This window comes from Nelusetta ayraudi, unplaced genomic scaffold (genome assembly GCF_046127955.1).
Source record: "Nelusetta ayraudi isolate G7.1 ecotype Tasmania unplaced genomic scaffold, CSIRO-AGI_Nayr_v1 ptg000002l, whole genome shotgun sequence".
NCBI lineage: Eukaryota > Metazoa > Chordata > Actinopteri > Tetraodontiformes > Monacanthidae > Nelusetta > Nelusetta ayraudi.
The window spans coordinates 7,807,850-8,297,500 of NW_027466052.1; the positions used below are offsets into that span (position 1 = coordinate 7,807,850).

The following is a 489,651-nucleotide window of genomic DNA, read 5'->3' on the forward strand; positions in this document are numbered from 1 at the left end:
CTTTTGCCTTCTCCTGGGGGCTTTAAGTGCACTTTACACCAGTAGCTTCTTGGACTTGCCACAACTTAAACAATGCTAATCGGCTCAGTATGGAGTGACAGACTGAATGTGTTTCCTCAGCAAGACGGATGAGCGACCTTAAAATCTGCTGTGTGACCTGCTGGCAACAGCGCAACATGTACAGTCGTAAATGAAGCAAAATTGACAGAACACTAGTGTCCATTCTGCTGTGTTGCATCCTTATGCAAACGCCTATTTGTTAAAGATGTTTGGAAGTAAATTGTTTGACATTTTAACATTTTGAGACTTGCTGGAGATCTGGTTGGAGAAAAAAACAACCGCACAGAAAGAGACCAGGAGCCTTGCATGGCTAAAGACTTGTGGCAGTGTGAGGAGCTCAACGCGGAGAGAAGGAAGCTTCTGTGCCATGAGATAAAAAAGGAGGGGAGGTCACTGGGGTGAGGGAAGGAGATAATTAGAGGCTGTGGTTGGCTGGAGCCGCTGTCCACACAACACCTGGGTCAGACCTGTGGCTGCAAGCCATTCAATCAGTCCTCCTGGTGCTTGGCAGACCCACAGGCGCAAGGTCAAAATGAAAAGCTTTGAAAGTAATCTCCAAGGTAATAGACTTCTGCTTTTGTCCAGAGGTAGATCAATGTGCGGCCATACTGGCCAGGGCCAGGAGAGAAAGACGTTTTCCTTCTTCAACGGCCAGAGATGGGGCCATTTGCACCTAACCTCGTCCATTATCGAGACGAGTGCAGGCCAGCGTGGTCCAGGGGGCTTCAATATCTGTCTCCATGATATGACTTCATATCTGCGCTTCACCCCGTCGCACTGCTGCCTCCCTCCACTGCGCACACAGATGAAAAAGTCCGCGCGGGAGGGGTCACCAGTTCCCCTTGTGAGAGTCCATTATCTTACACGCCGAGGGAGGAAGAGGCAGAGAGGGCTGTTCGCCGGGGGTCCCCTCAGCCATGCAGATTTCTTTCCAAAGAGGAGCAGGAGGAATGCTGGTCCAGGTCAAGAGTGTCAGACGCAAAACACAACACGGCATTCACTGCGGGCGGACACCTCCACAATGCCAGAGAGGAAAAGAAATGTACTTTATTGTGCCAGCAACTGTTCCAGTATTATGGAAATGCACTTTTTGGTAAAAAGGTGAAGCGGGAGGGGGTTGTGTCGCCCAATGGTGGAGCTTTGTTTGCCCCGCTCACACACACTTAGAATGAGCACAAACGACGTTGGTCGCTGCCCGCGCGCGCACGCGTTTGTGAAGCTCGCATCGCTGCGCTCGTTGGGTCTCTGCGACTAAACTGCGCGTCCGCGAGTGCGTACGGGGCGGCTGTTTATCCCCTATCGGTATGCTGCCAATTGTCAGGGTGGAAGCTGCCCTTTCAGAGCAGCGACAAAAAGGCCCCTCGCCCCCAAACGTTCGCCCTCCGCGGATACACTGCGTTCCCCCCGTTGCCTCTTGAATGAGGCAAAGCCAGCGGCGCAAAGACAAAGCGTGAATAAACGGGCGGCACAATGGAGGTTTTATTAACTCATGTAAGCGCGGCTACCTCAAGAGTGTGAGGAAGAAAGAGAGCGCGAGCCCCAAGAGGGAGAGCGGTGGCGGACAGAGCGCCACTGTGAGCGAGGGGAGGAAAACATTCCCAGAGCCGTTATTTCACCAGGCAGACGGTTGGAACGGCTTGGAGGGGAGTTCTGGCTGCGTCCCGTGTGGTCGCTGATACACAGTGAGCCGGTCCAGATGGTCCACGCTGCTGCTGCTGCTGCTGCTGCTGCTGCTGCTGCTGCTGCTGCTGCTGCTGCTGCTGATGGTGCCGCTGCTGCTGCTGCTGCTGCAACAGACTTGCAGCGCAGCCACCGGTCTGCAAGTGGGAAAGAGAGACGGACGGACGGACGAGTGTTTCAAAGCCACAGACAAGTCAAAATAAGAATCCCTGCACGTATTTGCATTTAGACGCCATTGTAACGTTGATTGGTCCGTTTGTGTGGTTTTCACTGTGGCTTCCAGCTCAGTAGCACACATGAGTTTGGCTCAGTGAGGTTGGCTGTGAATTTGTTGTTGCGTTTTTGCTGTTCCAGTCTGTTTATTTTAGTCACACTATAATAAATAAAGGAAAATAAATAATGAAAATAATTACTAAAATAACAATTACGAAAATATAAATACTAAAATAATTTCTACTAATCTGCGACACCCTGCTATATTTGTTTTAGACTACCTCTAACAACTTCCTGTTTATTTGGAAATTCCACTGTGCTCCTGCGTCAGGTAACTTTCCCCACCCTTGGGTGTGTACGCAGCATGTGTATGTGTGCGTGTTTCCCTTTGTCATGTGCCAGTTGGTCCCGTCTTCTGTCTCAGAGAAGCAGACTTTTTCCTTGTGAAAAACTCTTGTCAAGGCTTCAATATGTGCTTTGACAATTTGTGGTCTCAGATGTGTCACATTAAGCATTGTGTGAGTACAAATTCAAGTGAAACGGACCAATCAATCTCTGTATTGATAAAAATCTTCATTTTCATGGTTACCTCAGAGTATTTTTGTGGACTGGATTACTCCGAGCTACCTAGGGAAAAACTTTAATGCTGTTTAAAGCAGTGAAAAAAAGTAATACAATGGCATCTACAAGGCAAAAGTAGTGGGGCATGATATTGAAGTTTAAAATTAAATTTGCATATAATTGCCGGTGTTAACATTACTAATATTACCAATGTCGAGTCTAAGCACTCTGAGACATCTGACGCAAAGGCTCACAGAAACTCATTTTACTATTTAAACTGAATGTGGGTGCTTCTTGTTTTTTTGTCATTCTTTTCATGAGTGTGTACCCACAGCTCCTTTCTCTCCTGAAGATGTGCCCCTGCTGTTGTATTAGAGATCTCGTCAGGCCTGAAACGATCAAAGTGACACGAGGAGGGCTTCATCGCCACATCCTCTGTCCGGCTGAGCGTGAACTGCAGTCTGCCAGCTGCTCCTCTCCTCACACCTGACAGCTACACCACCACAACACCTGTTCGGCCCGTCTAATCCCTGAAAAACCTCGGCTCCGCTGGAGACCTACCGCTGACCCACCCCCCCTTGCCCCCCAACACCCCCTCGTGAGTTCTACCGCTCATCTATTATCATTGACAGACAGGCATCACACTTCACTTCACTTCACAGCTGCTAACAAGCCCCAGACGTGTGTGTTGTCTTGGGTCGCACAGAACTCGATGGCCACAGGTACTCCTGCATTTACAACACTCAGATTTCAGTGATTCATTCATATGTTCAGTTAATTTTAAAATGTCAAATTTGTCTGAATAAAATGGCTTTCAATAAAGGTCAGTTCTTCCATTTAGATGGACACAGCATAAATAAAGCCATGTTCAGACTGCCAGGCAAAATCCAATTTTTTTGCCCATCCCGATTGAAACCACCTTCGGCTGGTCGTTTCAAGTCGCACGCGACGCAAGACCCAATGTGCCCAGCCAGAGAGCGCCATTCCAGGTGCGGAGCTGTAACGTAATGGAGCAGACAGAAGTAGAAAACAGCTGTCCCTGGACAGAGGAGGAAACTCATTGGCTCATCAGTCTGTGGGATGAGAGCTCCATTCAAGCCAAGCTCCAGGGCACGTAGCGCAGCAAGTCCATTTAGTTTTTGCTGGACGATGTCTCCGCTCCGACGTCGTTGCTACAGCAACCTGTCAGATGGGTCAATAATGTGGCACAGTCTGAACAGAGCCACATCCCATTTGGACACTTGCTATAAAACGGTGTGGAGAATCAGCCCTAAAAATCAGATTTGAGAAGGAATCTGATTGTCTACACTCAGCTGGGTCAGGGGTTCCAACATGGTATTGTTCTTAGCCCAGTTGTCTTTAAAGTATTGTTACAAGATTCAGAGTGGAACTAAACTGCATTAGTGAAAATAAATAATTATATTGGCAAATGCAGCTGTAACTCAAGCCGATGCCCAAATGTTTTTTTTTCATATTTGTAGTTCACAGATCTTCCTTTTAAAACTTAGCAGTTTTCCATGTTTTATTTTATATTTTTGAGTATGTTTCAAGAATTTACTTTTTTTCTGTTTATTTAATTGAACATGTCTAGTTATTGTTTTTGGTAAAAAAAACAAAAAAAAAACAAAAAAAAACATTTAACTTTGTGTGTGCAATCCATCATTCATGTGTAATTTTTTATTTGAATTATGGGAGTACCTGACATCTCCACACTGAAGACAATCTGGAAAAACAAATTTGGCACATGAGCTTTAATGAGTAATTAGGGAAGGAGCGATGAGACATTTAGTGTCCCTGCTGAGACCAGAATGGTCCATTACCTGGTGATTTTCTCCAGCATGACCGTTACTTATCGTTTGTAATGGCTCTTTGCCAGCGTGACGAGTTAATTACGACCATTATCAAGGACAGGAACGCAAATTTGCACCTGGAGAACACAATTTATGAAGAATGTGTGACCACAATTAGATGACAACTTTTATATCGCAGTAAAAAAAAGAACGGAACGGCTCATGTGTGTCGGCGCTTAAAACAGTTTTCCCCCTAATTGTTTCTTATCTCACCCTGTTGCATAATTGACAGCTCGTTAATTAATGCTTTATTAATTCTGCAGGCGGAGAGACCAACCTTTTTGTTATGTATTTCAGGAAATAAAGATGGTTCTTCATTTCCATGCGCAGGGTTTTGCCAGTATATTGACCTTTAAAGTCAGTCATGCTAACCTTTAAAAAAGGAATCATGGTTAAATATAAATGTGGTTTCCGACAGAGCAGCTGCTGCTTGTGGGTTTGTTGCACTCAGCATAACCTTTGGCTCTTCCTCATCGGGGCTGTGCAGATTGAGTGATATTTTGGTCTTTCGACTGATGCTTTGTCTATGAATTTTCATTCAACATTTCGCTCTGTAGGGGTTGATGGTGAACATTCACTGACAATCAGTGACACCTACTGGTGAGGTACGACAAAAGCAAAGTACAAAAACGAAAAGGCCAAGCACAAAAGCCAGGGCTGCTCACGGCTGTATTTTGGGGGGTGAGGGTTACTGCAAGTTTAATTCCATAGCTGAAGATCCCCTGAATATCAGTTTGTTAATATGTGTCTACTATTGCTTACCTCATAATATCAAATGAAGAAATATCATATACGCAGATATTGAAAGAATAATAACACAGAGCATTGTGGAACAGAAATGTAGCAATTTCCTTGCAAGAGGAGTTGAAGTTCTCTGCTCAAAAATATATGCAGCATTGTGGAGATAAGCACCAGCTAAATGCAACAGATCAAATGATGGCTGCATGTTTTTGGCAAATTACTTTCCTCTTGGCTGATGAAGGACAGTTAAAGCATAGAAAACCATCCACATGCTTTCCCCCGCCCACACACATTTTGTTGTTTTCTTTCTTCAAACTACTTGAGCACATTGCATGCCAGAATGATGATGCATATGCAGCAAGAAAAAGAACCCCCGTCTTTAAAATTAGATACGTATGAGCCATTCCAACTGATTTATGTTTTTGTGTAAATAACTTCTCTTTACCACAAAGTAGTAATGATAATAATAATAATAATAGATTTAACAATGTAGTTTGTTTAATTATGTTTCTAACCATCAACCAGTACTGCAGAAGGAGCATGAAATCAAGTGTAAATCAGCGTGAGTTCAACTGAATGTGTCACTGTGTGTGTTTCGATTTTGTCAGCACGTGTATTATGGGCTGTCAACTCCATGTCAACAATGCTCTGATAGGCTGTTACCTTTTGGGGGTCACAGCTGCAACGAAAAGCAGAGCTTTTTTTTTTTTTTACTTCCGGTTTCAGTGGCTAACATCATTACTTTGCTAGGCTAGCAGTTGAATTGACCTTAATGAACATGGCATTTTCGAAGTTTCCCAAGTTTCTCAAAAGAAAGGTGGACAGTGTTTTCATTGTCTGACGGCTCAAAGAGGAGTGGACGGAGCGCTACGCATTCATCCTTCGTCCAACAAGCGTAAGACCAATGCGCCTTATCTGTCAGGAGACCGTGGCTCTGGTGAAAAGCGCAAACTTGAAACGTCATTATGAAGCAAAACATCGGTATTTTGAACATTCCTATCCTCAAAATTCAGACCTGTGGAAAAGACAAATCAATGAGCTGAAATCGTCCAAGGTTCAAAGTCTTGGCAACAGACACAAGATGTAATTTCTGTCATTAAGCAGCAGTGTTTGACACAATGTACCATAGTTCGTCATTGTTCCTGAGATACATTTGTTTCCTCAGGATTCCTGAGATACTTGATTCGCCTTTAGTGGGAGTGGGAGAAGAGCACTGCAGTTTTAATTGTGTTTTGTTTTATTTGGGTTTGTATTTGAATTTATGTTCAAATGAAAAGGATGTTGTTTTATTTGAGATCTGCCAAAGTTCAGTCTTGGCAACAGACCAAAGGCACCATATCCTATTTCATTTTTATCAGTCAGTGTTTGACACAATGTGCAATAGGTCATTATGGAAAGGTTATTATTATTATTATTATTATTATTAGAAACTGAAGTTTGATTCCTGACTTGTGACTAGAATAAATGGACCTTTGACTCATAGAAAAATTTCATTGTGGACCTTTAAAGTTTGTATTTGAGTACCCCTGGTCTATCGTTACAGACGATGACCTTTCCTTGATCAGACAGCAACTGTTTTTGTGTTGAACGCCAAACAAGCGGGTTCAGCAGAGGCAGCTTTGTTTTCACCAAATGTTGATTCAGACAGAAGTATAACAATGGCCATTATCTCTGCACTTGAGCTGTGGTGCGTCACACTCCATTCTCTTTCATGTGTTCTCACACAGAGCAGGTTGCCAGTCCTGCAGCCAGCAGTCTTACAAAGACAAAGCGTAATTGAAAGCAGGGTTAAAATTGCAAGCAGAAAATTGTTTAGCGTAGCAATTTTGTACCGGGGGGGGGTTGGCTGCACAGATGAAAGCCGAGCTCCAGACCTAACCATTAGCAGGTCTGAGACTCCACCACCGGAGGCTAAATTCTTTGTTTGTGTGGGTGAATACCAGCACGAGCAGGGGACTCCAGCAGGGGGCTTCACCACTGGGACCGCTTCTGGCTTGGTATAGGTGGTGAGTGTGACGAAGGAATGAACTGCAGGAACTCCCACACTCGCAGACAGTGATGTCATAGATCCAAAGAAAATATGCGGCAGAGACGATTGCACAATCTACTTCCCTCTGAGGCTGCTGGGAGTTTTTCTCTTTCGACGTAAAGGGCAGTGTGGCGGTCCCGTGGTGAACATATAGGTTGCCGTGATCAATATCCTTGTATATCATACGCACCACTATCAAAGAGCCTTTTATGGGATTTCGTTAAATGGAATTACGTGCTGGTGATTGAGCTCTGACATTTTAAGAAATAAGAAGTTAGACATTCACTTTATTGACGGATATATCAACGTTTTTATCGCCCAGTCGTCTAATTAAGTATTGAACCAAAAGCATTTTTATTGTTGCAATTATTGATTGTAACGTCAGCTCATACAGTATCTGTGTGTATGTATAAATATATATGCATATTTTTTTTCCTATAAGCTGCCTGCACAAGGCCTTGCCCAGGTAATGCAATTTTTATTTGAAGATGACTCATTCTGTAATAACGGTATGAGTAAACACAACTTGTACTGGTTGCGGTCCAATGAGTCATTACTGGGAAAAGACATTCGTGCGATAGACGATTTTCTCTCTCTCTTTTTTTTTCTTTTTTTTTTTTAAATGCAATTAAAATCGTTTGAATCAATCATTTTACTTTTCACCCTCCGACATTTCTGTTTCCACTTTCAACAGCATCTTGACCTTCTGTTGATTGGCACGAATGGCTGAAGGCCACAGAAAAAGTAATCTTCCATTTCCTGTGAACGTTCACAGCTCAGACCTGCTCCGTGTCTGTTGCTCTTGGCTGGAACTGCTTTCCAAGCTGCAACAGTTTTCCTTTCTCTTATGCAATGCAGACAACTTGCGTACAGCGCAATTACTGGACCTTCATACCAGCAGGATGAGGAAGTCGTTGGGTCTTGGATTTTGAATAAATAAATGCAAATGCGGTACACATGGGTCCAGATGCTAACGTAGTTTGAAAGAGCGAAGGTATGCGCGACCTGTAATTGTTTTGTCGCAGAGTCCAAATGAAAGGTGAACTTGTTTTGCTTTTTTAGTAGTAGTTTACAACCTGATAATTGAGCAAATTCCCATGAATTCAAAAGTGAAAACCTTAACATAACCTGAACACAAAAAAAAAAGAATACTATTGAACTGGCCAACATTCCCATCAATGGGCTCACGCTCCACAGCTAAAGCTCCATAAATAAGGATTTGGCTGTAAGCAGTCTGAAAAATGAACCACATCCACACTGGAACAGATTTGGACCATTGATTGTTTTTCCTCCTGCGGAGCTCATCCAGTAAACTCCCAACAAGAGAATTGTGGCTGATGGAATGCAGTCTCCCAGTGCCGCTCCGAGATGAGGAAAATGCCGGAATCACCAGGTCAATGAATCTGCATGTTCAAAATGGAATTACTCAGACAAAGATATTAATCTGATGAGAGGCGAGCGAGAACCCTTCTTTAACTTTGACAAGAAAGAATCGTTCTGTCGTTCTGGATCTCAGAAGAACTTTATGCCTAAGTAATGAGTCATCTGACTGGGGAATAGTTCTCCACTCAAACATCTTGACATTTCCTCCTCTGAAGATGAATCAAGTCTGATTTCAGACAATTTGATCCTCATGAAAACTGCTGATCTCTTCCCCTCCTTTCAGCTGTTGAGCTTCCTGCCTTCTATCATGGGAGCATGAATAAATGATGATCTGCGCATAAATGTTCTCTTCTGCGATCTGGATCAAAGTGTACGATTCTTCTCATGATTCCTCCTTCTGAGTGTTTTCCCACCATAAAGAAGAGAAGGCTCGCGTTTTCTATGTTGATTTTTCCCATTTTACAAAATGAAGATATGAAATTACGATTTTATGTATAATGGATTTTCTGTGTAAGGAATACATCTATAACATAGTAAACTTTGTGAAGAATCATGCTGCTTCTAAAGTGTATCGTGTTATTAATGATAACAGCGATACTTCCGCCTGCTTTTTCAGTCTGAAGCCAGAGACTTTTATTGAGGACATGAATCACAACTGTAACGCCTCTGACACGAGGGACGTTGTGAAGCGCGACATACATTTTATTCCCCTCAAGGAAGTTTTTCTTGCTACTTACCTGCTGGTGCACCTGCGCCGCCACTTTTTCTATTATCTTCAGCTGCCTTCTGCTTCCTTTCTTGCTTACATATTCATTTGCAGCCAGATAGACCTGGTTTATCTCAACTCGGGTCTTGGTTTCTGAACAGCATCAAACATAACCAGTTCCCATCAACCAGCAGCTCGATGTTCGGTTCAAAAATGCTACAAGATGTTTCAATGACTGAATCTCCTGAACCTGTGGTTTGTTTCTGCACACATAAAACTTGCGTGATTAAGGATTTTTTATTTATTTTTTTGGAACGTCTAGGGCCTGATTGTAATTTAGAGGGAACATTGAGAGCTGAGTTTTTTTCTTTCTTTCTTTTCTCCCTCCAGTCAAATTGTTTACCTCCCTAGACCTCAGCACTGGAGCTCTCCAGGGGTCCAGGAGGGAAACGGATGACCTCGTCCAGCACATGTCATCCGTCTTCCAGGTCAGGCCCATGTGTTTCTAATCTGGACCCTAATTCTGCATGTCTTCATGCTTCACTGAATCGGAGGTGGCCAGAAAACATGAGGGGAGGTGCCGTAACCTTTACATGTGCGCTTTACAGTGTGTCAGCAGAAAAACACATGTCCGGGCCCTGGTGTCGTCTGGCTCAGTGTGGAGCACATTTGCGCTCATGCACTTCAGTCAAGTCCCATCATGATCGCCTTGTGCCACGTGAGCTTCTATTTTCTTGGTGCCTCCTTCACTTTATCTTAAAAAGCAAATGAAAATGGGCGATGTGTAACACTAGCCGCCTTTCTTTCAAACCCAAATGGTGCCATAAGAATCCCATTAGCGAGGTCAAAAGTCGGGAGGGCGGCGTGAAACGGAGCTCTCCAAACGGTGTGTTTGACTTGTGATTTGTCAACAAGCTGTCGCTCTGAGTGAGCACGTCAGCGCTCTGCCATGTTGATTTTTATATTTGTTTGAGTTGTTATTGTTCTTGGCTCAAATAAGTGTATTTTTCTCTGTTTCCTTTGGCTCTGTGGTAAACTAGAAACTCATCCAGCCTACAAGGGAGGAGTGGCTCCAACGTGCTTGATATCCCTGGTGCAGGATAAGCAGTTAGAGGATGGCTGGATGGATGGCTGGATGGATGGATGGCTGGTTGAAACTCCCGTGAGTTTGCTTTCAGAATCTGAAATAATTTGATGAGAATGGGAATAGAAATATTTTCCTCCTAATATGAACCCTGTAGATTAAACCTTAACCCAGTGCAGATTGAAATACTTGGGCAGCCTTTATTAGGTGATGCAAATAAGAAAGACACTTTTCATTTTGTAACTACAAATGAGCTCCAGTTTTGGACTGAGAATCAGAGTCACAGAAGTTACCAAGTATGGCTCCTTACCCATCTAGTTTTAAAAAAGTATAAAGTACAAAATAACCAAAATGTGAAGTTATATGACCTTTTATTTTCTGTATGAACATTCAGACATTACTAATGAGGAACTTTACACAGTATAATATAGTGCATTTGATGCAGTGCAAAAACAATTTAACTGAGTTCAGTCAATACATAATAAGAGTGATTTCAAACTCGCTCTGAAGACTTACATTAATTAATGTTAATGTCTGACATTCCCATGTACAGTTCCCAAAATACTATTAGACTATAATGAGGTGATACTTGTCTACTACTACTATGTCTGAGGCAACACAATCAATTTCAATGAATAGAATTACATATTCTACTGGGGAAAATTGCTTCAGCAGCAGCAGACAGCTACTGCGCTGTCTGTGATAAATTACTGCGTTTAAGTCAGAAGATTTCAGTCATCATCACATTAAAAAACTGGAGACCAGAGAACAAACTGGAGCACCGATCTGCTTATTTGTGTTCTGCCTCTCTGTCATTCAGCCATTCGTTACAAAATAAGCACTTCCCTCCCAGTCAAAACAGCTCTTAATCTGCACAATCAGAAAGAAAACATGGAAAAATGTTTCGTCAGGACTTTGGAAATGGCGCTAAACATTAAGCCGCAGCTGAGCAGCAACACAGCACCTCAGTGTGAAGGAAACTTGTTGCTGAGACATGAAATGTCCAGAACAGAGCAGGACACAGAGGAGACAGAGGTCCTTTAATGACTCTAGCAGTGAAAGTATGAGGAGCAGCTTCTGCTACTGTCGTTAGGGGCCCGGCAGCAGACACACAGGGAGACGGAGGGACGGGGGAGGGAGCCAGACTCCACTGAGGGGAAATTCAGAAATCCTCACATTTAAATTCTCAGAACAGGATGTTGTTGTCAGAACAAGAGCAACATGTCTTCGGGTTCTAATTTTCTGAGCAGGAGAACAACTATTGGAAGAAAAAAGAAAACATGAACTTGCACGCAGAGATTGCACAATCATTTTAATTTTCATAAAATTGTAGAAACGTTTTGCAAAAGAGTCAATTTCAGATGAGAGAATGTTCATTGCAATGATGTGATTCACCTGTTTTAAGTATACGCTACATTTTGCCATCCCTTGTACCACCCATTATCCATCCCTCTATATTAACCCTGGTCACATATAAAAAGGTTCTGCAATGCAGGCAATTCAATTAAAAAATATCACTTAGGTTTTTTATACACAATAAACAGCTTCAAATTCAAAAGTCTCCTCTTAGTTTTCTTACCATCATTAAATAATTCAAATCAAAACATTTCATTTGAAACTCATTTTCTCACCTGGACAACTGTCTGGAAAACCTGTCTGGCAGTGTAAAAGAAAATGCATACAAAACAACAAAATCCATCCAGCGGCAAAGTTCTTGCTGTGATAATGAATCGCACATAAAACTCCACAATCTGAAAGGAATCGCATATACAACTGTTAAAAAAAATAATAATAAGATGATAAGAAATGTGAAATCACATGTTTTACTCATATACAGAAACACCTTCATTTAAAGAGACATATGGTCGCACAAATGCTTAAACAAGAAAAACCAACAAATTCCAGATTCCCCAGATTTTGCAACAGCATAGTTTACCTGACTGGAATCCATTTGTGGCCTGTTTGTCCGAGGGCTTAATGTGTTTTGTCCTGTTCCCCAGCAACCAAACGCTCACTTTCCACACCTCACAACGTCGGCCCTCACCTCTGCTCCTCTTGTTTACGGAGACATGAAGGCCTTTGAGGATATTAAAAAGTGCCATAAAGTTTGTTGACATCACTAGAGCAGCTTGTAAATGTTAGGAACATGCCTTACTTCAGACAAGCTGGTGTTTAGCAGCGAATGATGACGGTGGATTGCAACAATCATTGTTTATTTGTGTTTTCGTCAGTAAAAAAAATAGTTTCCGAGGAGAAGAAAAAAAAAACCCATGCACAATCATTTGTGCACCAAAAAGCATTTTATAATTCCAACGGTCGACTGCACTTTAGTCGAGACACCACAGTCTGCGAGGAATAAGGTCCAGGATGTGGTTATATCCCAGCCCTGCTGGATGTCCTATGCCCAATAATTGACACGATGAGCTCAGCTAATGAGAGTTGTGCGTAGGAAAAACAGGTGCCAATGACTTCACAGGATCCCTTGCAGACGTGACGGACAACCGTGTATTTTTAGAATCCACTGTCTCGCGCTTCTTCCCCCTCACAGCAAGTCACAGCGGGCAAAAATTGATGTCAGCGGTCAGGGATTGGAATTGAAATGACAAAAAGCTATGACTCGCTGACTGGCTAAAATCAAAGCTTCCATTCAAGCTGCTCCGATATCAAAGAGATTTTAGTTTTTCGATTTGAGATACTGTGTTTTTCTGAATGCACATCACACACAGTATAAAAATGCAGCTACTCTGTTATTAGATCTTGTTTTTAATTTAAAGCACAATGAAAGACAACGGTGATGATAATGGTGATGAAGTGCTGATATCATTACAGCCTGGATCAAATCATTTTAGACCCATTATTCATTATGTCAGTCTTGTCTGTCAGTTTAACCTCTATGTTACTCAAAAGCAGAGACAAAAACCCACACAATCCAGCAGCGCTCCTGCTGCTCATACAAACACATACAAACTCAAGAGACTGAAACTTTGTGTTCTATCCTGAACTCCACAAGTACAGCTTCACACAATTGTGTATCCAAATAACTCAACTGAGACCCAAAAAGCAGTTCCAAAACTGGTGCTTTGTTGAACCTTTCAGCATATTTTCAAGGAGAATCGAAAACAAGGCGGCCACAGAGATGGTAATAAGGAGCTGGCCACGGATGTTGTCACAAGCCTGAGAGATTCCCTTTAATTCCCATTGTGATGTCACATAGGGTAGAGTTCCAATTTTAGCATTGTCACTGAAGAGTAGAGCAATTTAAAAAAAAGTAAAAGGTGGACTTTGCTCATTCCTGTCAATTCCACTAACTGACGATACACATGTAAATGCAGTCAACGCATTTCATTATAATATATTTATAGGTTATAATGGGAGGAACATAATGCTAGAGAACACAAGGATTCCTCAGGGGACCATATCATGAAATAGAAAAAAACAATGGTTTTCAAAGTCCTAATGCCCCTGTGCTGTCTGCAGGCCAGCTTGGGTGAGGTGTGCACCTGTCTCACTCCACTGGCCTGAAATGACCATTACCTTCCTGTCGGAGCTCCACCTGCAGGAAGCTCTTATACCTTAGAGCACTTAATTATAAGCACCTCCTCCTCTTCCTTCTGTGTCACAGTAAGAAAGAAAATGCACATGAAATGAATAATGGAATCAAATTATCTTTTAATGAATTTTATCAGGTCTAACTTAATTGTGGTTTAGTCATTATCATTGAATACTATCTATAATAATATATCATATGATTGCCTGCCAGTCAAAAACATAGTTCATGGTATCGCGTGTGTGATGTCTTGGTTTGCACCATCTATCAAGGTGATTTGCTCCTCAAGCCAGTCTAGTAGTTGTAGTAGTACAAAATGGACAGGTTTGTGACAAAGAGACCAAAGGTCTGTACAACCAGTGGGTGTCATGGATGCACACTCAGGGATAAGAACTAGAGGAATGAAAGTGCAATCAAAAAGTCCGGTGGCAGAGGAGGAGGCGGCTTAGTGGGCTCGTGGTGTATATAAAAGACGGTAAAAGACTGTGTGGAGTCAGAGTGGATAACTGAGGAGGGAGAGGAGAGACATGTGAAGGACGGATACAAGAGAAAAAAGTGGAAAACGAACACATTCCTTGTCCAAGAGGGAGATCAGAGGCAGAAGAGTGCAGGTAAGTAAGAAGGGAGTCTGAAATGTTACAATTTGTCCGATAAAACACAGGAAATATGCTTCATTTGCTATTTATATTTTATTATTTGTTGAAAGCAATGTCACACTATAAATGTAACCTCTTTATAGAATAGAAGTACGTGTTAGAGTTGATTTATCATCAGTGTGATCCTAGTTTATTCAATCTGATTGAAATAACTTTAATTATGGACCTCACTGCATGTTCATCCTCTACATGAGACCAGTTTGTGACGATGCACAGAATACTTTGTCAAGATCTCTACAACATCTGAACATTTATTTTTGTCTCTAAATTTATTTTAGCCTTTGTTTCACCCTTTCATATAGAGACTAGCTTGGCATGAGTATGTCTGCGTTTGCAGGGGGCTGTGTTTGGATACTGGTGCAGCTAACATGTCGTCAGTAGATGAGTAAACTTTTAGTGCTCCCGTGACAGATGGTGATGGCTAACACAGATGTGTAATTTGAGTTGGGGGTCTGTCAAGCCATTTTTTATTTTTTTTTTAAACCTCGACAGAATTTATTCTTAAAGAGATATTCTCTCTCGTAATTTTACCTTTTTTTCCTCATGATCTGTCATTCAATTCAAAGTCTCAACAAATGTATCTGTGGGCATGTGCAGTGCTTGTTGTTTTAAACAAATTTAAAACATTTTTTTTTTTTTTTTTACAATTTAACTTTATTCCTTACATTTCAGGTCCTGGTGTGAGGAGAGGTTAAAGTTCAAGGGTCACACATAGCATTGGAGCGTAAGAATGTCAGTGTGGCCACTCTTTTTCACCTTGCAAATTTTGAGCATTGCAGGAGTTAGAGCACACCGTAAGTTAATCTCTACCTATGTTTTGTTTGTGTTTATTTATTTATTTAAATAATTTGTGTTTTGAAAACTAGAAAGCATTAAGCTATTGTGTATGTTGGCGTGTGTTTCTAATGAAACAGCAGGGGAGCATTAGGGGCGAACATACGATCAGAGGAACTTTATCAATCCTAAATTGAAATTCAAGGAAGTCAGTAAGGCTTGTCTTTTTATCGAAGTGTTTTACAGTCTGTTGGAGTTACATTAACACAATTTCAACTGCAATTTTAACTGATTCATAATCTGAGTATGACTACATTTTCAGAAATGTTATGCAAGTAATTGCGATGGTTTCAGGGGAACAGCGAGTGTCTATTTGTGCACTACTTATGCATTCAGGTGGTCTGCAAACATTTGCCACACCCTCTCTTTGTTTTCTGACAGTGTTTTCTGAACACTGTCAGAAAACAAAGTCCTTTACCCCCTTGAAAGCCTCCATGAGGATTTCCGTCTCAGATGGGGAAAGTAAGCCGCTCTCGTTGCCATGGTGCATCAGTGAATCTGAGCTCGAGAACAATAACGGGGTCTATTGAAGGAAACCACATGTGCACACTTATCCTGGATAAGTTTCGCCTGGCTTGATCAATCTGTGCCTCCTCATCCTGGCTTGTTCTTTGTGCAACCGACTGAGCCTGGACACTCATGTTTTGGATTGACTGAACTCGACTTAGTTATTGATCCTGGATATCGTAATCCTACTTTTGTGCAATGCATTTTTTTTTCTTACGTGAAAATAAATGCAAAAATAATGTCATGTTAAATGTTGAAAAATTACTGAACATCTCCTAATTTGTCCATTATAGGATCATGGCGAAAAGACACCAAAGACTCTGGCCCTGCTGCTTTCCACTCTGAGGGTACTTCTTCTAATTTCATAGTCTTGAGCAAACTAGACTGACCTAAGTAGTTGAATGTGTGTGTGTTTATATGGTGTTTTTTTTTATATTTGTAAAAAAGATAACTATGACTGGACCTCTTGGTTCAACGTTGACCATCCCGGAGGCCGTGGAGACTATGAGCAGCTGGATGCCATTCGATTCTACTATCGCACCAGAGTGTGTGAGCATCCCAGGGCAATTGAAGCCAGAACTACTGAATGGGTTCCAGCCCGTGAAACTGGAGAGAAGGTCCATGCAGACCCTTCTGTGGGTTTCTGGTGCCTGAATGAGGAGCAGAATCCTGATCGAAACTGCTCCAACTACGCGGTTCGCTTCCTCTGCCCCATAGGTACCACAGTACAACAAAACCAAAAGTTGTCAGGACAACTTTTGGTTTCATCCTGACGTTTTCAATCTTTCTTTTTTCCAAAAGACATCAGTGTGAGCACTCAGGGAACTTGGGGTCCGTGGTCAGACTGGAGCCAATGTCCAGCCCTGTGTGGCCAGATGGGGGTCCAGCTGCGCTCCAGAAACTGCCAGTCGCGCTCTGCACTTTGCACTGGACCCAAAGTGGAGGGAAAAGAATGCCAAGGACCAGAGTGTCCCAAAAAGGGTGAGTTAGTGGTCTACTTTTGGGCCACGGCAGAGAGTATTCCAGGCAAATATGGTAAACCAAGTGTGATAAACCAACTGATGAGCCTAATTCTACCTTTTAGAGTGCCACCTTCAGTGTGCGAGGGGGAGGGTGAACGCTGAGTGTGACGCTTGCATGTGTGAAGAACACATCCTGTTGGGTTCTGTCCGCGGCGCCGGAGGTCTCACAGCTGTAGGTGCTGCCATCCTTCACTCAGCCAAACTCCTCACCATTACGGACCACAATGGGCATTTCCGCATCCCGGGCATATGTCCTGATGGCAACACTACCTTGACAGTCAGCCTGCAGGGTCACGCAGCCCTCAGTGTTGTCGTGCCCTTCAGCACTGAACACACTTCAGTCCTCAGTGTCCAGCTGAAAAGGACAGGTACAGTGCACATCTGTGGACTTGCAGAAGTACAGACTGCAGCCCCTATTTACCACAAAGGTTAATTCTTCTATATTCTAATGGATATGTTTGACTGTGGTGTTTACAGAGAAACTGCACATGTTAAGCAGCCCCGAGAACAAAGCCAGACGGGAGGGACAAACTGCTTCTTTCTGCTGCAAAGTGGCTGGAACACCACCACCAGACAGCTACCAATGGTATGGAATTTTCTTTTACTATTATATTCTATCAATAATATGTTTTATTTCATATAAAGGGATGTCTGGAAAATACATATGTGTTTGTGGTGTCATTAAACAATAAACTTCTATTAGAGTCATAGAGTCAGCTTTTAATCAGTGGAGGAAGACACAGGAGTAATATTTCCTCTATCTTGCTCAGAGATAAGCAAAATATTCTATTTCCATGCAATACAATCTGTGGTTTCATTAACTGGCTAACTTGTCATTATCTTGTCGCTGCAACATGAACTGTCAGGTTTCACAACAACACTCTCCTGGAGAACCATTCTGAGAGCACCTTGGTTATGAAAGATCTGCATCTTGAGCAGGCTGGGGAGTACTACTGCAGAGCAAGTGGTCCTTCTGGATTTCTAAAGACCAAGCCAGTGACACTGAAAGTCCTAGGTTTGTCCACATTGAAATTAAAAAGCATTGAATTTGCAAAAATGTGAAAGTGAAATAACTGTCTGCACTTAAAAAAGAGTAAAATCCTACATAAGTATATCATATACTGTACATACATTAAGGTTCTTCATGGATTATACTTGGGAAAGATACAACCATGAACAGAATACATCAACATCATTTATTTACTTATCTTGTCTGTTTGTTTGTGCCATAGGTAAAAATGAGCATTCGTGCAATCCCGAACCTGAGAGCAACCTCATTCGTCTCCCACATGACTGCTACCAAAATAGCACAGACTCCTTCTACTACAATGTTGGCAAGTGTCCATCAAGAACATGTGCTGGACATATTGACAATGTTATAAGGTGCAAAGATAAAGTAGCTTACTGCTGTGGTGTACAAAAAATGGAAGAGAGGCAGCTCTCGTGCCAAGGCTACCAACTTGCCACAATGGTAGTGACCGAGTGTGGCTGCCAGAAATGCGTTGACACCAAAGCCATTGTAACCGGTAGGGCAGTTGCTGCAGACAATGGTGAGCCAATGAGGTTTGGTCACGTCTTCATGAATGGAGTGAGAATCAGCCGCACGGGCTACAAAGGGACATTCTCTATTCAAGTTCCTCCAGACACAGAAAGACTCGTCCTGACCTTTGTGGATAACATGCAAAAGTTTATCAATACAACAAAGGTGCTTCCATTTAACACCAAAGGAGGGTCTGTGTACCACGAGGTCAAACTTTTAAGAAAGAAACCTCCCGTGACAATCAACCCCACAGAAACCAACACCCTGGAGCTCGGGGAGGTTGAGGGCCAGGAGGCAATGGTCCAAATCCAGATTCCCCCCAATTCCTTCTACAACAAGAGAGGAGAAGTCTTCACAGGCAATGTAGATGCCAGCATAACCTTTCTAGACCCAAGAGACGTTTCCACAGCTGCAGCAGCTCAAAGTGACCTCAACTTTGTTGGAGATGATGGAGATACTCTGCCACTAAGAACTTATGGGATGTTCTCAGTTGACTTTAGGGGCCAGGAAAACAATGAGCCTCTGAATGCAGGCGAAGTGAAGGTCTTCCTTGACTCAGCTCAAGTGAAAATGTCCGAGCACATTGATAAAATGAAGTTGTGGTCACTGAATCCTGACACTGGCCTTTGGGAGGAGGAAGGAAGTTTGATGATGGAGCAGAAAAAAAGAGGTAAAAGAGAAGAAAGAACATTTCTGATAGGAAACATGGAAATTAGAGAAAGACGTCTATTTAACCTGGATGTCCCAGAAAATCGCAGGTGCTATGTCAAAGTGAGAGCCTACCGGAGTGAACGCTTCATGCCCAGTGAGCAGGTGGAGGGCGTTGTTGTGAGTCTTATAAACATGGAGCCCACAGCAGGTTATTCCTCCAACCCTCGTGCCTGGGGTCGCTTTGATAGTGTCGTTACTGGTCCCAATGGTGCCTGTCTTCCGGCCTTCTGTGATGAACAAAAAGCTGACGCCTATTCTGCCTATGTCTTGGCTAATCTTGGAGGAGAGGAACTGGAGGCTGTCCCATCTGCTCCCAAATTTAATCCCAACCTTATTGGTGTACCTCAGCCTTATCTTGATAAACTGAACTATAGAAGGTCGGACCATGAGGATCCCAATGTGAAAAAAACAGCATTTAGCATCAATGTTGCAAAGCCAAGTGCCAACACGGCAGAGGAAGGAAACGGACCAGTGTATGCTTTTGAAAATTTAAAAGAATGTGAGGAGGCCCCATTCAGTGCAGCACACTTTCGCTTCTCAAGGGTAGAGGGAGATCGTTACGATTATAACACAGTACCTTTTAACGAAGATGACCCACTGAGCTGGACCGAAGACTACCTGAGCTGGTGGCCTAAGCCCATGGAGTACCGGGCCTGCTACATCAAGGTCAAAATCACCAGCCCACATGAGATCAATGTGCGATCCCGTAATATGGGTGGCACACACCCCAAAACAGTTGGCCAGCTGTATGGCTTAAGAGACACTCGAAGCATCCGTGACATGGACCAGGCCTCTGTTTCGGCAGTGTGCTTGGAGTTCAAGTGCAGTGGGATGTTGTATGATCAGGATCGTGTAGATCGCACGCTGGTGAAAGTGATTCCACAAGGAAGCTGTAAGAGAGATCACGTCAACCCACTGCTTCAGGATTATCTGGTCAACCACCTGCCCCTTGCAGTCAACAATGACACCAATGAGTTCACCATGCTAGCCCCTCTAGATCCTTTGGGCCACAACTATGGTATTTATACAGTGACTGACCAGGATCCACGCACAGCCAAGGAAATTGCACTAGGACGCTGCTTTGACGGCACTTCTGACGGTACATCTCGAGTCATGAAGACTACCGAGGGCGTAGCCCTGACATTTACTTGTGGAGGTCGCGAGGTGACACGGCAAAGTGTTTTCCAAACGTTGCAGAGACCGCAAGGCCAGTCAACAAGTGCAGGCAGAGGAGAAGGCCGGCAAAATCGACGTCGGCAGAGGGCAAATGCATTGCGCAGTACTCGAAGACGTAGCACAAATTCTGCAGGAAGAGGTCAGGGGTCAACTGCAAGAAGTAACTGAAGGTTGTGGGCAGTCAACATTTGCAAATGAGAATGGGTTAGATCACAAGTAGAAACTTAAGAATTTCTGTCTAACTTTATAACTAAAAAAAAAAAATCATTTTTGCAGTTTCTTCCCCTTTGCATTTTTGGTGTCTCACATATTTTTAACTGTACGGTGGTAAATACTTACTTGAAACTGTACATAAAGTATTTATTACAATTATTACAAATGTTTCATTACAAAAAATGTGTTATCAGTGAGTCGGTTTTCATGTTCTTTTTTTTAACAATGCTGTAAATAAAAACAGGATACAACTTACACTTTTGATCGGTGGTTTATTAAATTAGATGCTTATAAAACACTGCAGATGCTTTAACTTCCACGTTGTATGTGTCCAATTGTCCATATAGCATTGAACTGGGTCAAATGCTAAGTAGGTAAAGGAAAGAAAAAAAAATGCACCCCTTCAACTAAGTGAAACCAATATGAAGACATGGTAGGTTGAGGCCCGGTGGCCTCAGCTCCTTATCACACTTGATACAAGCCTAGAGAAGCAGTGATAAGGAGACCAGTTGTAGAATATTAATCCATCGACTGATCCAAACATTTTCTCCATTAGAAATCAATTAAGTAAATTACACTTTGTCATGCACAAAAAATACCTATAAGCACTCTTTGCTCCATATTTCAAGGATATTCCAGAGGTGTGACAAGAGAATGGCTGTAATGTTTGTTTGTTTTTTAAATCATATACTCATCTATCCCTTTTACCTTACATTGAATGTCATGTCTTCACTGTAAATTACAGTTACAAGTTACAACCTGCATTAGTTCCAACCCACGCCCCTCCCATCCTCGATGTCCCCTTTACAGAGATTAAAATGAGAAATGGACTCAATAATTATCCTGAATTTGGCAACCAAAGTTACACTATAAACTTTCCTGTCAGAGAATATTGACAGGTAAGCATGACCTATAATATGTACATGACATTCTGATGAAGGAATTTTGCATAGAACCTTGTGTTTCTATGTCACAACATTTAAAACTTCAATACTGTAGCTATGTCATTTTGATAGGAGCAACATTTATTTAAAAAAAAAGGGGGGGGGGGGGTTGGGGGCAAAAACCCTCAAGATGACAGAAGTTACAATGTTTTTCTTCACTGAACCTGGGCCATCCATCCGATATATAAGTGTGAGTTGAAGCTAAACAAAACAAAAAAAAAGGCAATCCCGTATGAATGGACATAGCAGATGGTGAAACCGGATGCTCCCTGGTAAAGTCCCTCTCGTCACTGAAGCAAAAATGATGGGGGCAACAAATAGTTCAGACTTTCCAGGATGGCACTGGACAGCATGAGAAGGTACAGCTGCATTTCTGAGGGCTGACATGGGGAGAGGGCAACTGCGACGGAGCCACTGTCACATGAAGTCATCAAAGTCTTGGGCGTAGCCACCATCCAACTCCGCCATGTCAAAGTCGCCTTTCATTTGTGCTTTGAAACCGCCTCCAGGTGTGACACCTTTCTTCTTCTTCTTTCCTTTGTTTTGCTGAGAAATCAGATACAAGCCATTTCAAATGTTAATTAGACATACTGTCAAGTTAAAATGATTTAGGTTTGAATAATTTAAAATACTTTTCTTTGGCAGGCCCCCTTTTGATAGTGTAAACATGAAAGAAAAAAGAACAGCACTTACTTTTTCTTGTTTCTGTTTTTCACTAAGTAGGACCGACACGGAACTGCTCACTTTCTTCAAGTCCTCTACTTCCACTGGGGGAAAGAAGAAAAAAAAAAAACACATGAGGTGACTGTAATATGTATATATGCATGTAATAGTAGTAGTAAGTCCCAATGTTCTGTTAAAATGCAAGGGGGTGTGGGGGGGGATTCTTGCTTACATGAAATACAGAGCTCCCGAACCAAGGATTCCAAAAAACTTGCATAATGCACAGATTTTTCAAACTGGCAGATCTTCTCTTTAAGCAGCTTTTCAAACTCAGTAAAGTCTTCTTTTGAAGATGGACACATGGCATCGATCCCAGCGACATTGTTTGTAGTGCTGCTTACACCTAAAAAAGAAACAATAAAAAAAAAATGGGTAACTGTCGTAGACATAGTTACTGCTTTAAATGGAGCGTACGTGGAAATGAAAATTAAAAATGCATATTTAAAATCTGAAAGCAAATGTGTTCAATCAACTTATGTAACAAACCACATCATAGTATTTTCTATTTTTGTTGTGAGAAATCTGAATTTTAAAGGGGTTCAGAGCTCACCAAAAGCATCATTTGCTAGCTCCAAATCTGAATCTTCTTGTAACTTCTTCAGTCTCAACTTTTCTGCAATTTCATCTTCAGGTGTGAGCTCTTGTTCTGGTTCCTGGAATGAGAAGAAGACAAACAATCAAAACACACCGACTGTAGCAGGACCACAGTATGCAAAGATGGGGGAAATCCTTTAAGGGGTCAGGAGGAAAATATATTTACTGTGTTCTCCATCTGTTTCTTCTTCAGATCCTGTTGTTTCTTCTTTAACCTGTTTTCTTTCTCCTTAATCTTCTCCATCAGCTTTTTCTTATCCGAAACTTTTGATTCTGAAAAAATTTTATTAACAAAACATTTACATTTTAAGAAAAGGGTCAGAAGTGTAGTGCTTATCAACACAGCATTTAAACAGTTGGTATTTTTTTTTGTGAAGGGCCCACCTCCTGTTTTTGTCACCTCTGCTTTTTTCTCATCACCTTCATCCTCATCATCCCAGTTGTCCTGTCAATGGACACAAAATGAACAAGTGCCTATTTTAACAGGGAAAAAAATATTGCTGGCATACCGTCTCTTGCGAGCAGTAAAAACTATGAAATCTTCCCTTCGTTTACGGCGACGACAAATCCTGAAGCATTGTTGAAGGCAAAGACTTTACCACACCCCTACACATCAAGCAAAGGTCAACTATACGGCAGTGTACAGTGACATTAACATCACAAGCTGTTAGAGCTGTGGAAACCACACACATACTGTTGAGATAACAAGCTGAACTTAAATTGGCTTGAATTCAACAGTACTTTAATTGATAAAACAATTAAAATATCACTTTCTCCCAAATTCAATTGTCTCTTAATCTGACATTCCAGATTAGATACTTTCCTCGTTTCTCTTAAAAATGTTGCATTTACAGAATTGCTCAATGGGTCATTCAAGTTGCCACAGAATAACAGTTGCGGGTCGTTTAGTACGCACCACACACAACAACAACTTCATTAAAAACTGAAATGAAGTGACAGTAAGACAAACACGGATCCCTCCAAACTGAAGACCATCCCACAGCATGTATTACAGAGTAGATGAAAGCATCAAGTCCTTTGGTTTGGGCACCATATGCGACAGAAAACAAAACAACTGAAAAGCCCTCGACCAGCACTTTCTCTGGTTCAATTATCCGACGTTTCTGGACAGCAACGACAAAACTCTCTGTTTAAAAAAAAAACAACAAAAAAAACACCTGTTATGTAGTATCAACTGGCAACTCGTATCAGACAGGCCTATCGGAAAGTTCTAGGCCCCGGTCTGAGTTGAGTTGAGTCATCCATACAGATGATGATTCCATCTGATTGCGGCTAAAGTTAGTGACCAAGCTAGCGACGCCTCATGTGGAACGGAACCTAAGCGTCAGGACATATGCTTATTTCATCAGTCTTTCTGGCAGACAACCTTGAAAAATATTAAGATAATACTATGAAGCATAAACCCCCCAAAAACGTCAAGAGCCAATACGCATCACAAGCCACACATGTAAGTGTAGAAGCTAAGTTAGCGAGCTAAGTGGGCCGGTCAAGAGTTAGCTCATGCTACGTTCTAGAAATGTTTTAGCTTCGCTTCACTGATGTGACATCAATAGCAAGAAGTCGGCTTCCAAAGCGGAGGTTACATCACAATGTGAGAACGTTAAATGCGTTTCTCGGCTGTCTTTTGGCAGCCTAATATTCTCAATAAGCACGATGTGTAACGACAGAGAAACGTGGTAGTGTGCAACAGAAGTTAAAGGCACTTGAGGTTGCCCAATGGAGCCACATGAGTTAGCCGCTAGCTAATGTTAGCACAGTGCTAGGCTTGGAGGTTAGGATTGACAGGGAGTCGTGGAAGCGTGGCATCACAACACACGACAATACCTCGAGCTTCGCAGCCACAAAAGAAAAATACAAGCGAATGTCCTCCTTGGCTTTAACCCCATTAATAATGCCTCGTCCGCGACTCGTCACAAGCGGGTATCCGTCGTGTAAAAATGTACCTTAACATCTTCTTCTTCGTCTTCGCCTTCCCACTTGTCCACCGTTGCCGCGTTGTTAGTCGGCTCCTTCGGCTCGAAGTTGTCAGACTCTGTAAGAACGACAACATGGATTTTGTTAAACCAATCCACATCTAACGAGCGAGTACAACAATGACGGAGCGCCGGGCTCGCAAAAAAACAAAGAGCGTGACAAGCGAATGATGAACAGTTAAGCTAGCCTTCCTAAGTTGGTTTCTCACCCCAGTCCGCCATGTTGCTTGTGTTTGACAGGCAGTCGAGTCACTGTTGTAACCGTTGGGCGGCGTTACGGGGAGTTCTGCATCCTCAGAAATTATTCACAGCGCGGGACCTATCCACGGGTGAACGCCAACAGTTTTCGAACTCGTTCCCTTTCAGTAACATTTTTTTGTTGTTGTTGTTGTTTTACCTTCCCCGCCTCGAGCTATGTGAAATTAAAAGGAAATTCCCTTTCATTATTACAAGCGAGGTTACATGGCTGACCCACCCACCGGATATTATTTTTTGAAAAAATTGTTCCTTTTATTCGTTCACTTTATCCAATTATGACAGTGAGACGAAGGCGGTGACCTAAAGCAAATAAATCAGCGAACGTGAAAGGACGAGATTACAAAACAAGATCAGGAACTCGTCTTAAAATGTTCTTGTGTTGGTGGTAAGGTAATTTAGTCCATATTGTTCATGTTCGGTAGGGTGACCAAACGTCCTGTTATGCTTCGTCCTGTACTGGACGTCTCTCTCTCTCTCTCTCTCTCTCTCTCTCTCTCTCTCTCTCTCTCTCTCACACACACACACACACACACACACCTGATAAAAATGTCATGATTTTCTTTTCCTTTTTTTTTCATGAAAGGAGTCTGATATGTTTTATTTACATCATTACTTTGGAAACTTTGTGTGAGCTATTCACTTAAAACTGGATTTGCCTGCTATATCATTTAAATTATTATTTTATTTATTTATTTATTTATTTCATTTGTCCGATAAGAAAAATTAGCTACTATTTTCTTGCAGGCCATGACAGAAACAACATTATTTCTTTCATCACGTCATTTCAGTAATTTTAAAGTTATTTTGCACAATTAAAACTTTTCAAAGAGATGATATTTTAAGCATAATAAAAAAAAAAACATGTTAAGTAACCTCTGTATAGCCTATAACAATTTTCTACCCATACAGAGTAAACTTTGGGTAAACTTCTAGCATCATTTGACAATCTCTTTGTCGGGCCATGTGTTCTTGTTCTGGCTCTGGCAGGTTTTTAAAAAAACACCACAGCAAAGCCACGCTTTAATACTTACAAGGATGCCGGAATACAAGGCTCATGGGTACCAGAAAAACTGGCCCAGTGGACCAGTTTCTGAGCCAGACACTAAAGCATCAAGATTAAAGAGTAGAGGAAACTGGAGGGTGAAGAATAAAGGAAATAAATAATAATAATAATAATAATAATAATAATAATAATAATAATAATAATAATAATAATAATGTATATATTATTTTTAAAAGTTGAGCCCTATCGTGGTATATGCTATATCACTAATTGCTCAGAGAAACCCTTTAGGCACCACCGTCCATCCTTACCTAAAGACTACCAAAAACAGATTAACATTTGATCAGTTTTTAAACATTTTTACATACTAAGCATAAAGGCTAATAATTTGTGTAAAGAAAAACAAGAAGAGGACAGTTTGTCATCATATATTGTTGTATATTACAAGATTGTCCAAATAATCATCATTTCACTTTGTGTTGTGTTATTAAGTGAAACAAAAATAAAGAGAGTAACATATACTTACACTAAATTCACAGCAATAAAAAAGACTCAGGTTAACCATTTTTAATACAATCATGACTAATACAAACACATGTATGTTTATGTACATATATATATATATATATATATATATATATATATATATATATATATATATATATATATGTGTGTGTGTGTGTGTGTGTGTGTGTGTGTGTGTGTGTGTGTGTGTGTGTGTAGAGCGCAAGAAACAGGAAAATAGCAAATTAATATAATATTTCATAAATATGATATACGTAGTAATCTTAAAGCATTCACGCTATAAATATTCTTATTTTCAAAAATATAAAGCTTTAGGTTTGTAACACTTAATCTTCTCGTAATACCTGTTTCATAATGACATTTAAAGCTGTGTACAAGTTGGTGCAGGATATGGCTCGACATCCCTGAGGAGAAAATACTACTCTGATAGCGGGGGTTCATATCGTCTTAGGAAAACTAATTAACCTGCTAAATGTAATTAGGCTGTTTACGTTTCATGTTATTATTCATACCGTTTGATTGCTGTCGCATAGCATTTGACTTTTATTCATTTGGCTTCCTCAGTGCTAAATAAGAAAGTGGTAGATAAATCAAGATAAATCACCACACTACCAATAAATACAGTAGCCAATGCATTTACATCCTGAAGTGCTAGATGAGGAGGGTGCGTCCAGATCCAGTAGAGGACAGTGGGGTCATGGTCCAGGGCACAGAAGGGCAGTGCACGACACAATAATCAGCTGAGTCAGCAGCCCCAGTGTGAGAGACAGAGGACAGTGGCTCAGTGCCAACCCTCGTGACTTCCCTGCAGGAACACAGTGAAACCCAGTGGTCAACATGGGCAACCAGTTCAAATGTAGTCAAATGCAGGTTGTGATAGTTCTAAATGATCAGCCGTGTCATTTCATTATATAAATACTATTTTTTATCAATAAAAAAAAAATCACTGCAATTACATTTGATCTTTTACATCTGCGTTACCAATTTTACTGCAACTGCGATAAAGAAAAAACCCAATATGAAGTGAACCTCTTTTAAATTTGATAATATTTATTCAGATACACTACTTTTTTTTTTTTTCAAGTACTCCCTGTATATGAAACGGTATATCAGACTGTGCCTCTACTCTATTCACTAATGATGAAAAACAGTGGTGAAAGCATCATCTGTTAAATTCCCCCAAAACTATTTGAATAATTTTGTATTTTTTACTGAACCATTTAGCTAATTTTTAAACAACCAAACTTCAGGTGAAAATATTCATAGATGTAAACTGCAGCGAATACGCACCACATAGAAGTTATTGAATTTTGTAAATTGGAAAAAGTGAAAGGCAATAATTAATTGTTCACCTCTGAAGTCTACAGGCCTGTCCTCCCACGGCGTCAGCACCATAGCCAGAGCAGTTCTCTGAACATCGGACAGAGCAGACAACTGCTCATCAGTCACTGCTGCTGCCTGCTCATAGGAGAACATGCTGATCTGTCTCTGGTCAAACACCACCTTCAGGTACAGCAGGACAGCAGACAAAGCATTGGAATTCAGGAATTCATACAGGATCATACAAACTAACTAAAAAAGTGACGTGGTTACTTTTGAGAATACAGCAAAGTGACTTACAGCAAACTTATCAGGTGGTATGATTGAGATAGCCTCACTTCTGATTCCCTCTATTTGCTCCTTAACCAATGCAGACATGGCCATGTCAGGAAGACCGGCTGTGTGTGAAGAGCACACAGTATTCACAAATGTGAGTACATACAGCACCACACATCAATAAAAGAGTTATTACAATTGTTGTATGACAATATAGACAAGAAAGCTTCAAGAATTATGTAATACTTTTTTATTATTATTATATGTGTTGGGGGAAGAAAAGCATCCCAACATGGATGGATGGATGGATGGATTGATTGATTTGTAAAGTTGCCTGTAATGCAATGAGCTAAAGACTATGACATTTTCGCAAGACAAAATACCCGCCAGAACTCCAATCTCAATGAAGACATCAGTTCCCCACGAGCTTATTGGCCCAAACGCCAGGCTGTGGGTCAGCAGCCCAATGAGAGCCAGCAGTTGCTCCTCAGAGCATGACAGCCTCAGCTGTCCCAGGAAGAGCACCGCCTTACTACAGCCACCAGGGAGCAACACAGCATCGGGAGACAAGAAAGAAAAAACAGGGAGGAAGTCAGGACATCAAATAGTGAGTTTTGCTCACTGGTGTCTTTCTGAGCTGCTCACCTGAACTCAATGGCATTGAAGAGATTAATCTCTACGGCTTTGGCTCCACACACAGCGTAGCCCAGTGCCACCAGGGTGCTTGAGTCCAGCTGGCTCGGACTCTGCTTGGTTGAGTTCAACACAGTGGTGAACAACGCAGCCAGCTGGCATGGAAAGAGGAGTTATGACCCAGACATAAAACAGGGTTCGTCAGTCAGACAAGCCCCAGTTCTCTTGATATGCACAGAGTTAGACCTATTGAAAATGTCTATTTATACACATGAAAACGAGGGGAAAGGGTTATGCATGCATAATTATAGCACTCAAGTGCTAAGTTGTATGTACCTGGACTGGATTCTTAGTTACTGTCAGACGTTTCACTTGTCATCCAAAAAGCCTCCGCAGTTAAGGAAGTCAGAGAAGGGGAGGAACCTCTCGCAAGAAAAATGAAATGTCTGCAAGTAACTAAGAATTCCAGTTGAATTTGACTGAGAATCTTCACAGACAGCTTTAACCTTACATATACATCTTCTCTATACACATATACATCACAGCACAGATGAAAATGGTCTCAATAGTGTGAGACACTCATGAGCTTGTCTGGCAGTTGCTAATTCCTTAAATGAGGTGAGAAAAATAAGCGCAATTCTACTTTCACCTTTGGCCGCATTCAACATTTGACAGCCGTGAGCTCACCTGTCTGTTGCTCCAGGCGCTGACGGCTCCCATGGCAGCGATGCTCCTGCGGTCAGTCAGGTGGAGGCTGCCCAGCTCCTGCACTGACAGCTCCACGGCCACTCCACCCAGCTGAGAGATGACGGACTGGGAGAAGGAGGACACCGGGCCATAGATCTTCAGATGGAGAAGACAAAGACGAAGTCGAGGTGGTAAGTCTTAAAGTGAAACATAGCTCAGCTACACACCTTGCATGAAAGTGAAATCCCACCTGTCTGACTCTCCTGAGGACCTGACTGCGTTGGTAGGATGTGAGGAACGCGTCCCGGCCCATCAGCTCCAGGCAGTTGGAGAAGGCTGATGAGGACATGCTGGTGAGGCTGTTTGATGTCCAGGCAGATGGAGCTGTTGTGCGTAAGATCTGGCAGGTGGGAACCATTGGTGGCACTGCCAAAGACACAGAATTTTCCATCACATCCTGTGCGCACAGAATCAAATTGTAAAGACTGAAGGACTTTGTAATTATTTATAATAGTTATGTTATAACAATAATAAACAGTTAATGGATAAATATAGAGGTTCATGTATCATGTTTAATGTGGATGTTATGATCATAATAATGACATCAAAATTATTTTACTGTTGTTTTGTTTATTATCTTACATTTGTACAGTATTTATCCTACAACCTCAAAAATGTACTCAATCAGTTTATGTGATCATATTAATGGACATTCTAACTTGAGATGTCGACTGTTTGATTTAAACATGTAATGTGTTTGCCAGCATAATAATGTGCTGCCTTTTCCTCTCAAAAAATGAGATGCTGTGGTCTGTTTTTTTATGTTTGGGTTTTAGAGGTGTTGCTCACATGATGTGGGATTTATTTTGAGGAAGCCCAGGTAAAACTGGAGCACAAACTGCTGCTTTTCAAAAAGCTTCCTCCTCTCGACGGGGTCCGAGCAGCGAGCGCCCACTTCTCCCTGCTCCCACTGCCGCTGGCTCATGAACAGCTTCTCTATGCGACCCACAGTCATCAACGCCTGTGAGGAAACGCAGACGTGAACAAGTGAGGACGGGATAGCGGGAAACCGAGACACCTGATCGTGACACCTGCGCGAGGGGATGCGACACCTCAGGGATTTGTTTACGGCCTTTGTCGGTGCTAAACCTGGCAGGTCAAGTTACAATCCTTCTGCCTCACTATGAGTAATTCCGGACATGGAATGAATCCATTACTGGAGCAAATCCTTGAAGTTAACGGCATCTGCTCAGCAATTAAAGATGTAACGTTCGCGATCGAAAGATACAGCAAGGAAGCTCACCGGGGAGAGCTCCTGTAGTTTGCTCTCCGGCAGGAAGAACAGGAAGCGGTCCACCTGGCTAAGCGTTGTCCGGTGCCAAGTCTTTACTGAGCTGCACGAAACATTAGACGCCATCAGCGTCAGCCTCCAGCTGAGCAAACGCCAGGTTGCAGGTGAGAGCTTTTACCCAAAGGTGGTTGGTTCCTCCAGGATGCGAGCCACCAGGTCCATCTTACTGCTGCTGTAGCAGAGGCCGCGTAGGAAATGGAGGTTCTTCAGGAAGAAGCTGCGGTCCAGCTGGATGAAAACCTCATCCACCACAAACGGAGCCATAATGCCCAGCGAACGGAACTCCTCTTCTGTGAACAGGCCTGTGTACATCCCCTGCAGAGGATCCACAACACACTCAACTCAACCAAAAGGCCAAACGCACATTTTTTCTTTTTCTACTCTGGCACGTTTGCAACTCAAGATTCTGTCCCTTCTTTGTTTCTTGATTTTCAACTTTTTTTTCTTTAATTGATGAAATCTGTAAACGTCGCACTACTGACCATCCGCTGCACCATTTTGTCCACCAGCAGCTCTTGCTTTGTTCTGGACAGCAGGAGAAAGTGATGAGGCTCCTGAATAATCATTGTCCTCAGAGTGTCCATCATATCTGTGGGAAACTTCTTAATGGTGCTCACCCTGTAAGAGGCAACACAAACAAAATGTCCATTTTTTTTTATTTTTCCATGTGTGCGCGTATTATTTGCTCAGTAAGACATTTGAAACATGTGAAAGGGGAGGAGATCACTTCCAACACTCACGGCATGGAAAGCGCTATCTCAGCTCCGAGATCTTCAAGCAGTTCAGAGAAGAACTCAAACTGGTACAGCTCCTCGATCACACACTTTTTCTAGGAAGGAGCGTAAAAGCACACAACAGACAGCTTGTTATTCAACGCAATCAGCTGAAGACAGTATAATGTAGGCCAGTTAAAACAAACAGACAAACATGCAAGTGTACCAGTGAGGTGTGCAGAAGCCCTGGCTGCTGCCTGAGGAGGCCTAGGATTCTTCTCATTGATGGAGGGGACGGATCCGCCCGGAAACGTTCCTGTAATACTCTGCAGCTCGCACCCTGGCCGATGGTCCCAAGACTCCTGATGACAGAGAGAGCAGTGTCACTGAACATAACACTGCATTTCACATTCAGAGAAAAGTGTTTGTCGGGAAAGTAGATCTTACTTACAGAAAGTCAGCGTTGACTGAATTCCTTTTAGTGCTGAACATCTGATTGAAAATGGCTTTGGCCTGAAAAGGGATTTTGAAAAATGAAAAATGATTTAGTCTTTGTAGCGTGTTTGTAGCAGGTTTATGTAGAAATTGGATGTTTTATCCCCAGTTACTTCAAGCAGAGACAAGAGCAATTTGTTAAGAAGCCGTTTTTCTATTTTTATCTTCAGTGGTGATGGCGCCTCTGCTACTAAATTATTTAGCAGTTAATCAAGACATTGCCATGCAAAACTATCTCCTGACAAACAGAGGATGTGTTTTTAATCAAAGGACACACAAAGGGATCATAACACAGCGTAAAAGGTCACAGGATAGGCACTCGAGCGAATGCGAAGTCACTAAATACTTGATGGTCGGCCCTTTAATCCACAGGTGTCAAACTCTGGCCCGCGGGTCAAATTTGGCCAGCAGTGTAATTATGTTTGGCCCGCAAGCATGCTGGTATTTTGGCGTGTCAATCAGGACAGGACATTCATTGAAGGATATTATTATTACTTAATTGGTTTATTGTTGCTATTTTATTTTTAAACATAGAATTAGCCCGTGGAAAAAGGTTACTGTTGAAATTAAAATCAGACAGATTTTAATGCAAATAAAAAAGAGGCATACAAATTTTAATTACATTTTATTTACTTTTATTAGTTTTTCTTTTATTTAAAATTCGATTTAGCATGTGTGCAATATGAAGGTATTTATTATATAGTTATAGCTTTGCTTGTTCCATATTCATGTTGAAGCACAACTTGTTTGAGGTCCAAATGAAAAGGTTCACTGTTCTGTCTGGACGAAGATTTTTTTCAATAAATTGTCAGCAGTGTAAACAAGCAAAGCCATAGTATTTGGCTCGGAATGCACTTGTACAACATTTTTACAGTGAATATTAGCACTGCATACCTGCTGTGTGTTCCAGGGTTTGGTGGCGACTGCGGGGATGTTGTTCACGAGCAGGTGTGTCCTGGACAGGACACTCAGCAGCGGTGTGCAATAAAGCAAAGGCCTCACTTCATCCAACCAGCTGACCACCTCCACAAAGCCCTGTTCAGAAAAGAGTGTGATAAACAAGATGCAACCATCTGTCCATGAATTGTTAAAGGCACTTTGAATTTGCTTTTTAAAGATTTTTGTCCTCGTTGTCTCTTACCCATAGTTTGGTGGCGATGGCGTTGGCTTGAGGAGGGCTGAGACCCGGCGTGTGCTGGGCCATGGCAGGCAGAGACGACAGCAGCCTGTCAGATGTCAGGGTCAAAAAAGTCTCCGTCTTCATGCCCACAATGAGAGGCCCCAGGTGCTGGAGCTGCCCAGGAGTGGTCAGCTGTGCACAGGTGACAAAGGATCAGGATGCAGGAAAGTTATAAACATACAGTTTAGCATTGTGCTGACTAATGACGTGACTCACAGTGCTGCTTGAAGACATCTTGTCTACAATTGTGGCTGCCTGGGGGAATGAAAGAAGAAAAAAGTTGGTAGAAGCAGGATTTTTTTTTTTAAGGTCATATGACCTGAAGACAGACGTGGTTTTAAGTGGTACAACAGCTGCGAGGCTGATGTGAAAGGGAAAGGCCCCGGTTCAGATGATAGCTGAGGGTGAAATAATGCTCAGGTCTGTCTCAGGAGCCTCCTCGGCTCCGGGGTCAGAGGTCGAGTTGCTTGTCAGCTGTTCCCCAGACCCGCCACTCCCACCATCCACCTGCTGTCAAGGAACCCAAGCATGTGCAACAAACAGATGCTTGTGAAGTGAAAGGACCTGGCCACACCCCCACTCAAACTGACCCAGCCATAAAGTGTTTATTTTTGCAATAATATGACATAATATGAAGGACTAGATTAATCATGTGAAACTCCTGTGTTTTTCAAAAAATGATAATGAGAGGATATGTATCAGTTTCAGACAACAGGTAAGTCAGGCAAAGAAAACTTGTAAGAGCATGTAAATGCACAGAGGAGCAAACAGGAAGTGCCATGAAGTGTATAACATGTAATCAAATCTATACAAAAAAAGATTAAAAATTAAAAAAAAGTGATAACATTTTTTTTTTTTAAAGAAAAATAGGAAAACTAATATATAAACATATAAAGACATTTTGGGATTGAAGATTGTTTAACTTCTTAACAGCGAAAGGAAGAAATGAAAATGTTTGAAAATGTGATCATGTTGTTAAAACTATTTTTGCTTCTTTACAGTCAAGATATTAAATCATCATATAGATCATTTAAAAAAGGTGCAGCAGAGCCATGAAAACAATTTATTTTCTGCATGAACTGAAAATGTTGTTGGAGCAGTTTGACTGTTCTCACTTGCACAGGGCTGAATGACACAGAGCTGAGGGCCGGCAGGGCAGCGAGCAGCTCCCTCGCTCTGAGGCCTTCCAAGAACGGCAGGCCGAGCAGGGGCAGGAGCGGGGAGAGCTCCGCCAGTCGAGCGGCGCTGAGCGAAGAAGGGCCGTCCAGTTCTGTGGTGTTCAGTAACAAACTGGAAAGCTGCTCAAGGGAAGAAGCACAGACACACAGAAACATCAATTTCTGACAAATGTGCTCCATGCATACAACTTTGCAAAAAAATAAAAACATTTTTTTTTTAAAGTACACAGAGATGATTCTCTACCAGATGGCTGGGCAGACTGAGTCTGTGACGCGTGCAGTTCATGACAATGTCCTGGATGGCGCCAAAGACCTCTGAGTCTTTGTACGCAAGTAGGTCCTCTGGTTCCGCCAGGCAGGACAAATCACCCAGCCTGCAAACACACAAAACTACAGGTATTTCGTTCCCAACTCCCTGCTGGGCCTCCATAGAAACACAAAGTCACACAACAAGCCAAAACTCATGTCACAGGTTCTTCGGCGTGACCAGAAGAAGCAGTTTTCAGTCTAATCTGCAGATTTCAGTTTTGATGCAGGATATGCAGAGGCGCCCTCAATCATTCATTGCCTACCTGGCAAAATCCGAGCCCGTCAGGTTTCTGTAGGTGCCGATGATGCTGTGAGCAATGAATTCCTGCTTTAGAGAGCTGAGGGTGTTTCTCTGCAACAAATCCAGTCCATCCAACAGCTTGCGATGCACATGACAGTAGACAGACAGACAGACAGACAGACAAGGCCGCATTGATCAGTATTTGAAAAGAAAAAAAAACTCCATTGAGTACAGACTGTAGAGTAGCCACAGAATCAATGATGTGAACAACATCCAACAACATGCGCTAAGACGAAAGAAACCAGAAATTTCAAGCTTCTATTTCATCATTTCACGTCTTCGCTCACAACCTTCAACTCCATCTGAGGCATCTGGAGAAGGGATCGCAGCAAAGATTGAAACCAAGAAAGAAACTTCAAACATAAGGCACCTAGATGAGGTTTTTCTGCTTTGACAGTCTTGACAATGTCACTAAGAAATATGACCCCTCAAGTCCAAGGATGTAACCCAAGGCATGTGCTCTGACCTCGTGTTTGCCGCAGAGTAACGTCGGGATGCAATATTTACGAGAGCCGTGGAAACCTGAAGGAATCAGGGGTCGCGAACTGACACCTCGAGTCGAGCGGTGAGGCGGTTAAAAGGTCGAACATCCACGTGATGAAAGGGCCTTACAGGTTGCTCTGCACTCATATTTGTCTCCTCCATCACTTCCTCGCTTGAACTCTGACTCCCTGACTGATCCAACATCAGATGTCAACTGACATCTGCCACCATAAAAAAAACCCACATGAAAAGTCGAACGGCCTATGAGGGATTTATTTCTCATCTGCTGCCACAGCTCAGTCATTTCTGTGTACACCTTCCTGGTCGGATGTTTAAACCAAGTTGCAAAGGATCACCGACAGGCAAGAGTGTATCCACACGAGATTCTCACACAATCTCTTGAAGACCTTCATCATTTACCTTCAAGTCAGCAGAAAGCCTGGATGATTATGTCACAGAGGGAAGAAGCTTACTTTTAACCCATTGTATGTGACAAGTGGCTCATCTGCAGCGTGACTAACAGCGTCGCCTGCCTCGGGTTTCCCAATCGGGTGTCAGAGCTCACAAGTCTATTACCTGAGCAGGCAAGAGGTGTTGGAAGATGTGGAAGGGCAGGTAGGCGATCAGGTTCCCAGTGTCTGTAATCAGTGACCGATGGCCTCCAGAGATGTCGGAGGGGCTCAGGGCCTCGCTGTACCACAAGCCGAATGCTAACCTCTGCTCCAGAGTCAGGCTCCACAAGTTGTTGTTGATGGTGTCTCTTCTGTGAGAGAAGAGGGTGGGAAAAAGAGCATCTTAAAAAAAAAAGGGAAGAAAAAAAATGTTGCGTCATGGAGCATGACGTGGTCGCAGGGTGAAGGCCGTGGGATATATTCTTGCTCACAGGGCCTTCGTGTGAAGAGTTGGCATCCCCTCCTGGGTTCAATCCAGGTAACTTCCACAGTCCAAAGACATTACATACATTACAAACATGTCTATGGTGGTGGGTGGATGATTGGATGAATGGATGAAACCAGCTCTCATCATCCACAGCTGGATGGCCAATGAATTCAGGTCTGAACAGGGTTCTGAACATTCTATCAAAGGCATTTTCTTTCTTGCTGATCGTCACATGGGAACTGAATTGCCCATCCTGGCATAGACAAAGCTGCGTGAACTGTGTCAATCATGGGAAACCACTTTATGACTTTCTGTTACATACACACTCAGGTTGTCCTGCAGTGAAGGCAAAGTGTGGATGTCGGCTGGGGTTGCTTCTGCCAGGACTGGGGCCAAGTCGGGGAAGAGACTGCCGTCTTTTAGCAGGTGAGTCTGGAACAGCACTGACACCATGGTGGAGAGGTACTCATCAGGCAACTGGGGAGTGGAAACAACGTGATGTTAGCAGCAACTGAGTCATTGTTCAGCTGATTTTAACGATGCCAAGGCAGAGACACAGGAGTAAAAACTCCGAGGTGAATGTGTTTTCAGTGTGTCTCACCCGCAGCGTCTGTTTGTTTCTGCTGTAGTACCGAAGAATCAGTCTGACTGTGGTGACTGGAGCTGCAGTGAGCATCGACCTCAGGCTGCTCATGGGTACTCTGAAATACTCCTGTGCACGACACAGAACAATTTCAGTCACAATTATGATAGAAATACAAAACAAAAAGGTCCGAACCAGGGTTCTAATTTGTGTGTGTGTGACGGTAAAACTTAAGTATCAAGGCAGACATTATGTTTAATATTTTCACTTGTTCACTGGTAAAACTGCACTGGCCAGTGCAGTGTTCAGATGGTCCACTGGTGGTTCTTTGGCTGATTCTTTCAGAGTCTAAGGTTTTATCACTGGAAATCATGTATGTCTGGGTTCCTTATTTCAGCGTGGACTGAGACAGCTTAAAACGCTGGGCTATGACATCACCTCAATGACGGAGGACCCGTCGCTGTTGGCGTATCTCGTTGTCTGCATTAAGCTGGTCAAGACCCTCTGCATGCAGAAGCAGAAACATAGGCACGAATTCATGACACAGCAGGACTTGGATGGAACCATCTACAAAAGCGTGTTACGAAGTGTGAAGACATCCAGTGTTTCTCTTCCTTCTCACCCTTCATCAAGCCACCTACCCCAAAACACTGAAGCAGGACCCTCTTCTTCTCAAAGGCGTTCTCCCTCTTGAGGAAACTGACCACGGTCTGCAACACGCTCTGCCTGATGTTCTCAGTGACGTGCAGCGAGCCATTCTGGACCTCCTCCAGCGCCAGAAGGATGACCACAGTGCTGCTGACCGCCTGCTCCAACACAGCGGCCACTGGCGGAGTCAGCAGCGCGTCCACCCTGGTCACCAGACTCTCCAACCAGCAGCGCACCATCATCTGCATGGCCACGTTCTGGCTGGCGCCGGGCCTGCAGGCTGAGGTGAGGTCGGCTGAGCAGGTCCAGTTGAACTGCCTCACCAGGTTTCTGGCCAGGCAGAAATGAGGCTCTGTGGTGTTGTTGTTGTTGATGGTGGTCCCGGTGGTGAAGTTGGTGTAGGTGGTACACATGCTGGAAACCCACATACCAGACGGCTCCCTGGACAGTAAGAACAGAAGAGCAGCGTTCGGGCAAACTGCGGAGACCAAACCAGTTTGGTCGTGTTCCCAGCAGAGAGTCAGGAGAGCTGCGGAGGGCAGAGAGACCAGCCAGCTGGAGTAGTGGCACTGCTCTGCAGGCTTGAATACGCCCTGGTCTCCTCCACCACCTTCACTTCCTCCTTCACCACCTCCTCCTCCTCCTCCAGGAGTGACTGCTGTGTGTGAGTGGTTAGCACAGTGTTGTGTGAGCCAGGTGTTGTCCTGATTGGCCATCAGGTTCTGTAGGACGGTGCTGTTGGCGCAGACTTTGGCAGTGAAGTTGAGGGGGTCGATCTCAGCGCAGAGAGCCAGCTCAGTCATGTCCACGATGATGGGACGGCTCCACTCAGAGTATTTGCACACCTAAATTAAAAACAAACAAAAAAATTGCACGACTTCTATGAAGAATATGTGGATATTATTCCTGTTATTAGTTATGGTTGCTTGAATTGGAGCTATTTGATCTATGCTGCTGTGTCGTTCAATATAAAAGTGGATCTTGGCTTTAGGGTCACTAGCCTCCACTGCAAGCATGAATTAAATAATCGATCAATTTTACTTTAACCAGTGTTTTTTTTTCCCCTAAACAAGTTTCCGTACTTTTACTTATACACAGAGTGTGTGAGTCTTTATGCACGTCGTGCTTGCAACACGTGTATTCACAACCATGCAGGTGGATGATGCCCACCTGTGGCATGACTGAAATATCCTTCATTTCATCGATGCCTGCGCACACCGTCGTCAGCCACTGGTTCCGAGGGTCCCGCAGGAGCTTCTCCAGCACGGACGCCTCGCAGCAGACGCTCCTCTGGAAAGCCGGCCTGTCGTGTTGCCAGCAGAGGCCCACCACCGACTCGTCCACCTGGCGCGTTGCCCACGTGTGGTAGTCGCACCAGCCCGTGATGTCGAAGGGCTGGGTGGCCACGGGGGGCAGCAGGCTCACTGAGCTGCTGCAGTGATCCTCCAGCCAGCCGTTCTCTGCGATGCCCAGCAGGCGGTCGAGAAAGGTCCTGTTGGCGCACACCTCCCGGGTGAAGCCGCTCTGATCGAGGCGGATGCACCGGGACAGGAGCTCCATGCCCACTTGCGCCACGTCGTGCCACTCCGAGTACCGGCAGTCGTCCGGCACCAGTAGCGCCTCGTCGCTGGGCTGCGGCGGCAGCGGCGGGCGGAGCAGGTGCGTGCAGTTCGGCATGAGGTGCCCGTTCTCGGGGTTGGAGAAGACGAGCATGAAGAGCCCCGTGTGCTCGCACATGAGCTGCGTCAGCCCGGGAGCGTCCAGGCTGAGGCAGAACTCGAGCAGGGCGGGCCGGACCGGCGCCGAGGGCTCGCCGAGGAGCCACTGCTCGTAGGCGCAGAAGTGGCCCAGCAGGTAGTCGCCGTCCGCGGCGGACGAGTTGGCGCAGTAGCCGTACAGCCAGCTGTTCATCGGCTCCGCGAGCAGCTTCCGCAGCAGCGCGGCGTCGCGGCACACGCGCGCCACGAACTCCTCGCGCTCGTTGTCGCTGCACAGCGACACGAGGACGGCGTCCGCCGCGTCGCCCTCGAGCCAGCTGTTGTAGTCGCACGCCAGCTGCTGCAGGTTGGGAGCCTCTCGGGCCACGCGGGAGGGGGAGGAGGGGGAGGACGGTGGCACGCGCTCCACGGCGCAGGCAGGCGCACGGGTGAGAAGCGGCGACAGCAGCGCTTTGGCCACGGAGCACGTGTTGCTCCACACCTGGAGGACCTGGCGGGGGCTGAGGGAGCTCAGCGACCGGCAGACCGCGAGCACAGAGGCGGAGGATCGCGACGCTGCGCCGGAGAGGATGTCGGCACACAGCGTGTCGTTGACCCCGGCCAGACTGCGGCGGTCACACCTCAGTAGGGCCTCCTCCTTCTCCACCACCACCTCCACAACATCTGGGGCCCTGCGTTGCTGGAAAGGCACGCTGGCAGGGTCCCGGCACTCCGGACCCGGGTACGTGCAGGCAGACTGGTCCGGTGCCAGGAAGACGTCGAGCAGGATGTCGATGAGAGAGCTGCTTAGTGACCAGCTCACATTGTGCTTGAGGCCCCTGCGTGACGAAGGCATCGACACAGATTGGTTTTGTTCACAGGCTGAAAACCAAACACAGAATTGCACCTGCAGCACCAGCACCACTTGTCCTATTACAAGAATTGAGATTCAGTTAGCAAACGACTTGACTGTTAATATTGTACCAGAACTTATTTGCACTTTTTTGTTTTTATTCATTATTTGTGGCAACATTCTCTGACTGGCTCTCAGTATGTGTAAAAAAGCATTACACTCAACAATTTGCTTATAGCTTTGTGCATTATCAAGGACATTGTATGTAGTGTAATATGTAGTGTTTAACTAATGACTTACCACATGATGAGCTGCTTCAGATCTCCTGAAAAAGAAAAGATGAACACATGAATAACTCTGAGGTTCTTAACTACACTATATTTTAAAAGGGTGACCTTTAATAGATTGATTTTTTTTTTTTTTTTTTTTTTTAAACAGAAAAACAATGACCCACCTTGCTCACAGCTCTCTTTTTCATCGACTGATGGTATCTGAATCCCAAACTGCAGAGCTATCCTGATGTAGTCCATCGGCACTTGGAGCAACGTTGCGACAAACTCCAGAGCGTACTTAGCGGCCGTGTCTACGAGGCCGCCGACGGCATCCATTAGTTTCCCCGACGGAGGGAAACTGGACAGGATGTCGGTGAGGGAGTGCTGAAAGCCACCTGGGCTGCCCGTCGTCCACGCATCCGTCCTGAGGTAGGCCTTCAGGAAACCGCCCGGCTCGGCGTCCGCGGTCGGCGGCGTGCAGCTCTGGGACCTCAGAGACGACACGAACGCCAGCAGTGGCTGGAGCAGGTCCAGGGAGACGGTCTTCGCCAGCTCAGCCTCCAGGCCACAGTCCTGCCTCCCAGCCAGGAGACAGACCACGGCGCCGGGAAGGTCGGCCAGGAAGCCCCCACTCAGCAGCGGCTGGAGGACGGCGTACAGGTCGCTCAGCGTTCGGTAGTAAACGTTCACGTCGAAACCCTCGGCTGCGGACGTGCTGCTGCGAGCGTCTCCGTTGTGCCCGGACAAGAGGCGGATGTGGCTGATCACCGCCTGGATGTCTCCTTCAAGCCTGGAGGCCTCGTCAGGCGTCCGCTCGGTCTGCCTCCGTATTAATTTGGGTTGTGGGCTCGCGAGCTCGAAACTACACATGATCCCTGGAGAGCAAAGTTCAAAAATGTGTGAGTCTCTGACAACACGCTCTTTCAAGCCATAAGGACACTTGAGCGTTCACACAACTGCATAACTTGCCACACAATCATGACACAACAGATGCAGTTATATGACTGAAATAACACATAAGAAGTTCATAATTGGATATGAAACCAGGTGATGCCTTGTTTTTCTTGAGACCCCCTGAACTCTCCCGAGGTTTTGTTTTGTTTTTTGCATTTAGGCATTTAACAGATTTACCACAATCATTTAAATTAAATGTTATAAGTGTCCACACATTCAAAAATAAAGCTACATTGGACTTAAAATATTTTGATATGTAATGGACAGATTTCTTCTGTTTTTGCCAACAATTCTGCAGTTTAACACTTACCAAATAGGAAGCAGGTCATGCAAGCAGATTTCTTGAACCACATTCTGGTATTTTCTTCACCTGAGTTGCAATAGAATATTCAATTAAATCCGTACGGTTTCATCCTGTTGCTGTAGTAGAGGTGATGTCCACTTGAAGCGGACGAACCAGGCTCAGAGTAGGATTCATATTCATGAAACAAGCCACTAAACCAAATAAGTCATTTATCCTCAGTCTAACTTCTCTGCCGTCCTGCAGCCAAAAGGTGACGATGTCCACTGGCCTGCACCCTGCTGCTCGGCTCTGGGTCCCTCAGCTCCGTACTGGCCCTGCAACCCTACACCTGGTCTGAGAGCAGCGTAATTACGGACACCGGTAACGGTGGGGGAAAAGGAAGGTGCGAAACGAGGGCTGTGAAACGCAGATGGGATTTTGGGCAACAAACCCGGCTGTCGGTGCTGAATTATTAACGAGGTGTGCTGATTAAGTCGTGCTTGTGAAACCCGAGTCACGTCAGAGGAGCCAGAAGACACCGGACGGCCCAGCGACCCAAGGACCGACACCTGCTGCTGCTGCTGCTGCTGCTGCTGCGGAGCCTCATCACAGGACAGCAGCAGAAAAAAAAGAGGTCTTTGTGACATTACTTTACGTGATTGTTGTGGAATATGAACCATTTTTTCTTTAAAACTTGATAAACATTGAAAAAAATGTCATTGTATTTTTGTTTGTAACATTGTGTATTAATGAGCACATTTCTAAAAAAAAAAAAAAAAAAAAATTATGAAGACCAAAAGTCTGTTCAAATCCACACAAGTTTTCTTGTTTAAATGAAATAGGACCAACTGTCTTCACATTTCTCTGACTTATGAATTATCACCTCCCTGAGGTATTATCAAGTGTGCAGACCACCAGCAGCAGCAGCAGAGGACTGTGCAAAGAGCTGCAGAGGAAAGTCTATTATCAGATAAAACAGGGACAAGCAGGCAACTGGTGAACAAGTGACGATGACAAAACTGAAACTGAAGTATTCAATCCCACCTTGTTACTGTCGATATTACTTCTATTTGGATGAGTGCAACCACTGTTAGAATGAAGAAATGCTGGCCAAAAGTGAGAGGGACTGATCTGATAGAATAAGTGGAGGGTTATCAGAAGAAGTTGTTTGCAGCTGCCGTCAACAACTTGTGCTTTGCATTAGGGTTTATTACATTTCTCAATTATTGTTTTCTTTTTGCAATCGTTTTATTTGAAATGAGATCATTTCATCAGCTTGGTTTACCAAAAAGTTTGGTTTGGCGCACAGGATCCGGTTTTGATGTTCTATTGGGACAGCTTTGTGTGTTATTGGTTGTGTTTTGCAAAAAATAAAAAATAAAAAAGCTGCCAAAAAGTGTTTCTAAGAAATCACCCCCGCCCTGCCCAGATCTCCCAGACAGCCTGTCTCTGAAACTGTTTATGTCTGTAGATGGAGAATTTTAAATTTAGCCGAAATAAAAACAACCATCATGCAAGAAGGTTTTGTTTTTTTTAACTTTAAAACTTTGTTTCAGAAAGTCAGTGTAACTGTATATACACTTTACAATAGCATATAGCCTTTGGGCTAACAAAAATGTCTTAAAACATTCTTAAATACATCTGCAGCACAAATAGCAACTCTTGCAGGTAAAATGGCTTAATGAAATTTGAATATATATTTATATAAAAACAAAACAAAAAACAAATCATGAACACGACCGCTCTTTTCTGCAGAAAAAGTGCCGTAATTAAAATTTAATTCAGGACTTTCCCACAAAGCAAGCTGTATTCTCTACATGCTAAGTTTGAACAGCTCAGTAACATTGCGCTAAACTAAACATACAGGTATTTGTAAGAAAGAAAAAAAAAACAAACACTCCATCTGAAGTAAAGTTAAATCTTCATTAATACATTTAAAAAGTAGATATGACATGCCTTTTGAAATCAAAAATACAAAAGATTTTCCTTATTTTAAGGATTTTTTTTTCTCTTTAAAACATGAAGCTGCATGTATTGTACAACACTCCGTGTACAATAGAGCTGGTAATGCACATACAAATGAGCTGGATGAAAAGTATAGAGCGCCTCCCGCTGACCCCTGGTGCACAGACCACCGCTGAGAGCGACGGGTGCACTGGGGAGACGAGTGCATTGCTCTGCATCACACTGTCCAGGTGAGGCTTGCATACTCAAAAGCTGGCAGTCGAGGGTGGTTGAAGTTCATGGGAGTTTGGAAAGGGAAGGTGGGCGGGGCCTAACGCGGTATGACCTCAAATGACATTTTCTCATTATCGTTATTTTTTTTATTATTATTTTTTTTTTGCATTCTTCCTGCCTGATGTTGGACCTGTGAATGCTGCAAACAATGGGAGAAAAAAAAAAGACATTTGAGATCCCCCTCCACCCCCTGTGAAGAATTTACATTCATAGTCTGGACATGTGCACCCAAGACATGTTTTTGTGAGTACACACCATTTGTGCCCTGGAGCAATTTTTACTCAGATTGAAAATGATTCTGATGTCTGGGGAGATACCAAGTTAGGATGGAAGGGACACAGCAGGATTTGCCTGCAAGATTTATATGGCAGCGAGGGGGAACAAATTCATTAGAATCACAGTACAAAATACTAACAGCACAGATATGGGGGGAGGGGAGGGTAAAAAAAAGGAGGGCAAGCGTGGTCTCGGTTCAGAATTTGGAGAATTTTGAGGTCTGATTGTCTTAAGAATTTAAAGGAACGAGGGCGCAGGACATACTGCAATAGTTGAGCAATGGAACCGCATGGCACTGTAAAGGCAACTCAGATAAATCCTACAACTCATACTTTGACAAAAACAAATGCACTTTGTAACCCCCACCCACCACCAACCCAAAACAGAAACACCTCTGGAACCATGCATGCCACAGACTACATCTTCAAATTCGCGAATGTTGCTTTGGGCGACGCCTGGTTCTCTCTGCCCACCGAGTTACAAAGCTGCGGAGTAAAATGTCAATTTGGCTTGAGAGTCTGGGCCGAAATTGGGGTTAAAAACACATTCATAGAATTACAATTCTTAAAACACGTTCAACTGTGCAAGACATTAGAAGTAGAAGAAGGGGGACTTAAAAGTAAAACCTTTCAAACAGGCAGGAAGAATAGCGGTCAGTGAAGCTGACTCTCCGAGCAGTATGTTGCTGGTGCCAGGTGTGGCTCGGTCAGCGCACACTGGTAGAGGTGTGCTACATTAGTCGTTATGCTACCGATACAGCCGTCAAATAACACATCACAACAACGACAAAAAAAAGAAGAAAGAGAAAGAGAGAGAGAGAGAGAAAGAGAGAGAGCTCAGATTTAGCCGGAACACTTGATTAGGCGTAAACGACAATACTAGTTATGGATGTGAAATCAAATACTATCATAAATGAATGGTTAACATTGACACATACCACTTTGAAAAATGAATGCCCTTCGACCGTTGCAATGTCAGAATTAAGGATCCTCGCATATAGCTGGAGAGCCGCGATGGCGCCGAATCAACGGTTTTAAAAAAAAAACAAAAAAACAAGACAAAGCCAAAAAAAAAGAAAAGAAAGAGAAGCTTGCGTGATCTTGTCCAGACGGACCTCCCCTCCTCCCACCGTCTAAAATACATCTTTACGTACACAAGTAGAACATCGGAGAAATCTGCAACCGACACTAGAAACTTAACTAGCTACAGAGGAATGCTTATGGTTTTAAAGGCTACAGAGTGCAGGTTTGCCAAACTTCAGAGGGTGGGAGGGCGGGAGGGAAGGGGAAAGAGCGAGAGAGAGAGAGAGAGAGAGAGAGAGACAGAAAGAGAGAGAGAGAGAGAGCGCGTATGTGTGTGTGTGAGAGACGGAGTAAACATACACACATGCACAGATTTTGTTTTACAGGCCAGTTTCTCCTGCTGAAAAGGGTTCTCTTCCACAAACCACAGTTGTTGGTTGTCAGAGTCAACAGCGCGAGCACCAGGGGTGGGGAGGGGGTCTGGGGTGGAGGGGTCTGGGCTTCAGGGTCTAGGTCTGAGTGGAGTTCATCTTCACCAGGCGGAGGTTTCATGTCCACGACACCAGCACCAAGACTTCAGAATCTCTAGACAGACGGCGTCTGGCTTCATGGCTCCAAAGTCGGTGGAAACAAACGAGGAAAATGTAGGCGTGTTCCCAGGCGTGTTCATAGTGTGACTTCTCATCTGTGCACTCAAAGAGATTTAGAAAAAAAAATCCTGCCCAGGTCTTTAAAAATCTTTCTTCTAGAAAGTCCTGTTTTCTTTCCTCTTAGGCCCCTCCCCCACAAAAAAACAATCAAGTATTTAAAAACATAAAAAAAGAAGAAAGAAAAAAAAAAGGCTAAAATTTGAAACAGTAATGGCAATGTTGTAGTTTGTAATCCAAAGGGGGGCTTTGTACACGCATTATGTTTTCAAGTCTCTCGTTGTCCCGTCTGAGACACGTCGACGAGTTCAGTCGGGGGGCAAAAGGTCGTGAAGCCGGAACCTCTCCCGAACGTGCGGCCGCACATCCTCATTCTGAAGCCACCACAAGAGGAGGTGAAGAGAAACAATTCACTTATCTTATTTTCAGCAGGACGGAGGAGTGTTGACTTTTAAGACATTTATCAATTGAAAAAAAAAAACAACAAAAACAATTTCTCACCATCTCCACCAACTTCTCCAGGAAGGGCACCAGCTTCAGCAGCTCATTGTCATTCTTATCCATGAACCAGCTTTCTATGGGAATCCCGTTAGACAGCTGATGGAACATAACAAAAAATACTTTTAGAAAATGGAAATAATAAAGAAAAAAAGCAGAGCAGGTTGTAAAAAGTGTCATTTAAGAAGGAGTCCACAAACAAAGCAAGCAACAAACACCTGGCTGGGGGTGTTGTCACACGCCTGGAGGAGGTATCAGAGCCCTTTGTGACATCACAAAAGTGTCTGTACATCCATGCACTACTTAATATGACTGGGCAGATGCCAACATGACAATGCACAATAAACCGACAGCATGCTTTAAACTGCTGGTACAGTAGAGAACAGACCAGTGCTTGTTGGGTTAATGACCGCTGTAAGCTGTTCAGAGAAAAGCATTGTGGGGACGGTGGCTGAGAATCACAGCGCAGACATTTACCTGGTAGGCAAAGGCTTGTGGTGAATTATCGATGATGATGGTCTTTGACAGATCTCGGCCCAAAATGTTGAGGTCCTTGATGTAGTTTCCCTGGACGCACACACAATGCTCGCGAAACAACCTGTGTCTACAGTTACACAAGACAGGGAGAGAGGGAGGGGGGGAGGGCGATCAATCAGTGACAAGGTCAGAGGGATCAATAATTCAGAAGAACCACGGCGCTGACAGTCCGACGCCAATGTGTGTCACTACTGCTGCAGCTTTCGGAGCTCCGGCTCCATTCGCTTGCTCCACGCCGGGAACTGAGCTGCTTCCTGAAATGCCGAGTGCACAGGTCTCACCTCACTAGCTGCTTTTTAGGGTCCAAGATGTTGAGCAGCTTGTCTGCGTACACCTTTTTAGACGCTGTGAAGAGGATGATCTGCAGGAAAAGAGGGAACAATCACACCTGCAAACTTGCAAATCAAACTTTGCATTTTATTTGTTTTTTCTATTTTTTGTTTGTTTTTAATTTATTACTATTCTTTTCTTGAGCACGGCAATGAAACGCAGCAAAATGGCATTGGGAACAGGGGTAGGTTTGGATAAGTCCGGTACTTCTTCCTACTCCTTTCGAGCATATTTAAGCTGTGGACATTTGTTTTTGTTGTTTTTTTTTTTCTTTGAGTATTAGGCTTACATATTTTTATTTCCTTTTTCCTTCTGTTTATGCTCGAATAAAGAATTAAATAAACAAACAAACAAACAAACAAACAAACTCGTATTCGTATATACGTTCGCGAGTGCAGACAAGCTGAGCTTACCTCGTAGATTTGAGACATGCGTTCCAGAAATTCCCTAAAGAACGGCCTCAGGCGAACGTACACCTGCGCATGACAAGTCATGACAATACAGTTACAGCACATGAAAGTGAACAAGGTTTTTATTGGGCTTATTTGGAGGGTATGCAGATAAAGAGCTTCCCGTATGGGGCTGCTTCGCCCTCTAGTGGCGGCAATAAAGTAGTGAAGGAGACGCCAGTGAGGGAGCCCACCTGGTAGATGACATCTTGAAAGAGGACTGGGAAAGTTAGTGCGGCGTCCTCCAGCTCGTTCAAACTGCAGTGAACCAGCGTTTCGTCCTATTGAAGGCAACAGGAAACAAATTTAAAAAAAAAACTCTCATTTCAATCCCACATTTTAAAGGAGAAGAAGGAGTCTCAGAAAGGAGGACAGATGTAAAATGGCAACGTGCCTGGAACAAAACCATTCAGTACGGCAGCGCCACGTATTTTTTCAGGCAGCATAGTTTGGGAGTTCAGCTCACGATATTGAAGTCAATAATGTGGATTCCAACCTGTAAACGCGTGTCGCCGCGTGGCTGAACTCACCAAATCAAGGACGAGGGAGAACTCTGGCGTGCTGCGTGTCTTCAGCGGCAGCGCCGGCTTCCTGGTGAGCTGTTCTTCAGTCAGCGGAGGGACGTGTTTGATGAAGAAATACCTGCAAAGACAGAAGAGATGGAAAAGGTTGAAATCAAAGGAAATATTCCTTTTAAAATCTGTTCATGATGGTTTCAGTCTATTATTTGGGTCACACATAGGATGATAAAGAGAAGGGGGGGAAAAAAGAGGTGATGGCATTGTTTACATACGGGTCAAAGACTTCCCAGTCTTCCTCATAAGTTGCCTCTGGTGGCACAGTGGTGGGAGGAGTGTCTACATATGCCATCTCTGGACTGGCGCCTGGAGCTGGGGGAAAAAAAAAAAAAAAAAAAAGGATTATAAGCACTTGCAATAAAATTCATTCTATTTCTCCATAAATACACAATACTAAAACAGTAGCAGGCCATTGCTGTGCTTTAGTATGCTGTCTTTTTACACACACACACACACACACACACACACACACACACACACACACACACACACACACACACACACACACACACACACACACACACACACACACACACACACACACACACACACACACACACACACTTTCTCTATGGGCACCTGTGAGGGGCGGCAGGTCAGCGTTAGCGTCAAGCTCCTCCTCCTTGGCCATGGCCGACACCTCTGGGTTGCGTGGCGGCCGCAGGGGGGGTGGCTGCGATACACTGGAGTAGAAGGTGGTGGGGCTGCACATCTGCTGCGTGGATGTTGCCGTGCTGGTGGGCGTCTCTACGGTCTGCTCCATCTCCAGCTGCTTGACGATCTCCTCGGCCTCCAACGCCTGGTCTGGAGAGTCGGAGCCAGAAGAGGCTGGAGAGGAAGAGCGAGCACGACTCACTTTCAGCCATTGAAACACACAAGACACAGACACAGATAGACACACAGACAAACACACACACAGCTGACCATTTTTGGCTGGTGAGAAGAAGTTGAAAACGGGGGAGAAGATGGTCCCCAGCAGGGTGGTCCTGGGCGGGCTGGACACATCCACGGCTGTCGTCTCCTCCAGGCTGCCGTTGGCCTTCTCCGTACTTCTGTCATGATTTGTAGCCTCTACGGAAGCCAACGGTTTGTTTGGAGTCAACGACACTGACAGAAAGGCAGCGGACCGAGCGGAAGGTCAGAGTGGCCACTTACGGCCGTTGAGCGAGCCCCTCCTCCCGACCCTGTTGATGGTTTTGTTGGGAGTGTTGGTGTTTGGCGTGGTGGAGGTGATCAGGTTGTTGTCCACGTCGCAGTGGAGCCGCGCCTTCTTGGCTGGCGCCTCCTGCTGCAGAAGAAGAGGAAGAGGAAGAGGAAGAAAAAGAAGAAGAAGATTTGCATTTGCAACGAAAAAACGGAAGCATTTCCAGCGGTCTCATTCATATTGACACGAAGGACCAAATTCAGAGGTGACACTTGACTGACCTGCAGCAAACAGTAAAAAACATGAACTATGAAGGACACTGACAGAAGCTACCTTTATGCTATATTAGCACAAACTGATAACCCAATGGTCATGCTCAGCATTCAATTCATTAGACCTTAAGACACCAAGGGACATTGATAATGACAAGCAGCAGCAGAAAAGCAAGGAGGTAACGTGAGGGCACAAGCTTCACGCCCTGATTTTACACCAAAAGAGTGAATGCAAGGCGGCACCAGAACATAAAGTCTGGCCAGAGGAAATTCAACTTCACTTTTCCACTTGTTACTACCTCCTGTCCCCGCACAGCAGCTCCCTGAGCCAGAGGCTAAAATTAGCGCAGAGTCTGAGATCCCAGACAAGCTGCTGCTTTCCGACGGACATTTCTTGGGGAAACATGACACTCTATACGCCACAAAACACGGCGTTAACCGGAGGAACACTGTGCTCAATACAGTTTGAAAAGGCACCTGTTCCATGAAGTTTAAGACCTTTATATGCAGAGGTTGTCCACTCGGCAAATACATCTTATGTGCACCTTCTCACTTCATTGTTTTAAGCAGAAAGAAAGTCTGGATTATTAGATGTGAGCGTGAGGATTTATTTATTTATTTATTTATTACCTTGACAGCATTCCCTCTGATGAACTTCTTGATGGTTGAGAGAAAGCCCCGCCCTCCGCTGGTGGGAGTGTCCTCCTCTACTTCTGAGTGCCTCCTCTTGGTACGGGACGGGCGGCTGGCCAGAGTGGGGTTCGGCTGCTGAGACGCTTTACGCATTCTCAGCCTCATTGTTTTAGCAGTCACATGAAAAGCTGTTTCAGAGCACAATGAGAGAGAGAGAAAAAAGCTTGCTTTATTAACTATTCCAAATTAAAAGAAAAGATGAAATAAAAAGACAAAATCAAAATTCAAAAAACAAAACAAAACACAAGCAGACGTTTTAAACATTTGTACAGTTTTGTCCTGCGCTGGATATTTCAGAATGGTTCTGAGTTGTATCTATTTGGGTAATACTCAAAGCATTTTCCTAACAACATCTGGATGCATTCAAGATCCCATTTCTCTTACATCACAGTGGATCGCGGCAGCCACAGATGGCTTTACTTCCAGTTATACAGTTTAAAAAAAAAAAGACTGCTCAAGGTCTGACTGCACATACACAACACATACACAAACCTCCCAACTTCTATCGAGTGGACATGCAAAAGAACGATCTCAGCAGAGCAGCAGATAAAGTACAAAAAAGGGACTTTTTTTTTAAATTGTTTTTTCCCAGCATTTTAAGGGCTGCATATTATAAAAGCTGGAGAAAGTTTACAGAGAGAAAATTCTCTTCCAACCAACATAACTAGTAAGACCAACTGATCCAGCCCCTTGTGCTTATGTAAGAGCAGCTGACTGAAAATATGTCTGGGCATATCCACAATGTGTCAGAGCACCCAAACACTCTGTGTGAGAGGGAGACTCTCACGCAGTAGATCTCACATATTATAAAAAAAGGCCCTCACGACATCTGCTTTAAATTTTCATTCTTCTTCTGGAGGTGCTATCCTTGAAACACAGCAGAGGTGCACGAGCTGCTGCCTCGTCGAGCAACGCGAACAGCAAACCGCAGCATTTAAAAACAAGCATGAAGGGGCAAAAAGGACAAACTTGCTCAAAAGTTCCAAATCCAGAGAGTGACAGAAGAAAGCCCTGCGGCGCTGCCTATAGCGAAATGGGTAGTTCCTCTATTTAAAATAATACTAATTCATCATCCACCACTTTGTGGATTACGGCTCTGGTGACAATTACAATCACTACCCCACATAACCACTCCGATGGGAAGAAAAAAAGCATCTCAAGCAGCTGATGAACATTCCAATCCTTCTCTTTTAGCTGCGACTGAAGTGTCCAGAAGATGCAAATGCATGCTCTCTCCATCTCACTCTCCTCTCTCTCCCTCCGAGAGGCAACCGATGCACTGCACATATGAGGTGTATGAAAATGCAGCTAGATGTGTCAGGTTTATGCCAATCTAGTGGACTAAATAAAAATGGTGCAAGTGACGTTTAAAGGGAAATTTGACTTCGACATCTCACGTCACACGAGCAGTTGGGGGGGGGGGGGGGGGGGGGCATGACAGGATATTCTCGTATGTCTGAAAATGTTAGAGTACAAGGCAACCAAATTTAGCTATTGAAATTCCAACACGTCTAATTCCAAAAATTAGTAAACAGAAAATGTAATCTCAGTATAAATCCTCAAAATGGAGAATAGTAAGTGTAGTAAAAAAAAAATAATGTAAGCAAATCATCACCTTAAGGCACCATAACCCTAACCTAATCCACATAAAACCTGTAGAATACAAAATTAAAGTAAAGGAAAAAAAATAATATTCTAATAATATCCCCCAACCTCCCACTGCAATAACCATCAGACCTGAAAGAGAGCTCAAGCTCTAAACTGACATGCAATAACTGTACCTGGCCCAAATCGATGCGACTTTAAAGGGATTAAACTTTTAGCTGATGCGTGATAAAAATCATTTTATAGTATCCAGTATTGTTTGTCTAAAGTTGCCATTCTCCATGGACAAATACGTTCGGAGCCGCAGAGAACATTAACTACCGCACAGGTAAAAACTTCAAAGATGATTCAATGTGCACGTCTTCCCGACTCATTACTGCAGAACACGAAGGTGCAACTGCTTAGGGGGAAAAAAATCTGTATTTTGGGCACAAGCATGGCAAGTATGCCCGTTGAACGACAGGTTTGTTATAAAAATAAATAAATTAAAAAAAAAATCAACATGCCTCCGACGTGAGAAACCTGGCCGCGCCGAACAGCGTCCAAATCGGAGGCTGTCGCCCACAAAGCACGGGGTAGTGGTGCACACAGCAAGGAACGAGCGAGCGAGCGGGAAATAAGAACATGCATCAGACCGTGTGGGTGAAATATCGGAGGCTCAGTAAAGGCCCTTCCGACTGACCGTCCACTGAACACAGACAAGACACCTCATGCTCGGGCATACAAACAGCCCGAGCAAGTGCTTATAATATTAACCAAACCTAAGACATGGAAAAAACACACAGTTGGCACAGTAATCAGCCTTATCCTGCGAGGCAGCACGGTACAGAATCACGACTATACAGCGTCACTACTAAGCATGAAGCTAATGCTAACTTGATTAATCCAATGGGTGAACTCCAACACGTCCTGTATTAAAATTGAGAAATGTGACAGAAGCTACGCCGTTGTTGTTCCGTTTACGTCAACGTCGGCAGACGGTGTTGACAATTTACAGAAAAATTGCAAGGTTCCGTACGCTTTCGCTACTGAATTTCATCTTAGCGTTTCACCTTAACGTTAGCACATCAACACGCACAGCTCAGATGAGCTAACGTACCTCCAGCGAGTAGTTCGGCATCTCAATATTGTGGCGATTGGCGTGAATGCGAGGTAAAAACAACAAAACAAAACCACATACTCCACTGGGCATTTAGACTCTAGTCTATTTTGATTGTCCAACTCTCTCTGTCGATGCTTGAGTTATTTGACAGAGATGGTCAACATCAGACATCGTTAATCAGAACGGCTAACCAGAGTTAAAGATAGCGCTAAAATGTTATTGGAGCGTCTATTGATCAAATAAACTTCATCACTAACAGGGTAACAGGATCGTTTCGTTACTTCATATAAATAACTGCCACGTCCAACTTAACGCCTGAAGGAATTCATAAATCCCAAAAGATAGTGTCGACTCGCTCACACAAACCTAGCAGAACTGTGTTAAGGAATGTCAAGTTGGACGTTAGCCTTTAGCTTCGGTGCGACCATTAAAGCTTAACCTAACGCAAGTAAAGCTAGTGACTTTTACCACAGGTATATAATTAACTCAGTCTTCTTTTCGTTAGAGCAAAGAAATACTTATTTGTTTTTAGAGGACGCCAAAAAGGCGAAAAAGTGTTTACGACAATTAGCACGACATGAATGAGCCAGTTCCTTGGTAGGCCGCACTGTAGCTGTCCTTAGCGAGGTAACCTATCCTAGCAGTTAGCTTAGCATTGGCTCTACCTGGCCTTCTTGGCCGCTTCTGGCGATGAAGGAAACATATTTATCATGTCGTTTGCCAACCTTACATTTTCTGCATGCCAAACCAGACCAATGCACGAACAACATTTGCTCATGTAGACTACTTACTTTACGGCGATCCGCAGTATCTGGCGATAATGACTCAAAACCGATTGACCATCACAGCAGAGGCAGCGGCTGTTTTTGCAGACCTGATCCGAGTTTTTCCCCCCTCCCCTCTGTATACATCTACTCATGGGCTGTCTCCGTAATGACACATCGCTGGGTTACCAGGCGCCATTTCCCGCCTCTGCTCAGGCTCTTCGAGGCAGATACCCGTATGGGACACAGACACACCCCCTTACCTCTCACAAACACCAGCCCCAGCTTGTCTTGAACGCCACCGTCCGCCTTTATGTACTGCAAGCAGCTCTGGAAAAAGGAGCGCAACTGTCCGCCCAGGAGCTCACTCTGATAAGAATATGAAACCACAAAATAACACGGCATTTAAAACCAATCAATTGCCGCCGCCCCCCTCGTGTTTTCGTTAAAAAGCGATCAAATGTACGAATCACAGCGCCCATCCACTGTAAAACCACAATCGCAAATGAGAAAAAAAAAATAATGACATGACGCATCACCTTTAATAAAATTTGATTACATTCATGTGCCCTCCGCCCCCCGCCAAAACAAACAAACAAAACTTTTTTTCTTTTCTTTTTTTTTTTTTTAAACTCAGTTCGTAACAAAATGAGACACGGAGCTGATCTCACATTGACACTTTTCCTCGGTACAAATGATTGCAGATCAACTACAGTATAACCATGAGACCTATTTTAATGGAAGCATGTGTACAGGTCAGTTTCCATGTGCTTGGTTAAGTTTTTTTCCCCCCACACTGCAGAGGACACTACCATCGCTCTAAGTATTGCTTAAGCATCAGGATTTTGCTCAGTTTGAATAATAATAATAAAAAAAGAAAAGAAAATCATGCTATGGTATCATTTAGAAAAAAAGAGCTCTTTGAAGTGTCATTCACAAATAAGAAAAAAAAAAGGTCATCAAATGTAGAAAAGTCCTTCACCTCAGCTAATCCACCACCATTCATGTAAACAAAATATTTTCCAATCACCCGACATTGAGAAAGACATAATGCCAATTCAGTGTTTTTGAGCAGAGACAAAAGGTGGCGATGATGCTTTAAGGATCAGTAACCTGTAAAGAAAGTGCCAGGAAGAAAACACATCTTGACCTCGAGGTGCCAGGAAAGAGTCAGTGGAGCTCTTCGTCATGAACAAGGCAGTTAATGACTCACTACAGACCGACTAAAGTCCATCAAGCCTACTGTCACATATCTTCTAGACCATTAGCAAATGAACAGCAGCTCAGGAAAAGCCCCCGCGTATGATCATATATCATTATTAGGAATAAATTAACTAGCTGCAATTTTTGTCCTTCAAAAAAGTCCATGATGTTGAGGATCCATCCTAGAAATCCTAAAGATATTCAAGTTGAAATAGCTGTCAAAAAAAAAAACTAAAACAAAAACTTGGTTGTTGAGGAAGGTCCAGAAAGATTAAAGTTCCCATTCAAAGAATGTCAATGGCTTGATGTCTTTTCCCATAGTCCACAGCACGGTCTGCCTGGATGTCTCGATCGTCATCGTCTGAAAATAAAAAGGTGGGGGAAAAAATAAGTGATGACAAATTACAGTTTCAGATTTACATTTCCCAATTAAATAATGATTTCCTTGATTTCACTTACTGAATCTAAAAATTCAAAATTATTTTCTAGTATTTAGTCACATCAATAACTTGACCATAAGAATAAATAAGGTCAAGTCTAACTGCTGACTGAAGAAGATCAATCTTTTTTCTTTTTTTGGTGAATAGATGGAAAAACAGCAACCATGAAATCCGCTGTAGTATTCAACAGCTGGTAGGAAGTCAGACATGGCACGGGAGGAAAACCAACAATAACATACACTTAAACAACAAGGGCATGCATTTCAATATGTCAAGGACAGCACAGATGCATTCAAAACACAGTGAGCTATATTTATCTACTGGTGGAGATGTGAATGAGACGTTTGGTGGGCACAGACAGGTGGTACAGCTAAAATGAAGCACAGGCAGGAGACAGTGTACTAGATAGCAAATGAACTCTCACAGAACCTCACAGGCACTCCTGGGTCAAGTTCTGGTCTTTAGAGTTAGTAAAGCCCTCAAACAGTCCCAGAAGTCATCCAGGACAGCACATGGTGTCAGTCCCACTGTGACCAAGGACAGGACTTGGTGGTGTTTCTGGATCATTTTTTGGGGTTGGGGGTGGATTCAGAGACCAAACTCAGGCTACTGTGAGCTTCCCAATTACTGTCAAGACAAATGTGGAGGGGGTGGAGGTGGGAGAGGGGTGGAGGGAGGAAGCGGGGCGAGGAATGGTGGATACACATCTCCTAGTTCCCCCCCGCCGCTGACCTGGCTCACCTTGAACGTCTTCCTCCCCACCATCACCATCCTCTTCCTCATTGTAGGCCAGCTCGGCCTGCTTGTCGGCCTCATACTCACCCACGTTCCCATCGTCCCCATTGTAGTCCGCCAGCTTTGAGCCGTGTTGCGGATCTACTGGGGACTCGTTCTCATCAAAGAACCGGCCTGCAGGAGGCAGAGAAGGGCCTCATCAGGAGGGGAGGGAAGCGAAAGGCAGTCGTAGGAAAGAAGTGGTGGGGGAGGGGGAGGGAAACTGCATCATAAATGCACAAAGCAACAAGTGGGTAGTGGAGAAAATAAATAAATAGAGAAGATGAGCCAAGTAGATAAAAAGATCAGCAGATGTTCATTGGATAAGATGACAAGTGCTCCTCAACAAAAGTCAATCATGGGCCTGAAAGCTGAGTGTGGAAAAGAAACAAAGGAGATTCTCCCCCTCCCACCCCTCTGTTAACGAGGAAACTCTTCAAGTCTGGAGGGCGCCTCTTGCTAATTGAGTCATGGGTTTAATCATCTGTGTGATCTAATCAATCACATACAATAGCCCATCTGTGAGTACTGTTTCCTATTTGGCCACTGTGAGCAGTGTTGTTTGACCGCAGGATCATTCTGAAGACGCAGACTCTGTAAGTAGTCTGGCTTCAATTACAGATTTCAGCTAACTTTTAGAAGGTAATTGGAAAATGACGGTTTCCATTGAGTGAAAAAGTTCTCCTAAAGCAAACTGAGCAGTTTCCGACAGAGGTTGTTCAAATTTTGTCAGGTTCATTTTCAACACAACTGCACTCACCGCCATTGAGCTGTGACGGCTTTGACAGATTTTTTTTTTTTTTGTCCATTCGGTTCCTGCGGTTCAGACTGTTCTGTTATTTGAAGACAATTATTGGCAACGGCTGCATTTCTCTGCTGCCACTAAAGCATCAGAGCCCAGATAAATAATAAAAAAATATCTCCTCCTCCGTCCAGAGACAGTGTAAATGGTCATGTGACAAGATTCATTGAAACAAAGCTTGTGCTTTACTGTATGGCATTAATACCAAACTGTTTGAGACGGATATGAATCACTCTTTATTCAAAATATCAAATACTTAATTTTAAAATTGAAAATAATTATTGCAAAAATAGATGGTTTCTAAATTTACCAATTAGATTTCATTTGTTGGCTGTGATGGCTGTCAAATCTCCTTAATACAGACATCTGAGGTTGTTCATGTCGCTGGAGGAGGAGATCAAATCTCCAGAAACTCTTTATATTTTTGGCTTGTGGCCCCATTTTTTTTTTTAACGCTCTTTGAGCTTCTCAGAGATTTACTTTTCAACCGCTGATCACGACAGCGGGGATGCAGCCTTGAGATGCGCAGCCAGGCAGAATATTTAGACTGCCGCTGTTTTGTAAGCAACAGACAAAGTGCCTAAAACAAGACATCTGGTGGGTGTCGAGTGTTAATTTGCCATAATTGGATGAGAGCACAAAGGGATCAGAGGCAAAAGACGACGAGTAGTGACTCATCGGCGTTCTACTGTGCGGTGCTGCAGAGGGTGAGGCTGATGCGAGAGCGAGAGCAGGAGAGATGAAAGAACAGAGGGGCTGAAGGAGGGAGAGCCGAGGCAGCAGAGCAGAAACCAGGCAGCAGGATGGGATCATCTGGGAGCCAGCTGGTTCATTTGTCTCATTCCCTATGCAGCGGAGTGCTCCACTCCGCCGCCACAGCTCCTTCCACACACAACCTCATTTCAAACAGGTGAAGGTGTGTCGTCTTCGCTACGTCGCTGGGGCCAGTTATGGGATCTACACGTCAAAGCTCGTGTTGCCTTTACCTACTATGACCTAACAAAGCAATTAGAAGTCAACAGGACACACACACACACACACTCTTCTAATGAGTGTGGGAAAAAAAAAAACTCACTTTGACGGTGGTGTGCCGCCTCTGCTGCAGCGTGGTCTTTAGGACGTGGCAGGATGGGTTTGGGTACCTGGGCGGGGTTGGGGACCTTCAAGTGTTCGCCGTTATTCTTGATTTCAGGAGCTGGTAATGAGAAGGAGACATTAAGTAGATCAGCAACAACATCTGAGATCAATAAGACCAAGCATATTAGACCAATGAAGAGAGAGGGGGCCAATAAAAAGAAAGAAAAGAAAAATTGCTCACTGGACTTTTTGTTTGTGATTTAGAGAATAAAAAAAGTTGATGCACATAAATTTTTAAATGAACGTAACACTCCTTTATTTTACTATGCAGTCAGAAGAGATGTGAGAATACTTTTTGAAACCAGCTCAGAGAAATTTCACTTGTACAATCCAAGAAAAACAGCACGTCAGAGCTTCAATTCAGACCTGAGAAGTGATTGAGATAAACATGATTATAAGATCACAAAAAAATACTAATCAAGAGGATGCAGTGGATTCAGTACCTCGGAGTTGTCTTTGTTGCTCTCCCAGCTCATCTGCCCTGAGCCCTGCCTTGTTGTCTTCCTCAAACACGACCACTTTCTCAGCTGGCTTGACGATTCCTGGAGGCGCGATCATTGCTGCTCGGACCTCGACTCTGTCCTGCTGGAGCCCTGGCAGATCCAGCGACAGCCCCTGGGCTCCGGGGCCGTCAGCTGCCCCAACTCCTGGTCCAGCACCTCCGCCCACCATCACGTCAGGGGCCTCATCACGCTTCTGAGTGATGACTGGCTTCTTCAGGGCTAGACATGAAAGGAAAGGCCGTACATTCAGTGACAGGTGCACACATATTTGTCATTTCTGAAGCCTAACACAGTATTCTGGTGTTTATAATAAATACTGTTCCTTCACTTATCCACATCAAATTAAAGTCACCTCAACAATTAACAATCGTTGAACCTATATCACAACAATTAGAAAAACAAATCATTCTAACCCACAAAAAAGCTAAAATTTTAATTTACATACAATACTCATTTTCCCATTCATCACCATAAAATGTTCTATTGGGTCGAGTTTGACTTGGAACGCTTTGTTTTTCAAAAATAAAAGCAGCTTTTGACAGTTTGCATTACCAAATTGCGCTTCATCAATTTTTCCCACTTCACTATCTTCAATTCCAGGCATGCCAGCGTCACTGCCAGGTTTGCCCATCTCCTCTGAAACAGAGCACAAACACCTTGCATTAATGAACACAGGTCGATCTCGCTCAAGGACACTTTCATCTATCATGGTTAAGATATTCATTCCATTTGGAGAACTGCGAGGGCTCACTTTTTCAGAGCAGGCAAGCACAGCAGTTGTTGTTAACGCAAAGAGCAACGTGATAGGGAGATTAAGTATTGACGCAAGCTTTTGCAGACACAGCCATGCCGAAGTCACCTTTCAAATCTGGAACGCCAAGTCTGCGACTGGCCACTGTGTGGCGCTCTGCAACCATTTTCGCACCAAGCGCCCCATCAGCACCTGCAGATGGCACTGCGTTCTTCTGACGACTGCCCAGCTCCTGAGGAAGAAAAACAATTGTTAATTGGCAAAGTAGTAGGACAGAGGAATAAAAAAGGAAGAGTTCCCTTTAAACATTTATTTGATATATGAAATACGATTAAAGTTTAAACTAAAGCAGACAGCACTTTTAAGTGTGATGAGCTGAAACTATACAGGGCTTCAAATAACTTTGAAACAAAAGACTAAGACAGTTGCAGGATGTTAAAAGAGACGTGGTTTGATATACGACACCCACTGTAAATGCTCACTGGCAACAGGTAATAAGAGCATGAGTCGCGTTAAAAACAGGGTCCCAAAGACATTAATGTCATACAAGCATGACCACAGCCACTTGTATTCACAAGTGTGAAATACAAGACAGAACGACGAGGACATCCTTTGTTGGCAACAAAAATGCATTACATTATTACCAGCCGTCACTGCAGTACGATTTTCCAGCAGGCTTAAATTTCAGATTGTGTCACAGGTCACAGCTCAGGCCTTTATTTTTTCTTTAAGCACGTTTAAGAAGTTGTAGGTGTGTAATCACCAACCTGTTTGAGCTTTGACAACAGTGTTTGCATGGCGCGTCTTGCTTCGTCGTTTTCTTCTTTCAGCTGTGCAACCTGACGTCCACACTGTAAACTAGTTACAAGAAAACTAGATTAGTTTTTACAGGACTGAGAAACTGATATAAAGAAAGAGAAGTTGTTCACGATGGGTATAATCAAATGTCACAAAAAATTACAAAATGCAACTTCAATGAAAGAACAAAGCCAACATGAAAAAAAAAAATGTCTTTGGCATTGGAAAAAAAATAGATTTAATGTTCGAAAATCTATTATTATTTTTTTTTTAGATGTGTGCAAAGATTTAACAAACCTCTCATGCTCCAACTTTTTCTCCAAGATAGTGTTGTTTTTCTTCACTTCTCGTAGCTGCTCCTCGTGCTTCATCAGTTCCTGATTTAGCTCTTTAATCTGCTCTGCACAGACACAAACATAATATTTTGAGTAGGATTAGTGAAAACAAACTTTTCTACACATAATGACTACTCGGAGGCGGTGCCCCCTGATGGCTAGATGAAGACTAGGCCCTACCCGTCAGCCTTTGGATTTCTGTTGATTTGGATGCGACGTCATTCTGCAACTTCATCTGTGTGTAGAGAAAAAAGGCAAGGTTGAGAAATGTTATCTTATCTTAAATCCCAGACAAATCTGTGCTTATGCATCTGAATAGATGTTCATATGAAGTTCAGCGAGTTTCTCTCGTAAATCTGGAATTGCTTGCTGGAGTCAAAACAGATTCCAACCATGCAAACTCCACAAAAAGAGGCAAAGGTTGTGACCTCCTTGTAAAGCAATGGTGACAACAACTGCTTTTCAATGAAATGGGAAGAAAGCAACCATAAAGACAAATATCTTCCTGCGGCTCTATTTTTTGCTTCACATTTTACTTTTGAATCCTGGTATTAAACCGTGTGACAGAACAAAGGAAGACAAATATGCCATGATAAGCAAGTGCAGACCACTTAGTCAGAAGACTGACCAAATAATCCTGCTTTATATAGAAGCATCCGTGTTAGAAGAGGGTTTGGCTGTTGACACAAACTGGGAGTGGAACAACTGCTGTCGTCATTAGTTGGGAGGGTATAACAAAGCGTCAGAGGAACAAGGGAGCAAAACTTCCTGTAATTCCACATTTTGCCATTGATACTTGTCTAAATGAGATTTCTAAACAAACAAAATAGTATTAGGAAGTCGAATAAAATGTGAAGTATTTGTACAAAGGTCTGTTACATAGGAATGCTAATTAGTTTGTAAGTATAATCAGGAAATGTAAAGGAGTACATGAAGTAAAGAAATAAAACCATGGAATGAGGAAAACACGTCCAACTGATTTCAGAGTGGAACGTAAGAATGTTAAATTCCTCCTCCACACATGACCCATCATTTTTATAGTCTTTGGTCAGATGCAGCTGGGGATCGAACCCACAATTTTGTGGATTAGCCAGAAATAGAGCACAAGATGATTAGTGGATGTGCAATTCTGTTTCAGAGTAGAGGGAGTTAGCAGCAAACAATACGTGACAGGCTGAGGAGGAGTCATCTGGGCAGAGCAAAGAGTGTGTTGCAATATCATGTCTACCGTACCCTCCTTTAAATGTGCAGGATGAACATCAAAAGCTGCTGTTTGCTTGAGACTCAGTGCCACACATAAGATGAACAGGCGCTCAACAAATGTTTGCCTGTCCAGGAGTTAGATACACATCAGACTGGATGCAAGTGGCTGGACCACCTCCCTCCCATCTGTTGTCTTAACGTCTCCATGGGCAGCTGGACACACAACAGGGCACGGTGCAGTGTAACAAAAAAAAAAAAAAAAAAAGCACAGAAACAACAGACCACTCGCAGCAATCAGGCTACACAAAGCCCAAATGAACAGGCACGAATGCAATAATGAAGTGATGAGACAGAAAAGAAAGACCCGTTAAAAGTCTAAGCTTAAGATGTCAATGGAAGTTAAAAACTGGCAGACTAACAAACATGTTTGAGATCCAAATTGTTTGATTCACTTTACTTTCTCTAAATCTCAAGGGACAGTACGATTAAAAAGAGCACAACTATAGTTAGCTTTATCATCTGCCGCATGGTGTTGTAGACAACACAGGAGAAGGAAGAACCATTGGCCTACAAACATAATTGCAGTCACTTGACAATGGCAACATTCGACAGGCAATTCAGCAGAATTCCCCGCACCTTTTCATCGGAGCACTTCCTGAAGTCTGCTTGCTGGGCCTGCAGCTTGCCCTCCAGCAGGCTGTAGTCCCCATCCTTCTGGTCGATCTGCTTCCTGTGCGTGTCCACCTGCACGATGAGCTCCGAGTTGCGCTTCTCCAGGCGGCTCCGCGCCGCGTCCGTGCGCTTCACCTGCGTCTGCGCCTCGACCAGCTCATCCAGCAGGCTGCTCTGCCTGTTGGACACCGTCCAGTAGTTGAACGACAGTATGGCGATGACCACCATCATGAAGATAAAGAATAAGGACGGGAGGCGACCTCCCCGTCGGTTTGCACCAAACCCCACCATATCAGGAAAATACACGTCTCTCTCTCTCTGACTCTCTCTCTCGACTCGGCACTGCAACCTACAAAGCTCAGTGATTATACGCTCCCGCGGAGAAACGCATCCGTCTACGTGACATGCCGCGCAAATGCGGCAACCGCTAAAGAAACGCCAACGCCACACAGACAGTCCGTCATTAATGTCCGGGTCTAATCACATCTAGAGCCAGCTTTGCCGTCCGCCGTGGCTCTGCACGCCGGGCATTTTCTCCTCGAAGCGTCCAATGTCAGCGGGGCCGGATGAAATACGCCCGTGGGGACGTGGCCTAGCTCAGCTGGCGACGTGAAACGCAACAGACGAGGCGAGACGTGGACAGCGCCGTGGCACACAGGCTCAGCGTTTACACACACACACATACACACACTGGGGGCTAGACTAGTTAGCCGTCGACGCTAGCCTGTGGCTCCGTCTCCTTCCAGGGGAGGCTGCGTGCACACGTGCCGACAGCACCGTCTAATCACACTACCAGCGTCGAGCCACACACAGTCAGTGTCCAGTGAATTATTTTCGACCTCCGCTTTAATCGTCCGCTCCCACTGACGTCCCCTGCTAACCGCCTCTCACACTAGCTAGCAGCGACTGACTGATGCAGCCCGAGCGAGCGCATTGGCTTGGCTGTCAAAGTGGGGGAGGTTAAAAAAAATAAAAAATAAAATAAAATCTATTTGTGTCTTCTCCCGGAGAACAGATGCAATGTCGGAAACAGAAGACAGCGACAGCGATCCCGGACAAAGCTACGGCTTTGTACCCCCACAGTCCCCGCAGTCTCGTTTCCCGCAAAGCCTGTGCAAACCCGATGTGAACGGACTGGTCCGTGTGTGAGAATTTAGCTAACGCTCTGCGTTTTTATGTCAGAATGTCTCCCTCAAGACGCGGCAGTGCGCTTCAAAATAAAAGCACAAGTTGAAACGTTACACATGAGGACAACAAGGCAGGCAGGCACCAATGAATCACGCCACATGGGGTCGAGTGTCTTTAATATATGGTTCACGCATGGCTGCACGCTAGTCTTCAACTTTAATGGCGACATTTACTGCGGTCTGAATGAAATAAAGCAGTGCTATGGTCAATATACACCGGAAGCACGTCATTTTGGTTGCAGGAGTATTCATGGTATGGCAGGTGTAAAATGTTTCTCTACTGGAAGAGGAATCATGCATTCATTTTCATTTTTGAAGTACTGCTTATCCTGCTCACAGGGTCACTGGGGTGCTGGAATTCATTCCTGTTGTTTGAGGGTAAAGGCGGTTCTACGCCCAGTGACATGTCACCAGTTTAATCGCAGGGCCACACAGAGAGACAAACAATCCCCACTCATACCCACTTTAGCTTTGTGGGCATGTTTTTCACTGTGGGAGGAAGGTTTGAGTACCTGGAGAGAGGTTACTCAGACACAGGGAGCCTAAACTCCACACACAGGCCCCAGGCAAGGGAAATGAACTCACAACATTCTTGTTGTGTACCGCAGTACCTCCCTCTGCCCTCTTTTTGTTTCACATGTACAAAATTAAAATTTACTATAATATTGATTAGAACTGTGAGAGACGTCCATGTCATGCTATCAACTCATTTGTCCTTATCCTGGGGTGTTGTCTTCTTCGTCCAACACCGCCATTTTCTCAGCTTGTCTGACGATTGCTGCTTGGGCCTGAACTCGTTGCTTCTGAAGACTTGGCTGACCTTCTGGTCCGGCACCTCCTCCCGCAGCCTCATCAGGGGCGTCGGCATGCTTCTCGGTGACGGCAGGGCTGCACATGAATGGAAAGCCTTATTCAGTCTCATGTTTGCATTTTTGTGTCATATTCTTAGCTTGTCACAGTGTTTTGTTGCCATTGCACAGAATGTAACTACGAACCCACATCCAATTGTTGTCACATTATTATTATTATTGAGTCTATTTTACAACTATTTTACAAACCTGGGTACCGCAGTCATTCCATGCCTCAGTCTTGCCTGAGGAAGAAAGAAATTGTGAAGCACAGACAAATAGAAAAGGTTGTTAAACAGAAATGAACACAGAAAATCCTCCATCAATTAGATATGAAAAGTGACGCACAAGTAAACATTACATCTTGCTCTGTCATTTACTTCTGTCTCTTTTTCAAGCTGACATCCACACTGTAACCCAGTTACAAGAGACAGATTTTCCATTGAAGTACTACGATTCTTCTTCACTTCTCTAAGCTGCTCCTCACGTTAGGGCAGTACCCAATTTAGCTCGTTAATCTGCTCTGCATAGACACAAACAATAGCATGAAGTCTTTTCTCACCCTTCATTCCAATTCTATAAAAACACTTTAGAGAACGACTGTTGCGAATGTTCTGCGGTGCCCCCTAGTGGCTAGTTGAGGACTAGGCCCAACCTGCCAGTCTGTGGATTTCTGTTGATTCGGTGGTGACGTCATTCTGCAACTTTGTGAAGAGAAGAGGATATAACCCGTTGAGAGAGTTGGTAAACTATGATCTATTTAGAGAGCTAGACATTTAAACTAAAGAATGCCACTTGATTCAGCTGTGATGGGCATGTTTGAAGTATAAGACAAGATATCCAACACTTAAACTGGCAGCAAAGTGAGGAGAACCAGCTGAGCGTTACCTCTTTTTCTAAAGTCTGCTTCTCGGGCCTGCAGCTTGCCCTCCAGCAGGCCATTGTCTCCATCCTTCTGGTTGATCTGCACCTGTGTGTGTTCACCTGCATAATCAGCTCTGAGTTGCGCTCCTGCAGGTGGGTGGTCCCCGCAGAGAAAAGTATGTTATTTCAAATGTTATTGGGTGTGTTGCGCACAAGCGTTTCCAGTGTGTCCCCTAACATGCAGTCTGTGGCTCACAGATCAGGAAGTCTCTGGTATCCGGTATATCTGGAAATCTGGTATACTCAATTCAATAGCCAGGAACACACACAGGAAAGACTTCTGACAGATTTTTTCCAGAAGCGGGAGACAGTCTGGCTGTTGGCAGAGAGCTGTATCAATCACAGCCATGGGAAGTTGACTGGATGAAAGAGGAGTGGAATTACAAAGAGCACGACAACAAACAAGACAGCAGCCTTGAGAAGATTGTTGGGCCAAGCTGAGCCTCATCTAACAAGGCAAGGCCACGTTATTATCTGTTTATGCTTCAGAAATCTCAACACAAGGACACGGACCAGCAGATACAAACTCAAATTTTATTGTAACACTGATAAGAATCGTAACACAATGAGGTAAAAGTTAAATAATCCACATCTGCGATGTTCTTGAACCAGCTGCACCACAAAATATTCACCACCCAACGAGAAACAGTCCCATGATGTCTGCAAACCCTTTGCTAGCGACCTCCAGTCTATTTAGTTCACAGTTTAATACAAACATGAGTGTTGTTCTCCGAAGACAAAGCAGAATATCGACAACACAATTTCCTGTCTTTCACTCACAAATCAAAACTTCACCATCCAAGTATTTGTTTCTTTTATAAGAGATGAAACTCAGTAGAAAAGATCCCCTGAGGGAGGAACATTCTTTTGTTTTTTGTTTTGTTTTGTTTTTTGTTTTTTTCCAGATGAAAAAGAAGCCACGACAGACACTGGCAGGCTCGGGTCCGAGTTTGCTACCGTTTCTGCTGATGACTTGGCACGGGCTCACAGGGCACTAGGAGACACAGATCATTTCGGTTGGCCTGCGTCGCGCTCACTCACTGTGAAAATAAATCATCTCTCTCTGCTGGAGGAGTTACTAATGACTCTACAGACATCTGCTGCACAGCACAGCGTCGCATGGCCGCAACGCCAGCAGCCTGAAATGCTCTCAGGGGTTTGGGTGGAAGTCTTTCAAGGGGTGTGTGTGTGTGTGTGTGGTCAAAGAATGGTTTCTTTGCACTCAAGGCTTTGTTCAGAGGTGGGGGAGGCCTGGGGGTTAGAGGAGGTGCTGGTTGTCTGTGGGAGGCGGCTTTTTGGACGGCGCATGGACGGTGACGAGCTGAGAGCCCCACAGCTCTGGAGATGAAGATCCTCTTGCTCATGTTTCCTGGGACTGCCCATCATGCGCTGGGTCATCATCTGCACAATGGAAAAAGGTTGAAAATGTAACAAACACGCAACTGGACCTGGTCACATTTACAAAAGCATTATATAGTGAAGGCGTTCCATCCTGCAGCTCATTTGTTTGATAGCCACAAGTAGCATTGCAGACAAAAACATTGACTTTTTGACCAACATTAGGTAGCGAGGCCTTAGAACGTCTGTTTTAAGGTCTCTTATTGGAGGAGAAGTTACACAATGACAATGATCAACACTGCAACGTTGCCAACCTTGTACACGTTCAGTTACCTGATCTATGACGTTGGCACTGAAAATGGCCTCCTCCATGTGCTTCTCATCCGACTTGATGACACACTTGATGTTGTTGACGACCTGCTGGACTTCAGGAGGTAGACTGCAGCTGGAATGCTCCAGGAATTTGGCCACCAGTATCTTGGTGTCTTTGTACATCTTGAGGTCGGCCAGGGAGTGCGGGCGGTCGTGGGGAGAGTCTGTGTGCAGGGCCTTGGCTTTCAGGTGGATGTCCACCTTCCTGCCCTCTTTCTGCTGCTTCCTGGCGGATATGTGAGCGGCTTTGACTCCGACCCTGTCTGTGGAAATATCTGTTGGCCCTGAAGGGAACAAACGGGTGTGCCCATTATAATCAGCTGAATTTCAAAATAAATTTAAACTCCAGAACTTTGGTTTCCAGAGATGTCAGAAGATTATAAGGCAAGTAGGAATATTTTGATTTGTTTAAGGATTTTCTTCAGCCAAACAAAGTGACTATATGATTTATTGGAATAAACAGAAAAGGGACTTGTTAGAGAACTAAATCAAGCCAAAGCTCTTTCGATACCAGAATGGTTACAAAAATGAAACGTCCATGGCAGTACCTTGCTCTGGTGACGTGTAGGTTGAATCCTCAGCAGTAGCGTTTTTCGCAGAGGCGCAGTTTAAGCTTTCTCCTGTAGAGGGCAACAAAAGACGTGACGTTGAGGGACAGAGAAGGCACTGGTTGTTTCTGCGCATCAATCTTTATTACAAAGAAGATTTGCTAGAAGATGGAAAACTGATTGCTGTTTTCGTAAAATGCCAGACACAAACAATGACACATACAGATATTTTTTTTTTTGCCTGCACATTTTCCAGAAATCTTTGAAAGGCTATTACTGCTTTTACTGGATTGGACTGGAACAAACTGAATTTGAAACTCATTTTGTCTTCCACAGGAATATGTATTGTTTTGTTTTCCATGAGTTATTGAAGGTGTTCAGATGTATTCCATCTTCATTTATATTATTATTTAAAAAAAACAACAACATTCAAACCGCGCTCTATTTTCTCTTTGAATGCTAAACAAACTGAGAGACATATTATCATTTGCTACAAACACATCATTTCATAATCTAATGTGCAACTAAACTAATTTACTGGCAAATGTGTTTTTTTTTCTTTTCCTGAACTGTATTTTTGTCACACTTTTCTGTCTGTATCTCATTAAGAATGTGTTGTTATTTAAATATTTTAAACCGTCTTTCTCTTGTAATGTTTACTTTCTAATAATTTGAAAAATATTTCTGGTTGATAATTGAAAAGTAGGCTCGTTGAAATGCCGCAGAAGTGGAAAACATTGCAAAGAATGAATGTTTCCAATAAAGGAAGATGGTAATAGGGGGTCGCTGTTCAAACTAAATCATTTTTGATGAAATTAACCACACAAGTTGCATGGTTTGGGTCTTTAAATTAAAGAACGATGCGGTCAGACTGCTGCTGCTGGGCAGCTCTCTGCAATGCTCCTGCTGGACTTACTTCCTGTGGTGGAGGAGCAGGAGATGGGGTCGCTGGTGGAGCGGACGATGCGCGCCAGTCTGCGGTACCTCCTGGCTGCCCGGAGACCCCGCGGCCTCTCCGAGGGCGACGGCTCACTCTGGGCTGAGGTAGAGCTCTGTTGCGACGTGGAGGAAGGAGACCAAACGCTGAAGTACAGCCTCGGGCCTCGCGGTCGGCTGGGGGGCGACGGCGACGCGGAGTGAGGCAACGGGCTGATGGCTGACGTCCCACCGGAGGAGGCCACGGAGGTGGGGGAGCAGGGCTGGGGGGGCTGCGGCAGCGTGACGGGGAGCGTGAGCTTCCGGCTCATCATCCGCGCCTTAATCAGCGAGTGTGTCGACACTCTGGCCGCCTCCTCCGGCAGCTGCTTGGCCGACGCGAGTTCGTCACATATGTGCATGGCGGCCCTGAGTTCCGTGTTGTCGGCCGAGTCCTCCTGGTCCAGGTTGCTGTAGTTCTCGGACGACCAGTCGGGAGAGCGCTCCAGGGACTCCTGGGTGTGCGAGGACTCGCTGTATCCCGTGTCGCTGGGGCGAGTGTCAGTGTGAGCCAGGCCGCGGTGGCGAGAGCACAGCTCCAGGCTGGTGCAGCTTCCATCAATGGGGGCGGTGTGAGGCGTGCCAAAAGGGGAGGAGTCAGAGCCCTGGACCTCCAAGGAGCACAGGTCCTCTGAGGAGCAGGTCTGGTCCGGATCGGCCACCTCAGACACCATCAGTGACGCACTGTCCACTGAAGCTGGATGGATGTAGAGGAGCTTCATCAGAATGGCAGCTAGCAGGCAATCTGTTTTGTTTTGCATTTTAACAGGGTTATTATTATTATTATTATGATTAGTAGTATTTTTGTTTTACCTTGAGTACTGAATCCTGCAGTTGTGTTTCTCTCACACAGACTGGACTCTGTGGCCTGCTGCTCTATGCTGGTGGTGACCTGTCAAGAGTAAATCATTAGTTAGTGAATTCAGCCCTGTTTGAAATTTTTAATTGGATCAATTGCACGAAAAACCCGACCAAACTGTAGGGGGCACTGTAATACCACTACACACAACTTATGCTTGTATTTGAGACACAAACGCGTCAGCTTTGAGTACATATTAATTTCTATTCATTAGCTGTATTCTGCGGAAAATAATGTATGTGTATATTACTGTTAGTTCAAATTTGAAGTCATCTTTTTTTTACATTTCTGGCAAAATCTCTGGCTACCTTTACAGCTGCTAGTTTAAATAGTAACAAAACACCCTGATGATATTTCATTTGAAGGACATAGTTTGAAATGGATGAGGGGAGAAGTGTAGATTTAACATGAATAATGGAAATCGAGGATTAAAAGCCTGAGGTGTTAAACGGTGCTGAGGAGAAAAAAAAGAAGATAAAAGGATTTTGCTTGCACATTATACAGTTATTTTTAGCTGCAGACAATGAGACGCTATAAAGCCTTAGCCTGAAAAAAAAAAGAGAGCGCAGATTAGTCCAACATGACACTGGAGGAGAACTGCCACAGCACATCACCTCATACTTCAGTAAATCTGGCTGTGAGTGTGGTCTGAAAGACTTGGGGATGCAAAGTTGCTGATTTAAATTAAAGGTGGATCAAAACTGCCGGAGATGATGAATGAGAAATTGACTTTTACACCAAACTCCAAGTTCTGGAGCCATCTGCGATCTGCATTTATATACCCTAGTGTTGATTACATTAAAATACAAGGACACCATGATCATAACAATGTTGACTGCAAGCCGGTACCGACATAAAGCTACACAAAGCTAAACAAAGACGCTCTAAGGGCCGAGGTGACCCACTGCAGTCACCTGGCTGGCGGGCGTCTGTCCTACCACAGACTCATAGGGAGGAGGCAGGTCCGTCGGGTACAACGTCCCCGGGCTGTTGATGGGCACCCCGTAAATGGCACTGAAGGGAGAATGGGGGAAGTCCAGGTGCAAGCCTCTGTCAGGGGAGCAAGAGAGCAGAGTGTGAGTCAAACACACACCATAATAATAATAATAACAACAACAACGACGAAGGGTGATTTTATATGTGAGATGACTCGATCCGGTAACGGAGGAGGCGGCAGGGCCAGTGGACCAAGAAAAACACAGGCACATTCAAAGTGAATATCCATCACATTAGGCTCAAAATAGTGTGCATAGTCTATTAAAACATAAAAAAGATGAACAATAACCCCCTGTTGCAAACACTTCACATCACGGAATATATAAACACACACACACACACACACACACACACACACACACACACACACACACACACACACACACACACACACACACACACAGCGAGGACGCTGTCATACAGAGCAATTTAAGAAGGAGCAGCCGTGCGTGCAGCCATATCTTTTAATTACAACTCTGCTCTCCTCTAAAGTGCCAGAGAATAAAATACAACCTGAGTGTTTCCACCAATCATCCGAGGCATGATGATGTCATGACACTTCCACAGCCCCGGGCAGGGACATCATAAATGCTTCCGCTGCCCTGTGCGCTGTATATTTATGGCATAATTGACAAACAGATGTGGCTCCTTGCCAAATGGCTAAATCAGCAGCACTCTGCCTCCCAGGCCAGAGGGTGGGAGGGAGGAAACAGCCGAGAATCATGGGAGACGCAGGTGCTGAATGAAAGCAGGGTGGCTCTGAGGTGGACACTGGTGACACACGAGAGAAACGTGCCCCTGCTGTTTGACACCTGGATGACCTTTGATGACTTTTGCTAGGTTCATTGGCCTTTTAAATTATCTCAGCCATTTCAGTTCCATTTGGTGCGTGTCATGTTTGGGTCTCTCCAGCTGCTGACGTCACCTATAAACCACCAACATCTGTCATTGTTTGAATGTCCTTAAAGGAACAGCGACAAAACGGTGTCAAAAAACATGAAGTTTAAAAAAGAAAATTGCAATTATGTGTGCAAATGTCCACGTCTGCTCACTTCCCACTCACTTCTCTACGTCGAGCGGATCAGCGAGGGAGGCAGCCAGCCAGGCAAGCGCATCTAGAACTACAGATCGTTTGTAGTAACCAACCAGAATTTGGTTTTCACAAGAATGTGTGAAATAGCGACACAATATTAGATATTTTCTAATAAATATATATATATATATATACTTCACAACTTTCATGAAACAACTTCCAAAAAAAGAAAGAAAATGCCAGAAGCGGTGGTCGCTGTATTTTTAGAGAGAACACTCAGCTCTTTAAAAGTGTATTTGAGTTCCCCCCTCTGCTGGAAGGTGCTGTGCTTGAGGCTGACTGTAACATTGACCCACTTATCGCTCCCTAACATAATATTAGGATTTTTCAAAATATCGCTGCACTTTTCATAACTGATATTTGATTAAGTGTACTAGAACGGTATCAAGGGTTACTGTTGCTTTAAAGGCCTTAATTTAAGTACAATTCACTTTAGCCAATATTTTAGCTTCCCGGTGGACTCGCCAAAACCATCCTTTACTTCTCGTACTTGCGATACTTTTTGGAAAGTGTCCAATTACACATAAAGTTTTCTTTTTTGCAGGGTGCTGCAAACAGAGGCTTAGACATACCAGTTCTCTGTACATTTCTTTTGGATTATTAAGAGTGCAAGGGAGGTATAGTGAACACGGCAGCAGAAAGATGCTTCTTAGTTGGTGTAAGAGAAGAGAATGTAGATGGAGGCAGATGATTGGCTGAGGCCACCCCTGAAGGGAAGAAGAAGAAGAAGAAGAAGAAGAAGAAGAAGAAGAAGAAGAAGAAGAAGAAGAAGAAGAAGAAGAAGAAGAAGATGGGGCTTTAATGCTTCTTTTAAAATGCACAGTAGCAAACAACACAACTAGAGGATCAACACCCAGAACAGCCAGACTAAGAGTCTACCCAGGACTGGGGAAACACTCGGCAGTTGAGCTTCACCGCTGGGAGAAGAGGAAGCAGTAATGCTGATGAGTCGCGTTTTTGCCTCTCACCTCTGTCCATCCATCGAGGGGGTGCAGGTGTACTCTGGGGGGTAGTACGGAGGGGGCGGGATGGGAGGGATGAACTCGTCAAAGTCCAACGTCTGGTGGAGGATGGTTCCGTGCGGGGTCATACAGTCGGCGTTCAGGGCTCGCGCTCTGTGAGGCATAAACTGAAACAGCACAGACACAGCCGTGACTGAGTAGCTCTCCGGCGACGACACGTCCGTGGCTAAGACACCTGCTCAGACGGGACTCCTTGCCCTTGGCTGCGAGTCGTTTCAGCGTGCAGTGAGCTTTGATAAGGCCAGATAGGGGACGGCTACTCGGGTCTCTCCACTTTGTTATTTTAAGTGGAACACCTTCCTGGCTGCACGCAGAGAGACAGCGGACTTGTTTATGCGTCTCCGCGGTGCTGCTGCCACAGCCACCGGCTTGCTCAAATGTCTGTGCACACCATGGAGGGTTTAGCATTATTGTGGAACATGGGAAATCGCTGCGATCTCCAATCTGCAATCTCTAAAACTGTGAGGCTGCAGGGACTACGTGCCTTTTTTCAAACTCAGGCGCCATGTGAATCATATTTCAGCGTTATTGAGGTGTTATTAACGTGCAACATATCTGTAACAAACATGCACATCAATACACATTTATAACTGTAGGTGCAGACAGAGAGACAGTGTGAGAACGATGATCTCTGACTGGGTACTTTTAACATGCCTGACTTAACAGACAGTCAGGGACAACTGTGCCTTAAATCTCTATGAACCCAGTACGTTTTAGTTGATGTCTTAAAATTGGGTCATCATTTACTGTTGGTTTATTGCTTTCTTTTTGTGCCCCCATTTATCATTATTTCATATTTGGTCAGCATGCATTCTTTTTATATTTGCCACATCGCCCAGTGGTGGGATCAGCAAAGTAAATAAGGTTATTTTTTCTAATTATGTAAATTAACTTATTCTTCATAGTCTGTTCTGTTCATGTCATATTATACAGTATCTCCTTGATTGTGCTGCTTTTATCCAATCATATTTCAGCTAGCTTGCCTTGTCAGGTTCAATGAAATTTGTCTAGGTCCTTCAGAATGAACAGAACAGGCTCCTGTGCTCCTGAAGGTCTTTCGCTGAACAGGGCATGTGCACGTCCTGTGATTGGATAATCACTCATGAGAGCCTGACAGACTTAACTAGATTTGGGGATCTGTTAGCAAGCACGACAAACCCAGGATGGCTGAAGGAGAAGGTCAAGATTTAGTTGCCGAATTTGCAATTTACAATGTAAATAACGTGACACAGTGGTGCAGCAGCTGTGCCAACACGCTCTGTTGTCTTGTTGTTGCACTTTTTCCAAACAAGAAGGCAAATAATCTGTGTACTTTTTTTTTCAATAAGTAGTTTTGTTGTTGTCTTGTTGGTGTCTTACATTAAAACGGCAACTGTGCTGTTTATTGGACAACTTGTTCAAGCTAAAAGAAACTTTGTTGACTCGTGTCTTAAAATTGCCTTTTATTTGTAAGCTTTGACAGTTGGTGTCGCGCTCAACGAGCCAATATTAAGGTGACGTAATGTTTAAGTGTGATTCTGAATGGATTCTCCAGTCGTGCTGTCATATTGATACTGGTATTATGAGGTGTATTCATTTACACAGCACACCACCAGCATTATAATTCAGCCACTTTCAAAGTTTGCGACACAGTTCATAAAATCTGCAAGAGCTTCTTTCCTGTTGTGTTTATGGGAGCGCAGCACAGGACTGGTGTCTATTTTTTCATGCGCTGATGTGTTGAGAGGCATGAAATGTCTATTGTTGCTGCAAAACACAAAAGGGAGCTTGGCCATGCTGATTTCCCTCATGGCTGAGAGCATTCAGCTCGCGGTAATAGTTTCATTGTTCCACATAAAATGGCAAAAATAGGACCAATTTTAGGATGGAGAACATTTGGGTGAAAATCCGGCGAGATGTTGAGCTGTAACAACAAATGCCCAAAGCCCCTCTGTAATCCATTCACCAACTGTGAGTTTGAAATGATTTGTTATTTATAAAACTGTAGCCTCTCTCTTGAAAAACTGAAAGTTTTGTTCTAGTTGCCGGGTGACCACAGGAACAGAATAAAAATAATAATAATAATAATACTAATAAAAGAGGTGGACAAGTGTTGTGCGGCTCTTCCATTAAACTCACCATCTGCAGCACTTCAGTGGAGACCATCTGCATACAGCACATGGCGGTGGCGAGAGCGCACACAATGGTGGAGATGACGTTCAGGGCGCACACACTGAAGAGCAGCTCCTGGAGGAGACAGACAGAGGAGAGGGGAGGGAGGGAGGGAGGCTGTCAGAGGCAAAAAAACACAAGGCTGCAGGAGAGAAGAAGGAAAGACAGGACGTAGTAATGCACGTTAGCAGGAGAGTCATATGACCCCAATGTAGGGGCACCGAGGAGCGATAAAAGTGACACGATGAAAGAAGGAAAATTGTTTCAGAGAGAGAGAGAGCTGAGAAGACAACACAGTCTTTGTATTAACGGAGTGCTGGAGTGCCTGTGTAGGCGACTTCAACAAACAGTCAATGAAGGAACCCTATCAGCGCAAAGATTTTGCATCAAGCGACGGCGCAGCATTCCGCAAGGGGGCGGAGCCCAGCTGGTGGGCCTGTCAGCAAAATAAATGTTACAGTGATGAAAGGCACAGCAAGGACAGAGGCAAAGGCAGTTTGGCACAGGGTTTCCCCACAGAGTCGAGCTTGATTTGCTGCAACCAGCATCATGGAAGTGTGGTGACGTTCTTCTGAAATTTGTCCCTGTGAAAGTTGGTTCGGTCAAAGCCAAAGCTAGGATCAGTCCTGTGAAGAGTCTTAACTTCAGCTAAGTTAAGACTAAGCAGTTAAGACTAAGCAAAACACATCACCCAAGGGATTTCCACACACACACACACACACACACACACACACACACACACACACACACACACACACACACACACACACACACACACACAACATCACTGCTGGAAGATTAAAAAGGTCTCAGTGTTTTCCTGGACACTGGCTTGTGCATGAAGCTCCCCGCCAAGCAAAGCCACAATTTTCCGACCCGATGCACCGATTTATCTTGATTCGTCTTTGCGTTGAAGAGGAACATAATTTAAAGCGACATTACAAAACTCTTTGCGCACGCGGCCGATGATCAAGTGCGGCGGGAACCGCCGCCTTGGTGCAAACCGCCAAGTGACTGCTTGTCAGACTGGTTGGCTTTTTTCAAAGGAGTCCGAGGCTGCGAGAGCGGCGGCCAGCCAGATCCCATTACACACTTCCTTCTGAAGTCTTTAATGTAAAAAAAAAGGAATAAAAGTTGGCATCTGTGACAATCCGAGGTGCCAGCTGTGCAACTGTTTTTCAAACGTGTTTGATGTCCAGTAACTAGCTGCCAAAGATCAAGTGTGAGGCCAAAGAGAGGAGATGAGCTGGAACCAGTTGAAGTTGCCCAGTGCCAATTATCCGATGCGGCTAATGCTCGCACGTTGGCGTCGGGGGCCAACAGTTTAGGGAGCACGTTTTGCGGAGGAGGGGTCCGGGCGAGGCGCAGATGACAGTCGAGTCTGTTTGACATTTTAAAACGTGGTGGAATTCTGAAGAGCCGTTCGCTCGGAACTGGTGAAATGCCACCGAGAGACTCACGGGGAGATCCTTCAAAAGGAACATTTCCCCTCAACAATGGCAAGTTGAGGGGAAAAGATCTGCAGGTGAAATGAACTGCCCGCTCGAACCACAACCAACTTTGTGTCGCAAACACAAAGGTGAGCGTCCAAGTCCTGCAGTAGGACACAGCCAGCAAAGAAATCCTGACGAGGTTATGAATGTAGTGTGAGCAAGAAAGTCTGACAGCCACTGCCCAAGTCGAGCCAGAAAGCCGATAGAAATGCAGTGTTAAAAGTGGTCAGTAATATTTTTTATTTTATTTTTTTGCAGATTTTTTTTAAAGATGAGATTTCCTCCTCCCAATAATAATAGGTATAGTAATACAGATGCTTCAGTGACAGATGGAGGAGATCCTTTGGAATTCCCAAGTGGCCTTTCACAGCCTCTCACATCACCCTGCACTTCCCATCCAGCAGCGCCTGAAGAAAATGTTTGATATGACATTTGAAGACACAGCACCGTGACACCTCTCTCTCTCTCTCTCTCTCTCTCTCTCTCTCTCTCTCTCTCTCTCTCTCTCTCTCTCTCTCTCTCTCTCTCTCTCTCTCTCTCTCTCTCTCTCTCTCTGTCAAGACACTCAAGAGAAGCTGGGGTGATTTCTTGACTCCAATACACAACACACACAGAGCACCGGTTCATCTCCTGGCCTGCAGAGCTTAATAAAACGGCCGCTTGTCGAACACATATAAAAGCCTTCCAGTGGCCCAGTCTGAAAACACTCGTACGTGCCTCCTCGGGTGGATCACTCGAGCGGATCGTGCCATCTGTTCTTCAGATATGAGAGAGAGAACTCATCCCTCCGCACTGACATCGAAATAAATCCTCCATGTTTGATTTCAGTCGGACGGCCGTGATGGCAGGCCTGGTTTTTACCGCCGAGCGACATGTCACCACCCATCTGTCTACACGTCCAAGAGGCCTAAAGGAGCGAAGCGGGAAAAGTGACTTACATCGGCCCAGTTTTTGGCTCAGGGCCACGTTTTTAAGCTGCCTCGGACAGATGTTTCCGTCAGTTTGGCTGGGGAAAAAAAAAAGAGCGACAAAAGTGCGGGAAAAGGGGAGAAAATTGAAACCTGAAAATAAAACCAAAAAAAACCCCAAATCAAATCTTAATACCGCGCTACAAAAGGACAGTTAGCAGCGCTATGCTGCCGTCACCAGACAAATGCGCCGGAGCAATTACGATTGAAAAAGAAGCACGAGTCATATTTAACTCTGAGAGATCGACAGATCAGAGCTTTTTCATCACTTTCCATTTGAGCTGCGTGACACCGACGTTTTCACTGTTTGAAAACTGTGTGATTATCTGCAGCGCGGCTCCGACTGTCTCCTCCCAGATAAAGCCCCAATACAGTTCACAGATAAACCGACGCACGCCTGCCCGCAGTGGTTTTTTCTATCTTCCATTTGACTGATTTATTCAAATGGATGCATATCCCTCCCCCCCTGTTTTTTTCTTCTTTAGTTTTCAACATGCAAATCGCAAAACGGTTGCGTCAGAGACAAGAGGCACATAATGACGCTCTTGTCTGAGCTCATTCTTGCAAAAAGGTAAGCATCTGTCCGGCGTGTGAGCCTGCGAGTTCCCTCATGACCACAATATGCATAACGACTTCATAAATCCTAGCAGGCACATGCCTCTGACAACACGCCCACAGACGCTGCTTAGCATCAGCGCTCCCCAGACATTTAACCTCCAGAACACCTTGCCTCCAGCTAATCAGGCTGGCGAGAAGCGCAGCGAGGTTACACATCCGCCCCTCCACCCCAGGACAGGAAATGACAATTCATCTCAATTCTCCCTCTCAGTGATAATTCACTTCCCTGGGCAGAGCACAATGGAATGAAAGAAACACAGAATGGAAATTGAATGTTTCTGCAAAGGCGGAGCGCAGGACGCCTCGGCAGCAAGGCAGATAAATTACTTTGTGAAAAAAAACAAAACAAAACAGAGCTTTAGGGTCTAGTGTGTAACATTTTTAAGGAAGCCAAGCTGACAGCGTGTTTTGTATTTAGGACACTGTTGCCTGAATACCGGGCTTCCTTAAAAAAATGGTGGCGCATGATAACAGCTAACTAGGAGCAAGACCCTTAATCTATGTATATTCTTATATATGAGAACTGTTCTAAAGGAAGGAAAACCAAATTACTTTTATTGTACTGCAAATACGCACTTTTATTAGTGTGTTTATGGGGGGTAATTGAGCTATTTTCCAATCTGAAAATCATGAATCAAGCCAAATTTAAACAGTCGCCTCAGCTTATTTAGAATAAGAGGCTGAAGTCAGTTTCGACACGAACTACGTTGTGTAAACGCTCGCTGAGAGCGACAGAAGGACTGAAGCACGCAGTGACGCAGCACTCTGGAGACTCTGCTCGATGGCCTTTCCTCACACACACAACAACACACCCGACCTCCTCCCAAACCCTTTCGAGGCGCGCTGCGTCACCAGTTGCGGTGCCCTGCGGCGTCAAAACAAGCTTGCGTGCTCTTCCTCCCCTTTCATCCCACGAGCCTCTCGCTTGACGATCACGTCCGCTAATCAATCGGGGGGGAAAAAACAAGTTGCGGGTTCGATCGTCATTATCCAATAAGTGGCACAGACAGAGTATCGCTCTCGCCGACAGCCGGAGTCGCGATAGTCTAACGAGATGGAGCGCTGGCAGACCACAGCCGGTCCGGGCTGGATGCACGTGGCATACTGAGAGGTTGTTTGGTTTTTTTTTCCCCCCCTCTTGAGGAGAAGACAAATGCTGTCGCCACTATCCACTTCCTGCCCAATTAATCTCAGCGCGAGCGCTCTTTTTCCCTGCGACGAGTCTCACGTGGGACTCAGCCAGACGGAGAACATATAGAGACGTCAGGCGAGACGAGACGGATCCCACTGTGTTAAGGCCCTGATCTAGTTTGGCCACATCCAATTAAAAGTGCCACAAGACCACCGGGCGGCGCTCTCTCCGTAGAGCTGCTCACATCCTGCGCCGCTGTGCCGCTTCCCCTCAACGCTTCCGCGTTGGCATTCATTAAAAGTGCTGATGCGGAGAAGGCGTCTTAATGAGCTCAATTATTCGGAGGTCCGGTGAGCTCACACGTGAATTTTTCATGATGACGACTTTGTTTTGTCGCAAACAGAGCTGATGTGCGAAGGAGTGACCGCGTTCGACAGAGGAAAACCCAGAGATCGTCTGTGTACATCAGAACTGAAGCCACAGTGCGATTCGTGTTAACACAGAGGCCCTTTAGTACAGCAATGCCACACTCTCATTTACATGTTCATTACTAATAGATCCATCCATACTCACGCGCACACGCAGACACGAGGGGAACATGCACAGTTCACGTAGCGAGGCCTCGGGTCCGGAATTGGACCCGCGACCTTCTCGCCTTTATATAAATGTAATAATTAAACCAAGGTAACAAAAAAAGAGAAAAAGGGGAATCTTGAAATTACCCTGAAATTAAGAATTGATAACATTTGATAGCCTGATGTTAGTGGTTTAAAAGAAACACAAACAAACTGCTGCCCCATCCATAAGGTAAAAATAGTTGAACGCCCTTTGCATCGATCACTTCATTGTTGCAGATCTAATCGAAGGCTGGATTTCACCGGCCTCCCCCTGCTCCGACGGTGGCGCCTCGCAGCTCTCGCACCACGCCAGCGCTAACGGGCCTCCACTCACCTTGAGACGCAGACGTATGGTGTTGCAGTCCCTCAGCGGATTGAGTTTCAGCGTCTCGCCCAGGTTGTTGCAGCTGGAGCTCTGCTGCTGCAGCTCGCAGCACACGCACACTCCGTCACTGTCAAACTTGAGCTGGGCCGAAGAAGGAGAAGAAGAGGAGAACACACACCCGCACTCATGCATCCCCGCCATGTACACAAATGGCGCACGCACGCACGCAAGCACACACACACGCACGCACGCACACGCGCGCACACACACACACACACACACAGTCAGAGCTGAGCGATTTTGTTACAAGTTTCTGGGTTAATTTCTTAAAAGAAATGCCTCTCTGGATATGAGGAATATTTCCATTAAGATTTCTCAATATTCCTAAAATACAAGGTTTAGGAGCATAGAGGTACTTCTGTCACATCAACACAGGGTAACAATAGCAGGTAAAAAAAGTCAAACTTTGATAAAACTGATCGCAATTATAACACAATTTTGTATACAATTCATTTTTGTGCGCCGGCTACATCCTGGCGCACAAAAAAGATCTTATTCACCTTTGCACATGCACATGTTGCAGCACTTGTGTACACACGTGTGTGTGTGTGTGTGTGTGTGTGTGTGTGTGTGTGTGTGTGTGTGTGTGTGTGTACGTGCGCACAGCATTTTGACCATCATATAACTGCACACGGTCACATGGTGAGATTTTATTCCTGTCTTTTCTTTTCTTTTCTTTTCTTTCCTTTTGCAGCGCTACGGCGGTACAGCGCACCTCCGCCACGTGTCCCAGATTGAGAGAAAGCAGGACATGAACCCAACAAGTGTGGGTTAATTACACTGGGGAGGGAGGAGGACTGTTAATCTCTCAGTCAGGAGGAGTGGGCCGGTCTCCGGGGGGCCACTTAAAGCTGTGAATCTGGTCTACTTGGCTGCATATGAAGACAAGTAGCTCCTAGGAAAGTGGCCTGGTTAGCTGGATGCTGGTGCTGCACGTATGCACAGGGGACGTCCTCGCGTCGTCATGACCATCAACCAAACGGTTGGAAATTCACTCGCTTTACATAAAGCTTAGTGTGTCATTGTGAAAATGCTTCGTGTCGACAACTAGCAAACTAGCTAGTTGGCGACGTGTGGCTAGCGCCAGGCTAGCCGCGCCGTGCAGGCTGATAGAAGTTATACATTGAAGGCTAAAAGATGAGCTTAGCGACGTGGACAAAAGTAAACCTAATGTGAATGACTGGGATATTAAATATATTTATTGTTTATGACTTTAATAATAAACTGAAAAAGTTCTCTATAAAAGCGACGTCACGTCACATACTGAGCTCAACATCTGTCAAAGGTCCAAAACATGCACTCCCCCAGTGTTTTCAAGTAATCCAGCCTGTCAGTAGACTCCCTACTTGCACTTGTCAGTTTTAGGAAATCGGTCTTTTATTCGTAGATTACGGAACGCAAGCACTTAAAGTTGCACAGCGGGACGGCTGTTATTTGAAATCTTGCGCATTTCAAATACACAGTGAAGCCTGCAGGTTTTAGAAATGAGAACTCTTTGCTTTTACACATTTTCTTTCTTTGCCTTTTGGTGTGAAGCTTCTCCAACTGGTCTTTCAGCCGCCTTCTACTCTGCGGTGCTTGGAAACTGTTTTGGATAATGACAAGCTGTGAATCACCAGCAGACAAATAATTCTGTTTACTTCTGACGGCGACTCGGGGCCGTCAACCGGCTCTGACAGACGCTCTGCCTTTCAGCCACTGATTTTTTTTTTTTTTAAACTAATAATCATGCTGAACCTTCACAGCAGTAGAACCAAACTCAATAGGATAGATAAAAACAAACTGTTTTTTTTCGTGAGCAGTTCCTTGGTCAAACCTCAACCTGCATTGCCCTCCTCTATTTTTTCGCTTAATTTAATTGGATTTTCACAGCCACGGACGCCAGTGTTGGGTTGACAGCTCTATCAGTGGACAAACAACAGGACAGTGGGGGGTGGCTGAAGTTCCGCTGGTCTCACCAGTTGACAGTCTTCCAGCGAGTTGACCAGCTGAGCGTTCTGGCAGGAGAGGATGGATCCCGCCAGGTTGAGCATCACACACACGGCAGACAGCAGCATGAAGAATGTGATCTGCCACGGAGAGGGGGGGGGAGAAAGAGAACAAGGGTGACGTCAGAACGTTGACGTCCACCAACAGCAACGTGACTCAGAACGCTGTCTAGAGTCGAGAGACAGCCTAGAATTATTGAGCCGCGTGCGCACAGAAAAACAGAGACAGCGCACATATTTCATTTCTTCCTGAAATCTGATTCTTTGAACCAATGTACAATAATAGGAGCTTTAAATATGATCAGCTGCTAATTATAGCCATCCGGCTAATCATAAAAGAAAGAAAGATCTCTGCTGATGATTTACTGAGAAGGATTTTCACTGATTTGGATATTAGCGTGAAAGTCAGAATAATCAACGTCCAGATTCTCTCGGACTGCGTGATCAGGAGAAACCAAGAACTGTTCGACTGACGGGGAAGTCTTTTCTCATTGCTTCATCTCTCCTCAGCCTACCAGTTTGCAGGGAACCTCACGTGCACACACATCATCGCCGCTGCCACCGGAGTTGACACTCCTTTCTATGCCTTGGCTGAAAAACCACACGGTGTCGGTCCGTCTAGTAAAATGCATGGCTGCCTTGTCAGACACAATAAAATACAGGTCACTGGCACAACAGGGTAGGCGTGGAAAGGTTCATTTGGACAGAAGCTGCGTTCAAGAAACTCTGCCGTGGCGTTTTCTCAGAAGTGACTCGATAACAGGAGATGTGCACGACCATAAGACAGAATCACCCTGCAATAATTACCTATTTGCGACAATTTCATTTACAGTATAACAGAACTGTCCAGAGGAAAATGTCGGTGGGGGGCATGAAAAGGAGGAGCCTTGCTAGATTAAAAAAAAAAAAAAAACTGCACAGATGGAGGAGGCGGGGAAAAGTGGGCGGAGAAGTGAGTGAAGGTGGAAGTAAACAGATGGAGCGATAAGTTTAAGAGCTTTTTCGCTCCGGCAGAAAATTGAAAAGATTGCTGCGGCTGATGAGCGGAGAGAAAAATGAAACAGCCGAGCACTTGGAACAAAGACAGTTAAGAAAGAAAAAGCCGAGAGGAGAAGAGGGAGCTCAGCCGCTGAGCGAAGGCGAGAGGACGAGAGGAGCGAGTCTCCGTAAAGCCCCATGGTGGTCAGGACACGTCAACCCGACTAATTAGCATCTCCTTTAAATGGTATCACAGCTGGGGGGGGGGGGGGGGGGGGATTCTGGCTGAGCATGAAAATGCCATCAAAAGGAAAGTGAGCAGCGGTGTGTTATTGCGGTCACAGTTTAAAGTGCACAGGCTGTAACATAAAATACCGTAAATAAAGTAGAACAAAATAAAACATTTTATGCTCTTGCATCCCGTTACAGGAAGGCAGACTCATTACACCAGATTCACGCATTACAAAATGAACGCAGGGTAAATGTGGATTGCGGACTGACTTTTGCAATTTGGAGGAAAACAAACGTTTAGCTCGGACGACTTAAAAAGAAATGCAAGTTGAGGTTTCAGAGCGGTCAAATGTTGCTAAACCTCGCAAACAATATGTATCTTCCAATATTCAAGCCCATTTTTATCCAAAAACTCAAATGGGTACATTCAGAAATGGTAGTAGACAGTAGAGCCTATGTCATGATTTTTTTTAATTTTTTTTTTTACAAGTAATTCAGTCCAACGAAAAAAAAAAAAAAAATTGAACCACTTTGTCCAGGTATGAATTTAGTGCTCCTTTCCGTATTGACAGTTTAAGGGCGGGGCTTAGCAAAGGGTCAGATATGTTCCAGAGCCTTCCTTCAAATTGCTTCGGTAGTTTTGTAATGTTTTCAGATGACATATTAAACTCTCATAACATGTCAACAGTAAATCAATTTTATATTCGCTTCTGATGCTTCTTTTACCTCATTATTCTGCGTGGAACAAATCAAGGTGTCTTCTTCTTCTCCTTTGTCTTCCAATGTGAGTTTTAATCAATTTCAAAAAATAACTTAATTTCTTCCCATTTCATTTATGAGTTCGGGTAGCGATAATGTGGGTGTCACTGGACTGCACAGGCCCATCACTTTCAACATGTCTACACTGGACACCACACTTGGTGGCCAACGACCTTTCTTCATAGTAGCTCTCTAAACTGCAGTGGAGCACTGCCAAGATGTCATTCCAACCTGAAGAGACATTTCACTCCGTAACGCGCACTTATGAATCCGTGTCAGATACTCCAATTATCCCTGATTGTAAACTATAATTACGACTGCACAATCCCTGCTGTTTCAAACAGATGCTAGCTGACGACGGTGATGAAGCCTAACTAGGAAGAAAGGAAAAAAAAAGTCTTAGAACTCTCTCTCTCTCTCTCTACGCTGGGTGTCACCTGAGCGACTCTCACTACCCCCCCCCCCCCACTCTTTGCTGAGCTGATTGTCACGGCTCGGCAACCCACCAGCGGCTTCTCATTACCAGGCAGGAATCTCACCGCACCATTTAGCTGCTCGTCATTAATTACTGCCACGCTGCCCTCCGCATGACAAAGAGGTAAATACACACGCATACAGCGCACACACACACACACAGCGCCGAGTGGCGGTAACAGCCAAGGCAGATTTACACTGCGTGTCATCATCGCATCGTTTAGTGCTCGCTGCGGAGGACAATGCAATCAACATTCATCACCGTGACGCGCTGCTCATTGCTCGCCTGGACCCCACGCTCAGGTGAGTCGGTGTAAGTCTCCATAACTGTCACTGAGGTGAAACCATTAGCGCTAGCTTCTACTCTCACCTTAACCTTTATTCCGCCGCGGTGTCGAATGCCGTGGGATGTGTCTGAAAACGCAGGTGCTGCAGCCGAAAGCCGGTGCGAGGGCACGAAACACAAGACACATTCCTGACGCTTGAGTAGGGAAGGTGAAGAAAAAAGTTATCGTGGCACTAAAAGAGCAGCGCTGGGAAAAAGGTATCCCGCAATCAAAAGGTAAATACAGGATGTCAGACCACTTGGAAAAATCAACAAAATTATCATTCATTTGGAATTGAACCCACAACCTTTTTGCTGTGAGGCAATGGCGCCAATGCAACAGAATGTGACGCGGATAATGCTAACTATTTTGGCAAGCTAAAAGCTAATAAAGCATTTCACCTGCAGATTTTTTTTTTTTTCATAGGGTGGCCTGAAAAGCCGGTAACAAAAAGACAAAAGCGACTGCGTTAAAAACAAAACTTCAAATTCATCCATCATCATTTGTGTTGTGAAGTTTCTGGGAAGTAGTGGAGTGGGGCTCCGAGCCTTAAACCATGTCCTGCCTCTGCTGTGGAGCGATTACCCGTCTGTCAGCGTTGTGTTGACGCTCACAACAACAAACAGAGGCTTTCGTCACGTGTGTTTGATGAGTCAGATAAGAATCTCACAGGGGAGGTGGTCTCATCCAGCTGGTCTTACATGGCAGCGCACGGTATTAATCTCCATTGTTGAAGTGCAGGCGGCAGAAAAACACACACATCCATCTATTTGCATGCCAATGTTGAGTGAACGAATGGAACAGTGCAGTGTCGAGAGTTGTATGTAATCCAGTGACCATTTAAAAAATTCTAGACAAAAAAGATTTTGCACAGCGTGAAGCCTGCACGTCTTTTGTGTGTCAACTGTCACCACGTCTTTCAATGACACGGTGACAGTTTATTTGGCGATGTTTTGTATTTTTTGTGTTTTCATCCAATATTTTGCATGCTGGCAGAATCCATCTTAAGCAAGAACACAACCATTTTGATGTACATATATATATATATATATATATATATATATATATATATATATATGTATATATATTATTATTATTTTTTTTATCTATTGTTATTATTGTTTCATGATCTGTTGAGACATCCTTCAAAATGTGCATTGAAAGGCTTTAAGGAAACCACTCAACTACTGATGCCTCCGACTAAACACCTTGAGTATGAACCACTTGAAAAACGGGACAAAGCAAAAGGCCACATGCTTGGGTTGGAAATATAAAAAATATATAAAGAGGTTTGGCATTTAAGGACATCTAATTTTGAAGCTATTTGCCTCTGTGGCAGTGATGCAAAGCTGCCACTACACAATAATCCTGGAATATTAGTCCGATTTGGGACCATTGTTGTTGATGGAATGAGTGGTTAAAAGATTAAAAAAAAGAAAAAAAAGAAAGTGTCACCATCAGACAGGGAAACACTGAATTTAGCCTTTTTGATGGGAAATTGTAACGCACAGATGGGGTTTAAATTGACTGAAGGGCTCAGGGCAAAGAACAGAGAATCTGATAAACTGAGAATTTGAACCACTGTTGCCTTCTTTCTCGACTGCAGCACAAATTAGTATTTAGTCTGCGGCGGCACTGCGACACAAAGCTGTTTATTTTCAATTATCCCTGAGCCGCGGGACTGGAAGCCAATATTTCATTTTTGTGCGTTCTCAGCGGATCGCGCCGTCCTCGTCATCTGGTTCTCCCGCTCTACACGAATCCTGGGGATTCCTGCAGAGTTCGAACGTTGTGTCGAAGAAAGACACAATGGGGGAAAAAAACTGTGGAAAAGGGGAAGGCTTAGTAATAAATATGCTAAAACACACACAACCTCGGGGTTAAACCTCAATCTGCGAACGACAACAGTGGATGTTTCCCCCAATGACTTTGCACACAGACGGAGAAAACAGTCGCTGATGCAACAGCTGGTTTTCATTGGTTGAAACTGAGGTAGCGTTCACTTCTCTGCTTATTCCAACATGTTTGTTAGTGTGTGTGTGCGTCAACGGAATTGGCTGCAATTCGAGCTGAGTGACCCTGAGTCCAAACAAACAGTGGAGGCGTTGAAAACAACGCCTCCTCCAGTGTGTTAACAGACGTGTCATTTAAACAGCAGGATTTTTCAAAATCCCCAAACCAAGATGTTATTGCAGACTTCACCTCTGTGAGGCTACTTTTATTTTCCAGGCGTTGCCCCCCCCGAAAGGCCACGTGGCACTTCTGCTTTTTATTTATTTATTTATTTATTTATTTTAGAAGTAGCCGACGCAAGAAGAAGGTCTGAGAGAGTTGAGAGGCGCCTCCCGACAGCTCTGTCGACAGCCTGTCGGGCCGCATCTCAACAGACGGTGATGGATTAGTTCCTGTGGTGGAAGACGTCATGCGGAGGGGCAGCGGGGCAGCGAATGTGAGACCTGCCTGTGTCCAGTGTTCCACGTAGCTTCGCTGGAAGCGAAATGCCGAAATATCTTTAAATGATTATTTTAGTTTGAACTGCTGAGCAAATATCGTGCAGAAGACACAATTATCGTACGAACGCAGACGTGATGTGGGCACCTGTAGACAACAAATGCTTGAGCGCATGTGTGCACACACAAATACACTAAACACACACACACACACACACACACAGATTGATCTTGGTACGGGGTGGGAAGAGGACTTCATCTCTGCCTTGCACTCGCACGTATTGATTCAAACGGGTCTTGAAAGACCGGCTCTGCCTGAGGGTCAGCGGCTGATTAACCCCCCACCCCTCCGAGTTTTAATCAGCCACCGGCCTCTCAAAGCCAAACCAGCAGTCTTGGTGCTGCTGATGTGGCTGCCGTAATGAGACAGTCTTATAATGAACCCGACGACCACCCCAACACCACCAGCACCACACACAGCACCACAGCAGCAGCAGTGCTAGAAGGACTTGAGGCTGGACGCTGTGTGCTTTTGGTTGGCTAATATCCAAATGCAATCATGTTGTGATGTTTTTAGACCTGAACTCATAGAAGCTCAGCTCCAAGCAACCAACTAATAAATGCAATGCATTTTTTTCTATTCATCTGTGTAGGAGAGGTCACTGTGATTCGTGATCTGAGGATACCGCAGCAGCTGCTGTCAGCACATCCGACACTCGGGGTGGCGGGGCTGTTCAAGTCTATTCCAGCCATCTTAGGACGAAGGCGGGTCCACAACTTGCACAAGTGGTCAGTTCATCACAGGGCCACTGAGAAAGACAGGCAACCAGTTGCAGATAAGCTACATGTGAATGTCTTTGAAGTCGTAGAACCCGCGGAGAACCCACACAGTCCCGGGGAAACATGTAAACTCTACGTAGAAACGCAGCACGTCCGAGAATCAAACCCACAACCTCTTCTGCTGCAATATGTCAGAGTTGACCACGGCACTGTCACTGTGTTTCCCCTCCACTGCACAGGTTTTATCACATAGCGAATATATATGGCATGCATTTGTACTGACCATTCAGGTAAAAGAAAAGATGGTTGCACCAGATTAGGCAGAGCTGCTAATTTCCATCTCTGTAACAAAATGTAATGCTTTGATAAAAATGTTTTTTGGAGTCGCTTCTTTTGGTCGAAGCAAATGTCGATATCCAGTCGATTGTGACGGAAGAGAGACAGTTTCCCCCCGAAATTCAAACATCACCTCTTTACATCTCACAGTTTGCCAGCGCAGGCTCCGTTCAAGGGAACTAATTCCGCTCAGTACAGAAGCCTGAAAGTGAATTGAAATGTCAGACTGCAGGCGATACACCGGCCCCAGCAACAGTCACAGCCCGGCTGCAAGGAATTGTTGCCAGCCGCAGCTATTGTTGCCGCTGCCTCTACATTCCGCTCATTCAGCTGTTAGTCAGAAAGCTTCACACATTCACACACAAAGAATTTTTTAATTTAAAAGAATTCCATCCCACGGGGACGTCTAACACACCACCACCTCGCTGGCTTCTTATTTTTCAAGCCGATGGCAGGAGGGCGGCAGAGTGGACTGAGCTGTGTCTGCTCGCTCAAACGCCTCTGATATCGCCGCCGCTGCCGGTGGAAATACGCTGCCCTGCTGGCCACACCAGCCATCAGATAAGAGGGTCTATCTAATTCATACTCTAATTAATAAGGCGCCTCACTTCCTGTGTCTCAGAGCCTGAGGGGGAGGACACCATTCATCAGGCTTTTTGTGTGTGTGTGTGTGTGTGTGTTAGGAGAGTTTTCTGTCTGCCAGTCAACTGCACCACATCCTCTCTGCCTCACACACATCCCTTTGTCCTCTCCCTTACCTGCATTTCACAAATAAAAGCATGTGGAAGGTGGAGATAACGAATCAAAGAGGGGAGCACTGCGTGTGCTTATGCATGCCAAAAGAAACCCTCCGAGGAGGGGAGAGAAATAAATTGGAAAGGGTATGGAGGCTATAGGAGCCGGCGGGATTTAAAACGCTGTGGGGGGAGGAAAAAAAATCATCCAGAGGGGGAAAACGTCTTTTAGCATGAGAGAGAGAGAGAACGAGAGAGAGAGCAGAAAATATGTATTTTTTTTCTCAGTGGTGAGATCCAAACATCTTACATGATTTCCTATAATTTATATTCACTCCAGTTCCTTTTAGTGCCACTACAGTGGAATAAATCACATGCGCTACACTTGAAAAATAAAAAAAATACTACGAAGAAAAACATAAAATACAAAAAAAAGAATCAGAAAAAATGGGAAGAAACGGAAAAGCGGACAGGCCAGCACTGGTGCGAGTCCGATTGAATCTCTCAACAGTTAAAGCAGAACCATGTAGTTTCCCATCAGCAGGGAATCCAGGACTCATTTAGCCAATCAGAATTGAGAGAATCAGAAAACCAAAACGGACAGTCAGCCACTCAAACAGAGTGGAGAAGGTCCCAACGTTCCAGTTTTGACAAAGACGGCTCCCAGAAAATCCAACTGAGCTTCAGAACGAGGAAGAAAGAGGATTGAAGTGACTCTGAACGCGGTGAATGGTTGTTTCAGCTCATCCACTGGGCTTTCACCACATTAATCAACCACCTCCAGGGTTTCCAGAGTGGTGTGGTCCCAAACAGAGGAAATATCGAGTAAGTGGCAGCTGTGTGGGGGAAAAGGTCTTGTTGGTGTGAGAGGTCAGAGGTCAAAGTAGACCGCAGAAAGGCGACAGGAAGTCAAATAATCGCTGGTTACGAACAAAGAGTGCAGAGCAGCATCTCTGAACGCACAATATGACCATCAATAAAGACGTAAAATATTTAGTTATTATTCATCAAGACTTATTTTAACACTAATTTACACATGCAAATAACTTGGATATTATATATTTAATTTCTTTATTTTCTTTTTAATTCACTCTTTGCACTGAATATGCTGCTGTACCATGCAAATTTCCCCAATGTGTGATAACTATTGGCATTCTTCTTCTTCTTCTTCTTCTTCTTCTTTTTGTCTTAGTACCATTATCATGTCAATCAAACAAAACAAAGCAGCATTTTCATGTCACATAAATAGCCGCTGACAAGAATAAAGACACTCAACATTAACGGTGTGTCGTGCAGACACGGCGAACCGAATTAAAGATTCTGCCAGCGCTGCATCAGAATGTCAGGGGCCGTAACAGCGGAACAAAGTTCAGGATCAGTCGCGTCACATCGCCCAAGGCCGAACCTCAGTTATCTGATGCTGTTAACACTGTGAAAAAAGCAAGGAAGAAAATATGAAAGAGCAGAGGGTTGCGTTAGCAGTCTTCTGGGGGATAATCGCTGCTTCAACGATGCGACTAGACTCGACTGGTTGCGGGAGGGAAACACCACTGGAGCGGCTCGACCGGCTGAGACGCTGCGTGAGGCCGGAGGAGGTGAGAGATGGAGAGCGACGGCACTCATGCAAAGTGACCGCAGGTGACATGCAAACTGTGACCAGAGGGGACGGGACTCCTGCAGCACACACACACACACACGCGCGCACACACACGCACACACACACGCACACGCACACACACACACACATGCTTGTCTGATAGGCACAGAGGATGGCAGTGAGGCAGTGAGATGCCTGGGGACAGGGGTGGGTGATACTGGGGATTTGGTATTGATCCGATAACAAGTAAACACAGGGCTAATATCGCAGACACCGATATCGATACTTTTTCCTCGAAACGTCATGGTTATTGAACAACTGTGTGATTTTGCCTTTAGTTAGTTGGATATGATCAGAGTAAAACACAGGACAAAGATTTTAGATTTAGAACAATTCAAAAGTATGAAAATAATGAAATGATTTGACTTTTAATACACAAAATTGTGTTAGAAAAAAGCCACTCGTTCAAATTAACAAAAAAGAAACAATGTCAAAAAATGCAAACCTCACAATATCAACAACGCAGCAAAAACTACCTCCCAAAGCACACAAATATCTGTGTGAAATAAAGTCAGGTTGTTGGTCCTTCACAACCAGACGTCTAGAAGACTAACACTAATTTGCCGAAACTGCGACAAAAGTATCGACCTCATCACATAAGCATGGATCCAATACCAGTTCTCACCTCGATACTACAGATACTTAAGTCGATGCGCGCAGCCCTACTTGGAAAACCTGGGCTTGGGAGTCTCCTAGAGAGGCACATTGGACAGTGTGTGCAGGGTTAATGGAGCGCACATTAGCGGCTGCCGCTCAAGGCTAATGATGCAACGTTCAGCATAACACAACGTAGCATGAAGCTACTTGATGAGAGCCTCCAAATTAACGGCATTGGCAATGACTAAAAGGCTTCCAGCGATTATTAGTCGTCGGACTAGAGAGCATTTAAATGCATATTTTCTTCAAAGTTAGTGAGAAATTATCAATAAATAAGCCGCTTGACATTAAACACATTTGAATAATCAGACGCGCCACGCTGCGCATTTTACATATTCACAAATGAGGCTGGAAAGACGTGAAAGGATGCTGCCTGGCAACAGCGAAGATTGCATTTCACTTATTTATTTATTTGTTTGTTTTTAGATGTGGCAGGCAGAGGACCAATGGGAACAGAATCAAAACCAGAGCCACAGCTCACATCTTTCAGCTCTTCACACATCACAGACCTGCCGCTGCCGTGATTCCATTTCATATTTCCTTTAATCTTCGCCCCCCCATCACCTGGAAGAGGCGGGAACAAGGACAAATGTCATCGCTCCATCACCTAGTCGGGAGTCGGTCAGCGCAATCCAAATCCAATCAGATCTTTATATGTTCCGTCAGGTTCTGTGATCCCAGAGGTTCCGCTTCCAACTCAACCATATAACCTGCAACCATTCGGCGACTTGACCTGAAGCGGCTATTCTTTGATTGAATTTCAATGAACGTCTGAAAAAAACCCAGCTTCTTTCTTATTTCCTCAAAACCTCCATTTAATTCCATTAAAGCTGCACTGTGGTCTCCCCCTGCAGGTGTAAGCGCCGAGCCGCCTGCTCGCCACCGTATCGCTGAAAGAATGGGCTGAACGATAAAATCTTAATATTGCAAAATCAAGAGCCGGCTCTCATTTCAGGGCTTTTCTTTCTTTCTTTCTTTCCTTCTTTTTTCTCCCGCTGGGTCCCTGCTCCAAAGAACACAAAAGGAAATCTGACAGTCGAATCATCAAAATCCCCACAAAGTGGATGTGAATGAGCGCCACCGCCTCCCCGCAGCCGCTTCCTTCCTTCTGCTGCAGGTCCCACAACCCGTCCTGCACGCCTCCCTTTCGTTCTCTGAAACCTCCCTCCACTCACACCTGTGTAGCTCTGTTTTTAACACAGACTGACACATACACACACACATACACACACTGTTATATCTTTCAGGCCCCCTGCGACAGGTGTCCCTGTGGGACCCATCCCAGTGGGCAGTGGACTACATATCCCAGCAGCCCCTGTGGGTCTAAGGCAGAGAATGAAAGGCCTCAGCGGTGAGAGACATAATAATACACTCACACAACGCAACAAAGCGGCTAATCTGTTACTGTGCGTCAGCGTGCCTGGAATTCCTGATGTCTTCATTACCATTCAGCATTGTTTACTTTCATTTTTGTTTTTTTTTAAACTGTCGGCGAAGGAGCCGGATGTCTCCAGACGCATCATTCGTTTCAGTCGAAGGGAACTCACGCCGCTGTAATTAAAACTGTGAGTCTGGGAAAGGAACAATGCTTCCTTACAGCTTTTCTAATCGCAGACGACGTCCGACAGCAGCTCCAATCCAGCGACGGCTCCGCTCAGATTGACGAGCAAATAGGGGAATTGGTGCAGCGCACCTCATACACAGCACAGTATGAAAACTGCCCGATTTGAATTCTGGGGCTCTCATGGCGCTGCGTTTCACTTCAGACACCACAGGAAGTGCCTCTGCTCACTTGAGGACTGACTGAGGAGCATTTTGTCATTCACACAGACGACAGAGTCAAGACCTGCAGCTTGTCGAAGAGGGGCGGGGCTTGCTTCGTCCCTCTGGAGGCGCATCTGAACGTGGAGGGCAGAGTTTGCATGGCTTCAGTCACTGCCGCACACCAGCATTGTTGGAGGGATGGCGAAGTAAAGAAAATAGACTATAGAGAACTTTTCATTTACCAGCACACAAAATAACTCAAGTAAGACTTTCTTCACCCACAGAAGAATCTGCACCGTTTCATTAATTCTGAAAACTCAATCGATCCTAAACACATTATGCAGTGGTTTTATTCCACCCACACAGAGATTAGATGTTTTTGCTGCCGGTGCTGATAAATAATATTAATAACAAGGCAAGACAATTTCAAAACACCAATGACACGGAGCCATGAGCCATTGAAACTGCCTGACACCTTTTTTTTTTAAGTGTTAAAAAATGTTAAATGCTGCTTTAACCTTCAGTGCAGTGTTTCGATGCTCCCGGCCACCAACCAACGGCCGAGCCAGAAGTCAGCCCTGCCTTGGGCTGCTGCAGCGTCAAGGCTGCATTCGTCAACTCACTCAGTTGTAAAATATGGCCGACATCACTGTGTCAAAAACCACAATCACAAATGGAGTCCCTGACGAGGGTCCCCACAGTATTAGCCGCTCAGAATAAGTTGCTGGACTCAGATAATGTCCACATATCAAAAAACAGACAAACACAACCAGAAACGTGCAGAAATGTAACAAGAAAAAAAAGAAAAAACTGAAAAAAGAAGAAAAAAGGAAAAAAAAAAATGTGCGCCTTAAAGTCTGCAGGAGGGAGAAGCCACCTTCTGCTTCTTCCAAGCAGTCGACCCATTTGGTGATAAAAGTCGCAGGAGCCAGTGTCACCTTGTCCTGCTCTCCTGCTCTGGCACCCCCCAAGGCTGCGTCCTTTCCCCCCTTCACTTTAGGTTAGAGCAAAACAAACCGGGACTGGAGCCAACATCCAACAAAAATTGATGACTCAGTCATTCTGTCTCTTTTAAGTAACAATGATTCTGGTCATAGGCCAAGTGCGTCCCAGTGTATGGAGCAGTCGCCAAGCCTCGCCAAGACAGGAAGGGTGAAGATTTTAGCTGTTGACAGCTACAAATATCCTGATATTCAAACTGACAACTGACATGAGTTTTAATCCTCAGGTCAACACAGTCTGTCACATTTATTGAGAATGTTTCTCTTCTTATCTGTTCTTTTGAATGCTGGTTTTTGGGAAACTTTCCATTAAAAGTAAGGTCCGACTGCAGAGGACAGTGAGAGAGCGCTGTCAAAGTGGCTGAGCGTCGCACCACTACATGATGAGATCCCTGAGGAGGAGAGCCAAGTCTATTCTGGCTGACTGGAGCGTCCTCGCTGCAGAGAGCCTCTTTGTTTCCATCTGGCAGGAGACTGCACCAGCCAAGTGAAAAAAGTGGACTGAGAAACTCCCTTCTTCCTGCTACTACAAAGTTTTACTATTACTACTACTACTACTACTACTACAACTACTATTGTGTGCATGCAATGTGCTGCTGCACAAGAGGGGTAATGAAGACTTCTTGAAGCTTCCAATGTTCATTGGGTCACCTTAAAATTGTATTGAACGCGGTCTGCAAGACGTGCATCTTTAGAATTTCGCCCCATATTTTTTCTTGTATTCAAAGGTTCATGAATGAAGATTTAAAAAGAAAAAAAAAATGAAAAAAATGCGGGAAAGAAAAACAAGTTTATCATTCTCTTGGGCATTTGCAAAAAATAGAAACTCGGCTCTAACCTACATCCCAATCAGCATCACAGCTGCACAAACTTGGCATTACCCACGGCACCGTTTACACTTGCGGTGCGACACAAGCACAATCCACTATAATAGATTCTTCTGGTTTGGGATCATTAAAGGAAACTGAGCCACTGAGGAGTAAAAGAGGCAGTTTCTCATCATTGCGCTTTTGTTTCCTCTTAGCTGTTCATGAATTAAAGATTTAATGCTAACCTCAGATGGCTGAAAGCCTGCAGGCGCACAAAACCAGAAAACATCCTTTGTTAGTTGTATGTTCACAAACATCCAAGCAAGACGAGTGGGGTTAGAATGAATAAATAAATAAATAAATAGATAGATAGATAAATAAATAAATACATTCCCACCAACTTGTTTGCAAAACTGAGCATATTCACAAAAATAATGACAGCAATAATTCAGCGAGCATTTAGAAGACACTGCAGGATAAACTGACCTCAGACTTTGAAGAAAGGCAGGAAAAGGGCAGCAGGAAAAAAAAAAAAAAAAGGGAGCGCAGCATTGTCTGTCTGGGGCCACAAAACAGGGGCCCAAAGCAATAAGTCAGACTGCTAAAAGCTCAGGAAGGGTCTGAAGAAGTGGACACAAAACCAATCCCTGCAGGCCAGGGCGGCAGGAAGAGGCAGCTAATGGGCTTATTTCACCCCCACTTACAGGATTAATTCCTCCATTTAGCTCCGGCCGAAACGTTTGCAGCTACTGGGAGGCAAAAACTGGCGGGGAAAGACCCTGCGGAAACCCCCACCAACCGCCCAACCACTCAAATCAGTGCCATGCTTTGACTATCCCACCAATTCAATCATTTCATAGCAAAGCACTCTTTGTCTCATGTTGAATACCTAAATAAGTTATGTTATATGTATTTTATATGAAAGGTGGCAAACTTGTTGTGAGTTATTTCACACTTTTTTGTTTAATACATATCCCATACGTGTTCATTCATAGTTTTGATACCTTGAGTGACAATCTACAATGGAAATAGTCATTAAAATGAAAGAAAAACCATTATATCAGAGGTAAGTTTCCAATATATACTGTATATGTGGTGTGGTGCAGCGGTGGCTGTCTGGCGTCCCCTGTTCTCTCCCTCTCTCTGTCTCAGTCTGATCAGCGGCCGTAATATTTACGGGCTGCCAGGGTCGCAGCCTGTCAGCGGAGAGCACCTCATAAAACCTTTCAGCGCCGCCCTGCTGCCGGCCCGCTGCAGTTATGCGATCGTAATGGAAAGTCTACGGTTATGATGTGCACGCACCGTGATTTGTGTGCGTCGATCATCGGGAGATCTGAAGACGGGTGGAGCACGTGTGAACGTGTGTGTGTGTGTGTGTGTGTGTGTGTGTGTGTGCGTGCATGCATGTGCGCGTGTTCGATCAATCCACGGTTTTGACTGAGAGCAGCAGCAGCAGCAGCGTGCTTTTGCTCTTAGCATATTTACATACACACACACACACACACACACACACACACACACCAACTGGCTACTTTATTAGGTTAAAAGTGCAATTGCTTGTTAACATAGACAGCTAATCGGCCAGTCACATGGCAGCAGCGCGGGGCATTCAGGCGTGTGAGACATGGTTGAAGACGACTTGCTGAAGGTCAAAGTGAGCGTCAGAAAGCAGAGGAAGAGGGGATTGAGTGACTATCCAGCGGAGGGAAATGTCTTGTGGATGTCAGCGGTAAAAAAAAGAAAAGAAAGGCAACAGGGACTCAGAGAACCGCTGGTTAGGTGCACCTAATAAAGTGCTGTGTATTTCAATAGAAACAAGGTCCTTTAATATTCTTTTTGCATCCTTGAGTGAATTTCCACCAAGTGGAAGCACAAGGACACTTCAGAGCTTCTGGGTGCTGCTATTACCTGACAACTGAAGGCGCCTCTGCCAATTTCAGTAAAAGTAAGAAAAAAATAATAAAATAGCAACAACATTAAATTCATCGGGACTGTCGCGGTGCTGACTGGTGGCAAAAAAAACCAAACAAACAAACAAACAAAAAACGCGCACGTGCTCCTGCATTCGGCTCCAACGAGTGAAGAAGAAACATGGAGGCGGCAACACATGGCGACAGCCTCTAATCTGAACACATCAAACATGAATCACTGATTTTAATGTCCCGGGAGAGCGAGGGAGCAGATGGATGGACATATCCCTCCGATCAGGCCAGGAACATGCTCCGGGTTCAGCCTGTCACTCAGCCGCTTGACGGAAGCAGCAGTCCACCACCACCGATGCTGCTGCTGCTCCAGCACCTCTCCTCCGTGTCCGTGTACATCGCGGCCGACAAAGACGTGCATTTTTCAAAGTGGAAAAAACGGAAATGGAGAAACGAGCTTCGAAAAATACCGGGTTCCAAATCTTTTACTTCTGCAGTGCAGCTGCGAGTTACTCCACCACCTGCCGCCACTTCCCCTTCTCTTTTTCACAGTCACCTCGTGTGCAGAGAGAAATATTGAAGCGGGATAGTTTCACTGCAGATTTGTGCCTGAGTGTACATTTTTGCACGCAAGGAACCACAAAAGGTGCAAATTGCGATAGTTTCCAGGTCACAGCAACAAACAGCAACGCAGGGTTGAGAAACCAATTTCCGCTTTTTTTTTCATTTCCTCTTTTTTCATTCTCAAAACAAAAGAAGAAGAAGAAGAAGACAACAGAAATAAAAAAAAGAATAACTGATTTAATTTTTTCCCCCTGACTCTGGTTTATCCTTTTCAAAATAACTTTGTCTTTGTCTGCTAGGCACGCGGCGCTCTTGGCTTCTCCTTCGGCGCCGAGGAAAATTCATAATGGCGTTTAATTTAATTTAAATTGAAAGTGATGAGCAAAAAAAAACAAAAAAAACCAACAACAATATTTCCCCCGCTGGATTTGGTGCAGACGGCGCACTGAAGATCACCCTTCGTTTGCTTGGGTGATTAAAGTGCTAACATTTGAGTGGGGTGAGTCATCGCCAAACAAAAGTACAGGGTGGGATGCAAACTAAGTCAAGCAGATATCAGACTGCAATATTCCAAATGACACTAAAACGATCAGGGACGTATAACTTGCGCTGGGATCATCCAAATACCGACGTCTTGGATTTGCTTGTCGAGCTAAAAACCTGTGTGAAAAAACAGTGAAGGGCTGCGAGAAAAGGCGACGCCAGCAGGTCGTTTTACTTTAGCCATCATTAAAGTAGCTGCCAGGTCAATGTGACCCGACCAAAAGCTACACAAGTCTGTTGCTAATTGTCCTTTCATCCTTTAAGGGGGAAACGAGTCACGCTGTGACTGGATGGAAACAGCCTTTTTTTCCTCCATTTTTCAGAGGGCGCTAAGCTAGCACGTGGCGCGACAATGCCGCGCTCTGCCACTAAAGGGCCACCTGCACTTTCGTCAAGCAGAAATGTGGACGGTGAAAGCAGCCGCGCACGTGAGCCTCGCAGGTGCAGACACACTTTAACACACTTTAAGGGAGGAAACCACTGCAGCTCGGTGTAAACGTCAGCGTTTATAGACAACCATGAGGAGGCAGGAGGAGCCGAAGCCTCGACACCTCCAACTCTTGTCTCCAGGCGAGAAGAGAAGGATTAACAGCCCCGACTCCTTTGTCTTGGTGACTCTCTGCAAACGTTTAATCCATCATGGTCCCGAGGAGCCGAGGGACGCTGCTAACTCGGTCTTTCTCTAACCTCGGAGGGACGCAGGCGGAAATCTATCAATTTTATGCACCGCACTTCACAGAAAGGAAAAACTGCGACTGTTTATTTATTGCTGCACAAACACACACACACACACATGGTGGACAAAGACTCCATTCTAATTAGTGTTTGACATCGGGTTTGTGGGGAAAAACTATTGGCGGTTTCGAAAATTACTTCTGTCCACCAAAGCTTTATTTTCTGCCACTTGGAACACCAACAACCTCTCGGTGCCTCTGTGGTGTTTGCTAATTTGCAAACGTGCGACCTGAACGGCACTATGAATACTGCCTGTTTGTAACCGAAAATTGTTTTTTTTTTTTTTTTTTTTAAACATTCCATTTAATAAAACACTCTTAATATCCATGCTTATGGTTTTAGGGGGGGAACTAAAAGCCGCTTTCACTATTGTTTCTCAGCATTTTCAATTGGATTAGTTAATGACTGCATTTACATAAATTAGCATTAAAAATGTGAAACATCGTTTGTATTTCATCAGAAATGCCGACTTGCTGCCACTGGCTAAGGAGAGCGAGCTCAGTCTCGGGCAGTAGCGAGTTAGCTTAGCTTGGCACCCAAACAGGATTGTGCGGCTGGTGGCAACGCTGCAATGCTCCAGAATATACCCAATACCTCAACTTTCAAGGTTCAAGAGAAGATATCAAATATTCTTTCTACATTTTAAACTAGTGACTAATATTAATATCACTTAAGGTTTTAATATGCAAAACAATCCTCTGTTGCTAAATAAGTTTTACACTGGGAGCTAAATGATGAAGCAACAACCTCCTTTTGTGCAAACGTCTATAACACTAATGTCAGGATCTTGTATCGCTGCTTATCAGACGTACATTTAGCCTTAGACACACTGTAGCAATTTGAGATATTACAAATGATGACAAGCGCCCACAGTTGGCAGATGGTTCAGTGTGGCACTGCCAGAACCTCCAGCATCCAGCTGGCGCGTGAGTCACCTGCCAGTCAGCGCTGGGCCCGGGCCCGCAGCAGGACGGCCTCACCGTTGCTTTGCTGAATATCGCACGCTGCAGTGATAAAAGTGCACTTCAGATACCAGCTTCTGCTTCTGCCCACATCTCTGTACGCTGGCACCAAGACAAGAGACTGAACCCTTCTGCTGATGAAACTCACCTCCCCATCTCGTTAAACACGTATTTCACAGGATGTCAAACTTTAAGTGTGACTTCACAAATCGGAAAATGAAAAAAAAAATGGCTTTGAGCTGTCAAAACAACAATGCAGTTTGGTTTACCTTTCAACATTTGTGCTTAAATCCTAGATACATATTGCCCTGATGTTGACATCAAAACCTATTAATTGAGGCTTTGACACATGAAAATGTTTGAAGAAAACCTAAACTTAAAAGCATCACAGCATCTCGCCTCGACTCATGAAGCCATGCAGGCACAGCAAGGAAGATGTGAAAATAAAATAAATCCATGATCGAGTCAACAGGTGTGGGCACATCAAACATTAGTCACATGTGAAAGACTGGAATATCATTCCTTTGTGTTTAGCGGCGCTAACTGTGCGTGGGCGGCGTTGCGGACACTCACCACGAGAGACAGCGGCCTCTTCCATGACACCACGCCGATCAGTCCAGAGAGCAGCACCTGCAAGACAGAACACCTGCTGTAAGAGTGTGTGTGGCAGCACCGACTAGGGGTGAGACAGCGGCCCATGGCCTCAAACAGCGAGAGAAACTCAGTTCAAAGAGGAAAAAACAAGACGAAACATTTTTTAAATCAAACGATGTCGAAGAAAATCTATCCTATCAGGAAAAAAACAAAAAACAAACAACCTGCTGTGACCTGCTGCAACAGTGCTAACCACTGTTCTTGTACTGCACTGATTATTTCCCATGAAAATAAATCTCTTCTGAATTTGATGATGACCCGCAGCAGCAGCAGCAGCAGCAGCCCCCACTGCTGCAGGTGTGTGAGTGAAGGCCACTGATGCCTTTCAGGGTGAATCACAGTCAGGTGTCCTCTGACTCCATTTAACGGCCGACCCTCACCCTCCTCTCACCCCCCCCCCCCCCCATCACTTTTCCCCTCGTCTTACACTCATCCCCGGGGATTCATGTCCCCGTTTTGGTCAAACCCTTTGCTTTCCAATTTCGGCCAGTATCAGAGAGCGGCTCTGTGCTTCTAGATGGCGGTGGCGGCGGCCCACACAACGCGCCCGCCTTCACGCTCACTTTCCCTACAGCTCACCTCTCGCTCCTCCACGCCATCTCGTTCCGCTCCAATATCTGTTAATATTCCACTCTTTCCCTCTGCTCTGATGCACACAGAACAGTACAGGACAGGGAGGTGGATGGGGATGTCGATATTTCATTAGTGCGCGCACACACTCGCACGTGTCGCGATGGGCAATCTCCTTTCATTTTTTTCATAATAGGTCTCCACCAAAAATCAAACAAACAAAAAAACAATAACACATTCTTAGAAAGGAGGGTGCACATCTTCTGACACCACTTGTGCTGCACGGTAGGGGGCGCTATACGAGCTCTCTGATAGGCCGGTTCATCACAGATTAGTGTCCACACCTGTGAACGAGCTGAATTTGCCGGAGTTGCTAATGTGCACGTCTTTGGCCTGTGTGAGGAAGCTGGAGTCGCTACCAGAGAGGGAATCAAACCCACGAACTGCTGTGAAGCGACAGTGCTAACCACAGCACTGGCCAGAATAAATTCTATTCTCGAAAAAAACACTCATGTTTAATCTCTAAATACTGAAGAGGACAAATCCATATGTCCTTCACTGATTGTGTTTAAGGTCCACCGTTGGGTCACACACCTCTGGCAAAGCAAAATATCTAAATTGGATAAAATGCTCATTAACTGTCATTATTTATTTATATTTTCCATTGGCGCACAAAATCGGAAATTATTGTTTGTTCATTTGATTCTGGAAACAAAAATGTGAAATTTAATTTAAAAAAAACAAAAAAAAACAACAAGTCAATATCTTGTTTTCTTTTAGATTTGATTTCCATCAATCCATCCATCCATTTTCAATACCCACTTATTCCTGAGCTCAGGGTCACAGGGGTCTCAGGGGTCTGCTGGAGCCAACTGTAATAGTTGGCATAGGCCAAACAACCTTTCGCACTGAATGAATGAATGAATGAATGAAGGAAGGAATGCGAAAGAGAAATGAAGACCCTCAGGAAAACAATTTCATCTTGCTGCTGCGGAACGCGTCGAGGCCACGGTTTGAGCAGTTATATGAGAAATGGCCTTCAAACGTGGCCCTGAAAAAGTAAAAAACTCAAAAATCCAAACTCCTGACTTTGCTCTGAAATTTTCTGACGCTGGAAGACAAAACATATCAAAAGAGTCGATGACTGTGTTATTGGAAGCAACACGTTTATTGTGTTTATTGTCCTTTGGAATGATTTCATTATCTAAGCGTCTGCTCTGCTGTCGTCTCTCCTCGCGCGTGTGCGCGGGTCTGTGTGTGTGTGTGTGTGTGTGTGTGTGTGTGTGTGTGTGTGTGTGTGTGTCTGGGACAACCCGCATCACGCGGCAGCAGCAGCAGCAGCAGACAGGCCTGTGTTCCTCCTGTTTTACTGCAGCAAACTGCCTTTAAAGCCACTGCGACAGCAAGTCCGGAGTTGTGGCGTCAGTATAACAAGCCTGTCACCCTCCGCTGCCCGCTGGTGCGTCTCGTAGTAAAGATGAAAATTAGATCAAATAAAATGGTCAAGGCACGGACACACTTAACACGCCGCTTCTAGTTGTTGATCTACTGTCAAACTAAAAATGCTTCACTTACAAGCTGAAGAGTCATATGAAAATGTCTTTATTTATTTATTTATTTATTTGTTTATTTTTAGAATAGAATAGATGTATTTTATTGATCTCACATATGAGTATGTGCAGTTTAATCCCTGAGAGTTTATTGCCGTGTATTCCTGTTTTTTGTGTTTATAATATTTATTCATTTCCTGGATGGAGCAAAGAAAATAATAGCAAACTACAAAGCAAACTGACTGTGGCAGACACAATGACAACATAAATTTGACTTTTAATGCTTGTTTTGTTTTGTTTTGGTGTAACCGTGGCTGTCACCGCTTCTGCCTCTGCCTGTCCTGCGCAACCGTACGAGTGTACGTGCGCTTTAAGGTCCCACATTCTACCCACGCCTTCGTTTTTCACTCCGGAGCGGCTTATCAAGAAACAAAAAACAAAACAGGCAAAAAAAAAAAAAAGCCTCCTCCAGAAAACCCGGTGTTTACAGCCTCCTCTGATGTTTCCTTGCACCTCCTGCAACGTTTGCAAGGCGGCGAAAGGAGAGCGGTGACTGCGGCGGCGCTCTAATCAAAGGAATGATGTTTCAACACACGTTTGTGATGAGCGAGAGAAGCATACGGAGACAGAGGACGGACTTTTCTCAATTCTGACGAGTGGCCAAACATTGCATTGTCAGAAAACATCGGTAAGGCCTGAGATAAGATGGGGAAGGAGCAGCAGCAGGAGCAGCAGCTGTGACGGCAGGAGCAACTGCAGCAGCAATGCGAGGCCTCCGCTGGTTGTCAGCCACGGGAAATTTTTCTACCTGGCTGCTCGCACTGCAGGATTACTGTGCAACACAGCATTAGTCACCGAAACCTACATTACACACGCGAGCACGCACACACGCACGCAGCAGCAGCAACGTAGTGAGAAAGTGCCGAAGCATCCCCGAATGCATTTGCATATTTTCTAGTATTTCAACAGAAAGTTGGCCAACAGTGAAAACCAAAAGGCTGAGTTTTAATAGAGCCGTTCAAGAAACACACTTGTCCTGGAAATTGGACTTAAAAATAGTGGCTACGTTTTTCGACGTGGCTGTAAATGCCACATCTTGCAGCCTCGGCGTGATGAGCTGTGTGCCACTGCAGCTACGACTGGCACATCAAATTAGGTCTGAAGCAAATCTGAAATCTAATTTATCAGGAATCAGTCGGAAGAAACAAGTCTGAAAGGACGTTGCGTAATGATGCGTCTGCTAAAATTTGAAAAGCCTGGAGAAGTGATTTATTATCGTTACTCTACGTGGCAGCACGAAAATGCACGGGGAGCAACACTAGGATTCTTAATTTCGTGATCGATAAATGAAAGACAGGCCGCCGTCGCAGCTGCTGGCGGTGAGTGATGTTGGGCTGGCGACACCCAGCTGGTGAGAAGCAGCTCAGAGTGAAGGATGATATGATTAAGTGAGCATAAAAACCTAATTACTTTTTAAACTGCAATATTTCCAGACTGATATGGAGCCAGGATGATTGTGTGTGTGCGCCTGTGTGTGTGTGTGTGTGTGTGCGCGCGCGTGTGTTTGTGTGCAAGTGTATGTGTGCAAGTTAATCACATACCCCGCCAACACACACACATTCAAAAGTGGGTTGAAGACACCAGTGACGACTCATCGCTCAAAACATAGCAACCATTTGCACAATCTATCTATCTATCTATCTATCTATCTATCTATCTATCTATCTATCTATCTCAGAATAATTTCAGCATTTTTGCACCTTTCGTCAGAACATCAATCAACAACAATCTGTGCATTTGTCAAAGAAACTGAAAGACAAGCAGGAAGTGACAGGACTTCACAGCGGGGGCGGAAACAGCGAAGATGCAAAGCGTTTCACCAATGCACGAATAAAAAAAAAGAAAAAAAGAGCCACATATTTATTTTGAATCGCTCCTCTGTTTTATTTGGCTGCGCATTCATTAAAAAAAAAAAAAAAAATCCACAAAGTCGTCCGTCCTACTCAGAGTGGGGAAAACAATAATTCACGAGACGACGGCGGAGGTGTTTTTCCGCGTGCAACTTTTGACGAACTGAAAGCATCGGATTCTCCCTTAATGACCTCATTCCCATGCATTTATGCGTGGCGCCAATCAAAGGTTCCATTAGCGGGGAGCCCGGCTTCACAGAGCACCGGCCGTTTCTCAAACATCATCTTCGCCAAGATGGATGGAGCCTGTGCGGTTGCCATGGAAACCGAGCGACTGGCCGCTCGCCAGCACCCATAATGATTTCCCATCAGCTGCCGAGGGAGCCGAAGACCCTCCTCGCTACCACCCAGCCCCCCACCAAACCCCCACACCCCCACACACACTCCCATCACTAGCCCCCAGCCAGCACCCAGTCACACGCTGCCGAGAGGCACGTGATCAAAGGCTCGACGGTGAAACACACACACACACACTCTTCTCTTATCCAGTCTTGCCTCTTAATAGTTGAGAGAGGACTGTGTTTTATTTTTTTCTAAACACAGTGTTTCTCTGGGAGCGCCACGGCACCACCTTGCTAAGAGGAATTCCAACGTGTGTGTGTGTGATTGCAAGTGCTCGTTGTGTCAATGCTGTTTTTACAAATGCTCTGTAATAAGGACAAGATTAATCACATGAATAAGCTTTCAGAATTGAATGCAGCATAATCAATCAATAAAATAAATAAATAATTGAGTATGATGTAAGGTTAAAAAAATATGACTTCTTGTCAAGGTTGATTCATTTGATGTTAAAACACAATAAGGAACCAAAGTCTTTGATTTTGTTGCAAAGGGAAACGTGGTAGCTTGACTTGAGGTGCAGTGAGAGTATTTTCTCTCTCTCGTGAAGTTGCTGTTCTTTGTATATTTGAATCTCTGAAGCTCACACAGACGGTTAGAGAGAAGCTTAACAAAAGGACTTTACAGTTTTCACCCTCTGGTCATGATAGGCAGCCCAACGAGGTCATTTATCTGTCTGTAAAAGAGCGCTATTTTTTTGTGTGCCTTTATTTTCTTAGTATGCACTTCATGTTGGTTTCCATGTTACATTGCAGTTCTCACGGCGTCAACAAATTGATGCTTCCAAGATGTGTCTGAATAAAAGCCCCGTTTAAAGAACCGACCTGCGTCTGTGTCATGAAGAGAGCTGCACACGGCTCCCTAAAGCTGAGCGTGTGTCCGGTGGTAACCCGCGGCTCTTTAATAACAGGAAGAGCCGCTGATTAAATGGACAGCGCCGCGTTGCTGCCTCAGCTTTTTCCTTACAGACAATTTCTTCTCCAAAAAATGAAGCGTTAAATTAATGCCTGGGGTGGAGGCGGGGCATAAAAAGGCCGAGCGTCAGCATCAGCTGACACTGACAACTACCTTAGGGTGTGTGCGTGTGAATGGAAACACACATACACACACACATGCACGCACACTCACATTTGACGAAAGACTGGTTGCCACAACACTCAGATGGTTTCTTACATCACATGGATTGACGCTGGCTCAGGGAAAAACTCTCAATTGTTTGTATGTGTGAGTGTGAATGTGAATGGGTGCATGTTTGTTGGTCTTTCAATGTGGCCCTGCAATGAACTGGTGACTTGCCCAGTAGGTAACCCTGCCTTCACCCTATGACAGCTGGGAGAGGCTCCAGCACAACCCCCACCACCGTGAGTGCAGGAGGAGGTGGGTTTAGAATAGAATAGAATAGAATAGAATAAATCTTTATTGTCCACCAGGGTGGAAATTGTCACACAGGACAACAAGAAAAACAAGGTCAGCACTAAAAATACAAACACATTTAGAGACAGAATACAGAATTAGGTAAAAAGTAAGAGTAAAAACAGTAAAAACAGAAGGTGCAGCAGTTGATGTCTGTGAATCGGTCACTTAGTTCAGTTAAGAATACCAGCAGCATTTGAAATAAAATATGGATGGATGGATGGATGGATGGATGGATGGGGAACAAAATGCTCAGCAAAAACAGATAACGGCGTGCCCAGGTGAAAAAGCAACATTCTGGGAAGACGAGTGACGGCGGGGAGGCGACGGGATGCCGTGGAATCGAGGTTCGGACGGAGGACAGACGGGTAAATCTGTCGCCGTCGGCTCCGTTCGCTGACACAGAGCTCAGGCCTGCCGCACCGCAAGACCCCCTGCATAGCAAACAGCTTCCGCCACACACTCCGGGACGATCGCCTGAACTGAGCCAGGCTTAAAACACGCTGTGCGTATAAATAACTGCACGAGTGGACGTTTGGCATCTTCCCTCTTGGCGCGTCTCCGCTGGGTGCCACCGTCAAACCACGAGGCACTTCAGGGATTTGTTTTATTGCCGTAGCAGCTGCTGCTGCTGCTGCTGCTGCTGCTGCGGCGGCTGAGGAGCATCTTATGAAAGCACATGATTCCTTTAATGCGTCTTTATCTTCAGTACAGAGGTGTGTGTGACACTAGCTGGACTAATAACACACTGCAAACTGAGAAGCTGCGTTCAAGATGTTGACAAGACCAGAAAACAGAAGACAGAAATTGACTACTTGTGTTTCACCTTGAACACATTTCACACGTATATGTGTGTGTGTGTGTGTGTGTGTGTGTGTGTGTGTGTGTGTGTGTGTGTGTGTGTGTGCCACTCTGGTGAAAGACAAATGAAGGTGAGCCCAGGCACTGGTGGGAGATAAAGTCCTCATAATGCCTGTGTGACAATGTTGCTTTCATTTAACCTTCAAGTATCTTTGATGGTCCCGATATCGTCTCTGTTGCTGCGTGTTGTGTGTCGCTGCGCTGGGACTCGCTGCACTGATCCTGAGGTGTGTGTTTCCCCGCCACACACGCAAGCAAAAGGCAAAAAGGTGTATGTATTTTTTTTATTTATTTTTTTTGCCTCCGACTGTTGGCGGAGGCTCCCTTCCTCCTGATAACGCCGCTCTCCAGCTGCCACCTGCTCCCTCCCTCCTCCCTTGCTCGCTCCATCTCTCCCTCTTTCCCTCCCTCCTCTTCCTATTCCAGCCCCTCCCCCACCCGGCCCCCGGTACATCATCCCTTCGCCTGGGCGCGCAGTAGCACCTCGCCGCCATCACCATGGAAACAGTGGCACAACAGCAGGTCGGCCGCGGCTGCTGCCTGGTGGGCGTGGCCATCCCCCACCACACGGGTGCGTTTGATTTAAGGCGGGTTCATAGAACTCGGCTTGACACCGGCAGGCCGTGCAGTCAGGATCGGGGGGGCTTGAAAACACACTTCTGAAGCAAAGGTTGCGTCGAGCGGCGATGAGGAGTCCGGGTCGCCGACGCGATTGTGGCTCTGCTGCACACACATGACCCAACCGGTCACATGTTGTCTGCAAGCCAATCCTCTCAACTTCCTGTTTGTGCCAAGGGAGACCCCGGCCGAGGCCGGCTGACTCGACTCACCGCGTCACACCAGCGAGTGGCAGGTGGACGGCTCAAAGGCTCCACTGCACAATGTGTTTTTCCAGATGTTATTTCAGACGTTTCTAATTGAACAGAACCAAAAAAGTACGACACAATAATTTGTTCACGTTCAAGTTTTCAGCGGTTTAACAGTTAGCGCTCTATGTTGGCAATCCACTGTTTTCAAGCCCTTAACAAAGATATTACCTTTGACACTCAGCAATTAGGACAATATTTTTTCATTCAAAAATAATGAAATTGCTGTTCTCTCTCAAGATGGTTTATTTTGTAGCAGAATCTTCTCACTGCGTTTTGGTCTCCCCTTGCTGGCTACAAACATACGTCTAACTCTGATTTGGATGGCCTCATCACCACATCACAGAACAGTTGTCTGGAAAGGCACATAGAGTCTTTTATAGTTGCTCATGCCAAACAGAAAAAGCAATCAGGTTGCCAGACCGGGCAAAGAGTGACGGGCAAGCGTCAGAAAACCAGCAGAGCAAGAGCACGACGAAAGACGAACGGTCCGACTCGTTCAGGACGAGCTAAAAAAGAAAAAGGGATGAGGGATTTCATAAGATCCGGCAAAAAACGAGTTCGCATTATAAAGCAAAAAAAGCAAAAAAGACATCAACGCCTTCCTTTCAATTACAGCCAGGTATGAGTGGGACTCGGGGACCCTCTCAGTTCTGCATGACAGAGTCTGCAGCCGTCACTGGTTGAATTCTCATGGCAGAGGGGGGATAAACAAAGTGCGAGGTGGAGAGGAGGAGGAGGAGGAGGAGGAGGTTTCCAGTCTTCACAGCGTCGCACAGACAGAGGCCTCGGAACGACACTCATCCTCGGGGTGTTGCAGACCCTTTTATCCTTTTTATATAGATTTTGCTTCCTGTGAAACGTTGGCGAAAACAAAATAAAACCTTTTTGTTTTGCCAAGCAGGAATAACGTTACGGAAATTTCACCTCCTGTATGAACGGTTTTGATGTTGAGTGAGTGATGCTGAAAATGCACCTAGAGATTTTTTAAAGGTTCCATATGACGAGAGATTTTTCAGATCCGAGAGCTGGATTTGATGTTAGCTCTCTGTTTACAGTCCTCTGTTTTAGCTTCCTGCAAAAATGTAAGCCTTGCTGTGTAAAAAAAAACTCTCTGTGCCACAGAGGTGAGACAGACACTCGCTGAATTTGGAACAGAATTCCGGACCTTGAAGTGAAAAAAAATCGGACGGAGAACCAAACATTAACCGGAAAGCTGCGCTAGAAGACTTGATGAAATCAGGGTTTGTAATTTTGAAGGAAAGAAAAGATGAGACCATAAACAGGAGTGCGGCAGGCCTGAGTGTGAGTGCAGGAGCAGCAGCAGCAGCAGCAGCAATAGCAGCAGCAGCAGCAGCAGCAGCAGCAGCTCTGTCAGGCTTCCAGCCTGGTGTGGACGCTGTAATCTCTGCCTGAAGCCAACAGGATTTCAGGCGGAGGGAGACGGTGTGGGCTGACGTGTTGTTGACTCAAGGGTTTGTTGCGTCCTTTGTTTTCTTGCCTCAGAGTCTCACCAAAATGTCCCCCATTGTTGTTTTTTTCTTTCTCCGCAAACAAACTGCTAACAAAGACAGAGGAGCGACGCGTCGGCGTGATGGCAGACGCTCCCGGGAATTCTAAAGACGGAGGAGACGGAAAGATCCACTTTGACTTCAGTTTGTCACGGATCAATATTTACATAAAATTTTGAAACGTTTATGTCTTGACGGTACAAAATCTACAGTGTTTTTCAACACAGCCATCAGTAGACAAAAAAAAAAATCATTGTCAGTCCACATTCTGTGGACATGTAAAGATGATATATTTCCACTAAACTTGCCTCTACTGAATGTTGTGCAACCCCCTAACCCTGGTTAGTCAGAGGATGAGGTGAAATTAAACTTTCTCTTTGGTGAAGCACATTTAAGAGAAGAGAACTTTCTGTGAGCGACCATCATGGAAAGAGTTTGTGAAATCCGCAAGGTTTTAATCGGATGTACGTTCTACAAACACTGAGCATAACCGGCGCTGTCAGGCGTGAACGTTTGCCAGCTCCAAAGCCCAGAATGAATCATCCCATTTAGCTTCCACGCTATGCAAAACAGACTTCACCAGCGTTTCTTGACAATAATATGTGTCTCTAGCAGGTCGGTGACCTGCCCAGAAAAAATGAGCAGGTTGGCTCGACGGTGCTAATGAGTCTGGGATGGTGAACGCTTGAAACTAAATGATGAGAGTGTTAGAGAGAAAGACGGCTGAGTCTCTCTGTCTCACTATCTCTCTCTGTCTCACTATCTCTCTTTCCCTCTCTCTGTCTTTGGGAAGACGCCAGTGCCACTGCGACTAAACGGCTCCTGGAGGCTCTCCGTGGTTTCCAAGTGACTTCAACGAGCGATTTCAGTGTTTCACCCCTCAGCTGCAACACACGCACATCCAGCTGAGCATCCGCTGCTCCGTGCTCCATTAAAACCCTCGGCCTCAGACTGAGCTTTAAACTTTATGGGCACACATGTGGCCCGTTTGTGGCACAAAATCTCTAGACAGCCACTAGACAGCAGCAGGCTGGGACCTGGATCTTCAGGCATCCGGTTTGTCTGCCGCTGCTGCTGCTGCTGCTGCTGCTGCTGCTGCTTCCTTTCCTGCTCTTCAAAAGACATTTTTATGGTTTGTTTCGATGTTTCCTGTGAAGCCTCGACCTCCCGGGTGGCCGGCGACCAGCTTGTATTTTCTAAGTTGCACATTAGCTCGCACAGTGTGGCCTCGGGTAAGAGTGGCTCGATTGATACGGCCTCACTCTCTCACACACACACACACACACACACACACACACACACGCACGCACAAACACCAAGTTATGTGTTGCAAATACTGCCATAGATACGTGTGTGTGTGTGTGTGTATATATATATATATATATATATATATATATATATATATATAAATATGGATATATGCACATAAACAAACATATACTTATATACACTACATACATATACATACATATATACATAAATACATGCATGCATACATAAATACATACATAAATACATGCATACATACATACATAAATACATACATCCTAGTTTTAACTGAACTAATCGTAACTGTGACCTCTCAAATGTTCCATGTTAATTTTCACTCATGGAGGAAGTGGAAATAAAAGCCCAGAATTGCTCGTCGACAGGCGACAACACTGAAGTCTGTCTGAGTTTGACTTGAGGCTTCTGAAGGCTGGTGAGAACCTCGGCAGAGGAGCTTTCTGGGTCTGACCTCCAGCGGAAAGTGGTCGCGCTGATCTGAGGCCTTTGGATACTCTGTGTGTAATTACTGTCATCGGAAAAACTAAAGCCGATTTCAGCGTTGCCGATTTTCCTGAGGGACGTCCGCCGCCCATCACACGGAGTCACGGCGTCATTGTGAGCACGGCGGGCGGAAAGGAATCCGACAAAACATTTTGTCAACACGCACAAATTAGGGACTAATCCTGATTTTTCCAGACAGCTGAGTGTGACCGAGGAAGCTCATTACTTCATTAATTATTAGTAAGAGCCCGAGAAAAGCATTCAGCGCCCTAATGAACATAGTGAGTGTAATGCCACTGGATGCACCCCCGCCCCCTCACACACACACACACACACACACACAGTACCTTCATTGTGTCATCGGGGGAAGGCACAAGCAGATGAGCAACTCACACAGCAGCCAGGCCGAGGGCAGAGATCCTCTAAACAGGATGGCTCATTAGAAATTAGAGGAGATTGCGCGGCGTCACGCAAATGAGAAGAGATTAGGGACAGGACGCGCAGAGAGTGGCGCTCAACCCGACGAGCAAATTCCCGGTGAAAACACGCCGCGGCGCTTTGTGATTTCGAGCGAGATCACTACCACTTAATTATTTCCACATTTAATCCTCTCTTCTAGATGTGAGCCTCCGTTCGGAGGAGGAGGAGGAGGAGGAGGAGGAGGAGGAGGAGGATGGAGATACAAAGAGAATAATTTCAAATGTCCCCTGAGAAGAGAGGGAAATAATTCTAATTCTGCAAAGGTCTCAGTTTTACAGAGGGATTCATTCCATAAAAAAAAAAAAGTGTGTGTGATAAATGCTCTGGGTTGGAGAGTGTCCTGAAGGCATAATATTTCTCACGGCCGAGTGATTTATGGTTTCTTCGCAGAAGCTGTGTTTTTTTTTCTTTCCTACGGACCTGTTAGAAATCAGTTTTAGGGCCGTGGAAGGAGCCGCGGTGCTTTAAATTCTAAAACCTGCCAGCATTAACAGAGGTTTTATACAAACTTATTAAAGTAATACGTTACTGTCATTTGGGAGGTGGAATATATGAGCCTTGGACCAAGGTTGGGGACCTTGAAACAACTGCTTTGGTCTGAGGTCAACATGGAGCTTCATTATAGTGTAAATAAGTTTTGGCTGCTGCTTTTTTTGAAATCACTGTTAAGCGGGCTGTCGATGGCTAGAAAAATGTTGTCAGCCAAATCCAGCCGTTTGCTTTTTGATTTGATGTCAAACACAGTCCACATTAACATTCAGGTAGTTTCTGGACTTAACGGAGGAAAACTGGAGGTCACGTGAGTTGAGTGTTCGCTGCGTCCCAGTAAACCCGGCAAACCCGCTTCTATCTTTTGTCCTTTCGGAAAAAGGACAAAAAACAACTTAAACGAGTGCACCGACATCAACAGAGGAAGTTACTTTGAATTCAGCCGTTTCCATTAACTGCCTAATGCATCGTGCTTCCTCAGAACACATTAAAAGGATTCATGTGACATTTTACCACGGGACCTGCTGCCGTAATTATTTGGACTCATCACGCCGAATTTCCTGCCTGCCTGCCAAATCTTTCATGCACTGAGCTCCCTCCACGACGTTGTCTGCAGAGCAGCACCGGAGGCGGCGGTCGGAGCCGAACGAGGAGTAACCCAGACTTCTCAGCTTGTTGGCTGCAGTTGGCATGGACGACAGGATGTGTCCCACCTACGAGAGCTCCCACAGAATCACTTTACAAGGAAGGGAGACGAAAAAAAGAAAAGAAAATAGAGCAACAAAGAATGGGGACTAAAAAAAAACAAAAACATTTTCTTTTAGATTCCTGCTGCTGCAAATTCTAAGCTGCACCTCCCCAGCTGTCATTCACAGCAAATGAATGCACAAGCAACTTCCCCCACACTTGCATAAATATTAATGTGCATTGTCGTCCAGACGCACACAAACAAACAACCATCGGTCCCGAATAACAGACAGCGATTTAAAAAAACTGGCCAACTGCCGCAACAAGCTGCAGTGGTGGTTGTTCTTGTTTTTCACTCTTCCAGCTCATCTCTTGGTGTCAGCGCGAGGCGTCTTTCAACAACGAAGGGACCAAGCGCTGCGCAGTGCAAACCTGGACCGATGCGAAACCTAAAACTCCCTCCTCAATTTGTCAAAATGGCCCCGCAAAATCAATGCGGATTACTTTGGGAGAAAGCCTCGTCGGTGTGGCCGAGCATTTCCATTACCACACAACAATATTGGCCTTTTGGGAGGCTGCGGTGATTTTGTCTATTGATCAAATCGCCGTCTCAGATAAGACGGCCGTGGTCTTCGTTTAGGCAATAGCTAAAAAAAAGGAGGGTCGGCGAGGCAAAAGCGTCATCCGAGCGCAAACGGCACAATCACATCACTGCAGAGGTCAGAGCAGACTCACGTAACCACGCTGTCAAATAATAAAGGGATTATCCCTGTAATCCAAATGGTGAACACCTCCGCCACAGCTGCTGGAGTCACCTTGTCTGATGTCAGAGCAGCTGCCGCCTCTGCAGCCCCCGAGAAGAACTTCACATCTTCAGAACCATCTGTGCAGCACTGATAAGACTGCAGCCCAATCAGGCCGGTGTGGACCCGCACTGCAGGAACATTGCGCAAAATAACAAACAAAAAATAACAAAAAAAGTGTTGAGATTTAAAACCTGAACAAGTTCTGTGTGTGTGTGTGTGTGTGTGTGTGTGTGTGTGTGTGTGTGTGTGTGCATACAGTTAAGTCCTCTTTCAAAAGGACATCCATCCTTTTCCCTCGCACCACTTGTCCTGCACTCAGGGTCACAGAAGTGCTGGAGTCCCGGCTGTCTGAGGGTGACTGAGGGGGAAGGAGGAGCTGCACCCTGGACGAGCCACCAGTTCGTTCATCACACGGCCACATTGAGAGACAATCAGCTATTCACATTTATGGCCATTTCAAAGTTGCTAATCAGCCGGATGTCCACGTCTTGGGACTGCGCGAGGAAGCTGGAACACATGGAAAGAATCGAAAGAGACACAGGGAATCGAACCCACAACCTTCTTTCTGTAACTCGACAGAGTAAACTGGATCTGAATGACAATCAACTGATCCTTCCTTCATTTGTTAATACATGGAAAATACCAGAAGGGGAAAAGAATAGAAGTGAAAGCCACATCCAAATCGTGCTTTCAGGAGTCTGAGCAGCTCTCAAACTACACCAAAAGAAGGTACTGAGCAAATCTAGCCAGAGTCACAAACGTCCTGGTGGCATCATTAACACATAACATAACAGTCACACAGGTCACAAATAAAGACCAAAACCTATTTCTGGCCAAAAACCTGACAAAAAAAAAAAAGCAAATACTGGCTAATTGCAAGCAAACAACTCATCAGCTGAGATCAGCTGTCAGAGTTCAGCTTTCGATCAACTTTAATCAGCGCAAGCCAAGCGCCTTCAAATAAATAAACAGCTGCATAAAAAAACTTAGCCCAGTTTGGCAACTCAGACATTTTCAGCAGTGGTAACAGCAAAGTGATGGAACATAAAGTCCTGCTCTCTGCTCACGCTGTAGAGGTAACACAGAGTCCTGCTGACCCTCTGGCAGTTCTTACCAAAGGCTTGTTTAGACCTCACAGGCACTTTTGTTTGCCAGCAGCAGGCTGTTGCTTTTTAAAACGTGCTTTTCAGACTAAAAAAGAAAGAGGTCAGCGAGCGCAAAGACTTTTGAGAAGTTCTCGAGTCCTTAGGAGTCCGTTAGGAGGCCTGCAGAGCAAAACGGCACATTTTCCCAAGACAGGCCGTTGAAATGGAGAGGACGCCCCTCCTCGGCGCTCAGCGCGGCGAGAACAAGGGGGCGCCGACTCGCTTGCAACTTCAGCACAACCTCTCGGCACCGGTGCGAGTCGGAAGAAGAAGCGAGGCAGAGGAGCTGTTCGGGCCCTGCTGCGTCTTATTTACACTCCTCAGACTGAGCCTGCAACAAAAGGAAGCTTTGATGTTTGGAATTTAAAAGGAATAAAACACACACGCTGGTGCACGCGCACACAAACACACTACTTGTTTGTGCTCTAACCTTGGAAAGTGGCAGGCGTTAACGGTGTGGGAAAGATTCTAATAAAGCCGTCAACACGCTGTCAACACTTCCAGCAAGCTTCCGCCGTTGTTCCCTCTCGCGCAGAAGCAAACAATCCCTCGATGCTAATGAGGATCACCTCCCTTTTATTTTTCCACCATCTGCAAAGTTGAAAATTTAGAAAGTGCGATTTGAGCTTGTGAAGAAGCCGGAGAGAATGCTGCTGTTTCCAGGCAGAGTTCGCCTTTTCGCTGTTCCGCAGAGGAAATCCTTTTATCTCAATATCTCCCTTTTTAGCGCGCAGATAAATGAGCACCGCCACTGTCTAATACACCCTGTCATTTGTCGTAGATCCATAAATGTCAAGGCATCAAGATTTTCCCGTCACTGTCGATGTAAATTTTTATCGGAATCCCATTAAGGCTGTTTCATCGACTAGCCCCTCCCCCCATTGCTGCTGACAATAGTGCTAATGGCTCCATCACTGGCAGCGAGATCAAAAAGAAAATCTGACTTGAGAAGTGAAGGTGGTGGCTCACGGCACAGGACGCAGGATTTGCTTTGTAGATTGTAGGATTCGTTCTAAATGGAAACACCGCCATTGATTAAAAACGTGAATCATCGCCAAACACAAACAATTAAACCAAAAAGTGCAAACACCACTGGCTTGATTGAAGCAATCAGGGGATTTTGCCTGCGACAACCGGAATGAATTTGAACATGTCTAATGTAGTCAAAATACGAAACAAGCCGTTTTCAAATTTGCGCTTTGCAAGAGAAAGGGGCGCCGCACTACGGAACAGCACCTTCCTCCGTGCTGCCGAAGACAAGAGGTCCAGGTAGGAGGACATGAACTACGAGTCACTGAGTGAAGGTACTGACGATGATGAATCCAGGAAGTGAGTGTTTAGTTATTTGCTTAGCAGAACTTCCTGCCGGACCGCCTCACTGTTGCGTCGACCGCGGTCTGCCCATTCTCTCTATTCTTTCTTTACGACACAGTGACATTTTGATCAAATTCTCACTCGTCATATTTCAAAGGACCGTGTGCCCCCCCCCCTGCACCAGACCCCCCTACCACCCTTCCCTGTTTGAAGCCCACACGTTCTGTGTTGTGTTTTAACTGGAGCTCTTCAAAGACGGCAGCTGCATCCTCCCCTACACGTACGGCATCATCAAACACGCTCCCAGGTCTCCTTTCATGCGCTCTGATCGGCCCACTAGCCCACGCACAAACACACAGACGTCGGCTGAAGCTGCCAAAGAGCCGCGGTTAGTCTTAATGGCGGAGCTGGCGGGGCTGTTTTTTTTGCTACCCCTGATGATTAAAGCGTTGCAATAATTGATAAGAAACACAGAGTTGTAAATCACCCAGTCAATTTAACGAAAGGTGCTCGGAGGACTCGGCTACCTGTTGCGAGGCAGCGACAACCAGAGGGCGTTCGACCTGCGTCTCCCACACGTGGGACCAAGCTCGTTAAAAGAGCACAGAGGTGAACAGAAGTTGCAAAGCGAGAGGGAATGAGACGACGCAACATCAGAAAAAGGGTTTTGGCAAATGATAAGTGCGGTGCCAATACTCACATGAAGGCATTTCAATAATATAGTGTGATTCTTCTTTCTGGTCCCCGCCATCCCCTCCACATCTTCTCCTGCTCAGTGACCAATGGCAATAACGACTCTGGGTGTGACTCACCCTAAGTAGGGCCTGCACCGATACCTATTTCAGCATCGGGTATCGGTACCGATACCAGAGTTCAGTACTCTACTTGTACTTGCAAAATATGTGCCGATACCATGACACAGATACCAGTTGCATATGTATGTATGTGACAGTTGCCCTGTTCTAGAAAAATACGCTGAGGAATGTTGATCAAATGACAACATTTGTGGGACAATCAAATAAATCAAATAATTTATATGATGGGTAATGCCTTATTAGGTACTCGCTATGGGTATTGGCAAGTACTCATACTCTACTCACTCTGTAAAAAAGTGGTATCTGTGCGTCCCTAACCTGAACGTGCACCATCGATTTTGGTGTGTGACAGTGTGTCACTCTCTGGAGGCTCCCAGATGCAGGTTCTTCGCTCCAACACAGAAGAATCACTCAGCAGCTTAACGCAGATACAGCCTGACACTTCATGTTGATGGCCAGGGTCTGCAGAAAAGTCTGAGGGCTCTGCTGCACATGAAAAACACACACGCGCACACACACACACACAACCTGTGAGGAGTGGAGTCGTCAAAACACTGGTCTGATCCTCTCCGGTCGGCTAATGAGCGCGGAAACGGAGGCCCAAGTCTCATTAGTCGACGGGACCGCGGCTCTAATTGACATCAAGCAGAAACATTCCAGTCACTCTCTTCCTCTCCTCGCCAGACTAAAGGAGTCACTCTTCTCTTGTTCTCCCTGCTCCCTTATTACTGCAGCCGCTCCGTCACTTCATCCGTGACGGGTCGCTCTTCTGCTTTCGTCCCTTCGCAGTAAGTTTAGCACGTAAGCTAGAAGTGGGCGCATGGATCAAAAATACACATGGTATCGATCCCAAGTTGCTATCGGTATTGGACCGATGCTAGTGTGTTGATATTGATACTTTAGTTTCAGTTTCATCCTTGCATGCAATGGTGCAGTTTTATCAAATAGGCCACTTATCCCAAAGTAGGCCAAGACCTTGATATGATACATTTATTCCATTGAAAGTAGATCATTCTTTATTCACCCCCACCCCCATGGGGAAATTTACAGAATTGTTTTTTTTTTTCATTGTAATTTTTTTTTGTTGCTTGATTTTCTTTGAATTTGCTCTCAAATTATAATTTTTGCACTTTGTTTATTTAAGAAAATAGTGCGCTCCAATTTTTTTTCTTTTAATGTTGTTTCTCATTCTCATGTTAATATAATGGTATCAAAATATTTTGTTGTCGCCTATTAAACTTGTCCAAATTCTGTCCAAGGTTTTAACAAAATAATCCAAAGGAAAAACCACAAAAACACCTAAAGGTCAGAAGTTTGATGATGTATCAAAATTAAATAAGATTTTCCCACGTTATCGGCCAAGCGTCTTCATCAGTTTTAAAGGACCAGAAACTTCAGCCGTTTATCGAGTTAGTCACGCTCCAGTCAGAGGGAGGCTCTGGTCACACTCCCTAGCATTTTCACATCTCCGTGTGTCCGGGTGTCAGAAAAAAAGAAAATAAACATAACACGTCTCCATACTGCTCCACTCCTTGGTGTCATCCAACGAGCAGCCGTCAGATGGATCTCAAACTGGGAAAATATCCACAATAACCTCCCGCACATGTGATGATCTCTTGCCACACCAACTAGCGATGTCGTGGAACTGGCCTGAGTGACGAGGAGAGAAGCTCAAGTGAAGCACTTGGCCTAAAAACTGGAGTCCGCCGGACGAAACCGTTCCCTTCTTGAAGCACAGGAGCGTTCCTGCGAGATTTGAAAATATCACCAGCGCCTTGAATTGGAACGGAGGTGAGTGGTTAGTGGCTGTGGTCTTGATCCACAGGAGATGGGTGGAGGGGGGTTGTCTCTTTGAAAGCAGCGCTGCGGAGGCAAGTCAAGTACAGCACTATAACACACTGTTGTTGCTTTTCTTTTTTTCCATTCTCTCTCTCTCTCTCTCTCTCTCTCTCTCCCCCTCCCTCTCTCTCTCTCCCCCTCCCCCTCCCCCCCCCCCTCTCTCTCGCTCTCTCTCTCTCTCTCTCCCCCTCTCTCTCTCTCTCTCTCTCTCTCTCTCTCTCTCTCTCTCCCCCTCCCCCTCCCCCCCTCTCTCTCTCGCTCTCTCTCTCTCTCTCTCTCTCCCCCCCCCCCCCCTCTCTCTCTCTCTCTCTCTCAAGGTTATCAGGCAAACAGTCCTCGTGGCTCCGCTCTGCTCTGGCCTCGCTAAGCCTGCACGGCGGAGGGTTATTGATCAGCGCAAAGACAAAAGCAGCGCGTTCAGCAGTTTATTGGGGGTTTCGCAGTGCAGTAATGGAGACCCGGAGTTAACAGCGTCAGAACGACCTGCCGCCTGGCCTCTCAGCCAAGTAAACATAAACAGTAATGATGGAAGAAGAGGGAATATAAAATGTTTCAGACTGTGACGGCCCCTCTTGCTGCTCGCACGCGCACACGCACGCACGCGCACGGCACTGAAATGTAAAAATCAGACGCAGCCTCTCTCGCTTTCTCGCTCCTGAAACGCGGCTCCTGCAGAGACGCGGCATCCAGGAACAGATCCCAGCGGTGAGTCAGATCCAGAGGGGTGTCGATGATGAGGGGGAGGTGGTGGTGGAGGAGGGAGGGAGAGAGGGAGGGAGGGGTGAGGACTGAGCTTGATGAGATGCCAAAAATGAAAAAACCCTGCAACAGAGCTGGAGAGGATCAGACCAGAGGGAGGAGAGGACGCCCCGGTCCTCCCGACCTCAGCAGACACCTACAGATTACCCATCATCCCCTGCTGCCGCCGCACTGCTCTGCCCTGCACTGCACCGTCCCTCCATCTCTTCTTCAACACTTTCACCGCAGTCCCAGTTCCAATTTTTTTTTCTTAAAGGGCCTATGCTATAAATAAAATGGAAAAAAATCAACAGCTGAGATTTTGTTTTTTCCCCAGCAATCCAAATGCAGCCGATCGAGCGATGGCGCTGGCTGGGACGTCATGTCTCCCGCAGCAACGGCTGACGAGCTCATTATCTCAATTTCCCAGCGACGAGCAACGCTAATAGTAAAAAAAAACAAAAAAACAACAGCGGCAACATATGGTGGAGTGTCACCGAGCAGCCGGGAGTCGATCCAACCATCCAAAATGCAACTCTATTCAATCGTTTGCATCACGGTCGGCGCGGAATTCTCCAAACTCAACGTCGAACCGCAAATTGCAGAACATATGTGCAATTAAAAAAAAACAACCAAAAAAACCCTTCCAACTTGTAAGTGTGCGATTGTAAAGTCTGGTTGCAGCAGGCAGGAGAAGACCTTCTCTACTTGGCGGATCCAGCTGCACTAATTAACTCAACAGCACTGATTGAAGCTCCCTACACCGACCAAAACGAAAGGGAAAAAAAGCAAACTCCACTAGATTTTATCTTCCGATAAGCCAATTGGCCAATCGCTGCTCCTCTGGATCTATTTTAAGAAAAAAGCAGCCGAGCCTGAAGACGGACATGCGTGTCGGCAAAAAGGCCTGCGTGAAGGTTACGAAGCAAAGAGATTTTTTATTTCCTTTGATTCATACGCGCAGGGTTCTCCGGCCCCTAGTGCTCCAACCCAACAACTCCCACTGAGGGTCATGTGGAGAAAAATTGGACGCCACACTGCACCGAGTTCTGCGTTTTGCTCGCACAGCGATTTGCATAAATGCACGCAGGCACACACACACACACACAGAGCGATGGGTCCTCGGAAAACAGGCAGCCCTTCCCTCTCTTCCGCCGTCGGTATTGATGAGGCAGAAACTCAGGGGACCTCAGCAGCAGCAGCAGCAGCAGCAGCAGCAGCAGCGAGCAGCCATTATCAGTGACAAACGACTTTAGGATGATGCTGCCTGGCTCCGTCTGCAGACAAAGGCAACTGCATTACGGGAGACAAATCTGATCAGCTACATGTTGAACACCCGTGTGTGTGTGCGTGTGTGTGTGCGTGTGTGTGTTTTCCCCACCGGACACCTGATCACCATTAACTGCCGTTCAAGCATCGACCTCCGGCCTGGGAAAAAAATAAATGAATCTCCAGATTATCCAGTCCCAGGAGTGGGGTTGGGGCGGAGAGACAACAACCTTTTTAACACTTTGTCACTCTCAGGCTGAAGCATCGACCAAAACTCTGAGCACCATCGCCACCGGCGGTTCCTCCCGTCCAACGATAAAACGTCTCTCTGGGGGGGGTTCTTGTTTAATCAAACCTCCGATAAGCACGTGCCATTTGTCTCCAGCGGAGGGCCTCACTGGCTGCGCCCCCCCCCCCACCTCGTCTCGCCACCATCTTATTCCCACTGCGACGTTCGCCGTCCGAAGGTGTGCACGCCAGGACACGCCCCTCCCCCGCCCTCACACTCACCCTCACCCCAGCCACTCTCACAGCTGAATGAATGGTTGAAGGCCATATGGCCCCTCCGCCCAGACGCATGCTTTTCTCACATGCCTGCCACGTCTGTCTGACAGCTCGGTCACCGGAGACGTCCCGTCACCAAGCAACTGAAGACACAGTGGTGGGACGGTCACTGCTTGGAGACTTAAAGAGTGCAAATGTCAAAAAAATAACAGGATATTTGGAATATTTGGAATTTTTCTCATGTTGAGAAGCAGGTCCAGAGCAGGATTTCATTCTAACGAATTAAATAATAACAATAATAATAATAATAATAATGATAATAATGAACTCAAATGCTTAGCTATGTCTCTTTCTTTTATTGCTCCTTGAAGTAAGAAAACAAATATGGGAGGTGAGCTGCAGCTGTTGTAATCGATTTTTAGGCTTGATTAAATTATTGATTACATTATTTTATCCAATTAAACAAACAAATAATGTGAAAGGCCGAAAGTAATGTTAAAATGTGAAACAGACGTCTAGAAATGACAAACAAGAACAGAACAATAGATTTATCGATCGCCTTTAAAGGTTTATCCTTATCATGGCGATTTTTATTTTGAGCAGCCTGATAAAGACTCTGCACCATTGAAGTCTCTCACTTTCAAATGGAAAAGAAAAAAAACGGCGGGCTTTTGTTGCAAGGCAGGAGGACGTTCCGGCTCAATAGCATGTAGAGGACGGCGATGGCGGAAACATCAACACTGCTTTGTCCCGCTTGTTCGCGCTGATTACGGCCTGTTTCTGCACGGCAGGTAAAACTGGATTAAAGCCAAAGCAGCTGCTGTGCGTCGCCTCTGAAAGAGAAGCAGAACGTCGCATTCGGGCAACACTTGGAGACACGGCTGCTCCTTCAATGCCCTCCGGAACGATGGGTGAAGGGGTGTGAATGCAGGTGTTGTACAGCGTTAACGACATCTGCAGTCACCACGTTAAAGCACACCCACCAGTGACTCGTGGAGCCCGGGCAGGTCACCTGCGACAACATCTCCACACATCAGACGCCGAGTGACCGCTGCATCTGTTTTCTCATTTATTCAGTTGGTTGGAAAGAGCACAAAATCGTGAATGACAGGCAGCACAAATTAAAGGTAAGGCAATACTAATCACTGAAACCCTGTCTTGCCCTAACGCGGGAAGTGTTTCCATCATGTTGTCAGCTGGAATAAACAGCAGCAATATGTGACCTCCACAGCAGCACTTGATTGGCTGTGATGCAGCAGTAGCAGGAAACCAGTAGCAAAAACAGAGAACCGGCTACGGACTAAAGAAATTATGAGCTCGCAGAGACGTAAATGTAAATTCATGGTCTGTGATGCATCGCAATGCTGTGATAGTGTTAAAATGATTTATAAAATGTGTTAAAAAAAATTGTTGATATAGTCAAACTAATATTATGGAAAAAAACAGGGTTAAATGTTCAGAGGTTTAATTCATTCATTGAGTATTCCATTCTTTATATTAAAAAAGATAGATACAGTATATAATAGTGTCATCAGTGATCTGCATGGTAATCTTGATTGGTGAGTTTTGGTCTCCACCCACAACACCCAGGGGAAGTCGGTGTTTTCCTCATTCTGGTAAACGCTCTGATTGAGGACACATGGCTATCACTCTGTGTGATTATCTCTCCCTGTTTTCAGGTATGTTGTCAGCGGTTCAAGCTGTTAAAGTGGTTGTGAGAATGTTATAATATGTTTTGTGTGTTAACAGAGTGTTTATCGGAATCAGAATCAGCTTTATTGGCCAAGTTTGTACACGCTAAACAAAGAATTTGACTACTTAGGTTAAAAAAAGAAACTACAGAATGGAATATTTTGAGTTCAGTTAAGAGTAGTTTTGCTGAGTATTGAGGAAACATCGCTATCACTCTTTGTGATTATTTCTCACTGTTTTCAGGGGCGCAACATGAACCTCATGCATATTTTAAAAAACTTGATCTAAACAAATTCAAATGTTGATGCATTTCTCATACACCAAAATGCAGAACGATGGCAAGCTGGGATGGCCGCCATCTGTGTGAATAACGAAACACACCAGGGATGATATTTTTACATTTTTCTCCATGTCCACCGGCATACGTTTTTGGGAGGGCCGAGCCGAGACACTCCCAACAATAGCCGTCGTCGTAAAAACATGCCACCGGGGCCCCTGGCTGCCTGCATCAGGCTGTTTGTCAAGAAATGCAGCATCAAGCGTTCTGCCACGCGGTCCAGGGATGCAGGTCAGACCAACGCAGGGCAGCCGGACGGAACAGAAGGAGGTCGACGTCTGATGCATGCACATACAAATACATCATGCCACTCGTCTCCCCACAGATGTGACCCTGTCTCTCTGGCTACTCCCAGATTGATGCGCAGAGTCAGTTTAGGGTCTGACGGCGACCCATCAAAACGACATAAAAAACAACATCCAACAGCTTCTTTCCTGCAGAATGGAAATGATGGACAGTGGAGGTGGTTTGGTGTGTGTATGATGGTGAGAGAGGGGGAGAGGGATGTGTGCACACGTAAGCAGTGATAGAGTAGTATGAAATTTTACACAATCTCAAGTATGGACAGGTGTGGCTTAAGTCAGTCAGACATAAACACATGCTAATTATTCGGGACTGAGCCCCGGCGATAGACCAGCTCTGAAGCAGAGCAGGTCATCGCAAGGCTTCAAATCCCAATGTCACCCCCTTAACCTGGATCCGTAAAGAATTTCCTTTTTTGAAAGAATGTTACACACTTGCTCAATAACGCCCCCTCCATAGATCAAAAAACTAGAATGGCCATAGCAGCCTCTAGGGAGGTCGTAGACACATGGGACAAAGACCCACGTGTTCCTTGAATTCATACCTAATTTTCATAAATGCTAACCTATCAACAACCTACCAAACAAACTGGAAGTGAGATATTGTCACGTATTTGAAAAAAATCCTTCCTGATTTTTTCAAACACGTGACAATATCTCACTTCCCGTAGGTGCGACAGACTTGAAATCGGAGTATGATGTAGGTCACACCTACAATCATCAAAAACTTTGTGATAGAGGCTTTAGTTTTCATTTTACGGCCCTTCAAAGTAGAGGTCTTTTTCAAAAAAGATTTTGAACCCCATTTTCATCCCTTTCCCATACTCCAAAACTCACCAAATTTCGCATGCAGAAATTTGGATTTCTTGAAAAAGAAATTCACATCCACTCAATAGCGTTCTCTAGAGAAAATGGGGACTGTCTACCCCACTTTCACCCCCTTAACATGCTTTGATTCGCACCAAATTGTGATCACTTGTCCAGGCTGCGAAAACCTTCCTGTGGTGACAAAATCAGGGCAAGCGCTCCTCCAGAGCGCCACCTACAGGCATAGACTTGAAAAAAACACTAAAATGGCCGTAGCGCCCCCCCTAGGAATGTCGCATCGACGTGCAACAAAAACCTACGCGTTCGTCTCATCAAGCTCTATGTCGCGTACACTCTAACCTTTTGGATATGACATACAAAAAGTGAGATTTGTTTGAAACGCCCCCAAGTTGGACTGTTCGTTCATTCACTGGCCACGCCTACACCGTTATTCACACTTGGATTCAAGTTACACAGTTAGATTCCTGAAGACCTTGGCTAAACAATGATGCCACTATATTTCCTGTAGATGCAGAAATGGCCGAGTTGGAAGCATTTGTATCGTAGGTTTCAAAAACCGAAAGATGAGGAAAAAACTTTAATGGCCGTAGCGCCCCCAAGGAATGTCGCATCGATGTGCAACAAACAACCACACGTTCGTCTCATCAAGCTCTACGTCGCGTACGCTCTAATTTATTTGATACGACAAACAAGAAGTGACATATTTCAAGTTGTTTAATATCGGCCAAAAATGTACTGTTCGTTTTTGAACTGAATATGAATATATCACAGGCAATTGCACTTTGTTTTCTGATGTCGCCAATTTTACAATTTTATGCACTGAAAACAGTAGAAGACAATAAACAATGTTTACCAGCCTCTAAATCATTGTGGTAATTCTTCATTTTTATGGATATAGTTAGAACGTTGGATCAGCTTTGAGCATGAAAGATCCACAATGCAGAACACTGACTGCATAACGTTCTGTAACTGGCAGGCAGAACATGATTAAAGCAGCAATGTAGGACATACTATTGGTTATTCAAACATGACAGTCATAAATGTTGGCCTGGACAACGCCCCATAACAACAGACGTATAACTGCAGTCCAGCCCTCTGCTCACTCCGTTTTCCAAATGCCGCCCAATTCTCCTTACTGCAACTAAGGACATAGATTAATGTGAATCTTTGTGTACATGTTGAATCGGGCTTTCCTAACGTCAAAATGCTGCTTTGCTCATGTTCTGCCTGTAGACAGGGTATTCATGTGCCACAATTTGGACATTCTGTTCCCCCACTTTAAGTCTTTACTATCCAACCCATTTCATGTAGACGCAGAAATGACCGAGTTCGTAGCGTTTGTTTCCAAGGTTGCAAAAGCAGAGCTCATTCAAACACCCACGTGTTTGTCTTATCAAGGCCTAAAATTTACATTTGACAGCCTCACCCCCCCCAAAAAAAAACTGGAGGTCCACCTCGATGTGCTTGGCCAGCTCCGTGAAGAATGAGTAGGACTTGCTGCCGTTGCTCTCCAGGTTTTCGGAATCCAACACCCAGCACACCGTGCGCTTCTTCAGCGGGAACTGGAACGGGCCGTCGGTAGCCCTGCGCACCGCCACCTTCCAGCGGACGTGGATGTCCGAGTCCTTCCTGTAGGTCAGTGTCAGGTTGAAGAGACTCTTGAGGCCCTCGACCCTGCGCGTACGGCTCGGCGAGTCCATGTTGTGATATGCATGGGGGTCGGTGTCGTCGGGCGTCAGCAGAGGTCGGGGCCATCGGGGGTCGGCGTGCTAATCACTGTCTCAGTTCGTCCTTTACACTTTTAAAAACACTATACTGCCAATACGCAATTGTTCAGTATTCATATTATTGAAATCTTCTTTTACTTAGACTTATATAGTGGTTTATACATCTTTTCTGAAAGTGCTGCCAGTTTGTCAGCCGCAAGTCCATGGGGTGGGCTCAGTCCCGCCAATTTCTTTTTGTGTCTTGTTAATGAGAAAAAACCTAACATTCTTGTTCATGTCCTGGATGAGTGTCTCGAGACATTATGCTGCTGAGACATCCAGTTCTGACCCGGATGGGTGTGCACAGGGAAGAGTGTGGGTTGTGCCTCACTGATCTAAAAGAAATTGCACTTGGAGAGACCCTATGCAATGTATCACAAAAGTGTGAGGTGTGCAAACACTGTGTGATCGTCCCAGTTTTTTTTTTTTTTTTAAATCTAATTAATTTTCTTTATGCACCTTTCACACCTTGTCCACCAAAAACTTGTCACATAAGTAATTTATTTTATGCACCCTGCGGAAGACGTCCTCTTTTTGGGAGGAGTGAGAGGGTAATAAATGTTCAGCCTCCTGAAAGTAGGAGACTGAAGGTCAGACGAATAAACATTGTTCGCAAACATTAGTTCTCAACAGTTCCGCGTGTCCGCACTGTGCTGACTTAGACACAGTGTCATCGTCAGTGACGTGGGACGTGAGCAGATGCTCAAACCAAGGAAAGTGTTGCAGTGCCGAGCGGGGCTGCAAACCAAGTACTGGTGCGAAGTTGAGAAGCAAAAAGTTTCAGTGTTAATGAGACGGAATCTCACAACGCTGCCAATTTGCTATCATTTTAGCTAGCCGTCATTTTAACAGTAAGTTGTAGTCAGAAGAAAGCCAATCTATAGTCTATTCAGCAATGTAGTATGATAATGCGTAAAATGCTGATTAGTTTAACATACAGTTTTTTCTTCATAAATGTGGTGGTTATGGTACACCACACATTGGTTTGTTTCTATTAAGTTAACATCTAGAAAAAACCCACAAAATCATTAGAACATCATATAAATCATACAACATTCTTACCATTAGGATCCAGTTGATGCTGTGACAAAATCTGCAGGAATAAACAAGCAGTGCTCATCCGTTCCTTTGTGTTTCACAGTCGACTGCGCTTGTCAATCAAGCGCATCAGAATGCCCATTTTTCAACGCGCTTGCTTGCTTGAGTAGCTAATGGCTCAGAGTGCCAGCGCCAAACAATGGGACTTGTAGGCCTTTACAGATCTCAGACAAGCCTGTTCCCAGTGCTGAACACGAATCGTAACAAAGCTGCACGCTGGAAAATAGAGAAAGGCAAGGGAAGTGAGGCATGAAGTCTGTGTATGTTGAGCAAAGCAAGTGAGAAAAGGAGGCGAGTGGCAAGACAAGATTCTGCGTGCGCGAGCGCGCAACGTGCACGTGCTGAAGTAGCATCAAGGACAAACTGTTCTCTCCGCCATTACAGTGCTTACTGGTGGCACTGGAGTGGGGGAGGACAGACTGGAGCGTCCTCGGAGTAATGAGTCGCAGCAGGCTGAGTGGCTGCTTACTTAGGGGGGAAAATGTGCAGCAGGAAGTGCATCTCTGCAACACTCCAGAGTGGGACGGCGCAGCCGACCGTCTCCGACGCCACACCGCCGTGTTCAACGTGAGACGGCGGCCGCCGTGCATATTTCAGACTCCCGCCGGCAGGTCAGGTCACGCCGACAGTGGAGAGCGGCGCTATGATTGATGGAATCCATCTCATTAGCTGATCGATATGAGATTCGAGACAGGCGGCGCTGGGCCTCGGTGAGGTCCGCTCCGGGAGCGCGCGTGCTGACCACACTCTCCATCCCATCTAATCTGACGAGATGTGCGGAGCGGCTGAGGTACCACGAAGACCTATTGACAGCCGGGAATGAATGGCCGCATCAAAACAACAAAGCAGCTCGGGCGACAGTCTGCAGCATAATTCCATTTGCCACGCAGCGAGTGAATAGGCAGGGAGGGAACCGTGACGAGAGCACAGCCGCCGCAGGACGTTATATAACATCAGGTTGCACTTAAAGACAAGCTTTAAGTCCTTTCACCCTCTTCATCGCACCGATAACTTTCAAACGCTCTCCACTCTCTAATTTTAATGTATGAAGCTCAATTAAAATCACTGGCTTAATACTTACTTATTGATATTGCAGGGAGGTGGGCCCAGCAGGGAGCTTCAGAAGCAGCTTCCTGCATTCAACCTTTTCCAGGTAAATGCCATCAAAGTGTCTAAACGACTTGGCAGTTTGATGTGAGTAAAAGCAACCTAATTAACACCATGCGTTCAACCAAAAATATCCACAACACGCAAGCAGTATACATATTACATATACATATTTTCTGTAGTAAGCCAGAATCAGCCGACATTTGTCTGCAGTTCTTTTTTTCTTCATATTTATGTTGGGAGGATGTTGCTGCCCATTGACTGACTACACGCTTGACTCGCTCGACTGGCGACCGGCCTGCCGTTTGGATCCGACACCAGATCATCATCCCAACTGCTGCTCGCCTCAAGTGGACCATGGTGACGTCACCCCCTTCCAACGCTTTACGCGGCACCATGCTGCTGGTCCTCTTGGCGGGCGCATTCACGGTGATGTACTTCAAGTTGCTGCTGTCGCTTCCGTGCTACCCTAGCCCGCCCCACAGGGTGCGCCAGTCCAAGCACTCGTTGCTGCGGCCAGCGGAAGTAAGCGAGGCCAACAAGCCGCTTGTGCTAGTGTGGTTCTGGCCGGACGACAAGCAGTTCCCACTGTCCGACTGCAGAAGGCTGTTCAACATCGACAACTGCCGCCTGACGGACGACAGGTCGGAGTACTCCAAGGCCCGTGGCGTGGTCATCCACCACAGCGCCATCAGCGGCGACCTCTCCAACATCCCCAAGACCAGGCCCAGGTTCCAGAGGTGGATCTGGCTCAACATGGACTCGCCGAGCCGTACGCGCAGGGTCGAGGGCCTCAAGAGTCTCTTCAACCTGACAGTGACCTACAGGAAGGACTCGGACATCCACGTCCGCTGGAAGGTGGCGGTGCGCAGGGCTACCGACGGCCCGTTCCAGTTCCCGCTGAAGAAGCGCACGGTGTGCTGGGTGTTGGATTCCGAAAACCTGGAGAGCAACGGCAGCAAGTCCTACTCATTCTTCACGGAGCTGGCCAAGCACATCGAGGTGGACCTCCTGAACAAGTCCTCTGAGGAACTGCAGGGGGATGGCTACTTCTCGGTGATCGCCAGCTGCAAGTTCTACCTCTCCTTCGAAAACTCGGTGCACACCGACTACATCACAGAGACCTTCACCAGGCCGTTGGCCGCTGGCACCGTGCCAGTAGTCTGGGGCCCACCCAGGAGGAACTATGAGAAGTTCGCTCCGGGGACGTCCTTCATCCACGTGAAGGACTTCCCTGATGCGGCAGGGCTGCCCAAGTTCCTGCAGAACCTGGACTCGGACCTGGAGGCCTACATGAAATACTTTGAGTGGTGGAAGTTTTACACCCTGCGGCGGCCTCTCACCGACGAGCGCTACACATATGCACGCACCATCTGCCAAGCCTGTCGCTACGTGGGTCTGAACAAGAACTATAGAGTTGTCAAGGATTTATACAAGTGGTTCTTGGAGTGATGCAACTGAAGCTGCATGGAAACAATGGCAGGCTCAGGCCACTGAAACTAAGTTACCTTTTTAAAAAAAAAAAGAGAGAGAGAATCTTTTTCTTTGACTTTCAACTTGCAAATTGTCTTTTTGTGTACTTCGTTTGGTGGATCGTCCACCGTGTGTGCATGTGTGTGTGCTGTGTTTGGACATGTTCGCAACTGCAAATGTGTTCTGCCTGCTTCGTGGTTAAAAGTGGTAAAGCAGTTTGTGAGATTGTGAAACATTCCTAGTGAATAACTTAAATCAGCGTGAGGTTTCAATGATTAACGTTCAGTTGTTGTGACAGCAGAGATGTCAATGGATTGAAATGTGGGATGCAGTTCTCATCTTTGTATTTATGCAACAGGTTTTGGTGTTGAACGATGGGACTATGAGGTAAATAACAAGTTTAAAAGCAGAACTGAGATTCTGAAAAATATGAAGGTTCATTTTTTCTGGTTTGTGCAAAATGCCCTACCAGACATTGTTGATCAGATTTTCAGTAAAACTGCAAATGTCAACATATCATATCTGCTGTCAGTGTGTCCGTATATTTATATAATAATATATTTGTTGTCAGGCAGCTCCCCCCCCCCCCCCCCCAAAAAAAAAGTGTTAGGGTTAGGGTTAGGAGGAGGATGTATTGTGCATGTCATCATTATCATCATGTATTGTGTGGCTAAATCCACCGATGAAAATGCTGAAGCTAAATGTGTGCATGTGTCATGATTCCTAATCCTAATTCTGATGAGCCTCTTTCAATCTTTAATTTAGAACAAGAACTGCTTTGAACTAATACTGAGAAAAGCAAAAAACAAACAAACAAACAATAAACAAACAAATAAATAAAAATTGGTTACACAATAAACTGACCAAAGCTGGAGATATAATACAAATACTTTTTTTTTTTTTAAGAGTACAATGCCACCATGTTTACATTCTATATCAATAAAATACATCATATTTAATTATTTAGCGTAGCTGAAGCTCGCTGTGACATCATCAAAGAGCGTCAAATTAGCGTCAAGCGTGCCATTGTAAACGTAAATACAAAAACCTTTGTCAGTATTTCACTTGGTAAGAATAATTTGAGAACAAAGTCGGACTTACGTTGCTGTTAATTAAAGCTCCGTGCGTCAACATCAACCTTTTTTTTTTTAGACAGTGGCTCCCTTTTTAATAATGATAAAATAATAATGATTAAAAAAAAAATAATAATAATAATAATAATAATAATAATAATAACTACTTTTGTGATGGAATTTGTAGCTGTTGTTGGGAGGTTGCCATGTCAAAAACATTGACAGCTTCCATATTTTTTGTATATATTATTTTACTTAATATGTATTTAATTTACGATTTTTTTTCTTTTGTGGGGTATTTCTGTATCATTTTTCTGTACTGTATCCAACTTTCACAGCTGAATGTACCATTTATACATATATCTGCTGATGTATAAATGTACGTAATATAGAATACATATATGTCAGGAATACATATGTATGTGTATATATACATATATACATATATATGTATACATATATATGTATATATGTATACATATATATGTGTGTGTGTGTGTGCGTGTGTGTGTGTGTGTGTGTGTAAACAAATTTTTGTATTACACGGACAGATTGTTACATCACCTTAGAGCAACTAGATAGAAATGTAAGAAAGAAATCAGACCTCTTTAAACAGGCGGTAATGCGTGCGTGCGCGCGCGCACACACAGAGACGGTAGAGTGAGACTCACAATATGCCTCCACAACAAAACACTTTGGAGCCGCCCATTCAAACACAGAAAGAACATGCAGGCAGATTAGTGCAGAATTTGCTGACACTTTGTGGTGCCACACTGCAAATTCCAGGGAAGAAAAAATCCTGCCACATCCACTTTTTTGTTGTATGGTGCACTCTGTAGATTAGCGGATGTTGGAGTGAGGTTGTACTCACAATGCACATCTTCTACCACACATCCAGCCGAGGGGGGAAAAAAGAAGAGCAAATCCTTCTGCGGAACTGAAGGAGGAGAGGATGAGTCCGCGTGATAGAAAGCCTCTAAATCTGCCGTGAATTCCGACATTATATCCCATAAGAGGACACTTGACGAGACTGTATTGATCCTCTTTGGCAGGACATGAGAGACGAAAAGAGGAGGCCGCTCAGTCTCGGCTGCTCTTGCGCCTGTTCGGCCTCGTGGACAGGTCTGCTGGTTTAATTGCGAGCGATGCTCACAAGGTGAACGACAATTTGTTCTGCATGTCAGTCGCTGACAGCCTCAGCGGACCCTCTGGCTCTCTCAGCCAATGCCACCTCAGTTAAAAAAATAAATAAATAAATAACAACAACGACAACAGGTAGACCTACTGGTAAGTCTGGATGAAAGTAAAAGGGGAGATGACCAAGCGCCTGTAGGCCTCCTCCAGTCGGCTGCAGCCTCACACATACACACGCACACGCACACACACACACACACCATGGCTCTACGTCATTGTTTGTCACCCTCCTGCCACAAAAAACAAAAATGACATAAGAGCGTGAGGCTCAGCTAGAGACTTAGAGCGGTGGGTGTGTTGGGTGATTGCCAGCCCTGGGTGGGTGGGAGAGCGAGCGCAATGCTTGTGGGATTAGTTCATGTTGGCAGACGTAAAAGTGAAGAGACAGAACTGATGACGTGCAGAAAAAAAAAGGTTGGAGTTATTTCTGTATGTGCTTGGGTGTGTGTGCGTGTGTGTGTGTGTGTGTGCACGTGTGAGTGCGAAGGAGGAGGTGGAGGCTGTTCTCGTCAGTGATTGTTGCATGTAGGCTCTGAAGATTACACCTTCTCTCAGTGTGGTCCACGACTGAAATGCCACAGAAGTGGTCATGGCACAGCGAGCGCTACAGACATCCCACAGTGACTGCGTGCGCACACACACGAACACAGATACTCCACACAGAACAGCCTTATCAGCCAGGTTCACCTGGAGCCACTTCAGTTCTTCAGTTCAAACTATATTTTAAAAGCTTCCCATCGTCACGGAGATGAGGTTCATCGGTTCAAAGGCAAATGTCTGCTTATGGCTTGTATCAGTCTTTAGATACTGAAGAAAGTTCCAGCCCTAACAGTGCCCCTTGTGTCGTCTCGATCTACTGCTTTTACACACACACAAACACACACACACACACACACACACACACACACACACACACACACACCAATCAGACCACAACCTCCACCTTACTCGTCCAAGATTAGGAGTAAATTCGCTCTGCAGAACCTTCAGGTGGGCCCTTTTTTCTGCACCGCATTGGAGCAAATCACAGAGGAGGGCTGTAAAAAAAAAAAGTAAAAAGGGCCTTGTCCCAGCACACCAAGTTGCTGTCTATTTGTCAGACTGACTCAAAGCCCAACAATGCTCCTTTTCTTAAGAATTTATGGCCACATTTAAGACCAGTTGTACAGTCTCTCTGCTATTGAACTCCTATTGAAAGTGCTGTGCACCTTCTGCAGTGCTGCAGCTCTCAGCGTTCCGGAGAATGACTTCCGCCGCCTGATTGCTTTTGAGCAAATCACCTCTTATCAGATGGGGAGCCGGGCTCAATAACCTTAACTAGGTTTCTGGCACCGCTGCGACTCCTTTCTGCTGGCAAGCTTCTTTTTTTTTCAGCACCTGATTCAGCAAACAACCTTTCTAAAGCCTCCAGACTCCTCTCACCTTTACCTTGCTGACCTCTGTGGACTTGCAGGTACAAGTGGACTGGCTGTAACAGGAGCCCTGTGATATCGTACAGCAGGAGTGGGCAATCTTTTGACTGGTGGGTCACAATGGGTTCTAAAATTTGACAGAAGGGCTGGACTAGGAGCAGATGGCTGGTGTGTTTTGGCAACCCAACTCATAGGAGAAAAAAATCTATCATGGGATATGTAGGAAATGTGTGCTTTAATGTCAAATGAAAATGAACAAAAGTGTTTCAACAAAATATGTGTCTTTAAAGCCCTACGGTATTTAACTCTTGATTGAAATGACTCCTAAATCACTGAACAATGGATGAAATACAGCTATTCTATGATTTACTTATTATTAATATCATTTCTTCAAGATGGGCGGCCCGGATTAAAAAGCTTAATGGGCTGCTAATGGCCCCTGGGCCGTAGTTTGCCTGTCATGTTAGGTTAGCCATGTTGTGTTCATGAGGGGGAGGTACACAAATCATCTTACAGGTCTTCTGGTCACCTTTATTTTGAAAGGAAATTTCAGTTTTGTGTACTGTTTTTGTTGTGTATGTGTGTATGTGTGTGTGTCATTTAAAGAGCACCCGGGTCTGATGTCTGGTGTGTACCGTCGCGCTAAGCATTCTGAGCGCGCACACACGCTTCAAGTTTCAGCAGGCGAAGGCAACAGACGGTGAGACGCAGCGGGGCTCCGGTCACAGCAGGAGGCGTCGATGGAGAATGCGCATCGACCTCTGCCCTTTGACCCCGGGGACGTCTCTTCCCCCTGTAACTATACACTCCCACGCATTGTAGGCTGCAGCACGTGGGCGTCACTCTGCGCCTTCACACACGCGTGCGCACACGCACGCACACACACACACACACACACACACACACACACACACACACACACACACAGATGGCTGCTGTGCCACAGACCTCCCCTCACCCCTGCACTCTGGCCCGTTGCCTCTATAATTAATGGACTACGGGTCTTCTGGCAGGAAATCATTCATCAATATTTACAGGAGTCACCATGAAAATTTCACATGGAGAAAAAGAAACATGTCGAACGTGGTTCTCCCAAACGCAAGTCACGAGTCTATCATAGATACAACATTGGTTCTGGATAGTGATGTCCGATATTGGCTTTTTTCAGATATCCGCTATCCTGATGTTGTCCCTACTCCTAATTTCCGATACCGATATCAACCGATATCAACCGATATCAACCAATACCAATATATGCGGTCGTGAAATTAACACAGTATGGCTAATTTGTATTGTGATGTCCCGCTGGATGTGCCGCATGATGTCGTCAGTTACGAATGAGCTATTTTGTGAGCAGCCAGCCACCACTGAAACCACTCTGCTGAAACACGCGCGTCGCTTGCTGTTATGCTTCGGTGCGGTTTGATGACATCATCAAGCGTAGTGGAGACGAGTAAACTAAAGTATCGTTATTTACTATTTAGTAATACCAGGAAATTCGAGGAATAATGAATTCCTTGTTGGCCTGACTACTAAATTTTTCAGGATACCGATATTTCCCGATTTTTAATGCCTTTACCAGCGGAGGCTGATAATATCGGACTTCCCTAGTTCTGGATCTTTGCACTTATCTGAGTAGAGTGATGGTAAGATAATGTGTGACCCCCCCAGCAGTGTTGCAAAAAATTGCCCAGTTCAGCAGTTTCTCCCCTCTTTAAATCCCAAGTCAATAAAATCTTAGTTTCATTAAGGGCCGATTGTGTCTTCTTGTAACAAGAACAACACTTGCCAGGTGAACACATCTCTCACACATGCCAGTGTTGCGCTCCATTCATGCTCTTCTCGACAGCGATGAAAAACATCATGTTTGATTCATGCGGCAGAGTCGTACAGTGTAGTTATTGTACTCACCGAGAAGCCTGCCCAGAAGGGGCACGAGTGCCGGACTCGGGGCGACGTAGTGAGAGCCAGAGCTGCGAAGCTGACGGCCAGGATGAGGCTCCCCAGGACCATCTGGGACACCCCGAGAGCCAGCATGATCCTGGTGCGGGTCCGGTACTCCCTCAGCCGGGACAGGCTGCGGGACAGCGAGGCGGGACTGAGGGAACCCGGGCCGCTGATGCCGCCGCTGCCTCCGCTGCGAGGCAGCGCGTTCAACGGCATTGTCACTGGGTGATGGGACGGATGCAGCAGCAGCAGCAGCAGCAGTGAAGGACAATGACATCCAAGCAGAGCCAGAAGAATCGGCCGCCTTCTCCCGCGGATCAGTGAGGAAGCAGAGCTCCGCGTCCCGGTCTGCGGCTCCTTCCCATCAATTGAGATGCTCCGAGTCGCTCCGAGAAGAGATGCGCTGCAGCGGGCGGGAGAAGGAGAGGATGCTCACCACCACCACCACCACTAACCATCAACACAAACAGTAACAACACAACAACCAGATCACAGCCACGTCGGATGAGGTGGAAGCGTCGGAGTTGGCGGAGCGCCGGCGCATTCCTCAAGAGTCAAAAGGAGAGAGAGAGAGAGAGAGAGAGAGAGAGAGAGAGAGAGAGAGAGAGAGAGAGAGAGAGAGAGACACGCGTCGCAGGAGTGTGAAGCCGCTTTGCACCATTGTCACGCTGCTGTCGCGCTCCAACTACTCACAGCAGGCAGAGATGAAGCTGCAGCCTACGCACCGTTAAACGTCCTCGGCGGATCTCCGTGTCCGCGGTGGGTGAATATCATCCACCAGAGCTCTATTCCTCCTCCCTTCTTCTTTTTCTTCTTATTTCTCTTCTTCTGGTAGTACACGCGCTCAGCAGCAGCAGCAGCAGATCCGAGGGCTCAACACGGGAGAGCGGACAGACGCGCACTGCGTTTTGGGGACGAGCCACTGCGCGCGTCTACATGGCGGCGATCCGCACGAAACCTGTTTTACTACGTTAGTGGAGGAGAGGTGGAGGAGGAGGAAGAGGAGGTGGGGGAAGAGGAGGAAGATGAGCAGCAGGAGGAGGGGTCTCCGTTCTGAGGGAACGTCGCCAAAAAAAAAATAAAAATGAAAATGAAAGGAAGAGCGCGTCATGGAAACGACACGAGGTCTGGTTTTCTTTGGGAAAACCTGCTTTACAATTCACGAGGAGAAGCAAAAGGCAGCCACAGCCTGTATCCTCTTTCTAAATAGGCAATAAAAACACAAAAACAACAATGGCATCGAGATGTAGGAGGAATATCTTGGATATTTTATTTTAATTATCCGCGTTGCTCGCTGTAGTTCCCTGCTTGTGTTCTGCTCCTCCACCAGTTTTTTTTTTTTTTTTTTTTTTTTTAAGCAAGGAAACAGTCTGGGCTCTCACTGAAAGCTCCCCCCCCCCCCCCCCCATTATTATTATAAGGTAAATTTCCGAGGCTTCAATGGCAAATGGTCACCAACGGGAGGAAAAATAAGCGACAGTCCGCAAACTTAGATTTTACATCCTCCACTCCAGACTCAATTGCATGTAACTTCCGTCATTTAGAACATTTATTCCCCCCAAAGTTAATTATTATATATTTCATTATTTTTGGAGACGGAGGGTAATCGAGCGAGCCATGTTGTTTCCCTCCGCTACATACTGAGATCTTTGGCGCCGCCCAGCGGTAGGTGAAATCGATATCACAGTGTTATGCCCTGCGTCATTTCTTTTTCTTTGGAGTCGTAAAATAATCAATTTCGAGACAATTTTTCTACCAACAAATGTAGGTTTGGATAACGATTGCTTGAACAAGGGCTATTTCCTGAACTAAAGTTTCTGATTAAGAGGAAATTAAGGTATTGATCCACCCTATGATATTGATGACCATTGTTCTTTAAATGCACAGAGCGGGGGAGGGGAGGGTTGGATGTGCAAAGGTTTCTATATTAAAAAAACAAACAAAAAACAAATCAAACAAATGTACAAACCATAGTTAGAAACATGGGCAGGATTTACTTTAAAAATGATTTTTATTTATTAATACAGTGGTTTACAGAAAATTGTGTTGCAGAGGAGAAAAAAAGAAAATCAGCCACACGTGAAGAGCTAATATCCAACGAAAGCCGTGTTATATCTAAAAAATAAAATGGTACTGGTGTGCCATACTTAATATATTGTCTATTAGTACAAAAATACATTTAAGGGCACACAAATACAGCATCCAGTATCACAAACGAGTGAGGGGGACACTTTGAGAGCACGCCCTTTCAAAAGGAACATATTTCAAAAGCGTTGTAGCCCGAGCACAGTCCTGATCCGTGTGGAGCGATCCCAGACCTGTCCTGCGTGACTGTAACATGTGCTGAATATATCAATAGAAAAAAACAATAATAATAATAATGGTGTGATGCATTATTGTTTGAGTTACAAGTTCCAAGGCTCGAGGGTATACCCAGAATACAAAGATAACCATGTTCAATTCCACTTCTTTTAAAACATGTTTTCTCTAGGTTTTTGTTTTTTACAAAAAAGAAAGACATACAAAAAGTCTGTTTACAAACAAAAGAAACAAGGCAATATGCTAGCTCTATTTACAGCCGCTTCTTTTCTGTCGTCGTATCTCTCTTTTTAACACAATGCATAGCAGATAAAGAAGAGCATTTCATTTCTTTTCTTTTTTTTGTTTGTTTGTTTCAGCCTTCATCAACTGTTATTGTGTGCTCAAGGTTTTTTTTTTTTTTTTTTTTACAGCGGGCTCACAGAAGAATGGCAAAAAAACAAAACAAATGACACTTTACCTTAATTTATCATAACTTATTGTGAATAATCCGCAGATAAGGCATCGCTGCTTATTTATGTGAGTGCAAGAGTGCACAGGGGGAGGGAGAGAGAGAGAGAGAGAGGGGGGGGGAGGGGGGGGGGAGAGAGAGAGAGAGAGAGAGAGAGAGAGAGAGAGAAATGAGAGATAAAAGGCTGAAGGAAGATGAGGAGGACCTGAGTACAGAACATGCATAGGTCTCCCTCAGGCTGGAAGGAGAGACGTGGTGCTTGGTAAGAAAATTACGCTACGAGGAGCCGCTGGAGGAGAGAAATAAAAATAAAAAAAGGAAGCACGTCTGTGGAAGTGCCCTGCTCGGGTTTCATGGCCGGCTCCTCCTCCTCCTCCTCTTCCTCCTCCACCTTCTTTTTGCCTTCGGAACGTGCAAAAATGTTCCCGCCGCTGGTTCGTAATAATATCACACGTGGCTCAAACCTTCATTCCGGTTCCTTCAGTGTCGAACAAACATGTGGACGAACAACATACTGTTGAGTCTGAACTGTGGGGCAGGGTGGCGGGGGAGGGTGGGGCAAAAAAAAGAAGAAAAAAAAGCCGACTGGTAACTGATTCAATGATGAAACCTTCTCTATACTACTATATATACTGTATGCATATATAGCATTAATATAGTGACGCAGGCTTTCGGAGCATGCACGATGCCTCGGAAAAAGCCATTTCAATTCATGTAAAAATCACATTTAACATTGCCTTATATTATATAGTTTTAATCCTTGGCGACGTGGGTGAGGGGTCGGGTTGGGGTCGAGGCCAGGGGTCAGGGGGGTGGGGGTGGGGGGGGGCATGCAATAATGGATTCATCTCACAACAAGTACAGTCTAAATCGGGAGGAAATGTCAACGGGGGGTCGGGGGGGGCAGCGCCGACATCTTCATACTTCATCGTGTGGTAGTGTGCTTGTTGCAGTCTCTATGTCGGCGGCTGCCCACCGCATCCGGTGTGTGTGTGTGTGTGTGTGTGTGTGTGTGTGTGTGAGTGCGAGTGTCCATCTTCTTCGTCTAAAAACCCTCCGACGGCTTCACATTCAGTAACATCGCTCCCGTCCTTTAGAAGTGGTCAATGAGCACCGACACACAGTTGGCTCCCACCAGGTAGTTTGGGTCTCCGGGCAGCGACTTGTTCTGCCAGTTCTTGGGGTCAGCTGCACACACACAGACAGACAGAGACACACAGAGGGGAGATAATGAGTGAAGGCGGCCGCAGGGTGCAGTGGTTTGCGCTGCCGCCTCACAGCAAGGCGGTTGCGGGTTCGATTCTGGGCCTGGGACCTTTCTGAGTGGAGTTCTTCCTGTGTCTGTGTGGGTTCTCTCCGAATTGTCCAGCTCCCTCCCACACTCCAAAAACATGCTTGTGAGGCAAACTGGGAATTTTAAACTATCTGTAGGTGTTTGTTAGTGGTTGTTTGTCTTAAGGCGTGTTCAGACTGCCAGCCAAAATCCAATTTTGAGCCCATCCAGATTGAAACCGGATAGCTCTTTTGTAGTCTGAACAGATTGAAACCACCTTCTGGGGTTTTGGACACTAACTAAAAACAGTGTGGACAGTCAGCCCCTAAAACGGATTTGAGAAGGAATCTGATTTGAATCAGATTCGCCTGAAGTCTGAACGCAGCCTTAGTTTGTCTCTATGTGGCCCTGCGATGAACTGGCGACTTGTCGAGAGTGTCTCCCTGCCTTCGTAGGCCTCGTAACCCTGAGTGCAGGAAGAAGCGGGTATTGAAATCGGATGGATGAATGGATGGATGAATGGAGTCTCCTGCACTCCCACCGCCAGCATGCTCTCATAAACAGCAGCTGGCCTCATGGCTCGGTGGGGCCTTCACGCACGACGGGAGAGCCGTAAAATGGAATTTTATATTTGTGTCGAACGTCTCTTGCCTCCTGTTGACTGCAAATTAAAACCCAGCCACGAGCGAGGTCTAAGTGTAATTCCCCTATAAACCTGAGAGGGTCTGTGTCTGGTGGGGAGGGGGGGCTCAGCCGGTCGATAGGGTGGTGAAGGGAGAGGGTTCATAGGAGGCTGTCCTTCTTGGCACACGTCCATCAACACACTGCAAGCCAACAGCACCACAGCTGGGCGTCTCGCTGCAGTCTCTCAATCAGGAGGAAGTGAAGCTGCTGAGATACTGCTGAGTGAGATCGATGGCAACGGCAGAGCTGGAAATATGTTTTTCTTTTTTTTAAGACTGATATTGTCAGCGGGACATTTCGCAGGGCCGCTACCGGCTAATCTGAACGTCACTTTTTGTCCCTCTCCAGAGGAACCCACTCTACTCTCCTGACCTTATAAACCTCGCATCAGCACAAACTGAATCTGCAAATTTAACATCATGACCGGGGGAAATAGTTTTGATGCGACGACCTTTAGGTGAAAAACTGGTTGTTCTGCAAAAAACACGATTTGCATTTCCAGGTCGTGAAATGTCATGTGGCTCGATGTGTGTGACTGGAGAGAGGGACTGAGATATTTTAATGTAATAGTTTTTTCTTTCTTTTCTGAAAAAATACAAATTGCGACACAGCGGACTGGAAACTGCAAAAAGATGGAGTTGAGTATCAAGTTGTGGCAGGAATTACATTCACAATAGCAACCTCATGAGTTTTGACATCATAGACAATGTAAAAAAATCAAACTAAACAGATCTAAAAAAATAATAATAAACCCCCCCCCGCCCCCTTTTTTTAACACTGGCCAGTGAGAAAGACAAGTTGTTATGTCAGTATTATTAAGCAAGATTTTGTCAAATAAATATATTAGAAAAAGAAAGATGACCAGACGAGAAATAGAGTATATTCAGTACAGTCAATCAGAAAACAACAAGGGAAACAAAGGCAACATGTTTCAGTTTTGCCCGTCTGTGTTCTTGCAAACAACATGACCAGCTTTTTAGGCACTCATCATATTGTGAGCCAAGATGTAGCATTCAGGTTAGAGTGAGAGTTAAGGCAGTTGTCTTCAGACAGACACAGGCAGAAAGGGGACGGAGGAGAAGTGGAGAAGCAGAGCGGAGGAAAGCACAGAGGGGACAGGAAGAGGCCGGTGAGTGGCCTTGCTTTACAATAAGAGGATTAGGGCACAGTCCCATAATCCTCCCACAATTCCGCGGGACAACAGAGTGAGCCCACATCTCATTCAGCCCTCAAAGTCTCATCCTTAAAATGAGGCTAATTAGCAGCTAATCCTGACGACTATTTTTCACCAGCGGCTGCGAGAAGGGCAGAGTTCAGACAGCCAGAAACTTTGTTGAGCTCCAACACGAACCCCTGATGCAGCACATTCAATCACGACCTACTTTACACAAGTTTGACTTGGCTTCACCTTCGATGTACTATATTGCGCAATATTGACATCGCCAGTGCTTTTTTTCTTTATCAGAAACGTGTCACTAGTCAGTGAACTTCCTGGAGGCGAGACAAAATCATCTTCTATTTCTGAAAACGCGCACTGAGGCAACAAGGTTTTAGCCTGTTTGCTGTATGTAGACTGTAAAAAGAGGGCTAAATATGCTGATTGTTCCAAACGATTAATTGTATTACGCTGCTCTACTGGGATCGAAACTGAAACATAAAAATCAGAAAATTAGATTGAATATGAGACGTTTTCCATTCATTTTATGCCATTTACAGTTTTCCATTCAGAATTATAACTTTATTGCAATTGGATGGTAATGTATATTTTATTAGGAACATCAGTTAAATAGGTTTAATACGTTTTTAATATACTGTAAAGTCATATAGCATCTGCTACAGCCACTGCATGTACAGTGAAAGCTGTTGCTTTTCTTGTTTTCTCTAATTCCAACTGAGGCATTTTAGTAAACAAGCTAAAACTGTCTGTGTCTATCCTTAGAGGGACAGAAACTAAATCTAGAGATCTATATTTTGACATGACAAGAAGTCTATGTGTGTCTTTTGCCTTGCACAACAACCTCAACATCATTAGCTGCGCAAGTGGTTTTCTTTTGTTTGCAGATCTATAAAAGTTGTTCTTCAGGTCAGGACTTGGGTGGCAAAGTGAGAAAAAGTAAATAAAGAAACATGCTGAAGAAACGAAAAGGTTTGATAGCGGGATGGTGCAAGACAGTTAGCCGGAATGCTGAGGTGATTGGAAATTAAAGTGGATAAAACAGAGGACCAGCATGTTGATAAGAACTCTACCACCAGTGGCAAAGTGAATCACAGCTTGTGTGGATGAGCTTAAAAATAAAATACAAATGATGAAAAATGAATTAACCAAAGCAACAGCTGAGAGAAAAGTTTCCCCCCCTGGATTGATTCAGAACATTGCAAAAGAGACAAAATGATCTTGCTGAATTGACTTTTTGATGGTGTTCAAACCAAAACCAGGGGGGGGAAAGTGACCCACAACCTTCACATGATCACAGAGCCAGCCCAAACCACCCCGAAGAACAGAGCCAAGCGTACCCGACGAGGAGTCGGAGGATTTTAGAGCAAAAGACCAACCATCAGGGGTCATAGACGCACAGTGTGGTAGGCGCAGCTCCACTGGCTTCAAAAACTTGAGGCCATGCGGTCCGCACATCACCAGAGGACTGAGCAGAGTCTCTCCTGAAAACACACACACACACACACACACACACACACACACACACACACACACACACAGAAACACAGAAACACTTTGTTAGCAGGTGAATTCACATCAACTTGGTATGAAAGACGTCGTGAGTGCTGGCTGAAAGTTTTTTTTGGCATCGTCGGATGGGTGAACGCACAGTAGGCGTTTCTCAGGAAGCAACAATCACACTGATTCAGCTGCTCAGAAAAAAAACAATATTCATTGACCCAACTGCAGCAGCCCTGGGTGTCTCGCTCTCATTACGTTTACAGCGAGTCTCGCTCCTGAGCCGCTCTGCTCCCCTGGCTGACCATACCTTTCTCCTTGTCCAGTGGCGGCAGGATGCTGTTGTCCCTGCAGACCTTGAAGTAGATCTCCTGCTCCACTCCCTCCGGGATGGCACCCTGTGGGATTATGATGCTGACTCCGGTCTCGATGGAGCTCAGCACGCCTCCGTTGGAGTTGAAGATGCCTCGTGCTGTTGCCACCACCGTGTGGCCCTCGTCTTCATCCTCGTCGTCGTCCAGGGCGCTGGGGCTGAAAGGTGGCGCGTCGTTAGTATTTGAAAAAGTTCCCACAATCAACCGAAGGCCGGATCACGGTCCATCTCTGGTCTGGTTCCTACCTCACAGGGATGGCTTTGGGCACGGCGTTGATGTTGTTGTTGTGCTGGTGCTTGGAGCGGTGGTCCATGGTGCGAGTGAAGGTATCCACACCGCTGTCGTGGTCTGTGTTCTGGGGCTGGGCGGCTACATGAGGCTTCAGTGGGCTGGTGCTGCCACCCTGCATACAGAACACAGCAGTGTGTTATTTTCACCAGCCGCTGAGGAGCGATGTGCGTCTGCAGACACAGAGGCTGCAGGTCCAGACGCTGTTCTGGTCCTGCATTTCTGAATCACAGCTTTTACCCCTAATTATAAAATAGGTAGATATGCTTTGTTGTGGGCACATAACCAAATCTTGAGCTTTAAAAGTGTAACTTGTTTTCAAAAAGCGGTATTTGAGTGGGGCGCTGATTAAGATGCAGTTTTACAGGCGTCCAGCAAGTGGTACTGTCGCAAAGGACGATAAAACAAAGCTGGGATCAGAGTCAGATGCAAATGTGAACTGGTATGACAATAAAGTTCCTTGAAAACTTGAGTCCATGGTTTTTGTAACCACACTTGCATTTATATAGATTTGAAAATGACAATATCTTAAAAATAAATTGATTAAAATATTTTATTGTACACAAAGTTTAGAGAAGTTTAGGTGAAGTCTGATTAATAGAAAGTGTTGAATATTGATTTTATCTGTACCCAACCTGAAGTCATTGTTGATAATTATTCTGAGAAATTAACCTGATCATTGCCTTCAGATAGATGAGTATCATTATTATTATTATCAATAATAATAAAAATAATAATAATTATAATAATAATAATAATAATAATAATAATAATAATAAAATATAACTAAAAGCAAACTGAGAAATTGTGTTATTTTAGAAGAGTGGAGCAAACTGGTTGCCCTTCCTATGACTCAGCACCCCTGACTCTCTGAGTCAAACACCTTGGTGACCTTCTCGTCCCACTGCAACCCCCGCCCCCCACCCCCTCCTCCCCACCAACCTTAGGGCCGCTCTCGACCTTGTCGTTGGGCAGGAGGTTGTGGTTGAACTTGGGGCTGTCGAACATGCGGGCGAAAGGCTTGGCCGACGTGGAGAAGGGTTTGGGCGCAAAGCGGTTGTAGCCGAGCACGGCCGGCGCTCCCGTTTTCGGATGCTGCTCGCTGGTGCCGTTAACGGGAGACTTTTCTGGGAAGCTCTTGTGCGGCAGGAAGTTGGACTGGACCGTGTCCTCTCGGGTGGAGAGCTTGGCTGCCAGGTCAACAAACAAGGGTTGAGGTTTGATATGTTTGGCAAAGAAAACCACAGTGGTGTACGCTTCAAGCATCATGAATCCACTCCTACCTTCCGGTGCGGGTTTTGGCAGTGTGGTTGGTGGCAGTGAAGGCGTCACCTGTGGAATGGGTTCGTATTTCTTCTCCACCGGACTCGGTTTGTCCACAGACTCTGACCTGTACGGCGAGACAGCAAATCTTGTCAGGACGTGAATAAAACCACCACCGTTTTACTGTTTTTATTGGGAATGTTTGCAAAGGCGACGTCACCTGAAGTTGTGTGCTGCTTGTGCTTGTGGCTGAGGCTTGTTGGGTCCGGACTGGAGCTTGTCAAAGTAAGACAGCTGCTTCCTGTAGTAGTCCTCGTCCTCGTCGGGGTCGTAGTGGTTGGAGCGCACAATGTCGTCGGCCACACTGGAGGGAGGCTTCTGAGGCCCCGCAGCTCTGAGGTGGCGGAGCGAGGACGACGCAGCAGCGGAGGAGGAGGAGGAGGTGACATAGATACCACAAACACACACAAATTGTAAGCATTTATCAGTGCCAATATTTAATATTTGAATATCTGGTGGGCCTCAATGGGTTCTAAAATTTGAGCAGCAGCAGATGGATGGAGTGTTTTGGTGACCCAACCTCATAGGAGGAAAAAAAAATGTATCATGTACTAAACGTGCTTTAATGTCAATTGAAGATGAACAAGACTTGTTACAACAAAATATGTGTCTTTGACGCCCAGGGTATTTAGCTCTCTATTGAAATGACTCTTAAAACGCTGAAAGAAATGAATGAAATACAGCTACTTTATGACTTACTTACTATTAATATAATTGCTTCAATTTTCACAGGCCGGATTAAAAAGTTTAACTGGCCCCATATGGCCCCCAGGCCGTAGTTTGCCCATGCCTGCTGTGAGTGAAGAGGAAGCGAGTCCTCACCTGTAGGTCTTCTCCTGGTCCAGGTTGCTCAGGGAGTTCGCTTTGGGAATGACGCCACCTGTCTTCAGAGGCAAGTCGGCCGCCTGTAAAAAAAAAAAAAAAGGAATGCGGTTCGCGTGTTAGACTGAAGGGGGCGTCGATGTTCAATGATACTGCAGGGGAGGGGGAGGGGTCTGCTGCACGCCACTCACCTTGTTCCCCAAGAAGTCGCCTGCGTCCCTGGCCCTGTCCACCGACACCGAGCGCTTGTTCTCAAACATCTTGACCCTGGTGAGGACCGACTGCGGCCGCAGGGCCGGGTCGTCCGGCGCCGCCTCCACTGGGGACGGCGAGGGCGACGTCTGCGCCTTGGGAGGCGGCGGCGGCGGCGTGGGGCTGCCGTCTGAGTTGGCGGCCCCCGCCGGGTCGTACTGCTGTGGCTTGTGGGTCTTCTGCGGCGGCACCGGGCCCTGGCCGAAGGCGGGCCGCTGGGCGGCGGCGGGCTCCGGGGAGCGGGCGGCCGAGGAGGCGGGGAGGGGGTAGGCGTTGAGGTGGGGGTCCTGGTCGTAGTGCAGGTCGGTGGCCGGGGCGGGTGGCGGCGGCTCGTCGTAGCGGACCGGGGCGGCGCCGGTCGGTTTGCCGTAGCGGGGTCGCCCGTCGAACGGCTGCGCGGGCGGCGGCGGCTCGTCGTAGCGCAGTGGCGGCTCGTCGTAGCGCAGCGGCGGCTCGTCGTAGCGCAGCGGCGGGGCGTACTGGGGGTCGTGGTGGCCGTCGCTGTAGGGCGAGCGCTGGTCGAAGGCCTGCGAGGAGCCGGCGGCGGCGGCGGAGGGCGGCTGGCCGTAGGGGCTCCACGACTGCTGGTCGTACTGAGGCACGCTGTTCTCGTAGGGCAGGTTCGAGTCATAGTTGCGGTACTTTGGTTCCGGGTAGCCGCCACCGCCGCTGACATCATACTGACTGGGCGGGTGGTCGTAATCTCTGTACGGCTGGTCGGGGTGGTAGCCCTGCTGGGCGTTGCTGTACGCCAGCGGCCTCGTGTTGTGAGCCACTCTTCCGGCGCCGTCGGTGGCGCCGTAGGGATCCTTAGCAAACATCTGCCACAGGGTAGAGAAAACAGAGGGAGCCGTTAGCGCCGCGCGGCCAGACGTCCACGGTTGCAATGTGAAAAAAAACTAAATAATATGTGACGTACAGTAAAGAAAATGACTAATTAGTCAAAGCAAGAGATAAAAAGGAGAGCTTTAGAGGAGATTAATTGTGGAGATGAAAACGAGAAGAGCAAGACCTGAAATAGAGAGACTGAGAAGGGGGGCGAGTTACTGGTCAGATTCCATATCAAACAAAAGTCACAGCAAACAGCCAAACATTCTCTAAAGCTTCAAAACATCACAATGTCGTTCTGCGACCACAAAGTAAAGTTTGAAATAAAAAAAAGGGGGGGAACAGCACAGTTGATAATTAAAAAAATAAAATACAGCAAAACAGTGGGAAGCATTTTTTTGGGGTCTCGGTTTGTACGCTTCTGAATGATTTAAACTTTGACTTAACACAGTGTTTTCTACATAAACCTACAGCTCTACTACGGACTCCAACCAAAATGTGTCCCACTGTCTCGGTGCAAGTACACTTCAACATCCATCACATCGTACAAAACACGTTTTAGAGTCCGGACATCGGGAAGCAACCGTCAACTATCCATCCGTGTCGAGGAGTTTCTCATGAACTTCACTCAGGCCAATGCACGGCTGCGTCTCCGGCGACACGGAGGGGAACGTTGACAGCTACTTTTACAAGAGCACAATCAAACCGCGCTGACAGACGGGGCACAAACTGCTCTACTTGTAGCCGCCGACTGAACGAGGCAAACACGCCGCAGCCATGCAGAGAGGATAAGCAACAGTGAGAGCCGCGCGCTAGCGTTAGCCGCTACCCTCCAGCTCACTGCTGCTTACCGATGTTTGATCGCACTACGGCACGTGCACACACACACACACACACACACACACACACACACACACACACACACACACACACACACACACACACACAGCCCCTCCTCCCCCTAACACATACACGCGCACAACCAACAGAACAGATAAATCTCTGTCTCTTCGGGGCAGCACTGTGGTCAGCAAACATGCAGGATGGAAAAGACAAAGAGAGAGAAGCGTGGCAGCACGAGGGAGGCAGGGAGGTAGACAGGCAGCAGCAGCAGCAGCAGCACGGGAGGTCAGCCAGGTCAGACTCAGCTGAGCCGGGCCCCGGTCGGCGAGCGTCCGGTGACGGTCATGTGGATACCTTTGGTTCAGAACTGGCCCGTCCAGACTGCAGAGGTTCTGGCGTGACGCTCTGAGGCGCTAGTTCGGCTGGGGGCCTCCTAAGCGAGCCAGCCTCAGGGCTGGAGCTCGGCTGGCTGTGGGGAGTGGTGGGAGCCTCGTCAGGGCTCTGGGGAGCCCCTACGCTTTTAAGAGTAACGTCGACAGCAGGGGGCAGTGTTTCAGCCAGGGGCTCAGGCTGCTGGGGGACGCTAGGGACGGCAGCAGCAGCGGCCTCTGCTTTCTGTGAAGTGGTTCAGACATGTTTAATAACACGCGCTAACACACGGAGGCGCAGCACTCATCAACGTTCAGCTTCGCACGAGCGTCTACAAGAGCCAATCTTTTGATTTGGTAGCTTTAAAGGATGGATGGGATGGGACGGTTAGGAATTAGCAGCAGGACAAGTTTGGATTGTTTGAGTGTTCTAACTTGAGTTTAATGCTACGGTTACAATACAGTCGTTACCTTTTTGGCCCTTTTTTTTTTTAATATATATATATATATATATATATATATAGCGTTAATACATACCGAAGGGACAAACGTTTGGCTTTGCATATCACATCGGCCAATCAGCTTTCGATTAATACATTTCATGGGTACACTCGGTTAACACTGGCACTTTCAACATGCAAATAATACTGCCTTGTGTCTGTAGCGTCACAGTCCCGAATAACAAGTGAAACAAAGGCAGGAAGTGCACATAGGTGAGTACTGGTACAAGAAACTTGGACAAAGTGACATCATCAGCAGTCATACCGATAAGACAGCTTGTAATACAAGGAGTACAATTTTAACAGTAAGACTTAATAAGTTCTGGTCCTTTTTGAAAAAATAAAAAAACACACGCTCACAAACACCGGTCATTAAAACACGCAGATGCAGTAGGATGAGACAATTAGTATAATAAATATAGAATAAGAGGATATTTGTCGATAATTTAGCTTATACTGCAATAAATACCTGACCACAAGAGAATTCACTCGCCCACTGATGTGTTATAGTGACAGTTAGACGGAGAGAGTAACGGGGAGAAGGGAGAGCGGCTTCAATAGCGCCTCCAGAAAACCCTTCTAACGCACACCACGTCCTCCAGACAACACGGGAGACGTGCAGCCCTCAGAAACGCTACCTGCTGCGGCACTGGCGCCTTGAATCCCGCCGGGTCGATCCGGTTCAGGGGGTCCGGCTGCACCGTGTGCTGGAAGCCAGCGTAGCCCGGCGGCTCCTGGATGACGGGCGGGTCCTCGCGGACGGGCTCGGAGGAGCGGGTGATGGCGGGCTCAGCGGGCAGACCCACTTCGTCGTTGAGCGTTTCGTCCAGCTCCTGGTCGGTGTAGGCGCCGCCCTCCGTGTCCGTGTCCTCGTAGTCGGAGGTGTGGCGGCTGTCGGTGCTGTACATGGAGTACTCGCTACCCGGCGCCGACAGGTAGGACAGGCGGTCGTCGTGGATGTCCAGGTCATCCTCGGCCGCCCCGTCGGCCTGACGGGTCAGACAAAAATGGTCGGTTTTCCCAGTTAACAATCAAAAAAAGTGCAATTCTGTTGTACACAACATGACTGAGTTGGTGGTGCCGACTCACTTTGCCTTCTGAAACCCACACCAGCTGGTTCTGCTGCTGCTGGATGTTCTCCTTGAGGGCTCCGAACCAACCGTCATTCATGTTGTTCAAGTTAATGGTTGCTGAACAAATACAAAAGGGAGGCCAAACGAGAAGAAAAAAAAAGGAAGGAAACTCGGTGATGGGGGATAATAAACAAAACAGAACAAAACAACACATAGAAAATATTGTCAGGCCCGCCCCCCCGCCCCCCAGACTAACTGGTGAAGAGGTGGTGGTTGTTCTTCCGTAACTTGAGGGCCCGCTCAAAGAGCTTCCTGGCGCTCTTTCGGGAATCTGGGCAGAGGCGGGTCCTCATGGTCTTGACGCCCTGCTTGGTGTCCGGGTAGAGGAAGACCACGATGGGATACCACTGGGCGTAGTTCAGGCGGTCCACCGCATTTGGCGTGATGTCAAGCACTGCATGCTTATCCTTCACACAAAAAAATAATCAAAAAATTAAAAATGTAAAAAAAGATATAAAAGTTTTAATTTCAGAATCACTGAAATAACATGACTGCAGATACTATGGAGACTAAATGTGATATTTTATGGCTTTATTTAACCTGCAGTAGTTACAGAGAGCTTAACACAAGAGGGCAGCAGAGAGCTTAATATGGTTCCCAGAAGCGCCGTCTTTTAAGAAACATATTTTTATTACCATGATAAATCCAATAAAAAGGTGTTTGCGTCTTCTCCTATTTTGCCACAAATACACGTGTTCATCTCACCCGGTCAATGATCTGCTTGATGGTGTGCAGGCGGATGATGCCTGAGCTTTTCTGGTCCGTTCCCGCATCCCTGGGTTCGCTCTCTGTACAGGAAATGGACAAGAATTAGTGCATCACATCAGGAAAAAAATAAACAAAACCAGAAATGGATAAAGGAAAACAAACATAGGCTGTGCCCCAATTAGACATCCTTGTGTGTGCACTTGTCGACTCCAACAAACGGAGCTGTTAAATGCAGAATTAAGACTCAGGAGAGGACAACTGAATCGCTGTGGCAACAAATAAGGAGGGTATAAGGACGGGATCCAACCCATGCATTAGTCAGGATGGATTTTGAAAAGCAGTCAGAAAATAACTGAAGACATGACATACATATGCATGCGACTTTAGAAGAAATTATGTTGTGGAAAATGGGTCATGTGGATCTGTCTGTCAGATATGGATATGCAGGAGCCGCGAGTTGTTTGGGCTAAAAGATTGTTTGTGTGAGTACTTGTTGTTGAGGACTTTTAGCAAGGATGTGTAGCAGGGTTTATGTTCACACCAAAAGATAAGCGACAGTTTCCTGCCTGGATACAACAGGTTCAAAGGAGGACGGTTACACCAATGGGAGGCTGACAACAGTGACTACTCAGCAACATAATAGGGGGAGACTCCTTAAAGAACTAACAGGATCTATCATATTGAAATAAATCTACCATAGAAATTAAATGTGACAAGGTTTTATGTTTTTATCTAATTATAGTGGGAACCCAGTCTGTCCCTCCTAACAACATAATCCAATGTAGATGTCTTGGCCACCGGCCACCACAGTCAGAGTTGTTCCACACAAACGCAGACAATCTCATTTTTGCGTGTGAATATAACACTGAGCTGATTACTTCAACAGAAACAGACTGTGCCATAGTATTAACAAAATGAAGGCACTTTTATTCTTATGCTGAAAAGCAACTTAAAGCATCTCAGCTTGATGGCGAGTTAATTGCATAATTCAACATGCTGCATCGCTGCTGTCTTTGTACATGATGCAACCTGCCAGTAGGAGGGGAATACCACTAAATTCAAATTAAAACAATAAAATGTTTCATGCACTCCTGACAGAAATTTAGTTCTTTGCAACTTTCACTTTTGCACAATTTATGCAGTATTTTATTCCATTACTCATATTTTTATTCAAATTTTCACAATGAAGCATTTGGTAATTTTGTTCACAATAATTAAAAAAAATATATATTTGTAAAATTTAAATCAAACTTAAAGTCACTGCATTTCTTCAAATGAGGTCTTCTTCTAGCAATCTGCTAAAATTAAAAAAAATAAAATAAAAATTAAAAGATAAACTGTGACGACAGCTGATTGTTTTAAATTGAGTGTTACTCCCCTTGCATCAAAGACAAGTCTACAGATTATCTGCCATTCATTGAAATAAATAAATAAATGCACTTTGCGCTGCATTGGACTCAGTGACATACTTTCCCCTCCTTGCTGTTGTTGTGTTTCTGGAAAGTAAGAAAGACATTTACATAAACATCACGGGAGTGAAGGAGCAAAACAGGATCAGGTTACATGTGGGCGGGTGTGGTTTCATTTAAAGTGAGTTCAATTTCACATGGGTGCATTAAGTCTCCAGACTGTACACAGCAGGAGGCAGCGGTGGACACTAAAAATAGTGAGCTGCTCTATTTGGAGTGTTAAGGACATGAAAAACTACACATTGAAAAACTGAAAATAGTCACTAAATAAGTTGGTTGCCAGTTGAATTCTCACAGAGGAAGTGAGACCCCACAGGTAGCATCACTTATGTGTCTTTGGGATGGGGGGGAAAAAAAAAAAAATCAAGATAGCTACTGTTCAACATCTCTCTAAATGATGTGAACATTAGATGAAAGCTAATGAAGTAAAATAGCTCTGGGCTTCGGTAAAGTGTGATAGAACGGAGGCCGAACGGTTAACGGGGATCCGGGAGACGACGACTCGTTGTACTCACTCGCTAGTTCGAAAATGTCTGGCTCTTCTCTGGCCAGTTTCTCTCGAGCCACGTCTGCAATCGGCCCAAAGATGACCACAGGTCTGAGGAACCCAGCTGCACAAGGAAGCAAAGGGCACATCATGAAGGGTTTTTTTTCCCGTTGCATGTTTTTTTTTGCGAGGAGAGCTAAAAAAAGAAAACAGATTTACTGCTGGAAGACTGGTTCTAACCTTCCCTCAGCACAACCCTTTCATAGGCCGGGAACTTGGTCTGGACCGGCTGCGCCGACAGATCCTCCCTGCTCTTCCGCAGGTTCCTCTTGGAGCTTCGCAGCCCTCTGAACCTCCAGAAGTCGGCTCGGTCTCCGCCGGGGGTCTTGGGGAGGGTGTACTGCACGCTGGACAGCTGCTCGGCTCTGGACAGAGGACAGTAACAGCAGGAGTCAGAAACACTGTCCAAACTAAAAGTTTTCTTTAACCGTGAATAAGTTGTTGCCACAACTTGGCAGCTCTTCTCAAGAGAAAACAAAACCCACAATAATTCTCTTTCCAACGTCTTTGCAGCACAAACTATGCGGGCTCTCCCTCTTTTTGACGTTGAATAACGACGTCCTTCCTTTGATGTCTGTTTTTGGGCAAAATATTATCCAAGTCTGGATGTGATTTTCAAGGTTCAGTGTTTTTGAAAGAGTTTCCACAAAAGGGGGTAGGGGGAGGGGGAGGGTCCAATTTGGCTACGATGTATTTGACAGGCTTAAATGTGTTTCAGAGAGATACTGGTGCAGCATGTGGTAAAGTTTTTCTTCTTGTCAAAAAAGACGCGGGAGTCTGAAAAAACACTGTCGGGAGGCTTTGAAAAGTTGTGGAGACAGATTTAGATCATCCTGCTGCACAACTGCTACTCAGACATGCACGACCTCTCCATACAAAGACGGAATGTGTATAATTTGACCTACTTTGTACTAACTCTAATTAACAAGGGCTGAGGCCGCATTCCCTTTCTCAATACATCCTATGTCAACAGATATACAGAGAAAACACATAAAAAACAGTGAAAAAAAACCCACTAAAACCTCTCAAGTGAGAAATAGCTGCTTCAATGATGCTGTTTCCAGCATTAAATATAAGTGCAATACACTTCTAAACACACTCAATGGCTGTCGTAATTTAGAAATCTATGAGGGTAAAAATATTTACACTGGCGGCTGTAGCCAGAGATTCTAGAGAGTATCTCATCACCCTTTCCCTGAATTTAGTTCTCATGGCCATTAAGTCCCATTGCTCGAATCTACAACCTAAAGATTGAGGACTTTTCTTTACGTTACTTACACAATAACACACAAAGGACACTGAAAACCATGACGTGTCACTGGGATCAGGATTTGCAGCTGCTACCGGATCAACTTGAACACTTCAATCCTTTCAGTCTCCACACCTTCCCATTCATAAAGCGCCGCAACAAGCTGCACGGGTATTGAAGGTGTGACCCGAAACTTATTTTACCTGTTTTTGTTGGGAATGATGCCTCTCTCCACCTCTTGGTGGTTCTTGCCGATGCGAATGGCGAGCCAGGAGCCCAGTTTGCCGTTGTAGAGGGTGTCCACCACGCGGAACACCTCGCCCTTGTTGAAGCTCAGGCCATACGGCGACTCTTTCTCATATTCAAAATGCGTCCGGATGTAAAAGGAGTCGCCCACGTCCGACTCCACGATCCTCCGATACACTGAAGAGAAGCAAAAGACATCAGGGCACTTTAAAACAACTTCATCATTGAAGTTTGTTTCTCTTTCTTAATGTGTTAATACAATTACTTTATCCCAATTTTTGTCTTTATCTGCAACTCACACAGGGCACACTTATCAATAAAAACTACAGTTTTTTGAAAGCTTCTGGATTTTCATCATTAAATGGAAAAACAACAAGCAAAGACATATATATGGCTTAATTACAGAAGAGCATTAGGGCCACAAGAAGAGAAACATATGAAGAAAATCTTTTTTTTTTTTCCATTTCGAAGTTGAAAAAGTTGAAATTTCGTGAGTAAAATCATTGAGAATAAAGTTGAAATCTTGATTTAAGTGGAATTTCGAGAATAAAGTTGAAATTTCATTAATAAAATCAGTCAAAAATAAAGTCGAAAGGCTCTGTGCACAAGCCTGCTGGAGTACATCGTTTCCGCCAGTTTCCTGTTTACTTCGACTTTATTCAAGAAATTTCAACTTGAAACTCAAAAGGGAAACTTAAAAAAAAAAAAAAAAAACTCTTTACAAAATCTATTTGTAACACTTTTTCTTCTTCTGGCCCTAATCCTCTTTCGTAATTAATTACAGGCAACCTGGGGGCCCCGATGTGGTTCTAATACGTTCTAATCTAAACAGCTTTACACTTCACAGCAGAAGTTTGCAGGGCTGCAGTTGGCCGAGTCTATTGTGAACATACACGTACGACCATGATACTGACCATCCTTCTTCTTCTGAGCCAGTATAGAAACTTCATCTCCTCTTGGGAGATCCAGCAGGAACAGCACAGCCTCCTCCCGAATGATGTTGGCAAAGTCCACATTGTTCACCTGCAATTGTAAAACGAAGCACACGAAGTCAGCTAATAATAGGTGCTGCTAAGAAGGTGACGTGGGCTGAATCGATTCAACTGAAAACAAGATTAAAGCAGACGCTCCTACAGTTTTGCTTTTTATACCCAAAATCAAATGACTTCTCTTTTGTCTCTGACGGCAAAAAAAGAAAAACATGGAAGAGAGAAAAAAGAAAAATGTCGTCCTACAACAAAAGCGGACTAATATATTCCTCATCCAACCAAACAGCCTCCTCCTCCTCACTTCCTGCCGCCGTCCCAAACACAATAACTCCTGTTTATTGACTTTGCTCGCGGGCAGCGGGGGGGAACCAGAAACACATGGGCAGAATCACTAAACCTCAAAAGACACCTTCATCCTTCCCAGAAACAAGGCGGGGAGCTCAGCGTCTTTATCAGGGCGAGCACACGGCGGCCGGAGTCAAACCTTCTAAAGCCAGAAAACAATGTCCTGGAAGTCTCTGAGGTGTGTTTGCACAGCCGGGACCAAAAACACAGACACCAAAGCAGAAGCCTCTGATGGAGCAGGCATCAGACCCCCCCCCCCTCCCCCCAACCTTACTAATGTATGCATTGTAGTGCATAAATGTTTAGAATTGTTAGAAAGCGGCAATGACACAGAGCCTCACAGTGACGGCACTGAGGAGGCGTCACCCCTCGGCCCGGCGCCCGAACATGTCAGAAATGGACGGCAGTGATGACATCATCAGGTTTTCATCATCCAATCAACAATGTTGCTCCACTTTGCGTTGAGACGGGCACACAGACGCACTGTCCCGTGGTCAGAGGGCTCTATTGTCGCTCCCCCCGCGGACACAAGGGGACGTATGACAGGGGCGCCGAGTGACTCACGCCACTGGCTGAAACGTGGCTCCCTGTTTGTTCTCGGCGCAGAGATAACGCCATTGTGGCCATGGGTTCACATAGTTCCACCACTGATTATTAGCGTGGGCAGATATTGCTTTTCTATTTTGACAATAACACCAGATGTTCCACCCACTTACATGTGACATGGGGAAAAAAAGTTGTTCCAAAGAACAAACTCCTCAGTTTTTCTTTTTTTAACCTAGACTGCATTAAAATAATCTAGTTCAGCCACAGCAGATCTAAAAAAACAACTCAGAGTTTGTGAGCAGCAGATTTCTTCTAAATATGATGACATTTTTCCTCGCAAGGCAGGCATATTTGGTAAATGACTGAGCGGCCTTGGAAGGTTTTTGATTTTTTTAGGGAACTGTGCAGTGGGAGCGAAGCCTCGGGAGCACGAAGGGGCAGAATTTCAAATATTTCCCTCCATCAGCACACTCCCATGTGGAAAGATAAACTGGGATTCCGTTGATCCACTGTTTCGGGACGGTGATTCACACAGTTTCAGGGTACGTGCTTTTAAACAGAAACAACCCGTCTGTATTGTGTGTGTGTGCGTGCGCGTATGAGACATACCCTGAGAATCTGGTCTCCCTCCTCCAGCCCTTCCTTGGCTGCAGGACTGTCCTCCAGAACTCCTGCCACAAAAATTCCCACGTCGTTTCCTCCCGCTAACCGCAGGCCGACACTCTCTCCCTTCCTGAACTTGACCAGTTTCATGCTTGGCCTGGGGAGGGAGACGGAGGAGGAGCAGTGAGGAGGAGTACTGAGGCGGAATGCGGAAGGTGGGGGGGGGGGGGGGGGGGGGGTCGGTAAATCAGGCATCTACAGGATAATGCTAATAAAGCTAAATACACAAAAGCTGACAGGAATGTCAACTTAATCCACAGGGCACAGTTCAGTTAAATGAACAACAGTGAGAAAGGAAATTGTTCCCTTGTTGCGATCGTTCTGGCAAATGCAACCTCGATTTACAAAAAAAACAAACAAAAAAAAACACTTAGTGATGGATGGGAGGAACCTGACCGGAGGATGCTGTCGTCGTGGGCAGCGCTGGGCACGGGGGCGTCAGACGGGCTGACAGGCAGATCTACATCCGGCTGACCAGGCTGGGCATAAACTGGCTTTGGTTCTGCCACAAACACAAAAAACACAGATGGAGTCACAACTTGCGTTTGGTTCTGGTAAGAATGACCAATTACTGGAGGAAAGGGTTCATACTGTCACCTCTGTTGTGAATTAATTAATTAGAATATTGTGTTTTTGTTTAATATTTTTTTTTCTTCAGACATTTGCTGCTCCTCCAATGTGGAGAAGACACTACAGGAGTCGGACTGTTCTGTTCACACCGGCAGTCCCGGATGTCAATTAAACCAACACTGTTTATCCTCTGACTTTAAGTTGACTTCTAATGGGTCACATTTCAACTGTTTTTTTTTTTTGAAGTTGTTTGAAAGTAACTTGTTCTAGATATATTATGACCATCACAGTATCTACAGGTGAACTGCTCTTTCCTGCCACTACACTGTTACAATGATATTAACTACCCGTGTAAAAAATGTTCAATTTATTACGACTAATTTAATTGAATTTAAAAACAAAAGAGCAAAGTGGATCTCTGGTGCTGAGGGTTGGTGGTGGAGTGCAGGCGTACCAGGCAGTGGAGGTAACAGTTTTTCATCCCTGGAGCTGGCCTGGTCGCTGGCCTGCGACAGGACGCCGTCGTCCGAGCTCTTCACCGGCGTGGACACGGCCCCGGGTTTGGATATGCGCTCCTCATCTCGACTCCGGCGGCTGGAATCAACACGCAGAGGATTAAAACAACACGGAAAATGAGCAATTGTGGACTTGTGAGGCTGTAAACTGCCACACAGTTAAGTAATATTTGCTCACAATCGTTTGTTGACATGTTGTGAAGTGAGTGTTGATCTCTGAGTCTGCAGGAATGAACCGACGTGTTGCCAAGGTGCCGACGGTGTCCCCTGCTGATGTCAGCAGTGGGACCCAGACACTAAATCAAACACTGACCATGGGGACAGTGGTGAGGGCTGTTTGGCAGAACATGGAGCAGGTACTTCACTTTCACTTCCACAGTGGCTGGAATTTCTTTTTACATTTTATATCCGAAGATCTTTGTGTTCATGTCCCGCCAAAGAAAAGTTCACCGAGTCGTGAACATAAACAACTGAGCAAGGATACTTTTCAGTCCAAGTTCCTGTTTAACCTGGATGGAATAAACAGGGCACCAGTGTGTGTGTGTGTGTGTGTGTGTGTGTGTGTGTGTGTGCACGCGTCTCAGAACAAGTCTACCAGAGTAGAAAAGCTCTGCAGCTTAAGACAATGGTTGAATTCCACTCTGGTCACATGACCACCAGCTGGCACAGCACTAGAGCTGCATTCAAAGGCTTTTGTGGAAGAATGTGAAAGCGCAGGCCGTCGTCTCACACTGGGCAAACTTTCTTTGGTTCCTCACAAATACAGTACAGTCGGTTTGGTGTACAGCATGTAGCCAGCGCAAAAAAAACCAAACAAACAAACAAACAAACAAAAAATATCATCCTGGTGCCATCCACACAGATTTGTTTCTGAGGCGTCGGGCTCCGTCATGCACCTCAGACTCTTCTGTCTCAGCAAGATCTCAGCTTTCGTCGAGACCGTTATGTCATTTTTCAGCGGCGTGACGGCGCGGATGAATAAATGAGAGCTGTACCTTGAAGATAAACAGAAACATCTCACAACAGAGGGGCGCGGCAGACAGACGACGTGCGAAATGAATGAATGAGACAGCGTGTGTGGAACAAAGCAGAGGCAGAGGACTGGAGCCGAGCGCTGAGCCGAGCGAGTGTCGTGGCCTAAATCTGCTCTTCCTGGCTACAGAATGGTGCTGTAAAAAAAAACAGGGAAAAAAAGCCTTCCCACTGACAAACAACATTTGACAGAAGCCTTTGTTCCAGCCCCTTTGCTTACACATTCTTACAGTGAGGGTACAGGCAGCAGAGAGAGAGAGAGAGAGAGAGAGAGAGAGAGAGAGAGAGAGAGAGAGAGGGAGAGAGAGAGAGTAATTGGGAGGACCTACGGAAACACAGACGTCAACAATTGCTTCAAAATAAACCGAATTTAATAAAGAAATAAACCGAATCTCAGCAGAACACGCAGCAGCCCGAATGTGACTTAACGTGACAATAACATTAACGACTTAAAGAAATTAGCTCCGTCCCTCCAAGAAAACACGCACACACGCACAAAAGTTCCAAGAGGAAACTTTCACTTCTATGGTCAAAATATCGCCATGAAACAAAAAAAAAAAAGAAGGCACTACTCACACAAATGTTTCTGCAAGTCGAACCATGACGCTTGTTAAGAGGACCGTGAGTTCTGCAGCTCGGGAGGGAGAGCGACACTGGGAGGCGTTTGCATGTGTGCAAAGCATCAGCCGCGCTCAGGCGGAGTGCAGTATTCAAAAAACATGCGGCGACGGCGGCGGCGTCATGGCCCGTGCAGATGAATGCCTCGCGAGCCCTGCAGCCAATCGAGTTAAGCGAACCATCTGGCTCAGGGCAAAGCACTGTGGGAAGTATGTCAAATTCCTTTTCCCTTTCTAAAGTGGAAGATGATAAAAGGGCCATTCTTACGTCACTGCCCGGTGACAGTCGGGCTGTGGACTTTGCCGCTTCCAAGCAGGTGAATTTCCTGACAGTGCGGAGAATTAACAGACGCACACAAAATGTGCTGTGGCATAAAACAAAGAAAAAGAAAAAAAAGCCTTATCTTAGACGGGGGCCGGACAAAAAGAAGGTTTTCTCAGTTAAACAGAAGACACAAAGGAGGATCCAGGGAGAAGCAACAGAACTGTCAGCGATGAGCCAGTAATGCAAACACGCAGCCTTGTTAGCAGAGCAACGTCTTCACTTCCATGAGGAGAGATTCTCTGCTCCTGCCTCCCTGCACTGGATCAGGACTGGTGACTCTACAGTCTGACATAATGAGATTGGAATGAGAGGACAAGGAAGTCGCTGAGGGAGGCACGAATTTAGGTCCCTAAATAAACAACCATTTCTGTTTCTCACCGTCTCACCGAGTAACCAACGAGAGGCTTGTATACAAGAAACTTGTCCCTGACTGTTTGTGTGCAGGAGAGCTGAAAAATGTCACACCAAAACAACCAACGCTGCGTCACTGGTCTAAAAGCTCATCTGCAGTGGCCAGCATGGTCCTATCAAATATAACTATACTATATATTGCTACTGCTTTCTAGATGCAAATGGTAAGAAGAAGCACAGTTGAGTTGGACTCTGAGCTCCCATTGGTATCTGCTAAAAATAACTCCACTCTTTGCACTTGGAGGTTTTTCCACAAATGTAAAGTGTGCTATAAATAAAATCTATTGTCTTTAATATCATTGTTACTATTATTAACTCATGTTTCTGATTTATAAGAAACACAAAACGGTCAACAGAAGCACATTTGAAAACCGGCAAACAATAACCAAAGAAGCAAAGATGCTGCAGAAATGAAAATCTGGAATTTATTTATCGATTGATTTCTTTACGGATGGCTGTGTGGCTGCCGGGGAGGGCGGCGCCACCTCTGGCCGTCAGAGACGACTCCGCAGGGAGCCGGAGGGTTCACGAGCGCAACGTCTTTGTCTATTGATTTACCATCAGTGGTGCGAGATACTTACTCAGCATCCGCTAACCTGTGGGCGCGGACATAAAGCATGAAGGTGGGAGTATTGATGAATGACTCTGACATGTGTGACAGCTGTGACCCATCACCTTTGCGGTAAGGTGTGTGTGTGTGTGTGAGAGATACTTCATTTACCTGCTGTTGCTGAACTGCCGAGGCGAGTGGCCGAGGTGGTCCGATGGCTCGGGCCTGTCGGGGGAGCGTGATCGACTGGCCCGCCCGTGGGATCGATTGGAATGGTCCGATGTCAGCGAGTGTATTTCTGAGATGTCTGCAGAGCGTAAATTAAGCCCGGCGTTAGCATTAGCATTAGCATTAGCTCAGTCCGGTTAAGCAGTGACAAAGTGGAGGAAGGCCGCCTCTCACCGTCTCTGTCCGAGTTGTTGGCCGACGGGATGCTGTCGTCCATGTCGGGGATGTTGAGCAGCGTGGCCTGGTCGTCCCGCTGCACCACCATCTTCAGCTTGCCCTTTGACCTCTCGATCAGCTTCTTGGCGTCGATCAGCGACAGGTTCTCCGTGACTGTGCCGTTGATCTGCCGCAGGTGGAGGAGAGGGTTAGAAAAAAAACAGACAAAAAGAAAAACAAGGGTTTCCTCCACTGATGTTGCCGCGCAAGAATTCTTTTCCATCACGCACACATTTTTCACGGCACTATGAAAAAGGACTGCGTAATAGAAGATCATATCCCTCATGCAAGTATTTGTCTCTGGTGGTGTTTGTGTTCCTGCCATTCGGTGGAGTCACCGGCCCCTGATTGGAAGAATGAGCAACGCACTACCAATCGATCTTGCCTCGTCGTTGAGTCGTTCAGGCTGTTGGCCAAAATCCGATTTTCAAGCCATTCAGATTGAAACCGGATGGCTCTTTTGGTAGTCTGAACAGTCACAAATCACATGAAATCCGACTTTTCTTTGGGTTTTTTTTTCAAGCCAAGCTCCAGGTCATGTATCGCATCGCATCGATCGATAATGTGGCCCAGTCTGAACAGAGCCAGATCCCATTTGAATACTTGCTAAAAACAGTGTGGACAGTCAGCTCTAAAAATCGAATTTGAGAAGGAATCTGATTGGAATCCGATTCGCCTGCAGTCTGAACGCAGCCAATCGGACTTTCCAACCATTGAGCGAGTGGATGAAAAGTCACAGGAATGATGGGATGTGTGGTATACGGTCATGCTGAGGACTTACTTCCAGCACTGCCGGGCCACTTTGCTCACAGACAGTGAGTGTGGTGACGGTGATTTGATTTGATAACCTCTTGCCCTTTCCACCCCTCCTGCCGCTGTTCTCTGGCTCCCCCAGTGTCAACGCCAGTGTCGCTCACAACACTCTCGCAGCACCCGCGTTGCTCTCTCACCTTGAGGACGACGTCTCCCTCCTGAATGTTTCCATCCCTGGCAGCGAGGCTCTCGGGGGAAATGTCTTTCACAAATATGTGGCTGGCCAACCGCAGTCCGTATTCTGCTTTTGGAAGAGACACACGGTGTTATCATTCGGGTACGCAACCCGTCACCTGCGTGTCGGCTGTGCCTCCGTTTCTTCGATTTCTTGCCCCTCTCCCCACCTTCGTTCTTGCGTGACTTGACGAGGGTGACCTTGGCGGGCCTGGCGGGAGCGGAGGACGTCTGTGATCGGCGCTCCGAGCGCGGTGAGACGCTCCGCTCCCGGGAGGCACTGTGGTCCCTCCTGCCGCTGCTGCTGCGCTCCCGCTCGTGTCTCCTGCCGGTTCCTGTGCCGCCGCCGCCGCTCGCTCCCTCGTAGGCACTTCGGCCGCCGCGGCCACTGCGGTGCTCGTAGCTGTCCACCTCGTCGCTGTCCTCCTCCTCCTCGTGCTCGGACATCGTCTCCCTGTCCCCCGTCCGAGAAACAGGGATCTGCACTTTCCTTTTCCGACGAATGGTCTTTTTGAAAGATGAAGACGGAAGCGTTAAAAATTAAACAGGAGCCGTCGACAGGTCGACTCTTTGAAATCTGCCGTCACACTCACTATCTTTGCATTTTTGCCACTCTTCCGGAGCTGCTGCACAGCGTAGGCATGTTCTACATTGTCCATAGAGACCGCGTTGACCATCACCACTCGATCATTCTCTCTAAAATGGTAAACAAAGGTGTCAACCAACAATATTTGCACACGCTGAGTGATCTTACAAAGTCCTTATCATGCTTGATTTTTTCCTTTAACGTAAACAGGAAATAAAAGAAGACATTCTCCCCATATTCATGTCGTCTTTCATTTCGCTATCAGATTTGGAACAAGCCTTTGTGAAAATAAGAACATGATGTATCTGAAGAGTGATATTATTATTATTGTTAAGAGTCAAACTTACTGTAGCAGTCCCTCTGCTGGACCTCCTTTTAGCACATCAGATATCACTATTGACGTTTCCCCGCTCTGAAAATGAGGGTTGTCTCTCCCCCCTGAGATGGCGATACCAAACCCAAAACCGGGGGCCTGGAAACACATGGAAACACACACTGCACTGACTGACTGATCTGTGGCTACGACACACAGACGAGCAAATCCTCTAACGACAGGACAGGCTATTAAACTTTACGAGCTAATTATTACTGAGGCTATCATCAACAGTCCCACATCATGTCTGCTTTCAAACCTTTACTTTTTGATCTGGAGTCGGGCGGAGCGAACTTGCATCATTATTCATTCATATCAATTTCACAGATCTACAGAAACCAGCGTGTTCAGGCCTCTTGTTTTAAGCCTCGGCCGGGTTTTAGCTCCAAGTTAAAATTAAAGTTGGCGCTTTGTTCCATATGTTTGGATGGAGATTTAAAAAAAAAAAAAGGTGGCCGTGAGGTGCGAAATCACACGGCGCTGATTCCTCAACTTTCTAGTAATAAAGTCATAAAAGCAAAGGAAGGCCTCTTCGTCTCTGACCGACCGGAGACGCATTGTTATCGCAACACCCTGCATGATATGGGACTTATAAGCAGCTTTCTGTTCTCTAAGCAATACATTTTCGTTTCAAGTCACTCTACTCAAGAGTTTTCCACTGAGGTCTGAAGGAGGGCTGTGCTGCAAGCGGCCAGCGCCGAGGGAGGGAGCGAGCCGTGTGATGCGAACGGCCAATCGTTAAAAAAACCACAACAACACAGCGGAGCGGCGAGGCCACAATCTGCACCCCCTTCAGCCCGGACGCGGCCGCCGCTAGTTGGATTACAGCGAGGGAGCCAGTCTAGACAGGTGCTTTATACAATCCCAAGGCACAAACAACATCTTAATAAATAGTCTCACTGCAAATTACATCCAGCCACCCCCGCAGCAAGAGGGCGAGGGGAGAGTGCGGCGTTGATTTGACAGCCACTTTTGGAAAAGAGGAATTTCATGAAGCTGACGATGCCTGATTGTGCCCCAGGAGGTGATTAACAATACCCACTGATGTCAGCTACGGAGTTTATCGCACGCGTGGACGCGTGTGACAAAGGGACAGAAAACGCACACAGGGTCAAACAATCGTGCACCTCTTTCCCTGAAGCCGTTTTAAAAGGAAGAGAATGCTGCCGACAGGAAGGAAATGAAACGGAGTAGTAAGGAAGTGGACGCTGATTTTTGTCTTTCTTAGTCTTGTTTCCTGCCATCTGGGTTCCTTGACTATTGTTTCACTGCTGCACATCCTGCTGCAGCTGCACAGCTGGCCCGCTCAGTGCGGGAGAGCCGCTCGGGCAGATGATGAACAGGGAGAGAATATAAGAAGAGTAGTTTGCCGAAAAGACACAAAAGGAGAGAAGGGAATAATAAAAAACCGTTGAGGACACTCACCCTGTGAAGTGTCACTGTGTGCTGCTCCCATATGACTGTTTCCTCCATTGCTGCACTCTGCAAAACACAACCAGAAACAAGTTTAGTTGGTCTGTGATGTGTTACGTAAGAACAAATCCGACGTTCAAAAAAATGAATGAATAAATAGATGGGACATTTACACTCCAGCTTCCACGGGCTCTCTTGAAAACCTGGATTTGCATTTCTCGACAACACACTGTAGAGAAGCCAAACCTGTGATTTCACCAATCACAACTGACCACCATAATTACAGGTCTTTGTAATAGGAGGGTTCGTTAATCTGTTTTGTTTCTTTTCGCCGAGAGATCGCTCTTTGAGTTGGCAAAGTGATAAACCAGCGACACTTAACAACTGTGCATCATAAAAGGCACCAAACACACACACAGCTGTTATGGAGGTAGCGGCTGTTGTTGTGCTGCTGGGAGGTTAGCCAATGAGTTTTACAAAACAGAGCACCGATAACACGACGATCACACACGCGAGAGGATGACGGACGACGTCTGCAAGAGAGAATCGCTTCCAGAGAATAAAAAGGTTCAGAAGACCAAATAAATATGAAGCTGGCCCAGCCACCAGTCTGCACGAGAACTGATATGAACGGTGCTGCATGTTCTTCTCTAGGCTGCTATACTAGCACCTCAAGCTCTCCTGCGCAATATATATTTTCACTGTGTTTACCTCGATTTATTATTCCTGGTCACTTAATACTAAGAAAAGAAAAAAAAAAATAAATATATATATATATATATATATATATATATATATATATATATATACATACATATATGATGCTGTTACAGCAATTAGGCCAAACAGACAACCCTCACTTTGGCCCTCAAAAGACTGTTTCACTTGACTCTGAGAGTTAATCACGGCTTTATGCTTCAGTCTCGTCTGTCTGCCCAGGAGGAGCACAGCTGTCTGTGACGGAGCGCCCAGGTCCTGAGGCCAGCCACTGCGAGGAGACGTAAACACCGCCGCACGAGGCCGGGCGCTGGCTCATTACCACTTCTGCACTCAGCTCTTGGGAGTGACACAGCGGGTGCACCCTATCATTGTGATCTTCTCGCCGCCTTACACCCAAATCATCACTTAATCCTTCTGGCCGTCCCGCCCGTCGCTGTGATCATGACTGTTATTTGGCGAAGCAAACTTTAAGTACACATTTGAAAGCAGGTGCACGCTGCCGTGTTGCACAGTGTAGATAGACTGTGTGCAGTCGATGTGACTGTGGAAACACAGAATACCAACACATGCTTACACACACGTACACAACATATATATATATATATGTGTGTGTGTGTGTGTGTGTACACACACACACACACACACACACACACACACAGATATACTGGGGATGTTAACAATTAATCGATTACCAATTACACACACACACGCACTGTGAATTTCTAGGCAAACTTGAATCTATGCAATATGACAGCAACTAGCATATAAGAGGCAACGCTGGAAAGTATCAGGCATTAAAAAATAATCACACAGTAGTGAAAAGCTATTCAGGCTCCACTTGAACCTGTGACTCCAACAGGATCAGCGTAGCTCCCCCAGAGCTGCTCAGTTGCCCCCTGAGAGCGGACCCTCTGGCCCGACAGGCCCTGACCAGCGCTACCCTTACTGTAGGGCCCCCGTACAGGGTTCCTGCACCCCCCGCCCCCGATCCCAACCCCACTCTGTTGCATGGGCCTGAACCCCGCTGAATACACTGTTAAACCTTTGACCCTAATTTTCATGGCAGCTCTGTGTGGATGTTATTTATGTCCATAATTGGCACAGAGGGCCTGCGAGTTCCACCTCTCTATTTCTGCCTCCCTTTCTTTCCCCTCCACGTCTGCCCTGCGACTCCCACAGATATGCGACCATTGTGCGACGAGAGCTGACCCATTTAACCGGGGCCTCCCCTCCCTCCTCCTCCTCCTCCCAGAATCTCCCAAACGCGTCCGTTGTCTCCCAGTGTTTTGTGATACGAGTCATCCATCCATTCATCCGTTTGTCCAACAGCCGAGGACCACTAATATCGGGAGGGGGAGGGGTTGGTGTAAAACACCATTAGCAAAAACAACTTGCAGGGGCCATGTGACGAGGCAGTTAGGCAGGTGGCCTTGTCCTTGAACTGTAGGCCGCAGTGACAGGCAGGGAGGAAGAGGAGGAAGAAGTGGAGGAGGAGGAGGAGAGCAAGGCTGCGGCCTGTTTGCTTGCTGACATAAGCCTCATTAATGAAGAGTGATGACGAGCTTTAATGACAAACGCGGTCGGCCGATTTAAATGAAAACACAGTCGAAACGCCACCCCGGAAACACGCCCACCACCTGACCATAAGTCTTTCAAGGAAGGGCTGACAATAAGTGAGCATGTGAGCCAACAGGGCGTGGACATACTTGCACAAGTAAGAGGCCAAGGGTCAGGCGCGTGAGTCACAAGTGGGAGGAGGAGTGAAAGATCAGGGGCGCCTGAGTCATATCAAATCTCAGCAAATTCATTCAATGTGTCGTCTTGTAAGTTTGCGGCGCGTCGATGATAAAATTGATTCAAACCGTTCCCCTCTCTGTCCGTGACAAATGGAGTCCATAGTTGAACACCGCGTCAAAAGTTTTTTCTGAAAGCCATAAATTGCTTTGCAATTTATATCAACATTACGTCAGTTGGAAATATAAATAAATACCAAGCTGAAAAAAAAAATGTATTTGAAACATAATTTTTGCTGGGTTTTTTTTTTGTTTGTTTTTTTGAAGAACTCAACTTGTGTTGGAAATTTTCTTACATCAATAAATGTCAGGGGATTTATTTTTTTTTCCAAAAGTGGAACCTGTTCAAATTGATGTTGAAGAACTACAGCCACAAAGTTAGAATAAACTGAATTGGAAGCATTTCACAGCACTTCATCTTGACTGATGAATTAACGGTGGCCAACGCGTCTCAAGAGAGGAACCTGTCCATCTCTCCGGCTGGTGGGAATAAATTCTTCTCGGGGGACTGCAGCTCAGCTGAGATTAATACAGTATTAATCACCGCGCTGTGGGCAGATAATCAACAGGCCGGCTGATTAAGCACAAGCTTAAAGGTTTTAAAAGTGAACAGTAACGCAGAATAAATAAAGGGCTTTTTTTCAGAAAGGGAAACAAATAAATTAACTGATGAATTGTGGTAAAACATTTCAGAGCACTAATACTGATTTGGGGTAAATTTGTACTCCAAAACCGGCCATTTCTATGGCCTGGCCGCAGCCAAGACTAACTGCAAATGCGAGTCATATTTTCCAAAGTGAGAGAATAATAAAAATACACAGGGGTTTGAGGTTTATCTCTTAAACTGCAGAGTCGTGTGAAACAATGCTGCGCTTGATGTTGCATAAACTGACGGCAACCCCGTGTATTTATACATTCATGTTAGTCAGGCCAGCGCTCCGGCCAGCAGGGCCCTGGGCTGGAAAACAAAGAGCAACGGCCACTAACACATGTGTGCACGCGCACGCACGAGCGTGCGCACACGCTCACACAGTCTGCCACTGAAGGGCCTCTTTGTTCAGCTAGAGGCAGCCTTGCTTGGCCCTGCCATGCCCACCATAACACACAGTCCAGTAAAGATGGTATCAGCTCACTCGAGCTCTTCAAAGCCACAGACTAATCCACTTCTTTGGGGCATGCTAATAGGCCGGCTGGAGGGAAAAAAAAGAAAGAAGATAAAATGGCCAATGACATGCTGCAGAGTCTATCCAGTGACGTCTCCATCTTCAGTTTCTGCAGAAACTTGTGACATGGCACGGAGCGATTTGATTTTTTTTTTTTATCAGAGATTCTATCTGAGGGATTAGTGGACGGTGCCTTGAAATCGATTGATGATACTTAAGCAGGACTCATAAAGGTAATTTACCAGCAATGCTGGGCATGCCAGTAAAAGATGAGAGTCATTGAACCTGTGCTAAGTTGAAGAGTTTCCATTAGAACAGCCACCTCAAAATATGGAGGAGGTTCAGGTTGAGTAGTTGCAGTAAAGCATTAACTTTAACTGTGACTACCGCCTTCAACCATGCCCGAGAACGGGCTTCTTTTATTGGCCGGAATAAGCTGGAATGAGTGTTTGAGGAATACAGTAAAATCGCTTTTTTTTTTTTTTTTTTTATCAGTGGTTCACCCATAAAACTGTTTTTGTCCATTCCAAGGCTCCTTCAACACCCACCTTCCCCCTCGTCTGATCTGCTGCATGCTTTACAGCGTGGGCACTCCAAGAGCAAAGCCTGAGGTTGTTCATCAAAAGGGCACAAGCAAAGAACAGGTATGGCACTACGTTCGCTGACACTGCTTGAACTCAAGGCATGGTTTAAAAATCACATTACTGGGAGGTATAAAGATCCAAAAGCAAAAGTCCCGGCAAGACTTTTGGTCAGTGTGCCTGCTCCACTCTGATAGCTTCAGGCAGGATGTAAGCAAGAGCAGTCACAGCACTGACAGGAAAGAACTGCACTTCCTGTTTGCAGGAAATAGCTGCAGCGTCCAGAGAAAATCCCTGTGCACACTATTCAAAATGTCTCCTAGTATAGCTCACCTTATCTTATGACCTGCAACCTAAAGAATGTCTGACTTCAGAGGGGAAGTGGGGAGATCGGCTTACTGCGGCTGGAAGCAGTGGAGGAGCTCGCAGGGCTGGGCGGTGGGCGTGAATCCCGAATGATTGGAATTAAGTACGTGTAGCAAAACAAAAGACATTCAGTTGATACTGAACAAATATAGTTTGGGGTAACTCGGGTAAAAGCGATTAGCACGCAAGTCGACAAACATGTTTGTTTAGAAGCAGTTTCTCCTGCTCGAAGTGCAAAACTTTCCAGGGTTTATATAAACTAGAGTGGAAGCGCGTCTGTCTCGCGACCTCACCTGTCCGTCACAGCTGCAAGGCGTTGCCTCCCGAACGCGCGGTGAGTAGTTGCTGACAGACTGGAGAGCACAGAGGAGACGAGGAGAGGAGATCTGGACCACATCTAGACCACATGTGCCGGTGTAGCCGGCCGCCCCGACAAACTGCCTTTATGCCACCACATACAATATATAAAAAGAGACGACGAACTTGGAATGACTGGCAAAGCCGAGGCAGAGGTGTCACAGACAGTCTGTACAGGATATATGTCAAATCTGTGTCCTCTCCTGATGATGGCAAAATAAATAAATACATTTATTGTTTAAATAGACCCTGTAGTTTGGGTCCTGTGATAATTGGCTTGAGGTCAACCTTGACATATGATATATTCATTCATTCATTCATCTTCTATACCCGCTTACTCCTATTCAGGGTCACGGGGGTCTGCTGGAGCCTATCCCAGCTGTCTTAGGGCGAAGGCAGGGTGACACCCTGGACAAGTCGCCAGTTCATCGCAGGGACATATGATATAATATACACATTATGCATATATGCACACACACACACATGCACTCGTGTGTGTGTGTGTGTGTGTGTGTGTGTGTGTGTGTGTGTGTGTGTGTGTGTGTGTGTGTGTGTGTAGTTTGAGTTTGTCATTGTGTCTTTCTAAACAAACTATGAAATCCTGACTGTAAAACTGTAAAACTACGACAACATATTTTAAATTTTCCTCAGACTCAAACTGTCAATAACCTTAGTTAAACAATTGGTCAACGGCATTGCTGCATGTTATCTTATTTGCAGCCGGGGCTGGCTTGGTTTTCACCTCCTCAGAAACCATGTACATACTACTTAACATGAAATATCGGTTATTGTTTTTCTACAGCCCAGACGATTTAGTGTAGAGTGTAAAAGGATAAATCTGGGTGTTGGCAGACATTGCGACAACTGGAGCTTTGAAAACAGGCGACAGCCTCGGTTGAAGGGAAGGCGGCAGCGGAGGAGAATCAACACTGAGACTCTGTCTCGGACAGCACTACCTCTCTACACCAGGACACACCGCCTCCTCCTCACTGGGGCAATTGTATCCACGGTAACTGATTTCTCCCCTTGCGCTGGACCCAGAGGAGTGAGCGAGGCAGCGGTGCACTCAGACGGTGTATAATTAGAGATGCATGCCTGCCTTTTTCCTTGAGGGCACTGAAGAGCCTGGTCCTGCAGGTAAACACGCTCACAAAACAAGTGAAAGTGGCACATTCTTCAAAAGCTGCCATCCACTTGAGACGCAAACAGAGGAACTGAACAGGAGCCTTTCGTCAGGCCGGGCTGCTTGTGGCTGTACCAGCAGGGCACAGGGGCCTGGGTGTGCGCTCGCACGTGGTTGTGCAGATAAGGGCAAGTAGCCAATAGGCAGATGACGATCGCGATCATGCAAAGCCTCAGTCAGCGTTGATGTACTGATGTGCTCACATGCTCAAATATGCTCGACTTAATTAGCATCAAACAGAGGCCCTTCCCTGTCGTGCGTCTCTCTGCGAAAGCTCCCCCACCAGGACTTTCATCAAAACGGCACACGAGCCACCGGACGAGAACCTATCGGACGCAGAGTCGTAGCAGTGAACAGTGAGAGTAGGAATAAAACACAAAACCTCTAATCCAAGCTTTTGGATTAAAATGTTAATCTGAGCCATGCTTTCCGCCGAAGTCGACTGCCTCTGTCTCGTGAAAGCAGACAGGGCCAACAGGCGGAGGCTGATGTTTCTTGGTCACTGGTCTTTGCCATTAACAAGCCTCACTGACGATAAATCTGGTTTTCGATCTAGCCAAATTCTTTCACTTTGTGGAGATAGATCTCTTTTAAAGACAGCGGGAACAAACTTTGTGATTCTTGCAAAATTCTTATCACGCTCAAATCACCATCCGTCATCAGTTGAGAGCTAGCTAGCAGAGGCATGCTGTTTTGACTTCAAGAGATTGGAACCACTGCTCAGCTTCAAGTATTACCTTGGAAAAAGTCTAAGGGCAACAATCTGGTCTATATTAAATTCATCCATCCATTTTCAATACCTGCTTTGTCCTGCAGTCAGGGTTGCGGGGGTCAGCTGGAGACTATCCCAGCTGTCATAGGCGTAAGGCAGGGTAGACCCTGGACAAGTCGCCAGTTCATCACAGGGCCACACACAAAGACAAACAACCATTCACTCTCACATACACATCTACGGTCAATTTAGAGTTTCCAATTCACCTCACATGTATATTTTTGGACTGTGGGAGGGAGCCGGAGAACCCGGAGAGAGCCCACAACCTTCTTGCTGTAAGGCGACAGTGCTAACCACTGCCCTGTCCCCCACAATATATTAAATTCACTGTGAAATCAATCATTTGTTCCTGTAGACGAGTTGCAAAAGAAAGGTTCCATCAGGCTCAAGGTCCAGTTGTTTGTTCAGTGCCCTCTGCTCACCCAGACACTTACTGCCCTCTGCATCTCGCTTCAGTTTATCCTGCAGGAAAGTCACTTGAGCTCCGCCACACCAATTGTTTTGTGCCTGGAGACGCAGCCAGTGTTGAGTTCACAGAGGGGAGCACTAACTTATGGTGGGCCTCTGATTCACCACTCCAATCCTTAGTCCAAGGCTGAGGACTATTGTGTTCATACATACAGTTAGAAGTTCTTACCGTGGCCACCGGTTAGGCCTCCATTTCCAGGCGTTGCGCTATATCGCTGCTTAAAACATATGTGGTCTTTTATGGAGGAATGCCTGGAGGTGGGAGTGATGAAACCCACACAGGCCATATTGTCTTACACTGTTGTTTTAGGTGGACTGCACATAGACATAAGCATACCAGACACTCGATCCATTGCGGAAACTTTGGTTCAACCAATCAGTGTACACACACACACACACACACACACACACACACACACACACACACACACACACACACACACACACACACACACACACACACACACACACACACACACACACACACACACAGGTATCAGAGTTCCCACACTACCTCTCCACACACACTCTTACACTTTGCAGGAATGTGCAGGGGAAGAGGGAAGTTCTCTCTCACCCTTTTTCTAAAACTAGCACACAGCCAAGACCCTTCTGCCCCTTCTGTGTCAAGATTCTGACTGGGCTGTATGCAAAAATACATTAGTTTCACAATATTACATTGCATGACCCACAATAGGACCTTGGACCAGTGGATTTCAATGGTTTTAAAATCTCGCAATGACAAAAACAACATCCTTGAGCAAAAGGTATTGCTGCGCCTAGTGTTCAGTCTGCGTTTCACTCTGTTAGTTGCATACCGGCTTCCACAAGTAACAAGCATCCAGTGGAACTCCGACCTGGCTGAGATTCCGGAACGGCCGGACTATGTGTCTTGCGCGGTGCTCCACCGTCCGTCAACACCCGCTGGCTACATTTTTCAGAACAGAGTGAAGCTCTGCTGGCAGACCAGCGAGGTCCAAGAGTTATTGAAGAATTAGATCATGATTGTGTTATTTAACAAGATGGTGTTTATATAAACAGAAGCTCAAACGCTGAAAGGGCTTGTTGTTTCCATGAGAAAGAATATTATCTCAAAACAAAAGCTTCTTTAATACTTATTCAAAAGTTCGCTCTGCCAATGTTCTGGATGCAAATGTTTTCAAATTGGGGCTTCATTGTGGTATCAATAACAGCGTTTTTTATTTTGGTTAAAACTGTTCAACCCAAACATACTGAATGCTTGGATCGTTTAGTAGACATGCATGTTCTAGGATCTACACACAAAATTCTGCTTTACTTCAACACAAGCTAAGAATTAGTGTTATAAAGACACCCAGAGTAGAGAGTGTATTTCCAGCTCCTTGTTTACCTGCCAATCATGTTAATGTATGGGTATCTCCACTTCCTTCCTGTCTTTTTAACCATCAGCCCCTCCCACTCCTGACACAAAGTCAAACAACAAGCAGTCATAAACAGACACCACTCAATGCTAATGATAACGTAGCCTCCTGAATTCAAAAACATAAACAGGTCAGAAGTTGGGACAGTAGTAGCAAGCAGTTCAGAGGTGCGAGGGTTATTTAGAGCGTGGAAATGTGAACATGAAACAGGGTTCTTGGCAATAAATCTCTCACTGTAGCTACTTGACAAGCAGGCAACACACACACACACACACACACACACACAAAAACAAACACACACAATCCAGTAAAACAAAGGAGTGATTCAGCAAAGGGGTCTTACTGTCTGCAAATGTTTGCTAGCCTTCACAAACACACAGAACAACTAAAATCTGCTACAGCTAGTTGGGAGAAATGCACAGATTCTGTTCTGCCACCATGCAACAGCAAAGACTAACAGTAACAGGACAGGATGGTGAAATCAGTCAGTGTTTAATTGTTTGATGGGTAAAAATGCCCATTTCAGTAAGGTAACAAGTTAACTCTTTCTCATTTAAAGGGACAGAACATCACAAACTATGCAACTCATGGTCTGCAAAGTCACGTGATGCCATAAAACAAGAGGCCCAGCCCACTCAATAGCATTCCCCAGTTCTTTTGAGGACTCGGCCACAATGGGCATGTTGTGAAGGCGAATCTATAGTGAATTAATGAGTTACTGTTGGGACAACCATTTTCCCAGCACTTAACTGGCAACATAGTTGCCATTCCACAAAGACAGTGACAGTGAGAACGCCATCACCCACACAATGCATGCATTCCCAGGTTAGATGCACAAGCACAGAGAGAAAAGACATAAATGACCTCGAAAAGATCCACTTGCAACTAATCACTGAAGGCCAATGCAACGTGCCAGGTGAAGGCCATGACAAATCTCTTAACAAACATGAAAGGACCATCGCTGATTCCTCCGTTGTAGCAATAATTACACGTGTTCAGCCAGACATTCTGACACCATGGTCGAAACTGTCACAATAACTTCCCATCAGTCTTCAGGCAAACATGGAAATATGCTGAACTTGACAAAAATTTTCAGGCAGAGATTTATATTTTTTCTGGGCACGGAGGTCTCATCATCAAATGCACAGATCTTGAAAGGATGCTATTAATTTTTGCTTCTTATTATCACCTGCCCGTGTTTTTGTGATGCACAGATAAAAAGTAAACATTCTTTGATGCTGTTTTTAGAGAACAGCCCCTCCGACTGTGGCTGCAAAGGGCTCACTTAGCACGAAGAATTGCCAAATAAAGACACGTACACAGAACTGCCAGCAGAAGAGTTCTCTGTTAGCTGAACAGAAAGTGTTAAATCTATACCATTGTGATGCTGTCCTGCGTCCCGGGGCAATGAAAATCTGCAAGACTGCAGACGATTCAAGAAGAATCTTATTTGTGACCATCATTACAATCAAAAGTTTCGCACTTGCGTGAAGAGTTATGTTGCGCGCTACTGAAGAGGCACGTACGGTCAAAAATGAAGGTGTTGCACAGAAGAAGAGTGACTGAATACACACGTCTTCCTATATTTAGACTGGCAGAAGTACAGCAGGGTGGAAAAATCAGCAACTTGGATTTTATGTCCTGAAACTGCTTCACAACAAACAGCATTTAAGATCTGAAGGCTTGAGCAAATGAGCATGGGCAAAAAAACAACCAACAAAACAGCAGGTCCGGGATTTTCTAAAATGACAGTGAGTTCTCAAGAAATAAGCAAGTGGCTGTCAAAATATTATACAATGCCGAGACAGGATGGTCAGAGAGAGAAGATGTTTTCTCAAACGCGGTGGGCGGGCTTGATCGACCGAGCAAAAATATTTACTTGGTAACGATTGTGTCAAATAAAAAAAAAAAGGTCACATTACTTGCAAAATGCCCTTTGTCAGGAGCAGATCTGGGAAGTGTTTACACTCCTGGTGCTGATTACAGCTGATATTATGTGAGGGAGCAGACTCCCACAGGCTTCCCGAACTGAAACGACAGTGCCGCATTCCCAGCACTGTTAAGGATAAGCAAATGAACACATAGCAGTGTGTGTGTGTGTGTGTGTAAAGGCATGTAGGGCAACAAGCCTTGGGACGAATCTGTTCCAGCCTTTTTCTCTCTTCCCCAACCAGCTGAGCCACGGCCGCCACATGCACTCTCCCTCTTACACTCTCAGCGTCTCTCTCTCTCTCTCTCCCTCTCTTTCTGTGTCTCACCCTGAATAAATCCCCTGTGCCTGCAGTAGGAATGATAAATCCTAGCAAAGACCTTTCCTGCCCAGCCAGAGAGCATGCATGCAGGGCCGGCTCAGAGTGGTGTACCTCGTGCAGGAAGGCCACCGGAAAAGGAAGAGGGCGCTAACTAAAAAAATAAAAAGAAAAGAAAAAAGATGTGACATTACAATTATAAGAAATTATAAAGGGCAAAAAAATTACCCACAAACGATTAAATAAGTAAGGAGATAAATGAATAAACCATTGCAAAAATAAATAATGAAATACAAGATGTTCTTCCAAGACACAGCAGACAACAATAAATGGCTGCTTTGATTTGTTTTCCAATTATCTCCAATCATTCAGTGATTCTGTTTCATTTAAGAAAAAAGAAATTCCATTAAAGGCCGGCACAACTTTGCAACCTTAAGGCAAATCTGTGTAACATCAGAGGCAGTTAAAGAGACGAAACAGCTCGCTGGATGTTTCCTTTTCAAATACTTTTATCCATTAACATGGCATTGCTGCTCCCTGGCGAGTGGAAGGACGGAGGTTCCATCCATTAGTGACCAATCAGGTCAAGGCAGCACTAGTTGGTCCAAGGACACAGATGTAACCAACTCAGACTGAATTAGACTTATATACGTGATGCACAAAGAAAAAATACAAACACATTAAAGAAAGACTGAAATGATTAAATAAATGGATGTGTATAGAAATGGATGGATTGTTTTCTATCACTGCTTATTGTGCTGGTGCTGGATCCTATCCCCGCTGTCTGGGCCAAAAGCAGATTTATCCTCTGGTAGACTAGAGAGACTAACAACCGCTGGTACTGACATTTAATTAAAGTTGCCAATTAGACTCAAATGCATGTTTTGGTTCTGAGTGAGAAAGTAGGAGTTCCTGGGGAGAACCCACACAGGCAGAGGGAGAACACGCAAACGCCACACAGAAAGGCCCCGGGACCAGGAATCGATTTGATGTACGGATCACATGGCACAAGATCAAAGGGGCATATGACCTGTGGCCATGATGTAACTGGTGCTACGGGAGGTCCTGCTGTTCTCATAAGTGGTCAGCATTTGAGGTTAAGTGAAGTAACGGTTCCGGATCCACAGTGGAGGGGGATTAAATTGAGCAAAAGGGCTGAAACTGGATGCAGATGTAAGACTGAGTGTATAAATGCTTCTTGTTGCTCTGTCACTCAGTCTGCAAAGTATCATGCGGCTGTTGGCAGCCGCATGAGCAAACGTGAGTTAATGGACGGTTTTGGAGGACTCTCTTTAGTCTTCTGCCCAGGTCAGAGGTGAAATTTACCTCGACCAGTCGGAAGTTCAAATGAAAACAATAGATATTCCTCAGCTTGCTATGACAAGAATCCAGAGATAGGGAGTCTTTTTTAGACGGGCCATGTGACTCAGATTATAGCCGCTGTATCTCCCGCTCCCTCCCACTCCTTCCTTTCTTGCCTTTACCCCTTCTAAGTCCCCCTCCTCCATCAGAAGGCGGTTTGTTTTCCCTCCTTCTCTCTCTGCTCTCCACCTGCCTCCTGCTGTGGGGAGCTGCCCTGGATTTTCCTCCAGAGATGAGAGAATAAGCAGGTCAGAAGTCCCTGATAACTGTCACTCTCCTGAGGGCCCTGGCGTTGACGCAACACAACACAGTGTTTGTGTAACTGCATTACTGCTCTCAATGGTTTTATCTCCACTCTCACAGGAGATTAGGCCAGGCTCACGACAAGCTCACTTTATTTCTTACAGTACATTATCTTGTCTTTTCCATAACTGGTGGAAATGACCTCCTTTCATCTGAAAAATACACTCGGCTAAACTTCCTTCGGGCCAGATCAAATCCTGCATAGTATTTATTTTATTTTTTTAAATTTTCATTTCTTTTTTCAACCATTTACAACCAACATCATTTTTGGCTGAATTTGCAACAGACCATACCTCTGACATTCTCACCCTAAAAAAAGAAATTCCACTCCACGATAATTCTGATCACAGAAACCATTGGGCTCTACACCCATGACACTTTCTTCCAACTGTATGCCTCACTACAGTTTTTTTTTTTCTTCAACGAAACAAGGTTTGACCTGTTCTTCAGATCCAGGTCAAACTGTGCCTGGTACAAACTGGAGCCCAGCTGAACCATAAAGCCTGCAGCACCTGTCTTCAATATGTGCAAAAACAGCCCTCTCCTCTTATACTCACAGACAGCCTACACCTGCTCTCCTTCAGGGCCATGTCCTATCAAGTCCTATGATCAAAAAACTTTTAGCATTGGAGTGCTGCAGATTGTATCTGTTCACTTTTTTTTAAGCTTTTGCTTTTTCTCTCCATGCAAGCTACAATGGAAGACAGTTGGCACGATTTTGAATTTTAGTTTAATCGTCAGTAGACACCATCAACTTCTGACCTCACTGCTTGTAATCACACTACGCTATCCTCAAAACAGATACAACTCCTTTATTGTCTATCTGCTGCCTGTCTGACCTTCATGCTTGAACACCTTCTATAGATGGAAGGCTGGCCACAGGCTGTATCAAGATCTTGGAGGGAAGTTGAGACACGGTGGTTCCGTGTAAATGTTTTAACGCGTATGATGTGTGGTCCTTTGGGAAGGGCGGAAGCATATAACACAATGACTTCTTAATAAACCCACTGTGCAACTTCCTCGCGCACATATCCGCTGTTCAAGACTACCGTGCATCACTTGCTCCGTCAGCCCTGATACTTGAAAAACGACGGGGAGGCTGGGACACAGAACAAAAACAAGCAGCAGGACTCTCGACTCTCTGTAGCTCTTTAATTACATTTCTCTCCTTCACTGATGTAAATAAAGATGAGTAACCATCAAAGCAAAATAGAAGCTTTCTCAGCCTGCTGTGAGACACTAATTAATATATCCTCCTCCATCCAAATGTGTTATTTTGGTCTATTTTCTCCAAACCCTTCTGAAAGCTGAGGAAAACGTAAGAACCCTGCATTACCTCGATTACTGTGTTGCATTCAGAGAAGCCGGTAAGGCTGGATGAAGGCCAAAGTTTAAGAATGGGGTAGTTCTAACTGTAGTCATTATGTTTTTTGGTTTGTTTACAATTACTACGATGATGACAATGAGCAATTAGATTTAAAATACAATTTATTTGTGATGACTGCACCACTTCACAGTAATTCCCCTGTCATCAAAAATGAGTTGCCAGGCATAACCACAGTTGTCTGTGTGCAAAGTAAACAGTTTCACATGTTCACAATGTAATGAGATTTCAGACTCTGGCAGTTTATTAAACTAAACAAAATGCTATTATTACCACAAGGTTGTCATTCAAAGCTAGTTCCCACATAGCTTTGAAAACATTCTGCTGCTATTTTCTTATTTTTACAGGAATGTAACTAGGAATGGGACTACAGTAAACAGAAATTTGTATTTGCTATGTCAAAACAACAACAAAAAGTAAATCCATCATTAAACAGAAATCACCCTGCAAGCAGGGGTTGAACAGGGTCTGAACAGCTGCGTGTCTTGTAAGGTGTGGGCTTTAGGTAATGACTCATTAAGGTGTACACAAATGATAAATGCATCAGCTGCATTTGCAGCCATACAGCAAGTCACAGTGCCTCTGCTCCTCTGATACGTTGCATGTTTATCCCACCCACTGACTGAAGAGGCAGTTTTTTGTACACCCACTGGTACTGACCTCAGAAATGAAAGGCCCGTACACCAGCAGACTAATTCCCAGTTTTGAATTGTGCATTATATCACAATGGATCACACAGAAGTCAAGACTCAAATGTTGAGCAATGGACTTCCAAGAAAGTGGATACTGTGGAAGTAGGGTCAGATTTGTAGTCTTTTGCCTCTTGCATTTACTGGTCTATGATGTACTCCACTAATTACCTACAAACACAACCAGGCACTTCTTAATGAGAGGTGTCTGTATTTTTCACCATTCTAATGTAAAACTGTTGTGACACTAGTGGTTCTATTAGTTTTTCTATGCACTTCTACTGTTAATAAAATAAAAAAAAGTCAAGAAAAGAAATTCAGACTCAACAATATCTAAAAGAGTGTCCACATATAATAAGCCCAATAACGTTGAATAAATCCTCTTCTGTGAGCTTCTGTAGTTCTACTAAAACTATACAAGTAACATTATTGACAAAAATCCCATCAAATTCAGACACTTGCAGAGAAACTTCTTTATTTTAGATGAAAAGTATTTATAAGCTCTTACTTGCAGCATCGACAGACTTTTATGCAGAATTTCTTATTCTTTCTATTGAGAAAAAAATGAAGAAAATTGCAGCTACAGGCAAAGCTAAGAGGCAGATGAAACGCTCGACGCATGACCAGCTGCAAGCAGTACTACAGTAGTAGCCCTTATGTCAAGGTGTAACCATGGCCTGCATAACGTCACCGCCAGCTAACTGACGGGGTGGTTTCGTCTGACTGGAACAACCGACCAAACCTGTATATCACTACCTCTATTGGCAAACACTGCACATTCTTCACTTGTCAACGTGGAAAATAAAACCAACGTGTACCAAGTCACTCATAAAATAATGTTAAAACGCTTTGAGATTGAGGAGGATTGACCCACTTTGAGTCCATTTCTCACATTTTCAAATCAACACATATTAAGGAGACATTTAAATGATGAGGCGAATGTGAGGAAACAGAGAATTCACATACCGGATGGAACTCGCAGCACACAATGCACCCTGACTCTTCAACACCTGACCTCGCCTGATTTCCAATGTGTTTAAATACTACACTGAATTCCACTAAAGTGACAACTTAGAATCCAAAATGAAAAGACAGATTCACCCAACTGTATTTTTTGCAGTTGGGTATACATTAATTCCACACAGCTGGAATACCGCTGCAGGTGAAAGCAGCCAACTGTAGCCTCTCCAGACTGGGCGTCAGGGGTCTTCTCAGACTTTATTTTCGCATGAGTGTTGAGGTTTCAACAAATGAATAGAGAATCCCCACACCTGAATTAACATAATGTGACTTTTGAGTGAGGCGATGGCCCCTCATTATTGATCCTGGCACTGTTTTGATATGGTGTCAACAGGTAAAGTGGCACCCTGCAATTTCACACTGATGATTTCTGGACATCTATTCCATACGTCGAAAGTCAGATTGTTGTTCTGTCTACTAAATGACCATTACTGTGGCTAGCTGAGACTAGCCAGAAAATGTTCTTCAAAACAGTTTATCATCAACACACACACACACACACACACACACACACACACACACACACACACACACACACACACACACACACACACAGGGTGTAGCAATGTGTACTCATATTACCATACTACTATAAACAGACTGTAATTCAGCCACACCATACTGCACTCAATGCTCGCTTTTAGCCTCGACTAGCCTTCCACTTTCTCATCACCACTACGGGAGGCAGCAGTACGTTTGAAAACTTCCCACTTGACTTTCTGTTCCGCCAGGTACCCACCTTATTCGAAGCTTTGGAGGACATCTTACGCTCCTACTCCTTTCCCCAAACGTCAGGTTAAAAAAAAAAAAAAAAAAAAAAAAAGTCAGATCTGTCTTTCTTGCGATAATCTCCTTGCGTGAGTGCGCTATTTTCCCCCCTTCCAGCAGAATTTGCGCCCAGCTGCCGCCGCCACGCCGGGCTGCTTTATTTTATTTGATCCGGGACGCCGCGAAACATGTCACGAAAAACCGTATGGAAAGTCCAAAGTTCATTATCTTATCTTCATTGCCCGAAATACCAACGTTACTCCGACTGGGTATCGACTCATGGAGGAAAGTCGCGCTGGAGAGAGAAGAGAAAAGAATACGCGGAAAGCAGGCCGCCTCGCTTACAGACGACGGGTGGCTAACCTCTGGATGAAAAGTTGGGAAGAGTCGGCATCACTCGGACGGTGCACAGCAATGGCAGGCTGGCTAAACCTCTCCCTGCTCCCGTGCTGCTCCGGGAGCAACGGCCGTGGCGAGGCTGTGCGGAGCGTACCATTCCGGCCGACGAGGGGGTGGCTCACTCCAAAATAACAGAGGCTGTTACTCCGTCCCTTCGACCAAAGCCTCGACCCAATTGAAATTTTACAATCAAACGGGACATTCGATTAAATTAAAATTGCGTAGATTTATTTTGTCGCTACAGTTTTTTCCGTTTATTTTTGTTTGTTTTCCCGCGCATTCCCCCTGTTGTCCCATGAAATAAAGCGTCCGGGATACAAATAAAGAGAAGCGACACGACCGTCCCTCGCTGACGGAAAACACTCACATTATAACGTGAGGTGATGGGGACTGTTCCTGTTCGTCTACCGTTCAAGGACGACACGGGTCTGGAATTTAAGGTTTGGGGCGCAAGTGCAGTCTAGACTCGGTAAAACACCTGCGTTTGACAGACACTCGCATCCCAGCCAGCAGCTCCATGAGAGTGTGTGAGCAGAATATTTAAAAAGTTGCCCCGTGTGGAAGCTCCCTGCTGTTCTGAGCTGTCCTGGAAGCTCGCAGTAGTCAACAAACCAAAATGTTGACACGATTAAACATTTCTCGGCAAAATGGGTGCCTGCGGTTGATAAAGTACCCCACAGGAAACCACAAAAGTCCTTCATTTGTTCCTAAACCAAACCCCACCCACAGGATGCAACAATCTCAGCTCTCATTGTTCCACTCAACTTCTGCTTCCAGCAAACAATATATGCAACATTAACCCTCGGCCACTGGAGAGTCATGATGAAGCGCTTTCCCATTAAAATTTTCAGCCTTCACATCTGCGCCACATGTGATTGCAAGTCTATGAGCAGATCGCCTTATCGTCTCCCCCTATCTTTTACAAACAAACTAGGCAATCTGATTTCCTTCGTCCAGCTTCTCTAATGGTTATTTCCTCTGCGCGTTGAAGAGGGCTCAGGGCAGAGTAGGTGGTCCAAGGGGTTAAATCCCAACAGACGTAATCCAGCAAGGCTGAAATATCACCGGTCATAAAGAGCAGACATGTCTGAAGGTTGCAGGCAGGAGGATGATCTCCAGAAAAGGCCAGGTCACACCAAGAACAAGCTCAGGAGAGATGATCAAGTCTTGAACTGCTGCCGTGCCACATCTAGGGCAAAATCAATACTCCACCAAGTCCAATTTGTTATTCTGTCGAACATGGCATGAACTGAAACATGCACCACAAGCTCTAAAACACATACCAATATTTATACAAAAACAGACACAACAATGGCCCAAGGATGATACATACTAGGATTGACGCAAGTCGCTCGCTCCTCCTGAAGCTCCTCAGACGTCTGTCCGGATCGATCAGCGCAGACAGCAGTATGTTCAACATGGTTGCTAGCTCACAATAATGTACAATCAAAACAAATAACCTTACAAATATTGGTCTTCGCCTCTAAAATCCGACTTGAAACACACAGACTGTGCTGTGTTGTTCACCCTTCACTCTGACCTGCACCTGTGAATGTGCCTCAGATGTTCTGACAAAGAGGTGCAAGACATTAGTGACACTCCAGTATGATCAAAGCTCTCCCTGCTTACATCACTCTCTCTCCTCTCTCTGCCAAACACACACACAAACACACACACACACACACACACACACACACACACACACACATCGCTCTTCCAGCAATGGGCAGCTTCAAAGCTCAGGTGTGCTCATGGAAGAGCAGGCACGTGGAAAACAAAGGCGAACATGCAGGCCCACTTTTGGTTGGAGCACATCACAAGGTTCACTCAACACAGCTTCTCCTGCAGCGAAAAGGCTAATGTAGAGTGAAACAGGCATTGTGTGCTCATTCTAAAAAAAACATAAAGCTGTCTGCCGGGGTGGGCAGATGCATCCATGAAAATAAACACACACGTTACTTCACATCATTTGATGATAAACACAGAACAACGTTTGGCTAAGAGCTGGCGAGAGCTCTCTGGGAATTAGCACCTTTATTTCATTAGTGCCGTTTTTCAGGCGTTGACTGTGAGAGATGTGTAATCCCTCATGTGCCCTCCTGGCTCCGGGCTTCCCTGCAGGTCTGACTAAAGCTCTTTGTTTTCACAAACTAATAGAAACCGTCTGGAAACTTACGCCGACGAGAGGTCTCTATTAATCCTTGTCATGCTACTGCAAGCCTGGTTTGGAGTGTTTGTAGTAGCTCATATAAATTTTGTATGACAACAAAAGGCCAAACAGTTTGTTTTTAGGTTCAGTGAGTTTCTTTGTGCGACTGTGTATTGTACATTTTGCAGGAGAGCGAAGTGTAAAAATAGACAGTTGCAGTTAGGTTAGAAAAGATCACAAACAAGGTTGTTGTTTAAACTCAGATCAGATCATTGCATGAAGATGATCATGCGATGACAAAACATGTATTTCAACAACCTTCCTTCACACCACAGAAGTAAAATTTGAATTTGGTGCTTTCTATGATTTTCAAATCAATTAAATTAAAATGTCCTACATTATACCTGTCTTTCTGCTTTTATATTCTCATCCCAGTCTCTGGACGGGAAGCTTTGCACAATCAATTATCCAAGGTAATCAATAGAACTCGGGAAAGTAGCACATTTCACCTTCTGTTTACAGCCTCCATGCACCACGTGTTTGGAATGGGACACAAACAAGGTGGCCACTTGGCAGCATCAGAGGGTGAAACATAACTGTGATTGGGGGTGTTGTTCCAAACATTGGCAGAGGTGTCAGCACACTGCTTGTGACCAGCTTCGTATCATATGACAGAAGAAGCAGACACTCAATCCCCTGTCCAGTAAACAGATAGACCGTGGAGATACGCCCACGATGTGCACAGTGTTCGAGGTGAATTACAACAGAAAGATTTCAGAAAGGATGTTGGTTTTTCTGACAAAACTATGAACAAAATACCCCGAGCGTCCAAACAAAAAGTCCAAGACAATTTTTCCAATTCAGTGACAACTTAAACGGGAGAGGAGGGCCATTTCTCACTGAAAAGCTCAGCTCCATTCAGTACTTATGTTGAATCCAAAATCCTGTGGAGTACTAAATTTAATGTGGTGGGTCCTCAATCCCTGAGAGAGAACCAGGCCACTTTTGATCTCATGAGGAAATTTAGTCTGAGAGGCAGCCTGTGATCAACCAACCAAAAAAATACTAATTTTCCTCTTCCACGGGATCTGGCTTATTCTTTCTCTTCCTAACAAGCTAGAAATTCAGATGTTTTTTCCTTTCCCTGGCTAAACTCTGCTAAGATTCTCCATCAGCAAAGCACCATTTTAACTGTGTTTTACATTCCTGCCACTATTTGACTCAGACACGGTTCTGGATGAGTCAACAATACATAACCATTATTCAAAAAATGTCAATTTGGCTGTTTATTCAAACTTTAAGCATCTCATAAAACAAGTCTGATTTTTTTTAAGTGAATTGCAATTTATGACAGAATAAAGCTAAATTTGATTTAAAAGTCCAACTGAATCATGAAACCAAACTTTGATCTACGGTTTGTCAGTCACAACAAGAAGCTCCCATAAAAGACAGCTCTTTGCATCGTACAACACTGACAATGCAAACAACACATTTTCTTAAATTATATAGCAATAAACATGATCACAAAGAAAATAGTTATTGAAAAAATATGAATAACAAATGAAAAAATGCTTTTATTAAATCAACCTTGTATTAGTATGACAGAACACTTACAGAAAATAGAAAATATAAAGTAATAGAAATCTAACTTTTGAAACGTTTGAGAAGGTTGTGTTGATTTGAAAGAACACTATCAAGTTTGTTTGTTTTTAAATGGGTTGCTAAAATTAGGGTAGGTTCTGAAATCAAGCAAGTCTGGTGATGGAAAATTGCCTTGAACCATGTGTGACACTGCAGCTCTGATGGAAAAGTGCCAGAAAAGAAAAAAAATAAAAGATTTGTCATATGCTCATAATCAGTGGAAGCAGGAACAGAACCTGGCACTGGATGAAAAGTCAAAGTGGAACCATCATCTGTTACTGATAACAAGCATGAACACAGCACGGCACAGCTGAACTGTGAGACAGCACTGACACAGTGACTATCAAAGCCTGAGCGAGTACAACAACAGTCATATTTTTCCTAAAGAAATAAAAAGCAAAACAAATTTTTGATCCTACAGTTTGTAAATGAATGCACAACTTCTAAACACGCTGCAGAAGTTTTGAAATACACCAATCACAGTTTCAGCATTGGTCCACCAAGCCATGCCTCCAGGCCTCACCTGGTGTGAGTCACAATATGCAGAAAGTCTTCTGCACCGTTGCCTCTGCCAGATTTATGTGTGGCCGCAGACACGGAGATGTGTTGCAGTAAAAGCAGCAGTTAAACTGTCTCGCAGCACTTAGTGTGAACATCCACCTGAGGCTACAATGGCAGCAGAGCGCCGTGCACACATTTTGCTGATGAAACCTCAGCGCTTGTCTTCAAAATCAGCATAAATCACAACCAGGCCCATACTTATGGAGTGGAATGAAATGCAGCTGGGACGCTGTTGTACGGTGGCAAGTTTTCATCATCATTTTATCCACTCGGACAGGGAGTAAAACTATGACACTGGCATTATGATCCAGGCTTCAGTTGTGATACCTTTACATCCACCTTCATGATAATATACCACCCATCAACACTGTGACTATAGGGGAAATAAATCAAAGAAAATAAATAAACATAGATTCTGTCATAGTCTCTGCAAACTGTAAGCAGTGTGCAGCCACTGCAGACATTTATAGACACAGGTGATCAGCAGTGAAACCACATGGATCTATTAACACAACCGTATTGTTTCCCTGGAAAGATGTGCTATATAAAGCTTATTAGTTAAAGGAGCAATAAGCAATTTTTCAGCTGAGCACAGCATGTAAACCAAAACAGAGAGGCTTCAGAGCTCCACCCCCTCGTGCTCCTCTCATCTCCGCGGCTCCACCTCCCTTCCTAGTCTCGTATGCGAAGCAGCAAACACCCACTGAGTGAGCAAAGAAACTGTCAAGTGATAATGCAAGTACGTGATGTGAACAAGCCGGTCGTGCTAATTTGGACTAGAATGATACCTGAAAACTAGCTTGCTGTACGTCTCAACAGTGGCTGTGAACTTTGTCTTTGTTTTTTACCAAATCAGGAAGCAGAGTTACATGTTAGTGCGACATCGTAACTTACTCACTTTCCGCAACGGTTCCAAATGGGCGGGAGGAGGAGGTGGAGATTCACATGTACTGACTAACTAACAAGCATGTGTGGCTGGTCCGGCTTTGCAAACAAGAGGATAGAGAGAAATTAACAGACAGAGAGGGCATGTGATGTTACGCTCTACCCCAGATGCAGTCCAAGTTTTTATTACCTTAAATTTCTTATCGTCCCTTTAAGTTATGTCAGATTGTAGCTGTAATAATAATGATAGTTGTTGATCTATAACCTCTTCTATTATTTTCTCTATTGTAGCATTACAGGCTTGTAAATGTCATTAGTGCAGATGCTGTGTGTGTGTGCGTCTGGGTCGTCATGTGTGACTGGTTGAGCGTGGTGTAAATCTTCAGCCTAATGAATAGACATGGGGCTCAGAGACAGACTTATGTCTCAGCGAGTCCAACAGCTGCAGCTCGAGTTACAGTGTTGACGGCGGGCGGCCAGCCGCCACCCAAATGCCATTTGACACGTGCCGTAAGTGGCATGTAATTGATTTTCAAGGAAGAGTAAAGATTTACGAGCCTAATACGGGCGGCAACTGCACAGTCCAGGCTGCCATGTTCAGAGCGTGGACATAGCTTCCGTCTGTGTCAAGGTTTATTTTGTGACCGTCCAGCAGAGGAACATTAATTCATCCAAAAATTGAACGTATGCTTCTGTCTACATGCTTTGGCTGCTGTCACGTTCCAGCTCTCACTGAAAAAGGAACCTTATGGGTGAAAAACACAATACACTTTCACATTGCTGCAATGGCACAACATGATTTGAATTTAGTATATGGCAAATGATGTGCTGAAGCTTTTCTTCCTTTACATTGAAGTATTTCTGTTTCCATTTCCAGTGCAGCAATATTTAAGTGAATATTGGTTGAAAGGCTTTCAATATAATGATGATAATAATATTTATGATAATCAACCAAATATAATTTTTTATAACGTGAATACATGGCCAAAACACTCAATGGCAACTCGACTATAATGGTTAGTGTCATTTGCTTTTGGTTTGTGTTTGTTTCATTTGAATTTTATAAAGGAAACCGTACATCAATGCAGCATAGGTTGTTGTTTTTTCAACTAATGGGGCAGATGCATCTCTTCCAGTGCAGGTTAGACAACTTTGTGAGGCGTTCATTTTTTTTTATTTTTTTTTTTAAAGCAGCTTGATGTGATTTGCCCTGTTTCCAGAGTAAACACTGCAGTAACAACAGCCTCATTGTCAGGTATGTGCGCATGGTTTAGAGGTTATGTTGACACAATTTGCCAGGATCAAACCCAAATCAGTCATTTGCTGGCGTTATCCTTCAGTTTAAGTCATGCTTTTATGTTTTTCAGATGTCTTGACTGTTGCTTTGTTGTGAATATTTCTGGAATATCTCTATAAATCTAGTTACTCTGCCAAAACTATCTGGGCCTTTACAAACAGAAAGCAGATTGTCCTGGATGGGCGTAAATAATTAGAGAGGATTCCTTTGTTAAGTATTTTTTTTTCCTTCAAATGTTTAGCATCTTCTAAATTTTTGTTGTGGTAATGTTGCGTTACATCATTGAGAACAAAACAAAACAAATCAAAACTTGCCTTTAGTGAACTTTTTTGTTCACTAAAGGCAAGTTTTGATTTGTAAATTGTGCTTTGTTGACCTAAAATTTCAAGGATGGCACAAAGGGCGACTTTTCATACACTCTGCATGGACTGTAAAATTATATTTCATATATATTATATGTCATTCTGCAGTCTGAGTTCAACAGCTTTTACTGTGATGCTGTGTAAAGGATTCAAGTGGAGTTCCAACAAGGACACCCTCAGCCAGGACAGAGGAAGCGTCCTCAGCAAAAAGCCACGGAACAATTTGTCCTTTGCTATCACATTTAATCACACAAGGAGCTTTGCACACAGTGATGAATGTTCTATTCTCAGAGCGTAACTGGGTCCAAGACAACAGAAAACAAAAAACTTGACTTTTTCAGCCATAATACTGAGGTTTCAAAGCTCCTTTAGTAAAAACAAAACTTATCTCAAACCTTCATAGAACAAAAACAAAAGGCCTCCACTTGCTTTCAAACCGACTGACGTCCAACTCGGCAGCGTCTTTGCAATACTTCGAGTTAAAGAAAAAAAAAGTGGATGAAAATAACCAGCTAAGAGCGGTCTGTGTAAAAGAAGAGACAGAAGGGGCAGGCATCTCAGGCCAGCCAACACTCCCAGCTCTCAGCCAGCGACTCTCGCCGTGGTACTGCCTGTTACTGCTGCATTCCAGCAGCGTGAAGCCGCTCCGGCCGGGCAGAGGAGCGGAAACGGCACTCAAGAGGAGTCAGAGACAAACAAGCCTCAGAAAAGAAGCAGCGTTTGGCTGCTCAGGAGGCTGGTGGTGTCAGTAAGACGGTGGCGAGATTAACATTAACAAAAGCGATAAACACACTGCTAAGTGTTTCGAATGTAAGAATTGAGCAGCTTGTAAGAGGGCTTTCCTGAGAAGCGGGACATGTGTGTTGAAAATGTGCAGACGTTATCGCTCTGGGTGTGTGTGTGCGCGCACGCATGCGTGCGTGTGCGCGACCCAGCAGATATAGTTTGACCTCACTCGACTAAACCCAACCCATTTACTCACAGTGACTCACTCGCTCCTCCCACTGAAGCGTGACCCCCACCACCAACACCACCACCCCCACAAGAGGTGATGTTGCAGCTTTTTTTTTTCTAACTCTGGTTACTACAAGAGGGGAAAGAGACGCAGCAGCGGCGGAGAAAAGGGGGGAAAGCAAAGCAGCAGTGGCGGCGGCGGCAGCGGCGGCCGCGGGGAGCGGCTCCAGGCCCGCCGCTGATGAGATGCGATGGGACCCGACCCTGCAGAAGCCCCAGCCAGTGTGTGAGCTGACTAATCCTCTGGCCGTCCAGTGCCAGGATCCAGACTCATCAGCTTTGGTGTTCTCTTGTCAGATTCATTTTTATAACATTCCACTGGTCAATTCTAAGCGCTAATGCCCAACACAAGGGCCCCTAATGCCAAGTGATTACAGAGTGCTGTTTTAGCACATTCGCCGCCTGAAAAGAGAGAAAAGGGCCACGGGGCAGTGGACGGGGCTGCCTGCTCAAAGGGCCCAGAGCCTGATGAACTCAGCAGAAAAGGCAGCGGACCTAAAAAGCCAGTCTAAGCCAGCGTTCACCGGGTGGGCACCGTGGGACACACACACTGGGCAGCGGGGGGGATTTACGGCGGCGCATTCTGTGGCGTATTCCTGTGAGCTCATGCTGGACGTGCACATCCGGACACCAGGTGGACAGATGCATAGAGGATGGAGAATGATGGCACTGCTGCTGCTGGAAGTCTATGCATTCAATCGACACTGAGTAATTGTTGATTAATACTTGCAGTTTACAATTTCGTTTAAAGACTGACTAAAGTAGCAGGCATTATTATTAATTGTATGATTACAAGAGATTCTTCTTCTTTTAGTACGGTGACTAATTCAACCATTTTTCCCATTTGCAAAAATTGTTGTAATCACATTGTTTTTTTTAAATGTTAACGTAAGCACAGACGGGGATCTTGGTATAAATTCTTAAAAATCCAGAGGGCCTGTCTGAGCTGAGCTTTTCCCACAAAGTATCCTCACACTGTTGTGTGGAAAGCATTAAAGTCAGGACAGAGTCGAGTCTGGAGCCTTTTTACGGTGCTTAAACAGAGTGAAATAACATATTCTATAGGGCTTTTGTATCACCCTACATAAACACTACTCATTCCAGTCGAGCAACGCTACAGATCTCCAGAAAACAGCAAATTCAACTCTTTCTTTTTTGCAGCCTCCTGCCAAAGATGCTCACTTTCAGCTGCCGGCTAGCACTGATTGTTGCTTTGTTGCCAAACACACGTGAAGTATGAGTGAGGTATCGGTGCCCTTTGTGACATCACAGAGTGCTTACATCCAGAACTGAGTGCGTCCACAGAGTGAGAAGAAGTGGAATAAGCCAAGGATGGACTTTTCTCTTTTCTGGGGAGTTTATGAAAATGTTGCACAGCACGTTTAATCCATGGAAAAATATAGGCCCTTCAAAGCTGCCGTTGTCATTCATACTGAGAAAGGAGAAAGGAGTATCGCTGTGTAATGTGCCTACTAAAGCAGAATAACAAGTAAGATGCCGCGCTGCTGATGCACCAAATGACCCGTAGTTCACCAAATAATGGCGCTATGACTAATTATTGCCAGCAGGGAATCCTAGTGAGCCAGACGTGATGAGGACATTATTAGCGCGCATCGCGGCATAATGCTAAATCCCAAATGCGACTCTCTTGCTCTTTGTCCTCTTTGAAGGCAGAGCGGAGTTGGGAAGCGTCGGAGGAACAGTGAGAAACGCAGAGGAGCTTTGTGGCCTTTGCCTCTGCTGCTCCACCCGCAGAATTAAATATGTTATTGGCCTCTGTTTGCCTACGGCTCCGCTATCACCTGGGGCCCCTTCGCTTGGACTGGCCTGACCATGTGGGTCGTACAGCAAACAGCATATGGAGGCAACAAGGCCACGACAAATAACAACTGGGAAGAGCAGTGCTAAAGACACTCAGTGACTGCAGCACTTTATCATACGGAGCCACATTAGGACAACAGTATTTATTGTTGAAATGTCGTCTCACATTTGTCACATCCTGATAACATTTTGTTTAGTATTTAGTCGGCCAATTTTCCGTGCAGTCTTTTTGTTGTATTAATTTGTTGCTACAAAACAAATAATTCCAATTATTTACTTTTGTCGACAGCAGCAACCTTTTGCAGCTGTTGTATTAAACAGGAGAAGTCGGTGTGCATCCCTCGCTGAAATGATGTGTTGCATAATATGCATCGTAACATAAATATGTTTAATTACCAGCTGTCAGAGAGGAGGCGTTGTGCAGTCGACGGTTACAAGGCCGCGATTGGTTCCGTCGTCGTGCTGTTTAGTCAGTGTCTGAAGTGCAAGTGGAGCATTCCCGCGGGAAGGTCAGGCTGGGTGATAAACAACAGCGATTTTATGTGTCTGAGTCACAGCGGCTGCAGCGGTGGTAAAAAGTTTTTGGACACCTTATACATTTGTGATGTACTGCATTGTGCTCTGAATCGGCATTCAGACTCCAAGCGCAGTTCATTTTAGTGCGGTCACAAACATTTACCCACATGCTGCACGTGGACTGTTCTGTCCAGCTCTGACCTGAATGTTTCTGCAGGACAACGTCCGTTTGCAACACACCCAGAGTACGACAGGAATTTAGTTTTCTTATTTTGTGGTCCATTTGTTAGTCTGCATAACATATATATGTATATAAATACACATACACACACACACACACACACACACACACACACACACATATGTATATATATATATGTTCATATATGAATTGCAGGAACAATGAATGACACTTGCGTCCACTGCAGTTCATGCATCATATTTAGGCGAAGCAGTTCGGAGTCAGAACAATCAAAGAGAAAAGAGCTAAATTATTCACTTTTTTTTAGTCCTTTTGCATCGATTCCTAAACTGTGAGTTGAGAAAGTTGTGCTAATGCAACTACACCACTGCAAAATTATAAATTGCTCCCACAAATTCCCCTTCCAAACCTCTATTGATGTGTGAAACTTTGCAAATTTTAATCAGCCACTTCAGACGCATTTCAGAGGTGATCCCAGCCGAGCGGAATGTTTCCCTCCGCATCTCTTAATTACTGCCTTTACCGAGGGACGACCACTGATGATGCAAATCTGTGGCCACAAAAGTCACACTGGGGAAAGTGACTTCACATGGTTCAAACCAAGTTTAACGAGTCGCTGTTATGCATCGTGGGAGGCTGAGAATGAACAACACATAAAAAGGCTATGAATATCTGTTTAAAACATCCCTTTTATCCGCCGCCAGAACACCAGACAGTCAAATAACAGCCGAGAGCCACAAAAAAAAAAAACCCTCTAAGAACTAAAACAGTTGCTTCTGCTAAATGTTGACCTTTCCGATTTGCGACCGGGATCTGTTTCAGGTCTGTATTTCGTTCACTCACCACGCGTTCATTCACTGCTCTCCGGCTACAGTCGCCCCGGCGGGATGCTCTGGCCCCTCCTCGTGCACGAGCGGCGTGCGATCTCTGCGTGGTGCCGCGCGAGTGCCAGTGAGTGAGTGCGGGGTGATCCTCCGCAGCGCGCGCGCACACTCTGAAGTGAGAGCGGAGCCAACCCAGTGTGACATCTGTGAAGGCCGTGAGATAATCTACATGGCACCGCTGCAGATAGGAGCGCGGATATCGATTTAAAAAAGCGCCGGCTCTAAAATTAGACTCCCGTGCGCTGCGACCGGGGCCAGAGGCACGCACCTCGGCGGCGGTGTCATCGCCAGGGAGGTGATCAAAGACTGGATGATGGAAGCCTGACCAAAAGCAGCCTAACAAGACCGCGGCCCTGTGGCCTGACCACCACCCCCTCCTCTTCCTCCTCCCTTCCCCCGACCCCCCGACCTCCCTCCCTGTGATAACAGAGACATTCCTGAGCTCGCTCCCTGCCTCACCGCAGGCCTCTCCCTTAATTCCAGCGGAGTGTGTGGAATGTTGGGCGGCCGAAGCCGAGGAGCCGGGCCGGCCGGAGGCCAGCGGAGAGGAAATGAACAACATTAATAAACAGGGGCACCTGAACGCCCACAGCGGGATGGAGAGCGTCGCGTTCGCACACAGACATGCAGGGGGAGGGAGAAAAAAAAAAAAATGCGTCAGACATGCACTGCACATCTGGAGCGGCCGCCCCGTCCAGATGTAGCCGTGCATTTGGATTAATGTACAAGTAAAGTGGGATGTATGCAGATCAGACGGAAATAAAAAGGGAGAGGAATGGGCAAATCAGGGAAATAATCTGCGTTTCATTGGGATTGTTCCACGTCGAAGGCCCAGCGGGTGAGACGTAGCGGCAGCTGATGGTCAAAAAGCGTATTGTTTCATCTGGTTTCACGTCTTACTCCTACATACTGCAGCTGTGATTTCAGGGTAAAATCAGAAAACGTACTGGGCTGATGTAGATATGTAGTACTAAATCTAGAACAATATTTGATTTTTGAAATGCTTATGTTTCTATTTTCTTTTATTTTTCAGGGTTCCTGCATACTTTCTATATTACTTGCTTGTCCCATTATAACATAATATGGACATATTTATGTCAAAAACAGCAATATAAAAGAGTTGGGATCTTTGCTCTAATTTGTGTAGTTGCCCTTGATGCAAAAAAGAGAGAAAGAATTGAGATCCACTCTCTGAGACAATAAAAACAAGGTGCACGTTTTTTTGGAATGAGGGAAAGTCAGGAGAAAAACAAAGACCAGGTGAAAAACATGAGGCGAACACAAAAGACAAAACCACATGTAGTGCAGAGAGAAAAAATACGGTGGTCTGGCAAAACGCAGGCCCATCCTATAAAGGGAACACTGAGAACACTCTCTTCTGGATGGAACAGGGAGAAGCAAGAGGGCAAAAACATCTGAGGAAGAGTGATACAGAGCGCTGCAGCACATTCGGAGCATAAATCTCTGCGAATCAATTCTTTCCATTGGTTGCTGCTTTATTTATGGGTCACCATTAGGGGCGAGCCATCGGCAGCTGCAGTGATTGACTTGCGTTCGCAGGGCCTGGCGGGGCCGAAGGCTGTCGCGTCAACACTTAAAGGTGCTCTTCTTCAAAGGTCCCACATGGAAGCCCTTTGTCTGGACCAGGTGAGACACTTTCTGACACCTTCACAGACTAATACAATGTCTTCCATCACTCACTCTAACATCTTCAGGCCTTTATCTCACTTCCTGGACCCCAGCAGGAGCAGCCTTGCACAGCTGATTATCCAACACACTCTACAGATCTTGAGAAGACAGCGTCTCTGATTACAGCCTCCTGCTAAAAGAGGTTTCGGTTTCAGCTCCCTGATAAAAGTAACACTTGGCTGGAACCTTCACACGTTTCGGAAAGTGACGAAGACAAGGCAGCCGTGGGGTTGTTTCAACTAAACTCTGGCTGGGAGCGCTGGCACTACCCTGGGCGAGGTGTTCCTCCCCCCCCCCCCCCCCCCCCTCCTGACACCACAAAGGGATGTTTCCGACTGCTGTTGCATTCTTTCTGGAAAGTGGCGCAAGCCGGAGAAGGAAAGGATGAACTCTTCCCTCTGTATGATGAGTTCACTGACGGGACTATCGAGCAGGCATGGGCAGACTACGGCCCTGGGGCCATAAGCTTCTTAATCCGTCCCGTCAAATTTGAAGAAATAATATTAATAGTAAGTAAGTCATAAAATAGCTGCAATTCATCCATTTTTCAGGGTTTTAAGATTCATTTCAATGAAGAGCTAAATATAAATATTAGATATTTTGTTGCCTCGCTGCTGTTCATTTTCAATTGACAATAAAGCACATGTTTTCTACATATCCCATGATATATTTATACCCTAATGAGGTGGGTCACCAAAACACTCCATCCATCTGCTCCGGCACCTCTGTCGAACTTCAGAACCCATTGTGGCCCCACCAGTCAAAAGGTTTGCCCACCCCTGGATTAGACTACAGAGTCACACAATAATTGTTGGAACAGACTAAGTCGGTGAATTTTGAATAATGCATTTCTACACATCACGCACGTGCAGACGCATAAAAGATACAGTAAATCACCAAACCCTAAACTTGACGCTATTTTTGGACCTGCTGTCCAGGGAGGCCGGAGCAGCAGCTGATGTTTCGACTCCCGGCCAGATTTGCCGCTGACGGCCGAGGCTGTGGTGAGCGTGCGTGAGCGTGTGTGAGCGCATCTCCAGCTGTCAGTCCGAGTGACAAGCGTGCGGAGACCTCACGCGGGGGAGGAGACAATCAAAAGCGACATTGTCTTGGAGTCGTCATGTCAACCGTGGTCGTCGTGCCTTATGAAAACAAAAAATCCCCTTCCTGACCTTTTCCCCTTAACTCTCTCTCTCTCTCTCTCTCTCTCTCTCTCTGTCTGTACCTGCTACCGCTGCCCACCTGCTCGGCTGCCGCTCTGCAGCGCCGTCTGCTCGTCCCGCCTCAGGACTGAGGAGGCCACGCAGCCGGCTTTATTAAAAGAAAACAAGCGGGGAGAAATAAGTGGGGATGCAGGTTGAGGACAGTTAAGCTGCTGGCAGCAGGGCCGAGGGTTCGGGGAGGGGGGCTCCCGCTGAAAACAGGCCAGACAAGGAATTTTATCCGTGGGGGTCTGTAATACGCAGAGTCATCCTACTGTACAGAGTAATAGATGGGAAGCTTTCTCTTTGCGAACCCCAGTGAATCAGGAGCAAGAACAAGTGGAGACTACAGTAAGGGTCTTCACTCACGCGTCAAAAATGAGATGAAACACACTTCAAATGAGGCGGACTTTGGTTTCCTCCCTCCTCCTTTTTGAGCAGCCTCCAAGAGAAGGCGCTGACCCGTGGATGACAAAATCCCTATCACCTGACTGAACTGCTCCCCCACCTACACTCTTACTCTTAATGAAATATCTCCAGCTAAGACGGGACAGCAGTTCAGAATAAATATGAGCTGACGGCTCTGGGAGTCTGTGTCTCGCCGTGTTTGTGTGCTTTTCTTGGTTGCAAAGAAGGAAACATCTTGCGCTCCCAACACAAACATCCTCGCGCTCGGCACTGTTTGCCAGGGGTCACACGCTGACGTTCGACTCAGACGGAAGCGGTCAAGAGTCACAGTCGTGCGGCGACCCCAGCAGTCGCTCTGGTGGAATACAGCAATTGTTCAATGTCAAGTTTTGCTGTGAGGATATATAATGTGTTACACACCACAAACACACAAACACAGATATCGTTTGGTTGTATGCCATAAATATGTACGCAAACATGCCGCTGCAAAGGTGGACAGTATTTCGCTCTCCATTTGATCTTCATTCGGGCGCAAATTTTAACTTTCAGATGAATTCCTGACAATCACGAGTGCCCTCAAATAGATTCAAACACCTTGGGAATTGTGCGAAATGGCAGTTGTTGTGTAACATAGGGAAAGCACGATGAGCGTTAATCCTCCAAAGCAGGTGCTGCTTCTCTCTGAAGGATAAAATGGAAACCAGCACCGAAGAGGTCAGTGGTCTGTTCGCTCTTCTCTTCGATGTGTTCAGCGGTAAAAGTCTGCCCTCTGCAGGAGAAACGCTGTTATTGTCCTGCTTTTCACGGAGGAGCTGCCGAGCCTCCTCACGCTGGAGCACCAGCACCACCAGCGGCCGCATGGGGGAACTGCGTGAAAATAGAGGCGGCGGCAACACACACACACACACACACTCGTTGGATTATCAATGAAGCAGTGGGTAATAAAAGACGGACAATCTCACTTCCGCATTGGTTGAAAGCTGCTGTTTCTATTGAAATGAGCCACAATAAAACCAAATATCTCCAAACGGTGGTCCAGTTAATCCCGTTCATCAGCAGGATGCCCTGTATTATTGGGTTCTTCCAAACATATATAACTCGTACTTCCCTCGGCATGATTTAGTTCATAATAAAAATCTGGGTTGCAGTGAACTCAAGGTCCCTATTTAAAATTAATGAGCAGATTATGCTTATACAATAAATTTCTTATGAAACATTATAATGTGTTTGTCAGCAGGTAGAAGTGTTCGAATACATTATTCAATAAGCGTCTAACAGAGGAGGTGTGCATGGAAATATATCATTTCAATGCGGTCTGTTTGCATTTCTTCCTGCGATCTCATCAAGCACATTGCAACGTGTCCGCAAGTTTACAGTCACAAACTGAAACATTCATCAGAAAAAAAAGGTCCTATTTTGAAAACAAATAGTTCTATTTCTTATTTCATTACTGTCTCGACGAGCAACGCTTATTTTTGCAACTAATTTCAGGATGGACGTAACCTTTGACCCCTAGACTCCACTCTAGTTCCCTGTGCTGCAGATGTCAGTCCACAAAGTTCGCTGACTCTGCACAGAAACACACACACACACACACACACACACACACACAGTCACATCGACGGACAAACACATTGAGTTCCGAATCGCAATGTATGGAGGCATCAAAGTCTGACCGACTGACGGTAAACAGCAACCACAAGCTGTTTTTCTGGGAGCTTCACTGTCTATTTTGCGTGACCATTTAGACGTACAAGGTCATGCATGAATATGGTGAGGCGAAGACAAAAGTGATGTCAAATTACTGTGCATGTCTTTGAACTGTGGCGGGAAGCTACAGTGCTTAAAGATCCACCCCACGTCCCCCAAACCAGCCTGGGAGTCGAACCTCTGCCCTTCTCGCTGCGAGGCCCTGCACCACTTTGCTGCCCAAAACACTCTTCAATAATACAATCCCACCCGAGTCGGCGGGCAGCGCCGTTTGCCTCTTTTTTTTTTAATGCACTTGGTCGGAGGGGCCATCAAAAGTGAGGTGAGTACATCCCTCAGCAGGTAGCTTCCTGAAATAGCAACCTTGATCCTAATGGTGCCCAGCACAGCACAGCTCCTGGCCTCTGACGAATCCATCCATCCAGCCTCCTCCCACACTGTCGCCCCCCCCGAGCAAACCGTCCACCTGAGGCACTCACACAGACGCTGGGTGCGCACACGCCCTGACAGACAGGAAGCTGCAACACGCAACACGTCTTGGCGCGAACGTGGGCGTCACACGTTAACCCGCATCCTCCATTTTTTTTTTCCCGCCCCCTCGCTTTACTCTCTCGCTCCGCTGTTGGAACGCCGGTTGGGAAGAGCGGAAAAGTCAAACGTGAAGTGAGAGCCTCCGGGGGCGGCCGTCTGGAGGGAAAGGTCGAGAGGGAGCAGCAGGAAGGCGACTTTGGTGAGGTTCAGGTAGTGTTGTAGTCAAGACCGCAACAACCGAGACCAAGACATTATCAAGACTAGAGAGTATCGAGACCAAGGCAAGACCAATACTTCATATATCATAGAAAAATAACAAAACAGAAGAAAAATGACCAGGATCTTTTGTAAATTCCAGTTTTCTTCTAAATCAAACAGTGACATCTCTTTGCAGCAAGGTGTCTTTTAATAATTTTCTTTAACATTTTGCTTTGTCAGCTATTTTGAACCATTTAATAAAAAACAATGTTTCTTCATAAAAAAAAAAAAAAATAGCTAGGAAAGTTTAAGTGAAAAAAAAAACTGTAAAAAAAAAACTGCTGTATTGTGGCTGCTGTGTATTTGAACTAAACGCTTCTTTAAATATTGACCAGCAGGTTCCAGGTTTGTGTGACATCATGTTGCTAGCTTTTGTTGTCAAGTCCCTTGAGAAGATGCATTATTGACCAGTTTAGTGAAGCGGTTCGTCATAAGTATGACATCATTAATGGAACTAACTGAAGTCTATGCTCTGTTAAAAACACATTTTTTGGGTTATTTTTTTTTTTACTGCTGTGAGCTCTGCCTCCCTTTTGTCTTTGCATCAACTGACTATAATGCAAAAAGAAAGATAAGAAAAAAAAAGTTGTTATTGTTCACCTATACATCTATCCAATGATCAACAAATGTGGCTTTTCTAGGAAGGAGGGAATTAAGTCAGAGAGGTCTCTTTGCTTCGGCTGTATGATGACGTGATGCATTTATTTGTTTATTACTGCTTTTGCACCTCCAGTTCATGACATTGGGAAACAGGAAAAAAAGAAAACAAGCAACACTGACCACAACCTGTTTGCCTTTTGACGCCCTCTCATCATCAACAACTGTCCCTCCATTTCACTGGAGTCTCATTCCTGATCACCCAAACAACCCACACAGGGCAAAGTGAGGCTGTTGCCATGGAAACAGCGGAGAGAGGGCCTAAATTCTGAGCAGCTGGGAAGCCATCCCACTTACATTAGATGGGGCTGCTGCCGCTGCTGCCGCCGCTGCCGCCGCCGCCGCTGCTTTCACGTGCCGCACGGAGGAACACTTCAAATCATAAATGAGGCCGATTTCCATTTTGCTATAACGTTGCGCATCTCATGCGTCTCTCAGCCAGTGTTCAAACCTGACACAACAAGGTTTCCATTGGGTTGCACAAACCACAGCCAACAAAAAAAGAGGGAAAAAAAACAAACAAAGAAAAAAAAAAACAAGGCGGCACTTCCTCCACAGAGTCAATTTACTGCCATTTAGTCTAACAATAGCCTGCAAGGTGTCGTAATTGCTTTCAAGTATGATGAATTATTCACAGCAAACATCTCAGCATGGGGAACAGTGAGAGAAATGGGTCTGGGACGGAGCAAGGCGGAGAGGCGGGCAAAGTTGACATAACGCACAAACAAGGGGGCCAAGCAAAGAGCGAACGGACGCGCTGCTGCCCCCGGTGGACAAAAGCTGGAAAAGCAACCGCTAATAAAAAAAAACTGCTGGGGCCGGAGAGCTGGTTTTAAGTGGTCTGGTTAGTTGACCTCATCAAGCTCAAGCACCATTAATCGTCAGCTAAACAGAAGAGCATCATGTGGGTTTGGGGGATGGGAGGGGTGGGGGGTCTCAGGGGAAAACAACAACAACAACAACATTAGTGTTGAGCTATCGCTGGACCAGTTCGGCTGAATGCGCCGCTTCATTAACCAAACAAAGGGAGTTGAATTAGGGTGGGTGGATGAAGGGTGGCTGGGGTTATGTATGCAGTATTGACCGTTACCTCCACGCGTGGTGTGCAAAAAAAAACATGGAGTGTTAATAAAGAAACTAATGCGGGGGACAGAGAGAGAGAGTGGCCGCACACCATCGCTCATCTTTAACCAGCTGCGGCGCCCGAAATCAATACGCCGACCTGGAGGCCGTGCGAGCGGGACGGCGACGGTGCTCCCACTTCTCCTCCGTCAACCCCTCCCTCCTCCCTCGCCCGCCGACCCTCCGCTGCTCCACCCTCCGTCATCTCTTTAGCGTACGTGCGGTACAGTCAGTGTGTATTTTTTCTTTTTTTTTTCTCGATTCTTTGATTCTTAAGGCCCTCATCCCACGTCCTTGCGCGCTAAATTAATTTCTCCGCCGCCCTCCTCCGCCCCCGCTCGTCTTCCGCCGCTGTTTGAGAAGTGCTGACCCGCAGACTCCCTAATGCAGCCAATCAATATCGAGCAGAGGACAGCGGACCGCTGGACATACTAATCTGAGGACACGCTTCCCGCGTGTGTGCCCGCGTGTGCGCGTGCGCCTCCAGCCGTGCCATCAGCCGGGTTAGCGGCACGCACGCCGCCAGCCAATAAAACCGGGAGTGATTGATTAATTTCATTTCATTCCGCGCCGAACGGCTCCATATGACCCCGTGTAAAATAGGGGCCTTCTCACTTGCAGCCGCGCTGAGGGTGTCATAGATCATTGCCTCATCTATGTATAGAAGCAACATTGATCCGGCCTGTCCTTCCTGCCTGACATTACCGATGCATAGCGCCGCAAGATGAGCTAACATGAAGGGCAGGGAGGCGTCATTATGCAGGGGGGCTCGGTGTCTTTAAACAGCTAATAAATCACCGCGATCAAACCCGCAGCCGCAGGGAAGAGCCAGAGCGGCAACCTATGGATCTGCTGCTGGTTAATGGTGGACCCAGTTAATGAGGAGCTTAATGGGAGATACTTGTAGGCACCATGTAAACACAGACTGACACGTGGGGAGACCCGGAGGAACGCAGCCACTCACAGGCCTAAAAATACACTTTTTTTTGGGGTCTTTATTTTTTTTTTCAAGACAGCGGCTAATTCTGCTCTAATCACCGAATATACTAATTATACATTCCAACTGCTCCAGTTTTACATAATGATGTATATTATTAGATCCTTCTGGGGAAGCTGACGAACATGCTGTGCTGCAGCCGTTCGTGTGTAAATGTAATTGGTATGTATGTAAAATATCTGTCCCAGTATTTAGGTCAAGCATCAAATGGAGAACATGAAAATTATTTAGCGCGTCGCTTAATTCACTGGCTCACTCCACTCTACTGAACAGGTTTGATTCATTTTGTAAATGAGGTGGTTATATTCCTAATATATATACTTCTGATGAAAATAAAGAAGAAAAAACGAATAAAACAATAATAAATAATCATAATTAACACAATTTAAAATTTTCAACGTAAAAGATGAACGTTTCAAGTATGTCTATCGTCTTCAAAAAACAAACAGCGTCCTCTGCAGGCGGGTGAAAGCAACAGCAGACCGGCGGTCTCCTGTTGGGCGTCATGTAAGATTTTCTTCTTCCTGCATCACATATGAGCAAAGCAAAATGACTCCAGTCCCTATACAGGATCTGTTCAACAGAGAGCGTGACCCCTACTCGGGCATTCTGAGAGCTGAATCTATTCCCAGGCCCGCGCACAAGTGACTGTATTTTCCCTCTCTTTCAAACCAGCCTTATATTAACTCTCCGGGTGGAGTAAATGATGTGTTTGTGACACTCTGTTACGTTGTGCGGTGCCTTGAAAACAAAATGAAGAGGATGAGTTATAAGGCGACGGTGGTGGACGCTGAAAATATATTCATCTAATCGAAGCACTCTGCCCCAACGCCCCCCTGCCCCCACTGTCACACCATTCTCTCATCTCTCATACGACCCGTCCGTGTCATAACCTCGACTCCTCCCTCCCATCCATCACTCCTTTTTGTAATCTTGTCTTTCCACTCTCTCCGCCGCTCGCTCGGCGAGGAGCTGCGAGGCCTCCTCAGCTCCCATGAGGTTATGATCGCTGTCCACGTCTGATGTGGGCAGAATTCCAGCGGTCCACTGGCTGGGTGCACCTCCGCACTGGTGTCATGCAGAGCGACATGCTACTCTGTCAAGCACAGAGCCACAGAGGTGATATACATTCCGCTCAGAGGAGATGAGTACGCTAACCCCAAGCTGGTCGATATGGAAGTGCTTACAGTGCAGGATGAATGGTACAGATCTTTACTATGATCAATTATTTTTTTTTCGGTATTGCTGCTTTATGGAGGCGTTGTTTGCTCTTCCAGAACATCGGCTCCGCACCGCTTTCGGTTCACTTTAGTTTTTTCGGTCATAATTTGTACGTATACGAATAAACAGATAGCAAAGGATATGACGACAACAACATTATACTGACTGAAAAGGTGTAGCTGAAGCTTAAGCTTATGTTACCTACCATTTTACATATCATGTACGTGGCTCTTTTTTTTTATAGTCAGTAGTGAACAAAATATTGAAAAATAAGATTCTAAATAATTTCCGTAAACAGGCTAATCGTTCCTGAGTATGTCTGTTAAAGAGGCAAACCTGTGAAATGGTTGTGATGAGGAAGTAAAATGCGTAGTTCACTTTGCGTATTGTTTAAAATGTTTAAAAACAAGGTGGTAATCCCTGCTCTTGGTTTTTCAAACCTTCCTAATCCTCTGAGTTCATATTGACTCTCTCTTGTTTCAAACAGCCTCTGAACACAATCAGGAAGCCGGTTATTGTGTACTTGATAAATTATCTGTATGTTTTTATAATCCACTAAATCAAAAAAAATTCAAACAATTCACAATTGATAAAATGTATTAGTTGGTTCCAAATAATCTGATTGGTTCACAATTCATATAACTTTCTGAAGGTAAACTGCATTATTTTACAGTTTTTCATGTGTTTCCCCATCTCTCCACACAGTAAGTAAGATATGGGGCTATGAGAGAACATAGTCCCATAGTCTTTGTCGGTTACACTGTTGCGTTTTCGAATTCTAAACAATCACAGCGATGACGTCCAGTAGAAAAAAGGTCAATTTCTCGTGCTTGCGCAGAGAACAAGGTCAAACGTTTTGTCTGCATGCTGAGATTACGGATAAAGTTCACATGGGGTTATTATCCCTGCATGGACGATGGCTTCCATTATCCTCTGAGCTATGAATTGTGTCACACTGACTTGACGGTGTTCCAGTTCGGAGGTCTGGAAGGCAAAGTGGGCGGGTCTACTGCTGTCGCAGCATCGTTAGCTCTGGCTCTTGCGTGGCTCAAAACAAGCAGTTGCTCTGACTTTCTGACCTATATTCCATCGAGCCAGTCCAAAAGTTAGAAATCATCACTTTCAATTTCTCCTTTTTTCTTTTTAAACAAAAATTGGATTTCAATGCAAAAAAAACAACTTGCCATAATATTGATCCAGGACACACGGCTACACTACACTAGCAGACAAAAGAGGCACCATTGATCCGTATTGAATAAATAATAGCGAAAATCCCAGATGAGCTCGCCCAGTTTAACCACACACTTCTCGGATTCCCAGCTCCCCCCAGCTTTTACTCTCCTTGTTTGTCTTATATCGCACGAAAATAGCTGGGAGTAAAAGATAGAAAACGGTGCATTATGGAACAGATAGTTTCTTTCATCTATTATTCATGCCTCAGATGTAAAGTTATGGACGTGTGCAGCCGTGCACGAGAATGGAAGCTGACGTATTTGTGCAACATGCTCCCTGATCAGCCCCTACGGCTGCGTGTAAGCGAAGGGGCTCAGTGGCTATGTAATGGATACTGGAGCCTTTGTGTTTTCAGTCTGGTGCATCGGTGTGCTTGATGAAAAATAAAGGAGCAATGCAAGAGAATCCCGCGCAAACCTGGAAGTCGGCTCGGCGGTGGGGAGATGCTTCCCATTTGATATTCATCAAGCACGTGGAAGCAAGTTTCGTAGCAGGGAGTTTACTCAAAGTATCAGTCATTTGGTAGCTATTGGAATAGCAACGCTCGCCTGGATAACCACTTGCGCTCACGAGGTGGCTCCTCTGATCGCAGTGTTGCCGCGGCAACACGTCTGCCCTCTCAAATTGGCCGCTTGCGCGCGGTGACTGATGCAAGGTTTTGTTTCGGAGATGATATAACACCAAAGTCACATCTAACTTTGATTCACCATCTGCCCCTGCAGCTCCGCCGTGACCCACCCTCTGCTCCCACTTCAGTGACTTTGACAAAAGCACCAGAGCACTGATTAACACCAGGCGGCTGCTCACTGCCAAGGGTTGAGTTGGATTCATCTCAGTCTCAACGGTGTGCAAGTCATCAATCAAAGTGATAAACTAACGGAACGCAGTGTGCGCATCGCCACTCTGTGTAGTCGCAGTGCTGGAGAGCCAAAGCTGGGTCTCCATGTGTCCACTTCCAAGCTTCCCTTCACAGATTTCACTAAATACAGTGTTTGAAATTCCCAATAACTATCAATTGAATAAATAAGATAAATGTGTTTATTTACCATCCACTTTATAGGGTACCAAGCAAGGTTGCTGCACAAAGTGGCAGTTTGAAGACATTTGAACTGTCTTGGTTATGCTCTATGCAGGTGCTGTGTATTTTTTTTTTAACAGAAATCAGTTAGAAGTCACTGTCTCCTCACAGCAACAAGGTTGTGAGTTCGATTCTGGGCCTAAGGCCTTGCTGTACGGAGTGTGCATGTTCTCCCTGTGTCTGCGTGGGTTCTCTCCGGGTTCTCCGGCTTCCTCCCACAGTCTAAAACATGCATGTGGGGCAAAATGGAAACTCTAAATTGACTCTTTTTTTCTCGTTTGTCTCTCTATGTGGCCCTGCGATAAACTGGCGACTTGTCCAGGGTGTCACCCTGCCTTCGCCCACAGACAGTTGGGATAGGCTCCACCAGACAATCAGAACCATGAGTGCAGGATTGATGGTTAGAAGTCAGTACAAATGTGCATAAAATGCTAAATTGCAGGTAGTGATCATTTTGAGTACCACTCTTGATCTGACAATCAGATGAACCACTTAAACACACACATGGACACACATACACACTCGAAGCCGCCAACGGGGAGAGGAGAGACTGGAGGAAAGCCGAGGAGGAAATTTCACACTGTGAACGTTTATTGAAGTGGACACCTGCAGAGAGGGTCAAGTCATTGGGAAGTGGCGCGAGGAGGGTGGGTGGGGGTGGAAACACTCAGTGGTACAGTGTAGGAAACACATCCATCTGTATCTGTGTGTCTACTGAGGACTCATTCCGCAAAAAAAAAAAGCCTTAGCAAGCATGCATTAGTAGCAGGTTGGCATGATTTTACATCATAAACCGTTGGGCATTTTCCCAAAAGCCACATCACTCACAAACATGGACACTCTCTCAGTCTCTCTCTTTCTCTCTCTCGTTCTCTTTCTCACACACACACATACACACTTATGCACACAGACACACACACACATGCACACACACCCGCTCGGAAACAGGTACGCACACAAGTGTGCACGCACAATTACACATGAGTTGACTGCTGCAAGAGAGCGGGGGCCAAATGCAATTCGCAGCTCAATGGACAATCCCAGAGTTAGGAAGGGTTTTTTGGTCCAAGCCGCTTACCCAATCATTTATCAGATTAATACTTTTCATGAGAATAAACCAGTCACAGAGAGACATATGGAACGTGTTAAACTGTGCTCATCTGAAAATCAAAGAAATATTACATAACCAAAGGTCACCCGGCGTGTGTGTGCGCGTGCTGCAGCAGGGTGCGTGTGTGTCTGCGGGCGCATTAGCGCTGCAGCTGGTGTAAAATGTTAAAGCTGAATGAATGAGGCTGTGTTTGGCCTTGCCGGATGTTCATTCTGCAATTATAAAAGATCACAGCCTGTTAATATGATCACAGACTTGTTAAAGTGCTGGACAATAAAATGTGGCTGCTGCTTGAAAAGTTGGATTGATGAAAGTCTTTAACGATGGTGCGCGACTGGCAATGTATACATTGGATTAATCCAAAATAGCCTTTATGAAGTGTGCAATATGGGTTCTTATGTTTTCACATGATGAGTTGGGGGTTAAGTTGGTGTGATTGCATCAAGGCGGAGCCTTAGGAAACAAAACAAAAAAAAAAAGACAGAGGAGTCTTACATTGGAGTCGAGCAGGTCCATGCTGTCCAGGCTCTTGCTGCGGTGAATGCGGCCTTTGATGCGCCTCAGGGAAGGTTTGCCTTGGCTCATGGGCAACGAGAGGGTGGAGGTAGCAGGGATCGCCATAGCACCAGCGCCACCTGTAGCACCTGGAAGCTCACCTGAGGGGGACGTGTCGCCATCTTGGGGAGTCACCCTGCAGCAGGACGGAGAAATGATGCGAGAGAATTGAGAATACGAAAAAAAACACGAAAAGTGCCACAAGTGCACGTTGGATTGCCGCAGGGGTTGACAATAGGAATAATAAGACATATGACATAAAAGCAATATTTATTAATCATTAGTTGGTTGACCTTATCGATTGATGAACGATCAATTGATAAGCGGTGATTTTTCCTGAGAACCTAAATTTCACGATGAAAAATGTGTAGGGAAGACATTATGTAACCCTTAAATAATATTGAGGGTCCACTGTGACCCATTTTTACATTAGAGAACAGTAAAAACACCCTAAACATTTATCCTCTGATAATCTACAGGTGAATTGCTCTTTCCTGCCACTACACTGTTATAATGATATTATCTACTTGTGTAAAAAAAATGTTTAATTGCGACTAATGTAATTGAATCTATTAAATTCTTAATCAACAATTAATCGATAATCGATTAATTGTCAACATCCCCTTGTTTATTGATGAGACAATAAACAATTTCCTCTGCGAGCAACAAAACCAGGGAGAGTTTAATGGATTTATGTGGAAAAACTCCTCCTCCGTGTGGAGGCAATGCGGGTTCAACAAGTCCCCGCGACCGCGTTCCATTAAATACCACACGCAAATTCACACAGGCGCACGTTTTCTCAGGAGAGCAATCCACGCGGCGAACACCGCTGGCAGGCAACACTGCACATCTGAGGGAAAACATACAGATGCCCGGAGGATCGGAGTGACATAACTTCCCTCTTGATGTCTTTACTTTTTAAAGGACATCCTCTCTTGCTGGCTGCCGGGGCATTCAGGCAAGCGTGAATAAGTGGGCTGAATGTCAGCGGGTAGCCTCCAGTTGGAGGCGAGGTACGGAGCACCGGCCTGGCCTCCCTTATCAAGACACAATGAAGCTGTTCATTTTATCTTTCTCTTTTAGCAAGCAGCAAAGGCCCGAGAAATAGGATGAAAGCGGAAACTTATTGAATGGAATAAATGCAAGAGCAACGAATGCATCGCAGGCAATTGACTAAAGGGGGGCTGAAACAATTGCATGAAGTAAAACTGTCTCACAAGGCCACCAAAGTGTTTGATTTACTGCTTTATAAGCAGGAAGGACTGGAAGTGGTTAACTAATCAAAACTGGTCCGGAGTGGGTACACTCCTCTGAGTGGCCTCTGAATTTAGAAGCATTCCATTACTTTATGGGTTGGGGTGGGGGGGCGGTATGTGTGTGTGTGTGTGTGTGTGTGTGTGTGTGTGTGTGTGTGTGTGTGTGTGTGTGGGGTAAGGGTGGTGGGGGCGGGGGGATTGTTTACCCTCAAAGTCTGCCCTACAAATGTCTGCTTGTGTGTTCAAATGTGCGCCTCTTCTGCTCAAACTGTTTGCCTGCACTCTGACTTCATCTTCACAGAAACTTTGTGGCCCATTTTATTTTTTTTTGCTTTGTTTTTTTTTTCCCAAATAAAAATATGGAAAGAAAAAAAGAAAGAAAAAAGGGGAAATAAATAAAAATCAATATATCTAAGAGACAAGCTGGTTAATTCAGTCCATCAGCTCTTGGCCTTCTCCTCTGGTTTCAGATCCACGCATCTAAATACAAGCACCACACAGTGGGCCAGTGGGCTGAGTGCGATGCTAAACTGTGATCCGGCACAACGGCGTAAACATCAGAGCAGAAATTCCCCCAAAAAAACTGTGCACTCAGGCGTGATTTATCAGTGGTGATGCTGGACAGTATTTTTGGGAGGAGATACGTGCGAGACAGTGGCTGAGACACAGTGCGGCAGCGGACCGAGGTTGGCTTCCCTTCTCACTGACTCCTGGGACGCATTGAGAAAAAACAAACAAAAAAAAAAACAAACAACCAGGCGGAGCACTCTCACGACATCCACTTGAATCGACCCCGAGACAACAGACAATGGCAGCGACTTGCGGCACAAAAATAAAGCAATAACAAGACACATTAGTCAGCGGCTGCATTGAAGAGTGACGCTTATGAATATTACATGAGACTTCAGCCAGAAATAGAGAATCTCCCTCCTGCCCTGGATTTGAGAGGTCATTGGCAAAGCTCTGAAGATTACCTCATCGCAGAATCCCAGAAACACCGTGTCACAGTCTGACTGCAGGAAAATTATTAGCTGATTCCACAATCAGCGGTAGCAGCAGGCTCGGCCCGCTCCTCACTTTGCCTCTCAGGCTTCGGCTTTGATGGCATGCAGCGTTCAGCAAAGTTTCAATTACGGCATTTAAAAGAAGAAAAATATGCACAAAAACGTTGACGGCGAAGAGCTTCCTCCGTGGCGCTCGACTTACATCGTAGGATTATGAAAACAAATTGTCTCAGGTTGAACACGATCTGGCTTCACATTATCACAAAAGTGCAATAGAAAGACTGATTTATATGTCAGTATGTAGATAGCTGTAAATAATCCAACTGTTCATCAGACGTAAATAGTTTTCCCCTTCAAATATTTCCTTTTTATTTTTTAATTTCTTATTTCTTTTTAATTAATACTATTTTCCATCTTTTTGCGCTATCCCATTGCTGTAGTTTTGGTAAAAATTCCCCAATGTGGGATTAATAAAGCCCTTCCATTCTATTCTATTTACGGCAGGACTTCCTGCAGCCGACACCGACGCTGGTTAGCTCAGTGGCCTCTGGAAGACCGGAGGCAGGAACGAGGCCAGAGAAGACGTGGCAGCAGGAGGTGGAGATGATGAGCGGACCGAGGAGGCGAGCAAGAGGAGGACAGACGTGTTTACGGTGTACAGGAGAGCAGCTGGAGGACAGCAGTGCCTTTCTCGCTGTGACAAAGTCACTGCTTCGTCAAAGTGATTTTTGGAACGCTTATTCAAAACTACAAACTAATTTTGAAACTCTGGTTAACGGTATAAAAAGGACTGGGAGTGTCAAGCTTGGGAAAAAGAGATTGTTGGGGTTTTTGTTGCGCACTTGAGTCACTTTGCACAAAGTGGACAGAAGCAAAATTCACAGTCGGGGGAAAAAGCATCTGCTAAAAAGCTAAAAACAAAAAACAAACCAAACGGAAAGCGTGAAAGCCCCAGAACCGTCGCAAAGAGACAGACGCCAAGTTTCTTGGAGAACAAATGTTTCATCGGCAACACAAACAAAACGGGTGGCAGTGGCTCCCCTAAATTGTTTTTCATGTCGCAACTGGCGAGCGGCACACTGTGCCATTATTTGGGCTTTTCCGCTGGCTGTGGAACAGTGCGCAGGACGGAGCGGCTCTGAAGCGGGATGAAAGAGACGCCTGACAGCCAACAAACTCGCTGTGGCAAAAATTTCCCCGCCTGCTGCCAGCCGGGGACAATCCCGCTTCTCCCCCGACGGGCTCGCGTGTTTTCACACTCAGCTCGTGTCTGTGCAGGTGACAAGAGAGAGGATGCTACTTTCATAAAAAAAAACAAAAAACGAAGAAACTTTATTTCCCTTTTGCTTCATCTAATCTCTGCGGTAAAGAGGTTGAATTCACCCACAATTCTGGAAAAACTTCTGCCTCTCGACTGTTTTTGCTGTTCGTTTTCAGCTACAAGAGAGTCTGCTGCTCCGAGCAAAAACCGTTTCAGGATTTTGCTGTGTAACACTAAAAGCCATGAAATATTTAAACACAAAGAAACCTTTATTGTAAATTAGTCATAGATACCTAACGTGTTTAAAAAAAAAAAAAAAGGAATAAGCAGAGCTTAATCAGTTGTATTACTCCCATCCGGCATGCATGAGAGGAGGGAAGGAAGGCATCGGGCTGTCGGATGAGACGCGGCCGACAATCTGCTTTCTGGCTGCACCTTTTAAGATGTTTTCCAACAGCTGAGCAACTCTCACCTGCCACCGCCGATCAGCCCTCTGCTTTGAAAGGACAAGCGCCACAGTTAGGCTCGCCTTCCAAACCGGTGGCACGCTTCAGGGGGGAGAGTGCTTGGCCGTCCCGTCGCTGTCTCTCATATCAAACCTCGCCAGGCTGCCACACGTGTGTCCTGGTACTTGGACCGTGGGAGACCAAAGTGCAGCATTTTTTTTTTTTTTTCAACAGAGAGCAGAGCAGAGAATGATATAATTGTTTCCCTGCAGTACCACCTGCTTTTTTTGGTTATCCAGAAGGAGATGAACGCAGCCGAATGTTAGCGTGGAGATGTGAACTTAAAATGAATTTGTTTGAAGCCATACAGTTTTTTCAGAGTTTGTGAATAGCATGTTTCTGACGGTGTGATGGTCGATGGAAAGCGGCAAGCAATGGCTAACAGGCATTTTCCACATTATCTGTTTTGTGCTAAAATAACTGTATTAGTAAAGATGCGTAACAATACTGTATCTAATTCCTATCAATCTATCCGGTTTCTGTATACCCATCTCAACCAATCACACCAGATGGACCACGTTGTGACCAGGAGTCACCAACCTTTTTGGAGTCACCAACCACAATGACTTAACAAGGTTGGATAAAATTGAAATTTAGATGCAGCTCAACCAGTTGTGCTATTTTTCGAACAGGTCTGAGGGCTACTCATGTGGTCCTTGGGGGCTACTTGGTGCCCCCAAGGACCACGTTGGTGACCCCTGATTTAGACCAATCTTCAAGTTTCCATCCCGTCACGGAGGTGAGGGAAACCTTGGAAGGTGACCGAGGAAACTCTCTGTCCATCACACTGAAGCGGACTGGAACGTGGACTACACGTCGCTGCCGTACGAGGAGCTCCTGCGCTGTGAGGCGTTAAACATAACCCTCGGCCAACACAGTCAGGAGTCGAAGCAAAACCAGTCGTGTTGATGGAGAAAAAGTCTTCGGTCATGTTTTTATAACACACTTCTCATTTTCGAAGGTGTGAGTTGAGTTTGTCTTAGTTGTTTTCCAGGAGGGAAATCACGACTGAACTTTGACCTTCACGTAAACGTCTTATGCTTTTCAGCATAACTTTTCTACTTTATGGCTCTATCTTCATGAGATACGGAATAGGGCCTTTCCTCTCTGCTGCCCCTCAGGTACCATGTCCTGACAGTTGTAAAGATATGAAAGCACTTATTGCGTTCAGTTAGCGAGGACGACTGGGACCAGAACAGGTGTATTTCATCCTCATCCTGACACACGCCCTGTCACGCACGCGAAGTAGCACAGACAGAACGCCTGATTTCTCCTCGGCTGCTCTTACAGCAGTGGGGCTCTGCGAGACCCAACTGTTCACAGAGTTCTGAGGAGGGGATGCATTTTTGATCCTCTTCTATCTTTCAGTTCGGGCAACAGTGGAGCATCCAAAATAGCTCTGCTGCCACTTCCCTTTTTTTCACATTTATATATTTAGACCTATTCATAGAAGCTTTTAACCTGCAAGTAAGACAGACATTTCTTTTCCTGTCTATATCAGTGTTTTTCAACCTTTTTTGAGCCATAGCACGTTTATGACATAGAAAAAAATGTCATGGCCACCACCAACCAAAAGTGTTATAAAAATACACTTTTTAGCCTAATAATGGCAATATACTACTACTCACTCAGTGTGAGACCTGGGCCTATTTAGATGCATGTTTTTTTGGGGTTTTTTTTTTCCAACAGCGTCAAGCATCATCAAGGCATCAAGCAGTAAGAGACAGGTGACTGAAGCATGATGAGGGCCGAGGCCGAGGAGCATGAAGCCGGGACAAAGGGTGCCAAAAGACAAAAGGAGGCCGAGCGCTAATGCAAAGGGACAAAGGACTGAGGGACACTGTCAGCATGTGGCTCAGAGGTCGTCCTGACTGCTTCGTAACGCCTGACTGTTCGGCTGGAAGACACGGCGGCCCGGCAAGCGTGCATCATTCTCGCTCGCAGCCCCGCCGACCCGGATTCTACAGGGGACAAGAGGCGACGAGAGGTGCATGACACATCCAGCTCGACTTGGTGACGCTCCCGTCCCTCCGACCATCCCCAGCAGGAGTGGAGACACAAATGACCAAGAAGAAGTTGGCCCCGTTCAGAACATCCTTGTAAAAATCCTTGCCGAGAAAAGGAACACACACACACGCGCGTGCGCGCGCACACGCACAAATGAAAAAGAACAAAACAACAACTACACGGGGCACCGACATCACGAGCGTCTGAGCTCCCAGAATGCCACCTGCAGCTGAGGATGCGAGTGGAGATCCGCGGCAGGCGAGACTCTGATTGGACCAGACAGGCCTGACAGATGGACAGACCAGATTAGGCATATAGACACGTATCAAACAAGACCAGACAAGGCTCGTGACCGTCCGCTGTCTGACCCCTGTGGAGAGCAGGGTGACGGCCAGGTCAGCGGCGGCCCAGGAAACATCCGTTTTTTTTGGGGGGGGGGGGGGGCAAAGTTGCTTCAGTGAAAAGTGCTCCCTTCAACCTCTTTGCACCATCTACCCACACACAACCAGTCGATTGAGCTTCTCTGTCCCATTATTACCAGTCCATTTAGCACCACCATGCTCCACTTTAACTGGTTGGTGTAACCTCTATATGTCACCACGGCCGGTCTGTCTAGCTATCTCAGAAAAAAAGCGTGCAAAGACACAATAACATGCACACTCCTGGTGTGTACCAGTGTGTCCTCCAAATGTAAAACATCTGTTTGATCATCATCAATTTGTGAGTCATGCCCATATTTGATGCAGCCTTTGGTTGAGTCCATCCAACACTCATTAGGTGTTTACTTCAAATTGTCTGTTTCTATGTCCGGCATCATGGAGATGTTGGACATCAGCTGTCCATTCAGGTATAAACAGTCAAACTACTGTTCTGTGAGATATTTTATTTTTTAAGTTTTCTTCACAAGCTCTTCTAATAGCTTTTACTAAAATGAAATAGTGGAAAGTTAATGTAACAAATCAGCTTTGAGTACTTCACTGAACCAGCGCCACCTGTTGGTTGGAGGGTTTCGACTGATTTGTCACTCAGCTTGCTAGCGATTCCAATCAGTGATAATGTGAGGCAATGATGACTCCAAAATTTGTTTTGCTTTTCTTACTATTAAGAATAGCTTCCGTAATTTTAGAGATTACAGCTCTGAAATAAATTCACTAGAGGTTTTTTTTTTTTTTCAGATTTAAGATACAGTTTATGCCAAATAATTGTGACATGAATGATCCTATTTGCAGACTTTTGCTAAACGTTACTACATCGTATTAGCCTCACACGTGAGCAAAGACACGACACTGGCACTGACACTTATGAATCTGTCAGATGAAGGAAAGAAAAGGACGAAAAGAATAAAGCGGGATCTCTGTCAGAGAAAAGTGGATCCCCTCTGCTGTGTCCTTTTCTATTTGTGGGCCGGCGGTGATGAATTCAGTCTTGTCAGCCCCCTGTGAGCCATGGTGACAGTCAGGAGTCACCAGAGGCCGAGAACGTGTGACTCACAGATTCTAAAAGTCATTGCTGCTCCGCATCAGACTCTGACTGGAGACAATGAGTCTCTGGAAGGGCTCTATTAAAATCACTGCCGCCAACGGGCTCTTTAAGGAGCCATTACCAGTGGCTCAGTGAGACTCGCCATTACGTGAATTCAGACCTGCAATCACAATCAAATGAGGATGTAGTTGGGGAGTCACAGATCAGCTGTTAACACATTTAAAGTCTCACAAATGTCTGTCAAGTTTTCTAAACTGCTGGTTTTTTGAATTCAAGTGTTTGTTTTGACTGCTGTGTAACTGTGGGTGAGGCTAGGGTGGACCCGAAACCACTTAGAGAGGACGCAGTTCCACCCTGTGAGCAGGCCTTCTGATTGGACAACCCACTTTCTATAAGTGGGACTCACCAATGCATATTCAAAAAACACATTATTGATATTCTGACAGATAATAGGATTGTTCAGTGGAGTCAGACGTAAATATGACACAAAACACACCTGAACTGAAAGGGTGAGAGAAGAACTTCACTGTAATGTAAATTCTTGCAACATTTCATATAAACTGTAAAGCACTTCAGTTCCTGCAAATGAGCCCTTTCAGAGAAGAATGTAAAAAAAAAAAAAAATGCTAATCTTAAAGTGTTGGTGTCGCATCAGGTCAGGAAAAGGAAAGCCGAGGGATAAGTCTGGCAAAGCAGTATAGGATTTTAAAAAGTCAAATGGTTCGACCTTTTTTTTTTTTTGCCGTTTTTTAAGAACCTTAACAGAGACATTTGAAGTTCTTCATGTGAAGAATTTCATTTGCGCCAGAAAAGTTCTTAATAAAGGCCCTAACCCAGACAAACACACAGACACACTCACGCTGGCACAGACACCCACAAATCTGCAGTTACACATGCACCCCCCCCAGCCTACCCCCCACCGGCGGAAACATTAACGCACGCGGGATGCTTGGAGAGAGGGTGGGGGTAAGGGGGTGAGCCACGAGTCAATAAACCCTCTGTAATCTGTTCCCTTTAGTGGCATAAACCATCTGAGAGGAGATTACAACTGTTCAGCCAAAGTAAGAACATGTGAGTTCCTAATGGACAGAAACACTGAATAAAAACACACACACACACGCACGCACGCACACGCACACACACACGCACGCACGCACGCACGCACGCACACAAACACACACACACACACACACACACACAAACACACACACACACACACACACACACACACACACACACACACACACACAAGCAACGTGCATGTGCACCTTCGCATGTGTAGTGGAGAGCTGTGGAGAGTAATGTGCTCCAAGGCTACTGTGAAGTCAGAACTAGTGCTTTTAAGAATCAGCCTGCATGACTCTGATGCAAAAGGGCTCTTTTTGACTCCAGGGAGAGTGAGGCAGCGAGAAATGGGGAATATATGAGGGAGAAAAAAGTGGGAGTTATTATTACTGCACTTTTTTTTTCTTTTCTTTTTTTTTTTTTTTTTTACAGAAAAAGTACTGATTATCATGACAGAGCCTCCCAGGACTTGGGCTCCTGCTGAGGTAACTAATGTGCAGCATTGTCAGTTTGTGTGAGATTACGCATCATGGCCTCCATGAGAGGAAGAGGAAGCACGGAGGGGGTCGGAGCAGGAGCACGCTCCTCTGTGTTGCTAGGAGAGACTGTGTGGACAGCCAAATCAAGGCTCCTGCTGTGTGTGTGTGTGGCAGGAGTGGTGTTGGGGGGGGTGGGTGGAAGGGACACTGACCACTGACTTTATGCATCATTAAGCCGATGGACTGAGAACACCGGGAAGGGCCGTCACTCTGGAGGGGAGGGAGGAGGACATCTGGCCCATGATACTGGACAATACACCCACGGGTTGGGAAAAAGCAGTTTACGCGCAGGATAATTGGGATAATCATCACTTATGGATCATGCCATAGAGGACTAATTAGACTGTTGGAGTTAATACGCAAAAAAAAAAAAATGGTCTTGTGAATTAGACAGAGCCTTCTGTTTGTTCCTGAACGAGCAAAAAATATTTATTTCACCTTTATTTAACTAAGAGGAGAAATCCTAGTGAGAATACCCTTGTTAAATAAATCTGTGCCCTGGGGTACAGCAAAATAATAATAATAATGATGAAAAAACAGTACACAACAGTCTGACATTAAAGCTTGTAATTGGCTAAAGCGTCACACGATTAACAGTGCTTGTGTTGCTAAGCAGCATACCAACGATGCAAAACAGTACGTAGTTTACAGAACAAGAATTTCAACAGCCCATATTTTATTCAAGCACTCTGACGGCAGGCAAATCTGCATTTCGGAAAGCAGTCTCTGCGGTCCAGAAAAAGACTGTAAACCCTAAGACCCCATGCAACGTATTTCTATCATAGAAAATACATAAAACAAATAAGTACAGACAATATCAAATAAACCTTACAGGCAAGCTAATTCAAAAAGTTTTTTTTTCCTTCTGTCTCTATAGCTGCAACATGAACAATTAAAAGGTACAGCTAAGACATTTGCTCTGAATTGACTTGTAGTACTTTGTATTGTGAAAATAATGTCATTTAATATTACCTCACTCAGTATGTTTAAATGCGAAGCCCTATTTCAGTTTTCACCAGGTTAAGCGATTTCAGAGTAAAATACTGTGTCGTAAATAGAACTTCCTCCACACCGTATTTAATATAAGGTCATATTTGGAGAAAGCAACAACTGGAAAAAGACCGGAGGAGTGTCATGTAAAAATGTTAATACAATAAACATTTCTCCAAGGCTTTTTTTTGGGCCTTACTAAGCATTTGCTGCAGTTTGCGAGGTACGCGCTGCTTTTAGACTCTTTTTCTAGAACCTCGTGCCTCCACTGACCTTATCTCCCAGTGTGGAACAATTGTTGCTGAGCGAGCGAGGAAATCGCAATTACAGATAACGCAGAAGTGGAATGAGGTGCGCTGGGATTTTCTGCCGGAAAATGACAAAAACAACATCTTTGCCCCCTGTGTCAAGACACTTCCACCAGTATTAGTGGTGCACGACGTCTCCGGCTCATTCAGAATATGCTGACGAACATGTAACAGGAATATTCCCTGTAGCTGCTCCACAACAAGCCTAATTAGAGCCCAGACCTTATTCTGTGTTTGCGGTGCATGTAAACATCGTCACTTTGATATTCAGAGGAACTAAATCACTGGTGCGCACGCAGGCTCAGTGGTTCTGGAGCTCCGACACAAAATAAAGGCAAACACGGCACGCAAAGTCAGAACGTGGTGCTTGTCCATAAAACGCACAATGCAAAAAAACAAAACAAAAAAAAACCCACACACGCACACACTGGCTCAGCTTCCCTTTGTTCAAGTGGCTGTCGGAGGCAATACAGTAATCCAGTTTTAATGGCTGTGCCCCTTCCCCCACCATGAAGTGATGGCCACAGACAGACCGCCGCGCCTCTCTTAAGGGAGAAGTGTCAGGATCAAGTCTCCACAGAGTCCTTTGCAATACATTTGACAGCACTCATGAGCTAAGAGGGAGGGAAACCAGCCCTTCTCCCTGGTGTGATGACTTCTGGCTCAGTCAGGTGTGTCATTAGCAGCGACTCCGCATGCGATGCAAGGCGGAGAGTGCCCAGCTCGCTCCTATAGACCGGATGAGCCGCTCAGTAACTAGCAGGGACGTTCATTAAAATAAACCAGTGTTTGTCTGCTCTCTGTGAAAGCAATGCCAATCTGGGAGGATTATTGCTCGGGCTAAATGTTATCTTTGTGGATTACAGGGGGAGAAGATGCTATAATTTGCCCGTTGTGCGATTAATGAGAGTCTATAATTAGACTGAGCTCCACTCTGCTCTGTATTATATATATGTAATATATATAATATATATTACACACACACACACACACACACACACACACACACACATATATAATATATACATATATAAAATTATACACTTTGACATAAATGAGGTTCTTATCTGAATGAATAATCAGAGTAGGCTTTACCCTCAAATGACAAACAGTGAACAGGACATGTCGTCATTCCCTAATATCAACAGAGGAATTCATTTAATCTAGTTAAAAGGTTTGCATGTTTTTATTAAAATTAAAAGGACAAATTCAATATAACACATGCAAGAATGTCCAATGTGTGCAGTATCCTCCAATATTAATGAACATTTGATCAAGCTTCAATACTGATTGATTGACATTTTTGTTTAGCTTTAACCCTTGAACGTTCTTGCTACAATTGCCCCAAGGAAATCAAAAAATGCAAAGACAAATTTTTTTTCCATAGCTTTTTTTTCTTGGTGTGGACTTTTAAGGGTTAATTGAAACTAATAGATGTTCAGAACAGAACCCAGTGTGTTAATGGAGTAAAAATGACACATTCAACTTTTGTGAATTCAAGCCAATCATCCAAACATTACACTCGGGGAAAAAAAAAAAACGTCATAACTGCTCATTCTTATATTCAAGCATTCAATTTTGAATTGCAAGGTGCTGGATCATCAGTGACAAAATATACCCAAGAGTCACTTGAGATAATGTGAAACATTGCTCCTCACCAAACATGCACGGCTTTAGGACTGATAGGGAAGGAAGTCAAAGAACCTGGAGGGAGCGAATGCAGACGCAGAGAGAAGTAAAATCTAAAACAAATAGGCCTTTATGCAAACAGTTTGGTTGGCAAAATTATTGCCAAGTGCAATGAAAAAAGGGAAAAATATTCATCCATCCATCCATCCATCCATCCATCCATTCATCTTCAATACCCACTTCCTCCTGAACTCAGGTTCACGGGGGTCTGCTGGAGCCTATCCCACCTGTCATAGTGCAAAGGCAGGGTGACACCCTAGACAACCATTCGCATTCACACACACACACACACACACACACACACACACACACTGACAGACAATTTACAGTTTCCAATTCTGCTCATATGGATGTTATTGGACTGTGGGAGAAAGCCAGAGAACCCGGAGAGAACCCACGCAGACGGAGGGAGAACATGCAAACGCCACACAGAAAGGTCCCAGGCCGGGAATCGAACCTGCAACCTTCCTGTTGTGAATCGGCAGCGCTCACCACTGTGCCCAAAAGGGAAATAAATGATTTTTAAAAAAAAAAGAAAAAAAAAGACGTTTGGCATAATGGTCAAATGTGAATCCAACATCACAACGACCTAGTGCACACACAGCAAACTGTGATGAGAATTACGTGGCAGGAATCGTCCATATGAAAACGCCAAGGCGAGGCAGCCAATGGAAGTGAAGCTCTCAGCATCACTTCACACTGTGATCTTATGGCAGGCAGCGTAAAGCTGCTGAATAAGTGATGAGAGAGGAGAAAATCACCCCCCCCCCCCTGCAGCCGCTCCATCAGTTTACCGAAATAGACCTGACGGACGGTAAAATAACACCTCAAATTGGAAAGAGAAGATAAAACAATAATAGCAAAAACCACTCTGAGCGTGCGCGTGAGGCGCGTCAGAAACAATTTCAAAGCGGCTCTCGCGCTTTGTTTACTCTACCGACGTGAACACACCTGCTTCCGTATTGTCCGCGCGGAACATCATCATAACAAACAAAGGAGAAAAGCGGGAACGGGGGCGGGGGGGCACGCGCGGAAGGGAGGGCTCGCGCGCGCGGCTGCACGAGCTCCCTCTCTTCTTCTTCTCCCCCGTGGCTCGTGCGGACACAATCGGACACTGGGGAGAAGCAGCTGCATGCCTTCAACTTCGCACGAGCGACGAGGGCTCGCGGAGGACGGAAGGAGGCTCCGGCGCGACGACAAAACCGCGAGGGTCATTTTCGAAGGTCCACGCGAAGACGACACACACACACACACACACACACACACACACACACACACACACACACACACTACCTTTGCCGCTTTACTCTACCCCCCACCCCCACGCGCGCACATCAAAACACACGCGCTCACACTCTCTTGTCCTCACGCGCACCACCGTGTCTTCCTACTCACCACAGCTGTCTCTTGGTGGGGAGGCAGTCCTTGTTGGAGGCTGTCACTCCCATGGCCATCTGCATCACCGTGATGTACTTCTGGTACTTCATCTTGTCATCCTCCACTACTGCTGCCACTACCACTACTACCGCCGCCGCTGTTGCCGCTGCTGCTGCTCCTCCCGCCGCCGCCGCTGCTCCTTCCGCCGCTCCTCCTCCTTCTTCTTCTTCTTTTTCTTCTTCTTCTTCTTCTTTTTCTTCTTCTTCTTCTTCTTACTTCGAGGAATCCGCGCGCCACAAAAGCGGCACAGGTGTGCGTGCGTCCGAGCGTCCGCTAGTACTGGCCCCGGTCACCAGCGCCATCTCCGCGGCCGGCTGGACGCTCCCCCGCGGGCTCTGCCAAAGGTACCACGCCGTCGCGAACCATGTCTCTAATCTCATTAGCGCTCAGAATAGATTGGCTAATCCATTCAATTTCAGTCAGGAGCGGCTCATTGTGGTGCTGGTTCGTCCCGGAGCCGCCACTTTTCCCCTCCTCTCACTCTCTCTTTCTGTCACACACATACACATACGTACACACAGACACGCACTCCCTGTTTATTTCTTCCTCCCCCGCCCAAACACCCACCAACCACCTCCTCCTCCACCTCAGCCGCTCTGGGTTTGGTGGAGTGGAGGAGTCAAACAGGAGTCAGAGGCAGCGGCGGTGGCACCCAAACGTCTGCGAGATAAGATGGAGAGAGCGACTGTGTCCAAGCAGAGAGAGAGAGAGAGAGAGAGAGAGAGAGAGAGAGAGAGAGGGATGGGCAGTAACAGGCGAGGGGGGGGAGGGGGGAGAAGAGAGGGAGGAGGAGGAAGATGGACGAGGATGAAATGTAATGGTCTGGGGGTGTGGTGGTGGTGGTGGTGGTGGAGGCTCTTGCTGAGTAACGTCTCTGTGCTGTACATATGAATGCAAAACCATTGTTTTATGCGTATTTCATCAATATTAATATCATGCCTCGTCACTGTGTATTTATAACTGCCCCATGCACCTTTGTTCACGTCACCTCCATCGTCGAGCCGTTCGCATCAAACATCACGATGACTTTCAATAGGGAGTGTATGTTTCACAGGTAACTTTGATGGTACTTTTCTTTTGTAAGACAAAATACAGTATTTTCAAAAGTGGTGATGAGCTAAATGCAGATTTAAGTTCATTTTTTTCTTTGTTTTACTTAAAAATGTACCTTCAACTATGGGCATTAATATTTTTTTTCTTGTCCTCTGTCCTGTACAAATATGATGGGAAAACAATTGTAAATAATTAAATAAAAAAATTATGTACTTCTCTATTTTGGCTCATTTTTGTTTCCAGTATGCAGTGTTAAAGTAGTAAATGTTGGCACGTTAACAGTCAGGATATATCAGAATGATAAAAAAAAAGAAAAAAAGATCAAAATAAGAAGATAGTCATATGGGTCTCCTTGGTCTCGTGGTTTAATGAATTCCATAAGATCAAAAAAAACAAAAAAAACAATCACAAGAAATAACCTAAATTTAGGCTGCCAGGCGACACAGATTTACTATAAATCCTTAAAATGAATGGGTTCAAGGAATTGCACCTCAACAAATCAAAGCAAGTTGCTATGTTGCTGTGACAGCCTCTTTGTTGACACATAGACATATTTTCCCATTTACGCTGACAACCATTTTAGCAAGAAAGAGTTCTTGGAGCTGTTACGCCGCTTTAATCTGGTCCAACTACGACCTTGTGACTTAAATCTCAATCCCCTTAAGTAGCATCACACTCTTTCTTTGCGAGTTTGACCTACCGAGCAGGCACGTGGACATGATCTAATTGGTGGCTCAGCAAAACAGAGCCAAGCAATGTTAAATAAGACACTGTAGGGAGGAGGCAAAATTATTATTATTACTATAATTAAAAAAAAAAAACAGCTTTGCCTTATTCATCTAATGTTCAATGATTGACAGCAAAAAAAAAAAATGCTACATTTTTTTCTTTATAATAAGCTTAAGGGAGTGAGAGGTGAACAAAACTGTTGTGACTATTGTCATTCTTCTGTTTGGAAATAGCATGTTCTTTTCCCCATGCCGTCCATTACTGCCATCCCACACAGTGATGCAAGACTCACGTTACCTCTGCTCGCCCTTTAGTGACTCCCAGTTCACGGAGCTCCCAAGATGCAAATCAATGATTGATTCTGTGTCAAATTTAAATGCCAGTAAAAAATGAGCCTTTGGTGCGATCTTGGGTACAAAAGGGGACACGGGACTGTCCGGGAGCGCAAGGTCAGAGTAAAGTGACACCCTGTGGGCTGCCATGTTGATGTTTGTCTTGGAGTCATAAAAAAAAGAGGCACAACTATTTGAGTGGAACGGTGATGCTGTTGTGTCAGTGGCAGCGGGACCGCTCAGATTTCAAGGCAGAAATGTCGCTCCTGCATCTTGGCCTTGTTTTCTGTCTGTTTTGATATATATATATATACATATATATACATATATATATATGTATTTTTTTTTTTTTTTCATGGATTCCATAACTACTCAGCTGTAGGGAAGCAGTATAAGGAAAAGAAAAGACTGCTCCAAGCTGCAAGAAAACACCACCACGGAAAAAGATGAGGAAGAACTAGTTGTGAACAATGGCTTCAGACATTAGTACTGATGCTGTTAAAAAACAACAACAACAACAACAAAAATGACTCTAAATTGGTAGTAGAAAGAGTTCCATTAACCACTGTAAAGCTGTATGGCAGCTGGCCATGGGGTCGGTGACGCAACACTAATGACGCACAGCTTGAATGCAACAATTTTTTACAAGTTTTGACGCTCTCTCTGGATGCTTTCTATGGGCTCTTTAACTGAGAGCAATGTGAGACTTTAAATCAAGGTCAACAAGACAAGCAAACCAGGAAATTGCCACGGACACCTTGCCAAAAAAAAAAAAAAAACGTTCTCAAACTCCACCTAAAATGGTCCTCGTGTGACTTTTCTCTCAATTGTCTTAAATCTCTTGAAAAGAAAAGCCTTGAAACACAGTCTTTGTTCATGTAATCAGCAATGATGCTGATGTTCTTTGTGAGTCAAGGGCGGCTGGAAGGTCCTTGTGTCTGGGACTTGTGAGTGTTACCTCACTTCAAGAGAGAACACACAAGGTTTTATCTCCTGCTTAACTGGGGCCTCTCTGTCTAGTTTGCATGCTCTGCTATTGTTTATGTGGGTCTCCTATTAGTGCTCTGGCTTCCTCTCACTGTCAAAGCATATTCCTGTTAGGTTTACTCCAGGTTTGCCCTTAGGTGTGAACATAAGCGTGTGTGGTTGCTCCTCCCTGTATGTCAGCCCTGTGAAAAATCATAGATTGGTTCAGGTTGCAACCTACCTCTTACGCCGTGTCAGCTGAAATAGACTTCAGCCCTCATCTCACCTCACCACCCTGCCCCTATAGGAAAAACATGGGAAGATAATGAATGGATGGATGGCCGATTGGAATAATTACTTTCAATTGTCAGGCTTTAAAAATATAATAAAAAATGCTCATGAAACCCCCCCTGCCAAGAATATTTACCTTTGTACAAGTTGGCAGTAGTTAGCAACCCACATTTTTTCCCACCTTTTTTGGCTGTATGAGTTAAGACAGCACATCTCCTTCCAGATCTAAATATTTATCCAGGCCAATAAACAGAATTAAGGAGGGGAAGAGGTGAGGTGTATAAACCTCAGTCAACTTGAGATGGCCCATGCACTGGAAAAAAGGTAAATTTAGATAGTAGGAATGAAAAACAGCACAATAAAAAAATTGCCGGGAAAAGTCAGATGGCGAGTGCAAGAGCAAGCAGCCCCTGTTGGACGGGGCGAGCTGGTAACAGCTGGTGGGGAAGGTCAGTGAAACACTACGGTGTTGAGCAGCGCTGCTTGATACTGGCAACTGTACAACCACATAAAAAAATCATCAAATACACACCGACACATAAACCTTGCCTTCCCACAGACTCCTCTCGTGTTTGTTTGTAGTTCTTGGAAAGAGGATTAAGTAAAGGGGGGGGGGAGAAAAAAACCAACACACACACGCAGGCACATTAGTGGCCTGAAGGAGACTGAGGATGAAGAGGTCGACACGGCAGCGTTGCGGACTTAAGCCAGAGGGACGGTAGGAGCTAGGAGTGATGCACAGCCCTCACGGCGCGTTCCATTACATCTCAGAAGTCGGATTTTCCAAGTTCGTGACCTTCCACGTCATCGGACGGGCCCCTTTAAGTCGGAATTGTGTCGGTCGCAAGAATGCCACATTCCAACTTCAGTGAGGCAGTTTTCCGGATTGACACCAAGTAAACAAAAAAAAAAGGTGCATTATGCCAAATGTCAACCAGATATTTTGCACGGCCAACCTTTGGACTTTGTTATTTTTGTGCATTCATGTGCAAATTGCGACGCTGTGCACTCTTGTGTGCAGGCAGTGGCTAAAAATCCTAATGGCAGCTATATTTGCTTTTGCAATGGGACAATCGGAATGAAAGGAAAGGCTGTCAGTACTCAAAAGTACTGTTCCAAATGATGTAGGCTTTTTTAAATGTACACATGTATACATTGCAGTTGTAAAATTACAAAAGAATCATCACCTGTGTCCCATAGCATGAGATCGATTGCTGTGTGTTTCTTGCCTTAAACAACAAGAGGGTCTAAATGGCTCAGGTGGTAGTCGTTTTCATGACCCTGCATCTTCATAACCGCTCAATAAAAATGACCCCTGGAGTCTGTTTTCATCATCTTAAGAGGCACAGATTGAATACAAAATCGCTAACTCAAAAGCAACCTGTTACGATAGCCACGCTGCGCTCTGAGGAGGAGAGGGAGAAGAATACTGGTTTGGTTTAAGAGTAAGATTTCCCTCAGGAGCAGCAACCATCCAAATGTGTTGATCCCCCCCCTCACCATAAATTACACTATCCCCTGGCCCCTGGCCACGATTAATCACATGACCACAGCAGCCAGATTAAATCTGTAGCCTTGGACGGTGCTCCTGTCTCACTCTCTCTCTCTCTCTCTCTCTCTCCCTCTCTCTCGCTCTCTTTCTCTCTCTCTCTCCCTCGCTCTCTCTGGTGCTTGAAGGCATACAAATAATCAACAAACACACGGCATGAGTACACAACACATCAGCTGATTATACAGCGACACACATACACAGGGTACAGTCGTGTGTGTGTGTGTGTGTGTGTGTGTGTGTGTGTGTGTGCGTGCGTGCGTCAGCCCATAAATTAGTCCCCCTGTCATCATCCACCTGTTATGTGCTACTATGACTCTTGTCCGTCCAGAGCGGTGTGTCCATGCGGGACAGATACAGTTGCAACAGTGGAAGCGTCCTGTAACTCAATACTTCACTACAGAGCTGCACCACCAGCACAGCAACACTGGCTCTGCACTTTGTGCCTGAAAAAAACAAAAAAACACTATGTTTGCATTTTCAGAGGTGAAATGATGAATGGCGTGACAGCACGAGCCATTCATATTTGTTAAGGCCTGAAAAAGGCGGCTGCAATTGTGGTAATCAAGCACACAAAATGATGGAGGTGTTTGATAATTACCTTCTCGACAGCTGACAAGGCCTATTGAACTTTAGCTTTGAAACAAAAACATAACGCTGTGATTATGAAGTTTTTATGAATAGTGTAAAATAGAATAGAACAATTTAAAAATAAGGAAATTGTCAGACTAATTTCATTTTTACAGCCCTGTGAACGTACAGTGGTCCTCGATTTACAATAAGTACATTTAAATGAGCAATTAGAGCCATAACTGAGTTATAATGGTCCTGCTGACATGATAATTGGTACCACTTGAGTTGACTGCGGCTCTTTTACCAGTATAACGCAATAAAACACACAGCCGTGTTTACAGCGCGACTATTAGGTTTAATGTGTTTCCGTGGTCCAGGGTTTAATTCCTGCCACAATGAAAGTTGCAGACTAATTAAACGGGAAGTGCTGCTAAACTGGGACACTGAATAAAGTGGCGGAATGTCACTGAACGGAGAACCTGCCTTTTTTTTTTTTTTTTTTAGGGCTGGCTTGTCAATGCTGAGCTAAAATTAGATTTAAGAGTGCGCCTGGTCTATTTTCAAAACTGATTCAGGATGCAAAACAATCGAATAATGGGCAGAACCATTATTCTTGAATGTGAGTTATTTCTACCAGACTTTATGTATAAAGCAAAATACAAGTCTGGCTAAATTGTGTCTAAAAAAAAAAACATTATTATGGGTTGTATGAAACATAAGAGTAAATACAAGGACACATCAGTGGTGCACAGTAGGGAAAACAAGGTGGGAAAAATCTTACGAACGCTATCCTTGTGATTAAGAGCAGGCCTGGGACGTTGTGTGAGGCTTGTCAGAGAGGTGACGTGATAAGAAAGCACACATGGGTGCTGCGGAGGATGCATAAATCATGTGAATCAACCGAGGGTAATGCAATATGTAAATGAAACAGTTGTTGAGTTGAACGCTCCTGCTCCTTCACGACTCAGAGATAACGCCGGCACGCCACGATTTTACTCCCCCCCGCCTCCCCACCGATGGGTATACAGTATGTTTGCACTGTGCTCCGTACCATGTCACGGCGAGGACAGTTTTTCACATCATGTTCTTGAGAAAGAAACACAACAAAGCAAAACCTTTGGTTATGAGACTCAAGATTGAAGCGGTTGCCAACTGGGCAAAAAAACAAACAACTAATAATTAAAAGGAGTGCTGAGTCAATATCGAGCCAACTGCTCAGCCCATATTGATGTTGGCTCTGGTGATGTTTCGAATCCATGTAACCATCGAGGAGATTCGCCGACGTAAAACAATGAATGATTTGAACGAACCATCCCTTTAAGGTCGAGCCGAACACCCCAAACCAAACGGGAGACCTGGGAATAGATACTGGCCTGCTGCTACGATGGTGATTATGCGTTTGCTCTTAAAACAAAAAACAATTACCTGTAAACAGATGTTCCACCTGACAGTTGCTCCCAAGCCTCTAATGCGAACCTTGTGAGCAGGAGTAGGGTGTGTTTGCACTCACTTGACAGGATTACCTGACAGGGAGGCGAGGCGAGACTCTGCCCTGCCGCCCCTCCAGACAGCAGCTCTGACACCAGCAGCTTCCTGCCCTCCCACTGTCACCTTTATTAACAGTCTGTCAGCTGGAGAGTTCCTCCGCTCCGTGTCCCGCTGCAGTGCCGGATCTGCTGAGGTAAGTGATGAAGTGAGGCACAGACGGCCTGCGGGATGGGAGCCCATCTCCCCTCCCTTCTCTTTTTTTTTTTGTAGTTGTTGTTGTTGTTGTTGTTGTTGTTGTTGTTTTAGAACTGTCTTCCAAAACACAGCAGTAAAACACATTGTTTACTTTACTCTTTAATTTAAAGGGGTTTTGTGCCCTGATACTGACATCCGAAGCACTGTACTATGGAAGGACCAAAAGCTCATGAGACAGATGCAAATCCACAACACAGCACAAGAGTTTGTGTTCATGTGGTGAAGTTCGTATTCGTCTGTGAGCCTTCAGGGCCATTATACAACATTAAATATTCCACCTAAGTACAATGATCAAATTGTTTTGTTTGATGTGATTTGGTTAAACAATTTTGTGAATAGAAAGAAATAGTAAAAGACACGCATCTAAGAGAGAAAAAACTCGTTCATTATTCAAGAACCAAATGAGACAACACAATGCATAAAAGTAAAAGAAAAAAATGTCTACCTTCACACACATACATATATACAACAATGCATGCATATACTGTATATACGTGTGTGTGTTTGTGTGTGTGTGTGAGTTGTAATCTAGCTTTCTTTTTTTTAATCAATTCCAGATGATAAATTGGATTAATCATTTCAACTCTGGTCAAGATCATAGAATCAGCTTTGTGCAAAGGAATGGGTAGAACCAACAATGAAGCCTAATCAAGGGCAAGAAAAATGTGACACTTACAGACCCACTTGTAACATAATTTTGCATTTACATTGAAACACTAAGCATGGAAGCAAGTTTTTTGTCGTTGTTCTATTCCAAACTCTACTTCTGCGTTTCAGGAAATCTGCAATGACCTCTGGAAGGTAAAGAACGTGAAAATGCTGAATATGGATTTAACAAGTGCAGCCTCTTTAAAGTATCACAGAGCAGCTCAGTCGTGTCGCAGAAGATCCATGCGCAGCAGGACACAAAAGGCAAGGACTAAAAAGATAAGCAATAGGTGGTTCAATTTTCAAATAAAACTCCAGCGGTTTTTAAACTCTGCTAAAAGACGTTAGCAGACACAGATTTATGTATCGTGCAAAGACTGACATGAGGATTTATGCTTCTTTAAATTCACAAACCGCCAACTCTGCAAAGTTTAGTTCGCTTCCTTGATATAAAGGGGGGAGAAAAAAAAGCTCTTTGCAAATTCTTCACAAATGCATGATGTATTCAGCAGTGCATCTGCGCTGAGGTGCCTCGACGCCGCTTTTCACGTGCGGCCTGCGCTGTCGCTTTGCATTTCCTCGCTGCAACGCAGGAGTGAACAAAAGACGATTATTGCACCATCTGTCTGTGCATACATTTATTAAGTCACGGCACACGCACTGGCAATCTGTAATTAAACTCGTGGGCATAACTAACTTGGAAAAAAACAGCGGGGGTTTGAAATGAAGAGGGATTTATGAGGATGTTATTGGAAGTGCTGTGAAATATGTTGCAGGTGTATGTGATTCAGTCACCTAATGCACAGATTTCTGCAGTGATCTACTTTTTCTCAGTGCATTGATGAGAGAGTCAGGGGTTAAAGAAAAGTATGATCCCCCCCCAAAAAAAAAATAAAATAAAGGTGTCCCTCATCCAAAGGCTCGTAACAGGGTACTTAATGAATTAAAACTGATTTTAAAGTAGATTTCCCAAAGCTCAAAAACATCTTGAATCTTCTTGGATTAATCAGACACATAGAAAAAGAATTGCAATGAAAACAAATGGAACAAGCTCGACAGTGCAAGTCCCTACCACTTCAAGATGTTTAGCCTGCATGCATAACAAAACTAGAGCCACCTTCTCCTCTTTCACCTCGCCCTCCAAAGCAGTAGCCCCCTCAGAGCAGGACGTCCTCAGCAGCGTTCTGTGCAGCAGCTACTTAGCAAACGATGCTATAACAGGACGTCGCCATCGTTTTGTGTACAACAACAGCAACTAGTACAGCGACAAGGGAAGTCCATAATGTTGGAAGCGAGCAGTTGTCCCTCTTGGTACTTCGTTCTGTTTTGTTTTTCCCAGTCATCCGTAGGCTATCGTTTTAGAAGGCAGCGTTAGCTTTGGCCTCGAGTGGCGTCCGTTCACACTAGGTGTAGTTTATTGACACGGTATCAGGACGGGTGGGATGTGGGGGAAGTGGTGCATCACATGATCACACAGCTGGCAGGCTGCGTAAACAAGACGTTGGAGAGGAGCACATACACACACATACAGAAGGTGTGTGATATTACTTTCTGCGATAGGTGTAATCAGTTGCTAGTTCTGTACTTAGCATCAGCTGTCTCCAGCGTCTTCAGGAGGCGAATGAACAGCTGAGTTGAAAACATTATTGCCACAATGAAGGTTGTCCTTCTTTGTGGGTGAATTGAAATTATAATTACAGTTATGTAACACCTGGATCTCTGTAGGCCTGTGTTCATTATTAGGTTCGTCTCTCCTGGACAACGACTAGACGTATCATTTACAGAATGAATTCAGTTGGAATGATCCCCCTTTTAAAGTAATGGATAACAGAAAATAATTTGGCAGAAAGACAAAAGCAAAGCATATTTTCAATCTTTTTCGTTGGAACAGGATTGCTGCAGCAGTCTCACACTGAGCAGTGTATTCCCAAGTAAGGCTGGTCGTCTGGTTTAGGAGCAAATCTGCCGAGACAACAGGAAAACTGAACGACCGTAAAGTCAGGCAGCTTTTTAGGGTAAAACAAAATACAGTGAGCAACAGGACACGGTCAGTAAAATATGATGCATTTCATATATCGAGCAAAACTCAATTCTAATGGAGCAAGACACTCCTAAAGAATACAGATGCACACTGAAAAGCTTACGTTGGCAGTCTGGCACTGAGACAGTGACAGTGACGCTGGCAGCAGTCAAGAATTATTCAAAAATACAGTTAAATTTAGCCTCAATATGCCAGTCACTGTATTGAAAACCAGCACAAATACATAAAAAAGCCAGGCCCAAAACAAGGTAGGATCAAGAGTTCAGACACTACAAGAGCAGCCTTGCAGCATTATGTAGCCCCATAAACTCTTCTGATCTCGAGAAAATAGCACATTCTCATAAAAACAGCCAGTTAGAGCTTCCTGCTTCCTGCTCAAACCGATACTTTGTCACCAGCCCAAAAAAGACAGTCTGAGGGGGCGGAGCTAACACCTGGCTGGGGTTCCATCGGTTCCTGCTGTGATGTCGCAATGGGGCCATTCAGAGCTGGCTGCTACACTAATGAGACTTTTGCATTATTTTGGCTCTTTAAAAAATCCATCAAACACACAAACATACATAAAGACGATGTGATGAAGGGATGGAGTACATACAGAATACTGTGTGTGTGTGTGTGTGTGTGTGTGTGTGTGTGTGTGTGTGTGTGAGAGAGACAATGACAGTGACAGAGAGAGAGAGAGCGAGGGAGCAGACAGAGGGAGGGATTCTGCTGCTCTGGGCAGATTTGCAGAGTCAAGGCCAAGGTCACAGCGACTTCCTGCTGGTGGCAGAGGTAACCTGAACTGAATATCACGACACAGGGAGCTAGCCTGAGTGCCAGATATAAATACATTTGTGTTGGAGTAAAAGAGGATTTGTTCCAGTATGTGGCTTGCCATGTTGGTGAACTATTTCAAATTAAAACTTCACAATATCCAGGGACCGACTGTCATTATTTGTCGGTCAGGATTTTAATGAAGTGGATTTTTCTGTATATTGGTGAGTTTTTTTTTTTTGCTAATAAAACATTTTTTTTTTTTAATGCTTACACTTACGGCATGAAATAATCCTAAAAATACACTGAATATATGCAAGGCGTTTACACAAAATGACAAGTTTCAGCAACTTGATGAAATCTTGGGAGAGGTTGTTTTACTCTGGCAGACTGAAATGATCCCCACGAGGAAACAGAAGGTAGAGAACCAGTAGGGGGGGGGGGGACCCTCAGTGTCTGATTCAAACTATTACACGCCCCACGAGCCAGGCCTTTTATTCAGCAATCACACTTTTGAACAACAAACTGGTGGGAAAAAAATCCTGAGTGATTTATTTCAGGAGCTTCCTGAGATTTATGGGCAGGATTTGGCAGCGGCCCAAAGTGAGATGAGGAAAAGACATCCAGATTTAAGGGAAACAGATCTCAACCCTTAAAAATCTTTATCGGTTTATTTATCGACATATTTTCTGGTGGTGTACTTAGCACAGATTTATTTAATGGCAAATAATTTTGGTTTCCTCCTAGAGTCTTACAGCCTTTAATTAGGCCTAAAAACATAAAGATTTAATCTAAGGATGCGACACAGAGCGCATAACATTTTTTTCCTTACTAGTAGGCATCTCGAACAATATAACTGACAAACTGTGTTCATCAATATGGTTATCAGGCACAGTAAGTCGCGTCGTCTTACATCATCCACTCGCCATCAGCGGAAGAAGAGCCACGTTTTTCATTTTCTTTAGCAAATATTATATAGCCAAGTCTTTAGACCATTTTCTGTTATCCATGCATGGCGTTCAACTCTAAAACTCTAAAATCTCACTCATCCATCTGGCTAACCTCCAACAGACCGCGTTAAAAACCTACTGGATTCCATAACCAATCAGCCTCTTTTCGGATGAAGAGCATTAGGAAATCTACGATGTACAAGGACAAGAATTTGCTGCTCAAAGCTGATCCGGAAAAAAAACAACAACATGGAAAAAAACCAAGAAGAAGAAGCTGCTACGAGGTGTAAATAAAATAATGACCGCCGATTCAGAGAGTTGCGAGGTCTACCATGTGTCTGCCATGTGTCTCTCTGCAGTCTCACCTATTCAGTCCACTCCTGGTGAAGAGCCACCGAGTCCCTCAGGATGCGAGGACGTGACTCATCTTCAGCCACAGTGGCCGGCGTCTCTCCTCACTGTTCACACCGCTGAAAACAAACAAACAAACAAACAAAATAGCAAAAAAAAAAACCCACACAGGATTAAAAGCAAAGCTTGCTCCAGAAAACACATCAACAAATACAAGCAGACATGCTGATATTTTGACAGTATCTTCAAAGGTTATTTCTGGCCCCGCTCTTGTCAGGCCTTTCTCTGCTTATTTTGGACGCGTTTGAGTTCCTTGCAAGAAAGCAAACATCGCTGTCACTTTGTGTGAGCTGATCAGGGATGACTAGTTGGCTGCGTGTCTCCCTCGGGCCGCTTTATTTGGAAGCAGCTCTCGAAATATACAGAATACATTTACAACTCCACCGATGTCACCTCCACAGCTCGCAAAGAAATTGAACCAAGGAACAACAATGATCAGTAATGCCGTTACGGGGTCCATTATTTGTAAAATTCTAATTGTATTTCTTTAATTCGCTCCAACTTCCAGAAGACGTGTGCTAAAACACAGCCCTTTGTGACATCATAAAGGGACGTGACACTGTGTTTTAGCTGAATTCTAGAGCCCTACTCTCTTGCAGGAGACTGTAAACAAAGGGTCAACATGCTGTTTACTCTATATATTTTTTTCTTCTAAAAATTTGAATGCTCCGCTGGTGTCAAGGATGGAAAACCAGGCAGGGTCCAAAAAATTTCATCCGTTGAGACATTCAAGATTTTTTATGAAAGAAATTGAAATGATGTCAAATTTGACAAGCATGACAAATCTTTCACTTGCTGAAGACAAAGCTATTGCTAATAAAAGAACACGATGCAGGCCAGCAGGAAATCCCTGACCGTGAGTATTCAAAGCCCAGGCATCCCCAAACAAACAGGATGAGGGTGAACCACTGAAGAAGCAGATCAAGGTCATCAGTTCAGAGCTAAAGTTGCGCCGCGACAGGTTGGTGATGATGAAATCATAGATGACCTCCTCCCCCGAGGAGAGCCAGCGATCGGCCTTGCCCGAACACAGAGTGACTACAGTTGTATGTTCCTTCCCCGCGGGGCACGCAGGCCAACAGTCAGAATGACTTTAAACTCTCGTCAGGACGTCCTCTCCTCTCGCTGCCTCTTCAGGGGAAATCTACATCGGTAACACAAAGTGGCAGATTAGTCTCAACAGTTTAGGATTTGCCACAATAATGATGGCATCAGCCTTCCCCAGACTTGGTCTTGGCAAGTGGGATGGGGGGCGGGGAATAAACCCACAAGATAACCGACCATCTGCAGGATGGAGCAAAAGTTGAAAAACTTTAAGTGTTGGATTCAATCTTCAACCCGTCCTTGCAAAGCAGTTTTGCTTTGTTTCATTGAAAAAGAGTTTATTGTTATTATTCCATTAACATATTCATATATTCATGAAAAGGAAAAACATTATTAATGACACGGATATGATTCCAGAAGAATCACAGTTATGAGGTGCTGCTTCCTCTCTGACAGCGGTCAACAGAAAGCAGACTCATACTGTACCTTTCAGGGAGGAGAGCCAAAAAGCAGCTGTGTTTAAACACTGGCATCCTGCGGCAGTAATTCAGGGCCGGAAGAGACGGAAGCCAGAGGGATCCTAATGGTCGTATACTTGTCCACTATGTCAGTGGCACTGTTTCATCATGAAATGGAAAAGAAAAAAAATACTCTACGCTCCAGTCGAATGATGTTGGGCAGAAACTTTAGGAGCCTGGAACACTTCTGACACTGTTGGTTGTTCACTACTAATGAAACGGAGGGAAAACAAAAGATGCAAGATCGCTGATGATAAGCCACACACAGGAAAATGTAATTTTATTTGAACTGTGTAATTGATTTTACACAAATCAAATGCAAATTTCAAGTTTATTCTGCAAAAACAAATTGAAGAAACAAGCAACGCCAAAACACTGATTAAAACTCACTTACAGTAATAAACCACTGTAGAATAACTAGCATAAGACTTAAAAATAAAACACATTTTGAATCAAAATCAATAGCATCATTAAAAAATAATAATAATTTGTAATGATCCTGATGATCGCATGTGCCCTGATAGAACTCCATGTACTTAGCCTGACACAAAGGTAGCTCAACACTGTGTGGACATCGTCCAGAGATAAATTATTATTATTATTATTTTTATGCATCAATGAAATAGTGACATCATTACTATAGGAGAACTGTGATGACAAATGGGAAATACATATACACACACACACACACACACACACATACACACACACACACACACACACACGCACAAGAAACCTGAGTTTCTTGGCCCCAGATTTGTATGATGTCATCTTTCAAAAATAATAATAAATAAAAAAACCACATCAGACATCCGATAAGGCACAATGTCACACGTGGACAATAATAGAAGATGAAGAGAGCGATGGGAGGAATGTTAAAAAAAAAAAAAAAAGGAAAGAAAGGGAAGCCACATCATTAATCTAACTGGCTGGTGCCCAGCTGGAGCTCGGACCCCGGGAAGCGGCCGTTTCTTAGCGATGCCTTTCTCCAAAAAGATGAGTCACCGTGGGCTCATCAAGGGCGAATAACACTCACACATGGTCTGGCAACGCGGGCCGGCGGCCCACGGTGAGAAAGCAGCCTCGATGCTCAGTCACAACTTTGATTCTGTTGGCAGGCTCTGTCTCGCAGGTGTTCTCTGTTCAAACACATATCTCACTCCGTTTGTTGCCTCACCGACGCCCCTGTGCAGCCTCGCGATCGCACACGTGCGCGAGGGTGCACGTGAAGGTGGCGCATTTGCGAGGCGAGAGTGTTTTATTTTTCTCGCCCACCACCACCCACCCACCCACACGCTCGCCTACGATTTAGCCTGCTGGATGGGGAGCGACCTCTCGCCCTGGAGCGCAGCTGTCGCCCGCGAGGCTCCCTGGTGGCGTGGAGGCCGACGTGTGAAAATACAACGTATGAGCATGAAATTAGGGTCGGAGCACAAAATTAGGGTGGAAACAGTCTGACACGTTCAGGCTGCAGAGGTGTGACAGTAGCCTAATCTGTTTATTTCACAGAATCAAGGCAGCGTAGTTTACAGTATTCCTTGAGATCACAATATGAAACATAATGAACAGGGTTCAAAGGCCACGTGAACAACCGCGGGGGCTCAATACGGCCAGAGGTTTTGCGTTGATGCTTGAAAGCTCTATGTGTGCACTGGAAACATTCCCAACACCAATGTGTACAGTGTGGTTTGGTTTGCTTACACTGTTTGCAAATCACCATTATTACCAATGTCCAACATTTAGGCCAATCAGTGCCAATCCAGACAAACTCTTTGTTTGCTTGTCTTCATTAGTTTAGAAGCTCGTTGTGATGACATAACTACCCCGAAAAACTTTACATGGAAAACAATAAATATCTTGACATCAACTCTAATCCGAACCCTTTTGTCACAGCGGTGACAGCAGAGACACTCCATATTCCCCGTGAGCACTCTGGGCTACAGATCCATTTTACTGGTTAGAGATTTAAGTGAGTGAATGAGACACTACATCAAAGATGAACCAGAGAATAAAACCCATCCTGCGGTGGCCTTAATCCTTCAACACCTGCGATCTGAGGCGCGCACCTTTGATGTTGTTGGTCCAGCGGGACAGAAAGAGATTTTATGCGGAGACAGAGAGCGATGGAAAGATGACAGAACATCCGTTTCGCACTCCACCAAAGTAAATGCAAGTTACAGCGGCGCAGACCAAACAATTCTATCGCCCTGTAATCATGTAAAAACCTCCACAATTTTATGGCACCATGTCACTGACAAAGTGGTGTCAGAGAATGCTGACTGGCCAGATCTGGGGCAGTAAAACTTGAAGCCAGCGGCATTACGTTCAGACGGCAGCTGCAGCCAACCTGTTTGGAGCAAAACATATATACTGCATGACCCCTTGTCTTTGTAACAAATTCATATTTGATGGTTTGATCATGTCGTTTGTTAAATATTGATTCCACATTGCTCCTTTTTTAAATCTTCCCATTGCAAAATATATCTCATGAAAATTTGACATGCAATTTCACTGCTTACTTACTGAATGACTTGTTAAGTCCAGCCACCAATAAGAACATTGAGGATGGAACATTCCATCCAGCCGACTGCACAGTTGGAGCATTAATATTTGATCATGCTATTTAGCAATATAACTGCGGCGTGGCATGCAATTATGTTACTGTAACACTGGTGCTTTTGAGGATGTGCAGGGCTCTCTGTCCCACTCGCTTGGTGCTGTGCCTCTCACTATCTGCGTGCCAGGATGATACTGTCACTGAGACGCAGCATTACATAAAGTGACCACATCTCCAAGGATGCAGGCTGCAATTGGCCGCAAAGTTATTTCCATTACTGCTCCATATAATGGATAAAAATTACCCATTGTAATTTCAAGCGGCACCAAAGAGACGTGATGATCTGGATTTACATTTTCATACCAACATTCGACGGCTGGCTGTTGCTGCACAACACGAAATGATCTGATGTGCTTGTTAAGTGAACTGAATGATAATCAGTTATCAGTGCTGTTGCTCATGTTTGTTGACATGAATTGACTACTTGCTACAAAAAGGATATTCACGTTTTCAGAATTTCAGTTCAAGACAAACATTTAAATGCACAAAATGGAGAATAAATGTTAAACAATTTTACACTCATAGTGGCAAAGGCTGTGCTTCACAATGGCAGCAGATGTTCCTCTGCTGTTCCTCTGTGCTTGAGCCCTTCTTGCAAGGTTGCACCAGCCCCTCTTGCAAGTGCTCTGCTATGAACAGAACGTGTTGGGGGGTTGGGTGTAAGAAACAGGGTGTGGCTTCACTGTTGGCATGGCAACAGAGATATTGCTTTGAGCCGCCTCTACCGGAAACTGTGAAGGTAAGAGGGAGAGAAGATGCCATCGAGCTGCCAGCATGTATATATCTATAGATATATAGACACACACACACACACACTTGGACAGAGCGGTCAAGTCAACCTTCACACAGTACACGCAGCTAAACGGCGGGCACGCTTGACGGCGGCGGTAAAAACAATTCTTCAGACCTTTAACAACCAGACACACAGCCAATACCAGCCCCTTTACTGGGAGAGTGATGGCCCTGCTGGTCTCTCAGAGTTCAAACAAGCAGAGCCCATCAGTTACCCCAGTAAGACTACACAGCAGCAATATCTTCCCTAATAGGTTCCCGCTGTTATAAAACACAAGGTTACCTGACATTATTGGGCCTGGTAAACAGGAGTCACTGGGTTTCATGGTTGCCTGTCATAATGAACACATGACCTGCACACAACCTCACAGACAGCCGAACAGTGTTTTTCAGCATGGAGCCGATTGTGTTGGACAAAACAATGACATGGAGGTTAATTCAGTTCAGTTTTATTCTGGCATGTTTATTTGCAGCCCTGCACATCACCCCCGAAAGCTTTACTAGTTTAAATAAAACAGCTCTCCGTCTGTGTCAACATAGCTTTATCATCTACATTGAACAATGGTTACATTTAAAGCTACTAAATTATCATATGTTTTTCTTGTGCTGACTCCTTAAGTGGGAGCAGCTACGAGAACAAAACTTCCGTTTATTTTTTAAAGCCATCAATATGTATTATGTTTGAAGCAATGACTGGATATAAGGAGATACAAACGAGACTGACTGACTTGGTGTTGAGTTGAAAATGTGTCGCAATAGCACAATCTAGTGGACACATGCAGAACTGTGAACTTTTTTCCCGTTGACCTCGCATTGTAAGGCAGTCGGTGGATAAGATCACCGTTATTAATTAAATGAAAGCATCAGCACAAATACGTTCATCTCAATGTGTTCATTTTGTGCACATCTAGATAGCATATTGAGACAGTCCTGCGCTATCAGTTGCCACAGAAAGTGAGTTAGAGTAAGCTAAAAAAAAAAAAAAAAAAAGAAAGAAAGAAAGAAAAGAAAAAAACAAGAAGAAGCCCGTATGCACTCAAGAACATAAAACGATAACTAAGACTCGCGTAAATCCGCCAATATTCTCAAAAATTAAAGCAAGTATTAAGCATTAAATAATTTTAAAAGATACCCGAGAAGGGTGAGAAATGTATCATCACTAACTTAGGTAGCTAAATTAGCTAACAGTGGTACCCAAACTGGACGTTCCGTAAAATATGAGGTGCACAGTTTTGGGATTTCCGTAGCACCGATAGTGAATTTTCAGCAAATAGATGAACGAAGATGAACATGCTGATAGATAATAACACATAGAACTGAGGTCAAACAAAGTTGGACTTTTATTTTCCTTTAGAGAACGTCTACATTTTCATTTATTTATTCATTTGTTTATTTAAATTTAGAAACTTCAATGCACCCGCAGGCAACAGAGGCGAACATTCAAAGAGAGGGAGAGGGGTGCTCCCGTTTCGTAACAAATCTTTGGCATTAACAGGGCTACATAATAAGTCCGCTCTATTCATGACCTACCTAGTTTAGTTAGGAACATAGTTATGTTTAGAAAAAAGTCTGCCTGGTTTTCAAACAGCGTCCCAGAGACATACCGCCAGTTATGGGGTGAGTTGACAATAATATTAATTATCTCAGTAATGCTAAATGTGTGGTGGCGCCTTTCAGATGCTATTCGCCCAGAGACTAGCATGACGGCGCTGATAGTTAGCTCTCGTCAAACAAACTACCATTTTAATATGCACTTGAGTTTACACAAGTCACCTACGGGTGGATACATTATGTTATTAAATAACCCCTTTAATATACCCATGACACGTCTCCCTGTAGCGATAGAGGGGGGCAGCAGTGCCAGCTGGAGAACAGCCGATTACCTTTTCAGTGAGGATGCAGACTGTCCTGATACCCAGCGGTAAGCGTAATGCCATTTGGACAAACCAATTTAGCAAATTGCATGTCGTTTAAAACACAAGTTGTGTCTGGCAGGATATTTGAGAGCAGAGACTACCACTGGAACAAGGTGGTAGTTTTTCACAGCATGTTTCTGTTGGCCTGCGAGAAGCGCCAGAGTGTAAAGTCGGTGTGCATTGGCCATTATGTGCTGCCTCCAGCCTCAGTGCAGCATGGTGAGTGGTAAAATAGTGACTAGTTTAAATAAAAACAATAACAACAAAAGTTATTATGTCAATTTCATGCCAAAGCAAATGTTTATCTTTAATGTGCTTATTTCGTGTATTAAAGAAGTGAGGAACATTGTCGGGAGGTTGATTTGGGAGAGTGAGGATGAGCAATCTGTCAAACCAGTAAGCACACCAAAATATTACATTAGCACACAAGCATATAATAAAGCCGACTGTAATCACCCTGGCTCTGCTGTGTGCGACAGGGTCCTAGCAGAAAGGAGTGGGTTAAAGAACAGCTCAGCAGTTGCCAGTATGTCATATTTCCATTACAAATAATTAAAAATTGAGCTGAGTAAATTCTTATCTCCTCAATCAGTTAATTGTGCATTTGTTTTTGTTTTTTTTAGTTCTAAACCATCTGACACAGACTCATCAAAACGTAAATCATCTCAGTGTGCCAGTTTGTTGGATTACCCCGTTAATGACCTGTCTACAGGTGAGACACTTATCACAAGCTCTTTGTTAATTCATCATGAAACAGCATATTTTTTTTGTTTGTCGTCTCCCATTGTAATCTTACTGATTTGTCTGGGGATGGTGGGTGTCTAATCTGTTGCTCTCTGTGTGCTTTTGTCTGTTGACTTTTTTTTATAAGCAGGCTACATCAGCGTGGACAACCTGCCAAAATATTTAGGTCACCTGTGTGATTTCCATCCCAGATGTCTGCAATTATCCAGCTGTAAAAAAGACAGCTGATCACCAGCAACATAAGCAAATGTAAAAATCACTGCTTTGCATCTATGTTTTATTATTATCATTATTATTATTATTATTATTATTATTGTTCATAGTTGTAAGTACATGTAGGAGATGTGACTCATAGTCCATGTGATGTATTGTTCAGTGGCAAGAATACAATTGCCTGAGTACTACTGTCTGATAAGACATCCCTCATATCCAATTGAACTAACTACAAAAACAACCCTCTAAGAAACTGTGATAAAATCCCAAATGTTAGCTAAAGGTGAATTTAAAATGAAATAAAACAAATAAAATAATAATTAAAAAAAAAATACGTGAGATCTTTACACCCTAAATATTTGAGTATACTTATCTTTTGCCAGATGGTATTTGACATTGACCGACAGATTAAAAAAAAAAAAAAAAAAAAAAAAAATAGGTTTACCAAGTCCAACTCAGGTATTTCTGAGGCTGTAATTCCGCCGACCAGCCCAGTTGTCATTTATCATTTGCTGTCTGTGGCGGAAGAGACAACATGACCACTTACAACGATACACTTGTGCGAGCAGCTCATTCGAACCGGTGAGTCCAACTTCAGCACGCACAGTTGTGACACCCCGCCCCCTCCCTGCCGCCAAGTGGACTGTCCCGCGACTCTCCAGCCAATCAGAGGCTTTGTTGACGCAAACCAGGAAGGAAAGTGGACCCTGGTGCTGCGTGCGTGCAGCACCCAAAAGTACACACTTGTCGCTTCACCGTCATGGCGCAGCAGAACTTGTCGGCGGTGCTCTACTCGCAGGGAGACCTGAGGCTGGTAGGACGACTGCAGCTCGGAATATATATTTATATAAATGTGGTTTTGTCATCTGTGGAAATGTTACACGGTATGCTTTTGCATTTCTTGTGTACACAGGAAAACCGACCTATTCCCGAGCCTGGACCAAACGGTATGGCATACGCCTTTGAATAGTACAATGAAGACTTGTAATATGCAGACTTGTTTCACGCAGTTTTATTGATATGACAACTAAAGTTGATGTAGCACTAGAACTGTTTCCCTTTATCCATGCAGTTGCCCCTTATTCAAGGTGTATTTTTTTCTTTTATGTATTTTTCCACTGGGACTGGACTTTGGACTGGAGTAGAAGTGGCAATTTAGCATTATTTCTGTTTATTGTCTCTCAAGCCACCAAGTTATTAAAATGAGCTCTTTGTAACTTGGCAACTAATATGTTTGTGAATTAATGTGACATTCAGTGTTTGACTTTTGTCACAGTGTGCTTTTTTACGTCTTGCTGCCTGCCCAGATGTTCTGCTCCAGATGCACTCAGTTGGTATCTGTGGATCAGATGTCCACTACTGGCAACATGGCAGAATTGGGGACTTTGTGGTCACTGAACCGATGGTGCTGGGCCACGAGGCAGCAGGACGTGTGGTGAAGGTGGGCTCAGCAGTCAAGCATCTCAAAGTGGGTGAGTGGTAACTAGTACCTGTTGCCTGCTACAGAGAACTCTCCCATTCAAGACATGCATGGAGCAGTTTAAACCTTAACTGTGTTGGTTCCAAGTGGTGACTTGTTGGTGCAAAATTATACAAATATTTTCAATGTAAAATCCAAACTTGTATTTTCAGGCGACAGGGTAGCCATTGAGCCAGGCGTGCCCCGGGAGATGGACGAGTTCTTCAAAAACGGTCGCTACAACTTGTCTCCCACCATCTTCTTCTGCGCCACGCCGCCGGACGATGGAAACCTGTGCAGATTCTACAAGCACAATGCAAACTTCTGTTACAAGTGAGGTGTTTGCCCGTGCATGCCTTGACAGCTGAGATTACAAAACAACTGTCTACAGGACACCTTGCACAACCTTTGTATTGTGATTGATGCACTACAGCACTCCTTCTCCTTTTTGACTTAAATGTAACCGTCCAGGTTGCCTGACAACGTGACTTATGAGGAGGGGGCTCTGATTGAACCTTTGTCGGTGGGGATCCATGCGTGTCGCCGAGCGGGTGTCAGCCTCGGCAGCACCGTGCTCATCTGTGGTGCAGGTAAAAGACAAAGTCGTAAAATAACAGCCTGGATCAGGTTTTTCTTGAGCAAAGATTGCCTTAGGTTCCTGCAGCCCACAGTTAAGTTGATGTTGCAAGATGATGCATGCAAGGAGCTTTTTGTAACATGCCTGTGCAGAGATAGAGCTTTAATTTTTATTTTGTGGGTGTCACAAAGCTTGGATTCATCATAGTGACTCAAAAAAATCCCAAGGGGGGGGGTGAAGACTTGTGGTTAATAAATATTTAACAAGTGCCTTGTGTTATGAAAACAGTCTAATGGTCATTAGGGCCCTGTTTTTGTGTACCCTGCCTGTGATTGCTTAACAGTCAATTAACTGTGACATTTACTCCTTCTGTGCCCCTGATGGTTTCTTGAATGCATTGCTCCAATAACGTGGCGTTTATTTCCTCCGTCTCTCTCCACAGGACCAATCGGGTTGGTCTGTTTGCTTGTGGCCAAAGCCATGGGAGCCTCAAAAGTTCTTATTACTGGTAACACAAAGTTTCCCAACTTCTCTCTCAGCTCAAACCGTCCAGTGAGGCAATAACACATTCCAGGTATCTTGTCTCCTCACTTCATGTTTTGTCCTCTAACATGCCCCTCTCCTCCAATGGACAGATCTGTTCCCAGAGCGCCTGGCTGTGGCCAAAGAGTTGGGTGCGGACTTCCAGCTGCAGGTGAAGAAAGGAGACGAAGCGAAGCAGCTGGCCAAGAGCGTGGAAGACAAACTGGGCGTCCAACCTCACGTTACGATTGAGTGCACAGGTGCTGAAAGCTGCGTTCAGACCGCCATCTATGTAAGTGCAGTATTACACATTTAAGGACTTTTGCCAGCAATAGACGGGGTTATATTTGCATTTCCTTTATGATTCTCTAGCTTTGAGATATTTGCTGTGTTTCCATAACCGTCTGTTTTCTCAAGTGAACACTTGTAATACACTTTAATGCTGCCTCCCATGTTGTAGTCATTGACTTGCACAGTGTTATAACCTTCGGATGATTTCTCCCACCAGGCGACTCGTCCAGGAGGGGTGGTGGTGGTGGTGGGTCTCGGCTCTGAGATGGTCAATATTCCTCTGATGAATGCTGCTGTCAGAGAAGTGGACATCAGAGGGGTTTTCCGCTACTGCAACACGTAAAAAGCAAAACAAAACATTCACTCATATTTGGAATTTAAAATTTGTGGGTTATTGTTTGGCACCAGACAAGCCTTAGGATAATATTTGTCTTCCCATTCTTGCAGCTGGCCGATGGCCATAGCCATGCTGGCCTCGGGTAAAGTGAACGTGAAGCCTCTGGTGACGCACCGTTTCCCGCTGGAGCAGGCCATGCAGGCCTTTGAGACCACTCGCCAGGGTGTGGGGATAAAGGTCATGTTAAAGTGTGACCAGAGCGACCAGAACCCCTGATGTTGACCGACAGACCGACTCAGCATGATATGCACGCTGTGTACCTTGACCATGAAAACAAGATAACAGGGCAAGTTCAAAGACTGGTGGTTGCAAGACCTGAAAGCAGAGAGCGCTGTGTCTTAGACCCAACGGTTGCACAGTCTAATGGTCAGAGACATAGATTTAAATGGTACGCGTTCATATTTTTAGATTTTTAACTTGAACTGCAGTTATTAAAACATTATTATTATTATTATTATTATTATTATTATTTTATTAATTTACAATTAACATAAAACAAACTAATAAAATCAAACTATATAAATTTCAGTTATGTTTTTTGTTCTTTTACAATCTATTGAAAACATGTACTATCTAATGCCAGTCAGAAGGGGGAGCTAGACACTCATAGGTTGAGTAAGGAGAGTAGTTTGTTGATTAGGGCTGACACAGCAGGTGTGTGTGTTTATGAAGTACCTTTTAAATATGGCGTGTCTCTACAGTAGCTTTGACATCTGAGGAAGAGCTGGGAGCTCAAAATGTCATGAGATGAACAATAAACTCTTTGCATTGGAGCCACCTGGTGTTGCGGTCCTTTTTTCTTTTATTGTACTGCAGTGGTTCTCAAACTTTCTGTCACGCCCCACCTCGGAGGAAGAAAAATTTTCATTTGGGCTAGAAGCCCCAAATTTGACGTGGCTGTGTCTTGAGGGATCCCGATGAACCTGCAAGTGGTCCCATGTCTCTAGGACAAAGTTGACTTTTGACCCCATAGACTTGCCTTACCTTTGGCACACCATTTTTTGTGATATCAAAACCAACATTCTTTTTTTTTATCATGAACATTCACTTCACTTTTCTCTTCATTTCTGAAATCCTTTATTTTGTACAAATAAACAATTTTAGCAAATCACTCTTTGTGACATCAAATCCTGAACATTACTTTTTAAACAAGAATACTTCTTTCACTTTTCTGCTGTGCAAATAACTTTTTTTTGTGGCAGATCCACCATCCTGGCTTCCCTGTGAAACATGTTGTGCTCCCATCTCCTCACAAAGTGCAGAGAATAGCCGCGCTGTCAGGGGTCTTGTTTTGATGAAATTGACCACATCAACATCAGTCATGCGACAACGTCACATTTTCCACCTGCCACATGGGATGACGTGGAGCGTGTCGTGCGTTAAGTCGTAACATTGCACCATCGTTCCGCAGCTACTCGCGGAACGATTCTACAGCCAAAAGTGCCCAACAACAAAGAACACTGGCCACCGCCGGACTCCTGAATTCCCCTGTCAAATATTTGTCCATCCTTTGTTTACCTGAGCAACGTTTTTCTTAGCGACAACCTACTGAACACTTTTTGTTAATTGTTCCGCCGTGGAAAAAGTTCAGACGTGAAAACATTAGTTCCCCCGGGCGTCCCGTCTCCCTCCCGCCCGGTGTTTCACGCCCCCCCAGACGTGACTCTGCAATCCCCAGGGGGGGCGTGCTGCCCACTTTGAGAAACACTGCTGTGCTGTAACAGGTGGTTTTTTGTTTATGCAAATAAGGAGGGGTGTCCCTCACAGTTGCCGTAGGGTGGAAGTAAGCGGCGTTTTACCACAGTTGTGCGGCATGTGTGTTCTCTCTCTGGTCGGGAAGAATAAAAAGAGAAGCAGAGTGCTGTTGGACCTGTGACCTCGTCTCCTGTCCCGTTTATCAAGTGTAGTGTTAGTTCTAGAAGGTCACGTCGTCAAGCCCTAATTAGATCACGCTGCGAGCAGCTGCTCCAATCCGCTGAAGGCCACCTGACTGCCTCACAGCTTCTCATTGGATAACTTCTTACAGAGCGCCCTTTTTAAAGCTGTCCTAACTCAGCCTCTTCCTCTGCTCCCTTTGCCAGCTAACGCACAAGCGTGCAAAAGTCGATCAAACCGACTTTGCTCTCGCTCACCCTGCCGCCATTCGCCTCGATGTGCTCAAGGTCACGCCAAGAATCAGGAGCAGTTCATCTGTGCCACAGAGTTGTCAAAAAGCTCAGAGACCAAGGCTGTCATTGAAGGGCGCCATTGAAGCTCGCCGCTAGCCGGGAAAGGCTCTCCCGTTCCTTCCATCATGATCGGCCAATCGCTACGATTTTGAGTTCTCGTTTGCCCACGACGTCGCTACTTCGGTCAGCGCTTTGAACGAGGATTGTTGCTCTTTTTCTGGATTGCTCTAGGCTCCCGCCCCACTCTTCAAAAAGCCGCAGTGAAGCACAATCTCAGCTCCAGTAACTCCAGCACCGCCACTTCAGCGTCCAGCGTCACCCAGACAACCAGGAAGGCAAGGCCCCATCTCAGTGACCAGCTGTGCAGTCCCGACAAATGGTGCCATCACGCCAGCACTTTCTTCAATCCAGTCTTCTCTCTCAAACATGATTTGGAGTATCCAGCCATCCGCCGCCGTTCATCCTGACCATTTTCCAAACCAAGATGTTTACATCCCGGGACATTGCCAGCGGGACCATCGTTGCTGAGCGATGACGCCACCCAGCTTCCCCCGATGATATCTTGATCCTGCGCAGAACCCTGGGAAATGCAGTTCCCATCTCATCATCGTCCCCTCTTCTACCGTTCTGCTGCCTGCTTAACCAATCTCAGGTGGTAGGCAGGTAATGACATTAACCTGGTTAAAATCTTGCAATCATGCTGTGCTGCAATTTTAGTGATATTGCGTGGTGGATATGGAGGGAGCACTCCCGCAGAGCTGAACTGTCACCAACCTGCCATCATTGCTGATCTCGTCGTGGCAATATGCAGTCCATTTAATCAAGTCGAAGCCTTTATTGTCATTTTATGACCGTGCACACAGCGAAATTGGGAACCATGACCTACGGCGGAAATCTCTTCTACTAATACAGTTAATCATTCCCAGCCAAGTTTGCAATGTTTATCTAGAAGCCCAGGCAAAGTTGGGCTGGTCTGTGGTTGATCTGGCACTAATTAGCAGGCATTGCACTGGCCGTTGATGTTTTCTTGCTCATTTGGGGCTCCTTCTCACACTCCTTCAATTTGTGTCCCAAATGGCTATGGCTATAGCATCTACCATGCACCAGCACTGAGAGTAAGCTTTTTGCGGGGACAGACCATGTATGCATTATAAGACTGTCTTATAATACAAGCTGCTCTTCCTGCTCAGGCCTCTCATGCAAGCGCATGGGACAGAGAGTCCTCAAACCGAATCTGAGCTGCCCTCCCTGCCTTAATTTCGCATCAACGTAAACGTTCATGTCGATTAATTGTTGCAGCCCTTGCTTCAACCCATTAGGTGTAGCTTTCCATATATACTGAAAAAAATTGTTGCGCCGACGAGGCTCTGGATCCTGTCACAACAACTGCAGGTCCAGCTATCTGACCTGATGTTGAATCCCAGGAAATGCCACCTTGCTAGGGACCGTGTGGTGTTCCTGGGTCACGTGGTCTCCAGGGATGGTCTCCGGCCAGACCCATGGAACACTTGGACGGTGAGAACCTGGCCGACGCTCCACACCGGTTCTGAGGTCAGGGCCTTTGTGGGTCTGTGCTCCTATCATAGGAGGTTTGTACGGGATTTCTTCCAACATACGGCACCACTGAACTGCTATTTGCCATAGCCATGCTGGCCTCGGGTAAAGTGAACGTGAAGCCTTTCTTCACCTGCAGCTGGAAGTCCGCACCCAACTCTTTGGCCACAGCCAGGCGCTCTGGGAACAGATCTGTCCATTGGAGGAGAGGTAGGGGGCATGTTAGAGGACAAAACATGAAGTGAGGAGACAAGATACCTGGAATGTGTTATTGCCTCACTGGACGGTTTGAGCTGAGAGAGAAGTTGGGAAACTTTGTGTTACTAGTAATAAGAACTTTTGAGGCTCCCATGGCTTTGGCCACAAGCAAACATACCAACCCGATTGGTCCTGTGGAGAGAGACGGAGGAAATAAACGCCACGTTATTGGAGCAATGCATTCAAGAAACCATCAGGGGCACAGAAGGAGTAAATGTCACAGTTGACTGACTGTTAAGCAATCACAGGCAGGGTACACAAAATGGCACTAATGACCATTAGACTGTTTTCATAACACAAGGCACTTGTTAAATATTTATTAACCTCTGGTGACGCACCGTTTCCCGCTGGAGCAGGCCATGCAGGCCTTTGAGACCACCCGCCAGGGTGTGGGGATAAAGGTCATGTTAAAGTGTGACCAGGGCGACCAGAACCCCTGATGTGATGCGCTGCAGTGAACCGAAACTGACCGACAGACGGACTCAGCATGACAGGCACACCATCATGTACTTTGACCATTAAAACAAGATAACAGGGAAAGTTCAAAAGCTGGTGGTTCGCGAGACCTGACAGCAGACGGCGCTGTGTCTTAGACCCAACGGCTGCACAGTCTGACGGTCAGAGACATAGATTGAAGTGGAACGAGTTCATATTTTTAGATTCTTTAACTGCAGTCATTAAAACATTATTATTTAATTTATTTTTTATTAAATTAATTTACGAGTAATATAAATCATAAAACTGTCATAACACCAAACTATATAAATGTCTTTTTCTTTTTTAACAATATATTGAAAACGTGTACTATCTAATGACAGACAGAAGGGGGAGCTAGACACTCAAAAACATATATTTTTTAATGTCACTGTCGGATCTGCGTTTGTCCAGAAATAATAATAATAATAATAATAATAATAATAATAATAATAATAATAATAATAATAATAATAATAATCATCATCATCATCAACAGCCAATAGTAGTCCACTCTGTCCATTTCTGATGTAAAACAGGAAGTAGTCACCGCTGTCTGTCCTGGGCAGCAGCTCATAAAGAAAGGCTATTCGCATGCCGCTTAAACACGAAGACACTTAAATCAATTTTACAGTGGATTTATGAGGTTATAAATTTGAATCTGAGGACGCATGCCTGATGAAAGCAAAATTCATGGCGCACGCTAAAACGGTCTACTTTCCCCCACAAACATCACTTTTAAATTGGTCAGACAGCAGCTGAAAAATTGGGAGACAATAAATTGAACTCACCGTTAGTCTTCTTGTCCGTTTTCCTGAATGAAGCAGACTAAGCAGACGTTTCACTCGGATTTTTATTATCTCGCCACAATGACATGATACTACTACGAGGGCATGCACACAGAGAATGTTGCTGTGGTTGAGATATACTACAGTGCCTTGTAAAAACCATCGCAGCGTTTGTTTCCACAGCGTGTGATTCACAGTTCTCAGCCCACAGGTGGGAGGATGTTTACGGTGCGTTAGCCTGCCTGTTTTGTTTGTCAATTGTTGTTGTTTGTTTTTTTCAATTCTCTCTCTCTCGTTTTTTTTTTTTGTTTTTTTTTTTAAACATGAGCACAGCACTAAACACATTTTTTTTTTTCTATTTTTATGTACAGACATTCTAATACTGCTGATGGCAATGGGAGAGCTCACACAACACGGTTACATTCACAGTCCACTCAGTAGTCAATGAGCCGCCAGTCAGGAACGGCCAAGATGAACGCACAGTAGAGTAGCACACCAAAGTAAAGTTATTGTTCGCACGCGTGTGATGTCGATATCAAAAGCGTATCGTTAATGCATGGTCGGTAACGGCTGGTAGTCATTCGCCCCATTCGCCCCGCCGTCACGTAAACGTGTGTGAGTGTTAGAACGGAAGAGACGAGTGTTCACGGGCGGAAACCCGCGTATTGCCGCAAAAAGGGTGGTGTTGGGTGGGGGTGACTGAGGGTGGCGTCCGAAGGATATGGCGTTTCTCCCGTGAACCCATGATGCAAGTGTCGCTTCGACTCACTCGTACAGTACATTAATTTATCACATTGAAACCAAACATTCCAAAACACCCGTTGAACGCATCACTGCAGTCACGGCGTCCGGCGTTCAATTGCGTCCGTCATCATCGAGGCCCACTTTCAGTTCGACACCCAGACTTTGATAAATATTTACAACTCGGCTGCGGCCCCGCCCCCATTCCCCTCAGTCACAACGTTAGCAAATAAAATAAGGAGGGGGGGGGGGGATAAGTCAATTGTATTTACATGACAAATAAATAAAGGAAATGGAGCTATACAAGAAGGAATAGCAGAAGTTGCCATATTGCATTACGTTACGTGAATATACAAAAATAAATTGTGACACAATCGCTCGCCAAGACTGTCCGCACAATCAGGGGGAGAGAAAAAACAAAACACAGACGGAATGAACGAATGAATAAACGTCACCTACACCACACTGTCTCATCAGCTGGTCACATGGGAGAGGAATTAAAAAGTGTCTCAAAATGTTTGTTGCATGGTAAGTGTCGATGAAGAGTGAGATGACGCAGAACTGAGGTCACCAGCTGAAAGAAGAAACTGAAACGCCTGCACCAGGAGACCTCCAGTCTGGTCTGGGGCCGGCTTGGTTTTGCCTCGGCCCGACGGCCAATCCCACATCCTGACATCTTGTCCCGGGGAGGACAGGGTTTATATGTACATGGGCGTCTCCTGGCCTGTGAGGAGCCTGAACATGGCTGCCGGCATGGTCTTCATGTGGATCTGGGAGAAAGGAAGGACAGAACTCTGTCTCAGTCAAAATGTGTGTGAGAGAAACAGAGAGTGAGAGAGAGAGTGAGATACTGACCTCGCCCACAGAGTTGGACAGGGCCTGGACGATCTTCTCATGTGCTGTGGCCACCACACTCTGCCCGTTGATCTCGATGATCCTGTGACCCACACGGACTCCACCTCGCTCGGCAATGCCTCCGCGCATCAGACTGCATATCTGGCAAACACACACACACACACACACAAGTAAGACTCAACACTGCGTCAAATGAGTGCTTCTGTGATCTCAGATAGTGAAAAAGATTTACAGGTGACATGTCCAACTGTGGCTAATAGGCTTTAGGAGATATTAGGAGATAGTAATGACGCCACACGCGTGCGTACACACACACTGACACATCCTGTCTGAGCAAGCTGGGATTTCTTAAACCTCTATGGCATGATGTCATGTGCGGAAAAAACAGCCGTTTATCCCTCTAAACACCAAATAAAAGCATGAGCAGAATAATGGACTCTGCACATGGCTTAAAAAACAAAAGTGAGGAAGGCATCTCTGTGCTAAACTCTGCGGGGGCCTTTCTGTGTGGAGTTTGCATGTTCTTCTTGTGTCTGCGTGGGTTCTCTCTGGGTTCTCCAGCTTCCTCCTTGGGAACTCTAAATTGTCCGCAGGTGTGTATGCGAGTACGAATGGTTGTTTGTCTCTATGTGGCCCTACAATGAACAGGCGACTTGCCCAGGGTGTCACCCTGCCTTCGCCCTATGACAGCTGGGATGGACTCCAGCAGACCACCGTGACCCTGAGCTCAGGAATAAGCGGGTATTGAAAATGGATGCATGGATTTTTGCAGAGGACCACACTCACGATGCCGTTCTGGACGCTGAAGCCCAGCTGGTATTTCAGGTCTGGCCTCTTGATGAGGACGGTGGTAACAGGAGGACAACTGACGATGTTCATCTTCACCTGCACCTGGTTCTTCAAGCCCTATTGAGACACACACACACACACAAAAGCTTGGTTTATCTTTACACGCCAACGCAGGCATGGCCAGTTTTCTCCGCTCCTCCTCACAAAGACCCTGTGGAGAGTGGACACAAGGCCAAGGCCTCAGCAGCCTCCACAGTCGCAGTACCTTGATGATTCCCTGACAGGTGGCGAGCGGCAGCCCGACGAGGCTGGTGTTGTTGATGGACATGATCTGGTCTCCGATGCTGAGCTTGCCTGAGCGAGCCGCCGGGCCGCCGTTCATCATGTTGGCGAGGATAACCGTAGGAAGTATGGAGCCCCATCCGGACTCCACAATCACCACCCCCAGGATCTCGCCTTTGCTCTTCTCCAGCTGCAGCTGCGGGCGGAAATGGCGAGAGGGAAGGAAACTATTAAATCTAGGTCGCTTTAGTTACAGAGTCAGCCATACAGGGGGGCGGTGCAGAGGAATAAATATGATATATAACCACAACATACACCCCAATGTGCTACTGGTGATGTATGACCAGATGTGTTAAAAGTAACACAGACATTTGTATAAAAAGTACTCTGGTAAAATTGATTTAACTTGTTTACTCAAGTAAAAGTAGTCATAAGAAAGTACAGGTTCTGAAATGTAATTAAGTAAAAATAAAAATCTATATTTTCTTGCAAAGAATAAAACAATACATTTGTTGATAATTTTGCAAAAATAAAAAAAGTTGTGACTGAATAATCTGGACTAAATTGACCAGAGGTCACATGAGCATGTGGATAATTTTTAACAGCTTTGTGACACTAAATACTATACTTTATTATTCTTTTTCAACCTCAGCACAACAAAACTGTAATCAGTAATGTTATGACCAGTCAGCCATTACTAAATGTTTATTAATCCCTTAATAACATAAATCAATGTGATTTACTATATTTTTATTTTTCTATGTACTGAAACATACTGAACAGTGACCCCAAAGCCGAGATTACTCTAAAATCTACTCCTCTAAAACAACTTTGATAATTATATCTCATCTATTGTATCTTATTAAACACAAAAGTAACGAGCATGTTTTTCCATTGTATGGAGTAAAAAAATAGGTGAGCATGTTTGTTTGTTTTCTTCAATAAAAAACAAAAATGTCTGCTCTCAAAAAGCAGCTGAGCAGCCTCTGTGCTCTCTCGAGGTGCTTTCACGGTGTCTTACTCTCCAACAGTCTGCAGTGGTGCTTTCAGGGCACAGCGCTTGCTCAAGAGGAAACAAACAGACAAAAATGTTTTTTTTTACTGAACCCTCTGCCTTTTAAACTACATTGGTGAACAACTAAGGTACACTTACACCGCGTTTGCGTAATGGCCCTGGAGTGGGATTGCATAACACAGTACAACCACCGACAGCTGCCCAACGGACGTTCTGCACGCAACACACGGACCGACCTCTTTGCAGTTCTCAGAGTTGGAGAAGTGGATGAGGTCATCGTTGTACATCTCCTGTGTGTTGATGATGTCACTGTACTCCTTCTGGCTCAGGTCCTCCGGGTTGATGCCATTGGCTCTCAGGAACTCCTGGTAAGCCACGCTGAAAGCCTGGCCGATGGACTGGGCAATCAGCTGCGCCTGGAAGAGTGGAAAGAAAAAAGAAAAGAAAAAACCCAAGAGGAAGCACAGGATGAGCACATGTTTACAGGCAATAGGAGGTAGAATCAGGGAGCGCCAAACAAACGCAGCGTTGTTGTTTTCATCAGCTCTCTGCTCCCATTTGTGAGGGAGACTCGCTGCCCTGCTGCAGTTTGTTTGACGTTTTACAAAAACAACAGGGAGAATAAAAACTGATCCTTTGGTCAGAAGGCATACATACATATACACCTGGTATCAGTGTCATGGTATCAGCATGTATTTTACAAGCACGAGTAGAGTACTGAACCCCGGTATCGGTACCCATACCCGATTCTGGTATCGGTTTTGGTGCATTCCTATAGCTAACACATCCAAAGGTTCTCCAACCAAAAAAAACAAAAAACAAAAATCAACACCATAACACGACCACTCGGTCGGTTCTTGATAAGACGGTGCTAGAGCTCAGTTTGGTTTCACGGAAGTTAAATTTCCTGAAAACAGCTATAAGTATTTTCACAGTTATTAGGGAGCTAAAAAGATCAGACCCTAAAACTTTTGCCTGGAATAACGGAGCAAAAAGGTATAAAATATATCATTCTCCAAGCTACATTTCCCTCAGCTTCCTGTTTAATTGAATTCTATGCTTGGGTATGAATCTCTCACTGAATATCACGGGCAGTAATGGGCCGCACTCTTCAGAATCAATAAACTGTGAATTAGGTTTGCGGAACAATGAAAAAGAGAAGAAGAAGAAGAAGAAGAAGAAGAAGAGGAAAAAGTCTATAACTGCGTAGGCAAAACTGTGCATACAGCTAGAGGAGTTACAATGACAGGGGGAGCCGTTTATGAGCTGATGGATGAGCAGCCCAACGCTTCGATTATAACTCTGGCTGGATTTTATAGGACCTGGCGACACAATGAGAGCGAGAGATTGCAAACTGGAGCTGTGCCTCCGCAGCAACACACGCTGGATTTCTGCCTCCGTCGTCAAACATTGTCCACGTTGCCAAGTTTCACTGAATCTGCTTCCGCACGGCAGGCAGAATTTACTTGAGGCTTCAGCGTAAGACTGAACAATGGGAAGAAAACCTGATTTGATTCCAAGACTTTGTCCTGCTCAGACAGCTGGGTCGACGTCTTCACTTGCGTTCGGCACTGGAGTGTTCTGCTGCACAGTGTGATAAAAGAAAATGTTTCTGCAGCTGTCTCATGAACCACTGACTGCATATAAAGATGGGCGGAGTCATCACCCATTGGTTAGTGAAGATTGTTTCACAAACAGCGCCTTTTTTTGAGTTTTCGGTCTGTTTTGGAACTGGAAGATTCCATATTTGGATGTGATGGTGTTTTGTTTTTGTTTTGTTTTTTCAACTATTTATTTTGTTAAAAAAACACACTTACATCTTCAGATTCGAAGACATGGCATATCATCTTGTACTGCTTCTTAGCCTCGGGCGCTCCGGGCGTGGTCTCGATGCAGTCCTGTGAGGCCGTGCGCGGCATGCGGCGTCTCGCCATCAGGACAACAATGTTTCCAATATCTGCGATGTAGGATATGGTGCGCAGCGCGTTGTCCATCATCGTCTCCTGCAGGACACCAAAAAATCAAAACAAGGCAAAAATCAACCTTTATATCTCCACACATTTTCAATCTTATGGTCAGTTTAGTCTGTGACACACTTCCACAAAGCTGCTGATTCTGCAAAGAGACTGACTTAAATATTGTGCTCTATTCAAACTACATGAATTTACATTTTAATTTGGCTTAATATCCAATATTCAGAGAGTCAACAAAGTGTAATCGGTTTGAGTACAAAATCCAGCTTGATACTAATAAATGAGAAAACATGGATTTTAATCAGAGACTGGCCCAGGGGAAGCTGAATTAATGTTACATGCTAACGAGCTGAATTTCATTTCAGCAGCGTTAACTTCACTTCATTAGCTGCGGCTGGTGGTTGGGAGTAAATCAGCCCAATCTGTGCCATCGTTGTTCCAGCTGACCTGCGGAGAGTCTCCTGTTACGATTCGGCCTCATTCCAGACAAACCGAACCTTTCATTTCATAATTGAGCTTTCATCAAGACTCGCGTTTGATGCGGCGAGAGAGCGACAGAAGCAGGGAGGCAGAGGGAGGATGAGGATGAGCACTGCATTGCAGCACATTGGCTGCCGTTTGTGGGCATCCCACACACACACACGCAGAGTCAGTTTGACATGCTTGAAGTGACTCATCTGTCACACACACACACATACATTTGATTGGTACTTCGAGCGCAAGGCTCTGCTTATGATCTGAGGCGTTCAGATCTCGCGGAGGGGAGAGTGGGGGAGGAGAGGGGAGGGTGGTTTCTGTCCTCCTCAATGCACGGAGGCTTGTCGTGTAAATATGAAGGAAAAAGAAATCCTTCCTGACACAATCCTTTGAATTAACCTGAGCTGACACATCCATCCATCCATCCATCCTCCCATCCATCCATCTTTTATCACTACCCTGTGCTCAGGGCGACATTGCTGCTGGAGTGTCTGTCCCAGTTGTATTAGGATGAAGGCATCTGTTCATCGCAGGCACCACACAGAGAGGCAAACACTCGCTGGTACTCACAGACTCACACCTACAGACAATTCAAAGTTGCCGATTCACCTTGTTAGGGTTAAAATTAAGTTAAAAAAAGTAAAAAGGTTAATCACCCACTTTAAAGTAATATTACTCTTGCAGTGCAGCACGCTGGAGATCATTAACAGGTGGCAGCAAAAACATGCACGTGAGTTGAAATGGAAACTCTAAATTGTCCGTAGGAGTGCATGTGAGTGTGAATGGTTGCTTGTCTCTATGCGGCGCTGCGATGAACTGGCGACTTGTCCAGCCTTCAACCAGTGACAGTGACTGAGATAGGCTCCAGCAGACCCCCGTGACCCTGAGTGCAGGAAGAAGCGGGTATTGAAAATGGATGGATGGATGGATGGATGGATGGATGGTCACCTGGAGGCTTTCCTTCTTGGTTCAACTGAGGCCAAACAAGGGGGAATCCATGTACATACTTGCTCGTTATTTCAATGTTAAACCTTCTCGGACGGAGTACTTTTGTACGACTTCATCTTAGACAAACCAACACACCACAGCCTCCTGTGCACGTCTTTGGACCACGGCAGGATGCCGCAGAACCCGGGGAGATTGCGCAAAGGCGGTGAGATGAAAGGCGAGGAGAAAACGACACAGTGCAAATTGACACGGGCCCCATGCGTGTGCTGCTTGACGCTCACCTGAGAGTCTGCGTTGAGGACTTTGATCCTCTGGGTGGAGATGAACAGATCCACCTCGGTGAGGGTCTGCGCTTCTCCGTCGGCACTCTGCTGCAAGACAAGAACACAAGGAGAACGTCTTGCCACTGGCTTCCCAATGAAACTTTACGGTTCAAGGTTAGCATGGTTGTTGAAAGCGTTTGCCTGATTGTGTTAGTTCAGTTAAAATTCATGCATGTCGTTGTGGCAGTTCAGGGTCCAGCTTTGCTTTGATGGGCAGGCTGTTCTGAAGGTGCGGTGAGAAAGAGGAAGCGTTTTTGGCAGCTGTCTCACTATATTTCGGCTTGTCTTGGCATGCGGCTGGCGAGTTGGCCCAGAAATAAGACGTCCCTCGACACTAAACCCTCACCAGCTGCTGGTTGTTCACCAGGGAGAGCCGCTGCTTCAGTACGGAGCGGCCGTGCACACGTTTCCCACCACTGCAGATCGCACGGACAAAATCCTATCGGCTCCACTTTAACCACTTCAAACATCCTGGCGTCTTTTAAAAAAATAAAGCTGCAATGCTGAGGAACCGTCGTGGCAGAGCACGTTACGGTATAATAAAACACAGCAAAGCATGAACGCATCATGAAAGTTTATGGTTGGTAAAATGAGCTCATATCTCCACAAAGACTCTGAGGACATTTTGAGGCTGAAAAGAGGTCCGTTTTATCCAAAGACATGAAGTGTGGAGTTATTCTAGCGTGATAAAATAAAAACTATCTTGCAGATTTGAATGTATAATGGCTTAAAGGTGCAATGGCAAATCAGACGTGTAACGCTCTGGACAGACTTATCCCGATGTTTGACTTGAGTTCAGCAGGCTTTGACTGTGCAAAAAAAAAGTTAAAACAAAAACAACTCACTTTACATTAGGTTTTATGTCCTTTTATGTCTCATTGCTCGGGTCGTGTGTTTTTTTTTTTGTTTTTTTTTTTACTAATTATGTCTTACATCAGGTTTTATGTTTTTATGTCTCTTTGCTCTTTGTCTATATTAGGTTTTATGCTTCTTGTAGCACTTTGAGATTTCTTAATGTAAAGTGCAATATAAATAAAATTATTTATTATTATAACAACAACGCCTGATCAGAGTATTAAAGTATTAAAATCCAAATGATGGAGATGCAATAATGTTAAGTTCAGTTTTCAGTTGTTTTGTATTATTTATTGACTTAAAGACACAGTTGGTCACAATTATACATCCAGTACGTTAAAAGTAAGTTTGAGCAAATATTTACGTTTCCTTCATTTTAAAAACATCAATCTTAGAAGGTTCGATCTTTAAAGTTTTATAGAGGACGCTTCACCCCCCCCCCCCCCTCCATATTCTTAAGTATATGATATTAAACTTTAGCTCTGACATGAAGATGTCACACAGTGTTCAGTAAAAATGTCCCGCTGTCATGTCTCAGCGTGGTTTCTCAGAGGCCTCATCTTCAAAGACCGTTCAGCCAAGTCTCATGCAAAACATTGCATAGGAGTAAAAAGACTTTTAAATCATACCTGCAAAAATCTGTCATCCTGCATTATGTTTGGAAAGGTAATCAGCCATTAAACTATCTACCGGCAACTCTGAATGTGATGTGAGCTGTAAGTACAGAGCTGCAGACCTGAGAGGGGTTTATCGTGGATGCACACGACAGATGCGGCACAAACAGAAGTGGACACAAAGAAGCAGGACGGCACACAGACAGAGATGGGAAATAAATTAAATAAATGAACAAATAAAGGTGAGAATGAAGGAAAAGTGGCCAAAGGATCTTTATTGTGCCCTGTTTATTACACACCGCCTTTCTCTTGATTTTGGCAGCCTTCTGCACCCTCTGGCCGGCGGGAGTCGGGCAGGCGGGCGGGCGTTGGGATGGGACAAGATCAGCAGGTACGGGAGCACAAAATACAACAGGACGGAGAGCAGGAGGAAATAAAGAAGGTGAATAAAAAGAAGGAAGACAGTAAAAAATTAAAAAAAAGAGAGGAAAAAGGACGAAAAAGCAAGCGTGCAATGCAGCTGCTGCTTCAGTGCAGGAGACAGGATGAGAGAGGAGAGAGGTGAAGTGCGACCTGGTTCCCACACACGGGCCAAAACAGCAATTACTGACTTTAATAATTGCTTTTTTTGTCCTCGCACAAGCACAGCAAATTAAAATTGTGCCCACATCCAATGATACTTCGACCCTCTTTCTCTTTTTTTGTTTTTGTTTTCCAATTAAAGAGATAATTCACGCCAAAAACTGAAGTTCCACCCATTTACCCACTCAGCTCGGAGTTGATGGAAGCCCTGGTGACATTTTTTTAATCCGCAGAACCATTTCAGGGTTTCACAGAGGGAAACAAACACAGAGGGGACGGAAACTAAAGTGCATTAACGCAGCACAAACACTCAGTAAAAACTTGGATGGACAAGGATCTCATCAGTTAGTTTATACGGTCACCTGCTCACCGCATGCACACACAACTGTTGTGTGCGAGGACAGTCTGGAGAGCTCGGTAAGCCACTTGGTGTCCAGTCTGTGAAACTCTAGAACTGTTGTGTGGATGAGAAAACGTCAATCCAGCCTGCATCAACATGCGGATGAGTCGTAAACGGGTGAAAATTTTCAGTTTTGACTGAACAATCTCTTCACACCCAAAGAAAGAAGGATCTTTATTTCTTTCTAACAGCATCAGAGCCAACACAGACAAAAAAAAAAATATAATGAATACAAAACACTTGCTGGGAACAATTAACGAGACAAACAGACACAGGGGAAGGGAAAAGCCTCAAGCAGAGATTTGAAGTGGGCACTTGGGGTTTGCTCACTGCTCTGCATCGGACAGACGGGGCCCTTAAACTTGGAAGTAAACTCCTTAAAAAATGTGTTTCATCGCTAACGCTGGTCTCGCTGCGGCGGCGCCTACACTCCTAATCCTTCAGGGTGCGCTGTGTAATCTTTCCGAGTTCAAGCTGAGCCGCTGGCCCCTGGAGATGATCCCGACCGTCGCGGCAACCTCCTGACGGGGGCGTGTTTTACCAGAACTGCCAGTTAGAAAAGAACCAGCCGGGAGCTGCAGAACAAACCTGCGAGGAGTCTTCCCCTTCCTGCGCCGTCACTTCTCGTGCTAGGAGACAAACATCTGGGCCCTCCAGCAGCAGCTAGTCGGCTGAGGAGGAGGAGGAGCAGCGCGGGGGGAAGGAAGCGGCTCAGTGGGGAGGCAGCCGGGGGGGGATAGAGCTCCATAAATATTACATCAAACAGAGGGAATGTCGTGCTAAAAAAGTGTTCAGCGCCACGGGGGGCCGAGTGGATCCTTTCACTTTGGTCCTGTAGGATGAGCCACCGCAGCGCCGTGACTAGTGCACGTGCACTATTTTTTTTTTAGGATGCAGGGGTGGGGTGGGTTGGGGAGGGGCAAACATTTCTGACGTCATACACTTTGTGTAAGCGTTGCTGAAGTCGGCCGAAAAAAGCAACTGGGTTTGTGGAGTTCTGAGCAGGAATCGCGTGAGAGCGTTTTGCTCACGTCCAGCATCAGGTCTGCACGGACCAGGTTGTCATTTTCATTTGTTAAAACCACTATTCAGTGGTTCCAATGAGAGGAGAACTCAAGAACTACATAAGAACTGAAAAAAAGTAGTTCTCACAAACTTTCTCACAAAAAAAAAAATAATTTGAGGCAGTTAACACAAAAAATAAAATAAAAGAATGACTACGGATGAGCAAAATGAGGGAAGAGGTCTGAGCCTTTGTCTTAAAAGCCTGACTGCTCATTGATCTCAGGATTTTAATGCCGCTCTTCTTGAATTCTTCGCTTGTCAACTTCAACTCCTATCCAGTGGAACGGCGCGCGTCATTTTCCTCGACGCGAACGCTTGCCGTGCGAACGCCAATAACCGTCCAGGTGGACGCAGAGCCGGCGAGCCGACGGAATAACAATGCCAGAGCCGTTCTGCTGCGCCGCTCCCCTCCGCAACACAGCGGCTGGCTGGAACATCATCACAACAACAACAAGCCAGTGAGTGGGCGTCAGCAGGGGAAATATGAGGCAGACAGGAAGCGTGACACTAGCGTTGGTGCGGGGGGGGGGGAACTCACAGGACCTTCCACTGCGCTTGTTGTGTTGTGCCACTGATCATTTCCAGAGAGCGAAGAAGAGAAAATTTGCTGCAAATTATTCAAACTCCCTCGGCTGCAAACCCACCGTTCTGTCTGCGCTGCGGGAAAACTTTGAGCATCACAGCTATTTTCTGGAGCCTCCCGCTCTTGACGTGCCTGGGCTGCTTCTTCTTCTTCCTCATGTCTATCGTCTTTTACACATGTCAACAGCTTTTTAACCTTTTTTTTTTCCAACCCCGACTGCAGCACCTTGCGATTCTTATTGAAACGCACCCGACAGATAGAACGTCGGCGCTGCTATCGCGGCTCACGTCGCAAAAACAATAATAGGCTCGCAGCGGATACATGGTGACGCCGTCCATGTTTCAGACAGCCAACATTTCATGTTTGTTGTTCCAAGGGCGCTTTCATCACATCCAGTGGAGTCCAGCCCCCACTAGTGACCTTGCGCTTTGATATATGAGAGAAGGAGAACTCAGACTCAGACGGAGGAGCCCTGCCTCTGGATGAATGCTGTATGTGAAATCATCATCAGCCTCCAACTGAACATTAGCTTGCGCAATGATAGAAAAAATGCTCAGCATCTGGATTTTTACATTAGCCACCAATTATTTGTCCTGCTTTGTTTTTTTGTTTGTTTTTTTAAATTTGCACAGTCCAGGAGAGCTGCTGGGTTTTACGGCTTCCCACCACAGCTGTTTTTAGTGGCGTCTCCCGCTGACACAACGTTTCAGACTTGACACGTCTGATTTGACGCCGATGCTAATTGTGTCATTAAAAGAGCGAGAAGCAACAGCACCAGGACAACTCTAACGGTTTCATTTTTGCCGCAGGAAATCCGTGACTTTCAGAGGCAGAAGCGCTCCAAACAGTAAAGTGAGATCATGTTTTTTTTTTTTTTTTTGCGTACCTTGACCCTGCTGACAGCCTCCTGGGCCTGCATCATGCGTATGTTCTTGGAGGGGTTCCTCTCGGACAGCAGCTGAGTGGAGCCCAGGTAGTTTGCAGCAAAGATGATTCCATCAATCAGGTCTTCTGGTTCGCATGGGCCCGGTACTGTGGCGGGGTGAGGGAGGGGACCAGATAGAAGAGAGCTGATTAGCAGCACGCGAAACGACAGGCCCAGGGTGGGGGGGGGAGGAAACTAGCAGTAGGGTGGGAAAGGAGCTGACAGGGCTGTGGGACTGGTGGGAAGCTGGGCCTGTGATATGGAGATGTGGACAATGTGACACGCAGGGTATGGGCGACGAGATGAACTCACCGTCCACAAAGCTGGGGAAGGACGCAACCTTCTTTGTTGGCTGAAAGAGAGAGAGAGAGAGAGGGAGAGAAATGATATGACAAGGAGCTTTACACTGAATTATTTATTGTTTTATGATGTAAAAAAAAAAAAAAAGAGAGAGAGGGTTATCTCCCTGTTAGGAGCGGGTGGTGTAAACATCGCACTCACAGAACGGCACCGTGTGAAGGAAAACAACAGCAGACACATTTTACACGTGCACCTTTGCTTTAAACTATCAAATTAACAATGCGGTTTTACAAATAAGGACAAGCATCGCTTTAAAGGTCACACGTGGCGGAAAATTCACTTTGCCAGTGTTTCCCAAACACAATGTGCCTCTGTGAATCACGAGAGGATTCCTGAAATCATGTCGGCGGGTGTTGCGGTGGGTTTGGCTCCTCAAAGTATTACTTTGTTCATTGGCCTCCGTTGTACAAACAAGGCCATCATTATTATTAATGAAACCATTATTAATATTATTATTTTTCATTACGAGACCTGAAAACTCATTCGCTTAAATGTGGTCGGATTTTTGGAGCCACTTTATGCACCCGCAGGAAAATAAAAAGTAGCTGAAACTAGGTCAGCTGCAGACAGCGAGCAAACCTGCTCCGTCAGGACTCGAGCTTGGTTGCCAGCTCTTATTAATAATAATAAAATTACAATTAGATTGTTTTTGTAACACGTCCACACACATGCAAAATACATGTATGTGTACATATATACATGTATATAAACACACACATATATCTGTATATGTATATCTATATCTATATATATATATGTATATATATATATATATATATATATATATATATATATATATATATATATATATATATATATATATATATATATACATATATATATGTATATATATATGTACATATACATACATACATAAAAATATACACACAAACATGCATATGGGTGTGTGTGTGTCAACAATGGAAACTTCAGCACTGCAACGGTGAACATCGTGCAGCGTCTCACCTCCGGCACATTGTTGTTCTCCAGGGGAACGTTGAGGTCGGAGCGCTGCTGCTTCCTGGGATGCTCGGCGCCGTTGCTCACCTGGCAGGTCAAAAAGAGAGAGAGAAGCACAGGTGCAAGCGGAGAGGAGTCAGACCCCGACGAGCACGGAGAACAAGAGGGAGAGTCAGCAAACACCAGCACCGCCCGCCTCTCTGCTGGATACGGAGGTTCAGAGTGGGAGGCGACGTTACCGGGCCTCACACGTGGGCGGTCTGGAGTGTGTGGAGCCAGCACCGCGATACTAAATCTCAATAAAAATAACGTGTTAACCTTTCAAAAAAAAAGTAATCATCTGAAAGGAGTCAATGTCAAGGTCTTTGTTTTCTCTCCTCTCCCGTCACATGTCCACACAGCATGTAATCACATGCGGGGGCTTGCATTTCTTCCCATGGATATCCATCTTGCAGTCCACGACTTCTCATTAACATTCAATCATGTTACTTGCTGGAATGAAAAAAAAAAAACCCCAAAGCCGACTCATCATTCTTTTGCAAGAAATTAAAATCCAGAGGAGCGGCCTGCGCTGTTTTAGAGACCGGAATTTGGATTTATGACCAAACACGCGGCATTAGCGGAGTCATTTACAAGATGTGAACTTTTGCTATATAAAGTCCTCATCAGTATTCAGGCCGCCGCTCGACTCAGTTGTGCAAGCAGCCGTTTAATTAATGGGATCCGTGTCACCATTGGGTGGGACGGCATGTTAATCTGAGATGTTCTGCGCAAACTGCATTTGTGTGCGGAATCCCGAGTGAATCCATGCGAGCGCTCCGCACGACACGGGGAACTCTGAGCGAACAATGTGAGCGCTAGCTCTCCCAGCTAGCTCGGCTGATACACAGCCTCTGAAGAAAATCGGTGACTGACGCTCTTGTTCAAGGTCCAGTTTGTGAAATTCGGCCATCTACTGGTTTTATTTGATTTTAGATCGCAGCGCTCAATTGCTCGCCCTCCGTCTCCCGAGCTTGACAGTGAACTACAGTGGCCTGCGCACATAAACCTGAATACCCCGTCCACCTTCTGCTTCGTTGGTTTATACGAAGGCGTCAGCAGTCAACCAAATAACGTAACGCGCTGTCAGCAGGCTGGATTTGTCCAACCGGGCTTCCTTAGAAATATGGCGGTGCAAGATGGCAGCTAACTGGGAGCAAGACCCTTGCTATATGTATATTTACAGGCCAAATTTTACACACTGGACCTTTAACGCATGTGATGTGGAGGCAAAGCTGAAGGCACCTCATTCATCAATTGCATTTTTTTGCTTTTGCTGTTTTTTTTGACACTTGCTCTGTTCTGAAAACCTAAGCAGACAACCTTGTCGACAGCGGCTCCCTGCTCCTGCAGCCACCGCTTCCTGTCCTCGGGGGAGCGTGGGCGGACCTTGGGCTCCCTCTGGAGGTGCTCGGCGGGGTTGCTGAGGTGCACGGACGGCAGGTTCAGAGACTTGGGCCTGCTGTCGTGGCGGTGGTGCGGCGGCCCGTAGGGGGCAGCGTTGTGGTCGGGCTTGTGGTGGGCGTGGCCACTGGGCGGCGGGTCCTGCGAGAGCTCGGCCGGGCTCTGGTCGGTGGTGCAGCTGCTCAGGCTCCCCATGCTCATGCTCATCTTGATCTCCGCCACGATCTGGTCGATGTCCTCCTCCGCCTCCTCCCCCGTCTCCCCCTCCACCACCAGCACCTTCCGGCCTCGGTAGGGGGACGCCCTCACTGAGTTCCCATTGTCCTCCGGGGCGTAGTAGTCCCCGGTGTAAGCCCTCCCGTGCCCGTCCTCCTCGTCAGCCTCCTCCTCCTCCTCTTCCTCTTCGTCCTCCTCCTCGTCGTGGCGGCAGTCCTCCTCGCTCTCCCCGTCCTCGTCCTCTGGGCCGTGCAGGGACTCCTGCGGGGGAGGCTGGTGGTGGAGGTGGTGGAGATGATGGTCCAGGATGGGCTCCGGCCGTCCGTTGTATATCTGTTCGTCTGGGTCTTGCTCCACCACCTCGCAGCGAACCTCCCCCTCCGCCTCACCCCAGTCCTCCACCCTGCGTCTGCCTCGCGCCACCCACTGCCCCTGCCGGGCCTGCTCCTCCGTCCTCCACTGCTGCCTCTGCTCCTCCTCTCCCTCCCTCCACTGCTCCTTGCCTTCCTCCTCTCCCTCCCTCCATTCTTCCCTCCCTTCCTCCTCTCCCTCTCGCCACTCCTTCCTCCTTTCCTCCTCTCCCTCCCTCCATTCTTCCCTTTCTTCCTCATCTCCATCCCTCCACTCCTCCCTAACTTCCTCCTCTCCCTCCCCTCCTTCTTCACCTCCCTCTCTCCACTCTTCCCTCGCTTTGTCCTCTCCCTCTCTCCACTCCTCCCTCCCTTCTTCGTCTCCCTCTCTCCACTCCTCCCTCCCTTCTTCATCTCCCTCTCTCCACTCCTCTTTCCCTTCCTCCTCTCCCTCCCTCCACTCCTCCCTTCCTCCTTCATCTCCCTCTCTCCACTCCTCTTTCCCTTCCTCCTCTCCCTCCCTCCACTCCTCCCTTCCTTCTTCATCTCCCTCTCTCCACTCCTCTTTCCCTTCCTCCTCTCCCTCCCTCCACTCCTCCCTCTCTTCTTCTTCTCCCTCCCTCCACTCCTCCCTGTCTTCTTCCTCTCCCTCCCTCCACTCCTCCCGCCCTTCCTCATCTCCCTCTGTCCACTCCTCCCTCATTTCCTCATCTCCCTCCCTCCACTTTTCTCTCACTTCCACCTCTTCTCCAGTCCACTCCTCCCTCACCACGCCGTTTCCCTGCTCCTCCTCCACCCACTCCTCCCCCTTGCCCTCCTCCTGGACCTCTCCGTCCTGGGCCCAGCCCTCCACGGCCTCCTGGCACTCCTCCGTGTGTGCTCCTGCTGGCTGCCCGGTGCCTCCCTGGCTGCCACAGTCTCCTCCCTCCAGGTAGCTGTCATCCTCAGGGCAGTAGCGGATGTAGTAGGTCACACCCTCGTCCTCCTCTGCCAGCCCTGTTGACACGCATGAAAGGCCATTGAGCCAGCTTTGTAAATGGAAATATTGATATTTGTTTTGTTCAGGCTAAATAAAGTTGATTTTATATCAACAGGGACAGATGAAAACTTTCTGGCTATGACTAAATAAATCAAATGAAATCAGCCCAGGTGTGTGTGAGCATATATCACACACACACACACACACACACACACACACACACACACACACACACACACACACACACACACACACAAACACACACTGTTGTGGACAAAATTATTAGATTATTAGCCCCCTTGGAATTACAGAACATTTTCCAAAAATTCTTCCCAATATAACACATATATGTGTTTTTGGAAAATGTGTGTTTCTGTAATTCAGAAACACACATACATACATTTCCATACGTATATGTAAAAGTATGTATGTATTTCTAAATACATATATATGCACATATGTATGTGTGTACATATATATATATATACTATACACATATATGTGTACACATATATACATTGTGTGTGGAAAATTTATTTTTAAAATTTATTCACCATCATCATAGTCTTCCTCATCATCTGAGGTGTTGTTCATGTAGTCTGAGCTGGAGTCGTCATCCAGGCTGTCAGCTTCGTCCTGGAAGTTGGCCCCCCTGTTGCGGTCGCCGTGCTCCTGCTGCTGTTCTGGCGCGGGCGCAGGCGCTGGCCGCTGCTCCCCCCGTCCTGACTCTGCCTGCTTGTTGAGCCGCTTCGCTTCGGTCTCTGCACCCACCGCGTCCACTTCCGGATAGCTGCGCCGCGCTTCTTGAGACTTCGCAGCGGCGTATGTGGTCTTACAGGACCGCGGGAGGGGTTTCGGCTCGTGTAACCCTTTGGGGTAGCGAATCGGGCGCTGCTGTCTGCCATGGAGCGCTTTCAGGTCACATGAATCTGGAGGGCGAGGGGTGGGTCGGCAAGCAGGGCCTGGAGCAGCCATGCTGTTTCCTTCGCCGGTCCCTGGCCTCTTCCTGTGAGCCATGATTGGCGCCTTATTGGAGGCCATGCATCGTTATTTGGTTGATCCTAACAGGCAAAATTAAAGAGACAGTAAAAAGAGAATTAAAACTCTTTGAATCCGCCCCCATAAACACATCCATGAGAGAGACATACCACCAAAAAATAGCATGAAACCCCTTTGAGCTTGTCGAACATACTCTAAAATACTTTAAAATAGTTACAGCGCCTGAGAAGGACAATCGTCTGGCAACTGAACACAGCCGTTCGCACAGCCAGCGCGAGGCTGCTGCGCCCAGCATTGGCCGATCAGATTTAGAACAATAAAAACAAAGACAGGAGCTTTTCTGAGGCTGCAGCCCTTCAAGCGGCCCGCTGGAAGGGAAATCAATAGTTGAACCAAGGTCATCCGCGCACCGCCGCTGCCTTTGCGCCCCTGACGGCAGAGGGCTTAAGGATGTCAGTGAAGATGCTCTGATCCCTCGGGCGTTGCTGCGTGTCTGAGAACGGGTCAGCCGGGGGAGACAATCAAGTGTCTTCCTGGACGGGACCTGGCTAAATGGTTCAGCTGAGACCGCCCGCAAATTGTTTCTCACTTCAGGCTGATGGTTAGCCGAAGACAAACAGCCTTGATGGCAGAAGTGGAGAAGTCCTTCCACGTGCTCTGCAGCAAAGGGCCTCTTCAACTGCAGCTTTCTCTGCCTGACTGCAGTGGTGCAAGAGAGGAACAACAAAATAGCATCTGGGTATTTGGTCAGCGGAGGAAGTCGTACTGAAACCAATCAAAAAAATAAAAGAAACAAGGTGATTCATCCTTTAGAGGAATATTCCGCTATTTATTTCGAACATTCATTCCATTGCCATCCCTGCTTTGTTGTGCCTTACAGTTGCCATGAACAACTGGCCTCAACGGGACGCCGCTGCCTCTTTCCTCCACTCTCCCTCTCTGGCTCTGTGACGGTACTTTCCATCGCACGGTGATTAGGCTGCTCAATTTGCTCTGCACATCCTGGAGGAACAAACACTTCTTCTCTTGAAACCCTAATAAAGGGAGGGCACACACACAAACACACACACACACACATGCACCTACACCACCCAAAGCTGCGTCAGGAGAGACAACGTGCAACAGAAAAGAGGCGTAAGTGTGTGCCACCGGTCTCTCCCCCCATCTTGCAGTACCACACAAAGCACATGCACGCAAACCGGCAGCAACAACAACATAGACCTCAGCTATTGGTGCGCATCATCTAAAGCTAAAGCAGCTCAAACACCGCAGACTTGAGCCTACTGACATGCACTGACTGCACCTTTTACCTGTGACTCTTGAGTCCGAGCGCTGAGCACGGCGGCGTCTCAACCTGCAGCTTCCACCTCCGTGCCTCTGCTCCGCCCTTCCCCCAACCAGCTGTCAACAGAATGCACAGGCTGACCCCGCCCACCTCCTTCATCTTACAGCATCCTCCTGTTGAGATGTAGCCCCGCCTCTAACAGCCCCCTCCTGGGCCATGAATAAGGATCGGTAACTATGGGTAACTGCATCCCTTGGGGACTGATACCCTTTAACCTGCTCTTTGTTTGCTTTCTTTATACAGAAAACCTTCTTTTCGGAGGCTATTGTCTGACTTTGGTTGTCCTGCCGTGCCGCACAGTTTCAGATTTTCCCCAGCATCGTATCTGCTGAGTAAATTTGGAAACGCTGGCAGGTGGCTCTGACCAAATCTGTGTTGTTGTTTTTTTTCTGGCATGTAACTTCGGATGCTTTCATTTGTGGTTATTGAATTTGCAAGCATTTGTACACAAATGACGAGGCAAATTATCAGCGCACGCTGGGGATCCGTCCCACCTGTTTGCTATCAGCAGGACAGATTCACGGTGGATCATCATAAACACTTCAGCTCCGCTCACACTCACAACAGGCGCCCGCACTTTCTCCGGTTGTATTTGCTCACGTAAAATAACTTATTTGCACAGCAAGTCAGTGTACATTTACCATCGGCACTCCACAAGCTAACTCATTCTCGCCAAATGAAAGTGTTTAAGAAAATGTTTAAGCTGACAGTTTCTATTCTAATCAATTCTCTTAGAGAACCACAGCACTGTTTGCTGCTTGACTGCATTTATTATTACACGTCAAATACAATAGAGGGCCACTCTGTTTTTTACTATTGCCATGTTGGGTCAGCAATGCTTCCAAGCAGTTCTTGATTTCATAAGCAGATAATACAACTCTTTCAAATTGAATATATGAGCTGCTTTTTTTTCTGGGTACATTGAAAGAACTGAATTTCACAAGGAACAATGTGAACCACTTCCACCGCAACACCCTGGATGGACACGCCCACCCCCGCCTCCACCCCCATCACTGGACTGGGTTAAGTGCAATAATGCTGCTGACTGAATTCATTTATTACTATGTTACTTCCTGATATACTGTTTGTCTTGTCTTTTGTCATTTCTTTTTGTTATTTGCTGGTATGTAACTTCAGTTCTTTTTATTGAGTTGCTGTTTAGCTGAATTTCCCAGAGGGGATGAATACATCTAAAAATTACTTCTATTCTATTATTTTTGATAGAGAGAGACATAGAGGAAGTACACACACTTTTCCATAGTAACGATGGGAAAGAGTAGTCGAAAACAACCCACTAAAAAACAAACCACTAGCTGACAAAAATGTATTACCTGGACAATCAAAATAGCAGAAAACAAGGCAGTGTCCAAACAAAAGTCCATCATTAGAAAAAATAATAATAGCAATAATCCAAACAATAACGAAACATTGCAAAAAGCACCCACAAAAGCCCCAAATAGCAAACTGACGGAACACACAGAGAGAGGCTTAAATACACGAGGGAGGAAAAGAAGGGGCAGGTGCGACACATCAGGCCAATCAGGGATAATCAGGGCAGAAGGAGACAAAAGCAAGAGCTGCATGTTTAAAGACTTGAATGAAACAAGAGGGCGGAGGAGGTCGCAGACCTGCAGAGTTCAATTTGATTTCATTGATCCTACAAACAATCACTCTGCCGTGCAGGCACGTCTCCCTGCTCGCTAGATAACGAGCTCTGCACGGTCAGCCATGGGGTTCTCTCTACCAGAGAGTGACCTCACCAGCGGGGTGAACTCACACTCTAGGACACTCCTCAGCTCCTTTTATCGGAGCTGTTAATTGCTGCCGCGCAGAAGAATTGGCCCAATTTAACATCGGCTGCAAACAAAGAAAAAAAGAAGTTCCAGGGATTTGGAAAGTTTTAAGCGTTGGTAGATAGTTTTCTGGGGAAGTGAACCTCAGTTGTTTTAATTTTTTTCTTATTTTTTTTTTAAACTATGCATCAGAGAACACTTTGAGTCCATCTTATAGGGTACAGTGGAAGACACCATGGATGGTGAGCAAATTTCTAGCAATAAACATAAACATAAAGACAACTTACTTTACAAATCCGAGGGGTGGGGGGGGGGGGGAGGGTGTCTTATTATTCCAGCTTCATCCCAAGGCATCAAAGTTCTCATTACCAGGCACGTGCAGCGGTAACAGACGGCACAGACCAACTGTCTCGATTACTCTGCAGTGCAATGCGTATTTAGAAAAGGAGAACGGATGTAACTCTGACACGTGGCCGCCAGTAACAGTAGCCTGTTCCATGCTGCAGGACCGCTGGGGCAGGACCACCATCTCCAAAAGAGACCTATTCGTCATGTCTGACACACAAAAAAGCACCCCCCACAGTACGATTTTACACGTGCGCTCCTCGCGTTCTGCGGGCGAGTGCCGTGCGCCGGTGTAAAACGCCTGCGTCTAAAAGCAGATGATGACAGAGGAGCGACGAGGCAATCTGAAAGCAGCAGATGGCTCAGCCACAGCGGGGGCCCCAGGAATACTAATGCCCTTATGCCTTGAATTCTAACTCTGTGACCCCGCCAGCCACAGAAGGGGCAGAGACGAGTGCCGTCCATCGTTCGCACCACAAGTGAAAAGTCAGAGAAAAGCCAGAGGCAAGCAAGCAGGAGGCAGGTCCCATTTTCTTTACATGTGACGAGAGCAGAAGCTACTTCCCTTTTGAGGACATTAGTATTGGAGGAGTGATGATGGCATCATTAAAGTAGGTGTTTGAGGGGCTCAACATGCGGCACTTTTTTTTTTTTTAGAAAATCACATAATGAAAACGTGAAAAGATGTAGAATAAAAAAAGAGAACTGTGTCAAAGTAGGGAGGAGCTGTTTCTTTGCAATGAACCAGATGTCTTTCATTAGACCCAATGATCTGTGAAAATAAAATCAGGCTACGAGGCACTGCAGGGTGAACCCATTACTGGCGGTGGAAGGTAAATTGTACATTTATGATTGACAAATGCTGCTACCGTTCCCAAAGTGTCCACAGCCGCTGTGAACTCCGCCATTAAACCCATTTACTGCACCCAGCCAGACATTCATTCATGTCTGGCCTTTCCCCTCAGAAGTTCCTGAGGTACAGTTAGTTCCAAAATCTTTCAACTTCATCCCTAAAGACGCCACAGTCGTGTTTCTCTCGAACAGTCTCTGATAGCGAGCTGGTCCCAGTCACATGGTGCGGTTGCATTTTGGTTTGCCCAGTTTCTCCAGTATATAAGTTTCTCCTTATTCCACTACTTTCATTGTTTTCTCATGAGGTGCACCAGATAAAGTGGCCAAACGTTATTTTCCTTCACATTTCAGCATTCAGAACTGTCCGCCTTAAAGCTGTCGGGTATGGATGGAAAAGGCGAATTCACAGTGAGTCCCAGACAGACAGACAGACAGACAGATAGACAGACGGACAGATGGAGAGGGTGATAATGGAGGGAAAGAACCCCTTCAGTTTCATTTCTTTTAAAAATGAGACCAGGCTTCCTCCTGCTGCTGAGCACAGAGGAAATTGCTGTTTCAATTCAAGTGTGTTTCTCTGCCCCTGCCTGCATTCATTCTCCTTCTTCGTCTGCCAGGTCTCTTTCGCAGACACGCACACGCACACACACACTCACACGTGCACGCACGCAAACACACACTGAAAATGGGACAAACAAATGTTTGTTTTGCTCAAAGACTGTTATCTAATGGAAAAATGCAGCAATACCAAATAATGATTTGTGCAAATCGCTATTTGGTAGTTTTAAATGAAGTTGCGGCGAACATTCATGTCTTGACAGACTGGAAACGCCAGTCTAGGCAGAGAGCTTTGTCATGTTCTATAACAGTGGCGGATGCAGAAAACAAACCTCGTCTTCATCAATCATTCCTTTCACTGATGAAGCCAAACTGGAGTCTGCTCTGCTACAGCATCCCTCCAAACTACCAGCTTCCCAAGTAAAATCCTAATTCCCCAACCACCCGCCGTCCCAGCAACCCAAGCCTTAACAGGAAAAAAATGTGCTCTCGCAGGACTCTGTGATGTCAAACGTGACATTTTTCTGAGCGACGACAACACGCAGCAGTGCTCTTGCAAGTGGCGCCGCCTGCCGCCTTCATGAGAATCACCACCGATGGCGCGACCTTGCTTGGGTTTTCATTTTGTCATGACCTTGGAGACACCTCCGCATCGTTAAGCACATGTCACACAAGTAGCGCACGTAAAGACCGATTTAATAACCTTTGCATGGCGCGCTGATTTATGCGTCATGTGAAGAGGATTACATGAGGGACAAAGGCGGAGAAGATGAGTTCCTCACTGCGTCCTGGTTCAAGGCCTTCACGTACTGCGTGCCGTTTTTTGCTAGCGACGAAATGTCAAACTGCCGCTGGGTTTCAATGCTAAGTGCAAAGCAAGCAATTTTTCAGAGTTGTTTTGATTTTTGCGACCTTCCAAGCGCATCATCCGATCACAACGTTGCAGTCACTGCAACATCAGCGACGATGGCTGCCAAGCCTGTGCGTTTGTTGTCTTGCGAACAAGAAACAACAACCTCAACATCGTCAAAGGGTCCAGAACGACTCATCGATCTGGGCCACCATCTCCTTTGTTTTTACCTTAAAGGTGAAGCGTGCAATATTTGGAGATTTTTAAGAGGAAACAGCAACATCGAGTGGTTCAGTTGAGACTGCGGCGCTTTTTCACCTATGACTCTGTACCCTCCATCTCCCGATCTTACCAGAGAATTACAGTGGCCTGCGAGCACAAACCTCGATACCTCGTCCACTTTCTTCTTCGTTGGTTTATTTGAGGACGCAAGCAGCCACCATAAGTATGAACTGCGCAGTCAGACTTTGTTTTTCCAGATAGGAAAAACAAATTACTTTGATTGTACTGCGAGTATACACTTTTATTAATGTGTAATTAAGCCATATTTTACACACTGGACCTTTAAAACTAAGACCTGTTCTTTTTGCATGTTCACTAGTGAGTAGGTGGCGTGTGCAAACACTTGCTGGGATGGAGGACTGGTGATGGCACGCATGGTCTGAGAAGATCCAGCTGAAAATAAAACACTGACTATTTTCCCTGAACAGCAACAACAGTCTTTCCTCTCTCTCAATTTCACATCACTCAGTCTGTTTCAACAATATTTCGCTGCAGTAAAGAAACCGTCCCTTTTCTCTTTAGCCGGTGCAACCGCATTTTTCAGTCTACTCACACACCCCCACGAAGCCACTACTCATAGCACGCAGGCTACAACATCATCCAGTCTAATTGAGGATTATGAGCTTTAAAATGATGCAGCAACAAACTCACTGCACCTGAGCGTCACAGCGCGGCCGGCTGGACGGGGGCGTCGAATCCAATCTCGGTCGACTCCGAAGCTCCTCCCACCACCGTCGAAAGGGAGAGGGACAGACTTGTGGAGAGCAAAGCCGGGACGGAGGCTTGTTTGTGTCTCTCGCTCACAGCAGCCAGTGTGGGAAACAGGAAGTGGAGCAGAGCGGGGGCTCCTCCAGCAGAGCGGCGCCCCCCCCTCCCACACTCCTTTTTCACAAACCCTCCTGCCAACGTCCGTCGTCTCACCACCAGACACGCCCTCCTCCTTCACCCCCGACTGTTGCCATGGCGACTCTTTGTTTCACCGGCGCAGCCTCCCGGAGAAGGACCATCTCGGCCAGCCCCCGAACAAACCCACGTCCCATCCAGAGCAGTTGTCGTGAACGTTATGTGGATGTTTTGCGGCTTCACAACAACCAAAAAAAAAAACAACCATCAGGATAAGCTTATCAATTAATTATTACATTGCTTAACTAATGATTGCATCGCCCTGGAAACACAAACAGCTTATTGTCCAGGCTGACAGACCGCATATGGCCCCCCGGCCGTAGTTTGCCCATACCTGGCCCAGTCCCTCGACTCTCTTCTCTCTACCTGTCAATCCACTATCGCCCCTGTGGTTTCAGCCCCTCCCCGACACCAGCAACCACCTTCAGGTTCTGTTTTTTTTTTTTTTTTGTCTTTTGTTTTTGTGATTCTCTCATTACTCCTCATGATCGCTACGCTAACGTGCTGTGTGGACAGTGATGAGGTCAAAGCCTGGCCAGCAAACGTGTAACTGCTGTCAAACGTTTCAAACATGAGATGTCAGACTGAACTGATTTTTTTTAATGATCAATTTATTAGGAAAAAAAAGTTGTTTGTGAAAACGACGTGTCTGGAACATTTTTACACTGTTGTAATCAGAGTCTAAGCTGATAAATGTCTTTCTTTGATGCTAGGAGCTAATTAGTCAAACAAAGCACACCGCCTAGGCATTCGCCACATATCGATTTTTTTGTTAGCCTTCATTTTTTCATTAATCGGAGCCCCAAAAAACAACTGAAGTAAATGTAATTGGTGTTGAGTTTGATTTCTTAAGTGTGAGGCAAATTATTAACTCAAGAAAAAATGCCAGCCAAGCCAACTTATTTCCATTTGCCAAATAATTAGTGCAGTGGTTCTCAAACTTTTTTCTTTTTTTTTGGGGTGGGGGGGCAGTATAATTATTATTTTGTCATCCCTGCCATCCCTTAATTACATTCTTAATTTTTTTTTAACATCTTTTACGGTGCAAACTCATTCAACACATTCAAGAAATAGGACCCCGGCGCCTTTAGAGGTAAAATGAAACTGTGTCTTGAATTTTCCTGGCGACACTCCTGTTGGCCGAGAGCGAGGGAGCCAAACGGCCGCAGAGGGAGAACATTACTGGGACAATTTCACAGGGTTCAAGCAAAGCTGGTTACTGATGAGAGGAAATGACTGGGAGCGCGTGAGAGCGTCAAAAGGCATTCAGCTATTTTTAAATATATTATCAACTTGGCAGGAGAAGAAAAAAAACAAAACTGTGAACGGCCGTGACATTGCATTGGCCACTAATGCTGGGCTGTCTCCCCCCCCCCGCCCCCCCCCTCTCTCTCTCTCACACACACAGACACCCACACACACGCGCGCACACAGCAGCGGACAATGCAGTTTGTTTTGGATTTAATGAGAAATCCTCTGACAGTCACTCTGCTCGCCAGGCTGCTGTGTGACAACCAAATAAGTGGGCATTAATCCCACAACAGACAAAAAAGGATGGCGATAATGAAGATTATTAAAATGCAGTTAATTAAAAGCCGTTTCTGTTTACTTGACTGGCTGATGAAATAAAACTGAAATCATCAAAAAAAAGTTGTTGGGGTGGGGGAGGGGGGTTGGCTTAAAATACAAATACTCCTGCTTTCTAAGTACTGAGCACAAGGGAGAGTAGTACAAAAATATTAGATGAAAGAAAGAAGAAGAAAAACTTCTTGTTCTTCTAAAATGCCAAGAGAGATTTGTGTACATAAAGATGTTTCCATGTCATCATTAAATTGGTGTCATTACGTGCTCATGTTCCATTTGTCGTATTTTTACGTGAGTATTGAATTCAACATGTGTAGCATCTTTCACAAGCAGCTGTAACAGATAAATTGGCGGTGTGTATCGGTGTGGGTTGCAACGCATCACGGAAAACTTGAGACTCTCGAGTTCAAGGCAATTTACACGTCGACCACTTCAAAGAGTTGAAAGGTCTCCTGGAACCTGAAAGAAGTCAGTTGCCTTCAACTCCGGCCTCTTGAAACGTTGGGAACACCGAGAGCATATTAAATGACTCAATAATTCTCCACAGGATCCTTCCTCAGGACTCATTTCACTTTAATCAAACTATTTTCAGGGAGATATTTGCCTGAATATGGGCCCTTCAGGACTGTGAGATCATCATGAATTCTGCCTGATCTGAGGATGGTAAAATAGCCGAGGAGCTGAATGGATCATGCTAGCGCTCCGCCGTGCTAGCGCGTCATTCCCTTTTTTTCCCCTCACATCGCGTCAGGAAGATGAAGGGCAGATACTGATCCCCGTCTTGACACAATGGTCTTTTCACAGTCCCGCTTCTCTCCAGAAGCAGCTCATCTCTCCGGGCCTCCCGTCCCTTTGTCAGCTTTTAATCAGTGGGCCGCCACATCTTAGCCGGCTTCAGCCTCTTAACCTCCGTCTGCTCCCATCACAGCCGAGGAGATACCGGGCAAACACGGCAGAGTCCGACGTGTCCTGAGGAGAGGCTCCTTACGCTGAGAGCAGCGAGCGAGCACGTTGGGATCAGTGATGGCACCGAGCAGAGGTTCTGTGCTGCAGCAGCTCAGCCTCGTGATGCCATTTGTCGACAGAAATAAAATGACTTTAGGTCTGCTGGGCCCTGCGACAGCCTGTTTCTGCATCATCTGCATCGTGCAGAAATCCCACGTGCAGGCCGCACGCATGGCCTGCTGGATTTGTTTATTGGTAAAAGCTTATTAAACTGCCCATAAATATGTTAATAAAAGTGAATACTCACAGTACAATAAAATAGAACAATTGTTTTTTTAAAATATATTTTATATATTGTGAACTGGACCTTGAGTCTGTTAATAAATAATTAATATAAAATATCTACATATAAAAGAATATACATAGAGCAATCATGAAAACTAGCGTCCTCAAATAAACCAACGAAGAAGAAGGTGAACGAGGTATCCAGGTTTGTGTGTGCAGGTCACCGTAGCTCACTGGCAAGCCTGGGAGAGGGAGGGTGAGCGAGTGAGCACTGCAATCTAAAATCTGACAGCTAGATGCCAGAATGTTACACACTTTACCTTCAAAGACATGCAAGTGAACAGAAAAGGATAAAAAAAAAAATGCTTCTTGCATCTCTGCATTGCAGTGATGCGATCGTAATGCCGTACCAGCCAATCGCCCCTCCCAGTATGCAGTACCTCAAGTGGCCACTGCAGCATAACAAAAAATAATAATAATCGCAGTTGCCATATCCAGTTCTTATAATACATCCATGGCCCAGGCACATCCCGGGACGGCCCGAGTGTGCGTGCCTTCATTGAGTGTTTGTTTGGTTCCGGTATCGCCGCTGGTCAGACGACGGAGCGCAGATGAATCGACGGCCCGCAGCATCGGCGGGAGCAACACAGAGGAGCGGCGGCACATCTGACAGCCAACAACAAGGAGACGGGGGGGCGGACGGTCACAGCGAGACGCGCCTGCATAACGTTATCGGCGCAGTCCGATGCACCGGCGACAAATGTGTGTGTTTGCGCGTGTGAGCGTGTAATCAAAAGCCTGTGGCTGCGAGCGCTGCTAGTTGACACGGAGGCTCCAGTTGTGTTCCGTGCGAATGCCCGTGGGTGCGTGCGCGTGTGCATTCGTGCGTTCGCGTTCGTTTGCCCGAGTGCGTGTGGCACGTGTCGCATCGATAGTGATGGAAGCGGCGGCTGATCACAGGGAGGGCGTCGCACCTCTCGTCATCCAGCCATACTTTAGTGCACCCGAGGGGGAGACGCACGCACGCACGCACACACACACACACACAAACACACACACGCGCACACACACACACTTGCATGCGCGTGAGCGTGTATCTCCTCTGCGCAGCCAAACTTTAAAACAATACCTATTAGTATCTGTTGCACGGATTTCAAAGTGCGTTAAGTTTTGAGAGAGAGGAAAAGCCACCAGCGAGTCCCTCCACACAGTCACAGTAAAGTGATGCTAATGAGGCCGGGGGGGTTGGAAGACGAGCAGACAACAATCGCTGTGGCAAGAGGAGCTTTGACAAAGGAGGAGGGCCTGCTATGAAATAATGTATGATTCCAAGCTATTTTAAGGTTCCAAAGAATCTAGACTTGAAGACCACGAGTGGCACTCGCGCTGTGCAGCGCAGCGTGATGGAAGCCCAGAGAGGTGGCAGAGAAGATTGTGTTCCACCGGCACGAATGGGAAAATCAAAAAGCAAAAAAAAAAAAGGTTGGTGGACGCCACTGATTTGTTTTCCTCGGCGCGAACCGTCGCTGTCAAGGAAACAGGTAGTCGAAGAGGAAAAGTCGATCCTCCTTGACTGAGTGAACTCACGGCGTCGGAAAACTCTTATTTTTCGAAGGCCTGTCAATAATAGGCAATTCATTGCCTGTCAATAATAATTGACAGGCAATGATTTGTAAAGCGTTTTTGCCAATTTTGCCCCTCAATTCTTCAATCAGTCATGTCTGCATGATTGACGGGTTGATTGATTGACGGATAGATAACTAAAATCATGAGGATACTATTTTCCCATGTCATTTATGTCTTTAAAAGAAAACTGATCCAGCAAATCTTAGCGTTCAAGAAGCTAAGTAGAGAAATGATGTGAAAATAAGTCTTGAGAAAATGACAATGTAGAGATTGAGTTGCTCACATTCTTTCAATTTAACTCATACTGACCAATGTTCCAATTACAAGAACCACCAGAATTTACCAGTTTCCATTTAGAATGTGCTGTGTATGTGCTAAAATAATTTGGCAAAAATAAATGAGGACAATTGAAACATTGAAAAAAAAATCTATCAATATTTGATATATAGTTTGTCTTAATGCTAATGGCAACAAACCCCTCACAGCCTCACAGAACAAGTGAGTGCGTTGCAGCGACCGATCAACTTTCTGATGTTCATCTTTGCTCTCGTGTCTCGGTGGTTTTTACGACGCTGCTGTTTCTTCCTTCCACTAGCAGTCAGATGTGATGCCAAAGGAGTCACTGTGCATCGTGGCAGCCTGGAGGTACATTGCCTGAGTTGGCTCAGCACTGCGGTATGCTGCGTGTCCCCCCTGCCCCTGGTGATGCAGCCGGAGGCCTGATCCCAGTGAGGAAATAAATCTGGATTACCGCAGCTCTCGTTTGAATCCCGTTACATCACATCATTGCTCCGTATCTGGTCCGATTCTCCGCACCCAAGCCAAAACACGGACACCCCACTCCACTTAGCTAGAGCGGGCTAAAGATAAATAAATAAATAAATAAATAAATAACGTGACCAACAGTTTGAAGGCTTGGTGGAGGGAAGAGTCTAAAAGCTCAGGGGTTGTTTGGATTTCATTGAGTGTTCACGTAATCTCAGGAGCAGCTGGTTTTAGTTAGCGCCCTAATTGAAGATACCAGCTCACACTCGTGATATTGCTCCACCAGCAGTGTTTGGCTTTCACAATACACGCCGGTGTACCAAATATTCCTCAACAGTAGCACAACAGGACCAAACTTGAACTTCAACAGTTTGCTTCGTCCATTAAATGAATTAATCATAGTATTTTTTATTCAGTCAGGATATGAAACAGCCCTGGTTGCCTTGGCTGAATGAGTAAAATACAGCATTGGTATTTTCTTAACAAGCTAACATACGCCACTAGTGCGCAGGCAGGAATAAAAAAAATTGTATGAAGAAAAAAAGGCTTGTTTTTGCATAATCGGCTCTAGAAAAAGAGACAGTTGAAGTTCTGCGTGTTAAGCTGTGTATACGATGGGAAGACGTTCCAGACTCCATATCGCTGAATCCAATTCCAGCACGACTTATGAGCGAATTATGAGCAAATTCGCAGCGTACCACCGCAGAGCCGTGCACACACTGAGGGCTGCGCTTTGGCTTCTGACAATCTCTAATGAATTACAAGACTGGCGGATTCTTTGTCCTCTTTATCTTCAAAAGACTAATTCAGAATAATTGAAGCAAAGCAGCTGGCAACCTGAGCGCGCACACACACACGCATGCACACACACAGCGGTGCCTGACTCGAATTCATAACAGCCGTTCCCACAGCAAGAACTCTGTTTGGATCCAACCAGCCATAGATTTCCTGTATCCGTGACGAGCAGATGAATAGATTTCCTGTTTATTAGATTTCTGAACCGATCCTGCAGTGTGACCACTGAGGACGACTCCGGGTTTGTGGACTCGCACTAAACAGGCAGACGAGCGGCGTGGATGGATGGAGTCTATGGATGACGACTGATCACATTAAAGTGACGGTGGCGGCTGTGGTTCACTGCTGAGTGCTGGAATCATCCAGGGCCAATTCATTTCTGTCTCTTGAAATATGGTGGCTCACAGTGGATGAATATTTTAGCTGGTCGTTAATAAATTATGACCCGAGCCTCACAACTTTAGAAATGTTCTTAGGTATTTTTATATAGATTTATTCATTTATTTATTCGGGACTGAGCCCCGGCGATTAGACCAGCTTGTCGCGTCGACGTGCAACAAACAACCAAGCGTTCGACTCATCAAGCTCTACGTCGCGTACGCTCTAATTTATTTGATACGACAAACAAGAAGTGACATATTTTAAGTTGTTTAATATCGCCCAAAAATGTACTGTTCGTTTTTGAACTGAATATATCACAGGCAATTTTGCACTTTGTTTTCTGATGTCTCCAATTTTACAATTTTATGCACTGAAAACAGTAGAAGACAATAAACAATGTTTACCAGCCTCTAAATCATTGTGGTAATTCTTCATATTTATGGATATAGTTAGAACGTTGGATCGGCTTTGAGCATGAAAGATCCACAATGCAGAACACTGACTGCATAACGTTCTGTAACTGGCAGGCAGAACATGATTAAAGCAGCAATGTAGGACATACTATTGGTTATTCAAACATGACAGTCATAAATGTTGGCTTGTGATTGGACAACGCCCCATAACAAAAGACGTATAACTGCAGCCCAGCCCTCTGCTCACTCCTTTTTCCAAATGCCGTGAGGTAAGGCATTCACAATTCTCCTTACTGCAACTAAGGACATAGATTAATGTGAATCTTTGTGTACATGTTGAATCGGGCTTTCCTAATGTCAAAATGCTGCTTTGCTCATGTTCTGCCTGTAGACAGGGTATTCATGTGCCACAATTTGGACATTCTGTTCCCCCACTTTAAGTCTTTACTATCCAACCCATTTCATGTAGACGCAGAAATGACCGAGTTCGTAGCGTTTGTTTCCAAGGTTGCAAAAGCAGAGCTCATTCAAACACCCACGTGTTTGTCTTATCAAGGCCTAAAATTTACATTTGACAGCCTCATCCCCCCCCCAAAAAAACTGGAGGTGAAAAATCTGCATCATTTGCACACACAGGCTTATGAGAGGTCGGGGCCATCGGGGGTCGGCGTGCTAATCACGGTTTCAGTTTGTCCTTTACACTTTTAAATACACTATACTGCCAATACGCAATTGTTCAGTATTCCTATTATTGAAATCTTCTTTTACTTAGACTTATATACTGGTTAATACATCTTTTCTGAAAGTGCCGTCAGTTTGTCAGCTGCAAGTCCATGGGGTGGGCTCAGTCCCGCTAACCCTGCTTGCAGGTTTAAATGTTTTTAAATTTTTACCAACAACGTTTATTCCAAGTTCTGAAATTATTTTCTGAAAAAACATTATTACCTTCCATGAACAGTTTCAGACTTACAGGATGAATGCTGTAAAATATACACTTCTCTCTCTGTCATTGTGCTCAGAACACAGAACAAGCAGAAATCCCATATCTGCTGGCTTGACTGTTGCCGTCAAACTGGTGGATGGCTTGACCGCAGTCCTGGCTTCATAGGAAATTTCACTTGTTCCCGTCAACTACACACTAAAGAGTCCGTGCGAAACGTGCGCTTGAATTTTAATCAAACGACGCTTCGAGGCAGATAAAAAATCCTCGATTATTTTTTGTAATCGATGTACTCGAGTTACTCGAAGAATCGTTGCAGCCCTAGACCCAATAGACTTGCATGGCATTAGGGTTACCGATAAGGCTGGAATTAGGGTTAGGGTTAGGGTTACTGCTGGAATTAGGGTTAGGGTTTCGGGGGTTCCTCATGGGCTAGAAGCCCCAAATTTGATGTGACTGTGTCTTGAGGGATCCTGATGAACCTGCAAGTGGTCCCATGTCTCTAGGACAAAGTTGACTTTTGACCCCATAGACTTGCATGGCATTAGGGTTAGCGATAAGGCTGGAATTAGGGTTAGGGTTAGGGTTACTGCTGGAATTAGGGTTAGGGTTTCGGGGGTTCCTCATGGGCTAGAAGCCCCAAATTTGACGTGACTGTGTCTTGAGGGATCCTGATGAACCTGCAAGTGGTCCCATGTCTCTAGGACAAAGTTGACTTTTGACCCCATAGACTTGCATGGCATTAGGGCAGTGGTTCTCAAACTTTCTCTGTCACGCCCCACCTTGGAGGAAGAAAATTATTTTTCATACCCCCCCCCGCCAATTTAACTAGAATGTACAGACAGTTGTGTACAAAGGGGTACACAAATGAAGGAAGAAAAATGAAAAGTTGTCAGAAAAAAAAATATTCAAGTAAAGTACAAATACCAGAAAAATCTACTTAAGTTGTACTTCATTACTTCCCACCTCTGGAAACACCAGTAAAAAAGGGGGAAGGTGTCTCCCATTAGTTTGTTTTCAATTGATATAATCAGAAAATTCTTTCTGTCTTCGATTAGTTGATTGTTATGGTTGATTGACACAACCTGTGTTTCCAAAAAACTGCATTTCACGACTTGCCTCAAAGTCACTCTAAGATTTTTCAACATTGATGACTTGTATATTTGACCGGCAGAGTAAAAAAAAAAACACAACACCACAGAGGTGCAGTCCACAAACTGTAGCCACACTGTGTGCACCATTACTGTCATACCCTGCCAAGGCGTGGAAGCGCTAACTTACTGATGACTGCAGGTAGGTCGAGCACTTCCACTGTTTTGGCTGCAGGCGATGACCTAAAACACAAAAGTGAGAGAGAGAGAAAGAGAGAGAGTGAGCAGAGCATTAACCTGACAACACACGAGAGACACACAATTCATGGAGGCACTCTGATGTCGTTTCCCTGCTTTGGGTGAGCCAAAAGGGACGAGAGCGTCGGCGATGAGCAGGATCAGGGCTGTTCGGTTGGTTTTGGTGAGAAAAAAAACAAAATTCGAGCAGATTTCATTTCACTCTTGAATTGATGTGTGGAACTTGCTGCTGCTTGTGGGTTCGATTCCAGGCCGGGGGCCTTGCTGTTTGGAGTTTGCATGCTCTCCCTGTGCCTGCGTGGGTTCTCTCCAGGCTCCCCGGCTTCCTCCCACAGTCCAAAAACAAAACATGCATGTGAGGTGAATTGGAAACTCTAAACCGAAATTGTTCGTAGGTGCGTGTGTGTGAGCGAATTTTGGATTTTCTTTGGTTAATGTGCTAAAAACAAAAACAAAAATAAAAAATAAAATCAACCAATTACACTACCTTCATGTCCCGTTAGTCATTGAGAGCAGTAGGTTGAAAGTCACTCTCTACGCCTCCATTTCCATTATTATTGGTTTCTATGGAAGAGGTGGTGTAGCTTGTCCATCTTACAGAGAAAGTCGGAGGTTGTCCTGTTGATAGCTGTTACGATCAGGAGGGCGTTTTTAGACTGTGTTTGTCATAACAGTGAGATCAAATAAAAGGCAATTTGCTGTTGGGGAATCTGCTTCTGCTTCAACTCAGCAAAAGCCCGAGTCTGCCACCAGAATTACTGACAAGCCAGAAATTTATCAGCCTCTGCGTCCGATAGTCTGCTAGAAGGAAAACAAGTCTCTCGCTGGCCATTATAATAATCGGCTTAGCTTGTCTCTGTGAAACCAAATATCAAACATTTGCTTTTTGCGCACGTCAGCGTTTTTAGAAGTTGGCCAATCTTTGGGTGTTGCACTGCAAGTTTGTTTGCACCTGCTGCTCACAGAATCTTTCCATGTTTTCACCGCCAAGTATTTACCATCGCACAGTCGAGCAACTTTAGTGTGTCACGTTTTTGCCAGAGGAATAAACAAAGGCCGTACAGAGAGCGGCCTTCGCCTTCCCACCTCTGTTCATAACAGCCAACATGGCACCGCGATCCCATAGCAACACTGTTTCCTTCCCTTCGTCTTTCTTTCGCCAGTGCTCCTCGCCTCCGACTTGCACGTAGCCCCTGCGGCGTGCGTTGTTGGCCACACAGGTGTGTGTTGCGCTGCGTCTGTGCGATGTTTGAGGCTGATGGCACTGCCTGGCAGTTGTGACAGGGACACAACTCATTCTACAATGAAGAAAGTAGGCTATTGTTACTAAGACCTCTCTGTCGCAATCTCTTTCGATTCAGCATCAGACGTTGCTGCAACAACGACAGTGGCTATTCCTAGCTAAATGCAGTACTATGGAGTTTAGATTTTAGTTTGTCCATGATGTGACATCTAGCCATAAGCACATGGGTATGGCCTAGTGTGTCTCCACCACACCATGAAAAAAACAAAATTACTTAAATTATTAAATTATTAATTTTTATAAGAAATTTCTACAGACTCTACATGCTGTTTTGTCTGACATAGTCCAGAACCGCCTCCACATCCTGACACCGTAATATAATGTCCTGTAGTGATGCTAACTGCATCAGTGCATTCAACTTAACTTGAACTCCAATTGTACCAAATGTCATAGGCAACTCCTGGACTCTGCAGGTCCATAAGAGCTGGTGTTTGCATGGATAGTAACCTGCAGCAGAACAGTCCGACCTTGCGTTGTGCTTGTCGAGTGAAACCTGTGATTTCATTTTACCGCTTTTGATGGTTTTACTACATGGCTTTTTACTCTGGGCCACACCAGCGTGTGAATCAGTACAGCCATCACGTAACATAGGGGTTATGGTAGAAGATGCTGCCTCCAATGGCTGTACGAGCAGAGCCAAAAGAAAGAAAAGAGGAACAATGTTATGCAGACTATGAAGAGCTGATGCAGATGCAAGTCACACAGTATCGCAATGGGTGGATAGAAGTTCTTAATTTGAAAGTTTTTAGTGATGAAACGCTGACAATGACAATGCAACGTGTGGAAGAAAAAAACAAAAAAAACAAAACAGGAGTCAGCTGCCCAAGTGTAGGATGCAGTGTCACTCAGTACCCTAAAAGGCAGTGTCCAATGAACCGAGCACGCATTAAAACACCTCAGCAGTATTGAGCACTGACATTTTTTAAGGGAATGGAAAATAAACATGGTTACAAATCAACTTCTTGGCCAGGCTTTCAAAACACATGTGCACAGAGGCCTGAGAGTCGTCGAATCCCCGCAGAGACCAGGTTGTTGTAACAAACGATGATTACGAGCTCGTTCCACTTAATGTCATCCATTTGTCGGGGGCGCTCGTTAATATCAGCCAAGGTCAAAACGAGAGTAGGTACATTAGCAGCGTGGCGACTTGAGGCAATGTACATAAACACACCCTCCACCACCATCACCACGACGCCGGTACCAGCAGGTTATAAATACCACGCATTTGGAGCTCGAGCTGTCACGCTCCAAAACAGCAGTTTGCTAAAATTATGACACAGATCTGGCTTTAATCCGCGCGAGCAGATTGCCGCATTCCCCGTTGCCAATAAAAACCATTTGCCCTTGATGTTGTCTGACAAGAACTAATTATCCGTCCAGCGCTTCCCCTCCAGCGCCAGCAATTAGACCTCGATGATTAGGACTGATGGGAAGTGAAAATGTGAATTCATTCCAGTGTCCTCAGATTGCGCTGCTGATACACAAACACAAATTTCTAACAGCAGCAAAGAACTGCAGCTCTCGCGAGATGTGTCTCTTCTGGTCACCATCTTACATACAAATTTAGCCGTCTCTTTAGGGTCAACTGGATGATTTGCACATCTAATCTTCTGCACAATAATTTTTTCTTCCCATTTGTTTTGCAGTTTGGTCTCACTTCATGTTTTTGCCAACCTGCAGTTAACAATTTTGGTGCAATGCAAAAACACAGAAACGTTTCCTCATCTGAGATAAATGGATCCGCTTGCAAATGATTGTGGACTTTTTGTCTGTTTGCATGTATGTCTGTTTGCAGCAGACTTTCAATCAGAGACCAGAAACAGTCACGGTCAAGCTCTCCAAAAACAGAGGCCATAAAGATTCTTTTCACCATATGAGTAGAGGGCCTCAAGTAGCAACAGTTGTCCAGTGAGAACCAGATTTTTTTTTATTTAAAATGTGTAAGATTATAAATTGCACATTTGCATAACTTTTAAATCATCATTCAGTTCTCATTGACTCCATTTACAAAATCCTGAGCGTCGAAGTTTTTTCAAATGCACAGGTTGGTTGGGATTGACTCCTGCCGCTCTGCTACCCTGAGTGCAGGAGAAAGAGTGAGAAAAAATGGATTGATGAAAGGATGGAAGTAACTAACCTGATCCTTGTTTGCTTGTCCTTCCTGCATAACTGTGAAAAACAAAGGATGCTGTAGTATTTATAACGCGCACACTGACAACTGCCGGCCACCCACACAGGCTCGACCTCAGCCAGGTAAATTTTCGGCAAAACAAACATTAAACTAGACTGTTTAACTGTTTAAATTGCATGAAGGCAACTAGTGAGCACATGCTTGACATCTTCTGTCACTCTGTTCTCACACTGTAACACAATGCTTACATTAAAGGTTTTTGTAAAATTTGGAGATTTTGAGAAGAAAAAGTGACATCAAGTGGTTAGATTGCAGCGCTCACCTTCTCACCCTTCCTCGCCTGAGTTTGCCAGTGAACTACAGTAGCCTGCGAGCACAAACCTGGATGCCTTGTCCACCTTCTTCTTCTTTGGTTTATATGAAACGTTTAGTCAGGCAAGCTGGATTGTCCACACCAGGATTCTTTACAAATGTGGGGTGCAATATGGCAGCTAACTAGGAGCAATACCATCGCTGTATGTATATTCTTACTAAATTACTTTTTTTGAACCGTGAGGACACACTTTTATTAATAAATTTAGGGGCAGTATAGTAAGCTTTCACCAATATAAAAATCATACATCAGACCAAATATTACACACTGGACCTTATATAGAACCTGCGATGAGTAACAATGGTCTCATTCATTCAGACATTGGAAGATGGATGCAGTATTTGCTAGAAAAAGCACAAACGAGATATACTGATCAGAATCCAGAATGCAAATACATTTTATACATACATACGTAAACACCAAAAACTGAATTTGATTAACAAGATCACCATGACTTTCTCACTCTGTGGCAGACCAACAGCTCGTGTGATACATGTTGCGCACCAAATCTGTGGACTTTCTTCAAAAGGCTTCGTTTTTCTGTTTTAGCTCTTAGTAGGTTTCTTCCAGCTGGGCTGCAAGACGGATCATTACTGCTCATCTCAGCTCATCGGGGGTCGGGTGTCAGCAGCAACTATTTTCTCATTAATGTCCGTCTTCCCTCCCTCCACCGCTGTGACAAGCAGAAGCCTTGCACCGTGCCCTGTTCCCCCTTGAAAGCTTGCATGAGCTTTCCCCCGCCGTATTACACGGCGTCAACATTTTGCAAGGGTGCTGCTCACCCTCTCGCTGTCATGACCCTCTGTCCCTGGAGCAACAACTAAGCTGTCATTGCTGAACCTCGGGCACAGAAAAAGGGGAGCAGAGGGTGAGTGGAGGAGCGTCCAAGAGCACTACACAAATAAACAAGCCACAGGCAGCAGAGACAGAGCACTTTTAATCCCAAGTTTTGTAGATCATGGATATATACAAATTAAAGAAAAAAATCATCCATCCGTCCATTTTCTATCACTGCTTAACCTGCAATTGGGTTCACTGGGCTGCTGTAGCCTATCCTTGCTGTCTTAAGGTGACGACTGTGTTACACTCTGGATAAGTCACGCTAAAAATCCCTTGAAAGTTGGAATTAGCCTAGGGTGCATATGTTTGGGAGGAACCTGGAGAGCCTCAACGCAGTCACACATGGAGAACATGAAAGCTCCATAGAGAAAGGCCTCAGTTGGGAATAGAACCGACAACCGTCTTACAGCGAGACTTCTGTCACCATTTATAAAGCTTTATTTAAAAAAAAGAAATCCCTCTATCCCTCATGGAATGGTACATGGAGGCTGTCAGGCGACAAAATATCGAGCACAGGCCAAGCAGGCACTGGCGCGACAAGCTCCAGGTGTCAGAAGTGTGAGCTGAAATGACACACTGCTGCAAAAATGATTGGGAAATCTTGTGTGTGGACTGGCTATGAGGTTGAAAGACAACTGGAACATAAGCAGAGGGTAAAAATTTTATTTTTAATTTTAAATGTGCAATTTATTTACTATTTCTACCGGAAATAAAGTCAACATCCAAAGTAAAAATCAGTTTGGATGTGGACACAAAAGACCAAACCTCATCATAAAAAGTTGCATTTTAAAAAACATCTACATACACATGCGGGAGGCCTCAGCACACTACCAGGGGAGAGAATCGCAACAGAGATGCAGCAGAGAACATTGTGCAGCACGCCAAGGCAGGACAGAGTAGACCAGGGAACACTGGCACAGGCACTCGTGCTGTTATTTCCAGATTCATGATGCGTTCACTCCAAACCCACCTCTATTATTGTCTCATTGGTATTCCTCAGCGCGCCTCAACGCTCAGGAGATGGAGAGGTCAGCCCAGACGGCTTCAATTTCAGAATTTAGGAGCTAACAAACTGACTGACGCTGAGCTTATTGCCTAGATGGAGATGTGCTTTTCTTCCTGATCTGATACCAGAAAATATGTTAGAAAAAAACAACCTTGAAGGCTGTATTTCGTCGACTGGTCAAGTACAGAGTGCCGCAGGCTCCAGGAACACTGACAGACAGCAGGCAGAGTGGAAACACCCCATCTCCACCGCCAACTGAAAACGTCGACACGTTAGAGTCTGCAGTTAAATGACCAGTCAGCGCAGGTGGTGGCGTTTCTTTTTTCTGCTTTAGTTGCAAAGCAATTCCCGATTGAAAGCCACATAGATTGGCAGCTTTTTAACTAGACAGGCAAACAGACAGCACTGATTTCTATCGCTCCTCAGCCTCCCACTCTGCCAGGCATCACTCAGCCTGCTTTTGCCTCGGCGTGTGGGAGTGAACCAGTTTGATGGCACCAGTGTGGTATTTTTCGTATGTGTTAGCCTTGGAAAACAAGGAATGACTTCCTGATTTGTATAGTGCACCAATCAGATCCAGCCAACCAGTTAAGCATACTTCCTAGGCCACACCTTCACCAGCAGTTTAAGAGTCATATGCAGTCAAGACAACCATTTGGTATGCCCCAATTTGAATCAAATGAGTGATTAACAATAGTGTGCTGTCCCAACCTGCAAACTTACTTGGCTGGAAAGAAATTGCACCATGGTTGTGTTGGGATCTAATGTCCCTTCGCAACAGCTCTCTGTAGTTTACACAGGGACAAATTTGCCTGTGACTTTCATTCGCTGTTTTGTTTCCTTTTCCCCAAATAGCACCAACGTCGCAGAGCTGAGAAAAAGACATTTACAGTTGTGGCTTCCGTCTCTACAGCCCAAGACTGGGAGCAGCAGGTGAGACACATCTAAATGCTAATGTCCTGCTGTTCCTCCCTGCAGAAAGCCACGTTAATGAGCTGGTCAGTAAACAAAAGTTTAGCCCGAGATGTGATATTAATGGCAGCGCACAGGAAGAGGATTTTTTTTAACAACTTTGAACACAGCAGGGAGGATGGTCAAATTGGTTCAACAAGGGTCTGCAAACAGACAGACAGACACAGGTTTAGGCATTCTGTCATGCAGTACAACTCAGGGCTTTTGAATATATCATCTGACACTTTTTCACATAATTCTGTTGCTGGTACAGAGAAAGACTTCACCAACAGAATCCTGACAGTATATAACTTCCGAGGCATACTGTAAAATATATAGAGCCTATCATCCAATACTACATCCTTTGCCCCACTTTAGAATACCACGCAGTAGGTGATATCCAGGTTTTGTTTTGTTTTGCTCTTGAAGCATCAGTTCAGTTTTTAACTAAAATCATGTAAACTCAGGTCTATGTCATAAAGTGAGTGTGGAGCGATAACATAAGATCCATCCATACTAATCCACGGAAATACAAAAATACAATTATATTAACAAAGATCTAGACATTAATATAGATATTTCATATTCTTTTAAGAAGGGTTGGTGAGTTTGTTAGCGCTGCCACTCCTTGGTGTTGAAGTTGAGATTAGGCCGTTGTGTTAAATTTGAAATAAGCATTGGGGGAAGTGTTGGATTGGAAAAGGTGCAGTCAACCTCCAATCAAGGAAACTATTGAAAACCAAAAGCTTAAAGCCCGACCTGTGCCAACAGAGCAGCAGCCAAACGCATTGGAAGACAATGAACTGAGGTACTTGTAGTATGGATGTTAAGTAGGTCACAGAGCTATTTCAAAATCCATTATAAAGTGCTACATGAGATATTACAAAGAATTTTAATCAGTACATAATGAAGAATCTGTGTCTGTCAGTTTTTAGTCCCCCCCCCCCACTCAATGCTGAACACAGAAGCTAGCTGGGTGAGAGAGCTGTCATGGTTTTATATAAAATTATCTTTTCATGGCTGACTAAACAGCAAGGCACTTACATTTTACATAGTACAGTTTCAATACCAGCAATCCTTTATATATAGAACACAGCAGAAACGTGAGAAACGTGGGCTTTTTCCATCCACACATGGGTCCAAATTTGGGTCATCAAAATCTCTAAATTAGAACATATTTACATAATTTTACATCAGGTTTTTTTTATATATAAATTCTATAACATGCTGAAGCTCAGCGTTGGCCTGTGAAGTTGACTACAGTGGTGACACTAGCTGGCTGTAGTGAAGATGTCATCTGCTGATAAATGTTCCACAGATGGTGAATGGAACGACTTGTTGGACAGTGTGACGGAGACCATGATGATCACGCTGGTGATTCACAGCAGTATGATTGGCCGACACACTTGGGTATGTAGTAGTTCAAATGGAATATCACAAAGATATGTGGGCCTACGAGCATGACTTCCATGCGAGTTTAAATAAAATCAACTGTGGAAAAAAATGTGTTTATTGTTAATTACTTGTCTGTGTGTGATTACAGACAAAGACATGTAGCAATATAAATTCTAAGTTTATTTGTAACCTTTGGGACGCCTTTTATTTTTTTTAAATGTCCATTAAAAAATAATTCATCACTTTTAAATAAAAAAAATAAAAAAAACTTGAGTTAGGCACGCTTGCTTGCTATGAGCTGAACAGATTCATATTCTCTACAGCAGCAAATTTGTCTGAAACATTTGAATATAAAACCTTTGTCATTCATCATTTTTCACTTGCTGCCTTATGCGACCAAATCAGCACACATCATTTTGCTCATTCTACGGTTTTTACTGATCTCATAGTCTTTTTGTGTTTGCCAAAGGCCATAACAGTATGTTATCATCCCCCCACCCACACAGATGCTGTGACCGGAGTAACACATACAAATGTTTGTTATGTGAAATCGGTGGCTTAGATAGCAAAGCTTTTAAGGAGATATTATACATGATATTGCATAACAGAGAGCAGATGTCCCTGTGGCACCATTCAGCTTGCTTCAGCAAAGTAATCTCGACAAAAATAACATTTCAGAACAATGTGATATGTGTATTTGCAGTATTTAAAAAAATAAATCCCAAATTTGCTTGGGCTGCGAGCATCCTGAGGACAAGCGCATCACAAAGTTTCAGTGAGGCGTCTCAGCTTTCAGCAAAGCAGCAAGTCGGTGTGCCACATCTATTTTCCGAGGTCTTCAAGCAGTATTTTATTCTCTCTCAGGTCCCTTCTTCACTCTCTCATCTTCTATGTTAGCACTGGTCATTTTCAGCTGCACTGCAGCCATTGTCGCCCCTCTGATTCACTCTGTGCTGCCATCTCTCCCTGATTTGCACATCTTGGAGGATATACGTCAACATTCCACCATACACTCACAAGCACAACTAGACAGAGTGCGATTTTTGTGACTTTTTTTTTTTTTTTTTTTTTTAAGTTAGAACTTTTCTGTCCATGAGAGGTGTTACCTTTCCTTTTTTTGGCTACATAAAAGTGATTATTCATGTTTTTTATAGCCGCGTGCAGAGGCTGCAATGCGTCTTTTTGGGGTCAGTAACCTGCGATTCCAACGGATTAGGGATACAATGCTGAATACTGTCTGTTCCTTCACAGTGAGGCAACAGTAATTGACAAAATGGCCACATAAGGTTAAATAAATCACTGACAACAAAATATGAAAACTGGAACTCTGAATCCACTTAATTGCGTCACATGAATGCCACCTCCATGCAGATGACGACTGATATGCAGCGGAACCTGCAAAAATTAGAATCAACTCCGGGGAGGAAAAAGCTAAGAAGCAGACACGCGGTGCAGAACAAGTGGCAGGGCTGCAGACATGCAGCATAAGATAGCCCAGAAATGTCAGAGAAGAGGGTGATGCCTCGTAATTATCGTTCTCCACAGCTGGGCCAGGGCAAGCACACGCTCTTGTTGGAGCTCGTGGCCTGTTCTCTGTGAACAATAAACAGAGTGGCTGTCAGCGGCTGGCCTCCCCTGTGGCCGGACTGGTACAGAGTGGAGGCAGCACAGCACAGCATAGCAGGCACCCGAGGAGACACAGAAGAGTGCGTAGCACATACCGTCCTCACACACACAAACCCCAACCGATGGTGTGGGGGAAAAGAAGGTGGTTTGTTATTTCTTCTTTTTTTTTTTTAACCTTCAGCGATGAGCCTGACGACCTGAGCTGGAGGATTTCAACTGATTACGCCAGTCAGATAATGATGGAGGGCGTGTGAGGATGGAGAGGAAGCCAAGACATCAAGGTGAAATGGGTGTTTTCTTACAAAGTGGCACCCAAAGAGGAGGATGATGATGATGATGATGATGATGATGATGATGATGATGATGAAGTCTTGCGCACGTCCCGGGAGCTGTTTACCAAAAAACGGGAATGAAACAAAACACTGAGAGCAACTCGGGAATGGAGATTCAGGCATCAGCCACACGAGGCGAATCAGTCATACAAGTAACAGGCAAAAACAAAAACAAACAAAACCGTTGTTTTTTTGGGGGGGGGTGGGGGGGTTTAAGGCGTAGACTCGTTGGCGCATGGATGAATCACGGAGCGCAGAAACTGCGTTAAGCGGTGAGAGCAGCTTCACACCGGGAGCTCGAGCCTCGGGACGGACCGAGCCCTCGCCATCATCACCAAGAGGCTGGTGTTTGTTTCAAACACACGCGCGCGCGCGCACACACACACACACACACACACACACACACACACACACACACACAAACATCAGCACCACCTGCATTGGAACTGGAGCTCACCGCCATGTTAACGCTAATGCTGTGGACACATCCGCAGGCGGAGCGGAGCAGCATCCACCCGCGACTCCTCCGGATGCCTCGGCGGGAGGGAAGAACGCGAACCTCGCCGAGCTCACCCGCCTTCGCCGACCGTTTACAGGCTGTAAGGAACAAGCGAATCTTACCTGGAGAATGTCATACGCAGGCCGAGTCAACTCCGTTTACGGGTACGAGAGGGATGGACGCACATCACTCGCTGTGTGTGTGTTTGTGTGTGTGGGTGGGTGAGAGAGTGAGAGTGAGCAAGGGAGGGAGGATGGGAGGGATGGAGGGAGCGCGCTTGTGTGTATGTGTGTTTCACCGACAGCAAACGTACGGAGAACAGCAGCGCCCCGGAACGAGCATAAGCTAAGAAAAGAAAAAAAAAAAAAAAACGGGCCCACTGCGGTTGTCTGCTCCGTGAACGCACCACCGCCTTGCACGAGAGCCGGGGAGCGCGTCGTTGCGGTGCACGTTTCCCCGCGTCACACCGGTGTTATGCAGGAGAAAGTGAATAAAGTGGAGGAGGTGAGGGGGGGTACATCAGCCGCAGGCCCCGCCCCTCAACTGAGCTCGTTCGTGATATCATACGTACGAATGTCTTCCCCTTATGTGTGACGTTCGAATTCTTCTCTGGACTCCAATGCGGCCAAGAGAATGGAGCGGCTAGAGATAAAAGCAATAAGCAACACACAAACAAAAGATGAAAGGGAAGCCCGTTTAAATAATCTATTTGGGTATTTGAGGTTATCGTGTGGATCCATGCACTCCATATGATCCTGCAGAATGCGACAGTGATCACAAATGCTAATAGGTATAATACTATATGTATATATTTTAAATGAGGGTGGCAGTCACGCAATACTATGGATATCAGCCGCAGTAAAAACCTTACTTTAGCATATTTATGCTCATATTTGTGCTGATCCAGGTATTTTGTCAACATTCAACATGCAGAAATGCTTAAAACAATGACAAACAGATGAAGAGCGGTCATAAGGAGTCAACTGGAAAACATGGATATGGAGCGAAAAGGTCTGAAATAGTAACAGCTCTGCAGAGCATGGGAAGAAGAGATACAAAAGATAATGACGGACCTGAATGCTCGAACACCAATGTCAGAGGAGAGGATGAGATGAAGCCCATCAGTCTTGTGGAGGAGGCCAACAACCTTTTACAAGACCTGGAGGGATTTGAAAACAAAACGGGGGCATCTGCAAGCAAAGACTCGGGGAAGAGGTCTCTGAACTCTGAGGACAAAAACCTCAATGAAACCAGTGAAATGGAGGAGGCCCAGAGTCTCGCACAAGACCTGGGAGAATTTGGGAATAGTCCTCAGAAGCAAAGAGAAAGGAAAAAGGACAGGAGAGTCACATTTTCAGATAAAAATGAGATTCGGTGGTTTGACCCTGACCCAAGTGCTGCGGCTGAGGAGTCTGAGAGTTCTATACACGACTTTGACAAGGGGACGAAAACCACCCTCCGTAAAAAATGGAAGTATGATTATTCCAACCAAGAAACCCAAACACGGGAAACTGAAACTGAGGCCACGGGTGTTGTGAAGGAGGCTGAGGCGTCATTTGTGTCAGAGTTTGAAAGATTCAGGCGGAATAGTGAAGAAGAAAACATCAGTTCAGGTTTTAGATTTTTAATCCATGAGCCCAAAGCATGTGACGAGTTCAGTGCCGTCCTGGAGGAAGATGAAACGTGTTTACATTATCCCGAATGTCATCTCAACGACCTTTTTAACGCAGAGTCCATGTTCAACGCGGAGGAGAAAGATCACGTCTCATCAAAAGCCAAGGAGTGTGAAACTGAGCGGTTTGGGATAAAGGCTGAGGATAAAAGAATAGGTTCGAAGCATCAACGAGAGTCGCCAAAGGCACTTAAGTCTGGCCAGGGACATTTTGAAGGTGATCCTCAGGTAGTGAAGGTTCTCCCCAAAGAGCTGCAAGGGGCCCAAGAGACACATGAGCAGGTTCGCCTGGATCATCAAATTAAGCTCCGGTTCTACAAGCACAGAGTTGAGTCCCTGGAACACGAGCTGCAGCAGCAGATCTTACTGAATAAAATGGTCAAAAAGGAAAACAGGGAGCTGCAAAAGGCCCTTAAACGCAGTCCGAAGAGCATGGCAGCTGACCTTCATCGAATCGAGAACAATGAGAAAACCTACGTGGAGAGCACCTCATTTGCAAAAAGCTCTCCGTCATTGTGGGGGAGGCTGCGTCAGTTTCTCAGCTTGAGGAAAGCTATGAGTTGGAAATTCTAAAAATGATAATGACATAAAAACCTCACATCATCGTTCACCGCCGGAAGTAGGATGAAAGGACTTCAGCACCCTCTGCTGGTGACAGACGCGCAGTCACGGACGCAGCTGGAGAGGGAGCACATTGAATCCTTCGCCCTGCGTGCCCCCTCGTTATTATTATTTATTAACACGATTGTTATATCATCTTTCTGCTGCTGCCCTTCAATGCACACCGGTCAGCTGCCTGCTTTCTGTGGTCAGGGCCGATTTTTCATCGCTGACATGAACCAAACTGCAAATAGTGGGTGGAGTGCCAAAGGCCTTCACTGCCACTCGCTGGTCATGAGTAAACATTACAGCCAAAAAGGCACGGCGTGAGGGAGTACCAGCTACAACATCATTGGATGAATATGTTGAGTTTATTTCCCTACTGATGAAGTCATAATTTCTCAGGAATATACATGATATGATTTTACTGAGAGTGCTTCCTCCCAAGTTGTTTCCCCAGTACGTTTGCTCCAAGTGCTGTCAGCTTAACATTTTATTTCAAGTTTCTTTCCAAGAAAAATGGACGCAGTCATTAAAATGCAGGCATGTTGCATCTAATGTAAATAAATTGTGACACAATATTAAATGCTCAAAATCAGTATTTATTGCTTGCAAGCAAATGTTGGCTGCAAAAACGAAAAGCTGGGCTTTGTTTATTTTTTTTGTTGTTTTTTTTATCTTGCATAAACACACTGAATACCATCACTCATCCAAAGATGTCTTTAAAGACAGATTATAAACTTGAATACAGTGCAAAAACCATTTTAATGAGATGTTTTACAAAGGCAGTTTAGACATTGTAAAATCATGCTAGATATAATGCAAAGGACACACACACACAAAATAACATGATCACTCTGGCAACAAACAAGAGTCTAACAATAAGTTCCGTTAAGGTCTCCCATGTTGACGCTGTAAATGATTTGATCGCTGCTTGGTTTTAAGCTAGTATTTTGCAGGAAGCCCCTTTGGCCTGTAACGGTTGGGGTTGCCTCCATTTCGGCCCCAGCGGTTTGCTGCCTGATCAGCAGCAGAGTCGGCTGCACTGCCACCCCTCAGTCTGTCCGTCAGCTCTCTGCCATCACTGAAAAAGAGAAGATGAGGCAGCAACTCGTGAATTTCATTCAGTCGGCATCAAGTCGTGGTTAATGCGACAAGCAGCAGTGTGTCCTCACCTGATGACCTTAGCAGCCCATCTCCCTCCTGCTCCTCTCCTGGCAGCGTCGTAGTTCCCTCTGGCATGGAAGTATTTGTCGGAGTTCTTCCAGTTGGCCTCCCTCATGTCTGTGTAGGCTCGACGCATATCACGATATCCTTAAGTAATTGGAAAAGGAACAATTTAAGGTTATATTGATAACAACTAAAAAGAATAAAGAAAAAGCATATACCAAATATTTAGATAAAGAAATAATGTCAGTAGTCCTCACTGTATAGCATAAATAATCAAAATTTATATTATTGATTTAAATTGTACTGTTTTTTACCTTGATAGGCTTGACGTGGAAACTGGTGCCACTGTGCAGTGGTCTCCACAATAAGAACCAGGACGATCGCTGCAACAAGCAACTTCATGTTTGCCTGAAAGAAAAACAAGAGCAGCAAAACATAATGAACGTTGTCAATGATTAGAGTACAGTACAAGAATGCATATACTATATCTTTCTAAAATCTCAATTCATATTTGATCTTTAAACTTACTGTTTGGGCAGAGTTCAGGGTGGCAGTCGACTGCAAAGGTTCTCCTACTACTGTGTCCCAGCACCAGCTGCATGGCCTGTCTTATATAGGCCGACTTTTCGAAGTCACGGAAAACCCAGAGTCTTAATTTGTCTGTCTGAGTGCCAGTAAAGAGCAGGGAAGTCCAGCACTTGCGCAACTGCATGGAAAAAGAAGGAAAGGACCAACACCAAACTAAACTCTGCTTCATGCCATATCCAGACAATGTCCTCATGAAGTGTTTCATAACTGGCAGCAAACAGACAGAAAGGATTTTTCAAAACAGAAATGAATCCTGATAAATGTTGCAAATACAGCTTACTTGCTTGCTGTCTGGTGAAGTGGGCTGGATTTGATCAAGTTTAACACCATTGTGCACTGAAGCTTGCTATTGGGTGATGCCTTCACCTGCCTCGACATGTTGGAAAGTTGTTTACTTGTAGATTTTAACGGGGGACAGGGTGGGAAAATCAATGTTATACTATTGTAAGACTGCTCGCAGTGTCTTAGAGTGTTTCCCCATTGAATCCTTCTGTTGTTGGGACTGATTTCTACTTCTCATTATTAATGTCAACCAAAAGCATAATGTTTAGAACAAATGCTGGAGATTACCATAGTAACTGTTGTGAGAAGTTTTTTTTTTTTTTTTTTTTTAAAGAAAAAACAGCCCAGCAGGGTATTCCAATGTTGCTCAACCAAGTAGTGCAAGTTTTTAAACAGCAAATTCAACGCACTTTTTCTCTACTTTTCATCACTGCAGAATATTGAAGCCAAGCTGTTGCTCTATTATTTTTTTTAAAGAACAAAATTCATGAAGCCAAAGTCAAGTCTGAAACATCTTTTCTCTCTGAGTGTTGTTGCTCTTCCAGTAAGTTTAGTGGTGTGGCTGGCACATTTTTATTAACTGGCTAACACTGATTACAGTCGGTGCCAATATACTTTATGCATGCGTTTTACTTTGGAGGCACAACAGGTTAGTGTTGGGTGTTTTTTTTTTTTTAAACATATATTAACTATGGATAGTTGAGTGTGTTTACAGCTACAGATATTAACAACTAAAAGTATGCACGCCAGGGTGTGGCAAACTGTACTAGCGACACCCAAGAGTATCAAGATGGCCAGAGGGTTTTTTAAGAATGAAAGAAGGACGAAATTAAATAACTAAAATTGAGTGATACAATTGTTATAATTCATGAAAATTAAAATATTTGCAAATTTCACTTGTGTTTGAATAAAAGAATTGTGTGTGTCAACGTCTTGTGTCAAACAAAATCAACAAAAAATGATAACAGAGCAGTTTCATGTGAAATATAGAGTTTTGATATATAGTCAAAGGTTTACATTGGCTGTTGTGCATATATAAACTTCTAAATAATTATCTCTACTACATGCCATTATTCACATCACCTTGTGGCAGCGCTATTGGCACAAATAAAACGTCATGCACTTTGGTCAGTACACAAATGTCAGAGGAAGTACAATGAATAAATATAATTTTGTCATTACAATTTTTGACCGTTAAGCACTTTTCTACATAACTGTGAAAAGGGGATGAAAAGCACCCTCAGATGTGATGGTAATAACACTGTAGTCAGGGCCGATTTTTCATCGCTGACATGAACCAAACTGCAAATAGTGGGTGGAGTGCCAAAGGCCTGCACTGCCACTCGCTGGTCATGAGTAAACATTACAGCCAAAAAGGCACGGCGTGAGGGAGTACCAGCTACAACATCACTGGATGAATATGTTGAGTTTATTTCCCTACTGATGAAGTCATAATTTCTCAGGAATATACATGATATGATTTTACTGAGAGTGCTTCCTCCCAAGTTGTTTCCCCAGTACGTTTGCTCCAAGTGCTGTCAGCTTAACATTTTATTTCAAGTTTCTTTCCAAGAAAAATGGACGCAGTCATTAAAATGCAGGCATGTTGCATCTAATGTAAATAAATTGTGACACAATATTAAATGCTCAAAATCAGTATTTATTGCTTGCAAACAAATGTTGGCTGCAAAAACGAAAAGCTGGGGTTTGTTTGTGTTTTTTTTTTTTTTTTTTTTTTTTTTTTTATCTTGCATAAACACACTGAATACCATCACTCATCCAAAGATGTCTTTAAAGACAGATTATAAACTTGAATACAGTGCAAAAACCATTTTAATGAGATGTTTTACAAAGGCAGTTTAGACATTGTAAAATCATGCTAGATATAATGCAAAGGACACACACACAAAAAAAAACATGATGACTCTGGCAACAAACAAGAGTCTAACAATAAGTTCCGTTAAGGTCTCCCATGTTGACGCTGTAAATGATTTGATCGCTGCTTGGTTTTAAGCTAGTATTTTGCAGGAAGCCCCTTTGGCCTGTAACGGTTGGGGTTGCCTCCATTTCGGCCCCAGCGGTTTGCTGCCTGATCAGCAGCAGAGTCGGCTGCACTGCCACCCCTCAGTCTGTCCGTCAGCTCTCTGCCACCACTGAAAAAGAGAAGATGAGGCAGCAACTCGTGAATTTCATTCAGTCGGCATCAAGTCGTGGTTAATGCGACAAGCAGCAGTGTGTCCTCACCTGATGACCTTAGCAGCCCATCTCCCTCCTGCTCCTCTCCTGGCAGCGTCGTAGTTCCCTCTGGCATGGAAGTATTTGTCGGAGTTCTTCCAGTTGGCCTCCCTCATGTCTGTGTAGGCTCGACGCATATCACGATATCCTTAAGTAATTGGAAAAGGAACAATTTAAGGTTATATTGATAACAACTAAAAAGAATAAAGAAAAAGCATATACCAAATATTTAGATAAACAAATAATGTCAGTAGTCCTCACTGTATAGCATAAATAATCAAAATTTATATTATTGATTTAAATTGTACTGTTTTTTACCTCGATAGGCTTGACGTGGAAACTGGTGCCACTGTGCAGTGGTCTCCACAATAAGAACCAGGACGATCGCCGCAACAAGCAACTTCATGTTTGCCTGAAAGAAAAACAAGAGCAGCAAAACATAATGAAAGTTGTCAATGATTAGAGTACAGTACAAGAATGCATATACTATATCTTTCTAAAATCTCAATTCATATTTGATCTTTAAACTTACTGTTTGGGCAGAGTTCAGGGTGGCAGTCGACTGCAAAGGTTCTCCTACTACTGTGTCCCAGCACCAGCTGCATGGCCTGTCTTATATAGGCCGACTTTTCGAAGTCACGGAAAACCCAGAGTCTTAATTTGTCTGTCTGAGTGCCAGTAAAGAGCAGGAAAATTTCTGCGCTTGCGCAACCACAAGGAACAAACCAACACCCAACTTAGGTTTTACTTTCAGTTTCACCTCATTTGCAGGCATTTTCCTAATCACGTGTTCCATAGCTTTGGCAGCAAATAAGCAGAGACGAGATTTCAAGACAGAAATGAATCCTGCTAAATGTTGCAAATGCAGCTTACTTGCATTTTGTCTAGTGAAGTGGGTTGGATTTGGCCAAGATGAACACCACGGTGCGCTGCAGCTTGCTCCTGGGTGATGCCTTCACCTGCCTCGACATGTCGGAAAGTTGTTAACTTGTAACTTTGAATGGGGAGAAAGGTGGGAAAAATCCAAGTGACACCATTGTAAGACTTGGACAGTGTACTAATTGTAGTATTGTTGGTCTCAGGCAGTTACCACCCTGATTGAGTCCATTTCTGATAACAAATTAAAAAATATCAATATCAAATGTCAAATTAGGAGAATGTCAGTATCTTTTACCTCCTGTCCAATGTCCTCAAAAAGAGAACTGGACTGCCCAAAGAAGAGGCATACTGTAAGTTCATTTCTGTGGCTGTTAAAAAAAAAAAAGACAATCTCTTTTTAGTATTATAAAATGTGTTTTTGCTTGTTGATCTTCCTCTCCATTCCTTCAACTGATGTAATGTTAATGTAACAAATGAAATCCCGGAGTGCATGGTGCAGATATTATATTTATCATTGGTTCAGTCAGATGACTCACTGGCTATAAAACTTCATAAACAAGTGTTTGCTTGTTGCTGCGTGCTTGCTTTTTGTGACCCTTGAACCATGATTTTTTTTTGCTTGCCCTCCTTGCAGTGTCTTCTTACAGTGTTTCCCCATTGAATCCTTGTGTTGTTAGGACTAATTTCTGCTTGTCATCAATAATGCCAACCCAAAGCATAATGTTCAAAACAAATGCTGGAAATGACCCTCAAGAAATGAACTCAACTGTTGTGAAAGTTTTTTTTTTTTTTTTTTTCAAGAAAAAAAATCAGCACTTTCCAGGGCATTCCAATGTTGCTCAATCAAGTCGTGCGAGTTTTTACACACCAAAGTCAACAAACTGTCACCTCTACTCCTCATCACTACAGAATATTGAAGCCAAGCCGTCCTCTGTTTTTAAATAACAAAATTCATCAAGCCAAAGTCAAGTCTGACGCATCTTTTCTCTCTGAGAGGAGTGTTGTGGCTCTCCTACTGGTAAGTTTCGTGGTGCAGCTGGCACATTTCATTAACACTGACTAACACTGTTTGTGGATTTAATAATAAGAATAATACTTTTTAAAAAAACAACATTGCAAAGAAGTCAGTGGAATGAGGTTCACTAGCTGCTTTAATTCTGCATTGGGAGAGTTGAGCAGCACATTCTACTAACAGCTTAAACAAACTATCTGTAGCCTACTGGAGACAACAATATATTTGGTTGATTTCTGCATTTGCAATAGTCTATCCCTATGGTCATTATGGATGTGTGGCTAAGTCTGTGTGTGTGTGTGTGTGTGTGTGTGTGTGTGTGTGTGTGTGTGTGTGTGTGTGTGTGGGGGGGGGGGGGTCCAAGGAAAAGTCAATTAAAAAGCCTTTACTGCTATATTGTTTGGTGTGCCGTGTGGCTCGTTTATGTTGCCTGTGCGGATTGCGTTTTTACACCAGCAGAACCACACATCTGCCAAGTGGATGCTCCTGATTGGTGGCTTGAGATCTTTAAACGAGGTCTCTTTCTGTCTTAATTACTGTTTTATTCCCTTACGAAGGCATGTACCTGAAACACGTTGGAGTTTTTAGATGGTTTATTTGGCCAAGCCAAAGCAATGAAGGCATTTTAACTGCCCGAGAGTGACGGATATAATTTTTTTCCAACACATGCAAATTATTTTGTTTTAGTGCATCCACCCACCCATCCAATTTCTATACTCGTTTCTCCTGCACTTAGAATTGCAGGGGTTTGCTGAAGCCTATCTCCGCTGTCATAGGAGTTACGACCTGAAGCAGTCATCAGTTTATCCTATGGACACATAGAAAGACAAAAAGAAAAAGAAAACAATCACCAACCACCAATTTAGAGCTTCCAATTCGCCTCGTGCATGTTTTTGGACTGTAGGAGGAAGCACGAGAACCTGCTCAGACTCAAAGAGACACACGCAAACTCCACACAGAGAAGCCTCAGGCTTGGAGATCGAAAACCAGGGCCTTCCTGCTGTGAAGCAACATTGCAATTGTTTCCTCATTGGCTACAAACATGTCCTCATTCTTTTTGAAATGCTTGTGTTGGAATAAAGCTACGTCTTAACAGAGCTGGATGCCGGCGTGCTGTTCTTAAACTTGAGTATGCTTAACCGTGTTAATATGCCATATATACCAATGCTGAGAACAGGAAATAAGAAAACCAAAGTATTATTGAGGGGATTTCTTTGTCACGGTTTGGCCTACACAATGCAATACCCCTATATAACCTCTGACATTCAGTAGGGGACTGAGGTTTTCGATGTGAGACCGGTAGATTTTCACCCTGGCCACTCCTATGGAGGCTGCACTGGAGCAGAGCGTTAGTAATTGTGCCCGACCTCACACAAACAGCAATCAATCCCTCCTATTTCGATCCAGTCGACAGTCATTGAAGGACATTGACCGCCAGAGGCCGCCAGTGAGCCGGGCTAGACGCGCGGCTGTCGGTGGACGTGCGCGGCGAGTTAATGCGCCTTTATTATTATTATTATTTTTTTTTTTTTCTCGCCTGTGTGGGAACGCGACCGTGAAGGCAAGATGGTCAGGATGAAGGGACACAGACTGCTCAGGCCGCCGCCACTAATGGCCAAACAAACAGAGACTCAATGCCAGCGAGCCAGTGTCGCATCTGCTGGAGGAAAAAAGTGGCGCGTAAAAGCGGGTGTCGACGCGCGTCCGAATTCCTTTTGATCAGTAATTCTGGGGCGAAACGAGCGCTGTGACGGTTATTGATCTTAAGCGGTTGCGCTAATTCATGTCGCCAGCGATCACATTACCGGCATGTCTGTTGTCACACTGGCTCTTTTCATCTCAGGCTACTGGTGTGCAGCGGGCAGATGACCGGAATGGGCTCCCTGTTACAGATAACAGTATCATGAAAGACAGCGAGTGCACATAAACAAGCTGTGGTTAATAATAATTAAAATAATAATAATAATTTAACTGACTGGGATCGTCATTGCCAGGTCAAGAGGGGGGGACAGAACAAGTCGAGATCCAAATTACAGCCGCTGCGGCGTAAATCTTTGTAAGCAAATATTTTGTGTGATGGGTTCAGAGATTTGATTCAACGGCAGCTGAGGGCGCCCGGATTGCTGCTCTGAGCTGAGCGGACGACCTCCTACCGACTTACTTCATGTCACCCCGCCCGTCTGCCTGCCGTCTCCTCCCGAAAAACCCCCTCCCCCCCAAACCTCTTTTTTTTTTCTTTCTTTCTTTTTTTGTGTTGCTGCGACCATCCGCCGTGAGTGACTCTGAACTGAGGAGGAGAGCAAACCGAGTGGGACGGAGAGGGGAAAAAGTCACAAGGATACAATTCCACACACATCCTCTCGCCTCCAATCTCTCTCTCTCTCTCTCTCTCTCTCTCTCTCTCTCTCCCTCTCTCTCTCTCTCTCTCTCTCTCACACACACACACACACACACACACACACACACACACACACACACACACACACTGCCACAACACTACCTGCTCCTCGGGCACAACAGGAGGAGGAGAAGGAAGGACGCACAGCACAAACACGAGTGCAGGCGCGTTTACGCGCGTGCCAGCCGAGCAGACACGATTGGGGAGCAGCTCTTCCAAAACTGGGATTTTGGAATTGATCCATCTTGACGACTCTTTAAGGGGGCGAGGAAACGACGCGAGGAAGAAGAAGAAGAAAAAAACAAAAAACAAACAGGAGCACGTGTTGGTTCTCTCTCTCCCTCCTTCTCTCTCTTTCTTTTATGTTTGTTTCCTGGTGCGAGGAGAACAAGAGAGTCTAGATGAAGTGGTGACCAGTGAGAGGAGTCATGCATCTCAACAGAGAAGAAGACAGCGGCAAAGGTGAGCGAAAGATGCCTTTTCTCTCTCTTTCTCTCTCTCTCTCTCTCTCTCTCTCTCTCTCTCTCCCTCTCTCTCTCGCATCCGTCGGTGGCAGGATGCTCGTCCAGACAGACTCCGGCGATGCCAGATGCCCTTGAGTGTGTCAAGTAACGATGCTGGGATGGTGTGTGTGTGTGTGTGTGTGTGTGTGTGTGTGTGTGTGTGTGTGTGTGTGTGTGTGTGTGTGTTTGGAGGGGCGGGGGTGCATGGTTCGATTCCAACTAGCTGATGGTGACCGCCGTGATGGCTCTGTTACCGGCTGTCTGCACCCGACAAGGAGAAAGAGAGGGGGAGAGAGGAAGCGGCGGAGGCGCGGGGACGGTGCACCCGCCGCTGTGGCGGCCACTCGAACACTTGTTGTGCTCCGTTTGTCTCCCGCCCTCCTCAAACCCTCCGCCCGCCCCGACAGCCTCCTCGTCACCGGTCTCCCGTCTCTCCGCACGAGGTGACCTGAGCGTGGACGGCACAAGGTCACCGTGACGAGCCGCGCGCGCCGCGTTTGTGTAAGCACGAGGTGCGTGCGTGCGTGCGTGCGCGCGTGGTTCGTCCGATTGAGTCGTGCGTTTTTCTCCCGCTGTGCACGGGAGGAGGATCAGGGCGCAGACGGTGTGTAATGACGCGAAGCTCCCGTCAGGCTAAGCAGCGACGACCCCCCCCCCCCCCCCCCCCCCGCCAGACAGAGACGTGCACGAAAGATGAATTATTTATTTATTTATTTATTTTACTATCATTATACTCTCCATCTCCCATGTGAGGTCGAGGTCACCTGCCAACACCTGATGCTGAAGGATGAGGCGCCGACGTGACGCAGGCGGCTCGTTCCATTGTCAGAATGTCAAATTGGCGGCCGGAGGGCTCGTTCACCACACCCACGTTTGTGGAGCACAAAACACCATGTTGATGCTTGACCCGCACCGTGCACGATATCCGTCCGTCTTCTCCGCTGCTCGCCTGCCCGCTTCCAGATACGGAAATCCCTGGAAAAATTCTGATTGCCGAGTCTGAGCCGAGTGAGCTGGGAGCAGCAACATATCCGCTCAGTGAAGTTGTAGCCAGCGGAAAAACAACAACATATCTGTCAACTGATGATAACCAGGCCGGTGGAGGGAAAGAGACACTTTCCTCCTCGTCAGGATTCAGGACTTTGGGGTGGCTGATATCTTGACTTTCATTGTCTCGCTCTTCAGCCAGGGGTTTCCCCATGTGGCCACATGTCCTCCACACCGGCCCTGCCCTTATCTAGAACGGCTGGGTGAAAGTTCGCTCGTCACCTCCGACCACAAGTGATTCCCTGATTGCCTGACAAAGGCAAAAAAAAAAAAAAAAAATCCAAAGAGACGAGGTGTGACAGAGGTTTCACAGGTCGACGTGCAAAACACCCGAGGCAGAAAAGGAAGGCGAGAGCTGCAAACTGGAAATGCAAAGAGGGAAAGAAGTTTCCTCTGACTCCAGTCTGTGAAGCACAAGAGGAAAGAGCGGGAGGCTGATGCTACAACACAAAAAAGCAAAACAATAACAACAAAAGCCACGAGGATCCACCTGCAGAGCTGTGGAGACCTCTCTTTTACGTAAACACCGGAGTCATGTGATCGGGCGCCGTGCTGCTTCTCCTTCTGCCTCCTTTGGCTCCCGGTCTCATGGCCTCTGTCTGCCTCCATCATTACATTATGGTCACGTGGAGCGGAGCAACACAGAGCTTGCAGCCACTCCGTGGTGGTCTTTCAAGGTCCCGTGTTGTGCAAAATGTTAACCTGTCAATCAATCCTCCCCCGTAATGTGAAACATCACTCCTTCTTTTGCTTTCTCTGCTTGTCCTAAGACAAGCGGACCACCTTGTGACATGACAATGAGCACCGCTACCTCGCTCGGGCTGTGGATGACACGCCCAGCTAGGTGTCTGCTCTGCCCTCTAAGACTGCCTCAACTGCTGCCTTGTGTTCGTCCCCTTGCAAGCATGTAGAAGGTCTGACAAAGCCTGTCTTCTAGCGGGAAGCTAAAACCCAGCTGTTGCACTGGAGGCTGTTCATGTGCTTTTGGAGAGCTGTTGAGTGTCTGGACGGCAGCATTACTCACGCCAGACTACACGAGACAAAAAATGAATATCTGCAATTTGACAAAATGTGGGAAACTTTGAACAATTTCTGGTGAATACCAGATGGCAAACCACTTGACGCGTCTCACGTCCGCCTCGGTGCTGCGTCGGTCCCCTCGCGAGGCGATGGTGGTGGATTATCACCTTGATAAACCTGCCTCTCTTGGATGACAGTCGTTTCCTGCGAGTGACAAAAGGCGACGTCGCCTAGAGATCGGTTAAGCTGTCAGCATAAGGGCTGCGTAAAAAGGCAGATTTTCGCCCAGGATGGGCAGCTGTGGCTCAGTGGGTCGAGCAGATGGCAAGTGATCGGAGGTTTCCTGCTCGCGCTGTGTCAAGGTGTCCTTGGGCGGGACAGTTAGCACCAATTCCCCCTCAAGGTAATGGCGTGTTGCATTCAAAGCGTGTAGATGCTTCCCCTAGTAGCAGGTGGCGTCTTGGATGGGAGACCGTTGGATGAGTGTGTTTGCCAGGGTGAATGTTGCAGCTGCTGGAGATGCCGCCGGACTCAAAAGCTTTAAGTCCAAAATGGAAAATGGTAAAAAAAAAAAAAAAAAAAATTAAGGCAGTCATTGGCGTAAGCATTTATGAATGCTCAAAAAAGTATGTTGCATCATAAAATACTGAGATAAACAACAACATTATGTTACCCAACGATGTTTAGTAATAAAAATGTAATTTGCATTTGAATTTTATCTTTCAGCTGCTGAATCACTTGTGGCCTTGTTTTTTCAGGGGTTATGCGAGGTACCGCAATGAAACATATTAAATCTGTCTCACACTTAATCATTTACAACCTCTTAGTTAGATTTACAGAGGTGCAGCAGGTACAGTTGCATCTTCACATAATCCCCAAATGCAAATTTTGAGTCAACAGGTTTGTCAGGACTTTATCATGAAGCCGTGGAGAAAAAAAAAAAAAGTAATTACACTCCAGACTCTTTTGGATTTCCGCCAGTAGCACATATATGCTCTCTCTAAAGCCGACATCATGCTGCGCTGCCTTTAAATATAAAAGCGATGATTGTCACGCCACTGCAGCGAGAACCTCGCGGTATTCAACAGATGTGTTTTCGAATGCGCTTTCTAATTACAGATGTTGGAGATTAGATTGTCCCTTGTAGGTTTACAAGGCTTTCAGTACAAAAGTGAAAAGATGTATTTATGTTTACAATGCTGTTTAAGCTGATCTTGGTCTTGGGATGTGTGAGTTGATGCTCCTCTAGCTTTCCATCCTCCTTTCCCCCTCAACCTCCAGTGAGATTCAGCACAACAGCAGATTTGATCACAACACCAATGATGAAATTACGATATTGGACCTTTTTCAGTTTTTGTCAATGTCAGTTGATGGGCTTCAAAATGCCATGTAAGCCTGTGTCGTTTTCAGTGGTTTGCTTTTGCAGCCATTAATCCCACTGTGTGTGCATTAAAAATGGAGAAACTGTGATCTCAATCAATGTCAGCAAGGAATTGTTGCGTTCAGGCCACAGAATAACAGTATTTTGCTGTAGGTTTTCTTGGAATATTTGTTCATTCTAACAGTCAGGCATCATTATGTCATAATCGTATTTAGTATTTAGGGATCCGTCCTCACCAAGTGAAACAATGATACATTGTCAAACTGAATGTGGATATGGGTGGAGTCATTATGATAATTCTTCTTCTTCTTATATCTTCCTGTCCAATTTTGGAGGCCAGGTTCCTCCGTCGTTCTTGTTATTATTGCTTGTTTCCCCCCCCCCCGGCTTTACGAGTGTTTTGTTGAGCACCAGTCATTTGGTTGGAGTGCCTGAGCAGTCTCCCTGTTACCAAAATGCAACTCAGTCGAGCGAGATTGCATCCAGGCGATTTCCTCACAGGCACGGCGCTGGTGTACTGCAGGAGACAGGAGATCACTTTCCAAGTCAGCGCAACCACCCTTTTATGCCTCAACTGAATTATTTATCCGCCAAACTCCAACTAAACATCTAACAATTCGGCGAGTAACTGGTCTTTGATAGCCAGTGAAGTCATTCAAGAAAAGGAGGAGCAATCTGAATTGTCACATAAAGGGCAGGTTAAACAAATGGTACAACCATATTTGGGAAGATGCTACAAAATTCTGTTGCAAACACCACATTTGGGGAAAAAGCCCTTCAGATTTAACTCAGTGACATTGCTGAACTCTTGATTTTGTTCCTGTTGTTGCCTTTACTGGGCACTTTTAAGACACAATACTTCATAAATACTTCATGACTTCAGAGCCACACAGGAATCAAACTGGCAAAGAAAGCTGAAATCATGCAGATCGACTGTGACAACCTGCAACGCCATTTAGCTGACGTGGCCAATCAGCACCCTTTAAGGTGAAAGGTGCGGCTCAGAGTGGGCTTCATACATGGGATTAAAACTAGAGACTACATATACAGAAGCATGATAAATTCATCAACAGACCTCTGTTTTTATCTTACGTTTTTGTGGGGCTCGTCATCTTGTCAAAGAATATTCGTGGGACATTTCCTTAGGATATCTCTTTCAGGAATGTGATAAACATCCCACGTGCCGGCGTCAGGTTAGTCAGAAACAAATGTCAGAATTGAAATTGCTGAATCGAATGCAACTTGTCTTTAACAATATTACTCTTTAAGTAATGCATTGCCGTTTTCGTGGCATTTAGCGCTGACTGCCCAGCTTCAAACCGAAAACCGTGGCGGCCGAACGTGCTGGTGTAGCAGTTCAGCTCGACATTGGTGCGTGCATCTAACAAGGATATTTTTTGAGACTCCGATTGCAACCCACAGAGGCCGCGTGAGTCTGCGAGGCTTTCTGGATGAGTAAGACGCTGAGGCTATTTGGGATTCATGCTCCTGCCCCCGGAACGTAAGCTCAAACAATGTGTGTTTCCTCCAGCCGGCTGTAGGGTCTACGGGTAGAAGAGAGAGTCGCATCTGAAGAGAATGTAAAGCCCGTTGAGACACATTGTTTTTTTTGCGACCCTGGACTGTTCAAATGATATTTGATTGATTGATTGATTGATTGATTGATTGATTGAAACAATGGTGCACTGTGGCATCTACACTTGCTGAACATTCTATTGAGCGGGACACAAAATAATTGTCTAAGTGGGGGGCGGGGCTAATGGGGTGTTTGGCAGTCTACCATGGAAGAATGGACAAAACAAACAAACAAACAAACAAACAAACAAACAAACAGGCGATAAGATGCAGAGAAGAAGTCAGATATAAGACATGTGGACCGGTGTGCCGCCGCCCCACCACCCATACTGAGATCGGCGGACAGGATATTATAAGCACAGATATCAGCAGTCTAGCCAGGAGCAGATGGTGAGACAGAGCCACACGCAGACAGGAGCTGCCCGCGAACACGGGAGGCGGGCAGGGGGGGCGACAGAGAATAGCGCGAGCAGCCACAGACACACAAATGCAGCGCTGGGTTTTTCACTCCTTGACGAGGCGGCAGCGGCAGCGGCGGCGCTGAGCTCAAACGGCTGCGTCGCCGTCCCCATCGTTTCCTGCATCTCTCGTTCTATTTCCTCTCCTCTCCAGTCCTCACACTGCCGACTCTCCTCTCCCTCCACTTTACTCTCTCGGTGCCGAATCCATTTTTCCCCCCTCTTTCTCTCCCTCCCTCCCTCCGTTGTGTCACTCTGAGAAGTTACAGTACGGCGCTGGAGCACTAAGCGACACTGATGCCTCACCGATACGCTGCGCTTTTCTTTTTGAGTCTGTTTTTGGATATGTGCCCCCGACAACCCCCCCTAACTCCCTTATCTCCACCCCTGCAAAAAAAAAAAAAAAAAAACATTTCTACTTGACTGGTAAATTATTCATTACAGGTAGTACAGAGACAATTTAATTTAATAAGCTAATGCAGAGAAGCTCTCAGAGACTATTAAATGTAGAGCAAATGTTTAGTTCACAGTTAATTAAGTTTATGCTTTGTCTGATGCACTGCACGCAGGCGTCCCAGCCACTGCATCGCCCAGGGGTAGAACAGGAAGCGGCTTGTGTCCAGGTAATAGCAGACACGGGTTTGGGCTGGGCCGGTGGATGGGGGAGGGGGTAGGTGTGGCGACCTTCGCATGACCCTCCCGTGGTACACTGGTTACGCTGGTTACCACTGAAGCCGCACTGCACTCCTGCAGTTGGTGCAGAGTCACTGGCTTATCAAGCTCGAGTGGAGAAAGCTCCGACTCTGGCATTGAATTTGTGTTAATTTCTATGTTTTGAAGGTGTTCTGCAGTTCTATTTTTAGATGGAGTGTGAATGGCTCATCTGCATTTTCAGCAGGCGTCTTGATAAACTCATTTTGAATATGTTAAGAACGAAAAGAAGACATGATGTATGTAAACATAAAGACAGACACCTAAATGGAAACTTATTTAATTCCACCCATTCCCCTTTGGTGGATGTAAAAAATAATAATAGTGTTGTTTACAACGGGTAACACATTCATTGCAATTTCAATCAAGCCCTGTAAGCAGCCACCGGCTGAACGTACTGGCTCTAATTCTAGAGGGTGAAACTGAAGGCTTCCTTTCAAATGCAGTGTACTGAACACAGCGGCCTGTCAACATCCGTGTCTGTTGAGTGTAAAGGACAGACACACGCGCCACCTTGAAGCACCATATTATGCCACTATGGATTTTCAGTCCGCTCCTTAAGAAGCAGTGGGCTGTGCTGCCGGTTGAGGAGAGACTTTCCTTTGGTCCACTCCCCAGGGACGCCGCTTGCCGTGGCCTTTAACACTGGGTGGCCACTTTGCTTCTTTCAGGCTTTTGCTGAAAAGCAGCTGACGGTTTTGTTTGGAAGATATTACTGCAAAATGCCCTTGCAGACTTGCAAAAGAGAGGATTCATCTAAGAAAAGTCAGAAAATCGGAAAATCCGTCTCTTGTCGGGATCACTTCAGTGGCGGCACATCATTGTCTCCCTCTGTGTGTGTGTGTGTGTGTGTGTGTGTGTGTGTGTGTGTGTGTGTGTGTGTGTGATTCCCTGGGTTCCTGACCATAAATGTGTGTTCTCCGCTCCTTGTTACTCATCTGCAGTCTGCTCACTTCTGCTTTACTCTCTGTTGTTCAGCGCCAGCGTTGTGTAAGACACTGTTGTCTGTCTTACGGTGGATTTGCTGCTTTGTTCGAAAGCAAAAAACAAAAAACAAAAAAAAAAACGACAACAAAAAAAAAACGAGCCGACGAGGTTATGTACACACAATGCAGAGCGTCGGAGCATGCGGCACAGGATGTGAAGTGCCTTTAAAAGCCTGGTGCGACCTGTCCAACCTCCCATTATGAGCCAGGCATATTTTCCATTACAAGTAAACGCCCACCACCTGCTCGCTGCCACTGATGAATGTAATTGCCATATTCTTGTTATCAGCAATCTATACGGCGATGCCCTCGGAGGGGGAATGAGAGAAAGGGAGGTGGCGCCCGTGTGTCTGTGTCTGTGTCTGTGTCTGTGTCTGTGTGTTTGTTTATGGGTTTTCATAATGGAGGGTCTCATATCTTAGTAAATGAGAACATTTGCCCATGCAAATATTTACGCACACCTGTGTGTGTGCGCGTGCGCGTGTGCGTGTGCGTGTGCGTGTGCGTGTGCGTGTGCGTGTGCGTGTGCGTGCGCGCTCTCAGCGATGTGTGACAAACTCCGCGTCAATTTCTGCTCCACCATCAAGCTGATGTCCTGCCGTCGCTGCCGTCTCACTCACTCGTGCGCGGCCTTTCCCCTTCAATTTCCTTGCCTCTGCTGTGCTTTTAGTGGATTGTTTTTATTTTCCCCTGCATGTCTAGAGCCATCATGAATCAAAATGCTCAAATTACAGTGATGGAAAGCTGCCAAGGACGGAGCGGGAAGGGGAAAGGGGGGCCGCGCCACTGCGATTTTGTAGACAAGGAGAGAAAGCGACGAGGTTTTCTGGTATGTGGACGAGCAGGTAGCCGGTCGGTTCAGGCCTCGCTGCTTCAGTCCTCCCACACTCCTTCTGGGGGTTCCAGGATGTTTCACAGCGCAACTCGGGAGAGGAGAGAACAGTGCGGAGACCAGTCAGCGTGAATCAGCGCATGCTGTCAACACGCCAGTCACTGACTGATCTTATGGCCGGGGTTAAGCGGGGGCTCTGACACGGCTCGGCTCTGGCGTGATGTATGTTTGCTGTTAGGCTTAGAGGACCGCTCTGCTCCACAGATGCACGTGCACGTGCACCGTGGCGCACGCCCCGAAGACGCCTGCTGCCGCTACACGTCGCCGAGGTGGTTGTCCGTCCGCCTCGTCACTGTCATGTCACTGTGCGGTGCGGAACATGTAATGTAATTAAAGGTTTTCAATGCAGGGTGCAGGTTGGTGAAAGGCTGAATTTCAATACCGCTGCTGCTACAACTAACACTATTACGACTACAATGAGGCTACCATACTGGTATAATTATAGTTGTTGTAACAACAATGTAAGTCAGAAATAACACTCATCATCAAGTCAAAAAAACAACGTTTTTTGGACATTGATCCATGAAGAAAAGATATAGAGAAAGAGGCCTGAAGATAAAGTGTCTCAAAAAGAGTGTTGGATAAAAATACCCCACTGAAACTACCCCATGTATAAATGATTCTTCTATGAATGTATTTCGGCCGAACTCTTCAGTAGCCTGAAGTTTAAGTTTCATACTTCCTTTTGTTTTGTACTAACCCTCTGTTAGACGTATAACACCCAGTGGTTTGTGGTGTGAAATGTTAAGTTGCATAACGATAGTTGGGTCATTACATTGCTGTGTTTGAAGACCATAGCTTGCATGATAGGCTCATGACAGATTAGCTTATGATCCACTCTGAATTCTATTTGTGCACGATTTAAGAAGTTTTGGGTTTGTTCATTATTCACTGCAAGAGCCTCAACTTCACTGCGATTAATCTAGTAAGCCAGCTTTGTTTACAGTATGTTTACAATTTGAACTCTTAGTTCTTACTAGGACGTTTGTATTGACTGATGTATTTGGAAAAGGAAAAACAGGCTACAGGATTTAAGCTTTCAGCCATTTAATTTGTGTAACTAAAGAAAACAATGTTGAGAATTAAATGTATTTGAATAAAATTGACAAATATGTATTGAGATTTTCATGTACTCATTTATTTATTTTTTTAATCATTTAATTATATATATATATACCTCAGTATGAAGCACGGACTCAATTATTGGCCAGGAAATACTTGCACAGAGTAATATATATTTGAATCATTGAACCTAGTATGACTGTGAATCAATAGATTGAAATGTTATCTAAAACGTCACTTACAGCCTATGACGATCCATCAAACGGTTGTCGGGACTCGGAACAGTCCAACCTACTGGCGGCACCAGCGTTGAAGGAACAGTGTAGTCGTTAGGATTCACCCATGTGGACCTGATGTATCTGGACCAATAGCGAATATATACAGAGTAGTTGTTGACCAAGTGAACTGCTGTAAATTGCACCCAATCTAGACAATGGTTATTGAACAGGACAGGATAAAGAGAGCAGTAAAATGTATTTGTGGGCGAGATAAATGGGGGAATTTCTGTGAGCAGTTGTCCGATTTACCGGCTCCTGCTCCGATGCTCTATTTGCTGCAGGTTACAGTTACAACCGAGTGAACTAGACAGCAGGATACAGGCCCAGTCTGTGTTTATTTATAAACAGGTGCTTTAAATAATTTAGAGGGAACCATCAAGAGTCCACATGGACTATTCCCAAATTGGATAAGCTGAGGTTACAGAGCCAAATCCTGAAATATCACATTGCCCTCAAAAAAACAACAGACACAGAAGAGAAGTCACATTCAGCCTGAATGAAGTCAGTGTTCTTAAAAGAAATCAGATACTGTGGATATCATAAAGATAAACTCAGATAACATTTAAGACTTCAATCTGTCTCTTATCAGCTTCAATCCATGGCAAGAAAGAAACGTTATTATCCTATTAGAAAACATCAGTGCAAGGGCGTTCCAGCCTAGAATCCTAAAACCAGAGGCCCACTGACACACACAGAGGGACACTAGTCACCGGTCAGACTCACCAACCTGGCAAAAAGTGAGAAACACTGCATGAGCATGAGAAATAAATTGATGAGTGGATGTTTGCACAATGTTCTTTACCTGAAAGACGAGCAGATGGACGTTGTGACCGAACAGGTGTGGGTTACGGTTTCAGCCTCACGTGCGCACGTGTTGGCTGTGGTGCGGAGTCCACCCGCGGGTGCTCAGGCCGACCTTGGATATGTACGATTATGTAAACACAGGTGTAGTTCAAAACAAAAGGGCTGCGCTAGTTGCTCCTAATTAGATGTCCTTGTTAAATTTCCACGTATTCGCAACACAAAAAAAAAACATCTTTTGTCCCTTTACAACCTCAAAGATTGTGTTTAATTATCACTGACTTGGTATGAACACTATCTCTGACCCTTGATTCTTATTATAGTTCTATCTTTATGCTTCACTGTTGCAACTGGTCTTGCACAGTGATTGGTTTTTCTGTCTTCTCTACTCCTCTCTTTGAGAGGCAGGATCCTCACAGTTTTTTTTGTTCTCGCCTTGCCACTGTCGAACTGAATAGAAATCCAATTGTGAATTCGTGACACTTGAGCATTAGTAAATCTGGTAGCAGCACTTATTAGTGACGTTGAGTTACACCGACCATGTGATGCCCAGGCTTGCATTACGTGATGCAGATAGACGAGGACGCGTGTTTCCAACTATAGATGATCTGAAGTCGCCCTCGCTGCTGATTTTGCGTGTGTTTAAATACCATGCACATCCCCAGAGGATCTCCAAAGGTCAGCTTTCACAGTGGAAGAGCATGAGAAGTTCTCAGTGGCGCCACTGCAAACTCTTTCACGCACGCGAGTGGACTTGGAGAGGACGGAGCTGACTGTCCATCTGTGGTGTCGCATTAAGGTGTGTTCCGCTCTTTCCAAACATCACGCTTGGATACCGGGGGCAAATTGAAAAGAAAAAAGGGGGGGGGAAATAAACAGAAAACTTTTCCTCAGCGACAACAGCAGCTGCCATTCTTTGTAATTCTTAGCGTGTGTGTACTTCCGTGGCGCCGCAGACAATCAACATCTGCCAGAAGCTCGGCGCAGGACAACTTAACTTTCTCCCGCAGTGCTTTTGTGATTGCAAGCGTCTCCTCATTTGCACGGCTCACAGTGCAAATTATTGTTTATTTTCAGCTCAGTTGCAGCGAGATGAGTTGAAATTTAGACAGCTAAGGCAAAGAGGGCACACAGTGCAGCCTTGTACAGAATACGTTCAGCTGTTACCAAACATTTAGCCACTGTTCAGAAAAGAGGAAAAAGAAATATGTCATAAAATTGTCGTCATAAAACTGTGTTATATATATTTTTTTTACACGGTAATGGTTTCCTCTTTTTTTCTAGAGCAAAAACACTTTAAGGAATCATTTTGTGAGAGAATTTTGTGGAGGTAAGGTCTATTTGCACAACATCATGCTCCAGTAAGCCACAGCTACACAAAGTAGAAAATACTGAGCGACACAATGTGAAACAAAACACAGTAGCAGGGCTGTTGAATCTACAAAAAATGCGTCCAAATGGATAAATATGGACATCATTTATCAGTATATATTCAATGCCTGTTATTTTAAAGTGTTTTGGAGGCAACAAAGAATGAAGAGAACAAAACTAACACCTTTAATCCCAAAGCCATCCTCATGAAAACTCTGGTTACTTTGTTTTCCCATTCAAAGGAGTTTCATTAAACACATTAAGAACAAATGGACAGACGGGTTTTAAACGTGAGCCTAACTTATTTGAATTTTTAAGTTGAATAGGAGTGAAAGGGGATGGAGGGAAGCCCTTTATTTTTAAAATGCTAATATCAAAACAATAAAGCAGGCGATGTGAAAACTGTCTTCGGTGCATTTTCGCAGCCCAAGAAGCATTAAAAATAGCAAAACAGGAAGAAAAAAAAACATTTGAAAGTGAAATATCCCTTTAGGGATCACAGCACACAGTGTCCATGAGGTGCAGCTGTAACTGGCTGGCGGCGGAGGTCGACCCTCTCTGTGTTTTTTCGCTGCTCAGCGTATCGACGCGGCATTCTAAAAATGTAGACAAATTCCTACGACTTGAATGTAGTGCGGTGGCCGTCCGACTGTCTTTTCTCTTTTTACCACTCAGCGTCTCGGCGCTCTCGTGAGTCACCTTCCGCGTCTGGGTAATTATACACACCCACAGGAGCATACGCAAACACACACACACACACACACACACGAGTGCAGATGTGAACAAACTTTGCGCACAGGAACCAGCAGATCACAGGTGCTCCGGATCTCCTGCAAGCAGGACTTAATTAGCACGAGTTGCTCTGACAGAAGTCAAGTCATGTTAAAACTAAGCGGGGCTGTGTTGCCATGGTGTTATTTCAGCCACCAGTGGGAAAATGAAAAAAAAAAAAAAAAAGGAAGAAGACTGAGTGATGGCAACACGCGTTTGCCTCTCAAGACCCGTCAGATTCCTGCTGTTTAGTGCAATGTGTCGAATTAAAGCGACCGATCCTGGTACAATTCTGCAATTTCATTTAGCTGGTATAGCAGAGGTATAGCAGAGTTTATCCAAAGCGACGTGTTGCGCAAGCAAGAATTCAGACTCTGGGGAAAAACCTCAGTGAGTTCAAGTTTGATTGGATGCAGGTGCTGGCATAGTTTTTCTTTTTCGTTAACATCGTGTGACCACTGCTAACCACAGTTAGCGATTCAACGTTAGTGTCAACAATATCGTTCAGCAGTCAATGAAATTCCATTCCAGACTGACGTGTTTACATGAACCATTTATAATCAGATTGGGCCTTTATTCCGATTATTTGTGTCCATGTAAACATAGCTAGTGACAAGTATTGACTAAAGATCCTGCAGTGAAGTGCACCTGGTAAGGGCTCGTTTCCCATTAACTGTTCCAAATGTGACCAGATAACGACGCAGAGGCTCCTGAACCGCTTCGTGCCACCGGCGTGTCTCCGCAAACTTGGCCGGCAAGTTGGGAGCCATTTACACCCTTGTTGCATCATGTTGCAACCGCCCTGTTAAAATACAGCCCCCCCGCCCCCATCCACAAAGACGGCAGACACAGAAACGGCAGAGGGGGCAGCAGGAAAAAAAAAAAAAAAAAAAAATAGATTCCTTGTTCTCTAACAAGAGCCAAGAGCAGGCCTGTCCCCGCTGCGGGTAGGAATCAAGTTTGGGGCAGCGTTACACACCTTCGTCTCACCACAATCACTGGTGCCACAGTTGCTGGAAAATCTGCCCGAGCAGTGACACCGATTTTAAATGTACCGCAATTACAATTCCAATTTCCCGGGAGACTGAATATTTCAGCCTGCCCGCGTGCAGCATACAGCGCTGATTTTTGATGAACAGGATGATTTTTGCCTCGGCGGTAATTTACATAAATACGGGCCATTATTACTCTAAAAGTGGGCAAACTACGCCTGAGCAGGGACGAGATGTTTGGTTCGCAGTGCAGGTTTTCAGGCGCTCCCGCAAGGAATTTGTGATTTAGACACGTTCTTTAGCTGGTGCCATTCGGCGGCTACGCACAGTGAATCGGGGAGAAAACAAAAAAAAAAAAAGCGACAACAACTTGCAAATCAGTTGGCCCTCGTGAACTAATGAGGGTCAAAGGACGAGGAGAATGTTCCTGAATGAATGGACTCCAAGACTGACAGCAAAATATCAGTCACTTACACACCAGAATGCATTATGGTGCAATTTTAGTTCGAATTGACGGATAATTTCACACTGTTACCCATTAAAGAGCGTCCGGGCATTATGCCGAAAACTTGTTGTTCGTAATGACAAATTTAAAAAGAAAAAAAAAAACTGTGTTAGGTGACTGGACCATTATATCTGCATCTGACTAATGGACAAATACGTTAAAGTAGAGAAATAAATAAGTGGAAATACCTTTTACAAGACACTTGTTTATAGCATGATTAATTCTGTGTGTGTGTGTGTGTGTGTGTGTGTGTGTGTGTGTGTGTGTGCGCGCATTGCTTACTTTAAAAAATTGAAGCTTTGCTTCTAAAGTGGCTTCAGTGAAAAATAATTTTTCATGCCAGGACCCCCTCATGTTAGTATTTCAACAATTCAGTTGTTGTTGCTCCCCCAGAAGAATCAAGCATTGTTATTTCCCTCCGATACCCCAGACATCAAGGTTTTCTTCGTATTCAGTGTCGCTATTACCATTATTTTTTTAATCGCCGGTATTGCAGCGCCTCCCTCGGTGCCCAAGTGTTGAGATATGGACCTTTTTCCGGTCACAAATGGCGCTTGCTGCGTCTCTGAGGATCACAGCGGCCCCTAATGGCGGCGGCGTGGTGGCCCCCTCGGGCGCTGAGCGCTGGAGCTTATTGAGGCGGGCTTGACTTCTCTTATGAATTAGATATGACATATTAGAGAGTGCACTGAATTAATTATGACAAGGGATTCCAGCTCCATTCCAATATTAAAATGACCTGCCTTTAATAATGACTAATTATTTACAGAGTGCTGCAGGGGCCCTCGGTTTTACAGAGACAAACCTTGACGAGCCGGTCAGGATGAAACACTTTTAATCCACTTCCTCGCGCCGCCTCATCAACGGGCTTCAGATGATTTTCTTCAAGGCCTCCTGTCAGCACTTGGTCTGTGCACATAGACACACACACACACACATACACGAACATGTTTTTTTTTTTTACAGCCATGTGTCAAATAGCTGTACACGTAGTTGCCACGTATGTTATGTGGACAATATAGCGCTCGTACTGCTCCATCGCCTGTCAACAGATATTGCCAATCAGCCAGTCACAAGGGGTCAGAGGTCACAACGGATAAACTTTATAGGGTCCAGTCACCTATGACCAACGTAAAAAAAAAAACAACAGCGGCCACTTTCTTCTGCCATCCACTCACCCCTCCATTCCTCCCCATTTAACGGCTCGTTTAGAATCCACGACGCTGCTCACGCCGTGTGGGGAAGCCATTAAAACGCCTCGTTTATATACGTGCCGCTGACAGAGACTACGGATCTAAACTATTAAGCACGGTCATGGCTTTGCGGTCGTAAAAAAGGAGGAAAAAAAACAGCGGGAAGGTTAAAAAAAAAAAAAAAGAGAATGAAATCAGGTGCTTTGAAGCAGGTGTCACCGGCAGAAGCCACTGTCGAGCTGCTGCTGTAATCCCATCACAGCTGTACCGAGCGTATAATCATTCGTTTTAATGAAAGGATGCAACAATACGACAATTGTATGGCTGTCTGAAAGAAAGAAAAAAACCACTGGGGTTTTTTTTTCCAGCCGACAATGGGGGGATGACATGAAGTGAATGATCCGACACAGAGGACGGGATGGAGACACAAAGCAGACACACAAAAGTCCTTACAGGAGGAAATACTCTGCCACTCAGCTCATGAAACACTGATGAGTCACTCACATAAAAAAGACCTTTGTCGTCCCCTCCCCCCCATCATTGCGTAATATTTGATCAGTTGAACGGCACTGGCTTGATGAGTTTGGTCGCTGCCGTCGCGGTAGCCCCCAATATTCACCAACGCCGTTTTAAATGTTGAGGCGCGCTGGAATCATCTGAGTTAATTCTGCAGGAAAAAAACAAACAAACACGAAGGGCAGGCATCTCACCGACGACTGGTTGGGGAAATTACACGCTGTCGGCCTGAATAATCTGGGCCGCTCACCCTGGTGACCGATCCCTGCGTGCCGTTCCATTAACTGGATCCGAAAGCACTTTGACTCACGCACAGCAGTTTGCTTTCGGAGCTGGCTTCTCGCTGGAAAAACAGAATGCTTGAAATAATGAAAATGCAGAGAGAACATAAAGCTGACAGCCTCAGTCTAAATTTAGGATAGTTAGGAAATACACAGAGGGACCTGGTGGGGCCATTTGGCCTCTTCATTGATCTTGTCCTTAATAGCAAAACTAAACAAGCAAAATACAATTTATCAAGATCGAATCAAATGGCCATAAGGCACTGAAGGCAAGCAAACAAACAAAACAATGGCTGCTGCCACCTCTCTTGCCTTGTTAAAATAAACTATGACCCTTCCCAGTGCTGCCCCCTGTGCTTGGAAGACCCATATATGTAGATCACCTTGTGTGCCCCAACTATAAAACACCTAAAAAAAAAATATATTAACTACTAAGTATTCATTCATTCATTCATTCATTTTCCATACCCGCTTAGTCCCGAGCTCAGGGTCACGGGGGTCTGCTGGAGCCTATCCCAGCCGTCTTAGGGCGAAGGCAGGGTGACACCCTGGACAAGTCGCCAGTTCATCGCAGGGCCACATAGAAACAAACAACCATTCACACTCACATGCACACCTAACATTCCCAGCAGAAAAAACGAGACAGGAAAAAACAAGTAGTTTCACAATGTCGTATCAATCAAATAAAAGATGATTTTTTTTTTCCATATCCCATTGAGCAAATTGTGTAGTATGTAATCTGCCACTATAGATACAACAGCATATATGAGATGCCAACGTGCAGAGGCAGAGACATTATGTTTATGTGATAACAGTGTAATAAAAACATCAACTCTCACAACAGCATTTTTTTGGGGGGTCGCGGGGGGTTGAGTATGGCAGGAATTTAGTCGTCACACAGCTCAGGCGGATTAAACAGCAGTTTAGCTCCAGTTCTCACCCTTTAACTCAGGATCAAGGGAACGTGATGCGGCAAATTTTTATCCCTATTTAGTGGTGGTGGTGGTGGTGGTGGTGGTGGAGGGGTGGCACTAAGTCACACTTATGTGGCTTAAAGTGTTCAAATCTTTTTTGGAATTAAGCGAGATTACAACAACTCACAAAGTCTCCGACGCTCAGAAAGCTTTTCCTTCGGCAACCAGCAGCCGACGTGCTACCAAGAGCAGAGACGGACGCCAGCTGGCTGAGGGGAAAGGAGGAACGTGCGCAAGGTGGAAGGAGTGGGGGCATGAAGAAAAAAAAAAATGCGTCTTCTTGAATATTTATTTTGCTACCATGGAGCCGGTTTGCCACCGTCGGATGCCTAGCAAGACAGCTGGCGGCTGCGTTAGAGCGTTGTGGACTGGAAACACCTACTGATTTCTAAAAATACATGATGTCAGCAGCAGGGCTACGGCGTATCTCACCTTTTCAAAGCAAGCTCAGAGCGCAACAATTTCAACTTTTCAGCGGCTGTGAAGAAACTTCATTTAAAACTCGGCTCCTGGTGTGGGAGTCTGGACTTGGGTTTTATTAGAAAAACAAAGATAAATGTAATGAAGCTGGGCGCTGAGCTTCCATGTCACAGCGTTGAGTGGATTCTTGCCATTAAGTCTTTCAAGCAAAAGCCCTGATTGACTTTTTCCATTTTATCTGGTGGATGACAGACGGATCAAACTGGCTGCATTTTGAAAACTTTGTTTGTCCCGATACTTTTGCGAACCTTTCTTACCTCAATCATCCCAAAATGTGTTTAATGGGAATTACTTTTTTTAATGAGTGCTGAATGGTTTTGTCCTGTTTCACTTCCCAATCAGGAAACAAAGTCAGTATGTTGGTTTGAATTGAACTGAAACTGAAAACAGATTTTCTTTTTACATTTCAAAATTTTATTTTCCTGCGGTTTTCTTCACCGCTTTTGTGTAGAACGGCTCGTTAATACCTGTGATTAATCGTAACGCCTGACCTTTGTTTAGTGGAGACATCCAAAATTGAAAAGTAAACAGAAGCGCGGAACAAGCTATTCCCTCCCCTCACCAAATTGCAACCCAGGTTTGAGTGTTTTTCCCCACCAAATGTGCATGAAAAAGCACAACATTCCCTTTAACCTGCGAGGGCTGTGACTAATTTTCTAATGCTCCTGCAGGCTGTTCTGTTTCAGCAAGGATAAAATGACAACTATTAGTCTTTCAGAGTTTCCAGGAGTGTTTCCATTTCTAATGAATAAAAAAAGGGGGCAGTCGTTTTTGAAATTCAATTTCTAATACATTAAAGCTTTTGGGTTAAGATAAAGAAATAAGTGAAGGCAACAGAGGACACCCTCCCGCCAACCCCCACCCCCTCCCCACCCCGCCGAATCTTTCATCCTCATCTGGCTTCATCTATTTCAAGTAACAACACATCCCCTAAATGCCTGCTGGCAGGAATCCAAGTGGCTTTTAACTGGGGAAAATCTCCGTGCTGGGGATGCAGTTTAAATGCAAAGCCAATATGAAATGCCAATAGGTGAGTCATGATGAAAATGATTGTCTGTCTCTGGTGTATATTCAAAAAGGACTCATAAAGTCCTGCCTCTCTGCTCTTCAAGCTGTGTTGATTTGTGTCAGACCCGCCGAGCACTCCATCATTACGGCTATTAGGAGGCAACCACGTAGATCAGCGTTTAAAGGAATCCACAACAGCAACAACAGACTTACATTATGCAGAGATCCGTCACTTTGTTTTTGACAGGAGAAGATGACCTCGCCTTAACGACTTGACTGAAGAACAATTCATTCTGGTGTAATGCCGTGATAATAATTTTGCATTGTCATTTCGCTCAGTGAAACGTGCTCAAAATCCATCACATTGACACGTGACATGGAGTGGATGGACACACACTCTGGCTTTAAAGATTTCTTGACCACTGCACCGTCTTGTCTGGATGCAGCTTGAATCTCATCCATTTAATGGCCAAAGGCCGCGACTTCAGGTGGTGATTACATCCCCCTACAAGGAGAATTTAACTTCTGCTTAAATTCTGGAGTCTGAAGAGTTAGGTGTGAGGATACAGTCGCAGGCTGACTTCTATGGCTTTGGCACAAGAACTGTATCCTGCTAGTTTTGATACAAGTCATAATTTGCGTCACTTGTGAACTACGTAACCACACTCAGATTTCAGTGAAATAGTGTGGAGGACTTCCAGCTCCGCAAACCTACATTTTCTAAAACTATCGATGGGATTGTGTCACTCGTTCATTAATTTTCTATCTCTGTGTCTCATGCACCCGTGGTTGTGTAGGAGGGCGGCCGGGGATGGTTGCGGGTGCTGGAGACTTTCCCGGCTGTCCTGGGGCGAAGGCGGGACTGCACCCAGGACAAGTCCGCAGCTTATCACAGGGTCACATAAAGAGACAAACAGCCATTCACAATCAATTCAGAACTCCCAGTTGGCCTCACATGCAGGGAAGCGCATATTGCGGGAGGAAGCCGGAGCACCCGGAGAGAACATTTGCACCGAAAGGCCCCAGGTCAAACTCGCAACCTTCTTGCTGTGAGACGACCACTGCACACTGTGTCGGTTTAAGCACGCTGTGATATGTTAAGGTGAATGAGGCGAGTGGATCCGAAAGTGAAGCCCGAGCTGCCACGGTCTTTGACGGCCGTGTGGACTAATACGGAGTAATTTTGTTTCTAGAAATCTGGCACAGACATCTCTGGCCTTTCATTCGCGGCGCACGTTTTGGGAATATAAACAGAGCGAACACACGGCGCAAACACGCGCTGGCAATGATGCTAATTGGGCTTCTGTTGCATCAGAGGCCAACAAGAGTCAATGCGCCGCTGTGTGGATGGAACCGCCTACGATGAATCAGAGGAAATCTAAATGAACTCGATTAATTACTCCTGTGTTTGCTCACTGTTTTGAATCGAGCAGTGGCCACTCGGAGAGTGTAGCAGCGTTGGATTAACCAAAAGAAAAAACGAGTCAAGACAAAAGTACTTTTGTTCAGAACCATCATCAAACAGACGCACTTTAGCCGTGCTAGACCTGGCAACCATGTCCCTTTTAGCTTGTATTTAACCTACACACCACAGCCACCTACATTAAAACGCTCAGTCAAAAGATCCCTCGTAATTGCTTCCCGATTAAAAAAAATCTAATAACATATGAAGATGATATAAGTAAAATAATAATAATATAAAAACACTGATAAGACTAATAATAATAACAAGACAGATCAAAACAGTATCTCTCGTACAAACCACTTCCTGTCTCTCCCTTTGACCTTTGGGGCCGCCATCTCAGCTTTGGCATTTTTCAATGCACTGTGCTGCACTGTGTTCCCCGGCTAAAGGGTGGGACCTGGAGCGTGGGATGACAGGGCAGCGTCACCACGAGCAAGACTTTCCTTTTGTCAAAGAGACGAGCCTCGTCGGTCTTGACCGATGGTCGCGAGGCTCCCCGGAGCTCCTCCCACTCACTCGCACGCCGTCCTCTGCACAGATGCCGCTGGCTGACGCTCGTCCATGTAAATCACCACCAAAGGTGTCAATCAGCATTGGACGCATCGGGGGGAAAAAAACAAACCAAAAAACATGCTTGCACTCAGCAAGTTGCAGGGGGTCACAGGGACGGGAGAAGAAAGGGTGCAAGCCAGGTGGAAGAAGAGTACGAGTCGGGTGGGTCAGCCTTCCTCTGGAGAGGCAGTGAGTGAGGCTAAAGGCAGCGCGAGGTCTGTGCCGACCTGCCTGTCAGAGCCACTCAGCCCAGCAGTCCGTCATCGCACTGTGAGGCAGGGTTAACACTGATCTCAGGTCTAAGTGCCAGTAATGAGGTCATCAAACGCTCCGCACAGGGACCCTGAAAGTGACGACGCTGCCAGAAACAACACCGGAGCCGCCCTGAGCAGTCGTTGAGCTGATCAAGACCTCACGTCCGTGGGCGCACACAACACACACAACACACGTGACACATGAAGGTCCACCGCTTCTTCTCAATACAGGTGGCATCTGGTTGCCATCAAACCGAAGCGCCTCTGGCAGACTGAGCGGTCCAAGCTGCTGCGTGCTGCAGTGTGGTTCATTCATGTACAGTATGTTTGTATTGTTCCAGTGAAGGATGATGATGATGATGTGAGGATGCATGCAGCAATATCAGGTGGTGTTTGGGGGGCATTTGTATCTCATAAAATAGTGATTTTGTACTGTTGTAACAATGAGACATTTGCTATAACATGGCCAGAGAAGCGTTTAAAAGAAAGGAGCAGCGTATTGGTTGCATGGAGGTCTGGTAAAGGCTTCAGCAGACTCAACAAACACGGCCAAAAATCTAATAACTCAAACCAATTATTCACTTAACTCGCCACAAACACATCTGGAAACTATTATGGGGTGGTCTAACAGAAAATAATGACTGTCACAGACATGGCTGGAGATATCTTTTGTTTGATGAGCTGTCTGGATTTTTTGGAACGGCCCGAACTAAATGAGACAGAAGTTTGAGATGCTGTCTTGGAATATGGCTTACGTGAGATTTGGATTTGGTGCCATTTTCAAAGCTCGTTCCGTCTCCATCCAACCCACGTCGCGTTTGTGACGGCGTCACGCGACTTACGCTTGTGCACGTGCAACATCTTCTAACTGGAACCCCTGCCACGCCCACTTTGTGTTTGATATTATTGCTTCTTGTACATATTTTTCCTGGGTAAGTCCTCTAATTGCACGCGAGGGCGCCTCCGACGCTGCGAGGAAGCAACCACTTGACATTTAGACTTTGCATTCTTTACGTAAGCATAACAGGGCAGAGGGGAGAAACACGAAGCTCCACGAGCCGATCAAACACAGCCTCGGGGAGCGTCGGCCGCCTCTTCCCATGTGCTACTCAAGGCTGCTCTTCCAGTCCGCTCTGCTCTTTCCTTCGTCCTGTGTTTATGTGATTAAGGTGACACTCAGAGGGCACAGTTTAAAAATGCCAGTCACATCGCTCCGGGGCACGTGCTCGTATGCTACTGAGCAGCTGTTGCTATGTTACCGTTGGATTAAGGGCGGGAAAAAAAATAAATAAAAAAAGAAACGTGGGCGGCTGACGAGAAGTTGACAAGAGTTAAACTTAAAGAGGTGCATGTTTTCTTGCAGCCTCTCTTCGCCTCAGTGCGTCCCGCGGCTGACAGATTCTTTTAGACAAACTTGTTTACCGCGTGACATTGGGAAGTGGAAGTTGCTACGTCTGTTTTGTTAGTCATTTGCATATCTATTTTTAGCCATGCAGGCACAACAATGCTGGGCCTGTTTTCTTTTTTTGGCCCCGCACAAGCGGTGTAGATAATCTGGTTAGAGAGCATATGCATGTTGTACTGGAGAAAATAGTGAGGAAAAATGAAAGCAAACACACAAAAACATTGCAGAGGCATCTGCAATAGAATGCCTGCAGGAAAAGTGGAGATGGAAAGAACGGCGGGATGGAAATAAAAATTGTATTCCTCACGCAGTGCAGGGCTGAGCAGTGAGCTAACTGCCGACCCTCCTGTAGATGAGCTTACTGAAGTCAGTGTTATTAAATCATCCTGTCAAATTCTTTGTCCACACAACAAATAAATGAAATGTGAAAAGCTTGAATGCAAAATGTTCCCTATCAGAAGTTGGGAAAACACATTTTTTACCAAAGTCCAGCCCAGCTGATGCTTTTGCTATAAGACATCTTTAAGACTGCGTTCGTATCGATGTTTGTGGAGTGACGCTTGACGCACAGATGATGGACCTGACATTCGTTGTTATTGATTAGTTGGGGGGGGATAAAGCCTCTGTGAGTCACCTCTGTGATTGGTTGATGCTTTAGTCCACAGTGTCTCAGCAGCGGCATGTCCGCATTCTGAAAGTCTCAGAAACTTTCTGTGCAAACCGTATTTCTGATTTATAAGAGAGGAACCTTCAAACTGACTTGTCTTTGACACGACTGGAAAAACAGTTGACCTTTGACCCCCCCACCCACCCACCCTCCACACGACATGCAGTCTGACAGCTTCACTCAGTCTTCTTCCATCCCCACAGGTGTCTGTACATGGCGCCTGAACCCGTTCCTGTGCTTTTATATAAAATCCTGAAACCTGTGAACTTGTGAGATGACCTCCAGATCTGCAGAGATCCACATTTGTTCATCCAACAGCAGAAGGCGCTCCTGATTTAAAAAAAAAAATAATAATAATAAAAAAGAGAGCGTGTGGCCTCGAGGCGGAGCTAAGGCATCCTTTTAGTCAAATTTTCTCGGCACAAGGGATTCAAACTTGGCTCCTAGCGAGCGGCTGCAGCGCAATGTATTCAGATCCGCTGGCACTCTCCCCACGGCACCAGACAGTAAATGGATTCCGCGTAGTAAAAACTCTAAATTGAATTCCCGAGTTTCAGGGTGACCTTACATGTTTGACTTTGATGCGTTTTGGCACGCGTCCTTGTTTGGAAGTGCAGGTGATGAACGTGCAGTTTTCTGGCGACGGAACACCACCGTTTGTTCGCCACCGCAGTTGCTCCAATTATTTTGGCTTTGTCCCTTTTCCTTCTCTGCACTTTTACGGCCAGATGTTGCTCTGTTCGGTTGAATTATGGTGCCCCCGACCCCTGATAAAAGTTAAATAAAAATTAAAACGGCACCCACCACCACCACCACCACCACCACCACCACTACCTCCTCCGCCTCATTTGGTTGGGCAAACTCCACCGCTTGTGTTTTTCATTTTACATATCCCACTAATGTCCTTTTAAAGTTGTCACACTCACACTGTGAAGCATATGGGTCACAATGACGTAGCTATACTTTCAAACAGCCGCTTTGCTCTGCTACATTTCAAGGGTTTTTTTCTTTTTAGACAAAGACAAACGATCTCGGCTCCACAAATTCATTGCAGACAGTTTAGACTTCAGAGGATCCTTCGCCGTTTAAGTGGTACGCGTTAAAACACCCTAATAAGAGCTTCAAATGGGGACAACTGCAGGAGAAGGTAACTGGAGACGCCGTGACATTTTGCTCTGTTGTTATCATTCATGTCATTTCAACGTCTGGCGTCAGGAGGAGAAGGCATGAGAAGGAGCCGGTCGACCGAACTTTGGTAATTCAGCCTCCTTCCAAACCAATAAGCTTGGGGCTTTGGGCCAGCCAAGTGGGTTGCAAATTGCCAGCTTACAAGTGTGCAGCTATTTTTCTTTTTTCCTTTCCTCCAGGCTTGGACGAGCGAGGGACAACAAGGAAGGGAGTCTGTCAGGGAAACGGTTCAACAGGGATTTTCACCCGCGCAAACAACAAACTGCGGTTTGCGGCGGAGCGCGTGATGAATCGGCACGGACTCACGAAGCGCCGCGCAAACATTTGCTCTGTGCTGGATGCGCTCACCAAAAGTGAGAGTCTCCAAACAAGGGCGCCACGCTGTGCAAATGATGTGTGAAAAAGAAATTCATCCCCACTTGGTAATTTCCGCACCTGATAAAATAAGAGCAAATTATAACGGTCTGACTTTCTTTCTGTCCCTCTGAGCTGCGTGTTTTCCATCAGACTGGGGAAATATATTCTAATGCCAAAGATAATAATAACAACGGGGATGCGTATGTTCGCTCACACGATAATAAAGCCGCATTTAACTGCGGCTCTCGGCGCGTTTTCGATTTAGCGCACGGTCTGTGGGTTCAGTGGATGTTGAATTTGCACATGTCAGAGGCGCGCACCAGCAGTCACGCCTAAATGCAGATGACAGGGCAGTCAGAGGGACTGCCGCCGTGATTTATCGGAGAGAGAGAGAGAGAGAGAGAGAGAGAGAGAGAGAGAGAGAGTGAAAAAGCTTGGGGGAGGAGGAGGGGATGTAGCAGACAGGGGTAGATCTGGTGAGACGTCGGAGAGGGGTAGAGAGAGGTAACAGGGGAGTGAGTGGGTGAGTGGGAGCAACTGCACGGCCAAACAAATGAGGAGGGAACAGGACCAGGTGTGCAGACGACTGTGGTGAGGATGGAGTGGAGGATCATGGCAGCCTGTTGGATTACATTTACATCCCCCTCATTAGCATAATAGCATATATGCCCCCCCCAAGCCCCCTTGAAGCTCGCATGAGGCTCATCTATTAGCATCGGGACGGCTGGAGCTGATCACAGCTGGGCCTGCGAAGCGTGGAATGGGATGGAGTTGCTCTCTGCCAGCCTGCTCTCCTCCCTTCCTCCCTCGCTCTCCAGCGGGCCGGCCGAGGCTCCTCCCCCCCGCCCAGCGCTCTGGCAACCCGCAACACGAGGACCTCCGAGTGCCTCCCGGAGAGAGACGACGCTCGTCACGCAGCCAAATGGCGACGCCGGACAAATAGAATGTCTGTGAAAGAGAGCCACGCCGCCGTTCCACAGGCGGTTGGTTTCTGAGCTGTGTGCAAAATGTAGGGGTTACGGGGGGGCCAGACCCGCGGATGCTGAGCCTGTGTTGGGATTCAAATGTCATAAATACCAAAACTGGACTGACTTACTTGAAGCCTCTCTGGTTCTCCAGTCGCATGTTGAGAGCCACTCTGCAGGGCTCTGAAACGGAGGGTCCCATGCAGTTGACTGGACACGTGTGTGTGTGTGTGTGTGTGTGTGTGTGTGTGTGTGTGTGTGTGTATGTGAGATGTTTAGATGTGTTGAGGTTGGCGGCTGCAGCTCGAGTCCATCCCCTCCTGGCTGAAGCCCCCTGCATGGTGTCCAAAAGGACACATCTGTGAAGGCCTGACTGATTTGTTTGTTTGTTTGCTTGTTTGTTCTTTGCTTCAGCGCCAGATGTAACCATCTATTTAGCAGTCCTTTGGCGGAACCATTCCTGTTGGCGCAGGCAAATAAATTATTCTGTATACAAGTGTAATCTATTTTTTTACTGGAACTCGTCAGCGGGGCCAAATCAAGTGTTTGCACAAAAGCAAGACAATACTCAGGGTTGTGCTGAATATTAGTTGCAGTGTGACCTTCAGACTCAGATACATTCCCTGTAGTCATCCTAATGATAAATTATTATTATTATTACTATTCCTATTATGATTATTATTATGTTTCCAGAGATTGAAAAGGTGATTTTTGCTGCCCCTGACTACATACAGAATCGTCTGGTGCCACCAGAGTCGCTTCATGTCTCATGTTTTCTTCTTGCGCACAGGAGGGTTTCCATTGTGAGTCTAGTTGTACCCACGCAGAATGTCTGAAAAGGTTAAGAACAAAGGGCTCACCAGATGTCGGGTTTTCCATTTGAAAACAGAAACGGCATCGGACTGCGATAGACATCACGATGGTGAGGAGCCTCCATACAGTAACAACGCAAACGTGACCGTGAGTTTTTCCCTTCAGAGAACCTTTCGAGAACAGTCGCTGTCTCTTCTCATTCACTTTTTCCTTTGGTACGGGTCGTCCACCCCGCGGGGATAACGACTCCCCCTGTGTTCTCCACTGATCTCAGCCACTTCCAGCCCTCCGGATCCTCCTCATTAAAGTACGAGAGATCGCAGTCATTACCTGAACCTAGAACTGCACCGCAGTGTCGATGCTTTGCTGCTGTAGCAGCTGTAGCGCATCAGCTAGCCAGAAGATACTAACGTCAACTAGGGAGCCGCCCTCTCGTCCTTATCTCTGATATCCCCTCCGTCGAGGGTGCGTGGTGCCACTCCCTCCACAGTGAGTCTTTCTTGAGGACACTGCAGTTCTCAAACGGATGGTCCACCTCGCAGGGATAACAACTCCCCCTGCGTTTCTTCACCAGCAACTCCTTGTGAGTCAGAGTGACTTTTCAGCTGCGTCTGTCTGTTCAGCCACTGCCAGCCTGCCGGATCCTCCTCATTAGAGGACAACAGATCGCAGTGGCTACTAACTGGCACTTTCGTCGGACAGATGCCTGCAGAACGTTGAGTTCTTTTCTTTCTTTTTCTATTTTTTTTTTTTTCATTTAGTCCTTTTGTTTTGCACACCAACGCACTCGCCTGCCCTGTGTGCATCAGACTGTTGCGCTCTTCGCTCGTGCTTGAACGAAACCTCATCCGAGTTTCTGTTAAACCCTGGACAGCCTCTCTTGCTCCCAAGGTTTCCTCTCGATCGCAGCGGCTGTCACCCATCTCTCTAAAGGTCCAGTGTGTAAAATTTAGGGCACTGTCATGTGGGCTTCCTTAAAAAAAAAAAATGGTGGCACAAGATGGCAGCTAACTAGGAGCAAAAGCCTTGCTTTATGTAAGTTCTTTAGAATATGAGAACTGTTCTAAGGGTAGGAAAACCAAATTACTTTTATTGAACTGTGAGTATACACTTATTAATGTATTTATGGGCTGTAGGTTAAGCCTTTGCCAATTGTTTAAGCCCTGCCAATATAAAAATCGTAAATCAAGCCAAATTTTACACACTGGAACTTCAGCGCAGGGTTTCTCAAACTTTTTTTAGCCACGGCACATTTTTTTATTGAAAAAAAATCCCATGAAAAAAACACCAACAGAAAATATTATAAAATTGCAATATAGTCTCTTAATTCATTTCTACTCGCTCAGTGTGAACGCTAGGCCTGTTAAGATGCACACAAAGCTGATATCCTGGGAGGAATTGAGGGAGGAAAATAGACTCACACTCATTTCGAAAGCATTTTATAATTAAGTGGATCATTTTTCACAGCTCATCTGATATTATCTCACACTACACTAGTGTGCCGCAACACAGTGGTTGAACAACACCGCTTTGACAGACACATTGTTTGCTTAAGTGACACAAAAAGAACAAGCAACGGAAGAAGCCAGTCCAACGTGGACTCTGGCCAGTGGTGCTGATGCCCGGGAGGAAGCGGGGCCTCGAGCTGGAGGGAGCGGAGCGCAACGCAGCGAAAAGCTTTTGATGTTTCAGTCGAGTGAGTCGCAGGGTCGCACGCAGTCACTGCGACTGTCTGGCAGAAGTGTAATGAAGTCGGCTGGCCTGCACTGGGGGACGTTGCTGCTGCTGCTGCTGCGCGAGAGTTGAAGGGCAACATGGCTTAGAAGACTGAACCCACGGCGAACGTGCACACGCAAACCCACAGGGATCCGCCTCATTCATAAACATGCCGACCGTCAGCACAGTTCAGTGACGTTTTTCCCGTTCGTGCAACACCCTCGGTGGTCTCGTTGTTTGGCGAAAATATGTTTTGTTTGTTTGCTGTACCAAGAGAATACAATACAATGTAGGGTTTTTTTTCCCCCGGATATTATGATGATATTATAAATCATATTAAGGGCTTTGGTCTAGTTTATCTCCTGTTTAATTACGTAGCTTCCCGCCCTCTTTGTCCCTAATGCGTTAGGTCTTTGTCGCTCTCCCACCTTCTGTGATTACCCTCATTAGTCTCACCTGTTAGACCTGCCACGCTGTGTTTAAGTGCGCGTGCTTCCCATTGTCTTCACCAGTTTGTTGCGTTTCATCACGCACCTGCCTCTGTTGCTTTTGGACTCCCTTTGGCTTTCAACCGCCTGGTTCTTTAGTTTTGGACCACACGCTGCAGCGACTGGGCAAAGCTGAAAAGGTCTGAATATCAGCTGCATTCCAAATAGCATTCGTTTGTTTACATACACCAAATGCAGTGTGCTGTTTGGCCTTCATTTTTCAAATGAGTGTAGATACCTGGTATAAACATTATCTCATGTTGGAGTCCACGTGAGATTCATGAAACGTGTATCTCCATGACAACGTGATAAATGTGGCGGCAAAAACCAACTGTAATTTAAATAATACAGCAGCCCCATTTATTCATACTTTAGCATGGTTCCCTTCCACCTCTTCTAAGACAAACATTGACTTGCAAACAGAAGGTAAAGATGAAGTAAATAAAGTAAAGCCACCCTAGAAAAGAAACGGGCTCAGTATCACGTTTTAACGTGAAACTATCACTTTTTTACGTCATCATTTTCACGTTATTTCATGATCATTTTCATGTTATTTTGTGAAAGTTTCACATTATAACGTGAAAATGGTAATGTAAATTTGGTGTTATTTAATGATAATGTTCACGGAAAAACGTGAAACTTTCACAAAACAGCGTGATAGTTTTAGGTGAAACTTTTCACGTTGTTTTCACAAATAACATGACAGTTTCGGGTTATGACATGAAAATTATCACGTAAAAATAAATTTCATGATAATTTTTCATGTTATAACGTGATACTGAGCCCTGTTTTTTTTTTTGTTTTTTTTCTAGGGTAGGAGCAATGCGCTTCCGTAGAAAATACAGATAAGTTGTGGGTTTTATTGGTTGTTGTTTAAAACACACAGGGCTACATTTAGTATGTCTGAGCTACATGCCTTTAATTGCACCAAGAAAAGTGTTGTCACCGATTTTGCGCCGCGGGCTGCTCTCTGGATAGAGGAGTGGAAAGAATAGGATTAGCCACAGGCAAACAGCAATTGTTTTGGACAAAGATTTTGGAGCACGGAGCTGCTGCAACAGGAGGTCCTGTGATGATGGGGGAAGGAGGAGGGGAGGGTTCAGCGATGTATGAATGAATCAACACCTTGCAAGCCAGAAAAACAGCCCATAAAAAGGAAAATGCAAGCACAGACACAATTAGAGCCGTTACGGATAATGAAAGGATTTGTTTAAATGTACCAGTAAGAATAAAATAAACACCCCGCTCGCAGCTTTTTCAATCCTGTTATTGTCAAACAAACGCAAAGAGGGGAGTGTTTTCCAGCCAACTGGGCATTCAGTTTCTTACAGGTGAGGAAAACAAACACATGCTGTGAATGAAGATGAAGCCGGCTGTCTGCTCAACCTGCCAGACTCCTCTCGGCTCCTCTCCTCCTCCCTTGTATCTGCCCAATACTGAGTCACGATGAGTAAATAATGTCTTCATTGTGCTTAATGGATCCGAACCGTCGTTCATTTTTAGCATTTCAATCCGCACCAGGAAGCTCTGAGACAGCACAAGCTCTCTCTCGCTGTCTTTTTTTTTTTTATCTGTTTATGTATTTATTTTAAGCAGATACCAGCTTCTGCTTGTAATTGGAGGTCCAGTCTTCCTCCCAGTGGCCTCGACTCTTCTGCGCTGCACGTCTGTCGTGTCAGAGCGGGTCACCTCCCACGGCGGCCCTCTCCACTTTGCTTGAGGCCAGCGGCAAGCGATGCCTCTCCGGAGGTCCAGCAGGACCTCTCCTTTCCTCTCGGAGCAGGAGCCGAGCAAACCGAGCACAAACAGATAAGCACAGCGGGTAGAGGGGGGTCGGGGAGGGAGGGGGGGGCGCAGGGGCAGGGGGCACTTTGGAGACGGAGGCGAGAAAGGCGGCGGGGCCCCCAAGACAAGAGAGCACGGACTCAATTAGGACAGACAGCGCCAGGAAGCATTTGGGAGCGAGCCAGGCAGAGAGGTGAGCCGTAAAGGCAGGTATATAAAACCCGACTTTTAGATAAATCACATAAAACAGCCCTCTTTTACGGCCACTTTCATTTGCTGGGTTCTCCACTTTCGCATCAGCGCCAACTTCACAACATGTAGAATCCAGCGAGATTCAGTTCGCAGCAGGTCGATGTTCCCCTGATAATGCCGGCACTGAATAACACTGACGCTGAACGAGCACAAATGTGACTGCTGTTTCCTCTCTATATAAAACTGCCACCTTTTTTTTATTTGGTGAGTTTCGCTCAAACGCCCTGATCAAACGTTGAAATATACAATTCTGCTGTTGGTGCAAGTAAAAATCCAAACTTCATGTAATGACCTACATGCTCCTGTTCACTGTCTAAACAAACTAGCTAACTCCTTTCAAAGGTTAAAACTCAGTTAAATGTTAACAAAAAATATATATTTCTGAAAAGGATCCAAGCACACTGGAAAACCTTAGAAGTAAATTAAAACCAGATTATTTCAAATGCTAATAGTAAGCTGCAGTGTTTGAACAGCTTGTGCTATAGCTGAACACACCTTCAAGGTTTAACCTCAAGCTACTCAAGGTCTCCGCTGAATGCAGAGGCAAATCATCACAACATCTCCGCAGGGGTGTAAATATAAATGCAATTTTGAAAAGCACTTTTTTTTTTTTATTCACCTCAATGTTACACGCTCCCCAAATCCTTCTTTGGCCTTGTTTGGATTTGGCTTGATAAATAGTGTTCCTTTTTTCCCCTTCACTTCCCCGACACAGACCTTGACTCTTTAGTTTATCCTGTCACATAATATCACTTGAACGTTATCAGTTTTGTGCTGGAAACTCTTGAATAATTGATACGGGATTGGAGGGCGGGTCACGCAGAGGAAGGCAGTGAGGGAGACGGGGAGAGCACAGCGGTTTTATGAATGCTCTGCTGAGCACTTCTAATGGATTGTGTTATAAATTGTATTATTATGAGAGCAGAATAATGGTGTTGGCAGAGAGGCTGCAAGTAGGGTGATAGTAGACAAAAATAACACTTGCAACAGGAGCACAGAACTCAGTAGGCTATCAGCCGTGAAGCAGTCTTTATATTAATGCTCCTAAACTCAATTATCTCGGGCCGGGATCGTTTAAAACGGCAGGGTTGCGTATAAAAAGACCGAAATAGCAAGAGGGAGCTAGTGAGAGCTCGATCGGAGCTCTACTGCAAGAGCCTGTTGTTTACACTTGGAGCCATGGGAGGCGCCCAGTGTGATACCAAATACAGCGCAGTGGGTGCTCCTTCTGGCAATCCACTCATTAAACCTCCAGTGAAATGGTATTACATCGGGACAGCAAAATGTTTTTCCTCGCCAGAAATCATACGACGGACAGACAGACAGACAGACAGTCAGACAGACAAGATACATAGATAGATAGATAGATAGATAGAAGATAGATAGATGGATGTAGTTTATTGATTCCAACCACGGAAATAAGACAATACACCCATGTACATGACAAAATGTATGTACAGTACAACCACATGAGGATCACGTCTTTGGACAGATCAACAACAATAAACAAAACAATTGTCATAATGTGCTTTGGAAGGAATAAAACAAAAAGAAAAAATGAATTTCAACCGTTTGCAGTAACGGACAAGAATATTTAACAGTAGGCAGTGCTACTGGAAAGACTTAAATATATTTTCTGCTCCCATACAGTTGTGGTATGGGAGCAGATAATACTAGATAGTCACAGTCTAAGGCAACAGAAGGCAGTTCTGCACATACGTGGTATTTAAACAAGGAAAGAAATGTGTGCAAAGCAGACAGCTAATTGAAGCCGGAGCCACCAGGCTGAAGTGCGGATTGATGAAGCGAGCTAGTGGCATTACCTAATTCCGCTAATCAGCATCTAAATTTATCGACTTTTCATCATAATTAGCTCCAAATCCGCTGGGTTTGGCCAGTGAGCGACTTCCTGCTGCAAGATGGGACGTGTCCGTCATATTCTGCCTGGTGGCACCTCCACACTCACAGCCGCCCTGAATCCCAAATGGACCCTTTTTTGTTTTTTGTTTGCTTTGTTTGTTTGTTTGTTTTTTTTCAATTTGCCTGCCACAGCTGGCTCCTCACAGGGCGGACGAGCAGTTGTTTCACACACCCGCCCGCTTTATGATCCTATTTGTGTGTCTCTGTTTTGTTTTTTTTGCGCCCCCCCCCCCCCACCACCACCACCACCACCCCCACCCCTTTTTTTTCTTGGGTTTGCGCATGAAATCATCAACCTTAATTGTAACACAAATAGAAAAATCCACTAATGCATTTTTGCACCAAAAACAAAAGGCAAATTCTGACTGTAGCGCCGCCGAAGCGATTGTTCCCAGTAGAATAGAAGCCTTTTAGCCGCGATTAGTACATTTTAATGAGGCCTGCTCCTGCAGCAGATGGCCAGGTGGTGACTCTCGGGGAAAAAAGGGGGCCGGTGGATTTTAGAGGGGGAGGCCTCGTCTCTTTGGCAAGGATCTGGTCGTCGAGTGAGGCGCTGGAGAGGAGATGGAGGCTTTTTGGGTGACGCAAGCGTTGCCGCTTGTCGGGCATCGCAGTGAGTTAAAACTTGAACCGCGCCGCCCTTGCTTTTGTGTGTGTGTCCAGCCCTCATCTGTAATTACAGGCTGGCAGTGGGAGTTCAAACTGCACTGCCATATGGGAGTGATGTTGTTGTTTCACCTCTGTTAATGCACACAATAATTACCCGTGGACGATTGGGTTTTTGTACGCCTTGGCCACTACCTGACACACAACGTGGTCCCGGCGCACTTTGTCACACTGGTTTTCAGAGGAGGCGTTTCCGAACGACACAGACGTGCGACGCAGTGGACTCGATGTTTATTTCATCCGTGTGCCGAAGCTGAATTATTGAGAGGAAGAGCAGAAAATATTCAGTCCGACAGTGTGGAGCGAGTGGCGCTGTCCATGGTGCTGATCTGCAGCTACATCGCTGGGTAATAACTGCGCAGCTGGCGGTGGTGGTGCCAGTGGCCTCTGTTGGGTCTATCTTTCACCAATATTGATTAGCGCCCCCCCTTGGGATACAGTTCCTTGAAGCATCGCCGACTGATTACAGACAGGGATGATGAAACAGGGTTAGTGTTATTTGCGCGGCCACAGCGCCAACAAGAGGTTTTTGTTGTTTTTCTTTTTTGTGGTTTTCTCAACCAGCAGGATTATTTTGAGGTGCTTACGCAGGTAAAGAAGGTGACCGACGGACTCACGCGGCGGCAGATTTGAACTGCGTAGTACTCAGCCAATGGAGTCTTATTTTAGGAGGCGGCGTCAGCTGACACTGAGTCACTTGGCGCCTGACGCGAACCGCGTTGCACTTCCAGCCACGAGGTGCAGCTGACACAAGCACTCCTGAAGCTCTTTTGGCAGAAGGGGGGAGCCTCCTCCGTGGCTTCTGAGCTCATTTATACGTGTGAATCTGTAAATAGGCCGGCGGATGATGGGATCTTCTTGTTCTTAGGATGTCACGTGATGGAAATTTGGATCGAGAAGTTTGTTTGGGGGCAAGAATTTACGCATTTTAATGTAATAGTATGACAACACAACACATCATCCAAATCATCACAATCAATGACATGCTTGTCAGTTTATGGCAGCATAATTCACTATTTTGCGCATGTGTGTGTGAGTGAGAGTGACAGTGACAGACACTGGAAAGAAAACGATTGAAAAAATTCGACTGACTTCTTTGTAACATCAAGATAAATCTGTTTTTTTTTAAAAGATCTTTTGTTTGCCTTTGCCGTACGACAGCTGGAGTTCAGGAAGAAGCAAAAAAATGGATAGATGGATGTTTTTTAGGCCAGTTGGAGAGAGACAGTGCACTGATTGATTAACTGATCAATATTTAAATCACTTTTTTCCATCTTAATGGTTCAAGAGAAAAAAAAAAACAGAAACCTGACCAAACCAGCGGCACAACTCATCAATTCCTCACCACATGTTGGCTTTTTCCTAGTAATTCTTGAATTTTTGAATGTTGTGGGCGATTTTCACTGCGCACCAATTCGATGGTTTGTTTATCACTTTGGATTGAGCAGAAAAGAAAGAAAAGGCTTTCGATTTTTGTGAAATTCTTGAAAATATATATATTTTTTATACTTTGCTGCACAGCGATGGATCAAAAGCTGCCCTGCAAGAGAATGTTTATAAGCTTGCTGGTGAATATTTTGATTTTTTGCATTTCGGTGCCTTAACACTCTTTATAATCGATGAACTAACACACACACACACACACACACACACACACACACACACACGAGGCAATGGGAAACTCAGAGTAAATAACATTTTTTAAAAAGTGTAATCGACTTGTGTGTAAAAATGAAAACATTTCTTGTGGGTCAGCGACTGAAACTATCATTTCCCCTGCTGATCACGCCCCTGTCTGACTGCTGTCTCCACACACTGGGGGTCTGGCAGAGGGAAAAGGTCTGAATGGATTCATTCTTTCTTCCAGCTGGCGGCGTTTTCCTCCCGGAGAGCCTTTCGGCGTCTGTAGCCACTTCAGTAGAGTCATTCCTCTGTTCTTTTGCATGCACTGGCAGGAACACCAATGGACTGAGACCACTTATCGGGTTAAGCACTGAAATGCTTTTGTAAGAGTTGTTAACGCACCCTCCGCTGCCAGCCGAAGAGGCTCAGACTTTGGCAACCTATTGATCCTAATTGCCGGCAGATTCCGCAGCGCCTAATATTTCATTATTTAAAATCAGATAGCTTATCAAGCAGGTGAACAGGCTTTTGTTTGGCCAAGGACGGTAGATTAAAAAAGGGGATCTGGGACTCGTATAATTAAGAGAGTGCATGCTGCCAATGGCATGAATGAAAATGTAAACTGAGGGAACCTCTGCAAATGAAAGGATGCAGCAGTGCAAGTGGACATTTAAACATCCTTTTAATTGGATTTTCATGGCCCCAGATCTTTACTATCATTCAATGTAACGTAGCTCACTCTGCATAATTACGCCGCTTTATCTGTATTTTTTTTCGTTGTTCATGTAATATGTTTCTATAAATTTGTCAGCAAGCAATGAAAAGCACAGGCAACAAGGAACCTTCAAGTATAAACAGTGTTTTTACCAGTGTTTTTTTGTTTTGGCGATTTTTTTATTTCAAAATCTGATCATGGATGAATGAGCAATATTTTTGTACCAAAGCGCCAATTCTGTTTGTGGTTTGATACGTTTTTTTGGACCATTAGCTCTTATATTTGTCACCAAATATAGAAGGATGAGGGTGCGTACGCTGTAGCTTCCAAATCGGTTTTCTCAACTATCCTGAGGAAAATAGTCTCAGAAAAGAAAAGAGTCGAGAAAACCCACCAATCAACTGTATCGCTGTAGAAAGAGATGTGGCCATGGGATGGAGAAAAAGAAAATGCTTGTTGTTTCCATCCAGCGTGCCGTCGCATCTCAACAGTCTGCCACTCTCAAATGTCCCGGCGAACAAGGCCGCAGATGACTGAACGAGCAGCGGAAGGTCATGAAGAGGTTTTCTTCCGTCGACGGCGGGATGCAATGTTGGAGACGGCTCCATGAGGTGGAGGAGAGAAAGGGGAAGCGGGTAATTTCGCAGCTTCTGTTCCGCTGATATTATCTCTTCCTGACATGTGCGCTTCCATTGACACATGCAGAGGACACGCGGATGGCGCCGTTTCAGCGCCCCTGTGTAATTTCCCCACCCACTCCCTGCTCTGCTTGTTGATGATGGATGCCAGATAAGAGGATGAATGCTGGAAGGAAGGAAATGTTGACGGGAAGTCATATTACAGGGCAGCAAAAAAAAAAACGTTTTTTTTTTTTGTTGTTTTTTTAAAGTGAGGAGTTGCGACTCGCTTTCACAACTTGAGGAAATGCACTGACACTGTCCCTCTGTGTGTCTCTGTCCCCCCCTGCAGGCTCGGTGTCTCTCGGTGTGTTCCTGGTGTCCGTCGCGTTCGTCATCTGCGCCGTTTGGCTGGTCGCTCTATGTGGCGTCTGCACCTGGTGTCAGCGTAAGCTGGTAGGTCGCCGTCCTGCTGCTCATTTCACGCTGTTCGGCTTTAAAATGCCATTTTGACAGTGAACCAAAAAATTTGTTGGATCTTTGGGCGGATTTTCTTTTCATGAAATGCTCCTTTTTTTAACGCGGGACTTCAAGCTGGTAGCCTAAACAACTAATGATTTTGATGTTTGATCTTCAAAGAGTCCTATTATGCAGAAACATATTTCTTTCATCTCTTTAACATGTATTTGAGCATTACTGACATGCCAACTAACACGCCAGATATGAAAAATGTCAATTCAGGCACTTCTAGATGGACTGCCTTTTTCCGTCTTACAGCAGTGAATCGAGCTGTTTGACTTTTGCACGACTTTCTATGTCACAGGTCGAACTAACCATCATCGTCATAGCTCAGAAGACTTTTTTTTTTTTTTTTAAATATGGGCAAAGCGTCACTGCACAGAGCTAGTGGTGATCTTTCATGCTAGTTAGCGCTAGCTGTGAGCGACTGGCAAATCACAAGGAAGTGGCTGAGTGACAGAAAGCCTTGTTTGTAAGGCATCTACACCTTTCTCGACCACACAAGCCTTTTATACTGTTGGAGGTAGACCACCAAAAGTAATTTATCAAATGTGAAACTGGCCATGATAGGGGCCCTTTAATTTAAGAGAAAAATGCCAAACATCAGTTGCACCGGTGACGTTCCATATATTATTTAGTGAGAAAGGTAACAAGAAAAGAAGGTCTTCTGGTTGGGGGGGGCAGCATGCAGATGACTGGAGGAGCTGAACGAGGCCAAGAGGGTCTGAAAGAGCTCCCTGGCAAAGTTGAAGTCAAAACATTTTTAAAAATGTAAACGTTGTCGCAGAGGGGGCTGGAATGTCGGAACACAAGCTACCCGACCGGAGGAACAAGAGGAAAACACTCATTCTTAATGCATCACAGCGGGGAGGCAAATGTGCAACGGGTAAAACTAATCAGGGTGAGAACAAGAAGGAGAGCCGAGGAGCACAGCAAAAAAATAACACGGCGCATTCGTTGGAATGAGACAGGAGACTGTGACAAACTGCTGTGGACCCACGCGATGGACAATTAGCCTTTATTTTTCAAGATATCGTGAAAGACAGCCAGCCAGAAACTTCAGTTATTGTATGATTAATCACCGGCCTCCTCCAGTGTTCCAACTGTTCCAACAAGGCTCGGCAAAATGGCTTTTTCATACTCCGCCTCACAGCAGGATCTCAAACTGCCCAGTTTGATCCCACAAGGAGGTTTTCAATTCAATTTAAGGTTAATTGAAAAAAAAAAAAAAAAAAAAAAACATCTTTGGAAGCTTTTTCGTTAATCCTTTAACACACCCTCTTGACAAGGACTTTTTGTTTTGATGTTACTGCTGTCTGACTACCAGTTAACTAGTCATTGTTGTTATTGGAACAGCCTGTAAAAGTAGGGGTTAAATAAATGTGTAATAAATAATAAATACACAAAAACTTCAGTTGTGCTGATTTTTCTATTATCAACCAAAAACTTAAAAATGAAAGACAGTGTCCAAGATGAACATTCACAAATAACATGTAATCTCTATGTTTGAGCTTGTAGGTCTGTCTATCATTGTCATAAAAACATACATGTTCTCTAAGAATAACAATTGTCTGAAGCTTCTCACCTAAACCTCCTTGAACCGTGAAAAGCCTGTTCTTTACTAGATTTGCTGGCTCCTCCTTATACAACCTGTTTGATAAGACACACAGCCCTTTGTGATGTCACCGTGGCCTCCAATACCTTTCCCAGGTTATTGACACCCCCCATATCCAGGTGTTGGTTTTTCCTTCTGAAACCAACTGACAACCATCTCATTTTTGTCTCCTTCTAAACTTATGGAAAGTCCAACAAATAAAAAATCTGTTTTAACAGGGAGCTATAAAGCTGGCTAATGGTGTCTGAGATCTAAAAAAATTAACAAAGATAAACTGTTATGATGATAATGATTTAAAATTGGGAAACTAGGGAAGTTCCTTATAGATCAACTGTGCAAAATACAGTTGATGAACCCGGTTATGAAAACCGTTTGAAGAAGTCACGTAAACAAGCCTGCAAGCTGGTAGGGGTCTCTTTTTTTTTTAACCTCACCACGCTACACCAAGCCTCTCATTGGTTTGGTGAGTTTTCATGGGGTTATCACACACACACACACACACACACACACACACACAATATCCAATGCAGAGTCCAAATCTGAGAAGAGAAGCTCTGCGAGAGAGCGCGAGCCGCCCCAGTGCGAGGGCAAGAGTTGAATCTCGATCGCAGGAAATCTGTGCGAGCAATAAACGAGGTGGGTGCGAGCGTGCAGGAATCCAAGTGCGAGCACAGTTTACTTGAGTGCCAGGGCCGAGTTTGGAGGGGCAACATCACAAAATGAGAGTCTGAATTCGACAAATCACACACTCGAGCCGATGCAACGCGCTCTCGACGGCGAAATGGCTCCAGGTTTTCCGTGAGCTGCAGCCCAGGGGGCAGCGAGGCGATCTTTTGTGGCACCGCGTCCTTGGGTCCGCGCCATTCAGGTGTCTCCAATCCCCGTTTTGTCATCCACACTGACGTTGAATTCCATTTCTGTGCTCTGTGACGCAGGGAGCCGGACAGAGAGAGCACGGTCGGCCGTGACAGCAAACATGATTAGAGGCCTCAGTGCTCCCGGTAAACACGGTTATGTGCACTCTGAGCTTTGTGCATGGCGGCTGCTGGCGTCCGTGCCTCCAGCGCCGTGCTAACCATTCAAATGCTAATGACCTATCGCTTTGCCGTGAGCTAGTAGTCGCTGCCGAAGCCACTCCTGGCACATGTTGGTCCGCCGGCACCACTGACTGTGTAAAGATGGTTGGATTTTCCGCTTTTCAAAAAAGAAGGCCAAGAGTGGGAGTGGCAAAAACCTGCATTCTGTTGTTTGGCCAGCAGGGGAGCAAAGTTGGTTGCAAAAAGACTAATAATGACTGGCTGCCAATACATCTTCTTACAAATTGGCTCAAGTGATTTTGTTGGACTAAATTGCTGTTAAAAAAAAATGTTGCTCTAATGTAATGTAATGTTTAGTGCAGTGTCCAATTTGGTCTAATTTTGAGTGGAAATGGCCATAAAGTTGTGGACACAGCTATGGTTTCATCAGAAACAGGTCTTTGCAAACCCGTGGGTGACGTCACGATGACTCCGCCCATCTTTATACAATGCAGTGACTGATACTTCCTGCACTCTTCCATGCTGCCTTTGGGTCGCCATTGGCCCACTGTTGTATCTTTTCCTTGCAGCACAACTGTGGATGCAACACAGACAAGTGTGGAGTTAACATGAATTTTTTTTTATTAATTATTCATTCTTACATTTTGTCTTAAAGTGGACGTCAAATTCAAAACTGGTTTCACCAAATGTGTGTGAAGCGAAACTCCGTCACCCTTGGAACTGAAACTGGTGTTTGCCTCTGTTTGCTTGAGTGTCAATCGAATCTTCCTCTTTGGCCCTGTTTGCACTTGGTCATTTTCATGCGTTTTTCATATTCCGATCGGCAAAAAACACACAAAGTAACCAAGTGCAAACAGTCCAAATCCGTTTTGTCATCTGAATACCCAAACCACCTCGTTCTCGTGATCCAATCCCCCAAAACAGTTACAAGTGACCAATTGAAAACAGGGCCTTTGTTTCTTTACCTTTGCGTCTTTATTCCTTCTCCAACATGACTCTGCTCTTCTTTGCTGCAACAGAGCCTCAGTCAGAATCACTGTTACTCCTACTGAATACTGCTAGTCGTCCGGGTCTCTGCAGATCTTCATTTACTTTGCCAACAGGCATGTTTTCCAGGAGTGGGAGGAAGTTGAATAAATAAGTGGAAATGAAATTTGAAAAAAAAAATGAGCTAAGATGCCAAATTAATGGCTGCATTTAATTAAAATGTCTCTTGTTGCAATGGTATGATTCATTCTTTTTGGAGGAAAGACTATTCTATTCCTAGAAAAAAAAAACTGCAACAAAGGGTATTGAGAGTAAGGAAGGAACAGTTTTCGCAGGAGCTTGAAGGTGGCATTTACACACAGAGTGATAATGCATCTTTAATAAGACATTATGATGTAGAATTTGGGTTTTATGACCTTTTGAGACCTTTTTTTCAGTGCCAGCAGAGGAAGCAACAAATAGTTCATGTTAAATAAATAAACTAATTTGACCCAAACTTTCACATTGGGCTCTTCTCTGCTTGTTTTGCCATTTAACTTTCTTCCGATTCCGAGTGGGCTTGCAACATATGAAAAAGAAGGTTAAGGAGATAAAATTAAGTGTTTAGTCATTTCTTGGGAAATTGGTGCACAAAGGCCGGTTTTTGCTGCATTCAGCAGGCGAGCTGCCCTTTGACTCCATTAATCACTTTAGCCAAAGAGGCAAATTTTCTGGCTGTGAAAAGGTGGCGAAAAGAAGGAGAAGGCGACGGCGTCGGGAGGGATCAAGCTGGTCTCACACCATCGGTTGCTATGTGAAAGTGGGACAAGGGGGAAGAGGAAGAGAGGGCGGGAGGGAGCTGGTGGTGGTGGGGGAGGGGAGGGGAGGGGAGGAAGGAGGATGGGACGGGAGCAGAGAGCGAGAACCTTTGTGGACCAGTCTGGGTGACAACGGTCAAAAAGACGAGCAAGATTCCTGCAACCCTCCATCACTCTGCCAGCTGGATTTCTCTTCTTCTCTTCTTCTCTTCTTCTCTTCTCCCTTTGCCTGTTTTCTCCTCCTCCTCCTCTTCGTTCTCCTCCTCTTCCTCCTGGAGCGTTTCTCACGTCCTCCCACTCTCCCTCCACACTGTACCTTCCCCGCCTGCCTGCTCCTCTCCGCCAGCCTCCTCAAGATTTTATGATTCCGCTAAATGATAGATGAGATGCACTTGATAGTACCATCTCCCCGCTCGGCATCCCGCTGCGAGTCCCCCGGTTCCGCTGTCGAAGGAGGTTATAGGCCGAGCCTCCAGCTCCAGTTCTCAGTCTGAAATGTTTGTGTCGGCGCCGACGTGCGAGATTTGACACGATGACAAACAGACTGCACTCTGGACGCGGTGGAGTCATCTGTTACGAGAGCCCACCTGTTTGCACAGCAGCGTTTCAAAAGAGTGTTCAGCAGTGCATTTTCAATAATATAATAATGACGGTGATGATAATGATGATGTAATTCTATGTCATTGAACTCTTCCCAAAAGGGGAAAAGCCCATCCTTTACTTACTTTACTTATATTAATCCATTCCTTAGAAAGTGTGTGCAAACATTTTGTTTAAATGTAGTTTTTTTGTGATGTCACAAAGGGCTCTGATAACATCTCACAGACTATAACACCCTCCCCAGCCAGGCATTTGCTCCAGTCCTGGACACATTGCCATGCAATAGGTAAGACACTGTGGGTCAGTGCTGTAAGCAAAAATTGAGTCTTTTTCGTGGGAGGCTGCAAACACAGAATTAAAAATGCTACACTGTGTAGATTTGAAGAGCTTTATCAGGTAGTTAATCATCATCAGAGGATTTGATGGGGTCCAGGATTAAAACAAATAGAAAACTTGGAAATTAATATATTATGTGACTCTTAATGTAAAATTTAAAAAAAACTTCTCATCCATGAAACCTGAGCTGTCAACATCTTCTCTTTTTTGCTGTTATCTGCGAATAGTCTTTTCCTTTGTTCCATCTGTTTTAAGTTTTAAACCACACATAAACATAAAGGACGTTGTACAGTATGTTACAAACTACTCAATTACTTGCAGAAATGTGAAATATGTATTTCTTTGTTTGTGCTGCTGTTTCGACTGACTGTGTGTAGCATGACGATAATCATTTAAACATATGCATTTTAGATTGGCTTTCTTGGTTGTTCCAGAACCCTTTTGTATCCTCTGTAACAAACAGCAAAAATAGGTAAACAGACAAAAAAAAAAAACCCTTCAAACAGAATGTAGCTGATTTAATAGAGAGTCAGGGAGGTTGTACCTGAGCGCCATTAGCTGCTGCGCCTGATGCTAATGGTGCTGTTTGGCCCACGCGGCGCTGCATTCTCCTCTTTCACCTCTCGGCAGGTGTGATTCGTAATATATTCATTGGTTTTTTGCAGCTTTTTAATTGAACCTTTCTGCGGAGTCTCGTTACGGGTTCACTTAAGACTTCATTCGTGTAATGAGAGCCATAAACTGATGATTAGGTTCATACTTTTTTTATGCTTTGCTTTTGCTCTCGTGCTTTGTGAGGGAACACAAATCCCGTCGGCTGAGCTCGCGGTGAGGCGCGGCCGCCCCTGTCTGATGCTGACGAGATGGCCCTCGATTTGAACCCAGCGTGAAACGGGAGATTTCTTTCTTTTCTTTTTTTTTGAAGTTGCATGTTCTTCCTGAGTGTCTTCTAGCGGCCCTCGTGACAGGCTGGTCAGATGACTTGTGAACTAAAAATAGCCCGCGAACATGACACAGTCCTGGTGTGTGACATGAAAAAAATATAGGCTGCTGAAGATGCGACCGCACGTCCCCGAAACAGGTTTAACACCTCCGACTGCACGCCAGGCCTCCTCGTCACATTCTCACCGTTTCCAAGTCACACACCGCCCTGCGAGAAAGGATGCTTTAAAAAAGCTGCCGCTTTATGATAGTCACGGCATTTGAAAAAAAAAAAAGGAGGAAGAAAAGCATCACATCACGGCGGCAGATTGGCAGACCTCGAATAAAACAAGCGGCGGAGGGACCGATTTTCTTCATGCTGCGCTGACATTTAAATCCACAATTAAGATCCGACCGCAGATTGCGTCGCTTTAATTTTTGTATCATCTGCTCTTTTCTTCCGAGCTGTTTGCGAGGAACGTTATTAGTCAGACGACACGCAGCCCTGCAGCTGAAAAATGTCAGCTCTCGGGAAGAGCGATGGAGTTAAAGTGACACTTCAAAGAGCGAAGTCGTGAATTAGCGCGAGGCTAAGTTTGACGCCTCTCGCTAAATCAAAAGGAAAGCAGGTCTGAGGCAGGAAGGGGGAGCCGGGTGCTGCCGTCGAGAGCCGCGACTGAAGCAGGGTGTCAACAAAGGCTTACATAAAATAGTCTGAGGAACCTATTATTAGAATTTACCCTCAGAATTACATTGCAAAAGAAAATTGGCGCAGCCGAACAGAATTCTTATCAGGCTGCCACTCCCTCAGCCAGGCGCATGATGAGCTAGTAGCGCTAGACTTCTGCTTTGACTGCATGTTCCCCCCCCGCTGCAATCTTTTAATATGTCTAGCAAAGGTGCGCCGCGGATTTCTCATGAGCCAATGTGGTGGCGTCATGTGCAAAAGGGCCGCGTATTTATGTCAAAATATGACATTTGTGATTAAAACTCAGTCAAGTTGACGGGGCGAATAATTATCCGCGGCAACAGATGGTGCGTAGCCGAGAGTCCAAACAGGATCAGGTCCAAAAATGTGATTTTCTTGGTGGTGGATGGGGGAAGAAAATAAAAAAGAGGAAGAAAGAGAAAAAACTCGCTGGGCGTGTGTCGTTTTTGTAATGCGCCACGGTAAGGAATGAACGGAAAAAGGTCCGGCCTATTTAATGGACATTTTATGGGCTCTGTGCTCGCCGCGTCCTTGTTTTGAGGTCGCCATGGAAAAGCGTTACGTAAGTTTATAGGTGACTAAGCTCAGCCAGATCACCCTCCAGAGTTAAATACATACACAGTTTAATAAAGCACCGGGGTCAAAAAGAGAGAGCACCGCGTGCGGCTCTACTGGAAGCTCTGTCTACCTCGTGGTAAGCATCTGGAGAGAGCAAGTACTGCAACTACTGGACTATAGAGCTGCCTTTGACACCCGAGGGCCCTTTAATTCGTTCACCTCTTCTCCTTATGGTTTCATTTGTTTCTCATTTGAAATTCAGAGCATCTGCCTGAGAGAAAAATGTAACAAACAACATTTTTGCGCGACACCTGAGGGAACGTGCCATCGAGCCTGTAGGCTGAGCATTTGTCACCAGGACAAATCCGGCAGGAATCATGACCGCAGTGGTGGTAACTTCACTGCAATCAAATCTGTTGGCTCTCAAGTGTTTGAAAAAAAATCTAAAATCTCTGTAAAATGTTTGTTACTTTTACAAAAGTATTTATGTCTCCACACATTTAACCGTTAAATAGAGCGTATAACCATACCAGGTCATTTCCAGAGGCATATAAATAACTTGGACAGTTTTCTTGCTGCTGGTTACACAATGAGGTCACTTTGTTTCTTGTTTCCATCAAGTGACTTGCTGAAGTTGTTTTTACAGTGTACTGTGTCATGTACTGTCTGACTAATGACAAGTTCCTCATTACTGTTGTGATATCCTATAACCATTTTTTACGTAAATGGGACAAGTAACTGTGTATGCAAATTCTTACTTTGATTTAAAGTCAACTGTTTTCAGAAGTCACAGATAAAGAAACATATTTTTTTCATTATCCATTGACAGATTTAGTTGCTTCACCATGTGCCCTGCTAAGGTCTAAGGTTGTGTGACTGCAGTTGTAAGCGTTTGCCTTTGTTTGTGCACTTTGCATCTCTTTGCGGCTGAAGAGAGTCACGTTTTGATGGAGCCAGCGTTCCTGGCACCAGACCAGCCGTTGCCCTTTTCCTCGTCCGTAACCCGATGCCGCTCTAAAGCCTCCGTGATGAGCACTTTGCTTGCAGCGGAAAAAAAAACAAAAAACAAAAAGAAGATAGAAAAACGCCGCTTGTTGTCAACAAGAGCCAACAAGGAGACCAGGTTGTCGCCCACCCGCCCACCGCCGCCTCTCATCTCACTGTCGCTCATCTCGTTCTGCAGGGGAAGCGGCACAAACCCGGGGTGGAGGCCGCCGGCTCTCCGGACTCAGCCAGAGGTCGAGGGGAAAATAAAGCCATCAAGTAGGTGGCGGCGCTCTTCAGATGGAGCAATATGGGAGCCATTTGCAGTAGGGTCAGAGTTTGGCACCTGCTTTCCAATCAGTTTCACCTTTGGATATTGTGTATACGTTCCGATTACCTTGGACAATTGTTAACATTACATGCTTGTTATTTCTTTAATCAATCATTACTTCCACCCTTCAACAGCTAATATATAAACCATGATAAAATCCTCACATATTTGCTAACTATTAGTATTTTTACTCTATTGGTTTCATTTCAAAGCAAAATCTAATTCACATACCTTTCTTATCTCCCTGGCGAGCACGTTATTTTTGTCAGCAACATGAAAGGTTATCGATATTTATAGAGTGGCTCATGATAACGTGCGGTTTGATCCCTCATTTCTTCTTTCTTTCTCTCTTCCTGTTTTCTCCTCTTGATTTCAAATGTGTGCCTCTTTTGCTTACCTGAACTCTTTCCCTCCTGTTTACTCTGCCTCGTGCTCCTGTCACAGTGATAAAATGTGCTCTTTACTTTTGTTTCATTCTCAATTAGACAACGGCGTTCCAGAATTTTTTTTTCAGGCCAACAAGTTGCAGGCGATTCATCTTGAACTTCCTGTGTATCTAGTGGAGCTGTGTGAAATTAACATGAGCGTGGAAGCTAAATTGGAAGCGTTGTCTGAGCCTGCTGGTCTTTTAGCTGACGTTTGCCGTCACTGTGTGTCTCACCTGTGCCGTCTCTCTCTCTCTCTCTCTCTCTCTCTCTCTCTCTCCCCCCACTCACTGACCACAGCGAACTTGACCGAGACTTTTGGAACAACAATGACAGCAGCAACGTGCAACAGAGGTGGAGCTCCTACCCACCCAAGGAGTTCCTCTTGAACATGTCTCCCTACGCTCCCTATGGAGACCCTCGCCTCACGCCCAAGTGAGTCCCACTCGCAGCCAGCTCGTCTGGGCCCCTGGGAAGTGACGCAGGTCCAACTGGAAGCACAAGCGCGGCCAGAACGTAAAGTCTTTTGCGTGTTCACTTTTCGGCGACGTATAATCGTTCCCTTTGAGTGGCATTTAGCAAGATTTGGCATCGATCCGATAGCAAATAAATACAGAGCTGGTATCGCCAATACCAATACAACACCGATGCTTTTTAATTAAGGTGAATGTCCCATCAAAGTACTAAATCTGAATTCATTTTCATGACCTTTAAGTTATTTTTTCTCCCTTGAGGATTATTAATTAGTTAAAATTCAGGGCAAAATTTGAGCATTTTTAGGTCAATAGCTGAAGTTTATTCACACCATTCAAAAGCCTGTGGCACCTTTAATGCAGAAGACATCACAAAGAGCAGCTTGTTTTATCCTCCACTTATATTATTTCCTGCTTGCAATTACTGCCGCAATCATTTTATGGAACAGGTAAACAAAAACAGCGACCGCACACTCGTAGACTTGTGCAGATTATCCATTTATTTCGTAAGGTTTCGGTCCTTCTGACCTTCTCCAGGCATGGATAGACAACCAGTGAGTGTGTCTGTGTGCAAAGGGGTCGTGGCCATCAATTCACCTGATTGTGTAAATGCCAGACACCTGTGCAGGCCTGGCAGAAGCCAACACAACCTACCTATGGAAAAGGTAAAGAAACAATTTATTCCAATTAATGGACAGCAGTGCAGTAGTTTAGACATAGTAATCAATAAATATATAGATACAAATCTAAAGTATCCATCTCATGATACTAGTTTTGATCAGAACCAATAGCCACATTGGTATCGATATTAGCGATATTTAGGCCCACCACCAGTAAAAGCTCATGTGAGAAGTAGGGCAGAAGCAGAAGCTCATCAAATGAAACAGCATCCGACTCCTCTCTCATCCAGGATAATCCCGCTGTTTTCTCTCTAGCCGTGTCCACGGCGGGCCCACGTTTAGTATGCGCCGCTGGCCACTCTGGACCTGACAGAGATGTGCGGCGCCGACCCGCCGCGTTATCCTGTTTCAGCAGCTGCGCTTTAATACGCACATGCTTGGCAGCCACTGGTAAAAAGGTTAAAAGATGAGCAGCTCATCAGCGCAGAAGGCAGCTGCCAAACACAACCGAGGTTTGACTTCTCAGGGGGAAGCGAGATGACGGTGGATACGTCTTTAACTCTGAAGATGTGGGAGGAAATGCCAGGATTTCCTCAGTTGCGCCCTCCTGGCGCTGCTTTGACCTCTGGAACCTGCCAAGAAAGCAGCTCTCACCTTGACCCTTGACCTTTCTCCGTCTTGGCCTGCTGTCCCTCAGTCCCATTTATCCAAATCTAACTAACCATCTAACTAACTAACTTACAAACTAACTAAATAACTAACCATGATGGTCACCAACATAACTAAACTGTATCTTCGCTGCGTCCAAGTGAGAGATTATTTGAATTTCCTTTGTTTTCTTTATGTGTTTTTTATGGATGTGTTTTTCTACTGAGTTTTGTGAATAAAATGTCAGCCTGTGATGAATGCACCACATGGCCCATGACTAACAGAATGATGAGGTGATTTTACACATTTATCAAAAAAACATTTTTAAATATCAAAATAACAATGGTCCATGTGGCTGGCTGCTCTGATTGGACCGAATACATTAAATCACAGGGGCCATTTATCCGCCACGACAGGACACACATCGAGTGTCCTTCTTTGCATTCTGGCAGAGATTTATGGCTCTCAAATGCCCAATATTCTAAAATTGTGGTTTGCTCTATTTGCTCTGCGCAGTCTGCTCCGACGACGCAGTCTGCATTAATGTATTCCGTAGGTTTTGTGGGTGTGAAACCCAGTGAAAGGTATTTGTCAAGGCCAGGAGCGCGTGAACGGTGGTTGGTTCCCTTTCTAGCTTACATTAAATACCTGATTATCTCGGTGGGGATTTTTTTTTAAAAGCTTTATTCCAGGGATAACACTGGGGGAGCAAGTGCAACTTCAGCCCATCAAACAGTTGATTCGCTTTAAATCTCAGCCAGAACCAATTAAATACAATTTACCTTGCCATTGAGGATGTAGTTCTGTTTGTTTTTGTTGGAGTTGTGTGTTGACAGTGCTGTCTTGGTGTTTGCATATCGCTGCCACTCTCCGTGCACCCTGGTCACTTCCTACCGTGGTCATTTCTCTGTGTCCGGTCCGTGAGAAGTTTTCCATAGACACTGACACTGTCTCATCGTCCGTGCTGCAGCATTTAGGCACTTTGGAGGTTAAAATTCAAAACTTGTTATTATTATTAACCTCCTTTCCGGCCGAGACGCATCCTGCATATCAGCGAGGCGTCAGAGCCAACCTCTTTATTTTTTATCATCTGTAATTACGGCTCACTCAACTCTTACAAAGAGCTATCACACACTCCGTGCGTGTGCAGCGGCGGCGGCGGCGAAAGACTCCTGCAAAAGTCGCAGCTGCATGTCATTATCCTTTACAGGCAATTTTGTTTGGAGGTGAAAAGGCTGATGCGGCGTTTCGTGTGTCCGCCTTCAACATTCTAATGATGTTTATCTGGTTTTGGAAAAGCCCAAGTGACTGGCATATGGTAAATCAGTGCTTTTAAAACTTTAGAGACGCAATTAAAGGCAACCTGTTTGCAGACAGCAGCAGAGTTTTCAAGGCGCCGATGCGTTTTTGGGGATTTTTGCACCTGTTGCACTGAGGGATTCAAAACTCAAAAGGGGACTTTGTGAACCGAGTTCAGCCGACATCGTTTCCATGTGCAGCTCTGTGTTGTGCTGTTTGTCCCCCGAGTCTCAGTTGTGTCCTTGTGTGTCGTGTTGAGCTCAGCCGTCGTGGTTTCCCGAGGAACGGCCGGAAGCAGTTTGAGCAAAAAAAAAAAAAACACATCAGGGGAAGTTTGTTTGTTTTCATGATTTTTTTTCCCCACCACACTCGCTAATCAGATTTTGTTCTCACCCCGAGATGCGCGGTGAGTTGCTGTGAGATCAGGCAGACTTTATTGTTGTAGCCGCAGGTCTGGGGGGTTAAATTTTGAAGATGATGCTTCAGCATCATTACTCGGCCAGGCTCGGAGACGGTAGATTGCCTCCTACCCGCCGTCCCCCGTGTGGAGTGAAATGGGGCCGACCTGCCGCATAATTAAGCCTCCAACCTGAAGTCTGTGGCCTACTTCTTGACACAGATGCCTCCAAAGTTTGTTTTTTAAGGGAGCACTTTACCCAAGATCGAAGTTCCACCCATTTACGTCTCGCTGCTACTGCATCCCCCTGGTGATATTCTAATCTAGGTTCTAAGATTCAAATCCATATCCCTGCACGCAGAGAATTCTGCTTTCAAAAACACAACACGTCTCCATCATACGGCTTGTTTGGTTTCATCAACGTGTACTCGTCATGTGTTTTGTTTCGTTTTTGTCAATTCTGGAAAATCTCCCTCTTGATTAGAAAATGAGTCAAATGTCTATTTTGGATGAACAATTCCTTTAAAAGATACAAAAGAAAACTTCAAACAAAAAAATCTCAGCATTTGTAGTTTGGACAGTAACGTCTTCCATCTGTTCAGCTCAGTTGAGTGGGTTCCGCTAAGGAATTCCTACTTTGGTTTTTCGATTTTACAATCTCACAGAAATTGATTAACACTGTTTATTTATTTATTTTTTTTGTTTATTTTATTTTAGAACAGCTCTAGTGCCGTTTCTCTGTCTGCTCAGCTGCTGCAGGTTGTGTTCAGTTCTTCTCATCACACCGTCTTTGACAAACTTTGCTAATGATTATTCTGCTCTCCGGCCTGTGCGTCTGTGCGTCTGTCTCTTCGTCTGTTCGTCTCTCTCTCTCTCTCTCTCTCTCTCTCTCTCTCCATCTCTCTCTCTCTATCTATCTATCTATCTCTCTCTCTCTTCCTCTTTCTCTCTCTCTGTCCCTCTCTTTGCTGTCATCTCCCGGGTTCGTCCTTCTTCTTCCTGCTGTCTGTCCGTCCGTCCGTCCGTGTGTTGTTTCTTTGTCTCCGGTCCAACCGCTCCCTCAGCGGGGCCGCAGACCGGGGCGGGCCGGGCGGCGCCGGGCCCTCGCCGGGGGCCGGCAACGGCGGGGGCGGTGCTTGCTCTGGCTCGGGGGCGGGGCCGAGTCGCAGTGACAGTGTTCGGAGCATGGTGACGGGGGGCAGCAAGGCAGGCCGCTGGCAGACGGTCCAGAGCCACATGCACGCCGGAGGCCTGCGCTTTGGCAAGTGAGTGGCGCAGCGCGACAGCAGCATGACGTGGACCACGCCCTCCCCCCCCCCATAACCCAACCCTCCTCCCCCTCCCCCGCCGAGGAGCCCATACACGCAACGCGAGCGGCGCCGTTGCATGTACACACTCTCCTCTCGGAGCCGGACGCTATTTTTAAACAGCACGCAGGAGGAGAATGGGTCCGAGTCTGTGAGAGAATCGAGTGTGTCGGCGCTCAGCGGCGTCTCGGCGATGCATGAGTAAATCCTCAGCGAGGGGCTTTTGTCGCCGACAAACAAACACACAGAAATATTCCGACTTTCTCAGCCAGCTGAAGGAGTCTTTTGCAGAGCGAGTCGCTCTCAGTCCCACAAGTGCATTTGGGACGATGCCAACCTTTCCTTTCTTTCCTTCAGACTTTCTATTTTTTTTTTTAAAAATCACTTAGTTCAATGTGAAGTGTTAGCCGACAGATAGAGACAGTCTTGTGTGCATAAAAATGCCCTGATGTTCAAAGTCTGATTTAGACCCATTGGGCCAAACACATGATTTCCAGTGGACGAGGACAAAAATCAATCAATCAAAAATAATTGCAAAAAAATATATATAGGATTACGTTGTTTTTTTGAGACTGTTTGTTTCTGAACAGAACACAATGATGATAATGATCAAAAACAGCATTGATGTTTTTGTCTGCCTTTATAATAACTTTGATCTGCCCTGCTTTTATTTTGTTCAGGCTTAAAATTCAGTAACAACAGTCAATAAACATAACAAGTGAAACTGGCAGTATGGACGTATAAGTGTGTTAGTGCTTCGCTGCTTTGATTTTGCATGTTTAACTCACGTACTAACACGACATTGTGCGTCCAGATGTCCAGTTGAACATGTTTCAGCTTCCTCTTTCACCCTTTTTCACATTTACCAGTTTAATCCCCACTCATCTCAGAATGGCTGTCTATTTTGATGCACTTACCTTTCTCTCTTGCTCTCTCACTCTCTCTCTCTCTCTCTCTCTCGCTCCCATGTCTCTGCTTCACTCTTCGCAGTCGATAATTTTTTTTCCCCCTCCGTCATCCGACAGCCTCTGTGTTTTTTTTTTTTTACCCTCCTCAATTTTCCTTAATTAGAAAATCACTCAAGGTTTATAGTCATCCTAATTGACTTTCAAGCAAGAAGAAATGTGAAAATAAGCCTTTTAAGTTGGTAATAGGATGCAGACAGCCAGGATCGCTGATGCTCAGAGCGTGTGATGAATGGTTGCAGGCGCGGGACGGTAAAGACAGCCACCAAAAAATCTCAATTATACAGCGAGCGAGGGAAGTCGCGGAGAGGAACGGACTCTGCGTTGTATATCCTTGGAATTTTTGACTCGACCATTCATGAATATATTAGTTGCCAAGTGTGTGACACTGAGCAGGCTGTCAGAGGATATTAGCATATGGGGCTGCACCCAGATGTCTGGCCAGATGCCGGCAGGAATCCACAGTTCCTCACGTGTCGCCGGACTCTTCTGTCCTTGGTCAGTCCAACGCACGACACTGCTGCCACGTGGCGTCCAACAGCAGGTCGCTAGGTTTGGTGCCGGGTGGAGCTGCTCCCTCAAACTGTGTCATTTGAACAGGAGTCTTGTTAAAGGCGATGGGGGAGAAAAAAGTTTGAACATTTATGGAATTTCAAGAATTAACTCCAGGTTGTAAAATGTATCTTCCCGGAGGGTGTCAAGAGGTTTGTCGCTGTTGAAAAGTGAAACTGAAAAGATTAAATAAATGAATGAAATAATGCAGTCCCACTTATTAGTTTGCTCCAAGAGCTTAATTTTGCTTCAAGACATCTTTGGTCAGTAAAGGTACAAATGTCTCCAGTTATGGAAATGCTTTAAATAATGTATGTTGTGCAATCAGAACTAATGGTGAATGTTGTAGTTATTTCTAAGCTTTTTCCTATGGGATTGCTACAGTGGGTGGCTCTCTACAGTTCAGGTTATAAAGTCAGAGATTGTGAGAACAAAATACTGTAAATACTGCTTTTTCTGTCCTCTGCAGTTATTTTCTTGCTGGTCTGTATGTAGCGCACCAACCGACTGTTGGCCAGAGTTTCACCTTTTAAATGCCCCAAATCCTTCAAATGGAAAATCTTGCTGCTCCCGTTTTACTACGGTACACTGCTCCCAATGAGAAAAGCAGCGAGCAGCAAACTTTTATCCTGCAATTAACATTCAGTCAGTTAAAAATTCTTATTCTCAAAAGAAAAAAGGAGAAACAATTAGCGTGAAGGCCTGTCTTCGGGTCTGCCCCCCCACGGCTGAGCCTTATATCTCGGACTCTCCAACACACTCAGAGCCCAGTTAATACCTGCAAGGGCGCCGCTAAGCACGACTCCTGTCCGCACGGTAAATCCTCCCTCACAGCGTTTAGCTCCGAGACGCAGCTGCGCAGTGCAATCTTACTGATAGTCGGGAGGTTGAGGGGTGACGCGCCATTACAAGACTGTTTGTGTAACGGAGCGGTAATTAGACTGGAGATTTACCAAGCGGTGATTGGCAGCGGGTGGGTGGGAGGGGGTTAGACTGATGGTACAATGGACAGAGGAGAGCAAGCCAAGCTCAGGTGCACAGAGGAGAGGGAACGGCGGGGAGAACGGAGAGGTGGGGAGCCTCCTCGGAGGAAGACAAGTGGAGGCGAGAGGCGAGGAGAAGGTAGAAGTAGGTCACGGCTAATGAGCGAGGGAGCGAAGGTGCGGGAACAATTTGGCGCCGCAGACGGAGGGCCGGGGTGAAAGTGATATTCCAGCTCGGCCTCGAATTGAGTTGCACTAAAGCAGAGGTTTAGTTTTGATTGCGCTTTGCGGAGCGATTGAATGTTGCACCACCGCATGCCTGCGATGTCTCACTCTGGAATGTTGCATGTTGTGTGCGACGGCGAGCGTCTCTCTTTGATGGCCAACGCACAAACACTGTGTCACCACATCTGTTCATATATATATATATATGTATATATCTACATACACATATATATCACCATGACTTGAATCTTTTTGAATCCCGCTCTCTCTAACTCGGATGTCATCCCTGTCGTATCCATCTCTTTTTGCTCCTCCCGCGCCTCCACTCAGTTTCGGGGATGCCTCGCTGTCGTCCGCCTCCACCCTGGAGCACATCCCGTCCTCGGCTGTGGCGCGCCCTCGGCCCCTGGTCCGGCAGCAGAGCCTCCAACAGCCCCTCACTCACCAGCCCCCTCCGGGTCCCAACGACCCCCCTGTCACCTCTCAAAGCCTGGGCCAGCTGCACACAGGCCCAGGCGGAGGGGGCCACCGCGGGGGCCCGCGAGGGGTCCGGGGGAGTCCGGCTGGAGCCTCCCGGTACAGAGGGACAGGAGCGGGCCGGTCGAGGTCCAACCCTGGCAGCTGGGACCACATGGTGGAGCAGATCCGCCACAGAGGCCTGGATGTCAAGTCCTTCCTGTGAGTGTCCTGAAGTTTTTCTCAAAAAAAAAAAAAAAGAGGAGAAAAAATGAGGAGAGGAAAGGTAAAAAGGAGAAAGTGTGCATCACCCATACTTTTTTTTCCAGACCAGGTCATCAGATAGCAACGCTGGCACTGCCCGCTCTCATCTCGTCTGGATGCACAAAGTTCCTCTGGGCATCTGCAGCAGTAGCGCTAAGCCTTTATATAACATCTGTGGCCAACATGAGTCATGCTTGTGCCTGACCCAGGTTTCTGAGCAAACTTTAGGATTGGTCCGCAACTATAAGTTAGTCTTCGGTAGAATCAAAGCCAAGTGTAAAATGCTGTGCTCATGTGCAGCATATTGAGATGGAATTTTGGGCAGTTGCATTAGAAATAACAAGATGAAAAAAAAAAAAAAAAAGCAAACCATTTAAAAAAAATCCTCAAGTTTGCAAATTAAACATCTGTACACTTGCTTATGAGAAATGTATTAGCTTATTATTACTATTGGAAAAATGTTGAAACATAACTGCTTTGTATCTGCGCTCAGCTTGTTTGTGTCCATCCCTCCACCTCCTATCAGCCCAGTTTGCTCACTCTGACAGCAGTTCACTGGGACTCCTCAAGGCACCACTCTTTTTCTCAAGAAATTTAAAAGTTTCTTTAAAATGTATTTTTCCCACATGGCCAACGCTGTTTTTCAGATTTGAGTAGGTTGTGGGATTTGGTTCATGGTTTACCCTGGAGGAGATGTGTTGGGCTGTGACAAAGTGCATCTGGCGACCTGGGAGATAGACCGTTTTAGATAAGACACTAGTGAAGCTGACAGTTTACTTCTACCCGATTTATGCAGTTTGTAGCAATCTTGTCATCAAATGAGCCATTTCTGCACCTGCTGCAGAGATGTAGTGGTTTCATCTATTTGTCAGCGCAAAACTTAAACAGTTCTTTAAAAAAAAAAAAAGTTAACTCTAAGCTGGTAACCAGGAAGTATTCAAATGCAAACTACAGTGGAAAGCCTGTTTACTTCAATAAATCAATTTAAAAACAAATCAATAGATAAATAAAACATTGTTCAACAACTTTTAACCCGGTATTGATTTTCCAAGATGGATTACATAAAAAAAACAACTTTTTAATTTTTAATCTTAATTAAAAGTCAAGTGTCAACGGTGTCATTGTGTCAGAAAATAATGGAAAGGTAAATGGCTCTTGTATGAAGGTAAAATTCATTCTTATTTGACTCACATAGTCAAGAAAATAGTTTATAGAATGAAGTGGTAGAAAGAATACTTAAGGAAGACCAAACTGTGCATGCATACTTGATTTATAATACTTATGGTGATATAGGTCCATCTTGATTGCTCTTCAAGAATAAAAACAGAAGGACTTTATGTTCCTGTCACTCTATGCTTTATTATTGTGTAATGATGCCTTATTTATTGTGTGAAACATCAAATGTTGGTTTGCACAACTAGCAGCAGGAGCAACAGCAACATTAGAACAGGCAACGTTAACCAGCAGCGTCTGGAGTCGAGTCAACAAGCGAACGAGCTGTCAACAAGGCCGGCACCAAAATGGACGGCGCAGATTTATCTGAGGTTTACAGGAAGTGAACGTATGAAGAAACCCAGATGCTCCAAAGGGCAGAGAACATAATCATAAATAAAGACAACTTGGCATAATGTGCTTTCCCTGTCGCGTCATGCATAATTGCGCGGCGTGAATGGGAACAGACGTTGGTCTCATGTGATCCCCTCATCATTGCTGACCGATTTCCACCGTTGCAGGCATTAAAAATGCACATCTGTACGCTAATATGCCGCTAACATCCAAGCAAGAAACCTTCTGCAAAACCTTTTCCACACATTCCGACCATTTATTCTCCCCCAGCCAAGGACGGCAGTTGGGGGGGGAAAACATTGTGAACACTTGCATCCGTTTCTGCATTCGCCGCTGCTGCTGTCTGGAAGGCCACTTTAGATTGTTTCAGGTGGCAAGCGAGCGCACACAGAGCCAGCGCGGCGCTCCCCTCCTCCGCTCAGCTTGAATGATAGATTACAGATGATGTGGCCCCGCGAAGCAGCCTCTCGTAAAACGGACCCATTCCACTTGAAGCCACGGATGCAGACGCTAATGTGCGCACGCACACACACACACACACACACACACACACACACATACACATATGCATACACACACACACACGCATGCATGTCTCCCCATTAACAGCCTCTCCAGGCCACTGACCTCCTGCCGAGGTGAATCATCATTCAAATAAGGCGGAGCGGCCACACAGTAAGCAGTGAGGAGGTATCTCCCCGCTGCCGCTTGTCCCTACCGCTCCCACTGGACTGAGCATGTCAGTGGTTGACCTCCAGGGGTTGCGCGACACACTGCGGGGAGTTGGGCTGGGGTGGGGAGGGGTGGGGGGTGGGGAGGGGGGGGGGGGCGGGGGGCACTGGCAATATCATGCCTGTGTGACCAATGGGGCTATGAAAAAAGCAGCCTTCCATCCCCCCTCACGCACGCGGCGCAGCAACCGATCCACGGCCGATCAATACAGCCTGCCGTGGCCGCTTAATGATTTTAAAGCCCTCAAAGTTGGAGTACGGGTGTCTTTCCCCACCCCCGCCCCACCTCTCGGTCATCCGCACCGATCCGTTCGCCTCGTCGATGAGCATCGTGTCGCCGCTGTTTACACGTCCCCTGTGGGCCCTTTGTCTCGCAGGTGCTAACGCGCTGGCTTTTGTCGTCGATGCGCCTCCCGACAGACAGCCTCCTGTTGAAGGACGGAGCGCAGCGGAGGGGAACACGCGCCGGTCGGGACAAATAAATCAGAAGTGTGAGACGTGAGATGAGGCAACAGTGCGGAGGATTTAGAAAAAAATAAAACAGAAAACAAAAAAAGTACAGTCTGAGAAAAAAATGGCTTTTTTGACTCTTTAAGCCCTCGGGGTGTTGTGTTGTTTGTTTTTTCGCGTCTGTGTGTTTTCATGTGTTTTCTGTTTCTCAAGCTTAGATAGATAGATAGATAGATAGATAGATAGATAGATAGAAAATGCAGAAAACAAAATGCAGAAAAATACACATACTGTATGTCACTGCTCCACTGCAACCTTGTTCTTAGCTGGATCAGCAGCTGCGTTAGAAAGTGTCTTCTGAGGGAAGCGGCGGAAGGGATGGAGAATAAATTATCCAAAGACAGATTATAGTCCTGCAATATGTGCCTCCGCGCTGGTTTTGTTTTCTATTTTTTTGTTCCCTCCTCCGTGTCTGCGGGGTACAAGGTTAGTTGTGGGCAAATCTTCATTTGTTAAGGTCATCGCTTTGCATGGGCCGCCGTGTTCGCGGCGCGCGGCCTGCTTCTCCGAGACATAATTTAAATGTCTTCAGGCATGTTCGAGGAGCGAAAATAACAGCTGAAAAATCAACGGGATTATATTTCTGCCTTAGTGTTTTTTTAATGTATTCCTACACCTGTTTTCGCCTACATGCCATTTTGTTTTTTCAATCCCCCCCCCCCCCCCCCCTTTATTTAGATCGGTTTGAATGCTTCTGAAGGAAACGGAGGAGGGAGGATGATAAAAGCCTTGGAGGCGTCTGGGGTTCTAAGGCTCTCCGCTAATGACACTCATTTCACATTTCTCTGACTCCTACATAACAGGGAATAAAAAAGCACTTATTTGTAATTGAATTCCTCCCTGTGCTTGTAGGAGTACACACACACATCCACGCAAAAACACATATTACGTAACTTAGCATACAGCAATAATAAAAAAGAATCGTATTATGGATTTCGGTTACACAGATATATATACATATATGCAGTCAACCTAGTCAAGCTGGCTGATGGGAAGCCTGTTCCAGTCCATGTATTAGAAGCACTATGTTATATAACAACTCATGTGCACACAAGGCTTTGCAGCGTGATCCAGGTGACACACAGAAGAATGTTGCAGCAGAGGATTGTCGAATGTTCTTTGATGATTAGTCTAATGTGAGAGCCTGAATCAAAGGCGCACAACATTTATCCAAAAGAGAGTGAGACTTTGTAGTGGAATCAAAGGCTCCATTTAATAGCGAGCTCTCAGAGTGCGATCCATTAAGGAGGGAGAAGAATGGTCATCTGTTTTTCTCAGAGAGGCTGATCCTGTGTCACCTGACCTCTGGATAAAGCCAGTTTTCGCCAATATGAGCCACACAGCTAAGACCTGTGGCATTAACTGCTTGTGGGACAGACATTTTGTTTGCATGAAGAATGCAAAGCTATTGTCAGGGGGAAGGACAGACTGTTTCCATTCTCGCTCCTTTCCTCAGGCAGCGATAAACATCCCACTGCGAGTAGCCTTGAAATGGACTGAATGTCCAGGCTGTAAGATTCAGTAGCATCAAGCGATTCAAGTTGTGAGCAAGCATATTGCAAACAAATGAACACCTGTGGATTTATCCCATGTTGCGGCTTTGCCCGGGGCCATGTTGTCACTTTTGCTCAACTCTTCAAAAAAAAAAAAAAACAACAAATAAATAAATAAAAATAAGCCGCTATCAGAGTGAGAGGCGGAGCGATCAGCCCCGCAGAAAGCTGGCGACTCCCGCAACCGTCTGCGAAGAGTTTACCGTCATCAGCAAATTCCATCTGGGGAAACGCTACTTAGAAGTCGCCGGCCCCGGTTTTCAGATGTAGCACCTGACAGCACATCTGTCTTATACCAGCTGTGATGTCGGGATAAAATCGCAAGCCACGCAAGTCAGATGCATGTTCTGGGCCACAGGAGAGCTGCGCTGCTCCAGCGTGACCGCCTCTGTACACGTGAACCCATGAATGTAAATGATGAGGAAATGAACGCTTTTGGAAACAAATATTTAAGTGACTTTGTCCAGTGAAAACATGCTTACATATATTTCCATTGCATTCTAAAAGAGGCCTTTAAACGCCACACACTTCACATTTTGGAGTCATTTGTAAGAGGTGTTTGTTCGCAGTGGTTTGATGTGACATGATGTTTTGTTTTGGTTTATTTTTTCAAGATGTCATCAACAAAACCTGTTGATGCGTGCAAGTTGTCAGCATTTGTTTTATTGGTTAAGTTTTTCTATGGTTTGTAGGTCCAGGTCAGGCACAGACATACTGCAATGTGACGTGTTGATGGTTGACCTTGGCTAAAATCAAACAACCTCTCTCCCTCCCACTCTCTTTCTCTGTCCATGAAATGGATGTGTGGCTGTGTCGCTTCCCGTTTGGTCCGTGGTGTCGTCGCTGTGTGCCATGTGTGTGTGCGTGCGCGTGTGTGTGTGTGCGTGTTCCTCTGTGCCTGTTTTGTCCACATGTGTTGTTCTGTGACGTCTGGTCTGTCTTGTGTGTCCAGTGAAGGGAAGATGGTTGTTCTGTCTCTAGCAATCGGTCTGGCTGAGCAGGATGACTTTGCCAACCTCCCAGATCTACAGGAAGCACCAGCAAGCAAAGAGAATGAAACCACACCAGAGAAGAGGTAATGACAGAGACAAGAGCCATGTGAATTTGTAAGTCGTAAAAAAAAGCCTAAGCAGGAGGTGAGAGAGACTAATAGTTGTGTCATGATGTAATAATGATAGATGATTAACAGTGTGGTGCGATGTTTGACCTTTGTTGTTGTGTTGTTGTGGTTGTGTGCCGATGACTGCTTTAATAGGATCCTCACAAAACCTTTCGTCTCCCCTAGAATGAAAAATAAATGAAAGCACAAAACACTGCTGCTGGTGATGAATGGTGGGAGATAAAGTGCAATTTGCAAATGGGGCCAGCAAAAATGTTTTCATTCAAATGCATTTTTTCAACACCGTCACATGTCTTGGAAGTGCAAAAAGTCTCCAGTCAGGATTTCAGCTGCGTTCGGAGAGCACAAAATCAGCAAAGAAATCACAGGGTTAATATGGAATGTTTTAATGAGGTAAACAGAAACGCTCACAATCTAGCTTCAGATTTTCAGAAATCAGAGAAAACACAAGGCCTCGGTGCTGGCGAGCGTCCTCCTCAGAACGCTGGTCGGACCTCAGACACTGGAGAAACAATGTTTGATCGGCCCAAACTAATGACTAGTTGATGGCCAGTGTTTGGGCCGGGGAGTGTCAGATGTCCAGCCAAGTGCGTCAGTGCATTGAGAGGCTCAGGCTTAGAGAGGACAACATCTCTTGGAGATCTCCTGGGAAGAAATGCAGGGGAAGTGCGTGTTGGATCTTGCTGCTGCTGCTGCTGCTGCTGCTGCTGAGGCTGCTTGTTGACAAAGTCCAAACAAAGTGAAACAGGGCGCAGAGTGTCCAGGCGATGGGTTTCAGAACTGCATCTCCGTGGCTTTTTGCAGATGACCTGCTTCCGTTGGCGTAATCAGCCCGCAACCTTTAGCATGCGCCGGGCAGCGTGTGTGTGCAGTGGTTTGTGAAATGGACCCGGATGCGAGTCGGCCCCTCCGATTGTGGCGGCGGCGAGACGTCCTCTGGAAATCATCGAGCAGTTGATTCGCAGCCGCAAGTTTGGGATTCTTGTTTGCGGGTGATGGGTGAACGGAGCTGGAGACAGACAGGTGGCTGGTCTCGGGGGAGGAGGAGGTGGTGGGCGGGGGCGCAATTTGGCCGTTTGTGTCAGGTGATTGCAGCAGAGAGGAAGATTAGCTGCCAAGAGAAGCTATCAATTTAACACTTGACCTCCATTCCGACCACATGGTTATACCCTGAGCGGTGGGTGGGGGGCCGGGAGGGGGTTCCTCAAACAAGTGGAGAAATGAGTTTCTTCTGGTGGAGCCTCGGCTATAGAGGAAAGGTGGTGCTGCTCACAGCAGATCTGCTGATTGTGTTTAAAAAAAAAAAAAAGGCAGCCAACAAGGAATAGGTCTTTCACTAAGCCGCTTTCTGTTCCGATGTCTTCATGTCCGGCAGGAGAGGCCCTCATGCCGTTTGTGCCGTTTTACATTGCAATCCATTGAGATGCTCAAGAAAGAGTGGAAAATCATGAACAGATAAAGGAATATCTGGAATAACCTGATCCTATAAAAGCAGGGTAGATGGATGGATGGATGGATGGATGGATGGATGCTTTGGTGTTTTCAGCAGAATTAATGGCTCCGCCTTTTCTCTTCCAGTTCAGTTTATTATTATTGTGTTTGCATTTTATTCAGTGACATCCCACACATGTGGCGCCTCCACATGTGTGGGTCACCTTCACAATCTCAATGTCACCGTACCAACGTGTGTTCTGTGTCCTATCACGGAAATGCTGCAAAATTTCCTGGAATGCAGCATTTTCTCTCTCGGCAGCGTCTCCATGTGTGTTTCCAAAAGTAGGTCACCTTCCCGTTTCCGCTCGGTGAAAAATCGTCGGCTCTTTGAAAACAGCCGCGGCGGCAACAACGTTAAGTGGCTTCGGGAGGAGGAGACAAATTCCTCTTGCGTTTGAAGTTGCTGCATCAAGAATGACTTTTTTTTTTCTCCTTAAAAAAAAAAAAATTAAAACATCCAAGAGTCACTCCTTCACCCCCTGCGCCCATCATCAGCACCCATGCCGCTCTCCAGCCCTCGAGTCGTGTCAAGCACCTATAGCTCTAATCACAGGTACCGCTACCCTGAGGGGTCGCAGAGGTCAAGCTGTCTAGTGTCCTCTGACAACTAATAACAGCTCTCCATCATCATCTCCGTCCACCCTTCCCTCCTCTCCCTGTCTTGCCGTAAGCCCCCTGTGGCCGTCTGATTGCTTGCAAGAAGCCCCCCCACTCCTTTTTTTCCCCACCAGGGCCGTGCGCATTGAGAGCAGGGCGATGGGATGATCCAGCCGACAACATACAGCATGTGACAAGACACTTTTCCACGGCGATACGCGGGGAGGGGCGGTAACCTTCGCTCGCCGCTTTCTAGAGGAATATGCTACAAGATAAAAATAGACGCATCCACAGAGGTTTGAGACTCTGATGGTTTATTTATGAACTCCAATACAGCTCGGAGCACAGATATCTACAAACGTTGCACGTTGCTCAGGAAGAGATAAATGATGGGAGCACGTCTGGAGCTGCACGTGTCTGGTTACGTCCTTGAGTTATCAGAATGTGGAGGGGGAAAAAGACAACAGTGTTATGATATCTTATTAAAAATTTGAATCATTCTTATTATTATTTAGTATTATTATTACATCGTATGGATATTTTTAATGACTGAGAGTTGATTTGCCTGAAAAAGTTAGTTTCCCCAGTTACCAGTAAGGGGACATCCATACATGTGTTTGATATTCGATATTTGCTCGATATCAGGGTTCAAGGTAGCTTTATTGTCAATACTTCAATATATATGTAAATAACGTATGTAAATATATGCAGAGAATTGAAATGGAAATCAGTGTTCTGTCCATCAGAATCGAGATTCAAGGTGCAAAAGTGTACATTGGTTCTTGTGGATTCACAGTGTCATCTTAATTCAGGGCCTATTACAGTTTCTATGTTTAACATGGATGGACGAGGTGCGTGCGTGCATACGTGTGTGCGTTCTCATTTGTGGTCTGTTATAATTTCAGGTTTCTCTCTAAATCAATACAGCCACTTTAATACGGCGGAAATATTCCTGTTTCTGCCTGCCATTCATTAAAAATAACCCCCAAAAAAAGACAACTAAAAATAGAAAGAGCCAATTTAAGCTGTGACAGTAGATCTGACAGAAATGGTGCACCCGACCCTGAACAGATTTTATTGAAACAAGTCAGACGTGGAGAGAGTTTGGAAAGTTTGCCTGAAGACTTGGGAAGAACATAAAAGTAGCCTACTCCCTTGCAACGCACGTTTTATTTAACATGCTTTTTTTTTATCTGAATAAAAAAAAACACCTCGACGGGGTGTTTTATTATTTTATTGTAGGTTTTCATTTTTATTGAGAAAACATATATTATTTAAAACCTAAACCCATAATCTATCATAATCATAATCTAAAAATTGTGGCCATTATTGGCTGTAATGGTGCTAATCAGTCCGGTTGTGATGTCACATGACACCTGCATCTTAGAATCAACAAAGTCCAAGACTCAAACCTTGTACCAGTTGTGTAAAACCCGCCTCTAAAACGTTTAAAGGCAGCTTCTGCTGGTAGAAAATCACCTCACTGGGTGCACTGGTACAAGACAGCAGAGTCAGTTTAAGGCATGATTGAGTCTATGTAAGGAGCAATACTGGAACTGCAAGGTGTTCCAGAGCAGCAGCAGGCTGTCTACAGAAAGTCATCGAGTGCCAATTATCATTTTATTACATTGAGGCGAATTCCCGCGACGCGCCAATCCAACGGTAATCACAGATAACACCGTTATTGTCCGGGGACACATTTGGTTGTTATGGCTGAGCCACTGTCCTCAGACAAAGCCAGGAGCCTCCAGGAGCTTCTGCTATTTTATGTGTTAATCTCATACGCAGGGCTTCCCGCTAAGTAAGTCGGCCTGGGTCACTACGGTAGAGCCGCCAAAGGCCCCATGGTGGACCCAACATAATCACCCACCTGCAGATAACTGTGATGGAAGCTCCGAAAGTCGCTCGCGTTATTATCAGCTCGGAGAGCTGCTGTTGCGTTGGAGGAGCTGCATCTTAATGAGCTCGGAGACTCGCCACACGCAGAGACGCAATAGAGAAATAAATATGAAGAATAAACCCAAAAGAGCAGCGCGGCCGCAGACACCTCAATTCCCCGCAGTCAGTTTGTCCGAGCTGTAATAAAAAATAAATAAATAAAAAACGCCTGCTTCTACTACTTACGGAGAATATAGTGCAAAAAAATAAAAAATACAGATCGTATTTGTGATTGTGGATATATTGCTTCATCCGACTCATTCAGTCACACAGTTTAATATCAGGTTTTGATTTTTTTTTTTTTTCTTTGCCATCTGCCGATATTGAAGGGGGGCATTAGGCTCAATGCCTATTGTATTTTCAGTGTGTGCTGAAAATAAAAAGCTCTTGTGTGCCATGCGTGCTCTCTAATGCAGTTGACCATCTCCAGCCTTCGAAGGAGAGACAGACATGCACTATTTTACCACAAATAATGCATGATGGAGAGGCCGGCAGGCCCAGTGGGAAATACACAGACGAGTACAAGTCTGAAGAATGAAGGTGGGGAGGGGGGTGCATAGGGAGAGGGGGCACTTTCAAAATGTAAACACGAAAATGAAAGTATAGTTTTGCCAACCTGTTGTTGTTACTGAGACGACTTGTTTTTATTTATTCATTTATTTATTTGGTTCAAGTCTTTAGCTTGCGCGACGCTCACGCCCACACATGCTTCCCCAGATCCCTTGAATAATTGATTCTGCTTTACTCTCTGTCCTTTAAAAGGATGCTCACACTTACTGCCGCTCACAAAATAACCCGGTGGCACTTGTTTGACTGCGACAAATCTATACAGAGTCAATTTTGCCGGACGCGTTTACGGCTAATATAGTGGATCTTCATCTAAAAAAAAAAAAATCTCCTCTTGCTTGTCACACCCCGCCCGTCTTTCACACGCTGTCACCCCTGTGTGCTGTGCTCTACTGCAAAATAATAGATAGCAACACGCACCCTTGAATAAGAATGTTAACAATGGAATTTTGGCCATTGTGATCCTGTTGTTTTCCAGTCAGTTTCTATTGTCTTATATTTCTATTTATGTGTTTTGAGTTGTTTTGTGGGTCTTGATTTTATTTCCTTTCTTTCTTTTTATTGCTTGCGTTCCTTTTCCCTTGATTGGATGTTGATTGGTTTCACATGGGTCTCGTCTGCCTGCACTGCCATGCCCTTGCACACCTGCAACTCTGTGGGGCTCGTCTGCCTTGAAGTTCACACCTGCACCTCGTTTGCGTCGTTACAGAGTCATGTGTCGAGCCTCGTTTCTCGTTCAAAAAGCCTGCCCTCGCCCTGGGGTTTCTCACTTCCTGTTTTACTTTTAATGTTTCTCTTCTATTAATTAGAAATTAATCTATCTATCAGTCAGAAATTAATGCTGCCCACCTGCGGGTTTTCTGCATTGTCAGTCCAAACTACGGCCTTTAGATGAAAGTCTCAGATAAGCAGCTGATGGGCGAGGTTACAGAGGCTAAACAAGACACTTTTCTTCCCTCTCAAGAGATATGAGACAAAATAATAGCTGAAAATAGAAGCTGCATTTATTTACATAGTGAAAGGTCAGGGCTTTATCATAGCTTCAGCAAAAGAAAAAAAATAAACACTCGGTCTAGTGTGCAAGGGAAGAAAAACAAAGGGAAAGAAAACAGGGTGGACAGTGTGTCTTTCAGTTTTCTGTAACATAAACCTTTCAGTGCCATGACAATTGGTTGTGATTTTATGCCGCTTCAACAAGTTGAATATTTGTGCTGGCAAAGTGCTGAACAGTAAGTTTTAAATTTCACCAGTCATATATATCAGGATTTAATTTTATGAAAACAAGTATAAACACTTAAATATTGAATAAAATGGACTGCGCTTGTCTAAAGCTTTTCAGCACCTTCACGGTACCCCAGAGCGCTTTAAACAGCTTCTCACTCATTCCACACACCAATAGGCGGCTGATGCCATGCAAGACGCTGCCAGGCGCATTGGGAGCAATTTAGTGTTGAGTCTCTTCCCCATGGACACTTCGACATGTGGACGGTTGGAGCAAGATTGAAACCGCTGACCCTTCAGTCATTGGATGACTGAGCCACTGCTGCCCTTTTAGTTCTGAAATCCAAGGTTCACACATTTCAAGATAAGATCCCAATTTCGAGGTCTTTACGTGACCCGGAAGAATGAATGGTGTGGCTTGGCGACACTGTTTCCCACTCAGTGTCCCGTAATCGTGGCAGCGTTAATCAAGTGCCAGGCCACTGCTGCCGCTGCTGCCACTCATCTCCCGCTAACATATCCAACTTTTCCGGCCGCGTGTCCGAGCCAGCAATCACAGAGTGAGTCAAGCCCCCTAATGACTCTCCGGGCCGGCCTCAGGTCCCCATGGCAGCCGGCAGAGGCCCGGGAGGAAAGATGATTGGGAGGAAAAAGCAATGTAGGTCAGCACAAACGAGGCATCTTTTTAAAAAACCTGTCAGATCCAAGTCTGGAGCTCATTCACCATCTCCCGGGCTGCTGCTTGTGGCTACAAGCAGGGAGCTGATTAAAGAGAGCCCATGAAAGGGAAGTGAGGCCGACGCCCTGGCCAAGGTGACAAGAGTGCAGCGGAAAAGGGGAAAAGAGCAGCTTTAGTGAAGAATTTAGCCAATTTTGCAATCTGTTGCTTTGGGGTTTTTTTTGTTTTTTGTTTTTTTTATATATATATATTAACCACATAAGAGGCCTTTAATGCACACAGAGTGACGCCCTGTGGATTGATCTCAGCTGGAGTACAGTGGGAGTCCATTCACGGCGCCTCGTGCCAAACATAGTAGATGGCTCCATTAGTTGCATTAGGCCTTTGTGTTGATAGGGGGCGGTGGCCGGGTTATTTGTCCCTGTTGGTAGGCCGCGGCGAGCCGAGTGGGCTGACACTGGAGCCCGGCCCTCATCCATCATGGGACGCTGTGGGGACCCATATTGCGCTTCACGCTCTACGAGGGGGCTAACGTGAGACGGCGGCCCGGATTCGGCGCGCTCATGGAGATGCGCTCCTCATCCGGGCCCTCTCTGCTCACCCCCATCCCTCATGTCCTCACCCGTCCGTCTCCCACCCCCGACCCTCGTCAGCCTCCTCTTCGTCCCCCGTAAGTCCTCATTTTGCCTCCTCGTCGCAGCCACCGTGCTCCTCGCTCGCCAACCTTTACTCTCTCTCAATCTGCCCCCTCCCAGTCCCACCCGCCACCTCCCTCCCTCCCCTCGCGATGCTTTATTCAATTGTGTCCGTCAAATCTTCCCCCTCTCTCTCTCTCTCCGCCTCTTTCCCTCTCTCTGTCTCTCCATTCTGAGCTGTTCTTTCGCCAATTTGTCTCATCCCATTTTTCGCCCTGCTCCATCCCGCTATCTCCTCATTCACCTAATCCCGCCTCTCCCCAGGGTGTTAACGGGCGTTGTGATGGGATGATGTCAAAGCGCCACTCCTCTGTCAGTGTAAATGACTGTCAGCTCGGCCAGACTCATTGCCGAAAGTCAGAAAGAGTGTGGATACCTTTTTTTTTTTTTTTTTACCTTTCTCTCTCTGATTTGCCCTTGTATTCAGTGTATTCGCCAATACATGCATTACCACCATATATGGTATGAATTTTAAAAAACTCAACATTTTCATTTGTCTGCATCGGTTGTCAGGTTCACAGTCTCTCTAAAATCTCTGTTTTTTCAGCCCTTGCTCCTTTATTATGCACAAACAGTGCAAGTAAAACAATCTTCGCATCGTGTCTTCAGATGAAACTGGCTCTAGAAAATAAATATAGTCAGCCTTGTCACTTTACACAGGCTAACGTTATTATTTTGGCAGCACACCTAGAGAAAGGGGAATTATAGTGATGGAGGGTAATATAACAGCAGAAATAGCTCCTTCTGATAAGCGCTCTGTCTGTTGCCATCCTTTTACACACTGTGTCACGCCGTGCACAGTGTAGTTTGGACGCCAAAACCATTCAGAAAGAAAATCTGCCATAATATCCGCTCACAAATGGAGGTAAAATGTCGACGTGCTGTTCAAAAATCCAAACTGCTGCTTAGATTGGGCTCCTCTGATTGGAAGGAAATGCTCAACAAACCCACTTTAGGTTCCATCAGCCCGGCCTCACTACTCGTTGTAATAGAGCTCTTTTATAAAGCTGCAGTGATTGTCCAAAACGTTTTAACAGCATGGCGCTGAGGAATTTCATTGTCAGCAGGAAAATAATGTAAGAATAGGAAGTGATTTGGACACCGTGGAGGTTTGTTCTTTTAAATAAGATTCATGCAGTTCCTGCTGTCCGGGTAGCATTAGACCATAATGGTTCTACATCTCTCACCGCTGTGGTTTCCTAGAATTTGACCATTTTTTTTTTCTTTTTAAGACGTCCACTGCTTGTCCTCTTCTTAGTCCTCTGCTGGGAGATTTACTCTCCCGCTCGTCTCCTCGAGTCCCATCTTTCTGTGTTAAGGCACTGATCTTGTAATTGCTTACATTTATCAAAGGCGGCCAAGTGAAGCGCGCACTTTTAATTTCATCAAGTGGGTCTTAATCAGCTGCACAACAGGCTTTAACCACATATACGCTGCGGACGCAGCGGCTCAGAGAGAGAGAGAGAGAGACGAAAAGATTCCCCTGCCGCGTCCCTGTGGGATGTAACGACCCGCCATGTCCAACTGGACAGAAGATTGCCCACAACCCTGTCCCTGATTGAGGCCACCGGGTCAAAAGTCAGGGTTTTGAGTTTCAGATCGAAATCTGCCTTCTCCTCCAAGCCGCCCCTGACCTCGACCTGTGTGTGCACGCGCGCTGGCACGCACGCGTGGGTTGTTTATCGCAAGACCGACTGAACAGTGAACTTGCGTTAGCCCTGTTGCTCAATGAGCAGAGTGCACGATGAGCGAGGTGCACTTCGGGGGGCTGATCCTCCAAAATGTTGCATTCACACACTTGCAGCAGCTTTTTGCTTCTGGTGTCAAGGCTGCAGTTTTTTGGCCAGTTAAATTCCATCTTTTCTGCTTTATTTTGTACAAAAAAAGCACTTAATCCAGTTTGTCTGTGTGTATATGTGTGTGTGTCTGTAATGGTTCACAAGGTGACTGAGAAAGAGAGGTGGAGGTGTTTCGCAGGAGTCACTGAGTGGGTTTCAAAGGCCTTTGGAAATGTTTGGTCCCTTTGCCCTCTGGGCTTTTCGCTATCTTCAATATTTGCCCCCGTCCCCGTCTGGAACTTCCCGGGACGTTGCCGCCTCCTTTGAAGCCTCCTGTTGCCATGGCTACAGAAAGCCCTGAGTGAAATGCACGGTGGTAGTGAGTACAACCTTTCAGTAGTCATGGTTACAACAAAGTCCGAAGGATGAATTATGTAACCCGTGTTGTGTTTTAGCAAGATAGTCACTCACAGCTGCAGTTTGTTTCTGTTTGGGAAAATCTGAAAGGTCATGATGCATTTGAATTTATATATTTATTTGTTATGCCGGTTGCATTTAAAAAAAACAGCCATAATAACACAGCAAATAGGTTTTTAATGGTTCAAAGCTGTGCATTAGGGACATGTCTTTATTCTGTTTAAAATCTTAATTCTAAAAATGTATTTTATATTTTAGGACCTGATCTGTTTGGTCATTAGGCAGCATTTTGCTGCTGCCTCCTGAGCGTGTGTGTGTGTGTGTGTGTGTGACTTTTGAGTGTGTGTGCAGGTTTGTGTGTAACTGACAGTGATATAAATATGTATATTTACACACATGAATAAACTCCCTCACTTGGTCCACGGCCCACAGGCGAGTGATTCACCATTTAAAGACGGGGCAGCATGTCTTTCTATGTCTTCAACGCAAATCTGCCGTGACTTTAACAAGCAAACAGAATAAACGTACTTGTCTTCAAGGGACGCGCGATGACATAAGCAGCCGCTTTCTCGAGTCGTCGCCGTTAAATAATCCCAACAAATTCCACTGAATTTATCGAGCAAAATACAAACGGATGAAGCTGCTGATCCTTCCTGGCAGAGTTAAAATCTGCTGCCTCTGTTAAAACATGGCAAACAAGAATGACAGGAATGTCGAGACACTGGCAGTTCGGCACTAAAATGTTTGCCGTCCTATGGTTTACGTAATTGTGTAGTTTGGAGATATGCCCTGAGGGTTAGAAGTTACCAATATAAAGACGCACTGTGTTTTCAACAGATAAGGAGTTCACCGGTGAGGAGAAATCTCTTTGCCTCGGTTTGCTTGGCGTTACTGGAATAAACCCTCCGCGTCTTTCTCTTCGACTCAAGCAGGCGGCGCATCTGATTAAACTGCTGATGAAGTTAACTTTGCCGAGCCATGCAAATTTAATATAAACGGTGAGCTGAACAAATATCATATTAGTATAAGTGAATTAAATACTCAGAGAGATAAGCAATCTTCTTTGGGCCTCTTTTTCCCCCCCTCTGTAGGAAAACTTGTGCTCCTATGGAGTAGTTGCCCTGGTTTCAAGATCCAACACCTTTTTTTGCTTATAACTTAATAATACAACACGTACATATACGGTCTAATCTTTGCTCAATACAAATCCATTTTTGGGATATAAAAAAAACTGTTGTTGCTTCCATTGAAAACAACACTGAGACGAAGCTTAAGGCTCTGAACCACCTCCAAATGCCATGTTTTAACAGTCAGAATTAGTTCCATTCAGTTTTATTACAGTCCATTACAAAAATCTCCCACAACTTCATGAATGTTTGTTTTTGAATGTGTGATTGTGGAAAACTCCTATATCAGGCCAACAGGGGGCGCTGTGTCAGTGTCATGGTCGCCCTTCTACCAAGTCTGTGAATCACAGGTTCGACTGTCAAACTGCAAATTTATGGTCATAGAAAAAAACTGCACAGCGCTGCTTTAGTGTTACAGCCTTGGACTCTTCCACAGGTAAACATTTACAGCCCTCTTCAAGTGAGAGCCAGTTGACAGGTTTATTATTATGGTATGTATTATTCTGTAGTCTGGGAACGGCCTGGAAATAGTCCTGTGGAGGTGTTCAACATCAGTTAGGGGTGTGTGTGTGGGGGCGGGGGAGTGATGGGCACACGCTGCAGGTTCATACACAAGTTTCCAAAAATGCAAATTTTGGCATTGTGCCATTTTGTTTTTTCTCCAAAACTTTTTCTCTCCGTGGAGATAAAAGAAAAACAGAATGTATGATGTGAACATTGGAGGGAAAAAAATGATGATTGGATAAGAATTTGTTATTACGAATTTGTCTTTCCGAAAAGGACTGATGTATTTTACTGTCTAAAAACGCTGGCAAATTGGAGTGGCCGCTTGAGCGCGGAACGCTGTGCACTGGTGGGATTCAAGTCAGTGGCGCAGTGAGTGAGTGTCACCGACAAGTGCCGCGTAATTATTTCACGGGAGACACATTGTTCCCTGATGGGTTCAGGGGTCTAGATTCAGAAATTTAACATATTTATTTTGAGTGTGTGTGCGCGTGTGTGTCCGTTCCTCGCTGGTTTCGGTATCATTGCAGCCCAGCAGATCACAGAAAATAAACACATTGTGGCAAATCAATTCTCCTCTCTTCCTCTGCAGCTTCCTCTCCTCCTTCTGTCTGTGTTTTTGCCCCGTTCAACTCCAGCTTGTCTATTTTGACATTAACACCCGGCACACATCCCTCCCTCCGCAGCCTTCCCCTCCCCTGCAACATGTCACTTTGCCACCTCTCTCCGCATCGGGGCGTCTGTCTCTTCACCCCCGAACCAAATTTAGTCTTTTTCTTATCCCTCCACACGTCACATTCCTCAGTTTCAGAACCGCAAAGTGATATTGTGCTTGGCGATGAGCTCTCACCGCGCTCTCACATTAGTTTTAGTCATAGTTTGCGCCTTCTGTTAATACTCCGAGTCTTAACGAAGACAAATCCTTCCCTTGATTCTTGTCATTCCGTGCCTAGTTCTATCTGCCGTCTCGGATCGTCTTTCCCAAAGTGCTTCATCTAATCTCACCTCAGTTTTTGCCTCTGTGTGTTTTACAGCTCACCTGCTGACTCCTTCACTGCTTCTCTCAGTCTCCCTGGCTCGACTCTCATAGCAATAAGTGCTTAATTGCCTCACTGCCTATTCTTAGACTTGTGTTAGATCTCTATATTTGTCTTCCTTACATAATATAGACCCTTAACTGATTATAGTATTTTACTTGTGAAGGATTTGACTTGGTGTTTGAGCTGTTTCACTGAATCTTTGGTTGCAGGGAAAAGATATGGTTTGGAGATGAGACCAACCAGATTAGAGAAACTTTGTCTAGATGCTGGATGTTCCTATCCTGTGCTCCCATTAAAGAGGAATAAAGCTAGCTTGATTCAGCAAACTCGAGACAGTACATTGAGATGGAGTTGCCAAATCAACAATTCAATTCAAGACCATCACCCAAGAAATAATGTTCACGGTTGTTAGATTAATCATTTTGGATGTTGCATTTTTGACATTGAGGTAGTTTTAAAGTCAAGGATGTGGGAATAATTTTGGTTGGTTGCTCATGCAGCAACACCTCCCAAATCTGTTTCAAATCCTTGATTTACATGTTCCAGGAGTTCTCCAAGAGGTTCAGAAAAACAAGAACCTCATAGGGATATTTTGGGATTGGGGGGTCCAAAGCATTTTGAACCTGGCACAAAAATACGTGAATGTGTGTGTTTCTGCTTGTATCCCTTTTTCCCCAGGACTCCAGGTAACAAACCAGGCAGCAGCCCCAGAGGTCAGACCCCCGACGAGAGTGGACGTCGACACGATGCCCCCTCCTCCTCCGACTTGGCCAACTCAGTCACCAGCGACATGCTCATGGTATGAAACTGTCGGCAACACGTGGCATAGTTCATCTGCGGCATCACCATGTATGTGTTGTACCGAAGAGCAGGATTACTTTCAGTGAAGCAGTTTGGAAGTTATAGTGACGTACAAACTCAGAAGGAGCCACGACACCCAATGGTTGTATTGTCAGGTAAAGTAATGTCACAGTGGCTCTTTAGTTTGTTCTTACAGCAGGCCTCCCTCCTTCTTGAGGCAGTCCTTCCTCACTGAGTCACTCAGTTTGCTGGTGCAACATCAGATTCACTTTTGGCAGAGAAGGTTCACACGTCCGTTGCATTCTGGAGTTGTGAGCTCCCAGTGATCAGCTGCAGAAGTCGAGAGCCAGTGAATTTTGTGTGTAGACAGTCTTTTGTTTTCACCTGCTGCTGCTGGTATTCTGGCCTCTTCAGATCGCTGTCAGTGGCTCACTATGAAATGTATGAAATCAAAGTTGTTCTTGCAGGTGGTGATTTATAATGGGGGACAGAGGCTGTTAGTGGGCGCTGTGTGGTGCTACCTTAAGATGAGCGTCATCAAATTATTTCATGGAACGATGGTGTTGATTTTAACAGGGTGAATGGCAGCCTGGCTGCAGACGCAGTGTTGCCATCTGGCCAGCTGGTATAGGACTGTATGTATGGACTGTATTCTCACTAACATGCGTCAGGCAAGCACCCAAAGTTAGACAGTAATATACCAGACCAGGCAAGTGCACTGTGCCAACGCCAGGCGCAACATTTTCAGGTTTTGAGGCAGTATCTCTGTTATCACATTGTGCACAATGCAGCATTGTATCCTTGCTTTCTAACAGCTTGGTCCTTGTCATAGGTTTGCTCTTTTTCTTCTGTCACCTCTACAAATGAATGTAATTTTTCATCCCAGATTAGTGTGCTGAGTGCTGGCTTGAGAAATTAAAACAATTAATGCTTCGACACCTCACTCACCTTTACTCTAACAACTCTGATTATTCTGCCCATGTAGGGGTGTTAAAGCAGTCCTCTGTTAAACAACAAAGCAAGGACAGAATATTTAGGGAGGATCCCTGTATTTCCATGAAGAAATAGTATTTTAAAGATAGTAATTAAAGGAAATGAAATTTCGAGAAGATATATTCATGTATAGACTATTATTTGGATGGTAAGTAGTGTGGAGACACCTCAATCTTTGCATCGTCAGAACCTTGGAAGCCCTGCCAACTTAAAAAAAAAACACTTGGAGAGAGGAGAGGGTTTGGTTGTGATGCAGTTTGGGGAGAAAATAACAATGACAGGGCAAGAGAGGGTGATAGTGAGGTGGGTGTTTAGCCAGAAGATGCATGGGTGAGCTGTCGTCCTGCTCATGACACTCTGCAAGTCAGGCTTCAGATGTGATTGTGCTGCGCTGACTTTAAAGAACACGCTGTGTTGGTTCTGAAAAAAGACACACACACACACACACACAAAAAAAAAAAAAAAAAAAAAAAACGCAAGGAAGAAAAGCCCACACACTTCAGCACCACTGAGCGGAGTCCGATGAGAAATGTCTCCTCCTCACTCGTCTTTTAAAACTTGAAAAAAAAAAAAAAACGAGGGAAAAAAAAAAACCCTAGCATCTTCTTCATCCCACTCGGCTTATCCCACCCACCTGTAGAGCATCACAGTCAGCTATGACCATACAGCTCGCCGAAAATATACAGTAATCACGGCGCACCGCGAGGGGGAGGGGCTCATTCAGCGGGGTTCTGTAATTAGCCGTGAAAGAACACACGTTGCAGTGGGTGCCGCGGGAGAATGGCAGGGAACTTGTGCGTGAGCGCTGTGTGATTATGTGGCTCTCATGGTGTGTCGGAGAAATTTTCACAGCGAGGGCAGTTTTGCCAATGGCTTCTATATATTATACAAAGTCCCTCCATGCTGAAAATGCCCGCGCTGCCCTTTTAATGCCGCTTGTGCTGCTGAATAGAACACACATCCCGGTGTATGTCGGGTTAACAGGTAAGAGGGCCGGATGACAGACCCCCCCACTTCAGTCCAAAAGGTTCACTTTCTCCACTCTCCACATCTGTACATTCTGTACGAGTGCATGCTTTCTTTGATGTAGCTTATTTTATATGACACAGTGTCTCTGAACCATAGGGATTTGTAGAATTATCTCATGGGGCAACTCAACTACTTTGAACGTGGAAATGAAAATTAATAAATAAGATTCTTTCAGTCTTTATTGTTGGTTGGTGGTCACTGCGACTGCATTTTCATTAGCATTGAAAATGCAAAAACCAAGGGACCGTATGATAAGTTCCTTTGAGAAGGTGCTGGGCAGGCGGTGAGAGTTATGTAGTCCTAAACCAGGCCAGGAGGGGGCGCTGTGTCATTGACACTGTGCCACTCTGCCTGTGATCAGTCATGAATCCCAAAAGTTAATTTTCAAACTACACACTTCTACATGTGTGTTAAGGTCTTTTTGTGATCGCCCCCTCATCCTACAAAAAAGAAAATGACGGTCTCACTGCCTTACTTTTCAGCATGACAGAATTTCATCATACATGACACAATACACCTCCGCCCGTGTTATATTTTGTCACTATAGTTTCAAACAGTAATGTTGCTTCACTTTGCATCACTTTGGGATTTTGTAAAGTGTTTTGTTGCACCTTTGATCCCGAGTGATGATTGTGGATGATAACTGACGTGAATTTCTGGGCACCCTTGGGTATAACAAGAAACATTTAACCTGTTGGAGCATCAGATGTGTCCCCCAAAGCTTTTGGACCCCGTGGTTCAGGGAAGCTGCAGGAGAGTTTGTAATGTACGACAGCAAACGTAACTGGGCCGTCTTGTTGCCCAGGGAGAATCAGCATCTCGTGTTTGTGCTATTTGAGTTTGGCGGAGAGAAAATTAGAGAGCGGCATTGAGAGATTAAATGAAAGGCGAGGTCTCCAGGAAGAAGTGAAAGGGCCCAACGCAGAAACTGGGATAAAGCAATTTAGGGCATGTGTTGGGTGGAGGACGGCATAATGAACAGGGATCACATTCGGCAAGGAGAATGAGGCCGAACGGCACGGATCAGTGATGTGTGGGGAATACGGAATAGATATTACATTTCTGGGACTGCTGCTTGAGTTACGCCTCCGGCTTCTTCACCATCAGATAACATGTTTTTAACTGGATTTCCGTCTGTCCCCCCAGGCCTCGTCACCATCAGTCAGAGTGTCTGTCTACAAACAGATAATCAGCCTCTCATCTCCACACAGTGTCATGGATGCTCTCTGCCTTCATCATCACGCTACAGACGGCAGCCGCGTTACGTAAAAAACGCATTGTGTGGAAGGAGAACTGGCAGTTCTCCTCCTTATACACGGTGTTTTTAACTTGCAGCTCTGGAATTAGTAATCCCTGTGGAACACAGGGTTGAAGATGTTTTCTTTGTTTAGTATCTCAGATTTGGTACAGCCTGCTGCAGTTGCTCTGGAAGTCTTCGGCCTGTGTGCAAACATGCTGTGCCTACGGAGGTTAACTATGTAATGGGTGATGTCTTCCTAAAACATTTGAAGTTCACAAAAAAAAAAGTCCAACGATACAGTTCAGTCCCTCAGCGAAGGTTAGAACTCCTCCACATCACACTCTGAATTTCCCGATGCTCCAAGGCTATTCAAGAGGAATTTATTAAGGTTGCGTACCAAGCAGAAAACAAGCCAGTAGATCCTCTGGTTTTGAAATGTTCAGTTCAGCTCAACCTTGCCAAGTTTAAAGCTACTTAAATAACCTTTCCTCTTCATCCTTACGCTCGGCTCCAACTTCAGCAATTTGCCTCCATCACATAATGATTCTTTGGTTTGCTGAGTTGTTGCCACGTGATTGGTTGATTAGATATTTCTACAAATAAATGTACACAAGTTAATGCTAAAACTGAATCCCTTAAAACTGCATTTAAAAAAAGATAATGTTATGGCTTTTTAAAAACACAAACTTTAGGTCATCTGGTATCAGGAGAATAGTGAGCCATTAAGACATAATGACAGTCAATGCTTTCTCCCTTCTACGTCTCTCCGCGTCTTGCAGCTGTCTCCAGGCTCGGAGGAGGATGATCACGAGGGCCCAGTGCAAGAAAAGCTTGGTCGCATCCAGTTCAGTGTTGGATACAGTTTTCAGGATTCCACCCTCACTGTCAAAATTCTCCGAGGCCAGGAATTGCCTGCCAAAGACTTTTCTGGCACCTCCGATCCGTTCGTCAAACTGTACCTGCTGCCAGACAAGAAGCACAAACTGGAGACCAAAGTCAAGCGGAAGAATCTGAACCCCCACTGGAATGAGACTTTCCTGTTTGAAGGTAAAGGGGGGGAGGGCGGAATGCAAGGGTTCTTCCTCAAACATACCCAGCGCTTTGTGTATCCCTGACTATCACTTACTTGGAACCATGTTGCGTCAAATCCCCTCCCAGGTTTCCCGTACGAGAAAGTGGTCCAGAGGACTCTGTACCTGCAGGTCCTCGACTACGACCGCTTCAGCAGAAACGATCCCATCGGAGAAGTGTCCATCCCCCTCAACAAACTGGACCTGGCCAACATGCAGACCTTCTGGAAGGAGCTCAAACCGTGCAGCGATGGCAGTGTGAGTAAGAGGCGGCGCAGCAAAGGACCGAGGGGGTTAGAGGTGGGGGATGGGGGGATGATGGGAGATGGGAGATGGGAGATGGGACAGAATGTAATGGGTGATGTCATTCCTGGCTGCCGCGATGCTCCCGGGGGAGATGTGGCAGCATGCTGGTGGTAGAGGAGGAGATAGACGGGAATATGGAGAGGCTGACAGGTAGACAGGAGGGACCACAGGCAGTCAGTGGAAGAAACAAAAAAAAAACACACCAAGTCAAGGCTAATGGAATGGAGAGAGCATAAAATGTACAAACCGGACCTTTTTGCTGTTGCGTTTAATTTCTCCAGGGAAGCCGAGGGGACCTGCTGGTGTCTCTGTGCTACAACCCCACAGCCAACACCATCACTGTGAGCATCATCAAAGCCCGCAATCTCAAAGCCATGGACATCGGAGGCACTTCCGGTAGGGAAACACAAAGATTGTTTTGTTGTTTTTTCAATTCAATTCAATTCAATAAACTGTATTTTTCCATTAGGAACTTCATTCACGGCTAAAAGGGTCAGTGCAGAGACACCATAGGCACATTTACAATCCATTCATTCATTCACTCATACCATAAATAGGCTTTAAAAAAAACCAGATAAAAACAAAAGATAAAAACAAGATTAAAGACAAGTGGGGATGAGGGCAGATATGCGGATGGAGGTGAGGAGGAAGCTGGAGGTGGCTCTCTTTCGTCCGTAGTGAGAGTGACCTTTTTACTCTTGCTTCTCTCCGTGAAATGCAAAAGTGACACCTTTTGGTCAAATTTACAAAAAATAAATAAATAAACTGAAACAAACAAAACTACCCTCTGTGATCGTGCGCGCGCTTTTATCTTCCCATCCAATTATCCCCTCAGACCCCTACGTTAAAGTGTGGTTGATGCACAAGGACAAGCGGGTGGAGAAGAAGAAGACGGTGGTAATGAAGCGCTGCCTCAACCCTGTTTTCAACGAGTCCTTCCCCTTCGACGTGCCCGCCCACGTGCTGAGGGAGACTACCATAATTATCACTGTCATGGACAAGGACAGGCTCAGTCGCAATGATGTCATAGGAAAGGTATGTGCTCTCCCCTCCTTCTGCTTCTCCTTCCCTCCTTCCTTCTTTTCTCCCCTCGTCCCTCCATCCTTCTTCTTCTGACCCGCTGACAAGAGCGTGTGCGGCGCGTCCCTAAGCCAGTCTCTACTGACCCCTGCTGGACCCTTTTGTGTGCATTTCTAATGAGAGCGTATCCATCATGCGAGCGTGGATAAAAGAGGAGGCGAACGCTTGGGTGTTACTGTTTATGTGAAAATGACACCAACAACAAACATTGTGTGCGAAACTAAACAGTTGTGGTGGGTTTGTGGGGCTAAAATAGGCATGTTTTTATATGTTTTTTTTGTGTTTTTTTTTTTTATTATTGAATCATTGGCGTCAGCGCAAAAACAAGCAAGAGAAAAGCAGCTAGCCACCCAAATTTTAATCACTGATCCAAGAAAGGAATATATGACTAAATTAATCAATAGTATAATGTTCACAATAATGGTCGTTTAATGTTAATGACCAAAACAAAATCCTAACATATCACTGCTCAGCTCAGCCGTAACCATGGCAACGGCAGTTATTGAAGGCCAGACTGTTTGCACATGATTTACACTCATCTACAGTCGTGGGTCAGATGCTAACTAGTGGACGCTATACGTATCACCCTCCCTCACTATACATGCTAGTTATGACAATGTTCTATATAAAGCTAGCTTGGGACTGGTTGGAGAATGGTGGGGGAGCGGGGGGAGCCTCATTTATTTTTGACAAACAGTCACACAGTGATCTGGAGAATTACAGTTTGATCCTCCTTAGTGTCAGCATTAGCTTTTCTCCGTGTATTTCAGCCGGGAAAATCTTCCTCTAAACGGCACCTTTTTTGTCCCCTGGATTTGTGTTAATATGCGATTAAAGTGTTCGACTGCATTGTGAGCACAGTGCCAGACCTAAGACTCTCGGCTACGCCGTGTTTCTTTCCTCTCTCAACAGATTTTTTTTTCCCTGTTTTTTCTTCTTTTTTTTTTTTTCTTTTTTTTTTTGGAGTGTGAAGGGTAGCTTTTAATAAACAGCATCAATCTTTATGACGTTCCGAGTGTTTCATCTGACTCCGTCTTTCCCGCAGATCTATCTTTCATGGAAGAGTGGCCCTGCAGAAGTAAAGCACTGGAAAGACATGATGGGGCGTCCTCGCAATGCCGTGTCCCAGTGGCACGCTCTCAAGGCCTGAAGGAAGCCAGCGACCAGCCTGCTCACCGTGTCTTCTTTCGGTTTGGTTGTTTTGGGAAGGGGGGGGGGGTTCTTTTCCTTTCCTATCCCAGTCTCGGAATTCAGCGTCGGCCTGTCAGCCGCTGCCCTCGGCGCATGGCCGCTAACCTGGAGCCGCGGACGTGGGCTGCAGATAAAGCCTGTCATCTCTTTGTTCTCAGGCCTCTTTGATACTTCCTGCCCTCAGTCCTTGGGACGCCATTTTTAAATTTCACCCGTGTCAGCCTCTGATTCCCACTTTACTCTCCTCTCATCCCTTTGTCTGAACTCTGAAATGTCTTTGATGTCTTAACCCACTTCCTCTTTGTGCCCTTATGAGAATTGCTGGTACACACACACACACACACACACACACACAGACACACACACAAACACACACACACACATATATATTATTTATTTTCCTCGACACTCTTCATTCTTTTCTGGTCCACGTTAAACATTCCCAGCATTCAAGATGACAGCGGCGCCTCCTGCCCTCTATTAATAAAGAATGACCAATCAAAAAGAATTATAAGATTGATCTTGATATCCTAACTGTTCCTGGTGACAAAAACTTGGACTGTGCTCACACATGCTGCCGAGTGTGATGGGTTGCTGACCTGTGCGAACTCTTCTCTGCCCTCCGTCGGTATTAAGAGTGGGAAATTTGTCCCTCCGTCTCTCCACCCGAGTCCTTTTCCTCCTCGACCCACCGTCCTCATCTCTCTTTACACTGTCTGTTAATCCAACTCCGACCAGTAGGAGAGTGATCGACTGCCCTCCACGTTAAATTACCCCGGAATTGGACTCTGATGCCCTAACTCGTGTTTTTCCCTTCCTCACCCGTTCCTGTGGCACTACTGTAACAATCCTCCTTTGGCTGGAACCCTTTTGTCGTCTGTGTGTGCTGTGGGTGATGTGCTGTAATCCCAACTGAAGATCTTGAAAAAAATAAAATAAATAAAAAATAAAACAACGGACATTAACAAGGACGTTTTAAAATGGTCCGAATAGGGCAAGTGTAAAAAAAAAAAAAATTTTAAAAGGTAAATGAATAAATATGTTGTTAATTTGTCGGAAAAGAAAAGTGGGGGGGACTGAAAAATAGAGTGAGGTGATTATTGTGGTGATTTATTTTTTGGGATTTTGAAACTGAATTTAGAGAATCAGCCTGTTGTTACAGACAGAGAAAATAAGCAAAAAGCCAGCTTCTATGTGCGTATGTGTGTGAGAGAGTGAGAGAGAAGGGAAAAAGAGAGAGTATGTTTGTGTGTGTGTGTGTGTGTGTGTGTTACCTGCATAAGTTGTGGGGAGGTCACTCAGGTTAGACAGACATTCTTTTGAACATTCTGTTCTAATGTTTTAATGTTTGATGTCATCATTTTCATTCGTTAGGCCAAATTCATCTGTCAGCTGACAGACAATCGATTAACGATCAAATTGAAAAAGAAAATCATTAAAATGTGTGTTTGTTTTTTTTAATGAAATAACATCCACCAGCTCACTTGTTTTATACTTCTCTCTTCAAATAATTTCTGCTGTTATATGTTATCAAGTTATGGGGTGAACAACATGGACTTCAGCCAGCTGATGCCTCCCAAGCAAGGAAGATGCACCAGGAGTTTGTTTGTTAAGCAGTGCAGTGCCACCAGTTGATAACCACAGTGCAGCGACTCCTAAAAACACCTTATCTTTTTCAGCTTTGTGACCTTTCACATGAAATTTTATAAGAAATCTGCGAACCAAACTGTTTCATTTTCACTCGTCAGTCTTCCAGCTGTTAGCGTCACTAGCTATGACCTCCCCCCAATATAGACGAGAGCTGATTGGATGAATGAGTTAACAAATGAAAGTAATAATATCTGGGGAAAAATGTCTTGACATTCCACTGTTTGTTTTTGTGTACTGTGTGTGTGTGTGTGTGTATGTGTGTCTGTGGGTGTGCGCACACGCACGTGCTAGCCTGTGTTCCTCTTTGTTCACTTTTATGTTCCTATAAGTTCCTGTTTGCGTGCGTGTATGTCTGCATGCATGTGTGCGTATTTGTGCGTTGTTTAAACTTATTTCGTGCGACTGTGTTTGCTCCAAGTCCCACCGTGAGTGTGCGTCTAAGTGTGTGTACATAATCTGCACTGAGTTCTGTTCTGCCACTTTAATACAGAGCATTGTTTACTGTTTTTATTCTGTACGAAACACTCCTGATGTACAAAGAAATGTTTGTTCTCTTCATTTTCTAAAACAAACAAACAAAAAAAAAAGAAGGTGTCACTAATTTCAGAACCGGCCGCACTCGTTGACAGCAGAGCTGGACCAAGCCTCTCTTTTTCGCAGTGTTCTTTTCCTCATGTGTGATTATTATGAAGTTATAAATCGAGGAGGGAACTCGTTAACAAGGTTAACAAGTGAAGGTCATTGGTGGAATCTCAAGGGCAAAGCTTCAAATTAGCAACGAAACTGGCTTGTAGTTCAGACAGAAGCAGCTACTCAGTATTTATTTATTTATTTATTTATTTATTTATCTATTATTTTTCCCCAGTCCCTCTCATGTGGTCCAAAAAAAAAACAAAAGGAAGGTTGGCACCTCAGCGGCATATCTGGCGTGGGCCCAATAACAGCCCCATCGCGCACACATGCTCTCTGGCACCAAGTGTCGTTGTGTGCCTTACAAACGCGGCCACGCCCGCCCGGCTCCCCACCACGTGCGCTCCCTCCTCCAGGTGTCACGGAGAAGGTGAGATGGGAGATAATCATCCCCTCCTTTGCATCACATTTAGCTACATCTCAGGTCAGAGCAGAGCCACGGAGCGTCCCCAAAAATAGCCGGGGACAAGCTCGCTCATCTGTCTGTCCTGATGGTCCCGACGAGCCGGGAGGCGGCATTTATTCTGCACGCTGCTGACAAGGCATCACATTCCAAAGGCTTGGTTGAAGCCTTCGAAGACGACAAAAAAAAAAAAAAAAAAAGGATAATAATAAAATCTGTGCAATTTATCTTTTTGAACAGTCAGGGGTTGGTAATTTTAGTTGTGTGAAATATAGAGCTAAATTTGTCTTTCTACACTCGTCACTTGCCAAAATGCCATGTGGTGGTAGAGTAGACAAGCTCACGTGTCAGACCAATAGGGCATTTTCATGGGGAACCTGCTTGAGACAAAGAGAGGTTAACCAGCAGCATTTTCATTTTGAATACTGTACAAATGTTTGTGAAGTGTCCTGTATGTAAAGACGACAAGCTGTATTTACTTGGGTTGTTGATATCTGTGTGTCCTTGGTATCACTCAGCCTCCCTCTTTCACGCCCTTATCTCTTTGTAGTTACACATCTGTGGGGTGCACAATATGAAATATCTACCATTTATTTTTTTGGAACTCTGTACAGTGTACATAGAAATATAAATGTGTATATAAAAACAAAAAATACTTCTGGTTTTGTTATAAATTCTGTCAGAACCTTGTTTGGATTATTTCTCGGAAAGTCTACGTGAATCCAGATGTGGAGAGAGAGCCATGAAGAGGCCACAGTCTAATGTTCAAATATCAACATTACAGATTCTGCAACTGCTTTAGAAAAACTATACAAAACTTTGCCTAAACAGAGTCTATATATATATAAAAGATCACACAGCTACTCTGAGACAATTAAGTTTCTGCAACACAATGTCTCTAATGGGACATTTTAGTGAAATAAAATTTGTTTTCTCTGAAATATTGAGTGAAATTCATCAACCTTAACTTTAAACAGTATCAACTCTGCTATCAAATCAAGTGTCTCCTGAATTAGTGATCGCAATAACAAATCAAAAAAGGAAGAAAGATCTCCTTTTTGATTTTTACTAGATTTATATTAAAACTATGTTTAAAAATTCTCTAAAATTCTATAAAAAAAAACAAAAAAAACCTTTAATGTTTACAATTGTGTTTAAGTACGGGCAATGGTTTCTCTGGTACATGAGGAGTACAAGGAGTGGCGGAACCATCACATGAAGACATCTAAAAGTAAACAAAAACTTTGCTCCTTAAAATGACCTGTGTGTTGTAATTTACTAGACAGAAAATACACACAATCACCTTGCAACCAGTTTTCCATTTGGTTGTAGTGTCGATACAGTTGCTCAAATTTAGCCTCTTTTTAGAGGCAGTGTTCCTCATTTATAAAATTCTGGCTCCAGCAAGACATATTTCACTGTGCTCCTCACCCGAGTTGAGCGCTCAAGAACAAAAACCAAAACAGCGAGAATGTAACATGGAAAAGCCGAATTTCATTTGCCAATTAATCCAACTGGCTCAAAGTTAAACCCTGCCGAAGAAGTATCCGTTTCTGAGCAAAATCAGTTCCAACTGCTGAGGAGTCCTCATTACAGAAGACATGATGAAGGCCTGGGAATCTGCTGCTGCTGCTGCTGCTAGTGGTGGTGGTGGTGGTGGTGTTGGAGGAGGAGAAGATGAGGAGGAGGAGGAAGAAGAAGAAGATATGACAACACGAGAGTGAAATTCCAGGGGAGCAGAGAGCGACGGCGGAGCTGAGGATGAAGCGGAGAGCTGTCACGACACAGGAAGCGGCAGTGGAGGATGACAGGAGCACTGGGCTACAGATAGGCTCAGTGGGTGTGCGTGGGCATCTGATGAATGCACACTCCAAAGAGGCCCTCGGAGCGGCAGAGACGAGGATTCCGCTCCTCCCCACTTCCAAGAGGAATCTACAGGTAGTGGCGTCTTCTGTTTCTTGGAGGAGAGCGGCCGTGACGGGCAGGCGAGGAGATTGGCTTTGAAAAGGCGCCGAGCAGAGCAGGATTCCGTCACAGCTGCCGTTTGAGCGCTGTTGTTTTCAAACACTGACTTTATCCGTTAAGCTCGACACAGGAAGGAGAGCAGGCATCCAGCTGTGTTACTCTTTCGCAGCATTTCGCAGCCGCAGCACCGGGGCAAATGTTTCAATTTTAACAGTCGTTCATTTTTAATTGCATTTCAGGAATTAATTATTCAGCGGTGTGCATGGTGATTCTGGGGAGGATTGGGATGGAATGGAATGGAAGGGGAATGCAAAAATAAAATGCTACCACAAAAAAACAGCTGTCTGGAGTCGTGATCTTTGGTCTTGGAGGGCATGGTGAAGTTTATGAGTTTTGTGGTTAAAGTATGAGAAAATGCAATCTGGAGCACAGCGCTCGATAAAGTAGGTGCACTATTTTTCAAAAGGAATTATTCATAACTGAGGATGTCAAAACAGGATTATTTAGGGCACAAAATACATAATTTTGATCAGCAAGTCATATGCGTGTGGATGTGTATGATGGGGGCGTAGTAAAAGATTCATTATGGTTTTGTTTTTTTTTTTGTTCTATTTCTGAGGCACATTCTTCGGGGGGTAAAATAAAAACTTCAACACCTTCAGGAGCACAGTGGGAATATAAGAACTGAGGGCTGGTGGTCTCCACGCACGTCTCTTTCCAAATGGTGGGAGGGTGGGAGGGCCGATGAAGAAGCATCTCTTCCGTGGGATTGTGCAACACCCTGGCAATGAATTCCGTAGGCGTTATGAGGGTTTTGTGAAGGCTGCTGTTCACACTTTAAGATTCTGTGCACATCCTCTGGCCAGAGGGCACCTCCCCCCTAATCTCAACAAATGGTTCGGCTGGACTGACAGGAGGCAGTCCGTTGTATATGCATACACAATGTCAGCAGTGGCTTAACTAAAACGCATCGCTGGCACAAGACTCATAAAATTCCAATACCTACTTATTTGGTGACGTGTGATTTTTCATTGATTTAGCAGCTGTGAGTCTAACTGTTAATACTTTATATTTTTATATTGTTTCTGTCATTAAAATATTAATATGGCTTCATTGCTGACCCATTTCTTGAAAGATCATTGGTCGTTCGGATCACCCATGTTTACTGTTATGCCGCCATCTGGTGACCATAAGATGACACTGCAAGTGGTGCAAGTTTTATTACATAACACCGTTTAAAATGTCATACACAGAAGGTGGAACTTAACCCGTCGGTGTCTAAATAGGAATTGAACACACAATACTTGCACTATAAACAAGATCACTTAATGTACATGACCTGCACAAAAGAATCAGTGAAACAATAATGACTGACCAAGCTGCACGATTATGCGAGTCAGAGAAACAACTTCCCTTTTTGTCATTTTTTTTTTAGAGCCGCTTGCTATTTCAACATGCAGAGATTATTATTTCAATTTTGTAATCACAAACCCATAAATCCAGCAGCCCGAGTAGAGATTAATCACTTCCACATTATGGTGTCATATTACAATTTCCATGACTCCATGAGTCTTTCACCAGGAGCCACACATTTATTACAACCGGCTTATATGACAAGGAGACTAAAAGAAGAAGTATGTTTCACTGTGTAACAACATTATTTAAATATTTTGAACACTCTGCTGCAAATGGCCAGAGGAGCACAGCTGCTGTTTTTCTTTTGTTGCCAGTTATGACACTGGCATTTCCTCCAAGGCATCTGGTATTAACAAGTCTTTGTGGGGGAAAATGACCGGGGCTTCTCATTGGCTCTCCTTATCCAGGTACTCCAAGTTGGGGGCATCTAACCTCTGTTCATGGTCGCGGTTCTTTGTGAACTCTATCAGCATTTCTATGACCTCTCCTTGGTAGACTTCAGGAGTGGGTTGAGCTTCTGTGAGGAAAAACAACAATAACAAAGAAAAAAAATGCAGACAAGGAGTTAACATTGGCTATTGTGTATTAGGAATACAAATAGGAAACTGTGTGTGATTGACACTTTCACTTTCAGGATCATTCTAAAGAACAGATCAAGTGCATGACCTTGGGAATTATCTGTTTACTAATTTCTGAATAGAAACCATCTCAATGTGCAACCTGGTAAGGATCTTTGATTCAGCATAATTAGAGGCCCTGGAGCAGCTTTCTGTTTGTTTTATGGAGTGAGGCAGCCAATTGGGTGGGCCAACCGATGCTGCTCTCAAAAGCTTTCCAGGATGTTCTGGGACAAAAACAGACTCATAATTGAATCAAAGGGCGCTGTAGGTCAGACTAGAGTGAATGAGTCCTCGAGGTGAATTGAGGGCCAAAAGTAAATGGAGAAAAGAATGAGGAGAGAAATTAGCTGCTGGCCAGAACTGGGATTTGATCATTTCAGCATTAATGGCCACACATAATTGGAGGTTAACAGGCTCTTTTTAATTACTGTTCCCCTGGAGAATTTTAAATTGAACTTTCTTTGGGACTTTAAATTAATTTAGATGGTACAAAAGAAACCCCAATTGAACAGGAAATTGGTAACAGAGCTATTCATAAGTGAATAGCTTGGTATCTTATTTAATTATCCCTAGTTAAATAAGTTCACTTTGAACACTGACAAGACTACTGCCAGACTTCTGTAATGTGTAGCACTGCCCTCAATGACAAAAAATATATATATACAAAAATCATATGATAGAAATAACACAGCAACCCCCTCACCTGTGGCCCAGTAGTAGATGTCCCAGTCATTGCTGGGTTCATTGATCAGTCTGTCGTACTGCAGCAGCTGGCTCTCACTCATTGTGTTCAGGTATCGCTTTGCAAAAAGGCTGCAAGATAAAGTGCAAAAATCACACAGTGTTACTCAAAATTTAACGTCTGTCACACTATATTTTTACACCAGAAGCCTGCACTTGTCAGACTTTGTGTAATAAAAAGAAAGTCAAACGACCAACAGCAATCAGAGAAATACATTAAACAACCTGAGCAAAATGCAGTTCTCCAACATGCCCCTCTTGCGACTCTCATACAGCAGGCGCCGCCTCTTGATGTCAATTGGCTCGCCGAGCTTTTCCTCCCATGGCGGCAGTGGGATTTCAATCAGGTCGCCTCTGGTGTCGTCTGGAGCATCTCCACGGTAACCACGTGACGATACCATGCCTGTAAAAGCCGGCCTCCATGCTGCCCGACACAGCCCAGTCACCAGCTGAGAGGCATCAAACACACACAAAACAGATTTATTTGTTTATCATAAACATATAAGGAAATCAGAAATGTCCATAATTCTCTTCGCTATCACAGCTGAGTCTCACAATTTGGTACACTGACCTGTCTTTCCATTTCTTTTTAATTGCAAATGCATAAGCTTCTATTCAACAGTCTTTTAATGGTGGTTGAGGACATTCTGATAGAACAATCACACAATTATTAAACCCACCGTCCTTAGTCTAAATGTAGCTATAATAACTCAGTAGGCAAGCTACTGTCATTAACAGACTAACGGACAAGTTGATGGTGTTGTTACTGTTGTATTCAATCACAACACACGCGCACGCAGACACACACACACACACACACACACACACACACACACACACACACACACACACACACAAATTCTGGTGCTCATGTTCAGCACCGTTTCCATAATATTTTTGTCAGCTCACGGTCTGAAGATTTAGTGAAAGGTTAAACTACTTAAAAAGTAAACAAGTCTAGTCAAACTCAGAGACAGAGGCAAAAGGGACTTGCATAATATCGCACGTTGTCCTGTTGTACAACTGTCTGCTGCTGCTGACAGTTCTACAACTGATTTCCTGTAATAGTTAATAACGCTGATATCTACCCCACTGAGATTAGATAACCATAACGTACAATCAATGCGAACTAATGAAAGAAATCGTTGGATGTTTTGTATTTCCTTGGTTATTAGCTATTGCGTTTAATGTAAGTGTTTTGGCGTTGTAGCGTTTAAAATCAAGCAAGGAAATAAAGGCAAGTATCACAAGACTGTTTCACTTACTCTTTTGGTAGCAACAGCGGAAAACATGCTATCTTTCTATCCAGAGACGTAGGGACAGTTAGAGGTGGGCTACTTTTCCGTCCTTGTGCCTCTGCTGTTGCGTGAAGGTCCGACACAAGACAGCGAAATTACACAAGCAGGTTTTACGTCACACAAGCACACGGAAAGGTAACGAGTGGCGACCGGAAATACGGAGACTCAAACCGGATGCAGTGCCACATGCTAGGTTATCCCTTACGTTTACATTATCACATTGATTTTCGCCTTATAACCAGATACAAATCATCCAACTAGAAAACGCAAACGTGTTAGCATTGTCCTCAAATTGTGTTTATTTATTTGACTTGTTTCCTTCTCCTGTCACCCCCAGAGCATCAGCGAACTTTTGTCTATTAAATGACTTGGTCGTGCCCAGAAGCCATAGGAACCATTGTTCTCAGCAGTCATCGACAGCCGGAAAACTATCTTTGACGCACTACAATGTGGAATTTTAGCCTCATTAGCATTAGGAGAGAAAGATGGTTGTTCACCCCTTAAAGTCTGCACGTTTGATAATTAAATATTGTTTGTGGTATAATTTTGCCGCATTCTCGGGTCTTCCTTATTTATAATCTCGAGTGGGCATATATTTTCATTTTGCACTGTCTATCTTGGGCTAGCTCACGTTAGCACATAACGGCACTCATAAACAAGTCCCTAGCACCAAAAACAATAAAACGGGGCAACAAAGTTAATGCAATCCTCGTGTGCTCGTGGGGTGCCCCAATGTGGTACTTCTAAAAGAAGCGACTCTTCCTTCACCCGAGTCGTCACCAACCTACGGAATGGCAGCAACGGGACCAAAAGCTCTCAAACAGGACGTGGATGATGTTGATATTTACACTGACCTCAGTCACAACGATGATGTGAGTCTGGAGTTTTCACGCATCTTGTTATTGCACCTTACATCAACATGCACGTCACTGTCAGGTTCTATGGCTTTAATTGAGTTTGGTGAAATATTAATATCAGAAATCACTTTTAATGTCCGGCAGTGTTTCGTTTATTGATGTTCTACAAAATGATGACGTGGTGATTTGTCTCCTTTAGGAGTTGGCGAATGAACTTTTTGACGCTGTTCTATCTGGATCTATGGATGAGAGCAAGAAAGCAATTACTGAAGTGGTGCCTTCTAAAGTGACACCCATTAAGGCTGCACCCACTAAACTGACTCAATCCAAAGAGAAGGCAGAGCCGTGTGTGGCGAAGAAAAATACAAGTGGAAACTCAGCCAGAAAACTGTCAATATATGTAGGAAACTTTCCTTGGGTGAGCATCGTTGTCTGTGTCAGTACAGTTTACCATCATTGCTTATTCTGATGCTGTTGTGTGACTTTGCAGACAACACATGATTCAAATAACACATGAGCACTTGAAGCTTGCTTTCACCATACAACAGCGGCAAAAACATGTAAAAGCTGGATTGCTCAAGTACATTTTGGTTAGTCAACCTGATCCTCTTTTTTGCGGTGTTTTCATAGAAGTCTTCTTTTTCTCTTGTCATCTTTTCAATCTTAAGTGGGTTTCTGATCTGGACCTCATTTTCATGGCGCAACAGCTGGGTGTGAAGGATGTCACAGATGTCAAATTTGCAGAAAACAAAGTTAACGGCCAGTCAAGAGGGTGAGTGGTTTAAAGGTTAGGACAATATTGAAATATTGACCTTAACTGGAATGCTATAATATGTGTCCTGTCTGCTTTGTTATCCAGCTATGCTGAAATGACAGTATCATCACAGGAGTCTTTGAAGACGTTGTTGGATAAAATACCAGAGTGCAAACTCAATGGTGAAAATTTAAACTGTCGTTTTGCCACACACCATAACCTTTCAGTGTTTGAGGATGTAGCAAAATTGCGTAAGAGCACCACCTTTTTTTTTTTTTTTTAATTTTACCATAAATTTGATTTACATTGAATTTCAATTCATCAAAAACTGTTTGTTTCTCTTTTAGGTATGCCCCTGCGTGTTCAGAGCAAGGATTCTAAAGAATCAGAATCTTCAGGGGGGCCCTCGTTTTTTTCTCCGGAACCTGTCCCTCCTCCGGCCCCATTACCTTCTCCGTTTCCCCCACTGCCCAACCCTTTCCTTGCTCAACCACCTCCTCACCTCTTTCCACATTTCCCACCAAACATCCCACCACCTCCTCTCCCGCCACCTTTGTTCCCTCCTCCTCCTATTCACAGTCCCTGCCAGCCATCAGGTCTTCATTTAAATCCACCGACGGTTTCAGCTGGAAATGGTGGACAAAGCAGTGAACCTTACAACCAAGCATTGTGAGAAAATGGGCTATTTTTTTTTTTTTTATGACTATCAAAGTCGTACAAGAGAAAAAAAGTCAAGTAACAAACTGTAATACGTCTGAATCAATAGATTATGTATCTGTGATGTTTTTTGTTCAATTGTGCATGACACAAGACACATTATTTATTTTTTCAGACAAATACCTGAAACTGATTTTGAGGAGCTAATGAATAGGAATAAAGCCGTTGCCAGCACTGCCATCACCAAAGCTGTGTCTGGAGCAACAGCTGGTACGTACAACAAAACCAACCTGAAATCTTGTGTCATGTTGGGAAAACACTGATTCTGACCATAGACTCATATATTTATGAGGAATAATTGTTTGATTTTTTTTTTGCTCTTTGCCATCATGACTTGAGAGTCTGACTTTTAACTTGATTGTCACGTGACGTCAGCAAACTGCTGAGTTTGGTGACAGAATGCTATTGAAATTCTAAACCAAGCATGTTCATTACATCATATTTTGGCACTTGCTGATGCAGGAAACGTGCAAACGGCCATGGAAACCCTCTTAGCTGCCATTGCCATTATCAAGCAGTCAAGGGTGTATCAAGATGAGCGCTGCCAGGCCCTGGTCACCTCACTCAAAGACTGCTTAGTCTCCATCAATGGAAACAACAGTCTCAGGTTTGCAGGGAGCACAAGAACTATCCATCCTATTGTTACAGTGCAAAGTGTAATTTACTTAAGCAAAAAAAATCACACCATTTTTTTCCAGGAGTGAAAGCCGTTCCAGGGATGAAGAGAGGGACAGAGGTCGTGACAGAGAGCGAAGACGAGATCGAGATCGTGACAGAGAAGACTCTTGTGTTTGGGAAGGTGCAGGAACATCTCGAAGACGCAGAGACCGGTCTTGGAGTGGCGACAGGGAGCGGGACCGGGACCGGGACCGGGACAGGCACAGATACCACAGAGACCGATACCACTAATCCCTGGTAACTGGTAACCTCTCTAAATATCAAGCCCATCAGAATACTAAGACTATATATATATTTTCATATACTGTGTATATATAGATATATAAACACACATATATGGAAATAAACTAAGTCTGCTGTTTCTCTTTTAATTTCAATTATTCTGTTTCTCCCCAGACCAGTGGAGCGTTTTAAAGGTAAAAACTGAGTGAAGATGGGACTTTTTATCTCTTCTCCAAGTTGGATAAAAAAAAAAAAAAAGTGGAGGAATCTAAAGTGGAACTGGTTGGTCAAAACTCCAAGTGTACTTTCTTTTCAATTGTTTGTACATATTGAGATTGTCACCCACTACCATAAAGTTGTATGTTTGTTGCTGGAACACAAAAACTTGCATGTGTGGAAATGCTTCGAAATGATTTATGTAGTATTTTGTTTATCGCTTTCTTTTGTACAAAAACACAAAGTAAAAACATTCCAGAGAATCCAAATGTTCTAATTTGTCTCTTTAGTTGCTGAGGCTTAGACCCGTACTTCTTATATAGGACTGCTTTCACATGGTTTTTATGTAGGAAAGAAGCAATGGTATTGACCTTATTCTTCATTTAAATGCAGTTAACATTTTTTTCTGAGTTGTTGAGATTTAAGATAAGGTTGTTAAACACAATTCATGTTTTTTTGCGTTCAAGAAGTTGATTTCTAGAATTTTATGTTTATAAGATTAATGATGATTGCAGAAAGATTTTGTAGCTACGTTGCACCGAGTCAATGACAAATTCCCTGTTTGGGACAATCCATTTTCTTATATTTCTACAGCTCCAGTAACAGCTGCTGCATAATACTTGCTATTACTCTGATTAAAAAATACATCCAATTGACAACTTGATTAGAAGGGTATGTTGAAAGATGGATGGTATAACTGATCACTGCCTTACCAACCACATTTAGGTGCTACTTTGTGGTGGAGAAACTCATGAATCATCTCAACCAGTAATACAAATAACTCATTTCACAGGTTTATTTACAAAACAAAATGCATCACCATTCTGTGCACAAAGTCAAGATTAATGTAAAAAAAAAAAAAAAAAAAAAAAAAGAAGAATCTTGTCTAGGTGTCACACATCGCTATAGTATAAATCTGTCCCTGAGTAACAAATTATCCTTGTGGAAATCATTTCTCCAGCGGCGCGTAATTCAAAAGTTTTTCAATAAGATCCACATGAGACAGCAGCATCCTCCGACAACAGTATCTCTTCAGGCCGAGGGCATCAAGGGCATCACTAGGAAAGGAAGGCAGACAATAATGTAAGTTCTAATGCATTATATCAGAATAGTGGATAAAGAATACATGGACATCACTGTGGAATTGATGGACTGCTTCATTCCATTACTGCATTCAATTTTGCATTAAGAAAACTTAACTCTAAATAAAGCAATTGAAAAATAACATCCTTTCAGTGTAAAAGGCTATTAGGTTTTGATGTGTGGGACCTGTATGATTTTACTCATTCTTTGTCCAGCAACATATGATGAGAACATTCCTGTAACTCAATAACTACTCAAACCTCAGACCTCAAAGATCAGTCCGAGATTTTAAATTTTCCATTTTTAAAATAATCGCATAAAAAGGATTTTCATCAAAATCATGGGTTAAAATGATTGTTGTTGCGTGTTACAGTTTACTGCAACTTGCAACAATTGAGAAAAAAAAAAAAAAAAAGCTTCTTACCCCTCAGTGTACTCAGCTTGAAGAAGACCGAGGTAAGCCTCCCACTTGTTCCCCACGATCTTCCCGCAGGTGAAGCACCGGATGGGGATGATCATTGCTGGACACCTGAGACGACAGAGAAGCGTATTGTAGCAGTCGAACCAGTAAGATTTTGTCTTAACACTGCTAGCACGCTTAGCTAGCTGTTTACGTTTTACCAACAAAAAAACCGTACGTGGTATTTGTTACATTCTGGTCGCTTAAATATTTAAGTTCAACTCATTGTCACAAAGCCAAAATCGCTATGCTGATGACCCGGAGGTAGAGGGTTGATTGAAGTCGTAAAGAACGCAAACCATTGAGACAGTAGAACACGCGATTAGCATTACTGTAGCTAGAGTTTTAGCAAAACTAGCCACTCCTACCAAGGTTCCAAAAGTTCATAATATGAACCTTACGTAGGTAGAAAAAATCATGAAAGACCTTTAAAATATATATTTTTTGTTTTGCACTTACAATGTAGTTTAGAAAACACGAACGCTAAACAGGCAGCCTTCTGCTTAGCCTCTCGAGTCGACAGTGGGACTTCTTCTGTTTTTCTTTAGGGCAGCTCGACTCCTCAAATGATGCACTCCCGCCATCTTCTGGCTGTAAAAGGTATTTCAACTCACATTTCGCTCGCTCAATAGAATTTATATTATTTTATTCAGTCATCTTCTTCTCTGATATCTTTGTAGCTATCTCCAATATGCAGAACAAGTACAATATGCCTTCAATATTCAATTATAATTGGGTCAATTAAAAGTATTTATTTATATTAAAAAATATTTATTTATTTATTTATTTAAACTCTATTTTAAAAAGCAGATTTAGATTAGATTCTTCAATGGACCCAAACTCGCATCCATACCTGTAATTGCTGAAATACATACATACAAAACATCCAAGTATTTAGCATTAGATTCCGTTTGAGCGCTTGAATATTTTGCAATCATTAGTTAAAGAGACACTGATTCGGGCTGGTTCACTGACTTTAATAAAGTTTAGATTACACTCTATATATTTTTACACATGATAGTTGGGGGCAGAGGGGAGTGTGCATTAGGGAAATATGTTAGAAATATATCAAAAATATATCATAATTATCACAGTCGTCATGGACAACAAAACCTTCCCCATCATCATAAACCATAGCATATCAGTAACCTCCTCCTCCTCATCATCTTCATCATCTTCATCATCATCATCATCTTCATCATCATCATCATCATCATCATCATCATCAAATATAATATAATATAATTTAACCCGCTACAGCACATGTGCTAAATGAGGATTCCTACTTGAATTATTGCATTTATACGCTGTTGACTTTATGAAAATAGGGTTTTTCTCTTTTTTTCATACACTGTGTTGTACAATGTTAGGTGACATCGGTTTTTGGTGTTTGCAATATCTTTTGCATGTGTTTGGGGTGAACAGAGTATGTTTATATTTTTGGCCAGTGATGTGCATAAACTCGCATACACCCTTTTGACACAAAATAAAAAGAACAGTGATTTTCGGAATTCTTCGCTATTTTCCGAGGCAACGTGTCTCTGTGATTTACACATGAGTGGAAGCTTGCTATGAGTATGGGTAACAAAGTTGTGTTTGGTTGTGTTCTTTACAGTTAACTATACACGTTCATCTTCAACCCACTGTCATTGCATCAGTAGCCTATGCTATTTTACTTACTTATAACATTATTTTTTTTAATACAAGGATTTCTACTAAAGCCACACATGAAAAACAGAAAAAAACATCAAATGTTTGGCAGCTACCTATAAACCTAATGCTGCAACAGTGATGGCTGTTTTGCTACAACTATATCTACGGCAGGCAGAAAACGGATTAAGCATAGACGATGATGACAGATACTAGAGGTAACTCAGTTGTGACATTGACAGTAAAACAAAATTCTTGATCTACAAGTAAGTTGAAGCTATCTTTATCACATAATGGGCATTTCCAAGTCCCCAATGTGAAGATTTTAAGTGAAAGTGCAATGTTCTTCTTTGGAATGCAACTGCTTCTCTGTGTGACACCGGTACGCAAGAATTCTGTGTGGCTTTTGAGGAGGATGCAGAAATCCCTACAATGTGAACAAATCAAATGTCAAATTAAGGGAAATGTCTCACCGTGCATATTCCCAGTTATTTACAGCCTTTAAACTCTTTCAATTGCCTCCGTTTAAAAGTCATATTAAAGCAATAACACATTTGACTCATGATCTTCTTGCAGCATGAACCAAGTTCATTTTAAGTGCACAAATGCCCAAATGTTACACGTCTTTATCAACATTTGAGCAAACTGAATTTAAACAAAGTTAAGCCATTTCATAAGCTACCTTTATAGAAGATTGTTCATTTAAGCTCAAGAGTACAACAAGACTTTGTTTTTTCCTTAATTGATCGCTATAACTTGGGAATATTGAAGTAGTTTCATGCATATACTTATGCTCCATGTACAGCTTTTGAAAGTTTCGATTTACTACAAGTGAAAAAAGCCAAATGAAATCTCATAAAATGCACACTGACCCCACCCCCCCACCCCCTGTGTACCATCTTAGTCTGTGAACCCAGCAGCAGAGTTGTTGTTTGCCATCTACTAATAAATACATACATTTATAAGACTGATTTGGTTAATTCCTTCTCGCCAGTAGCAGCGCTCCCAACAATATGGCTCCTGCTGCAATGATGGCCCCACCGATGAGAAAAGGTTTCAGCTGCTCCAGAGAGTCTGTGCTGCCGGCCGCGGCCTCTTCACCCTCAGCAGCTGCCTCAGCTTCCGCTGCTCCGTCCTGGGGAGGAGGCTGCTCGGGCTCGGGAGTTGCAGGGGCAGGGTCGGCTTTGCGGGGCGCCGCCGGCTCCTTCTTCTCCGCTTTAGATGCGGCCTTGGGCGCTGAGGCCCCAGTCTTGCCTTTGGCTTCCATGGACACGCGGACAGGGATGTGGTCTGGCCGGAGGGAGTCAGAAGTGAGGTCAACTCCGTGCTGCTTAAAAAAATAAATAAAAAAATAAAAAAAATAAAAAAAAGGTGAGGTGGGGGGGGGGGGGGGGGGGGGCAGACACATACAGATTATCCCTCCAGGTAAGGTGGAGCCGTGTTATTGATGGATGTAGACTCTGAGATAAGTGCTCTTAAAGTCAGTAATTGCCTGCACTGCCGTCAAGTGTTCAGACGGCCTATTATGTGACCTTGGGAAAACAATGACATTGACTGGGACATACCGATGCAAGGGACGATAGGAAGTCCTTTATTTTGGTCACAGCTGCTGTGACATAATCTTCCGCGGAGAAAGAAGAAGGATTGTGTCACGGCTTCCTGTGCAAAGCTTTGCTGATTTGCTGCACTTTCACAATGGATCGAGATGGAATGGCACTGCAGCAGAGTCAGATCACTATTAATCTTACGAAATCTCTCTTCTGTTTCTGTGGAAAAAATTATCGCCTAATCCAGACGCGACAACATTTTGAGGGCACGATGAAGCTCTTCCCCTGTCTTGCCCTCCGCTCTTGGACTGTAAACTGCATGAGTCACAAGTGCTGTTAATGGAGGACAAGATGGAGGAGCTACAGAGGGTGCATAGCAATCAGTAGAGGTCCAAATGGAGAGAAAAATTACAAACTGGAGCACGGCACCGTAGACACAGTGCACATGAATCACAACAGCCGTCACGTTAAAATTTTTTGACTGGAAACGTCTTAACATCCCGTGGTTGGCTTCACGTCAGATTCAGGCGGAAGCGACTTGAGAGCAAAAGATTGGAGTTTACATACCACACCAGCAGCTTTGCAGGGAAATCAAGTGTAGCAGACTGACGCAATTTCTCTAAAATGAGAATTCCTCTGTATGGGAAGGCAAGAGGAGCGGAGAGATGGAGGACACTGAGAGCAGGAGGAGGGGATGGGTTGAGGAAGAGGAGGGGAGACTGGGATGTACCAGCTGTGCTGAAATAGGGGGGGTTTGATTCGCTGTATGATTTGCAAGCTTTTTGTTGAAAAAAGAAAGATTTTTAAGAGTGTCACAGTAGTTCTTAAAGATTATGATTTAATCTCTTTTTCAAGAAAAACTGTTTGTATAATAATGAAGTCTTTTGTGAAATTATATTTAAACTTAAAATTCCCAGGTCAAGAGCATCATTTAGGATACGTACGTGTGACTGTTCAAGATATAATAATAATAATAATAATAATAATAATAATAATAATAATAATAATAATAATAATAATAATAATAATAGTGACTGTATCAATGTTGCATGTTTGTTTCCCTTGTTTATTCCCTGTTCTTGTCGGATCCAATCTTGCTGTAATTTGCAGTCAACAGGCAGACAGCTTTGCTTCTATTTTCAGAGAGCTCCCGCCGGCCAAATAACCCCGAGCGCTCAGGTCACGCAGTCCTCTCGGCAGATTACGCGAAAGTGGGAACTCACGGGGACCGTCGCGATGAGCAATCTGGCGCAAACCCCTCACAGATTGGTGACATAGCTGTCGCTTGTCCGCCCGCATTTTTGACAGATGACACGGCATCTATTTTCATCCCGCGTTGACTTGCGTGACGTAGCTGCCGCAGGTGCACGCCCAGTAGGCCGACTTGCTACAAAGATGACCGGAACGGCAAGATAATCATCGGCGTGCGGGCGGCGGCGACGCCCCGACGCGTGAGTCGACGTAGGCACTGCAAGGGTGAGTCAGATTCACTAATCAGACGTGCCAAGAATATGTGGAACTTAATGGGTTTTGTTTTAAATAAAGCTTGGAAAATTTTAAATCGCCCCTTTCCAGCTTTTTATAACTGCTGGGCAGCAGTATCCCCCTCTGATTTGAGAACATTAAGGGTATTTGAGTCATTAAACCCACACACGGCTTGCTATACAACGAGGCCTACGAGCCCATATTATTTAATTATATAATTTATTCAAATGAATTCCTGTTTGTTCTTCACGCAGCGGCACACACACACACACACACACACACACACACACACACACACACACACACACACACACACACACACACTAAACAGACCGCTACCGTTGTTCGCTTAAACACACGGACTCTGGTAAATATTGAACTGCGCCTGCGCTCTGGCTCCGTTCAAGAGGCTAGGATAAAAACGGGGAAGCGTCCCACATTTTTTTTTTTATATATATATACCTCTTCCCATAGTGTTCAAAACAATAGTGCCTCCCGCTACGCTTAGTAACTAATGACCCGGGCAAGCAGAACCACGACCCGTGCAGATATGCCGTGCGTGTGCCTCCACCAGTGGGGAGCGGTGTCCTCTTTAAATAACACTGCTCTCTTTGATCCACTTGCTGAATCCCCGATGTTCACAAACCACTGGCGGCGCCCTTCCTCCGCAGGATCCTCTCCGGCGTGCCTCCGCTGAAGGGCTGCCGTTCATACCCGAGCCAGGTGTGCGTAAACACAACGCTCAGTGGGATTTGCGCAGCAGAACGCGGAAGGAAGGAAGGAGGGAGGGGAGGAAAGAAGGAGGGGATCCGCGTGCCCGTACGTATTTTGTGGGGGGAAAGTGTACGAGGTGGGCTCGGCCAGGATCCTGCTGCTGCTGCTGCTGCTGCTGGTAGTGGTGGAGGAGGAGGTGGTGTGGTGGGGAGGAACGTTCCCGCTGCTGATCTGCTAGCCGTTGCCGGGATTCGGGAGTTGTCCGGCCGACGGCACGCATTTTTCAAGCTACCGACGAAGGCACACGGGAAGGAAAGACTCGCGTGTTGTTCCCATTTGGCCGAGCCGCTGCGTTCCTCTGCGGGTAGGAGCCGCCGAGCCACAGAGCCTCCCCGGCGGAACGCGCCAGGACAACGAGCCGCAACTGTGCCACAGGCAGCCGGGGGACGTGTTGCGGTGAAGCGGCGCGCCGCCTGTGGATCTAAAGAAGAAAAATATCTGTATTTATGTATCACCGTGCAAGCGATTACGCCGTTTGATGGCATGTATCGGTTCCGCCTGCCAGTCCGACTGAGAACAGAGGAAGCCCATCCTCCAACCCCCCCCCCCCCCAACCAGCCTTTTGATGCCTGACGGTCCATTCATCTGCTGAGATGGCGTTGGAGCGATCGTAATTAACGGCTGGAGAGACGTTTGTGATTTCAACCTCCCCGCACCACCAGCAGCAGCACCACCACACACCCTGCTGAAAACCTCGGGCAAAGCGAGGTTGAGGCGGGTCGACAGTCGGGAGGAAATGGGAGAGCGAGCGGAACCGGTGCAGTGGGTCTTGGCAAGGCATCGTCAACATTCAGGTGAGCGCCAGTAGCCGGGTGACGAAGAGTTGACAGGCCGAGTCGCCTATGCTACCAGCCGGGCTGTCGGCTCGCCGCGGCGGCGTGGCAGAGTCAGCCGGCTCCGGTCCGTGATGTTTTTCCATCTTCATCTTCTGCTGATTTCGATTTTTTTTTTCTTTTTTTCTTTTTGCGTCACATATGCATCGTATACGGACACAGCCACAGTATCGAGGCCCACGCGAGCAGCTGCCCTGATTTATATAAGATTAGATCCAGCGCTGCCCTCTCCATTTAGACCTGTTGGAATCCCACAGTTTGACGCTGCTGCTCGCATTAGCAGGTCTGGGGTCTCACACGGAAAACCGGTGGTGGCCGCCTTGCAATGGGGACCGCACTGCTTGGCTCCCACATATGGATATGCATGGATGCATGCAGTACAATTTGTTACACAGACTCCCAGCCCCTCCCCTTCCCAAAGCTCTCCCTTTATTGCCTGGTTTTACAAAGCAAGAGAAAAAAAAACATAAGAACCAATAACAACATGTTAATGTTTGTCAACCATATACATTGACAAATATCCTGCAGCTACTTTTGGTTTTATGCTATGTCAACGTTAAGTGTTGCGCGAGTTCCTGCTGATGCAGTGTAATGTCAAGTCTCTCTGCTAGTTTGAAATGATAGCTCTCAATATAACTTTAATGACTCATTGTCATGGGAGAGACCAGTACCCGTAACTACACACACACACACACACACAGCACAACCCTTGAGAGAACACGCCTGTCCACTTTTGCTTGTCTACCCTCTGTGTTCCTTGCCCTTCTTTGATAGTAACTTCTCTGGCCTCCGTCGCACCGCTGTCATTTCAAACATTACGTTGAGCAGGCTTCTTATTGCCCAGGCCAGAGGTGCGGACGTTGTTGCGTCAAGTGTTTTTAAAAGCATGCCCTGTTCTGTGAAGATGGTGTAAGGCAGGCGACTGAAGTTATTGAGGTTTTTTTTATTTTATTTTTTTTTAACCAGGTCAGCCACACGTGACGTGTAAGTGGCAGTTGTGCTACTCCCCCTTTAGGATTAATCTTGGCAAGAGATGAGAAAACTGGAGAGAAAGGGCCACAGCTGTTGTCGAGTATTTATGGCATCTAAACCTCCAAGTAGACGGAAGATAAGACTATTTTGCGCGGTTGTTGGTTGCGGTCACCCTGATGGTCATTCTTGTAAAGTCAGACCACTGGCAAACACCTGCTGAGTGTGTGCCTGTGTTTTGTGTCACCCTTGAAAATGACTCCTATCCATCCAGGAGAGGATCTGATAATTCATCTACACAGCCAAGTGTTCCTAGATAGCTGCTGCTTAAAATTAAAGTCAAATTTGGATTGTTGTTGAAGATTTGTTTTATTTTTGTGGCAGAGAAAGTGTTTTTTAATTGATTTATTTAATTTTTGTGCATTTGTCGCTTTGCCTGAAGCTAAGCTAATTTGACATCAAATTTGAGAGTGCTTTATCGTTTTTTCTGCGCCTCTCGATTATTCTGACGGTCTCATAAAGTGTTTGCCAGTTAAATTCATCAAGTAACTACATTTTCCTATGCGCAGTCAAAGTGGTACAGTCCCAGTTATTCATTTATGCCCGAAATTGAAAGTTGGCGAACCAAATGTTCCCTAGTAGGCTCAACATAAAATGTATTGTGATTTTGGGTGCAAAGTATCATAGTTTCTCCAAGAGAGAACTGGGCACTGTGACTGGAAGAAAATGTCACACCTTGTTTTGTTTTTTTTTGTTTTTTTTTTCAAAGCATTCTTTCATGAACTGCCTCTTTTTTTAAAAAAAAATTGGCCATACTTCTCTCACGGTTTACTGTGTGTCTTACTTTCACAAGTTGCCATAACAATATTAGCACTTAACTGTGCAAACAAATAACTAGAGATGTAGTCTGTTCAACAAGTACGCTCGTAAAAAGATGAACAGCAATCCAACGATACAGTTGGGGAAGTGGACAAACGGGAAACACCAACCAGTGTTAAGTCTTTTGTTGTCGTCTCATGACACGGCAGCAAAATAAATTTGTGAGTGCTGTCACCGCAGAATTTGTGACCAACCTCTTCCCCACCTTCACTTTTCACATCTATTTATTCAACTCGGATTCCATTACTTAGCAAAACGCTTTGTAAATGTAGCTGCACTTCAGTGAATGGGGAAAATGAAAGTGTGTCAGCTGTAACAAGTGTTTGCACAGGGATGCTTCAACCACCGTGGATTCCACGGAAGGTGCGTATAGTCTGTGTTCCAAAGCATTGTGTCCGACATTCTCCTTGTGCCAAGGAGGTCTAAGGTTGACTGAATAACTGGGCGAGACATTGGTGCAGCAGTGCTGATGTTTGGCTTCGTTCTTGGTGTGGGAAGCAATGAACCCACGGTGAAAAACATCACAAGTCAAGAAAAAAACTGCAAAGGATGTCTCAAAAAATATTGGAAAAAAAAATCTCCCTGTAAATGTGTGCGCATATCTGTTGATAAACAACACCGTTGACAGCGTGCCGTTCCCGGAAATAATCTGAAAGCGTTATAAAAAAAATAAAAAAAATAGTGTTATTTATTTAGAGGGTTCCAACATGAATAAGCTTCCACTGACCGATAAGCTTCTGCGTGTTTCTCATGTTCAAGACACAGATTTGATGTTCCGCCACAAAGAGGTTTAGATGAAAGATGTTGTGTTGTCGAGTCGACCCTATAAGCAGCAAGGCTGAGACTTGAAAGCAGTGCCGCACATTCAGCACACTGCTAAAAACCTGCAGAATTGTATCTCACATAGCCCCCACACCACCGCCACTACCACCATTTAACCGAACGCAGGTCCTTCCGTCAGACATGTTGGCGAAACACATATGTTGCGATCGCAGTACACACAGAAAAATACCATTGACGAACACACACACACACACACACACACACACACTATTGCACGCAGTCAGTGGTTCACATACTATCACATCCACCGAAAAGAAGAGAAAATGTAGTGGGAAGAGGTGAAAGGGATTGAGTGGGTGGCGGTAGGAGAAAAAGATGGAGAAAGAGGCAGAGGGAGAGTAGGAGTGAGTGGCACATGGCTTTCAGTCTAAAAAAAGACGAGCATCATGAAACCAAAACCACAATCTATATTAGCGGGATGCGAAGGAGGAGGGGGACAGGAGAGGGGAAAGGCTCTGGGAGGGAAACGCAGGTTTCCTGCACCATTTAAAAAAAAAAAAAAAAAAAAAAAAAAATGCTGCCGATGCAACCGGCGCCCGCTTTCAAGCTCATAAGCGTCCTCTAAAATATGAATAGTGGATGAGGGTGTGGGAAGAGGGAGAGGCAGGAGAGAGAGCTAGGATGGAAAGACAGACGGGCAGCTGAGGAAGGAGGAGGTGCAAGATGGAGATGGCAGAGATGGCCTCGGGTGGCGCGGGCGCACGTCGCGGCGCCGTGACAGCATACAGGGAGACGACGGGATCGTTAGCGGCAGCAGGAACGCGGCCAGACGTGTGACAAGTTTCGCAGACCGTCTTGACAGGGTGGGAAAATGGATGGATGGATGGAGCAGAAAGAGTTTTAGGACCGTTGGTGCTGGGCCGACTGGACTTGTTCTTGCGCTCTTGAAGTTCATTTTCAGAACTGAAGAAGCCTTTCGGATGAGAGCCGAAACGTCTTCAAGATCGCAAAAACGAGTCCAGTTGCCCCAACTCAACCCTTCTCCTTTAAGATGACCTGGATGACTGAGAACTAGGGATGTTGACAATTTATCGATTAATTGTCAATGAAGAATTTAATCGATTAAATTAAATTAGTCGCAATTAATTCAACATTTTATACACTGGTAGTTAATATCATTATAACAGTATAGTGGCAAGAAAGAGCAATTCACCTGTAGATACTGTGATGTCATAATATACCGAGAACAAGCTACTTTCACACAAGTTCAAATGTGAGTTCAGAAGTCAACTTATAGTCAGAGGATAAATGTTTAAGGTGTTTTTACTGTTCTCTAATGTAAAAAAAATAATGGGTCAGATTGGACCCTCAACATTATTTAAGGGTTAACTAATGTGTTCCTTACTCATTTTTCGTTGTGAAATTTAGGTTCTCAGGAAAAATCACCGCTTGTCAGTTTAATCTTTAGTTGATTACAATAAATACGATCAATGAATTATGGGATAATTTGCATCCCTTCTGAGAACCTTCATTCTAGCTCGCCAAAAAGCAAATATTGTCGCACTCTTGTTCACCTTTTGCCTGTGGCATCACAATAGGTGAGATAGGCTTATCTTTGGTCTGAGGTTCACCAAGAAAACATGCAATCATTAATCTCTGAACACGCGGAAGCAAAAGAAGAAGAAAACAACAACTGTCTCTGTCACGGTCACTCCTGCGTGTGAATAGCCAGCTGTCACATCACCTCCTTGGGTGGATGTTTGTGCAGGACAGATGACATTCAAGACGCTGACAGGAAGTGCTGCTGGCTACGGACCCGTGTTGTGGCTCGCACACCTTAGTTTACCCTGACGCCTCAAGTTCTCTGCAGAGCAGCCAGTGAAAGCAGCTTTAATCCACGGAGACCTTCTCTCAGGAATTAGGATCATGTGGACGCGGTTAAGGGACATATTTGCCGTCTCTCAAAACAAAGGCTGCACATCAGGAATGAAACCAGGGAGGGAACCTGCTCCTCCACACGCACTTGGTTGAATGAAACTGGATTTGGTTAGTAAGTGCTGCAAAAAAAAAAAAAAAGGAGCATCCGACAGCGTCCACCTGTGGAAACCTTTCCCTCGATTGTCCACCTCCAATCTGTCGTCGATTAAATTGCAATCTGCAAAATGTTTGGAAAGTATGACTCGAAAACTTTTTCAACCTCTGAGGCAGACGAATGCCATTCCAAGTCATCCGCTTATTCGTCATTGGACGTATAATCTTTAGAGCTCCAAAGTGAAATTGCAGTGCCACAGCTCGAGTGCCATTACTGGGAAAACACAGAGGAGGAGTTGTGCGGAGGAAGTGTGAGGCTTGGATCGCTTCAAGAGGTGTACACGTACATTTTTGCGCGTTTTTCTCCCAAGTACAGTCAAACCGCAGTGCATGGCAGTAAATATAGTGGTTTGTTGTCGTCGTCGATGCTGTTGAGGTGCCGATGAGCATGATAAAAACTCCTTGCTGGCACTCATCCGTTAATGTTGAACTACTTAACAATGTTACCTGAGAGTTTTGGGGCGTTTTCTTCACCCAAGTGTTTCCATCACGAGGCCGCTGGTGTGAACCTGCTGGCCGATCGTCACGCTCCCCGGAAGAAACTGGAACGCGTGTGGCCAAGAAGGAATTGCTCAGGCGGGCGGAGTGAGAAAAGGCTGTGGATGTCAGTCGGTTGTGTTGATGTGTAGGAGACGTGTCAGTCAGTTCATACGCAGTCATCTGGAGTTAACACAAGTCCGCGTCCGAGCCAAAGCCGCGCTGAAGGTCTGGCAGTGCTGTCATTGTTGTTACATCATTGTGTGTGTGTGTGTGTGTGTTTTTTTTCTTTGCACCACGTGGGTTAGGCCTGGCACACATCGACACGCCGTGACAGGCAACAAAAGCGTCGCTCACATGCAGGAGCATGTCTCTGTCCCTCCAACAAAACGTGTCTTTATGGACGAGGACAAACAAAAAACGCAGGCGACCACCAGGGACGCCGCTCAAGAGCGTGCGCGACCTGCAGTCCTGCAGACGGCTCAATTGCACTCGCACCGGCTGGTCGGGTTTTAGACTTCTAAGTCTCACAGCGGGGTGCCAGGTGTGTGCCAGCTTCAGGTGCATTGTCGCATGAGTGGAGGTTTAAAAAAAGAAAGAGAGACTTTTTGAAATCCCACTTCGGTGAGGGTGCTTGGGTTGAGCAGCAGAAAGAAGCGTGTGACATTCTGCACAATTTGCTTCGCTTCCGTCCTGAATTAGCCTCGTTGTTTCTTAAGTGAAAATCCACGGTCGTATCGCAGCCATGCTCGTACGCTTATATCCCTGATTACGCTAAATAGTCAAGCAGGGAAGGCTTGAAAATGAAGATTTTGAGCGCAGCAGTGAAAAGACTTAATCCTCTCTGACGGGATTTAGCAATATCTTTGTGCGCTTATGTGATATTTCAGCGTCTCTCTTTACAAGATTAATCAGATTAATCTTGTACTTGCATTGGATTCTCTTGATTTTGACCCTCACAGGACAACTTTCTTCCCGCTCTACATATTTAACTTGACACACAAGTCTTCAAAAAAGGCACTTTGCTATTCAACGCTGGCAGCGCATCGCCCCATAATGCAAGTATGATTTGTTAGCATTTCACTGTGGCGACAGAAGTGCTCCTGCTAATGCTTCCAGTGGAGGCCGAACAGCAACACTTAATAGGCTAACATGCCGCGAGTTGATGGATGGGGGGGTAGCCGTTGAGGAGGCGAGTGCCATTAGCGAGGACTTCGGGTGCAGCAGCGATGTCCGCAGCCTTGTCCCGTGACATGAGGCCGTCGAGCTGATCTGCTCAGAGGTCAGCGCTCGTTGCTTGCACACTGCGCTAATTACAAGACCGGAGCTCAGGTATGTCACGCTGCAGTTTGAAGGATTAGAGCAGTGCAGGGTCGCTCGGCTGTGAAGTAGTGGCCAGGTGATTCATTGGAAATATTGATTAACACAAGAAGCTGTAATTACCAGGCGTGAAAATGGGACCTGATTCGGATATTAATATTGTCTTCTTGTTTTGCCCCAAGTCAGACACTGTTATGGCAATTTTGCACTAATCAATATAAGAAAATAATCTCTAACAGCATTGTTTGCCCAAATTGGCTACCAAAATGAAATAGTAGTAGCAAGCATGAATTTCAATTTGACATTTGGCTTCTATTTCTTTTCTTTCACTTCATAACACGGTCACCATTCACTTTAATTCAAGCTTTAACTATGTCATGATGATGTTTTCTCCCCTTTTAAAGTCTCTAAAGGGATTTCAAAGCCGTATCGTCACAACAGGCCTGCAGCAGAGAGCTGATGTAAGGGTCCCTGGAGTTCCTCCTGCATTTAGGAGATCTGTTTGCTCTCACTAGTCTGATTGTCTTGGTCCTAATGAGATTTGTGGGAGTGGCAGATGTTCTCTCTCTTTTTTTTTTTTTTTTTACCATCCTCCTGCCTTTTTTTTGCTTGTTCCCCTTCTTTGTTTTCCTGTCATCTTCAGTGTGACTCCACCTCTGAGCGGCTTTTACAAGTAGCTGTAAGTTGGCTTCAGTCACGTGAATCCATTCGCACACACTTGTTTCTTTCACTCTCCTGCCCATTGCTCGGCCACATTTAAGAGGTGGAATCTTAAGGTGAGGTGTTTCAACTGGGGTAAATGTTATGCTCTTTCCAATATCTTCTGGGGGTTTAAGCTTCAAACAGTTACAGGCCTGAGAGCTCGGAGTGAAGAAGCTTGTCCTCCAAGCAGACAATGCCGCGGCTGATTCCGCTGCCCCACTTTGCTGGCCTGCTTGGGTGAATGTCTTCCAATCAGTGCGACCACCTGCTGCCGTGCTTTGATTGGAAGGAGACGTTGCAGCAGCGTGTCACTCTGCTCTTCACAGCTTAACCACCATGGCTTTGATGCTCGTGCCAAACTTGGCTCACCAAAAAGAAACCTGGCCACGGTGCGTGGTTTCGTGGCAGTGGAGCCTTTTCCACACGAATGCGAGTATTTTTAAAAATGGTTATCTTTTCCAGCCTCCTTTGATCCCAATATGCACCAGTGTTTCTTTTGTTTATTTAGAACATAATCTTACCAGCAAACTGGTACACTGGACTGTCGAGCACATTGCAAAGCAAGAGGTGGCGCTATAACCTGGCTGTGAAACCATGTTGGCCAATCAGAAGCCTGAAGAAAAGCGTGAAAATTGCACATTGCTGGGAAACAACAACGATTACAAAAATGGTGCAGTTCAGTGGACCGATAAGAAGAAAGAAAATGCACTGCTGGAATGTGCAGTTAGTCAAAGATAAGAAAAGATAAGGCCATATGTTAGAAAATCCTTTCAGCTAGTTTGAATGTCAGGACTTCATCGAAATGGTCGGTCCTGCCATCTCATCAGTCATCAGGCTGTTTGTCCTGCACACAAGGTCACTGCAGTCAATCCACACTGTCGCAGGTCGGAAACACAGTGCGTCCTGGACAAGACTCCAGTTTGTTGCAGAAAGACACACATGGAGTTGCAGTCACACGAACACCTACAGACAATCTTGTGTCAGCAATTGTCTTCCTGCGAGTGGACTGTGAGTTGGATGAATCGCTATAATTATGGCAGGAAAGCCCAACTGCCCTATTTATGCCAGGTACAGTTACACCCCCTTGCAAAGTCGAATTAGTTTCGGACAACATGCAGGTGTGGGGCTATTTCTGTGCAGCTGCCAGGTCTTCTTCCAAACAAATGTTTTCATTGGATATCTTTAATTTACTGTCAGTGCAATTATGACACTTGCTAGAAGTATAATAGTAAGAATGAACATTTTTTTTGGACTAAATATTAGAAGATTGAAGAGAGGTAGGTCAACCTTTTAGCTGTTGAGTGTCTGTTTAGGTCACTGTATGTGGTTGTCTGCTCGGTTTAAGGTTACTCATACAGCAAAATCTTTATTCTATATATTTTCCCCATCGGAAGCAGTTTACATTCAGGTGCACAGGTTGCACAATTTCGGGATACAGGTTTTGCAGCGTCATCGACACCAGTTTCCAAAGCACCAAGATCCACTGCGAGCTGTGTGTTCTGCTGATATTGCGCTCCAGGTTCAGTTGCTGTTGCGCCTCTGTAGGTGACGAATACTAAAGAAGACTGGTCAGATGCTGACGGAAATCTAACTTGAGTGGTCCGCACGGCCGGGCAACCACAAGATCCTGAATCTTTTTAGAAAAGTACAGAGACTCTTAGTCATGTTTGCTCCCCCTGTTGAAAAACGGTTATTTTACTGTATATTCTATATTCCCTATTTAGTAGTCGGTTGCTGACTGGGTCCACTCCTCACAAAAACTGATTTGTGATTCAGATTTTTTGGAAGTGAAGCGAGTCTATTTATTTGGGCGCAACAATTGGAGTGACATCATTTTCAGAACAATTCTTGAGGCCAACAGTAAATGTATGCAGCGTGTGCATCACTTCCCTATCCCTGTTGAGAGTTACACATCGGTTGCACAAGTCGCTGAAGATCATTACATCAGCCGAATCACTGCAGCCACTGGGATGCAGTTCCAAACGTAACCGCGTCTGACAGTTTGGCCGTGGTTGGCAGTCAGATATTTATACGCTTCTAGTCCTTTAAATGCATTTATTGATTTGTCATGCATACTGCACTGTGATTTTTGTGTCTTATCTCCCTTTTTTTTTTTTGCGTTTCCAGTTTTGGTTATATTTTGTCGGCATATTTCTCTCCAAATCACGCTGAGTCTAAGAGAGTAGCACTGTGACTGAGCCCAGCCCATGTCCAGCCATTCTGTTGGACACAATTTTAAGCCAAAGTGCTGGGTTTGCGTTGTTGTTGCTATGGTTACGGCCCATTTAACACGTGTGTGTGTGTGTGTGGTGCATTGTAAATGACTGTTAAAAAGGATTTTCTTATTTATATGTAGGCATACATTGGGTTGTTTATCGCTAGATACCACAAATATATGTGACATAATATATAAATAATTTCCAAATATTTGTACAAATGCCCAGACCCATCAGGTACTGGCAGGCACAGGTCATCTATACACTCTCTATTTACGTAAGCTGATGGAACACCATATTCTTCTGTCCTCTGTCTATTATTTTATTGCACCTAAACAGGGATGAAGAAATTGGGACAGGATATTTTATGATTGGCATTTTTATTGGTTTGTAGCTTCATTGTTCTGCTAGGAAAGATTTGACAAGCTGGGTCTAAGGCAGTGGGGTTTGTTTATGTGAGAAGTTATTTCATTGGCTGGTTGTAATGATACATGATGTGATTTTTTTTCATGAGAAATGCTAATGCTAATACTGACACATCCCCTCTGAGAGCTATGTAGGTAATTACACAAATGCTTCACAGTTTTGTTTTTTTAATGACTGCCTGTTTTTTTTCTCCTATTGGTCAATTGGGTGCATGCTTGTATTACTACTGATCTCTTCTGAACATAAATCGTAAGTCTCATTTGTTCTCTTCCCTGCAGTGGTCAGTGTTGTCGTCAGTCAAACGAACCTCAGGACGCCCTTAGTTCATAGTGACGTGCAGCAGGGCCAAAAAACCCTACCCAACGGCCGTTTGCAGCCATGTGTCCTCTGTGCTTTAGACCATGACCATGGGCCATGAGGAGTGCAACAATATCTCCATGCGATTATCACCCATCATTTTTTAACATGTACTAGCTAAAGTACTTCAAAATTGCGAACTGGGCCTCCCTGGTCTGGTCATCTGTCTTTGTATTGCAGTCTGCTGCGTGACTGTTTTAACTATTCTGCAATTTACTCATAACTTTGTTGTATTTGTAACACACACCTACATGAGGGCAACTGATGTAAAAGAAATTTGCTTTTGTCTGCGGTCGGACACATTTTCAATGCTGATGTCCAGTATGCTCATTTTTTAAACTAGGGATAAACTAGATAGGGTTGCTGCGAGACACACAAATGACGGTATCATCTGCATACATCTAAAGTATTAGGGCAATGCATACTCTCTTCATTCCTCTGTAGAAATTTCCTTTTCTCTTTCATTGGTCTCTTTCTGGTTGTAACACACCCCAAAAAAATCTCAGTGCAAATACTTTTCTAGTCTTCCTTTTACAAAGGATGCACCCAGCAGGATACTGTGACAGACACGGTACGTGGACCAGTGGTTCTGCAAACAGATCTTTCCACCAGTTGCATTCTTACCCTGTAGAAGAGGAGTCGACTTGTCGAAGTTGGACTAGTTTAGTGTAAAATGCATGCAAGAGTGGGGAAAATAACTCAGATATGAATGAGATGAATTTACAACAAGTAATTTTGTCATAATTCTGTCTCACTCCAGTCTGATGTATTGCTTCTAAAATTCTAAAAGTGGTGTTGCACTCAGTCGTGAGCAACAAGAAGCATGTTTAGCCCCTTAGTCTTGTGTTCCATTTGCCTATTCTTCAATTTTAATTCAACAACCCTTCTTTGAAACATAAATGTTTGTGTCCTTGCCAGAGGCACACTGGTTGAGCGTCCGCAGTGTTCCAGCAGCCAGGAGCTTTGCAGTAGCCTTGTGATGAATTAGCAACTTGTCCTGGACGCACCCCACCATTCACCTCATGTCGTCTGAGATCGTTTCCAGCTCTGCCCAGTGGATGCATGCGTCTTTTCTCTTACGTGTATCTCTGTGCTGGAAGTGCGCTCGTGTCTGTGTTTATCTTTCTGACCAGCACTTTGCTCAACCGTCCCCCCATTTGTTTTGTGCCTGCAACGCTGCACAGTGAGACTTTATCAGACTCTTAACGGCTGTGATGACTGTTGAGGCTGAATTAAGGCTGCCAGATTCTCGAGAACTAGATGTGAAAAAAAAATAATCTGAAACCATGCTAAAGAGCAGAGGAGGACTGGAGAGTGACCAACAAGTGGTTCGGAAAATTAAGTGTCGCTGCTCGAAATGTCTCTGTTCTTCTTTCTCCCGTGGCAAGACTGTTAAAAAAAAAAATATTTTTAAATATACCAGTTGGAAAATCTGTCCTTAAATATTCAGCGAATATGCTGGTATAACTCACCATAAAGGCTGTATCAGCCTGTATCCGCATCTCTGCGACACCTTCCGTCCTTGCTATTTATTTCCTGCTGTGCCTCTTGAACTTCAGCTCAGCATTTGGCTGGAGGCAAGTTTTCCAAACTCACAATGTCCTTTCAGCACAGACAATGCGCAAAGTGACGTTAAAAAAGAAGCTTTTGTCACGTGGCCACAACCAGCATGGTGCCATTATGGCTCAGAGCCGCTCGCTCCTTTTGTTCATTAAGTGGCAGCACACTCTCTCTCCATCCCTCGTCTCTCCTCTCTGCCATTATGTTTGATTCCCTGAGACTCTATTTCCGCCTCATCCCTGCAGCCCTACTTCAGTTTTGTGACGGTTTGGGGACTGTAAATCACCGCTTGGTTCACGCTAATGATATAGATCTTCCTGCCGGGAAAAATGCGTGTTCGTTTATCATTGTTTCGTCCTTTTGTGCTGGCTTTTAGCGCTCAACGTTGGGCAAAAGTTGAAGGTCAAGGGAACTTGGGACGCGGCAGCAGTGGAAAATTGAAGCTGAGTGACTTTGCGGATAAAGAGGAAGGCTGAAATTTGTGTTGATTTGTGTTGTTGTTTTCTGCTCCTCAGGGCAGTGATGCCTGGCATGGTGATGTTTCGGCGGCGCTGGTCAGTCGGCAGTGATGACCTGGTGCTGCCCGCCCTCTTCCTTTTTCTGCTGCACTGCATCTGGTGAGTCCTGAAGCCCTTGACGTTATATCTTTATTGCCAGAACGCTTGCTGTTTCTCTCTCTTTCTTTGACTGCACGTCTTTATCCCCTCCCCTCAGGTTGGTGGTTCTGTCCGTGGTCCTGTTCGGCCTTCGGTACGGCTCAGAACAGTCATGTTCCGTCACGCTGGTGGACCATGGCCGGGGCTACTTGGGCATCCTGGTCAGCTGCCTCATCTGCGAGAGCGCCATCATGTGGCTGAGCATGAGAGGCAGCATTCTGTACACGCAGCCGAGGGAAGCGGTGCAGTATGTCATCTATATACGGCTAGGTGAGCCTCCGCTTACTCTCTGTGGGCCGTCGTGCTAACGGGATCCGCGCTCGTGAGATTATTTTGCGGTCTAAACACTGTTTCCATCGATCGGGCGCATTGATCTTTGCTCCTCTCGCTCCCTCCCCCCTCCTTGATCCTCGCGCAGCCATTCTCTTGGTGGAGTTGGTGTACGCCGTGGTGGGAATTGCCTGGCTCGTGCAGTATTACCAGCCGTGCTCTGATGTCACTGCCAAAAACCTGGCTTTAGGTGAGTGAAATGTAAACCGCGTCAGGCCCTGTGGGCTTTGCCACGTTTGCTCGTGGTTGACGCTCCAGAGTTCTTTGCAGGCATCGTTGTCTGCAACTGGCTGGTCATACTGAGCGTGTGCATCACCCTGATGTGCACGTTTGATCCGACGGGTCGGACTTTCGTCAAACTGAAAGCCACTCGTCGCCGTCAGCGCAACCTCACCACGTACACACTCAGGTACTTTTGGCTTTTTTAAAATTGTTATTATTATTATTATTATTATTATTCTTCAGCCGGAGGCTGAGGCCTCCCAATCAGCAGCTCTCCTCCGTTTCCTTCACACAAAGACTTCATTCTTCGCCTCCTCTCCGTTAGACACAGGCTCGAGGAAGGCCAAGCCAGCAGCTGGAGCAGGCGACTCAAGTTCTTCATGTGCTGCACAAGAGCCCAGGATACCCAATCAGTGAGTCATGTCACACGCTCGCCAGTTTTCCCTTTTGTGAGTGAATTTTCAGCAGACGGGGATGAAAGCATCCAGCGGGCGAGTCATTAAACTAAGCTTGGATTGGAAAAGTCGAGCACTGTCTGAAAAGGAGCTTGCTGCTCACTTGCCGACAGCGTAAATAATTTCATATCAAGTATAATTGTGAATAGATTCAATTTGAACCCAAATCGGCTTATAGCTGAAAGATTTTATTCATTGTCCATTTCCTGATTGCAATGGCCCAATGTTGTTTTTTCTTAGTTAACTAATAAAACCGCTGTCAAAAGCAAACCAAAAAAATGTTATCCTGGGTGTATAAATAAATGTTGCTTTAACGTGGCAAATCCACAGACTCGGTTGTGTAATATGAGATTTCCATATTATCTGATTTAATATATATATACATATAACTGATTTATTTTTGACAGTTTTTGACACCCTGGTAGACCAGATAGATGTAATTGCAGTCCTAAAGTATCTGCTTTTAGAATTGCCCATAGATTTGTATTAATATGATTGCCGCTAATCAGCCTTAGACAGTGTGAAGATTATATAATCATTACATCAGTTGCATCTTTAACACTGTCTCTCGCTGCCACTCTGCTTCGCAGGATGCATACTCGGAGGTGGCCAGTCTTTTTGCAGAGTTCTTCAGAGACCTGGACATTGTGCCTAGTGACATTATTGCTGGCCTGGTGCTGCTCCGACAGACACAGAGGTCCAAGAGGTCGTCTATCCTGGACCAGGTTCGACTGTCAAAATAGGGGAAAACAAAGGTTCTAGTTTTCATTGTGTGTTTGTGCCGTGCGCTCTCACAAAAAATATTCTGCCTTTCTTCTCTAAGGCCAACAATGACATCATCGCGTTCCTCTCCGGGATGCCCGTTACTCGTAATACCCGCTACCTGGACCTGAAGAATGCAGTAAGTTTCTGTCCGTGTAGGAAATCGACTGAGCCAAGGTTAACATTGTTTTTGTGTGCTCTAAAAATGTGGGAGGTTTGTTCTGACATTCATCTGTTTATCTGTCTGCCTCCTTTTCCAGGGAGAGATGAATAATTACAAGGATGTGTGTTATTACATGCTCTTCGCCCTGGCTGCGTACGGATGGCCCATGTACCTGATGAGAAAACCTGCCTGTGGGCTGTGCCGTCTTGTCAGCTCCTGCCCGTAAGCTACCAGAGCGCCTGGCGACTTCCGCTTCACTCGGCCTGTTGCGTCTGCGTCCCTCAAACTCTGTCAATGCGCCGATTTTCACACGTTTGGACGCGCTCGCTAACTGCTAATCCACCGGGACCCCACCACTTTGGCTGCAACTCACAGAACTCTTTGTTCAGATGAGATTACATATTTGATGTCTTAATTTACCCAATCATGCGTATTGCCTTTGTTGGTCATTAGCTGATTTTTTTCTCTTTCCATCTTCTCTCCCCCTTCAGTTGCACGTCAATGTCTGGCTCTCGGTTGTCCCAGTCGGTGACGGTGGAGGAGGACAACTGCTGCGGCTGCAACGTCCTGGCCATCCGCAGACACTTCCTGGACAGGGACCTCAAGCAGGTTCACATTGTCTACACCTCGTGCCACGACGCTGTGAGTAATGTGACAAGCCGTTCTCGAGCAGAGGTGTCGGCACAGCCGACTTCCTGGCTACGGTCATTTGAAGGCTTTAGTGAATACGGGAAACAGTCAGGAGAGGGGAAGAAATCGAATGCAGAAACACCTTTAAGTTTTGTTATGTTACTCCAACATCGACCGTGTCAGTGGTAACAATTGGCAGCCAAAGCAGAAGCAGGTGCAATGGAAACATACTGTATGAGCAACAAGAAGCCAAGTGATGACCAGGCAAAATGACCTGAAATTAGGGATGTTAACAATTAATCGATTATCGATTAATTGTTGATTAAGAATTTAATCGATAAATTAAATTAGTCGCAACTAATTGAACATTTTTACACGGGTAGTTTCATCAAGATCATTATAACAGCGTAGTGGCAGGAAAGAGCAATTCACCTGTGAACTCAAACTACTTAAAAAAAAAAAAAAAAAAAGGGAAATGTGACCTATTAGACCTATTTTTGTATCACGTCTGCTCTCATTGTTTGCTTGAAGTCAGTTTTTCATTTCATTTGAGGAACTTCTTTCTTCAGGTTTCAGTCAGTACGTTTTTTTTTTCTCCATTAATCGAGTTGAGTAGCTGTCAAGTGAAACGGACCAGTGATGAAGAACAGCACAGTTTCCCCATCACTTCCTCAAGCGTTGTCTCGCCGTCTGCGTCCCCCACGCAGGTTTACGAGACGCCGTTTTTCGTGGCGGTGGACCACGAGAAAAAGAAGGTCGTCATCAGCATCAGAGGGACGTTATCGCTGAAGGTGAAGCTTCTTCTTGAGCTTTTCGTCTTGACTTTAAAGTTGTGGGGTTTTTTTTTGTTTCTTGTTCTCTCTCGGTATTAACCAGAGACAGCATCACCCCGGCGCAGGTGAAAGCACCTAGTGTTCTCCAACTCCTACATCCTCCAGGCAAAGAGGCTGGAGCGTATCTAAAATAAAATCTCCATCCGTTTATCCAGTCATTTTGGGAATGGGGGAGGGGTGCGCTTGGCAGAGCGCTGCGTGTATTTGAAAAGCTTTTTTCCAAAGTGTCGATGTGCGTGAAGCCCTCTGGGATGACTTTCATCTGCAGAAGCTCTACAGTCCTCAGTTATGTCAATAGAATAAATGTCAAGTCAACATCAAACTGTCTTTGTTAAAAAAACATCACAATGAACTTTGCCTGCAACAAACATTCACTTGGATTCAGAATAAATTTGGGTTTAGTCAATGCAGAGGGCAAAGGTCGCTAAGATCAAATATTCAATTATTGGATTTCAAGAGTAGCCGAAATTTAGTTTTTTGTTTGTTTTTCCTGTTTAGATTTATATCTAATGACAAAAGAAATTTGCAGCATCTTGCTACGGTGTAAGTATAGGTGTTCAGCACTATAACTCGCACACAGAGGTGAAGGCTCGGCAGGACGCTGACTGTCTGACTGTCATGAATTATTCAATGATTGGTTTCTTCGTTGCTGATTCACTGAAAAGGCCAGACAAGCGATTGTTAACTTTACTGTTTGTTTTCCCCCTGCGAGGCAGCTGCTGTCTCTTCACTGCGGGGCCGTGAGACGTTTCAGAACGTAGAGGCTGTGAAGGTTTTTCCCCGCTATGGCCAGTGATTGTTGTACGATGTGACTGCACGCATTATATAAGTCAGCGCAGTAGGATGTGAACTCTTTTTGGTGCAGTTGCATTGCAGGCATCCAAAGGAAAGCTGCTGTTTCGAGTTTTTACACTGTTTTATCTTCAAAGCACAGCTCTGTTATTTTTCTTTGTATTCATACGACGTGAGGCTTATTTGAGTGAGTTTGTGGTTTCACCAAGATGACGTGGGGGCTTTTCTTTTCTTTAGTTCTGTTTTTTTTTTTTTTTTGTATGTTTAAAAAACATTTTGTCTGCTCTGATTCAGGACGCCCTTACGGATCTGACGGGCGATTCGGAACGTTTGCCTGTTGAGGAGCAGCACGGGACCTGGCTTGGTCACAAGGTCAGTCACTTGCTGACCTCCTCAATCTTTCCCCTTTAACCCCACCCCCACCCCTTTTTTTTTTTAGTAGTTGTCTGCCATAATAGAACCGTTCCAACGAGGACCGTTGGCCTTTGTCTCAAGTGTCAGCTCATTTGTCAAATGTCACTGGAGTTGAGAGAAGAAATTAAAAAAACACCTACGTTAACTTCCTGTCTATATTTCTGCTCTTTTTTTCCATCCTCCACTCGTCTCTCTGTCTGTCTTTCCTCTGCCAGGGGATGGTTTACTCTGCAGAGTACATTAAGAAGAAGCTGGAGCAGGAAATGATCCTGTCGCAAGCCTTCGGAAGAGACTTGGTACGCTGCTCGCCTTGCCGCGTCGCTGTCGTCGTAAACGTCCACGTGAGTGACGTGTGTGTCTCCCTGGCAGAACAAGGGCACCATGCACTACGGCCTGGTGATCGTGGGTCACTCCCTGGGAGCCGGCACCGCTGCTATCCTGTCCTTCCTGCTCAGGCCTCAGTACCCCACCCTCCACTGCTACTCTTACTCTCCGCCCGGTGGCCTTCTCAGGTGAGTCACCCGCCTATCATAGCGGAGAGGCCGCGCTGGAGCGCGTTAGTCATCCGCTTCCAGCGTGTTTGCGCAGGAAGCTTTTAAATGCTCGTTTGGCTTCTTCGCTCGCTTTAATCCCGCTGTGTTTAGAGGCGGCACGTGTTCCAGACAGGTTTGATTGTTTTCCTACCGGAAGGTTTGTCGGTCAGAAAAGCAACACGGGAACTCTGTGTGGAGAGGAGTAGGCTTTTTTTTTTGCAATTTTTGCAATTTTTGCCAGTTCTGTCTGGCTGGACTTGAGCGCCGTCCAGCACTGTGCCTTACAGCTGGCCTGCTGCAGCGCCGAGCTGTGTGAGCCATGCACACGAGTCTGGAGTCACTACTGAGAGATTACCGAAGGCTGCAGAGCAACAATTACTAAGCAGATATCTCACTGGAGTCGGGGCACTTTCCTTTTTCTTTTTTCTTTTTTTATTGACACAACCGATCGAACAAAGGACATTAAGTGTCGTGAGCTTTCAAAGTTGGGAATTTCTGGTTCTAAATTGCACAAAATTCTCTTTACCGTCGTTTATAGCGATGATCCTAAAATGAGAAACATCCGTACTTGTTTGCACAAACACAAAAACACGTTTTTGGAAACAGCCACTTAATGATGTCACATAGGGTGCTGCTTCCCAAAGACACCACTTTGCGCAGGTTTGTGACCACACACCCCCCGGCTATGTGATTGTTCCGCCGCTCATTGCTGCCTTGTTTACATCCCCTGAGAAACACGCAGACGGTGGAACAAAGCATCAGTTTTAGCTGGAAGCTGTTTTTTTTTTTGTTTTTTTATGGAGGTTTGACACAGAGGACAAAATATGATGTTTTCTGGAAATCTGAAGGGGTTTTTGGGTAATGATAATGAAGACAAAATTAAATTTTTTGAACACTATCTCCAAATTTTTTTATTTCGCGTTAAAAATCTTTTGTTTCTTGACCCAAAATCAGATTGTATTTTTTTCTACAAATGTAAGTGATCTATTGTCACTCACAATGTGTAATTTGGATTTCAGTTGTACTTTAACACTGAAAAGTATTTGCATAAATACTCACTCTTAATCCTCTTTATACCGCTTAGTTTTCTTGTGTTTCTCAATGAACCTTTCCACGAGAAGGAATCCCCCTCCCTCCCAACAAAAATCTACCCTGAGGTACAAAACAGTTGTGTGTCTTTCTAGTGTGTCTTCTACTGTTTTTATTGTTCAGTCTTCTGCGATTGTCCCCTTCAAAATGCGGAATTGTCTAGCCTCTTTTTTTTTTCCCCTACCCAGCAACGTTTTTCAAATGTAAACATGTTTTGTCGACATGCAAATGAAAAGTGGAAACTGTGCTGCTGTTTTTCCGACACTACTTTCCCTTATACGTGACTTGCAGATAAAAGAGAAGGATGGGGATTCTCTTTTGTTGTGTTTTCTTTCGTTCTTTTTTTTTTGCTATTTCTGATCCGTCATTTCCAGTTTTCAGCCAGTCCTGACGAAGATTGTCTGGCAGATGTGTGGCCTTAATATTTGTTGTAGACAAGTGCCCAGTTGATAACAGCGTGAGAGCAGCCAGTTCGAGGCAGAAAATCAACACAGAAGGAGAGAAGCTTCTCTGTTAAAACTTGACAACCAACAAGCTGGAAATGTTTGTATGGAAAGTGAAAAACCAGCGAGAGAACTTCAACTTCCCACACACGGTGTTCCAGTTGGGTTCAAAACAAAAAGTTTGTCTCATCAAGCGCAGACATTTGTTCTTAAGAAGAGATGTGAAGCAAGACTTGGGTTTGTCACATGCTGGCTCGTTTCATGTCCTGTCGACATAAACTAACAGTTTGGTCTCGTTGTGTTTGTCCAGTGAGGATGCCATGGAGTACTCCAAAGAGTTTGTGACATCCGTGGTCCTCGGGAAGGACTTGGTTCCCAGGTATTCCTTCGCACGCACGCAGCTTTCTGTGAAACGCTGACCTGTCCGCAGCGCTGCCGCCACTGACACCTTGGCTGCCTCTCTCCTCCACCAGACTTGGTCTCTCTCAGCTGGAGGGTTTCCGACGCCACCTTCTGGAAGTCTTGCAGAAGAGCCAAAAGCCTAAGGTGACTTCATCTCCGAGGGCTGAAAAGTTCCTCAGCCATCCTCCAGTAATCTAACATTATGGACAAAGATTTTTTTTTATTTAAAAAAAACAAAAAAAAAAAAACCCCTCTTCCAAGCAGCGTCGCATTCAGTTTGCTTTGACTGATAACAACAAACTACAGGCTTGCATTATGTGATTACTTTATTATAACCTTATTATAACCTATTATAACCTGAGCATAATAATGAAGAGTGTTGTTATTTTGTTGCACCAGGTGCAGAGGACTCCAATATAACTTATTTGTTTTTGTTGTTGTATTTTTCATGGCAGTAAAGTGGTTTGTGATTCCAATGAAACAGTATTTTGTGCATCCGGGACTAATAAAAGGCACAATAATGCTGTTGGTCTCCTAGACTCGACTAGACTAGAATGTCACAACGCTAAAAAATTCTTCCCCCTCTGTGCCGCAGTGGAGGATCATTGCGGGAGGCACTAAATGCATCCCCAAGTCTGAGCTTCCGCTGGAGGACAACGGCGCTCCGACTCAGCCGGCGGCGCCACCCAGCGCCTGCCTGTGGCTCCATCCCAGTGACCTCAGCATCGCCCTGTCAGCCTCCACACCCCTGTACCCACCCGGCAGGATCATCCATGTGGTGCACAACCACCCGCCCGAGACGTGGTGAGGAAAACCGGCCTTGTGGCAGTCTGCCTCAGCCGTCAGAGGTTCAGTACCTCGGCCCGTTACACAGTGCGGCTGCCAATTTATTTTATTGTGTTTTTTTCCATTTTATTGTATAACTAATGCGTGGACACTGCCACCCTATAGGAAAGCAGCACTTTTTGTTCACACCTGTGATTTACCAAAAAAAAATTAAAAAAAAATGTAATAATTCTCCAGCTCGGTGTGAAAAGCTACACAGCTTTGTGGGTTTGTAATGCGTCATGGTGCTTCTCTCTGATCCATCTGCTGTCACTATTCTTTCATATCGGAAAAATATTATCTATAAAGTTACACATATACATACAGTATGTCTTATACAGGTTGCAGGCAGGGTGACTTGCAGTGACACCGCATGTATTTTAGTTGAACTTCACGTCACCAAGTGTTAACTGGTCATCCTGCTTTAACGTGGTTGCTGCTCTGAATCTGGTGTGTCGATGAAGCTGAACCGACCAGATCTTCGTCAGTGTATAACTTTCCTTCTTCATGCTCTTGGCGTGAAAGGTGAGGTTTGGTTGGTGTTGCTAGCTTGTTGCTATGTTGTAACAGTGCTTCTTGGCAATACATCTTCAGACCGTTGGAAAGCCTGTTTATTCCCTTTTAAATGGTGCCACACTTGTAGGGAACATGCATTTGTGGGATGAGCGGCCGCGCTGTGTACGCGGAGACATTGGCCAAACCTTCTCTGCCAGTGCCGAGAAGCTTATCCTGCCGCTCACTCCTATCTGCCAAGCTGCAGTGTTGCAGCAAAGAAATAATCGACCCTCTTTCGGCCCAGTTTAGTTTGTTCTTCTCACATGCGTTTTCGTTGCGATGGAGCGTTACCGAGGCAGTCTCACCGTGTCTGTGTGTTGCAGCGCCATCATCAGCACGACTGACGGACTTTTTCTCTCTCTCTCTCTCTCTCTCTCTCTCTCTCTCGCTTTCTCTCTGCGCTGCCTCTGTAGCTGTGGCCAGGAGGAGCCGACCTATTCAGCTCTGTGGGGCGACAACAAAGCCTTTGACGAGGTCATCATATCACCCGCCATGCTTAATGAGCACATGCCTCACATGGTGATGGAGGGCCTCAACAAGGTCTGTCTTTTTTTGTTTCGTTTTGTTTTGTTTTCTTCTCCCTGTGTGCATGCACGGGTGGGGTGGATTTTGGAATGTTGGTGTGATGGCTTTGTTTGAAAAAAAAAAAAAAAAAAAAATCATGGTGGGTGTGTTGCATCAAGCTCGCTTAAAAAAAAAATCTGAATTTGTGAATAAACATTTTTGGTAACATTGCTCTGATCATCATATCTTATCGTCATCATGTGTTGAAAACATTGATGTGATTTAGAATTGTTTGGACTGGTTTAGAAGTGTCTCCTCTCCCTGAAAGTCAACCTGATGGTTTTGTGTGAGAGTTTTAAACCAGGACTATTTTTAGAAGGCAAAGCCGTCTGTCAGCTTGGCTTGCCAGGGAACATTTCTTTAAAAAAAAAAAAAAAGCTTTTAACTGCTTTAAAGATCTTATTTTGATTAGATTTTTAGCAATAGACCCCTTAAATCTCTTGTTAACTGTTTTTAACATTTCCAGGTTTGAAATATAAGTGGTTTTGATGTGATATTGGTGCATGTGATGCATTAACATCAGAACTTCTTTTCCTTCACATGGCTGTGGATGTCAAGCATGGGGAACTTTCACTCCTGGTCTTATGGTGCCATCTTGAGTCCGTGAACCAGAAGCACTGAATTTCCTTTCAGATTACTGGTGTTGATATGTGGGGGGGTTTTTTTTGCATGCGATGGGATCTGCAATAGGGGTTGCACTTATCTTGCAATGGAAGGTGCAAGTATGATCTTCTCTACTTTCTGTATCTGCTCCCTGATTATTTTTTTTTTCTCCCTGGCTCTCTGGATGCATCTTTAGAATCAAGCATGTCAGTGTGTGTCTGTGTGTGTCTGTGTGTGTGTGTGTGTGTGTGTGTCTGCCGCGTGACAGCTCTGGTGTTTCTACAGGTACTGGAACCATTATGTCCATTGTCTGAACAGGAATACGGAGAGCCAGATGAACTGGAAATCAGTCTACCAGCCTTCAGTGCCACTGTGCCCCCGCCCTTGCCAACAGATTTAAACTCTGTTTCTCTTCCCCACGATTCGTCACCACCCACACAAAAAGACAAAGAGGCTGAGATTGTGTCTGTCTGTCTGACTTCCTCTGTTTCAGATGCAGACTGTGCAACTCCTCCTTCTCCTCCTCCTCCTTCTCCTTCTCCTCCTCCTTCTCTTTCTCCTTCTCGTTTGCCAAATTCTACCTCTGCCTTGCAGCAGTGCGCAGTGACCGTCTCCCCACTTTGCGAGCCCCAGCCAGAAGCTCTTTCAGCCGACGATGACTCAGTTGTTCAGCAGAAAACCCAGCCCGAGCTGATTGTCGTGCCTCTTTCCAGTATCCCATCTGATGAGTCTAATTGCACTCCTGACATTACTTAGTGCCAAATAGCTCCTCTAATTCTCTAAAGTTAGCCTTGCAGGTTTCAGCCTGCAAGGCCTTTTTCAGGGCATACGGCAGAAAGTCCTTCCTAAAAGACTGCGCTGTTATTTAGCACGTGGGAGGTGTCGAGAGTCTTCCTCCACTTAAGGGAACCACAGAAGAACAAAATGTGAAGAAGCTCCAATGGTTTATCAGTGCAGAAAATATATATATATAAACTCCTCCATTAAGTCTTTCTGATAGCTTGATGACATAACTGATGGCTGCATGCAAGTGAGCCCACGCAGGTTCATTGGACGACTTCAGAGTGCGTTGAAGGAAAGATTTAAATAAAAATGCCCACAGTTGAGAAAGCAAGTCAGAGCACATGCCATCCTCTCTCTAACATGATTATTATTATGATGATTATTTTTATTTGTATTAATGTACGATCCATCTTCCCTTTCATTCCTCCCAATTCTTCTCACAGCTACGGTACAATAGGTTGAGAGCTGTGGCTTAAACTGGCAAACCCTGTTCCTCGATCAACCAAGTTTCTTTTCCTTTACGTGTGTGTGTGTGTGTGTGTGTGTGTGTGTGTGTGTGTGTGTGTGTGTGTGTGTGTGTGTGTGTGTGTGTGTGTGTGTGTGTGTGTGTGTGTGTGTGTGTGTGTTCACAAGGGTTTCCATGACAACCTCAACCTTTCTTTCACATGAACTTTCTTCCCTTACCGCTGGGTGTTTCTGGAGTTGCCGCTCTCCTCCGGATTTCCCCTTCATTCCTTTTTCCCCTTTTTTTAAAAGCTCTCTTCCTCATTCATGACTCTCTCACAGAATTTTTCAGTGACTCTTCAGTGGTGTAAGGAGTGGTGCGAGGAAACAATTGTGTAATAATAAATACAAGGCGCTGCTGTGCGCCGCTGCTGCTCTTCAACTGTGGCAAACTCGTAGATGACGATTAGACTGAAAAAAGGAATTGTTCTCCTCCAATGTTCATTTTATAATGTGATTCCATAAGTTATTTGTCTTTCTTTTTTGATGGTCTTAGGGATTGCATTAAATTATTGCATGAAGCAATATTCCAAGTATAAGTGCCTTTATCTGGGAACAAAATCCACAGCTGCTTTGTTTTTTCATTGTTTTAACAAGTGCAGGTGATGTTCGTCATCAGACTTCCTGGGCTTATCTGCACCAACTCACTTGCGGCGGCAATCTTTGTTCTTAATGCCATCAGCCATGTTTTCCTATGTTCTGTTCTGTGCGTTGGTTTGTCATCCATAACCATCTCTGCAACCGCTACCATCGTGAACGCCATTATCTTTGATGCCATCTCACCAACGCTCTCATGGACTTTCAGCCTGTGTTTTCATTGCATTTTATGTTCCACTGTCGTACCAGTTTTACATTTTGTGTATGTTTATGTCCTCACCGTTCCTTTGTTTTATGTTTTGTTTTTCTTTTAGTCTTTTAACCAATTAAAGATAACCAAACCCTTTTGTAATTGTAATGCTTGTTAATTCTGTTTCATTCACACATCCTGACCAATTAACACGTCATTCTTACAGTTTTGTCAAGCAGGTTTTTTTTTTTGTTTGTTTTGTTTCTTGGGCAACATGACGGTACTGTAGGTGTTTCTTGTCAGTGGGAGTAGGTGTCAGTTCACCTTCAGATTGAACTAAAATGAAACTGAACTACAACATGCTTTATTAAGATGGTTAATTATGTCCCTTGCTGGATAAAGATCCACTGAGCTTTTCAAGGATAAAATCATTTTTAACTTAGTAAAAGTGAATTATAGTCCTTTGCTTTCTGTCTGCATGCAATGCATGTGCTGAGTGCTCTCTTATAGTGGGAATGGAAGCGAACAAGGTGTTTCCAAACCCGTATAACCCTCAAGAATGTTTTTTTGTCATTATTTTACTGGGGGGAAAAAAAACATTTGATTTTAGTCACTGATCTAAAAAAAAAAAGAAAGCAAATTTTAATATAAATCCAATACATTTAAACAGCTGTGCAGCCCAACTGATGACAATCTCGGAGGTCATTGTAACACCTGAAACTGTGTTCCCTTCTTAATTGGGAACTATGACTATGTTTTTATCCCTCTACCCCATTGCCTTGTGGCCTCACAATTTCCTTTAACCCTCAGCTCAATGCTCAAAAAGTACCTGTGTATACCCTTGTGCTTGTGGCAGGTGCTTGAGAACTACAACAAAGGGAAAACAGCTTTGCTTTCTGCAGCCAAGATCATGGTGAGCCCCACAGAAGTGGACTTGAACCCCGAGTCCCTGTTCATGGATGCATCAACAACTCAGCAGCCGACGCCTACAGTCCACCACCGCAGGAACAGTAGTGTTCGGTTAGTATACCAGGCACTGCTATGAGTGTTTTGAAGCACAAGAGAAAATGGTTTTGAGCTGCATACTGACGTCCCCTTAAACTTTACCTGTAATGAAGGAAGCGCCCTCCTAAACTGTATGGATTATGTTTGGGGATTTGTTCTACTTGAACTTGTTGGTAAATGTTATTTCTGATACTAACGGCTGCTTTGTTGTTTTCTCTAAATCACCATTTCTGTGTGTTTTGTTTGTGTTATTTAATTAAAAAAAAGACAAAAAACATTGTTACGGTAAGCAAGGCATGCCATAATACTAATTTTTTTTGTTGCAAATTGTGCTCCCCTCTTTCATGCACGCATGCACCATGTCTGACCACAGAGCAGTTGCAACGTATGGTAGTATTCAGTTCCCACCACGCCCCCTCTGGTTTAGCCCCTGTCCAAAGTCAGGATGAATTCCTTTCAGTAGTGGTTGGATTGTGAAACCACTCCTGTATTAGATGCTAATACAAGAGCAGGTCTGCCACTAGGATTCACCTCTGGCGCCCCAGTCTCCTCCCTGTCTTTTTAGGTCATGTTAGTTTGTGTAATGTTTGTTTTCCCCGAGTCTGCAGTATCTAGATGTGTGGTTTGAATACTAACGAGATCTCATTTTTACATTCTTTAACCCTCTGTAAGCTGTTTTCCCATTTTGTGTGTGTGTGTGTGTGTGTGTGTGTGTGTGTGTGTGTGTGTGTGTGTGTGTGTGTGTGTGTGTGTGTGTGTGTGTGTGTGTGTGTGTGTGTGTGTGTGTGCGCACGCGTGCGCGTTCTTGATCCGTCCTTCCACCCTCTCCCTGTCACGACTCTCCAACCCGTTCTTCTCCTCTCCTCTAGTTCTTGTGCCCAGTCTGAAATATCCCTGGATGGTTTCTCTGAGTGCCCTCCTCCCCCAGTGCCTGTAGTGCTTCGTGGAGCGAAAGAGCGGCTGGCGGTGGAGCTGAGGGACCGCAAAGCGCCGCTCGCTGTCATGGAGAGTCTCTCAGATGCCGAATCCCTCTACAGTCTGGATTCCCGGCGCTCCTCCGCTGCTCTACGGGGTTCGCCGATGCTGAGCAGCCTCCCGTTTCCTTTGGATGCTCCCATTCCAGAGGAGAACCCGTCGCTCAGCTCTCGCACTGAACTGCTGGCTGCCGACTGCCTCTGCCCGGAGACGCCGGAGCACCTCGGGGAGGTCGGGCCCTTCTTCACCCCGGTGGAATCCACCCCAGATTACCCCATGCGCCTGTCTCCGGCCACACCTCGCTACAGTGGACACCATTCCCCAACTCTGCCCAACCAGAGTGTCCTGCCTCAGCCTCTTAAGCCAGACCTTAATACAAATCCAAAAATGCTTCCTGATGGTGAACATCAACAAATACCTGGTGTCTACAGCCCCGGTAGCACACCCAATGCTCCCCTGAGCCCACAGATTGGTTGTAGAGCGACTGATAGCGTGAAGGAAGACTGGGAGCTGGAGGCAGCAGAGAAACAGTTTGGTACAGAGACCGTTTCTACGCCTCTGTCCCAGTTGTCCAATGGAAATCCCAGCCAGGCAGTGCTGGAGTTCGCCCAGTACTTAGACTCACTTTTCAAATTGGACGGCAGCAGCTCGCCACCTCTGGAGCTGTCTGACGAAGAGTCGGAATCGGGCCGAGGTTCCTTCGGGCAGGGCGAGTGTCTAGGAAATGGCCAGCAGCTGGACGACAAACAGCTGCTGGCCAGAGCAACTCTGGAGCCGAACCTGGTGCCCAAGCCCCCGCGCACTTTTGCTGGATCTGCTGACCCTTCCTCGGGCATCTCGTTGTCCCCCTCCTTCCCTCTCTCGTCGTCTGAGGAGCTCAACGACCTGTCACCCGCAGAGGGTACCCTGCCAGTCATCCACTCCCTACGAACATCTCCCCCCTGCCACTGTCCCGAGGAGAACACACTGTCGTCCATGGTGTAGTGCTCTCGCAGCTCTCCAGCAGTCCCTCCTCCTCTCCTTCTCCTCCTCCTCCAACAACTCCGAGACGAGGAGTGTTGTCTTGCGAGATTCAAAACATATCACAGTTTGTGCATGTGATGGAATGCAGTCACTCATCAGAGACCAAATGTCAGGAAAAGCGGCGGACCAAGTCGCGACTGATTTTCCATTCTTCAGGTGTCTTCTTTGAACGCTGTTTATATCATTTTCGCATCATTGCAAAGACTAAGAGAAAAGATACCTCTCTCTGCATGCCAGGGGGCTGTAATGCTTTTGGGTTAATATAATAACTGTAGCTTCACAATGCCATTCCAAAACAATGTAGTCCCACTAACCTGGGGACGTGTCAGCACTGACATTAGTTTCCTGACCTAATGAAATTAAAGGGAGAACAGTTAACTGAGCAGGGATTCAAAACCTTACACTGTAGAAGAGGTTAGCATAGGCACATCATCTGCATTGATGTACTGTACAACTTCCTGCACTCTCAGCTTCTCCAGATGTTACTTTATTTTTTGTTTTGTTTTTTGTTTTTTTTGCAAAATCAGGAATGTGAAGATGAGTACGGCCGTTCAGTTATGAGAAGCGAGATGAAATGATCCTCAGGTCTATGAAGAATTGACTTTGAGAAAGAGAGCGTGTTACAGTGGTGAGAATTAATGTGTCTTAAAAAATGTTGTGATTGTGACAAAGTTATTATAGACGCCTATGGATGTTTTTAAGTCTTTTGGTTATTTGTAGTGCATGATTTTTTCTTTTTTTTTTTAAAAAAAAAAGAAAAAAGAAAAAGAGAAATTGCTGAGAAGCCACTTAGATGGAAGTAGTTTGGATACTCTTGCACACATCTTATTGCTTAACCCCACCCTCTTTTGCCAAAAAAAAGTAATACAATTTATTGCCAAATCTATTTATTAAATTTAATTTTTGTATTTGTAAATCAATATTTGCTTTACTTAAAAAGAATACAGGCTGTGTTCATTAATCTCCTGTCCAGGAGGTATTCTGTTGCTCTGCATATAGACTGTTACACAGCAACACTTTGGAAAATATGCCATCCTGACCTTAAACACTGCCATGACCTTCATCATTGAAAAAAAAACAAATGACTTCTGTCACCTGGGATTCACTGTGTTCATATTTGAACCAGTAATTTAATTGCTAGTAGTTGTTGTCATTTACCCACCTGAAGGTTCTTAGCAATGTACCAAGGTCAGGGACTGCATGCTTCACGCATTTCAGAGTAGCATGACTGGTATAAAACAGTTCTTGTCATTAAATCTCAGTAAATAAGCTCTTATCAGCTCCACAAATTCTAATCAGCGTACGCTTCAGCCTTTCCAAAGCTTTTTACGACTGTCAGGTTATTGAACTGGTCCAAACCTTGTATCCTTGCAAAGTAATGCAAAGGATGTCATTTCTCTTGTTCTCAAGGTGCTCATGGCCGTCTTGGACATCAAGGTGTTTGCTTCCCTTTAATGTGGTCCATCTCAAACATTCTTTTGTTTGGACTGAATAAAATTATGGGCTAGGACATTTTGTATGCCTCCTCTATTATGAAGCTATGGGCATACGGTCCACCATATCAGTCTGGGTGTTGAACCGGTGGCTCGCGATTTTCATTATTTATTACTGTTGATATTGTTTTCACTTTTTATTGCTCTAATTGGTGGTATTATCCTTTTTGCTGTTGCAATGGATTGGTTAGATGTCTGTGTTTTATATCTGTTTATGGGACAGTGTGGAGATTTTTTTTAATGACTTTTCCAATTGTAATAAGTTATATTTCAGCTTTATTTCTGTTTGAATTAATACATATTCTGCCATGGCATGGTGAAAATATGCTCTTTTTACTAATGTTTCATAGTGGTGAGACGTGCTGTTGTGTGACAGCCTGCTCACACTGACCTTTAGTGCAGCACCACCATCAAACCTGGAGTCACCGTAGGGATTTACACTTTGCCACTTGAGGAATTGCTGTGGCCACTCACAGCCGACCGTTGCGCGCAGTTTACAGTCTGATGCTACTCAATTCAAACTGCCACTCCTACACAGTAGTCTCTCACAATACACTGAGGTTGGGCAGCAATTTTCTGTGTCAAATTGCTTTGCTTGCAGCTGATCGAACAGTAAACACTGCTGGAAGAAGGCACGGTATTACTATCCACCATAATGTGTACAGCACCATCTTCTATGTGTAATTATTTATGCAGATGTCTTTAAAAACCAATTCCAATAGAGTCGTGTACAAAAAAAAGTCATCTATATAACGATAAGGAGATGATAACTATATTTAAGATATCAGTATTGACATATAGGAAAAAAAGAATATTTCATCTGAAAGTTATTTATCCATCCTATTGGCAGATCTTCAAATTGGTCTATATTAAAGTGGAATAATTCAACTATGTCTTGTTCATGTTTACCTAGTTTGCTTCCCCTCCCTCCCTGCCCCACAATGAGAATGTATTTAATCCCTCCCCGACACTGCCCTGCCTGTAATGGAATAAACTGCAAACTATGAAAGTACAATGAATTTCTGTATCACCTGTTTTTTTTTCCTATTTTAGTGTTGTTTCCACTGCCTTGGTGATTAGTTGAAATGCCACAAGTGTTTGTCTGCAGCCACTAGGTGTTGTGATTTAGTTTAGCTTACATTTTAAATTTGGATAATATACAAGCCAAGGATTCCTAGATCCCTTAAAAGTTTGTTATCAACACGATAATCAAACTTAAATATGTTTTTTTTTAGATGACATAAGTCATCACTTGCCGAAGTGCTGAGTGCAGAAGGATTTTCAGTGAAGTTGGTATGCGGTGGTTGGAGCTATATTTAGGCCAGAGAGTAGGTGTAGCATATGATGAGTGTGCAGTAGGTTTGGAACAGATCGCAATCTCATGTTGAGCCTTATGGAGGTGTCATAGGTCAAATAAAGATGTGTGGATGTGGGGTGTTTGTAGAATCAGTGACATAACATTTGCCAGTGCCAAGTACAACAACATAGCCAGTTATCTGCATTAACTTCAATGTTTTTATTTAGATATCTTAGTGGTTTGTGGTGAAAAGTAACATTAATTTACAAAATTACAGGTGTGCTCTATAGCGTTTGTAGGATATGCATCATGTTGCTTTTGAGCTTTAGGAAAGATAAACTCAACGAGTGGGTCAATTTTAACCATTGTGTAAGAAACAAAACATTTAGAAATAATAGACATGTTTGTTTAAGCAATGTCAGGAAGAAGAATCCACGGATAAAATACATTTAGGATGGAAGTACTGGACACAGTGAGAAATGTTGAGATTAGGAACAATAGGATTGAACATTGAACTGAGAATAATTGATGGAGCACTACTGTTTTATAAAAGGCTTTAGAAATCCTTCGTTGGATGTGATACTGTTTTGTTTGCTTGTTTCTTTGTTTAGTTTTTCGTTGATGAATTTGATATTTAAATTGTAAGATTCACATACTGAAACGGAAGGTGGCGATAATGCAGCTGGATGCCAATTGCGAGTCCATCCGAAGAAGAACAGGCTTTTCCAGTAACGGACGGTTGCTGAGTAGAAGGCTACATCAACACTGTTTAGAACGGTGTTCGTTTTACAATCACAGCCATGAATTAAGACCGAACGCTCACACACCATCCCACTAAAACTGTTGGTGAGTAAAAGGAGAATGTGTAGAATTCAAGAAAAAACCCCAAACAGATTTATCACTCAGTGGTTTTGGGTTGTATTGCTACCCGACGTATGCTAGCTAAGTTAGCAGCGATGTGTTCCAGCTTGTTAGCTGATAACTCAAATACTATTATTTTAAATCATGTGCCGTTGTTTAAGTTAGTTTATGATTTAAAATATAACTGTATGCGAACGACACCCTTCACTTGTGGTTGTCATCGTTCTGTACGTTATGATTTTGTTTTATTCTTTTTTTGCTCTGATGACATTGGTAAGAGATGCCCTTCGATATAGAGCATCATTGACAAAAACATAAAGTGAAATCGGCACTTGTTTAACGGTAACATTACAATGTTTGTAGTTTTAATACTCTGTAATAGCGTGTGTGTTCAGTGTTGACTTAACAATGACGGTTTGGGAGATCTGACTGCTCAACTGTGTGATGAGTCAGTGTATGATTACTCCTTTTTCTCCTTTGTACTGGGATTGGCTGAGGTGCGGTACATGACTTATTGAAAACTGCTTAAATCCGTCACTGATCTGAGATCCGTCTTGTCCAGTGGCTTGGTGGAGAGAGTCTGCAGACATGTACGCCGCTGGGAAATACAGCTCGCGGGGCCCTGCGCTCATCCCGCGGATGAAAACCAAGCACCGCATCTACTACATCACCCTGTTCTCGCTGGTGCTGCTGGGACTGATCGCCACCGGGATGTTTCAGTTCTGGCCTCACTCCATTGAGTCCGCAAGTGACTGGACCCTCGACAAACGCAGCGTTCACGACGCTCCCCTGGTCCGCCTCCCCGTCTCCAGTCCCATTCCCGAAAGGGGAGACCTCAGCTGCCGCATGCACACTTGCTTTGATGTGTACAGGTGTGGCTATAATCCTAAAAACAGAATCAAGGTAACTGCACTTCATTTTGTGATATTTTCCCTGCAAAGTGTGCCATGAGTATCTGCAGTGCTCCCTCTTCCTCGAAACTTCAATTCACCGTGGAACTTGTCTCTTTTGAAGGTTTATATTTACCCCCTGCAAAAATTTGTGGATGAGGTGGGAGTTCCCATCAGCAGCACTGGATTGTCCCGAGAGTACAATGACTTGCTCAGTGCCATCTCGGACAGTGACTTCTACACTGATGATGTGACCAGGGCTTGTCTCTTTATTCCATCTATTGACGTGCTGAATCAGAACTCCCTGCGTGTCAGGGAAACAGCCCAGGCTCTGGCAATGTTGGGCAGGTATGATTTTTACACAGCCATAAAGAAATATGTTAATGACAAACCATGTTTTGTTTTTTGTTGTTTTACTGATCTTCATCTTTGTTTATTTTCCTTTCATTAACTCACCTTTTTGTATTTTATATGAGCAATCCTTTAGTGCCACACAATTTATTGAAGCTTTAATTCTAGGGCAAAATATTTGGATTTGTAAGTGTCCTTGAAGTCCATGAGTGTGCCTACTTCTCCATGTGTAATGAATTTGATGGTGTTCAGTGATCGGTTTCCCTGTAAACTTATGTGTCACTTAACGTGTTTTCATAGATGGGACAAAGGGATGAATCACCTGCTTTTCAACATGTTACCTGGAGGCCCACCAGACTACAATACAGCACTGGATGTGCCAAGAGACAGGTAGCTTTGGATAAAATGTCTTTTTAAATCTGAGTTTAATCTTTAATTAGCAGAAATGCAACTTTCTCAGCGTGTCGTGTGTCACCTGTATGGTAAGGTGGCTGGATGTAAAAACAAAAACAAAACAGGAATGCCTGAATCAAAGCACCTATAATAGCTATACCACATTGTTAATTTTAAATGCATAAATATTTACATTCACTTTTAGTCACTTTAAGAATGTGTGAATATATGATATACTCCAACAGTAATTATGTTGTAAGACACAGTTGTAGTGTTGCCAGTATTGACCTGCAAGTAAAGGCTATATTAGTTTGCGAATATTTTGTCCCTAGAAGAAAATCATAGAAAAATATTTCTTACTCCATTTGGATTAGGAATTCTCACTGTAATCAGTCATGTCGCCTTAAAGATGATATTTTAATGGAAACAAACCAATTTGGAGATAAAAATCTTCTGGAGGCCTGGAAGAGACAGTTCATCTGTTGTAATTCTCTGCGAAGACCCCTTAAAACTCAGGATGTCCTGTTGGCCTGTGCCAGGACTGAAGTGTTTGCATTTGTGAACACACGGCCTTGAGACAATGAACACAATCTCCAGCTGCAAGGATCTTTTTTCTCTCAGGCTCATGCAGCTGGATTCCATTTGGCATTGCGGTTCATAAGAACCAGGTGCATGTGATGAAAATTGGTTTCCACTTCGTATCCACCTTGACGTGGAGCAGAACTGCATTGAAAATTTATTTATCTCCTCTCGACCTACAGTATGTGGTGTGATTTAGCCAAGGTGTTGAAGCCTCGTTTCATGTCACATACCGCCGCACGTTGTCGACAGTGGAAGCGTCAATATGTTTTTTGGTTGTTGTTTTTCTTTTACGTACGTGTTTTGTTTTGTCAGCCTTGGTGTAGCATTATCATGAGCTGTTTTCATGTGTTTCAGAGCACTGCTGGCCGGAGGTGGTTTCTCAACGTGGACCTATAGACAAGGCTATGATGTCAGTATCCCAGTGTACAGCCCCCTCTCTGCAGATGTTGAGCTTCCTGACAGACAGCCGGGGTGAGTGCATTTGCAGTTGTGTACTTCCAGTGATACACTCTTGAGTAAATAACATCACGTTGCCAATTTATTGAAAACAGTGTCCTGAGGAAATGCAATTATACCCACTTTTTAAATTCTAAATCCTCATTGAATTAAATCGATTTTTTTAATATACATCTCGATACCCACAGGCCAAGGCGATACTTTATTCTGTCCTCCCAAACTGCCATCCACCGGGAGTACCGTGCTGAACTGGAGCGCTTGAAAGAAGAAAATGGAGAAGCTCTTCTCCTCCTGGACAAGTGCAGCAACCTCTCCCAGGGCGCCGCCTCAGCAAGAAAGCGCTGCTTCAAGGGGCAGGTGTACGACTACCCGCAGATACTGCAGGTGGGCTGCACAATTATTGGAAAAATAAATAGAAGCGCATACAAGAATGTATGACAATTATTTTCAGACACAGTCTGTGGTTAGTATATATTAAGGGTTGTGTTCACATCCACGCAGAGTAACATGACATCCTGTTTTCTGCATCGGATTTGCACTGGTGCCGCCATTAGTTGAACATTTATTGTAGTTTGTACATAGTAGGAGTAAGGCACATACACGCTACAGTAACCCATTAACTTCATTAAGGCCTTGAAAATCCTTGTTGTTTAGTATAACTCTGTTGTTTTAACACTCCCATTGTGGACATACAGGAATCCTCGTTCTGTGTGGTGCTGCGAGGGGCTCGTCTGGGCCAGGCTGCCCTCAGTGACGTGCTGCAGGCTGGTTGTGTCCCCGTCATCCTTGCTGACTCCTACATTCTGCCATTTTCTGAAGTACTTGACTGGAAAAGGTTCGTATCAGTCAATAAACTGTCAGTGTCCATGTTTTGTTTTGCTTTTAAAAAGGTGTATAATATTTTTCGTTTTCCTCTTTCCAAAAAGGGCGTCAGTGGTAATTCCAGAGGAGAAGCTGTCAGAAATGTACACCATCCTGAAGAGCATTCCACACAGACAAGTGGAAGAGATGCAGAGACAGGTAACAGCAGGACTTTAGAAATCCTTTGTTGGCTGTGATACTTGTTTTATTTGTTTGTTTAGCAACCATACTATTGGTAGATGGTAATAGGGTGGCTTAGCATGACTTAATAGGCAATACTTTCTGAATGGAATCTCTGAGGACATCTTAGCTTGATATTATACACCCCAAATTCCTAAAAAATAAACATGCATATGTTTTAAAATCCATTTTGCACAGATACTTTTTCAGGTTAAAGTTTGAAAACAATTGGTTGGGTCGTTTGTATGCCACAACTGATGTGCACACGCGTCGCAAAATAATCGGTCAACGGCGTGGCAACTGCAGTGACTTTTAAGGATGTGTGAAAGACAGACGTTTGGATGGCAGCCGCGCTTTTCATGAGTTTAAATTTCCGCCTCTGCTCACCGAAGATATATAAAAAGCTTTAAGGTGATTCAGCTGTGTTGATTTTAGCGTGGCTGAAATGCACGAAAGACAGCTCGCTCTGTTTGCATGGTATATCTGAAATAAGCCACAATAAACACAAGTGAAAGCGGCTAAGAGAGACATTGACTGGTACAGCTGCTACTCATTCCCTTGTATCAACTCTTGTCCATTTAGTAATTATTCTGGCCAAACACATTTTAGGCCAAGGGCTCAGACACAGGCTTGAGATTGGATTACACTAGACAAGCTCCAAACATTGCTCGCTTTAGAGGTGGAGCATCTGGGTCAGCATTTTCTGGTTTGTAGCACAGTGCTTATTAGGGTTTGTTTTTTTTAGTATCATTACTATTACTGGCCATCCCATCATTTAGGATTTACTAGTTGTGTAATAGTTTCCATTTGGAATGTGATTTCATCTCCAACACCGGTGTACAAAATTAATTTGTCATTACAACCACATATTGTTCATCACATTTATCAAGACATTGATATTATTATTATTATCCTGCTAATGTATATTCTAATCATATTATACTCTTTATATTAAATTCCATGATCAAATGCGTTTGTCGCACCCAAGGTCGTTGAACCTAAAACAGCACACACACACACACACACACACACACACACACACACACACACACACACAAATCATAGGTGTTACATCAATTCTACTCTACTGCACTATTTTGAAAGTTTTAGTGCATCTGTGAAACTTCTGCGCAGCAGAGTGGATGTATTTCACTCCTTCTGCCAGCAGAGGGCTTCACTACCCTTTGATTCCATGCATGTCAATGATTGTCGAACATTTGTAATTAAAAAGCAGTTATTTAACTACCTGTATATCATTTATAGTATTTTATTATATTTTTTCTTCCAAAAATTCAATCATTTTTAAAGATTTTTCCAACCGCCCTCCTCACTTTAGTGTCCAGTGTTCCGCTCTGCTTCACCGTCCTTGGGCTGTGCGTAGACATGTGCGGCACTGAACTCCTCATTAGAGAAAAGCCAGGTCATCCTGTGGGAGCCTGCCGTTAAACCTCCATCAGTCGTCAGTGGACTCATTTCAGAGTGCGGAGCTCGTTTTCAAATTTGACATGTTGTAACCGCATCCATGTCAGTCACACGGAGCAGCTGCAGGACGATCAAAGTGACACCATTTGATCCGGGCCGCGTTTGGGTCGTAACCTCCGAATATGACACAAAAATCTGCAAGATGAAGTTGTTATTGATAACAAGAGGTGTGTGTGTCGGGGTGGGATCCGGGGAGGAAGGCCAATAAATCCTGAGCATATAGTATTCCCACTGAGCAGCTCCTATTATTAAAACATATTTGTTTTCACTGCTGTTCCTGATTATGTCAATAACACTAATGAGTGCCTGGTTCCGTCGGCGGCCTACTGGCTGATAATTCTGTTCCGTGGGTTACACCATCTGTCAAGCACTTAACAACTCGCGCAAAGTGATGCAGGCTGCTGTAAATGTTGTGTGATTGTCTCCTTGACCCCCCACCCCTCTCTCTGTGCTATTATTCTAACAGTCGCACTGTGGGAGTTGCTGGGAAACTCCCTAAAGTGTTTGGCTAAATTCTACATTTGATTGTCCAGGATTCTGGCAAATGTATTTGAACCTCACCTTCTTGCGTTCATGCGTTATTCGATTGTAGATAATTTTGACATAAGAAAAGATGTTTTTTGAGATCTCCGACGGCCAAGTCCGCTCATAAAAATTCCTGCAGGCACTGGGAGAGGCGGGAGGTAGGCGTGGTGGGCCTTTGGGTGAACACATTGTCTTTCTGCCCCCTCCCGACCAGAGAAGAAACTGTCATCACTTGCTGATTTATCGGCGGCCGGGATTCCCCAAGAGATCATAAGGTCTTTTATAAATCTGCCTCATCTCCACTGCAAAGCTAAATGCGGTTTCTGTGTTGTCTTACGTCTCCAAAAAATTTCCCCCTGTCAGACTCGAGTTTTTGAGATTCAGGAAATGGCCAAAGGTTCGTGCGCCATCATTGTTCATTAATGGGTGCTCGCCGGTAACTACTTGTCGCGTTGCAGTTGGGGCGAGAGAAAGTCTGAACTCACGGTCACATCCTCTTCTCTGTGATTTGTAGGCCACGGAGGATCCAGTGGGTTGGGGTTGGGTTAGTGTGACGTCATGTCTCCTGGCAGGAGGTGCTGTTGTTTGAAGCCTCATTAACTCTTACGGGGTTTTCTTGCCTCTGAACTGTCCCTTGAAGTTCCCCAATTGAAAAAGGGCCTCAGGGGGCAAAAAAGGTGAAACATGTGTCATGGTTCCTAGCGCTGTGTCTTTAGACATTTCTTCATGGTGCTATTCCTCTTACCAGCTATTTCTTCTCTGCTTGTCGACGGTGTCGCAGTCAGCTTCAACTAATGACAGTTTACCAATTGAATGTGCCGGCTTTACACACATCTTTTTTTGCGTGTGTGTGTTCTTGCTGCAATTCATAGCGTTTGTTTGTTTGTTTGTTTGCAGTTGTTGAACTCTGCTTTTTCCGATCACACTCACCGCAGTAATGCAGGCACCTTCAAAAGATATTTTAGAGAGCCTGAGACGAAGAGCTGATGAGGGTCAAGAGTCCAAAGAGAGCGGAATTGTGGGTTGAATGATATATTTGATAAAATAAAAACTCTGTATTAAGTTATGTCATTTTTAACATTAACTCTTCAGTTTTTACTCTTTTGACTCTTTTTTTTATTACAGTTTTGATTCTGCGTCTGATTCCACTCATCTACTTCAAAACAGAATAAGAGCTTCAACTATTTACGCCGCAGCGTTCGTCCTCTTTTGTTTGCTTGAAGTGTCACCTGTTTGTTCGCAGGCCCGTTGGTTCTGGGAGGCCTACTTCAGCTCCATGAAGTCCATCGGCTTGACGACGCTCCAGATCATCAACGACCGCATCTACCCTTATGCCGCACGCACCTACGAGCAGTGGAACAACCCACCTGTGGTGGTACGTAACTATCTGTCCTATGCATCGTGTCAGACAGGAGACTCGCGTTCCCAGCCCTTTTTCTCTGCAGACTCATCTGTCAAGGTCTGTCAATACTATATTGCAACACAATGGTAAACTGAACTAACTGCAATTTCTTTTTTTTTCTGTTTTTGTTTTTTCAACTTAAAGCATGAAGGCTTTTGGGATTCTTACATCTAGAAATTGATTGTGGCTGAAGTTGGAGCAAATTCAAACGTATTTCATTACATCAGCTTTTTTCCACTAATGATGAATTTATTTATAAAAGCCGCTTTCCAGATTCATGCGTGGTGTTGACACGAAGGGGGGAGTGTGTATTTTCCCCTTTCAACTCTTGAGTCGTGGCCGTACGAGAAGAAATTTCAAAAGTGACCGCAGTGCCGAGCGCAGATGCTCGCCGTGCCACATCAGCACATAAGTCTCTTCTGCCGCGTGAATCAAGTGGTGTGTGGCAGAGTGACAGCAGGATGCATCGCTCACTCTGAAGCGCCGCATATGTGCGGCGCTGCAGCTTCATGTGCGCCCGGGCTCTGCTCCGAGGCAGCTGTTTGTGTCAGCACTTCTGCGCTCAGAGGAAGCCTCCGTTGTGGTAAAAAATAAGTTCCTCCGCGTCTGACTCATTGTGTTTATAGAGAGTTTGGGAGCTGTGAAGAATGGAGCGTGTGTTTTTCGACCCTGTGGTCGTGGAAGTTTGCGGCTGCAGACATCTCGGCTTGGTGGCCGATCCTCCGGAGCTGCTAATCGGCTCGGCCTCGTCGCAACTCGTCTGTCCGCAGCCCGCGGGCTCGAGGGCCGTGCATGTGTAGGAAATACATCAATCTGTGTTTTTAAATCTAGGGTCAAGGGTCACAGTCACCGTCACGGTGTGGCAAAGTAAGGTTTGCGTTGTCTGTTTCAGTTTCGCAGTCACGCGTAAATACGATCTGAAGCGCCATCCGAAGTCACTCTGCTCGGCCGCGACAAACTGCTTTGTCAGTGTGGCTCACACACCAGCCACAATAGTGTCGGTACTATCAGTCAGTACCATTCAGTTTGTCCTCGGAGAGGGTTAATTATGTCTGGGTACAGACCTTTGGCTATTCCTGCCTGCGACGGGAGATGAAGTGTTTTTGTCGATGCATCCAGTGAATGGACGCGAGGAGAACTTATAAATCAGGCAGACATTTTTTCTCCTTCTCCTCTTGTAGTCTTTAGGCTTGTAATTGAAAGCACATTTCCCAGGATTACTGCTGCCTTTGGGAGGGGGTTTCAGAATAAGGGACAGGCTGCTTTTTGTTTTGGAGCTGTAGGTAATGACCACACTGGTGAGCTGTATTTGCCCAGATTCAAGCATCTAAAAACGTTTTGTTTGCATCGGCACACAACGGTTGAGATAAACTGTATAGTACAGGTAAAGCTTTAAAGTTTTATTTGGTTTAGTTTTTTTCCCCCTATACAACTATTTGGACATCTTTGTTTTTCTCCTATTCTGCTGGAGAACTTTTCCGATTACCATATTGTCATATCTTCAGCTTTTTGTATGGTGCCATGTTGCCACAGGGCAAAAAATCCCTGAAGAAACCCAGATGCACAGTCATCTGTTTTTGCTTGAGATGTCGCTCCTCTCCCGTGGTTCCAGTGCTAAACTAAATGAACCAGCGATCCTGCAGTCATACAAGAGAAATTTGCAAAACAATTTGGACGCACAGCACAGTTTTTTTTATTGTCGGCGTACAGCAGTTTGACTTTTATTTATATACTCGCTAAAATACATTAACTTACTTTAAATGCATTTTTTCTTACCCTGTTACTATGTTAAAGTTTGTTTCTTGCATCAGTTCTGTTTTTAAAGTTACATAACATCAAGGGCAACTCCATTTTTGGAATGCAAACCCGAACTGGAGGCTTTCAGCCTCTTAGTGTAAATAGTTTTCATTTGTGGACCTTTATATCTACTAGTTGCCGATAAAGTTTCGCAAGTTTCTTTTCATCTAATTCATTCGCTTTGACGAATGTCTTTGCGGTCTCTGCTTTTTTCGGTGCTCATTTACTGCAGCTGTGTTGCGTATATGTGTTAGTTTAATTATTTCCCCCTGGGCAAGTTCAGCAGTGTGAAAATGACCACAAGGAAGTTTCCACTTGCCAATAAAGTGGCTTTTTATTGTTGGGGCGGTGACTGATGTTGTCTGAGAGGCAGTAGCCGTGTCTCCGTTGACAGACTTGTTGATGCCACAGAGGGAGTCAGGAGTCACTGTGTGCCAACCCCCCCTCCCTCCTCTCCCCTCCCTCGGGACTGTAGGAGAAACAGTGCTGATATGTACTTCAAGAAGCTCACAGATTTACTATGTCAGAAATATTGCATGGGGCCCCTCTCACACCGAGCATTACTGTATTCAGGCTGGAACAACTCTGGAGCCTTTCTGGAGGTTTATTACCCCAATGGTCTCGGGATGGAAATGATCGATCAATTCATTAATCGTTAGTTGATTGACAATATCGATCGATTAAAGATTAATTGATAAGAAGATCCAATGTGACCAATTTTTGCATTAGAAAACAATAAAAGTTTACTTCTAATGGGTCACATTTCAATTTGTTTTTGTTTTTTTTATTATTTTTTTATTTTTTTAAGTTCTTTAAAAGTAACTTGTTCTAAGTATACAGGTATACACCACGCCATTTAACAAAAAAACCCAGTGGAAAAATGTTTCAATTAATTGCAACTAATTTAATTTGATCGATTAAATTCTTAATTGACAATTAATCGATAATCGACCAATTGTTAACATCCCTATAATGGTTGCTTCAATATTTATCACAATCATTTTCAAGGAGGTTATTTTTTGTGTCAAAAACAACTTCAGATGACAGAAAAATATTTTTTGTGTAATGTTTTGACCCACATTTCTTATGCCACCGACTTGAAATACACATGTGTAACTCCAAGCCCATGAGATGTTTCTGCCTTAGTTAGCTTAGCTTAAACAGTCTCTCAGTCTAAGTCAAAGTTGGTGTGGCTCCCCTCCTGGAGTTTCCAGTCATTTTAGATGGGAGCACAAACAGGAAAGCCAACTTTCACATTGATGATACCAATATGTGAGGTGCCTCTTTTAACCCCCGGAGACCTATAACTGGATAATTCTCCCCCATAATATAAACCACCATTTGTTAAATTGCTGCAGGTGACCTCACCGTTGCACCCTACTGAATCATGGAAAACCTCGCAGACGGGGCTCGACCGTGAATTCTTGAAACGCGGTCCACGGTAGACGCTCAAGGAAGTGGAAAACAAACAAAGTATTAAGTTTGCAGCCTAAACAGTTTGCCTTTTTCCGATCTCTTGTCTCCGGCAGAAGTGGTCCAGCGTAAACAGCCCCCTCTTCCTGCCACTCATCCCGCCAAGGGCACCTGGCTTCACGGCAGTGGTGCTGACCTACGATCGCGTCGAGAGTCTTTTCAGGGTCATCACGGAAATCTCCAAGGTGCCCAGCTTGGCTAAACTGCTGGTGGTGTGGAATAACCAGAATAAGAGTCCTCCTGAAGGTGAGTAGGACATATTTCCCTGTGAAATGAGGAGTTTTGATACGTTCTTTGGCAAAGACTAATTGATTTCGTTATCCGACACCCAGAGGGGTTGACTTGTCTTTAGCCCCTCGCAATCTACCGTTGTACCAATGGCTAGTGGTTTAAACCTTTGGCTGTTTGTGGTCAAGTGTGCAAAATTTTGGTATTTAAGGAAGCCTGCCCAACGGCGTGTTTTGTAATTAGGCCACTGTCAGGCAGGCTTCCTTAAAAAATTGTAGTGCAAGATGGAAGCAAACTAGGTGCAAGACCCTTATTGCTCTATGTAGACTCTTAAATATATGAGGACCCATCTATGGGTAGGAAAGACAACTGACTTTTATTGTACTGCGAGGATACACTTTTATGAATGTATTTTCAGGCATTATGTTAAGCTTTTACCAATATAAAAATCATAAATCAAGCCAAATTTTACACACTCTCAAAATCTAGTTGGGCCTTCCCAGGATGAAAGGGCTCAAGGTTCCAGTGTGCTCGGACTCTGAACTCTTAAATTACCGTCAGAGTGGGTTGATGTAATGAACTGACGGGAGGACTGTGCCTCTTGTGGTTGTGAGTTGGCTTGTCAGGAAGGTATCAGCGTCACCAGGCAGAGGCTGTGTGACCCACCAGGTTTAACAAGGGGCCACTAATGAGTCACACTGGCAAAATCACAGCAAACTCTCATTGGCTTTTTATTATTAGCTCCATTTTTCCTTGCGTTGTGAATTTTTTTGTTTTGGTGTTTGTTTAGTCGTACGTTTTGCATGCCTCTCCGTCACGTTATTTCTTGATTTAGTCCTAAAAATGAGACAAACGTTCACACATCTGCAGTAAGTAAAACAGTTAAAGGAGGCCACAGCCTCTTCCGCAGAATCTCCAAGAAAGGGGGGGTAAAGAATCTTGAATTCCACACTCGCAATATCTCACGGCCGCTGCATTCTTTATCTGATGCCGCAATGGCAGGTGGAGGTAGAAAATTGTTTTTTTTTTTAAATTTCAGTGAATTCAGCTTCAGCGTTCCCTGACTCCCCCTTTCAGCTGGGAAGTAGCAGCAGCAGCAGCAGCAGGGAGAGCCCTGGCAGAAGGAATCATGGGTGTTTAATGTAGCAGTTCTGCCGACAACCGCTTCTGACAGGAGGCCTCATACGTGGTTAGGATGATTTGGAGCTTCTTTCATAAGCTGCCAGGCCCACGGTTACCTCATTAATGAAGCCCCGTCTGCGTCGTCAACGCCGCCTTTTGAAGATCCTCAGGAATTCTCCCCTGGAAATAAAACTCGATCTGCCACATGAACAATAAAATGTTCCCTCCCGCCCCCACACCCCAACCCCACCCTCTAAACCCTGACAAGAGTGCTGGTTTCTCCAGCGAGGGAAGCCTTGAGATGTATCTCCTGGTGATCAGCACTGGCATCACAAGGCTTCAGGGCTCTATCTATCTATATATCTATCTATCTATCTAGATTAATTGATCTATCTCCATCCATATCTATCTATCTATCTATCTATCTATCTATCTATCTATCTATCTATCTATCATCTAGATTAGTCTATCTGTCTATCTGTCTATCTATCTATCTATCTATCTACCTATCTATCTATCCATCCATCCATCCATTCTTCCATCCACATTAATCTAACGAATCTATCCAAATTAATCTATCTAATCTATCAAGATTAATCTATCTATCTATCTATCTAGATTCATTGATCTATCTCTCCATCCATCCATATCTATCTATCTATTTAGATTAATTGATCTATCTCCATCCATATCTATATATCTATCTCTCCAGATATATCTATCATCTAGATTAGTCTATCTGTCTATCTATCTATCTATCTATCTATCTATCCATCCATCCATCCATTCTTCCATCCACATTAATTCATTTTAATATATCCAAATTAATCTATCTAATCTATCAAGATTAATGTATCTAATCTATCTAGATTAATCTATTTAATGTGTCTTTCTAATCTATCCTCTCTCTTTGCTCAACCTGTTCTTTTTCGACAGAGTCTCTTTGGCCGAAGATCAACGTCCCTCTCAAAGTGGTGCGAACCAAAGAGAACAAGCTGAGTAACCGCTTCTTCCCCTACGACGAGATCGAGACGGAAGCTGTCCTGGCCATCGACGATGACATCATCATGTTGACGTCAGACGAACTGCAGTTTGGCTATGAGGTGAGAAGGAATGCCCTCCCCCCACTCTCCCACTCACCCCCCCCCCCCCCCCCCCGGCACTGCTTAGCAGACCTTGAGCGACTTCCCTAAATCCCCCGCAGGCAGGCAGGCAGGCAGGTCCTGCAGGGAAGGATTCCACGCTGATCCCGGCGTTTAACGTCGTTCAGGGAGATTACTGCCTTGCTCTCCGCTAGTTGGGGATTTGGCTGCCTGTTGAACGTGTTTGATGTGTGAGAAATGACGACAGACCCGCTGCTTTCTTCCTGACATGCGCATGTACCTGCTCGGCCCCACTGCAGCGCTCACCTGAGTCCGTTTAGAGGCCATTTGATGAAATTGCACCCAGTTTAAGGCTAATTGCCTGGAATTGACGGCTGAATGGAGGAGCTGTCTGTCTGGCTGGTTCTTAACAAGACTGTCCAGGCTCACACCATTGGAGACAAACCCTTTGAACCTGTTACGCAGCACATTTTGACTTTTAATAGGCAATTTGATTTGTGCTCATTTGAGTTTTGCGTATTTGAAGGTGGCCTGAGCTGTTATGAAAGATGACCACAACGTTTTGAAGGATTCCTGTCTGTCTGACTGCAGGTTTGGAGGGAGTTCCCAGACCGGCTGGTGGGTTACCCTGGCCGCCTCCACCTCTGGGACCATGAAATGGGAAAGTGGAAGTATGAGTCTGAGTGGACCAACGAGGTGTCTATGGTTCTAACTGGAGCTGCCTTCTACCATAAGGTGACCTGAAGGAAACTCATAACTTGAGCTCAAAACATGTCTAAGAAGATTATTTGTTGTATTTAAAAAGCGATTCAATTAATTTTAGTTTTTTAATGTATTTCTTCCCTTTAAATGTTTTATATGTCTTTCAAAAAGAACATGTTAGATTGTGTTCAGTAGGAAAATAATGATTTGTTTTTTACGGTAACATATAGTAAAATGTTTTAAGGATCTAATAGTTACAATGAACCTGTGATGTTTTTCTTGAGGTTATTGTACCATCACAGTCTCATTCCCACCCATGAGTAGTTTATAGAGCGCCATAGTAAGAACCATGCATCATTTCTCTTCTTCTGGATCAAACACTGGTTGAAAGTGCTTCCTCCAACACCTTCAGCATATTGCTCGTAAAAACGCATGCCGTGCATCATTACAACACGTTACAAGACAACTCAATCTTTTTATTTTCCTTTCTCCTCCCCATTCATTCCAGTACTTCAACTATTTGTACACGTACAAGATGCCGGGGGACATCAAGAACTGGGTGGACGCTCACATGAACTGCGAGGACATTGCCATGAACTTCCTGGTGGCCAACATCACAGGCAAAGCCCCCATCAAGGTTGGTCCGCACTGGCTGCATGTCGGCGAGGAGGGGAGGGTGGGGGGATGAGGGGATGGGGCTGCTTTCGGGAGCAGCATCTCTGGGTTTGATCAGCTCTCACCCTTCAGCCACCCCTCCCCTGCCCTCCTCCTCCATTACACCGACTGCGCGGAGGTGCAAGGCCCCGAGCCAAAGCCCAGCCTTAACCTCCCTTATCACGGTGTCACTCACTGGCGCTCCCTCCCTCCCCCCCCTCGCTGTGTTTTGCTAAGCTGGCCGAGGCTCACGCACACCCTGCCGTCACGTCACATCACAGGCCGCACGCCTCCCTGCGCCGCCGCCCACGCTCGCACCTCCCTCCATATCTTCCACCGCTGCCGCTTCCCCCCCAGCCGGCGCTGCAGCCGTCTGCGTCCCGTCCTCGTTCGTTCCGTCCTCCTCGCGCTGCTGCTTCTTCTTCTCACGCGCTTCGGAGCCGCTACGGCTCTACGTCGACCCTTTTACCTCCCAGTGACGCAAAACTGCGCTCGGTCTCCTCGCGCTGCGGCCGCCTACCGTTCACCTCCGATGTCACGGACTTGTGTCGCCCGGCGGGACAGACTGTTAGCTTCTGTCTGGGCTGCTGAGGCTCAGTTCTACCCCCCCGGCTGACATCACATCAGTGCTGAGGCTGTGTTCTGCTTTTATTTAGGTGACCCCCAGGAAAAAGTTCAAGTGCCCTGAGTGTACTGCCATTGATGGACTGTCCCTGGATCAGACGCACATGGTGGAGAGGTACGACATCAGGCACATTTCCCCTCCCCCACCTCTCGCTCTCCTACGGAACTGGTCCAATGTTGTGGTGAATTACAACAGTTAAATAGGAAAGTTTTTTTTTTTAATTATTATTAATGGCTTATAAATTAAATAAATAATAATAAAAAAATAAAATGTTTCAGAAGAGTGTAGCAAACTGGTTGCCCTTCATGTGACTCAGGACCCATGATGTAGCTCTCAGTGCCACAAAGGTTGGTGACTCCCTCCTGCTTTAAAGTAACTGAACTGTGCTCTGCGTCCTCAGATCTGAGTGCATCAACAAGTTTGCATCGGTCTTTGGCACGATGCCTCTGAAGGTGGTGGAGCACCGTGCAGACCCAGTGCTCTATAAAGACGACTTCCCAGAGAAGCTCAAGAGTTTCCCAAACATCGGCAGCCTCTGAGGGGCCTGGAACAGCAGGCCCAACACTTCCGGACTGACTTGAGGCACCAGACCCCTCATGGTTTTCTTCCTAAAGCAATGAATGCTCCCGTCACCTCCCAACACAGTTTTTGATCTTTTTAGGTTGAATTTAGGAAGCGGAATTTCACTGGACATTAGCTCAGTGTTATTAGGTGTGGTGAGAGCACTTTGCTCAACCAGATTTAAAGAAAGTATGTTGAGATGGTTTATAAAGGAATCACCAATGCCCTAAGTGAGCTAACATGAACTGCTGTTTGAGGGTGTAATGCATCGTGAGGCTCTTATGCCCCTAAGTCACAGCTCCAGCTGCACTGGAATCAGCTTTTACAGTGTATATATTTGTATGTTGGAAGAAAATAATAGCCCATATTTATAATCAGCTAGAATTACAAAAAGCTGGCTTCTCTGACGAGCTCTATTGTAAGATAACATAAAGTAACAATTGTTCGGTTTACATCATACATATTGAGAGTGAATGGTAAACTGTGAGCAAGAGAATATGGAATGCGTTCAAAAATGGTCTTTTATTCAGCAGGATAAAGTTATCACAAGTCTGATTTCAAACAACCGCAGTTGTGTCCGTTCTCGTAAATCATGTCACTGTTTCACTGCAAAAGGGAAGATGTGATTCCAATGGCTGCTCCACCATGTCATTTCATGAGATGATTGTAAACAGGTGCATCTAAAATGTTGATGCAACACTAAAATGTTTTTATTTTATTTTTTTCATTGTCACTTGCACCATCTCCAATGAGTTGATTCTAACTTCCAAAGGAGGAAGTTTTTTGTTTGTTTGTTGTTTTTTTTTATGTTTTTCTTGTTTTACCATTTGTTGTTATGTTCCTACGGTCAAAGAAATTCATTCTTTTTTTTATTTTTAATTTTGTCTGTTTGAAATGTCCATGGGTTTGTAAGAGCCCACATCAGTAAAGACTATAAAATGTTTCAATGTATTGTGAGTTTTTTTGTTGTTGTTTTGTTTTTTTGTTTTGTTTTTTTTGTACCAGTGTGAAGTAGGAGTCTCCCACGTCTGTCTTTTGGCCCGATCTCAGACGTTGCGGCTGGACTCCTCCACGCCATCGGACGGCCCACTGTTCCCTCTAGCCTGTCACCTGTTGTTAATATACGCAGCCTAATCCAGCCTGTCCAGTGTCAGCAGTTCAAAAGGGCGCTGTCCGTATTTTTGTCAATTCCAATTAGCATGATACTCCTGCGGGTTGCACGATCGCATTTCATGGCTCGAGCCCCCTCAAAGGCAGCGAACGTGTGGAGATTACCGATTGTGACCGCAGGGATGACACAATGTTTTCCCAGAGTGCTTCAGTGCAGCAGGACGCACTGCGAATACACGCGTTCAGCAGCAGTGGGCAACTGCAGAGTGCAGCTGACCACTCAAATGGGTCCTAAAAGATTTAATTTTCTCTATTGTACAAGGCGACTGCTGTCAAGGATGTTTGGGTTAGCGCTGCCATTTTGACCAGACCTTGCTTGATCATTTGATCTCAAGCTACTTAGTAAAATTAAGATTTTAAAAAACTAATACAATTATGTTGCATTGAAATCCATACACTACTAACAATAAGTAAATAATGTATAGTATGTGGGGTGCAGCTTTTATTTTATTCAAGAATATACTAATCCTGAGTTGAAGTTAAATAACTTAATGAACTTTAATAGCACTCAAAACGTAACACAAGCAAAAGTAACATCTTGGCAATTGTTTCAAGAGACAGCTTAAAGCAACAGACAATCTTAAGAGGAGGAAAAGAATCAAAAGGAACAATTGAAGAGGAAAGAAACATTTGACAAAATGAAAACAATACACTCAAATGCACAAAATGTCTCAATGTAGCATCTCTAATTTTTCTTATTTTTCAAGAAAAAAAAACACTTTGTTTGCATGCACTAAAATGTACATGCACACAACAAAAACAATTATTTTACACCCCCACCCTGCCACTCCCCTTCGTTCTGATGACCTGACTTCAGTAGTATTAAAAAAATGTAAAACGGTGCGCAGCATTTTAGACAAAACAAATCATCCCATTGCAAATCTTTTATGCGATTGTAGTTTTTTTGTTTTTTTTTAACCAAACACATTTCCAGCTTCAAACGTTGCGTAAGCGGGGCGGTGTAAGCAGCCCGGGTCAGAGTGATGTAAACCTGAGCTACTGCATGCCGGAACACTACAAAAGGCCCCCGTCTGTCCTGACACACAATCCTGCAGCACAAGGCCTCCACATGGCTCAGCTTTAATTAAAAAGCCTTCCCGGTCCGGCTGTGCCTCGGAGCCTGGGATGGAGGGCTGCAGATTGAGCCAGTGGACAGTGGAAGTGAGCAAGAGGGGAGAGGCTCAGTGCAGTGTGTGTGTGTGTGTATAGAGGTGGGTCATGAGGAGAGGGAAGAATCTTTGAAAGCAGAGCCATGACAGCTGAGGGGGAAGCATGTGTGAGGCATGTTTGTTTTGCATTTACCCCCTTAGCGCAGCTGTGTGCACTGTCCTTTTTCCCAGAACACCGGAACACAGCAGACGCCCTCCGTCCAACCCTGAGCCAGAGCACCGGGGCCCCACGTCCACATTTTGCGAAGGAGACGCTCTCTGTTTTAAGCCCTTCACTCATGATTACACATGTTTGTTGGATTTGGGCTGGAGAGAAAACAAGGTGCCGGTTTGGAGCACTTGAGGGTCAACTGCTCCAACAACAGATGCAGCAACGTTTCCAACCTGCTCAGGGCGCCGAGTGTGGTTTCTAGAGAGCAGAACAAGGTTGCTGTGTATTTCAAGGCTGGCTGTCTGGTTTTTGTTACGGCACCAGGCAAGCTGTTGTGCCTCAGGCACCTTGGAAACAAAGGCAGAACATGCGTATCCTGGAAAATAGTTCACCTACAAGCATTTTCAGCATTACGCTGGAAGCCCATTCCAAGTTCGGAAATCTGGTGGTTGTTAGCACATAAATGTATGGAACTGATATTGTCTTAGTGATATGGGGCAACTCTAGCCCGGTTCCAGATCAATATCGACCGGGCTCTGTTACCTGACAGACATAAACACTGCCAGTTGTCTGAGCTTTGGTGGAAGGAAACAGGACGTTAGATTGTATACGGAGGAAAGAGAACGGAACAAGGAGATTTCTGAAGGTGCATCACGCTCACACTCCGGAAAACGATCCAACCGTGACTCTTTATAACTTTTAGTATGTCAAGTTGATTTTGAAATGAAAGTTAAAGGGGTCGTTACCCCCAAAATCGAGGCCCTGTTGACATTTTCTAATTGACAGAACCGTTGTTAAGATTGACAAAAAGAAAGGATTATGAAAAATGGCATATTTAGCCCTCTGTTTACTGCCTTCCAGTGGAAAAGCTGGATTTTAGCTCCCTGCTAAAACTGATGCCTTGTTGATCCTTGATTGGACAGAAACAAGGCAGTCATTGGGCTGGCAGTCAACAAACCTGGGAGAGGTATCAGTGAGGTTTCAGAGCCCTTTGTGACATCACAGAGGGCTCATTTGTAGATATATATGTTTAGGCATACGCTTTTTGAAATGTAGAGCAAACAAAAGAAATAAAGGACGGACTTTTCTCATTTCTGAGGACTTCATTGTAAGGCTACACACTATTTACTACTAGAAAGCATGAGTGAAGTGAATTTTGCATGATATTGGACCTGTAGCGTTTTGCCAGTGGGCTACCACAGCCAACAAGGCTCTAATGTAGATCCTTTTAAGTGTCTAAAAGTGTCGACACACTTACTATAATCTCCACCCGCCTCTGTTTCAAAGAGGGCTGCTGCTGGTTTCGGTGTTATTTCTGGCAGAACGACTGACTCGTAGGCACTTCTTCCCCTGGAACCCTTGAGTAGTGTGGAGACATGAGGGGCACAGTCGTGTCTTCTTAGAGTTCGTCCCCCTAAAAACAGTGCGGGCTCTGTTTGGAGGCTGGCGCTCCCAGGCTCTTCCGCCCTGAGAGCAGCAGGCCTGCTGTGGCCCTCTCTTACTCCCACACACCACTTCCTCCTCCATCCTTCCCACTGCCCGGCCATCAGCAGGCTGACTCAGTGCAGCAGGTGGATCTCTCTCTGGCCCTGACAACAAACCAACACGAGACCTCTCTGACTTCCTAGTCTGGAAAGTTGCATCCAATTCTGTATTTTGCTCATGTCTTTGGAAGCATCACAAAATGACAGTTAAAATGACATTAACAGGGTTTTTTTTTTTTTTTCTTTGGCATGATTTTAGTTGCATTTTAGTATTACCTAATATTGACAAAGAGGCCCAATGTGTAACATTCGTGGGGATCTATTGGCATACAATGGAATAGAAAACAATTAAACATTTTAATGGTGACGATAGAGTCGCTATCAATATATGTAGTGTTGTCATGTATCATGTATGTTTGCAAATAATAGATTTTTTTTTTTTTTTTTAAATGAATGTGATTTGTTGCTGTGATACCACAAAGCATCAACTGTCTACCAAATTCTGCCGTGATATCACATCATCAGTTTTTTTAGAGAGATGGACAACAGTGATTAACCTCAAAGGGAAAAGAAAATTCTGATTAGAGCAAAACATTTGCAGAGTGACACTGATATTTCTTTTTAAATAATATAATATGATGGCCTGTTATGTTATTTGTTCTTGTGTATGCTTTCTTACCACTACATGCAACTAAATCTCACACATTGGGCTGCCGCCTTTTTAAAAAAAAAATCTACATGACATTATATATCAACAATGACTCACTATTTAACTTGAATTTAATATTTTTTTCTTTTTTTGAAAGAATATTTAAAGTTGTCAGCAGAGGGGAAAAAACACCCATATTTTAAATTATAAAATAGGAGAAAACAAAAAAACAGCACCTGAACAGAAAACCACAACAAGACTCAAAGTCTGGACAAAACGGATCTTCCGATTGTTAACGCAAATAAGTGCATGGATTTGCTTGAAATTGTCTGGCTTTTCCAGTCGTCACCGCTGTTGCACTGCGACTCATTGCAGAAAGTTAGTACAGCGCCACCTCTCTGCAGCGTTCACGCCCCTGCTGTGGTAGATTTCTGTCACCAGAGGAGGCACATGGCAGCACCACGATGCTTATCTAACGTATTAACTGTCTCTTGCTCGCCTATCCCCAACTATTTGCACAATTATTTGATCGCAATGCTCACAAACGTTGCTTTTTGGTGTTTTCAATTCATTCTCAAATCGCCTGGATGGTTCAGGGCTCGACGAAAGGTGCCCCATCCTGCAGGTTTGTCACCTCATGTTGCCCAAGATATGGCTGCACTGTGCTCCTTGGCCTTCATGCGCAAAGCGGCAATGCTGGAGGTCTTTCGGTCGGGGTCCATGTTGAGGTCATACGCATTGATGGCTGTCGGCATACCGGACCCTCCGAACAGACTGCCCATGTGAGTCTGTCCCATGTGGCCTCCTGGACTGGGCATGCCCAGAAAATCAGACACTCCGCTGGCTGAGTGGGGGTGAGGTGTCATACATGGAGTCACTGTGTCGCAGGGCACGACGCAGCCAGGCAGGGGGGACGCTGCGCTGCTGCCTCCGATCCAGGAAGGGTTCTGAATCTGAAATATTTCGATAGCACAGCAGTTGGACTGTTAGTGATGGGCAGAACTGTCATATGAAGATTCCTCCCTATTCTTGTGACTCATTACTTGTGTTCTCAAAGTTTCCAACTAACCTTAGACAGGCATTGGTGCCCTTTGTGGCATCACAATGGGCTGGTTTTCACAATTGCATACTTTATCACGTACTTTCTGAAAGTGCACCAAGCTAAAGTAGCAGACTAGCAGTGCATGGACTTTTCTCATTTATCAGAAATTCACTGTATTTTATAAAACAATGTGAAACTGACATTTACGGGGGAAATATTTCCCCCCTGTGTTTTGTAATAAGACAAATAAGATAAACATGTGAACCTTCTTCCCTTCTCTTTGTATGATATTTAAAAAATTGTATAGAGAACATGGAAAATGTTTCATGGAGAGGCCACTTTTTACGTCTCTTTTACTTTGAACCAGGGTGAACATGGACAGTAATATCCACCCTATGCATTCAATGAACTAATAATAAATGACTTGTCTTGCGCACAATCTATTCCCCCAGGGATGATGCACTCTGCTGGCCCGCCACTGGCAGTTATCTCTGGCATGTTGGGCGTGCCAGCTTTTATTCACTGTCTGGCAGTAGAATACTAAATAACTTTACGAATAATTACTAATAATTATTACTAATTTTGTTTTTGTTGCAAACGTCATTTTGCACCTGCGGCCACGAGGTGGCATTAGGTTGGAATGGGCGTGTCTGATGTGAGGGGTCAGAGTTGAAAGTGAAACAGGTCAGGTCAGGTGACGTTAGAAAGTTAGCAACACTAACATAAACAGTCCGAAACCGTTAGTAGATTTAATAGATGTCTATTAGTATGATCCCCCCGCCCCTCCCAGTATGTATATTCAGAAAAAAAATTACTAGCTTTAACTGCTTGAAATAACGGTTCGCGTTACGATTTTTAAGACCACAGAACTGATTTGCTTGATTTGATTTGATTTGATTTGATCGTATGTATTTATTTAAAGCCAACATGAGCCTGAACGAAGGGGAAGGAAATGTACGACAGAAGAGGAATAACAAGGTTAAAGGTAGGACGCAACATTTTCTAAACTTGCCAATACGAGCCGCAGCAACTGTGCTAGTCCTAGTCGAGTCGGGGAAAGTTCGCGGTACTGCGTTTGGTTCGGAATCGTTTTGTAGTTGTTTTTTGGTCTGGCCAGTAACATATTCGGATATCGAGGGTTAAGAGTCGAAAATTTTGGACTCGTGGAGACTCCGTACTCCAGTACCCATTAGTTACATAAAACAGACACAAAATGTTATCTTGTGGAATATCTAAAAACTTATTTAAGAACTTAAGAACGGCTTGTCCTTAATTACGACATACGTAATGCAAGTAAAAAAAATATATATATATACTTGAACATAATGTGCTATTCTGTGGAGAGGAGGGCTGCTGTCCCTATATGCCCCAGCTCAGCACATTGTCAGAGCGTTAGCGACAGGAAATTAAACTGTATGAGCAGCCAAAATATTTTCACATCTAAATTAGTGATTTAAGAATTTATTTCCACCACTCCTGAGTAACAGGGGCAGTTGTGGATTTTGTTGTGTTCTGTAATAGTAATGTGTAGAAACCATCATGATTTTTAAATTGGAAGTATAATTTAAAATAACTAATTTTTAAACTTATATCATACTGTACTAATGCAGAGCTAAGACTTACTTTGTATTTGTCTTATTTCACTTTCACATGTGCTGCATGCAGCACTTTCTGTTTTTTGTTTTTTTTTTTAACTATAATGTTGTCCATCAATCAACTTCTCAAAAAAAAAAAAAAAATCTCATAGAGATAATAACAAAAACTTTGATTATGGTTGATGGCGCCATACCTGTGCGTAGTTTTCTGGACGTGCCAAGAGAGGCAACTCATAAGCGGTTGAGAAATGTGTCCGAACTTGCTGCATTTGTCCAAAGCGCTCCCTTTTCCTCCACTTTGCCCTTCGGTTTTGAAACCACACCTGCAGACAGAGAGACAACTTGAATATCAAAAAGTTGGCAGGAACGAAGCACAATTTCACTTTTATCACGCAACGCATTCACACAATGCTACATTGAAAGTTCTAAAAGAGGGAAAACGGAGTTAAGTGACTTATATACCTAAACCCTTTTGACAGGAAGTTTCTCCCAAATCTTAAGGAAATACTTTTCAATAGATAAAAATCTAGGTTTCTGATTAAAATGAAGCCATGCAACACTGGCAGGAAACTGGAGGAAGGGGGTGGAGGGTGGGGGGGACCCTGCAGCACATTAAAAAATGCTCTTTTTTGACAGCATGGGTACAAACACAAATCAGCGGCAGTGAAACAGATGTAATGTGAGGAAGCAAACAAACTGCTGGTTGTCAAGCCGGAGAGGAAGGAGAAAACAACATTTGTAAATAATGTCACAATCGCTGGAGAACGTAAGCAGATCCCTTCTTCCCTCAGTGCTGCTTATTTGTTTTCTGACAAGAGAAGGACTTTAACCTGGCTAATGTTTTTCTAATCACCTGTATTGGACTCTGGGATTTGTTAAGAGCACCACTGTTGCAGTCAGTATTTGATACTTCCTGTTTGCATGTTTTGACCTAAAATACGCTCTTAAAATTTTATTTCAAAAAGTCTCAAGTGTGTTATTTTTTTTATTCCCAACCGGACTGCCACCAAATTTCAAAATAGAAATTAATGCTGATTCATTTTTTTTTTTTTCCCCCTGCGGTTATTTCTTCCATTTCATGAGACAGCACTTTTCTTCACACACACTTTATAGTAAAGAGGAGATATGGGAAATTGAAAAGTGAGATGGGATTATGTGTGAGGTTTGTTTGCATTTTCCTTTTTAATTTCCTGAAGCCTGAAGCTCCTGGCTTTGCGGCGCTGTCTCCTCCTAAGTTAAAGACTCACACAGACCAGAGGATGTAATTCTGTTTGCCCTCATCGCCCTCTGCACTGCCCAAATCAGGATCCTGAGACCCTGACATTATTTTTCTGCTTTGTATTTGTAGGGAAGTTTTTATGTTTGGTCCCTTCCCCTCACCGACATACAGTGTCAGCAACAGCCCTCGTCTGCTCCGCGTCCATCGATGTGCACAGTCTGTTGGCTATTACACAGGGAGAACATATTTCTGTGCTGCACACACAGCGTTGTGACAGTAATTGGTAAAGACCATGACAGCTTAAGTAGCCGGTGGACTTTCAATGAGGCTTTATTTATGTTACAGCCCCAGAGAGAAAGAGCAGAGAAATGCCAAGCCGGCCTCAGCAGGAGAGCTGTATGGGGCTGAAAACACTTTGAAGTGAGAGTGCGGCTCAGAGGATTGATAACCCGCCTGGGCTGTCACTCACGTCAGCTTGCAAAGCAAAGTGAGAAGAAATCCAAAGCTGAGCCTGGCTTCACTTTTCCAACACCCCTGAAGTACTAATAATATCATGGAAACACCTCCGATTATCATGTGATTAAAATGTGTCATTCTTTTTCTACAAAATCCCCTTGGTCATTTGGTGAAGAAGGAAATTCTTTTAGTTTCTTTTAGTTGATGTCATTTTGGATGCTGTGTTCTGTGTTAGTTTGAGTTTAGTTTATTGATTTTCCTTTCATCACATATTTTATTGTTTCATGTTCCTCCCTTTCTTTTGTCACTGCTTTTCCTCAGTGTTTCTGGATTCTGTAGTGGTTGGTTTAGACTTTAGATCTTTGACTGTTCCTATTTTGTCCTTAACTGGCCTCGAATCCCCGTAATCCTTATGTATCTCTGGCATTAATAAATAACTACGAAGGGAAACTGCCCTGCCCTTGTCTGTATCTGGGTCTGAACCGACTTCCTGTAATCTGAGGACATGACTGATGAGGTGGACAAGCTCATCACTGCAAAATGCTGTGCACAATGAACTATTCTTTGTTTACCTGTAGATATGTCTTAAAATGTAAAAATGGTTATTGCGAACCCTTGTATATTCACATTTGAAATCACCATTTTACAGACAAGGAAGAATATAATATATAAATATAGAATTATATAAATTATATAATATATAAATATAAATGATATATAAATTGTTCTTTCTAATACTTATTTTTTTCCCCTCTGTTTCTAACATTGAGCATTATTCCACTCACAGCCTTATTGGACTGTATTTTAAAGCGAGTAGTCAGACTTCCCGCTGTGTCTTTTTCCGTTGCCTAAACTCATACGGACACCTGTGTTTACCTGGTGAGCTCTACATCTCTGACGGCATCTCGTATCTAGGAGATCTAGAAGATCTAGAAGAGCCAAACTCCAAATCTAAGAAATGTGATGTTGTTGAAACCCCGACCCTTGACCCCTGACCTTCCATGTATCTGTGGCGCATATGACTCAGATCTGAACCTTCTTTCTCCCTTTGAAAGAGTGAGACTGAAAAAGCAAACAGCTCCAGACCCTCATCCCCCACCCCTGCCCCCACCCCGCACGTCCTGTGTGAGAAACGTCCGGCAGTGAGTTGAAATATTGTCCTCAGCATTACACACACGTACCTATTGCAAAAATGCACATATATTCTTCATGTTAAAGTTTGGAAGATTTTTTTTTTGTTTGTTTTTTTTGCGCCCACCTCTCGATTAATTCAGAAATGGAGTGAGTGCAAGCCAGCTAACCGGAGCACAGAGCTGTGTTCTCCGACAAAGCAGGCATCTCGTGTCTTTTATCTTTTTAACTTGAGTGTTAAAGAGAGCCGCCAGGAGAGCTGAAGGCTGTAAAGCTGCATCCATCCGAGGAGGCACGTCTGTAATGGCATAAGCTGTGCAGCAGAGCAGGGTAACCTCAGAGCCTCGGGGCTGAGTTATAACCCTGCGGTTTCACAGACTTCCTGTATTTCACTGCCTCTTCGGTCACCATTCCAGAATGTCACACGAGAGATTGTTTTTTAAATGAGCCCATATCCCATCGCTCATACGCACCGCTTAAAGAAAGAAAGAAAAAAAAAATAAAAACATCGAAAAACTGAAGACAGGTTAGTTATTAATTGTAAAACAGTTGAATATCACGTGGCTTAAAAATGTTCAAAACTTCATATATGGCTTGAAATATTGGCTGCTAGCTGGCTCGGCGCTCATGGGAAGCCTTTCACACCTACCTTGGACGCCACAGCAGGGACACATTCTTGTCTGGACAGGATGTTAATGAAAGAAAAACAGAGAAAATCCCGGGGCTTTGGTAGTCCATGACACACACACACACACACACACACACACACACACACACACACACACACACACACACACACACACAAGCTCAGACATCCAGGAAGAGTGGAGGTCTCGTTCTCTGCTCGCAGATGTTGGAGTGCCTTGCGCGACCAGATTATATGTAAATCGGGGCAGAGGGTCACCAGCGGGGCTTCACTCACAGGGATTTTTTACGGGCCAATACCAGCAGAACTCGACCCGACGCAAATTGAGAAAAACAAATGACAGGTAGGAAGAAAAACGCCAGGGAGGGGGATCCAATCAGCATGCAGCTCGGTTGAAAGGGTCTCCCCGCACACTGATGGAGGTTCGCCCTCCGACACACGGCACACATGAGGCCCAGGCTGCTCCAGCCTCAACCCCTTGGGCCCCCCGAGCCTCTGCGAACTCCCACTCCCCCGCTCTCTCCCCCGACTCCCACATCACCAGATAAGTCTCTGCTGTTGTTCTGTGAGTGACGTTATCTGTGCAGAGCTGCAGATGTTGAGGGATGGATGAGGCGATGTTGTTGTGCAGACCCTCTGCTCCTACTTATTGATTCCGCAGGCATGCCGTTGCACAAAACTTGCACATAACTTGCATTTATAAGTAGTAGTAGTAATAGTTGACTAGAAGTATGCCCGCGTTTGAGGTGCTGGTGACATCTTGTCATCCGCGTGACCAGTTTGGAGTTCTACGGAAAGAATCCAATGCAACCGAGTATGTGTGGTGGCCATGTCTTCCAGCTTGACATCCAAGAGTCTGGACGAGGTGGTAGTTCAGTTGGACTATTATACAGCGACGCTTGCACTGTGTTTTTAGCCAAGATATCCACGGGTATCTCCTGGATGGGAGTGCAATCATGTAAGCACGTGTGAGATAGGCGACATCGCGACACGCTACACCTCTGTGTACATGAGCGCGGAAGTGCCAGGACTTCAAAACATCTCAAAAATGGCGCAACCAATGCAACACAATCGCGTCCGAAAAGGGCCAAAAAAAAGTTTGCCGCCAACAATTGCACAGCATACCTTGTTCATTCATTCAGTTCATTACATCCAACCAGTCGAATAATCGTTTCTGTAACTGCTGACTAGTCAACAATCAAAATAGTCTTTACACATACCTGACATTCTGCAAAAAAATGTTTAGTTCAGTATGAAGCATTACCTGCACGCGGGCTTCAGTCAGGTCAGTCCTCAGCGCCAGTTGCTCTCGGGCGTAAACGTCAGGGTAGTGTGTCTTCTGGAAAACCTTCTCCAGCTCCTCCAGCTGGTAGCTCGTAAAGGTGGTGCGGTTGCGTCTCTTCTTGCCCTTGTTACTTTCGCTGCCATCGCCCTTGTCCAGAGGGCTCGACAAGTCTGTGCCGTGCGGCCTGTCGGAGGCCCCCTTCGAGCCTGGGTCCTTCACCGTCAGGTAGCTGGTCTCCATTCCTGGTGCGTCCGAGTCCGTGGCCAGTTCGGAATCTGCCAAGCCTGAGCTGTCTTTACCTGTTGAAAGGGGAAGGACGGAGGAATTTGTCAGAGCTCACAAGTGGAATGAAATTAAAACATATCTGTGGCAGAGAATCATGAGAACTGATTCATGACAACATGATGATCTGATCTGTCACTCTGAGTTTACAGTCTATAAATGCAAGGAAAAATGGATGTGCCTGTAACACATTGTGTTTTACTGCCGTTCTCTGAGATTTCCAAGTTAACCAAAGTCATGTGTCGTCGAATCTCCAGAAAACGTGTACAAAGGGGCCGATTCTCAAACTTTGCCGCTGCTTCTCAGATCCGTATATCCAAGTCTGCTTTTTACAACGCTGTCGATGTGTAACACACATGCCAAACACCTTGGCAATAGGGAGGGAGTTGTCCTAAAAGGAAACGTGTCTCGTTCAAAACACACACACAAAAACGCACAAGGTGGTGACGCAAATGTGACTGCATGGCCCAGAATTCTGCTCCAAGCCGTCGCGTCCTCATAGCCAAAGATTTATTCCCGATCGGCGCCAGAACTCATGGCGTTTGATGGGGTGGAACACAGAAATTTCTCGCTCCGTGGGAGAAAAGTTGCGCGGCAGGTGTAAAATGGGGCGCCGGGGGGTGTGAAGTTCTGTGACGACTTGGGCTGCAAAATTGCAACTCAATTTTTTTTTTTTTTTTTTACTTCCCTTGCAGGCGCCTCTTCGAGAAGTTCAGTTGCGGCGCGGAGACCACACATGCGAAAACGCTGCGTGTCTTTTAGAAGCTTTTGCAATTAATTTCCTCGGAGCCACAAAAGCTCCATCTGTGTACTCACTCTCTTCTTTCTCTATTACACGCACACAGGAGGCACACGCACACGCACACACACACACACACACACACACACACACACACACACACACACACGCACACGCACACACACACACACACACGGATTCAGCCTAAAAACCTCTGGCAGCTCTCGGTTCATAAATCTCCTCAGCTGCGTTTCTGCCAAGTGTTCTTGTCTGAGCTGGCAGCCACACTCCTGCCCTTCCCCGCGCCACTCAATCTGACGCACAATTTTGGATTATTGAACGTGCACATCATGGCCGACCAGGGTACAGCTTCACCTCAGCTGTCTCACTCGCTCTCTCTCTCTCTCTCACTTGCTTTCTCTCACTCTCTCTGTCTCTCTCTCTGGCTCAGTCCTGAGGCCAACTCATGGTGCTGCACCTTTCCCTTCCCTTTCCTGTTCCGCGACGCCATCTGAGGTGAGGTTATTTTCGGGGGGCGGAGGATAGGGTGAAGGACATCGCTGCCCATCTGCTCATCTGTCCAAAACGATTTGTCGGGTTAGAACCGCGCAGAACATCTCCCGAATAGAGCCGGTGACTCGCGGCTCGGTGCCATGTTGGGCAACAATCTGCAAGGTGATGAGAACGGACACCTCGTCATCTGAGCTGGCAGAGCACCTGCAACCAAGTGTCACTTTTTCAATGCCGTTGAAATAGGTGGAATCGCTATACTGTTATTTCATTCTACTCTGGAATTTCACATCCAACATTTTCTTTTGCATAACTCCCCCGTGTACATTTCCTCTTTTTCATATCTCCTCCCAGGTAAAGGAGGTGTATTCAACGCTCAGCTCATTAGACTTGCGCAGAAACGAAATTTGCCAAGTACGGAACTTAGGTGCCACGCTGCTTGCTATGGCCGCCTGCGCTGTTTGTCTTGCCGTCCATGACTAACACATCCTGTTAGGTTGGAAGGGAGCGAGTGTGTTTCATCCCAGCGCAAATGCCCCAGTCATTCCATCATAGTTCCCTGGCCTGCACCCCGAGTCCCCGCAAGCTGTCTGGCTGTTTGAAATCATGAGGCCTCTCGTTGATCAAAGGCCATTGTTTATATCTCATGTCGCTGATGTTTCTTTGGCAGGAGTGGGATATTGTGACAATCCTCCAGTTGTTGGCAACGTGACCTGCCGGAGCTGCGAGGCTCTGCGTCTCCGTCCGAGGTGTAGCGGCGGCGGGCCGTGCAGTGGAAACCTCCGTATGTCGAGGAGCCACTGTGAAACTATCGCGCTGAAATAACCGTCCGTGTTGAATTCTGTGAGCTCTCAAATCAGAGAGCCCGATTTCAGCTTACACCTGCACTGTGCCGCCTTCAGCAAACGAGCACGGCCTAAAATATAACAAAGCAAACTACCGAAATTCTTTTCTTTCCTTCGAGATGACAATGCCACGCAAAATGTTTGGGGATGTGACCACAGAATGTTCTATTTTCACTGCCACGGCCCCAGTGCTCAGCATCTGTTCTAATTACTGGAAGAAAAGAGCCTGCAGCTCTTTTGCTGTGCGTAAAAAAATTTGCTCCGCAGCAGATTTGAGTTGATTTTAACTGATTTAAGCGTGTGATTTTTAATAACGCAAGGCACGGACGTGACGGCCAGAGTGACATTCTTCTCAGTCGCCCGCCGCCCATTTGCGGTGGGAGACAAGGGGGCAACATCAAAGTGTGATTTAACTAGCTGTAAAGCAACAGGGCACCTTCCCTGCATCTTTATTGAGTGGAGTGGCCGGGGTCAGCTCGCCGTGTTAAGAGGAAACACTATAAATTACACACCACGCTGCAGCGGCTGAGAGAGATTAACAGCGCGGAGGTCAAACTGGAAAAGAAATATCCGAAACGGAGGGAAACATAAACTTTGGTGGAGAAGGGAGAAAGGCGAAGAAGAAAAATAGACTTTGACTGCACGTTCAAGGAATGTTTTTACTTGCTGGTGTTTGGGGCGATTTGCAGCGGAGACTTAGACTCAGACTCCTTGATATGCTTTATTCTCACATAAAAGGTCCAATCTGTAACATTTAAAGGATCTACTGGAAAATAATAGCATGTGTATTTGGTTAGATGGTCGCTGTTTTGTTTTCATTGTCCAGTGATAAAAAATACTTTGACTTAAAAAGAAGGTCAATTTATTCTACATTGTTTCACTACGTATCGACTTTAGCCCGGAACGCTTGGGCATTTTACACTGATTTTACACCTGTTTAAGAAAAGAAATTGGATTATGTGTGACATCAGGGGTAATGGAGATTTACGAAAATATTGTTTCCAGTGTGTATTCTTACCATTAGATGGTGCTAAATGTCACACACTGGGCCTTTAGCTGGGTAAACTGAACAGCTTTTGTAAGTAATTACAAATCCCAAACCCCCAACCCATTAAGGAAACACATACTGAAGGGTAGTGAAATAATTTAAATGCACACATATGGATAATGATAATGTGACTTGGAAGAAGAGTCTGTTAGATAAATTAATGTTTTGTCATTCATAATTCAATTTCACGTTCACCACTGACTGATTTTTGGCGTTGGGCGGTCACATGAGTAATCAAGGACGGCTAATCCAGACAGTGCATACAATGAAAAATACAGACAGTATGAAATCATCACACGCCAGGTACGCTCTCAAAGTCAACTCGAGCTCTCTGTTCAGGTGATCGATAACTCAACTGTCATGTAACACCCCGCTGTAACAGCTACTTTAAACGCATCACCACGAAACCTTTTCACCAAGTTCTCTGAAGAGCCACGTTCCAGAAATCCAACCTCTTTGGAAAGAGCAAACACCATCCCTGGGAATAGCTCAGTGCCCACGCATGCACATGTGCGCGCATACACACACACTAACACACGGGGCCGTAGACGCACACGCAAGCACACAATGTCGGTTTCTCCAGAGCAACCCCTTTTTTTTTAATGTTACGGCCATGTGAAAGGTACAAATTCACTTTGAAATCCAACTCTGCTGACGGAGCACAGCAATCATCCCGCTCAGCATGCCGTGCATGATTCGCAGACTCCAAAAAAAAAAAAAAAAAAGAAAGAAGAAGAATCCATAAATCGTACGACTGATAAATCACCTCTCACGCACGCTTTTGTCTTCCTTGCACTCTCCCCCTCTGCTCCTCTCTCCTTCCCACCAGCTCGCCGCCAAATGTTTCTCTCTGGATCAAAACAGAATTTCCTTCACTTCACGTTTTGCCCGCTGATAAAAAAGGAGGAGAAAATTCCATCCGAGCAGAGGAGACTTGCAGACATTTTGTGCACATGTACGCAAGAGGAACGCTACTCTGGATGGATAAGCAAGTGGGATAGCTTCTGCTGCAAAAGAAATGTGTTAACTCTTTAAACTAAAGAGTAAAAACCTGAATTGTCATTGAGAAGTTCAGAAATGGGGATCGCTCTGAAATTATCCTGTTAGTTCAGCCATCACAAATCTTTCCTCTATGACTCCCTCAGAATCTTTTTCACGGTGGACACACAGCCGTTCTGTCACAGACTAAATGTGTTCAGATGATTGGAGTAATTGCTGTAAAGATTTAATTAATAAAGCACAGTGCAGTGTTTACTATTCAGCATTGGGGAGCTTTTGTTGGCCTTCTGATGAAAACAAATAGCGCTCTGTGTCAGACAATGAAAGCTGGGCAATAAAGCAGAAGAATGAGATAAAATAGTTGGCAGAGTAAACCTCCAGATTTTGCTTTCAGAGGCAAAATAAAATTATATTTGGCTTGCCGCAGAGCCATCACATTTTTTTATGATCAAAAAGTGCTCAAAGTAATAGATGTTAGTTCTGCCGATGAGGAATGACTTTGCAGATGGATTTTTGCACAAAGGAAGCCTCATTTCACAACGAACTTATACATTGTCAGAGTAAGAAAAAAAAACCCAGGTCAGCTGTTAGTATTGACATTACAAGAGGTGACTAACAGGCTGACATCCTGGACCCCCCTTTTCATTTTTTTCAACCCTGTGGCCACTCTGCCATGCAAATGGAGCCTTAAGTAAACTGCCTGCCAAACCTTAACCTAAATGGTAAAACGATCCCGAGTCCTTGTCGCCTTCACTCATGTCACTGGCGGCCTGAAGTGTGTCTCACTTGTCTGGGCCGCATGGCTGGTTCCTATTACTTCCTGCTCAAACCAATCAGTGCAAATGGCTGTTACGACAGGCTCAAAATTGTTGTGCGCGGTGAGTGATGGGGAAGGAGGGGAGTGGTGGGGGGGGGGGAACAGAAACGATAATGGGGACAAAATCACACTTTTAATGCCGCCGCCGAAACTGCCTCCTTGAGCCGGAGTAACAGGAGGCAGCTCTCTGGTGTGTTTTCCGTGCAAACATATCATTTCTCTGCAAATGTGGCCGACCGAGCGTTGCTGAAAGACTCGGAGCCACAATAATTAGGCCCGCAGCTCAACACGCCGCAGCAACAAAGAAACATTCTTTATATAACTGCTGCAGTTAAATGTTTACGATGCAAAATTGGATCCCAATGTTGCAGAGTGCTCTGCTCTGACACCAGAGGGTTGAGGGTTGAGGGTTGGGGGGAGGGGGGGGTTCTCGAATGGATTTTCTCCGCTGCGTTGGCCCGGTGGAAAGTGCGACCCCCGCCTCTACCTCCTCGTCTCCTTTCCAAACAGACGAGGGCAGGAAAGCCGAGCTAAAAGGTCGGCGCCCTCAGACGCGGAGAGCGAACGTGGACACATCAAAAGAGGAAAGGGAGTTTTCTCCTCAGCTCCCACCAAGACGCGTAGGAGGCTTCGCCCGGCGCTGCGAAGTAGCTGATCGGATCAGCAGGCAGTCAGTCAGTCAGTCAGTCAACAACTTGAGCAAACTGATGTTCCATCTCATTTGCGCTCATCTGTACAATGTGGACTCTATGACTTCCCCCATTTCTTTGCTTAAATTAACACTGCGGCTTGCATTATGCATTACAGTGTTGTATTGAAATAATTAAATACGGGTTGCATGTTTATACCTCATTAATTACTCTTGCAATGACTTGGACTATTTTAATGTAAAAGTAAATGTAACCAACAATATTTCTATAATGATCCAAAATAACTGCTGGATTTGTATTTGGCACTGCTCAATCTTAAAAAAAAAAAAAAAAAAGCATACATATGTGTTTATATATTTATATACCGTATATATAAATATATATATATACATATGCATGTGTGTATTATTATTTTTTTAGTATTATTTTTTTATGATACTTCTAATGTGTCTTGTTTTGGCAGCCGTGTTGTTTTCCTCCTGCAGTTATAAGACTCATTGTTCTGGCGTCTCTTCTCTCATACTTGTGTTGTGCTGCCAGGTCAGAACTGAAAGCTGTCGGCCTGTGCTGCTCTCCTGAGAACTCACCATCGAATGCAGGCAAACGGTCTTTCTAATTCTCTCTTTCGAAACCAGTCAGCGCTTCACCTCGGACTGAACGGATCGAGCGTCGGCTTGTAACAATAAAGCCTCCCTGACAATCCCAAACCACCTGATAACAGCCTTAAATACAGGTTCGATCAAAGCCTTCCTAGCCAGATGCGTCTTCCAACGCACACATGCGGATCATCTATCACTCAGGTTCAGCAGTTAAGTCCGCGGTGTGTCGGGCCCAGGGCAGGAAAAAAGATGCCAACCACCAATAATCTGCCGCAGTTGGCGGTTCCCTCCGCTAAAAGTCGTTTTGTAACGTATTTTACGGGATTTAAACAAATATGGTTACGTTGTCTTTCAAAAGGGGGTTGACAAAAACAGGGATTGGAGTGAATGTAAAGCAGCATCTCCTCTGCAGACCCACGGGAGGTTTGAGTCTTTCAGGCCACTGAGCAGACGGCAAACACACATCTGACTCGCATTAATACCAGAGCTGCTTTTGTCTATGCATAGATATTTTCTTCCTTACTGTGAATCCGGTCATTAGCTTCAGGGATCAGTCAAAAAATAAATAAATTAATTAATTAATAACACACAAGAGGAGGAAGCCTGATAATCCACGTCACCTTTCTTTTTTAAGATCAGATGTCTGACGTTTAATTGAAATTATTATTATTATTTTTTTTTTATTAATCTGTTTTTAATTTTAATTTTAACAATTTTTTTAAAGCGGAGAATCTTCCCGTCCGAGGGATCTCTAAATGTAATATGTAAAAAGAAGAAGAAGAAAAAAAAAAAAAACTTGCACGGTATTGTTTGCTTGTTGTTTTCTCCTCTGCCGACCACTTCAGTTAAGTCACAGCCGAGAGGTTGCGGTAAATTTACAAGATGGTATAAAAATGGGACTATTTAGAAGTTTATTAGGGATTTAACGGCCATTATAAACACCTTGAAACAGCGAGCACTAAATTTTAAATGCAACTCATTCGGTTCGCATTAAAACAAGGTGCGTAAAGGCAACCAGTTTAAGATCTTCTTAAGACCTCTTCTTTTTCTATTATTATTATTATTTTTATTATTATTATTATTATTATTATTATTATTAATAATAATAATAATAATAATAATAATAATAATTTGCTATTTCTATCGTTACCAATAATCCTATTTTCAGATGTCAGGGACCAATATTATTCTTTATATTTTATATATGTATATATATATTACTACCATTTTTCTTCAACTTTACATTGTATGAGCTACTGACAGAGGTCAACCTCATCAGAATACACTCAAATCGTCTTTAACAACCGCGACCAACAACAAGTGATAAACAAGTAAACGAAATAATTGTCCAACTTGAAATACGTGAACGTGAAAATCGATGAAATAAGATTTGTGCCATCTTTCTCACCGTCTTTATTTGGTGACAGTGAAAAGACCCAAGTGAACGCGTCAAAAGTAGACAGACCCAGACTTCTTTAAAACGCCCTGTTTTTTTGGGGGGGGGGGGTTTCTTTTTGGTTTGTTTTTTGCTTCAAAAATGAAAATGTTCCTATTGCACTTCAGTCCAGAAGCTCATTTCCTGCCGGCCTTAATCCGCCTTCCGGGGGTCACCGTGTGTCTGACACTTCATCATCCAGCCATCACAGCAGCGGCCCGGCGCACTTAAAATCTAATTGAAGCCAATCAGGCCGAGCACTGAAATGAAAATATGATCAGTTTGGAGCTCACCACTCATACCATCTGAAAACCTGTTAATTCAATTGTCCGACTCAGCTCCAATATTGAGGATTGTAATGCAGATTATCGCATTAAATACGTCCTAATTTAATTCTGGTGGCCAATGGGACAAATTTGATAGTCGCCACGATTATGTGCCGCTTCTCCACCGTGTTACGCGCAATGACGGCATGGTTCCACGATGTGCGCGTATTTTTACTCTTATTTTGATTTTATTTTGATTTTTGATTTTACGCATGCCAATACGTGTGAACGGTTCTTGAAAGCGGCAACGTGCGTATAAGATGCGCAGTGAACCGTCAACAGTCAGATCTTTTAAATAACACTCGCGGCTCCATCTGCGGAGTTTGTGGCGCGGCGATGACAGATAAATGACAGCGTCCTGAGAGTGAAACGCACGGAAAACATATCTGCCGTAGCCACTTACAGTGTCGTCGCCTTTTGTGACGGAAGGTTAGGGGAAGAAAAAAGGAGTTTATAGGCGCTCTGCGCATTGCAACTCACCGTAACACGGGAGCAGCGCTCCGTTGCGTCCGCCGTCCGGGTGCAGTTTGGCCTCCTCGGGGGGCGTCTTGCAGGAAGACCTGTGCATGAAGAGGTGGTATTTGCTGAAAGAGTCTTGCCCAGCTGCTGCTGCTGCTGCTGCTGCTGCTGCTGCTGCGGCTGCGGCGGCATCCAATGACTGGCACTCCTGCTGGAAGGGGCTGCGGGACTTTTCTCCGTAGGCCTGACCTTTGGCGGCCAGCAGGGCGGTGGGGCTGTATTTGGTGTCAGTGGCCTGGAATGTCCCGAAGTGCTCCGTGTGCTGATCCCTGCCTGGCGCCACCGACGGGCTGTAGTACGAGTCCATGGATGTCATGTCGCCGTATGACGCGCGGATCTCGGCGTTCATGCCTGAAAAGGAGTTGGAGGAGAGGGGAGGAAGAAGAAGAAAAAAAAAAAGTCGACTTCTCCCCCTTCACCACCTCCTCCTCCCTCCTTCCTTCCCCTCTAGTCCTCTGTCTCTCTCACTGTTCCTCTCTCCTCCTCCCCCTCCTCTCCTTCTACCTCATACAGACGAACATGCAGGCGTGCATGTGAGGGACTGAGGCGCACACGGGATCGCAGATGGGTTTGGTTATGCAGCAGCGATTCAGATCTTTTCCAGGAACCACTGTCGTTGACCAAACAGTGCAGCCTGCCTGTCTCCCTCCCTCCCTCTCCTCCACCTCCTCCACCTCCTCCTCCTCAGGTCGGAGCTCACTTCTCCTCTCTGACAGCAGCGGAGCAGATCTGCTGCCTCCAACGCTTCTCTCCGTGCAGGCGCTTCTGCTGCTGCTGCTGCGGACACGAGGGAGTCGGGCCGCTTATGAAGTGGGGTTGGTTGGTGGAAAAAAACGGACGAGGGGGGGGGGGGGGATTTAACACATGACATGAATGTAATTTGGATAGCAATATGCGTTGAGTGATGGCACTGGGGCGCAGAGGGCACAATTTTACGCTTCATTCGCAACGGTTCGTCGGGGCCAAATGACCCTGAACGCGGCCGATTGTGCGTCGTGAAGTCAGCCAGCGGTTCCACAGCGGGCCCACTGCGGGCTGCATGCCACGATGATCGCCATTTGATTTAGTTTAAATGTTTCCTTTGTTTTTTGTAAATATATTTTTAAATGTATCATTTTAAAGTCACCACAAGAAAGATTAGTTATTTATAAAACTAGAGGTTGTGTGTCAGAAACTGAGGTGAGGGATAACTTCAGAGGCATTTTAAGTTTTCTTTTTGATATAATTAATAATTATTTGATTTCTTCAACAGTCTAATGATGCGGCTCCAACATTTTTCTAAATTTGAAATTAAAATCACGCACGCACGCATTTCCCCCCGCAGGTTCCCTTCTGTCGAGGTCTAAATAACATGCAGCGTTTTCCCCTTTAAATCACAGCGCGTTGAAATGTATATTTTACAAACGTTCACTGTTAAAATTACGAATTGCCATCACATTATATAAACTGTACACGCACATATTAGTGATTTGACACATGCTTAATTTTATTCATGAATTACAGTTAGTTTTTTTTTTTTTTTTTGTAATGTCAAGTCAGACAAACAGACAAAAACCATAAAATCAGGATTAAATCCTACACAACTGTGTGCCATCCAACATAATAACATCGGTCAATATCACCCAGAAATGTGCTATTAAAAAAATGTAAATCCAAGTATTTAAATTGAGCTTTTAATGAACTGGTCCCTTACTCTTAAACAAGTATTCACTGTGTGAGCGTTGGAAAGATGGTATTAATATTTTTCCTTTTTTTTTTTTTTTTTTTTTTTTTTTTTTTCTCTTGAGCTCCATGCACAAGATAAAATAATGTCCATAGCAAAAGGGGAAACACCCAGTAATTCAGACCAGGCAACCGCGTTCGTTCACAATCTGCCCTTTATTGAATTCATTCAAGCAAGTGCATTTCATGCTCACACCGCTCCGCACTTCATCTTGTGATCAACGGTCCCGGTTCTAATGGGAACCTGCAGGCCGGTGAGAGCGCGGACCGGATCAGCTGCTGCTGCTGCTGCTGCTGCTGCTGGTGGTGGTGCTGGTGCTGGTGGTGGTGCTGGCAGGTGATGCGCAGGTGTTCCGTCACTGTGGCAGCGCCACACAGCGCTCGGCCTTTTATTTAGTGCTGCTAGTTTAATCACTCATGGAGTTAACAGGCAGCAAGCGCAGGATGCGAGACTTGCAGCCAGAAGCTGCAGTGTGTTCACCCTGACGCACACACACACACACACACACACGCACACAAACACACTTCAATACTTAGACGTGCAGTATTTACACGTGGAGCTGCTAACAGGCGCCCACCCCTGCAGAACAAATGGTTTTCTTTGGGGGGGAAAAAAAAAACACGGACTCACGTTCTGCGGTGATAAAACTGCTTTACAGCCCTGTTGCATGCGTGTGTGATTCAGGGAAACAAATATCTGATGACTCCGAGTATCCCCGAGTGTTTCGGTAGCCTGATTTATGGCAGCGGACCAGACATAATGATCATTTAGCCGAGGTCTCAACCTGCCGGAGCTGCAGACTTCTCTCTGTCTGGGGTGTTTTCAACACTGACTGATCGGCAGCTACACGATCCTGTAATGTTAGAATCCCTCGGCCTCAGGTTTGTGGGGGGAGGAAATTCTCTTGAGACGATGGTGTTTGGCTGCAGTATGTTTTCTTTATTATATAGTTGTGAACGTCTGCGTTTGTGACTCCGCGTATTTAAAAAAATATATATATATTATCACGTATTTTGGGAAATTAACAGGAAGAGATAAAATTCGTAGATTTGCTCTGAGGACTGTCCAGTCTTTTTCTTTTTAATCTTTAGAGTGTGCAAACACCATAAATAAAGCTGGGGATATAACGTGTTTTATATTTCCACTGGCATGTTAAGTGTGCGGTTCATGGTCTCTGGCCACAAGCACGATTCCATCTCCTTTCATTTCAGCGGGAAAAGCATCCCCAGTTTTGCATACAATTGTTTTATTATAGGAGCCATGCAGACTCTCTCGGTTTCTTTTACATCTTGGGCTGCTCAGGCTCACTATTTCTGGAGAGAAAAAAAAAAAAAAATATATATATATATATATATATATATATATATACATATATATACATATATATATTTACATATACATATATATATATATATGTATATATATATATATATATACATATATATGTATATATATATATATATGTATATATATATATATATATATACATATATATGTATATATATGTATATATATATATGTATATATATATATATATATATATATATATGTATATATATATATATGTGTGTGTGTCAGTTTCCTGGCACAACGAATAAAAGCATCCCCTGTAATATGAGAGCCACCTGCAGGGAATAATGGTGCATTAACACAGTCACACACACACACACACAGAGAGAGAGAGAGAGAGAGAGAGAGAGAGAGAGAGAGAGAGAGAGAGAGAGGTGAGAGAGAGAGAGAGAGAGAGAGGGAGAGAGAGAGAGAGAGAGAGAGAGCACGCAGAAGAAAAGCTCTGCCGTAATATGTTCGCGTCCTCACAGTACAACATTCCGTGAGATGGTTTTGTGAAGAAGTCACCGCTGATGTCAGATGTTCAATATTTCAGCCCACTGCTTGTATTTATTTCAAGTCAAATTGAATCACAAATCTGATTGATGGAAACAGACTCGGATACAGCAGCGTGTTTATTCAGTGTGCTTTTACTCCTTTGCATATTACTACAGTTTTCACCAAATATAAAACAAACATTGCATACAGTTAATTTCCTCTATCCCCCTTGTATATTGTATTTTTTTAAAAAATATATCTTTATTTTATTTTATTTTATTTTTTAAAGTGCATTATATTTAGCACATTTTAAAGCTCAGTAATGAAATCAGCCAATTAAAACACGTCCTTCCTATTCGGCCGCCGCTGTAGGCCACATGAAAGATGTGGTTGATAAGTGTGAAGGAAGGAAATGGAAGTGTGGGATGTTGCGGAGAGAAAACGACTGCCGGCAGCTTCTTAAATATTTCTCATCGCCGGATACTTCCACACTGAGGGCGCATTGACGCAGTGGCGTGACTAATTTTTTTGGAAGCCCTGTGTAACTAAGTTGTATATTCTGACCTCCCAACTCCACTCTCTCCCCCCCAGCCTCCTCTGGTTGCGGCGGGGGGGGGGGGGACACAAAAAATAAGTTTGTGCTCGTGGCACAATGGGCGAGACTGTTGTCCCGTTGTCGGTAAAATGGGGCGCGCAAGATATTTGTGAACGCAGAGGTCAAAAGAAAAACACGGAAGGGACGCGAGGCCACATCCTAACTGCGCTGGCAACATTAAACTTTAGCCTCCCCGGCTGGGCTGTAGCCCGTGGCAAAGTGGCTTGATTGAGGCCTTTGATGGGCATTAACGCAGCGTGGCGAGGCGGCTTTGTTGGGGGAATGGCAGCGAGAGCTCCAGCGGGAAGCGGAAAGGGAAGGAGCGAGGCCCACGAGCTGATCTGATTTAATTTCACATAAAAGGCTCGCTGCGGTCTCACAGAATCCGCTTGGCCATCATACAGTGTGCATGTTTGTGGTGTGTGTGCGTGTGTGCTCAGCGGAGATTTGTTGGAGCATTTTCTGAAACACAAACAGCACTGTTTCTTTCCGTACACATCGCACATGGCCGAGACACAAGATCAGAGGGGCAAATTTCGGTGGCAGAAGCCAAATCAGGAGCGTTTGCAGCCACTATCTGGCATAATGGCAGGTGTCCCAGTCCGCAGGCAAAACATCTGTAATTATTCCTGACCAACCTTTTCCTGCCTCGTGCACAAGGAGCTCAACTCTGCGCCAGTCTGGAGAGTGGGAAGATAAACTCCTTGTCAAAACATCTCCCAGTGTTTCTATTAAGAGGTCGCAGTCCTCCACCTGTGGTCACACTTTGATTAATGCTCCGGTGTTTCCCTGAATGTTGTTTGAGCGATTTACGGTTAAAAAAAAACAAAACAACTAAACCTTTCAAAGTTCTTATTATGGACTTATCTCAGGCTGCTCTGCACCAGGAGGTCATTGTTGTGTGTGATATCAAGTGTTATTTTGCGTATTAAAACCTTAAGTGAGGCACAAACTACTCTTCAAGCCCCAAGAAACAAACGGGAAAAGAGCGATACGCTGATTTGCAGACTTTGGATGAGAAAGTGTGACCCTCAGGATTACCATCGCGGACCATTGAGAAGCAGACGCGGTCGTAAAAAACGTATTTTATGGATTTCCTAATGTGCTTAATTCAAACCTTTTAACGTTTACGACGCTCCTCGTTTGCCGTCTGATCAACATGGCATGTTGGCAAATGCATTTTCACTGCCCGACGCAAAGTAAAAACATCTCTGCTGTAAAAACGTAAGCGAGGAATGTGGTGAAATTACAATGTTTTCCAAGCAGCTCGCAGTCGTGGTTGGCCAAAATACGGGGAGCGAGTCAGTGACACGAGAGAGCAGATTTTAGGAGTACTTTCTGCAGACAGTGGAATATACACACTGCATATTCTGATTAACTTAGTGTGGAGATGTCCAGCAGCTATGTGGATATTGCATATTAATCAGCATAATAAGTCACTGCATCACTTTAAAGCGGTGTGATATTTCAGGCCTATCCCCGTGTTTTATTTCTTCCCCGGAAAATCTCCCATTCCACCGGTGGACGAGGCCGCTCTTACCGTCAGTCACTTGCTCAACAATGGAAGACAAGAACACCAGGAAGTGGTAAGTGTCACATGGCTTTTACAATTTAATTTATGTTCTTCAATTACTGCATGAAGAAGAAAAAAAAAATGCTTTTATGGTTCATTTTCAAAATGGACGACATAGCCCTTACGTTGTCCTTATTTTTTTTTAGTGTAACAATGAAATACATCGCATTTTTTTCATGAGTTAAAGTTTTCCACTTTTACATTAAATCCAGTTGTGCTGATGTGCAGCTGATGTCAGACAAAGGTTGCGCCACTTATGGGAAGCCTAAATCTTTGCTGGCATGTGAACGTATCTTTGTGATGGTACCCATATTTGTTCTACGCTAATGTGATCTAGTTGAACTCCAAGCCGGGCTTCTTTATGAGCGCTCGCTGTCGATTTTCTGGCACACGGCGAGGCGATAACACACTGAGCGCGTTGATCAAAGTCAGAGAAGTGGAAGAAAATTCTGCACAGATGTGCAAAAGCTGTCAAGGCTCTCTGATTCATGAACAAGAGAATGGGACTGGGGGGGGTTGACAATAAATGATGTCTGATTTGAAAAATAGAAATAAATATTTAAAGACATTAGGATGGTTATTAAAGCATTGTGACAACAACACTTTTACCTCCCAGTCAGTAGGTGTCGCTCTCACTCCTGCGTCACTTTCTTTTTGGTCTGGTTGCCTGGCTGATAAAGCGAACAACAGAATTAGAAATGATGTAATAAGGCAACAGGTGCTAATAATTTTATATGAATTTAGAACAATCCCTCCAGGTCCATGTCTTGGCGAAAGATTTTTAGGGTTTATGTATTACTTGGTTTCAGTCACCGCTAATGCTAACGTAACTAGACAGGAATGGAAGTTGCCCAAGCTGCCGTCAGCTGTTGTGTAGCTTGTTTAGAGTTGCTGAATCGTACTTTCATGCCTGTTTTTTGTTTGTTTCTTTGTTTGCTTGCTTGCTGGTTTATTTGTTTTGTTTTGTTGCTCCGACATTTGAAACAGATGGAACCCATACATTTACATTATCGGCCATTTCTCCAGTTACACCAAAGCCTGGCAGGTCCTGAGATTCCGATCTTGGTGACAATAAATGACATCATTAAACGTGTCATCAATGTTGTTATACCACTGGCTCAGAGAACCTCACTCAGATCTATATTAGTATATAATAGTATAAATATTGCCATCATTTTGGACCCTGTAGTTTGGTCTTTAAATTGTTTACCGCCATAAACTGTCATTCTGCACTTTTTAACAACTTCTGTGGGTGTGTTTATTATTTGTTTGTCTGTTTGTCTGCTAAAAACTCTATTCTTGATGGGTGTTCTTAAGAAACAGTTATTTTCTGCTCATATCAAATTCACTTTTGAATTTGAAACCAATGTGTTGTGTCCGTGTAAACTGCGCCCATGTGTGTGTGTGTGTGTGTGTGTGTGTGTATCATGTTGTCGGTTTGGGTTGTGTCTCCTCTGCACCGGACCATCTTCACACTGTACAATCCTCCCCCCGGTCGACACACGGCGGGCCGAGTTCTGACTCTGCGGTATGCGCCTCTGCGCCCTCTCCTGCGAGACCCTGCGCCGAACGGTGGTAAAAAACACACGTGCGGGCCGGGCCGGGGTCGCCGCCGTCTCTCTGCTATCCCCCGATTCGGCACTGTTTGAAGGCGAGGCAGCGGGCTTTTTGTGCGCTGCTGAAATTGGTTTCACATGAGCGGGGGACCTAATTGCGTCAGCAGATTTTCTAATCAAATTCAATAAAGGAAGAGGCCCAAAAGGACAAAAAACAAACCTCAGTGGTCGGACTTCTCTTGAATTCAATATAAGTGCCTTAGATAAGGAGAGGGGGGTGGGGGTGGGGAGGGCGTGGGGGGTATCTATCTGATCTATTTTCACTTTTTCTAAAGGCGCAACTGTAGTTTTGGTGGTTGAATAGTGTTGGTATGTGCAGCAACAGTGTCAGTGAAACATCTGCTTGACTTCAAGTAGACAAGCTTCAAACATCTGGTACCGATAGAGGTATGTCAAGGGCTGCGTGTGTGTATGTTTGGACTGCATGTGTGGTGTACAGCGTGCGCACACGGATGTTAGTTAGTGCAGATCAACTGCCGCTCCTCCCCTCGCCGGGCTTGACGTTTTAATTGTTCAAATGACTGTTATGTCATAATGACTTCTTATGCTGTTTAATTGGCAATTTATATTATAGGAAAAAAAAGGTTTTGTGCGCTGGTGCTTTCGTATCTTTGTCTTTTTTTTTCTTCCAGTCTTGTTTGTTTCCACTGCACAGTATGAATTCATTTTCAGGTCCCTTATTTTCCTTTCTTAAAACAACTTGGATTCGGGCTCTGCAGGCCGCGCAGGAGGCCTGGAGATAGTGCCCAACCCGTCCTGACCCTCTGTATGCGCAGAGTGCACAGATGAAAGTTTATTAGGATCTGGAAAAATGTTCCCATATGCGACGACTGCCCTCGGACTGTGGTGTTGACGTTGACGGTTCTGCCTGTGGAGATATGATCTGTTGAGAGAATTATCCTGCTTCATCAGATTCAGAGCACACCCAGCTGGCACTTCCAGCGCCAATAAAGGGAGGAGTGTGTGTGTGTGTGTGTGTGTGTCTGTCTGTCTGTCTGTCTGTGTTCTTGTATTTACTGCATAGTCAAGACTGTAAGTTTTCAATGTGAGGACATTTTTGGGAGATGATGACACTTTGGCTGATCCTCACAACATTATCACTAAATTTCAGAGTGAGGGCTTAGAGTTGGATGCGCTGTGTTGAGGTCAGGTTCTTGGTTACGGCTCATCAAAAGGAAAGTATTAGGTGACTATCCAGTCGGTGCCCTTGATCAATGCACTGATGAAGATCTGGATCTGGTCCCTGGAAGCTGCACAGAGGCCTTCACTGAGCTTCTTCTTCTTCTCTTTCTTCTTCTTCTTCTTCTTCTTCTTCTTCTTCTTCACGAAGAAGCCAGACTTCCGTCTGGCTTCACACGGGAGGCAAAATCCTCGGATTCTTTTTCTAACATGTAAAGAACTGCTAATAAAAAAACAGCCAGGAGAAAATCAAAAAATCTTCTTCTTCTTCTTCTTCTTCTTCTTCTTCTTCTTCTTCTTCTTCTTCTCTCCTGAAAGTGTGTGATTTAATGGCAAATAAGTCCCTCTGTGATGTCACAAAGGGCACTGACATCTCTCCGGCCAGGTTCCACTCTCGCAGTCACAGTGTTTTTGTCCCTTTCCGAATAGGTGGAAAGTACAACAAAGTACCAGTTAAAACAGGAACATGTTTACTGTAGGAGGCTGTAAACAGAGGGCTAAATATGGGTAAGTTACTAGTTTCCTCAATTGAATGGCAATAAGAAAATCATGATAATTTTAATCAGACATAGTCAGACATCCCCCAGGATATGACAGAGTCCCCATAAATGTAAAGTGATCTCCATTATTCAAACAGTCTCTGAAACCTTTAAGACTGTACACATGTCGAGTTGTTGACTGCGATCCGACAGCTTATGTTGCTGTTGTGAATGTAACAGCGTATGTTGATGATGTTGAATACATTAGCAATGTGTGTGTTTTTTCTATGTTGCAGAAACTCTTGCGCCACACTCGAAGAAAAAGCACTTCTGGTCCTGCAAAGCAATGCGAAGGGGCACCGGTGCCTCGATTAGTTCTAGGTAATTTCTGAGAGTGTTTGCGTGGTTAAAGTCTGACCTGTAAATAGAAACTCATTTAAGTCTGAACGCTAGCCAAGTCAAAAATAGAAGGACATGTGATACTAATGCGCAGCAGCGTGAGGATCCTTCGGAAACACCTCATCCACCTCCGAACCACCTCGGAGACACGTGCTGCGCAAATAGGTTGCAGGCTGCAATCTCCAAGACACTGTATTCAGAATAAATTACACCAATGTCCAGCAATTTGCTGCCTCCCCGCCCACCGCCACAGCTGCACTAACGTCCAGATGCTGAAAGTGTTGCTTGATCCCGTCATGTTTGCGGTTCCTCTTCCCTGACTCCGCCATGCGCTTTGTTGTCGTTGTTGTTTTTTCACGAGCACTCGTTTAAATAAATTAAAAACTACTTTGTGAATCTCTATCGATGACAAAGACTTACTGACAGAATTATTTAGGCATATTCATTGTTTTTGAAAATACCTCAACGCCTATTGTGAACTTGTTTAGTGTATTTGTGATCGTAATACATCTCAAGCTTGTTTAAACTTTGTCCTGCAGTCTCAACAGTACTTAGAGAAATAAAGACAAACCATTCTTGTGATCCGGTTGACAAGGCATTACATTTATTGAAACTTGAATCTTGTAAAAAAATTTGGTGTAAAATACAATCAAATGAAGTGCTTTACTCAAATGACAAAACTCTGTTATATCCTGGTCACAGCTTACACCTCTGTTTACTATTGTTTCTGATCTCCTTCACTGACAACGGTTGACTTCAATTGAGCCTCATCCCATAATGATGTTAAGCTCATTGTGTAAACAACTGTGGCAAACAGGTCTGGTGTGATTCGCCAAAACCTGCTCACGTTTATCTTGTTGTCCAAAATAAACGGACTGTTTGGATTAGTTGAATTTAATTAAGCCTATTTTCAGCGACTGGGGAGGCTTTTTTTTTTAACACCACAATTTTGGTGTGTTTTGTTTGCCTGTTGGCTTGTGGACACGTTTTTATTTGTATTTGGGGATGAGTTGTCGCCGCTCGTTACTGCCGCTGCCTGCAGGAGTTCCGAGCTGCTGCTCTCAGAGAAAGTGATTGAAACAACGTAGTAGAAACTGTAAATGAAACCATGTGAGAAAACAAATTAGTAGTAGTTGTTGTTTCCTGCCAATTGATAGGTAATGAGGTCTATTACAGGTCTATTACACAATGATTTATTTTTTCTTCATTTAAACAGGTTTTTTTGATAGGATGATTTGATGTGGAATGTCGACATAATATTTGACTCCTGGACTTTAGCGGGAAGACGGGGAAGGGTTCTGTAGAACAGTTTCCTAAAACACGGGTCGTCCTGAGAAACGTCGCCGTGATCAAAGCCCCGCGCTCGTCTTTTGATCCCATCGCGGCTTTGATTGGAGGAGGCAGGGCTCTGTGCATCTCCGGCCTCGGCCCATTGTGCAGCAGAAGGCCGCAGCAGACCCTCCTGTGTTTATTTTGCTGGGCAGATCGGAGTCTCACAGCGAGGCGCTCGCTGTCAACGCCGTGACCTGCACGAACTCGGGCCGCCGGACGACGGCGGGACCCCGGAGCGCAGCGCCGTGGCAGCATGTGGGATGGTCAGTAGGGTCAAAGGTCATGCCCCGGCGCAACACGTGTACACAACGTGCAGAAATGGCTTCTCCCAGTTTTGCTTTAGATTTAACCAGGGAACTGTTTGAAAAGGAAAACTGGAGAGGGGGCTGTGAATTTGGAGAGCAAGCAGTTGTTTAATTCTATGTGGTGTTTTTATGTATATTTACAAGGTACACATTTCTGTTAACTCCGCCTTTTTATAGTATTTTGGAGGTTTTTGGTATTTTAATAGAAACTCAAAGAGAAACAAAGACTGTTTTTAGCGTGAAAGTGTTTTTTCCCCACCATCTATTGATCTTTTCCAATAAGATAAACCTTTTGTTTGCCGCGCAAAAGAGGAGGAAGGTTTTATTTCTATTGAGCACGCTGGCTGACGAAATGAGAACAGTCCAAATTTTAGCCAGAAAAATGAGTGTCTTGCACATGACTGCATACATGTTGACTTAATCATCCATCATGTGTTCATGTGCTGTGGAACAGTTGCTCGTCGCTGATCCAGACCAGTGAAAGTGGCTCCTGCAGTTTGTGCGTAAAATGATCAAATTCCTCACACACGGCTCGATTGCTGTAGATTTTATTAACCGTGTTTGGTTTGTTTGTTTCGGTTTATCACAAGTCAAGAAAGGATGAAAAGGCAGTCCATGTCATTTGTCACGGTCAGAACTCGCGCTTAAAGCCCCCTTTAAAAAAAAAAATGGAACACTTCATAAACCATAAAAGATGATCACTGCCTTTCCCCTGGAATCACCGTGCAGGACTAAGTGATTGATGCTTATCTCAGTATTTAAGACGTGGGGCTTACGCTGTCTCGTAAAGATGGTGATTCAGTGACTGGGATGGGGGTGGGGGGGCTTCAGGAAATTCTGGCGCTTGCGTCGCTACCTCTGTTTTATCATTGTTTTTATGCTGATGCAAGGAAAGTGGGCATTTGGCTACAAACATAAAAACAACAACTCTCGCAGCTTTAAATTTATCAGGTTAATTGATTGTGAAGATGAATAGATAAACTGCAAAAAAAAAGTGACAAGGACAGAAGATGTGGAAACTCGACTGCAAGTTTCAACTTCTGCTGGAACTTCTGCTTAAGGTCCCCAAGAAACAAACAAAAACAAACAGCATATTTAGCCCTCTGTTTTGAGCCTCGCTCCAAAAACAAAACAAAACAAAGATTAGTGAGTTGCTTTTAGTGTGTAAAGGGAAAAAAACAAGGCAGTTTCAGAATGTGTAACCAACACCTGGCTGGACCTGTTGACACTAACCCAAGGAGGGTGTCAGTGCCCTTTGTGACATCACAAATTACTTTTTCTTCCAAAACTAGATGGTGTTTAGTTGTTCTCTTCTCCAGGGAGTTCACTGTCAGGCTACACTGTTGAATTTAGCATCATATGGAAAAACACTTTAACTACTTGAGAATAATACTATTCCTCTGGTGATATTTTATTTAATGTCCCATTGGAACTCCAACAAAAAAGGTTTTGTTGTGCAGTTTGGCTTGTTCTCAGAGGCCATTAACCAATGAATGCCTCAAACTTTTTTTTTCCTTCTATTTTTTGTATAATTAATACAAATTAGGGCAAGATCATCCATACTTCCTATTTTTGACTTCGGCCTGGGGCGTCTGCTCGTGTGTGACAAAAGCAGCAGGATCGATGGCCAAGACTGGAGCCCATCTAACCTTTCGAGAGAAGGTCAGCAGCACGAGGGAAACAGAGGGCTCACTCACCACTCTAATATTCCGGAATGTCCCGAAAGATGCACAAGGAGCGGAGAAAAAGACTATTCAAACACGATGCTAATCAGAGTCATGTTCTTCATTTAATTTAAGAGGACATTTGCACAGACATAGGTCTCCTCATCCCACAATGCCACTTTTTTCCTTTTTTTTTTTCATTCTGGGAAGTAGAAGGCATCATTTTCGAACAGCGCTTTACTATTTATTGCAACACATACTACTGTCTTCATGAACCAGTCATTGGGCCTTTCCTGCTATTCAATGAATAAATGAGTATTCCTGTAGTTCACTGCAAAGAGTTGGAAGGATTTGCAAAAGTAATGTGATGCTTTTGTTTATTTTGCTGTTAGGTCTTTGTTAAGTTCTGTGATGATGTGCTAGAAATTCTTCTTCTATCTCATGGAATTATATATATTCACATGAAATGTGTGGAACATGTCAATAATTTGGTATTTTACAAGTAACAGTATCAGCAGTGATAAGTGATTTAATTAACAATTTATTGTGTGTGTTTGTGTGCGTGCGTGCGTGCGTGCGTGTGTGTGTGTGTGTGTGTGGACCTGATCTTAAAAAAAAAAAGATTATGTTGTACGTTGCAGAAAACACTTTGTGCTCTTCATTGTTCTGTCTGTCTGTCTGTCTGTCTGGTCAGCCCTCTGCTTGCCCACAATGCTGCTCTGATACAACACAGGGAATCTGCCTGCACACCCGCACGCACGCACGCACACACGCACGCACGCACGCACGCACGCACGCACGCACGCACACACACACACATATCACAAAACCGTTAATGAAAACAATAAGACTCGAACCTGCACGTTGTTGTTGACAAGTCAACAGTTTCTTTTAGCGATGGTTCTTTGAATTTTCTTGGTCTTTGATGATGTGACATCAGCTCAGCTGGGAAACATTTTACAGCAAATCCACTTGGTTTTAAATAGCTGTGAGCTCTTGCCCATAGCCTGACTGTATGACTTTATGGATTTGTTCCTTGGCCTCAGTGTTTTTCTGAGTTGATTTTGTAAAGGTTTTATCGGTCACTGGTAGTTCTCACTGGTAGTCCTCACTGGTAGTTCTCACTGGTAATTCTCACTTGTAGTTCTCACGGGTAGTTCTCACGGGTAGGTCTCACTGGTAAGTTCTGACTGCTCATTCTCACAGATAGGTCTCAGTGGTAGTTTTCACCGGTAGTTCCCAAAGGTAGTTCTCACTGGTAGGTCTAACTGGTAGTTCCTACATGTAGGTCTCACTGGTAGTTCTCACTGGTAGATTCCAGAGGTAGTTCTTACTGGCAGTTCTCACTAGTAAGTCTCATTTGTAGTTTTCACTGGTAGTTTTCACTGGTAGTTTTCACTGGTAGTTCTCACTGGTAGTTCTCACTGGTAGTTGGTTACTCTTGGAGACACAGGGCCGTCTCTGACGTCGCTGCCGTGGCCACCTCAGTGGAGGTAAGCACATCAGGCCCTTTGAGCTGCAACGCTTTCAACAAAGCCCTGTTCATCCTGCTTCGGGCAACCAAGTGATTCCAATTAAAGTTGCATGTGTTGTTTACTAAGGCCGGGGTCGTGCGAGTCAAACATGAAGGACTCGGATCTTACAAGTGGAGAGCAGAACCTTGGATCTCTCTCACCCAAGTCTGACATCTCACTGCCTCACTTGACGGACAGGCGATGGGATCAGTTGGTTGCGATCTGTTTTTCTTGTGTGTTGTTTTTTGTTTTTTCACAGCCTGCTAGTTTTAGTCTAAACTGACCCCTATATGTGTTGCAACAGTGTCTGTATGTTAGGATAAAAAAGTAGTGAGGATTAGTATCGGGGTCACGGTCGGAGGGCTGATCAGATGAAACTAAAGAGAACAAGAAAAGCAGCCGGGTGAAAGTTTAAGTGGAACAATACTGCCGATAGGAGGCCGCTGACCAGTCTGGGGGGAAGAGGAAAGTAAACAAGGAAATCCAGTGTTCCCGCAACAAACATGCAGTTTGAAAGGTAGAGGCGCTCGGGAGGATTAAGTTAACACTTGTTTACTCTCGGTGCACCTGTAAGACACAGTGCCAGTGACGCAACAGCAGCCCCGGTGTTCAAAGGAACAATTTTAAGGGTTTAATCAATTCATGATGCGCACAGGTAGCTGAAATCAATATTTCTGTATGGTTGAAATCTCGTTGTGCAAATATGTTGTTCCTCACGTTACATGTTGGCCTCCAATAAGTCTGTCTTTGTTTAGCGAAGACAAAGGCAAAGAAGGGCACAAAGTCAAGACAAGATGAGCTCTTTTATGGGGGACTCTGCATGAGACAATGCAGAGATTTAAAAAAAAAAAAAAAAAGAAAGAAAGAAAAGAAAGAGAGACAGGATAAGTTGATTATGCAGAGCGATGAAAGCAGCGCACGGCTCCGACGGCAAGACTTCGCTCTGGCTGGAGCGGCAAAGGGCAAACTGTTGGCCGAGTGTCGGCGGCAGCTTGTGACTTGCCGACTGCTAATGTGACTGACTGTGACGGGGGAGGAAGACGCCTCCTCCAACAAATGGCCTTTTCATGGCGCGCTCGGACAGCCGTGCACTCCGCTCCTCTGCCTCTGATTCAATTGCCACTAATCACTCAATTGCAATCACATGTACGAGCAGAGTTAATAACCTTTTCAAAGGATGCTGCACAAAAATAACTTCTTCTCCCCTCTGATGTCTGAGGCAGATGTGGCTTCGGACACGTCCCTCTCTTATCCAGAGGGAGTTTTGCCTTGAAGCGCTTGGCTAGCTTGGCTAGCTTGGCTAACATGTCTCATGCTTTTATGGTTTGGACAGGTTGACTCAAGGCCTACAGCAGCTGCATTTAGATTTCAGCACTGAAATAATGCAGACTCACCTTGAAATCCGTTTTTTGTTGTTGTTGTTGTTGTTGTTTTGCTTTACCAGTGTGACATCAGCACCATCTAAAGTTTAGCTGTGATGTAAAAAGGAAGCAGCTTCAAGCTTGTGGCTCACTTGAGTTCTGTCACGCTTAAGCCGCTGGACAACAAGTTTGAAAGTGCGATGCAGGGGGATTGAGGTAGAAATCGCACTGACACACACACACACACACACATGCATGCACACACAAACTGGCCACTTTATAGAAATTGAACATGGTTGTTGGTGCCAAGCGGACTGCAGATCCTCTGGGGTTTTCACCACGTCGCAACCATCTCCTTGAGTTTACAGAGAAAGGTGCCAAAAAGAGAAAATATCCTGCGAGAAGCAGTTGTGTGGAGGAGAACGTCTTGTTGGTGTCAGGGGTCAGAGGTCAATAGGCTGACGGGTTGGAGACCGCAGAGAGGCGACAGGGAGTCAAATAACCGCTGGTTACAACTAAAGTCTGCTGAGCAGCGTCTCTGAACGCTCAACACCTCCAACTTTGAGTTGAGGCAGTGCGAGTCGGCACTGGCTACTGTACCTAATACAGTGGCCAGTGAGCGTACGTCTACTGTGTGCACTGGAAGTCGTGTCGAATGCAGGCACCAGCGGCAACAATGCGAGGGTGAATAAAAGAAGAAAAGAGAGTGACAGCAAAATCCGGGCAAAGTCCTAGGAAATTTCACTTTCATCCCAGAGAGCAGGGAAGAAAGAAAAAATATCCAGCGAGAGTCTGAACTGTGTTTGGTGAATATTTGCATAATGCACTCTGATGGGAGGACGCTCGTCTCAATCTCGCCCGCTTCTTTTGTGTCTCGCGATTGCAACAGGCCTGTTTCCAGGGCCGCGCAGCCTACCGAGAGGAGACTATCAAAGGGAAGGAATGGGCTTTCAAGTCCTCGGGCCCTTCGATTGTGTTACAGATTGGTTCCAGGTGAGGCAGCTTTAGGAACTGCAGCCGGAGGAAAATTGCCCCTCTGCGGAGCCCTGCGCCAGAAGCGGGCGGGCTTCACGGTTGGCGTGGCGCTCCGGAATTCCAGCGCTGCTCACGTTTGGTGGGATTTATAAAAGGATGAAACGTCGGGCCTCGGAAATCTTGTTGTGGTTGATTGCAGCTACATTAAAAGCTAAGTCCGGACAAAAAAAAGGGGGGGGGGGGGAGAAGAGAGAGGCTAAGGCTGCGCCGAGTGTCTGGCTTGTTGAACGTTGGTAATTGGCGACAAAACGTTCAAAAGATGCCTTTGATAAGTTGCGGACTTCGGCGTTCAAAGCGGCTATTTTGCAGTCGTGCCTCGGCGTGAAAGCGGTTTCGAAAATGACGCGTCCGTTCTTTTTCGCACGTGTCATTATGGTCGCAACCATGTCAAGGACTCCTGCAAGAGACGCATGAAAGCGTTCATGTAAAGCCTTTTAACACTGGAGTCAGTTTCTCCGCAGACAACAGCCTGCGTGTCCTTTTGATGAGGAGGGAAATGCATCCCTTCAGGCCTGAATCTCTGTCACTCCTCACCTGATTAAAGTTACCAGGGAGCCAGAATGCTTCGTTCGACCTTGGCGGCGTCTCGGCGAGGGATGTAAATCCTGATAAATTGCTCCATTTGATGAAAGTGAGCTAAACTGCACCGTTGTCTCGACTTGCTGCAGCGGCGCCGATCTTTCCTGCGGCGGGCGAGAGGTCCTGTCTCCCCTCTGGCGCTGCGACCCCTGCCCGACTGTGGGCCTGATTTACTGGAGACAGAGAAACAGACACAAACATCATTAGAGGCGCTAATCAGAGATGAACATGATGATGATGATGATCGACAAAGGCGACGCAACGAGGGTTGTGATCTTTGCAAGGGCGAAATAACAACAGCGGAGTCCCTTTCGCACTTTCAGACCGAACGCTCAAAATATCGGGCGGAGAGGAAGCAATTTAATTACGTAGCGGCCGGGCGCACTGTGATTTACCAAAGGTGAAAATGAGTGTGGTTGTAAGTTTTGTGTTTTAATTTACACACACTGGCCACACACAGGACAAACAATGTTGATATGTATGCCTGTATACACACACACACACACACACACACACACATATATGTATGTGTACGTATATATAAATATATATATGTATATATATATATATATATATATACATATATATCTATATATATATATATATATATATATATATATATATATATAGATACATACATATACACATATTCATACATATACACATATTCATACATATACACATATTCATATGTATATATATTCATTTATAAGTATGTATATATGTATGTATGCAGCACCATGGAACACCTTGACAAAGAAGCATTGTTTGTCAAAGTGTGTGTGTGTGTGTATGAGTGTTTCACTCTTTACACAGCGCTATACACACACACACACACACACACACAGACACACACACACATCCTGTGAGAGGGAGGGGAGAGAGGGGAGAACTTTTCTCACTTCTCCCCCCCACCGGGATGATTGTGTGTTTGTGTGCGTCTGTGCAGCACACACACACTCTTGTCAGGTCCGATTTTGGACCAATCTACACGTTTGGAGAATAATTAGGCAGAAATCGAAGGAGGCCTTGCAGAGCCGTGCCAAGGTGCGGCATTACTCATCACTCACCTGTCCGGCCAAATAACCTGAGACGTGAACATCTGCTGGTGTTTTCCAGCCGGGCCTGAAACGTCCGTCCCGCTTTTGCTCTTTGTGCGTTTCGACGGTGGGCAACCAAAACACACCCTCTGTTTGGCTTTTTTCCTTGTTTGTTGTTTTACTTCTGTTGTCGTTGCGACACCACATCGCAACATCTGCAAGCGTTAGTCACAAGAAACGGCTCTACCAAGCAAAACACAATAGAACATGTATTTTTGTGGATTTGTTTTGTTTTGTTTTGTTTTTGCCGCATTTCAGCACCAGCGTTGTAATTTTTCTGACCGTCTCCCTCTCTCTCTCCCTCTCTCTCTCTCTCTCCCTTTCTCTCTCCCTCTCTCTCCCTCTCTCACTTACTCTCTCTCTCTCACTTACTCACTCCTTCTCTCTCCCTCTCTCGCTCTCAGTCTCTCTCTCAGTCCCTCTCTCTCTCTAATCCAGCAGATTTTGTTACAAGCCTCCAAATTAAACCCAGAGCATATTTGTGTAAAATTACACACACTTATTCACCACCGGGTTGTGCAATGTTTGGAAGTGTAAATGTGTCTTCCGCATGTGTAATTCAGCTTACATGAAGACACGTATAAAGTTACGGAAACTCAACCTTGAGTACTGGACTTACAAAATATAGCTAGAGTGGAAGGGAAAGTATCCACCTCATTGAAAATACTGTATGTAGTGAAGTAAAGGTGGAAGTAGGAAGGGGAAAAAATAAGACCTCAATGTCCAGAGTTGTCCTATTTCGTCACTTTACGTCTCGCGCTTGCGAGCGCCCTTGCACGGGGGTTGGAGGGCTTCATTTTGACAGTTGAGCTGAAAGATTGTTTCCACCTCCACGGAGCACCGAGATCGACGACAGCGAGCACCCCTTCGGCCGGGGCCGCGCAGAGCAAATAAGCAGTTATTCCAGCGTTGTTTGGGAGGATTGTGGGGAGATTGCTCCCGTAATGAAAAGAAAATACGAGCGATGTTCCCATGACGGTTGGTTATGCTGCGCTAAACAAAGAGGGGCTGCTGCTGCGGTGGCCCGGAGTTCACACCTCCGCTCCTCTCGCCCCACCGGCACCACCAGCAGAAGCAGCAGCAGCATTGGCCCTTCCATCTTTGACCTCGCTGATTCACCCCTCTTCCCACAGAACCCGATCCGACCCCGAGGCCCATGCGCTCACGTCCTGTCCAGGATTTGTTGATTCTTTAATCACGGGCCCGGCTCTGCCCGGCTTTTGTTTGTTTTGCAGGATCAGCGGCGAACACGCAGAACTTTAGACGGTCCTCGCGGAACAAAGAGGAGGAGAAGCGCTCGAGGACAGCGGACTCTTGATTGCATCTGCACCATCGCTGTAATTACTGCATTCTTGCGTCCTGAAGTACATTGAAGCAGAATTATGTCACTTGTAATTACGGATTCGCTTTCTTGTCTTGTCGAGGGGGGGAAACACACGCACACGCATGCGCACGCACACACACACACACACACACACACACACACACACAAAAATTCATGCACAGATTTACATCAAACCAGGCCACTCTTACTAATGTGGTCAAGTGAACACATCGCTGGACCCTGTTTTCTATCATTTTCAAGAGGTTGACCTCGAATGGACACATCGTCCCGCCGAGTTGCAAGTTTAGGTACATTTATCTGTGTGTGTGTGTGTGTGTGTGTGTGTGTGTGTGTGTG

The 489,651-nt window shown here is 44.9% G+C and overlaps 19 protein-coding genes and 3 long non-coding RNA genes across 45 annotated transcripts; 10 read left to right on the top strand and 12 right to left on the bottom strand.

Annotated features, from left to right (window-relative positions):
* The first annotated feature begins 5,660 nt into the window (after positions 1-5,660).
* Positions 5,661-9,941, top strand: LOC142887824 (uncharacterized). The gene is made up of 3 exons (XR_012926603.1): positions 5,661-6,000; positions 9,614-9,711; positions 9,832-9,941. It is a non-coding gene; the product is annotated as an uncharacterized LOC142887824 (long non-coding RNA).
* A 2,215-nt stretch (positions 9,942-12,156) lies between these two features.
* cilp (cartilage intermediate layer protein, nucleotide pyrophosphohydrolase) lies at positions 12,157-17,935 on the top strand. Its single transcript, XM_076025309.1, has 8 exons — positions 12,157-14,465; positions 15,183-15,304; positions 16,145-16,198; positions 16,299-16,568; positions 16,653-16,832; positions 16,936-17,241; positions 17,351-17,459; positions 17,740-17,935. Exons 2-8 carry the CDS (start codon positions 15,241-15,243, stop codon positions 17,933-17,935), a joined length of 1,179 nt encoding a protein of 392 aa, XP_075881424.1. The 5' UTR covers positions 12,157-14,465; positions 15,183-15,240.
* A 2,830-nt stretch (positions 17,936-20,765) lies between these two features.
* eif3jb (eukaryotic translation initiation factor 3, subunit Jb) lies at positions 20,766-25,129 on the bottom strand. The gene is made up of 8 exons (XM_076021398.1): positions 24,978-25,129; positions 24,739-24,827; positions 23,159-23,219; positions 22,941-23,047; positions 22,731-22,833; positions 22,353-22,523; positions 22,151-22,224; positions 20,766-22,003 (listed from the first exon to the last, which is right to left on the bottom strand). The coding sequence occupies exons 1-8, from the start codon at positions 24,988-24,990 to the stop codon at positions 21,875-21,877; spliced, it is 747 nt and encodes a 248-aa protein (XP_075877513.1). The 5' UTR covers positions 24,991-25,129; the 3' UTR covers positions 20,766-21,874.
* A 1,614-nt stretch (positions 25,130-26,743) lies between these two features.
* strc1 (stereocilin 1) lies at positions 26,744-41,760 on the bottom strand. The gene is made up of 28 exons (XM_076021412.1): positions 40,595-41,760; positions 40,441-40,465; positions 38,761-40,126; positions 37,584-38,435; positions 37,381-37,446; positions 36,961-37,071; positions 36,682-36,836; positions 36,057-36,243; positions 34,960-35,075; positions 34,632-34,761; positions 34,325-34,507; positions 33,426-33,464; positions 33,171-33,341; positions 32,924-33,064; positions 31,986-32,047; positions 31,761-31,896; positions 31,562-31,650; positions 31,304-31,439; positions 30,940-31,136; positions 30,774-30,864; positions 30,320-30,491; positions 29,721-29,896; positions 29,471-29,626; positions 28,796-28,938; positions 28,534-28,682; positions 28,175-28,272; positions 27,907-28,057; positions 26,744-27,359 (listed from the first exon to the last, which is right to left on the bottom strand). Exons 1-28 carry the CDS (start codon positions 41,280-41,282, stop codon positions 27,250-27,252), a joined length of 6,096 nt encoding a protein of 2,031 aa, XP_075877527.1. The 5' UTR covers positions 41,283-41,760; the 3' UTR covers positions 26,744-27,249.
* Positions 41,761-43,394: 1,634 nt separating this feature from the next.
* ctdspl2b (CTD (carboxy-terminal domain, RNA polymerase II, polypeptide A) small phosphatase like 2b) lies at positions 43,395-54,194 on the bottom strand. Of its 3 annotated transcripts, none has more exons than XM_076021464.1 (13): positions 54,068-54,194; positions 50,271-50,461; positions 49,380-49,512; positions 49,149-49,295; positions 48,804-49,052; positions 48,440-48,536; positions 48,177-48,288; positions 47,841-47,927; positions 47,611-47,673; positions 47,149-47,228; positions 46,808-46,934; positions 46,334-46,429; positions 43,395-46,206 (listed from the first exon to the last, which is right to left on the bottom strand). In XM_076021464.1, exons 2-13 carry the CDS (start codon positions 50,436-50,438, stop codon positions 46,141-46,143), a joined length of 1,425 nt encoding a protein of 474 aa, XP_075877579.1. In that variant the 5' UTR covers positions 50,439-50,461; positions 54,068-54,194; the 3' UTR covers positions 43,395-46,140. The 3 variants fall into 3 exon arrangements, with proteins under 3 accessions (XP_075877579.1, XP_075877563.1, XP_075877572.1); XM_076021448.1 differs by lacking the exon at positions 54,068-54,194 and adding an exon at positions 53,832-54,042; XM_076021457.1 differs by lacking the exon at positions 54,068-54,194 and adding an exon at positions 53,038-53,492.
* Positions 54,195-54,327: 133 nt separating this feature from the next.
* Positions 54,328-63,581, bottom strand: golm2 (golgi membrane protein 2). 2 transcript variants are annotated; one of them, XM_076021424.1, is made up of 10 exons: positions 62,387-63,581; positions 60,728-60,782; positions 60,510-60,612; positions 60,182-60,272; positions 59,523-59,646; positions 59,216-59,299; positions 58,604-58,882; positions 58,099-58,218; positions 56,189-56,356; positions 54,328-55,368 (listed from the first exon to the last, which is right to left on the bottom strand). In XM_076021424.1, exons 1-10 carry the CDS (start codon positions 62,711-62,713, stop codon positions 55,292-55,294), a joined length of 1,428 nt encoding a protein of 475 aa, XP_075877539.1. In that variant the 5' UTR covers positions 62,714-63,581; the 3' UTR covers positions 54,328-55,291. The 2 variants fall into 2 exon arrangements, with proteins under 2 accessions (XP_075877539.1, XP_075877550.1); XM_076021435.1 differs by lacking the exon at positions 56,189-56,356 and having other exon boundaries at positions 62,387-63,580.
* A 2,320-nt stretch (positions 63,582-65,901) lies between these two features.
* Positions 65,902-136,404, bottom strand: fam189a1 (family with sequence similarity 189 member A1). 3 transcript variants are annotated; one of them, XM_076021474.1, is made up of 13 exons: positions 136,163-136,404; positions 135,402-135,840; positions 100,192-100,248; positions 81,907-82,017; positions 79,898-80,071; positions 74,703-74,810; positions 72,531-72,691; positions 70,388-70,523; positions 69,428-69,506; positions 68,556-69,311; positions 67,640-67,711; positions 67,053-67,375; positions 65,902-66,782 (listed from the first exon to the last, which is right to left on the bottom strand). In XM_076021474.1, the coding sequence occupies exons 2-13, from the start codon at positions 135,651-135,653 to the stop codon at positions 66,582-66,584; spliced, it is 2,430 nt and encodes an 809-aa protein (XP_075877589.1). In that variant the 5' UTR covers positions 135,654-135,840; positions 136,163-136,404; the 3' UTR covers positions 65,902-66,581. The 3 variants fall into 3 exon arrangements, with proteins under 3 accessions (XP_075877589.1, XP_075877607.1, XP_075877598.1); XM_076021492.1 differs by having other exon boundaries at positions 79,898-80,029; positions 136,163-136,403; XM_076021483.1 differs by lacking the exon at positions 136,163-136,404 and having other exon boundaries at positions 135,402-136,091.
* On the top strand, positions 122,812-128,654 carry LOC142887830 (uncharacterized). The gene is made up of 3 exons (XR_012926604.1): positions 122,812-122,887; positions 128,328-128,384; positions 128,582-128,654. It is a non-coding gene; the product is annotated as an uncharacterized LOC142887830 (long non-coding RNA).
* LOC142887473 (4-galactosyl-N-acetylglucosaminide 3-alpha-L-fucosyltransferase 9-like) lies at positions 128,696-130,507 on the top strand. The gene has a single exon (XM_076025150.1). The coding sequence runs from the start codon at positions 128,696-128,698 to the stop codon at positions 129,788-129,790; it is 1,095 nt and encodes a 364-aa protein (XP_075881265.1). The 3' UTR covers positions 129,791-130,507.
* Positions 136,405-137,429: 1,025 nt separating the features above from the next.
* tjp1a (tight junction protein 1a) lies at positions 137,430-219,934 on the bottom strand. 14 transcript variants are annotated; one of them, XM_076021512.1, is made up of 31 exons: positions 219,738-219,925; positions 206,176-206,371; positions 164,167-164,223; positions 162,716-162,840; positions 162,376-162,478; positions 161,953-162,289; positions 161,746-161,852; positions 160,754-160,922; positions 160,523-160,658; positions 157,356-157,495; positions 156,728-156,833; positions 156,278-156,428; positions 154,703-154,811; positions 153,746-153,965; positions 152,474-152,658; positions 152,262-152,357; positions 151,747-151,773; positions 150,275-150,357; positions 149,766-149,976; positions 149,526-149,626; positions 149,075-149,425; positions 147,923-148,183; positions 145,837-146,718; positions 145,646-145,728; positions 144,984-145,157; positions 144,784-144,890; positions 144,443-144,690; positions 143,458-143,615; positions 143,149-143,369; positions 142,679-142,822; positions 137,430-139,395 (listed from the first exon to the last, which is right to left on the bottom strand). In XM_076021512.1, the coding sequence occupies exons 1-31, from the start codon at positions 219,827-219,829 to the stop codon at positions 139,301-139,303; spliced, it is 5,475 nt and encodes a 1,824-aa protein (XP_075877627.1). In that variant the 5' UTR covers positions 219,830-219,925; the 3' UTR covers positions 137,430-139,300. The 14 variants fall into 14 exon arrangements, with proteins under 14 accessions (XP_075877627.1, XP_075877638.1, XP_075877676.1 ...); XM_076021523.1 differs by having other exon boundaries at positions 161,746-161,849; positions 219,738-219,924; XM_076021561.1 differs by having other exon boundaries at positions 142,739-142,822; positions 219,738-219,924.
* A 17,987-nt stretch (positions 219,935-237,921) lies between these two features.
* Positions 237,922-240,181, top strand: terb2 (telomere repeat binding bouquet formation protein 2). The gene is made up of 7 exons (XM_076021689.1): positions 237,922-238,409; positions 238,632-238,713; positions 238,788-238,927; positions 239,043-239,104; positions 239,188-239,234; positions 239,332-239,420; positions 239,583-240,181. Exons 1-7 carry the CDS (start codon positions 238,346-238,348, stop codon positions 239,678-239,680), a joined length of 582 nt encoding a protein of 193 aa, XP_075877804.1. The 5' UTR covers positions 237,922-238,345; the 3' UTR covers positions 239,681-240,181.
* Positions 240,182-240,328: 147 nt separating this feature from the next.
* On the top strand, positions 240,329-243,682 carry sord (sorbitol dehydrogenase). 2 transcript variants are annotated; one of them, XM_076021669.1, is made up of 9 exons: positions 240,329-240,479; positions 240,579-240,612; positions 240,973-241,137; positions 241,298-241,457; positions 241,596-241,714; positions 242,144-242,209; positions 242,337-242,515; positions 242,732-242,853; positions 242,962-243,682. In XM_076021669.1, exons 1-9 carry the CDS (start codon positions 240,426-240,428, stop codon positions 243,125-243,127), a joined length of 1,065 nt encoding a protein of 354 aa, XP_075877784.1. In that variant the 5' UTR covers positions 240,329-240,425; the 3' UTR covers positions 243,128-243,682. The 2 variants fall into 2 exon arrangements, with proteins under 2 accessions (XP_075877784.1, XP_075877792.1); XM_076021677.1 differs by having other exon boundaries at positions 240,410-240,479; positions 240,942-241,137.
* A 4,518-nt stretch (positions 243,683-248,200) lies between these two features.
* On the bottom strand, positions 248,201-292,787 carry apba2b (amyloid beta (A4) precursor protein-binding, family A, member 2b). Its single transcript, XM_076021638.1, has 17 exons — positions 292,477-292,787; positions 281,831-281,883; positions 265,443-265,949; positions 264,646-264,905; positions 263,263-264,066; positions 261,907-261,987; positions 260,893-260,932; positions 260,542-260,687; positions 257,325-257,360; positions 255,515-255,604; positions 253,653-253,838; positions 252,072-252,251; positions 250,804-251,016; positions 250,536-250,655; positions 249,750-249,890; positions 248,477-249,664; positions 248,201-248,440 (listed from the first exon to the last, which is right to left on the bottom strand). The coding sequence occupies exons 3-16, from the start codon at positions 265,927-265,929 to the stop codon at positions 249,593-249,595; spliced, it is 2,856 nt and encodes a 951-aa protein (XP_075877753.1). The 5' UTR covers positions 265,930-265,949; positions 281,831-281,883; positions 292,477-292,787; the 3' UTR covers positions 248,201-248,440; positions 248,477-249,592.
* On the bottom strand, positions 279,715-280,195 carry LOC142887831 (uncharacterized). The gene is made up of 2 exons (XR_012926605.1): positions 280,092-280,195; positions 279,715-279,908 (listed from the first exon to the last, which is right to left on the bottom strand). It is a non-coding gene; the product is annotated as an uncharacterized LOC142887831 (long non-coding RNA).
* A 2,424-nt stretch (positions 292,788-295,211) lies between the features above and the next one.
* Positions 295,212-299,590, bottom strand: saa (serum amyloid A). Its single transcript, XM_076025321.1, has 9 exons — positions 299,434-299,590; positions 299,220-299,313; positions 298,911-299,049; positions 298,682-298,819; positions 296,495-296,502; positions 296,325-296,404; positions 296,111-296,204; positions 295,802-295,940; positions 295,212-295,710 (listed from the first exon to the last, which is right to left on the bottom strand). Exons 2-9 carry the CDS (start codon positions 299,305-299,307, stop codon positions 295,572-295,574), a joined length of 825 nt encoding a protein of 274 aa, XP_075881436.1. The 5' UTR covers positions 299,308-299,313; positions 299,434-299,590; the 3' UTR covers positions 295,212-295,571.
* Positions 299,591-303,055: 3,465 nt separating this feature from the next.
* On the top strand, positions 303,056-385,615 carry syt7b (synaptotagmin VIIb). Of its 2 annotated transcripts, XM_076021649.1 has the most exons (12): positions 303,056-303,652; positions 339,796-339,899; positions 348,706-348,785; positions 349,563-349,697; positions 357,062-357,409; positions 362,764-362,886; positions 375,667-375,787; positions 379,831-380,098; positions 380,210-380,379; positions 380,709-380,823; positions 381,263-381,462; positions 382,553-385,615. In XM_076021649.1, exons 1-12 carry the CDS (start codon positions 303,619-303,621, stop codon positions 382,655-382,657), a joined length of 1,803 nt encoding a protein of 600 aa, XP_075877764.1. In that variant the 5' UTR covers positions 303,056-303,618; the 3' UTR covers positions 382,658-385,615. The 2 variants fall into 2 exon arrangements, with proteins under 2 accessions (XP_075877764.1, XP_075877773.1); XM_076021658.1 differs by lacking the exons at positions 303,056-303,652; positions 339,796-339,899; positions 348,706-348,785; positions 349,563-349,697 and adding an exon at positions 353,796-353,964.
* Positions 385,616-388,552: 2,937 nt separating this feature from the next.
* sdhaf2 (succinate dehydrogenase complex assembly factor 2) lies at positions 388,553-391,607 on the bottom strand. Its single transcript, XM_076021754.1, has 4 exons — positions 391,449-391,607; positions 390,409-390,632; positions 390,146-390,255; positions 388,553-389,339 (listed from the first exon to the last, which is right to left on the bottom strand). Exons 1-4 carry the CDS (start codon positions 391,473-391,475, stop codon positions 389,209-389,211), a joined length of 492 nt encoding a protein of 163 aa, XP_075877869.1. The 5' UTR covers positions 391,476-391,607; the 3' UTR covers positions 388,553-389,208.
* A 138-nt stretch (positions 391,608-391,745) lies between these two features.
* Positions 391,746-395,188, top strand: LOC142885350 (cleavage and polyadenylation specificity factor subunit 7-like). Of its 2 annotated transcripts, none has more exons than XM_076021742.1 (9): positions 391,746-392,353; positions 392,538-392,756; positions 393,007-393,110; positions 393,198-393,274; positions 393,440-393,761; positions 393,925-394,019; positions 394,272-394,416; positions 394,508-394,724; positions 394,884-395,188. In XM_076021742.1, the coding sequence occupies exons 1-8, from the start codon at positions 392,273-392,275 to the stop codon at positions 394,716-394,718; spliced, it is 1,254 nt and encodes a 417-aa protein (XP_075877857.1). In that variant the 5' UTR covers positions 391,746-392,272; the 3' UTR covers positions 394,719-394,724; positions 394,884-395,188. The 2 variants fall into 2 exon arrangements, with proteins under 2 accessions (XP_075877857.1, XP_075877849.1); XM_076021734.1 differs by having other exon boundaries at positions 391,760-392,353; positions 393,198-393,343.
* A 519-nt stretch (positions 395,189-395,707) lies between these two features.
* Positions 395,708-397,067, bottom strand: polr2l (RNA polymerase II, I and III subunit L). Its single transcript, XM_076021768.1, has 3 exons — positions 396,928-397,067; positions 396,433-396,537; positions 395,708-395,983 (listed from the first exon to the last, which is right to left on the bottom strand). Exons 2-3 carry the CDS (start codon positions 396,525-396,527, stop codon positions 395,875-395,877), a joined length of 204 nt encoding a protein of 67 aa, XP_075877883.1. The 5' UTR covers positions 396,528-396,537; positions 396,928-397,067; the 3' UTR covers positions 395,708-395,874.
* Positions 397,068-401,035: 3,968 nt separating this feature from the next.
* On the top strand, positions 401,036-432,397 carry dagla (diacylglycerol lipase, alpha). 3 transcript variants are annotated; one of them, XM_076021712.1, is made up of 21 exons: positions 401,036-401,141; positions 415,053-415,154; positions 415,252-415,463; positions 415,612-415,713; positions 415,794-415,932; positions 416,071-416,158; positions 416,791-416,925; positions 417,024-417,101; positions 417,223-417,347; positions 417,617-417,767; positions 418,463-418,546; positions 419,675-419,752; positions 420,010-420,090; positions 420,164-420,306; positions 422,170-422,238; positions 422,333-422,405; positions 422,857-423,065; positions 424,055-424,181; positions 427,739-427,902; positions 428,155-428,172; positions 428,757-432,397. In XM_076021712.1, the coding sequence occupies exons 2-21, from the start codon at positions 415,060-415,062 to the stop codon at positions 429,844-429,846; spliced, it is 3,261 nt and encodes a 1,086-aa protein (XP_075877827.1). In that variant the 5' UTR covers positions 401,036-401,141; positions 415,053-415,059; the 3' UTR covers positions 429,847-432,397. The 3 variants fall into 3 exon arrangements, with proteins under 3 accessions (XP_075877827.1, XP_075877818.1, XP_075877836.1); XM_076021703.1 differs by lacking the exon at positions 401,036-401,141 and adding an exon at positions 401,677-402,718; XM_076021721.1 differs by lacking the exons at positions 401,036-401,141; positions 428,155-428,172 and adding an exon at positions 401,678-402,718.
* A 969-nt stretch (positions 432,398-433,366) lies between these two features.
* ext2 (exostosin glycosyltransferase 2) lies at positions 433,367-449,874 on the top strand. The gene is made up of 15 exons (XM_076021780.1): positions 433,367-433,521; positions 434,099-434,439; positions 434,551-434,774; positions 435,078-435,167; positions 436,107-436,223; positions 436,397-436,592; positions 436,904-437,043; positions 437,135-437,228; positions 440,500-440,631; positions 443,985-444,174; positions 446,215-446,381; positions 446,973-447,116; positions 447,592-447,720; positions 448,394-448,476; positions 448,763-449,874. The coding sequence occupies exons 2-15, from the start codon at positions 434,125-434,127 to the stop codon at positions 448,899-448,901; spliced, it is 2,160 nt and encodes a 719-aa protein (XP_075877895.1). The 5' UTR covers positions 433,367-433,521; positions 434,099-434,124; the 3' UTR covers positions 448,902-449,874.
* A 716-nt stretch (positions 449,875-450,590) lies between these two features.
* On the bottom strand, positions 450,591-470,071 carry alx4a (ALX homeobox 4a). The gene is made up of 4 exons (XM_076021792.1): positions 469,651-470,071; positions 460,900-461,219; positions 456,378-456,506; positions 450,591-454,499 (listed from the first exon to the last, which is right to left on the bottom strand). Exons 1-4 carry the CDS (start codon positions 470,036-470,038, stop codon positions 454,182-454,184), a joined length of 1,155 nt encoding a protein of 384 aa, XP_075877907.1. The 5' UTR covers positions 470,039-470,071; the 3' UTR covers positions 450,591-454,181.
* Between the last annotated feature and the right edge of the window lie 19,580 nt (positions 470,072-489,651).

Excerpts from the sequence above, each read along its gene's own strand:
- cilp (XM_076025309.1), top strand. The coding sequence starts at position 15,241 with ATGTCAGTGTGGCCACTCTTTTTCACCTTGCAAATTTTGAGCATTGCA. Across the intron at positions 15,305-16,144 it reads TGCAGGAGTTAGAGCACACC|GATCATGGCGAAAAGACACC; the intron begins GTAAGTTAATCT and ends TGTCCATTATAG. Across the intron at positions 16,199-16,298 it reads TGCTGCTTTCCACTCTGAGG|ATAACTATGACTGGACCTCT; the intron begins GTACTTCTTCTA and ends TTTGTAAAAAAG.
- ctdspl2b (XM_076021464.1), bottom strand. The coding sequence starts at position 50,438 with ATGAGGCTGAGAATGCGTAAAGCGTCTCAGCAGCCGAACCCCACTCTG. Across the intron at positions 48,289-48,439 it reads GACTGGGAAGTCTTTGACCC|GTATTTCTTCATCAAACACG; the intron begins GTATGTAAACAA and ends CTGTCTTTGCAG. Across the intron at positions 46,935-47,148 it reads CCTAAAAAGCAGCTAGTGAG|ACACAGGTTGTTTCGCGAGC; the intron begins GTGAGACCTGTG and ends GTGTAACTGTAG.
- golm2 (XM_076021424.1), bottom strand. The coding sequence starts at position 62,713 with ATGGTGGGGTTTGGTGCAAACCGACGGGGAGGTCGCCTCCCGTCCTTA. Across the intron at positions 60,783-62,386 it reads GGAAGTGCTCCGATGAAAAG|ATGAAGTTGCAGAATGACGT; the intron begins GTGCGGGGAATT and ends CTCTACACACAG. Across the intron at positions 58,883-59,215 it reads AATTGATGAAGCGCAATTTG|CCCTGAAGAAGCCAGTCATC; the intron begins GTAATGCAAACT and ends TTTCATGTCTAG.
- syt7b (XM_076021649.1), top strand. The coding sequence starts at position 303,619 with ATGCATCTCAACAGAGAAGAAGACAGCGGCAAAG. Across the intron at positions 339,900-348,705 it reads CCTGGTGTCAGCGTAAGCTG|GGGAAGCGGCACAAACCCGG; the intron begins GTAGGTCGCCGT and ends CTCGTTCTGCAG. Across the intron at positions 380,380-380,708 it reads AACCGTGCAGCGATGGCAGT|GGAAGCCGAGGGGACCTGCT; the intron begins GTGAGTAAGAGG and ends TAATTTCTCCAG.
- eif3jb (XM_076021398.1), bottom strand. Across the intron at positions 23,220-24,738 it reads ACGAAGAAGAAGATGTTAAG|GACAACTGGGATGATGAGGA; the intron begins GTACATTTTTAC and ends GTCCATTGACAG. Across the intron at positions 22,004-22,150 it reads AAAAACAGAAACAAGAAAAA|CAAAACAAAGGAAAGAAGAA; the intron begins GTAAGTGCTGTT and ends CTGATTTCTCAG.
- LOC142887473 (XM_076025150.1), top strand. The coding sequence starts at position 128,696 with ATGGTGACGTCACCCCCTTCCAACGCTTTACGCGGCACCATGCTGCTG.
- tjp1a (XM_076021503.1), bottom strand. The coding sequence starts at position 219,829 with ATGAAGTACCAGAAGTACATCACGGTGATGCAGATGGCCATGGGAGTG. Across the intron at positions 160,659-160,753 it reads CAACAACTCGGACAGAGACG|ACATCTCAGAAATACACTCG; the intron begins GTGAGAGGCGGC and ends TACGCTCTGCAG. Across the intron at positions 150,358-151,746 it reads ACAACAGCAAGGAGGGGAAA|AGAGCGAACCCAGGGATGCG; the intron begins GTATGTCACTGA and ends TTTCCTGTACAG.
- saa (XM_076025321.1), bottom strand. The coding sequence starts at position 299,307 with ATGAAGTTGCTTGTTGCGGCGATCGTCCTGGTTCTTATTGTGGAGACC. Across the intron at positions 298,820-298,910 it reads TGGGCTGCTAAGGTCATCAG|TGGTGGCAGAGAGCTGACGG; the intron begins GTGAGGACACAC and ends TCTCTTTTTCAG. Across the intron at positions 295,711-295,801 it reads TGGGCTGCTAAGGTCATCAG|TGATGGCAGAGAGCTGACGG; the intron begins GTGAGGACACAC and ends TCTCTTTTTCAG.
- apba2b (XM_076021638.1), bottom strand. The coding sequence starts at position 265,929 with ATGGCCTCCAATAAGGCGCCAATCATGGCTCACAGGAAGAGGCCAGGG. Across the intron at positions 260,933-261,906 it reads AGAACAACAATGTGCCGGAG|CCAACAAAGAAGGTTGCGTC; the intron begins GTGAGACGCTGC and ends TCTCTCTTTCAG. Across the intron at positions 253,839-255,514 it reads TCCTCAACGCAGACTCTCAG|GAGACGATGATGGACAACGC; the intron begins GTGAGCGTCAAG and ends GGTGTCCTGCAG.
- fam189a1 (XM_076021474.1), bottom strand. The coding sequence starts at position 135,653 with ATGCCGTTGAACGCGCTGCCTCGCAGCGGAGGCAGCGGCGGCATCAGC. Across the intron at positions 82,018-100,191 it reads AGAGGCCGCTGTCTCTCGTG|ATCACATTCTTCATGCTGCT; the intron begins GTGAGTGTCCGC and ends TCTCCGTGGCAG. Across the intron at positions 80,072-81,906 it reads CGCTGGAAGACTGTCAACTG|TGCGGGTGTGTGTTCTCCTC; the intron begins GTGAGACCAGCG and ends GGGATGCATGAG.
- ext2 (XM_076021780.1), top strand. The coding sequence starts at position 434,125 with ATGTACGCCGCTGGGAAATACAGCTCGCGGGGCCCTGCGCTCATCCCG. Across the intron at positions 437,044-437,134 it reads GAAGTACTTGACTGGAAAAG|GGCGTCAGTGGTAATTCCAG; the intron begins GTTCGTATCAGT and ends CTTTCCAAAAAG. Across the intron at positions 448,477-448,762 it reads CAGACGCACATGGTGGAGAG|ATCTGAGTGCATCAACAAGT; the intron begins GTACGACATCAG and ends CTGCGTCCTCAG.
- LOC142885350 (XM_076021734.1), top strand. The coding sequence starts at position 392,273 with ATGGCAGCAACGGGACCAAAAGCTCTCAAACAGGACGTGGATGATGTT. Across the intron at positions 392,354-392,537 it reads ACCTCAGTCACAACGATGAT|GAGTTGGCGAATGAACTTTT; the intron begins GTGAGTCTGGAG and ends TGTCTCCTTTAG. Across the intron at positions 393,344-393,439 it reads TGAGGATGTAGCAAAATTGC|GTATGCCCCTGCGTGTTCAG; the intron begins GTAAGAGCACCA and ends TTTCTCTTTTAG.
- dagla (XM_076021712.1), top strand. The coding sequence starts at position 415,060 with ATGCCTGGCATGGTGATGTTTCGGCGGCGCTGGTCAGTCGGCAGTGAT. Across the intron at positions 415,464-415,611 it reads TGTCATCTATATACGGCTAG|CCATTCTCTTGGTGGAGTTG; the intron begins GTGAGCCTCCGC and ends ATCCTCGCGCAG. Across the intron at positions 420,307-422,169 it reads CCGCCCGGTGGCCTTCTCAG|TGAGGATGCCATGGAGTACT; the intron begins GTGAGTCACCCG and ends GTGTTTGTCCAG.
- sord (XM_076021669.1), top strand. The coding sequence starts at position 240,426 with ATGGCGCAGCAGAACTTGTCGGCGGTGCTCTACTCGCAGGGAGACCTG. Across the intron at positions 240,480-240,578 it reads CGCAGGGAGACCTGAGGCTG|GAAAACCGACCTATTCCCGA; the intron begins GTAGGACGACTG and ends TTGTGTACACAG. Across the intron at positions 241,458-241,595 it reads AATGCAAACTTCTGTTACAA|GTTGCCTGACAACGTGACTT; the intron begins GTGAGGTGTTTG and ends GTAACCGTCCAG.
- polr2l (XM_076021768.1), bottom strand. The coding sequence starts at position 396,527 with ATGATCATCCCCATCCGGTGCTTCACCTGCGGGAAGATCGTGGGGAAC. Across the intron at positions 395,984-396,432 it reads CAAGCTGAGTACACTGAGGG|TGATGCCCTTGATGCCCTCG; the intron begins GTAAGAAGCTTT and ends TTCCTTTCCTAG.
- terb2 (XM_076021689.1), top strand. The coding sequence starts at position 238,346 with ATGTTTAGAAAAAAGTCTGCCTGGTTTTCAAACAGCGTCCCAGAGACA. Across the intron at positions 239,235-239,331 it reads GAACAGCTCAGCAGTTGCCA|TTCTAAACCATCTGACACAG; the intron begins GTATGTCATATT and ends TGTTTTTTTTAG. Across the intron at positions 239,421-239,582 it reads CGTTAATGACCTGTCTACAG|GCTACATCAGCGTGGACAAC; the intron begins GTGAGACACTTA and ends TTTTATAAGCAG.
- alx4a (XM_076021792.1), bottom strand. The coding sequence starts at position 470,038 with ATGAACGCCGAGATCCGCGCGTCATACGGCGACATGACATCCATGGAC. Across the intron at positions 456,507-460,899 it reads TGACTGAAGCCCGCGTGCAG|GTGTGGTTTCAAAACCGAAG; the intron begins GTAATGCTTCAT and ends CTCTGTCTGCAG. Across the intron at positions 454,500-456,377 it reads GTCCAGAAAACTACGCACAG|ATTCAGAACCCTTCCTGGAT; the intron begins GTATGGCGCCAT and ends GAAATATTTCAG.
- strc1 (XM_076021412.1), bottom strand. The coding sequence starts at position 41,282 with ATGTGTAGTTTCGAGCTCGCGAGCCCACAACCCAAATTAATACGGAGG. Across the intron at positions 33,342-33,425 it reads AGATGTCTTCAAGCAGCACT|CTGACCACTCCTGGGCAGCT; the intron begins GTGAGTCACGTC and ends ACCTGTGCACAG. Across the intron at positions 32,048-32,923 it reads AACCCTGGAACACACAGCAG|GCCAAAGCCATTTTCAATCA; the intron begins GTATGCAGTGCT and ends ATCCCTTTTCAG.
- sdhaf2 (XM_076021754.1), bottom strand. The coding sequence starts at position 391,475 with ATGTTTTCCGCTGTTGCTACCAAAAGA. Across the intron at positions 390,633-391,448 it reads CCGCTGTTGCTACCAAAAGA|CTGGTGACTGGGCTGTGTCG; the intron begins GTAAGTGAAACA and ends GATGCCTCTCAG. Across the intron at positions 390,256-390,408 it reads GAGAACTGCATTTTGCTCAG|CCTTTTTGCAAAGCGATACC; the intron begins GTTGTTTAATGT and ends TTTATCTTGCAG.